We start from the raw sequence: 546,900 nt of genomic DNA, 5'->3' as shown, positions 1-546,900 counted from the left end.
TTTATAGTTTTATTGATCTGAGATATGGAGATAAAGGGAAAATGTAAAAACGAGGATAAAAGTAATTCTGTTCAGAGTAAAACAGAAAAATAGAACAAAAAAGTATCTTACTCCAGTGGCATTGTTATGATTTGAGGGATTCATTTACTGCTCAGTGCATGTATGTTTAGAAAAGTCCACTCATTCAGCACTGCCTCTTGTGCACATACGTGATGCGCAGTGCAGTTCGTCTTGCAGGAAGAGTGGCAGATCCTCAGGGCAAATAAGGACATTTAAATTCACATGACACAGCGTCCTAATTATGCTCACGTAGTGACAGTTACTTATCCAAATCCTTTGAGGTGTCAAACAAAACTGAGCCAGAGTGCTCCTATGTGTGCTCATTAAACATGTTCTTAATCAGTCAAAATCTTTCTGCTTAAAGCTGGCAGTTCATGTACAAACATGCAGGACTTGGTATTTTGTTTCTTATAATGATAAATGAATCCACACAATGGTTGCATAACACTTGGGCTCCTGTGAACCTTCAGTCAAAATAATTTGGTATATCTGAGAGATTTCTTTCATTCCAACAAAGCAGGATTCCACAATGTTTCTGGACTGATAAACATGCAGCATCCCCAGCTCAGTATGCAGCCAGGCAGGGATAACAATGGGAGCTGGAGCGGCACTAAGCTATTAATGGAGAGACGAGCCCAAGTCAGAAATAAGGAGGTTGGGTTTGGTCTGCTGTGAGGACCGCCAGAGGGCACTGGGAGTCTGAAATGAAACCATTTCCCCTCCTCCACCAGCCCACTACCACTCACACCGCCTAAAGCCAAGTTGTCCAACTTTACTGTATGGCTGGATGCAGAGAGGGATATACTATATGGCAGCATACTGGCTGCTTTTTCTTGGAAATTTGAACTTTTTTTAAAACCCTGAGACCATTTTGCATCATTCATAATCTTTCTAAACTCCATCAGGGATCCGTTTGCAGGCCAGACTTTAAGAGGGCAAAACAGCTGAGGGGAAGGTTGTGTCACAAACACAGAAAAGTTCAGCTTTTCCACAATTACAGCCATTGTTGTTGCTGAATGTAAAGAAAAGGAAAAATGGTTGAAACCTGAATAAATAATGCAAATTATTACTTGCATTATATAATAATTCCATGTTTTGCAACATGGAATTATATCTTAAAATTGAGCTGGTTTTTAGTTTTCCAATCATCTATTGGCAAGAAAAAGGAGGTGATTATTTCTTTCTTTTTGCCAAAATAACTTTAGGCAAAAAATGACTTATGCCATCATTTAACATGGGCAACAATATCGTCGTTTTCAGCCAAAAAAGAATCAAATGTTGAGTTACATGTCCAACATGAAACGTTGGACATAACTGTGTTCCTTTAGCATGCTGATCGCTCATCTTCATTAAAAAATTACTGAATTAGGGGTGGACTTATATGTTGGTCAGCTGATACTTAAGCAAAGGTCTAAAAATTAGCCTTGTCTTCTTACTTGAGATATGAGAGGAAAACCACCCGGCAGCTCATGTCTGCATGTTTGCAGTTATAATCACTCCACTGTTGCCAACTCAGCAACTTTCTTGCTATATTTAGCAACATTTCAGACAAGAAAAATTTATTCTGGACAAAATCAGAGTCTGCAGGTCAGATTTTTAGAAAGATTTGTGGGTCGTGCTGTGGTGGCCCACATTTGGAGGCCTTTAGACCTCCACGCGGCCGTCGCGGGTTCGATTCCCGGACCTGGCTGACATTTGCCACATGTCTTCCCTCCTCTCCATCCCCCTTCCTGTCAGCCTGCTGTCATATAAGGGACACTAGAGCCCACAAAAAGACCCCCGGTAGGGGAAAAAAAAAGATTTGTGATCGGCAATTGGCCAGAAAATTGCTATCAGTGCACAACTAGTTTGAATGTTTCTGCCAAGTTGAGTAAATTAACTTAAATTTATTTTGTCAAACAGAAACATGCGGAACTGTAGAAACCTATCCTCATAACTCTTTAAAATAAACATCAGTCAGCTGCAGCATAGAGTCAAAATTTCAGGGATTTCCTAAAACATGCACTTCAAGTGATCCAGATCTTTAATTACTAATTATCTTCAATCTTTCTCTTTAATTCAACAATCTCTAATGTTTACTGATGAAATCTGCTGTCCTTATGTCCATGTTGTCTCAAATCTATTTGTAAAAAGATTCAGTTCAGTCTCAACAAAAACAACCAATTACTCCTCACATAATGCCGGCCCTTCTTTTCACGGCCGACTTGTCTTTGTGTTTGGACTCTGGGCTCCATTGTGCCGCCTCCCGTCCCTATCACTGACCGCCTGGCTTCCTGGCCCCGGCTGCTGTCACTGTAAGCCTCATCCTGGCTGATTTACATCATATTAGTCCTGATCTGAATGAGGCCTGCTGAGAGAAGAGACAGTCAGACAATGGGCCGACACGGCGCAGAGGAAAGGGAGTCCTGAGGAACTCTGGATCACAGACATCACAGATCATCATTTTGCTTTCCTCCGTCAAACAAAAAGATGCACGCTTGATTTCATTTGCAGAAAACAATGGAGAGATTTTGTGGTCAACTGCAAAAAGCACATAAAATGAAATTCCTGCCTGTTTCAAACTTACTTTGTTGCAATTTTAGCAGAGAAAAAAAGATAACTTAAAGCTAACATAATCAAATAGACCAAAATATCCAGTTGATTCTGTTGTATTATGTGTTGGTCTATGTAAAAATGTAAATTTTAACACATTTATTAGAAGAACACAGAAATGGATCTTGAATTGTGAAAATGTGATTTGACTTTATTATCATCAAAAGCTTCGTCAAACTTCCTTTAGTTCTGAGAAATTTTATGTTTAACTGAAAAAAACCACATTAAATGAAGATCCTGCTGGTTTCAAACTGATTTTTGTCACAACTTTAGAAGAAAAAAGGAAATAACTTAAAAATTAAATGATAATATGGGCCAGAAAAAATCAGTTTATTCCTTTGCAATATGTGTTGGATTTTTTATGTGAATTTTAAGATATTTATTAAAACAAAACAGAAATAGATCTCGAATGATCATATTTGTTCTGCTCACGTTTGACTCATCATCATCAAAAGCTCTGTCAAACTTCCTGTTGTTCGGAGGTTCATCCAATGATCAAACACTTTGCAGAATTGGTGACCTTCAAGCCCCAATTAAGACAAAAATCAGGACAAAGTCAACCCTCTGTTTTTTCATGAATAATTATTCCAGTGTCCAACTTGTTAATTGGTCTGAAAAACTGTGTGATGAGTATGTGTGTGTCTGAGTGACTGTGTTATTATCCGACAGGAGAGGGGAGAAGAGAGCTGCACTCTGCAAATTATTTGTTCAAGTTCACTACCCGGGTCGCCTCGAGCACCACGGCGATGCAAAGCAACAAAGATTATGATTTGAATGACAAAAACACAAAGCCACCTGTCTGCAGAACAGCACAAATGGAAGCACATTTGCCTATCAGGACAAACACCACAGAAAGGGAAGGGAAAACAAAGAACAAACAATTTAATTTGCAAAAAAAAAAGTAGCAAGGCTTCCAATGAATCCTGTTTGTGTTTTTCCTTAAAGCAGCATAGTACCAATCAGACATTTTGATCTATTTAAATTAATATACAAATAAACTGTTGAAGTTTATTTACTGCATTTCCTAGGATTATTCAAAGAAAAAGAGAAAGTAACATCTGGAGGATGCTACGCTCAAGTTGTGCTTTGTGAAAGGATTTTATGTGATAAACTAAATCAAATTATTGAATTATCTAACTGATTGTAATGTGGACCTCCATTCTTCTGGACAGACAGGAAAGCTGCTCTGAGTTGATGTGAAGATGAACTGATCTAAACCGATCTATCACAGGAATGATAAAAAACTAAAATACACAAACACAAAAAAGGAGTGTAACAGAAATGTTTATTCTAGATAAGAGAAGGATAAAAACTGGATGCTGCTTCTCCATGTTTGGTTCTGGTTCTGGATGCAGAGCAGAACCAGAACCATAAGACCTGGGAAAACTGGGAGGCAGATACAACAGCAGATCTTTAATGTATTGTAGTGTTTAGCCGTTCAGTAATTTAAAAACTAACAGAAATATTTCCAAGTCTGTCCTCTGAGCTACATGGAGCCAGTGGAAGTTTCAGCAATCAGAGCAACTAAAGATAAACACATGGATGAGTTTCTCTAGGTCTTGATGGGACGTTACTCTATTAATCCTGGAGACGTTTTTCAGGTGATAGAAGGCCGACTTTGTAATTGTCTTTATGTGACTCCGAAAGTTCAGCCCAGAGTCCAAGAATGTGACAAAGTATGTATGTAAGCATCTCAACATTTCTGAGTTTTTTCTAGGAAATTTTAGATTTTTGGAGCGCAGAAATGTCTTTGTTTCTTCTACAGCCTTTCTGAGAATATTTGTAATTGAAAGAAAAAAGATTTAATTATCTATTGATTAGAAACATGCAACATTGTACATAGAAGGATATGTACAATGTTGTACATTGTTCTCATCCACAGCTGAGCTTCTCCACGTCCAGGACAGACGCAGTGAAGGAACAAGGAGCGCTTTTATTTTTAAATTCCCTCTGAGCGTATTAATGGACAAAAAAAGGAGTAAATTTCTGACAGAATCTAAAAGATTTTGAGATTAATCTCAAAAAATTTCTAGAAAAAACAAGGAAATTTCTGAGCTCCAAAGGGGGAAAAAATGGCTGGAAAAAATGAGCAAATTTTCAACTTTTGGACATTTTCCGAGTTTCCAAAGGTGAAAATTTCTGATTTTAGAAACTCAGAGAATAATCTCAAATTGTCTGAGTTTTTTGGCTGAAATTTACTCCTCCATTTTGTTTCTATCAACAGTGACCCTCGCACACCATTGTAGAAACACAACGTTGGAGATGAGGGGTCATGCACCTGTTTTGCCTCACCTGATATTTGCACTTGATGACAGGAAGGACATCAGTGTTTATTCTGCTTTCTGTATTCAGTAAGTGTGTGCATGTGTTTGCCTGCGTGTGGGTTTTATCTTCCCTCGGGTTCGAGGGAGAAAAGAGGGCTTATCTAACCATGTGAGCCTCGTGACAGCTGTTGATATTCAGAACATCATTCAGAAATCCACAGCTGAGCTTCTCCACGTCCAAGACAGACACAGTGAAGGAACAAGGATCGCTTTTATTTTTAAATTCCCTCTGAACGGATTAATTTAAATGTGTGAAGGCGGAGTGGTCTAGTGTTTATTCAGGGCTGATAGTTGCTTTGCCCTGCTGAGATAAGATCTGTCTAGGTTGATGCAGCATGTGTGAATAATGCATTAGAGTTAATGACCCCTCCCTGACCAGGAGATGGACAGAAATATCCCTGACGTCAGCCTGGATCCTCACGGTAGCCAGTGGCTCAGAGAGAGGATATTAACTCTGCGGAGCGTCTCGGGGATCCGCCACATCTCTCCGTCCGCCTGTCTGTCTCTCTGTCAGGGGGAGGCATCTGTGTCACACTCTCCCGTTCTCTTGTCTCTTCGTGGTGACGTGACGGGCATCTGTGAGTGAAGAGGAAGGAACTCACAGATCCGTAGATCATGAACAAAGATGTATTTTAACAGAAAATGTTGTTTGTTTACATTCATATGTGGAATTTTCTCAACCTTGTAATCTAGCTGAGGGATGTATCACATTTATCAGCACAAATTTTATTCTAAATAAGCAATTTGACCAATATATCATCATATTTTATTCATTTTTTTAAAGCTTTCAAACAGTTCCTGCAGATAATGGCAGGAACTTCCTCTGATTTTGCGTCTGGATTCCTGAGATTGGACTTTCTCTCTTCCATCCATCCAGACAAAAGACGAGGCATGTGCGGTAAACAGTGAGTCAGCCAACAAAACAGGCTTTTTGGAAGTAGACAGCTCCACAAACACAACAAGACGCCCGATTGTTTCCAGCATTCACATTTGCTCTGACAGAAAGTGGAAGCTAAATATTTAATCTGCAGCTATACGGTGAGTGAAGAAAAAAAGCGGCAGTTGAAAGATTTCCTAGATGGTAACTCCGGTAGATTTATTAATAATTTAAAAGGTGGCCAAAATATTCCCTGCTCCAGTTTTGATTTGATAAAACATATAAGAAAGCACACGATGTGCTGTTTTCATTTATAGGTTTCATAGTTAATTTAATAAGACGTTTTGTGTTTGTTGGTTTGTTGTTGTGAATAAATGAGGGAAGTTCTTATTTTAATGAGTTTGGTCAAAGTATAAAAAGTTACTTCTCTTTAAAGTATAACCCTGGAAAATTTCACCAAAGTGGGCGGAGCCAGGATACGCTGAGGGGCGTGGTCACGTGTGAGGGTAAAAGCTCCATATCCGAGCTTCAGGTGAACTATTTCGACTTCATTTGTGCTCACAGCTAAAATGTGACACTTTTTTCTTCGGTTTATGACTTCATGTTGTATCTCAGAGAAAGCCACGATTTATATATAAAATATATTTAAAAATATCTACTATGGTCAAAACACAATTCTTATGAAATCTAGAGACTAAAGAGTGAAAAAGATTTTGTATGCTAAAAACGTTTATTCTTCTTAACCATGAGGTTCTTACCTTCACAAACTTTATTAAATGAAACCGTCCTCGTAACTATTTGGTCATATGATCAGTTTTTTTTTTTTTTTGTATTTTTTTTTTTTTTTTGCCGTTTCCTAGCAACAAGAGGTGAATTTAGTAACCCCAGCTTCCAGTACAGCTGTAACCAATAGGAAAATTCAACTGCTTAGGTACAGCTTGACCTAAAGAGGGCAGCACTGAGACGTTTTCAGGCAAATAATACAAAATCTTCCTTTTTAGATGTGGAAGAAAAGTTGAGAGAGAGGGAGGCTGACCTTTACACACAAAGACACCTGATCTCATTCAGCCGACCTCAACTGTGGTTTTTATCCAAATTAGCAGCTCTAGCTCCATAATCTTCCATGTAAATTACATGAAAAAGCAATCAGATTCATGTGATTTAAAATGATAAACTACTTGTATTCAAAACAAACACCTGCAGGTTTAAAATAAGCATAAAAACGCTTAAAGAGAGCTGAATTCTCCAAAGAGCAAAAGCAGAAATAAACATATTTACTCTCGCCCACATGGGGGGAAGAGATGAATGTAAAATTGAAAAGGATAACTGAGCTGATCTGGATCTGTATTTATATCAGGAATAAACCAGTTAAAGCAGAATTGAAAAGGAGCGACAGACACAGAAGAGGTTCACAGAGAAATGTGTCTTTGTGCAGAGTCCCTTGGTTGTGTGTCGGGAAAATGAAGCATTAGAGTCTGCATGCCAGAGAAAAGATGAAAGGACGTCTGACTGCAGTCACCGAGATCTCCTCCTCCTCTATTTGATCCCATCTTCATGTCGGCTGTCTGACAGCGGAGCAGGGAGCCGAGGCCTCCGTCTGACCACTGGAACTGCAGAGAGGACTGGATGGTGCACATTTATAGTAAATTTATAGTAATAATTAAAACTAACGAAATAATGAAAACAGAAATTGAGAAAACATTTTCAATATCTGAAGTGTGCGGTTGGAATGACATAGCCTATATGAACGCTAAGCAGACGGAGACAAAAGCAGGAAGTGAACTACAGTGCAGGGCATTCTGGGTAAATACAACCAAACAAATGTGAGAGTGTAGTGCTAACTTTTTCCAAAAACAAAAACGGAATCCTGCAGCTGTTAAAATCTGACATCACTCCTTTTGTGTTTATGTTTAGTTCAGTCTTCTTTGAGGTTTTCATGTCGTTTTCTTCAGTCTTGGTGCAGCGCCCCCACAGGCGAGGAGGAGAACAGACTTTTCCAAGGGTTTGGTTGGTTTGACTCAGAGCAGTGAGAAAGAGAACCTCAACAAGTGAAAATGTCACAAATGTTTCAGCTTTAGTCCTAAATCGAACCCAGTCTAGATCTCAAATCACAAACATATAAGAAGAAATTCAGAGGAGAGTCCGGCATCTGTCAGTATGGAAAACATTATGAAGCCATTAAAGGCTTCGAGTCTCAGAAAAACATTATTCACCAGAATGGAACAGTGGAAAACCTTCAGAAGAGGCCAACCAACCAAAATTACTCCAAGAGCGATCCACGTTTGCTGCTGGGTTTTCCTGTGGGGTAAAACAGCTGTAGCCTGATGGTCTGGGACAGTTTTACTGCTTCAGATAATTGCTGAAACCATCAATTCTTTCTGGAAATGATCGTATCTCACACCCCAAAGTCTCTATGCCTGACATTCTAAAATAAACTGTACAAAATAATTAAACTCTGGTAACCATTGTTTGTCTTATTTTGTAGATATGTGATTTGTTGCAGCCATGTTGTGAATGCTGAATATTCTGGTTTTATTTAAAGCATTTTTGACAGAATCTCTTACAATTCTGTAGTGGCTCCAAAAAGACAACCAAGTCTTGGACTGAGAATTCCTGAATGTGTGACTCCACCTGGGTTTTTTTGGTTCACTATTTATTTTGTTGGAAATAGACTGGGTCCAGATTGAAAATTCTCATGTAATAAACCAAAGTTTCATTTTTTAATGAAACTTTGTTATTTTGGTATTTTAAATGAAAAAAAAAAACCCAATGCACATGAAACTGTGCATTTCATGTACATGCACATGAATGCAGTTTCACACACAGACAGACATGTAGCCTGGTGGTCCTCACCTGAGCTGCAGCAGTAATGGACTTTATTTATGACAGCTGCTGGAACCTCGCCGGCTTTCTGCACTCCGCGGTTCATGAGAAGGAGCGCAGACTAATGACACCTGGATATGTCCCACCAAGCTGCCACAGCCAATTACTGAGGCAAAAGTGAGGTGAGTTTTGTGCTTCAGATAAAACTGGAAGATTTATTACTGAAATACTTTTATTGAAATCTTCACCATTTTTAGAGTGAAATTAAGTAGTGCATGACAAACTTAATAGGCTCAATTTTGTATTTAGCTTAGATGAACATGCATGAAAATTCATATTTTATTGCTGGAATATGACAATAAGTATGTTGACTTTCATGTCCAGACTGCATGAAAATCCTTTCCATCCTTTTAAGTACAAGTAGTAATAATCAGTGTCCATAAATTTGTAATCATGTCAATTGCATTTAAACATAAATTTATATGTCAACAAAATAAAAAATGTTTTCAATTCAAAAGCCCTTTTTGCAGCTAATGTATTGAATAAGTAGACATATGAGCTCAACTACAAAATATATTTATTATTTTTAATCTGTTTGCTCTATCTGTATTAGTATTTAATCTGTAATACTATTATATCATTAAACTTCTTTAGAAATGTGGACTGTGGACATTGACATTAGCATTAGCGTCTTTGCTGATGCTACATGTTTAGCATTGAAATGCTATTTTAGGCTTGAATAGCTTCACTGATAAGCTAATTCCTTTTAGCATAACCTGAACACAATAATAATCGTTTCTAGCAACTCATCAGATCGTTTTTAGAAGCAAAAATCAACCCCCAATGAGCCAAGAGAAGCTACTTTATCGACTATTTGTTAGCGGATGTAGCTTATGCGCCGGGGCTTACTAGAAACATGGTCCGGGATGGAACCTTTGTATGCGGTGAATTATTATTATTTTTACCTTGTTTGTGAACACAATCCTGACCGATCATCTAAAGAAAATAGGAAACAAAAAATGGCCACTCGTGTATCTACAGTGTTTAAAGCTGAAAGTGGTAAGTGTGACTAAGCTCAGCTGCATCTGGAGCAAAATAAAGTGCTTTAACATTAGATTGGAATATATTGATTTTTGTAAATGAATGGTGCACACGAGGATTAAAAAATAAATCAGATTTTTTACTCAGAATTCTGACTTTAATCTTTTGAGATCAAAACTCAGAATTGTGAGGAAAAAGTCAGAATTCTTTAATTTTCAGTGGCCCTTATCCTCTTTCATAAAATGGGCATATTTTAAGGATTTAAAAGTTATTTGATGTCAACGACAAGTTTGAAATCAAAACTTTTAATATTTTAAAGTCAATCAAAAGTAGAAATGTTAATTTGACTGAGACAAGCTGAGCCCAAATCCAAGAAATTAGGAAAGTAAAAATGTTTAGGGAAAACATTTTTCCCTAAACATATTTCCCCAGTTTAGGGCAACATTTACCAAAAACCCAGACATGAGGACTGAATAAACCTGGAAGGAGTAGAGTATGCAGTTGTTTGTTCATCACATAAAAGCCTAATAAAATTATAAGTTTGCTATAGTAAAAATGACAAAATGCTGCTGTTTCTCCTCTTGTTGGTGATTTTTCCAACTACAAACATGTTTTCTTTGATTTCCTTCTCTTTGGGCGTCCAGTTTCCAGCCTAATAACTAAAAGCTCTTATTCCCTGTTACACTTTCTGTAATGAGGCAGGTTTATGGGCTTGGACCAGAAAACCTGAAGGCATCTGAATCTGTCAACACTTTCAAATGGAACTTTGTTGAAACTACCATCCAGCTGATGTTTATTGGATCAGTAAATCAGAATAGTTGTATTTTTAGCTGCATCTCGTCACATAAAAAGGTTAATTTGGTTTGATTTGATGTCATGTTTTGCAGTTTATGTTGGGAATGTGGGAACGTTTTGGGATCAGTTCTCCAGCCCACCTAAGCAGCACAGAGAACCAGAGGAGGTAAATCGATTAAAATCCCATTAAAGTCAGAACCATCACCGTGGTCATTACCACGGAGGAGAGACGACCGGCGATGACGGCGGATCAAAGAGGATCTAATTAATTCATTTACACACTCTGCTTATACTGCAGTCTAATGGGAAGTCCTGCTTTAAGTGAAACATCTCAGCAGAAACTTCAGAAGCTGAGATGGAAATATGAAGCTCATCAAAGACAAGCTACTATTCAGATTATCTTAACGATGCTGAAACAAAGTGCAGCACTGCAAAAACACGGAATCTTACCAACTATTTTTCCCCAGTTTTAGTCTTTTCCTGACTAACATTTCCTCTCCTTCACTGCAAAAACACAAAATCGTAATCTTGAAACAAGACAAAAACCATCCACAAGTAACTTTTTAACAAGAAATAGCAACTTATTTTAAATAAAAAATAATCCTTAATATTGATGAAAAAGTAGTTCTATTGGCAGATTATGTCATTTGTAACATGGAAAAATGTCTTGTTATAAGTGAAATAACCTGGGCGTGCTGTGGCAGCGTGGGGGATAGCGCGACCCACCCTTGGAGGCCTTGGGTCCTCAACGCGGCGTCACGGGTTCGATTCCCGGACCCGGCGACATTTGCCGCATGTCTTCCCCTCTCTCTCTCCCTCTTTCCTGTCAGCCTGCCGTCATGTAAGGGACACTAGAGCCCACAAAAGACCCCCTGGAGGGGAAGAAGAAATAATAAGTGAAATAATCTCCCAAGGAAAGTCGTACTTTTTCATCAATATTAAGAAATTATTGTACAAAACAAGCTCCTTTACGCTTTGCTGAAAAGTTACTTATAACACCACAAAAAGAAGACGTGATCCAATTTTAAAAAATGTTAATTTCCTACAACTAATCAAATTAAGTTTATCCAAGTAAATATGTTTAGTTGTCATGTTAAACAAATGTAAACAGTGTGACAAATGTAATTTGATTATTTACAACAAATTATCTACATTTTTTTAAATTGGAGCTCCATTCACTTTTTTTTTTCCAGTGAAGTTAGTTCTGACTTATTTCAGCTGTACTAGAAACAAGACCAAATTCACTCAGATTTTGTTTTTTTGCAGTGAAGTAAAGAAAATGTTTGCAGCTTTGGGTGTTAGTTGGCTGTAGAAAAAAATCCAAAAAGGGGAGAAAAGCCAGAAAACCGCATGAGGAAAGGATAAAAAAGTCCAAAAAAGGAAAATTTCCCAGCTTCATCTCCCACCAGTGGAGCTGTGATTAGGGAACAACAGACTGTGATGAGTATCGATCCGCTCTCAGATGGCTTCAGGGACTAGAGGCATGACAGAAACATGCCATGTTGCTTCCTCAACCCGGAGAGGAAGGGATGAAGGAATACTGGCTTTATAACAAAACACAAAGAGTTTCGAATGTAGGAATGAACCTGAAAGATTTTTGAATATCTCATCCTTTTCTCCTCCTGCTGCTGTCCTTCTCGTCTCTCCTTCAGCGAGAACCAATACATGCTGGAAATACATGCAGCATCGAGTGAAATATTTACACTCTAGAGTCAGGAACTGATGCATGGCTTTGAGTTTAAAGATTCCCTCTGACCTCATCACCGACTGCAGAGCCTGGCCTCGTAATCTGGCTGGATTTGGGTGAAAGTGGAGATGTAAATGGTTGGAGAGCAGCTGGTCAGAGGATGTTTGGCAGGTGACAGGATGAGGCGGACAGAAACAGAGGTCAGATGAAGAAGAACAGATGAGCTGATGAAACGTGACAGCAGCAGAGTCTTCCTCTGCACAACTGTGAGCTCCAAATGGAAACCTATTAGACCCGCCGCCGGCAGCAGACCTTCATGGTTGGAAGACACTGTGGACAGCAAAACGCTGCGAGACTCAGGAATTCATCTGCTCACACAATTACTCACTGTAATACACAACTTCAACTGTATATAAACACATAAAAATAATATGTTTTCTTATAGAGTCACAGGTAAATATGATCAATGTCTGACCTGTTTCTGTCATCTAATCAGTTTGGATGAGAGCCTGATGTGATGCAGGATATTTAGATTGATGGAATAAGATAACTTTATGGAGAGGAACAATTAAAAAGATTAGATTTTATGTTTCATAGGAAATAATTTGATTTTAATTAGATGTTGTCTTAATTTAAAAATGTGAAGAATTTATCATACTTTATAGTGACGATATATAAATAACTTATAAAGCGTCTATTGCAAATTTAAAAAAATTACAAAACCTCCAAAAGATCTACAATAATTTAACATATTTTCCTTTTATTTAAATAGTTTGCTTTATGCATTTTTTTTATTGGATGAGTAAAAACAATTTAGGATTTATTTTTGTTGCTATTATATTTTTATTCATGTATTTATTTAATAGATTCATGATGCATCCTTTAAAAATAATGATCATTTTAAAATGTCTATGTTGAAAACATTTTGGGGATTTTCAACATTTTTTGTCATTGATTGTGATTAATTATATTTTTCTTAGGTTTTATTTACTTGTCAATGATGGTTGAATTAAAATAAAATGAAATAGTAAGTATTTTTTATTTTATATGTTTTGCACAGATTTTTGTAATCTTTTAACTTCATATTTATGAAGTGAGAACTCAAAAAGGAAACCAAATCATAAAAGTTATGAAACACAATAATTCATAGATTATTGATGTTTCTATGATCTTTTGTTGTTTTTGTTCTCGTACATTTTAGCAGCATATTTTTTATTAAATTGTGACACTGTTGTGTTTTTTTCAGTCTTGTCATCTTCAGAGCTCAGGTTTCTGAAGATGAGTCGATGTTTCTCATTGCTGCAGCGCTGCAGGGTCAGACTAACACAAAGCCGGACGTTTGTGCGACTAAAACTCTCAAGCTTTGCAAATCAAGGTCAATGATTTAGTTTACATCACCCAACTATGCTTGGTGTTCGTTAATGAGCGCTGGTTCTCGGTGTTTACCTAATCACTTTCCTATCTGATAAGCCTGATTAACTCTCCAATCAGTCATGACTGAGGAAGAAGATAACATAATGACAGGAGGCAGAATTCGGCTGCTGCTCTTCTTCGGAGCACGATCAGGCTGGAAAGGACTTTCTCATCCGGAGAAACAAGGCTGTCGGGAAATTTTTCATCTTGGAGGTCATAATAATCAGAAGACCATGAGGGTCACTCTGATTTATAACGATACAGCAGCAGCGGCGTGTCTAGAATCTACAGCAGGGGCACAAACTGTAGAAGGGTAGCGCACTAAAATGACCGTTTTAACTAAATGCATAGCAGACAGACTTGGATTAAAATAAACTGCACTGCAAAAACACAAAATTTTACCAAGTAATTTTGGCTTAGCCTCTGGTGCAAATGTCTTAGTGCCCTTGAAATAAGACAAAATCAACTCGGTAAGAAATGGGGGCCAGTCAGATTTAAGGGGTGGGGCTGTGGACACAGGTGATAGCAGATGATACATCTCCTATTTTTTCTTCACAGTATAAAATCACTGTTTAACATTAAAATCTGTGTTTGTAATCCTGTGTTTGATTGGACATATGGTTGCATTTAAATTATTTAGCTAATTGCTTAATAAGATGAATATTTATCCCTAATGTGATGGAAGAAGTTGAAGATTGCCAGAAGCATTTGTGGGCGAGGAGGAGAAAGCAACATGTGTGTTTGTTGAGCTGGTTCCTCAAGGTCCATTTAAGATGCGATGTTTAATCACGGCAGATCGTTACGGCTGCAGTCGATCTCCCACGATAAAACGTTTGATCTTCATTTATTGGTATTTGGAACAGGCTCACAGCGAGTCCCGGCCTGCAGCAGTAGTAGGTGGTCTCATTACCCCTAAAAAATGAAACTGAACAGAAACCCACAACGTTCCAGCTTCTGAACCAAACAGGAAAAAACTTAGAATACAAGACAAAAAACAAGCAAAAAAAGGTTCTTCAATAATATTTAGAAACTTATGAACCTTTGTGAATCTATAAAGGTTTTCATCAAATTTAAAATGAGCTATTTGTTATCAGTTTCTATAATTAAAATGATTAGTGATTATTTATGTAATGGTTCCTAATTACAGGTTGAATATATTTTTTCAGGGACAGCAGTGCAACACAAATAATCTGACAGTAAATCAGACTAAACTTTTGCTTTTTGAGGTCAGATTACCAAAATTATTATATTTGATAAATGCTAGGATAAGGAGAGAGATAAAGTTTAAGTTTTTTTGTTTTTTTTACTTTGTTCAAATTCTAAATTTGATATCATTTTAAGGATTTGATAAAATTACCTTTGAACTGTTTGATTTGGGTCAAACCTTTTATGTTTTCTTCCAGAACCTTTTCACTATAGTTTTCTGTAGTTCTGGTCCATTCATCCTGGCAGAACTGGTTTCACTGGGGAGGTTTGTAAATCTGCCCACAAATTATCTATCAGATTGAGACTTTATGATGGCCACATCAAAACATTGACTTTGTTTTTGTAATATTTCACAGCAACATCTTGATCAAATGTAAAGCTCAAGTTAGCTAATGATACTAGAAAACCTTTTAGTTTAGAGGAAACCCCTCAGATGGATGCATCTTTTTGAAAGTTGCAAAAAAATTAGATTGATTTCAGAACTTCTATACAAAAAACTAGAACATTTCTGATATCTCAGGCACTTTGAGATTAATCTCAGAAGTTTTCTAGCAAAAACCTGGAAATATCTGAGTTTGAAAAGTGAAAAATTTTCTTCAAAATTAGATTAATTTCAGCAATTTTCTAAAAAAACAAAAACAAAAAAAAACAAGGATCATAAAAAGTTGAAAACCTACTAGAAAAAAACATTTTAATTTTGAGATTAATCTCAGAATTTTCAAGAAAATAATCCAGAATTTTCTGAATTTCAAAAGTCGAAATTTTTTTAGTAAAGTTTTGACTTTTCATACTAAAAACTTTTATGGTTTTTTACTAGAGAATTTCTGAGATTAATCTAAAAAATTTCTGAGTTTTTGGTATAAATGCACTCTTCCAGTTTTTTTCTTTCCCAAACATTTTAAATAAATGGATCCAAACAAGACCCAAACGTCACATGGAGTAGAGCTGGAGTGATTTCTGGGGGTTAAACTGGACTCTAGGTGGCGCTGCTGCTGCTGCTGCTGCTGGACATTTCAGTGTCCTGTTTAACCTTTGTTGCACACACACGCTCATGTGCACACGAACGCAGGCACCTCGGTCATGCCAAAACCAAGAGTGACTGAGGTTGCCATAGCAACATCCCCACCAGACCGGTAATTACAATTAACATCCCATCTAAATGACCACCTCTCCCTCCTCACCCCCTCAGTCTCTTGGGTAATTATAGACTTCAACTCTGCTCACCCAAGCGCTGTGGTCGCCTTCCTTATGTTTTACCGCCAAATAATCCTGTCTGAAAACAATAGAGGCAAAAAAAAAGAAAAAAGAATTGTTTTCCTCCGGGCTAAAAGGCTGTTTCATTACATTAATGCAGCCGTGTTATCATCAGCACCTGAATCAATATGCTCTGCACATTTGTGCAATGAGCTGTTGAGGGAAACGTTTTCCTACGCTGCTGCAGGTTCACTGCATTATGTTTACATGATGCATTATTTAAACATGAGTTGATTGCGTCATGTAAATATTAGTTGATCGCTGCAGCATGTTACAATCTGCACAGATTTAAAGAGCTCAATTACAAGGAAAAGCTCTCATCTCCTCACAGCTGAATGGAGGTTAAAGTTTAAAAAAAAGGAAAAGAGGTGAAGACGGAAGGTTTTATGTGCTGCAGTAGCGCGCAGAGAGAAATGTGCTTGCTGTTATGGCCCAGGCAGACAAGTGGCTTTGTCAAATACTCAGTCATGGTGTCACAACCTTTACAGCAGGAAATGGAGACAGAGGGAGTGAGAATGAGAGTGATACGGTGGGAGTGAGAGGAGGAGAGAGGAGGAAGATGAACACATCGACTTTCTACTTAAAACATCGTTTAAATGACAAATTAAAGCAGTTTAATTTACACCTACTGGAGCAAAAAAGCCATTATTTTTATTTCTTTCTCCTGTTGGTTTTCAGTTTGTTGGTAATCAGGTTGTAACGCTCAGTTTAACAAACAACTGGGATCACTGGCAGCAAACAATAATAATGTAAAGGTGACCTGTTATGCTTCATTGAACAGGTTAGGACAGATCTGTGGTTTATACAAAACATGCTCATTACATTTTTTGCACAAAATGATTCTTGGATAATGAGATTATCCAATGAGCTGAATGAGCTGTTTTAGGGCTCTGCCACTTTAAATCCAAATGAGCTGTTGCTGGCCACGCCCCCAACTCAACGTTTACACTCACAAGTAAAAATGGCTGCAAACAAATGCACAAATTTACAACCATGCATATTTGAAAGTCATTAGCATACATACATTTGGGTTTTTCACTATGCTTTACTTTTATTTCGTTCATTTCAACTTTTTGTTTGTCTAATTCAGTTAGTTCTAGTTTTTACAGTGTGTTTGCTAGTTTTCATTAGTTATTTGTGAAATATTGTTTTGCTTTGGCTTAAGTTTTATTAGTTACAGCAGTAGTTTTAGTCAATTTCATATCTGTTCAAAAAGCTAATAAATAGATTAATAAAAATTAAAACAAAGGATATATAACTTTAACATGTTTTAGTTCGCTTTATAAACACCAAACACACAACGTAGTTCTAGTTAGTTACACTTTTCCTCCATTAATACATTTTATTTATTTCCGTAAACAAAAACATTTTAGTTTAGTTTTTTTTATTTTATTTTAGTTAACTGTAATAAGCTTCAGCATTAGCAGAGCCTCCTGCTCAACCAACAAGTGGCTTCTGGACAGAAAGTCAACAACAAAACACTTTGTCTTGTCCAGCAGCTCTGCTGGGGTTGCTAGGTAACGGGGCGGTGCCTGCTGGTTCGTGACTTTACATTCTGGAGGTTTCATTTTCTGGACACCAAAAAATATTAACTTATCACCACAAACCAGCGCTGTTTTTTTAAAGTGCTGAGACTGTTTTTGAAGGAGTAAAAATTTGAATTGAAGAACAAAATGTAAATTTTGTGTAATACTTCCCTTTCAGTGGTCTAATTATTAAGAAAAATAGATTCAGACTAAAAAAACAGGAAGTTCTAGTATTTCCCAACATATACATAAAAAGAATCAAAGATAGAAGAGAATCAAATGTTAAATCAAGGTTTGAAGAGATAAATTGAATTGTACAGAAGGTGTGAAGAAATGTGACAAAATGGGAATCAGAGAGAAAAGTGTAACTAACTGAAAAAGTGTTTTTCACTCCCTGTCATCCTGACGGCCAGATATACAGTCCTACTCCCACTCCTCCTAAATGTGTCTGTAATGCAGAACGCATTGAGGTGACATGGGAAAAAAACGCAGTCCTGTCCGCGCCTCCATCTATACATCACACCTCACACCAACCCAGCAGCTCTCCAGTCGTCATTTTAACTCCTCAAAGCCTGTCCTGTTGCTTTCTTCCTGTCCAGCCTGGTCAGTGGGATCGCCTGTAAATCCTGAGTCCCTCTGAGGATGGGAATCTCAGACAGGAGAGAAAATCTCTGGAGGAGTAGAAAGTAAAAAGTCTGCTTGTTTGCACTACATTTTCCAACAAAAAGTTGCCCAACTTGTCTGTCTCTCTGAAACAGACAAGTTAGCCTAGAAAAAAATATTAGAATCAAATGAGGCAAGTCTGCAGAAACAGTGTGTGGCTTAGTGTTTGCAGCCAAAATCCTACATTTTTTATAATTGAATTGGACTGTATTGACCCACCGGGTTTTGTGTTTCCGTCTTAATTATTTCTGGGTTTATTTTTGTTAGAAAAGGTCTTGCCATACTTGTTTATTGCCATTAGAGCGTTCACATATTGGTTCATTTCTTTGTGTTCTGTTCTTTATGACCTGTTAATCTTCTCCTCCCTTGTGGTTAAAGCTACATGCACACAGCAGGGAAATACAACTCATATACAGTTTTCCTGCCCAAATGTGACTATTACATGACTTTTTCATGGCAGTCCAAATGACCCAATTCTGATATTTTCATGGAAAATAATTTATATGTGACACTGGGAGCGTACGCCCATATGCCACCCATATGCGACATTTTCTCTGCAGTCACAATATTTATATCCAAAAATAAATCAGATTGGAGCCACTTTCATATGTAGAACTAAATTGCATCAGACAGTTTTCGAAACGTCTGCAGTCTGAACGACTATCCGACCTTCACATTGTTGATGTGAGACATGCGCCATAATTCTGCACCAGAAGAAACCAGACGGTAAATCTGGATGTAAACAAAGTGAAAATGATAATAATGAAGTGATGAAAGCTAGGGTGACCAGATTTGGGTTTCTGAAAAGGAGGACACTTTTTTTTTGGTGGGGGTGGGGGTGGGGGGGGGGGATACTTTATAAAAAAAATAAAATAAAATAAAATAAATAAATAAATTGTGTCTCGTTACTGACCTTATACTGCTTAACAGTACGGAAAGCAAAGCTGCCTTCTGCTGCAGTGACGGCTGCACTGTCTGACTTTCTTTTCTACTTTATCAAGGCTTTTCTTCTTTTGCTGAATTCACGTGCACTTGCAGGTCGTTGGCACCTTTATTTGCCACAGACACATAAGTGCCTACCTTACACGTCAAACACTCCGCCTCATAGGGATCACGACCTTGACGAAAGCACGGGAATCTTTTCTTTAATTCCTCCGTAAACGTACACTTTCGTTTAGGCATTTTTGCCGTAGAATCGGCGGACACACATGTTCTATCGCCTGTCACACTTAAGGTTTAACTAGTCTAGCGGCCGGTGTACAAGTCAGCTCAGCTATCTTTACTTTTCCCACACACACTCGCACACATAATGCAACGTGATTGGATTTGGGGAGAAGGGCGTGACTAATTTGCCATACAAAGAAACCTGGAATGGAGTAGTGGAACGGAGTGGCAATGTAATCACAATGCACTGTAAGCTATGTAATGTGTTTTGAGGCAGTTGACCAAAATCCCGGACAATTTTTAAATTCCCCCCGGACATTTTTTTAGGTCTGAAAAGTAGGACGACATGTCCGGGAAAAAGAGGACGTCTGGTCACCCTATGAAAGCAGTCTGAGTCAGTGAACGCATCAAATCACAACTTCACCACTCCTGGTCCGACTCCACATCCAAACAGAACCGGGTCAGAAGCTGCAGTCATTGATCCGCTAAAGGCCGCCGCTGTCAGCTGGGTTTTCTATTTATCATCTTCCTTCATTTTATTATGAGTCTGTGACGATGCTGTCGGCTCCCATTGCTGAATAAACTATAGAATCCATCCGTAGATGGCGGCGGCCATCTTTACTGACGTAACCAAAGCGTTCCTGGGTGACGGCTACGTTCTTCTTCTGCGCATGCGGGTTGCTTTGGGTTCGTGAACCATTCACACAGAAGTCCAATTGTGCTCACATTTAGTTAGTAGAATGATCAACTATGCAAAAAAAATAATAAAAAAAAGATTTCAGAAAAAAACAAATCAAAATTGAGCATCAAGTTCAACACGTGATGCTCATTTTTGAAGACTTGATCCAACTCAGTTGCACATCCCTTGGATTGTGAATCCGATTTGTCTATTTCTAATGATTGCACAGCATTTTTCTGTTAGTCTGATACTATTATTATTATTATTGTTAATCTTATTTCTTTATTTATTGTTTTTAACACTTTAAGAACTTTTTCTGTGAACCTTTACATCTGTTGCTGCTATTCCAGCTTTATTGATCCTCTGCTCGACAATTAAGACTTTCTTATTTATTCTATGACCTGCTGTGTGAATTTAGTCTAGTTCACTTTATTTTGTGTTAATTATTCTCCTTTCCTCAGTTTGCCTGTTTCCTTTCTTCCCCAGCTGTTCCTGATAATCCTGATTAACTCACCCATCTTTATTCTTAAACTCACTGGTTGTCATTCTTCAAAGCTGCTTCATTTGCTCTTCACTGCTTGATATTGAAAATTCATTTAGTTTCTGAACCTCAGATTTATTTTTTGGAGTATTAAGCATCTTTATTTTTGCTCCACCTTTGACTTCCTATCATTTTAAACCTCCACATCCGTTTTATGACAAGACGTTTGTTTAAGCAGTCGTGCATAATGAGAAATAATCAGGGAATTTTAATTTAATGAGAGTTAAAAAAACACACACAAAAGCAGTAGCTGTAACTAAATCTGCATTCTTTAGCTTTCTTTTCTTCTGGGAATCATTTCAGGATTTTTGCAGACTCTTCCTGAGTCATCATGACTGCAGCAGTAAAAGGTCATGTTCATATAATCTACTGAATATAATGAGGCGCCTTTAAGAAATTCAAGAGGACATGCCCCCTCATCACTCTAGAAATGTAATTAATTATGTTTATTGGATTGATTGATTGATTCAGGTGGCTGTCAGCAAGGTGTTTTTAGTAAAGGACCAAGATGCAAAAGTAGAAACATTTGGTAAATAAGAATAAAAATCAGATGGAGACATCAGATTTTCTCTTTCCACAGATTATATTTGACCTTTCCTTTCTTTTTCTTTCCAACAGGCAAATGAGACCCAAATCTGAGTTTTTCACACAAATCTGATTTGTTCCACTTCCATATGTGGAATTAAATCATATATGTTATAGCAGAGGTAGGACAAAGTCATTGTTTGAAAGTGTTTAAAACAATGATATATATATATATATATATATATATATATATATATATATATATATATATATATATATATATATATATATATATATATATATATATATATATATATATATATATATATATATATATATATGGCCTGTGTGTGTAGGCTATTAATTAATTAATAGCCTACTTAAAGCTTTGGCGGCAGCAGTCTTTCCAGCATAAAACATTATTTTTTTCTAAAGGTGTCCAGAGTTTTAATGTAAGAAACCTGTTGTACAATCTGAAGGTCAGACTCAACAGCAATCATTGGTTTCCTTTTTCATCCATCTGTCCTCTAAAGTAAATATGCTGCCAGGTTATTATATTCACAAACTAAAGACCTTGTTTATCTAATAAACATCTACATTACCTTTTAACCTTTTAAATAAATGGATCCACATAAATGGATCCCCCTGAATGTGATCTTCAAAATAAAAGACCCTTGCAGCATCAGCTGAAAGCAGACATTTCAGACGCTCTCCTTTCAGGTGAAATGTCAAAGCGTGTTTGCGTCATGTTCTTGAGTGTTTGTGCTCCAGCTTGTATGTGCTGGAAACAAAGCGCAGGAGCCAAACACTGTTTCCAGACTCCATTGATTTTTCCTCCTGCCTGCTTCAGCCTCCTTTGACATTTTGCAGACATTCTGCAGCTCAGAAACAGCAATAAAGGGGGATGAAAGCCAGGGTAGCTCTGCGACCCCTTAACCCTGTTTGATGCACGTTTCAGACTATTATTAGCAAAGGCTGCTGCTCTATGGGATATTTTTAAAAGAAACAACTATCCTTTTCTTGTGGTTTACAGAAGTTATCTTTATGTACTCTTTGCTGTTTTGCTCCATCTGTTCATTTCTTTATTCTGTTCTTTCCATTTTAAACCGTCCTGATCTTCCACCCTGAACTTCCCCGCTTGGCTTCTTGCTGCTCCATCCTACATTAGGTTCAGCTGGGGAATCTGGGGATGAGGACGCCAAAGCCCCAAAGACTGTTCTGAAAGCACAGAGCGTGAACTGGTACAGAAAACACACATCATCCCCTTTCGACTCAGGGTCACACACTCACACACACGCTGCTGCTCTCCCTGTTGTGGTGGGAACAACTGGGGGTTATTTGCATAAAATCGCTGCTGATTTTTAATAGAATTGCTCTCTTAGGCCTGTCACAATAACTAATGTTGCTGCACAATAAATTATTCCGATAAATGATAATATTGTCTTGAGACCATTTTCAAGTAAACTGTGCAAGTTTACCCTCTCAACCACTAATAAAACTTTGTTTTTGTTGATTTTTTTAAATATCCAAAATAAAACATAGTAAACCAAAAACAAAAAATAAAATGAGAGTAACAATCACACATAACTGAAGCCATAAATAAAATGCATTATGACGTCTCTACAAAATGAAAATTATTGATCTCGTTTTTAATTATCATGCAATTAGTTGATTAAGTGACTCCATGCAGATTGAGGGTTTTTACAATGAGATTTTTCTTTAGAAGTTCCTTGTAGACAAAATACTAAAACTGTCGTACTAACAGTAAAACTGTCAATCCTGACAATAAAGAACAGTTTTGGGGAGTTTAAAACATTATTAATTACAATTTATTGTGACAAAAATGAATCACAATTCTTATCATAATAACTCATTTATCACGATAAATGATAAATGATAAATGAAATAAGAAAAGCCCGCTCAAGCTAAATGAATGCAAGCAACTATTTTGGAATAAAAAAATGATTCTCCTTCCATTTCACAATTATGCAGAAACTTTGTGTTGCTTTATCACATAAAACCCCAAGAGAAAACATTAAAGTTTATGGTTGTAGTACAGAAAAAGTGTGAATTTTCAAGGAATGTGAATCCTTACAGGCAGAACATCATCTTATTTAGATACAAGATCCTCAGGGCAAATGAGAGCAGCAACAAATCCACCCATAATGGCGTTAAACATGGTGGAAAACCTTCGTTCAGAGTTTATCTGTGGAGATGGATGCCTTGCAGAAACCCTGACATGCTAAGCCCATCTGCAGCCGTCAGCAGACAGTTTGCATTCACACCTATAGCAGAGCAGAGAGGCTGTCAGTGGGGATTTGGACCACCAGGCTTATCCACAGACCCCCCGCAGACACTGCCCGCTAGCCGGGCTCGGACCACACACATCCTCACACCCACACAAATTATGAATCAAAAGGTCGGCTTCTGTAAAAAAAGAAAACCCAGAGAAGTCTGAGTGTTTTATGAGTTGGAGTTACAGCTTCTTCTGTTATGTGGGCAGATATTTAGGATTCAGCAGCAGGTTCTGTCCACAGACGGCTTGTTAGGAGTTTAATCAGGAAATACAAGAATTTCAAATTAAATGGATTATTTTCAGCCATTTTTTAACTTTCCATATGTAACTAAAACAAGAAAAAGCACACAAAGCTGAGTAAAAATACAAGACAATACTAGAAAAGAAGTAGATAAAAAAATATGTTAAATCCGGAACACAAAGTGTAGACCAAAGAAGTAGAAGGACGAGCTTATTATACCTTCACTTTTTATACACAAAACATAATCTAAATTCAAACAGCAGATTATACTCTTCTAAAACATATCTCCAAGGAATTACAGTTATGTTGTAAAATGTTGTAAAAGAAAACATAAAACTTTGTATTTTATCTTTTAAAATAAGATTTTTAGGTTTTTTTTTAAATCTTTAGCAAATGTTTTGTTTTTTTTCATTTAAAGGGGCAGTCTCTGTGTTTTCCTGGCATATAGTGCCATTTTATACCATAATCAAGTAACTATGTTACCTTCAGTTGTAATAAAATACTACATATATCAATTATGACTTAAAATAAATTTTACTTTGTAATCTAACATATTGAAATTGGACCTCTGTTTCTTTGGAAACTCTTTCTCTTTAAAGTTTTCTGAAACTATGCCTTCAGGAAGTCATCACAACATGGCTCCTCTATTAACCCTTTAACAACTTTTTTCTTTTTTTTAACAGTGTTGCTCTGAGAAGTAGCTCCTATAGCGCAGCAGCTCCACCAGCTGTTTGCTAATTGCTGCTGGCTAGTCTGAAGGAGTCTGTTTTTGATGAGGGAATGATGTAAAGCTAGAGAAAAACAGATTTTATAGAATACTGCCCCTTTAAAGAATGAAAAACAAAGTTTTAACTCCTCATAATTATTCCACACCTGAACCCCTTTAACTTAGGGATTCAGTTTTTAATATTCATCTTAACCTTTAGTTTTTTAAACAAACCCTTTTTTATTGGTTTTAGAAACATCTCTGTATACACCTTGAATGGGTTTTTTTATAGGCTTTAGTCTGTGTGCTTTTAAGTGCATGAAGCTGAAGCATGCACATAATTAAATAAGACATTAGTCAAATTTGCTGTTAATCACATAAAGATGCATTTTCTCTTGAAAAAGTGAAAACTTGTTTGTATTTGGCCTGTCAACCAATGACTTACACAGTTTAAGGTACCAGAATTTGAAGTAAGAGGCTTTCCAACTCCCCTGCTGTGAAAAGAAAAGAAAATATACAGATAACTGGTAGATGTTGCTTTCTGAAAGCTGAAGTAATTTCTCTTGGCACATACTTTTGGATTTTGACATGGTTCCTCCAGACCTGGCACAAAACTGAGTCAACCGATTTTAAGCTTTTTTCTCAACCTTAATTCTTGTTTTCTTTCTTTTGGCCTCAGCAACACATAGAAGTATGGAAATAAGCATGCCAGGTTTCTTTGATGTGTTCTTAAGAAAAACATCTGTCTTTTGAAAACAAACTCTTCACATGAAACCAAAGACTGATAAGCTGAGGCACTGATGAGTGTGGCTTTAATGTTGGCGCTCCCACAGTGAAGCTGTCAAAGCACAGCGCTACATATGGCACACAGAGCTTCCCGTATTTACAGCTGGGATCCTATAGAGACTTTATGACAGAATTACACAAATGTTGAGCATAATTGCTATTTTATTTTCTGTGTTTTTTTCATAAATAGAAAACAGAAAACTGTCGTGAGAATTTGTATTCATCTCCCTTGAGACAATTTGTCGAAACAGAATCAACTTCATTGATCTAAACCTGATAGTCCAGTGGACTCGATCTGATTGGGGACCAAATGGTAACATTTGTTACATTTTCTGCTGCTGCTGTTCACTTTCATATTTCACTGTATTCATGGTTCTCCCTTTGAAAAACATCTTCCTCTCTTCGCTTGTGGGAACGTTGTAACATAAACCACTGAAGGAAACAACACATTTACTTTCTTCACTAAATGTAAACAAAATGGCGAGGCGTCAGATTTTAGTGTTTGTAGGATTTCTCTTTAGCGTTTGGTTAAGGATAATGAACCGTTTCTCCCGCTAGTGCTAGCTGCATTCATTTGTTTTGATTGTATTTACCGTAGAAAATTTTGGATTTTCAAAACTCAAAAATTTACAAATATTTTCTAAAAATTTTTTGATTAATCTCAAAATTTAGAATCCTATTTTTTTCAATCTCGTAAACAGAGGAATTTAATTTAATCCTATTTTCAAATGTATTACTAGTTAAAGAAACAGTGGCGAAAATGGCAAAGTTAATTACTCCAACCATATAAACAGCTCTTGGGGCTTTTAAACATCATTAATTGGAATTTATTGTGACGACAAAAAATCTAAATTCTTACTTATCTCGATGAGTGATAACCAATAGAATAAATGCCCAGGCCTACTTGTTTAAGATCCCAGAAGTATGACAGTAAATTTCTCTGACAGCTGAACAGACGTGCAGTCTTCCTGAAATATTTAGCTCCAGACATGCAGCAGAGTTAACATCCCGGCCCAGAGATGAAACTGCAGTGGGTCATCGCCCCAAGCCTGCAGCTCAAGGTCAGCTGGCCTGAAGGAGGCGGCAGGTCCAGATTTAATAATCCCACGTTCCTTTCATCACAGATCATGTCAAGCTTCTGGTCTGACCTCCTTCACCGTTCTTCCAGGACGAGTTTCATCATGTCTCATTCAGTTTGAGTCACTCTATGCACAAAATGCCGTATCTAACATCAGTTACATAAAAGGGCAGAAATGTCTCCTGGTTGTGGTCCAGCAGGGTCAAGCTTTGACTTAGAAAACGTAAATTCTCCCATAGTGTGCAGTAAAACAGAGAACCTCAAAATTAATCGACAAGGCCTCTAAACACCTTGACTATTACTTTTATTCTCACTCTAATTAGAAAAGGCTTAATTAATTTTAGATGATTAGTTTCGCTTTCAGCCACTAGAGGTCAGTAGTCAGTTAAACTGAGCTGTTGAGTCCTACAGGCAGTCTTTGTGGAAATAAGCAGATGTTTGATCCTTTTAGATTACTGTTAAATTTGACCTATTAAAAATTCTTAATTTAATTTAATTTACATGTGGCATGAATTTTTGTGGATTTTTTTTCAATAAAAACAGAATCAAAAGCAAACATTGAGCAAAACTATGAATTTTAATTCCTACTTCTCTCTTCTGTGGTTTGATTGATTTAGTCTCATCTCGTCACAAACAGATCTCTGAGTTTTGAACCGAAGGAACGGAGTAAAAAACAAGAGGCGGGTTTTTCTGGCCTGGACTGAATGGGCTCCTCCGGCTCACAAAGAGGCGCTTCTCTGAGACGGTGCTCAGAAAGCACTGGGCTTGTTGATATGCAAGGCAACGGGGCGGCCCACAGCTTGCCTCCTTTAGAGTTAATTAAGCTGCAGCCCCGTTGGCAGGACCTCCCCCCCACCCCCCCTACCCCCCACCACCAATTGAACTGCTGCATTCCTTCACATCGCCCTCAGAATGGACACCTGCATGTTTTAAAACTAAACTCTTCTGTAAATTAGTGTTTGGTCAATTGTTTCTTGGTACTAATGATGCTTCCTGTTTGTTTCCCTTTACATGGATGCATTTCCAAGGAAGATGCATTTGTGGGTTGAGCAGCAGCAGAGTTCAGTATGTGGGTTAAAACCATTAAAAAAAACTCACCAAATCCTACCTGCTGAAGCCAGACAGCTCATTCTGCTACTGAGTTTTGTTTGGTGTTTATCGGATTGGTTGACTGAGGCTTGAAGCAACAACACATGTTGGCAAATAAAGAGATGATTTTATTTTTCCTTTACAAAAAAGTCTATTTTTTACTGTTATTCCCTCATCAAAAGCATACCTGTAGTGTTGCCTTGATTATTTTATGCATGTTTGAGAAACCTTTTAATCTCTATGGCAACCATTCAGCTGTAAAAAAAAACACCTGGTTGGACATAGCCCCGCCTCCGAGAAGCAGTTTCCAAGCTGCACAGAGCAACCCTTACCCGCAACTCCTTCAGACTAGCCAGCAGCAATTAGCTCTGTTAATAGATCTGTTATGGGTTAATAGAGGAGCCATGTTGTAATGACTTCCTGAAGGTGGAGCTTCAGAATGAGCAGAAGTTTTTAAAGAGACAGAGGCCCAACTTCAAAGTGTTAAATTATGAAGTCAGATTTGTAGATTTGAAACTTTGTGCTTTTCTTTGTAGCTGTTTTAAAGCCCTTTATAAATCACGTCTGGTTCATTTAAAACAGACCAAATGGGTCAGGTGTCAAAACACCCTATAGTTTCCTTAGTTATGAGTGTGTGGGCGTGGTTGTTTGTCCCAATGTGTTACCTTGTGATGACCCTGCAAAGACATGCGAGTTTAGATGATGGGAGCAACCAACGAGTTACAGGATTTCAGATTCATTGCAAGAAAGTAATCAGAAACACTTATTTCTTCACTTTTGGTGCTAATTTTAGTTTTCTCTCATTAGTATTCCGTTTCCCCCCCATGTTTTTTAGTCTTGTGCCAAAGATCTGCAACTTCTTCAAGTGTTTCCTCTTTTCTTGTCTTCAATGTCATCGAACATCCATCTTCTCTATCTTTCCCCCATTTCTTTAATGATTCTCTTTGTTTCCGTCTTCAAGAAGAAGCACCTGCCCGCCGCTTCGCCTGCCTAATGTTTCATCCACAAACCATGGCTGTGCAGGAGAAGAGGGCAGGCTCAATCACACAGAGGACGGACTCCGCGGCATCCTGCCATGAGTCTAATTGTGAATTCATCACGGAGTGGATCAATACAGTACTCTTTACTCCACACAAGTTTGTCCTATTGGATTTTTTTCTTTTTTTCATTCTGTTGGGGTAAGAGACGTCCATATGTGTTTGGACGAGGCGAGACATTAGTTTCAACACCATTCAACGTGTGAGAAAACATCCAAAGAGAGAGAAAGAGGAAACCTTCCCCCTCTTTCTGCTGTTTGCCCCGAATGACTCTGCCTTTGTGAGGAAGAAACAGAAGAACAAAGCCAGGTTGAGGCGGCTGTGTCCTCTGTCTGACTGTGACCTTGGTGCTCCTGGGGAGAGAGCTCGCCATGAGCCAGCGAGGTGCTGAGAGAAGCCTGCGCCATTAAACCTGTGGGGGCTCGCAGAGACACGGAGCTTCCCAGGGCTCCTCTCTGGCACTGCCGCGCCGTAACTGTAGCTCTGCTGCTAATGTACTGCTGGGCATTCAGGGAGCACAGGGGGGGAGGCTTGCTGATCCGATGCAGCACAAAAACTCCATCTTACCCTCTCATTTGGTCTACCAAATGAGTTCACATCTTCTGGTTCTCCATGGATTAGTGTGCACAACTCCAGTGTAAAATCATGGTGAAAAGCCAGTGGGCTCCCAGTCCTGGAAATGACCAATAATTCAAAAATATATGCAAAGGTTTAAAAGAATGATTTTCTGCTAAATGTTGCTGTCAGCTAGTTACAGATGTCCGACAAACAAGAGCTGCGTTTCCATTGACCAAAAGATTCCGCAAATTGAAATTGTTTGCTTAATGGAAACATGGCAATTTTGATAAAAACTCACATTTTTCAAGAAAAGAGGATGAGGTGGTTTTTCAACAACAGAAACACGTTTTGCATCATAAGCCGATCAACAGCTGAACGTTACTATTAGCAAAAAAGACGAAGAAGACGACAGGAAGTAGAAAGAGGAGGATGGTTTGTTTTTTGTCATTTGAACATGTTGAATACAAAGTTCTTATGTAAAATCACCGACTATAATTTCCCCCGATACACTGTATACAAAGTTTGAGAGACTTTTCACCCCGATGCATGAATAAGACGTTTCCTCTAATGTCTGATAGATCAGTGTTCCCCAACCTTTTTATTACCGCGGACCGGTCAAGACTTAGCAATTTTGCTGCAGCCTGAGGGATGAATGTTGGTGTTCCTTCAAAAACCTTTTTTTTTTTTTTTTTTGCCCCTACTTTCCCTTTGCAAAACTCTTACACCGTCCTGCAGTGTGTGGTGTGTTACGTGGAGGTGTGTTGTCTTGGCCAGATTTCCGCAGCCTGTTGAATGTGACAGGTAGCCAATCAGAAAACGCGGTGATGTATGAACGGAGGGGAATCCCTAACAGTTGGCATGACAACTGAGAGTCCGGAGGTGATATGTGGAAATGTTTATTACTATAGGTAAAGGTCATTTTTATATATGTTTATTATATGTGGCTATGTTTATTCAGTTAAAAATGTTAACTACGATAAACCATAACTCACCTCCAAATCATAGTGAATAGAGCAGCTCCTCCCGCCTCTTTTATCAAACAAACTTTCTTTTTTTACGTCTTTTATCGCTTAAAATGAGTCCACAAATGATCTGCTTCTACAGTACAGTCTTCTGTTTCCATTAAATAAGAAAAACAATTTCATGTGAACAACTTTGTTCACTCATTGAGTCATTAAAAACATACAGGCCATCATCCTCCTATTATTGTCCTGTTGTCTTTTCCGCCAGTAGTAACATCCAGTTGTGGATCACGAGTGTAATATGTAAAAAGTTTCAGTTTCAAGAAATTATAATTTTGATACAAAAAACCCACATAATTCTAGTGCAAAACATTTTTTAATTTAAAAAAACTTTTTAAATTAAATTAACCCTTCTTTTTTGTTTTTTTAATTGCCATATTTATATTGCACAAATTGGAATTTTTATAATTCCAATTTGTGCAATTTTTCAGTCAACCTAAATGCATCTGGTGACAAACATCAATAACATAAAACATTCTATAAAATTTCAGCATATATAATTAAATAAAACCATAAAGGTGAAAGAAAACTGTTCATCACCAATTCTTCTTTATGTCCTTTAGGGTTTACAGTCTGTAAAGAGTGGATTCAAAATGCCTCCCTTTGTAGTAAGAGTCATCAGCGTGTCATCTTACGTTGACAAAACTGAAAGAGAATTAAGAATCAGAACATAAAAGCAAAATGCGCAGTAAATATTAAAGATCTCCTGTTGCCAGACATTTTATAATATTTGTTCAAAACACAGAAGTTGTGCCTTAGAAGAAATATTATTTTGCTGTTATAACAAATTTATTTGCATAAGATTTAAAAGAAACATTCCTTTGTTTATATTCACAAGATTGTGAAGGTTTTCTTAATATATACATCTGAGTTCAACATTGGTTGCTTTCAGTCGATTATTTGAAAGTGCTTGTTCTGAATCTTTATCCAGAGAGGCCAGATGGATGGGTTGCACGTTTTTCCCTGAAGTGATAGACTCAGAAATTGCAGAGGAGCAGCAGCAACACCTTCTCAGTCTGTCACAGCAACAGCTTTCTTGTGCCATCACACAGCAAGATGCCTCCAACTCCACAGTGATGGCCATGTTTTTTCTAACCCATGGCCAAAACAACCTCCAAACAGCAATACATGATTTATGAACTGAATATTATCATTTGTATTGGACATGTGCACTGTATAAAGATATCAGAGAGCTGTTAAGAATGAAATTAAATCAATAACTAAATTAAAATCTAAATAACATATCAAAACCATCAAGAAATCACACATTTTTCTGGGAAGGTTTGCAGGAGTTGTTTCACCAGCGCAGCTGATTGATTCAAGTGGAGATTTTTTTTTTGTCAATTAGGACAAAATATGACCCAAAAATTAAGATCTTCTTGGATAAAACACAAAGTATTCTTCTTTTAATAATCAAGCTTTCTGCTTTCCTTTTAATTTAATGGTAGATAGGACCATGATTTTCCATTATCCCAAATCTGCTTTTAATTACATTATTAAAACTTGCCTGAATAAAGGAAGCAGTTTTGAATAAAGAGTGACCTAAATCAGGCTTTTATTGCTGAAAATAGACAATCTTTTTCAATCTTCTTGAAGTGGTTTCCTTTCTTTCAACAAGAAAAACATATGAAACCCCTTTTTTTCACTCATTTCTTTACTAAGGAATCAGAGTTTTTTAATTGCTTAATTAAAATAGCTCATGCTCAGTTTATAGTTGAGTGGGGAAGAATATTTCAATAGAACTTCTTGTGATTGTAGTCTGTAAAAAATGTTTTAACTTTTGGCTTGTTTCTCTTCCGTTTACAATTTTGGCTCATGCTACATAAACTCTGGACACGCCTGACTGAGACGCTGGCGTTTTCATAGCAGCTAATCCATGAGCGGCATTCATTTTCCTTGGTGCTGATTGACTGGGGGATGAATGTTAGCTTCTGTGCTAATGCTAACATCATTCCCACTGCCTATCAAGGTATATTTGTGTTTAATAGGCAATTGCAAAAGGTTTTTTTATAGTAGTGCTCAAGATTTTGCTGATTTTAGTTATTCTGTGTCTGTAGTTTGGACACAAAAATAACATTGTTCCCACTCAAATTGTGATGTTCATTGTGTGATGTATTGTTGTGATGTACAGGAGATCAACCCAGAGATCCCAGACATCAGCAAATATGAAGTTAATGCTGCATAGTAATGCCTATTTCACATGGTAAGATTTTTACACTGATTCTTGTCAGTTTTGTCTAAAGATAATCTTAAGAAATATTCCTGTCATGTGTCATCTCTTAAGTTTTGAAAGTCGACCGACAATTTTTAAATCTTGTTGCCTGAACCAGACATAACTGTGTGTGCATCAACCCTGAAAACTGTTGTCCAAACAGAACTGGAAATATAACCAGTCTTACCACTAGGATGTATTGCAGTATCCTGAAACACTGCTTGACAGACTTTTAATTTGAAGGAGACCTTTGGTAGCAGGAAGTAGAACAATATTAGTCTGCTGAAACGATTAATCATGATGAATTGATTATTTAATATAATTGTCAATAAATTTAGTATTTGATTAATTGTTTTGGAATGTACACTCAAAAATGCCATTTGTTGAAAAACATCGTTTTCTGAACAGTAATAAAGCCAAAACTGTACAAAACATTTTTACATTTTGCATTTAAGTTAAAAACACTTTGTGTACATTTAAATTAACCAAAACTCCTAAAATAGTACAGCTTACTTCTTTTGGTTCAAATTCACAAAAGGAATGATTCATCATGGTATTTTAAGCACTAAAATGTTTTATTTAAAGAGAATTGAATTATTTGTTTATTTGCATCTTTTAATATACTTCTAATATTGCATTAAAAGGCTTTAATAGTAAAATTTGCCAATTTTTTTAACCTCTTAATCGATTATCAGAATAATTGATAAAATAATTATTTCAGCTCTGCAATATTTACTGAAATTATCTAAACTTACCAGCTTCTTAAGAGAAAGGTTGTTTATGAGACTGGAGGCCCTTTAGTCTTTACATCTGAAGACTTTTAATGTTTTTTTCAAAACACTGGTTGAATTTAAATTAATTTAAGTGTTTTTTAGTTTAAAATCTTTCTGTTTTATTATTAATTTCACTCATAAATTAATCATTATTTGTGTTTCTTTGGATGGAGCTACAGTTATAGCTATAATACAGTTTCCAAACTGTATTATAGCACAAAACTTACTTTAGGAAGTTTAGTGAAAGGTTATTATCATTCAATGTCTTCAATGCTGGATGAAAAGTTTATTCTGTCATATGTTTGTCTTTAAAGTCACTTTGTGTTCAGAGACATGATTCATCTCCCTGCATCACTGAAAAGGAAAGAAAAATTTAAGATGTTTGAAATGTTGCACTTCATGGTGTAAGAAGGATCCACACTTAGGAATAAACAGGAAGAAGGCAGATAGATGTTAGAACGAAACCAAAGAAAATAAAAGAAAAAAAGTGACAGAGGAGGAAAAGTAGACCGACTTAAATGAAGAGACAACGGGGACATCAACAGAGGATCTGGAAGAGAACAAAGGAAACGGAGGAGCAGAAACTGGGAGGGGTGCCTGGCCGAGCGGAGAGAGGGGAGTGAATGACAATCAGAGAACAGGTGGTAAAACGGAAACTTGGAGACAAAAAGAGGTAACTGAGGACATTTAGAGAAAACCACAGAAAACAACGGAGCAAAGCAGGACTCCGAAGAGTTCACTCCTAAATGATTAAACAGGAAAGGCATTTGCAAGATCAGTGCAATAAAGAGGAATTAAAGATGTAAGAAGATCAGGCAAACAAAACGTGGAATGAATTTAAACAAAACCAGGATTGGACAAATCTTTGGAGGTCTTTCAGCTGAACTAAAACCTGAGTTCACAGTTTGGTGATTATTTTTCAAACAGGATCAAATTGGTTTTGGTTCTCATTTATCCCTTAATAAATGTGCTTTTTGCACATTTAAGACTGAAACAGTTTAAGACTGAAACAATTAATTGGATTAATAGTGAATAATTGATGATTGAAATAATTGTCAACTAATTTGATAATCAATTAATTTTGTACTGGATTATGCCGACTCAAAAACCAACATTTTTAGAGCAGTAATTAAGCTAAAACTACAAAACATACAAACATTTTACATGAATCATTATTTGAAAAATAAAAACACTATTCTCTGTAAATATGTGGCCTAGTTTAAGCTTCACTCAGATCAAATTCACTCAAGGAATTCTGTTATTGCATTTTAGGTGATAAAATGTTCAATCAAATTCTAAAATGATTGTTGCATTCCTACTCAGATTATTTTCATGTAACTGTAAAATTAATTTTATTTTTCATGCAACTGATAGTTTAATGTTAAACTTGCGTAACATTTATGTCACCTTCAAGCTTTTATAAATGATAGAATAAAACTACAGTGAGGTTTCATCTCAATGAATGTTAATCAGTAAATCACAGACAGGTTTTATTTGCAGAAATCTGGAATAAAAATATACCTGATGAGCATATATATGTGAGTACCTGCCTCTCTGTTTATCTTTCACTGTTATTGCTTGCTCTATTGCTTCTGCTGCTTTATTCCTTCCACTGCGGCTCTGATATCTTCCAGTCTATTTTTCATACTGCAGGCATGAAAAATTATAATAAAATCTTCAAGGAATTGAAGCCTACATGACAAAAAAATCATATTAATTCTGAGATATTAAACACCCGCCCATTCCTGCTGCAGTTTTTACATATTCATCACAGGACTAATGCAATTATCAATACTGTAATCTATTTGACAGTCACATGGTGCAGAGAAGTCATTACTTGTGAGCCTTCTTTAATGAACGAATCTAATGAAGTGCGCTAATATGTTAGAACCAAGATTTCTCTCACCTTAGGGGGTGATATGCATGTGTGTGTGTGTATTATTATGTGTGTGTGTGTGTGTGTGAGAGAGAAGGGGGTTGGGTTAACTGATGGGTTTAAATGATGTTGACATGGATGGAATGAGGACAATGGAAAAGAGTCAAGAAACCCAACTTGGAAAGTTGGATGAAAAGTAAAACTAATGCTTCAAATTTTTCAGATTATGTCAACAAGCTTTAATATAATCCATCCGTCCGTCCGTCCGTCCGTCCGTCCGTCCGTCCGTCCATCCATCCATCCATCCATCCATCCATCCATCCATCCATCCATCCATCCATTGGCTCACAGCCTAAGCAGAGACACAGAAGATCTTGTTGTTTTGGTTACAACCCAGAAATGGTGACCATACATTAAAGAAGCATGCATGTATGCACTTTTGTCAGTTTTTTCATTACTAATTAATAATTGTCTGCTTCACAGATCATTGCACCCGGACCTGTCTGCTGTGCTCATTGCACTTTGTGATTCTGTTTGTTTTCTGAGGAACCTGCAGACTGGGGTTTAGGATGTTTTACCATCTGATAGTCTGGTAGACTCGGTTCGATTGGAGACCAAAATTGCAACATTTGCCACATCCCCAGCTGCTGTGATTCTGTTTCTCAAACAAACCAAACCCTTTGAGCAACCTGTTCCCCTCCTCGTCTGCACCAAGAACCACTGAACGAAATGACACAAAACCCTCTGAAGAAGACTCTTCCTTCTTCACCAAATGCTAACAAAAATGGAACGGTATCAGATTTTGGTGGTTGGAGGATTTTTTTAAATCTTAGACTAAAGACCACAAGCCATTTCTTAGTGTTCACATGGCATTCAAACCGAACCAGAGTTTACTTCAACCAAACCAAGACCGAGGTTTGTAGGCGGACCAGAGTATTGTAGGAAGTTGATTTCATTGCATTATGACATAGGTGTATCAGAGTGAAGAAGTATGAATACAAATGGTTTCTAGAATTTTTATATTCATATGAATCTTTGGCGTGAAAAGGAAGCACCTGGATGTTTGGCTTCTCTTCTGTTTTTCGTTCATAGAAATTAAAATGAAAAAGAATGAAGAATAGGGAAGCATTTTGGGGTTTTCATTTAGAGGCAGATGCTCCTGTCTTTATTTTTCCTTCTTATTTCAAAAGCAATGAAAGAGCAATTATTAGACCAGTTTCTCTACAGGGTACAAGAAGGAGTAGGACAGTTGTCGCATTTACAGACAATAAATAAAACTTAAAGTGTTCAAACAGAAACCAGTTGCAGTAAGCTGCAAAGATTTAATATTTGATGGGTTTTTTTTTTTTGGTTAAACTTCTGACGCCTAAAATAGCTTTGACTGTCTCCAACCACTCTATCCCTTAATCTTTCCAAGCAGATCCATTACCATATTAATAATGAGATGTGAACCAGTTATAGATTAAACTCTGCAATAAAGAAGCCTGCCAGGCACTCACACTGAGTCACTTTAATGACACTGATAATTATAACTCCATGTGTCAGAAATGACTGACAGGCATCCAGCACACATCATGTATGCAGATTTGCACACGCCTTCCCTTTATCTGTCCTCTTCCACATCTTTTCCTCAAGCTAAAAATACTTAGCATCTATAATCATCTCTCCTGCTTTATATATAGGTATGGGCATTCACCTTCTAACTGGCGCCAAGACAAAGGCCAGGGTGACCGACTATGGTAAGAGGAAGATTACAGTGAGATAAGATCCATTCAAAACATTTTTACAAACTTTCCAAAAAAAGAAAAAAGAAAAAGATGTTTCTCTTCCCCATTCTGCCGCTGCAATAAACAGAACTTATCCAGAACCGCAAACAACCCCAGAACCTCTTGGTTCCTCCTGGTAAAATGGTAGAAAAAGAGAAAAACTGTAAAATATGTTTATGTAAACAACATTTGCCGTGGGATTCTCTCAGCAGGAGCGCACATTAAACAGGGGGGAAATAGAAAAAACGCAAATAGTTTGCAGCGTGCATGGCTCGCTATTGCTCCGTGTCTGACACTAAGCTGCTGCCGACATTGTGTGGAATGGATTGTATTCTGTGGCTTTGTGAGACGCAGCGGTTGGGGCCTAATGTGAGCATAAGTGGCGCAGACTGGGTGAGAAACGATGTTTGCTTCCCTTGTTGCTGAAGCGTAGAGGCCTCCGTATGCACTGAGGTTTGTGTCTGCATGTAGAAAAAAGGCTGAGTGTGTGCGTGTGTGTGCGTGTGTGTGTGTGTGTGTGTGTTTAATTCTTACAGAGCACATGTTATGCTTGACTTCAGTTTGGATAAATCAGCACATGAAGGGTTATATAAATAGCTGCTTAAAAACATCTATACATTCAAATCCAGACAGATTAATGAAGTGAAAAGTGCTTTTAAGACAACATCAAGTGAAAGAAAATCATAAAATATGCTTAATGTAAAACAAATAGCAAGCATAATACATGATAATACAATTCAGAATCATTTTAAAATGCCCCAGTATCAAAATTGATTAAAACATTTAACAAGTATATTAAACCATATATATATATATATATATATATATATATATATATATATATATATATATATATATATATATATATATATATATAGCCAGTCATATACCAGCAGAATTCAACTGGCTCCGTTTTTCGTTTAAGGCAAACATTTGGACTGATTTGGGTCCAAATCAGTCTTCCTGAGAAGAAGACCAAGCTGGACATGAACTTCATCAATTGTAAAGTTCGCAAAATGAAGACTGAACACTTCGGATACACCGGAAATGTGTGGAGCCACGCTAAAGCAAAGGTAAGCCGTTCTAACAGGTGTTCAGAACATTGTGTGAAGAAGTTTGTGTAATTATTCAGAAGTTTGTCGCTGTGTTTTATGCAGAAATGCTCTGAGGCAACCCAGAATTCAATTGCAGTAACCACCGTTCAACCTCAGGAGGGCAGTACTGACACAGCTAAAGGCTAAATGTTGCAAAACTTTGGGAAAAACTGGAGTCTCTCCACCAATCTTTGCACATCAGCTTCCGCGTTCGGGTTTAAGCGGCTTGGTCGCTTCCAGTCTTTTGAAAATGTGGTTTTTAGGGGCTTGCAGGGATTGTCCAAGGTAACAATTAATGATGTACATCGATCCAAAGCTCCAACAAGTAAGCTGGAGAACGGTTTTAAGATGTACGCCTCGTTATACATTCACTGATATGAAGGTAAGTTTTACTTTCTTTAAACTTTGTGACTAGCATCAACTTTAGCGTGTGATAGTAGGCAATACTTTCGGACATTTTCATTATAAAATGTGCTATTTAACTACATTTTTATTAATTCTAGCTAACAATGTTTTTATCTTATTTTGTGTTTATTTTCAAGTTTATTACTGCACTGTCTGTTTGTTGCCGTTTGTGTCAGAGACCAAGTAACTGGGGAGATTACAGTTCTGACTTTTTGCTTCCGAACTATAAGGAAGCACAAACCCCACAGTTTAAAAGCAGGGCAGCACTGGTGTCAGGGTTCGAGCTCAGCTGACTGTCCAGGTTCAAAGTTATTGGTTTTACAAAGTTTTGGCTGTGTTCCTCTAGGTCTCCGTGTTATTTTGTTTTAACACTTTTGCATGTTTCTTGTGAAGAGCTCAAATAGGATGGTGTTTACAACAGTGTGTACAGGCGGATCAGTGGTTCGGCTGTCTGGATTTGGTCTGCTCACTCGTTCCCATACACTCGCTCTTTCAGGTTGAATGTAGAAGTGTTCCCATGGAAATAACACAGGGAGGGCTTCTTTATGTACCCTCCGTCTCCCCCCGGTAGTTTTAGGCTGAAGAAGATGATCCGGGGTGAAGTCAAGGCTGCAAATCTTGCTGTGCCGCGTTAGCTTTAACTGGTAGCGACAAATATTTACAAGTCTTGTTAATTCAGGATTGTTTGGAAATCCATGAAAACTTAAAAGCCCACTATATTTGGCAGACAACAATGTTCATGATATTGCTTTATTTGCTTCTGAAATACGACTTTGTCTTTCCTAGCTGTCATGGCAACTCAAAGCGGAAACAAGAAAGCTGCATTTCGCTCATGTGGATGTGACATAAGCGCCGTAGGTGCAAAGAGCCCATACATCTAATTACATTTTAAAAATTTGTTTTCCATCTTAATTAGCATCAAAGAGCATAATTAGCATTTTTTTTTATAAAGAAGGGTAGGGTAAGCACATAAACATTATTATTAAAGTCAAATACATTGAAACCTTGTGATTTGTTTAAATTTAAAACTGCACAGTTTATGTTTACAGCAAGTCACTGAGCTTTCAGAGAATCTAAAAGATATGATCTGTGACGAGACGATGGGTTATAAAGATTTAAAATATATATAACTGATTTAAAAAACAGAGTGGAGTGGATTTATGGAACAGATTAATTGTTTAATTGAAACAATATAAATACATAACTCATATAAAAAGTAATTTTAAATAATTAAATGGTGGAAAATGGATGTTAATGGTCACATGGAGTGAAAATGTGTTGTGAAATATATATATATCTATATATATATTTATGGTATTTTTATTACTTTAAATGAAGACTAGTGTGTAAAGTAAGACGTAAAGAAAGTGGGCTTTTCAAATAGTTATCTGAATATATATATCATGGAATATGTCTGAAATAAACCAACTAAGATTATGCTTATATGATCAAGTAGAAACTATTTTATTAAGATCTTGCCATTATTTCTGTGTCCACCTAACTCTTAAACGTCAGCAGTATTTTTACGACTTTGAGTTTTTCACATTTTGCAACTTGGATTGTGCTTCAAAAACTCAGTTATTGTAAGGCTTTTAAAGTTTTGCTTGAGGAACAATAGAAATAATAAGCCTCAAGTGGACAAATTTGGTCAAAAACTGAAAAATGGTTGATTTATATATGAAACGTCATGCTGATACATTTCCTGCAGGAGAGTCACATGTTGTCATCTGCTGCATTGCATTTACCACGCTTGATATTTAGAAATTATAATGATCTACTCTGCAGTCCTGTGTGTACCTGTCTGTGAGTGCATGTTGGTCTCCATCTGACTTATTTATTGGGGAATTTGATGTACTGACAGTGAGTTCGTGCCACACTTAAAGCAGTTTTCTGCAGCAAAGCAGCTAGGTGAGTCAATCTTTGGTGTGCTCTCATTACCCGCCTGTGGATGCACAGCCAGGGACAGAAAAGGAGCAAAGAAATGAGAATAAAAACAATAGAAAGGAAGGGGAAGGTTTTTATCTTCTAACATAAAAAGGGAGAAAATGTTTGCCTTTACTGGTAAGGCAACACATGTTTTGTGTGGAGTTTTAATTGCGTTCAGCAGCAGGTCAGTGTTTATTGGGTGCTTGCAGAGACGTGTGTGTGTTTGTATGTCCCAGCCCATCTGTATGTCTTTATGGAGGGAAGTAATTGAGTGGTGCAGGACAGAGCTCAGCACCGCAGGGAGCCAGCTGGAGTTATTGAGGGATGAGCAGTCTGCCTATGGGAACCAGAACCTCAAAACAAGGCAGCGAGACAACAAGGGCGGGGGCAGGAAGGATGAGGAAAACTGGGAGGGACGGAGTGAGAGAAAGACAGTTCTACAGTATTTTACCAAACGATGCATCTCCTGCACCACAGGTGCAGGTGGAAGGACGAGTAGAGGGCTATATCTGCAGATTTATCACGACGATAAACTATTGATGTAGCATCAATGGTTCTGAGGCCAGTACATGTTAAATTGTAGAAAAAGATGAAGTTATAGATTACAAGGTGATCAGCATCATCTTATTCATCACCTACAATTTATTTGTTGTGGAGCACGGCACGAAATTAATAATATCTACATCTCCAAGTTTGAGTTAACAGAATTATTCTACGGCGGCAGCGCGGCTTTGGATTACATGTAAAAGTTTAGTGTTTTTGCCCTCCAGCGATAAATAATAAAATGCAGGGGGTCTATATTTGTAAATCTGATTATGATTAACTGGTGCAAACGGTTTTCCAAATTTACACGTTTAAACTGCACACGTGGTAAAACACTATATGCATGCGAATCTTCTAATACTTACAGAGATTTCATAATTTATTTTATTTGTTATTTCTGTTGCTTTGTTTTAGTTTGGATGTTTAAAATGCCTTCTTGTTCCAGGCAAATGTTAGAATTGAAAGTTTATTGATCTTTGAGAATGTGTTCTTGTATTATTATGTTATTACAATTATTATACTTGAAAATGGTCTCAAAACAATATTATCATTTATTGCAATAACGTCTGGGACAATTTATCATCCAGGAAAATTTGTTTCCGAGACTTACCTGTTTGACTCTGAAGTGCCGCTGCTTGCTAATCAGTAATGTTCTGCTGCCTGTGATAAGCCTGATCATAATATGTGTGTGTCTTTGTTTTTGATACAGTGTAAGGACCATTTCGCCAACAAATGCTTCATCATGAGGACCTGCTGCTCCCCATGGAGCCCAAACCTGGGCTGGGATCCAGCTTCTCCCAGTCAGCAGAGCCTGTGTGAATGCTAATGCTAGTTGGCATTGCAACTGATGAAGGCGGATAATAAACAGTTTTCCTGTAACGGTGAGTTGTTTTTTCACCATTAGCTCATTTAGCAGCGTACATGAGGTTGATTGACAGCAATAAGAATCTCCTCCTGGCTCTGATTGGCTCTTTTTGACCGCTACATTTCTTCATACACAGTGACAGTTTTAATATACATGCGAAAAATATATTTTTGTAAAAGTTACATAGTGCAGCTGTAAAATTAGGGTTAGATTAAACTTCTGTGTCAGTTGAAAATAGTCAATGCAGAGTGCTCAGTTGGATAGAAGTGAAAGGACGAGTGAGTGTTTGCTTGTTAGTGGAACAACTTTGTGACCATCAGCCAGGATGTGAAACAGGGCCTGAGCTCACACAGGCAATGCACCTCACATGTGCATGCATGTGTGTGTGTGTGTTTGGGGTGGGGGGTCACCTCTCTCTCTCCCTTCCTCTCTCGCCCATCTGGACACAACCATTTATTCATCCCGGTGTCCCAGCGGGCCGGCGTGGGGGTCTCAGGCAGATCTGATGCTGGCATCCTCTTATCCATGTGACCACCTCCGCATGCGCTTCCTCCTCTCTACCACATCCACCACCGCGCACACGCGTGTGTGTGTGTGTGTGTGTGTGGGTGTGTGTGTGTGTATATACGCGTGTTCACAGGCATGCTCACCATCTGGGGGAGCTCACCGACCCGTGAGCAAATCAATGCTCATGTATCGATGTGCTGTTTTATGCGGCACTTAACAATAAAAACCCAATAAGCTATGACACAGATAATCTGACTGGGCATCTTGGCTGCTCTGCTTTTCCTTTTTAAGCAATGAAAAGACAGTTATTTACCACATATTTTTTTGAAGCGACATTGAGTTGAAGCCCCGACATTAATAAAAAGGCTGCTGGGTGTGGAGGTGTTTTTCTACCAGTCCACCACTCTGTGCTGACAATTAATATTATGAAACCCTGTTATTGCAGGACTGCGTGTGGGTTGTAATATTGTTTGTGGATTTGCCCACCTGCAGATTAGAATACAGGATTATTTGTGGAGAGAAAAGGGAGAGAATTGCTGTCAGCTGAGTGTAATTATGCAGGACCTTAAACCGGCCCTGTGTGGGTGACTCAGGTACAGCTAACATGGCAACATGACGAGAAAACAACAGCGCTCCTTGTTTTATAGAAACTTTTGTGTGCATGTTTTCTCCTCCAGCTCAAACGTCTTATTTTACAGGTTCACTCGCATGTTGCATGATTATGTCTGTGGAGCACAGATGGTGAGAGGAGAGCGTTTCTCAGACATCTCCGAACAACAACGTGTTGGCTGTCTTTGTCACGAGTCACATGTGACTCAAATTTCACATGAGTGTGAAGATACAGCTGAAAGCAGATTTTTATATGATCTGCTTAAAAAGATAATTTGTTTCTGACTATCTGACATTAAGTCAGAAAGTTTCTCTTTAAAGTCTGTTAGGATCACCAAATTTATTTCTGTTGGCAGATTCGTACAAAATATTCTTATTTTATAGAACTACTAGTTTAAATAAACTAAAATGATGATCCATTTAAACTATTTGAGTATACCCAGATGATGACAACTTATCCTGAAGGAATCACATTTATCTGTTTAAATAATTACAGCCATCAAACGGTTCAGGAAGATTTACGTTTTGGTCCAAAATAAACTGAAGACTGTTTAGTAGAAAGACAAATAGAAAAAAGTAAAATAGAAAAATAAATCATGTAAATGGAAATTAATTTCCGATACTATTAAATGATTTATTGTTTATTACGACAATCTAAATGTATTCTGTCTCACCAATTCTGGAGGAGCTCCAGGCTGCAAAACATCCTCAGAATTAAGAAACGCTACACAGATCAGGCTAAACAATATGACCGCCCTGCTAATGACATTTTGGTTACCATAGCAGCCCTGACCGGGCGTACCGGACCGCTGACCTTGTGCTGTGGTATCCGCCATGTTTGTCCAGAACACTGATACTAGACTGGAAAAGATCGTAAGAGTTTGGAGGCAGAGCCAACATCTCAAATTCCTTGTTCGTTTTTCTTAAACCATTCCTGAAGTGGTACAATGAAAAATCCTCCTGAAAGAGACCAGAGTTCCCACAGCAAACCAACTTTTTTTTAGCAACCTATTTGGATAAAATTCTCCTGCTCTCTTCAGTTGTTCCAGCCACTGAGGTACAAGTGAGAATCTCAGCTATTTATTTCATTTTCAGCCAAGCATGAATATTAATTGTTTCATCTGTGCAACAGCCAAATCTCCTGCATGTTGTTCATTACTGTCAGGGAGCTGTCTTCATTACAGAGACGTCTTCTTACTGTACACTCATGTGTGTGAGCACTCGGCGGGGGGTTTATCTCTGACGATCACTCATACTTCTACATGTCCCTCTGAGTCGAATCATCGCTCGTCTGGCCCGATCAATCAGGAGAATCCATTGTGGCTCACTGAAAAAAATCCCAATGAGCTCCATCAATAATGGAGCGTGCTCGCCCCGTCTACGGCTATTCCCTTAATGAAACAATATCTTGGTGAAATGTTTCTCTGGGAAAGGAAAAACCGAATGAACCTGCAGCCGTTTAGTCCCTCAGTAAAGATTTCTGCTGTTTGCTTGTTGATATTTAATGGTAATTGAAGCTTTCATCAAATATATTTTAAAATCAGACAATGATAACCAAAGTATTAAAGGTAATTTTCAAGATAAATTTTTTTTTTTGCTAAAATGGGTGGTCTGCATGCATGGTTAACAACCTCAAATCGACTCGCATGCGTAGAAGAAGAGTGTAGACATCACACAGCAGGACTCAGTTTACAGATGTAATAATGAACGCTGCCGCTATGAACTACTCAAAACATCTTCATTACATTTTTTGTACAAAATCATTCTTAGCTAATGAGATTTTATCTCCTCAGTTCTTCCTATTTCGAGCTTCTATTTGGTCACTTTTATGCAAAGTATAAACTCAATGTTTACACTTTAGTTAAACATTGAAATTGATTCAAACAGATGCACAATTTTATAACCGTACATCTTTGACCCTGAATCAGACACAGAAGCAGAAAAACAGCTGTTAAGAATGCAATAAGTAGCTTCTGGATGGCAAGTCAATAAAATCTGTGTCTTTTCCAGCATATGGCAGTAAAACCAGCCGGTGAGCTCTAATGGGGTTCTGCCCGCCGATTGTGACATCACAATCTGGAGGTTTTCCAGAAACAAAATATCTTCAACTTATTGCCTGAAAAAAGTTGGATGTTTACTACTAAGAACAAGCACCAAAAAAAGAGTAGAGACGCGAATGGAAGTACAGAAACGTGAAAAACGTGAATTTTACATAAAAGGTTCCCTTTAAATAGGCCGTTCTGCGAAGCCGAGAGACAAGACTTTTTTTTTTTTTTTATTAGTTGCAGCCAACTGTTGTCACCAACCAGTAATTCACATGCAACCAGGTTGGTTTGGATAACTTTTTATTCATTAATAAATAAAATCATCCTTTGAAAACTTGCCTATACAGGGCAAATATGTTTTGACAACCTCTGTATAGTTAAACACAAAGCTGAAAGAGAAGGAAACATTAGAGAGAGAGATGAAACAAATGGAAGCTCTCATTGATTTGTGTGCTGCTTTTTGTCAATTTGCATACAAGCTAACACCATTAACAAAAGGGCACCGACTGACTCTAATTCCCATCCCCCAAAGATGCAACAAGAGAAATCAACGGGAGGAAATAATGGCCACATTTGCTCCTTCAAAACATCACACATGAAAGAATCGCAGTAATGTCCTCCCTCAAGCAGCCTTCATTTCCATTAAGGATACATATTACTCTCTTGTCCCTGTTAACCCAGGCCTTTCTGGGCGCCTGATAGCCAGAGCACCAACAACACGCTCGCCTTGTTAGCCCCCCTGCGACTACCATTAACTCTGCGCTAAGATCATTATTTAAACACTGAAAGCATCGCTGGCAATTTGGAACGAAGCAGAGCCAAACCTGAAACCTATTCTATAGTCGCAGCTGCAGCGTGTAGTCTGGAATCTGTCGAGGGGCCGGTAAGAGACGCTCCATTGAACCTTCACAAACAACACGAGCCAGAAATGAACCACTGAGGTGGGAGGAAATATGGAATGTTTTTCTTTCTGAAAGAAAGAAAGAAAGAAAGAAAGCACGGATGATGGAGCACGAAGGTGAGGGAGAAGATGAGAAAGACAACAGAGCGGAGATGCAATCTGGGAAAATGAGAGGATAAGTTTTTGCTTGTGATTTATTAAATCATAAATTAAACAAACACCCAGGAAGCATGTGCATCATCAGTCTGGTGCTCCGTGGAAGCAGTAGAACGGGCCTCTCTGTCTTTATGGCAATCCTTTTTAACATAATATCAGTTTTTATCTGACTGTCCATAATCACATTACAGAATTTGACAAGACACAACTACATTTTGACAATCCATAATGGTAATTTAAGATATCTTCAATTACATGTTGATGGTTTAAAATGTATTTCATGATATCTCAAATGAAGTCACTGGGTTCATAATTTGAAGAGTCACATATCTGTAATTACAATTTACAATATCTTGGACGTAATTATGAATAGTGAAAATCATGTTTTCAGATATCTGAATTAAGAATTTCATTGTTCAAACAGTTGAAGCAGAATTTTGGGTTTACAGCACAAAATTATCAGAAAATGCCACAATATACAAAAAGCACAACAGAATGGGATATAAGAACGGAAAACTTCAACAACTTGAACTTTCCTGTTTATTCACTTCCAGCCAATAAAATGTACTTAAAATGGCTTTGAAAAGCTAAACATGCTACTGTCATCCCATAAACAAATTGAAAATGAAGTATTTTCAAATATTTTTTTCTGTTTTTCATTGTTTTATTGAAATTTCAAAATGCTACGTAAATCTGAAGTTTTGACTAGACAAGACACTAATTAAAAATACCAACAATGACATTCTGTCTACTCAGAATCTTAATTTAAAATGTCTCAAATAGGAAAGCAATCCAGTTAAAGATATCTCTAATTCATTTGGAGATATCTTATTGGGGTCACATTATTTAAAATTCATATTTTTGTACTTTCTTTTGGGTCTCAACTGATTCTGAAAACAGCCCAAATGCTTAAAAAACACCCGGCCTATTTTTGGCAATAAGTTAATGTTTTTGGTGTCTGGAAAATTTGCCGTTTCAAAAACTTCCAGAATGTAACATGACAAATCTGCAGGCACTGCACCATTACCTAGAAACCTTAACAAAGCCCAGCCTGTTACCTAGCAACCCAAACAGAGCTCCAGCATGATTGGTCAGCTGGTTTTCCCGCTGTATTCTCTGCAAAATGGCTGCTGGAAAAGACAAGCGTTTTGTTGCTGAATTACCATCCAGAAACCACTTACGAGGCTCTTCTACTTTTCAGAGATGTACAGTTGTATAATTGCATAAAATATTTGCATAAAATAAGAAGAACTGAGCAAACTAAAATCTCATTATATTAAAATGATTTTGTGCTAAAAATCTGAGAGTTTTCTACAGGCCATATCCTAATGAATCATAATAGGTCAGCTTTCCAGATGTCACTAATTTAGGCATGATGTCTGCTATTTCAATTGCACCAGTAAAATCTGTTTAACTACTATCTGGATTGATAGTGCGGTCAAATTGATTTTATGTTAAAACGGCCTGCCATACAGCCTTCTTTTAGTTACACAAAGGATGCCTGGTGTGAATCTATAACCTGTCCCCTCGCTGTGACTCACACGGATCCATCCGTCCCCCCTACCTGTGGGGTGCTCTTTCCCACACACGCACACACGTATGCAGGTGTAACACTGTGCATCCCCTCCCCGTTGCGCACACCATCCACCCCAAGAACAACAGCGATATTTACAGCCTTGTCCCCAGGAGGCCAGGTTTCTCGTCACGAAGGCAGCGTTCTCTGAACACACAGAACCGTAGGTGACTTCAACGATTGTGGGCAGGCGGAGGGAGAAAGGACAGCTATTATAGATCCTTACAGGAAGCACTACTCTGGTGTGAAGCCCTCCGTCAATGCTGGAGAAACAATAAGTGAAGCAAGGCCTTTGACGTCATGATGGTCGTAAAAACAGAGACAAGGCTGGAAATTTACAGGGGGCTCTCTGAGGAGGCCAGAGCATCTTCCTGTTGCTATAAGACTCCAAGTGTCTCAGTCTTTGATGTTTGGTTTGAGGGTAAAATAAGAAAAATGTTTAGAGAAAAGGATGAATATAGAGAACTAATAATAGCCAGGGCGTTTTCTCCCAGGTCACTGTGTTCTCTCATTACACCAGGACCTGCTCATTTATTCAGCACCATCAGATGTGACTAAATTTACCTGGAATCTATTAGTAGATAGCAGATACCTGCTATCTAATTAATAGATGGTCAGTCTGTCCGTCTGTCCGTTCTTCCTGTTCAATGTCTCCTATAGCTAGCAGCTGAAAAAAGCTAATTTTCCTATCCATCCAGCTAAATATCCACTATAGCTATCAAGCTAGTGCTGAAAAAAAAACAACAACCAGTTTTTCATATATTTATCCATCTTTTATGTTGAATATCTCCAAATTATTCAGCCAGAAGAAATTACTTTTTCATCTATTTATCAATCCATCATGTTGAATATTTCCTATGGCTAGCTAGTTAGCAGCTTAAAAAAACAAGCATTTTTATCAATCTATCACCAATCCATTGAGTTGGATGTCTCCTATTAGCCAGATAGCTAGCAGCTGACAAAAAGCTAGTTTTTCATCCATCCATTCAGGTGAATGTCTTCTGCAGCTAGCATCACATAAACCTTGTCTTTTTTGTATCATTGCCGAACAATTTACTAACCGTGATGTTTGAGTTGGAGTTAAAATTATTTATTCCTCAAATTATTGTATATTTGTAACAGTTACAGCTCCTTCCATGTTTGTTGGCAGTCCTCCTGACACAGATGCGCTCAGGAGTCTTAAAGCAAATGTTTTTCATGGAGACTCATCTTGCCCAGAATTATGAAGCATGTCTCATGTCGCTGACATAAACGTCTGCTACCACAGACTAAAATGTGACATGACCGTTCAGATTGCAGGTACAATTGGATTTGTATCTGATTTAGTTCCACATGTGGAAGTGCTACAAATTAGATTTTTTTGGTGAAAAAATCAGAATTGGGCTGTTCAGACTGAAACAGAGGATGATTGACAGCACTAAGACCCTCCTCCTCACTCTGATTGGTTGTTTCTTGTGAGTGCTGGGAGAAGGCAGGGGAGTTTGATTATTTACACAGATTATCTTTCTCACAACATAGCGACAGTTTGAACAGGTATGTAAAAATATTTTTTATAAATGTTACGTACTGCAACGTTAAGGAAGGGAGGTAAATATTTGCTCCTCTTTGTGATTTTGAAGAGTGGCTGAGAGAAATGAGCTTGTGTGACTTATTACATTTATATCCAGTGAAATAAGAAGTGATCAGTAAGAAAGAAAAACTAAATGTTTGTGTCATGAATTTGAGCCTGCAGTAGTTAAAAACTGCAGTTCAGTTTGACAAAATAAACTTTGACACTAAAAAATAATCTTTCTGAGGATTTGCCAACTAATATTTACAAGTTTTATAACAAGTGCTCCTTTTCGATCCTGGGAAAACATCTTAAATATTTTCTTTCCAGAAGAACCCAAACATTTCACACAGAGGTGCTGGAACGCTTAACAACCTTAACGTTTCACACTGAGGCACAGAAAGCGACGGCAACAACTTTCAGAAGCAGAGTTTCCTTCCAGCTGCCTGAAAACAGCTGGCAGTGCAGCCAAAACTCAGCTGAATGTCGGCGATCCAGGCGAAAATAATAACCTAATTTATACCTTCAGATATCGTGTTATTAAGCAACCGGTTCATTCTACAATAAATGGAAAATATTCTAATAAACATTTGTTGTATAAGACTTGCAGAAGTGTGGTCAGGACCAAAGAAGCACTGTTGCTAACTTTACAACTTTGTCGCCATATTTAGCAACATTTCAAACTTGCTAGCAACTTTTATTTTTCAAAAAACAAACCAGTGACAAATCAGAAATTTACAATTTCATCGATCAATGCCCACCTCGGTCACACTCGCTATTCTAACTCTAAGGTGACAAGAAAAGCAAGAGCAACATAGACTGTAACTCCTCTCAGTTTTTGTGTTTATTTCTCTGGTTTTTCTGATGGAAACAGGATGTTTATCCCAGTTCTCTATCACCAATTCTCAGGCCTGGATTTTTAAAGCAAAGATTTTGACTCAGCCTGCAGGATTACCTGCTGTTCCTGTGGTAAGTGGAACAAGACGCAGAGCCTGCAGGTATCTGCTCCCAGATTTAGCCTGGGAGGGAGACACCCTGCCTACTTCAGGTCTCAACTCTGAAGGTTTTCTTTTTGATAAAACTTATAGTTAAGACTGGAGATCTTGACTCATCCCTTTTGTAGTGCTACTGGGTCCTTAGAGACTTCCAATGGTTCACTGAGAACTGAGAAGTTTTATATGTTATGCATTTATGCAACTTATCCTCAAAAACAAGTAGATAATAAATAAGGTGTAGGGTTCCTAAATGTTTCCCACAATTAAATTCAAGCACTTTTCAGGCATTTTCAAGGTAGGTTTTCAAACTTTTCCAGCACCACACTTTGGAGATAAAGACAGTACAAATGAACTACTGTTATTAATATTTTAATATTTTATTTTAAGATTTTAAGATAAATGACTTTTGTGCTCAAGTTAAATATAATTTACAAAGAAAGTCACAAAAAAAAAAAAATCTCTAAAAATATTTCTCACCAAGTTTTCTGGCATTTAGTGAATCAAAATAATTTGGGTGATTCAATTCGAATTTAGTTGTGAGGAAAAGATGGTCTTTTGTGAAATGTATTAAAATATCTGGTTTGAGATGTAAATAATGTCCAAATTTTAGCTTTTGATCAAACGTTTCATTGCACTTTATTGCACAACCGTACAGTTTGAATTTGAAGCACGTTTAATGATTTTATACAGAAATGAATCACTTTCCAAACCTTGAAAACATATCAAAGTTTGGATGCATTTTAAAGCATTCCAAGTCAAGCGTGATTCATATTTCCTATGTTTCACACTGGAATTGAAAGCTAACTTTTGCAATGTTTCATTTATAATATGGTAAAATATCTTGTGGTACATGAAATAATCTGCCAATGGAACTAGTATTTTTTCATTGAAAGGAATTATTGACTGAAACAAACTCCTATATCTTGCTGAAAAGTAACTTTTAAGTTAGTTTTGTCTTATTTCAAGTGCACAACGATATTTGAACTAGAAACTGAAACACTAGATTTTGTTTTTGCAGTGTGTTATACTAATTGACAATTTATATTGTCAATAAAACGTGTAAAAAATCTTTAAACATGCTCTTCACAGCAGGATGTGCATCACCTAGATGTCCAAATAAATCTCTTTATCAGTGGATGTTTACATTGTATGAAACCTTTACCTCCATTTTATGCATCACTTTCAAGAAAAAAGCGTCTGTTGAAGTGATGTTCCTTTTTCGAATTGCTTCTGCAGACTGGACAACCAAACTGCGCAGCAACCCGTCGATTCACATTTGCAGGCGAATATCTCTGCTAAAGCCTGCTGCTAATTTCAATACTTAACTCAGCTGTGATTTATAGATTCCCCACAGATGCTGCACACGGCCAAACCTAATGAAACACGCTGCTTTAGATGGGAACCGGAGAGTCCAGAGAGCCGTGCAATGTGGAAAACGCACATATGGATCGCTGCGCTCCCCTCCAACATTCCTGAACAATCTGGACAGGACATTGAGCATTTTATCACCAGCACTCAGCTGTTAGGCTGCTGAAACATCCAGCCGCTTGTTTCCAGAGAGATGTGCATTTTATCAGTTCTGCAGGAAAACAGGAAGAGGCTAATTTTACATTTCTACCATAAATTCATGCTACATAACGTTACCACAACCATATTTGTAGGCTTTCTGTTGTTGTGTCCTAACAGTGTGGCATCTGGGTCCGTGCTGTTGGGTTGAAATTCTTGTAGTGGGATCACTTGAGGTTATGTCATCAGTCTGAAACTGCAGCAGGAATCATTTTACATTTATTCAGAAATTAAACCAAAATCTGCACATTCTCAACCACATTATTTCCACGAAGCCGCCATCATTTCATCACGTGTGAAACATTCTCAGAAACATAGATCCAGTCTTCATGAGTTATTGTAAACAGGATGTTGGTGTCCTTCCTGAAACAGAGACAGGCTCGTATAAATGGTGTGTAAACGCTACTGATTATTTAACACCGGGGTGCACAAACTTTTCATATGGGACAAAACTGTCAAGTCAGAATTATTTGTATCAATAAAAGAAAAATTTAAATAATTTGAAATGATAAGGAAATTATACAACAATATATTTTTAAGTGCTTAACAATAAACTAAGCATACAATCATTTACATGAACGAAGTTGGTAGACGTTTTGTAAAAGGACATTTTGCACATTCTTGGCAGGGAGGGAGAAAAAAAAATAAGACTTAAAAAATCAAGCAACATTTTGGATAAAATTTTGCTACAAGAGAATTTGGGTCAAATTTTGGATAATAGTTTGGTGCATTCTGGCATGTTTTAAAAATTATTTTAGATGCACATTATGGGGTTGGGCCACTTTAAATGAGTAAAAACTTCAAGTGTTAAAATATTGATAGTTATTTGAATTTAGTGAATTTTGACGACTTCCAATCATCAGAATAAAGAGATTCAACGTGTTATTGCATTTTAATCCATAATGTTTTTTTAGTGGATTAAATGGATTGTTTACTGAATTATTTTTTTTTGATTGCTTATAAAATATGCTAAAGTAGTTTCTGCAGATCCTGGTATTTTTTTGTTTGAATAATTGATTAATTGCCAGAACAATCGATAGACCCGATTCCTAAAATAATCTTTTGGTGCCGCTTTACCTAGTTCTTCACCAATCATATTATTTTAGAGGTAGGACAGTAAATTTCTTTTTCTAATTTTTCAACAGCGGTTTCTTTTTTCGTAGATTTAGCTAAATGTTTGAAGATTAACAAGAAATGATTTGAGTTGGGAACTAAAATCAACACAAAAAAAGTCAAATCAACTTTTTCTTGTCGATAGATTTTCCCACCTGAGCTGTGGATTTCTGCCGCTCTTCCAGAGTCACCTCTGCCCTCTTGGCTGCTTCTCCGATTAATTTCCTCTTTGCTGTCAGTCAGAACTCTGGGAAATGTTCAAAGCTCAACTTGCACCTTGACATTAATCATTTATGTTTCACTTCAGTTACATACTTCTTCCGTCTACTTGTAAGAAGCATCCAGAGTCAGACTTGTATCGACTCAAAATTGAAAATCCTGTCTTCTGAATTCTCTCCACACCTTCGCTTATTAATGTCTGAGGGAAATGAGAAGGGAAAGCAAAACCCGCTGCAGCAGAGCCACAGGTGCTGCAACGTCTCCCTAGGAGGAACGGAGCGCTGAGGGCCGCCCTGGTAGTCTGAGTTATGAGGCATTGCATTTCAGACAGCATTCATCATGCTATCAGTTTGTTCTTACAAGGAGTCGGAGTGGAAAGATTGGCCATGCTGGCCAAGGCATCTGCTGCCCTGAACTGTTTACCTCTTCATCTATTTTCAGACCTTCGAATGCCTCGTCCTGCATGACGCAGACATCAGATGAAACCGTGTTGACGTTTGACTAACAGGTAGCAGTTTCACTGGTTGGTTGCATGTGCAAAACTCTTTAAATCTCATTATTGGTAATTATTATTCAAATCACAAGATGGTAACGATCCAACCGCTCTAGGGCTGATTCTAACGATTGTTTCACTATTTGATTATTCTGACAACTAATTGGTTAATTGGAGAAAGAAAATTGGCACATTCAACAGATTTTTAATGTAACTACTTAAGCCTTTTTATGAATACAGTAAAAAATTTAAATAAACAAATAATTCAGTTCTTTCAAAAATAAGAAAATAAACAAGTTTTCCTTTTGCAGTTTTGGGTAAAACAGATTTACAGAGAAAGCTGTTTTAATCTTTGGTGCAAAATCTATTTTTTATATATCCATTTCTATGCATCTCAAATCTGGAACAAACTTCTAGAAAACTGCAAAACATCCGAAACATTGAGTTCCTTTACTGGCAATTGTAAATTATATTTTCATAATATAAAACATGTTGAACTGCCAGGTTTCTCAAATGGACAATACAAATAAAGTTGATTGGTTGATATTTTGTAAAGTTTTGGCTTATTTCTTGCCAACAATCTCTTTTTTTTGAGTATTTATACTCCAGTTTACAATCGATTGCGCAAGTAGTTGACGATGATGATAAATCGTATTAATCGTTTCAGCCCTAACGTTAATTTTACTCAACTTCTTATGCTTGACAATTTTTCCTGCTTCTTACAGGGTTAGGGTCAACTTTACCTGCTTTCGTCACAATTAATCAGATTAATCCTTGCAGCCCTAAGCTGTTATTATAAATCAGTTATAAATCAGTGAATCCAGCAGGTGTCACTGTGTCCTGTGTTCTGCTGTAGATCAGAGTGGCAGCGATGAACCCACCGGACCTGGCACGGGTCTGTGTGAAACAGCGAGAGGAGGGGTCAGTTTATCACTCTTCAGCCGTTTGGCTTTAACTGCACAAGAGTTCATCAGAGGTTCACCCTGCACAGCACACGGGTGTGAAACTGCCACCGTCAAGGAAAAGAAAAAAAAACATTCTGTTGATGTTCACATCCAAGCATTTTAACTTTTCCTTGATAACAATCTGCAAAGCTGTTTGGCTGCTTCAGCATGGGAGACTGCAAGAGCATTCATCGTCAAGTACGTGGAAGAGGAGAGGCATTCTTTCTGTGAAAACAAGAGGTGGTTTTTGATTTCCCAGGGCATGCACAGTTTGTGCTGTACACAAACTTAGACAGGAAAGTGGTGCATAAGCCTTGAAGCACTTGAGAAACCACTGACACACAGCGTTCCAAGGACACAACCTTTAGTTTGTTCTGCTGCGGATCTGAGTTGAAAGTGAGGGCGTAATTTGCTTTTTGTCTCCGGACCTCGACTTCCCTGAACCATGCCATTTTTAATCTTGGGGCCACAGCTGCTATCACGCGCTTATACACATAGAAATATCCAGCATGCTAATCTCCATTTATGTTGATAGCAGGTTATATAACCTCTGCAGCAACTTCACCTTTGCAAACAGACAAGAAATTACATGTTCTGGATGCAGTTTCTCCTTCCTTTTTTTCCTGCCTCTCTGCATGCATGTGTGCACGTAGAATAACGCTGCCAAAGAGGAATAATAACATTACTTTTAGCAGTAGAGCAAGTTGGATTAAAAGCCCTCATAGTATGCACGGCTTCTCGCCAGCTCAAGAAAAGTGCTTTTTGTGAAGTGGTTAATGTTCATCCCACAATAAAGGAGCTGAAACTTGGTGTTTCTCTAAGAGGTGAACAATAAACAGAAAGAAATGTGTTTGCAGATAAGGTCAACTGAAGCATTTAACAGAGCTGAGGGAAAGGGAAAGAAAGAATGTAGAAAAACAAGTGTTTGACTCTGATCTACTTTCTGACCAGAGCCAGCCCAAAACAGAATATGGATCTGGAGGTTTTTCTCCTAAAAAACCTCCTGATATTATAGAAATATCCTTGAATTTTCCACCAATGTCAGTACACCAGCAGCAAATTAACAGTAAATGAATGCATGTAGATTCAGATTAAGGCAAAAAAAAAAAAAAAAAAAAAGAATAAAATTGTAGCATAAGGATAAATTTACAACACAAAATATAATAAAATAACTGTGCTTCCATTTGGTCATGGCAGCTGGCTGCTCATACTGAGCCAGGTTCTGGTTCTGCTGGAGATTTCTTCCTGTTAAAGGGGAGTTTTCCCTCTCCACTGTCTCCACATGTATGACCTTTAAAGTACAGTAAAGTGATTGTTTTCTATCGCTAGGATGGGTGCATAATGACTCCTCAGAAAGGAAGGTTTTAAATTAAATTTAATAATAAACTTGTTTGATATTCTGGATCAATTTGAATATGTGTGATTGAGCAGAATTTTTATGAGATGACATTTGCTGTGAAATGTTTCTGTAGAAATAAACTGAATTGAATGTGCAGAAATAGGCAACAAAATCTTCAGTCTGAATTCTTAGTTGTAAATAAGCAGCAAATAAATTACAGTGGAAATAATTTCTGCTTCAGGATCTCTGACTGTCCAGATCAGAATTTGTTTGGCTTCACATTTGAAATTTGGATTTCTGAGGACAAATGAAATCCGTCAGTGACATACTGTCAGGTTGTTCACATCGTATCAAGCCCACATGGTTTGACGTGCGCTTTAACCACTCTTCTGGCTCACTTCTGTTTACGGGTCGGGGTAGATTCTGAGAAGAACCTGTACTGTGAAACAAAACTTTTTGCTTAATAAAAGATTTCAAGTGAACAAAACTTAATTCTCATTCACTTCTTGTTGCAGCGCATCTTAAGGAAGTGGCGTAAATGTTTGGATAAAAAATGCTTGATAAGCTTATCTACTTGAGTCTGTGCAAAAAAGATTTAAGTACTTGATTTGCCAACTAGGTATCCCATAATGCATTGTGCCACCAGCAGCAGCCACTAGTTAAACCACTTTATTTGTTGCAAAAATTAGTTTCATGGTGTTTAAGGTCAAAGGGTAGACTCTGAAGCTTCATTTCTGCAGCCAGTTCATCAAGAATGAGTCTTAACTTTTGTAGTAGTATGGCTCTTACTAGGATTTTTTAATATATATTTCCATTTGAATATATAAAACTGCACCAAACCGCTCTGACTTGGGGTGCAGCCTTGCATATAACTTTGTTTGACTGCCAAAAGTGAGCAAACTATCACTGCTTTCTATACTTTTTCTCAAAGTTTGAGCATAAAATCAAATAAGAAGCAATAACTGTTTCAGCGTTTCATTTTTATACAAGTAATTTCATAAAATTAATATTTGTGTGTTCAAGAAATCACAATGTACTCAGATTTGTTAAATTAACTTAAGTTACGCTCACTAAAATTGCACAAGTTAATGTTACTAAGTTAATTTAAAGAAAACTAAACAGTCTGAGGTAATGAGTTTGAAAATGTATTAAAATTAACTTTAGGAGAACTTATTAGGTTTTTACAGTAGAATTAATCAAGTTGTGTAAAGTGAAGACTTACAGCTTCCACATACTAACATTTATAAGTTTTGACAACTTGATGTTTTTGAGTTTGCATACATTAAACTCCACCTATTGTGTTTTACAGTGTGTTTAAGTCCCATTTTACAGCCATTCACCAGCTGTCTACCCCGTCAGCAGCAGACCAGACTCTCCTTTTAACACCTTCTTATTTGCTGTTTGTCTTCTGGTGTTTCTGACACCTAAACACAGAGGTGCATTTGATTGCCACCCTGAAGCTGTGCTGATGTCACTGAGCTGCATTTCCCATCATAACCATGACATTAGTCATGTTCTGAAATGTGCTTCAGCTAGAACAAAACCTGATCATGCATGAAAGCAGGTTATAACACCAGTTTTACCAGTAGCTCAAAAAACAAAACAAAAATGGAAACATACGATGAGTAGAAAAAAAAGAGGAAGGCTCTACAAGCAGGCAAGCTTCTGGTTTTGATGAGGAATACATTTACAAATCAGTCACACTCTCCTCTTTGGAGATTAAATACACTTTATTTAGTAAACAGAGTGCAGATTTCTTTGCAGTAATGCCGCCACTAACACTGTGTCAGCAAAACTGCGTTTGACGGGAGACCGGCTGATGGCATCTGGAAAAATGTGTGTGAAGCAAAAAGATCATATGACAGAATAAAAAACAGAAAGAGCTGTTTATATTTGATGTGTCAACATATTGAAAGATCAAGTAATGACTCAGCTACTGCAAGACAAATGTTTCAGTCACAGCACATCCCATTTCAAATAAATTTCCACTTTATGGCCTGAAATCATGGCAGTGAATGCAACTTTCTCTGTGTGCTCACACAACGTTGACCCCTTCCACCATGACCCTGGCGCTCCAGTCCGCAGCGACAGCGTGTCAATGATAAACCCACAGAGAACATCCAAAACCGTGACTGAAACACACAGAGGCTGAGAACAGGACGTTGCAACACAGAAGGAACACGCTGATAAATGCATTGCTTCACAATCAGAGAGGAAAAAACCCCTAAAACCTGAGAATGTGGAGCAGTTTATTTTATAAGGCATGACAAATTGCTCAGTTGCAGAACGCGTAACTGCGCTCACTGGTGCGTGTGAAGCATACGGGATAATCATTTGCAGCTTTGGGTTGTAATTTAGGCTGCCTTGTTTGTTGTTGAAGAAATTCTGTAGCTCAATCAAAAAGGTCCTCGGTGCCAAAATAGTCGTCAGGCGGATCTGAATTGTGTTTACTTTGCTGAAAGGCCGAGTAAACCACCAGCTCTCACAGGCAGGAAAACATCACGCTCGCTCGTATGAACAAAAAAACCACAGCGTGGCTTCTGTACAATAACTGGAACAACCGTCATTCATAGAACAGCTCAGATAGGCATCTTTCATTTTCACTGGTTTTGTGTTTCCGTTCTGCTGCTCTTTCAAGATTTATTCTAACGCATTAAGACGCTTGAATTAAAGCGGGGCTAAATTTTAAAGTTTAACTGTGACAAAGTGTTTCTTCTCATGTGGCCAAAAGTGTGAAGTCCCGTTGTGACAACACAGAAAACCTTTAAAGGACTCAGATTTTAAGGGTTTTGTAATTTAGTATTTTTTAACTCACTCAGACAGAAGCGGTTTCTCAAATGGGCGAAGTGGGCAGGTGCCCAGGGTGGCACCTCCAAAAGGGCGGCATCAACTAGTAAACAGTTTTTCAGTTAAGTCTGTACACCATAGGGCTGAATTGTTGATCATTTTATGAATCTCACAATTAATAACTGGATAGCAAAATGTGCTTGATGTGAGATTTTTTCTAACTTTAATTTGAACCAGTTGAAGATAAAATTACATCTGTTGAGTTTTTGTATCTTAAGTGCAAAGTGTATATAAGGTTTTTGTACAGATTTGGCTTAATTACTCCTGAGTGTGTTGTTCTCTCAGTAAATGGACGTTTTTTGAGTGTGTTCCAGTTAATGATTAATCGATTACTAAATTAGTTGATGATTAATCATGATTAATCTGATTGTTTCAGCCCTGATCTTAATCAAATTCTAATGCTTTCTGATTTTTCCTGCTTCTGACAAATCAACTCTCCCTGCTGTTAATCATTTACAAACAGGCCAGACTTTATGCATGACACGTGGAAAAGTATGACTTTGGAAAGATTCTTTTCAAAACAGGTACCAAAAAGTGTTTCTGCTTTTTTTAAAGACAAATTTCCATTTACAAGTGAGCACAAGCGCCAGTCAATGGTGTGTGTGGTAATTGGACCTGTGGGACTGAGGCGAACGGCGGTTTGAATCAGGAAAAGCTCTGCTATTTTACTGTTAAACAGAAAGTGAGAGGTCAGGAGCTTTCAGTGGATTTTCCATTGAAATAGGAGCAGAGGAGTAATTCGGCCTCCTGACGTGAAATTAGTTTAGAGAGCAGTGAACACAAATGAGCAAAATAAGAAATGTCAACACACATTTCTTACAAAATTATCTCAAACCAGATTTATCAGATTATATGTAGCTGAACTGGGACCTGCTGTTATTTCATTTACTGAGATATTTCTGACATTACTGATTTATTCAAATCATAGGAGGCATGAAAGTTAATTTTAATGTGTAACTGAGGTCTCAAAGCGACAGGCGGTTCATTGACTATTCTTTCTGCATCCAAACTCTCACCAGTTAAACCTGAGCTGGACTATCACATGTCTGAAACACTCAGCGTCTATTTAATCAGGAACAGATGACAGTCGGAATACAGGCACCAATTAAGTAAGTCTAAAAAATTACAATATGCTCAGAGATTTATGAAAAAGATTGTGAAGGAGGGAATACAGAGAGCTGCCATGACAGATGATGCAAATGAAAGCAAGAAAATCAAATTCATCCAAAACTGTGAAGGATAAGAAGTTTTCTTTTCCAGATCATTATGGTGTACAGGAAGAATTCTCACGCCTCAGTGGTAATTAAACATGAATTAAAACCATGTAACAGAACAGGTTCTGCCTCAGCACTGGTTACTATAAATACTGTTCACACACCTGTTTCTGTGGAAACCTGAATGTAAAACACAGCGATCAAAAGTTGAAGACAAATCAAATAAAGTTAATTTTTATTAGTTTCCCCCAAAACTAATAAAATAAAAACTCCTACTTGTCAGGAGTTTGTCAGGTGTCAGGTGTTGTCAGGTGTTTGCTGAATATTTTTTATTTTAAACATTGTAGTAGGAGAAATAAAAACTTTCATAGTTTCATAGTTTTGCAATACAGTGGCTGTCTGTTGTGCTAAACATTTTTTTTTGTTTATTTTGAGTGACAAGGTCCACAAAATCTCATCATAATCAATTTCTTCCTGGTAATTTATAAAATGATAATAATCACATAATTGATTCTTATTTAATTTTCATTCAACAGGCTGAACATGGAGCACACATTCATCACGCAGATGAATACGAAGTGACTAAACACTGACACTGACTGTTGCCCCAGTAACTACATATAAACAATGAAATTAAAGCATTGCACCTAAATTTTGAAAGTTTCACCTGCTGTGGTATAAATACGATTCTTTCTGGTCTGAACTGTTCACTCAGTTTCTCCAGTGAACTGTCATGAGGTTCTGGGTAACTTTACAGATTAATTTTATGAATCTGCAATGTGCAGATTGAAAGTTTGTTTCCTATCCGGGTCTTTGCTCTGTCCCGCCTCTCGTTATTTCTGTCCAATGGGAGCAATGATAGTCACCCGTTTAGCTTTGTTTACAAATTATAATCTGTTTACAAAAAAGCACAATGTAAAAGCAAACCGCACCAAACTCAAGTTTTCTTTTGGTCCTGGCCAAACAAACGGACCACAGGGTTTTCCTGACGTTTCCTCCATGATGTACTTTATGCATGAAGCTGAAAATATCTGCATGTCTGGAACAAATGATCAGGCGTTTTAATTGTCAAAGATGGAAAATATTCAGTGAACGTGAGCCCTGGTTTCTGGTGTAATTGTTCTCATCCAGGCACATTTTACTACCTTGAATGATTGATTGAGATTTCCTGGTACGTTGCTAAGGCTGAATCTTATTTGCTATAGTGAGACTAAGTCTTTTCGCATGGTGACTATAAATCTAAAAACCAAAGATCACAGACGGGTATCTCAAGACTCTTTTCAGGCTTCATGATCTCCCCCTAAATGAGACCATCAAACACTAAAACCAAAGCTGATGACCCTATTTTTCTGTGTCACCCTTCATCACAGTCTATTACGGTCAATATGTAAATGTGTCCAAAATTCCCATAAGTGGTTGGGTCAGATTTTCCTTCAGTGTCATCAAGGAAAATCCAGGATATGTAAAACACTTTGGTATCATCAGTTTCCTATCAAAGCAGGACAGTAAAACTTGTGCAATTTTTGGTAGATTAATTTTATCTCAGAAATGCCTCCTTACCAACACAATTACATCATACATCAGCACATCGGCACATTATTTATCAAATTATAGTTATTTCTGAACACAAACTGGCAAAATATTCGGAGAATATTCTGATAAGAAATATTGGGAGAAACGGCGCCAGTTAGGCAGCTTAAATATGTAAAAATATGCAAAATATGTAAAAACTAAGAGTCAAAGATGTTTAAGTTACCAGTGTCACATAAAGCACATAACAGGAAGTGAAAGATGAAATTGAACTATTAGCCTGTTGGGAAGTGCAATGTGCAGGGTTACATCCAGCTTCAGCTTAGACAAAATGCGCACTTTCATAGTTTCATAGTTTCGCAATACAGTGGCTGTCTGTAATACAGCATTTTCACATTAATTATCTCCAAACAAGCAGTTTTTAAAACGACACAATAGACTGTTTGTGATTTTCCATTTCCTCCTGACATGTCATTTAATGCAAAAAGCTTCAAACCCCTATTATAATAAATAAATATTAACTCCATGCACAGGGGGCGCTACTCTGCTTGGGCAACTACAAACGCGGGCTGTGCATGTTTGTATTTAGTGTTTCAGTGATTTTTGAGAAGAGGGACAAAACAAAACAAGCACAAAATCTGAATAAAATACACACAAAATATCATTTTTTCAAATATCTGACTAAACTAACCTGGGCCATGTGAGCATAACAATGTATGTTTTTTTGGTGTTTGCTGAATATTTTTTATTTTAAACATTGTAGTAGGAGGATGGTGTCTGTAAAATCCCTTGTCCTGGAGCAGAACTCAATACATTATAATAGTTTAAAACAAATAAAAGAATACTAAGATAATATATTATGACAATTAAGTATAAGTATTCAAATAAATAATTATAAAAGTATCAATAAATTGAATTAAAAATCGTTTATATATATTTTCCAACTCAAGTGAAATTTGTCCCAAGTTTTTGTCAACGCTGTCAGAATGTAAAAAAAAATCAGGCATTATTGGGGACATTAGAACGTCTGAGGACCCCAGGACCTCTTCCTTTCTCTTCCTTTGCTAACAGGGTTAGCTTTAGTTAGCTTATGTTATTCTTTAGTTTTTTCTTCTGTTTTATTCCTATGTTGTGCGTCACAACCATGATGTGTCAACAACATAACTGACAATTTACAAACCTATGATGAAATTTTGAGAACTAAGTGCTTAATTTTAGTAAACTAAAGATTTCATGGACCTGATGAGCTACAATATGTCCTCCTTCAGAATAACATCATTTAAATTGAAGTAATTTGGCATTTTGTCGACTCCGTCAGAGTATTTAACTGACATTGTGACTCTTACAGTGATAGTGTTGATAAATCTCACTTAAATGTGCAGTTAATTCATTTTAATGTGTTTTACATAAATGTATTACTTCACATGTATCAAGTTTTTCTTTTAACTCACTAGTTTGTCACCAACTTCAGTTCTGCGTCAACTCTGTCAGATGGACTTTATGTTTTAAAAGAATTAAATTTTTTTAAAAAAAGGTTGCAACTGGGACCCTGCACCTTAGCATCTTTACATTTCCAAAACATTATTTGTTATATTTGTATGCATAAGCTTGAGAAATAATTTTTTTTGTTGAAAAATGTAAACCCTTCTTGTCCCACTTCTCAAGAATAACTTGTATATTCATTTTTATTCTATTCTCAGGTTATTAAAATGCAACTTATTAATACATTTACTATTTTTTTCTAAAGAAAGAAAAACTATTTCAACCATCACTGTGACAAATACAGTAAAGGTTTTTTAATAAAAAAAATAATAATAATAATTAAATTAAATGTGGAGTAATCTGCTTTATATGTTGTTATACATAAAATCTCACTGTGGGTCCCAATCAAATCAAAACATGAAAGATTTATTAATCATCTAAGCTAACAAACAATACTATTTGTGCAGAAAATATTTCATTATGAAGCCAGTTTTTGCTGAAAATGCATCATAGAAATATTTAAGAAATTAACCCAACACAAACTAAAAGATTTAAACTTTAAATATAAAATAATTATCTTGTGCTGAAAACAAATAGGAGTTTGCGTTTATGACTATAAATTCAATAGAAAAGCTGGTCACAGTTTGAGTTTTTACTACCTTCTATTCATTTTTGAAGCCTCGTTTTATTTGTTCGGAACACCATAATTAAAAAACAAAACTAGAGTAAAAAGATTTGAGCCTGGACATGAATTATATTGTTGTGTTTTAGAAAAGCTCTATGATTTGCATAAAATAAAATAGAATAACTGCAAAGTTGTTTCTGTTTTATTTTCTGGGATGCAGAAAAGTATTTTCTGACTTTTGGTTTAGTTCGCCTTGAATGGAGACATGAAGAGCCTGGCATGTTTAAATGTCTGGCCTGGTTTGTAATGAGGGCCGCAGAGGTGAAGCCGCTCTGCTGCTAAAGAGCCGAGCTGACATGTTTCATTTAGAGCTCGGTGCGCGTATTGCTGTGAGAGCAGGGTGGCTGCTAAATGACAGATTACTCACATTTGTGTGAGCCGATGTAATCCGATTCCAGTCCATTCTGTGCAAATCTCGTGTCGTCATACAGTAGGAGCGCACCAGTCTCTGCGCAGGCGCGACTAAACACACACAGAGTCATCGAACACAGCCACTTTGCACCATGGACAAATCAAATTTAAAACACCAGGACGTTATTACATCCAATATATTTACTTATCACTAAAAGTTAACCTTTTATAATCTGTGATACTTAAATATTTTAAATAAGTCATGGCATGTTAGTCAACATGCAAGACTAAATCATGAATCACAACTTAAATCATGTTGTGATGTAAATATTTATCACATTTGTGACAAAACCCTACAGGTAACTGAAGGTATAGCTAAACATAGCAGAATTTTAAATTGCTGTTACATAACAGATTGCTTCTATTTTTGTTGTTTTTGTTTAACTTAACAAATTATTTAAAATATTAAAATACTGTCCCTGTGTTTTACTATGCTTACAAAATACAAATGTGAATTTCAGTAATGTGAATCAAACCCGAATTTGACACTATTTTATAATAAGATAATATTATGCAAACCCCTGAACATCTATCACGTCTTCAGTCAGAGGCTTCTTCAAATTGACTGTAATACAGGCCGGTACAGGAGATCCGTTCTGCCATCAGCCTTCATCTATAAAGTATTATTAAATTAAAATTAAAATTAAACTTTTAAGTAATTGGATTGAACCAATCTATGTTATATTCCAGTTTGTATTGATTTAATTATGCATTTCTTCAGAAGTGAAGTTATTTTTCTTGTAGAAAGCCTTGAGATTACATTTATTGGGAATTATAATTAATAACTAAAATTGATTAAACCATACATGAGCTTCTATTAATATATTTTTATTCTAACATTAATTTTTAAATTTAAAGGAGAGGGTTTCCACGACTAGTTTTTTTATTTTTTATTTTTAATCTAATGTCCCATTTGAGGCTCGGACGGCGATGCCTCCCCTCCGCCTGCATCGATTTGCTCGACATTCGACTTTCTCCCTGCCCACCAAACTCGCTGCGCTCCGATCACTGCTGCAACTTTTGCAGAGACTCCTCACTCCACAGACATGTCGCACAATAGCTGAAGTAAACCTGTCATCGCGGCTTTCCATTCGGGCCAAATTACGCCGCAGGTGAGGATCTACGGACGCGCAGCCCGGTCGCTCCTTGGCCGCTTTCCTCGCATCGGACCCCGGCTTTTTTTTTTCTTTCTTTTTTTTTTTTTTCCTTTAAACCGGCCTGGATATGAATTATGAGCATTTTCTCCACTAATGAACCGGGCCAGTGATGCAGGAGACCGCGGCGACCCTCTCATCAGTGTTTCAAGATGGCAGATTTTTATTGAGTTTTGATCAGAAAGCTCGCTTTATTCTTTGCCATGAATAACAGGAATCCTTGCACCGATGGCCCCTGTATACGAAGGTAAGGGCTTTTCCCCTGTGGAAATGTGCTGTTTTTATTCTGTGCGGCTGGAGCCAGTCGGTAGTGACACAATTGAATTGCAGCTCAGAGGGAGGAAAAATCACACAATTCTGCTAAAACATCTCATCATTCATCATATTTATCACATTTTTCAAACCTAACCCAAATAGGTTGATGGAACCAAACAGTTTACTGCCTTAGAGCTGATCGGGAGACTGGCTGCTCAGATTGTGGGCAAATCGCGCTGATGAGGCACCAAATCGCCCAGAACAAGCAAAAAATACAACAAACTGTCTGTGAAAAACGATGTTCGGTCCTCATGTTGCTTCCTGGTGGGAATTATATCCCAGCTTTAAGGGAAGGAGAGCGGGTCGGAGACCGATCGGTCCCGGTCGCGTCTGTTTTCAGTCCCAGCGTTACTCCTGCATCAAATTATATCGCAACAAATGCAAAAAAAAATCTCCTCGACTTTTCTCGGGTTTTTAGGATGCAATGTTTCATGGATGCATGTGTCTATTTGTTTAAAATGAATCTTTAACGGAAGGTGTCGATATGGCTGCAGCATTGTGGCTGTAACTAATGCGTTTGAGTCGCTGAATTAGATGCTGTCATGGGGAAGATTTTTTATGCATTTGGGCAAAATCACACATTTACGCATCTGTTTCGATAAGAAGGATGCATTTTTTTAAAAAGTGGGTGATATTTAAAGCAATGCAGTGCAGATTGTTTCGTGCGTGAATGAGTCCAGCTGCAAGACATGAAACTGCATGACCAAACAGGATATAATGTGCACATTCCGAAGTCTGTACACTGTTTCATTTAGTTTAAGCTTTCTGTTAAGAAGTCTTTATTGATGCTCTTTTTGCAGAAAATATTGATTGTATAAAGAAACTGAGCTATACGTGCTGATGCAAACTGAAGAGTAGTACATGCAAATAACGAGGCTTGATGCTTCCCATATTTATTTTGGAGCAGCCTCATGTTTAATTTGTGTTTACTCTATAGTCCCTCTGCCGGTGTTAAAGGGAAGCCCGACCTTCCCTATTCATGAATACCATTAGGGAAGAGAGGAACTCAGCAGCAGTTCTTTAATACATATTAAATCGTCCCAACAGAATGAAGATCCACGACTGAAAGTGAATCCTTGCAGGTATAGTTATGGTATATGAAATGGAGCTATATAAAACAGAGGTTGGGACTCTTTCTTTAGTGGTGTTATGTCCCCGCAGTAATTTTGTAGTGATTTTTCATTAGGGGTGTCGAAGCTTCGAGGCAAACCTTGGCTGGTGCTTCAACATGAAAAGGAAAGTTGAAATGAGACTCCTATGCAAAAAGGTAATTAGGGTAAATTACATTCCCCGATTTCTCCCTTCACCACGGAGAGGAGGAGACGGGAAGAGAAAGAGGCAGCAGGGGGAATTAATTACCCTGCCTGTCCTCCTCGGCATTAGAGAGGGCTGTTATGGAGAAGAGCCATGGAGATGACCAAAGTCTCCAGTGGAAAATAGGTTTGAGGGTGGGGTGGGGGGTTCACATAAAATGGGACTGACTATTATAGCAATTACTCACCCTGGGCTACAGGGTAACTAATAACTCAAATCTATATGATTAACTGCTTCCTTTGATTGTTTAAAAATGGTTGAGAAACAAAAATATTCATACAATTAGCATGGCTAACGCCTTCCTACTGGATTCTAGTCTGGGGTTTCCCCCATTGAGCTTTATTTCTTTGTTAGAATTTCAACAGAACCAATCAGCGAACAGCAGGAGAAGTTGTGAATGATGACGTAGATGTTCTGCACAAGGCTTGAAAATTGAAATTTGAAAAAGTGGAAGAAAAATAAACATTTTTCTTAAAAAACATAGAAGCATCCCTGTACCAGTTTCCTGCCAATTTATCTATTTTCGGAGGATTCTCTCAGCAGTGACTTTCTTGTCACTCTTCTGTAAACTCCAGATTGGTGAAATGCACTACTAGTTGTTGTCATGGTAACGGCCCATCCCACCTGAGCCGTTGATCTCTGCAGCTCTTCAAAAGTTAGTTTAGACAAGACAATTCATACTACTTTACATTATGAAAACATCAGACTGTTACCAGTTATGAAACCAGTCACAAATGCATGTTTGAGTTTTCCTACATCTTGTTGAGACATTGGCACTTTAAACCTGAAAATGTTCTTCAGGTGATAGAAGACCAACTTTGCAACTGTCTTTTTGTGTCTCTGAATGTTCAGGTCCGAGTCTGTCACCACGTCAGATTTCTGTTATAACTGAAGCCTGTCAGTTTGGATTGTGCCATACCATTTTATCCTCTGAATGATGGACCAAGAGAAGTGAAAACATTTGCGAGGTTAACATTAGATCGGCCATACTTTCATGAAAAGCTTGAAAGCATTCACGGTTTGCGCTCGGTTGGGTTTGTATTCTTGGCTGGACTTTTTGGTGACGTGTTTGTGTTCGGTTCCCCTGGTTGTGACAGACGGCCGTCAGGCTGGCCTGCTGGCAGGAAGGGGAGGCTCGCGGTGCGATCACCCTGGGATCAAACCGACGCCTTGATGGATGTCTGATGCGTGGAGTGGGTCCAGCAGCCTCCAGCTGTGGAGAAGCTAATATTCAGACACAAACCCAGTCCGCTCGCCCAGCCGCCCTTCTGCTTGGCCAGATATGAGTGTTGTTGTGTTCTCATGCATGCATGGGCATATGTCTCTATCTGTCTGAGTCCCTATACAAGCAGCGTCTGCAGGAGGATTAGACAGCTGCAGAGCTGGGCAGCGTTTGCAGATCTGCCTCTCACTATTCCAGAGTGGCTTCATTCATTCCCACCTGGTAAAAAAACCAGGCGGAGAATGAGTCAGGAGCCACCGCTGATGGCTGTTGGTGGTGACGGGCTGCGCAGCTTCACAGGCAGCTTAATGATTTATCCATCCACACAGCCATTATGTGTTAATGCAACTCCGAATTACCTTGTGGTTTCCGAGAACAGAGAACGCGCTGCGCTCTGGTTCGGAGAGTCGACCCGAAGCAGCAACTTTTCCCAGACTCTTTCCTTCATGGTTGTTTTGAGCAGTGTGATTGATATCTTCCTTGCTGACTCCAAGGCTGCAGCCTTTTTAGCTTTGATTGCAGAAAAAAAACCCTGGGGGCCGTGTGGGGCCACAGCGAGGCCACACCCTGAGGCACAGGCAGGGAATGCATTGGAGGGTCTCTCTTCCTGATTGTTATGACAAGCAGGGTGGTGTGTTTAGCTCTTCAGTGTCCACAGTAAGGAAATACACACACATGGGGGAGGATAACTCAACGGTTAATATGAGATGGGCTGATAGATACACCAGGCAGGAAACATTGTAGGTTCAAACGAGACTGTTTATCTCTTTCCTGTTGAACTTGCACTTCGTGTTACATCAATGTTAGAGATTATTTGCATTTAGGTTTGAAAACTTCAAAAAGTGGCTCAGTTTTAGTTAAATGTTTAATATATAATATGTAAACAAAATCTGGATGGAATTAACAGAAGAAAAGAGGCAGAATGTTTGGAGTGGAGAGAGCGATCTGTTTTTGTTTTGTCCAGACAAAAATATTCTGAGTAAATACAAAAATTAAGTTTCAAACATTGGTTTTATTTACACTGCAAAAACAGAATCTTACTGGTTTTAATTTGGTTTTTAGTGCAAATGTATTAGTGCACTTAAATAACTTACAAGTAACTTTTCAGCAATGATTTCATTTTTGGTCAATAATTCCCTTAATATTGAAGAAGAATTGCGAGTTTCACTGGCAGATTATTTCACTTGCAACATGGGAAAATGTCTCGTAACTAAAATAATCTGCCAGTGGAACTACTATTTTTTATTTTATTTTATTTTATTTTATTTTATTTTTTACTGAAAACAAGCTCCTATATTTTGCTCAAAAGTTACTTCAAAGTTAGTTTTGTCTTATTTCAAGTGTACTATAAACTAGACCAAAAATACTTAGTTACCTTTTGTGTTTTTACAGTGTACTAAAGGAAAAAAGGCAATCAGAAACCAAACTAGTGATGAATTATTTTTATTCAGCCAAATTTGAGATGTTACCAGTGCAAAAATATTATTTAAATCATTCTGTAGCATCTAATGATGATGGTAAACTTTATGAAAAAGCAATAACTCAAACATAATGTCACCATTTGTTGCTCTGTACCAGATTATAGCATATAGAAAACAGAAAAAACTGAGCACAACAGGTTACTTCCTGCTCTCTCTCTCTCTCCTTCTCTCTCTCTCTCTCTCTCTCTCTCTCTCTTTCACACACACACACACACACACACACACACATATACAGTTAATATATCTGATCAGTTATTAACATGAAAGCTTCAGCTCCTCACATCAACAATCATTTTCTCCTTAAAAACAATAAAGATTGGGGAAAAGAGAACAACAGCTCAAGAGGAAACTGGATATAAAAGGAAATGTTACGTCACTAGTTAGATATCATTTTGGATACTTAAAATAAATCAATAATTATTGAATAACTTGTATTGTGATGCGTTTCCCAGCCATATTGCCCTCTTGGTTGTTAGAGAAGCTAAACTGAATGAATGTGGTTAGTTGAATCATCATAAGGGGCGTCCTGCGTACGTCAGCGCTCTGAAATAGCTCACAGGTATGATTTGAGGATTCTGGAAGCAGATGGGTGTTAGTCGGGGGTTAGCGCTCAAAGCTTGATCCACATCTAAAATGACAGGTTACTAAAGGTCAGTCCAGCATTTTGGAGCAAAGCAGCTCAGGTTTGGGGTCCGGATCATGTCCTCCATGCTTCAGTTTTTCTTTATAGGAAAAAAACATTTTAGATGCAGCTTTAAAATGTTCCCCTCATGGGAAGACCATCAGCTGCCGACATTAGTTATTTTTATTTTTTTTAATCAAAGTGGGGATGTGAGAGGAGCCTCAAACCCGTCAGCTGCTTTGATGAAGCGTTTCTGTGTTGCTTGTCAAGCCTGCGCGACGTTCCTTTTCTTCCCCCTGCCGTTTTGTTTTGTTTCAGAACAGCTGCTTCTGATTCCAACTCTTAAATTAAGAATCTGTGTGGGATCTCTAATTTGCTCTAAGTTGCAAAGATAAAAAAATAAACACGGTTTTCTAAAATACTTGCTTGAAATAAAACTTTCTTTTGAAGTGAACCTATTATTTGAAACTCACATTTTGCACATTTTTCTTCTTCTATTTGGGTCTAAAGGGACCTCTAAAAACAAGCCAAGCATGAACTTGTTCCTGTTTTCTGACAATAAGTTTTTTGGTAACTGGTAAAGGAACTGTTTTAAAAACCTCCAGGATGTAACGCCACAAGTCAACAGGCACTGCCCGTTACCTAGCAACCCAAGCTGATCTCCAGCATGTTTGGTCAGCTGGTTTTATCTGTATGTGCTGTACAATAGCTGCCGGAAAAACCAAATGTTTTTTTTTATGATGTATCATCCAGTAACAACCTGCTGCATTCTTGTTGGTTGTGCAGGAGGCTCCACTTCTGCTTTTCAAAGACGTATGATTGTGTACTTGCACATCTGTTTGAAGGGGGCATGACCTTCAGCAGCTTATTTGGAGTTAACCTGACAGGACTTCCTAAAACACCTCGTTTTGAAATCTCATCATCTAAGAATGATTTTGTGCAGAGCTTGTTATGAACATATTTTGTGTAGCCTATAGATCTATCCTAAACTGTTAAAGGAAGTATAATAGCTCACCCTATCAGCTAACGTAGCTGGTTATTGACTGAAACTTTAAGAAGTTGGAGCTGTCCTGCCTCTGCGGTGAGCGCAGATAGCTCTTATTGTTTGTTGGAACGCTGTGCAGAGAGCCTCTGTACCTTATGACAGATACTTTGCTTTGATCTAGCATGAGAGCGACGGTTCAAACAAAGGTTCACATTTTACCACTTCTCCTCACAGCGCAGGCTGAATGAGGCCCTTTGTTAACTTCCCCGTTAGGCGGTAATTACACAGGGATTCCTCCTGCATATAGACCCTCTGCTTCATACACCCAGGCTCATTTTTCATGCATGTGAGCTATATTGCACGCTAAAGATTGAAAACGATCAGCATTTTGCCTGTTTCTCCTCCCAACCCCCCATATCCACCTCTTATCTCGTCTCGCATCCCGTCTGTTGATAAGCCGAGAGGCCATTGGCCGGCACACATGGAGCCCATGTGACACTTCAGCAACAGCCCGACGGCCAGATTGGAAGCCCCCATGCACGTTTCAGTGCGCGTGTGTGTGTGTGTGTGTGTGTGTGTGTGTTAAGATGAGGTCTGGCTACTGTAGCTTTATTGTTCTCTCTAATCAAGACCCCCACTCCCAGACCCTCCAGGATGGTCATTTCCTCCCCTGTCCAAACCAAACCACCAGCCAGTTTTTAGTGCATGTTGTCCCGGATCGTAATCCCATTATTGGTGGTTTTGTCCCGTCACTCCAGTCCGTTTGACGTTCCTGTCTCTGCAGCAGAGTTTTTACCAGTCGCTCATTTTGCCTTTCAGCTCGGCACAGTGCAGATTTTCACTTCTGATCTTTTTCTCATGATGCAACCTCAAACTTTTTCTGATGGAGCATCTAAAGTGGTGCATAATTATGAAGAGGACAGAAATAATTCTTGGTTTTCAAGTTTTAGCAAAATCTGAAAAGTGTGGTGTGCATTATTTCACTCACCTGTAAGTCCAACTTTATACATCTTATTTAAACCTCAGCTAACAATTATATCAGTAGTAGATTATTCTGACAATTAAATGACTCATTGGATAAAACATTGGCACATTCTGCAGATTTTTCATTCATCTGCTTAGGCTTATTTTGTACATCAGTTTAAATACTACAATTAATTTCTATTCCATTTTTAAATATGAAAATTAACATTTTGTTGCCTAAAATGCAAAAACGGCTTTCCTTTAGTGAACTATCAAAGGATTCCTCTACGGCTAAAAATACTGTTAGCATCAACATGTGAAAGGCTCGTTCCTTTCTGAATACAGTGTAAGGTTGATCTGCTGATTATTTTTTTAATTAAAAAATGTATTATTGAATAGCAAAACATGCTTAATGTATCATTTTCTAACAGAATTTGAATCAGATGAAGCTAAATTGCCTCTTGAGGAGTTTTTTGTAGAACAGATTTACTGACAGAGCAAAATTTATATCCTCTTTGTGTAGTTTTGACTTAATTACATACTAGATAGTCTGTTTTTTCAGCCAATGTCTGTATATTCCTAACAATTAATCAATTACAAATTTAGATGACGATTATTTCGATTAGGATTAATGCAATTAATCATTGCAGCCCATTTTCCTCATTCATTCTTTGAAAAACAGCTCAGGCTGAGTCTGATATTTATCTACATCGCGTTCGCTTGTGTGTACATGTACATTTCAACTATAAGTATATAAAAAAGGCAGAACAAAAAAATAAAGTTTTTCACTTCTTTTTCCTTCTTGTCTATGCAGACAGTGTTTTTACAAAAGAGGAAGACCAGGCTGAATCTGCTGATCTCTGACTGTTTTATGTTAATCATGAAGAGGTAATAATCTGAACAGATTGTGTCCAGGATGTGTGGGGTCTGCAGGAATGTCGGCTGCCCTTTTCCTGACTCTAAACTTGTACAAGTAGGCAGGATAATAAAATCAGTACAATCCCAGAACATTATTGCAATAAACAACAATGTTGTTTATTGTAATAATCATTTATAGGGTAAAATACATGTGCATGCCACACTTTTAAGAATCCAGGAAAATGTGCTGATTTGTGTTGCTTTAACACACAAATTTTAGTAAAAAAAGTTGAAATTTGCTGTGGTAACATGACAAATTGGTGAAAAAATCCAGAAATATGTGTTTACAGGCAACAGATTCTCACTATTACATGAAGTTAAAAAATATCTAACAATTTTTAATCAAGCCTTTCATAACCTGTGAGTTTTTTCCCGGTAGGCGGGTGTTTGCAGACAGATATTAAAGCAGTGAGGAACTGAATAACCCGGTGAGATTATGAGGCTGAGGTTGGTGTTTCTAACTTTTAATCTGCCATGTTCCCTGACAAACACACCTCTGAACTTTACCTCCCCCCCGCTGCATCCTGGTCATGGAGGAGAAGTGGAGCGATGGGCGTCTGCTGGCGGCTGCTTCACAGATGGCTGCAGGTACAGCGTTACGCTTGGCCGATAACCAAAGGACTTCAAAGCTCAGACAAGCGCTGAAGCCCATTTCTGTCCAGACCCAGGAGGCAGAAAGAGCAAAAGACGAGAAGCGGCGCAGTCAAAAGAGTCAACAGGCGTGGAATTGAGCAGCGTTCTCCTTTTTCCGTCCCGTTCTTCATGCCTTATAGTAGACACTCATTTTTCAAACTTTTACCATAAATTTTAGAGATTGATATCTTATATAGGTGTTGCTGTTATAGCCAATAACAAATATTTACTGGTATTATATCCAGTATTGCTTCTCTGCAGTTAAACACCTTGCAGTCCTGTGCTGCATCATTGTCTCTGCTGCATATCCAAACAGAGGTTCTGGTTGATGTGTTTCCTGGAAGACAAAAAACTCTGAAATTTTGAGGTGAATCTCAAAAACAAATTAACTTTGAAAAGTCAAAAATGTGCTAGAAAATCTGAAATGTTGAGATTAATCTCAGAAAATGTCTAGAAAAAAAATAAACATTGGTGAGTCAAAAAAATTTAGATTTTTGAAATTATTCTCTTGTAAAATTTCTGAGTTTTTTTCTAGCTAATTTTGGGATTTTGGAACTTAGAAATGTCAGAAATTTTGACCTACACTGGACCTAATACGCCGATGTAGAATTTATCTTAAAAAATTAATAAAACAAATTATTTCTCTCGTGCTTTTTGGGCAAAATATACAATAAATTCAACGTTTACAGGAAAATAGTAGAACAGTAATGGGTCTTTTTACTCGGCTGAAGTTTGTTTTGGCCAGATAAAGGAAGGAGAAACCGCCAGTCGTCACTTCAAAGCGCCGCGCCGGTTTTGATCCGAGCCCGGCTCTCAGCCTGACGGACACAGACGCAGAGGGAAAATGGCAGCGAGATGGAAGTGACAAAGCTGGGAAGAGGAAGGCAGAAACAGAAGAAGGGAGGCATTGGAGCCGGGGCCGAGGGATGAATACCTTCATCTGGGGGTCCATTAGCCCCCAGCGGCGCAGTGAGAGGTCAGGGGGCATGGAGGTTGGGGTTGGAGGCGGTTGTCATGGTGTTGGCAGAGTTGTTTGGGGGTTGAGGTTCTCTTACCTTTTCTAGCCCAATTTGTACCTTCTCCTATCGTTTGCGTTAGCTAAGCTAGCTTTAGAAACAGCCGGAATGTCACTTTATCTGCAGATCAGAGTGAACGAGGTCAGCTGTGTTTTCTTCTCTGGGCTTCAGTGAGGAGAAGAGAACAGGTGAGTGTTTCTGCTCTCAGATGCCTTATTTCAGTGTCGGTCGCTCAGGCAGATTAATATTGTCTATATTCTACTGATGTCTAAAAAACACAATTTCACAATTGCAGTGATTCCATTAGACGAGATAAAATGAAAACCACACATGAATAAGCTTGTTCATGCAATAAATCATAAAAAAAACACGGCAGTGAAGGATGTAAACATTTTCAAATTTGCATGACTTTTGAATTGCAGTTGGAGGTTGTGGAAAATTAGTTCAAAGCGCCACAAATGGCCCTCGGGCCACAATTTGGACATTTTTCCTTCAGTAGATTCAGAAACAGTTCAGTCTTCAGTTGATGTGAATCCTGATTACTTGGTTGAAGTTAAAGGTTTATGCAGAAGGTTTTTACGTTTTTCTTTTAGCTATTTCCAGGGATCTACTGCATGTTTCAATGGGAGAGCTTTAAAATTTCAGCCTCTTGTTTTGTTTAGACAAGCAAACAGTCTTTATTATTTGAAGTAGCTTTAAATAAAAATGTCACTTTTTTAAGCTATAGTAACTTTAGACTGAGATATATAATCATTTCATTGGAATGTGTTCATTTTAAACTCCTTTGAAATTTTTGTAAATTTACATTAGCATACCTAATTGATGCATTAGCTTTTAGGTGAGGAACAGGTAGAAGATGTTTATAAGTGGAAGTGCAATAAAAAGGCTGACATAAATAGATAAATAAATGCTGCAGCTTGTTGAAGCTCATGTTTTCCTCTCAGTTTTACGTTCATAAAAATGGTCACATGCAGAACTTTCAGGCTGCAGAGGAGCTAATTTTATGGGTGAATATTCTCCATTTCCACATAAAGAATAACTGTTTAGCTTGCAAAGAAATTCCCAATGTAAATATGAGAAAAGTTTAGAGATTTGTAACATAAAGTTTGCATTAAATATGATGAGGTTTGTTCTGGTTTAAGACAGTAGAAATCCATTTTGGCTGTCAGACATGCTACTAGCTTCAGCCTTCATGCCCAGTTTAGCAGAATTTACTCCAAAGGAAGAAGCTTTTAGCAGAACTTTACTCCAGAAATTTTGAACTGTCCCTTTCAGGATTTTTTTTTAAATTAACTTGCCCAAGCGTCTCTTTTCCGTCTGATCCGTTTCAACACTTCTCAGCTCCCCTAAGACTGTGACTTTAAAAACATCTCAGATCTTAGCAACAGATCTAAATTGAGAAATTCTCCAAGCAGAAAAAGAAAAGTTTATTATTATGTACATAATTACAGAACACAGCTCTCATTATTCAGTTGAAATTGTTCCTCATAGCAGTGGTTCAGATATGGTCGTGTGTGCATGGCAGACGGTCAGCGCAGCCGCTCCCCTGCCTGTTTGTGCTGCTGTTGGGGACGGAGGCCACTGTAAATATAATCAGCTAAATCCATGGTTTTCATGCTGATTCAGATGGAGGAGGCTGAGTTGGCCAGACTTATTTATTACCTCAGCCCATCAGCCATGTTTGAGACACTGTCAGCGGGATCACCGCACAAATGCCTCGCAAAATTGTGGTGTGTTTGTACAAAGCAGTGATTTCACCCACCAGAGGAAATCTGGTGGCAGATTAAAACATTTTATTAAACATGAATATTAATGAGTCACCTGCAGAATGAAAATGTTGAGGCGGAAGAAAAGGTTTAGATTAGTCGCCTTCAGCTCCAAATTCAACTTTCTTGAGAAGTATCATTCACTCTTACCGTCTGCGGACGCGTCGGCCATGATTGTTTCTGACCAGAGAAACGGGTGGATCACAACTTCTAAAAGAACAGGATCACTTCAAGACTGTTTATATTTACAGTAGAGGAGCGATGGGATCTCTATGTGAATGCAGCTGTGTTTTGATGATACAGGAAGTGATGTCATCGTCATGCATGATCGATCCGCTGCCGCTTAGCTCTGCTGCTGTTGGGGTTCAGCGCTGGGTTTCGTTTGGGTGAGGTTGTGGTTTTTTCTAGTGGCAGCTTCAGATAGTTGCTGTTTATTAACAAAGACACAAACACGTGTGTTACATCTGATTACACTAAACTTGTTAAGCAAGCATTATCCCACCTGTTTCTGTTCGATAGCAGTGCTAAAGCAGACTTTTATCCCCATATTTGGAAATTCACCAATGCTCTGTTTTCTTCATCTAAATTGTTTCTTCAGTTTTATTCTCAGATTCAGTTACTTCAGTTCAACAGAAAGAGGTTGAATTTCAGTGAAAACTGATCTGAGTGTCTCATCAAACAGAAAAAGTTGCTTTTATTCAAAGCTTTGATTTATAAAAGGATTTTCGCCTGAAGAGTTTATGAAAACTGAATCTTTTTTTATTCCAGACTTCAACTAGGCCACTCCATAACCAGGTAGTTTTGGTCAATTTGTTTTGATTATTCAGTTTATTTGAGAAGATCTGAATTCATGGTAACAAAAATTACAGCAATTCAGCCCAGACCATCATACTGCCACCACCTTGCTTCACTGAATTGCTGTGGTGCATTTGCAGCAGAGTTAGCAGAACACACAGCTTCCAAAAACTATCACAGAATATTTCCCCAAAAGATCATCAAAACATCTTTATGCAAAACAGAAATCTATGCCTGTTTCAAGATTTTAAGAAAAAAAAAAACGATACAAAAACGTCTTCTGTTGTTTTCTCTTGTGTAAATTTAAGCCTACTTCATGTTGTAAGAAGGTTCTGCTTGAATGATTCTTAGTTCTGCAGTTTCAGTAATAATCAAACCTCAGTGTGGCTTCAGAAACTGAACACATTTTTCCAGACAATTTGGTAAATAACCATCATTAACAATAATAACGTGATTTAACAAAGTGCTTTTTCCACACTGGGCCAGGTTGGATGGATAACTGACATTTTTTCCCAAAATGATTTCATCTAAAACATTTAAGATAAAATATTCCTTCATTATCATGACAGGAAGTGGACAGAACAAATGAAAGAAAACAGAAAAAAAAAAAACTGAATAAAAAACAGTGTAGAAAAAATTAGCTGGACATTGGCATCATTTAATCTCATGTTATGTTTGCATGTGATTTTGTCCTGAGCTGACTGACCTGCCGTTGTTTTCAAAACCTCAGCCGGCACCAAATAAAGTCATCGTTCACATTACGACTAAAAACTCAGCACAGTGGATTTATTACAACTCTTCACTCAACCAGATCCACACAGAAATCACTTCACCATCACTCAGCTTCCTTCCCTCCGTTCTGCTGAGCCTCTTTTCTGTTTGTTAGTTTTTTTACTGTCGGGTTAATGTTTCTTATTTGTGGTTTTCGTGTTGATCTCAGTGCGGCGCGTTGAGTTCGGCCGTCATTGTGAGTCCTAATGGCAACAGAAGGGTGTTTCTCTCTGCGTGTAAATGATAAGCAGCCTGGCTGCTTATCGTGTGTGTATGGGTGTAGGTGTGGGTGTGTGTGTGTGTGTGTGTGTTTGCAGCGTAGTCAAAGCAGCACAGCTTGATGCATGCAGTGGATGTAATGCACTCAGTTAACAGGAGGTTTATGGTCGTTCATACTTTCTGCGATGTTTTCATATTTCAGAAAAAGTTTCTTCCTGCACAGCTGCTGCCAAATAACAACTCTTCTTATTTTAACTCAGTTTATCTCAAGTGGCCACATTTTGGACGTCCCTGGATTATATTATGGCGTCTGCCTTTCAAAAAATATTAATCGTCAGAATGGAAGTTATCCATCAATTTTAATTGATTATTGTGACAGGGTTACCAACACCTGCCTTTTTCACTATACATCATTGTGTTTGACTGAATAAACCACAAATATCTTGTTATACTCTAGAATTATAAATAAATATGGCCTTCAGGAAAACAGCTGCATGTCTTCACATTATTTCACCAATCAAATCATAGCAGGTATTATTTTTATACTGCCAAATTACATCAGTAGGCCTTTATTTATGGATTTTTTTTATTGACCCATACAGCTGTTTTATTGTCATTGCTGCTCATATGAACCTTATTTTGATCATTTGCTCCTCATTGTAACCCAGTGAGGAGGAAGTTTGTGGTGATGCAGGGAAGCAGCAGCTGGTTGGGCTGACCTGGCAGCATAAACATCGGCCATGTTTTTCCTCACTCCAGCCGTTTTATGGCCACATTTACGATGTGAATAGCACCCTCCTTATCGACTGACAGTTGTCCGATGGTAGCTGCTCCTTTTTGCTTTTTTTTTTTGCACCGGTGCAACACAAATGTTAGCTTTGAAACATCGGGGCTCAAATCAATTTGAGAGAGTTAGTATTGCTTTTTTACATGCACGGATATTTCTGCACCAGCAGCTTGTGTGTTTCTGCCTTCGCATGTGGATCATAGCAAATGCTGAGTAATTATGTTATCTCACAGCTAACACAGCAGTTTATATATTGGGTTGTTTGCTTCCTGGAATGGGGATAATTAGGGGAATGTCACATTTACAGCTAACAGGAGCCATGCTTAAACTCAAATTTACCACTCGGTTGCTTCTTTTTGCAAAAGAACGGACAGAAAGATGGATCCAAGTGGAACAAAGAGCAGCAGCCTGCATGACAGTTTCTCACCAGCATGTCTGATGCATTGCCCCATAAACAAGCAGTGATGAAAGAGCTAAAAAAGCAGCCAGAATGGTCAATATTAGCCTCCAGAGAAGAGAGAGAGAAGCAGGGAGTTTGCAGGGTGTAACTCCAGCTCCCTTCCAGAGGACAGACAAGGCTGAGCTGTTCATTATGGACAAAACGCTCCTCCTTAGAAACGACTTCAGTCTCCTTAAAACGTTTTCTCTGCCTGTGGAAATGCATGATTTAACCGAGACACAAGATTTAGAGATAAAGTAGAAGCATTGTTGCTGTGTTTTGGAGGGACTTACTGCAAAGGGAGCTGAAAGGTGACGTCCCATACGTTTCACCACAATAACAGAGAAAGACTTTTTTTTTGTTCAAAAAATGTTAATCATTTGGAAATAATTTTTGTTTCATTTTAAAATACAAAAACCTTTTGCAGAAATGGGCTGTGACATCACACAGTGATTCATTTAATTAAATTCAATTCAGCTTTTTTTGCAGCATTAATTCTCAACAAGTTGTTTAACAAAAACGTCCATTCAATCATAAATACATTTTAGTTCATTAAGTTCAGTTTATTTTTAAAATGATTGAGTCATTGACTGTACATGTTGAGACAGTGGAGAGAAAAAATCCCCTTTAACAGGAAGAAACATCCATCAGAACCAGAACCAGAACCTGACTCACTACAAGTAGCCATCCATCACGAACAACCTGAGGTTTGAGGTGACATTAATACAAACAGAAACTGAAGAACTGAGCCAGGAGAACCTTCTACGTTCATGAAAAATAAAAAGTTCAGAGCAGGAGAGAGAGAACGATTAGTTAATGGCAGCATTATCTCAACCGATTCCCTCCTCCTGGAAGGAATGACAGCCAAACAGAATGCCAGACCGGGTGGAGCTTCATAAAGTTCAAAGTTTAAATCATTCAAATTGGAGAGTAGGAGAAGAAGAAAGTGAGGGAAAGTGCCTTAGATTGAGGCAGAGCTAGAGAAACCGGTTTTTGCTGAAGTTTTTATGGTTTCTGGATTTTATCTTGAAAACATCCATTTCAGCTGTTGCTTTGTTTATGTTTTGTGTTAATAAACAAACTTGCTTCATACAGTCCAGTTCTGTGGAAATACTGAAAAATGACGAGTCGACTTTCCCCAAAAAAATTCTGTGCTAATCCTGACGTTGTCTTTTCACAGATAGACGTGTTTTATGAGGCTGATTGCTGGCATACAGTTACCTAAAAAATAAATATTTATTATTTATTATTATTATTATTGTGATAAAACTTCATATCGCCCACAGCTAACCAGCTCACGTCTAACAGTAGTAACCCCACAGTTAACAACTTTGTCGCTATATTTAGCGACTTTTCAGAAAAAAAAAAATCAATATCAGCCATAATCAGAATAGTCAGGTTTTTAAAGACTGTTGATCGACCAGCAAACTGCAATCGGGTCATCTCTAATTTCTACATTCTATACTTTCCATCTGTCTCACTCTCTGTTCCCTCTACTATCATCAGGGCTCGGCAATTATTAGGTCTGGTCCGTTTAATTTTTGTATCTTTGCAATACCAGTTTAGCACAAATATATATGGAGGAATCTTTCTGCCATAGTCCAGAGACTATATGTGAGTGCGAGGAGAAGTTCTGAAAAGAAAGTTAATGAAGTCCGGCTTTCAAAATGAAAATGTAAAGAAAGTATTACAAGTTTTGAGAACAAAAGACATTAAATCCTGCTTTCAGACTTCTTTCTGCTCTTGGATTATGGCACTAAAATTGTCCCATACATATTCTGCAAGTGTTAAAATCCTACAGTGTGCATCAGGTGAGATCTGGGTTGGTTCTCTTTAGGCTTTGCTGTGCAGAAAGCAAAGCATGCATGAAAATAGAAGCAAAGGGTGAGATAATGCTTTGTCTAGACAGTTAGAGGTCGTTTCATTACCCAACGTTTTGGACCAACCCCCCTTTTCCTCCAAAGCCTGATGACGCTCCAACGTCCACTAAGAGAGACGGGGTCATTAGAGTATTTCCTTTGCTGTCAGTAGCCATTAAGCCTGAAGAAGTTGTTTAAATATATCTAAGCCTGGAGACACTGAACAGACTGGAGTCTGGCATCTCCCAGGTGATTGCTGATGTTCTTACGTTCGATCTCTTCTGGTTGTCGACCAAACATTGAACAGTTCCTCCGGTGAAACAGTTATGCATCGTTCTCCTTCTCAAACTGTAAATTTCTCTGATCTTTGAGGTCATTTTGTTCATTTTTATGACTATTTTTGCTCACTTTGCATGTTTAGTGACGTCTGAAGCTGTCCCCTGTGCTGCTCTCGCTGTCAGGAACTTAATATAGACGAGTTTAATAAAAGACAGCAAATCGAAACCGTCAGTGGCCATTCATGACCTCCCTCTTCATCTCCGTTCTCCTCCCCCCCCCATCCTTACGCTCCACGCTGATCCTCCCCAAAAAGAAGATTAACCAACCCCTGATAGAGAAGTAATCTCTCTGAAAACATTGACTATTATCATTTCAACATGCTGCTTCTCAACGCAGCGAACTGCCTCTCTGGAATGCTTAATTGCAGTGTGTGAGACTCACAATGCTCCTTTAGGTATGCTAAATGGAAAGCCTTGGCTACTGAAGGCGTTCCAACATTGTAAAAGTGCAACAATGGATCTTTGGAGTTCAGAAATTCAAGCATAGATTTCAGGTCACACGGAGGGTTTGAGATCATAAATATGTTGGAATTGTAAGTTTGGTGAAGATGGATTCATGAGAACCGGAGGTCCATTTCCAACAAACTATAATTGGTCCCATTGTTGCCTGTGAATGTTGTCATGAGATAACATTCCACCCATCTGACCTCCTACGGTTGGCTCATTTAATTACTTATCTGTGTTCTGCACCAGGCTTTCAAACTGCTGCTGATTCAAAAACCTTTAGCTTTTCTCTCAAAGCTGAATTTCCAATTCAACCATGATCATTTACTTTTATTGAGGGGGAAAATTTCAAATCGACTGACCAATGGCACCTCAACCAAAAACAAGAGGACAGAGACTGAAGAACTCTATGGAGCTCCTTCAGTGACAGACTGTTGCATACGATTTGCACAAAGGAGCATTTTAGGAGATCCTCCCAGTAGATGTAAACCTTTATAACCATAAATGTTCCCAGTAAGTGTTCATGTGCATTTCCACTGTTATTTTTAGTTTTTACACATTTTAAAGTGTAACTCAATCAATCAAGTTTCTGTCAAGTTTATTTTTATAGTTCAAAGTGCTTTTTATCTTAACAACACAAAAAATATAAAGTTGTAGACAGCAGTTGTCAAGTGGCATCATTACACTTTATATTATGTTTCAAAAGCATTTCTAAGCAGGTGGGCGTTTAGTCTCAACTTAAAGGTACTCAGTGTTTCAGCTGTTTCACAGTTTTCTGTGAGTTTGTTCTCTTTCTGGAAAATTTGGCGGTTAATGACTAACACCCAAATCAACCTTTTTATGCTGATAAACTGTCTCAATAAGTTATTTAGGATTCTGTATTTTTTGTGTAAATTTTGACATTTTTGTGTAAATTTTTAACATTTTCGTGTAAATCTTTTTAAGTCCTTCAATATTTTGCTTTATGGCCTTAAATAGCCATAAAGTGCCATAAAGCTGTCCTGCAGATCTGCAGTGTTCGTGCTTCTGAGCTTCTGCCACTCAGCTCCTTCAGACTAGCTAGCAGCAATTAGCAAACACTCCTCGGAACTGCTCAGTGTGCGATCTTCTTCTCACTGCAACGCTGGTAAAAAGGTTGCTAAAAGGTTCATAGAGTTCCATGTTGTGATGATTTCCTGAAGGTGGAGTTTCAGAAAGAGCATGAGTTTCTCAAATATTGTTATATTTGATATTTATAGCATTTTTATAATAACTGAAGGTAACATAGTTACTTGATTGTGCTATAAAATCAAACTATGTGCTTGCAAAGTTTGTAATACTGCTACTTCAAGACATTCTTGATGGTTTTTATCAATTCTTTCTGCCACAACCTGCTCTTTAAAGACATTTTTGATCTTGATGTGGCCTGAAATGAAAAAGAGTTTGACGCCTTTTATTTTATTCTTTATTCTGTTTTCCTATATTTTAATGTAAGCCTATTTGCTTTGACTTGCTTTCTACTTCTGTTTGAAATGACGCTGATCGGCCACAGTTCATTGCACCTGCATAGGTGAGCATCTCTTTGACCGCGGGTCAATGAGTGACCAGAGCTGAGCAGGAATTTGTGTGGAAAGATTGGCTGGCCTCATAAAACCAGAGCCGTCCATAATCACCCTGGCAGTTTCCATACCGGCCGGCCGCCACTCTGCGCCTGCGATTATCCTCCCAGCGCGCTCAGTCACACCGTTCAGTGACGCAAACCATCATTCAAATTATTTTTAGCGTTAAAGTCCAGGCGCAGGAATTGGTAATCCAAGGAGTGACATCTGGCCTTCAGGGCTTATGTGATTAGCAGAGAGCCTTGACCCTAATAGCCTTGCAGACGTTCTTCACTGCTTCTCTGGAGGAGTCAGACGGCGCTGCGCAGACGTGTCGATTTCACGGAAAGAACCAGTAGAAAACATGAAGAAGAAGAAGAAGGTCTAATTTAAAACGCCCTCATTTCTAAAGCACCTCCAGTCATTAGTGGTCATTTGATGACCACTAATGACTGGAGTCAAACTGCAAAAATACTAAATCTTTTCAAATATCATAGTAAATTTAACTCAGATTCACTTGATTTGTTAAATAAAATGTCATTTATAATTCTATATCTTAAAGCTCACCAAAAAACACATAATTTGAGTTCATCACTAAATTCATTCCACATTTTCACACCAATAACAGAAACACATCTAGACTTTTCTCTTCATCATGTTCACATTTTAACAAACTTCATAAATTATATTTATTCTGTCTTAACTTTAGTAGTTTCTAAATTCCTGAAAGAAGATTCTTTCAAAGCTTTATGAATTATTTCTAGTATTTTTGTCGCTAAATTTTAAATTACTACTTTGAATAAAATGATTTTTAGTTGGTTTATGAGATCACTTTTTATTTTGTTTTATTTGCATTTTCTCATATTTCTGAGCAAGATGACAAACAGGACATAACCAAGAAGCCTTTTATTTTATTTTCAGGTATATTCCTATGGTTTTTGCTATTTTATTTCTAATATATTCGATATGAGGCGTCCAACTATTGCCGTCTAAACATTTTTTTAATAAACTCTATCAGAAAAACAAACTTTCAATTAACTTTTGAGCAAGATATATGAGCTTAATGCTTTCTTAATACGGATTTTAAGGAGTACTAGTTCCACTGGTAGATTTTATTTTAACTTATGACAAGACTTTCTTCGCCAATATTAAATAATTATTGACTTAAAACAAACTCCTATAACTTGCTGGAAAGTTACCTGTAAGTTAGTTTTGCACTAGAAATTCACTTGGTGCAAATGTTTGTTTTTTTTGCAGTGTGGGCAAAACTATAAATAAAAAACTGAAAATGCAGGAGGAAGAGAGGTCAGCAGTGGCAAAATAAAACAATTGAATCAAAGTGTAGAGGAGGGCAGCAGCTTCCTGCTCAATTAATCATCATCAACAGTGAAAAGGCTAAAAATGACTTCCTCAGGCGGCACAATGGAGCCCAACTATTACAACTGCTGTCCTGTTTTGTAAGAACTACGGCTGTGTAATTATTTGTGAAAACAAAATAAGGTTCCCAGCAGCTAATTTCACCTCCAGAAAACAAAATTTGAAGGCTTTTTACTTGAGTATTGTAGGAAGAGGGGAGAAACTCTTCATCTCAGGTCTCCATGTTGAAGCTTTGGATAATGGTTTCTGTGTCGTAATAATCATTTCTGTGTTACAAAGGAGTGTGTTTGCAGAAAACAGAGAGTGAGATAAAGGAAGGGACTATTTTGGGCAGCTGTTTGCTTGGAGAAGCTTTTGCTTATTCTGAGGCAACTCGTTCCCAGGAGTTCATCCTCGCTGCTCGCTTCTGCTTTTGTTTTCAGGATCTCTTGCTTGTGCAGGAGTTCAGTGGCCCTTCTTGTTTTTACAGTTTCTTTCTCCACCTCCTCTTAAGTGAGTAATTGTGTACCAATAATTGCCTCTGCAGGGTTGGGGAGGATCAGAAAAACACGATTCCTTCAAAGCTGCATTTGTCAAACATGTTTTTCTGGCTTTATTTTGTGTTGCTGAGCTTCAGTGGAATGTCCAATAAAAGCTCTTCTTGTACTTTTCACAAGGCTGCAGATGGGAAGAAAGGGGAAAAGGCATTTCCTCTGCATGACCCGGTGGTTTGCATTAGCAATATGTAATCTAAATCTGCTTACTTCTTAAAGCAGCTGAACAATCTGAAGAACTTCCTGACTGAATATTGTGTTATTTCACTTACAAATACCAGTATTATATGAATCTTAGTAAGTTAGTTTCTTATGAACATATATTGTTGAAAAAAATCCAAACCTTTTGTATTTTATTGAAGTAAATCAAAATGGTGAATTATAAGGGAAAAAATGCAAGGGATGTTTTTGTTTTTGTGGAAAAATCTGAAAAGTGTGGCCAGGGTGAACAGAAATGCTTGCCACACAACAAAACTGAGAAACCAGTGAGAAACATTTCATTTTGTCGAGTGCCATCATCAAAATCATCAATACTCACCATAAATGTTGGTCAATGTTTCACTGATTTTTTTTTTTTTTTTGATTTTTAAAAAATTTTTTATTGATTTTTGAAATAAATGAATATTTCTCTGTGTTTCAGTGACCTGCTCCGACCTCAAGCTGTTTTTATTTAAAGGTCATAGCTGCTGCTCCTGTTTCAGATTCCTAACTTCTACTCTTTCATTTTCTTTGCCCCTCTTTTTGCAGGTATGGCCTCGCAAGTGCAAGTGTTCTCCCCTCACACTCTCCAGTCAAGTGCCTTCTTTAGCGTAAAGAAACTGAAGGTGGAGCAGAGCTGTAACTGGGATATGACAGGGTACGGCACGCATAGCAAAGTCTACAACAGCAGCAAGAACGTGTCGGCCACTGGTGGCGCTCCTCTAGGCCTCAGCGGCTCCGCCCTGCCCTACGAGCAGACCCTGATCTTCCCGGCCAGCGCCGGCCACATCGTGGTCGCCTCGGCCAGCAGCACTTCGGGGGCCGTCGGCTCTCTGCTGGGCAGCAGCGGTGGAGACAGCGGCGGCGGTAGCGGCGGCGGCGGAGTCCACAACCTGACGCGGCGCAGCACAGTGAGCCTCCTGGACACCTACCAGCGATGCGGGCTTAAGCGCAAGAGTGAAGAGCTCGACAACAACAGCAGCGTGCAGATCATTGAGGAGCACGGCCCACCTATGATCCAGAACGGTGGAACCAGCGGAGCCACAGCGGCCACCGCCACGTCCACGGCGACGTCCAAGAACAGCGGCTCCAACAATGAGGGGGACTACCAGCTGGTGCAACACGAGGTGCTCTGCTCCATGACCAACACCTACGAAGTCTTGGAGTTTTTGGGGAGGGGAACGTTTGGCCAGGTGGTCAAGTGTTGGAAGAGGGGAACCAATGAGATAGTGGCCATCAAGATCCTAAAAAACCACCCATCGTACGCGCGGCAGGGTCAGATCGAGGTCAGCATCCTGGCGCGCCTCAGCACAGAGAGCGCAGACGACTACAACTTTGTGAGAGCCTACGAGTGCTTCCAGCACAAGAACCACACGTGCCTGGTGTTTGAGATGTTGGAGCAGAACCTGTATGACTTCCTCAAGCAGAACAAGTTCAGCCCGCTGCCGCTCAAGTACATCAGACCGGTGCTGCAGCAGGTCGCCACGGCGCTGATGAAGCTGAAGAGCCTGGGGCTGATCCACGCCGACCTGAAGCCGGAGAACATCATGCTGGTGGATCCTTCGCGTCAGCCCTACAGGGTCAAGGTCATTGACTTTGGTTCAGCCAGCCACGTGTCCAAGGCAGTGTGTTCCACCTACCTGCAGAGCAGATACTACAGGTAAGAGCCTCAGAGACCTGCTCTGAGATACGCTGCCTCGCAAAAGTATTCATGATACTTCAACTTTCTCAGCCTTTGTCACACAGGTATTTATATTTTATTGGGATTTTACATTATTGAGCAGACAAACTATTCTGCTTTACTCTGATGCTCAGTGGATCTGATTTCAGTCAGAATTCATAAAATCTGTGTTATTAATTCTCAGCTAAAAAGTTGCTAACTAAAGCAGTATACAAAAAGATTAATACGTTAGTATAGATTATAGCTTCCACTGAAAAATATGCTGTTCTTTAGTGGAAGCTAATGCTAAGGCAGTAGCTATAGCCATTTTGGCACGTGTTAAACAAACTTCAAAATAAGAGCATGAATATAAATGACTAACTACTTGATGAATTAGTTCTTAGCAGTCTATAATCAAAACTTCAACACAGATTTCAAATTTAATCAACTGAATATTTACAAAACAGCCAAGTAGATGAGCGCTTTAAAATTTATTCATAAAAATTTATTTAGAGGAATGCTAAGTGTTCTAAACACTTTCAAAGTTTGCAAAAATACTAAAGCGCCAAGCAAATAATTAGCTCTGCAGTTAGCGGGGAAGACCCAGGACACGCTGGAGGGACGATGTCTCTCTGCTGGCCTGGCAACGCCTTGGGGTTCCTCTGGAGGAGCTGGAAGAAGTGGCTGGGGAGGGAAGTCTGGGCCTCCCTTCTGAACCTGCTACCCCCGCGACCCGACCCGGATAAGCGGAAGAGGATGGATGGATGGATGGATGATGGATGGATGGATGGATGGATGATGGATGGATGGATGGATGGATGGATGGATGGATGGATGGATGGATGGATGATGGATGGATGGATGGATGGATGGATGGAGTTAGCGCATTAGCCCATCACTGATTATCAGAGTAAATTGGGCTGATCTGTGAAGGCCTCATGGGTCAAGCACTCCAAAAACGTGAGTTGTCTGAACATTGATGAATTATTGAGAACCATAATAATCCCCGTCTACGCTCAAGAAGATTCTCTACTCAGAGAATCTACTAAAGTTCTGCAAAGCATGTCAGTCCTGAAATTGGGTGAAGTTTCACCTTTCAGCTGGATTGTCACAATGGCCTAGTCAAAGAAAAATCCTGAGAAATCACCAGTTGTGGAAAAGACGTGGCATGTAACTGCAGATAAAGGTGAAGGATAATATATGGCATGCCACACTTTTCAGATTTTTTTTTCTCTTTTTCCAAAATATGCATTACTTTGTTTCTAACTAAAAATCCAAGTTGAGAAGCTGAAAAGGTCCAGGGGCTGTGAACACTTTTACAAGGCATATGCATGGAGTAAAAAGAATAAAGTTTTAAATCTATCAGGAGATGTGGAAAAGAAAAAAAATAGTTTATTTGTTCCTGATTGTTGCATTTATATTGTTTTTTTCTTTTAATGGGAATGTTTTCCTTGTTGGGCTGATTAATAACCATCTAGATTCGCTGCTGCTGCTTAAATCGTTTCTGCATTCCAGCTTTGAGTTTTCCTCATATTTACTGCGTTTGTTAAACTCTTATACAATCCTGAGCAGGCCAGTAAAACTCAAAGGCTTGTAAAGTGGCCAGCTGCTTATTGTGTTTAATGAGATAAAACAAGCATGTTTTGGTGCTGCTTTGATGATTATGGAGGTCCTGCTCAGCTTTCTCACGTCTCACTCAGCCTCTCGTAAAGACGCAGCAGACCACAGGGAATTTATGAAGCGGTGACTTTGTTTGGTTGCAGAGAGAAGTTTGTGTTAAAAACGGGCTTTCTGTTTGCAGTAGAGGAGAACTGAAAGGATCCCAGACAAACTCCGTCATAGAAGAAGAAGAAGAACGCTAATCATGTGAGGCAGCAATCTGCCCATATGCATATATTCGCCCTCCTGCCTTTAGATACCCGGCCCCCCATCGTAGAGGAGCTCCCCTTTCCCCAGGGATAGAGTCCAGGGGTCAGGCCGAGTTCTCCCGTTATATGTGCTTGTAATCCACACCAGCGGGGCCGGCACCAGAACCAGATGACGCCCTGGGAAGACCCGGCATTCCTCTCCCAATTCACTTTTCTACCTACAGAAAAACTTTGTTTCGGTTTGAGCAAAGGCAGATTTAAGATAGTAAATAGTTTGGGGCTCAGGTGTGGTTCTGGTCTTGATGGAAGAGCAGGTGTGTGTGAGCTGTTGCATGACTCACACACACACACACACCCCTACACACACACACACACAACTGCCAGGTGATGTTCTTCAGTGTGGCTCGGGGGCCATTTGTGGACCATTGGACTGATTTTGTACAGCCTCTGGATGATGATTAAAGCTTTTCCAAAGAATTCATGCTTCTGTTGCTAAGAATAGTCTAACTTTTTCCCAATTTTTTCCGTTGAGCCTGAAATATATGCGTAAAGTGGTTTCTTTTTTTCAATAAGGAAGTTTTGGATCTACAGTGATTTTCATCTTCTTTTCCCACTAAACATTTTCTTTGTTTAAATAAAATATTTCTTACTTAGTTTATTGTTGAACAAAAAAATTTAACATGGTTACATCTGAGGTCAAAGGTTGTAGTCAACTGTAATTAGTTAAACTGAAATTCTGCTAAGAACTGAAAAAGTGATGTGTGTATATTTGCTTTGGAGGTCTGTCAGGTGTTGGTGGATTATAATGTTTGTTTTTTCACCTCCAGTATTTATCCTTCCCCTCCCTTCTCCTCTTTCTGAAGCAGAAGCCATCCTCCATGCAGGTGGTTCTCAACATGTTTCTGACAATTATCACCTTCATAAACCTGCAGTTCTCACACTATAGTAATATTTAATAGAGATGTGTAAAACAAGCACAAAAATGTAAAGCATACATCATTTCTTTCTTTCTATTTAAATCATGTCCCTAGATCTTGTTGGGCATTAGTCCTTTAATTCTGGAAATATTCTTCAGTTGATAGAAGGCCGACTTTGTAACTGTCTTTATGTGACTCTGAAGGTTCAGGCCTCATCACTAGTTTCCAGCTGTAGTAACTGACGCTGTCTGTTGCTGATTCTTGATCGTTCCTCTTCATTCTCAACTTCAGTTTTGTTTCTATTCAGCTGGAGAAAGTTATGGCACCTCCACATATTGATTTGCCGAAAGCATCTTCTGCTTTGATTGGTTCAGGTTTACCTGGTCACGTCTAAATGGTAACTAATCTTATTACTTGAACTGGGATAGTGATAGCAGTGGATATTAAATGAAAGGAGTCCCAGAGTTGAACCCTGAGGTACCCTGTATGTGACTTCTGTCCTCTCCTATAAAAATGTACCTGTTGACACAAAGAGAATGGACCAGTAATAAATGAAGAACTTGTACTTATTTGCTTTGGAAGTGGAGTTGGTTTGTTTTTATTTAGTGAAAGCAATAAAAGTTTAAAAGAAAAAAAACAACCTCCTTAATAATTCCACCTTATTATTTTTTGAAGAATGTGATTTAGTTATGACTCCATTCTTACCCAGAAAGCAAAAATGTAAATTTTTGAAATAGGAAAGATTGACAACGATTACCTCGTAGTTCTCTGGATTTGCTGTTGTTGGCTTCAGTTGTTAGTTTTATTTTTGTTACAGTAAATCTGTTGGAATTTAACTTGAAAAAAATTATTCATACCACTAAACTTTCCATTAGTGGTACTTGCACTGTGGGAATTCCCAAATTCCCACTTTGGGAATCTTGACTTCATGGACTTTTTCACATGCAAAATTTTCTCTTATAATTAAGAGTGTCGTTTGAGCAAATATACTCTGCACATCAAAAACTGACATTTTAAAAACTCAAAGCAATCCTCCCTTAGTTCAGTCACGCCTTTGATTTTAATGACCAGACAATTTTCACAAGGATAACAGACTCACAGATTGAAACAATTCCCACAAGCAGTTTAATCAATTAACTAATCCAAACGAACTTAAATGAACTGAGTGTTTACATAAGCTATTATTTAATTTAGCTGAAATAGATTTAGAAGTTCAAAGAACAACCCAAAGGAGTTAAATCAATGATCTAATCCAAGCCTAATAAACTAACACAGATGGTTACACAAGGAAGGATTTTTATACAGGATGAAATAAGTGGATGTTACTAGAACAAATTAATCCTTAAATTTAATGATAATATAATTTTTTAACAAAACTGGTATGAGTATAACCTTAAGGTAAACATAGCAGTTTTTTAAAGCTTTTCATGCCTTTATATGTGTGGTTATCTGAACAGAAAGGCACCACTTATTCCTTCTGCTACTATTGATTAATATAGTTATAATAGGTGTTTTCATATTTATTATCCAGCTTTTCATGCGTAGACTTAAGCAAACCTCCAGAAGTACATATCTGCTAATTTTAGTTGTATTTTACATGCGCTTGGTGCAGAATCTTGAAACGGAAACCATTTAAAATGACAAGATGATGGGGATGTGCTGTGGTGGTGCAGGGGTTGAGCACAACCCACACAAATAGACCTTAGTCCTCGACGCGGCCGTCGCAGGTTCGATTCCCGGCCTGGCGACCTTTGCCACATGTCTTCCCCCTTCTCTCATTACCCACTTTCCTGTCAAATAACTATCAAATAAAGGCCACTAGAGCCAATAAAACCTTTAAAAAAAATCACAAGATGAAACAGCAGCACGTTCAGGTCAGGATGGAAATGATTAATCGCATTAATCATGATTAATCGATTATTGAAATAATTGTCAACTAGTAATCAATTATTTGCTAATTGGATTATATGGACACAAAAAAGGCCTTCTGCTGAAAAAACATTTTTATTGCAGTAATTAAACAAAAACTTCACAATATATATACATTTCGCAGTTAAGGTAGAATCGGCTTTGCCTGTAAATTTGTTTCAGAATGCTGTGTTATCACCCTTTAGGAAATACAATATTTATTTTATTATCCATCCATCCATCCATCCATCCATCCATCCATCCATCGTCTTCTGCTTATCCGGGGTCGGGTCGCGGGGGTAGCAGCTTCAATTCTTTATCATTTCAAAAAGAATTGAACTATTTATTCATATTTATTTTTAAATGTATTTCTAATGTGGCATAAAAATGCTGAAGTGGTCAAATGAAAAATCTGATTAATCAGAATTATTTATAGAACAACTGATTACGAACACAATCGTTAGTTTCAGGTGTCACCTGTCGTTGCTTTAAGTCAACAAGCAGGTTATAAAACATTCCTGTTTGTTTTCCGTGGGAGTGACGGGTGGAGGAGGACGGAAAGATCATCCCTTCATTTCCTCTTGGCAACAGAAGGCAGGAAAGAAAGACTTACCCATCAGCCACCAGAACCCCAACCGGGGGGGACCTGGCGACCCTGTTGGGTTTGATGCTGCAGCGGAGGGCGGGGAGTGGGTGTTGTTGGGTTCCAGTGCTCCGTAATGAACGATTTCTTCCAGAGAAATGCTCTGGTGGTGGATGAGTACCGTGGGTGTGTTAGTGGGCAGAGTTCACAGTGAGTTCAGAAGCTTAAAGGATAACATCCCTCCATCTTTAGTGATCACAGATGATAGGATAGCAGCTATGTTCACCAACAGGGTGGAGATTACACCCAGGTGTGCTTATTATCCTTTACTTTCACCACAGTCACATCCCCGCTCTGTATTGATTCCTGTTGAATGACTTTCTGTTTATCTTGTTATGAACAATGACTGTTTTTTTGTTTAATGAGGTGAACCGACAGGGGAGATTAATGGCGGTAGCTGCTTGCTTTTTGGATGTCCCAGATATTGTTTGCTGTTGACATTATATGTCCTGTAACAGCCTTGCAAATGAGTTATGGATTTTTCACAAGGTTGACTCATGCAAATAAAAAAAGCAGCGCTGAAGGTAAAGAGCAGTTTAGGGTTCAGCTCTGTTCAGGGTCGTCGGTTTCTGCCTGTTGGACTCTTGATTTCTCTGCTTTTCAACACAGTTTTCATAAAACATCCACATGTTCTGTTTATGTCCTGATTACATCAGTAAATGACCTAACCTTAATCTCCCTTCTATCTTCTCCTGAGGCTCCTCTCCTTCCTTCCTTGTGGCTAATTATGTCACAGGTAAGCTTCCAGCTCAGGCTTACCATGTGCCAGATAAAGAAATTATTGTCCTGTCCCAGATGGACATTTTTGTCCTATTTATCTCCTCTGGCTGAGGCCATGAGATCTGTGGAATGCAGCAAGTTGTTGTTTAAGTTTATGTGAGGTTTCCTGAGGTCGTCCAGCTGAGAGCAGGCCTTGTGGCGGCAGCTGGCACCGACACGGACATGCATTGTGCATTGAAGGAAAAAAACACATAACACACTGTATTTGCTGAAGATTTATTGCCTTTATTTTGCAAAAAAAAAATATGTATTTTGACTTTGACTATTCCTCTATGCAGTATTTCTAGATCTTTCAGCGTCCTGGTTCTTATCTGCCAAAAGGTTTTCAACAGGATTTCGGTCTGGGAGTCGAGACGGCCTTAGAAGAACCGTTCATCTTGTGACTGGTAAATCTGGAAAAGGTTCTGGTTCATTGTCCTGCTGAAAGATTAAATAATACATTTTCTGTTTTTTAGTAGAGACCTGGACATTTTTCAACAACAATTGAAATCCCCAATAGCTTGTTAACTAACTAGATAGCACTGTAATATAGATGCTATCTACAGTAGTAGCTATAGGGGATTTTAAACACGTCTGTCTGTCGTGTTTAAAATCCCCTATAGCTAGCTAGATTTGTTCAGCAGCTCATTAGCTTTTTAGTTTAGTGTTCCTAAACATAAACCTAACTTAGTAAAAAAAAAAAAAAGCTCTTATTTTTAGTTTTTATTACAAACTTGCCAATAACAACTTATTTTATCCTAAAGCATTGATACCATTTTCTATTTTATTCTATTTTATTAATTTTTCAGCAGATGTGGCATTTATAAATGTACTTGGAGATACTTCAAGCTCATAAGATAAATGGGTACATAATTTAAAAAAATTCTGCCTAAAGTTCTGACGGCAGGTGCTGTAGATTTAATATTCATTGTGACTTTGTGCTAAAAAGAACCCAAGAACTCGAAGAGAAGTGTCAAGACTAGTCTTTTTAGGAACGCTGTTTTATAGACATCATAAACTTAATCGCGTATGAATCGTAATTTATATAGATAGTTTTATGGCTTCAAATATTATTCCTTTAGAAGTTGTTGTGATGAAAATGAGTCAGCAGCTTCTGAGAAAGAGGGATGAGATCCCTGGAGTTACAAATAATTGTGAGTGGTCGAGCAATTCTCATAATCAGTAAAAGTTGACATCTGAGGCAAAGAAAAGCCACGAAAGTCCATAAACTCTGGACTTTATGACTTTTATGATGATGGTAAAAGCAGGAGACTAAATATACTGCATGTAGATGCCTGTCCAGCTGGATGGTGTCTGTTTGGGCTGCGTGAGTGTAAGATGAGTCTCTGCTCCACCTGTCTAGATATCTTGCTATCTGTTGTTAGCGTCACCCAACCAGACAGACAGGACAGGCGTTCCAGCACATTTACCCAGACTCCATCAAACATCAAGGAGTGTTTTAGCGAATCAGGTTGCTATTAGTTACTGTTCTATGAAGCATGTGTTAACGTGCGTGTGTGTGTGTGTGTGTATATCTGTGTGTGCCAAGGAGGGGGAGAAAGGTAGTAGAACAGCGGGATCAGGTTGCTAAAGAGGAGCAATGATTTTTTTGAGGACTGAGAGACAGGTTGGCCTATCTGCAGCGGCGCCGCTAATAGCGCAGGTGTTGTTTATTAGAAGATTCTCATGATTGAACGGTGGGGGGAATGAGAGCAGAGAGAGGGCTGGAGGTGTGGATGTGCAGATGGGTTTTTCTTCCTTACCACTACCTGGAACAAGGCACTTTCATCCCCAAGCAGTGGCACATAATTCCTAACCCAGATGAGTTTTCATTAGTTTCAGCCTGACAGAAAAGCTGTTAGTTTTTTTGCTGACTTTCACCTTGATTAATAATTAGTTTTTTATCAATTTTCAGATTGTGACCGCTGTCTGGCTGCTGCTTACAGTAGATGCTAAGGACATTGATCGCTATCAGGAATCAGCAAATAAGAGGCAGACCCCTGAAAGGATAATTACTGCTCTGTGTATTCACTGTTACACTCTTTATAGCAGTTATAATACCTTACTATGCATGACAGAATCCTAATAACCTGCTTCTCATTTCTGATTTGCCCCAGGGCAGCTCTTCCATGTGTCTCCACAGAGCAGTCAGCAAGCAGCAGGCATGTAGCAGCAAAGCTAATTAACTACCGCTAGTCAAGCATATGCATCAGGACATATATAACTCTGCTGTGCACATTTATTCTGAATGAAAATGATTGAATTAGTTCAGATGGATGTGAACTTTGCCATGCAGGAGACAGATAGACCCATCGCTGCACTCTGACAGGCTGCACAGGTGTGAGCACTGCTAGCGCTCAGACAAGAGATTCAACACACTGTTTTATTCTGGATGCTGCTCTTTGTTCTCCGTCCTAGTTCAATTTCCATACATTAGGCAGGATAAGAGGCTGGGGGAAATGAAGCCGCCTCAATAAAACGCAGCACGCTGCCCACTCAGACTCACTAAGGCTGCTATCTCTTCGCTCTCTATTGATCGGCTTAGTTGAAACTGGATATTTTTCCTCACCTAAGCTTTTGGTGGTGTATTTAGGAAATGATGGCAGAAGACAGTAGTGACTTATCTGACTGGAGTTCCTACATAATGCTGCTTGGTAGGTCAATGAAATGCAGCTCTTGTTTCAATTTAAGTCAGAAAATCATTAGTAGGACATGTGATTTGTAGCTGAAGTATTCAAAACTCTTGAACTGTAGCAAAGCAGCACAGGGAAATTATTGTTGATTTTCAACATTTTTTCACAAAAAAACCCTCCAAAACAACTAATAAAGTCTGACCAGACTTCCTGCCTGTCTGAAAACCTCTCCTGACCAAAACACCTTCTTTCATCCCTACATTAATTATTAGTAAACTTTAAACTGATCTACTTCTTATTAATGTTCCATAAAGCCCAGAACTGTAAACGGATTCCTTCACGTGAGCGTTGGCTCTCTAATTCTAACCAAATAATTTCCCTTCAAAAAATATTAATAATAATAAGAAGAATGGAAACCATCAGTATAATTATCATTTTATCATGCGATTGGTTGATTTATTGCTTAACCCAACTGGCTTTGGTCTACCCACGTTAAAGGGGAGCTATTATACAAAATTAACAGTTTGCACATTTTGTCTCTACTGCTTCTAAAAACCCCCCAAACAAAAGTTCATGATTTTGGTGTCTGGAAAATGAGTCGTTTCAAAAACCTTCAGATTGTAAAGTCATATTCAGTGGGCACTGCGCCGTTACCTAGCAACCCAAGCTGCGCTCCAGCACGTTTGATCAGCTGCCTTTACCTGTGTGCACTGTACAATGGCTGCTGGATATAAAAAAAAGAGTTTTGTTGACTTACCATGTAGAAAACACTTGCTTCATTTTTGTTGGTTGTGCAGGAGGCTCCACTTCTGCTTTTCAAAGATGTACAGTTGTATAGTCTTTACAGTCATTTTCATGTGTGAATGTTAACGTCCACATAAGCAGCAACTTATTTGGATTTAAAGTGACAAGACACCTTAAAACAGCTCAAAATAGGCTGAACTGAGCAGACTGAAATCTCATTACCTCTGAAGGATTTTGTTTTGTGTTACCCAGAGATCTTTCCTAACCTGTTCAAGGATGCACAATAGGTCACCTTTAATCTTTGAGTTTATGTTTGGAATGTGACAAAAAAAGTTAAAAGGGAGTGAATAGTTTTACATTGGACTGTATATTAATTTTATCCATTGAACAACATGTTAAGCTTATTTATGCAGAATTCAAGCATCAACTGGTTGGTGATGGCTGACTGGCACAGGTGCCCCTGGGTCTAAATAAATCATGAGGCTGCCTGCTGATCGCCTGCCTCCATCATTCCTGCATGCCCCGCCGTCCCTCCACAGGGAGCTCCAGAGAGGGGGCAGCCCCCACCGAAACGCACGCCGCCTCACCTTCCCTCAAACCCCCTCATCACCTCCTACATCCAACTCACATGAATATTTAAAAGCGAACACCAAGATGGAAAATATGCCGCCAGGCCTATAAAGACCCGGCACAAAAAGATTCATTTTGGGACCTTGAGTTTCTTAATTTATTGCAGGTCAGGAAATTAAATTTAAAGCAGTTTAATTACAGGGAGAGCGGCGTTATGTGGACAGTCACAAACTGAGACTGTTGACAACAGTCAGACAGAGGGCAGGGGGAGAAACTGAGAGAGTGTGATCTGCTGTGGCCTGGCAGGGAGCTGCAATTTGCAAAACCATGGCTCTGTGTATTTGTGTGTGTGTTTGGACCTTGTGCCACTGTGACAGAGGATGCCTGGTGTGCACAGACCCATGCAAGCTCCCATGAAGTCTTCAACAGAACAAAACAGTTTGTTTTCACAGTTGCAGGAATTTGCTAATGTGCAAATATGTCTGGTAAATAGTTTGGCTAATTCTGTGGCAGACAAGCCGGCGGGTCTCTCTGCTGCTCTGCAGGTTCATCCTTCACTTCACACCCCAAAACTTTGGCTGTTCAAACTCAACCTTAGTCTGATCTGACCAAGCCGCAGTTTTTCCTAGCATCTCTCCCAAACAAATGGTTGTCATGGCGATGGTATTTGGTTCCTCGTCCAGCCAGTCATCACAGTTCCAATTGTTTTTAACATTTTAAAGTCCTGTAAGCTGTCATCTAACAGGGATTGCATCTCTTGTGTTCCTTTAAAAATACATCACTAAGAAAGGAATACATTCATCTTATTTTAATTTTTGTTTAAATAAACGTTATGAAAATGTTTTTTTGGAGATTATGCTACTCGTAAAAAATAGAGAGAAGAATTTATTGCAAGGATTTTTATGCAGGCTTTATCAGAGGGGCCAATAAATATGGTTGGCAGTGTACAGATCCTATAGATGGTGACAGTTGTTGCTCTATAAAAACGTTTCTGTTTTTCAGATGGATGAGTTGAATAACCTGCTGCTAGCACCACTCATGTAGTCATAAAGCAACAATATCAGTTTACTTATATTGAATTGAAAGCAGCAGAAGTCTGACGTCTTTCTGCATGGAGTTTGCAACAAAGATGCACCGATCTGATATAATAATATAATATCTGTTTCTGTTCCGATATTAAAAGAAAATTCTAGATCGGGTATCAGTGACAATGTGCAACGTTGTGCTTCATTATTTATTTGACATCATATTTATTCATAATTGCACTTTCTGAACCATTTGAAAGATGGTTTGTTGTTGTAAATGTTTGAATCAGTCAAATTACTGTTTTTGCCACTTTCAGTTTCTTTATTACTTGTTTTAGATTAGCTGTCATACTCCTAGTTACACTGACTAGTTACACTGACTAGTTACACTGACTAAGGTTGTGGTTTTATGTTTGGCCAAGCTTGTGAAGCTATTTGTGTTTTCCAGTGAGTTGTACTGGTGCAGAGTTTTTATATAAATTTATAATTCGGTACATTTATGTCTGTGTTTGAAAAAATAAATGTTTAAAGTAACTTCAGCTGTTTCTCTGCTACCGGCCGACACTAAACCTGACATATCTTTATCATGTCGGAGTTCCCTGGTTTCTCTCAGGGTACTCTGGCTTCCTCCCACTGTCGTCCAAAAACAGAAGAGTTGATGAGTGTGATGGACTGATGACCTGTCCAGGGTCAATGTTTCCAACTGGAAATATTATGAATTTATTTTTGAGGCTGTGTGAGTCATTTAAATGGAGAAATTAATCAAAGTTTATTTTTTGTCGGGAATGATGTAGTCAGTTTCCTGAGCGCTGGTGAACTTTTTGCTCTGAAGTCTGGAAAAAAAGCCGTTTCCACATAATTTCCGTCTGCATCGTCACTCCTTTATCGACTTGCATATGGACGTCTCCGGGGGATTCTGAAAACGAGCCAGAGGAGATTTTCATAAAAATTGCTTTTTTTTTTTCCTTTCGCAACGTGATGGCTTGTTTGTATTCTTTTGAAGTTGAGTGCTTGACATGAAATAGGTCTGAAGAAAATCCTATTTCAGCCAAGCTTGATAAATAATTTAAAATGACTAATAGCACCTTGTGGCAGAACGAGAATGTATCGCTGTGGCGTATCAGATTGCTTGTGGTTTCAGCCTTAGGCATAATTTGTTTGGAAAAATAATTACTCCTGTATTGGGTCCTGCTTAAATATTAAACGGATTAGCATTAGGAATGTGGGAAGAGCCTTCTCTTGGCAGGACCTTCTCTTCAGACAGACAGACTGGCACTTAAAATATTTGCTTTCAGTTATTTTTCAAGCTACTACATGGCCACATTTCATTAAAAGTAACACTGGAAAATAATAAAGTTTCTCTGCGTGGTTAGCCAGTGAGCTTTAAAGCCTAATCCTTGTGTTTTATGAGCAAGGCGCGTCAGATTGTCTGCAGACTTCAGCTGGTTGTTGAGCACACAAGATGCAAGGCACCAAAAGAGCAATAGAGACGCAAAAAGAGAGACTGAAACTGAAACAAGGAATGAAAATGAAGGCAGGGGAAGAAAACAGGCGTAAATCGATTGATATAAGTGAGAATGTGACAGGCTGATTGGCTAAAAGGATGTGTCCTCGCTTGCTCCATGTTTCTTAAGCAGCGTGATGCTGTTGTGGGATCAACTTCTATGCAACATATTACAGAGGTTTGAGGGGAAACAGATGATTATAGTGTTAGAACATGGAGGTAAATGCCAGCAGGGCCCCACTCTGAGCTGAGACTGCAAAACAAATGCTTGGAGTTTGGTAGGAATACATAAAAACGGCCCACAGTTAACTGGACACAAAGTACAGCAGTCAGCATGTAGTTTGAAGATTCTTAATACTCACTTGTCTTCTGTCCTTATTACTCCTTAGTCTGTTTTCATTACATCCTGTTTTCTTCCTATTCCTGTTTCTGTTTATTTCTTCTTTTGTTCACATTTAGGTTTGGTATTCTGAGTCATTTTATCCTGCGTTGCCATGGTTTTCCAGTATTTCTGTACTTCTCATTAGACTACTTTATTTGTAATTCACTCTGTAAGTGAAGAAAAGAAGTTCATTTGCTACATGTAAAAAAATAAAGTTTGTCAAGCTTACTTTTTAAAAATGTGTTTAACATGACAACATAATAAACGTGATATATTTATTTGGATAAACTTAATTTAATCATTTGTAACAAACTATTTTTTTTACTTCTTTTTTTATCTATTTGTTTTTTGTGGTAAAACTTTTCCCTTGTTTTACATTTTGCTTCGTTCAGAGATCCTCAGCTGTTGAGAAACTATCGAGGCCTGGAACCTGTTGAGGTTTTAAACGAGTACCTTTCTCTTGTTTCGAAATTAAATGTCAAATTTTTGGAAGTATGGCCAACACAGACTGAATGGCTTTCTTTCCGCTGCTTTTCTCAAACTGAGACCTTTTATAGGCAGACTGAAGTTCTAAAGCAGAAAATCACGACTCTTCCTTCTGGTTGCTGATTGGGTGAAAGTCTGCCAGAGAAATCAAGCTCAAAGGGAGAAATCCCAGACAGAGCCCTGAAGGGAGATGAGAATTGATTGGAAGTGGAAGTCAATGGGAAGGCTGTCTGTAACCAGTCCCACCTGGAGATCATGGCCATAATCACCCTCCCAGCTCCAGGTTGCTTAAGTTTTTTGTCAGTTCCTCTTGTTATTCTTCTTTGCTTTCATGCTGCTTGTTTCCCATAATCTAAGATGTTGGGGCTTATCTGATGCATATCTTTGTAGCTTAACCTTGATTAGTTAATTCGTTAATTAGTCCAGTTTAAGAACTTCCTGTTCATTGCTTGCCAACCCCAAAGAGAAGAATTTCTTTCTTGCAATAAGAAAAAACTAAAGAAGCTGTTTTTAAGCCAGCTGACTGTCAGTTTGCAGCAACATCTGAGGAGATGGATTGTTTTTATGGTTATTTTTAAGCTTTGGAGTATTAAGGAGAAATTACACACTTTTAAGTTTCCATCAACTAGTTTCTAGCATCATATTTGTTAAAAATGGTTGAATTTATTTAAGTTGGTTGGATTTTAGCAACGATTCAAGGCTGAAGCTTAAAAATCCAACAAATTAAATCTCATTAAAGCCTGTAAAAACAACAGAAAATTAATACATTTTTTGAAACATGTGAAGTAAAGCACACAAAGTAGCTGCTGCCTCTTTGCATTTCCATAAAATGTCCTTGCCTCGTTTATTAGAACAAAACAAGTTTCTGTCTGTTTTGTTTTCATTAATGCGACACATTAACACGCATCACTTCTCAAGCGCTTAAAAAAGAAACCTCTCTGAGCCGCGGTCGTCATGGAAACCAAGGCTCTTATTCCAAAAAACGGTCTGAGCAGGTCCAACACCTGAACCAGGCGGAGGCTGTTTTGATCTTCGCTCCAGCCCCCACTGACAGCTGTGCACTTTGGGGACAGGGAGGGTCCTTCTGCCACGCTCTCATCTCTCTGCCATTGTTTGCCCAGGTGGGCCTGGACACCCTGTCACCCCCGCCCTCCACCACCTCTCTCTCTTTCACCTTTCCCCCCCTACGGCCCTCCGCGTCTTTGTTCCGCGGGGAGCTGCGGTCCAACTGGAGCTCCTGGTTACACAAAGAAACCTAAATTTTCTTTCATGTGCAGCCTGTTAGCAGCTGGGTACTGTGTGCTGCGGCGAACAGGAAGTTAGGATCCCGATGCCGGCGGACTTCAGGCGGAGCGTCGTCCGACTTTCCATGATGGGATTAAAGGAGTTAAATACGCAGAATGGAAAAGTCTTGAATCTGGAAAAACATGGAAAAATATCTATTCATTTATTTATCTGCTCATCCATCTAATCATCTATCAATATCAAATTTTGTTGCATCAATACTTTTTTATTGAGATCAAAGCAAAAGTGGCTGAAAATAACTGAATCCCTCATTTTCATATATTTATGTGTGAAAATATAAAAACTGTCCTGATCGTCACTTTTATCGTTATCGGAGTAGTACCACAAAATATTGTGGCAAAAGCCAATATCGGACCATTCCTACCTCGGTGTTACAGAGTCCCAAAGCATTTCTCTCATTACTCATCACCATGGCGACCGCTCCACATGACAATCAAAGATGAGGTTTTCAGGTGTGATTTTTTCCCCCCCAAATCAGAGGGTATTAAAGCAAAGAGAGCTTTAAGTTTGAGCAGAATGTCCCGTCTTTCTGCTCCGCTCGCAGAAAAGAACAGCTGAAACAACAGCAGGGATCTTACAATAGTGACCTCTACCCTTTGTCCCCCTTTTCTCATATTTTTTTTTAACAACCCTCCATTTGTCTTTATGCTCCACCAATCTGAGGTGTCGCTCTCCCCTTCCCTCCGTCCAGCCAGCAGCTCTGACTGGCATTTCAATCATCACATCTACAAACCAAAGTCTATCTCAAAGCGTCATCCGTCACAGCTGGCTGTGAGCATAAAGAGCATCAGTATATACGCCACGGCTCCATATCCCTGCATGTTTGAGGCCACGCTATGCATGAGCGTGTTTGAGAACACTCAGCAGGCCCTCGGGCTGCGAGATGCATTTCATTTCAAAGATAAAAAGAGACATATTTTAAGCTCTTTTTGTTGAAAACATAAACGCATCAAAAATGGTTTCATGCTTAATGGTAAATGTGTGTCTGTTTCCCTGCTTTTAGAGGATAAGCAGGTGGTTAGAGGGGAAAATGGGGTCAAACTCTTCTGTTCCCTGCTTTGTGTTTGCAAACAGGTGTGTGCGACTCGGAGATATCTGCAGCCACAAGCGCAGCAAACACGCGTGCTGCTGACTGAGTTAGCTCTGCTGCTCTTGAATAAGTCAGAAACAACCGTTGCTGCGGGAGGAGAGAGTTCAACCGACTCCTTGAGCTTGTGTGTGCGCCTCTTTGTGCTCGGCTCCTCGCTTTGAATTGCAAACACACACTGCTGCTTAAATCAATCATAGCTGCTGCAGCACCTGTTCGGCAGAAATGCCAGCATCACTTAAAAAGGCCGCCTGTTTGTTTGTGTGTCCCTCTGTCTGTTGTGTTCGCCTTTTCTTCACAGGAACAGGGGAAATGCTGGATATTTCGTGGCTAAGTGCAGTGAATCATAAATGGTTTTAGGAGTGTATCAGTAGATGGGAGAGGACACCAGCGACATGTCACATCTCTTCCAGCTGATGTTTATTTTGATTAGATATTTGATTTGATATTTGATATATTATTATTTGCTTGTTATCGTTTCTTTCTGAATCTTTTTAAAGTTCTTGCTTTTGAAAAACTGATGGTTTTGAATTCAAGTTACAGTGTCTGGCAAAACACCTTACAGTCACCAACTGCAATAGATTTGGTTGAGATTTTATGTGATAGACCAAAGGAAAAGTGTTGCATTTATGCTCTTATTTTGAAGTGGATGAAGACTTTTTAAGCAGCATTTCTGTTTCATCCCCTCATGTTTCCTTGTTTTTGTCGAGAAACTTTATCAAGCAAATGGGAAGTATGCAACCAATAAAGGAACGTTCACTTACAGGGTGTTAATTAAACAAAGACATGCATTTATTCTGTACCCAGAATGCATTGCATTACAACTTTAAAATCTGCTGATGCTCTGTGTGTTCTCTGACTAGAGCACTGCTGTGGACAGGCGAGCAAAATTAGCAACAGAGTTAGCAAAGCTTAACAACTATATAGAAAACAGGTTTTAACTCATTATGTATCATTGATACATGGTGGGTGTCAACATGGGGGAAGTTTGTGATTTAGCATTAGCTTCTGCTAAATGTCATGCTGTTTATAATTGGTGCTTTAAGGTTAGCACAACTAACTTTTTAGTTGCTGCTGCAACACCGCAGGACATTTAGTTTGAGTGCAACAGTACATGAAGCCTCAGGACAAACGCACGCCACATTTCAGATTTTTATTCGTGAGTTAAACCACTTCACAATGATCCACTGTGTCGTGTCGCTCCATCACATAAAGCCCATTTAAAGTACATTACATTAATGTGACAAAATGTAGGAACGTTGGGCACCTTTACGAGGCATTACACACAAAGCCAACTGGAAAAGTATCTTTTTATCTATAGCCGCTCCTGCTGATGATCCAGAATTAAAAGGTTTATTCCTGAAAAACTATGAAATTATTTCTGAGCTGAACATTTAAATATCAGGGCGAAACAGTTTGCTGAAACAAGTTGTGCATGTCTCCTGTCCCCAGTTGTTAAGCTGCATGTGAAGGGAGCTATTTGCATTACAAGGCTGCTGTGCAGCAGAATGAAACGCAGGCAGAGCTGTGAGCAAAACGAACACTCTCAGGGTGGCCCTGCGCTAATTGCAACCGCGGTGCATTTACTGATTATAGTTAAGTGGTCCAAAATGGTCCCCTGCTTTTAGTCACATTGACCCGCTCCCTCTCCTGGTGGACGTGGTCAATAGCCGGCCTGTTGAGATGCCTTTCCACTGAGGGAAGAAAACAAAGTCCAGTAGTTTCTTCTGCTAAACTACTGGAGACGAGAGATTGAGGGAAGGATCATGAGAAAAATGTTTTTAAGCTGGAGTTTAGAACAAGTTCAACAAGAAGGCAGGAATTGAAAAGCTCTTCCTGCAGTTAATGGGAAGAAAAGCGACCAGTGAAGATCTAAATTAGTCCTTTAGTGAGGGCATGTGCAGCTCATGACTATTCATGTTGCCTGCAAAAACATGCAAGCGCGGTCAGATGGAAATTATTAGAATGCAAAGTGGAAAGCTAATGAATGTGAAAGAGTTTCAGATGTAGGCGGTGGAGGCTGGGCCAAATCACGGTTGCGTAGAGAGATGGGACGTGGTCAATGTTCCTCCTCCTCCCTGCTGCCTGAGACGGACCAGGAGGCCCCGCAGTGGGTTGGAATAACAACCTCTGGATCACACAACCTTTGATGCCCCCTCCCCGCGTACCTCTGCCTCTTTGGGATAGTCTTTATTCCTCGAGATGAGGATGCGGGGATCTCACACCCCCTCCAGCGCCGGCTCAACAGTGGGTCCCTGTGTTTGTGCCTCTCAGAGCAAATATGCAAAAGTTAAAACATATTCTGCACCTCTGCAAAGTTGGCTGACCAGACGTGAGCAGAAGCATTGGGTTAATCTAAAAAAGGATTTTAGATTTTTCTGTGATCTAATACTTTACATAACTGCAGGTCTGTGATGTAATTCAATCCATCCCTGATGCTGGTCTCAGAAGCATTGCTTTGCCCCTCTTGTTTGCTCTTGTGTCGTAACGTCTCTAATCCTTGGCATGATGCACAGATTTTGAAATTAGCTGGTGTCCTTTTCTATATTGCTTAAAAAGATTTCATAAATGTAGATCTAGTTTGCTTAAAATTAATATTCTCAAGAGTCTGCAGCAAATTAAGGCAATTGTTCACATACAGCTGGGGAAAAATCATCATTTAAGTCAACTGACTGTTTTTCCTTTCTCTGAAACTAATCGAGTTTCCTTGGCTAGGTGTTCAAGATAATTGTGTTTAATCCACTGTTGCTTTTTCAGATTCTTGTCATAAAGATCTCAATTTCTTGATTTATGCATCCTAAATATAGAAAGTCTGTCTGTACTGTATGCTGAAAAACAACCATAATACTGGTTGTTTTTCAGTGTTATGGAAACTTTGACACTTACAAGCATCACAGTTGTTAAAGAGTAACTAATTATTAACTTTTTGTCTAAATTGGTCCTCAAGAGTTTTATCTTTATATTTATGTGCACATTTTTTTGTTCATTTTTTGTGTTAATGTTTTTAATATTTAGCTTAAAACTGTCTCAGTGCTGCCCTGTTTGGTTTAAATAGTGGCTTCTACAGTTGAATTTTCCCATTAGTTATAACAACACAGCTTGGTTGATGTCTACCTCACTGGTTGTATTTAATTAGTAGCATTATTAAAAAAAATCTGATTTCAGCAAAAAGTTGTACCTGACATCAGGAGCGTCACGTAACTTTATTTTCCTTGGCGCTAATTGGCTGAGTCCATGTGAGCAGAAATATTACTGCTAATATTACCTCCATAATGCGCATTGATGTATATTAGAGTATATTTGGTGTTTGGTCTATTAAAATAGGCAGTTGAAAGTGTTTTTGTAGGGAGTTTCCAGTATTTGTGGATTTTTCTGTTCACAGGTGGTTGAGGTCGGCTGTGAGTACCGGGGGTCGGCTGTGTTTTCCCTGGTGTAGCTCACCTTTCTATGGAAGAGAGATATTAAATGTCTGGAAATAGGCTCCATTAAATGAACATGGAGGAGTAATAGGGGTAAAGAAAAGTTTAGAAGCAGGCCAAATTACTTCATGCCGATTAGTGAGTGAATGTTTTATGAGTCTGGCCTGCTGACGTGAGGGGATTTGTGTATGTGCATATGTGTGCATGTCCTGGTGTGAGACGGGGGTCAGCCTTGTGTGACTAATACAACACAAAAGCTTTGCTTTCAGAGCATAAATCCCAACAAGAGCTCACAGCAACCAGAGCTGGCTCTTATCGCCACTGAATGGAACTCCCTTTGTTTGTTTACATGGCCGCTGCTATATGCACATCTGTGTATACATGCACAAACAAACACCCAGCTGTGCCGGTTGATTACATTTCCAGGGCATGATCGGCAGTTCGTACGACCGCATGCGTCCATGGGATTCTTGGGGTTAGAGCGATCAAGATCTGCAGTCCGGAAAAAAACAAGAAATAAAGACAGGACAACAAACAGAGAACGAGTGGACTGGGAGGAAAAAAGATGGATGGACTCAGATTGAAATACAGGGCAGGATGTAGCTGCAGGGACAGACGGGCCTTTCGAATGAACATTTAGGTTACAGGCTGGGTGCCGGGCCGCTGCCCTTAGACGTAGATTAAACCAATAGAATAGACCAGAACCAGCCATCCAGGACACACCGCTACGCTCAAGGCCCAATGTTGGCCAGGGACTCGCTCCCCTCAGGGGGTCGAAGATCCAAGGACGTCTTCCAGAGTTTCCAGGGTGCATATCCTAGCTCTTTTTATTTGTTTTTCTGGATCACGCTCTGACGCTCCGACCCACATTAATGAAGAGCTTTCAGATCAAACCCGTCTGTGTGCAGCTAGATGTCAAGGTGCTCCATTTGTAAAACCTTATGAAATCCGTTTTATTTTCTAAATGCCACTTTTTCCATTTTAATCATATTTATTAACATAAAAAGTATGTAATAGTGTGAATGAAAATCAAACAGACCTCATCATTTACTATTATTTCACAGTTATAGCAACTAGAATGTTTTCAGTTGCACAATGTAAAAACAAAGTACAATATAAAATAAAGAAAACAAAATAATGTTTACTAACTGAAACTCTTCCAATCACTCATACAGTTTTATTTCAGACACTTTTTGAACATGGAGAGTTCCTTTTTGAGCGAGGTCATTTTGCAGATAAACATTTTTGAATCTAATATTTTGTTACAATAATTACATTATTTATTAGAAATTCTGTTTGTTTTTTTTCTTTGACAAATATATCAACGTGAGAAGAAATGCATATTTATGCTCAGCCAGGACCCAACAACTGTTCCTGTTTCTTATTTCAGGGCTAATGTAACATTTAGGGAAATGCTCCACAGGAAGTGAGGCTGGTTTGTGTCTTCTTCACCCATGTGGGAGGTGAAAGGTCAGAGCAGGGTGGGGTAAGGATGCTAATAACGGGTGACCATTGTGATCCCTGATTTGCACCATCATTCTCTCCTCATTATCCTCCTGCATCTCTCCATCTCTGTCCTTTTTTTCCTGCTCTTATCCCTCTCTGTCCTCTTCTCCACCTCCGCCTCTTTTCTGATTACTCCCCTCCTCCCCCCTTTCCCAAAACACCTCTCTCCCAGAATATGAGCTACATTTGTTTTGCTGCAGGAGTGGGACGTGTGGCGTGCAAAGTGCTGATGTGTTGGTTTCTAGGTAATTACAGCATCCCTTGGTCTCCAAGAAAACTCTAAACTAATGTTTAATTTGCCTCTCCACTCAAAGGAAGCCCTCCTTTGTTATTGCTGTGGCAATTAACCGCAGCCAAGGCCCAGGCATTTCCTGTGACTGTTGTTATTTGCATAGAAAGCGAATCAGGCGCTATCAAAACCATAACCTCTCTTCTTGGTAATATACATGCAGCCGTCCCCCACCGTGCCGGCCGTCTCTTTCCATCAGTGGCCTCGCTGACACTTGAACTCCGGTCTGCACCTCCAGACAGCGACTGACTGGCAGGGGAGGTATTGACTAACCAGACAGGATTTTTTTCCATTGCTGAATGAACGTGCACGTGTGGCTGATCTCTACCGGTCAGTCTTCATCCAGCAGCTCCTAATTAACTGCCTGTTTGTTACGTAGCTGGTGGCGTTCCACTGAGGACGGCGCTAATGGCTGCTGCTAAATGAAGGAATAAACTTAATGTCTGAAGTGTAGATACTGTTCTGTTTAGGTTTTCTGTTTGAAGCACATGTGTGCATTTTGAATGTAAATATATAAGAAGGGAAGTAAAAATAAAAGATTTTCTTCTAAATTTGTCTATTTATATTAGGGCTGAAACAATTAATTGGAGTACTGAAATCACTATTGCAATAAGCAATAAATCAATTAATCGCATGATAAATTAAAATGATCTCAATCATTGAAATCATGGTGTGTCTGTGTTTGAAATATGTCTATAATGGCCTGCTGAGTTTTTTTATGTGAATAGGGGTCAGATATAAGTTTGTGCTTATTTCTGCTCCTTTTCATTCATGATTTTATTTTATTTTATTTATGTTAAAGTACTTGGAATAAATAATCTGTGACTATCTGCTGTAAAAACAGTTTATGGTGGTATTGTGAAGAAGCCTGATGGGGTGTGAATACTTTTCCCAAACCTCTGCGGATTCTTCCTGTTTAAACTCAGCTGCTGTTCTGAGACATGCTGCTGCTTCCTGTCTCACTTTTATCACATTTTGGCAAATATTTCAAGCATATTTTAATCAGTGAATTTGAATGTGCTAAACTAACCTTAATGAACTACTGTACAGCTGTTCATTACCATAAAAAGCCTCCTCCTTTGCTGCTTTGCTAAGCTTTATTTTCATTAGAGTACCTGAATGAATTTGCATTGCCTTATCCGCTGTTGCTCCTGCCCCCCCCACACACACACACACTTTAATGTTCCTCTGTGTGACATGATACCTGCTCCACATCTCTCTCTTATGCTCTCATCAGATTATTAGAATCAGTATTTTCCCATTCCTGTGTTTAATGGCTTTGGGCTGGGCTATTTAAAAGTAGAGTGAGAGAAATGGAGACAAAAACAGAGGAAGACGATGGTGATGGTGAGATGGAGGGTAAGCTGCAGGGACCGTTAAACCTGAGGAGCGGTTAATCCATGAGACGGCGCTCGGTGCTCATCTGCTCCAGACTGGTGTGGCGTTGTCGCCGATTGGCACATCCAAGACCCGAGAAGTCAAACATAGCCTCCTGATCTATATTTCAAAGCTCAGAGCAGAGAGGAATTCAGTAATGAGCTCCCATCTTCCTTTTGCTAGCAGAAGGCTCTCTTTGTGGAACTAATTGAAAGTGGCATGTGGAGTACTGGGGAGCTCTTTGGGGGCTGCGCCGTGTTTCAAGGGATCCGCGGAGATAAGCCTGTCTGTGCACCGCTGTGGCTTTTGTGTCACTGGTCTGAAATAAACAGATCTGCTGGAGGAGAGCGATGCACTTTAAGCTGGAGGAGTGTGTCCACTGCTGAAATTTCTCCTCCTTTCGCTTAAAAATAATCAAGTTTTCTGTGCCAGCTCATCAGACATGCCGCGTGTGTGTGTGTATGTGTGGGCCCATTTGTGCAGACAAGCGTGTGTTATTTGGGCTCACTGATGGGAGAAGGGCATTCTCTGTTACAGAAATGGAAACAGGCGCGGACATACGCAGTTAGACTGATATACTGCGTGGCATTTACTGAAATTATGAAACACAGCCTGGCCTTTAGTATTTACACACACACACACACACACACACACTTCAGAGAATGGAAGTGTACCCTCGGATTCACCCGCCACACACACACACACACACACAGATACAGACGTTAGTAGATGTGGAAACATTTACGCTCTGCTGTGCAGACGTTTTCATTCCACATCTTTAACTTAAACTTTAATCAAATTTATCAGGATTTTAGAAATAATGTGAAAAGTGTGGCAGGACAGTTTGCTTCAGAAGTCGCCAAATAAGCTAATAAACAACAAACCAAACTTTGAAAATCTCCCAGAGCTCAAATTAATCTGTCATCTGATCATTGAGAGATGACAGAAAAACTAACCTTTACGGTTTTGTGTAGATTACCTTGAATGCAGCATCCCTGAGGTGGAAAATGGTGGTGGCAGCATCATGCTGCTGGGATGAGTTCATCAGCAGAGGCGGGGCGGATTGAGCTGTCCTGAGATAATCTCCATCCAATCTGAGTGGCTTTGAGCGTTTTTGACTTTTTAAAGAAAGTTTGGCAAAATCTTCTTTTTTGAAATATGAAAAAGTTTATTAAAATAGAAATAAAACGACAACAAAAAATAATATAAACAGTAAAAATTAAACTAAGATGAAACAAAAATATTAAAAAGAACATGAGTAATAAAAATTAAATAAAGACAAACAAAATTGAATAAGAAAATAAACTGAAAGAGGAAAATAAACAATGCAAAATAGAATGGAAAATAAAACAAAAATCTTTGTTCTGTTATTTATTTTAATAATTAAAATATAATAAATACAAAAACTGAACTGAATTAATAGAACTGAAAAAAGAAATCAACTTAAATAAAAACAATTGATAATACAATAGATTAAAAAGACTAAAGATTAAAAACATGAAAATAGAAAAAAATAAATGCAAGAATTAAAAAAAGAAAAGAAAAAAAATTCTCTGATATCACAACGGTAAGTAAGTCTTGCATCCATATTTGATAGATTGTAAATGTTTAAACCATGATTGCAAATAATATATTCTCCTAGTTTAATTAACCTTTTGTTTGCACTTTAAAGGCAATTGACAACTTTATTGTAATATTAGACAAATAATATTGCAAATTTATGTTATTCTGACATGCAGCTCTACTCTAAATGCAACACTGATGGAGTCAAGAGTCTTTCAGTTGTGATCCCACCAGAAATACTGCTAAGTATTGACTGAGAGCAACTGAATGGGAATGTATAAAACATTTTTAGATTTTTATTCCTGAAAAAATTTTAAAACCATCTTTCTCTTCCCCCAACTTCACAGCTCTTCTCCCATTTGTGCTGATCTTTGACATCAACCACAATAAAATGTAGAGTTTTCTGTTATAATGAGAGAAGAAAATGTATGAAAGTTAAACTCAGTGAGGTGTGTGAATTCAGCTTTTCCAGATAACTGATTTGTTTTGTTGAGGCCCAGTGAGGAGAGCAGGAGAACCACACGTCATTACAGATTCTCTGTTTTCATGTTTTAGAGCTAAACTTCGTCTCGGGGCGCTCCTCTGTGATTAAATCTGCCTTATTTCTGTAATGAATGATAGAAATGTCAAGGCAGAGACCCGACAAAACCACCTGTCAAGTATTTCTCACCTGTGATTGATACTTTATGAGAATCTGATCCGTGAAATCATCAGACCTTTGAAATGAAGTTTTGATGATCTCGTCTCATATTCTCACTAGGGTGTTCTTTCTGCGGGGCCTCCATACTTGGCTCATGCATTTATTTATTGCATCATGAAGTTGGTTTCATAAACCCGCTGCTATAGCTGTTTGCCTGCAACAAGACAGCTTCAGAGTCACAGATCTTATTATATCTGTACTCTGTTTGCCAACTTGTGCTGTTACACCTGAACGCAGCTCTCCGCTGTATGAAGGTGTAATAGCACATCTAGTGGTAATTCATTACCAGTCAAGCTGCTCGTTTTCATCCTGATCCAAGGTTGCTGCGGCCCTCGACTTCGCTGTCTGAGCTCAACCTGAGCTGATGACCCGAAGAGCTTCTGATGTGGACAGGAAGGCAGGAAGTGTTCTGGTTTGGGGAGGACATGGAGTAGATATGGCTAAGGTGACTTACTATGCTTCCTTGAACAGGTTAAGATAGGATACAAGACATGTTCAGTAGATCTTTTTGTTTCATTGTTAGTCTTTAGTCTGGTCAGTTCTGCCTATTTGGAGCAGATTTAGGATCTCTTCACTTTAAATCCAAATAAGCCGCTGCTGGCCACGCTCCCCCAGCTCAACGCTTACACTCACAACTGACAATGACTGCAAACAGATGCAAAAATGTACAACTGTACTTCTTTGAAAAGCATTAAGAGAGCCTTCTGCACAATCAGTAAGAATACAGCAAGTGGTTTCTGGATTTTTTTCACTTCCTGTGCCAATATCTGAGGTTCAGTCCGATAGGTTCTTTTAAGTGCTTGGGTTGTTTTTAAAAGCAGCAGAAACCCAAACAGAAGTTTGGATTTCTACCTATTATGAAATTGTGAATTTTTCATCATAGTGTGCAGGGAGGCAGAGAGCAGCCCAGCTTAGTGCCCAGCTGCAGCGCTTGTCGGCCCCCTGGGGCCCTTCATGCGGAATGCGTCTGCTTGTAGCTGCGGATCGCAAGGCCAGCTGTGAGCAGTGACTTCTGGGAAAAGGCCATGTGCATGTTTGTCTTTTTAATAGGAGGAAAACTGACATTATTTTTAGTGGTGGGATGTAATACTTCGTTGCTGTACTTAATTACATTTTTCATGTATCTGTATTTTACTTAAGTAGATTCAGTCTTTTTGACTTTTACTCCACTACATTCCTATAATTTGTTGGATTACACGGTACATTCATGTCACATTATTATTACTATTTTGTTTTAGCTTGAAAATAATCAATGATTTATTAAAGTTAAATGGTTGAAGAAGTGAGAACGAAGTTTTTAAAATGGTGTCAGGAAATGAAAGTGTTGTTCAGTATACAGTTTTTAACTGTGAAGTTGATGACAAAATGGAGTTCAAATGTCAGTGAAAATGAAAATCCCCTTTTTTCTCACAGAAAACTTTTAACATGTTTACTGCAGTTAAAACACACAATGGTTTTGGTGTTTAGTAAATTAAAAGAAATCAAAGGTATGATCATTTCTCTGATGCACAGAATCACAAGTCCAGGTGTAAAATGTGTCACTGAGATAAAACTCAATAAAAACGAGGATTATCTGCAGACTCTACAACATTGATGCATTAAAGAAAATGAAGCAACTACATTTGATGATATACTATTGCATTAGGTAATAAATCAATAAGTACTTTTACTTTCAATACTTGTGGTATTTTTGAAAGCAAATAATTTTACTCAAGTAAAAATGTTGATGTGGAATGTTTTCTTTTACTAGAGCACATTCTTGTGTGTGTATTTCTACTTTTACTCAGTGCTTCAGTAATTTCTTCACTGCTGGAAGATCTAATAATTTGTGGATCCATTTGTGCAGCTATTGGCTCCGTTTCATTCACTATTTACACGCGTGATGTTCTTTCTGACCGCTCGTCGAACGGAGCGCTTCCTGTTTGACGGTTCAGGTCACACTCTTTTGCATACTGACCTCCAGCGACGGGTCGGTACGCCGGTCAGCTGAGATCCGCTTCCTTCAGGACGACTGCACACTTTTGTTCTGGAAATTTCCTCCCTGTCTCCAGCGAAGGGTCGGTTAAAGTGCAGAGAGGAGGCGTAGCAACGCTCCTCTGTTTCCCCCTCCAAGCTTCTCACTCCCTCCCTCTTTCCCGCCACCAGAATCCCCACTAGTGATATCTCCCACCCTCCAGCCAATTATAGCGCATCTCTGAGTGAGAGAGAAGTGATCTGATTGGCTGCTCCGGGGTGTCTGGGAGGTCAGCACTGTCTTTTTCCACACCGTGTCATTCTGGTTATTTTCCAGAAGAAAACATCAAAGGAAAACTACAGTTTTTGGAAAAAGAAATTTTATTGTGTTGTAATTTCTCTTCTGAAATAATTGTAAACCTGTCAAGAGAAATGAGAATCATCCTGCAGTTTGTTGCCGCACCGCTGACTCCGATGCCACAACAAAAGGAAATGTTGGGTGCCAGAATGCCTTTGTTATGTGTGTCACCAGGAGGACGGTCCTCCCGCCGGGCAGAATGAGCTAAGGAGAGAAAACACCTGGTTAAAGACGACAATTATGAGTTATGGAGCTGTCAGGGGGGCATGTGAAGGTGTCTTTATTCCATACAATCCCAGATGAAAGCATGTTTGTTTTCCTTAGGCTTCTTTGGGATTACATTCTCACGGTGCTGACACCAAAATTTAGTAATTTAACTGGTTTCATCTAAGCAACAATTATTCCTGCTGTTTCTAAAATAAGGTGCTGTGAAAAACTTTTTGCCTCCTTGCAGATTTCTTTTTTGTCACACTTAAAACATATCTTAATATCAGACAAAATGCAAACAGAAGATAGTTCCATTTATTCAAGGGAAAAGTAAAAAACTAATTGCCTCCTAAACCCAATAACTTGTTACGTCTCCCAACCAGCATTGGCAAAAACTGGTGAGTTTCTTTTTTATTGTTGTTGTGGAGGAATTTTTACATGATTGGTCATATTAACCCATGTTGAAAGATTATTAACGAAGAATGACAGATCCAGCCCTGACCATCACACCACCACCACCGTGTTGGATCAGTTACTGATCTGATGATTAATCAGATCAAAACTGGCCACATTCTACATATATTTCATTTAACCATTTAAACTTGTTTCATACAATATTTGAAATACATTAAAGGATGTAAACAAACAAATAATTTAATTCCTTTTTAAAATAAGAAAGAAAACATTGTAATGCCTAAAATGCAATAACATATCATTTCTTTAGTGAATTTGAATTGAGAAAGTTAAAACTGCTACTTGAGGAGTTTTGGTCAAAACATATTTACATGCAAAGGTTTCTGTATCATGTTTTTCAGCAAATAACCTCTTTGAGTCTCCAGTTAACAATTAAATTACTACATTAGTTGATGATTATTTTGATAATCGATTCATTACGAATAATCGGATTAATCGTTTCAACCCTACTTTCTTCCCAAAAGCCTCAGGAAACATTAAGATAGTTTTAGTAAATGAGAGGCGGGTCGTTGTGTTGTTTTGGATCAGCAAAGGTTCACTAATTTCCAGATGTCAGAACTGAATCTGTGTGCTGACTCTTGATTGTTTCTCTAAAGAGGAATTAACTTTAAAGTCGATACTATCATGCACAGTTTGACAAAAACACAAAATGCCCACCTGCTTGGGATCAACTGTAAACTCCCGTTAAGACAGTCCATACTTGTTTCTTCTTTTGGACGTGACAATGCCATATTCAGTATTGAATTTTGAGTTTTCTTCAAATCACTGCGTAGATGGAATCGGTTTTGCTCGGTGTTTCCTCCACTGAGGCCATGGCAGCAGCAATAATGTCATTCTGTCCACAATAACTGAATCCTCAAGCACTGCTACATGAAACAGCAACGTGGTATTGATCGTTGCTGTGCAATAATTGCTTTCCTTGGGAAAAAAAGCAACAATTTATTGCATATGATGTGTTGCATGACTCTATGTCTGTTCCAGACTGTGGAGGGATGGGAGAAAATTAACGCCGTCTGTATGATAGCAAGAAGAGGTATATGTTGTCACTTAAAGGGGATTAAGTGTGACTATACTTACAAATAACTGGGCACAATTTCCTAGCCAAATTAATTACCTGTCATCACGACTTATTGTTTTTTGAGATGGCTCTTATTAAAGTCTGCTCTGAAAGATGAGAGAACGCTGCTTTTCCTCACCAACACAAACACCTGCGATTACACCTGAGTTACCCGAGTTATTTCTGTTTTATCAACCTCAATTAGTTTCAATGAACTCTGCTTTAGTATGAAAGTAGGAAAAACAAAACTGTTGTCTCATTTACTGTCTGACAGCTCAAGTCAGTGGAATTTATTCATATAGCAGAAATTCGCAAATAATATGCCAAAGCATTTTATAGACAACAGTCAGTTCAATCCATTTATACATGCATACAGTTATTCTATTTAACAATTCATTAAGTTCAGTTTATTATTCAAATTAGTTTAAAAAGTTTTCTATCTAGAGTAGTGTTAGGCGATATGGCTTAAAACTAAAATCTCTGATTGTTTTTATACCAAATTTGGTTTCCAATTTTAATAAATGTTTTTCCTTCCACTTTTTTTTGCTTAAAAAATACAAATGACAAACAATATCTTCAAAATTTTCAATAATTTCTTCTGTGAGTTCACCTGAAGTCTTACCATTACTCTGGAAACCCAAGAAATGCATTTTGTATGTCTGCATGTGTAATGTCCAGTTTGTTAAAACCACCAAGGGGTCAGTGGTTACACATTCTGGACCACGTTTGGGTGACAATCAGGGTCGGATCCTGTAAGTTGATCCCTCCTCTCCAACTCCAACTAACCAGAACTCAGAGGGAGTAGTTTTCTGCAAGGACTGACAGAAACAGAGAAAAGCAGAAAAGCTGGCAGATCGAAGGCCCAAACGTACCAGGAGGTCTTTCCTCAGTTTTCAGGTCGAGGAGACGTGGAGCCGCTCTATTCCAAAGTACCCATGCGAGGTTTAGTTGGAGCTCTCTGCAGCCTGTTAGCTTGTCATGAAGCCGGGACGCCTTGGGCACTGAGAATTCCTGTCGCGCACAGCAGAATCTGATTAGGCAGGAGATGGTAATGCTGCCTGACCTGGTGGGAGGAAGGAAGATGGTAGTCAAATCCGAGTGATAAAGACAGGGCGGGTGTTTTGGGGGATGGGTGAAGGTAGGGAAATACCACGTACTGTAAGTCTGCACATCATGCTAGGAATGAGGTGGAGGAGGAAATATTTAGCCTTGCAAATGTCTACCCATGTCTACTTCTCTTTTGGCCCTATCAGCCTTTCTGAGTGTTGTTTCAGCCTGGTTGTAGGTTTGTGTGCTGCAGGGAGACACATGTCATTATGGTGGTATAATGGCTTCCTGCTGGCTCCAAGCTATATGTTCTCCGGCGCCACATTTCAAATAGATGCTTGTTGTCTGTTGTTTTATCACATATCCAGTATGGGTGGCTCCAGGAGTCGACCACTTTGACCAAACCGCTGCTTCCCCCTCCATCACTCAGACTCTGTATTGCTCTGACCTGTGTTGGACTAAAGCAACTGCTGGGGGTAAATTACACAGGTTAGTAATAATAATGGTAGACAGCACAAGATACACACAAAGAGACAGGTTAAAAATGATACAGAAAGAGACTGTCAGGAAAATACTTTAGAGTGTGTTCGGTTAGGCCAGTAATTACAAACACCTTGAGGTGACATTTGTTTTTACTAAATTGAAAGGAACTCCATCTTTAAACCAAAGGTTTCATCACCAAATATGATATGAAAACAGCATATTTCACAGCTTTTGCAAACCTGAATCATAGAGGGGAGCAACTGCTTACAGTAACTTAGCTTATTGATTTTCTTGTGCACTTAGATTTGCTGTGGTGATCAGTTTGGGCTTAAGCATTCATCACACAGATTCCTTTCACCCTGACCGAGTGGCTTTGAAGTACTCATATTTAAACACACCTGAACTAATATGGCACCCCAGTGTTAACATGTCAGCTTTAAAATACAGCTGACATTATAAAGATTAAGGTCTCACTGTGCTCAAGGTTTAGGAGTATGTTTATTTGAATGAGCATTCTTCCAAGGGAGCGTTTGTTAGGCCTTAGTCTTTTCTCTAAGGAGTGACATGAAGGAAAAAAAAAACAGAAAAAGTAACTGCAAACATTTAGCCAACTTCACCAAGTCAAGGCCAGAGATGAAATGGATATATTTTAGTACCTAAAGCTACAGTGAGTGAGGAGACAGAGTCTTGGTCAGGTACAATATAAGAAAGAAGTATGATTATTTAAAGTTGATATTTTCCTGGGTTGGACTGAAGCATCATATCATGTGGAACTATGATATGATAGTTTATCCTGAACATCAAGAATAGTGACAGCAAAAGGTTTACAGAAATAATAGTGATAAAGAAGCAGTTCTGTATTTGCTCTCTGAGAGGCAGCTAGCTACCCCACACTTTGCAAACCTCTGCTCCAATAGATACCAAAGGTGCTCTGATTGGGTGAGGTCAGTGTTTTGTGCTGGTCAGTCTCCAGTTTTCCACTTCAATCTCTTAATGGACTAAGATTCATGTGCTGTGTGGAGTCATTTTGGATCAGAAAAGGGCCATCTCCACAATATCAAGATGTCCCAAAGCATCAAGAGTTCCTTTCTGTGGATCAAGCAGCCAAACCAACGACTGAAAAACAATCCCACGCCATAATATTCCCTCCCTAAACCTAAACCTGGCAAAGTGCATTCTCCTGGCAACCACCAAATTCAAACCTGTGGGTCAAGTTGCCAGAAACCTCCCGGTCTGTGTTTTCTACCGCAGCGTCTGACGCTTCGTGTGGCATCTTGTGATTAAAGGCGTGGATGCAGCTGTTTGGCCATGAACCTCTCTATGAACTGTTCTTATTGGGAATCCTGCAGCTGTTCAATCAGCAGGCAGAAAAAATGTTTGCAGAATCAGTCTGCTTGATTTCATACACCTGTGACCATGGAAGTGACTGGAACACCTGAAATAGTTTAACTCAACTACATATTAGATAAGAGATGAGATACGATATTACACTGCTGCAAAACGACATCATTCTAATTGTTATTATTTCAGAGTGTGATTTTCAGACTTGTGAGTTTGTCGGAGGTGAGCTACTCATGGTTGCCTCAGATTGAGGTCCTTGTCCAGAGACTTCTAGGTTGGCCTTATAATGTCTGACTGTCAGTCCTCTGTCCTAATAGGGTCAGGGAGACATGAAGATCCCTCCTGGCATCCCCTAAATCTTCGCCGTTGGCTGTCTGATGCGACAGCATCACTGTATGACAAATACCCATCATTTACTAATGGCAAATCCTTCTCGGCACTCTTCCCTTTGACAAGAGAGGCAGAAGGACAGAGTGTGTGTGTAGGGGGGTGTGTGTGTAACTATGTTATAGGTGGCTGTTGATGAAGAAAGCATCTATCTTCTATTGTTACAACCCCTCCCCACCTCACTGTCTCCATCTCACTGTTCCTCATCTTCTGTCATTTCTTCTCATCCCTCTACCTTGCAGACAGAGGTTTGTCCCTTTGACCCCTGCACCGAGAAATCAGGGGTGGGGGTATACTGTGGAGGCACTGCTGTGCCAGAAGCCGTCAGTAGGTTGAAGGGGGGAAATGAGATGTATTACTGATAGGATCAGCTGCATGCTGGAGAATAATAACCAGGGGAAAGAGGCAATTACCAACAGGCAATGATGGAACAATAAAGAGACGTCTAAGTGAACAAATGGGCTTTACTGTAGTTGCAGTAGAAATGGCAAAAGACCTCATTTCCAAGGTGTGGAAACTCAATAGAAGCAAATGCATTGCAGGTTAACATAGAAATTTAATGTCTTCGAATGCTGCTGTTCAAAATAAAATCAGTTTTTGTTCAACGGCAAAGAGTCTTGCTATGCAAGAGAATGTGGCATGCTAATACTGGCGATGGCACACAGCGACAACACGGCTCCATGTGTGCCTCAGTGACGGGGTGGCTCTCTGCCCGCTGAATATTTCATTATCTAAAAAGGCCTCAAAGAGGAGGGAGGTGTAAAATGTGAGATGGAGAGACCAAGGGAAACAGAAAGGACCTTTGAGTGTGCAAATGCTATCTTTGTTAGCTCTCTGTTGCAATTTACTCCCTGCGGGTGCAGAGCTGAACTGGACTCCAGGTTGTGTTGAATCAGCATAGGTCGCTGCTATATTTCACATTAGCATGCTTTGATGTATTTCAATTTCCATAGAGTTTGAGGTGCTTAAATGTTTCCATACACATAATTATTCGTGCTTTGGGTCTCTACATCTTTTGAAGTTGATCTCTCCATATTTTTTATCAAAAGAAATTCCTCCCTCCTCTCCAGTTCTGTGTTGTAATGTATTGCCAGACTCACATGGAATGCTAATACTTTAACAGGCGAAACAGTGGCAGCCTTGTCAGCGCTTTCTCTGTCCCTTCTTCTGACAACGAGACACAGAGAGGGAGAGAGAGAGAGAGAGAGAGAGAGAGAGAGACCTTTTTTTTCCAAGAGACCTTGAGTACCAGGAATGTTGCCGCTGCTTGGGGAGTGAGACATTTCTCAAGGACTCTGTAAAAACTTTTCCATGTCCACATCTCTCTCCCCTCTCCACCTCTCAGCCACCTGGAACACTAGCTCTAAATTTAAATGCAGCCTGCACTCTATTGCTGCTGCATACACATTGATTATACACAATCGCATCATCATATGCATGGTCTGAGTTGTGTACAGCCATTTCCAAAGTGATAGGTCCAGGTGCATCAGTGGAGGTGTGATGTATGTTTGTGAGTACATGTGTAGGGTTGGGCTGACTTCTGATGGGCCACAGGTGCACAGCAGGGGACGCGGCTCTGCATATTGATTTCACAGTCGGCCAACACCATGCATTATAGCTGGGAGTGTTTCTCTATGGTGCTTCTTCAAAGAAGCGGTGGAGGAACATTTTGGGGCATAAATATGTAGATGGAAACCCAAAGGGAGGGATGGAGCCATTCACGGCACCTCCAGGAGCCTTTTACATTAAGCCAGGACGAGGCGTGGGATGGCAGGGAGGGAACAGGCAAAGAGACGTGGAGAAACGTTAATGGAAAGGTCTTTTCTCCTGAACACAGAAAAATGCTCCTTCCTGAACCATTTTTGCAGTTTGTCATAACTGAGCTTGTTATTACCCTGAAGAGCCTTGCTTTTTTCCCGAACCCCTAACTCCCAGCCTCTTGAATAAATCATGTTTGTATAAGGGCCAGTGATGGAGGTTTTAAATATGGAAAAGAGAAAGATCAAACCAATACCAAGAGACTGGAATAACCGCGTTGTGCATTTATGTCTTTTTAAACGTTGCTGGGTTCTGGGGATCCATCCGTCTCCCCACAGCCTGTGATGTCAGCTGTGTGTGTGTGCGTGTGGGCGTGTGTGTGTGTGGGCTATCGGGCCAGCCAAGCAAAGTTCAGCAGAGGGCGGACAGGCAGCGGGGAGGGGAGCGCTACAGCCTGGCCTCAGCGGCCTAGTTTAAGGAGGTTTTGCTTGCGGAGGGGCAGTTAAGGAGGGATGCGATGGTGAGGTTGGGCGAGCGGGCCGAGGTGTTGGGGCGGGTCGGGGTGGCAGAAGAAAGGCTTCATTCATGAGTCGTGCCATCTCTGTCTCCCAAGGGGATTGAGGCTCATCAATGACCAGGCCAGCTGGGAGGATGTCAAAACGCAGACTGAGTCCCTCTCTCCCCGTCCCAACCTCTCTTTGTGGGGAGCTGGTGCTGTCAGAGGCAGTAGCCCGAACACTGAGCCCTCTCATGCTGCTGGGTGCCCATTCAGAACCATTCAAAGCTTCTGGCTAGCCTTAGTTTACATGCTGTCTGTGTTGTATGAGACAAGCATAGTCTAGAACAATAGTTCCCAATTCAATTCAATTCAGTTTTATTTTGATAGCGCCAATTCACAACAAATGTCATCTCAAGGGATTTCACAAAAAAATCATTTCAATCCAGTCACATTTACAGTGTGTACAACAGTGCAGTAAGCTCAGTTAATTACCCAAAGTAGCTTAAAACGTTTCTGTCTAAGACACGAGTCGTGTTAGATGTTTTCAATCTTGAATTGTGAGTTTTAACTTAATGCTGCAGTTTAAACCAAATAATTATTTCACAATATGCAAAAAAAAAAGAAACTGGCCTCACCTAGTTAAAGGACACATTTCTCTATTATTTTTACTCACAATATCAAGTTAAAATTACAACTTATTTTACTTTAGAATAATTTAAATTACTGTCTCAAATTGCAGGAGCAAATTTTCTGATCTGATAATGAATTTTATTAATCATTACAGTAAATTCTGCTTCTGACATTTAGTGTGAACAGGACATTATCCTGTCCTGCAACAGACGGGCGACCTGTCCGGGGTGACCCTGTCTCTCGCCTGAAACATTCGCTGGAGATAGGCACCTTGACCCCTCCTAGTGGGGCCCTCTCCGCCCCACTAAGGACAAGAGTGTACAGAAAATGGATGGATGGATGGATATTATCCTCAATCGTTGCAAATTGAGAAATGCATTAAAATAAACATTTTGTGGGTGTGCTGTGGTGGCGTAGGGGATAGTGCAACCCACATTTGGAGGCCTTGAGTCCCTGACGCGGCCGTCGCGGGTTCGATTCCCGGACCCGACCGACATTTGCCGCATGCCGCATGTCAGTAGGCTGACAGGACAGTCTACTGTCATATAAGGGACACTAGAGCTCACAAAAGACCCCCTGGTGGGGAAAAAAAACAACAAAACAAAAAAAAACATTTTGTGTAATAGCACACAAGAGTCAGATCAATGTAACACACTTACATCTCAGGATACAAAAACATACAGCTAAGCATTCTGGGAAAATATTTACACTCCTGTCTTTTTCTTCTTTAGTTTTTTTTAAGTAGTAGTCTAAAAACTCATTTATTCAAATCTTGAATATTTGACAAAATTAATAAGTTAACACAACTTACTACTGTAAGTATATGTTTCCCAAACTCATGTACTCACTCAAAATTTAAAACTCACTAAAAAGACAGTAGACACAACTAAATGAGGCAGAAATGCTTTACAGTTTAGTATCCAGTAAGCGTACGTCTTTTGGGCTACTAGTCAAAATTACAATATTTCTCATAGCCCAGGAAATCAGGTAATACTGAGATGTCCCAGCTTTTCAACAGCCTTGAACGCATCATTTGCATCATTTGTGAATCCGAATTCGTAAGAAAGTCTCAAAACTCTAAAGCACATCAAGCTGATTCGTGCCCTCGTGTTGATTAATCCGTCTACAGTTAGCAGTTTGTGTGCACACATTTTCCTGTTTACATGCGTAGTGTAATACTTGTGCACTTTGAGACCTGTAAATGTGAGAAACTGTTTTTGCACGTATGAATGTTTATGCATTGTGCTGCGTATATTTGTGAATTGTTTTATACACTTACAAATCTTGTACTCAACAAAGCCTACTTTTTTGTTTCTTCTTCTCTGATGAGCTAAAATATGAGCAATATTAATATTAAAACTTAAGCTGGGAATGTTGCAGCTCATTTTGTTAATCAGCTTTGGTAATCAGGTGAATGAATGCAGAACGCTGGTGCCTGTGGTTTTATAGAGATAATTAAATATCAGGTTCTCAGTAGTTTTAGTTTTGTAATTCAGGGAAGGGTGTGAAAACTTAAGAAGAACCAGGAAATTTACTCCGTAATGTGTTGGTTCTGGTCTTACATCACAGTTAATTTGATTATACCCTGCAAATAACCTAAGCAGAGTTTAGCATGATGGTATCTCTGACCACATTATCATGTCTTTGATTTATCCTTTGGCATTTAATGAAACTGAAATCTTAGCACTGTACTATTTCCCAACTATGTCTCCAAAATGAAATATTTATTAACTCCAGAAGTCAATCTGCAGTGGTAGGGCTGCATTAGCAGCAACTTCAAGGTGCTCTGCAGGCAGTGGCAGAGGTGCATTGGTGGGGGCAACTTTGCATTTGTGGTTTCTTGTCATGCACAGCAAGGTTACTTTCTCTCCCTTCCTTCCTCTGTTTTTGTTTTGCTGATCTGTCAGAGAAAGAAGGGAAACAAAACGACCCTTAAACACAGCAATACCGTACAACCGGAGAAACTGCAGGCTGCAATCGATCCAAGTCGATAAAAACAGTCACCACAAGCATCGAGACATGCATGCACAGATTGATTTTAAAAGCGGAGCAAGAAATGGAAACTTTATTTTAGTGAATTTTGTGGAGTTCAGACTTTAAATCACTTGAGCAGCATCACATTTTAGATGGACAAAATTACCAAAAGAGAAACCTGTTGCACTGAGGTTCCGCTCGGTTGCAAGTCTTTATTAGACAAATCTGACTCATAACAGAAGTTTCCCTGCATTTTCTTCACTGAAGTATTTGCAAAGGTGTAAATAAGCCATAAAAAGCTGATTTGATCCATCAGAGTTTTGAAGAATACTTCCCCTGTAAATTAGAGAGCATGCATGCTTTCTGTTTGTTTTGAATATTAGAAATGTAATTTAGATAAACCACACAAGAATAACCAGTCAGGTGATTATATTGCTTTCAATATATTGTCAAAAAATCACAAATGTGGCATTGTCTCTGTTTTTTCAGCATCTTCAACAAGCAATAAAATAAGTAAAGGGAACTGAAAGGCCAAGCAATCCAAAAAACCTCAACCTCAAATGTTTCTGTTTTTCAGCATCTTGAATTAATTTTTCTATTATACTAAATATGTTTAGTATCATGATTATTGTATTGTAATGCATTTTAGTGCATTTGTAAGCAATTAACAAAGGTAACATATTTTCTCAAATAAATTAATTGTGCCATGGATCATCTGAACTCAATTGATATATACAGTAGTCAGCTAGAAAAGAACCAAAATTGTAGGAGTTAAATAACTAAAACTCTTGTTAAAATGTTGTTATTAAACAGTAACTTTAATAGAAGTCTGTGTAATTTAATAAACTGATAAGTTAAACAGAGAAACAATAAATGTTCATTTGCTTTAGCTAGCAGCAAGTAACAAACAGCCAGTAGCTTTTAGCTAGTAGCTAAAGTTTCCCCAAATTTCCAACTTAGTTGAAATTTTTATAAATAATCATTTTTGGTAACATTAGAGATTTTGTATGGATGAAAGGCCAAAACACAAATATTTTTCTTTTTTCTCCGATATGGACATGGCTACATGTGGACCACGCCGTAGCTACATCATGTGGCCCTATAGAGCTACACAGTATTCAGTAACTTAACTACACAGAAACTGGACATGAAATCATGTTGCTGTTTGCATTGAATCTTCTTGTGAAATTAAGGGAAAAGTCGACAGCAGCAGCAGCTACGTTTACATCTGTCCCCATGTTCTCAGTGAATCTCCAGCCACTCTCCTTTTCTCTCCTCCTCCTCTTCCTCGCGTTATCGCCTCCTGGCAGTCCGCTTTCTGCTTCTTGGGGAACCTTTTGACTGATACCCCAGCTCATTGTGTGTGATGTTGACTTTGTATTGGTGTGTAACGGCGCCCTGAGATACTGTTGCCACAGTGTTGTCTTTGGTGTCTGCTCCACTGCTGCCCTTTAGACCCCAATAACCACCTTCTGTGTCAGTTTGTAAAGTATTTCTCTCTACTGGTGCCTCTGCCTCTTTGGAACATTGTATTCTGCTTCCTTCTGTCTTTTACAGTTTATAATCATCTGTCCTTGTAATGCCTGCAGCCTCCATCTTTCAGTCATATCCCAATAAAAACGTGGCCTGTTACTCCACCGTCACTGCTGGCAGGGAAAACAGGCTGCAGTTGGAGACGTTCTTCTAACTGTATGCAGTGTTTTCATTCATTTACCTCCAACTCTTTCACATCTCTGTAAAGTCTCCCCATGACATGCTGTTTCCCATGACCAAAGCCCTGCCAGAGCCCTCCGAGTCCTGAGGAGTGGGGGGCAAGTTACCATGGTCACGGCAATCAGGATTGCGAACTTGAAACTTCCCAAGATCCGCCTTGAGCTCCTTTGAACCGCGTATCATGCTGTTAATATATATTACAGATGAATGGACAGGAGTTTCAGTGGATTCAGCCTAGATTAGGTTTCTGTGGAGTCCAGAGACGACACCCCACCTAGAGCAGGAAGAAGAAAATGTTGGACTAAGAGTGTCCCTCCTATAGCAATGACAGGCTGAGAATCTCTTCAAAGTACTTTAATGTGAGGAATCGCGGGGCTCCTGGTTATTTTGGGCGTCATTGAAGATGTGAGTGTATTTGTCTTTCTGACAGCACAAACCAAAATAAATAAGAGCTCTGGACTTCACTGCTGATAAAATATCTGAGGCCATCAATCTTTTGTCAAGATAAAAACTTTTATTTTAAGCAGAAGACAAACAATTAGTTCTGCTGCTACAACAATTTGCATTATTAGTGGTTTGTTAAGTAATAGTAAATAAAAAATAAATGAACATATTGAATAAATCCCACAATATGTGGTGGTCCTTATTACTGCCTTTTTTAAACAGTGTAGGTCAGCTGAATTTATCTTTGTGGTTTGCGATTTCTCTTCTCTTAAAGGATTTAAAGTTGAGGACTTGTATGAAGGGAAGGTTTTATAATCTCTGTATCTTTGTGCTGGAAGCTGGACCACAACCAAGCTTGTCACTACCAGCATTCCCACAAGTCCAAGCTAAACTGATAAAATTTATTATATTATGAATGATCTATAAGTAGTCTCCTATAAAACTGTCTAAAGCGCATTTCCTGCTAACAGCTCAGCAACTCAGGAAGAAATCTTCCGACGCTGCAGATTAATTTAAATGTTTCTGGACATCCAGGATATGCAGGAATGTGATTTTTATTTCTGGGTGTGTTTTAATCTTTATCAGCTTTGGAAGTGTTAAAATATTTTAACATTGACTCCTCCTACATGTTGACCTCATGACCTCTGTTGACCTCTGCATACGACTCCAGGCTGCTGTCCATCAGCTCAGATGAGCTGCCAAGAAATTGCTCCTCGGAAGATTTTAGCTGATTTATCAAAAGTTATAACGTAGAAGTTGCTTTCATGTACGTTTCATTGGCAGTGAGTTTATGCGTTTTCCACTAAGACGCAGCGTTTTGAATAAAGCCGTCGGATCTCTGACCATGTGTGTTTTGTTCTCCCTCAGGGCTCCAGAGATCATCCTGGGCCTGCCGTTCTGTGAGGCCATAGACATGTGGTCGCTGGGTTGTGTAATAGCTGAGCTGTTTCTGGGATGGCCTCTCTACCCCGGAGCCTCTGAGTATGACCAGGTAACGCATCTTTACTTCATACACGCTGGAATAAAAGATTTCAAGTAAACATGGCTCAGCTCCTTCAGACTAGCCAGCAGCAATTAGCAAACAGCTGGTGGAATTACACATCATACAAGCTACTTCTGGTAAAAATGTTGTTAAAGGGTTAATAGAGGAGCCATGTTGTGATGATTTCCTGAAGGTGGAGTTTCAGAAAAAAATAAGAGTTTTTAAAGAGATAGAGGCCCAATTTCAAAATGTTAAGTTAAGAAGTCAAATTATCTTTATATATCAAATGTGACTTATAAGTCACATTTGATATATAAAGTATTTTACAACTGAAGGTAACATAGTTATTTGATTGGCACTAAGGCAGTGGTGTAAACTTTAGGATAAAAATTTTTAAGTTATCCTATTTAAGTTGAGGCCAGGTAAAAATCGTGTAGACGTTACTCCATTTCTGATCAAGCAAACCTGCAAACTGAAGAGAGTTTTGAACATTTGTACAACTGATTGCAGTGTTGAAAAATAAAATATTCTCTGATGAAGCCATGCTTCTTTAATGTTTGTATTTTAATAAGCAGAATGGTGTTGTTGGAGATGTAGGCAGAAAAGTTCTTTCATGTTCAACAAAATTCATCAAGTTACTTTAGCTTTGTAACTCTTAAATTGGACAACGTAGCTTTACTCGTTTTTATACATTGCAGTTTTTGATTCTTTTGAGGGAAATGGTTTGCACAAATTTAAGTAAACACAACTGATTTTTCTAACTTTTGTTTTTGTTTATGTGCTGCTGTTGGTTCTTAATTAGATAATTCAGATTAAATGCGATAATTCTTGCAGGCTGTTATGGTTGCTGCCATGTTGCTCTTTCCTGCCAGCAGATGTTCTGATCTGACTGATTATATTTTTTTTGACATAATAAGAAAATCTATCATGCATAATTTGCTTTTAAGTCCTTCCTGGCGTTTCCATCATTATCTGTAATTAAATCTGTAAATGTATTTTAAACCTTCAAACAAGCCTCCATCATAAAGCATTTCCCTTTTCTTTTACAGGATCAAATGACCATCTCAGACCTCAAAGTCCTTTCAAAGCATTTGCTTCATTTAGTTTATTTTGTTTGTTTGTTTTTGCATTTCTGTCCTGCAGATTCGGTACATCTCACAGACGCAGGGTCTTCCGGCAGAGTATCTGTTGAGTGCAGGGACGAAGACCACCAGGTTCTTCAACAGAGATCCAGATTCTGCCTATCCCCTCTGGAGACTGAAGGTACAAGACAAAATAAGCAACAAGTTACATTTACTTATGTAACTTTCTGAGTAGTTCCACTACATCGTACTTTTTACTTTTATAAAGTATCTTTACTCTGTTTGGGTAAAATTTCTGGATACTTTATCTGAGTCACTGTGAGTAACTTCACTGAATTAAGGTAAACAAAAACTGAACAGACACACCTACAGTTTAAGTTAAGGTGAAACTCCTTGTTTGTGCACAATGTTAGCTTTTTTAATTTTATTTTCTACCTGTTGAGTCTGCTGTATGATGAAGATCTGGAAGTGTCAAAGGTCAAGTTTTATGTGTCAAGTCAAGTCTTATGATTTGGAAAAGTGCTGCCTAAATCTGCTGTGTCGTAGTCATGATATTTATTTCTAGTATTTTTATTCTCTTTTTAGTTTTTAAAACACCAGAATGTGGACATAACTTTGATTATTCTCGTTTGATTGATGTCATCAGTTTAAATATTAAATCAGATCTTCTGGCCAGTTACTCAGTAGTTGAATTGCCTTTTAACCAAATATCTTTTTACTCTGACTTGAGTGCAACCTTTTGGATAATCTATCCACCTCTGCTAATTTCTATTTATGAAATAAAAAAAAATATATATAATGAAAAATAGAATAAGATAAATATTGCACTAAAACCCCAGAACAAAGTGAATAATTAAGTGGCGGTTTTTATTTATTCCGTTTATCTGTTGCTGCTGTACATGTGAGGCATTGAATCGAGGCTTTTGTTGTGTTCTGACTGTGATGAAGGTAAAATGGATCTGTGTGGGAGCTCTAAGCTCCACTCACTGCCCCTCTGTGCTCCATTTAGGCCACTCAATAAACAACGTCAGCTTCATCTGAACTTCTGGATGCCATACAGACATTTTGCAAATTGAGTTTGTGACTGCAATGAGCTGCAAATATGATCCTTCTCTGCAGCACATAAAGAGGCGTTGTAACAAAAACACAAAAAATCTTACCAATTATTTTTGTCTAGTTCTTCTTTAGTGTATTTTTGTACTTTATCTGCAATTGATCTTTGCTGGCTGAAGGCAATTCACCCATTGAGGACAATAAATTTTTTGTAATGCAATCTAGTTTCTTGTGCAAATATCTTAATAAACCTGTAATAAAACAAGTAACTTTTCAGTAAGGTATATGAGCTTGCTCTAAGTCAATAATTCTTGAGTACTGATGAAAACTTCTGGATCCACTGGCCAAATTTTTCACTTAGGAGAAATGTCTTGTATTACATAAAATAATCTGCCAGTGGAACTAGTAATTTTCATCAGTATTAATGAGTTATTTAACACAAGCTTGCATTTCTTGCTGAAAAGTTATTGTAAGTTAGTTTTTTCCTATTTCAGGTTTATTGGGATGCCAACTCTAGATAATAAACCAAAAATACGTAGCAAGATGTTGTGTTTTTGCAGAGTAAATGTCCTGGTAGTGCAGAAATAACATCCAAAAGCAGGGTTAGGTTCTTAAGCAGCATTTTACACTCATCTTACCTAACCTACATGCACAACACCATATCCAGTGGAAATGTAACCTGAATACATTGATTCCTTGGTGAAGTACAGTGGTGGCAGCATCATCCTGTGGGGATGCTTTCCTTTAAGGTGCAGGGAAGATGATCACACAACATGAGAGGATAGATGGAGGAAGATTCAGGGCAAGACTGGAAGAAATCTTGTTTTAAGTTGCAGATAAAACAGACGAGTTTTTCAGTCGTCTGAAAAAGTCAGATATGCAAGGGTGTGAATACTTTTGCAAGACAATTTTAAGTTCTACTAATATGTGAAGAGAACCTTTTCTAAAGTGATTTAGATGTTTGTGGTACTTCTGTTCCAAAAAAAAAAAACATAAGAACTCCTCCTTTTACAAATTTTTTATTTTTCTATTACATCTGTAAAATTGCAGAACAAACAAACTTAAAATAACTTTCTGATGAACTTCAGGAAGAACGCCTCATATTAAAGTCATCATGACACACTGAGCAGAGCCGCCAAAGCGTTGCAGCTCGTTACGACTGCCCCACATCTGGTTTGTGTGAAATCAAGGCGTCCTTGAAACGTTTCTCTGTCCCTTCCTCTTTGAAGAGCGACGGCTGAGCTTTAACTCGACCTCGCCATGTGTTTCCACCAAACGCCAGCTGTGGCGCGTTGCTGGCTGTAATTAAAAATACTTTGTGTTAAGCCAGGAAATTTCTGCAGTCGGTGTAAATCTGTATCTGTTGGAACGTAATGATGGCGTGTTTATACCTGTCAGGTTTGTGTCTGTCCAGGTGCTCCAGTGTAAATCCAATGTGTCGTCTGCGTATTGTTGCGCCGTTGGTGTGCAGTCTGTTAGCAGGGCATTTGTGTGTTACCCCTGGGTTACTCAGAGGGCAGGATGAGGTCTGCTGCACATCAACAACAAGAGGCTAAAATGAGCCAAATGTAAATAGTATATTTCCAGAGGGAGAAGTTTGATGGTATTTCTACCAAACATCTGCTTCTTGTCTCCTGCAGACTCCGGAAGACCATGAGGCTGAGACGGGGATCAAGTCCAAGGAGGCTCGCAAGTATATCTTCAACTGCTTGGATGATATGGCACAGGTACGCTGTCAACGCAGTGTTGCCAGATTGGACAGGTTCTGTCCATTTGGGCTGCTTTTGAACTTTTGGCTGAAAGAAACACAGTTGGACTGGTTTTTAGGAAATGTTTAGAGGAAAATAGGAAAATAAAAAACAGTTGGCAGAAAAGCACAAAACCTTTGACAAAGAGCTGTGTTTGTGCATTTATTTTATCAGGTAATTTACTTTGAAATTTTTAGAATCAGTTGAAAGTGAAATCATCAATTATTAGTAACTGATTAATTAAGTTGCACTGTGTAGTACAGATGCAAAACATAAATCCCAGTGCAACATCATGATTTAAAAAGACACAGCCAAAAATAACTTTTATTGGGCTGAATTTTTGGAATTAGGCGGGCGTTATGTTGTGTTTGGGCTGGAAACCGTCAGCCAGATCTGGCAACCCATCAGAGCGGGAATCTTCCTTCACAACAAGTCGAACCAGAGAACTATTTCTTTCTTCTGCTCTGCCTCTCACGTCCAACACAAGCAGGTTAAGGTCCAGAGTCGGTTTGATCCATCGCGTCCTGACAATTATCTGTCAAATGTATAAAATCCTTTTAAATATTTACGCTGCTGAGGCCGGATCTCCAGCTGCAGCCGAGTTCAACTGATAAACGGAGTTTTACAGAGCCAAATGAAAGCAGCTGTTTGCTGAAACTCCTGCACGGCTCTCCGCCTGTCTAATAACTAACAGACATTCAAACTGAAAATGTGCTGCGACTGGTTAACAGGCCTTGATGTTAACCTGTCTTTCCTTATTTATGCTGCTGGGTGCGGGCTGTGGCTGTGCCTCATCTGCATTTCATGTAAGCATGTAATAACCAAACCCACTAAATGCTGCTGATATCCTAAACCTCAGGCTTTTGGAGCCAATTTGCACTTAATGGACAAACCACGTATGGTTAGTTCTTCAGAGCATAGCTGGATAGCATTGTGTCAAGTGTAAAGCTCGGCGGAGGGGGTGTTATGATGTGGTTTCAGCCTCTCAGTTTCATTGAAAGAAAATCTATGGGTACAAATTCCAGCCATAAATATTTTGTACTTGTGAATCAAAATGCGTAGTTGTGTGTACCATAGGTGGATGCTGTTAGCACATCTTGTTAGCAACACACCTTGGTTTCTGCTGAGGGAAGAAGAGGCAGTCAGCCATGTTTAGTTTGATGTAGTGATTGAAATGTCTTCTAGAAAACAAACTGTTTTTTTTACAGATTAATGTGATTATTAACTTTGACTTTAAGGGAGTTGGCTACGGTGTTAGCATGAAACAGCAAGTTGAACTAATTGCACAAATGTTTAACAAAAAGTCACATTTCTCCTGTAATGGAAGGTGTTGAATTAAAAAATGTAAAAAAAATTGAAATCATACTAGTTCAGGTGCTAATTAAGGACTCAATATTCAGTAATTAAAGTTAGTAGCTAAAACTAACTGTTCTAATTATGCTAACCATGCTAATCTTGCCAAATGCTAACATATGATGCTAAAGAGAGAAAAATGCTAACTCTGTTATTTTGTTTTGTTTAGTAAATGTAAAAAATCTAATTTATTCTTGTCATAGATCATGTTGGATTAGGAAATATTAAAAATGTTTTAAATAATTCCCATTGAGTAACTAATTCTACACTGAATACCATCAGTTAGTAGTTCAGACTGACTTAGTTAGTTACTCCAATATGTTGATATTACTCAGTGCTAATGGCATTGAGTAATATTGTTTTGTTTTCTAAATAAATTACATCTAATTTTTCTTGTAGACCAATTTGGAGTAGGAAATATTAAAATTAAAATAATTGGTTCCACACTGAAAGCCCTTAAAGATGGTAGGTAACAATCATGCTAATCTTGCTAGCATGCTGAAGGCATAAAATAAAAAATCTGTTTACATTTCATCTGCAAAGACAAAACTACCATACAAGTTTTTACCAAGATATGGAAGCTGGGTTTAAGTTGATAATAACTTGATATTGATGAAAAAGTCCTGGTTCTACTGGCAAATTATTTCACTTATAACATTGAAAAAATGTCTTGTTATAAGTGAAATAATGTGAAATAGTGGAATTTGTCACATTATTATTGACTTTTAAAAACTAATATACCTTCCAAAAAGTTACTTGTAAATTAGTTTTGTCTTATTTCAAGTGTAGCAAAATATTTGCACAAGAAATGAAACAAAAATATATATTTTGCTTTTGCAGTGTAGGGTTGGGAGATTCCACTATCATGTTCCCATGACGGATCAGAACCTGAGTGATGTTTACCTGTGGACATATCACCCTTACCTGATTCTGCTGGTAGATAATGGGTTCAGTGATGATTAATGTGGCTCAAATGTCATCGTCACGTTCCGTGGTTGAGCTCCTGATAATCGTTTCCAAGATAAAAAGGTTTGGGCAGGTGGATTTCCTCTGTTGGTGGATGTTCATCTTGATTACATCCAGACAGCTGCCTCTGGAAAAACCAACCATGCGGACACCCGACACATGTTGCTGCTTAAATGATGGAGACAATTACGGAGGTTCAGTAGTGCCCAGGGCCAGTGTCAGGCCGGTCTGGAATAACACGGTCAGCTGGGACGAGATGGTATCACTTCCTGGGATTGTTGGGTTTACAGCACCAGGCAAACGGTTTAATGAAGCCAACCTGTGCTGGCATGATATCCCCTGGGTTATCTGTATCTTCAGTGCTTCCAGCTTTGTATCCTGTCTTCCTCTGTTGCAACACCACTCGATTGACCAAAAAAACATGTGCAGGTAAGATTCAGAGCTACTAACATGGGGTAAAAATGGCCTGTTTTACCCCATCTCACTGTCCTGACTGCATAAACATGTCAGCACTGTGGACATCTGTGCCTGCGTTTATAATGGATGATGTAGCTGACGGCCCTGCAAGGCCGAGGGGCGGGGAGCCAGGAAGTGATAATGAACCTCCTGTTAGTCGTGGGAAATGTGTGGAGGCTTCAGTCATGAGTATATCTAATTGAAGGGAAATCAGACACCAGCTTACAGTAAATGCAGAACTGCAGGAGGAGTCTAGTCTGGTGGAGAGCGAAGGAAGGCCGGAAATACTGTAAACATCCACCGTAATCTGCAGTCCGTCGGTTTCCTTACTGATAACCGTGACAGGATGGCCAGGGGAGCATCATGGTCTTCATTCTACTGCACCGCCTTGTGAAGGGGCTCATAACCCATTTCATCATATTAAAACCATAAACAGTAATGTATTTTATTGGAATCTTCTTCGGTAATCTCACACAAAATAGCCTGATTGTTTGATGGAAGGAAATCAGATCCACTTTTTTCATTTCTAAATATCCAGAATTGACTTAAAACTAGTTAATCTATTAAAATATGTAATCAGATTAATCACATTCCAGACCTGTGAGTAATAACTATGTGTAACTTCATATGCTTGAAATATAAAACAGCATGTTTCAGAAAATAACATGCGAACCAAACCTCTCCATTTCCTTAGAAATTTATGAAGGTTTAAAAGAATTATTTTGTTTCAAAGTAGAAGGACAATTGACCGTTGCGATAAGTAAGCTTTACTTTGGTTTTATCTTTTTGTTGTTATTGTTTCTAACTTACTGTAATGCTGCATTTTTTCAAAGCAATCGGTCTCTCCTTGTTGACTCTCATCTTTTCACTCGTGTTTGTGGCTAAACGTTGCTGAACGAAGCACAACGCTGTGTAACAGCTGCTTTGAACTGGGTAACCCTGCATGGGCGAGAGGCTTTTAGGTCCAAACAAGGAATACGATTAATCAGCATTAATACGTCTTAATACATGCGATCAATCTAAAAGGTTTATCGCATTCATGTTGACAGCCCAACTTAAAACGTAACCAGAGTGAGTGAGTTGCTAGGTAACCAAAAAAGTGAGGGAGTGAGTTGCTAAGTAACCAAAGAGTGAGAAAGTGCGTTGATGCCACCAACCTAGCTGAGCAGTTTTAGCCTTTTTTCTGCCTACATCTCCCAGAATGCTGTGTGATTCTGGATCAGAGTCCGGTGAAATTATTGAACATTCTATCAGATTATCCAGTGATATTGATCATGTTATATATTGATATTGATTTATTGTCCAGTTCTAATAAAAAGATGGGATTATGTTTCAGCCTCTGTTTCTCCCTGGTTGTGTACAAATGATTTGGGATGATGCTGAAGGCAGGACTGCGTCATGCAGGCCGTGATGTCAGACGCAGCCTGCTGATCCTGTTGCTGAACATCTGATCGCCTTTCCTCCAGAAATGCTCCTCACAGCACACATGGGACTGCCTGTGGTGTTTTGCTGTTTGGGGATTTTGATCAGTTTTAAGGAATTGGAAATGCCTAGCTTCTCTCTTCAGTTAAATCAGTAGATGACAGGAACATTTTCCCCTCCTTTTTTGTTCATTTGTCACTTCTGTTGGACCTGATTGCTCAGATTTCCCCAAAGTCATCTCCCTACAGAGGACATTGTGATTATTTCTCACCTCATTTCGCAGATTATTCCTTTATCGAAGCCAGCGGAGATGACAAACAAAGAGGCACGGCTGCAGAAGCTGAATAGCCTGCATGAAGATAGGGGCTTGAATCAGATTTGCCGTGTTGACTGGCAGCACATCTGATAGACCCTGGAGCAGACCCACAGATAAGCGCTGCGTCTTTATGAAAAACAAGCCTGCTTCCTCCACACAGCAGTCACAATAAACAAGGCTGCCTGTCTGCTGCCTGGTTCTGCTCCCACTGCCTGACAGTCTGCTCAGCGGCTACATCCTGACCTTGTTGCCCTCCGCTTCGTCCCTCACCAGACGCCACGACACTAAAAGTAGCTCAGAATCAGAATTAGTGCCTCACATGCCGAATCAATCTTTGCTTATGTGTGAAGCGCTAAAGCAGAAAGTCGGCTGCCTTGCCAAGTGTTTACCCACAGCCTGGGCCGCAGTGTTTATTACGGCTGAAGCAGCTTGATGTTTCAAGGCAGCTTCCCAGAATTTCCCTCAGAACATATTTACATTAAGATGCTGTGTCAGCTTTTTCAGAGCCGCTCACAAACTGATGTCCTGTGTGAAGCTGACAGCCACTGGCCGTGTTTATTGAGTTCCTCTGTTTTGTTTGTTTTTACGTCTTTGGAGGAGATAAAATTCTCGCTGAGGCCCCGGGACATTTTTCATCTGCTGCTATGAATACCAGTGCAAATGTTTCTAATCCCACTGCAGAACAAGGTTATCACTGAGCTCTGACACGCTCCTTAAATTACCAGACCTTCTGTGTATTATTAGCTTCCTTCTTGGGAAAATGATGTGGTGGAGATTTTTCTGAATCATGCTCTGAGGAAGTGTGCAAACCTGGAGATGCACCGATCACAGATTTTAAAGTTAATTTCTGATGACCAGTCTGGTGAACTTCTGACCTACAAAAGCTGATTTTAACTACTGCCATTGAATTAACGGAAAATTGACAACAAAACTAAGTTCAAATACGGTAAGATTTTTCTCGAAAACAATCTCAAATCAGACAGCTGGCTTTCTCATGATCACCGAAAAACTACAAGTACAGTAAAATCCTCCAGGTTACGGGATTAAGAAATATATAAAACCCAACAGAAAATGATCACAGGATAATTTCTTTACTCCGTTGCAAGACAGATTATACCTCAATATTTTTAAATTTTCCTTTTTGCCTTCCTGTGCCTCAAATCACAAGAAATTCAATGTTTTTCTGTTTCTGGTCAAAAATAAATTACTGTCCAACTTAATATTTAAAGAAATTCTCCGATTTCCTCTCATGCATTATGACGGATGTTTAAATTAGTTTTCTGCTGTGTTTTCTTGTGTTGTTTACTTTTGTCAGTGCTGTAAAGAATGTGTCCAGTTAAAGTACAGCTTTATGCAAATGATGTCACAGTTTACTCAGCTGATTCTCTCTTAAGGAACATTATTCAGTCGCTTCAAACTGTCTTTCGTTGTATCTCTTAAAAACGGTTCTTAGAGTGAAGAAAACTATATTTATGTTTTACATAAATTTGACAACTAATTTAGAAAGTATTATCCAACAGCGCTGCCTTTCTGTCAGAATGAACATTCAGCAAAGAAACTCAAAGTTATACAGGTTCACTGTCAATATTTATCAGTCAGAAAAATTACATGTAACCTTTTTGTACAATCCTAATTAGGCCACGATTATTTATTTGCATGCTTTGCCTCTTTGCTCTTTTAGATTTTGTATATTTAATACAGATTATTTGTACAAAATGCATCACTGTTTACTTTAGTGTAATTTATTGACCCTTATTAAGCCTGGAGCGACTATATCTTTATGTGCAGACCTGAACTTTGTTTAATGCTTTTAAACAGTCAAAAACTCTCCCAATCAGACAAAAGCATTCCATTTCTTTCTCACTGTGAGAGTTTTTCTATGTTTCTCTATGTTATGTATTCTGTTATATGCCATGTCAGATGTTTAGCTTGTACCTCCTCACTTGTCAGTTTGTGTCTCCTGGTTATTAAATAATGCTTAAATGAATAAATCTGAAACAAACCCTGTTTCCTTTCTGCTTCCAGGTGAACATGACATCAGACCTGGAAGGGAGCGACATGCTGGCGGAAAAGGCAGATCGGAGGGAGTTCATCGACCTGTTGACCAAGATGCTGACTATCGACGCTGACAAGAGGATCACCCCCATCGAAACACTCAACCACCCCTTCGTTACCATGTCGCATCTCCTCGATTACCCTCACAGCACCCAGTACGCCCTCCAAACTCCGTTTTATTGCTGTTTGCACCGTTTCTGCTGTTGTGCGCCACGTGCGCTCACTCCCGCTCTGTCTGTGCAGCGTAAAGTCATGCTTCCAAAACATGGAGATCTGCAAGCGTCGCGTCAACATGTACGACACAGTCAACCAGAGCAAAACGCCCTTCATCACCCATGTGGCCCCCAGTACCTCCACCAACCTCACCATGACCTTCAACAACCAGCTGAACACTGTGCACAGCCAGGTGAGAGTCAAAGGAGACACATCACTGAAATGATGAGCTGTGTCCTTATCATGACAACGACTTGCAAAAGTATTCACACCTCTTCCATATTTAAATATTCTGCCACAAATGTTGATGAGTTTTATTGGGATTTTATGTGATAGAACAGGAGTTCCCAAACCTTTCCAAGCCTTGAGCCTCCTAATATCTTAGTACTCTTGAAATAAGACAGAACTAACTTACAGGTAACTTTCAACAAGATATGGGAGCTTGTTTTAAATAATTTCTTTAATATTAAAGTTCCACTGTCAAATTATTTCACTTGTTGTAGGACATTTGACCCAGGTTATAAGTGAAATAATCTGCCATAGGAACCAGTACGTCTTGTCTTCTTATTATTTATTGAGATATTTGTACTGGAAATAGGCTTAAAATACTTGGTAAGATTTTGTGTTTTTGCAGTGTGGGTCTGAATACTTTTGGAGAAGCTGATTTATTGTTCTTTATTTTAAATTTAAATTGTCAAATTTGAAGCTCCACTAGTAATTAGCATATATAAGAGTATTTGTTTGAGAATTACTAAAACAAAAGCCAATTAAAAAGCTATAAACTGTGAATTTTGTAATCAGTAGCTCCTCAGCTTCCCTGCCAGAAATGAGCCGTTTCTGCTCTCATTAGGTCCATTCTTCCTGTTGTCAGTTTATCAGCCTCGCTCTTCGTCTGGGTGTCTGGATATCTGTCTGCCCAGAGTTTCTGTCTGTGGCCCGGTCCAGTGGGATTGTCACAAAGTGCTGATCACAAACACGGCAAGCCGCGCTTCCTGCTTGCCCAGCATCCCTGGGCTTCCAGGGCCTTAAGAATCCCTTCACCAGGCTTCCTCGCGCTCCCGTCCGCGTCTGTCTTCTCTTCTTTCCTCCCGTTTGGCTGAGTTGAGCCTGTGGTGCTTTACTGCTTTGTTCCCCAACAATCTGTGAATCCAAACTGCTGACTTTTGGCTTGTGCAGGAATCTCAAAGCTTCTGGTTACAAGGTTTACCAGATTGTGCACAGCTACAAATCCAACTCTATCGTCTCTGTCGCCACTATATTGAATGAGCTCATATAAGCCACCAAAACATCGTCTTGCTGTGATTTAAATGCGTCAACATTTCCTTCTGCTTGTATTTCCTGCAACTGGCTCTCAGGGCAGCTAAACAGGCTCAAGTTACTGATTTATTTTTCTCAACTCATTTGCAAAACTGGAAAGTGTTTTTGGCTTGTGTTTTGCTCCTTCTGTGCCTGTTTTGATGAATGCCACAGAAAAATATTGATTATGTTTTCCTCTCCTAATGTTCATCACACTCTCTAAAGAGAGCAAATGAAAAATGAAAGCTCTGCTCCTACATACACCTAATGCAAAAAGCTAAATTTAGACGTCGTCTCATGGTACAGCTCCTCATCTGAAAAGGAAAACACATTTCTTTTAAAAGTGTTTGTTTCTCAGAAGATATTCCACACGTCTAATGCTTAAAACACACAGAAGTTACAAAATTTACATAACTATGCAATCACTTCTGACTGGAAATGTATTTCTGTGACGTGTGATTTATTAACTGTTCTACACAGATTGACACTTGTGTGAAAGCTGACGTAGAGTTTTGCTCTAGGCAGATTTTTAAGATCACGTCACATTTTAGTGTGAATAAGAAACATTTCTGCTTCTGTCAGGTTCATGTTAGCACTTTGTCTGAACTTTACAGGAACTCATCATGGACATGAATATCACATTCACTTTGGCTTTTCACTGATGCATTTCAATCAATACTTTTTTCCAGGTGGATTATTATTATTAATCAATATAAAACTCCAGGGATTTTTAAAGTTCATAATTTTGTGCACAAGTTTGAATAAAATTTACATTTGTTTAGAGGTTACTTTCAAATAATCATTTGAATTGTTCAGCATCATGATGCTGCCAACACCAGGCTTGATGCTCTGTAGTTGATTTAAGTTTAAGTCAAATAATAGTTCTTCTTTATTACATCCACACTTTGCAATGTGCAACTATTCCTGGCAGCAAAACAGTCCCTCAGCATGATGCTGCCACCAGCACATTTCTCTGGGTTTGAAAGTTATGATCTTCTTTGATCATGAATGAAAGAATCTGGCTAAATTTTTTTCACTCTAATGCATAATTCGGAAAGTTATTAAAATTTTCAGCAAAAAATATAAAATATTGTTTAAGTGTCTTCTAACTCTCACCTGCAGGTGGCAGTATTTTTTACTTGAATCAAGTAAGCGTAAATATTGCAAAATTAGTTAGCAGCACCGCAAAAGCAGTGATTTAGATTTTTAAAAATGTGTGTGTTGTTACTAATTTTACAATATTAGTTAGTAATATTGGAAATATTTGCCAAATATTTCAAAATTTGTCAGTAGCAACACACAATCAGTGATTTTCACTGTATAAAAAATCACAGATTTTGTAAAAAAAAAAAAAAAAAAATCTGTGTTCCAGGCAATTATGTTGAATGAATATTGATGCACTAAATTGCCCTTTATTTTGCTGCAATTGGAGACTTTGAATGAAAGCATGTAGGCATTTGATCCTTTGTGCATCATTTTGCACTTGTGTGAGTTATTTGAAATATTTGAAGTTAAATATCTTTTATTGGGGATGTAAACAAATACACAATACATTAAACACATGCAACTGATTCTTTCTTTTAAAATTCATTATAATTACATATTTTCATCCCCCAACAAAAACAGAATATATGACCAGCACTGTAAATATTGATAAACACCCAGAAGCAATTTATTCAAGTAAAAACCGATACTGTGGTAAACAGCTCAAATGATTCAACTGCATTTGCTTTCAGGGGATTTTGTGTCATTGAGTTATTATTCATGCAACCGTGGCATTGATTGCATTTCCACTCACATCCTTTTTCTCCACCTAATTAATCAAATGAGCGGTTTGCATATTTTAAGATTCCTCTGCTCTGCTTGCTCCCAGATTCTTCCTTTGGATTCCATTATTTCAGTCCTGATGTTTCAGTTGTAAGCTGATTCCATCCCACCTCCTTGTCATTCCCATCAGAACCTCCACCCTCATGACTTTTATTTTGGTCCCACCATTCCTTTAGGCCACCAACCTGGCTCCCTCCTCCACCAACAATGCCACCCTTTCCTTTGCCAGTCCTGAGGTCTCCATACTAAACTACCAATCTGCACTCTACCAGCCCTCTGCCGCCTCCATGGCGGCTGTGGCCCAGAGGAGCATGCCGCTGCAGCCGGGGGCGCCGCAGCTCTGCGCCGCTCGGCCCGACCCCTTCCAGCAGGCGCTCATCGTCTGCCCGCCGGGATTCCAAGGTATCCACGTTAACGTTAGCATGGCAAAAATTCAGAATATCACCAAAATTTATTTATTTCAGGTGTTTAAAAAGGAACAAAAAAGCAATGTACCAAAAAAAAAAGCAAAAGAAAACTCTGAATATTTTAGATTCATATGTGAGGGACTGCTGAGTGCAACGGCATTAATACCATCCACTAGGAGAGTGAGCTATGAAAGATCATTACGATTTAAACTGGCAGTTCACAGAGTGCAATAGACAAGCAGAAGTTCAGTGGAAGGAAAAACTGTGTCAAAAGAAAGCTTTTACAAGAAACAGGGATGACTTCAGTCAAGGTGCGAATATCTGATGAGAAAATGAATTAAACGTTTTAATTACTTTAAGCCATAGTTACCAGAATGAACAGAAATAAATGCTTTAATTATCTCACTCTGTGTGATGAATTAATATGAGCTTTACTTTTTGATACAAGAAACCATTTTTTCAATGATAATTTTATTTTCTCTTGATTGACCTGTATGATTTCAGCACACAAAGCAGAAATGTATTGAGCATAAACTTTGAGTTATTTTAACTCTGATCTGAAATGCAGTCACGTTCTGAGCGCCTGTCAGGCTGTTTTTATGACGTTCTTCGCTTGTGTTTTATTCATGAGCAGGTTTGCAGGCATCCCCTTCCAAGCACACCAGTTACTCTGTGAGGATGGAGAACGCGGTTCCCATAGTGACGCAGGCTCCCGGTGCCCAACCTCTGCAGATCCAACCTGGCCTCCTCACACAGGTAGGGGGCACATTCCCACATTTTAACTTTATTTATTTAGTTTTTATTTAATTTTTAAACAGGAAAAGATTAAAAGAAATCCGGCTGGCTCAGTATAATTACTGTTTTACATCAAGTTCCTCTTCTACAGAGCATAAAACACACAGATATGGAACATCACATCCCATTAACAGACACAGAGATTTACCAATTTACAAAATAGTCAAATATTTACACTGAACAGCGATTGTAAAAAAAAAACACACACACATCGAAGAAATGATGCATGATTCTTCTTAAGAAGTGCAAATGTTGAGATTGACTTTATGTGTTTTGGAATATCATTCTATGTTTTAGGATAAACATAGAAAATGATCTTTGGTCATAACAGTTTGTAAAGGCTGGTGGTGACGAGTGTCGTAGTTGATTGAGTTTATGCATCAAAGCAGAAAAACCTCCATAATAAATCAGTTTATTACTGCTGCATAAAACATCATTTCAACAAGTTAAAGCAAATACTATGAAATGAGGCGTTATGAGTTTTTTAGGACTTATTGGGTTCTGAGATTTTATTAGTAGTAAGAGAGCTGACAGATAAACATAGTTAAAAAATACAAACTTATAAATATTACAAAAATCTGTTGTACTCAAAGCAATTCAGGAATGGAATAAATCACATAAAAACAAGATTTTATAATGAAAGGAGCACTGAAATATTATTTTAATTTAATCCTATTTTTAAAAAAATCTGGATTCATGTGTGTAGTTTGTATGTCTGACTAAATTTATATTATAATATGTTACTGTTGAAATAATCTTATGTGTTGCATGAATATTATTTGGGTTTTATCAATTGGACCCCAGGAAGATCAGCTTTCTACTGTGATGGAAACAAATAGGGAGCCTAAAAAATAAACAAATAAACAAAAGTATTATGGCATTAAGATAAGTGTTGGAATCAGAAGATGTTGAATATGATCTAATTTTGAAATAAACAAACATTTTTTGTTTCATCTTAGCGAATAAAGCTTGATAAATTAGCTTCCTGACATTCAGATGCGTTCAGTCTTGGGTTCCTTTTTTCCCATAATCCCTCAGTGGTATCTCTGGTTGGGGGAGGAGAACAGGGCCCCTGCCAGTAGCTGGTTCGTCCTGAGGGCGTTCAGGTCATCGCCCCCTCTGCTCTCACTCCTGACTCTGGAAAGGTCCTGAAGTTTCGGCTGCTCCCGCTGCAGCGACTCCCGCTTGCACAGAAAGACTCCCGGTGACTTCCAGCCCCGCTCCGCGTCTTTCTCCCTATGGAAATTTCCACGCAGGCTTTAAATATCCCTGAGAATCCTGGGAGTTTAAATCATTCCCTTATCTCTAGTTAATCATCCAGTAGGCAGGCATGCGAGGAGCGAAACCGCGTGCGCCCGCCTGTGCACGTGTGTGTGTTTCTACGGTGAGTTAATCTGTCAGATACCAAATGGTGATTAGCTCCATGGCTGCTTCCAAGTCAGGCGCTCCAAATTACAGGCCTCCCAGGATCTCCAGAGGTCAGGGAGAAGCTCGGGTGAGGCAGCAAAAAGTCAGCAACGCTTACAGCAACCAGTTCTACGACGGGTGTTGGGCCTCATTAAGAAAATAAAAAAATTAAGAAAATTACGAGAATAAAGTTGTGATAAAATAATAAAAAAGTCATATGAGAATAAAGTCTTGCTATGACGTTATTCCTGTAGTATCGTAACTATTCATGTAATACTATGACTTTCTTCTCATAAAATTATGATTTTAGTTTCGTATAAGTTACTTCTTTGTAATAATGTGACTTTATTTCCATAATATTGACTTTTGTCTTGTATTTTAAAACTTTATTCTCCTTTTATCTTGATTTTATGCTCATGTGACATTATTCTCATAATATTATGACTTATTCTCTTATGAGTTTATTCTCGTAATGACTTCATTCTCTTAATATTATGATTTTTTCTTGTGTTATTTATTCTCATATTATGACTTTATTCTCATAACATTGTGACTTCATTCTCAAAATATGACTTTTTTCTTTTATTATTCCCACTTTATTCTCATTCTAATTTGACTTTATTCTCACATGGCTTTATTCTTGTATTATTGCAACTTTTTTCCATACAAGTTTATTCTTAGAATTTTATAGCTTTATTCTTGTGAGTATATATTTTTTATTTTTTATGTACTGTGGCCCTGATATTCCATGGTAAGATCAATTTTAATAATGATTAAAATGGAGAAAAAAAAGCCAATCTTATGTTGCAGTAACGTTCTTCCTCCGTGCCCTGCAGGTGTTCCTTGTCACCTCCGTCTGCACACATGTTAAACAAAGACAGGCAGTAGTTAACTGAAGCAGATGGCTTTTACAGGCCAGTGAGCAGAACACCTAATAACTGGGTATGTGGTGAGTGTGTTTATTCCTCTGCAGTGGGAGGTCTGAGCTCGCCTCTTGCTTGTTTACTGTTACCCACGGACTCTTTGCCCACCTTGAGCCAAGTCAAGGTTGGTCTCCAGCACCTGGCTGTGCAGAACGGAGAGAGAGGGAGAGGGAGCAGCGAAGGTCGGGGGTGAGCGGCTCTGAGCCGGGAGGCAGGGAAACCAGCAGGACCTTTATCTAGAGCAGGAATGCAGAAAATGTGGAAACAATTGGGGAGTGAGAGCCGGGGCTTTGAAAGGCCTGAGGTGACAAAGGGTTTCTCCCAGGCAGTCCGGGTCGCGGTGGGAGGCGGTGGGCCGCTGATGGTGATGGTGGGCTCTGAGGAGAAAGAAAACAACCCCTTAACTGGGTTACCATTTCAGGGCAGACGAGCCAGTTACACAACGCAGACGGCGCTTGAGAAAGGCATGCAGAGTGGCAGGAATTTAGATAGAGAGAGCAGGAGATGGGCTGGACGTATTAGAGTCTGTTAACGGGCCGCTGATAAAAGGCCCTGGATGTGGAAAGAACATCTCCAGAATGTTCCATTAGAGATGTCAGTCATTATGACTGAGACAAAGCAGCCATGTTGCACCAACTCCACCCCCAACCTTCAGCTTTGTGCAACCTGCCTCACACACAAAACCAAACCAATCACACGCAAATATTACAGTACAGAAACACCGCCTTAAAGAAGTGTTTTACCTCCTTACAGGGTTTGTCTGTTTCTGAGGTTTTTTTTGTTTTGATCAAATATTTCATATCTTCAAAATCAAACCATGATGAGAATCAGGACCATTAAATCTGCGACATTGGTCTTGAGTCTGGAAAGGTTGGGGTTGAGGTTCTGCTCCAAATGGAAGAGTTAATGGGTTTAATCCATTAAAAATAGATAAATGCATATCACCCAAGAAGTCAGACAAAAGATAACCTGAGTAAATATAAACTGTAGTTTATATTCTATTAATTGACAGTTGGGAGTAGACATCTGGTTGTGCACACTTTAGTACCAAGAGCTAACACCACAGTTTCTGATAACTTGACGTTCTCGTGGAGAGATATTTGTAGTTGGACTTGCAGTCTCAAACTGATAGCTGAACATTCTCCTTCTACACTTTCTTGTAATTGAAAAGAACATGTGAGTCCTTCAAAATCATTCCTCATCAAGCCCCAGACCATCACACTGCCATCACGACTGCTGTGCTTTTTTTTCAAAGCCATTTTTTGTCTTTTTGCCAACTTCTTGGTATCTAACTGGTGCTTTTTCATTAGTTTTTTGAGATGTGAAATAGAACCAAAAATGTGATTAATAAGTGATTTTACAAGATGTTAGTTGGCTTGGATGGATGTTTTTCCCTAAATGAATGAAATCATCATTCTGTATTTACTTAGGATGTCTTAAAGTGAAAGTAGTTGATGATCCAAAACATGTAGCTGTGACCAAAAATCAGAAAAAGTGTTGAAGACATTTCTGCAACACATACTGATGGTGTTGTAAATAGATGCATAAACAATATTAATGGAACAATTCATTAGCCCTGACATTAAAGTGCTAATCAATAGAGCTGCATTAAACTGCTAGGGCTACACACACACACACACACACACCCACACACACACCCCCCCCACACACATGGGCGTGTTCAGACACACATGGCACATCTGCAGGCAGATTACACTCGCTAGGTCTCTGGTTCTGCATAAGAAATTCAAAGAAGGCTCTTTCAGAGCAACCTGAAGAGAGGTAGGAATCTAATTAGAGCGCTGGTTGATTTGACCCACATCACACACATAATCACAGTCAAGCATCACACACTCAGCTGCTCATGTTCGCACCGAGACACACACACACACACACACACACACACACGCCCACGCACACACATACACACACACAGAAACACACACACACACTCAAAGAAAGGATCTGAGGTATCTTTATTAGGTCCGGCCCTGCGCCCCCCTCTTGACGGATGTCTCCCTCAAATTGACAAACTTCATCAGATATTTGCCCTCTAGCTACTCTGGTTTGAGTTTAATGATGCCACTCATGCTGTTTGAAAAGAAACCACCATTTTCTCATGCTACATTATTTAAAATATTTCAACTAACCAACATAAAAAATAAAAAAGGTCAGATTTTTGCTCCTGCCTGTTGCTGTTTGAACACAACACTACACATAATTTTAGACTTCCTTCTTTTGGATTGGAGGAGAGCATCTGTGAACTTAAGTTTTCAGGTTTTGTTCCAGATTTGTTATTGTATTAATGTCAGGACTTTGACTAGGCCGTTCTAGGTTGGAAGCCTATCATCTCAGGGTTTATATTTAGGATGGTGGTCCAGCAGTCCAGCAGCCTCTAACAGGTTTTCCTCTCTGATTGATCTGGATTTATCTCCAGCCATTTTTCCACAGTTTGTTTCTGGCGGTGGCTTAATTAGGCCTTCACTTTATATTCAAACCTGTGTAATATAAATAGGCTGTGTGTATTAAGTAATTAGTCATGTTTTATGTAATGCTAGCATTAGTTTACTGTAAAACATTTTGCATTGCTATGTGTTAGCATTACTTCAAATGCCAGTAAAATACATTGATTTTTTTTAGTTAGTTTAGTAAATTATTTAGGAATTTTTTTTGTTAAAGGAGCACCTTTTCTGCACTTTGTATATAATCTGGCCAGTTTTCAGTTTTCTGTCTTCTTGTCGTGACCTTTAAATGGTTGGTCTGACCCGGGTTCTCTCTCTGCAGCAGGCCTGGCCCAGCGGCACCCAGCAGATCCTGCTGCCTCCAGCATGGCAGCAGCTCACCCACACCTCCGTCCAGCACGCCACCGTCATCCCAGACTCCATGGGCAGCACACAGACTCTCGCCAACTGGAGGTAAACACTTCAGTAGTTTCTGCACAGTTCACCCAGGTGATTGAAATCCCTGAAAATGCTTGAATTACAACGAGGTGTTCTCAAGGTTTGGAAAGTTCTTGATATCAGTGTAAAGTCCTTGAAAATTCTTGGTGTTCAAACTGCAGTGTTTTATAATAAAGTGCTATCTGACATTTAATTAGAAAAAAAAAGTTTGCAAAGCGTTATTTACAGTTGAAACCAGGATTTATTATACATACATAAATAGAGGTGTATAATATGTAACATTTTTTCTCACTGTCTAAAGTTAAATGAGACTAAACTTCCTGTTTTAGGCCAGTTCGAATAACAAAACATTATTTATAGATTTGATAGATTTTTCACTACTTTCTTTGTAAATTGTGTTTAAGCATTTAAGTAACACAATTTGTTTGGATTGTTCCAATTTTCTTCATATAGGTTGTGTGAGGAGGCTTGAAATCATACAATGTTGCTATATTTCAGTTTACTTTGTCCCTGCTATCACAAGACATTATTAATAATAATAATGAATGATATAATGTGTGAATTATTTTTAGTTCATTTGTGTTGTTTTTATTTCCAGTCTGATCCATTAACTCAGGAATCTTTGCGTCTTTAGTAACTTTATCTTGAAATGCGAACATCCTGGAGCATCAGCAGGTTGACCTCAGAGAAATGGAGGATCGAGACGCCATGCAGAGTGCAGCCTGTCACTGAAGTTAATTGATGAATGGGAGGCTAGATCGAAGCGGGACAGAGGGACATATACATACAGATATATAATGTGTATGCATTGGAGGTTGCCAGGGCGATGCATGTTTGGATCCATTTAGGGCTGCCCGTCTGTGGGAAGACAGCCCCCGCCCTGCCACTCCTTCCCCTCCTGTCCAGTCGTAGCTCTGTAGTCCTCAGAGAGAAGATCGGGAAAGTGTCGCACTTCCTCTGCAGAGCTATCGCTCCACAGCTGCTGGTGTCAGCTCCTCTGCCCTCCCTCTTTGCTCTCTCCTATCGTTTTTTTAGCCTCTTCAGAAAAGAGAACCACTGCCACCTACTGGCTTCACTGTGAAATACTTTGTTCCTGTCAATGTTTACTGATTTATATCATTTTGCAGATCTATCTGACACTTTCTCTGCAGATTCTTGACATGCATTTGAATGAAATAAAATATAATTGAAAAAGTAAATGTATTTTATCAAGTCAGTTAAAAATGTTTTAACTTGTATAGCTTTCCTTTGGTAATTTAAATGATTAAGGCTTACAGCTTAAGACAACCAGAAGATGACATTACATCCAATAAAAAATCTGAAATAAAATAAAACAAGGAGTATAAGCCATAGACAATCATTCTTAGAAAGAAGTGTATTATTGGAAAGATTAGTGGAAGGAAAAAGTGTGATAGTCACAGATGTAGCCATGACATGAGCTACAACTGTGAGCTCATCTTGTGAACAAGGCCTCAACATAGCTAATGAGTTAGCTAACGTTAGCGCCAACAATACGCAACAGCAAATCTTTCTTGTTAGCTCTTAATGGTCAATCGATAACCAGAACTTCAACAGATATCAAACTTTACTCAGGTAGAAGCATACAATACAGCCACGTAAATTACCGTTTTAGAATGAATTTATCCAAAAAAATTAATTTGGGGGAGGCCACATGGTAGCACAAAGTGCTAAACTAAAGTGTAGCTCCACTGTTTGTGCATTTGCAGATTAGCAAAAGTGTACCTGGCACTAACAATGTGGAATTAATGTATATATGTTTGTTTCGCTTCTTAAAATGAAATAACTTAACTAATATTCTTGTTGATTGAGATGAATGTGTATCATTTGTGTCATTCTGCAGGAATTCCCATCCTCATGGGAGCCATTATAATCCCATCATGCAGCAGCCAGCCTTGCTGACTGGTCATGTCACACTCCCATCAAACCAGACTCTGAATGTGGGCGTGGCTCATGTCATGAGGCAGTCAACCACCAATAACAACTCCTCTTCCAAAAAGACCAAACAGCACCAGATGTCGACCAGGTATGCAAATTACTGATGAAGACTTTTAGAGGAATTTATAGGGATAAAGAGGTCGTATTATGTAATATCATTTTTTGAACTTTACATCCTGTTATGATGTTAATCCCTCATCAAAAACATACCTGGATTTTTGCCTTGATTTTTTCAGACATGTTTGAGGAATCCTTTAATCTCCATGGCAACCATTCAGCTGTGCAAAACAGCTGGCTGGACCTAGCCCCGCCTTTGAGACGTAGCTCCTCCTCCCTGCTGCAGTTTCCAAGCTTACGAGCTTCTGCCTCATAGAGCAGCCCTATCCCTTGAACTACCCCACATTGCTCCTTCAGACTAGCCAGCAGCAATTAGCAAACTCCTGGTAGAAACAGGGCATCATAGGAGCTACTTCTCAGATCAGTGCTGGTAAAAGTGCAGTTAAAGGGTTGATAGAGGAGCCATGAGGACTTCCTAAAGATAGAGTTTCAGAAAGAGCACAAGTTTTTAAAGAGACAGAGACCCAATTTCAAGGTGTCTTATATTATGAAATGTAATTCAAATTGTGAAATGTAATTTCTTTTAAGTCATATTTGTTCTATACAGCATTTTTAAAACAACTAAAGATAACACTCTTACTTGATTGTTCTATAAAACGGCACTAAATACATCATACTTCCCCTTTAATGCTCCTGAATCTTCAGCATCCGTGGCCTGATCTCTCTCCTCCTCCTCCTCCTCTGTTTTTCCAAGGAACGTGTCGACCTATGAGGTGTCATCCTCCCAGATGGTGCTGTCGCCGCAGCGATCCAAGCGGGTGAAGGAGAACACGCCCCCTCGCTGTGCCGTGCTACAGAACGGGTCGGCGTCCCACTGCCCCCCGGCGCAGGGCTGCGGCGGAGGAGGGTGGGGCGCCAACGTAGCAGAACAGGCTTCAAGCACCACCCGCGACCATCAGCACCAGCACCATGTCCCCAGACAGACCATCATCATCCCCGACACGCCCAGCCCCGCCGTCAGCATCATCACCATCAGCAGCGACTCAGAGGACGACGACCAGAAGCAGAACAACGGGTCCGTTTGGGTTTTTTCCTTCAGCAGGAAACTGCAACATAATTAAGAAAACCGTTTGGATTTTAGTTTTAGGTTGTTGGGTTTTTTTTACAAATTTTGCTGGACTTTAAAATGTCTCAGTGATTATTGTGATAAACAATAATATCACTGTTTTGAGACTATTTTCAAGTAATATGTTGATTATGACCGTCTAAAATACCAATAAACTTTAATTTAGTAAAGAACCCATAACACTGGAATTAGAAGATGTTTAAAATATCCACAATAAGATGCAACAAATAAAAACAAAAATTATAATGAAAATAAAAACCACTCACAAGGAAAACCATAAAAAATGGATTATATTGTGATGTGTCATAAACTAAAATTAGCCAAAATAATTAAACATTCATAGCAACTTCGAACAGTATGAAAGGTCGCCTGCTCTCTTTCTTTCCTATTTTGAAGAGTGGGAACAAATTTGAGAATTTAAATATATTAAACATTCCTCCTTTCTATCTTTGTCTGTTTTCTGCAGCTCGTCTTCCAAGCACAGAAAGAACGTCATCAGTTGTGTGACGGTCCATGATTCCCCAGAGTCAGACTGCTCCAGCCACAACAGCCCCTACAGCCTGGAGTCGAGACCCCACAACCACAACAACAACAACAGCTACGACACGAAAACCACCATCCTGGACAACTACAACAATGGGAACCCTCGCACAATCATCATCCCTCCGCTCAAGACGCAGAACACGGAGGTGCCCAGTGAATGTGAGCGGCTGATGCCAGGTAAACGCCGCTTTAATAATTCAGATACAGGAGTAAAAGTTGCTGCTTTGCAGGTGAACAGATTTATTTATTTTTCTACTGAACAGATGGACTGAATCATCAGAATATAGCTTACAAGTTTAAATCCTCCAATGGAGTGACAACGGGCAATAATCACATACCAGGAGGCGTGGCCGGGGGCGTGGCCTATCGACAGCAGCGCTCAGGACCACACCCACTTCAGCAGCAGCCACTCAATCTCAGCCAGGTACAGAACACAGCAAACAGTCAATGGAACTGATCATTACGATTATTATGTTTGATTATGCTCCATCATGGCAACATTTACAGGGCGGGTTTTACGTAAAATTCAAGCTTTGCTCATTTTTGGGCTTCTATTTGGTTTGGTTTCTACAACTTTTGAAAATAGCCCAAAATACAAATAAAAAATATTACCATCCAGCAGTTTTGGCAATAAGTTCACGTTTTTTTGTATTTGGAAAATGAGCCGCTTCAAAAACCTTCCGGATGTAATGTCACAAATCAGCAGACACTAACCGTCACCTAGCAACCCCAGCAAAGCCCAGCCCGTCTCCTAGCAACCTAAGCAGAGCTCCAGAACATTTGGTCAGTTAGTTTTATCGTTGTCAATAATTCAGACGAGCAGTAAGAGAGAAAAAATCCTGTGGATTTTTTATTTCTAATATTTTGTACAAAATTAGAAATGCATTGAAAAATGCAAATAAATAAATAATACAGTTAAAAAATACACACAAAAAACATTTTATTGCCTAACATGAAATAATTAAACACATTCCTTTAATGAATGCTTCATTATTTGTAGCAAAGAATGCATCTGCAGATAAAAACAATACTTCTACCTTCAACATGTGAAAAGCTCAGTGATTTTTGCCTGACTTCATACCAATATAACCGTGCCGTTACCTTGCAACCCAAGCAGAGCTCCAGCATGTTTGGTCAGCTAGTTTTACTGCTGTATGCACTGTACAATGGCTGCTAGAAAAGACAAGTGTTTTGTTGTTTACTTAACCATCCAGAAACTGCATGTCATTTTTTATTTTTTTTTTTTGTGCAGGAGGCTCCACTTCTGCTTTTTAAAGATGTACGTGTAAAGCTATGCATCTGTTTGCAGCCATTTTCCTGTGCGAGAGTAAATGTTGAGTTATGAGGTGTGGCCAGCAGCAGCTTATTTGCATTTAGAGGGACAGAGACCCTAAAGCAGCTTGGACAGGAGCTCAGAACTGATCAGACTAAAATCTCATTACCTAAGAATGATTTTGTGTGAAACATGTAATGTTTTGTATAGACCGCAGCTCTATCCTAACCTGTTGAAGGAAGTTTAATAGGACTGAACTCTGTTGGTTCGTCTGTTCTTTCAGGCTCAGCAGCACATGGTGGCTGAGCGAAATGCAGGGCACCGCCGGCAGCAGGCCTACATCACCCCCAACATCGCCGCTCAAGCCCCATATTCCTTCCATCACAACAGCCCCTCCCACACGGGCGGCGTCCACCCGCACCTGGCCGCCACCCACCTGCCCAGCCAGCCCCACCTGTACACCTACACGGCCCCCGCCGCCCTGGGCTCCACCGGCACCGTGGCCCACCTGGTGGCGTCGCAGGGCTCGGCTCGCCACGCCGTCCAGCACGGGAGCTACCCCCCCAGCATCGTCCACCAGGTCCCGGTCAGCGTGAGCCACCGCGTGCTGCCGTCGCCCACAATGCACCACAGCCAGTACCAGGCCCAGTTCGCCCACCAGGCCTACATCAGCGCCTCCCCCGCCTCCACTGTCTACACTGGATACCCACTGAGTCCCACCAAGGTCAACCAGTATCCTTACCTCTAGAGACGAGCCGGACCGACACTGAAGGGGCCCGACCCCCGACCCAGCGATGCTGCTTCCCGCACTGCAAAAACACAAAACCTCACCAAGAATTTTTAGTCTAGTTTCTGGTGCAAATATATAGTACCGCTGAAATAATACAAAACTTACAAGTAACTTTTAGGAGCTTGTTCTGTAATTAGTTAATATTATTGATGGGAGATTATTGGTAGGTAGAGTCTCCAAGTACTCAAGTAAGAGTAGCACCACTTTTACTTTTTATTCAAGTAAAAGTAAAAAGTGGTTAAGAAATTACTCAAGTAAGAGTTAAAAAGTATTTGGTAATTGGCAATGAAGCTACATCAGTCATTTAAAATTACAAAATTACATCATCAGACTGACAAAGTTATGTGGAATTGTAGGTATTTTAAAGACCAAAATAAAAATACTTCATATAACTAATCATAACAAAGTAACAAAAACAGGAAAAATAAATCAATTAAATCAATTCCTTTCAGTAAATTTCACAACTGCCAATATTAGTCTGGTGAATTATTAGTTGTTCTTGATTCAGTGAAGTTATTCACACTGGGTTGGGTATCCAGCTATTTTACTCAAGTAAGAGTAAAATTTTCAAAAAGTAAATGTTACTAGTTACTACCAAGCTCTGGTTAATACTGATGAAAATGAAGCTGTAATTGAAATAATCTGTCAGTGGAACGAGACACTTTTCCTGTATTTTATTATAAATTGTAATATGATAAAAGTATTTTTTCCACTGTCGGATTATTTCACTTATAACCAGTACTTTTTATATAAATTAAGAAATTAAGCTCCCATATCTTGCTGAAAAGTTCCATGTAAGTTAGTTTTGTCTTATTTCAGGTCTACTAAGATATTTGCACCAGCAACTGGATCAAAACTCTTGGTGAGATTTTGTGTTTTTGCAGTGTTCATCCTCCATCCCATCCTCTCCTCGACCTCAGACATGAACAGAGACAGAGGAACATGCAACCCTCATGAAGCTGTCATGTGTAACTTGAAGAAGGAATGACTGAACAGAAGGAAACGTGACTCAGATCCTCTGGAGAAGAGAAAAATGATGCCGACTGTTTTTCTTCTTTTGATGAATTTCCCCCCAGAAAAGGGCCAGTTCTGCTTTTGTTTCCCCTCCCTTTGCTTTCCTTTACGAAAGAAGCAACGTCTCATTAGTTTTGTGGGGGAAGTTTCGAGGGCAGCGGATGTTTTAAGATTTATTTAATTTCTTTCCCCGCTCTCCTCTCCTGTCCTCCACCTGGATATGTTTGGGACTGTTGAACAGGGGGGCGATGTTGACTGGAAGTTTGAATTCCCAAAAGCTTTGGGACTTGGTGAAATACGGAAACCTGCTGCTCTTTAAAGATAAAAAAAATACTGATGGCCTTGAACTGTCTTAGTATTTCCAAATCAGCGGAGGCGTGGGGTGAAAACGAAGAGAGGAAACCCCGCCCACTCCGCCTCCTCCAGCAGAGGAGGGAACTGGAAATCTAACCAACAGAAGACAACAAATCTTTTAGTGTATTTATAGATATTCTTTCCTTTGTTTTTTCCACCTTCAGTTTGATCTAGGTGTCTTAGCTGGGCCCCGTGTATAGAATGTAGCAGTATGCACCTGTTTTTATTTCTTTTTTTAATTCCCTTGATACCAATAGAGTTATTTGTTATTTTTTCTTCTTCAATGTGATTGCACAAAGTGGTTATAATAACATAGGCATGTACAACGTGATTGTCTGTGTGCTACTGTCAGCCATGCGTGTGTAGCTCATCTCCACAGGATCCTCCTCAAGTCTTTAGATGTCGATCGTCGTTCCCTCGTAGTGCCTTACAGATTTACCGACACAGTTTACTCGGCTCGGGTCCCGAAAGCCGCGAGAGACTACGGCTAAACTTAGCGTGACGCGTTTTCCCCGGTTTCACATCTTAATCGGGACACTTGTAGGTTTCTTCCAGGTGTAGGCTCAGCCCTCGCTGCTTCACAACCATAGCGTCCCGCAGATGATGAAGATTAATGTCAAAGCAGAAATCACGCTGAGCTGTTTTCTTTTTTTTTTTATTATTGTTGTTATTGTGTGTGCATGAGATAATTTGCCTGGGGTACTTACCAAAGTCAGAGATAAAGTCATGTTACACTTCACTCTGGAAATTCCTGTAAATATAAAAAGATAGATATAGAGTGAAGCTGTAGCTGTTTTCCTTGTTTTCTGCTAATCACATGAGAAAACGTGCGTCACGATTCGGAAGAACAGACAGCTCAGTTGTTTTGAGGTTACAGGATAAAGTTTGAGACACAATAGAGTTTTTGGTGCATCTCAATGAATTAGATTATAACAAAAATGTTAAAAAAACCCTAAAAGAAACCTTATATTTCAGTAATTTCTTTTTGTTAATTTTAATGATTATGGCTTGCAGCAAATAAAACCCAAAATTGAATCTTTTAAAAAACTACAAAGTACCAAAAAATCAGACTTTTAAGAAAGAAACTTTATACGTAATCATGGAGAAAACTGCTATGAATACTCACTACAAAGAGGGTAAAATATAGCACAGAAACTTTGCTGTTCCAAGCTTATTCATAGAAAACTCAGTGCAAGGAAAAAGTGTGGCCAATCTAGCACAGTAATACAACAGTCATTAAAACAGATATTTGTAGTGTAGCCATGTACACATCCTGTGTACATGGCTACACTACAATAAAACTAGACTATGAAAAGCTACTGCGACAGACTGGCGACCTGTCCAGGGTGACCCCATGACCCCGCCTCTCGCCCGGAACGTAGCTGGAGAGGAACCAACAACCCTCCCAACCCCATTAGGGACAAGGGTGACCAGAAAATGGAGAAAATGGATATGAAAAGCTAAAATGTGTATTCTATCTTCCTCCAGACTATGGGATGTTGATTTTCAAATGTATCTCAAATTTGCTTTAAAAATATAATCTGAAAAGATTATGTTTTTAACTGGTCTTTTTCCTTCCACTCAACTTTCCACCAATATTCTTATTGGCTGACTCTGTCAATGAGTCAGCCATCTTTCCTTTGATTTTGTGAGTTTCTATTAGTCATAATCATTACACTTTACAGAAATAAATCACTATTTTCTTCAACAAATGCTAATTTCTTGAGATGCACCAGTGTTTTTCAAGGTTAAGAGCTAGTCTGAGAGAAGGGCCTGACAGAAAGTGATTGTTGCCATGAGGTAGTTCAACAGACAGAGCACAGAGGGATGTTTGGAAGAGAAACTGAGCGGGGTGAAGGAAAGGGCTGGTTGGAAGCGTAGGGTCCGTTCAGGAACTGGGGAACTCTCCATTTTAAAAGGGACTTAAAATGGTTTCAAGTTGGCAATGAGCAGGTTGATAGTTACACTGAGCTGCAGGGGGCGCTGCCTCACCTGGTGGCGGCACTCCTGAGTATCTGACATATTGTTTGTGAGCTCTGATGATGCGAGTGCGGCGTTGGCGCCAGCGCTGCAGGAAGAGAGCAGACGGGAAACGGGACGCGCATGCACCTGGAAGGGGCGCCTTATGGATGTTTTCGTCACTGCTGTCCATTTGTCTTCAAGCCAGGTACACCACGGATATCGCCATGCCAACGGGGCGGGCATCCCTGAACACTTAGAGAACCAATAGGGCTGCCGCTTTGTGTGTTTGCTGTTTGATTTCATTTAGCCAATAGTACAAATAACCATTTGCCCTATTGAATGAACATGGGCACATCAGAACCGCTGGTGGTCTAGTTAAAGCCTTCTGCCCTCCTCCTTGGTATGCCACAGTACTTGCATTTGAAGTGATTTTTTTTCTCTTTTTAACTTATCTTAATTTTCTTTTACATGGCTGTAGTACTTGTGTTTATTTTTTAGAGATTGTTGCAATAATTCTTGTGGACGTTTTATCAAAATACGTGTGTGTTTTTACGAAATGTCGGGCTTATTTGGGTTTTGTAACCTGGTGTAAAATGATGTTTCGTACCGGGTGAAGGTGGGTGCACTTGTCTAAAGTGTTGCAACACTGCAGAGGGTAGAAAAGTGGGCAGGCTGATGGTAATCCACTGGGGCGCTTTCAGAAACCTGCTTTTGGGTAATCCAGCCGCCCTCTGGAGTCGGCTTTCATCCTGGTACGTTCTGCTCCCCGTTAACGCCTCGGGTCCAGGTACTTGAAGATGTGATTACATGGTATGTCGCTGGTTACATCAGGCATCTCTGTTCTGTTGTTCTCTGTTTCATCTCCTTCGTTTCCTCTGGGTCGTTCAGGACTGAGCACATGTGCATAACTTGGAGGATTTCTGAATCAAACTACTGAAACATTCCACTGTTTTTGAGGGAATATCACAACTACTGTCCTCACCCGTCAGCATGGAGGCACCAAAGACTTTAACGAGATCGACCATGCACAGCACAGAACAAGCAATCCTCCTTGTTATTGCCAAAATATCCAGGCAATAACTTCAAACGCTTCATAAAGTGTGGATTTCACTCTATGAACGCATGTGTGTGAGGATTTAACATGCATACAGCACAGGTGTTTCTTTGTGGACCTTTGGCTACGACGCCATGATAAAGCAATTACCCCCTTGTAGATATCTTCTTTTTTCTCCACACACTAAAATATTTTAAAAGATAACATGAACAGCTTTAAAGCTGTCCCAACCAACATGGCCGCCTATCAGCCACATTTTTTTTGGCTCATTTCACTATCCATCTCATTGTGTAATTATTACCAGAATAAGAAATTATTTTAATAGAACCCAACAGACAGAAGTAGGGAAAAATATGTTAAAATGGTCTCTAAGGGAGAGTTCAATGTTAAAACCACAAAGGCCCGTCTTATATTTACCAAAAACAAAAAAAGTGTTTCTGCTCCACTCCTACTGCAGATATTTTATTTGCACTTGGAATAGCACAAAAGTAACTTACAAAAAATAGAAGCAGATTGTTCCACTTATGGGAAAAACATCTTTTTAGTGGGACAATCTGCCAATGCAGGCAGTACTTTTTCATCAGTATTAAGGAATTATTGACTTAAAACAAGCTCCTATATCTTGGTGAAAAATTCTTTGCAAGTTTGTTTTGTGTTATATCCAGTGCACTGAGACATTTGCAGTAGAAACTAGACAGAAATTACCTGAGAATAATTTGTGTTTTTACAGCGTGGAACCATGACTTCTGTTTCCTAGCAGAAAAGCGTGTTTGTTGGTCCAGTTTAACTAGATTTATGAAGTGGGACGAGGATCCTAAACACAGCAAATCAACCTGTGATTGGCTGGAGTGGCCTGGCCAAAGTCCAAACTTAAGTCCAGTTGAGATGTGGTGGCAGGTCGGTTTCCTGCATGATGACTGTTTAAGAGAGACTTCAGTGCGTTGGAAGTGGGAGGGGGCTAATGGTCAAAAGTCGGTAAGAAAGTCGCTATATTTGATGCTAGTCGCGTTTTGAAAAAAAGTTGCTGGAGGCGCAGCGACAAAGTTGATAAGGTAGCAACAGAGTTTCTTCTGTCGAGACCACACCCCTCCACTCATACCCACTCTTGGCCACGCCCCTCTGCGTACCTTAGCTCCACCTGCTTTGGTGGAATTTTTCCAAAATCTTCAGGGGTCGGGGTTAACCTTTCACAGGGGAGGTAGTCACATTTAAACAGAACTTTCACTCACAAATACCCTCCAATTTGGCTCAAATAATTTCATTTTCATTTTTTTTCAAATAATCTCATTTCAAATCATCTTTTGAAAACTTCTGTTTGTTTTTATTCATGTTATCTTTGATAATAAGATATTTCTGATAATCTGAAACATTAAAAACAAAAACAGAATAAAAGGGGTAAATACTTTTTCACAGCGCCGTATCAAAACATCGTTTTTCTGTTTTTATTTTGAATTCTTCCACACTTTTTATCCATTTAAATGAAACCAGATATGAATGATCATGCCCTTTCTCTCATTGTTTTCTATTTTTAATGCGTTAGCTTTATTGCTGTTGTAGGAAAGCTGATTTTAAAAGGTTTCAGAGTAGACCTGCAAAAATGAATAACCCAAATTGTATGAAGCATACCTTTAAAGGTCATCTGCACAAAATGAATGTAACATTATGTGACCCAACCACATCTGTCATGGCTTTAGATTTCTCGTTGGGTGATTATTTTACTAATTTGTGACCCTTGCATGGCACAGTAACTATACAACTGGTTTCCATCAAAACCCCACTAAAAACCAACAATGTAATGTTGACTATAATCATAATTAGGATATATAAATGGTCTTATTTTTCCAAAATGAAACAACACTGTGGAACTTGATTTGTATGATATGTTTGTCTGTTTCACAAAACCAACATTTTATGGATTACTGAGGAAAAAGAGGGTCAGAAAAGTGAGCATCTTCGTAGATAGAGTGCCCTTAAAGTTACCAAAATGTGCTTAAGTAGCGTTAAAAAATGTTCGGTGTTGCTGAGGTGTGTGCAGCCTTCCCAGATAGCAACGTTAATGTTAACTACTGCCTTCCAAATAACCAACGATACCTCCAAAGCTTTAAAACGTGACATTTTAATTAGTGGAAAGTGAAACAAGGCAGCGTGTCCATCTCTCTGTCGTCCTCCTGTCGAAAAGCGCTCAAACTTCCAGTCCTGCTTACGGCGTTGCTCATCCCGATAAACATTCCCGACAGTGTTACTCGCAGCGCCGCAGCAGTCGTTTTGAAACAACTTGCAGCTCGTTAAAAACACACCTGCAACACCTGCGCTGTACAAATACTTGGCTGGAGCTGCAGCTGCTTCCCAAAGGTCAAAGGAGATGAAGACAGGTGTGCAGGTAGATACGTTATGCCACAGAGAAATGCATAATGTAGTTACACAAACATTCTCCAAACCCCTTTGAATACATATTACTACTATTATTATTTTTTTTTAACCCTTTTGTTAATTGGATCTATTCCTTTCGCTGGTTATTCCTCGGGGGAATTCAGGGTTGGGTGGTCATGGTTTGATGCCTTCATTGACTGATTCAAATCAAATTTTTCAACACCTCCAGTTATAATTATTGTGTATAAAGCCTGCTAAAGAGAAATAACTGCTTACTTGAAGTAACTTAAGTCCTGATTTTATAACAGAATTATTGTACATACCATCTATTGTTTTTTATGAGGAATCATGCAACCTGAATGTGCTAGAGTTAGATTTGAAAAGTTTTTTTTTTGTTTTTAATTTCTTTGGGAAAATATTCAACTTGCATCAGAAATCAGAGCGGTACCGAATTTAATTTTGTTTTCTGGGGACTACTACACTTAAAAAAATAAAAAAATATGTTTCAGATTCTTTGACAGAAGTAGAGATGATTTGATTCCAACAGAAAATGTAAGTTAATATATAAGATTTTTCTTATCTATGCATAAAACTTGTGTTTGTAATCTTTATCAGATGTTTTTTTATTCTAAAAAAAGTTAGGAAAATACCTGCTGTTGTGTCTGTGGACTGAAAATGAAAATTCTTAGTTTTGATGCATTTAATAATTTTCTTTTTTTGTGAAGAAAGAAATTGGCCGATTCAAATATTCCCTAGAAACTATGAATGGTAAATAATAAGTTAACATTGAAAGGACTGAGAATAGGAGCGCATCAAACCCTGACCCCCTTTTTTGCGTCTATTGCTGTATGGTTTCTCAATGTTGTGATATTTAATTCTTTGTCAATGAAGCTAATGTGTGCTGCAGTATTTCCTAGTATACATCTCTGTTGATGGTCTTTTCTTAATTAGTTTTATCGGGGAGTGATGTCTCTTTATTTCAATTTGTTACTGTAGCGTTTTATGTATACCCTGTTCCTTAGCCTAATATTATCAAGTATGTTATGAGAATGGATATTTTACTGGCTTTATAGAATGTTTTAAAATAAATATAATATTGACAATAAGAAAAAGAGGATTATTTAAACCTCCTAACACGTTGACTACATGCTACTAAGCGCTTGTGTTTTTCCATTAGGATATTGTGTGCTTCTCTTAATCATTTTCGTTGTAGAAAAAATGAGTGAATTTATATTAGGCTTTGAAAAACTAATGACACAATTGTAAATTTTATAGGAGGACTTTTATTAGACAAACAGTATCATCAGATAGAAGAGAATAGTAATTTTAATTGTCCTCCTTACTAACTGTAGGATGAGAAGGGGCTCGCGTTGTGGTGAACTATGTTCTAGCTTGTTATTCACTGTTACTTTTGATCATTTTTTGGGTCTCAGAGGTGAATCGAGTTAATGAGAATTTGTAAGCTCACATATGCATATTGTATATGTGCAGAAATGTAATCACACTTTGTCTTGGATTTACATTAAACTGTTAAGTCACGGCAACAGTCTCCACTTTTTTATTCCATGGTGTGTGATCTTCAGATTGTGTCCAATTTAACTCAGTTTGTTTCTATAGCAACAATTCACAACAAATGTTGCCTCAAAGCACTTTACAAAAAGAAAAAAATATTCAAATTAGTTTAAAGTTTAAAAGGTTTTGCATCAAGTCATTGACTTACAGCATTTACTCCTCCTGATGTAGCAACTGTACACAATTGCTTACAATGTGCTGTTGACAGCAATCACTCATACTGAGTATGCATGTGGTGACAGTGGAGAGAAAAAAGTCCCCTTTAACAAGAAGAAACCTCCCACAGAACCAGAAACTTGCCCAGTACAATCTGCCACTTTCCAAGGTTTGAGAAGACAGAGAAGAGACACAAAAAGAAATAGATTCACTGATCCAGGAGAACTTTCTACGCTCATGAAAAGTAAAAAGTTAACAACACGAGAGAAAGAGAGAACAATTAGCTAATGGCAGCATTATCTCAACTGATGCTGCCCTGCAGGAATGTTTCACAGCTAAACAGAAAGCCAGACCAGATAAACTATAACGCTACCAGTTGAAATAACAGAAAAACATTGAAAGTTGGACAGTAATAGAAGAAGAAAGTGAGGAAAAGTGGCCAGTTTGTCCATCTGGAGCTACCTACCCCTACATCTCAACCCAACTGGGAAAACTTTGCTGTTTTAACTATAAAACTTTATCAAAACGGAACATTTTAAGCTTTGTCTTATAAGTGGATAGGGGCCTCTTCCTTCTTAATTGTTAAAAAATACAGGTGCAAGCATTGTTATGAAACTGCATGTGCTAACTTTTTACAAAGGTGAATTAAACTTATTTAAATAATATTAATACAGAGCAATGTGTAGGTGGGAATGTATGTATCAACAAAATACATACATTCATTATGGCAACATTTTCTAAACCTACAAAATAGAAAGAATTCAACCTAAAAAGTTAATAACCCATACACCTTTTTATATTAAGGAAAACATCTGTCAGTTTTCACGACGTAGGCATATTGTTTGTTTAAATCACAAAAACTAACTATTACAATAAAATAATTTTGCATTTTTTATTGAAAAAGAAAACACGACTCTTGACTGTTTTTAACTTGGTGATTTTGGATTCGGGTGCAAACAGTTAGAGCACTGCACTACTGAAACCTTAGTAGGACATCTTTGCTACCACTGGGTGTCAGCATGCACCAAAATGTTAACTTGCGATATATGACAATGACGTGATGGGGTTATGTTGATTATCTCCATTTCATTGAAAACTAACAAACAGAAAAACCTTCCAGGCACAAGTTCTGCAGGCTTTGAAAGCAAACCGCTCCTTGGATTGTGGTATGACACTGCTTTCTGGAGCGACTCAGTTAAACGAAATAAGCATCAAAATAAACAATCATTTTCTTTTTTTTTTTTAATCCCACACTATTTGTTGTTTTAATATAGCTTCAAATTGTGATTGAGTTCCAAAGTTAAACATAAAGGAGTCTAAAGTTTAAATATAGAACTGCATAAAAACTTGAGGACTCATTAAATGGCTCATAAGGAAGGTAATCCAATTTAGCAGATAAAAAGCTGACACGAATATGTCTCTCATAGATGTTAATGCATCAGTGCACGAAGCAACGTTGCCGTGGAAGCCGCAGACGCCAGTGCGGGAGAACCAACCTAATATTAAAAGACTAATCTGATCGATATGAGCTTCAGCCAATCAAAATAGGGCTGGATCAGCAAGAGACGAATCAGAACGATCAGGGGGCGGGGCTAATCCAATAAGGACGCGAGGGGGTAACTGGTAACTGAAATTGTGTCACATCACAAGGAGCTATCTGGTCCGGAGCAGCACGCTTTCTCCAAAATAACTTCAAAACAAGCAAGGTTCTCATAAAGCACTTCAGATAAAGGATTTTATTCTTTCCAAGGATATTTTCTCCCCACCTTCACGTAAACTGTCCGAGTCGGAGCTCGCTTTTTATGGGTAAGTGCGCAGCTATGAGCTGGCTGAGAGGACAGTCCTCTCCGGGAAGAAAAAGAGGGATAACCGTTTCATCCGAGCTAGCTTTTGGAAATATCACCCGAGTGCGGATGTTATCCAGCGCTTAGCCTTTTTCAGCGGCACCCAAAGAGGGGATATTAGCTTTTCGTAGCTTCACGAGGAGCCACATGATGGCTAAGCTCAGAGTAACGGGACGGGGTAAGGACGGAGGCTGAAGTGTGTCTGGATGACAGAGCTAGCCGCTCCGTTTCACCTCTGGTGACTTAAAACCCTGGAAACTGTTTCAAAAACCTGTATATATTTATATAACTCCTCAAAATGGGGAACGCAATAGAACATGCTGTTCAAGTAAAACAGATCTGTTCTCACCTAAACTTGCTGCAGTGGGAAAATTAAAAAGTTCATAAGAACTCCAGCTGTGACAAACAATGCTGGAGGATGTTTGATTTGGTTTATGACAACACAGCAGTGAGGGGAATATTAAAGCCTCCAAATTTAATTTATTTATCAGGATTTTGTGGTATTGACCCATTTTTATTTCAAAATATCCCTCCCTCAGATTGGATAGAGAGCATTTGTGAATATCAGTATTAAAGATTTTGCCACAGAGTCACAATTTGTCTGGAGTTTGACTAGGCCATTTTACATGGATATGCTTTGATTAGCTTTGTCCACTTATTTAGGCTGGTTGTCCTCCTGCAAGGGGATCATCTATCCTACGTTGTCGTCCTACATGGAAGACAACATCTTTTGCATGTTGCCTTCCATTTAGGCAGGAAGGAGCTCCAGTAGCAGCCTGTCTTTCCACCAATCTAAAGAGGCCTCTGACTGAAGCCTATTGCTGTATGATTATTATGAGATGCTAACAGCTCATTATAGGAGCAGCAGATACAATATTGAATCCAGGATAATACCATTCAGTTTTTGGCAAGCACTGCTAATCCACTTACTTTGCTTTTGCCACTCCTTTAAATCTCTGTGCGTTATGATGGATGGAAGAAATGGGTTGAACTTCCTCCCTCTCTCTGCTCTTTGGTCCTCTTTTTCAACTCACCTGGGATTTTGAGTCAGAGTTCAAGAATTATTTTAGCTTTTAAGATGCTAATCAGCTGCTCAAAGTTGGAAAAAGTAGCGCTTGTTGCTACAGCTATGCATCATTATTGTTTAAAAGAAAAAAGTACAAGCAAAAATCTTTTTAGTTGCAAAATGAGAGGAATTAATTGTTCAAAAAAATAAAACAGAACAAAAAACACTCAGATTCAGCTCCACACATGCAGACTCTGCTTCCTCATTAGGTGACCTCTAATGAGAAGTGGTTGGTCTGGGTCTTATTTAGGGGTATCAGAGTAAAGAGGTTTATATTTTGACATCTTCCTAAAATAATCGCCTAATAATTTGATGCTGCTGTAATTTTTTTTCCAAAAGATGTTTCAGGCAGAAAAAAGTCACTTTTGGCACAAAATGACATGGGTCATTATTTTAGGAAGGTGACAAAATGTAAAAAAGATTCTTTCCATTTTATAGTTCTGTCCTGTTGGGATTTTCACATAAAATCCCAATTAAATTCACTGAAATTACTGGTTTTATCTGACAAACTATAAAAATGCTGCACCTTGTATGTATTGTTCTTTTTTACTGAAGTGAGCTGTAATTTTGACTGTAAAGCACACGCAGTTTAGCATTTAGCTTCAGTTTGTATCTCTGTTGTCTCCCTGCAGCCTTTGACCTCTGGAGGAGGATGCTCCTGAAGGAGTAATTCAAGCTTCTGTTGGTTGATGCGATGAATCTTCACTTCTTAAGCGGATGAAATGCCTTGAAGCTTGCACCGCCGTGCCATGGCAGGTTTTCTCTCCGCTGTGGGTTTGGCGGTGATGCTCCAGGCTCTGATGCGTGACCAGTGTGCAGCGTTTCTGGGGATAACAGTGTTGGTAACACTGATCTCGGCTGGCTCACCTCTTCCAGGTAAGAGAACACCTTCCTCCGACTCACTGAAACTCGATCCACTGACTTAAACTTTGTGTTACGCAAGAGGTTTTGATTCCTATCTCGTGGCGCGTCCTGTTGCATTTTGAGAAGCAGATTGATGCATGCAACACATTCTGTAATCTGCATGGCTTTTGTGATACAAAATTGCAAAAATATGAATGTTTAAAAAACAGGAACAACAATTGCTATGGAATCATGATCACAAAATAATGAAATATTTACACAAGTTTCAAAACAGTTTAAAGAAAACATACATTATTCAATATATTTCAGAAAATATTTGTCTAGTTATTTGACAAACGTAGAGAAACTATAAACTACAGTATAGATTTTCTACTTTTATATGATAATTTTTTCTTTACATGTGAGTTTTTTGGGGAGTTCTATTTGCAGGACTCTAGACAAACCTTTTGCATTAGTTGCACTGGTGAAACTAACTTTTTTAGCTTACTTGCACCAAAGTTTTCAACTGCATTGTATTTAATGTTGCAGTTTTACAATTTTTTTTTTCCATCACCTTCTTTGGAGGCAATATTGACTGGTAAATAATGATTAACAGTCTAGTAAACATAAAGTTCTTTATTTGAATCAGAATTGTAGAAGACGGGTAACTTAGTGAAATTGGTGGGCATTGTGAACATACTGTTTCTCACCACTAAAGAACATTTAAGGTATTATTCTGTTATTTTGTTTTATATTCAGACATATAAATGTTCTGCTAATGTTTACTGAGAATAATTAGGATTTTATTGTGATGTATTTCTGTTCTGGTTCTACGTCTCTTGCCTCAGTGTCTGCTATATCCAGCCTCCACCATTCTGATCAGTATGTGACATGGTTACTCAAATCTTGGAGACTCTGCACAATTATGGCCTTGTTTGTGGACTCCAGGGCAGCTGCACTGGGGTGCTTCAATTTAAGCTGCAAACTTTGCATCTTGAATCTACTGGCTAAAGTCAAAGATCTGACGTTTGGCTTTCAGACTCAAGAGCTAAACACAAGAGTAAATGTCTGAATCTGCTTGATAGACATTCTCTCTGTACTTAAATGAATTGATGCTGACGGTATCCAATCACTGTAACCCAGGGGAAAAGAACACATTGCAAAAAAAATCTGCTCTGTTACTTTTTAGCAGGATTATGCAGTAAAAATGTCAGGAAATGACATTAATGTAATTAACTGCAGTTTTCCAATTGCTGCATTGGTCATATTTGTGATTTGTGATACAAAGAGAAAGTTGAGTAGTGCTTTAAATGGAGCTTCTTGGAATTAGAAACTCTTGAAATGGCGATAATATTGGTAATTATTGTGGTGACTAAATATATCACTGTTTTCTTCTTTCCTCGTGTTCTCATCTCTGCTGCTGTGAGCTTCAGTCCGACTGGCTGAACATTACATCAGCATGTAGTTTGTAACACTTTACAGTTCAAAAGTCCTTTGAATATCACACACTGATATTATAATAATGATATATTGTGGTGCCCTAGGTCATAGATATTTTAGCCTCTTAATTCACTTACTCCAGTTTTTTGCAAAATCAATGGATCTCCATTTATGTTTTTTTTTTTTTGCATTAATGTATAATTGTGAGTTCACTTCAAATTTTCAGTGAAATTGGTTAAAATCATTTGGTTTAAGTGATTCTAACTCCCACCTGCAGGTGGCAGTAGTTCTTACTTCTACATTGCTGCATCAGCCTTCTTTGATGTCAAGTTATAGCCTGTGATCGACGTGGCGAATAACAAAAAGTCATTTTATTTGAATCAGAATTATAGTATTCTGATTTTGTGTACAAAAGCACAAATATCACACAATTCCATGCAAATATTTCTAAAATTAACAATCTGATTGACACTGTCAATAGGTTATATGTTATCTTAAACAGTTAATCGCATTTATCGTGATAAATCGATTATTGATTATAATCGTCAACTAATTTGGTAATCAATTAATTGTTAACAAGAGTAAGCATACTCAAAAAAGGGCATTTTCTGAAACAACACAGCCAGAGCGGTAATTAAGCAAAAATTTTACAAAAATATCTACATATTGCATCTAAGATTAAACAATCAATTCTTTATTTATAAGTGCTTCACCCAAAACCGAAATTCGGTAAAAAAAAAAAAAAATATATATATATATATATATATATATATATATATATATATATATATATATATATATATATATATATATATATATATATATATATATATATATCTTATTTAGCATCTTTTGATATCAAATTATTAATTAGTTAATCAAAAAACTAATCAGCAGATCAGTTCTGCACTGTACTGATGTTCAGTTCAGCGGAAAGGGCTGAGCTTATTTAGTCCTTTTTAAGCATTTAGTATTTTTTGTTGCAGTCCTTTAGTGCATGCTTGATCATTTGCATCATTAAAGGACTGCCGCCTCACTGCCAGGGGACATCACTACATAAGTCATACTGCTAATTTATATCATTATTATACCAAGGTAAAAATTTGCCATGCAGCTCAAATTTTGCCAAAAAATCTGTAATCTAAGAGTAAATATCATAAAATTAGATTGGTTATTTCTTTCCAACTCAATAAAGAGCACTTTGATTTTCACTTCAGCTGTTGTTTTTCCTCTCTGCATTGAATTAATTGGTTGACAAATCGGGCCAATGAAGCTGAGGGCCAGCAAAGCCCCGTCTAATTACTAACGCGGTCTGTTGCCACACGAAATCTGATCTGTTTTGGATGACAATATGACCATTCATTGTTGATTAGAGCCAGGAGCAGTTACAGATCAATGGTTAGAAGCTATCACAAGCCAAACTCTGGGTAATGTTGCACTGAGAGGGCCCGCCGCTGACCCGAAGCCCACCAGTCTGTCCCAGCCATCGTCATGGCTCGGTTGAGAACAGTGGCAGCAAGTCTGCAGGTTGGGAGAGGATGAGACGCACCAAACAGACACAAAGGATGAATAATAATTTCAAGACGGCCGACACATCTGACTGAGTCCTACTGATGTGTGGAAGAAAAATTACGTAAATATTGTACAATCCAGTTTTCTTTTTTCTTTGGACTAACATGTTAGCTGCTAATACTGCTTTTGTTCAAAGCAGTATTAGATTTTAACTAAGATTAGCGTCCAAGATGGCTGCCATTAAGGACAAGTTTTGTGATATCTTAGCTTTTAATAGCTGAGATATCTACTCTTATTATTTGCACTTTTTGTAGTTGTACATTTGACTTTTTGTTACTGACTGATCACAGACTATAACTAGGAAGGAAGACTGATTCAGTAGTGTAGTAGAAGTAATAAATACTGCCATCTGCAGGTGGGAGTAAGCATCACTTAAGCGCAACAGTTTTTTACCATTTTGTGGAAAATTTGCAATAAATTCACAATTGAGCCAAAACAAAAAAAAGGGTTATCTGTGGATTTTGTGCAAATTTCTGCAACCGCAGAATCGCAAAAAGTTGAAGTGAGTGTTTTAAATGTTCCCCTAATTACTTGCATGAATTAAATTTGTGATTACAATTCTTCAGTCTGTCTGTGAAGTGTTTTTAAATTTAAAGCTCTCCTTATGATTTACTGTGAAGAAGCTAGCAGCTCAAACCGCTGTAAGCAAAAAGCAACATTTGACTGACTTAAGTTGTAAACATGTTTAATGAAAGTGCTTCTTGACCTTTGACCTTATTTAGAAATGTGTTTTGGATCTTTGAACGAGAGATCTGAGAAGCCCTGCTGAATGTTAACAGCTTTTCCAGCCTTTTTGTTCCAAGTCCAAACATATGCGACCTCGTTTTGAGCTCCTCCAGGCGAAATCATGTTGTTTTTGTCCTTTATGCGTTACAAAGCAAACAGTAAGCACTACACTTTACCCGTCTCAGACTTTTGGAGCTGAAAGCTTCCTTCCAACCGCCTGGAGGTCCTTACTGAACCCGGCAGACAAAGGGCCTGGACTCTGACCGTGGCCTGTGGGAGGATTGAGACAAAGTGCTGAGTGATGAGCGCCTCCCTGGATGCCTTCTTGTTTTCTAAAAACCTAGATTAAGATTTTATGTATTTTATGAGTTTTTTTTGTGATTCTCAGCCCAAAGTTTTGGAAATGACTGAAAAATGTTCATGGAAGTCAACTGTGGCCTGTAGTTCTGTTTGTTTCTAGTGGTCACCTCTTCCTTTTCCTCAATCAGACTCTTGTGCCTCTCTCCTCCCCTCCCCCATTTGCTGCTCCTCTCTTTCTTTAACCTCCCACCCGCCACCCATTCCCTTATCTTACAAAGCATCCCCTCAGGAAAGCAAAACAACGGTCACATGAATGTTTTATGAGGTCTGTGCCGTGCAGTCAGGTCTCCATTCCCAGGTTCATATTTGTCAAAATCAAATCAAAGATAAAGTTTGCAACTTCTTCTGACTTATCAAACCATGAAATAAAGTTCAAATTTGTCTTTTTTTCCCCCCTCCTTTCATTTGTTGAACTCTTCCATTTTTATTTCGTTCCTTTATAACTCCTATATTAACAGTTTCTTGTATATTGCTTTCGGATGAAGCTGCAGCTTGTTTTCAGTTATTCAGCAGCCTGAGTTTTAGCAGAGAGCCTGATCTCATTCGGCTCCACTGATAAAAACAATGCAATCTTTCCCATCTTAAAAGCTTCCCTGATAAACCGAATGTCAGCAGCTCAGCCGTATCTTGATTGTTGGACTCTGCTCGGCGTTGGCGGCCGCTGCCAGCTGAAAAGAGCCAGTCACGCAAGGGGGCTCGGCTGAAAACAGAACCATGTGTGGGGTTGCAGTTAGCGAGCGTTATTACTAGAGAAACACGTCCTCCTGTCTCCTTCTCCCCCAGAAATTACACAGCCATTAAACTACTTTGCTTTGCAATAAAAAGTCTGGTGAACAGAGAAAATGATATCATCAGATTTTTTCACGCATGCTCTGTCAGCGGCAGCTTGGAAACCGTGCTCAAATCTAATTTGATCTAGATTAGTTCAAAATATTATTTTCTTAAATCTCAATGTTTTATGTTATTGTAACGGAATTGCTGTTGAAAATAATTTTGATGTTGGCTTTACTTTGACCAACTCCTCCCTGAATGAACCCAGTTTCTGCAGGAGGATTCATCATGCTTTGTTTTGTTGTGGGAGTCTTTAAAACAGAAATTAGGTCATCTGCTTACAATAAAAATCCTTGTCTTATTAGGATAGTTTTAATGTGACTGGTTGTGACATTAAATGTGACATATTTAGTGTTAACCAACCCAACTCTGCTTCTCTGACTGAGGAATTTATTACGATTTTATGTCAAGGTATGCAAAAGTATAGAAAAGAGAAAACACAGAGTGGAAGATATTTTTTTTGACATTTTGTATGTATATCATTCCCCAAAGTTTCCATCCATCCATCCATCCATCCATCCATCCATCCATCCATCCATCCATCCATCCATCCATCCATCCATCCATCCATCCATCCATCCATCCATCCATCCATCCATCCATCCAGTTCTATCCATCCTCTTAACCAGGATTAGAGAACAAATGTCCCAACAATATCTAGAGAAACTCATCCATGTGTTTGTCTCTAGTCCCATCGATTACTGCAACTGAGTCTTCACAGACTAAAAAATCAGTCCTCCATCTCCAGCTGATCCAGAACGCTGCTGCTGGCATTCTGACTAAAACCAGGAAGATAGAGCACATCACCCAGTTCTACAATCCTTCCTAAGAGAGAGTATATGTTAAAACACTGTTGTTGGTTTATAAATCACTGAACAGCTTAGCACCACAATGCATTAAAGATTTGCTGTTGTTGTATCAACTTTCCAAATCTCTCAGGTCTTCTGGTTCTGGTTCTGGTTCTGCTCTGCATCCCCAGAAACAAACATGGAGAAGCAGCATTTAGCTCTATGCACCACAAATCTGGAACATACTTCCAGAAAACTGCAAAACAACTGAAACACTGAGTTCCTTTAAATACAGACTAAAACCCACCTGCTTAGACCTGCTTTTGGTTAATATATTTGATGATTATTCTTGATGATTTTGACAAAATGTGACAATGTTGCTTGTTTCATAATATTATCTTGTGAAGCACATTGAACTGCCTTATTGCTGAAATGCGCAAATTAACTTGACTTGACTCAGTGGAGGGCTCAGATGCAACATCTGGTAGCCTGTCACATTTCAGGCGTGCATTAACACTCTGCATGCCACCTATTTGGCTGAATGGAGGAACTGCCACTGCCGCTCATTGCAGATATGGATCCAGATGTTCAAAACACTTAGGAATTAATGATGATTGAAAACGAAAAGTGAGGAAAACGTTGGTTATTCACATCTGTCCAAAATTAGAAAGTTTTCCTAATGCTGCTAAGGAATCTCATTTATATACCTCACAATAAAGTGCAGTTTTTTGCACAAGTTCAGTTTTGAAAATTGGTCCTTCAGTAGTCAGTCCAGTTTTCTCTCGGAGCACCATGATTGATGGACTTACAGGTGTTTGGTTTCATGGACTGGCTTGACAATGTGCAGCCAACCAACTGGAACCCTCTCCTGTTTCAGTGAACAGGTGGTGTTGCTGTGTCGTCTCTGAGACTTCCATCATACTTTACCCACAGTAATGGCCGCCCTAATCCAGGCTGAGCACGTATGTTGCTGCTTGCTGCAATAAACTTTGACCAAGTTTTAATCATTAAAAACAGGATCAATTCTTTTTGTAGGTTGAAGTAATTAGGTATTATTCAAACATTTATTTGATTATATTTTGTAAGCTATAAATTAAAGTTTTTAAAAGACTCATAAAGTGATAATAAAGAGCAAATACTGTGCTGTTGTAGTAAACGGTCCATCCTTTCTCTGTCTGTAATTAGAGAAAGGATGTCACTGTTGTCATCCTTACTTCAGTCATTATTATCATCCATTGCCGTCCAGTAATCACAATTATCTCAACTAGGTGGCTATCTTTGTCGTCCTTTCACCCAAGCTTTGTTGTCTCAAAAAGGTGACTACTGATAAAATCCTTTGTGGCCGTTGGGGCGTTTTTTAGATGAGCTGACATTTTGGGGTCACGAGCAGCAGCTTGACCTCAGACATCAGCAAATCCTGCAGGAGTCGGACCCTTTTTGTTTAGTTTTTAAGCAGTTTTCAGCCACATAAATGGTTATAATCAATCAATTGTTAGAAACCATGTGTGTTTCTGCAACAACCATTCAACCACACATTATTTCAGTGATTAAACGTTTTGTGCTCTCTCACTTTTATGCAAATAAGCTGTTACTAGTCACATCCCCAACTTGTTATTCAAACTTTATTCACATAAAAGAGCAGCAGACAGATGCACAATGTTAAAATGATGCATCTTTGACCCTGAGTCAGACCCAGAAGCAGAAGCAGAACCTCCTGCACAACCAACAAGGAGGTGGCAGTGGTTTCTGAATGGTACGTCAAAAACAAGACAGTTGTCTTTTCCTGTAGCCAACCAGTTGACCAAACATGCTTGTCTTCCAATCATGAATGGGGTGGAGCGAAACTTGGGTTGCTAGGTGAGGGGTACTGCCTGCCGATTGTGACGTCATAATAGGGAGGTTTACAAGATGCCAAAATACGTTAACTTTTTTCTTTTTTTTAGTGCTTGAACTGTTGTTAGAATAAGTAGAAACCCAAATGGAAGTACAGAAATGTGTAAAAAAAAAAAAATTACTTTTGCATAGGTCCTCTTTAAAAGTCTGTAGAAAGATCGCGGTGCATCAGAGTAGCTTTTTCCTTCCTTTATCTTTGGTTCTTTTTAAAGCAGGTTAGCAGATGTTGTTATTGTCATTTACATGGTTTTCATTGAAGGCTAATCACTTTATTATGTGCCCTGAATGTTTTCTGTGTGTATGTACGTCTCTGGCACATTTTCTCGCTATCTGAAGACCGATGGGCATTATGGGGACTAAAGCCTGGTCATAAAGCAGTCAAGCAGTTCACCCTGTTTTTTGGGGTCAAGGGTTAGGTTTAGAGGCATGGTGTAAATTAAGTTCTGTTCAAGGTTAGGAATAAACTGCTAATGTTTTGGGTTAAGGTAAGTGTTTGGGATAGGCATAATTGTAGTAAATAAAGTGAGTAGAAGTCAATACAAAGTCCTAATATGGGTAGAAATATGAACTTGTGTGTGTATACCAATCTGTGTGCTGCTTTCAAACACTTGGCACAGCAGCAAAGCGTTTGAACAGAAACCCTGGATGTTTCCCAAGTCCTTCCAGGCGGGTTTTGCTAAAGGGGCATGCTGACTTGATTAAGGTGCCAATGTAGGTTATAATTAAGCCGGGAGTTTTCTTTAGGGAAAAGTCAGCCACTTTCTGATTGTATGAAATGATGCAGTAGAAGTTTTTATAATTTGTTCTGATGTTTTTATAGGTGATCTGCTTTCACTTGTTAGTATTAAAATATCCTCAGAGTCTATTTCCACACTACAGAGAGCAGCAGCAGACAGCAATTTAGATCTTAATGGAAACGTCAGGCAAAAATAAAAATTGTGCCTTTAAAGTCCACTATGAGCAGCCATGTTGTTGTTCAGTTTGTTTTGAAGATGTTTGTTTTGAAGATTTTCGGTACAAACAAATTCAGCATCACCACATAATCACGATAAGCTCTTTCACATAGATGGAACTGTAAAAAGGCCTATAATGTATCTCTATGAATTATTTATGATCTATTTCCTCTCACAAAGCTATTTTTAACATGTCTGTATCGGAGCAGTGTAACTGAGGCCCTTCCGAAAGGAAATTATGTTTGATTTAGTGTTAAAAGTTAAACCAGGCAACTTTCTCTCATTTTAGGTTATTTGGAATCAGGTTTCTCCTTTTCTTGTTTTTGTGATGGCCACACTAGAAGATTTACTTTGTTCTCTTTAAACGATGTTGACTGTTATTGTCCATTTTATATGTAATATAAGTTGGCAGTAGCCTTTCATTTCTCACTGTTTTAGTTATTCATTCTTTTTAATGAACATAAGCTTTGTTTTTTAAAAAGCTAACTATTTTTGGGGACCTGTTATTGATTCAGTATTGGAAAAACTTCATTGTGGAATTCAAATTTAATGTCTTTAGAGTTTTTTAAATAATTGCTGTAAATGTAAGTAAAGAACAAATGCCTCATCTGATTTTTGATGTAGGATGTTTTATTTGTGATGCTTTGATAATACTCCAGCATTCAGAGGTTTACTTTCCTCCAGACTGAAGCACTATCTGTGTTCCTCTGCAGACGAGTCTCTGTTGGACTCACACACCTCTCCTGTCGAAGTTCTTGGAGGGGTTCTAAAGACAACAAGATCATCACTGTCCGCCTTACCAGACTCACATTATACTGCCTTTAAGAATCTGGAGTCACTGGGTGCCCTGCTCTCCATCCCTGAACCTGTTTCCAAAGCAAGAACTGCTGACAGTGACCTTTTTAAATCAGGGCATGGTGCTTCTGAAAACTCTAAATCTGTAGTGCCAAGGAATGTCTATGTAGAGGAGACAGGTGTTCGAACAACTCCACCATTAAGCCCCACTGAACTTCCTCAGGGATTTGAGGCGTCGGCTGCAAGCTCCACTGAAAAAAGGGGGGTTAGGACTAATCCTCACAAACAGGAATATAATTTTTCTCTATATTCCAAGCGATGGAAGCAACTCCTCCAGTCTAATGTGTCTCTGACAACCTTAAATCCTTCTGCTTTGAGAAACTCAACATTTCATCAAGGTCTTGATCATGAAGAAGAAACAACTTCAAGCCAGGTGCAGAATGAGACATTAAAACAAATGCAGTCAATCGTGACCTCAGTGGCCAACCAACCTCTTGAACCTCCTGAACTGGCTTTGTCTGAGTCTGCAAGTCAAAAGGTTGCTTCAAGCCACCAGATAGTGCAGAACAAATCTGAACGGAACATGAACACACTATCTAGCTTAGATGAGATCATGGCTCCTGGCTACCATGTGCCTTTCATCACCCCCCAATCCTCGTTGGTTTTTTCTGACCATAACCAGGTGCCTTCGGAGGACTTCTACCCTACCAACACCATGAATGTGGACTGGGGTTCTGGAGACTACTTGGAAACAATGTCCTTCTTCAACACGGATAATGATGATTACTCTCTGGTTACTAAGGTTCTCTCAGACCCATACTATATGGAGGACGACACGGAGCTGTACGACACATCCTTTCCTTCCAGAGTGGGCATATCGCTCTCCTCCAGGCACCCTGGTTATGTCTCATCTTCTTCCAGCCTCATGACGCCACACCTCACCGTTCCTCCACATCAATCCATTTATCCATCCTCCCTTTCTACAAAGGCTTCCAATTTACTGCAGCCGACTGATGTAGCTGGAACAGATGCACCTGACGTATCAGACATCGACTGGGGAGATGCCTTCACAATTCGACCAACAGATGTCCTCTTGCCTGACATGAACAGCTTAGAGTATTACACCACTCAACTGACGAAGGACAGCAATGCTTCAGAAACTAGAGCAGAGTACAGGCAGAATATCACTGAGATATCCCTCAATGCTACAATGGCTCCACCCTCCACAGATGTCACCACTGATGGTAATCTGACAGAGGGTGAGTCCTCCAGCGATCTGTCCGGGTTTGGGCCTCATTATGAATCAACTACAATAGTTACCACAGAGATCGCTCCCCAGCTGAGCAATGCTTCCGAGTCTTTTCTTGAGCCTTCCATCGTCCCAACCTACGTCTTAGATTCCTCTTCCTCTGTAGGGGGTGGTCCAGTTTCCACCACAGGCTGGTTTACACATACGCTCACCGTTGATATTGACTCTTCTTTAGCAGAAGTTTTACATCCAAGTGCAACATCTCTGCTACCAGAAGATTTAGCGTCATCTTCTTCTCTGACGGATGTCCATTGGTTTGTTACAGAATCATTTGATGATGGTCCTACACTCATTACTCCCATCATAACTGCAACTGTAGCCTTCTCTCCTGAACCCCCTGAAAACACCACTACCATTGCAACTGACCTAATGTCCCAAGACTCATTTGCAACTGAACAAACCGACGATATGACTCTAGTTTCAAATGAATCCATGTCTTACAATGTTACGCTGGTTCCTCCGGTTATGTTTGGTGATCAGAGCGTGACGGAAGACGGAGCGGATAACCTAACCACAATGGCCACAAACCCAACAAGCAGTGAAGTTATTACTGCTGGGGCAACCACAAATCCAGCTGCCACAAATACCCCTCATCAGGCAACAACTGGATCTTCTGCCACCGCTGAAACCTCAACTAGTGTTAGCATCACCACTTCTGCCAGCAAAACAACCACAGCTCCATCAACTACATCAAGGCAGTACCTCTGCAAAGTTGACCACCCTGCATATTTAACAGATACTGGTAAGTCTGAAGTCTGTTTTCACCCTAGCTGTTATTAATGTGTAAAGTTTGAATAAATATCCATATATGAGAAACTACAACCTCGAATTTCTGCTTTGTGCAAGGTTTCCCATCTGGGGTGACTGTTGGATTTGCCAAATCTCAAGTGAAAGACATTCTGAAAGTGGAATTTAACAAGTCAGTGGAGCTGCAGGTAAAATTGTTATCTGTCATTATAAAAAGAGCAAATAGCGACTTTGCAAGAACTACATTCAAAAACACTTTTGTTTTTGAGCCAATTTTTAGGTGTACATTTTCCACAGTATTGGTTCAGATTCCACAAACTAGTGGTGAATAAAAATAAAAAATATCAATATATCAAGTGAAGACAGTAAATAGTTATAGCCAAACAAAGTGGTAAATGACAAGTCGATAAACAAGTCTACTTCATTCCATCATGTAGACATTTTTTAAACCATTGAAGTGTGGGAGGTAGCATTTTGGGCCAAGAGCTCATTTTTATTTACATTGCCACCATTAAGCAGATTTAGAGTGTTTGAATTTTCTTTTTATTCAACTCCACCCAATGGGCTCAACCTCAAGATATAATATTTGGAGTCAAGTGGCAATTTGAACTTTAATATGGTTTGAACTTCCCCTTGGATCCATTGTAAGTAAGATTTTAAGACTGGGCAATCACAGGAAATATGCAAATAGTTACCAATTTGTTTGCAGTCACTCCAACATAAATCAGTTTTAGTTTTTTTTTTTTTTTTCCATTGTTAGCTGTAAAAAAATCTCCTTTCCAACTCAGATCCTTTATAATTTTATGACCTCTTACTGCAAACCGCTTCCCATTTTATATCTTTGATAATTGTATTTGCTTCCAACTCCCATTTTCCCTTCATATCCTGGTAATCATCTGACAAATATGGTTGTATGTGTTTATAAATATTCAGTATTATTGACTTTCATCTGATATTAACCTAAAAAGAGGTAAATACCTTTTCTCATCACTGTAAGTGATTCTCTTTTTATATTTATTGTAAAGGTTGTTAGCCCTCCTCCACAGTTCGTCTTCCGAGTGGTGTCAGGTCCAGTTGTGTACACAGCCATATCTGTCATCAACGCTCTGCAAAGGTCCGCCCGGCGCTTCCTGTATGTGTCCCCTAACCAAACGACACCAGACCGGAAGTACCAAGTCCACACAGGTGCATTTTCATCTCCTTAAATCTTCTTATGAAGCTGCCGCAGACGTTTTATCTGAGTGTCTCGGTGACTCCTGTGCTGCAGTGTTGCAGTTTGTCCCGGGTCATGTTGACATGCGATACTGCAGCTTCTTTGAGAGCGTGGAGAAAGGTTTGATCTTGGCTTTTGCAGAAGTACAGCGTCGGTCGAAGGAATCAACTAACTTCACCATCCATGTGAGTGATCATTTAGGTTAGAACTTTATGAAGGTTCACAACTGTCTGTTAAACCTTCTGGAGAAAATTTAGCTTTATGATCTTTTTTTGTATTGATTGTTAATTTTAAAGTGGTGAGACTCAATAAAAAATAATAATCAAGTTAGTTGCAATTTCTATTTCAACACACTGCCACGTTGAGCAGGGCAATTGTAGATTATTATTACTAAGTGTGATTGAATATTAGTCTATCAGAAGTTTCAGGCACAGTGACACTGATTCAAAGCCATTTTATCAAGACACTTATTCTATTTTAAATGATTATTTTTCACTGTTTCTGGGTATTTTAAATTAGTGAATCAGTTCTCAGCTGTGTTTTTTGTGTATTGACTGGCTCTCTTTATTAATCGGTGCTCATAATAACTGAGTTATGAAGGTCTTGATGCTCAATTCAGATTTTTTGCTGAAATCTGATTATTTTTTTGCATAGTTGTTCATGTTACTAAACTAATGCAACCGCAGTCAGACTGATGTGTGAACAGTTTATGACTATTAAAACGAACCGATTGCATAGAAAGATAACATAGATATTGTTGCTTGTTTCAGATTCTAAACATCACCACGGCTACAAACAGATATGGGGAACAACAGATGATGAAGCAGCCAGTAGACATTATCTTCACTGTCAGTGGTTCTCGGGGTTATCTTATGGGGTCGAAGGTCAGCAACGCACTAATGAAGCTCACAATGGTAGAGTTTAGCTACTACATTGGTTTCCCTGTGCTGCAGATTGCAGAGCGTGAGTACTAAAATGTGGAAAAATAATTCTGCTTTCATTCCCCGCTGGATCATTAATGCTTACTTCTTTTTCCTTCAGCTTTCCATTATCCAGAGCTGAACACCAGTCAGCTGCTTCGCTCCTCCTGGGTTAGAACAGGTACAACGGTTCCAGTTTCTGCTCCAGTCAATAAACTGAAAACAATCATGATTGAAATGACTTACGTTTGGTGTATTTATAGTTCTCCTGGGTGTTCTGGACAAGAAAATGAGCGAACGGACCTTTCAAGCCAACATGGAGCGCAGAGTGGCCTTGTTGCTCGGGGAAGTAATGGGACAAATCAGACGGGTCAAAAGAGCAACCACTGTTGGCAACAGCAGCGTACAGGTAGCGCATCTTTGCACTCATTCAAAACGTTAGAGGAAAAAACATGAGCTTAAATCTGCTGTAACTTTCTGTATTTGTAGTTTTTTAATCAGAAAATCTAGAAACAACAAACAATATGTAATAGGTTTCACCAACAAAACTCCTGACAGCAGTTACACTTTATAACTTGTATAAAGTCACAAAAAAAGTCCTCTAAAAGCTGTAAGTAACTCATTTTATTAATATTGTGCAGACGTCTAGTTGTTCTTAAATGATGGGAGAACAAAAACTCACTGGCCTAGATTAAACCATAGTGTTCTCCAGTTTGGGATTATTGCACAGTGATGACGCTCTGCCAGAGATTTAAAATCGTATAAAAATCAAAGGAAGTTTGTAACATTAGCAGGTTTTATTATTTAAATGTTGTGCAATATGTCCCATTTGAGGATAAATCACAAATGGAGCAGCAGCTTGTTTACTAACTTCAAATCTTAAAGTATGTGAAGTTGACTATTTTTTTTTTAGATTTGTATCATATTATAATGTTATTCTCCAAAAACAAACCCAGAGTGTTACTTAGATTTTTTTATGGCACTTTATTATGATATTAGATGATATTATGTGCCTGGTAAATTCATAATGCCCCTTTAATGATCCAAGAGCACTGTGGTTGAGTTTAATTGTGCCTCAGAACAGAAATAATTTTAAATTCTAAAGTTTACAATAACTGGGCAGTTGTAAAAGAAATGTCAGCTATTCAATCTGAAATCAATCAGAAATCATCACCAGATGAGTCTAAACTCAAGTAAATGTATTAAAAATTAACAAATCAGAAATGCTTGGCACTCTCTCCAACAAAACAAAAAGCAAAGAAAACCTCCACCTAAGAGTTTAAGGTAAATGAAGACGTACTACCTCCATACCAGGGGATTTTTCTGGGGTAAACGTCTGTCTGGTTCTCTGTTTTCACCCCAGTAGATGCAGTGGAAACTAATGGGGGTAAATAGTTGCCCCAGAAAGCAGCTCTGGTTCCTGGAAACAGATCCTGCAGTTGAAACACACATTTATTCCACACTAAACCAAACCATGGGCACACACACGCACACCCACACACACACACCCCCTCACACACACAAACTCTCACACACACATCAACTCTGCAACTGCATGCCTAAGCTAACAGAACCTTCCTAAATATTTTAGATTCATGCCTCTGTTTACTTTTAATGTCTTTATAAACGGTAGAGACTCAGTGCTGGGATGGACTACAGACTCATTATGTGAGTTGCAGTAACCAGTGAAAACCTTACTGCTTTACTAATCAAGCTTCATCTTTTGTGGGTCCCCTCTGCACCTGCTCATCTCATCTCCAAAGGGGGCAGGATGTGGCTTTTTTCTCCATGGCAACAGCATCCCATTTACCCAGGAGACGAGCCACTTAACAACCTCCACCTAACGGGGTTCAGATTTCTGTCGCTTTTCCTCAATTTTTCACTCGCCGGCTGGGGAGAGCCACAGACCTGCTAACAGCAGATCAATTATTCATTTGGTCCCTTTCTCAGTCTGGATCCTTCGGTTCAGATGATTAAGAGTTGTCTATTTTGGTAAAGTAGCTGCACTAAAGTTTTACACAGAGCAAAGTCTTTCATTCAAAGACATGAACTTAGAATGAGTGAATGCCACATACGGAGATAAAAGTGACGTGTTATGAGGAATATTTTTATTTGACTTTATAAAATCTGCGTTCATAATGTGGATGTCGGAGTAATAATTTCAAACATTCTGCTTCAGAAATGATCCTAATTCAATCAATTTAAATATATTTAATTGATATTGTTCTGAACTTGTCTGACCATCCACACAGTCCAGATCATCCACTGCTGGCCTGTGTGTAAAGCTGACCGTCTCTTAGTGTTTTTTTGCACACTAATTCACATCCTGTGTGTCAGACAGATGCCCTGATCTACCATGACAGAATAGGCGTAGTGTTGTCACCCATGAAAATACCTGATGAGGCTTTCTGAGCAGATAAAAGAGGAGACTAGAGGGGGGCGGCGGGGCAATAATACACACATTCATGCTGACCTCTTTCCACTCTAGTAACTGTGCATGAACTAGAACTGACTCTGCATGAGGTCGCCTGCCCAGACACGACCTGAGCATTAGGCTTTCCTGTTCCACAGACAGCAGCAGAGCCTGAGGGCACCGAGCGGGAGAATCTCAAACACACACACACACGCACACACACACACAATAATAAAGTGGGGACCATTTAAACAGTGGCCGGTCTAATCAGATTCGTATTTGCCCCCGAGGCAACTTCTGTTGATGGCAAGTATAGATAAATATTTAATGCATTTTTCAAAGTTATCACCTTTACCACCAATAAATCTTTTACATCACCATGGAGGAATGTTGAGACACCTTTATTGAAGAAATGTTTTAATTCAACCACATGATGGCTGTATGAACAGCCAGTCAAAGGTCATGCGACATCATCATGGGTCAGCAGCCAAATTTGCTCAGACTTAAGGTTACAAACTGACCGCCCAACAGTTTCCTGAGTTGCTTTAATGATGTTGAGTTGTTCTGGTCCTAAAGCAGCAAAGCAGCACCAGATCACCACACCACCACCACCATGTTTGACCATAAGTTAAATGTTGTTTTTTTATGAAATACTCTTAGTTTTACACCAGATGGAACTGGACACACATCTTGCAAAAAGTTTGACTTTTGTCAGTCAGCAGAATATTTTTCCAAAGGTCTTGCTTAATCTGATTTAATCCGTGAGCTTCAGATGTTGTTCAGGGTTCTCCTGTCACCTCCTGGAGGAATTATCGATGCACTGGGAATAATTTTATTCTTTATTCTCATAGTAACATTTTTTTAGCTTAATACTTTGTTGTAATTTATCTAGGTCTGGCACTAAAGTTTTGCACAGAGCAAAGTTGTTTTGGAGAATTGTTTAACGAAATCATCATTTAAAAATGTGTTAAAGTATTTGAGTTGTTTTATTTAAAACAAATGACATTGAACATTTAAGTGTGCCAGAAGAAAAACTAAAGAAATGTGATATTATATATCATGAACTGCTATCTTCAATTTAAGTTAGTTCAAAAATACTTTATTAATCCCAAAGGGAAATTTAAATACTGCAACTGATATAATCCAAGAATCATCAAAGTGCTGTGTTGTGGGCAGAGAGGATCTCCAGTAGCAGTTGGTCTTGCAACCAATCTGAAGAAGCCTCTGATTGAAGACTTTGCTATTTGACAGCCTCATGACATGCTAACAGTTCAGCATCCCAGCAGCAGAGACAATATTCCACAGTAACATGTCCTGAATGACTCCACCAGTTGTTGTCTGGCACTGCTAATCCACCTCCTTTGCTTTTACTGCATCTCTTTAAATCTCTGTCTGGCCGTACGGTTAGAAAGCCGGACAAAGTCGATCCTTGCCCATTGTGATCGATCGATGAGATGGTACATTATATAATCTTGGACTTTGTGCAACAGCAGTAAATGTATTAAACCATTTTAAAAAAATAATATTTGTCCAGTCATAAAATAAAGATTACAGTTCAGTTTGCTCAAACTTTCCTTTGAGGGTTCATAGCATCCTGCTAACTATGCTGTTTCCAAATCTTTTGAGTTTTACTTTCTGCCTTCAAATGAATTCTCGACTCCTCAGAGTTGCTGTGTTTCACTGACAGAGAGGCACTGCCTTCTTCATTATAAAATCATTCTTTCCCACAGCAGTTATGACACATTGCTCGTTAGGATCTTATCAGATATTCCATTCTTAATTTAGAGAGCAGGCTGCGTCCCTGAATAGCTCATTTGCTTCTGGAAGCTCTTCTTTCCAGCTGCTTGTGTTTGAAAGTGGAAATATCTATAACACAACAAATTCTAACGTCCTAATTACAGCGTAGGGTTGGTGGTGAAGCTCAGTGTGGTGTACACTGATACTTAAAGCTTAAAATAACTACAGATAAGAAGAAATATGGAAACATTTGAGGGAAAAGATAAAACATTTAATGAGGTAATTACTGAAACTAAGTGAAAGGATAACTATGTCATGATGAGTGGTGATCGGTTAGAATAGAAACCAGACAATTATACTCTATTTAATAACGTCCCTTTTCCTTAAGTTGCTATTTATTTTCTTGCAATCCAGCTAAAAGTATGTCAAAACCCATCTGACGTGGTTCCAAACTTAAGGTAGGAAGTACAGTTTAGGAAACATCAACTCTTCTCACAACATGAAGAAGATAAAGAAACAATAGGGAGACATTTGTAAACTTACACAGTCAAAAATTAACAGCAATAATTTGGGTTATTTAGACTGTTGTAAGAGCACAAAATGAGGGTTCATTTTTCAAAATCATATTTTCATTGTGTTGTTTGTTTATTTGCAAATGTTTAACTTCAAATTGAATATTTAATTTCTAAGCTAATTTTTTAAATTTGAATCAAATATTGAAACGTAATCAATTGCAAATTTATTGACGGAATCTGACTTGATGTTGAGTTTTTATTGTTGATTCTATGTTGCAATGTGTTTTTGTGTTTGATTTGATGTAAAGCACTTTGAAATGCCTTGCTGCTGAAATGTGCTATACAAATAAAGTTTGATTGATTTGATTGATTCATTTAGCAAGCTAACAATTTAGCTTAAAAGTTATAATTAGGTCTGAGATAGGTATTTAGCTCCAAATTAAATATTTTGTTATCAAGCTATTTAGCTCTAAAATGGATTTTTAGCTTTAATATAACTGAATATTTAGTACAAAGCTACATATTCAGTTAACATTAGCAAGCTAATATGCAAATTCACTTGCAGGCTTTTATTAGAACAAAAACACATTTAATATAAGTCCACGTTTTTCTTGAGTCGACGCTGAAATCGCTGCATGTCTGTCAGGTTTTGAGTGTGAGCCGGCTGGAGGGTGCCGACAATCCAGCAGAGATGGTGTATTTTGTGGAGGGTCATAATGGTCAGAGGATGCCTGCTGTCCAAACCGCCGGCCTGCTGAACAGCCTGGATGTTCAGAGGGCCGCCATTGTCCTGGGCTACCGTGTGCAGGGCGTTCTGGCTCAGCGTGAGTATCCTCTCTGGGCCAGATTACTGCGGCTGTTGTTAAAGCGCCATGTGTCATCCTGTCGCTCTGCTGGTGTTTGCTTCCAGCGGTAGAGAAAATGGCGTCCTCTCCCTCCGACTCAGAGAACAGCAACATGTGGATCGTCATCGGCGTGGTGGTTCCGCTGCTCGTCGTCGTCGTCATCATCTCCATCCTCTACTGGAAGCTCTGCCGGACGGACAAGCTGGAGTTCCAGCCGGACGCCATGACAACCATCCAGCAGAGGCAGAAGGTACATCCAACATCCATCCATCCATCCATCCATCTATACATCCATCCAGACATCCAACATATATCCATTTGTCTATGATCCATCCACCTGATCCATCCATAGATGTTGGATGGATGGATATTGGATGAATGCATCCAACATCCATCCGTCCATCCATCTTGTAAAACTGACCCAGTCTGGATGATGGATATTCTACTAATAATGCTGAAACTGGATCAATAATATTATTTTAATGATGTTCTTACTAATGCAGCCAAGTTGTTGCTGCTTTTCCGTTGTTTCCTTTTTTTCTAACAAGTTTGTTTGTGTTTCATTTGGATTGAATAAATTACATTAGTAATGGGGAAAAGCTTTTAATTATAAACCATGCTTTATTTTTTTACGTTGGAAATGATTTGATTCAGGGTAAACCTTTAATTTGAGCCACGGAAAGTTATCCAGTGCCTGAAGAAGATAAAGCCTGAAAGAAATGTGACTAATGGTCTCTTGAAGGAGCTGCTGATTAATTAGCTCTATCTGTCTTTGTAATGAATATGCTGCAGGAGCAGTGCTCTAATAATTTTATTATGGAGAATTATTACTTCTCCTCATGTTACTCTAAAAGGCAAATTACTTTTGCTGGTATTTATTTCTTTTCAGATTAATTTTCCTATTTCCTTATTTTCATCTGTAACAATTTGGATCAGTTTTCTCCATCTTGTTCTTCAACAAGGACGTGTAAAAGTATCACATTTTATTATTATTATTTCTTCCAGTCCCTTATACTCAATGTCATAATATCAAAAATAATTTGATATTTTTGATATCAAATTATCAAATTATTGATAATTATACTCAATGTCCCTTGAGTATAAGGGACATTGAGTCCCTTATACTCAATGTCATAATATCAAAAATAACCATAAAAAAAGAAATTTAAAAATTGTTTTCCTGCCTAGTTTATAACATAATTTTGGTCAAAAGCTCCTTTGTTTTTTTATGTTACTGATGTTATAGTTTTCCTCGGGGAATCACACAGCTTCTTTATTCCAACTCTGACTGAATGTCTGCAGCTGCAGCTTGCTGTTTTTTTTATTTAAACTGTGCTTTTATTGTGAAAGGTCTGAGCAGATGCTCTGACTGGTTAGAGAACAGTCTCGTCTTTTCTACTCATGGCCTGTCACTCATCCCCACTGCTCTTCTCTCAGTCCACCACTTCGTTCAGTGAATCAGGAGCTTCCCTTCACCGGCCGCGCCCTCCAACTAAAAGGGATATTGAGTTTAGTGAGGATGAAGAGGGGGAGTATGAGGAAGAGGAGGAGGAGGAAGAAGAAGAGGAGGAGCTGGAAGTTAAAAGGGGGAAGGTACAGAGTAGTGTCTGGTGGTTTGTAGATTATTTAGTCAGACAGTTTGTGTGTGATTGTGGTTTATGTTGTTGAATACAGTCATGTTAAAAAATTAGGACGCCCATTGAATACTTAGTTCTTTAAGAAATGCTTTCATACTGATGTTATTAACAAGAAAACAAAGTGATTTTATGTCACTTTAACAACATAAATCCAACTTTTTTCTCATTAAGCAAAAGATATCAAGATAATTTTGATTTATAGTTGAAGAAAAGTTGGGGACGTTTTGTCTTTGGACCTCCATGTTTTCCTCAGAGAAAATGTTTCGTCTTTGCATATCTTCCGTTAAAGTTAAACTTGTTCAGTTTCTTTTCAATAGTACAAGCCTTAACTTTTACATCTTAGGTTTTTTGGAGATTGTTTTAGCGTCTTGTCTGCTGTTAGACTAAACTTCTTTGGACAGTCAAACCTTGTTTTCCCCACTTCTTTTAGACTGTTTCTTTACCATAAAACAGTTCATTTTATGTTCTTTAGAAACTCTTTAAATCCCTAACTACACTCATAAGCCAACATTAGAGAGCTTTTTGAATCTCACCACTTTCAGTTTAAGAGTGAGGAGCACCAAGCTCGACGTTTCTGGGTTTTAACGGGGCGAACATCCTTCAAAATGCTGAGTAATGATGTTTTAATCGAGAACACCTGCTGTGATACACCTGTACGTGTGATTACAGTCATTTTAGGACAGAGTCCTAATTTATGACCTGACATAAATTGCTTCTAGCATAAGAAAAAGTTTTCTATACTTTTTATTCATGTCACTGGAATTTTTCATGAATATATGTCCAGTCTGCCATAGAGTGTCCTAATTTACTCACATGACTGTATGTGTATCTGTATTTACACATTTTGAATTAGAAAGGGGATCGATGTCTTTTATTGGACAGAATCTGGTTGTTGTTCAGGCTTTGGAGGTTTAAATCATTACCTGCTGGAGAAAAATATTCAACATGGAACCATTCATTCTGTCATCATTACTTCTGTTTAGAAACCAGTAGCTCTTCCCAAGAATAAACAAAATATGAGCAATGATGAAGAGGAGGAGGAAGAAGAAGAAACAGAAGAAGAAGAAGAAGAAGAAGATGATAATTATGACGAAGAGGAGGAGGAGGAAGAGGATGAAAATAAGAATTTCAAAATGAAAAAAATGACATCTGAAGAGCAAAAGCTAGAAAGGATCAGAGCTGTGCCGACTAAACCATCAGGAGTGAAAACAGAAGAGAGGAAAGTTGAGTCTAAAGGGAGGAGAGCGAAGGAGAAGGTACATGGAGGCCCGTGGTTGTTTGGGTCCTGGATCCTCTCGTCTAGTAGCTCTAGTCCTCAGCAGAACTGTAGCGCCGGACGTGTGTGGACTGTGGTGTGTTGTTAGCAGCTGATTGTGACTTGTTAGTGTGTAGGTTGTGTGTTGTGCAGTAGCAGACGGAGTGTGTTGTGCAGTAGCAGACGCAGTGTGTTGTGCAGTAGCAGACGCAGTGTGTTGTGCAGTAGCAGACGCAGTGTGTTGTGCAGTAGCAGACGCAGTGTGTTGTGCAGTAGCAGACGCAGTGTGTTGTGCAGTAGCAGACGCAGTGTGTGGTCTGTTGTAGGTGAGGCATGAGACGTTTTCATGACAGCCTTTGTGTTTAGAAAAATGTTTCAACGTTATCATATTTGTTTTAACTGAAACTGAAAGCAAAAATTCTCTAATTATTGCAAAATGATGTTAATTCAATTGTTAATAACATTCCTTTATCGTGTCTGTCTATGGCCCAAAACTTTTTCGCCAACATAAACAGAAACCAGTAAACTCAAAGCTGATCAAACTCAATCTCTGTTTTACTCTTTCACTTTTTTCACATCCTACTGCCCAAAAAGGTACACTGCTGTTTTAGCAAGTGAAATACTTTAGTTTTTATTTTCCCAACAAGCAGATATGTTTCACTTTGGAAAGTTGAAAAGCTGTTGCTGGAAATCGTGAGTGTTTTGGGATCAGCTCAGATGAGACACGCAGCAGCTGCAACATTTGTAAACCTACTGTCCTTTGAAGGCTTATAATCTAAAATATATTATTTGCATCTGATAATTACTTTTCAAGTTGAAGAAATGTAAAGTTAATCACCCATTTATATTGTATAATATTTTACAGTAGATTTTAGGTTTTTAAATCTGATTCGGTAGAAAAATATTGATGTTTCAAAACAAGTGTTGCTGCTTATCATCAACCGATCGCAATCAAATATTCTTGGAAATGTTTTTGTATACATGAATATTTTAGGCTGAAGTTTCTATTAAATAAAAAAACAGTATCTATTGTCTTTCAGCAGGTTGTAGTCAAAGGAGGCCAACAGGTGAGGATTTTAAAGATCAGAACATTTCGCTGGAATCCTTTTCCTCTTCCAGAATGCCGTCTTACTTTCTGCTTAATAAGCATCACACAGAAGCATTCACACAAATATCCTCTCTTGGGATTAACAGTGTCGCACAAGATTAGCCGTTTTTAAGACGCACAATTGAATGTTTAGGAACTAAGAAGAGTGTTTAGTCTGGTAGCCACATCTTATCTCAGAGTTTCTCTGTCTGTCGGCGCACAGTGAGCTTCTATTCTCCTTTTACCCCGGTGCTGCTGGAACGTCCTGAGGGCTTTATACAGAAATAACCCCACCCCCAAAACCCCCACCCACCACCACCTCAGTCCTGTGTTTACCCCAGTTTCTAACAGACTGCCAGACTCTCTTTATTCATTAATGTCTGCCTGTCTCCCTCCTGCAGACCCTTTCAGTTAGTCAACCTAATTATGGCTCTAAAATTGTATTTCTGTCTTGGCTGCAAATGTAGAGTCTTACTGGAATATTTATGTGTCATCCTGACTTGGAACTTGTTTGTTCTCTGTTTAACCTGTGAGTAAAATCCAGCTCACAGCAGCTTAGCAGCTCTACCCTAATGGCCTCAGAATATTATTCCGCCTTTTCTTTCCACCTTCATCCATGCTGTGTTTACGTCATCCTCCTTTTCTCCTCAGCTACAGGCTCCCAGTGTGAAAGGATTTGATTTTGCCAAACTCCATCTTGGCCAGCCGAGTAAAGATGATGTCATGGTGATCCAGGAGCCCGCCCTGCCAGGCTCTGGCTCTGCTCCTCTCGCTCAGTCCATTAAAGACGGCCTCAATCCATCTGAGAACGGCGAGGTCCCAACGCCCAAATCCAAAACCTCCGGCTCCTCCACCAAGGCGTCCCGCGGCGGCCGGAGGCGAGAAAGGTCAGAGCTACTGCAGGGAAACTGCCTGACCTCAGACAAACGTTTTCTTATCCGTTGTCTGAGCTGCAGATTCAGGTTTTAATTACACAAGGACCATAACAGATAAACAAAGAAAAATATTCTGCAGGTTAATTAATACAATTATCAGTTTTGGATCTAGTAAGACTAAGAAATAAATGAAATTACAAGAATGAAGTCATATTAGCATCACAATAATGTCTTAATATTATCCTAATAAACCTAATATTATAATAATATAGCCTAATATTTAATGCAAGAGTTCTCCTCATAGTAACACATTATTGTCACAATTTAATCACTTTATTCTTGTTTTATTATGACTTTATTATTTTCACTGTAGGGTTATTGAACGTTTTCTTGTTTTTATGCAACTTTATTCTTCTATTATTACAATTTTAATAATTTTATGACTTTATTCTGGTAATATTGTAACTTTATTCTTTGATTGTTGTACGACTGTATTCCTGTTTTACTCCATTTTGACTTGTTGGAAGTCCTGGCTCATACCTTCCTGGAAGACCTTGTTTTTTGATAATGCATGGCGCTAGAGCACATTGGTGTGGCTTCTATTATTCATGTAAGTGTGCGTGTGTGTGTGTGTGTGTGTTTTCTGGGCAGGATCTCCCCATCAGACGGTGACTCAGTGGTGAGTGACCACTCCAGTGAACGGGAACCCACTGAGGAGAACCCGAGAGCCCACACCACGCCCAGCGACAGCAAGCAGACCCGTAAGGCCCCCATCAATGTTTTAAATGGCATGTGGCCATGGCAACGCTTCTCCAAACATGGAGGAGGAACAAGTTGGGGAGGGGCATGGACGGGAAAATGAGCTGAGATAAGCAGATGAAGAAAGAGCAGTTAAAGCTGGTGGGACTGATTGACAAGAGGGCCAGACTGAGGGCAGGGGAGACGGCGAAGAACGCAGAAAAACTGAAGAGAGCAGCAGAAAAACCAGGAAAGATGTTGTATGTTTATGTTTGTGGTGTAAAAAGGTTCAGAGCAGGAATGGGGAGGGAAAACCCGAAGTGGCTGAATTTACTTTATCTGACAGCTTGTGGATTGAATCAAGCTTGCTTTGTCAGGCAGGGTGTGTGTTTGGGAGCCAGACTCCGTCACACACACACACACACACACTGCAGGCTGAATCATTCACACAGGAATACTCGCTGTGCTGTTACTGCTAAGAACGAGCTCCTCTGTGTTTATAATTAGAAGGTGTGTGAAGCTCATGGGCGACATCTTTGTTTTGGTTCAGTCGGTCTGTAATCAGGGTGTTTCCTGCTCCTCTGAACAACTGCTTTTGTTTTGAAAAGAATTAGAGACAAAGAAAATCTTTTATCAATCTTCCACCAATCAATCATTTATCTCTAGGGCCAATTATTGCCTTGCATAACGCTAGAACATTCAGGCATAAGATTTCAGCTTATTTAAGATCATTAAGAAACATTGAACCTGAAAAATGAATAATATTTTTAAATCTATTTATCAAATGAGGCTTTTTTCTGTTTTTTCTTCTTCTATGTTTCACACCTGACTTTAGGTTTTTATTAAAGCAATCTTTAACTTTGTTTTTCTTGATTTGTTTGATCTCATTAAGACTCTTTCTCTTTTCCATCATGGTTTACAGGCAAGAATAGAATTGGTAAGATTTTCTATGTTTCCCCCACGGAGCTCAGGCTTGACCTCCAGCAGCTGTCTGTGTGTGTGTGTGTGTGTGTGTGTGTGTGTTGCCTGTTTGTTTCTTTAGTTGTTTCTGTGCTCTGTTCGTTCTCACCATCCATCACTGTCTGCTGAGCTGTCAGTCACTGCGCAGATACAATAAACCTCACCAGAAAAAGGTTAACGCTGTTGTCTGGAGGAAAGTTTCGCTTTGGTAGATGGAGATCCATGCTAGTTCATGACAACATTCCCTCTACATAATTTTTTTTTTTTTACAAAATAATGCTTTAAATTTAGTTTGGTCAATTTAATAGAAAGCTCACATTTGTGTTTGAAGCTCCTGTTCCCTGATTTAAATCAATATTTGTAGATTAGCAATAGCAGTTAGCATTCCTGTGCTCTACAGGGTCATATTTCCCCTCCTTTCTTTCTGCAGGTCCACCTCCTATGAATGGTGCTGTAAATGAGCAGCTGTCGTCAGCCTCCATCTTTGAACATGTCGACCGGATGTCTCGCGCCACAGATGTGAGCCGCAGACTTCCCAACAAAGTCCAGCTCATCGCCATGCAGCCAATGCCTGTCCCACCACTGCACAGCCAACCCGTCAACGGCAAACCGTCTGATTCCAACCAAATGAACAAGGAGGTGAAATTCATCCTGATGGGCAGAAAGATCCACCTGCCTAAAAACCAACCTTCATTTGTTTTTTCACATAAAGTCCCAATAAGATTGATTAGAAATGTCTTTATGGTTCTAAACTTCAGATCCAGGCAGCGTTGAGGCACAAGTCAGAGATTGAACATCATCGTAACAAGATTCGTCTGCGTGCCAAGAGGAAAGGTCATTATGATTTCCCTGCAATGGACGACATGATCGGCAGCCTCGGCGACACAAAGGAGCAGGATCGCATCTACCAGAAGGCTCAGACTCAAATCGATAAGATTCTGGATCCAGATAATCCCGTTCCCGCCGTCTTTATGGATCCCAAGAAAAGGTTTGAGCTGATGTCTTTGATCCGTGATTGTGTCTGAAATGATTGTCTGATCCAGCTGGAGCAGGATGACTCTACATCATGTGGACTCTTGTCTGTTGGCTTCCCAGCGGTCGTGGGCGGCGCTCTCCAAAGCAGAGATTGAAGGATCAGCTGAATGGAGGCCTGATAGAAGCAGATAAAGACCACCTCATCACTGAAGACAGCGACGCCGTTTATAGAAAGTGCCCTGGGGTCAACAACGTGGCCTACGTGGTGAGAAATGACCATAATTAACAACTGCTAAAGCTTTCTACTGACGCTCAAACATGTGCATGTTAATGTCTGGTGTTTTGATTGCAGTCGGACCCGGACCAAGGCCCCGGTTCCCCTCAGAGGAGCCCCTCCCCCACCGATGATGTCTTCCTCGGCCCAGCTTCCTCCCCTCCGGGCCACGCCCCGCCCCCGCCGCCCTACCTGCCCCTGCAGCCCTCCATCGAGGAGGCGCGGCAGCAGATGCACTCGCTGCTGGACGACGCCTTCGCTCTGGTGTCGCCCACGTCTCAGAGCAGCACGGCGGGCATCACTCTGCCCGGGGTCAACAACAACCACCAGGGCTGCAGCCCTCCAGGCCGGGGCCCCCGGGCCTGGGGCCCCTCCTACCAGCCTCCTTTTCCTGGTGTAAGTAGTCAGATGTTAATCAAAGGTTTAATCATGCTTCTGTTCATGTTGCATTATTTGACCAACTTTTAGTGATTATTGATATTTATGAATCTAAGTTAATCCTAAATCTAATGTTGGGGCCTAATTGCTAATTGCAGGATTTGTACTTAAATAATCACAGTTAATTAAATTTTAATTGAAAACCAGCAACAAAATATGCAATATTTTCATTTCAAAAAGCCTTTTTCCTGCTAAATTATTGAATTAACAGACAAATGAGCTGAACCACAAATATATTTCTTACATTTAATCTGTTATTCTGGTTATTCAACTGTCAGATTGGTGCAAATAGTTTTCTATCCATTTAGCTTTCCTCTGTTTATCGGGAACTCCTGATCACTCATGGATCAGGATGCTGACATTAGCAATGTTTACCATTGAGATGCTATTTTAGGCTTGAATATCTTCACTGATAAGCTAACTAGTTTTAGCACAACTTGAACACAACAGTTGTCTTTTCCAGTGTCCAATCAGATTGTTTTTTTGTTGCAACAATTAACGTGAATCAACCAGACTAGATAAAGCATGATTCAGACAAATGTTGTAATAAACTGGAAGTAGAGGTAGCAAACTAGCATGAACCTCACGAGAATGGAGAGTCTTCTGAATGCTGAAGGTTTGGACTTAGAAATTTTTAAGTTTTGTGTCTGTGGCACAAACCCACCACTGGATTAGAGCGTTCATTGTAAATGTGTTTCCATCTCCCCTTCAGCTCATGAACTCTTTTTCTGAAAATGCCAAAAACTACCTGAAGCAAGTTTAGAAACTTTTTAATGAAATTCAGGAAGTTATTTTGAATTTTGCCATTCCTATCAGGCTTTTCTAATGTGATACTTCAATCCACATGAAAATCGTTGAAATCCGAGTCTGGACCTTGAATCGCCATAGCTTGTGTAATGATGCTACATTTTGGTATAAAAGTTTTCACTGTCTATTCAAACCCTTATTTAAAAGTGCAGCCACCCAAACCCTAGCAGACATGTCCTCTCCCTTTCATGTCCTTTCATTCACAACATGAAGCCTGCGGCTTCAGCTTAAGTCGTTTCCTCTTTGCCAACTAATTAGTTAAGTATTCCTCCATCTGTTGGTCCCAGAGAGCGCTGAGCGTACGGCCCTATCAGCCATATAAAGTTCACTCTTTAAGACCTGCAGCATTACAGTCTTTAAGTGCTTCATCTGCATTTTGCCTCTCAAAGAAGGAAAAGTAAAGGAACCTCCTGAAACATTCTGTGAAATTATGCAGTGTAAAAACATGTGTCTTCATTAATTACTGCTGTAAGCTAAAATTCATGTTGGTGGTGCGTTATTTTATTTTATTTTATGGATGGAACTGCTGAGAGACAAAGAAGTTATGCATGGTGTAGATATCCTGCTTTCAGATCATATTTAGGCTTAAAGAACGAGGCCAGAATCAGATAAAAGCTTTCATTGCCAACTAGAGTTACATGAGTAGGAGGCATTTAGAGAAGATGAGGAGTGTGTAAGTGGCTGCTGGAAACTGAGCCGCTAATAAATCCCTCAAACTGAGTATTAGACGTCAAAGAAATTTAACTATCGCATAAAAATAGTCAGATTTAATCAAAAATCTGTTTTCAAAAGATGATTTCCTTTAAAAGAGTAAAACCACATTTCCTTTATTGTAGAAAAGTAATAATGTTGATAAGTAAACTGTGACTAACTACATTTACTCATTTAGTTCAGTTTAGTGGATGAATTAGTTCCCATCTGGCAGGATGAAGAACGTTCATAGATTACAGAAAATGCCCCCCTCAAAAATTATTCATCAGTTTAAAGAACAAGAGATGAAACTAATCATCGTGTTCAGTCAATTATTGAAATAATCGTCAACTATTTTAGTAATCGATTAATTGCTAACTGGAATATACAGACTCAAAAAATGCCGTTTACTGAAAGAACATTAGACTCAGAGCAGTAATTATCCCAAAAATGCACAATAAAAAGTGTCACCTGGTTCAAATTCTGTAATAAAGAAATAAATAATTTCTAAATGAAAAAATAAAAATTATTCAACAGATTAGTGAAACACTGTATTGATGTTCAGTCAATAGAAAGGGCTGAGCTTCTCATGTGTTGACATTAGTGTTGGCTGCAGATGCATCCTTTGCTACTAATGCTCAGTTGTTCACTAAAGGAACACGATGTTATTACTTTTTAGGCAACAAAAGTCTAGAAGAGTGTGGAGAGCTGTTTCACCAGAGGCACATCATGATCATCCCCATTCTGCTTCACAATGAGCTTTACTTTCTGTTGATCTCTCACATAAAACTCCAATAAGATCCACAGTAGTTTGTGGTTTTAACATGATAAACAGGAAGTGTGAGCTTCTTTTTGAGTTGCTCTTATGTTTCTGATTGTTTTGGACGGTTGGTTAGACGAGACGTTTCCGATGCGTTCCTAAATCTTCTGCAGCAGCTGAACTGCATGAAATAAACAGGTTCACAGCTGGCGACCGATTAGACCAGGGTGGGCACTCCTGGTCCTGGAGGGCCGGTCTCCTGCAACTTTTAGATGTATCTCTACTTCAACACACCTGAGTCAAATAACTCTGGAGAACCTGACTGCACTTGGGAGGTGATTCATCTGTTGGATTCAGGCGTGTTGGACCAGGGAGACTCTAAGAGCTGCAGGACAGCGGACCTCCAGGACCAGGAACCTCTGGATTAGACTGACTGAACGACGAGTCAAAAAACGTTACTTTCTCTTTCAGATTGCAGAATCCAAAAGTAGTAAAGAAAATCTTTAACAAAATATTTTGGAAATGACATTTAAATCCGGTTTCATTGCCTTATTTGAATTTTCTACATTCTTATAGGCAACACGGAGCATTTTCAAGTAGTTTAAATCTACCTGAGATGTTTGTTTACTCTCAGTTAACGTGTTTTCTTGTTTGTCTGCTCTAGAGATTCACTGAGCTGGGTGTCTCCTCTCCTGCAATCCAAGGCCTGACCCCAAGGTGAGCAGTTCACCTATAACTCAATAAATTTAATTTAATCTGTATTTTATGACACCTAAATGATGTCTGGTTGGATACTTCCAGTGGAATCTCCTCTCTGCTTCACCAGTTTGAATGTTTTCCTTTGGTGTATCTACAGAGCTGGCCCCTCATGAATAATAAAAGAAGCCTCATCTTTAATTTATGAGTTTAATGGATCAGATCTAACCATAGATCATCAGAATACACAAACATCTGCTTGTAATTTTGGAAAATGTTACACGTATTGTGAACAGGGTTATTGTTTAGTTTCTACCAGTTCCTAACTTCTTTCACATTAAGTAAATTCACGCCTTGGCTGCAGTAAATGTGTGATTATTGGTGTAAGTGAAGGATTTTGTGTGCTCCAGGCAGGGCCTTGGCTCCAGCTACCTGCCACCAGGAGAAGCAGCGGGCCTCAGCGAGTCTCTCCAGCCGGACAGCTTGTTCTCCAGCAGGGGGCTTTACGCCAAGGAGCTGCCCTCGTCTGCCAGGCCGCGGCCGGTGGGGGGCACCACAGGTACGGGCGGGGGCAGGTCTGAAAACGACACATTTACACGCCTGCTGTCATGAATTACTGATGCTGTTGTACAGTTTCAACCTTTTAAAGTTTCAATTTACATTTTAGAAATCAAACACAGCAGAACTGATACTTAAAAATACCAATTTCAGTTTTCTGGAGAAAATATATTTGAGGACAAGTTATAATTGTTGATTATCATTATTCATCATAAATACATCTCCTTTAGTGGAAGTATTAGTTGTACATCCTCTTTAAAATGAAGTGTATTTTTAAACATGGTGTAAGATCTGTGATGCTGTGGGCCTGTTTCCCTTCCAGAGGCTCTGAGAATGTTGCTAGAGGTAATTATTAAAATGTTGAACATGTCCAATAAAACCCTGGTGACCTCTGGGAACCAAAAATGTTTTACCAAATCAGAATCGGTTCTTCAGTTTCTGTCTGGAGAGCTCCAGAGAAAATCTGTATTTTCTCCCTTTGAATAAAATGATTCAAATTAAATGACAGAATTTTTCAGTGTCAGATTATACAGCAATAAATTAAGATTTTATTTTTATGCATTTTACACATGGTTGCCAAGGGCGACAGTTATTGTGGCTGTTTTACTGAGCAGTAACAGTTAATAGCTACTTCAGTTGAATCATTTAAATAATTTTGGGTTAAGCATGCTGGAGTAACATTGTCCTGCTTCTCCTCTTTTATTAATTTTACCGATTTCATGAATCCAACATTAATGCAGTCAGACCTTCTGTAAAGCTGTCCAACTGGATGAGTGTCGTCTCACTGCTAAATTATTCAAGAGCTGACTTTAGTCCTGCATGGCCACGTGATTTAAATAAAACAAATGTATTTTGGCTCTCGGCGTCCTGAGTGAAGCGCTCGGCTGACTGACCGGCTCTGGACTCTGTGGAGCTGAGCTGGAGGCAGCGCTGCGGACCGAGTGTCGGGTGAACTAACTCTGCTGCGCTGTGTGTCTCCAGGCGCCCAGCTCCATCACCTCACACAGGTGGGCCTGTCCAGCCGCATGAACGGCTACCCAGCAGGCATCAGGGCGGCTCCCGGCCAGAACGGAGGCCTGGGCTGGAACCTCTACCACACCGACAACTTCTCCAGGCTGGAAGTTGAAAAAGAGGCAGTAAGGGATTTTTTTTTACTTCCTTTGTGGACTTGGGAATGTTTTCTCTTCAAATCGATAAAGAAACATGGGCTCAATGAAAAGTTTGTCTAATACCTGCTTAAGGGTTATATTCTTAGATTTACTTGTATTCATATTTACTAAAAATATGAATGCAATAATCAAATTTGTTTAGTTGGAAGTAAAACTTAACAGTTCCCTTTTCTTTTGTAAACTATTTGATGCGTAAATATTTGCCGATTGCCTTCAGTTTCTGTGCTTCTGTGACTTCTTGACCTTCTGTGACCTCCAGATGCACAGGAGTAGAAGTGGGGATCCCACGGCGCCCCCTGTCCACCCGGACACGTCAGCGGCGGCGGCGTACCTGTCGTCCCCCCCACCCCTGGACACGTCGCCGCCCACCCACTCCTCCGCCTCGCTGATCAAGGCCATCAGAGAGGAGCTGCTGCGTCTCTCCCAGAAGCAGGCAGCCATGTCCAGCTACCACAGCTGAAGCTCTGGACGCCTGATGATGCTTCCCATGGAAGCTCCTGTAGCGCCACAGCAGAGGAACTGTCCTGCTAAAGTGGAGCGGTGGTTCACCGAATCCTCAGACTCAATACAGGAAAAGAACCAATAGATGAACTGAGAGGAAGGGTTGTGAAATGGGACACGTGTTTCTGTCTCATTGACCAGGCTGGGATAAATCCAGCCGTTTCCACTGTACAACCATCATTTCACTGTACTACTTCAGACTCAGTATTCTGTCATGTTTGTATTTTACAATCTTACCTTCACAAACAGAAACACTCCATTTATGGAAGCATTTAACTGCCAGTGCTTAGAAATAAATCAAGAGCAGAACCTTCTCATTATAATGAGACGAGTTTTATATCTCATTTATAACAAGAAGGTTTCTTGTTAAAACAAGAAGACCTTCTTGTTATAACAAGAAATGATCTCCTCTGACAGACTGACTTCTTAAAGAGGCATAAATGGCGCCGCTTTGATTCTCCCTCTCATCCTGTTTCTTCTTAATGATATCTAAAAAGCCCAAGAAGTGTTTCTGTTTTACTGCTCTGACCATTCTTACTTCAAAGAGAAGATATTTTGGTTTTACTGAGATATAAATCGCCATAAGTTCTTTTTTAAATCTTTAAATCTAATCTTTCAAATGAGATACTTTATTTCCAGCTTCTGGTAGTTAAAAGCTTCCATAGTGTCAACTCATCACAACTATGAAGAACTATGTATGCAGTTAAACCGTTTTAAATGGCGACGAAACATCAGTGGCATCAAGTTTAGCTCTTCTCTAATCCAACATGATCAAAATTATGCACACAGGCTCATACATCCACCACATTCACTGATTTATGAACCAACAAGAGTATTTTAAAGTCTATTCTCTGATCTGTCTGATTGATTTATGTTTTTTTAGGCAGACTTGTGAAGACGCTGTTTCAGTAAAAATAAACCCATGGATGAGTTTCTGTAGATTCTTAGTTCTGTAATCCTGAAAATGTTCTTCAGGTGTTAGAAGACTGACTTTGTAACTGTCTTTATATGACTCTGTAAGTTCAGATCTGAGTACAGCACTATCCCCAGATTTTGGTCTTCCTTCTTCTTTATGCAATCCACATTGCACCACTAGCAGCAAACAGATCCTCAGCATGATGCTACCACCACTTTGCTCCACAGTGGTTACACTTCGTCAAGGTAAAGAGCCTGAATAAGCATTCTTCTTCTCTCCAAAACCAAAGAACTCAGTTATAAAATGTTCTCCAGAAGATTTTTGGGAGGTACAGCTGGGTGTCAAATACAGAGCAATGTGGAATCATGACCTCTGAGCGTAACTAAGACAGTGAGAGCTTTAAATTATGTCAAGAAGTTTCTGTGGCTTTTTGCTCAACATTACAATCTGAGAACTGTTTCTTTGAAGGTCTGAACCATGTAAGTCAGTCACATTTTTCAGCCTGTACGCATAATTTTGACCCCCAATTTGATCCTGATTGTTGTATTTAAAACCCAACAGGATGAATGTTCCGCCAGTCCTTAAAGGAAATGGAAAGTTCCAAACATGCGGTTAAAACCCAGACAGTTGATAATATTTCTGTCCATAATGAGTGGATGTAAACTCTACGACTCCGACCATCAGCAGCTCGTTTTTGTATTTCTGCCATGATTGAGCCTCGCCTGCCTTGACACTGTGATGTAGACATCAAGCAAGCCTGACAGTGACTTCCATTCATGATAATACTGAACATTTCTTCCTCAATTATTGCAGTAAAATCCATTTCTGTTCATTTTGATCATGTTTTTTCATGTTAAAGTTCCATACTGTTTATTTCTGTGTGATATCTAACCAACTGGTACTTTAATGGCCTTGGAAGGAACCTCCAAACAGTCTTCTGGGCTGGTTTTATGTATACTTGACATATATATTACTGTATGTATTAAGTATTTGGCTGTAACTTGATGCACTGTTTGCAGACTACTCACTGCACCTCTGGTGTTTCAAAAAGAGCGAGTTTAAGAGTCATGAGCTGTAAACTAGGACAGGCAACTTTTCTGTTGGCTATATATTGGACCATCAGCTTTTATTCTCACAGTATTTAAGGTTTGCTCTGCCTTTTTGTACTGTACTGTACTTTTTCTTGTCATTTTTTGTGCTTTATAAATTGCCTCATGTGATTATGTTTACTTTATTTGTTTTTTTAGTTGTTAAAAATCTTACAAGATTGCATTTTTCACAAGCAACGCCCTGACATGTTCTTTTCAGGGGCTGAGGTAATTTATTGAAGTGAAATAAAAGATGGAAATGTGGATTTTGGAGCAGGAGTTGATGTATGTTTGTGGAGCGTGTTTTAGCGTTGTGGATTTGACCCGCTGTGATGTTCTTTTTAAAGCTGGTTAAATGGAACAGAGCAGAACGTCTCAGTCAGCATATCAACACTGTAAAAATCGGTCCGGATGTGGAAGAAATTGTTACGTGGAAGCGTTTTATTGGAAAGTGCTTGAAAGGCAGGAACATTTCGGTCATTGTGGTGTTGTAGCATCTGGTTGCAGCACCATGTGGGTGCTTCACAAACTCTGCCGCCACCTTCTGGTTTTGTACTATAACTACATTTCCTAAATTCTCATTATTTGATTTTTCTCTTTTGTTGTTATCTGTTGGCTGGCCCAACTTTACATCTGATTCTTGTTGCATGTTCACTGATTGAATTCCCTTGGTTTTTGTGTACGCTGTTATTTTAAAAAAATCAAAACATAAAAAAGACTTAATGTGTCAGTGGAGCATATTTAATTCAGAATTACATCTGAGTTAATCCTTTAATTTATTATTTTTTAGATTCACTACACACTGGGAAAAACATGTTTTTTTCTGTCACTTTAGATAATTATGGTTTACAGCTGAAGAAAACTACAAATTGAACCAAGATTTTATATTATTATTATTATTTTTTTTTACATCATTAAAAGGATGTCAACCAGGAAATATTAGAGCTCTTCATGTTTACATCTGCTGACAAGCTTTATGAATATCCTGGTTTTATTTTCCAGCAGTACTAGAGTGCTGACCCACACTGTTGAATGTACCGATATCTGTTTTAATCACCATGGTAACACCAGTAAACTGACCTAACCTGAACCACACAGAGAATCATCGGGTTGTTGACACCAGAGTCAAAAATCCAGATAACCTGAACGCCGCAAGTAACCCGGGTTTCCTGAACGCCTCAGCAGAACCAAAATCCCATAATGCAAAGCAGCTTATTTTGGGTATTCACGAGTCATTAGCTATCATCAAATTAAGAAAATTAAGCACTTATCCCTCCACTTTTAATCAATGTTTATTATGAGTTTCACTTATAAGTGAAATCAACTTTTTGGAGATATTTTGCTGAAAAGCACTTGTAAATTAGGTTTGGTAGTTACCACAAACAGCCAGCAGGTGGCAGCAGATTATGGAGCGCTCCTCTGGCTGTATGCTAGCAGAACGGCCTGCTGAAGGTAACGACAACGGTAAAGGTAAAACGGCAGCCTTAAAGTTAAATATTTAATTGTATGAATCAGTATTAATAATAAAATATAATGACTACATGGCTGCGTATAAAATCTACGAATACTTACGGTGAAAACCACATTTTTGTTGTTGCCTGAAACAAGCTACTTTTTCTCCTCAAAATAAAACCTAAATTTAGAAAATCCGTAACTATTGTCTGTAGTAAGAAATGGGTCTGGTTTCAGGTTGAAAGTGGACTTCCTTCTTCACTTCTGTTTTATCCCATCACTGGACTTCAAGGAGCTAAAGGCCCGTCAAATCTCGTTAAATTGACTCCACAGGGGGCGGCTCTCTGCAAGCCAGACGGTATTAATCTCCACTGGTAGCGTTTATTTTATACCTCTTGCATAAAATGTCGATTTTCTTTTTATTTGGTGAACCAAAAGCTACTAAAATAGCACTCTTAATTATTCCTTATTCCAGATTTTTCCATGTTTAAAGCCAAACTTCTAATCAATTTCACGTTACGTGTAACTTTTCGCCAAGTTATCATTATTAGGTTTTCTATATGTTTTGTTGTGCTGCTGTACATTTTTATTCTTGATAATAAAAAAAAATCTACCCTGCTGAAACAAGCTGCACATGCGTCTGTGCTGACGTCACATAAGGCAACATCTCATAATTCTCCATTTGTGGGTTCGTTTGGTTTCTTCTATTTACTCACTTCTTTTTAATTAAATTCCTTCTATATGATGTTTATTTGTGTTGTGATTGTCAGCAGCAAAATGTTTGAAACGTGAGGAAAATTAGGCAAAAATAAAATAATGTTAAATTTGTGGTTTATCGTTCTTTTGTAAATCCATGTATTTTATAAAATTTGGCGATATTAAAGGGGTTTATAAATACAAACATGCATGTACGGTACATTCAGTTCGTTATGCATGAATTATTGCATCAGTGCAACAGCTCATAGTTTCTCCACTGCAAAATGTGCTGGCCAGTCAAGTGCATGATCATAAAATGGTACTTTTGTTAGTATGGGCAGGTAAATTTTCTGTGGCATTTTTTCTTTCCACTCAATTTCCCATCCATATGCTAGGCTGCAAACATCTGGCTTCTTTAACTATGAGATTTTTTTAGACAATACTATAGCATTTCTGCATTCAAATCATTGATTTGATTGGTTTCATGAAACATTGAAGTTTTCTTAGAAACAGAATTTTGGGTTTTCATTCACTCTAAGCCACAATCATCATCAACTCCAACTGTAACCAAACATATCACCTTTTCTTACAATCAGACTGTAAAAAAGCCAATCTGCTGTTATCACTGTACCATTTTATGAAGAACTATAATGAGCTTTGACATCTTTATTTGTTTTTGCTTTTTTACATGACAGTACATTGTTTTTTCATCCTTCACCAGCTGTTAAAGGGACCAGTGTTGCAAATTATCTGTGTATTCAGACATTAGATTATTTTGATCTATTTTTTTGTATCTGATCCTATCAAATAAACAATATTACATTGTTATACTACAGAAATAATACAAATAAAAGCTTAAATGTGTCTGTGTAATGAATGAATGTTTTTCACTCTCCTGTTTCCTGCAGAGTTTTGTCCTTTTCTGTGGGGTCGGCGCCCCCACCCCTCTTCCTGAGACGTAATCCCGTCTGCATGTCGTCCAGCAACAACATGAGTTAATCTGGATCATGATGGTAATTACCGCCTGGGTGTCCGTCCTGTAAGCGGGTAAGGGAGGAGTCAGAGCGGCGCCTCTGCCCACTGACCTTGGAGAGAAGCGATGAGGGGAGGGAGGAGAGGAGCCGAAGGAGGCAGATCGCGACGCTAGCTCCCTGACAGAGTCCTGTCTCTTTCTCTCTGCTTCTCCAGCAGCTCTCGCTTTCAGGGAGAAAGACAGGATCAGCGTGACAGAAAGCCTTTGACGGATGACAGGAGAGGATTTCTTTCTCTCTGCTGCGACCTCGGCACAGATTGGGGAAGGAGCCGACCACCGCATTGCCATTCACTGTGAGTGCATGTGTGTTGTGTGAGGGAGGTGTTGCAATGAGAGGCACAGCGCAAGAATTTCTGGGATGAGTTTCTCAATCAGACGCTTTGCTGTGGTGACCAGGCTCTCCTGGGGCTGACTGCACTTGATGCAGTCTGACTGCTGACGTCTTGAAGTTGTTTACATCACAGGTACTGTTCCTTTAACTAGACTGCCAGGAAAAAGGAGCATTTCTTTGACAGCCTATTGGTGGATGGAGGCATTTGTTGCGGTGGTGTTGCTGGAGGAGGATGTGGTTCTCCTTGTTTACCGCTGGAGCTTTTTGCTATTATGCAATTCTCTTGCATATGAACCAGGATGTGTTCAAGGCTGCAGGACTGGCTGGTTGGCTGCAACACACTGCAGCATCCAGGCATCTTCTGCAGTATGTAGCTTAGGAGCCAACTGGCACTGTTTCCACTGTCTAAAGCCCCTTTTGCTGTCAGTCACTGGGGATGTTTGCAGCTTGAAAAGAGGTAAAGATATGCACTTTGAAGAGAATAAAATATATTAAAAGTAACATTTAGGTGGGTAAAATAGAAAGAAACCAACAAAAAATAAGGGGAAGCCGCTGTTAAGAGTTTAGACATGTTTCAGGTTTTCACATAGTTTGTTCCACTGCTGAGGAACACAGAGTCTCCCAGTGCTGGGCACCGTTAGCTAAGAAGTTAGTAGCGTTAACCTTAAAAGCAGTAATTGTAGATATTAGGTAGCTAATGTGCTAATCTAACAACTCAAAGTTAATAAAACAAGTAAAATAGCACTTTAGAATTTTACGTATAAATTAAAGGGTAACTTATTACAATAAACGTTTTCAAAGTTAGCTAAAGCGTTAAAGAAATAAATTAGCTCCACTGTTAGCTTATTGGTGTATTAGTGGAAGTGAGGCTCCACTGCAGATTCTCCTTGTTTGATTCTGGTTCTGGTTCTGGTTCTGGTTCTGGTTCTGGTTCTGGTGATCTCTCATTTAGCCTGTCAGAGATGATGATTCATTTGGTCAGAACCCAGGCATCCTTATTATGATTTATATGTATAATTTGTTGTACTTGAATGTTAAATTTGAGGTCTTTAGGAGTTCATTACAACATTTAAGTTGAGTTCTTCTGTTTGTGGGACCAAAACCCAATGACTTCTGTTTTTTGCACTCTAAGTTTGAAGAAACTCTGATCCGTCTTCTGATGCGTACAATGGACAGACTAAATCACTGACTCTAAGGGAGTGTGGTTTTGTTTTAATACTAAAATATACAGTTTTGTGTCGTCAGTGTAAAAGAGGTTTTAGGACTGATTCTGTCTGATTATCTGATTCTGAATAAAAGTGACCAGAGAATACAGCCTTGAGGAACCCTACATGTGATCTTTGTCTTATTTGAAACACAGAAGGATTAGATATATTAAGATGTTTGTCATTTAAAGCTATTCCTGTCATTTGGTTGGAAACCTCACTAGAAAGCTCTGAAAATAGGATTTTTTAAATCAAATTGAGAACTTTTGTTGGTAAGCCACCATGTCAGTGATCTTTACCACGTTTTAAACTCCAGTTATCTCCAGTTATCCAGGTTACTCTGGATCTGTAATTGGGTCATTTTCTAGTTTCGCTGTGTTACACCGGCTGCAGTTTCAGGGATGCTTGGATGTTTCTCTGTGGGAGCAGAAAACAGCGACTGCCTGATGCAGAGCCAGCCTAAATCAGCTGCTTCAGATGCACAGTGACACTGTGGCTGTCGGGTCAGGTGGCTCCGGCTCACACTCACCCGTCTCCTATTTCCATCGGGCCTCAAGGTCAAAGAAGCAGATCATCTGTTTCTCCTCCCTTCCTACCAGGCTCCACTGTAATCAGAGGACACAGAGTGATATTGTGTCCTGCGCTGCTCTGAGTAGGAGGTAGCACTCATGTGATGCATAAAGAGGGAGGTGAATAGCTGTCATTCATGACCAAGTGACCATTTGCTCAGCAGCTGCCCTCTGACTTCAGACACTGATCCTGCCTGTCAGCTGCTGCCAGTCGTCTCCAAACCGTTGCCCCCCCCCCACCCCGTTCCCAGAGGACGGGACATGATAAACATGTTTATTCTACCTTAAGAGCAGCCTGGTTCAAAGTTCAAAGCAGAGCTGCTGCCTCTTCACTTTGATTTTAATGAAAACTAGAATGTTTTCAGTACGTTTCAACCATTTTTTACTGTGTATTTGTAGTGAGAATTTCCTGCTGTGCCACAGCTGATCTCTTCAAACAAACACTGGCTCTTTCTACAGGATTGTCCCGCAGATCATCTCCTGCTGATGCTTTAAGGGTAGACAGCAACACAAATAACGATTCTCGGTGTACACTAACCGTTAAATCGACCCCAGTTTCTTTATTTTTGGGAGATTGGCTGATGCTTACTGGAGAAACCGATCTTATCCACTGAAAATCAGCCGCTGTCCCCGTTTGCTCTGCTGTGAGTGAGAGCTGACTGACAGCCCGCCCACTTCATCACGCCTGTACGTGCGTGGGTAACAACAATCACCCCATTGTCGCTAACTAATTGACTTTGTTGCTATATTTAGCAACTTTTCAGACAAAGAAAATCAGTATCAGCCAATATTGAAAAGCCATGTTCATGTAGATCTTTTCTCATCTTTAAAGGTGACCTACTACACAAAATTCACATTTTGTACATTTCTTTGTACTTTTTGTACGTAATCTTGGTTTCCACTGCTTCCAAAAACAACCCAAGCGCTTAAAAATAACCTAGCAGCTTTTTTTGACAATAAGTTAATGTTTTTTTACTGTTTAAAAAACCATTTGAATGTAACATTACAAATCAGCAGGCACAGCTTGTCTCCTAGCAACTCCATCCCATTACCTAGCAACCCAAGCTTAGCTCCAGTATATCTGGTCAGCTGGTTTTCCTGCTGTCTGCCCTGTACAATGGCTGCTGGAAAAGAGACAAGTGTTTTGTTGTTGATTCACCATCCCAGTGTTTCCCAACCCTGGTCCTCAAGGCACACTCCCCTGCATGTTTTAGGTACTCCCTTGCTTCAGGCCAGCTGATTTCAATTCAATGAGTGATTAACAGGCGTTTGTTGAACTGCAATCAGTTCAATCAGGCACATTAAAGCAGGGAAACCTCTAAAACATGTAGGACAGTGTGCCTTGAGGACCAGGGTTGGGAAACACTGCACCATCCAGATACCACTTGCTGCATTCTTGTTGGTTGTGCAGGAGGCTCCATTTCTGCTTTTCAAAGATGTACATTTGGATAATTGTGCATCTGTGCGACCATTTTCACGTGTGAGTGTAAACGGCCAGCAGCAGCTAAATTTGATTTAAAGAAACAGAGGACATAGAACAGCTCAGATTATTCACAACTGAGCAGAAAACCTCATTATTAAGAATGATTTTGTGCAAAAAATGTAATGAACATGTTTTTTACAGACTTCAGACGTATCCTAACCTTTTGAAACATAATGGAGCATCTTTAAACCACAAACCTCAACATATTTTATATGCAAGACCAACACAAAGTAGTGCATAACTATAACTTTAGAATATGAACTTCTATTCTCAAACTTTAGTGCATCTTATTAGGATTTGACAAGACAAACCAGCACAAAGCAGCTCCTTTTAATGAAGTAGAAAAAATACAAATTTGTTCTGTTTTGTTCATGTTGGATCAAATCCTGGACAGAACTTTCACTCAATATTTGATCGGCAGTGGAAACTTTAACTGCTGCAGCTCACAGCGTTGTCCCTGTGATTCCTTCAAACAGCGTTTCTGACACGCTATAACCACACGCCATAAATCACAGAACATGCATCGGTATGCAGTGGCATCCATTAAACAGCCACAGGCTGGATAACAACTTCCTGAACACAGAAACACAACCAGTGACATTTATTTAGCCACTTTATTTAAAAATAAACTCCCGTCTGTGACTGACTGACTGATAGAAAGATCAGGTTTTGCTGAACATTTTGCTGCTGCTGTTTGCTTCCCGTTCCTACTGATGAGGGAGATGCAGTAGAGCTGACCTCATCAGCAGACATCAGCGTAATGAGAAATGCTGCTGCGCTCAGCATCCAGTGAAGGACAAGTGGGTGAAAAGACAACCAGGGAAGCAAAGTTTGATAAACCCATGAAGGAAATAACATCTTTACAGATCTGTTGAATGAATGAATCTGTTGAATCCACATTCAAAAATCTGTTGTTTACAGTACAATCACTTTGTATTTTATTTATTAAAATCTGATCTTTAGAAAGAACAATGAGAACTTCAAGCAGTAAATGAGTTTAGATCAACACAGATCTCCTGTTTGTTGCAATTCTTCAACCTGCTCAGAGCTTAACCTCATAAGTCAGTCAATTCTGATTAATTAGTTACTTTTTCACCTTTTTTGTTTTATTTCTTTTCTTACACATGTATTTAGGGGAGTTTGTGAAGAAGGGTTGGACTCTTTAGAGTTTAAAACTGTTAAGGACACTCAGAAATAAAAATAGGAGCACTCAGAATTATGAATACATGACTTAAATTGCACAATAATTACAGGAATGTGTAATTAAAATATGAGGAATTACAATAATGCATAGATATAAAATCAAACAATTTAAAACTTTTTGAAACACAAAACCATCATATTTTTCTGATGCTGTTTGTAAAGTTATATAGTCAAACATCAACAGTAACATTTTTTTTTAGCTGTAATAAGTAATAAAAGTAGGGGTTTATTTTTCAAAGTCATATTTTCACCATGTTAATCATTGATTTATAAATGTCACAGTTTTAAACTAAATATTTAATTAGCAAGTTAAATATTAAGTCAGCAAGCTAAATAAGATAATATTTAATTTACAAATGCAATTCTTAGCTTCAATGTAAGTATTACGTAAGCTAAATATTTAAAAAAAATAGCTTCCAACTACATATGCAGTTAGGAAGCTAAATATTTAGTTAACAAGTTAAATAATCTAAATGTTTAAGTTGAATATGTGCTAACCAAATATTTAGATTATTTAGCTTGCTAACTTAATATTGAGCTTGAAGCTAAACAACATTTGGACAATTTATTGGTCAACTGGAAAAGTACCAAAATGTTTACATCCACAGAGAATCTGCTGCTCTGCTGAGCTCAAAGCAGTTTGGCTGAAAAAATGGGTTAAAATTCGACCCGATTAATGCATGAAGATACTTTCTCTATAAATGAGACATCCTGTAGCAGTCTGCTAAGTAATCCTGTTTGCTGCTGGTTCCCTGTGCCGTTTAATGTTGTTACTCAGATTCAGTGGAGTAGTTGGTGTTGATTTTTCTGAATGCCTGGGTTACTTGGGTTTACACTGACATCATCTGGGGTTGAAAACATTGACGTGTTTTCTCCGCTGGAACTTTCAAAGGATGGGTGGAAGGAAAACTCAGGGAAGTTGATTCACCCTTCCCCTCTGTTAGTCTGTCATGATGCTCTTCCGGCGCTGGAGGAGTTGAGTCAGGAGCGCGGGACTGGCTCCTGATGATTGAGAACGGGTCTGAACGTGGATCAGGCTCTGAGGGGCACGCTGTAGGTGGGTCGATGCTTGATTGTGAGCGGACATATGGTCTCCATCTGACATCTGTATCGGGTTTCTAACCATGTCACGTCCACCGGTACAACCAGCAGAGCAGCTACACAAGCTAAAACCATTAGCAGCGTCAGTGGCTTCATGTAGAACCACATATGAGAGCAGTTATTCATGTCAGTAAAACTAAACTGAACAAGGACTTTTCTATTTAAGCACAGCACACACTGCAAAAACACCAAACCTTTCCAAGTATTTTTTATGTCTTGTTTCTAGTGCAAATATCTAAGTACACTTAAGATAAGCCAAAACTAACTTGCAACTATCTTTTCAGCAAGACATGAGTTTGTTTCAAGTAAATAATTTCTTATTATTAATGAAAAAATAATAGTTCCTAATTTACTTATAACAGGAAAATGTCCACATTATAAGTGAAATAATCTGCCAATTAGTATTTTTCATCAATATGAAGGAATTATTTACTTAAAACCAACTCTTATGTTTTGCTGATGATTTACTTTTAGTTAGTTTTCTCTTAATTCAAATGCACTAAGATATTTGCAATAGAAACGAGACAGAAATACCTGGTTAGATTGTTTTTTTGCAGTGCTTGTGTTGTGATTTGGGGAGCAGCCATGACTGTTGGTTGATCTCAGATGTGATGATTCTGTTTTCCAGTGAATCTGTGTTTTTGTTTTTCACACTGACTTGTTACAGATGTGGGCGACATTTGATTAGACAGATGCTAAACTGGAGCGAAGATGAAAAATGTGACTCTTTGGAGGAAAATTTAACACTGACAAAATAATCCATCTGGTGGGTGTTTTTCACTTTGTATTTTAAATTCATAACAGACTGAGCCATTCAGCACCATTATACAGTTGGTAGATTTCTGTTGGCTTCGTGACGGATTTCTGACCAGATCTGATGGGAAACTGATGATATCTCAGGTTCCTGAAGTTGTGGCGACCGACTGTGAAGCTTTGGGGTCTAAAGATTTAAATCCAGATAAAACTAGACCTCAAACAAATTCTTGTTATTTTGAAGTCATTTATAACTAATTGTTGTGAACTTTGCTCATAAATGAAGCCATGATGGGTCCAGGTAGGATGGTGTGTGTTTACCATTTCACACAGTCAAAACTTTGGGCTATTAACTGGGTTCATTTTCTGTTCATCATATTAAACATTCATTTATAAATGGCATTTCCAAATAAATGTTTAGTTTGAAAACTAAATATTTATTTTGAAGATATATACATTTTTAACCAACTAAATTATTTCCCCAGAGCTAGCTAAGTAGTTAGCTTCAAAATGTTTGCTAACTAGCCGCTCCCCATACATTCTCCAGCCACTCTAACTGATCACTATTGAAAGGAGGACAGATAAATGAAAGGGTTTGTGCATAAAGTAGTGAAGCAGAGAGCAAAGCGCTGCGACTCGCAGGGCGAAGAGGTCGAAAACCTGAGATGACATCTCTGAAGTGGGAGGAGCTGAAGGAGCAAGTTGGTCACAACACCAACAACACAGGTCAGGGGTCGGCGGGGGGATGGCAGGAGGTCAGATACGGAGGGCAGATCTTCATAAATAGATGCAACACACATTCAGACGTGACACGTTCGTGCACAAAGATGGAGACAAACCGGGCGGAGGTTTTCTGGGCTTCACCTGTTCCTCTGCTTCTGCTGCCAAACGCACAGCAATCAGCTGTCACACAAACGGCATGGCAACCAGGAGAGACTCCAGTCTGGAACCATTACCCGTAAGGAAAAATCCCCTTCAAACTGGGCCTGGACTTTGACTAGGCCCTCCTACCTCATGTCTCTGTTATTTCAGGATATTATACAATGATTTCAGGAAACTTAAATGTCTACCAGCCAGTGTGACAAAATGATGAGCGTTATTCTTTTTTTAATACGCACAGATACATTGGTCTTGTTTTAAGGTTAGAAATTCAATTAAATCTTGAAAATAAAACTAACATTGTTTCAGTATGTTATTCTAAAATCAACATAATAGAGAAAAAAACGAAAAATGTCATGAAGACAAGGCAAACCTGAACAAAAATAATAGAGCAAGACCAGCACACAAAGCAAAAACACAAAATCTTTCAAGACTAGTTTCTAGTCCAAATATATTAGTACACTTGAAATAAGACAAAACTAACTGATAAGTAACTTTTAAACAAGACAAATGAACATTGATGGAAAAGTAGTAGTTCCACCAGCAGATTATTTCACCTACAGCAAGACATTTTCCCATGTTTCAAGTGAATGGATGGTAACTGAATGTGAGATCAGAGCGGTCGGGTCAGACATGGTGCGGGTCCCTGCTGGGCATTCGGAGCGACGCAGAGCCGGGCGTCAGGAGAACGGGTCGGATCCTCACCTGGAGCCTCTCTGGCTCTGTGGGAATCTTCCTTCCCCTGAACTTTCTGCCTGGAGTCACCCTGAGAAAGTCAGAAACTCTGGACTTGGTTCTGGTTTGATTCATGCACTCGTGAGGTTTTTCCTCAGAAACGTGAACTTCAGGCTAGATAACGTATCTGTCTGCAGAAAAAACCTCCTCTTCTCTTTTTGTGTTTGTGTTAGTCCTGAAGGTACGACGAAGAGTCCGATTACCTCAGTGAAATCGGCCCGGTTCCACATCTGCTCCTGCTGCGTAGAGCAGCAGATCGGATGTGACGTCACACTGTGTGGAGTTCACTGTTTTTATGGTTACCAGTAAAATGAAACCACTGGAAGGCCGACTAGGTGATTTACAGCTACCTGAGGGTGTGTAATGCACACACTCCTGAGAAGATTATGACGGCGGATCGGGTTGAAATTAACGTCGTTCTTTCTGAGTTCATGTCTGCATTCAGAGACAGACGCTGTTCAGTCCGGTAGTCTGGACAGACTGACAGAAAAGGTCCTGGATCTCTTAAAGTTAAAGGAGTTTAGCTTCTAAAATAACCTGCTTTAAGGTGGAACGACTGAAAAAGTAAAGTTTACTTGATACATAACAAAAAATAGAGCTGCAGCTATTAATTTAGTTGCCAGTTATTCTGAAAATTAAACCGATTATAAAACTGGCACAATCTGCAAATTTTTTATTTAACCATTTAAGCCTTTTTATGCACAGTTAGAAAATACTAAAGGATGCAAATAAAGAATTAATTCATTTCATTTTTTAAATAAGAAAATAAACATTTTATTGCCTTTAGTGAATGTTTGATCATTTGTAGCAAAGGATGCAGCTAAACAAATTCTTCTAACGTTAACGTGAAAAGTTTGTCCTTTTCTGTTTGACTGTTCACTGTAGAGTTGATCTGTTGATTATGTTTTTTATTGAACTGGTTGGTTCATTTAGACTCGTTTTGTCTTAAATTCAAAATGTACATATTTTTGTGCAGTTTGGCTTAATTACTGCTCTTAGTATGCTGGTCTTTGATTTCTAGTTAAATTAATTGATAACTACAGTATTAACAACATAATTAAACCAAAACTGTACAAAATCTTTTCTTAAATTTACCACCTAAGATATAAAACAACCTGTTTCTGTAAATATGTTCCCAGAACTTGTCAACTGGAATAGTTTAAATAAATTCTGAATAATCAGCAGAATGTGTCAGTTTTCTTTATGTGATTAATCATCAGAATAACTGGTTACTAAATCATTAATCGAAGCCCTGCCTGCCATGCAGTGTTACTGAAGGCTGCAGAATAATTTTACTACTTTCTTTGGTTTTTTGTTTGCGGGAACTTATTGTTTGAATGAAACAACCAAGAATCACTGTGAAGAGATAAAACCAGCTGTGTGGAATTGCAGAGATCTTGGGTCTTGGCCCCAGGATGTGTAAATGGCTTTAAACGTCTTTTTTAAGAATGAAAAACAAAGAAAACATCAAGACAAAAGCAGCTTTGTTCTCCTGAAAGACAGAAAAAATATGATTTAAGTCTAGGAACCACAGTATCATATGTTATTTATTCTTTGGTTTTTTCATATTTGTTTAGCGTGACTCAAGCAGAACGGCAGACATTTCTCAGAGATGCAGCTTCACATGAAAGCGTTTAACATACAGGACGGCCCACAGGGACGGGATCCTTGTTCTCCAAGCCATTGTGTTCTGGTCGTTCATCACAAACCCTCTTTGTGCCGGGCGGAGAACTCGGGTCACAATATTTGAACAGCTGTGGACTGTATGGTGTGTCTGGTTGTGTTGGTCTGTTGACACTCAGAGCAGGAATCCGTTTGATTAGATGTGAGAATTTGGAGCGTGAGCTGCTCAGCATGCAAGAATGAAACATCTTATTAGTGCAGAAAATGATCAGCATATTGTATTTTTATTAGTTATTGTGTACAGTGAAATAAGACAGAATATTTAACAAATTCTGTTTCCTGTTCTTAGCTGATACGAGTGCTACCTGGCGTGGTTTCTGCTGCTGTAGTTCAGCTGCTTCAACGTGTTGCTCGTTCAGAGATGATGTTTTTTGTGTAGCTTGGTTGTAGCTATTTGAGCTGATGCTGATTGAGTGTCGTCTGGAACCGCTCAGCCCATTTCCCTCTGACATCAGCAGAACGTTTATGTCCACACTGCTGTCACTCACTAGATACTTCCTTTTTCACACAATTCTGTGTCTAAAATGTCTGAGAACACAATTGTACTGAATACAGAGCATAAATTGCAGGGTCTTTATGCCATTTGAGCATTTTTAAAGCTTGGAGCAAAAAGCATTTATTTAAATGAATTCTGAACACACTCAGTTCCCTTCCTTAATTCTTGGTGAATTGGTGTTAAAGTTCAGTTTTTACGAGTGTTGATAGGTGGAAGATCTATGTTATATTCCAAAATGTTTGAAGAAGACGGTTTCACATCAGACAGTATAATCAGAACGTGTTGTCAGGATCTTCAGAACCTCAGAGAGAACAGCATTGAGATAAATCATCCATCAGGATTTGATGCCATGTTCTGATTTCTGACAGTTTCCTGGAATTATACAGACCCAATCAATAAATTAGAATATTATTGAAAGGTTTGTTTCAGTTGCTTCATCTCTTAAGATGATTTTAGTGAAAATACAACATTTAAGATTAGAATAATACACCACACTAATGGCAAGACAACTTTATTTATTTATTCCCTTCCAGCCAAAGACTATTCAAAGTGCTTGTACAAGAAAATAAAAAAAAAATATATATAAAAAAAACAGATGTCAAAAATAGTAAAAATAATAAAAAAACAACATTGTGCGTAATGAAAAGTATCTACATAAAGGTTGTAATTTTTTATCTTAGCATATTCTAATTTCATGAATATTACAGTAAACCAGTAGAGAAAATTTGGAGAACCGTTTTGGAAAACCTGACAGGAGTCCATTATGTTGTTCAGTAATACAGAAATGTTTGTTTAAATAGTTGAACTTCAGTTTAAAATTTATACTGTGAGCTGTGATCTGAGAAGTGAGTGACGGCTTTAAATCTCCCTCAGGTGGATGAGTCATGTCTAATTGGACAGAGACCAGTTAGCTGTTACTGGACACCAGTAATGGGTTCTGTTGGGAGAGGCATTGACTGCATGTTGTCACTTCTGACTCGCTTCATTGACCTCAATCTGTCAATATCAGAAAATTCTCCCTGACTTCTACCTACCATGAATTTACAACACACAGACAGGATTCTGGATATTTTTAAATTCCTGACCCAGTAATAAAAGTCCAGAAAGCCGGGTTAGTTTGGGGAGATGTGAATGTGTAATCGAACTCTGAAACGGACTAAAAAAAACAAACTCAAACCTCAGTCTTTGTTCCGTTGAAGTGAACTATGGTGCAGCTCAGATGCATATGTGAACACCTAGTGGACCAGAGACGGCTCCAAAAGCAGAGCAGGGCATTCTGGGTAAATACAACCAACGCAAATGTGCTAGTCTAGCGCTAGGTGGAGAAATGACTGGGATCTTTAGCCAAAGACAAAAGATGAATCTTTTGTTTCCATCTGTCAGTGTCTTCAGAGGTTTTTGTGTTGTTTCCTTCAGTGGTTTGTGGTGCAGCGCCCCCACAGGTGAGGAGGGGAACAGGTTGTTCAAAGGGTTTGGTTAGTTTTTATGCAGAGAGAAAAAGAACTTCAGCAGCTGCAAATGGATCAAATGTTGTTTGGTAATCAGTCAACCGAGTCTACAGGACTATCTGGTCTGAAAACAACCTATGTTTTCTCCACAAGAATCATCAGTGGGGAAAAGCTTTAAATCAGGGATGTGAAACTCATTTTAATGCTGGGCAACAAGATCAAGACTGTCCTTAAAGGGTCGATTGTGGCAGGATGTGTTGACAGAACTATCTCTTGAAATTAAATAACACCTTGACTTAATTTGGCAGGACACAGATACAAACGCTGATTTGATTGATAAGTAATATTTAAGCATACAGCTAAAATTTGTCTAGAGCTAGAAGGCCACATAAAAACATCTGGAGGGTTTGGATTTGATCCACGGACCTTGAGTTTGAAACCTGTTTGAACCCATGTGCTTTAACATGCTGACAGGATGAGGCTTTCAGGAACGTGTCAGTGTGACTTTGTGTTTGCTGGTTGTTATGAATGCTGATGAGTCAGATGTGTGGATGAATCTGTTCATGATGTTCTTTGCTCCCATTGTAAAGACAGAATGGCATTTAGGTTTTGTCTTCAGGCAGTCTCTGTTCTCAGACTCACTGTGAATGCTGCAGAACGTGTTGCGTTCAAGAAACCGGCGTTTTGGGAAATGACAGAGTCAGCACCTGCTCACTTGAGCTACGCTAACGAGCTCATTTGTGCAGCCACCAACTGCACATAAAAAGACAAAGTATTTGTTGTTGTTCTTGACAATAAGTCAATGTTTTTTGGTGTCTGGAAAATAAGAAGTCTCAAAATCCTCCCAATTGTTGAGTCATAATCAATGGACAATGTACAATGGCTGCTGGAAAAGACAAGAGTTTGGTTGTTGACTTACCTTCCAGAAAGCACTTGCTGCATTCTGGTTGGTTGTGCAGGACGCTCTGCTAATGCTTTTCAAAGATGTACTGTCGTATAACTGCATCTGTCTGTAGCTAAGAACGATTTTGTGCAAAAAATGTAGCAAACGTTTAGTATCGCCCGTTAACCTGTCATAACCTGTTCAAGGAAGCAAAATAGGCTGCTATTAACAGAAAGATGTTTCTAGAAACATTATCACATAAATAGGGCCTCAGATTGCTGTAAAAGAATATGTAATTTTCCAAAGGCTTTGCCTCTGTTCATTTACGGATCGGATCACAGATAGATCAGCATCTGGAGCAGCGGAGCTGAAAAAGACACAGTTAGAGGCTCAGAAAGCAGCTCTGATGATGGTTTAGACTGAAGCACAGAATATTCTGTGTCATTGTTTGGTATTTGATCTGGAGCTGCTTTATCACAACAACAGCCAACATTGCGAGTGACGCTGATGAACTAAAGAGGGTGACTGCAGAGCAAGGTGAGCTGGAAACAGAGACGCTGCTGTTACACTCTGAAAAACAAGAGAACAGGAATCTCAAAGCCCTGTGGAAGATATTATCACTGAAACTTGGATAAGAACACATCAAATATTATTTAAAACTGTCTTAAGAGAAACAACCATCTGGAAGGTTTTGAGATTTGGTGAAAGGTAAAAGAACAGATCTTATAAAGGATTTTAAGAGAGGTGACACAAATCTTTCATCTACAGTTAATAAATCTTAAATAATGCAAATATTTTGTATTTTACCAGAGATCAAATTAATATTGATTAATAATCTTTTACTGGAACCTCCAGGGTAATTCAGACAGCACTAAAAGACGAATTACCACAAGCAACCAGACGAACACTTACATAATGAGTACGGAAAAAAAAACACATTTGAATGTTAGAATAACAGTTTGCTCCAATCTGATGGTTGAAGAGCAGAAGAAAAACAATAAATATATTTGTTGCTAAGCTCATACTTCTATTTATTCAATAATTTAGCAGCAAAAAGGATTTTAGAATTGATAATATTGCTTATTTGATGACATATTAAAATGCAATTAATTAATTACAGACCCTAAAATTTTAATTGAATCTCACCACTAATTCTAAGAACTTCTACATTTTGCACACTGCATATGTTAGAGTGAAATCCAGGTGAAATGGGAACAGATTGATGTAACTTTTGGTCCCTCTTTCTGTGTGGTGTAGAAATACTCCTGGCCTTTTCTAACTACAGACCACAACTTAAAACCTAAAAGCCCACAGTACAAATAATTGCTTTGGTTCTTAACTGTGAAGGTGTTATACGTTTAACACAGGGCAGAGGGTCACCGTGACCCCTGTAACTCCATGGAATGACAGGATTTATGGCGTGGCATTAGAGCAGCTTGTGGACGCAGTAAGAGGACAGCAGGGTGAGAAACGGGTTTGCTGCAGCCGCGCCCTGACCACTGCTGGCTGCTGCGCTGCTCACACAGCTCTGAGGTCTCCTAAACACATGCAGTTAAATTTAGACTGGCTCAGACTGACCACAGTCAGACCTCCTGAAATCTGGTTTTCATTGTTTGCCCCGTCTCTCTCTCTTTCTTTCCCTCTCTCTGTTTCTCTCTCTCTTTCTTGCTTCGCTCGGCCACTGTTTGTGGGTTTTTTATTTACTTTTCTGACTCGTTTTCTCCTCAGGACCCCCTACCATTGCATACACACCCTCCGTTCCCCATCATGCTCTGGGGCGACAGAGGGAGGCTGACTTAGGTGGTGTTTGCTCAGGGTTAGCGCTCATAGCTCTGGAGGAAATTAAATGTTCGAGTTACAGCCAGGCTTGATTCAGGTTACCTAAAATACTGCAGCAGTTCCTGGAAGAACTCCTGTCTGAACAGAGAGCGATCTCATGGTGTTCATCCAGATGTTCAGACTTTTACCTTTTCCTCCTGCCTACTGTTCTGTACATGGACAGTTTAATGAAAGATGGAGTTATAGTTGTGCTTCCTTGAGTTTTTCTTGGCTTTCTAAGTAGAGAAAATCCATCTTGCTTCACCTGCAAATTCCAGTTTCTTTTCCTCTCTTCTATGGCTGCTCTATACGACGGCTTATTAGGGCCATTGTAGATAAAAAAAAAAAAAGAGGAGTAAATTTCCACCAAAAAACTCAAAAACTTTGAGACTAATTTCAGAAATTTTCTAGAAAAAAACTTCAAAATTTAGTTTGAAAAATTAAAAATTTGCTCATTTCTGAGTTTTTTTCCAGCAACATTTTGGGGCTCTGTTATGTAAACAAAGCCTCAGACTGTTGAGAAGAACACAGATTTGTTAAATCAACATATTTTTAATCTGATACAGAGTCTAAGGTGTTTAGTTCTCTCACAGTTAAACTTTTAGTCTCTGTTTCTCTATTTAGTTTCCTAAATTTTGACCTCATATGCGACTGGACATTTTCAGGAATGTTGTTTTAATCATGACGTCAAGCAGACTAACAAAGCTTGACCTTTTCTCTGACCCGCTGAGTTTGTTTACCAACGTTTTTCTTCCTATCAATTTACTTTTCAGTCATTTATATTAGATTTTTTAAAACACTGATTTAAAACTTATATTCAGTTTTTTAAATATTGAACTATTTAATGATTTCCCCCCTTAAATTTATCAAATCTCACATTCTGAAAAATCATTTCCTTTTTCTTCCATGTGCTGTAAATATTGATCTCAGCTCATGAAGAGATCAGTTTTATCAGAAATGTTAATGAATGACGTTCCTCCTCTACCCCTCGCACCCTTCTTCCTCCTCCTCCTCCTCCTCTTCCTCCTCCTCCTCCTCCTCTGGAGCTCGATGCTCATTGGCCCGTGAACATGACGGGATCATCTATTAGCTTATCTGTTTCTGATTATCTCTGCCACCCACTGATCTGTTTCTCCAGGATGAAGGACAGCAGAGTGGCGATCCGCCTCAGCGCTCCACTTTAGTTCTGTTTTATTTATTTCTATAAGCATACATTTAATATTTAAAATCAATCTGGGGTTTCTCAGAATTAGAATTGTGAACAATAATTATTTATACTTTTATGAAAAAAAATTATTTCATCTAAATAAACAGGAAATTAAAGGACATTTAAAGGCCCCTTATTTAACAAAAATCCACTAAATACAGTATATTATAGAGGATGTAGGAGCAGGTATTTGAAATGGGATTTTTTGTGACAAATTATGAGTAATTTTATAAACTGTTCTCACCAAATAACACTTTATAGCCTCTGCTTGGAGAACCAGATGGTTTATTGTTTTATTAATACATCTTCCTGCCCACTGGTGGCGTTGGAAGCATTGATATGCATAATTTATATCTCTGACTAGTTTAAGAACATGATATTTCAGATACAATTTAATTTTATTCAGTTTTATTTATTTGGCACCAAATGTCATTTAAATATACAAACTGGTTAAATTTGTATCCAAATATAAATGTGTAATTCAGACAAATTATACTATACTTATTCTATTATATTCCAATGCTACACATTCAGCTTCAAGTATGCACTGTTTATTATTATTAATTGGTCAATCAAATAATAATAATAATAATCATCATCATCACCAGATCAGCCCTGCACTGTATTAATGTCATTTCAAGCAGAAAGGCCTGATCTTTTTTCATAGAAGTATATTTTTAGCTGCAGATTCATCCTTTGCTATAAATGATGAAGAACATACTAGAGAAATGCTGGTATTGCATTTTAGACAGTAAAATGCTTATTTTCTTATTTAAAAATGAGTTGAAATGTTAATTGGCTTCTTTTAATATTGTGTAAAAAAGGCTAATGTGGTTAAGAAAACCTTCAGAAGGAGCTGTTTCTTTAATCCAGTTACTTATCAGAATAATCAACTAGTAAAATGGTTGCTGGTTGCAGCCCTAGTCCTCTGTTTGTATTCTCTCTCTGATTCATGTTTTAGTCACTTTTCTGTTTCTTGTACTCCTGTCTGCTGTACATCCGGTTTGGTTCGGTGTTCCTCTGCAGCCTGTGTAGGAGGATAATGTGATGGATTAGCAGATTTGTTATTTCTACATCCCTCATATGCTGGTCAGCAGAATAACAGGTGAACTTAATCTGAAAACACCTGAATAAAACCGACATCCCAACAAGACAGATGTCCAGAAGTCAGTCGGGAATCATCCACCTCATCCACCTCTGCCTCAGAGGACGGCCTTTGTGTCGCCTCGCTGAGGATTCCTCCAATCTGGGATCTGGTGGGCGATTTGACACCCCTCGTCTCTTCCTTGTTACTTCATTGCATCCGGCCAATCAGTAAACAGAAGGACCTGGTCACATGGTGTGTCCCCTGCTCCCCTCCCTGGTTGCCATGACAACGAGCCCTGGTCCAGGCAGCATCTTGCTGTGGTGAGAAAGAAGAGCAAGAGAAGAGGAGGCAGACGGAGAGGAAGGAGGAAAATCGTGGGAGGAAAACCTTTTCAGATCCGGTGCCTGTTCTCATTTTCCCTCCATGCTGTAAGTCATCTCTATCCGTTCATCTCATCCAGCCACAGCTAACCCAGATGACTAACTCGCATCCACTTATTGAGATAAATATCCGACGGTGTGTCTTTAAGGATTTCACAGGTGACATCATGTGAATTTTTTGTGATCTACTGAGAACGCGGCGCGCCTCACCTCAGGGAGACGGCCTTTGTTTGTGTGCTTTAGTCAGCGTCCGCTCATCCTTAATGACAGATCTCTATAGTGAACAGAGGCGTGGTGAGATCAAGCAGCTCTGCTCTAATAAAGGCACTTCCTTAATGTGGTGAAACTCTCTCTGATGTATTGTGATCTGGCAGCAAGTGATTTAGCCTTTATTTTCATTCCTGCTGCTTTAAATCTGCCCTCTTCTTCTCTCTATCCAAGTCACTCTCACACAAGCAGACCTGTTTGCTTCTCTGCATCCTCCTGTGGTTCTGTTTAATTAGCAAATCCGTGCAAATCCAACTAGGGCAGCTTGTTCTGATTGCAGACCTCATATGTAGAATGTCCTTGTGCTGCTGGAAACAGTGGGATTTCCTGGCTTAAAAACACTTTTAGAGTTCAGATGTTTAAAATCACGCTTCAGCTGGTGCCTTTTTTATTACATTGTAACTGACTGCATGTACAAACATTATTTTCCCGATAAGAAGACATTTTTAGAGTATGAAAAAATGGCAAGTTGTTTTTACTGAGATATGGGTGCACAGTTCAGTTTGACATCAATCTGCAGTAAATGTTACTGGAAGCCACTTAGCAAGACAAGCAGGTCAAATCCAGATCCGGTTTTGTGTCCAGATTGAATTTGCATCTGCAGTTCCTTGACAGATTACAGAAATTAATATACAATGTAATAATAAAATAAAGCAGAAAATATAACACTACAAGTTGCTTTCTAATCACATTACACAGAGAATTGCACATTAACAGACTTAATCACTTTCACACACACGCAGTCATACAGTTAATTATTACATATCTGAGCAGTTTTTAATTTATTTTTTCAAGTTAGATTTGAAACTCTCAGAGAACTGAAGCTTCTTGATAAAAGGTTATCTATCTAACAGTCCATTCTGATCAAGCATGTGGTGACGGGGGGAGGAATGGCTCCCCTTCAGCAGGAAGAAACACCCAGCAGATACAGGCTCATTGTGACCATCTGTTAGGACTGACTGGAGTGGAGAGGAAAGAAAACAGCCACATGAAAAAAGATCACATAGAAAACACAACAGCCTGTACTAGAAAGTCAGGTTTCACTCTATCTGGTTAAAGCTTGGTTCAGTTGGGTCTCCATTGGTAGTGTGTTCCTCTCTTTATAGGCGTGCATTAGGACAGGAATGTGTGCAGGCTGTGATGATGTCATTTTGTGTGTGTACTCTTGGGCAGCCAGTTTAACTGAAATCTTTCGGTATAGTTGTTCGTTATCGTTGTCCTTGTCCAGTTGTTGCCAATTGGGCAGGAGTTTGATTGGACCATGCACATGCAGGAGCTGTGATCAATGGTCCAATGTGCTGCTCACCATCCTGGTAACAATACTGTCTCTTTGCAGATTGTTTGAAATATTGTTCAAGGAGAAAAGAGAAAAGCCATGAATCAATCGACTAACGCAGCTGGGAAAATGGAAATAAAATTGTCAGAAGCTGACTGAGGAAGTTTGTTTACCAGCACAACTTCATTCATAGCACAATGAAGTAACTTTGTTAACTTTAGTTGTTAAAAAAATGACATATATATCAGAAATGACTTTAAAGAAACCTTACTTTGTAATTTAGCATCTTGAAATGGGCCCTATGTCTCTTTAAAAACTCCTACTTTTTCTGAAACTCCGTCTTTGGAAACTAATCGTAACATGGCTCTTCTATTTAACCTTTAACAACATTTTTACCAGTGTTTCACTGAGAAGTTGCTAAAGGAATGACCTCAGCAGATGTGCAGTTCCCCTAGGTATTTGCTAATTGCTGTTGGCTAGTCTGAAGGAGCTGAGTTGGGGAGTCTCTCTGGAGTAGGACTTCTCACTGCTCTCTGAGGCAGAAACTCAGAAGCTTGGAAACTGCAGCTCTGAGGAGAAGGCGGAGGGCGGAGCTAGGCCCACCCAGGTGTTTAGCACAGCTGAATGGTTGCCATGGAGATTAAAGGATTTCTCAAACACCTATGAAAGAATCAGGTATATTTTTGATGAGGGAGTAACATGATGTAAATCCATTTAATAAGTAGGTTTTACATGACACTGCCCCTTTAAAGCAGCTGTAGCTTTGACACAGGAAAGAGACAGCACAACACCTGAGCTCTGAGCCAGGAATACTTTCCATGGTAAAGAAAAAACTGAACAGGGAAGCAAACTTTACCTGCAGGAATCACGTTGATAGAAACACGTTTACTAAATAATTACCACTCATCCTTCTTTTGTGATGCAGTAAGAACTATTAAATGGAAAAAAACCAAAGTATTAGTCAAAGTTTTAATAAAAGTTTCAGATATTGTTTATTATTGATCTCATGCAGTTAGGTGGAATAGACATTTTGCAATAAAAAAATTCTTTCATCTTTGGCGTTGTATAGAAGTTGAACTTTAAACTGTTTGAGAGGGATTATAAGTAACTTAAGTCTGTGATCTCACAAAACAACCAAACAAAATGATGAACAAGTTGAAAGAAAGTTAAAGAAGGAGAGAATAATGATGTAAAACCTAATGTGGAGTTTGATTTAAGAGAAGGTTGTAACAGTCCAATCAGAGCAGAGAACAAAAATAAAAGCCCTTTTCTAATCAAAGTGAAGGAAAGTGATGTGATTGTCTCCCTTTTGTTTTCCTGTGATTTAATTTAACATTTGATCATGAGGTTTTCTTAGAAGACATTTCCTTTGACAAACAGGCTTCACTAAGTGATTGTCAGTTATCTCTTCCTTCCATTCTTTAAAAAATCTAAACTGGTGAGGCGTTGATGAAGAAAATGCTGTATGTTTTTGTAGCAGGAAGACAAATGTAAGATTGTATTATGATAATTGAGAAAGAACAAAGCAGTTTATCAGTGGCACATATTTCTGTCTGCAGGGAGCAGCCAAAGGCTCGCTACAGTAAATCATTTTTATGCAATGTCTTTTCTTGTAAACCAATTGTTTGGACGTTATAATTTTCCAGAGTTGTAATCTTATGGTCTTCCACTGAAGCTAACTTTAGTCTCAATTAAACCCGTTGCACAATCTGTGTGTGAAAGCAGACGAATGGACTTTGACATTTTGTGGGAGTTATAGATTCTTTGTGTTATAAAAACCCTTAAACAAAAAACTCACAAGAACTCAGAAATTAGAACCAACACATCATAAAGGATTTTCCCTGTGGCACACAGTTTATTTTTATTATTTTATTGACTTATGATGCCTTTTTTATGGTTTTCTGTTGATAACATCCACCTTTCTGAATTTCCTGCTAAGATAAGTGGTTGATATTTTCTATGATGTGTAGTCATGCACCGGGGTTAACATGATTCTGTGCTGTTAATGAGAATTTAAAGCTCTATCAGTGATTCTTTAGTCCAAACTCCTAACTTGACCTGGGATGAATGGCAGTTCGGTCCAAACCCGGTCCAGGTCTTATTTTAGAACCAATAGCCATGTGGGAGGGACCAGATAATAGCAACAGAATCAGAATCAGTTTTATTGGTCCAGATTGAACACACAAGCAAGGAATTTGACATTGATTTCAAGCCCTGCCTGCGTACAGATATTATTTATAAATATAGAGGAACCAAAATAAAAGATAAGAAAGTATTTATAAATATATTTCTTTGTTCACCCAATATTTATCTTTTTTTTAATGGCAGGTTGTGGTAGTGCAAATAAGCGGAAGGTAAAATTCTAAACCAATGTGTCCAGGATGTGTGGAGTCTGCTTAGATGTAATGAGACGAATTATCAAAGGAAATTAAAACAGAGTCTGGGAAACATCTCTCTGTGAAAAGATCATTTTAATGAAGATTTCTACCTGTCTCCAGGTATCTTTAACATTTACCTCAGTTGTTTTGATATTACAGTACCTTTGTGCACTTTAACTCTAGTTCATGTATGTTTTTCATTGAAATTTATAAAAAAAGACTCTTTACTTGTTGAGGCATAAGAAATTATTTTATCATGTTAAAAGAGCACTTATTGTCCTTTTATTGTTAAATATCAGAGTTAGAAGTGTAAACATAAAAGTGTAATTTTTCTTAAGAGATCTGTTTATAACTTCATCCTCCAGACCTTCAATTTTATCTTCTAATCAGATTTGAACATTTACGTTCAAACATGTTTGAAAACCCCTGATCTAAATATGTTAGATATCATTACGAAATAGAAAAATACTATGTAGATCATAAACAAAAAGCAACAAAGAGAAATTAAGAAATATTTTTTTACAATTTGCACCTGTTTTAGTTGTCATTCCGCTTTGTTTTTTTCTATAATTAAATAATATAACAGAAATGAAAAGAATAATAAAATTAAATAAAGGGCATCCTAAATCAAATATATTATTATTATTATTATTGATGATTATTACAATAATAATAATAATAATAATAATAATAATAATAATAATAATAATAATAATAATAATAATAATAATAGACTAAATGAAAGATATATCAATTTGATCTGCTGAGTTATTTTTTTGTATCAGTAAACATTAAAAGCGAGTTTGCCATCCACAATATGGCGGACGCGCTGTCGCATTATTTCTCTTTGACATTGGGCGTCTGTCTTGTTCCCGACACCAAGCAAATGTAGCAGTTGTGCTGCGTCACGTTGGTAGAGACCAATCGGATTAAACTGAGCTAAAACATGCAGGAGAAGTCAGAGACGGGGCAAGGGGTTGAGACACAATTTACTAACAAAAAAATAAAGTTACAAGTTTATAGACGATAGTTTATGCGTCATATATAAACTATTTTCTTTTTTGTTTGTAGTTTTAAATGACTGTTTGTAGAAGTTTGTCTCTTGCTTCGGTGATTTTTAGCCAACAACTGCTAACTCCCCCTCCATGGTTGCCGTTATGGTCTGGACCGATCGCTCTGTGTCAGTTTCAAGTTGCGCCTTCTCTCTCTGCTGTTCTCTGCTCTCCTCCGGGCTCAACGGCCGGAGCTAACTAATTCATATCGTCGTTGTTTTTACTCCCTCATAAAACGCTGACGTTCCCACGAAAATGGATTTATTCTTCCCGCACAAGAGGGGATTTTAACAGCTGAAGGATTCGGAGGTAGGATGACATTCCTCCCGCCTGCCGGACTAACGCGGTGTGTTTTCCTAAGGTTGCCGTGGGATCAGTGGACTGCACCTTTTGCACGTTTGGCGAATTAAACGCGCTGGTGGTTTTTAATGCAGCCACTAACGATTTAACTGCATCCACTTGCAATAAATCTGACATGTCCTATTATCTACATTACACATGCACGTCTCCCTGCTTGTGCATTGCTCTGGAAATCTGCCAGCCACAGTTTTAATGGGACAGCCTGTGGAATGTGTTGCACGGTGACAGCATGCAGTCTCACAATGAAATATGTAATGTATGTTTTGTGTTTGCAAATAGGAAATGAGTAATGCAGGGGGCAAGGTCGTAAAGGCGTCAAAAATAATCTGTTTTTTAGCAGAATTTGATTTCTAAGGCTGTGCAATGTTTCGAAGTTTTTATCTTATTTGCATCAATAACAGTTAAAGCAGATGGACAGAATTTCGTAGTAACTATTAATAGGCATGTTTTCGAACGTGATGGATGTCATAACAAACTATTTCAAATGAAAGCATCAGCATAAATTTTTCATAATGCCAAGATGAGATGTGTGAGGAAACCTTGTCTCTTTGTATTTTAAAACTTGAAATTATGCGCTGCTGTTTTTACCCTGATTTACTTTAAAACTTCTAAGATGTTGTAAACAGAAATCATAAAAATGGCTTAATTATGTTTTGTTGAAGCCTTCATTTTGTGTTTTGTGTAAATGACCTTTGGCAGACCCTTTATTTAGCCTAAAAGTAATTTTTGTTGGAAAAACATTTGTAACAATGGAAAACTATTTAGGATAAAATGGTGCTACTTGTGGGGTTAGCTATAGATTTAGTCACATTCTTACTGTAGTTGAAGACACTAATCACTGTTTCTTTCCTTAATGTTTATCAGCTTCATTTGTGGCTCTTGTTTCTCTTTTGTTTCATAATATAACCCAGCGGTATCCATCTCTATAGTAACCACTTGACTGAATAATAATGAGAAAAACAAAAATAATTTATTGTCTCTTTCACCAATTCTTTGGGTTTTATTTGTAATCGTTTTGCTGCCTACTTCTTCTCTCTCACCTCCATCTCTTCTTTCTTCCTCTGTCTCTGCTTCATGTCGTTCCAGAATAAATTTTTCTTTAATAAATTAGTCAGTTTTTAGAGGCTCCTTAGATTCTATGGAGGACTGATCCTGCATAATTAGTAGTAAAGACAGAGGTAAAGTTGTCACTTTACCTTTTACAGGATCAGAAAGAAAAAAGAAAACATGAGAAAAACAAGGAAATCTGTAAATAAACAGATGAGGAGAAAACATGAGGAGAGAAAATGCAAAGATGAACTACTACAGGAAAAAATAAATCAATGTATAATTTAAAAAATTAATAAAACAATTATTAAATAAATACAGAACATGACAAAACGATATAAAAGAATAAACAGAATGTAACAGCACCAAATTGTAATAAATACAGAATATGAAATGAGAAAAAAAATAAATGAAAAAGGTGACTAATAAAAAAATATAAAAAATAAAATGGAAAATTAAATAGTAGTGATAATATTAATTAATTTAAGGCTTGAAATGCACCTTTTCTTGGATGTAATATTTACCACATTAGTTACCATATAAATCCATTTATTTATTTCTGTCTTTGTTGCCAATTTTGGCAGGATCAGCCCTCCATACATTTCCTCTTCACATTGCTTCAGTACCTTGAAATACCACATTTTTTTTACTGAATCTGCCTCTGATTTTCTTTTCACGGCTGCTGAGAAATGATGAGCAACATTCGAGTTGCAGAACTAATACACCAGCTAATATTTTTACAGTTAATTCTAGTTTTGATCAGATGGCAATCTTGATTGATTTGAAAGATTTTTATTTATTTTTTGTTCGGCTGAGGTTCAGCAGTAGTTGATGACCAATAAAGTTCTGGATATGTTTCTTTTATGATTGGTATTAAGACAAAAACTTTCAAGTGCAAATAAAACTTCAGTTTTATTTGTATTCAATTCACTTTTATTCATAAAATGGAAAATCTAACGGATTGGGAACAGATGGTTTCTTTCTTAAATAGGATGATCTTGAAATTCTGTAATCTTCTGTGAAATTTGATTTTATGAAAGAAACTGCAGCATGTCTTTTCTCTGTGTTGTGTAAATCATTTGAATTGGGCCAAAATTGGTATCAGTAGTGTAAAATGATTTAGACAGGAGAAACCTATAAGAAGGTAAATAAGCCAGGTTAAATGTGTAATCAATTCAAAGCAACAGGAGAAAATGAGTTTTTAAAATGTTGATTCAAAGATTTGCAGAGCTATTCACCTGATTGAACAGGAAGTGTGTAAATGTTGCTCCTGAAGGATGCATGCCTTTATTTTCCTCTTTGCTGCCTTGCAGTTGACTTCGTGCTGGATTCGATATTGCAAAACAAATGGCTCCTACCTGACCCAGATTTGGTCCATCCATTAAGTCACAGCAACAAGAGTCATTCTGTGGTTCAACGAGGCAGAAAGTCGTGAGCTAAAGGCATTTCTGTCGGACAGATACTCTAATCCCGTCTCAGTTGACTGAGGGTTTACATGCAGTTTGGATGGAACTGTTTCCTATCTGGTGATTAGATTCAGATTTTTATATCGATTCAGAATCAATTTTTGAGTCAAAGCGATTCTTCACATTGACCCAAACCCTAATGATCTACTCCCGTCTGCTTTGGAAGACAGAATGACAAATGGAGCCATTAAAGTGTCACTTTCATTCCTTTTTAAATATTAAGCCATGCTTAGATGGAATCACTCCCTCCAGGCACAGAGAGAGCGCCACCTTTCTGCAGACAGCCTCTTCTGTGTACGACGGCTTTGCAGTTTCCATCCAGACTTTTTTAGCCCTTTGACAGTCTTTGTAGTTATTTAATGAAGAATTGTATAAACGTACATAATTTGTCCAAACTATTCAGGTGGAAGCAGACTACTTCAAGCAACATATTGTGTAAATATATAAAACATGGCAACAAACATCTGACCAATCACACGACATGCCTCCTTGGTTCAGCTTTAGCTAGTCTCCACTTATTTGCAGTGTTTCTGAAGTGCTAAATGTTCATTTGTGAACTTTGCTGCGCACGGTGAAGCTCATGTCAAGTTCAGTTTTCCTGGGAATTTGGTAAAAACCAAAATGATTTTAAATTCAACATTGATGGGTTGAATCTCTCACTATACTTTTGTAGTTTTCTCTTTGTTGTTGTGCTTTCCGGACATTAGTATGTTCCAGTACCGTCTCCATGGCAACGTCAGACCGTCCCACCCTGTTACAAAAGTTTTAAACTGTTTTAGGTTTGTATCTATTCTGAGTTGTAGTAAATGAGAGTCGTGATAAACGTGAATCTATTTTTGGAACGGCCCTAATTAAAACCATGTTTGTTCCCTGGAAAATTCACATCTTTACCTGAAGTCTGAAACTTCCAAGACTTTCCGTAACAGACGGACTTACTTTGCTGCTCACCATTCAGCCTTCCTGCTATCTTGTGAAACTCTTGTTCTTTCACAACCTGATTATACCTTCTGTCCTAAACTAACAACTGAATATCTGAGAAATAAAAGGCCTGCCTTGGTGTGTAGGCGTTGAAAGCAGCTTGTAGAGGACGAGGCAGACCGTCTCTCAGAGGGGAGACGTTAGTCCCTCCCCTACTGTGCCTCTCTGTCGCCCTACACGGCTTCATGGATCTGGAAGTGGCTGCTAGATGAAAAGCACAGTTGGAAGGAAGTCGTCTGAAATCAGCTGCTGCTGGTTTCACCCACCAGGTCTGTGGCGGTTCCTCCTGCTGATGTGTAGCTAACGGTTCCTAGCCGGTCTGGACTTCTGTAAGCCCTTAAAAGGAGAGCTGTGGGTAACAGCATGCTGATGGCTCGCTGTTAACTGTGCGAGGTTAAAGTTCCTCAGTAGACGATTACTGGAAATAAAAATAAATCAAGGTGTAATTGCCCTGGTTTGCTTTGAGCTGAGTGGTGTTCAGGAGGAGGTCACGGTGTTCCTCAGGGATGAGTCAGAGTGAAGGAGGACATCAGGGTGCCGCTCATGTTGCTAACTTTTCCTTAACAAGATAAAAGATGAGGATGTAAAAAATAGAGCTGTAACTAACGGTTATGACAGGAATCAATTGGTCTGACAATTCTGCACATTCATTTAACTATTTAATCTTATTTTATACAATATAAAAGATGCATGAGCAAAATTAAAGATTCTATTACATAAAATGTAATAACACATAATTTGTAGCAAAGGAAGCACATCAGCTAAAATAATAATATAAAAAAACATCTCAATATGCAGAACAAACTTCAGTTCACAGATTAAAATTTACATAGCAAACTTGCTTAACAGGATATATTTTTAATATTTGTATTTTAACAGAATTCCAACCAGGTGAAGCTAAAACTGCCACTTGAGGAGTTCTGGGTTGAACAGATTTACAAAGTTTTTTTTATTTTTATTTTATCTTGAATGGAAAACGTAGATATTCTTTGCACAGTTTTGACTTAAAACTGATCTGAGGCTGCTGTTCTTTTATGTTTTAGAGTCTGTATGCTCCAGTTAACAATTAACCGATTATGACGGTAATCATAATCATTTAATCATAATTAATTATTTTAGCCCATGTGAAAAGATCCGGTTCTGTGTCCTGATTGATGGTTGAAATCTACCTGCAGCCAGTCAGACAGTAACATGACGACTGACAGTAAAGTTTGTGAGAGAGTCACTAGATGACCTCTGTTCATCTGGTTTAGTGATTTTCTTTTTTTATTACTTGTTTTGGTTTTGCCCCCTCTGGCCAGTGAATTAAAGACTTGGCAGTTGGTTGCACCTTTGAGGTCAGAAGTGGGTCAGTATGACAGATGCATTCCTGAGCTCAGGCCAATCAGATTGTTGACGTGTTGGGAGTTTGCTGACCCTTGGAATGTTTCAGCTCAGCAGCAGATTTACTTTCCTGAATGAACGGCAGAGTTTTATCTAAAGCGTCTGAAGAAAACTTCAGCTTCTCATTTTCTGTTTGATGTGACGTTTGGTTCAAGTGTCCTCACCTGCAGTAAGGTGAGTAAGGTGGCAGTGAGCTGGTTGGAGTCTATTCAGAGGAAAAGAACTGTCCCTGTGAACTGAGCCAATTTTTCTATCTATTAATTGGATAAAAAGATGGGACATGATGCAGATTTTTCATTGCATCACAATTTTGCATAGGAATACAAAAAAAAAAATTAGTTCATTTTTAAAAGAGGAAAATAAACATTTTCTTAACTAAATTGCAATAAAATCGAATTCCATTAGTGAATGCTTGATTATTAGTATTGAAGGATGAATATGGAGCTAAAGAAATACTTTTTGAGGATTCTTCTGTTCAGAATTTGAACCAGGTGAAGCTAAAACTGCTGCTTGAGGAGTAGAAGATATTTACAGAAAAAAGAACAGCTTTTAATTTTTTTTAATCTCAATTACAAAATGTATAATTGTTTTTGTGCAGCTTTGGCTTAATTACTTCAGCTAGCGATTTGTCAATTTCTATAGATGACAGTTATTTTAATAATCGATACTCCATGATTAATCCAATCGTTTGAGCCCTAAAGTATTTATATATGTATTTTGTCTTATTTATTGCAATAACAATAAAATAAATTTTAAATTGAACTGAAAATATTTGTGATCCCCGGCCGTTCTCCTCCTCTTTCTGTCCTTTATATTTAAATAAAGTTTAAAATTCATAACCGTTTCTTTTGCCATAAATCGGATGGTGCCTCTCAAACACAGACAGAAAATGTATTTCAGGTGGCCAGTTGCAAGTTGTTCTCCAATCTGAGTCTCCTCTGAAGAGTGGCATCATGGGGACCTCAAAACATCTATCAAATGATCTGAAAACAAAGCTTGTTCAACATAGTTGTTCTGGAGAAGGATACAAAAAATTATCTCAGAGATTTAAACTGTCAGTTTCCACTGTGAGGTACGTAGTGAGGAAATGAAAGACCACAGGGACAGTTCTTGTTAAACCCAGAAGTGGCAGGCCAAGAAAAATATCAGAGAGGCAGAGAAGAGGAATGGTGAGAACAGTGAACAACCCACAGAGCACCTCCAAAGACCTGCAGCATCATCTTGCTGCAGATGGTGTCACTGTGCATCGTTCAACAATTCGCCGCACGGCAATTCGTGATGCAACAGAAGCCTTTTCTGTAAGCACGCCACAAACAGTCACTTGAGGTATGCAAAAGGACATTTGGACAAGCCAGCTTCATTGTTTGGTCATAAAAAAGGTGTTCCAAGAAAAACACTTGGTACCCACTGTAAAATTTGGTGGAGGTTCCATCATGCTTTGGGGCTGCATGGCCAATGCCGGCACTGGGAATCTTGTTAAACTTGAGGGTCGCATGGATTCCACTCAACATCAGCAGATTCTTTAGAATAATATTCAAGAATCGGTTACAAAGTTGAAGTTACGCCGGTCATGGATATTTCAGGAAGACAATGATCGAAAACACCGCTCCAAATCTACTCAGGCATTCATGCAGAGGAACAGTTACAATGTTCTGGAACGGCCATCCCAGGTCTCATTAAAAGCTACAAGAAGCGACTAGAGGCTGTTATTTTTGCAAAAGGAGGATCTACTAAATATTAGTGTCTCTTTTCTGCTTAGGTGCCCATATTTTTGCACCTGTCAAATTTTGTTTTAATGCGTACTGCACATTTTCTTTTAGTCTAATAAAACTCATTTCAATACTGAAATATTACAGTTTATAAGTTATTGGCTGTATCAAACTGAAATATCTGTTGCATACATGCAAATATTTAGAGATAAATATAATTAAGATTAATAGGGGTGCCCAAACTTTTTCATATGACCGTATATACAGTACAGACCAAAAGATTGGACATATATATATATTTTATTGTTATTGAAACATAAATTCACCTGTACCCGTATCTGCATGAAAGATTAAAAACATGCTTAAAAATATCCCACAGGTGACCCTTCATTAGTCATGAGCTGTAGTTTAATGGAGTAGGTCGTCTACTCGCTCCTTTCTGATGTTCAGTAAACCTGTGAAAAGTCAAACCTGTTTAAAGGTCCACACAATAACCAAAACGTCTCATTACTGCATGAGCTGTGCTATTCTGGGCAGCCAGGGTGTTACCTAGCAGCAGCTGCAGCAGCATGATTAGTTTTAGAGTCTGTTGAAACCAATTTGTCCTCATTTCATGCCCGTTTAAAACATCCTGTGCTTTTCAGGCAGGTTCTGCCGGTGCTGAGCCAAAGCCAGCCGGGCCTCTTCTCCCCGAAGACCACATCATATTTCACATTATCTGCGCTTGTCTTTGGAGGAGCTTAAAGTCCTCGTTATCTGCCTATGTGAACAAGTCACAAATTCTTCACTGGCAGCCCTGATGGAGAAACAAACCTGCTTATGGTTCTTTTCCAGAAACAAAAAGTCAAAACCAAACTCTCTGGGGAGTTTTTCTTTCTGTTTTAATATTGAGGGCTGAAGTCTGAATTACCACTATCAGATCCCAGCGTTCTCTCACTGCAACTACCTGGGATTCTCATCAAGACAGGTTTGGTAGTTCAGTCGTAAATGATCACCCTCATAGTAAATAATGATCAAGGCGTTTTCTTTAAGTCAAAGTGAACAAATGTTTACCTGGTTTCTTCTTTATGTTGTAGCAAATCTAAAGAACCAACATTATGCTTCTTGCTGTAGTAACAATAGTCGCCCCACTGTTTCCATCTGGGCAACTTAGTATTTAGCATTTAGAAAAAAATAAAAGTCAGTATTGGACGAAATTTTTATTGGCAGGTCAGGTTTTTTTTAAAGATGGATAATTGGCCAGTAGTCCACTGTATACATTAGTGCGTAAAATGCTCAGAGGCCGGTTGGGTCATTGGGATGACAGAAGAGACAAAGTTATGTTTTACTTTATCAAATACACATGGCTCCAATAAGCATAGAAAGAAAAAACTGTCAGATAAAGTAAAACTGTAGATAATGTTTGCATCTTGTTACATTTCTAATGGAAACAATCCCCATCAAAATATTACAGTAAAATACAGGAATTACTTTGAGACTTGGCTTCTGTGAGTTTCCTTTCTCCTCTTTCTTCCTGTTAACCGGATCTCTCTAACCCATCCTTTATATTTATTTACTGAAACATGAATTCAAGCCAAGCAAGTTTTCATCAGGTGTTTAAACATGATCTGTACTCCACCTGTCAGGTGTGATTTGACTCCCGCCTGCATCTTGTAATAAGTGAGAGGGATTAAAGCATAGTTTAGGAGGAATCTACTTTCATTCGTTCTTCAGTAAATCTTATCAGCATGCTCTGCAGCTCTGTATCAGTGTTGGGTTACCTTCCTCCTGCAGTCGCTCCGTTCTCACACTGAAGGCCGGCCGGCCGGCCTCCCTCTGCTCCTGACTGGGCTCAACCGTCTAGGAAAGAGGAAGAAGATTCAACAAAATCAAGCAAAGAAGGTCACACTTGCTTTTTATACACTACTGGTATGTGACATATCTTAATATATTACTTGATTCTTTAAACATTTAGATAGAAATAAAATCTGTGTTGCAGTTTTTTCAGCCAACTCGAGAATTTTGCGACTAAGTTTGGATGTCCTGTAATCAGATCTCTGGACTTGTTTGTCAACCTTTGACCTGTTTGTCTGTTTTAAATATTTTAAAGCTAAATTATTGAACTGTTGATTAGTGCAGTTAGTGTAGGTAGTTTCATGAAAACACAAGTCTCCATGTTTTGTTGTTGAGGATTCATTTCAGTTTATCACTAATTGACAGCAAACGTTTCAGTCACACAATCAAACTGATTTTAGTTATCAAACAAAACTAAAGCGTTTTGTTGGATGTGGAGGTGCCAGAACTTCCTCCAGCTGAACAGAAATAAAACTGAAGTCATTATCTTCAGACCTAAAAGACTCAGTTTCAGTTATTACAGATAGAAACTAGAGATCAGACTGAAATCTGGCTGCAGCGATTGACTCTGACCTGTCCATTCAGAGACACATAAACACAGTTACAAAGTCGGTCTTCTACCACCAGAATAATATTTCTGGGATTAAAGGACTAATGTCTCAGCAGGATCTAGAGAAACTCATCTGTGTGTATAAATCACTGAACGGCTTAGCATCATTAAAGACCTGTTGTTGTGTCAGCCTTCCAGACCTCTCGGGTCGTCTGGTTCTGGTCTGCTCTGCATTCCCACAATCAAACATGAAGAAGCAGCATTCAGTTTTTATTCTGTAATCTGGGAAAAACGTTGGGAAAACTGCTGAGACTCTGAGTTCCACTAACTCGAGGCTAAAAACCCATTTTTTGAGCTTACTGATTCCTGCAGTACTTTGACAGTTTATTCATAACACTAACATCATTATTTCTGGTCTGTAGTCCAACTTAATTTTCCTTCCCTTTATTTTGTTACTGCAATGTTTCTTTAGTTTTGTTTTCATAATGTCAAACTCTTTGAATTGTCTTGTTGCTGAAATGTGTTGCACAAATAAACCTGCCTTCCCTGGTGTGGTGCGTTCACTGACTGACTTTCCAGCAGGTCACTGGTCAAAGCAAATTAAGCTGAAAATAGTTTGTTTCTGCCACTAATCGATCTTTGCTGCGTGTACAGAACTGATATTTATTCATAAACTCTGCTCTGTGAAAACCTTCCTCTGAGGCTCAGCGTCGGCTTTAACACCCGTTCCAGATCAGCCCTTACATAACACACAGCGAAGCAGAACAAGTCTAGATTCCTGCTTGAAGGTCTCTTCTTAAAGGGACTACTGAGACATTTGCAGCTCTGCAAGTAACGACAGCTGAAGATAAATAGGATTTTATTTCAATTTTTAGCAGAAGTTCAGATATATCAGGATAAAATAAAAGCTTTAACACTGTTTTACTTATTGATTTACTTTTTTTTCTTGAAAAGGGCATAAATATTTTGTTCCAGTTAGAGTTGTCAGTTTGTCACCCTGGCCTTCCTGATTCCTGCTGTTGTTTAACAGGCTGTAAGTAACCAGATGTGGCGGATTTTTAAACCTTGGTTAAAAGGTCAGTAAAGCAGGCAAAAGACTAGCACTTCACTTGTCCACACACACACACACACACACACACATGCTACTTGTTTACCATCAGATCTGCTCACAGTCGCGCCCATTCTCTGAGATTAGAGAGAGCAAGTGTTCATGGCACAGGATTAGACCTTGTGATGGTTTGCTGTTGCATGTCCCATCAAGGCTTTGCAAAGCAGCCTGCATGAACTTTGACCTTATCTGATTATATTGTATCCTAAAATTGTTTCATATGACAAATCTGAAGAGAAAATGTCCCAGAATATTTCACTTATGTAAATGATATGCAAATCGGATATTCCTAAACTAGTTTAGGGGTTTTTACTTCATTTGTCTATGACTAATCCTTTTTAAATCAAAATATTAATAAAACGTACACATACTTGCTTATATCCAATGTTTCCTTATCACGTTTGTAAACTTTCATGAGCTCTGGCAGGTTAAAGGTGTATTATCACAACTTGTAATGTTGACTCGTAGCCACATATTTAATATCTCAGTTAATTCAATAAAAAATAAACAGCAGAGTTTTATAAAGGTCTTTTCTTGTTGCTAAAGGTTTAATTCCAAACCTTTAGTGTTGTTAAAGCAAGTGTGTGTTGATGCAGTCATTAGTTGTACTGTGTTTTTACCGAAGCGTGTCAGACGGTGGGTGAGGCTTTGTGTGTCCAACATGCAGCTGACTGATGAGGTTTTCTGTCTTCCAGTCGAACCATGAGGAACTGAAGGGGATTTTATGGGACATAATATACTGAGATGAAGTATGTGGAATTTACATGATCAGGACTGGATGTGTTATTTTTACCTTAATATTTTCTCATTTAAATCTTTTCGGGTCGTCACCTACAACTGTCTTGAATGCAAATTCAGTGTTATTTAGTCAATGTTTATAGTAAACCTCAATCATGATGGCATCTTTTATTTAACCAACTCAGCTGCACATCCCTCCTAAATGGAGCATGCAGTTATAAAAAACTGCATGCTATGTCGAAATTTTACTTTTATTGTACAGTATTTTATTCTTTATTATTCAGTTTTTATAATTATTTTTTAGATTCTGTCTTTGATTCTATTTGCCTGTCACTTTGTTAATGCTACACTGAAATTTCTCCCCTGTGGAACATAAATGATATTTCTATTTTAAAGTTTTTACCTCATCCTAGCCCATGTATTAGTCATACCTGGGCTGTGACTAATACTTGGAGTCTTGTCTGTGTTGCTTTATAATCTCAGTTTACACATCATTTTCTCTGTGATGAATGGAACCAAAGCATAGCAAAATTCAAATGAAGGTCAGATAACCAAATATTAAAGAAACACTGGAGATCTTTATGTAGTGCCGTGTTGTAGAGGGTTCATTCTGCCAGCCATTCTCTTGGGATTCACTGCATTGCATGTGATAGATGTAGAAGAAGAGACGTTTTAGAAACTTTCTAATGTGAATTAGCTGCTGCAAGTTCTGGCAGGAAGCCTGTTAATCAGGATTGACATTCAAGTGGGGAGTTGAAGCTTTAACTGAGAAGAATTTCAATAGAAAGACTCTTTGTCATCTGCATGCTTGTCCCTCTGGGGCCTGTCTTCAGGAAGCTGGTCCATGTTAAATACGCCGTCATGCTCAGCAGGGGCTTGATGCAATTCATTAGACTTGGAGATGAAACGAGGCCCGGTCCAAGTCAGGACCTGTTTCTTTTGGGTTGGACCGGATTGTCTTGGCAGCAGAAGTAAGTAGAAATGATCCAGTATTGATCTTGGATCCGGTCTCCCCCTCCAGCGATGATAGCCTTTTATATGAGGTATATTTTAAGAAGGTCAGCAGGAGTTTGAAGATCCCAAATGCAAACACAGGATTTTATTGGAGATGCTGAGAATCCAGTTTGATTTGCTTAGTTTTTCTACTTCTATTTTAAATAGAAATTAAATCCTCTGTCTTACTTTTTTGTATTAAAATAACCATGCCTATGTTATGAAAAAACACAAGCTAATGTGAAGAAACTGGCTTCAAACATTTAGCCACTTCTCCAGCTGTTCCTCATCTTTGTTGCATCACAGCCAGAACATTCATTGTATTTCATTAAGATTTATTGTGAACAAGGTGAATATGAATATCTTATTAATATTCATTTTAATAATATTGGCCCAGTTTTACTTATTGGATCAATACTGGTTGGTATTGGTGGAGGATATATTGTAAATTTGGACTGAATTTATTGTGATAGACTCACATGAAGCAGTTCATGATTCAAAAGGGAAATGTTAAAGATACAGAAATATTTCTCTGAATAAAAATCTGAAAAGTGTTGCATGTTCAGCCCCCGTTACTCTGACACAACTAAATAAAACCAACCACTCATTGACTTCAGGAGCCACTTAATTAGTAAAAAGTGCAGCTGTGAGTAATTTAATGTTGGTTTCTTAAGCTACATTCCCATAGAAGGTCTTGATGTTAAATTCCAATTTGTCTCTGAAATGTGTAATTTGTTGAAATTGTGTGATTGGTCACACTATTAATTAAAGCTAACTCAGTCAGATTCCTGGCTGCTAGGCAACCGTCAGCATCTTGAAAACTAGGGGTGCACCGATAGCAGTTTTCTGGCCGATTACCGATCTTTTAAAAGGTTTAATCTGGGGCGTGCTGTGGTGGCGTAGGGGATAGCGCGCCACCACGTTTGGAGGCCCTGAGTCCTCAACGCAGCCATCGCAGGTTCAATTCCCGGACTAGTCGACATTTACCACATGTCTTTCCCCCTTTCCTGTCAGCCTACTGTCAGATACGGGACACTAGAGCCCACAAAAGACCCCCTGGAGGGGAGAGAAAAAAAAAGCCTAACCTGCCAATTGCGATTTTAGCTGATACCAAATTTTTATGAAATGTTGCTCAATATAGCAAGAAAATTGTTGAGTTGGCAACAATTGGGTAACTATTGTTAATTGTAAATGTGCAGACTTAACTTGGTGGGCTGGTGTGTCAGTCAAACTTTTTCACTTGAGAACAAAAGAGGACAGCGGTTGATTGTTAGACCTTTGACAGGGTAGATAAGATCGGTGGATAAGATTGGCTTCTCATATAAAAACCGGTTGATCACCAGTCTCCCAAAATGAAGGAAATCGGCACCGATAAATCAGCTGGCCAATAAATTGGTGCACCTCTCATGAAAACTGCATGTTGCATCTTTTAAAGATCAGGACATTATACAAATATAGCCTCAGATATTCACTTCTGAAGAAAGACTTAAGCTCAACTTTGCGTGTTTCATTTGTATCAGTCAAGCAGAAAGATAAAAACATATAACAAATGTACCGGATGCTTCTTGCACTTTCTGACCTTCAGCTCCCAGGGGAACCAAATGAACTGATTCATTGAACTGAAAATATGTTTTCAGAGTGCTGAGCATTAATATGTCCGTTTTTGAAACGACTCAAACAGTGGAGGCCACAGGGCTGCACAGACTTCCATGCTGATTGGAGGGAGTCTGCCTCCGTTTTTGAAGTGTTCAGCTGCAGTGATTCAAAGACCAGATGGTCCAGAGACGCTTCTGCCAGAAGCTAACTTCATTTCTGCCAAATGTTTGCACTCAGCTTGATCTCAAAAGACACAACTGCTGAAAGTCTGGTGTCCAAAGAGAAGCTGTCCTCCATGTTTTAGTTCTTTCTCTGGTTCTCAATCCAATCCTGGTTCTTTATATCACTAAGCTGCACACAATAATTTAATTTAGTCATATTTTCAAATTTGCTGATATTTATTGATATTCTCGATATTGTTGATATTCTCTACTGAATAAACACTGGAGAAAATGATAGAAATATATTTTTTTACGTGATTAATAGACATTTTTTGAGACAATAAATAAAAATCCTTATCCTGATACATTTTTACAATAAATGATAAATAGTACAATTTATACAATGCCTTAACATCACTATCAGACAATGATAATCATTTGGTCTAATAGAAATGTGCTTTTATCAATAAAGGTGAGTTTATGTGAAATTGGCATGTTTCCATGAAGCTGAATTTTTTTTTTGTAAATTCAATTTGTGCAATTTTATGGCCAAAGGAAATGTAGCTGGTGATACTGATGCAGATTATTAGTTATTGGCCATAAAAGCAATATTATTGGATATTGATATTGGTCCAGATTGTTACATCGGTCTATCTCTATTTGGACTAACTGGAAGGTAAAATAACAGAATTCTAATTTTTGTTTAGATGATTGATTTGTTTTATTATCATAGACGGTGAATGATGTAGTCTAGATGTGTTTGTCACACTTGGTGTAAACTTAATCCCTCTGTTGACTTTAGGTGTGTGAGTACTTTAACTCCGTTTACATACAATGTTTTTCTTTGGGTTGATGATTCATCTTAAGGCTCAAAAGTTAAACATGAACCAAATTTCTAGTAAAGAAAAAAATGTGCTACATGTGAAGCATTTTTCATTTACAGTAACAACCTAAAATCTGCCATATGGTTTGTTTTAACTGAGCCACACAGAATGACCCGCCAGCCACAGGAAGTGAGAGTTATTAACGACTCTGATGATTTTACAGCCTACCTGCTGTCCAAGAGGAGGCCACACCTGTTGGTACATTGCTCTGTAATTGGTGTTATGGTGCTACTGTAATTCTCAGCCTCTGTCATGAGTGGGTTCTTAAGGTGCTCATTAACTAGCAGGATCAGAGCCAAAAACGATGCCAGCCCATGTTAACTGATAGTTTGGTTTTAAATCTAACAGTGTGGGAATATTCTCTGTCTAAATCACTTCTTCCTGAGTGTCAGAGACAGAAACTGAGGTCAAAGTTGACAGGTAAAGCATTATTACTACAGATGCACAATGTATCATGCATCAGTATCGGCTGATGTTGGTCACATTCTAGAATACTGGTTTCAGTCCAGCATGTGTAAAGTGGGCCGATATGAACAAGCAATGATTGTTCCATCTCTGTGTTGTTTCAGGAAGAGTTTGATCATATGACCGTGGTTCTGATTTATTACAGGGCTCTGAGGTCGGGCTCAAACGATTAATTGGATTAGTTTGATTAATCGTGATGAATCAGTTGTTGAAATAATTAACTAGTTTATTATCAAATAACAGTTCACTGATATATTCAGACAATAAAGCCATTTTCTGAAAGAACAACATAGTTAAAGCAGCAATTAAGCCAAAAAATCTGAACAAAAATGTGAACATTTTGCATTTAAAATTAAAAAAACATTTTTGTCTGGAAATATGTTCCACCCAAAACTCCTCAAGTGGCAGCTTTAGCTTCACCTGGTTTATATTCTTATTTATTTTTAATATGTTAATGTATTTCTAACATTATATTAAAAAACGTTTTAGTGCCTGAATGAAAAATATGCATCATGTGCCATTTTTAAAAATCCAATTAATCAGTTAGTCATCACAATGATCAATTATTAAAACAATTATTTCTTGCAGCTCTAAAATGAAGCAGAGAAGCGATGTAGGCGTTTTGTTTGCTTCTAGATGGTCTGGGAAGTTTCTGAAGAAAATATGGTATGATATTGATAAATATTGGTCATGAGTCATAGAAGCAGTATTGATTTTGGATATGGTTATTGGTAATTATTATATTTGTTCATCCCTTATTACCATCCCAGTTACTCAGTTCTTCTAAGAAGTGTCAAGATTTAAACTGTTCAGGACATTAATGTAGCAGTGCAAAGGATGAATTAAATTTCTGCTGTAAAATAATTTTTTCACATAAGTTAATTTTGTTAATGTTTTGTTATTTCATCTCAAACGTTTTAGGTTTGCAGCTTACATTAGAATCAAGGGAAAGAAAGAAACACAGCAGAAATCTGAAATAGAAGGAAACATATGAACACCCTAAAAAAGTAAAAGATCAGATCAGGTCAAAACGTAAATATATGTAAATATATTTGCATGGTAATATCTGCATAGAATATCTGTTGAATGTCTGGTTTGCGCAGCTTGTGACTCAGAAGCGGCCATGTGAAACGTGCAGCCTCGTGGCCTAATCTCCAGATCTATTTTTAGGTCTGTGGATGATGTAATTCAGCCAACAAAACTAGAGGCATTCTGTGTGTGTGTGTGCGTGTGTGTTTGCATACAGAGGAGGGGGCTGCTGCTGTGTGTGAGGGATGACATGGATGTGTGTAATTCCTGGGAGAATCACCGGGATGTGTGAAATCCTGCTGTTTACTGAGGGAAATCTGGATCTGACAAAAGAGATTTCTTCTTTTATTGCTGACGTTTTTTCAGGACAGAAAAGCTTGACGCTCCTCTCCTGTTGTAAGTGTGCTCCCATCGCAGGAGGCTTTTATTTTTCAAATTACAGATCACCTTTGTTGTTGTTAATGTCTGTCTCTGGAGCCTATCATTACAACACAACAACCTGCCTGAGAAGCATCTTCAGTTCCTTCAGGTGCTCAGAATGAGCAACCAGCTCACCAAATCCTTCAAAAGCATTTCTACTCTCTGCATCTTCAGATTTATCAATACAACTTTTTTATAGAGTTTGTTTGTGGAACACAAAGTGCTTGTTGGTGGTGAAGAATAGGCAAACAGACATAAAACTCTTGGAGACAAACAATAAAATGTTCTCAGGTGACAGGACAGAGAAACCCCAAACTAAAATCAATAATTAAGGCAATGAGGAATAAACAGGGAGGGAAGCCCTCAGTTATTTTGTAATGGCTGCTTCTTGATGGAAGTCCGTTGTTTTTATGTGGGAAATTTATCCAAAGTTATGCTCCTTTTAATCAGTAAAGCTCTTGAATTTGTGTTTTTTGATTATCACACATCACGGTTGTGGTTAAACGATGCATTTTTTTAAAAACCATTATGAACTTCAAACAAGCCGGACGGGTTTCTGCATTTCTTCCCTGAAGGACTGAAGGCAAAGCAGAGCTGCTGGTTTTAAACCCACATCATGGTGACGTGGTTTTCTTATGTTTTCTCTCCCTTCATTCTCTCTGCATTGTTGTTCCTCTTTTGTTCTGGTTTAACTGTGGAGTAAAGCTGACATTTAAATGCTGTATTGATGCATTTTTCCTGTCAGACAGAAAATCCAACGAGACGTTCCAGATGTATCAGCAAATCCACACGTACCAGAGAACGTGAATGGTCTTGCCCCCGTGAGGAATAAAAAGTTAAAACATGAGAATTAACTGCAGCATGTTGTTGCACGTTTAAATACTTCCAATGGGAAAGAACACTGTAAATGTAGTTTTCAGCCTTTTGCTTCTTGGATGTGTTTGTTTTTGGTGTTGAGCTGAAAATTTGGTGTTTAAATTCTGTTTGGAGCCATTTTGACCGGTCTGTGTACTTCCTGTTTGGGTTTCTGTAGCATCAGTGTCTAACATCTCATTTTAAAGTTCAGTCATCACTGAACTTGAAAATAATGAGTTTTCTTGTAAATTTATCTTTTCCCCCTCATGAATTCAGGATTCAAAATTAATGTCACAGAAAAAATATTAAACCTAAACTCTTTGGACGGTTTAGGATGCTGCTAATCTGGTAATGATTTGAAACAGAAGTTTCATGGTTGAAAGTTATTAAAAATGCCTGAAACCCTAATCCTAACCATAGCTAAGCAAATTAATAGTTTGGTAAGTGATGGTGGACACCGCTAGCTAAATATGTAGTTGATCTAACACTAAAGTGCAAATTATTAACATTAGTTTTGCTAATGCTAAATGACTTTACCACCATGCTATCAGGCAGAAGCTAGTGCTAATGCGCTAAATTGATATCCACCAGGTGTCAACTACAAAACATTTATTACAACATGTCATTTTAAATGGACTCAAATATTTTTCTCACCTTCTTCTACAGTTTGCCTCAGGAAGTGATTCTTTGGAACGGACCTTTCACTTACAGTTGAGTTTTGCTAACTTATGCATCAGAAAGGTTTAAACCGTTTATTGTAGTTCTGCAGTGATGCATTCTGGGTGCTACAGAGAAAACTCTCTTACTCTAAAATATGAGGCTACTGGTTGCAACAAACCCAACTTTTCTTAGCTCTTTATTTTAAATCCAGTCTCTGTGTGTCTTTCAGAATGAAGATGCTGGGGGCTGGGAGTTAAAGCCCTCCACCAGAGGGAAGCTGGTTCACAGCTGGGGCTGGGCCCCTGCCTCAGGTGGGGGTGAAGAGCCCTCACGGCCCCCCGCGGGTCTGGACCATGGGTGATGGAGGTGTCGGTGCAACTGGAGGAGATGGGGCCAACCAGTCTCATGTTCTGTTCGACAACTTTGTCCAGGCGTCGACGTGTAAAGGCACCCTGAAGGCCTTCCAGGAGCTGTGTGAGCACCTGGAGGTGAAGCCCAGTGAGCACAGGATCTTCTATCACAAGCTCAAGTCCAAACTTAACTACTGGAAGGCGAAGGCTCTCTGGGTGAAATTAGACAAGAGGGCCTGCCAGAAGGAGTACAAGAAGGGACGTGCCTGTGCCAACACAAAGGTGAGCCTGAACATCCGGAAACGTGATCGTTCCTGTAAAGCTGCAGCAGGACGTTCCTGAGGGGAGTCCGTTACTTTAGATGCTCATGTTTACCACTCAGATCACAGAGACGGGGCAACATGCTTTGGATGAGAAGACAGTTTCACTCAAACATTTTTTAGTTGTCATATCTCAGAACACAAGCTTATGTTAAAGGGGATGTATTATGAAAATACAAACTTTGCACATTTTTCTACTTGCATTTGGGTGTAAACTGTTTCTAAAAACAACTCAACCGCTTAAGAAAAAAAGCTAGCTGGGTTTTGGCAATAAGTTAATGTTTGTTTGAAAAACCTCCCAAATGTTAAGTCCTGAGCTGATCTCTGGCACATTTCGTCATCTGGCTTTACTACTGTACGTGCTGCACAATGACTGCTGGAAAAGACAAATGTTCAGTTGTTTACTTACCGGCCAGAAACAACTTGATACGTTTTTATTGGTTGTGCAGGAGGCTCCACTTCTGCTTCTCACAGATATGCAGGTGTATATTTGCGCATCTGTTAAATGTTAAGTTAGGGGGCGTGGCCAAAAGTAGCTTATTTGAATTTAAAGTGACAAAGGCCCTAAAACAGCTGAAAAAAGGCAGAACTGAGCAGGCTAAAATCTCATTAAGAATGATTTTGTGAAAAAAATTGTAATGAACCTGTCTTGTGCAGCACCTGGACCTTTCCTAACCTGTTCAGGGAAGTGTGAAAGGTCACTTTTAATAAATCACCAGCAATGTTACTGGAAAATATGAAGAGAATATTGCCTCGCAGAAGTATTTATTTGATATTTTTCTATTTCTGTTGCATTAAAATCACAAATTATGATCCATTTTTTAAGAAATTATTAGTCCCCTTGCGTATAATTTATTTCTAATCTTCAGTCCCTCTGAATTCATACCTTCAGTTACAGAATGATGTCTAGTTTGCATCTTGCAATAGAGAAATGCCTTATGGAGGGAGCATGCATCATCACAACTAATTTAATTTGACACATAAACAACAAGCCTCTGATGGAGGATGGTGAGTTATTGAGGCTCACTGCACTCAATAAAAGAGACACCTGGAGCAGGTAATCAGCAGTATGAGTGTGACAGTCAGACAGCTGAGCAAATAACCTGAAAATAATTCAACTCATCAGGCTAGTGGAGCAGCCTTTTTCAGGGATGAACGACGCTGGGTTCGGCGATAACTTAAAGGTTTATTTTTTACGTATTTATTAAAACTTTCACATTATAACATGAGACAGATAATGAAGCTTTCCTGCCTCCTCCATGTGGTCCTACTGCCATCTACAGTAAATCTCTGCTTGTTCAAAACAACCAATCAGAACCAGTAGGCGGGTCTTAGCGCTGTCAAAACGACAAAAGGTTTTGCTCATTAAAAAAAACTAGCTATAATTTTGTATTGTGTATTTGAATGCAATCTACATTTGACTTTGAATGTTTCCTTTTTTCCTTGACTTTATTTGACATAGGCAGTGTTATGAAATGTATCTGACATTCTGTGTAATTTAAGCTGATGAGAGCCTCCATGTTTTCAGTCTGTTAAATATTGTAACCAGGTTTCTCAGCTGTTGATTTGATTGAACAGTTGCTGCAATTTTCCTGCAAGTTTTTTTTTTTTTTTTTTTTTTATGTTTTTGTCTAAATTTTATGATTTCTTTCTGCCATTTCAGTTAGCCAGTAGCATTTATCCCTAAATTGAAACATTAACAGCCAATCGGTGTAATCTGTATTACCATAAGCCCTATTTATTTATGGAACCAGATGGATTTTGGGCATGCTGCCTGTTGGTCACAGACGTCTCAGTAAATCTGCTCCCTGTCTCCTCAGTGTCTGATCATCGGTGCAGGGCCATGTGGCTTACGGACAGCCATCGAGCTGGCTTTCCTGGGGGCCAGAGTGGTGCTCCTGGAGAAGAGGGACGCCTTCTCCAGAAACAACGTGCTGCACCTTTGGCCCTTCACCATCCACGACCTCAGGGGCCTCGGGGCCAAGAAGTTCTATGGGAAGTTCTGCGCTGGTGCTATCGATCATATCAGTGAGTGCATTTGATACTCCAGCTCTAGTTTCCTTCAGAACCATGAAGACACCTGGTGCATACTGGGATTTATCCACACTGTTTTTTCTCTCTGTGGGTTTTAGGTATTCGTCAGCTTCAGCTAATGCTGCTCAAAATGGCTCTCCTGCTGGGGATCGAGATCCATGTCAACGTAGAGTTCAAGGGACTTATCGAGCCGCCTGAAGACCAGGAGAGTGAGAGTAAGACTCAAACTGCTGCTTTGTATCAGTTTCATCAAGCAAATATCTCAGAGTTGCTGTAAGCCTGGCGCTGCGGATGCATTTCAATCTGATTACACACACTGTTTGTTCTCAGGGATAGGCTGGAGGGCCGAGGTCCACCCCAGGACACACCCTGTCAGCGAGTTGGAGTTTGATGTCATCATTGGAGCAGATGGAAGGAGGAACACACTACCAGGCAAGTCTGCATGCACAGACTGGAGGAAAAGCATTAGTACTGGACTTTTTTCTTCCACTATAGGGACCTATTATGTAAATTTCACATTTTCCAAATTTTTGTACTTCCATTTGGGTTTATACTGCTCCTAAAAACAGCCCAAGCATTTAAAAAACATCCTGTTGTTTCTTGGCAATAAGCAATTTTCTTGGTGTCTGGAAAATGAGCCATTTTAAAAGCCTTCCTAATAGACCTGTCACGATAACAAATGTTGCTGAGCGATTAATTGTCTCAAAAATTATTGCGATAAACGATAATATTGTTTGAAGACCTTTTTATACTGATTTAATGGAAATAATGTAATAATGCGATTTCCTGCCAAAGATAGATACACTTTATTTTCAAAAGAACATTTAACACTGGAGCTGATAAAATAAACAAAACTACCAAAACCTAAAATAAAATGGATTCTCAGTCTCCATTAGTAAAAATGTACTTGAATAAAAACCATACAACATAAAGCCAAATGGAAATAAATATTCAACCAAAAGAGAGCAGATTATGAAGTCTGTAAACCATATTGCCCTTCAGTAATCATTAGATTTAAATAGAGAAGATGGAACATCGACTACCTGATGCAATAGTTCACACTACACGTTAGTTCACTCCTACATTTTCCCCTGAAGACAATCTGAGAACGTTGATGTTCTCAGATTGTCTCTTGTGGTTTCATAACCGATCATCCTGTAGTGTGTGGTGTGTTACGGTAGATCGTTGTGGCGCTCCGATCTAAATCAGGGGTTTTCCCCACTGGGAGGGTTAACACAGTCTGTTGAATGTGACAGGCAGCCAATCAGAAAGCCGGATTCTCCTCCTGCTTTCTGAGGGGAAATTACAGAGGGGAATCCCAAACAGCTGACACAGAGCAACCCGAAGTCCAGCGGACATTGGAGATGATATGTGGAAACAACATTAATGTTTATAAAACATTTGGTGTAAAGAATATAGAAATGATGAGGGGAGGAGTTGGAGCCAAATTGGTACCAGTTGATGAACCCGGTAACTTTTCAGCTGTTCTTTGTTAACGTGACATAAAAAGGTTCTAATGGTTTTCATTCAGTCAGGACGTTACGCTGACACTAGAGCCACATGCACTGCAGGGAGATTGTAGTAAAGCATTGATTAATGCCTGGTTTTAAAATGAGTTCACTGGACTTGTAGCCATTATTTTGTGCCCATTGTTGGACACCACACAATGGGTGGTGGAACCCGATGGAACCGTTGTACCTAGGATTTCTGCCCGCTAATGTTTGGTCTCTCAGGTTTTGAAAATGGGCCGACAATTGGCCCTAAGATTGTGTAGTGTGAACTGGACATTACACTGAGGAAATGAGGCAGGGAGGGTCAGTGGAGAGCAGCGGAGTTGAACCTTTTTTCATTCAGTGTCATCAACAGAAAGAGAAAAAGGCCGGAAGAGACGATAATGTCGATAATTAAAAATGAGGTCAATAGTTTTAATTTATCGTACGATTGATTGATTTATCATTTATCGCAACAGGCCTACTTCCTAATGTAATGCCAGAAAGCAGCAGGCACTGCTGGGACGTGGAATGAACCCCACAACAACCAAACAGTTTGACTTATCTGTTAGTAGCTTCAGCAACCTTTAACTTGTATGATAAAAATGGTGATTAGCATGAAGTCCAAGACCTCATTTAGAGGTTCTGCAGCAACTACTGATGGTTTAATTCAAAATACGTAATTGAAAATAGAGAGACCTGAACAAACTGAAAATATGATCTAAACTGAATACAATGAGATCAGTGCAGCACCAGGAGACTTAATTCAACTTTTTTGTACTTCTGGAGAGTCAAAGTATACAAAAAGCATATCAAAAGTGTTAAATAAGTGGATTTTGCCTGATATGTCCTCAGCAAACAGAGCCGTTTGTTGTTCCCTCTCTGACTCGTAGGTCTTCAGTGGTTATGATGTCACTGGTTTACAGCTGCAGATGGTCAGCTGACCTCACTCTGCTCCTCGTGAGCGCTTGTGCACATCTGCATGTTTGCTTGTGTTGAGCTGCTACATTAAACTTCACAGCGTGTTTGCTGTTCTGGAACAAGAGAACAGGAACGGTTGAGGTGGCTGTTTGTTTCCTGTCTGAGCGCTGAGCCTTTACCGAGTACTGACTCCATAAAAAGAACCCATGTCCTCTGCTTGAGCTATCCACTTACAGTAAAATACATGCATACGGCGTGAAAAGCTGGGAAATGTTTACATTGTACAGAAACAGAACATCTGGTAACATTTATCGTTCTGAAAGCAGATCTTGTTTGTGAGCTGCTCTAGCTGGTGGTATGTTTGCCTTCTGAAATGTAACCGTTTGGGTCCATTAGCTGCAGCCGCTGAACCGATCCACTCCTCTGTTTCTGCAGGGTTTCGACGGAAGGAGTTCCGGGGGAAGCTCGCCATCGCCATCACCGCCAACTTCATCAACAGAAACACAACGGCGGAGGCGAAGGTGGAGGAGATCAGCGGCGTGGCCTTCATCTTCAATCAGAAGTTCTTTCAAGATCTCAGGGAGGCAACAGGTGACTGACAGGCAGCTGCTTAGTTTGGAGTGAAAGTTGGAGGAATAGATCTTGCTGGTTTCTGTAATCCTGTAATAAAGCTCCACATTTTAGCAGAAACCAGTTCTACATGTAAAACGGTGACTTAGGCTTTTTCATTGTCTGTCAATTTAACAGACAACAAAGAAATTCTGTGAAAATCTAGTTTTACCCATCAGTTTCTATAATTGATATATTAACATTTAATTTTTATTCACTACATTATTAATCAATCTGAACAAGCTCAAATCAGAATCTGCATCAAGCAGATGAATACTTGTAGCTTTTCTCTGTAGTGACAAAAATCTAAATCTGCGTTTCCATAAATTGTACAAACTGGAATTACGAAACTAAATTTGCTTAATGGAAACACACCATTTCTGAAAAAATGTTTTTGCACTATCATGCGGTGGTCTTAAAACAACAAAATTAAAAAATTATCAATAATTACCGAGACAATATATCGTCCAGGAAATTTTTTTATTGTGACAGTAGTATTGGTCACTGTGGATTTTATTTAGGGTTAACAAATTAATTTGAGTAAAAATTTGCATCATTAGATTATTATCGGAACTATTTCATTGCAAAGGCTAGAATAAAACAAATGTTTTCAATGATAATAAGTGTATAATAATAGAGATCTGGATGATATAGGTGTACGTTTTATAAATCATTTCTTTATGGAAGCAGCACATGCAAAAAATAGATATAAATTCAAGTATTATAATAGTTTGAATAATTCTGGGTTTTGTTTGAGTTGCCAGCCTTGCTGCTGTTTTATTGCTGACTAGACAATGTCCTTGGCGCTCTGAATCCCATAATTGCTGCTCCGGTCCTGAAATGACAACAGGACTGGCAGCCTTGGCAGCAGGGAGAAGAATTGTGTTCTGTTTCTGACAATCCATCTTTTTTCTTCTTCTCTTTTTAGGTATTGACCTGGAAAACATTGTGTACTACAAGGATGACACACATTACTTTGTGATGACTGCCAAAAAACAGAGCCTGCTGGAGAAAGGAGTCATTTTGCATGTGAGTGATCAAAGTGCTGGAGTCTCTTTCTGCTCCTCTTTACCCAGTATGGAAGCTGTGAACAAACAGAAACAATCCCAGTCAGAAGAATGTCACCCCTGTGGCTCTCTTTCATTATTTTGTCTTTTTTTTCTTCTTTGTGTGACTTTGCCAAGCGTTGGTCTAATGGTCAAACTGAGCCAACAGGGTCCAGCAGCTCGCTGACTGCTGATGTCTTCGCTGTAGACGGTGGCTTCCTTTCTCTGGGCACTTTCCTCAGGAAACAGGAAAGACCCTTTAAACGCCTGCATAACGCTGCTGTGTGTTATGGAAGATCTCCTTACAGTTGGTTCAGTTTTGGAAGCTGAGTCAGGATTTTTGGAGCTCTTTAAATGACTACCTGAGTTATGAAAGGGTTGCATTCTGCACTGTTACCTGGGAAAGTTTTCACACATTCAGAATATTTCACATTTTTTCCCAAACTTCATTGCATTTTGTTGTGATTTCTGCCCCCTTTTGATCTAATACTTATAAAAGGAGTTAGCTTATGAACAAAACTATTAAAGCCTAAAATTGCATCTTAATGCATGATATAACCATGTTCTGCATGCACATTTTCAAGTATTGCATTAGAAAAGGTTGATGGAAATGCCAAAAATTCAAAATGACTTCCTAAGTTTTATAAAAACGTTTTAAAGAAAGCTGGTGATTGTTTTTTGCCTTTTCTAAAAAGCAGCCTCTACTTCCTGTTTATTGCAGCCCTGTGTATCTCCACATCACGCTTTTTGTAACTTGGTTAATTCGCTCCAAACTACTTGATCGAAACACGCCTAATTCGTATTTTCTTAGTTGCGACCTTTTAAATGTTTGCTCAATATTCACATGAGAGTTTGATGGAAACATGGCTTTAAAAGGCGTCTGAATCCTCACGCCTCTGATTGCTGTTGTTAAGTCTCCGCGTTCTGTCTCTGTTGTTGCCCTGCAGGACTATGCAGACACTGAGCTGCTCCTGTCCAGGGCTAACGTAGACCAGGCTGCCTTGCTGTCTTATGCGCGTGAAGCTGCAGATTTCTCCACCAACCACCAGCTGCCCACCCTGGATTTCGCCATCAACCACTACGGTCAGCCCGACGTCGCCATGTTTGACTTCACATGTATGTACGCCTCGGAGAACGCCGCCATGGTCCGCCAGCGCAGCGGCCACCAGCTGCTGGTGGCGCTAGTGGGCGATAGCCTTTTGGAGGTGAGGACCGATTGTCTTCTATTGGACCGGTATCGTTTGTAATTGTTCAATTACAATTATAGTCAAATATAACCTCAAGAGCAGCTGGTAGAGAAATTTTTAATATCTTTTAGGAAAAGGTCCTTTGGTCAGTCTGCACATCAAACTCTTGGAATACATCACCATCAAATCTGAAAAATACCACATCATTGAACTGTTTTAGAAATTCATTAACATGAATAAATAAAATTAATATCTTTGAATTACTTCAGTTTTGAAATTCATGCAAAATCAATAAATCCCCGTATTTTTTTATGTTACTGGATAATTCTAACTTTAATTAAAACTTTCTTCAAAAATAGTCAAAAACATTACCGGTAGGTTTGCTAACTCCCACCTGTAGGTGGCAGTAATTGATTCTTCTTTGGCGAATTGCAAAAAGTCACATTTAGCATCATACATAAGTGCAAAATATTTCTGACAATCTGTCTGGTCATTTTAAAATCTTTTTTCTTAGAATCTCTTTTCATAGATTTTAAAGATGTTTGATGAGGAGAAAATATCACAGAAAATTTCTTGCCAAAACTTTCTAAAGTATAACCCCAAAAATCAGTGATTTGATTGGAAGAAAACCTAAAAATCAATTGTGAAATCCTGCAGGACAGTTTTAATTCCCTCTCCTGCGCTGTGACCATATTAGGTAAATGAATGTGCTTTTCTCCGCAGCCGTTCTGGCCCATGGGCACCGGCATTGCGCGCGGTTTCCTGGCAGCCATGGACTCCGGCTGGATGGTGAAGAGCTGGGCGCAGGGAAAAGCTCCTCTGGAGGTTCTGGCCGAGAGGTGCGGATGTGGAAACACTCGTACACATGTGCCAAGATTCACATTGTTCCTGCGTTCAGATTTACACACAGATCCACATTCCTAATCCGCCTCTTCAGATACACGCTTTTATCTCTAAGTGCTTTACTAGGAACTGTACCCGCTCACGATTTAAAGCTTCAGTCCCACCTCTCTGAGTACTAATGGGATAAGAAGCTCTCATATGGCCTGAATGTGGCTCCCCAGTCGTGCAGCATGTCTTTTTGCTTTGCTTTAATGGTTTGTTAATGGACTGAGATGAGCTGGTCCAGTACAGGGAAGCATAGCTCACTGTGTTGCTCTGTTTTTTAGGGAGAGCATATACCGGCTTCTGCCTCAGACAACACCGGAAAATGTCAGTAAGAACTTCAGTCAGTACAGCGTGGATCCAACCACACGCTACCCCAACATCAGCCTTAACTTCCTCAGGCCCAGTCAGGTGAGTCTGACTGTTCACAAACCGCAAGGATAATTTTGGTTTCTCCATTCAGGCAGAAAATCAGCTCTGAAAAACATTTCTCATGATGTTTTCAGCATGATGACCTACAGTAGCAGCTCCTAGAAGTTTATCACATTTTGTTATGATACAACCATAAAATTACATGTACTTTATTGACATTTTATGTGAAAGTCAAAAACAAAGCAGATGATAATTTTGGAGTAGAATTTGTTTTGTTTGATATCCAGAAATAAAATCTATCCATCGTCTTCTGTATAACTTCCTTTAGCAATTTTTTTTATAAAAGATCAAAATAGATTGAAAAACATCGAACAGCAACAAATGTCCATTGTACACGAATCTTACATGTACAAAGCTGAGAAATGTTCGCTGCATTCGATAATCCTTTTTCTGACTCACCACCAGGGGGCGCATGTCTGAGTGAGATGGTTTCATATCCGAACTCAACCAAGCTATGTCGTTGTGACCAGTAGGCAAATTCAACTGCAGTAGATACTGTTTGACCCATAGAGGGCACTGAGATTGTTTGAGTCAAAATAATGCAGTTTAAATGAGAAGATGGCAGACAGAAAAGACAGAAACATAGGCAGCACATTGAAGAACTGATCTAGACCGTTCATCTACAAGAGAAAATTGATTTGGGATTCAGTTGCTCTTTAAATTTTGTGGTTGTCATGTGACAAAATGAGGAAAGCTTCACTCCATTTTGTAGTAACATCAGTCTGCAGTCTGACACACGGTAACAGTTTTTATGCTGCAGGTGCGACACCTCATTGACACGGGAGAAGGAAGGGAAACCCGAATTGAAATTGAGAATGTGATCAACTCGTCGACGCCAAAGTTAGCCCGGAATGGTTTGTATTATTTCTCTTTCCATTCTCCTTTATGGGGTTATGTTAATTAGCTGAACATTAGCAGTGGATCTGCAATGTGTTGAAGAGAGACCTCACTTTGTTTAAATGAAATAATGAATGACTGTATTTTCACTCCAGACAATTACCTGCTTGACAAACAGTTTCAAGGTAACACAAAGTTTGAATGCATGGTGTTCCTCAAGTTTTCTAATTTTAACAGTTTTAAACCCTCCCTGCTTTGTATTCATAAAGAAAGAAATGAGAAGGTAATGGTGGAATGTGAGAACTTTGTGAATGAGTTGCAAATGTTTCCTTTCGTGACTCACTAACCCGGCGGATATGCTGCCGTCTTCCTGGATTTATTCAGCAGCTTGTTTTAAAGACTCCCTCTTAAATCTGCAACCTCTAACTTCTTGTTTGCATCCATTTCCCCTTAAGTCAGTAAATTTGAGTTTCTTGAGATCGATACTAACGCTACCTTTAGGATCACGGATGACATTTTTCTGCCCGGTAACAGCAATGTTGTGCTGATTGCATTTCTTTCCATTTTTAATCCTTCAGATACACTCAACCTGCTACTTTAACTTCAGCATTTTATTTAGTTACCTTTTGATCTTTTCTTCCCAGAATCCATTGCTCGGTCCAGTAAGCTGCTGAACTGGTGCCAGAGGCAGACAGAAGGATACAGGAACGTCAGTGTGACGGACCTGACCATGTCGTGGAAGAGCGGCTTGGCGCTGTGCGCCCTCATTCACCGATACAGACCCGATCTCATGTGAGTAGCAGGAGTCAGAACCTGCAGAGTGACAAAGAAAGATGGCAGATTGGTTTTTCTTCTGCTGTTTTGTTGCAAACTTACTAGTTAATAAGGTCGCTGAGGAGTGAATAAATAATGCTGAATGACCAATACGTTATTATTTGGAGTGACTGATCTGTCCAAAATAGCAAATTATGTTTCCAATTATTCTTGAGTACAGTGAAATGCATATTTGAAAAACTTCCAGTTTTTAATGGAACAGCATTATGTGAAATTGACTTTTTGAGTTTTACATCATATTATAATGTTATTCTCTCATCAAAACATACCTGTAGTGTTGCTTTGATTCCTTCATGCGTATTTAAGAAATCCTTTAATCTCCGTGGCAACCATGCAGCTGTGCAAACCGCCTGGTTGGACCTAGCCCCGCCTTCGAGGCGCAGCTCCTCCTCAGAGCTGCAGCTTCTGCCTTACAGAGCACCCCTCCCCCACTTGGCTCCTTCAGACTAGCCAGCAGCAATTAGCAAACATCTGGTGCAGATCTCCTGAGATCTTCGTTAAAGGGTTAATAAAGGAGTGATGTCGTGGTGACGTCGTGATGACTTCCTGAAGGCGGAGTTTCAGAAAGAGCCGGAGTTTTTAAAGAAATAGAGACCCAATTTCTAGGTATTAAGTTACAAAGTAAAATTTCCTTTAAGTCACATTTTATATGTAGTTAAGTTTTTAATAAATGAAGTAAATATAGTTGCGTGATTATTCTATGAAATGGCACTGTGTGCCCCTTTAACATAAAGGCTAATAAGCTGGTATTTTCCGTAGCTAAGTTGAGGCGTAGTATTATGCCTTTTTGCTGTTCTCTTCTGTGTAATATGTTAAGTAGTTTGGCTTTCTGCTCTGATGGAGCCTGCAGTCAGCTGCTTAACACTCACTCTGTTTGTTCTTCTATTCCTGGTTGCAAACACTGCCAAGTATGTCCTCCGGTGGTTAGCCTGGTGCTCAGCCTGCAGCGATGGTGTTTGTAAATGGTTTTTATCACCCAGCAGGGCTTTTGGTTTTAAACTGATGGTTAACAAACTCCCACCGGGTTTGTTACTGGAGTCTTCCTCAAACCAAACCTTCCTCTGCTGCCTTTAGATGCATAAACACTCTGCTCACCATCACACACGCCATAAACAGCGCAGTTTCCATCCGATGCCTAATGGGGTTTACTACCCTCTGGAGGTTATGCTGCAATTAACATTGGAAGCTATTAGTGGCTGCGTCCTACCTGACCTTTACTGAGTAATGCTCGGCTGTGTTGGATTGGCCGGATGATGGGAGGAACGGAGTAATGAGCAGAGGTTCAACAGAACCGCATTCATGTGTTCTCATGTACAAGATGGATGTAAAGAGGGCTCAGAGGGAGGTCTCACTCTGTCCCCGATGTGATGTTCGGATGCTTATGGTTTTAAATGGCCTTCATGTTGGAGCTGAGATGCATCGATGATGCATGTTAAGAGTATTTTAGGCTGAAGTATGATGGCATTTACAGTAAGGCTTTTCCACAAAGTATACAGCAGTTAGCAGTGCAGAAATGCTGCGTCGTCAGTGGTTGTATTAGTCCAGACTCCCTGGCACCTCGTCCACATGAGAAGTTAGAGGGTCTGCTTGGTTGGAGAAGCCAAACTTTGGTTTCAAATCTTGTTGCAAATCACGAGATCATCTGGTAAAAACATTGAGAACTGCAGGATCCTTCAGTTCTCTGGAAGTTTGAGCTGCTTGTTTTCTGTTTACTGCCTAAAGCTTTTACTGTTTTTTACTTGTGACTTTGTTCTTTGACTGGAACCTCGAGGTTCCAGTCACAAGAACAAAGAAATCCTCTTTTTGTCCTCATTTATTGAAGGAAACGGCTTAAAAACAAGGCATTGTGGGTTTGAAATCAAAAGCAATCGGTTCCAAAGAACTGAAGAATCCCGCTGAGCAACTTCACATCTGCTTTTTAGATAATATCACTGAAACTGGGATTAAATTTCCTTCATGATTTGGATTTTACTAAAATCATTTTTTATTCTTAATTTTTATTTTTCAGCTTTAACTGTGATATGCTGCTTTAGAGTTGGTATATTTACAGTAATCAATGATTTTAGTCAACGGGAGTTTAATAAAACCTAACATTTCCACATCACAGTATTTTAACTGTATTCATAAACTGTATGCAGTAAATGTGACAATAAAGCTGATTTACAATAACAACATTAAAATTATTATAATTATTCTCATGACAGAGTCATATTAATATTTTATTTTTAATATATGCTAAATATTTGAGCAATTTATTTTTAAGTGTTTATATAATAAGGATTTTATTTTTATATTGGTGATATTTATGACATGCAATAAAATCCAAACTTAGCCAATTGATTTTTTGAAGAGAAGAAATTAATCACTAACATTAACCATTAATAAATCTCTGTTTTAGCCAAACACTAGCAACAGAAAACATATTTTTATTGGTATTTATATTTCTAAACTATTAAGACCAGGTTGATTTTTGCTGTTTATGCACAGTTCAGTGTTCAATGTGCCTCCCTGTTCGGGTTTTGTTTTCAGAGACTTTGACTGTCTGGATGAGGAGAACCATGAGAGGAACAACCAGCTGGCGTTCGACGTGGCAGAGAAGGAGTTCTGCATTTCGCCATGCATGACCGGCAAGGAGATGTCCTCAGTGGTGGAGCCAGACAAGCTCTCCATGGTCATGTACCTCAGCCAGTTTTATGAGATGTTTAGGGACACAGTGCCACCTGGAGGTGAGTGGCAGTAAAACACTGTCACCTTTGTGTTTGTGACTGATTTTGTTTGGTTCGTTTGTTTTCAGGGTTCGTATGGTTGCTAAAATCCTTGATACTTTCAACTAGGCGCTAAATAAGTGCTTGATACTCAAACTGCACAGTTTTTTATTAAAGTCCAATGTTGTTCTAAAGCCTAAATATTAAAACCTCCTCAACAAATACAATAAAAACACATGGACATTTTTTTCTCACAGTTCGAAGTTGAATTGAACTAAACGTTTAGTTAAAATTAATATAATTATTTGTATTTTCTAAAGTTCTGAACTTAGTGAGAACATTTCTGAAAATGTCTTTGTATTTTTTGCTTAAGCATATTATTTGAGCAGGAAGCTCATTTACCTTAAAATGATTTGTTTGGATTGTTTCAAAGTAATGAATATTTATTATTCCTAATGTTCATCTTATATTTTATACATCAAGCAACATTAAAGTTTAATGAAATTGGATTATTTCTTGTTGAATTGGTGATTTGTTACAAAGTGAGTCATTTCAAAGCATAAAATTTTGTTATATTTTAGTTTTTTGTTTCTGCTGTAGAATGTAGAATATTATCACAAGACATCATGAATAACAGTGATAAACATCATATAATTGTGAATTAAAATTATCTTTTTTTTTGTTCACTTGTATTGTTTTTATCTCCAAACTGTACTGGTGGAAAAGTTTCAATATATATTTTAAAATGTGTGAAAATTGTTTGAGTTTTACTGTGGGAAAAGTGTTCTGCTCCAGTTCGGATGTGATCTACTTTTATGCCTTTGAATCTGTTTAGATAACCACAACTTGAGTCCAGAGGAGAAAGCTGCGCTGATTTCCAGCACAAAGTCTCCCATCTCCTTCCTCAGCAAGCTGGGTCAGAGCATCGCTATTTCCAGGAAGAGAAACCCCAAGGTAAAACACACACAAACAACTAAACTGCAACACTTACCGCTCCTTTTTTCAACTCTTCGTCTTTAAGCTCATGCTTCAGGTCAAAATAACACCTAGCACTTTGTAAACAGGATAAAAAGGAAAAGGATGTGGACGGTTTGGGCAAAAGGAGGAAAACCAGTCAGTCCGAAGACGTGAGTGTGACAGAGAAGCTTGTGATTGTTAGTTCAGAAGTCCATCCATCTGGAATGAACTCATTATTCTCACTTTATTATTATTCTCACACACATTATTTTGTTTCTCCAAAGGAGGACGTTTCCAGGTCCTGTCGGGAAGAGCGGCCGTCTGTCCCTGCTGTCCAGTCAGAGAGAAAAATGGACTGTGCTGCTGCAGGAAACCACAACAAAGTGAAGGTGATGGCCACCCAGCTGCTGGCCAAGTTCGAAGAGAACGCCCCGGCTCAGTCTTCAGGCCTCAAACGACAGGTATGCAGGAAACATGCAGGATGCGTTTTAATACTCCTGCTGCTGCAGGTGGGTCATGGTCACATCTGGTTTGATGTGACAGAATCTTCTGTTTGACGCGGCCGTGCAGTAGCCCACGGTATTAATGAACTGAAGTCCAGAAGGCTACCGGTCAAGCAGATGATTGTTTCTGGGTCATGTGGGCGACCTTGCTGTGCTGACTGGACCTGAATGCACCGTCTGATTCACAGTGCTTTGGTTTGCTGGCTGCTGATGATGGGATGGTTAAGTTTCTGAACAGAAGACGTGTCAGCTCCTGGGTCTCCTACGGAAACATGGAGTGGATTAAACTGGGAAAAACTGCATAAGAAATCCAGATGTATGAAACTGCTTCTGCTTGGATTCCTTCGCACATCTGAACCTAATGTAAAAACACCAGACTATCTTTACCACAAGCCTGTTAAAGCATCCAATGGGTGAAGATAGGAAGAAAAGAGGGCAGGAGATTTTCCTAAATGAGGCTCTATAAACAAAACAGTCGACAAATAGTCAATATTTTATATCAAAATTAGTGGTGGGACTTGCTTAACATTTTTAACCAAAATAATTGCAGTATATAATTAATTAATTACATTTTCATTGAACATCATACTCTGACAATATAACCAACATTCTCAATTCAAAAACCCTTTTTAGTGCTGAATTATTGAATAAATAGGCACATAAGAACAATGATATCTATTGTTTTTAAGATGTTCTTCAGATTATTCAAGCATCAGATTAGAGAAATGTGTTTTTCCATTCATTCAGCTTTCCAGGGTTTCAGTGACTCCTGATCATTTGTGGATCTTCTTCAGAAATCTGGACGGTGGACGCTGACATTAGCGTTAGCTGCCCCATATTTAGCAGGAGATGTTATTTTAGGCTTTCATAGCTTCGCTGATAGGTTAACTCGTTTATCATAACTTTAACACAGTAATAGTCTTTCCAGTATCTCATCAGATCAATTGATGAAGCAGAATTTAACCGTGTTAAAATCCTGGCATTATTATTGTAACTGCATGTAAAACCTGGCTGAGGTTGATAATTTAATCCCACATTATGGGATTAAATTAAGCCATTAAATCTCCATGCTTTACATCTTATTACTGCTGCATCCGAACTCTGTGTGGAAAGGGTGTTTCTTTTACCTTATCTTAAAAAACAAGGGTCTTCTTAGGTTGGTTTTAAGAAAAAGGTCTTTCTTCCTGTTGAGAATTAATTGAAGTAACAAGTTAAATGTTTTGCCAAGATAATTTACAAATGATGGACAAAACAGATTTCCTATGTTTTTCTCTGTTTATTTAGATTCTTCTCCTGCATGACATTCCTTCTGCAACATATCAAAGCTTCATCTGCTCCCTGATATGTTGACACCATCATCATAAACTCTTTATTTTCTCCTCCACACATCTGTGACTCTTTTTTGTCTGTTTTCTCCCTGGCATCGCCTCACCTCCTCTCTGTGGCCCTTTCCATGACGCCTTGTATGATTGTTCTGTCTCTCATTCTGGCCACTGCCATGTTTGCCTGACCATTAAAGGGGCACTCTCTGCCCAACCTGGACTACCTTTTGCCCCTTTGCCCTCCACCAAACCCTGTGAGCGAGCCAGTGCGCCTGGCTCCTGTCCCTGCATGGAGAAAGGTAGATGCAGATCTGATTAACCAGCAGTGAGGAAGCTGTGCTGCGTTGTGTGTTTGTTGAGAGAACGTTGTGTCTGTCGTGCTATCTTTTCCGTGCTTGTTCTGTTCTGGTTCAGAGACGCACCGAACAGCAGGAGAAGCTGAGCATTCGCTACAAAGAGATGGTCAAATGTCAGACGCTGCCCAGCCTAGGGGATCAGGTATGGATAGTTAGTGCCGTAGTTCTCCAGCCATTAGAAACTCTTCACATCCGTAGATGATGCATCATAGATCACAGCTTTTGTAGAGAAAGATGTAGAATGTGCACATTTAGCGTACAAGGATAAACAAATCTGCAGTTGCATTAAAAAAAACTGTTTTGAGATCGATAAGTGATGCTCCGATCTGCCGAAACCGATTTTAGCCAGTTAAGATTTCCAATATCGACTCTTTGTAATCATGTTGAGGGTCCAAGACGTATTGGAAGTACAGGATTTTTCTCTGGTTGTTTCTCCCAGGATAGCCTTGGTTTCTACTTCTACTAATGATTAGACGCTTACCTTTGCCATAATATTTGATTTCATCTTGCTAATCTTACTTATGTATAAAGTATATGAATGTTAATATTCGTACGCTGTAGAAAAGTGTTTGCTGAAAATCCACAAATACTCAGAGATCCTCCAGCCCTTTGACTGTCAGATTGATCTCTGCTCTCCATGGCCGCCGTATCTTTCCTCATCAAATGATTTTCAATAAATTACACGTTTAGTTTGCATCCTTGTCTGTTTGTGCAGCTGATCATGCAGCACTCTTGACCATTTTCACTGTGAAATCATCAAAATAAGAGCGTTATGAGGCGACAAACTGTGGTGGTTGTCAAGCTTTACAGGAGGGAACGCGCTCACTGATTGTTCTGAAGTCTGTCATGACTTGGAGTCAGAAACCATTCAGACAAATGTCTGATTGCAGTCACATTTAATTAATAGTGTAAAATGCACCTGTTATCTGTAAGAATCAGATGGATTCTTAGGGTGCATTCACACTGAACTTTTGTTAGTTTGAATAGGAAGTCTGATTTGATTGGGGTTAGGGTTAGTGAATGCGTAATCAAACTCTGATGCAGAACAAAAAAGTGAATTTTGGTCTGCCTACAAACCTCTGACTCAGTTCGGTTGAGGTGAATTCTTCCGTGGTTTGAATCTAAGCAGATTGGTGACCGCTCCAAAAACAGGAAGAGGACTACACCGCAGGGCATTCTGGGTAAATACAACCAAAACAAACTAGCAGCAGAAAAGAAAAATCCTACAACCACTGAAGTCCCTCGCCACTCCATTTTTGTCTCCATTTTGTGAAAAAGGAAGTTGCGCTCAGTGTTTTCTTTGTTTCCTTCAGTGGTTTTTAGTGCAGCGCCCCCACAGACGAGGAGGGGAACATGTTTTTAAAGGATGTGGTTGGTGTCTCAGTTCAGTGTGAAAGAGAAAAGCAGCAGCTGGAAATGTAACAAATGTTGCAACTTTGATCGCTAGTCAAACTAAGGCCCTGTGTGTGTGTGTGTGTGTGTGTGTGTGTGTGTGTGTGTGTGTGTGTGGTTGTTTTTATTGGTGTTAATTAGTCTTGGTTCTAATTGTTGCAGCCCAACTAAAAGCTCACTACAGATGTTTTTCTATCCATCTTGTCGATTCTCCCCCGTCTGGTTTAGAAGCTCTGCTGCATTTAACGCTTTAATGAACTTTTGGTTTATTATGACTTGTTTTCTTCAGTTATTTATTTTTGCATGTCTTATTGTTTTATTCTTCCTCTCCTGAACTTGCTGTTCCTGTCCCTCACTTTTCAAGGCCAGAAGCGCTGCAGATCAAACGTCCAGCTCGGGCTCTCGGAGCTGTCCAAAGAAAACCATTCTGCTCCCTTCCTCCTCCTCCACTTCCTCGCTCTCTCTTCACTCAGAGGTGACATAAAGTCTGCTGTTTGTTCCTGTTTGTCTGCCTCCCCTAGCTATAAATCTGCAGCAGACCTTCCCCTAGCCTCCCTTTAGCCTCCCTTTACTCCAGCTGCTCTCCGTGTTTTCCCCTCAGTGTCACTTTAACTTTGTGGAGAGATCAGGTTGTCTGTGAAAGATGGGGAGAATTGTTGTTAGAAACCCTTCTCTACTCGTTCTGTTTTCAAGAATTTATCCCCAGAGGAAGAGAAGCTTGAATACTATGAAAGGCCTCTGACACACAGGGTACAGTACTGCATCTCTATATGTTCAATTAGATGTTGAAAACCTGTTAGAGCCAACCATAAGGTCTCACCAGAGCTCCTTTAACAGGAAGGGAAGCAGTCACTCACAGTTGACCTCGCTCCCATTCGCATCCCTGGTATTCAGGAGCGGGCCGACCGCCTCATCTCCAAGTTTAAAGGCAAAGCTGATAAACCACCAAAGGTGCTCAGCATGCATGGACATTCTTCTACCTTTGGGCTCATTTATTGTACAGATCAAAACTTTTCTGCTGAGTCTGCACGTCTAATTTCCCCTTTCAACCTTCCTCTGCCTCCCGGAAGCCTAAGAAAAAGCCGTCCCGTTTCTTTTTAGAGCAGTGGTACTTGACCCGAGGCCTGAGTCCGAGCCCAGTGTCACCTCTGACCTCCACTGACGCTTCCAGAAAGGTCAGACTGAGACTCGCCCTCTGCAGTGCTGAAAAATAACAGTTTTCCTTGAAAACAAAACCGTAATTGATGTTTCACATTCTGAGTTTATTTAAAGTGAAGTCTGTAGTTTTGCCATATTTGCCTACTAATCCTTTGGCATCATGTACACACCCTGCTTTAAATTACTGCATGAATGAAAGGCTCAGTTTGCACCACAAACCAGGCTAATTGATTGAGAAGTTTGAATCTTGGTGCTTTATTCCTGCAGTTCCCCTGGTAACTAAATCAATTGCTTTTCTGCAGGAGCCAGTGAGGCCTCTGGACTCTGAGCAGATGCCCATATATGTGCTTAGTATTCAGGAAAGAGCCGAACAACTTGAATTTCAGTTGGAAGGCAAGCGAGTCGGGCCGCAGGTGAATCCCAGACAGCTGAAAATAGTACATGATCCCTCGTTCTCTGGTATTCTAAGCATGTAATCAAGTGGTTATATGAGAGCATCAGAATACAAGTTACAGTATGGCAAAAATACAATACTGTGATAAAGAGTTTCTCTGTCTGTTTGGAGACGACTCAGATTCATTTCTTTATCAAGAAAAACATTTCTCACCGAAAAATGTGGAAAGAATGTCTGATGCTTATTGCTGACAGAAAATGGATGTAGTGAGCATCTTTGCAAAGATCATCTATGCAGGAAATTCATAGAACTTTGTAGAAGGAAACGGGTCAAGAGAAAAAAAAACGCTGTTTGGATCCTTTTGGCAGTTTCGATTGTAAGTTAAATCAATATTCTTCCATGTAAACTAAACCCATAAAAACTTTCCTCTCTCCCTCTTGAGCCAAAGAAAAAACCCTCTCGTTTTTTTATGGAGCGATGGCACCTGGCCCGCGCCCAGAGCCCCCCCGGCACCCCCCTGGCCGCCTGCTCCAGACAGGTAGTCGTTTCGCACCTGGAGGGCACGGATTGCTGACGCTGACACTCTGCACCTGCATTTGGTGTTCCAGGAAGATGCAGCACCTCAGTTAGCTTCAAAATGGCTTAACACGACTAAACTCACTGCAGACTTTCCTCCTGCTGAGCAATGAAAACACAAAGTGATCTGCACATGGATTGTTGTTGCTGTGATTAATAATTGTGTTGTGTTTTTCTGTAACTGTGGCTCTGAACTCTAAATATTATCACCCTGAGGACACAGAAAGCGGTTCCATTCATCTGTACTGGCACTTCTCATTCTGCAGTCGCAATAAATTCTGGTGCTATAGTGGATAAAAATTGTATCTGAGAGGTTTAATAAGATAAAATCTTATCGTACTGAAGATTATTGTTTCAAATTTAGATGAACTACCAGCTTTAGTTAAAAGCAGGAAACCGGCTTCCATTTTGTTTTTGGTTTTCAGTCCTTGTTTGTTGAAGTCATTAAGGAAATGTGTTTGTGTTTTAGCATTTCTCACTTTGTGAAGCCGATTTTTCCAACTAATAGTAGATTGTAAAGCTAGGCCTCCATAAGGTTGCTGTTTATGGATGAGACTAAGGGTTGAGTTTATGTTAAGTTAATTGTTAGTTGTATATGTACTAGTAATGGTTCGGTTTAGGCTAAAGGTCACGGTTTGGGTGCAGAGATGAATAGAAGTCGATCCAAAGTCCTTGTGAAGGTAGAAACAAATAACGTGTGTGTTTTATCATGTCTGTGTGTGTGAGTGAAAAATGCTGCTTGAAGTGATAATCCATCAGAAGCACTGATTAGATTCCTGTTTAGAAACTTTGTTAGTTTATTTTTTCATCTGTGGAGCTCCAGCTGAGACACAGTGATAAACTTCAAGTGTTTATTTCCGTTGATTTGGGTGAATATAACTTGCAGCCAAAATTCAGCTTCTCTGAAGTGTACAATATTATGTAAGACTTACAGAAAAAATAAGGAATGTTTAGTGGAAGGAAAAATGCTGTAGCATTACGGTGCTGACTGGCCAAAACTCCTCCCATTTTGGGGGAACATGGGGAGTGTCATGATGATTTGATAATCCATGTCGTCTTCTCTTCCTCTAGGATGTATCTGGTCCAAAATAAGTTCAGGATATGTTACAGAACCTCGTGTTTCTACCTGCTGACAGGTTTCATGGCAGTGCTAATTTAAGTCCCAGTAGGACTTGGTACTGACCCACACTGTTAAAAGTACCAATACCTGGTAACTATGGCAACACCAGCAAAACAACCTGACCCGATCCCTACAAAGAATCTGTGGGCTGACCAGAGACACCAGAACCAAAACGCTAGAGGTCCGTGTTAAAGCTTCCTGAGCAGCTCAGCAGAACCGCAGGCTGACCTCCATGCTGCGCTGCATTGATGTAGGAATTCATGCACAAGGAGCCCAGACCGCGTCCTGAATGCAGATACTGTCTGCAGATAATCCATTTTACTTGTGCACTTTTTTCCGCCGCATTTTCCTTCCACTCAACTTTCCTTTAATGTGGATACAGTGTCTGTGAAGAGACAGCTTCCCCCGCAATGACTTCCTGTAGGTTATACCATAGGTTATAATATTTCAACATCAGTAATACTTACTGTAAGTCTATTTCATGTAAATCTTTAGTTTTCTGAGAAGCTGAATTTGCTGTTTTCTTTGCCATGATGATTAAAACAGGCAGAAATATCTACTGGTAATTTATCACTTTGTGTGTAATAAAGGAGTTTGACCTTTGTGAAGGAGTGCAGGAGTTCAGTGGGGTTTCGGTTTGTTGTCATGAGCTGAGTTTTGTTTGCAGCTTGTTCAGTGAGGCGGCTGCAGCTCTTCTTAACGCTTGGTCAGTCAAGCATGGAAACACAACTCTGTCGTGTGTAAACTCCCTTTCCTCCCTCTGTTGGTACACACACCTTTCCCCCTGTGTTCTCCATGTCCCATATCCTGTCCTCCAGTCATTTCTAATGTTTCCTCACTGTCTCTCATGCTGCTGCTAGCACTTGGTGAGGATGTACACAGGGGGAGTTAGCACCCTGGCTGAGCAGCTAGCCGGCCAGCTTCAGTCTCAGGAAGAGTCCAAACCCACACATGTACCAGAAAGGAGGGATTTGGTAAGCATGTTGTCTGTAGGGTAGAAAGCACCAAAGCAATCGTTTGTTCTTAATCAACTGGCTCTAATTATTAAAATCATCCACCCACAGTTTGACTGTTCTTCTTTTATTATTTAGAAACGACATAAATACTCAAAGGGGTTGAACCCCAAACGTTTTGCAAGAGCGCAATCTGAGCTGTTTTGGCAAAAAACAAATAGGGAAGACCTGGAACAGACAATTTATGGCAAAACAGTGACAAGACTCAATAAAATGAATGAATTGTGTCAGGAATGTCAAAGTTTTTGTCTTTATGTTGCGTCATTTAGGAAATAAAACGTTTGGAAAACACGTCAGAGCAGATTTTTTAATTTTTTTTAAATGTTGTCTTTTACAATTTAGTATCCTATTCCCAATTCGGTGACGCCTTGTTACTTTGGAGTGATCTGTCAGAAATCTTCAAGGCCCACATCAAGGAGTTCTACATTTCCTGAATCCAGACACTGATTCCCGTGTTTCCATGTATGATGTGAGGAGAAAGAATGAAAACTGAGGGTGTAAGCAGGAGGCGTTCAGGGACGAGCAAAATTTAAAAAAACTTGGAGAGACACACCGTAGCATCAAAAGAATTCTGTCATTGAAATCCATGATGAAAATGAAATACGAGCATAATGCGACCAAAACAATGAAGAGGGACTTTATGAAAATGGTGAAAGATGTGAACAAGCAGAGATATACAGAAGTAGTTTAAGGATTTGGCTGCATTTTAAAGATTTAATGGTGTCTCTATGTGAAAGTCTATAGAAGTAGGTCACTTTTCATTGTATTTCATTTAGAAAGGACATAAATACTCAAAGATTGTATAAAAAGGGTTGAGCTCATAATAACCTGGGTTTCCCTTTTGTTCTGTGTTTCCATCTAAATGCTGACTCGACTGTTTTCCTTGCAGGGTTCTCTCAGGAAAGAGTTCCCCGTCAACATCGGGGGCAGCGACGTCTGCTTCTTCTGCCGAAAGAGAGTCTACGTCATGGAGAGGCTGAGCGCCGAGGGGAAGTTCTTCCACCGCAGCTGCTTCAAATGTGACTACTGCGGGACAACGCTGCGACTTTCCTCCTACGCATTTGATGTGGAGGACGGTGAGGCCAACACTGGAGAAGCATCATGCTGTGATTTTAGATCCACACGCACAAGATTCATCAGCTTGAGTGTTACTGAACAAACCTAGAGAAAGTTTGAAATATTTCAACTGCTGGGTGAAATAAAAGGATTTTTTTTTTCCTGAAAACAAAATGACTCCCAACAATCAGAATGATAAACAGAAGATCAACTTTGGGGTTTGAATCAGTGTAACTCTGCTGCCCTCTAGTGTCAGTTTTGAGCAACGTGTGTGAACAAACTCCTTTTTAAATCACAGAATTTTTTTTATGTTAAGGATTTAACTGATATATAGTTTCAAAACGTTTTTTTTTATATATATAATATTATCTCTACAATTTTTACAATAGTGTAGTGTTGCATTTTAGGCAATAAAATATTTATTTTCTTATTTAAGAAAGTATTGTATTTTTTTTTACATATTTCTAATATTTCATAAAATAAGCTTAAGTAGTAAAATGAAAAACTGCAGAATGTGCCAATTTTTTAAATGATCAATAATCAATTTACTTGCTGTAGCTCTAGTTTGAATTACACCAAAGTTTATATTTTTATGTCCTTTTTTCAGTTTGTTCTTTCATCTAATAGTCATTTTTCAGTTGAAATGTTCAATGAATCTGGAATTATAGCAAGTGTGCTGACACTTTTTCTTTAATGTAACTTTTAAAAATGCAGAAATCAGGACATTTGCAGTTTGTTTGTGTCGGGGTTGACAGTCTGTGCTCTGGCCCTGAACCTGCCGGTCCTGTGATCGCTGACCTGCTCTCTCTTTGAGGTTTCCATTGTTCTGGCGGACAGGCAGCAGATTGTTGGGTGAGACAGAGTAGCTGCTTCTCACTGTTTTCTGTGGGATTGCTGCCCACTGAGGGTCTGAGCTGAAACACAAAGACACTTCTCTTTTATTTTAATTTGCACACAGTCCATCTTCTGCAGAGCATGATTCTGTTTCATTTCATTATATTTTCTGTTCTGTTTTTCTTTTTTTCTTCCAGGGAAGTTTTACTGCAAGCCTCACTACTGTTACCGACTGTCAGGTTACGCCCAGAGGAAGAGGCCGGCTCCTTCTCCTTCTGCTCCGGTCTCAGTCAAGGTGCCTCTATTTATTACATGTTTTTACGAGGATTAATGCGTCTTCCTTACATAATCAGACAGTTGTTACACTGGTTTGAGGAATCGCACGTTTTCTGGATCGCAGGAAAACCAGATGCCCCTAACTCCGATTCAGACCGTGGACGCCCCCAGCAGGGTGCCGGCGGCGGCGGCTCCCTCGGCTGAGATCCCGCCCTCAGGTACCAGATTTTCCTCTGTAGATGTGGTGCCTGTGTCCTGCCGTCTGGCCGTGGGGGTGGGAGTCCCTCTGCGCGCCCTCCGCCGCTCCCTGTCCTGGACTTGTCACCAGGTGGCGCTCAACCCCTTAGATTCTCCCTTCCTTTGCACCTACTGCATCTACCTCTTCTGCTGTTTCACTGTCAACGTCCTTCTGAGCCTCCTCTAGCATGAAACCTCCTTTTGATTTGATCTCACTCTGTTTTAGTCTCTGCTCACTAATTTAAGGGACATTTTGTAGATTTAAGGATTATTAACGGAACTGGATGTGTTCATGTTGATCTTTTTTTTTTTTTCTTGTTAATTTATTCCTGAAGACACATCGTCCCTGTCTCCTTTTGTCAATTTAGGACTTGTAATTGGCAGAGGAAGTTAGGTAGAGGTCTTGTAGTAAAATCGTAGAGTTGAATGATGCATCATGAATCTTTTTCTCTTGGCTTAGAAATTCAGATGAGCTGATCAGGATTCCTGCTGATCAGCTCTTCAGGCAGCTGTATTCCATTTTAACTGAATCATATTAATTTAAAACCCACTAAACTATCAGCTGCTTGTGCTTTCCTGCCTGTTTTTATGAAGATCCAAGCCAAGAGTCCCTGTTTTGTGTTTGTAACCTTTTACTAGCCTGTGACTGCTCTTTTTTTAGCTCTACCTCCTCCTTGTGTGATGTGTTTCCTTTCATGCCTGCTGTGTGATCTCCTCTTTTCTCTGTAAGCTGTTCTGCACCTGAACTTTACCCACCGTGCTGTAATGAAGTGCCTGTATCAGTGCTTTGTGAGCTTTACCTTTCCCTCTCCTACTGGAGCATCTTAAAACTGGGAGCTTTGTTAGTGCTGGAAGCCGTGGCCTCTGATTGGCTGATTTTTATCCCTCTGTTCTCGTTTCAAAGCTTTGTTTTTATTCTCAGTGCAGCAAAACATTTCTGCATGTTAAATTGGACTAGATGCAGCTAAATAATGGACACTTTGCTGAAAATATACAGAATATAAACAAAAGTATCGTTTTTGGTTTGTCCAAACTTTGTGCTTTGTCTTATCATAATTAAAGGATTAATGTAAATGTTTGATTATTCACTTAAAGTTTAAACTATTGAAAGTGTTTTTGATTTCCCATTAAATGGTGCCTGATTTGTGAGTTTAGCAGCAGATTTGAGTTCTTTGGTTCTCATCTTTTCTCATGAGAGAGATTCCAGCCCATATCATGATGCTGCCTCCACCAACAGCTGGTTAGCATTGGTTAAGTTTGAAGTTGCTGCAACCAACAAACTCAGCTCTGCTGCTCAGTCCACAGATGTGGAACCATTTAAGGGTAAATTAGCCACTGATGTAACAGTCTGAGATTTATTGTTATCAAACAAAGTTAATAAATATATATATATATAAACAGCTAAAAACTGATTTTTTTACATTTAGATAATGCAGAGTGCTTGTAAATAAAATAGTATAAGAATAAAAATGGTAGTTTAGTTTAATATTGGTGTTCAGATATAAAGAAATCACAACATTTAACCTTTAAAGTAATTGCGTTCTGGTATAACAACGTATTACAAATTATTATCTTAAGTAATTTAGATATAGCTTAGAGTGTAAGATATTTTACATCAGATGTTATATTTTATTTGCGTCATTTGAATAAAAATACACAAAGTCTTAATTCTTTTTCAACATAACATAATAAAAATTAAAACCAGATAAAAGAGGAATATGAAAATAATTCCAGCTTTATGGGCCATAGTTTAATTTTAAAGAAAGCTTCAGTTCTATTTACTTAAAATAAATTAATTTCATGTTAATGATTGTAAGAATTAAACAATTTATCAACATTGAATAAACTTAGTACAAGGCTCAACAGAAAATCAGAGAAGGTCGAAAAACAGACAATAAGGGATTTAATGTGAAGGTCTGATTGTGTTGCACCTTTTCCTGGATTCTCAGTTGATTGGGTCGTCAGATGGACGCATCAGAATCTGGTTTTAGTTCAGAATTCATTCACACTTTGTGTGATCTGAACAGTTTTAAGGTTTGCTTTTCAGGATGGGATTAAGGAAAGGCACCAGCCTTCTGTATTAAACTGTAGCATAAGATAACTTTAGTGTGTTAATATTATATGTTTGTTTTTATTGTTTGCTGTAGGAATATAATCTAATCCAATAAATTCAAAAGCGAAATTGGTGTGTCCTTGTCGGTTTGTCCTAACGTTGGTGTGAGCTGTTTGACTGGAGACCAAGACTGAAATGATTAGTCTGATTATTCATGATTAATTATCAGCTATTTTGGTCATTAATTAATCGTTAACTGGAGTATTCAGCCTCAAAAAGGCCATTTACTGAAAGAAAAAACATATTCAGGGGAGTAGTTAAGATAAACTGTATATTTTATACATTCTGTATTTAAAATAAAACTATTTTTGTTTGTAAATGTTTTAGGCAAAACTCCAGCTTTAGCTTCACTCAGTTCAAATTTACTAAAGGAATGCTGTTATTGAATTTTAAGCAATAAAACATTTTTTTCTTATTTAAAAGAATTTAATTATTTGTTTATTTACATATTTCTAATGTATAAAAAAGGCATGAGGAGTTAGATGCCATTTTTTAACTCTTGTCCAGTTTGTCTCTGTTGCAGTCGGTCCTGCATGGCGCCTTTTCTCCTCTGCTGCTCCCAGTCGATTCTCAGCCGTGTGTTTTTTGTTCTTTTTCTTCCTCCGGCTCGTTTCCACCCTGGGGTCTGCGTTTAACGCCGGACCACAGCACCGGAGGTCAACGGCGTGCAGGAGCCCAGCATGGCTAAACGTCTCCGTGGAACCCCGGAGAGGATCGAGCTGGAGAACTACCGCCTGTCCCTGCAGCGGGAGGAGCTGGAGGAGGTTCCGGAGGAGACGCTGGCCGAGCACAACCTGAGCAGCGTGCTGGACAAAGCCACCGACGTCGACTTGGGCTCCAGGTAAGATCCTGTGAATAAAAGCGTTAACCCTGCTTAATTCACGCTCTTTTAAAGCCGTTCATTTCTATTTATACACGCTGTGAATTTTAGGTTCTGTACTTTTTGGACGTTTTCTGCGCTGCAGTTTGAACATCATTTCTTTCTTTGTTTCAGCTGTTTCTCTTTGGGGATAATCTCCGGTTTCTTACAAACATAATCTGAGAAAAGAAATTAACAGGAAAAACTATTGTTAACAAGAAACAGCAAAGCATCATTTTAAATGCAGCTGCTCACGACTGAAGCAACACTAAACTGCTACAATATGAATGGCTGAAAAACGTATCACAATATAAGCTTTTAATATCAGAAGATGTTAATATTGATAATCATTGATTAGTTGTTTGTTTTAAATACCTGAAATACTGACATACTGTTGGCATAACTTTTCTGTTTTATCCAGTTTTCACTCAATTTCATTGTTTTTTATTTTTAAGCAGTTATGAGGCATGAAACTGAATCCTGCACAAGTTAGGTTGTTGCTATGCAAATAAAGATGCAGTTAGTTGATGCCACCCACCTTGCTTAATGAGAGATAAGTCCTGTCCTCTGCCTACATCTCCCAGAATGCTGTTAGGTTCTGGATCAGAGTTCAGTGAATATTCTTCAAATTGAATATTCTATCAGATGTACTGTCCAGTGACCTTGATCAATTGTCTATTGTGATTGATGAATTGTCCTTTTTCTTTTGTTTTGTTTTGTAATTTTTGTGCTTTGCTTCTTTATTTTCTTAACAGTAGCTCTGAGTCTGACATGGAGGAAGAGGATGAGCAGGAGGAAGAGGCGGAGGTGGAGGAAGAGGTGGAGGAGCAGCCGGCCAGCCCGTCGGACCTCGGCGGCGTTCCCTGGAAGGAAGCCGTGGAGCTCCACGCCAAACTGCGAGGCGGTGAGCTGGAGGACGAAGCTCTGGGTGATGCTGCCAGCAGAGATGGAGACGTGGAGGAAGACGAAGAAGAGAAGGAGGAAGAGGAAGATGAGGAAGAATCCAGTGATGGTGATTTTTTTATTATTGTTTGGTCGTTTTTTCTAGTCTAATCCTGCTTTTACATCATGTTCACACTGTTGTCAAGACAACCCACAGCTCCACCTGCTGTTTGTCAAAAGAAGTGTTTTGTCTAAATGTCACCTTCATCGCTGTCCTCATCCTGTTACTGTCTGTCTTTACTCTCCTCTTCCTCCTCCTGCTCCTCCTCCTCTTCCTCATCCTATGTGTATATGTGTACTGTTTTGGGTGTTTGTCTCCCCCTGCTGTCAGAGGGGGATTACTGCCCCTGGGACAGAGAGCTGCAGTCAGGTCTGTGGCTGGAGAAGCACCTCACTGATGAAGAGGATGTTGGTAAATTCAAAGGTAGCAACAGAAGTGCTTGCGGTGGCGTTTGCAGAAAGCTGACATAACTCTGGCTGATTTCAGTTTCTAAGCTTCTCTACTCTAGGCGCTCCGTTTCTGTTGCTGTGTTTTTGTTTTTGTCATGGTTTGTTGGTTGAAGTTTTTCCATTTCTTTAAAATTTAAAATTAGGCATGGGTCGGTTAACAACATCAGAACCTCTAAAACTCATTACTGTAGCGGAGATACCTGAGAGGGTCGTAATGCAGCACAGCCTCTTCCTCACATGTTACTGCACACAGCAGGTCAGCTGGCTGAAAGAAAAATTCACAACCTTTCTGTCACCTACAGAAAGGAAAAACTCCCTTTAGCAACTCGATGCAGTTGGCTACGAACAAAATGTCTTAAACTGTTCCTAAAGAGACAGAGACCAATTTCAAGGCATCAGATAAGGCTTTGCTGCAAAAAATGTAAAAAATGAGACCACATGCCTGGAAAATACATAATACTTTAAACTCTGAAATATCTGAAATATCCCTTTTACTGATTTACTGCCTTGTTCAGCACAGATGGCTGTAAACACACATCTGTAATTTAGACTTTATTGCGGTTAAACAGAAAAAACGAGCTGTAGACAAGTTTGAGCTGGTTTTACTCAATAATATAATGGTAAAAAAAATCTATCATTCCTAAAAGCCTCAGCAGCACTACATGTAAACATGACGGCCTGACTGCAGCTGTTCTCTTGTATTTTAGCACCAGGGGGAATAATTGTTGGTTTCCCTTTTATGAATCAACTAATTACATTCTGTTTTATGTTTTTTGTGAGTCTGTGATATTTGTACTCACACTGGCCCATGCCTACTGCAGACCTTTTAACCTGCTTGTTAAAGCCTATTTTTATTTGGCTTTGAAATATTAATCTAATAAAGTCCACAGATTCCTCTAGGCGCTGCTGTTATGATTTTTTTTATTGATTGGCAGCATTGCTGTGTATTCAACAAATGTGCATTTCTTTTTAGCTCATAATTTTCTTATTTTTTAGAGTGTAGTATTTTTTGCAGCGTATGAATGCATGCAGACTTCCTGTAACTCTTCCATAAGGAGATGTTCGACCCCCTCAGTGACTCTTTCTGCCTTTTCTCTCTTTTCATTTCTTGTCTATTTTCCCTCCTTTTTCCTTGTTTTTCTTCTGCTCACCTTCTTGCTCGCCTTCCTGTCCAATCGTGCGTCTCGTTACTGAAAAACACGACAAACGTTTAGCCAGGAACATACAGATCCAGCAGCTCCTCCAGCCGGTGGATCCCAGCGCCATTCCGAGTTTGGCGAGAGCGCGGCGGGATTCTGACCAGGACGGCCCGGTGGGTTCTGAGCCCACTCTGCCCCCCTCCACAGGTAACCCACCCGGAGGCGCCGTCGTCCGGACGCAGCCCCCGCCATGTTGAGGATCTGATCTCATCGCGGCGGTTCTGTCTGAACATCTGTGTGTGATGGGAGGTCCACCCTCCACTAACCCACCTGCTATTTTTAACCATCTCTGATTTGGTTTTATATTTTTTTCTGGAATGTTTAATTTTGTGTTGAGGCTTTTTCATGTTTCAGCCAGAGTTGCTGTGTAATTTTCTCCAACCTGCTCCCAGTGCACCATGTAACCCCCCCCCCATCTGTTCCTTTGATATTGTTTGGTTCTGCTTTGTTCTGTTGTGTTCTGCTCAGTTCTTTTCCCATGTGTCTAATTGCTTTGCCGTTATTTTCCCCGCCATCTTTCTGTTGTTCTTCTGGTTTGAGCGTAGCCCCCGCCCACACATCCGCCCGACACGAGGCAGTGAGGGTCTGGTTGGAGTCGTTGTCTGGAGGTAGCACAGACCTGAACGGGGATTTGTGTTTTTATCTGTCTGCTGGCTGGCCTTTCCCTGCAGCATGCAGAAAACCTCACGAGCATGCATGCAGCGCCGCAGCCAGCGATCAGAGCAGCATCTGTATCTCACCCAGCTTCTCATTTCACCCGTTGCCTTCTGGAAACAAGCTTTCTCTTGGCTTCATGTGCGTTTATTTCACAGAATGAGCTGCTGAGCTCTGAAAACGTTTCTAATGTCTACAAATGTTTCAGCTTTTTCACATTTTGTCACATTACAACAACAAACAACAACAGATTTTTACTGGGATTTGATGAACAGTCGTTTTCAGCACTTTCCAATGATTCACTGTTAGATTTTGGTCAATTAATCGTATTAATTGTGATGAATTGATTATTGAAGTAATAGTTAACCAATTCTGTAGTCAAATAATTATTAACTGGAGTATACAGACAGTTTTCTGAAAGAACAACACAGTCAGAGCAATAATTCAGCCAAAACTGTACAAAAAATACTGTTTCTGCATTTAAGATGAAAAAATGATCTGTAACTCTGTTCTACTCAGAACTCCTCAACTGGCAGTTTTAGTTTCACCTGGTTTAAATTTTGGCAGATCTCCTGTTTAGCATCTTTTGCTATCTAGTTATTAACTGGCTATGTGAAAAAAAAAAAACAATCTTTAAATCATCCCTGCACTGAATTGATGTTCAGTCCAGCAGAAAGCGCTGAGCTGTTCTCATGTTTGATGTTAGAAGGATTTTTTTGATGCGTCTGTTGCTTCACCTGATCAAGAGTTACTAAAGGAGCACTGCTTTTGAAGTTCTGGTAATAAAATGTTTATTTTCTTATTTTACAAAAGAACTGAATTATTTGTTTATTTGCATATCTTAATGTATCTTTAATACAGTATAAAAAGTGGTGAAAAATGTGTTAATTTTTAAATCTAATTTATTGTCAGAATAATTTATTAGTAAAATATCCATTAGCTGCAGCCCTGTTAAGAGTTGCTCTGTCTCATAACATCCCAATAAAATTCATAAAAGTTTGTATGACACAATGTGAAGTTTGAGGGATATGAATATTTTTGCAGAGCCTCTGTATGTTTACTTATGCAGGAGTTATTTTTACCAGACACTGCTGTGATGGTTCAGGTATTTGCAGACCAAGTCCTCTTGAACATGCATAAATTACTGGTATGAACCTGTTGAAGGTTCCTTTAATCTGCTGATTAAAAGCATGAATGAGTGAAAAACTCTCTGTGTTGATGTACAGCCAGAGGTCAGTTGAGATCAGAGTCACTAGAACGACCATTTCCTTTCCTGTGCATCCATGTATTCATGTGATTTAGTTTAGTGCATTTGGTTAAAGTGATGACTGGAGGAGTGGTTGGGCTGAATTATTGCATGAAATGCTTATTTTTTGTTTCCTTGCTTCAGGTTTGTTTCGGGAAGCAGCGTTTCCTGTAATATGCTGCTTTTTAACAGTTTAGTTTCTGCTTCTGCTTGGATCAAACATAATGGACGACTGCATGCATCTTCATCACTAAGTCACTGGTTTTCTTTTGTTCATGCACTTAAACCTTCTTTGGCACATCATTTTCCTAGTGCTGAATGGAGCAAAATGGATTCTGGCTTTGAAACCTATTCATGCTTTTTCAATGATTTGTTTTTTTAACTTTTTTGTTCAAATTGATCCTTATATCTTTGGAGCAACATACTTTCTGAGAAAAGTTCATTCAGGCTCTTAGGCTGTCAGGGAATTGGAAAAGGTTCTGACCCAGTATTGACTTCAGACAGTCTGTAACACCCAGATTCCTCATTTCTCTCCGTTTTGGTTTCGTACCAGAACCGTGTGAGGATGAAGAGCTGGACGCCGAAGCAGACAGTCCGGACATGGAGCCCGGCACGGAGCTGGACCAAGGTAAAGAGCTGAAGAATCAAACATGTCTGCTAATTTATCTGTTCTTCTTCATATATCAGGATTATCAAAAGAAGGTTATGTCTTATAATATTATTGCTTGTCAAGCAAAAGCATGAAGATGCAGTGGAAACCAGAAATTTACATTCTTTTTTTTTTTTTTTTGTAAGACGATGAGAAAACATTTGGATGTAATTTTATTCTGCCTGTGTAAATATCTGCCATCCATCCATTTTCTAACACCCTGGTCCCTTGTGGGGCCAGGAGGGGTGCTGGTTCCTCTCCAGCGAACGTTTCGGGCGAGAGGCGGGGTCACTCTGGATAGGTCGCCAGTCTGTCGCAGAGATATTTGCCAGTAGCAGCAAATAATCACAGAAACATGAAAAGTTGCCCAACTTATTCTACATAAGCTGCAGTAAAAGTTGAGTTTGTTCCTTCGCAGCAGCTCCCCTGTTGAATGTGATTGGTCAGATAAGTCCAGTCAGTATTTCTTTCACCTCAGTGATTTCATGTAACTCTGTTTTGTCCAGATGACATTCCTTCGGATGCAGAAGCTGAGGCTCGGCTGCACCAGTCAGAGCAAGACGAAGCTCCTCCAGAGGAAAACAAGGACACAGAAAGTCTGGGGAAAGACTCCAGTATTGGTACAAAACACAAGTTGTTCAGTCAGGCTGATATATTAGGAGATATTTTACACACTTTGTCTTACAGAAGTATCTAACATCACTGAAGCTTTTCCGTATTTTTCACATTGCAACAATAAACTTGAGTGAATGATATAGACGTTTTAATGCTGTTTGGGCTGCTACGTAGGTGACGTCTCCCGATTTATTTCAGGGTTTTCAGAGTAAATGGGGCTGAATTCAAATTTGTATTTGTAAACTAAAAACATTGTTTTCCTTTTGTTTTAAAGTTATGAGCTGCTTTTGTGTTTGTCTGTCATGTTAACTCCAATTAGCTCCATCCAGTTGAAATAGTTCATATTTGTGTGGCGGTAATGGATGATCGGTTTCATTCTTGTTGTGACTTTAGACCCAGCCGGCACCGGCTCACTGCTGAAGGACGACGTCGTTCTTTCCCCCCTCAAACCGCCGGCTGAGCCTGTCAGCCCAGTAAGATATTCTACTTACACAAAGGTAAAATGATGGGATGTTTTTTTTTCAGGAACTCTAACTTTCCCTGCTCCTGCAGGTGAAATCTCCCGGCATCCGTTTCTTCCCGGATCCCTTCTTACCGGAGGAAGAGAAGACAGCTGTGTCCCCGGCTGTCAGGAACCCGCTCAGCCCTTCATCCGTTTCATTTTCCGCTCCCATCCCGTCTCCCGCTCCTGCCGTCATGCTCCCCTCCGCCTCCCCCGCCTCTTCCCCTCCTGTCTCACCCGCCGCCTCTCCGCTGAAGCCACCTGGCCAGTCGCCTGTCAGATCGCCCGTCAAGTCGCCGCTCAGCTCCCCGATTCGCTCCCAGCCCATCTCGCTCCCGGAGACACGCACGCCTAAATCCCCGGTCTTCCCCCACCGCTCCATCTGCCCCCTGACAGGAAACCCCCTCTCCCCGATCTGCGCCCAGCCTTTGCCCTGCCAGGAAGCCTCCTCACCTCTGACCTCTGACTCCCCCGTCAGGACGCAGCCCGTCAGCTCAACGCCAGAGCCGCTCAGGTCCGCTGACTCCTCCATCGAGGAAAACGCCTCTAAAAAGTCAGACATCATCGAGGAGTTCTGGCTGAAGAGTGCAGAGATCCGGAAGAGCCTCGGCCTCTCTCCTTTAGACCGAAGCAGTAAAATCCTGGAGAAGACCCCAATACCGGACCCGACCCCCGTGAAGACGCCGTCCACCGGGGAGCCGAAACCGGCGTTTACCGGCCGCACCGTCATTCGCAGACTCAACATCACCCTGGAGGGTCAAGTCATCAAGCCCATCACTCCGGCCAAGAGCGACACAAACCTAACGGCGAACAGTGACAGCTGCAACACGTCGGACTCCACCATGCTCACCCCGCCCTCCAGCCCACCGCCGCCCGTCCCCGCCAACCAGTCTCCAGCAGTGCTCAGGCAGAAGAGACACCAGGCGTCTTGGAGCAACGGGATGGAAAAGCTTCCGGCCGACGCTCCGGTTCCTGCGCCCCGGACGCAGCTGAGTCCCACCCCCGCACCCAGGAAACTGTCGTCCCCTGAGGCTGCGCCACAGACCGCGCCGGTTGTCATAATGAGGGAGAAGAAGAAGCAGCCTCGCCCGGCTGAGGTGAGGAAATCGTTTGTGGAGACGGTTGAGGAGATTCCTTTTGCCGACGACGTGGAGGAGACGTACGATGAGCGCACGGCAGAAACGAGCCAGAAGAAGAGTCAGGCGCCGCCCGCCATCAAGCCGCCGCTGCACCTGGCGCTAGCCATGGAAAATGGTAAGCCGAACATCCCAGTAATCCCAGTCTCCAAATCCCAGAGGGCCACTCGGTTTTCCCCAGAGGCCAAGGAGATCGCTGAAGAGAGAATCAGAGCAAGAGAGAAGTCTGTGAAGAGCCAAGCTCTCAAAGACGCCATGGCCAAGCAGCTGAACAAAATGAAAGAGTCCGACCCAAACAGGAACGTCTCCCCTAAGGTGGCCTGGAGCGCCACTCCGGATGCAGCTGGAAAGACCAAAAAGTCTCCCGGATCTCCCAAAATGTCGGCCGTGAAGGCACTGGAGTCGAAGAAAGAGTCTGTTCCTGAGCGTTTCTTCAGCAGCAACAAGAGTCTGGACAGCTCAGTGGCGTCGTCAGAGGGATCGTCAACGGGCAAGAGCAAGAAGCGGAGCTCCCTCTTCTCACCCCGCAAGAACAAGAAGGAGAAGAAAGCCAAAAACGACGGCAGCAGGCACTCTGGCGCCGAGGAGACGCCGCCCAAACACAAGTCGCTCTGGAAGGCCGTGTTCTCTGGCTACAAAAAGGACAAGAAGAAGAAGGACAACAAGTCGTGTCCGAGCACGCCGTCGTCCAGCTCCACCACCCAGGACTCGGGGAAGACGAGGACGTCGCCTCCGGGGAAATCCTCAGGTCAGATCCGCGTTGAGAAGTCCAGTGTTTCTGAATGTTTGTATCCTGGAGGTTCACGTTTTCTTCTCACTGCGTTGAACAGAATTAAAGACTCGGAGGAACCTGAGCTTTTCTGAGGACTCGGACCTGTCCTGTGATGATGTTCTGGAGAGATCGTCCCAGAAATCAAAGGCAGATGTGAGTAAAGTTTCACAGATCAGCTCCGTCTGCCAAGCCAGGAAGACTCAGGCAGCAGAGCATTTACACAGAATCACTATAAAATCACTGACAAAAGTCTTCACACCGCTTAAACTATTTCAGAAGATTGCAAACAAATAACTTTAATGTTACTGGGATTTCAAAACAGAGCAGTGGTTAGTTGTATTGTTTTTTCTTAATAAAAATGTAAAAGTGGTGTGCATGTGTATTCAGTTAGTTTAATCTGTTATCCCTACAAATATTCTACTGGAACTACTCAAAGTAGTTTCTGCTCTGTTGTTCATACATCTGAAATAAATATAAAAGTCCAAGGGGAGTGAATATTTTATCAGGGTGTTATTCTAACTGAATAATACAAATATAGTAAACATCAGATGTTTTGAATTTGTTGAAAATGTTTAGTGAATATTAAATTTAACCCTCGTTTTATCAGATTATTATAGAAAATATAAATCAATGCTGCTTTAAACAATTAATGACAGGAACTGGAATATTACTGTTTGTTTTGAAAAACTCATTTTTTTCATATTTGTTTTTAATAATTTCTTTCACTCTTAGCGGCATATGGACATCTTTGACCTAGTGTCAGGCATGCAGAAGGAGGCAATAAAGGAGGAGAGACTGGAAAAGGAGAGGAGGAGGGAGATAAAGAGGAAAAAGAGGGTGAAAGAGGGGCAGAAAGAAAGGGAGCCAGAAAAGGAGGTTGACCAAGAAAAGGAGAAAGACAATGAGGAGGTATTACGCAGCTTCAGGGAAAATGATTCTGAGTTTCAAATATTCACCCCACATAGTCTGGTTTTGGCTTTTAAATCTCACCTGAGGTATTTTTAAAATGTTTATAATAAAGCCTCAAAATGAGAAATGTTTGCTTCTTTCTCCTCAAGAGATCCCAAAATTGATCAGGGCACCAAATTAGGACATGGACCCGTCTCCAGGTTCTGGAGAAGCCCAATTAGAGATCTTAAACATCTCAATCATGCTTGATTGGGGAAATTCTTCTAATTTTTTATCTGTATGCCGGCTGCAATATAACATATGAGGTTCACAAAAACCTCACATTTTAGAACCATCTTTCATTTCAATGGATTTGCATTCATCAAGTTGTGAAATTCAGAATGATTCTCCCGCTGCAGCTCAGTCCGTGTGTGTCCTTGTTTTTCTAGACACAGTGGAGTTCAGGGCCAGAGGCATTCATTTTTAACCGCAGTGGAACTATTGACAGCCTCCCTTTTAGTTTTCTGCATTGTGATGACGATGCTAGAAGAAAGAAATGGATATTGTAACGGTCTGTGAAAAGTGATCTGAATTCACAGCAGCATGCCTCCCAGGCCTGGAGTCTCACAGGAATCTGATGAACTCTAGTGACTGCCATGGTGGCAGTTTTCCTCTGTCAGTAGATCTGTTCAGATGGAGGTTTAGAGCTGAAACTATCCGATTTTATCTTGTACTATTTTATAGTTTGGTGTTTTGTTGTAGTTTTAGAAAGAATTACACAGCTGTGGAAATATTTACTCTCCTGCAGATTTCTTCTGTTGTCCCACATAAACATAACCTGAGCAAATAAAGTTTTCATGTTTTAAGAAAACACAGCAATGCAAACCAACCTTCTGCTGAACTTATGCAGCCTAAAGCTGCTTGTGATTAACTTAGTGAGTCTTTAAAATCACTGGGGTGGATTTTTGGAAGAATTGTCTAAATTCAGCCATATTTGAGTTTTCCGGGATGCAAGTCGTGTTTATCATCAAATAACCACAAAAAGACGTTTGTGTTAAAGTCCATACTTTGACTAGGACACCCCAAAGCCATCTGGAAGTGGATTTGCTGATGTGCTGTTGAGCTTAAAGTTGCTAAATCAAGGCCAGACCAAGGGTCGCGTTTACTGAATGTTATCCATCTTCCTGACTTCTGATCACTTCAACAGGAGAAATGTCCCCTGATTTCAAAACTCTGGTTGTAATTCCCTTCCCCATCGAGGCAGCAGATTTCTGATTCATCCTCCAGATCAACATCCAAACCCTGAAACATTTGATCACACACAATAGAGCTCCAAATTCAGACGCCATTTTTCTATAGGTTTGATTTTTCTTTCTGAAATGATTTGAGATAAAACCCTTCCAGAAAGGTTTGCTTTCTGCTCCAGAGAATATTTTCCCAAACGCCTTGCAGCTCATCAAGATGTTTTTTGGTAAACCATGACCAAGTGAGGCCTGCAGAGTTTTACATGTGGGACTGTTGGAGTCATTTCTGCAACATCTGTAACTTGGAGTGCATCGATGGCAGCTCTCTGAGCGATCACCGAACTTTAACAAGACTCACCTGGTGATACTGATTTTGCTGATACCATGTTGTTGTTGTTTTTTTCACACAAGTAGATGTGACCAGTTGGGCGTCTCCGTCAGGCAGCTCTCTCACTGCAGAGCAAAAGGGAACAGATTTCTGAGGCAGTAGATCAGATCTGTGGTTACGATTGGTTTCCCATATTATCGGCCAATCAGCAATCATTCAATATGTAGGAAATTGGGGCTGATTTATTGTTGCATCCATACTTGTAATCTTTCCAGTGGAATAAGTTTTAATGACTTTATTCTCATCTGTTCTTTGATTTATTTTTTTTGTTTTGGTTTATATGTTGTGTTGTTTTTCTAGATCTGAGCCAACTTTATGCTGTCAGGCAGCTTCTACCTCATCAGGCCTGTTTGGCTACTAAAACTCATCAGAAAAGTTGGAATAATCACTGATAATTCAAGTTTTAATGAGGGGGTTGATTTTTTTATTTTTAATGAAGAAATCTGTAAGGGAGGAAATACTTCTGTCATGATTCTGTGTCTAGCTGTCCTGGTACGGGTCATTAACATTTCCTGTTTTGATTTTTGTCCCTCACTGTTCTGATTTTGAGCTGTAACATAATCATTAACCCATTTAATCATGTCGTCTGTATTATGTCTGTTTTCCTCCCTGTTTTCTGTTTTGTCTTCATCAAGTCTGTTTATGTTCCTCACGCACTGGCGTTCAAGAGATCGTACGCCACAAAGGTAGTAGTATTACATCCGTTCCCGTTGAAAACTCCCTCCACTCCTCACTCCTCCACTTCCTGCACAGTTTGCTGTCGTAACAAGCTGCGTGTTTCTGGTCCACAACTAATGAATGGCTCTCGCTCTGTCACTGCTGGATGCTCTAAAATGTGACGTCTTCTTCCTAAAACGCTCGCTCTACTGGTCGCTCTGATAAGACTGCATCTCTGTCTTACTCTTCCTTCTGACGTTCATGTCATAAATATTCATCTGTCGTATGGATTTACTCCAGTGAGCCGACTGGAGCGGCTTGTTCTGCCTCGCTGCCTTTACTCCTTTCTTCTGATTTATGGAAGCTTTTCATGTCCCAACAAGTCATCTGATGAAGAGAACATTCCAGCTTTTTTAGATATAAGCAAACTGTAATTCATCCTGTAAAAGAGCATGTCCAATATGTGGTTTCTATTGAGTCTGGAAATTTGTGATTTCATTATAAACATTTCAATTACCAGAAAGAAAAAAAAATTAATAAAATTTAATATTAATTAATTTATTACAGATATGGTTTTGCCTTTCATTTGCTTGTAAAGGATTATTAATCCGGTACAGTGAAGTGTTAAAAAAAAGAATGAGATTAAAGTCATAACATTTGCAAAATAAACATTCAATGTTACCAGAATACAAGTTAGAAAAGATATTTTAATAATAAAAATAAATCTGTATCTCTTTCTTTGAAAAGTCATCCGTTTGCACAAAATCCTGATAATAATTTGATGCTGATAAAAATTTTATTTTTAAATTTCATATTCGTAAAACTTATTCAGAAGTCGGACTTTACAACATGCTCAACATTCCTCATTTAAATTTTTTATACGTTTAATATTCAACATTTTTGTTGATGTCATAAAATTACTACTTTATTCTTCTAATATAAATTTTTTTTCTGGTAATATTACAATTTTATTCCGGTATTATTATGAGTTTACTTTAGTTAGAAATTCTGCAGATTGTGGTCTTAAAGCTTTTTTACGACATGTTAATTCAAACCTCACGATGTTTTTCAGTAAATTTACGTCCTTTTAGAAAACCAGTGGATGTCTGGTGAATCCACGCCTCACCCTCCCACCGTCCAGTTTCCCTTTCTGCTGTTGATGTTCTGGAGTTTCAGGCTCCTTCTAAGGCTTCCAGTCTGAAGCATTTATAAATTTATAAATTCTCTGAGTCATATTTTCTGTTCTTTACCAGAAAACCTACACAGAGGAGGAGCTGAATGCCAAACTCACACGCAGAGTCCAGAAAGCCGCCCGGCGACAAGCGAAGCAGGAGGAGCTCAAAAGGCTGCATCGCGCTCAGGTACAAGGCTGAAAATAAATCTGTCCTGATGTCATTTCAGGATTTGAAGCTGAATTATCGTAGCTCAGGCTGCTTTTCTCTTCTCTTTTACGTCTTGATGCCATATGGGCTGTTCAGTGCGACTCAGCTGCTGCAGCCTGAGCCCAGCTGCAAGTCTTATTTAGGAAAGTGTTTTGGATTCGGACCTTCAGGGTTCTGACTCAGCTCTAAGCTGCCTGCTTCCCTGAGGCTGTTTGCCTGTTTTGCCTCGTTTCTGCTCAGCATTTAGTTTTTACTGTCTGTCATAGCCAGACGGAAAAACTTTCTGCTTGCTTTATATGTTTATATCAGTACATCAAAATTTTGAGAGGCAATTTATTTCAGTAATTTCATTTAAAAGGTAAGACTTTACACATTTTCACACTCACTCCTTCCTTCTTTTTTTGAGTTAATCTTAACTATTAAAGGAAAATCTGAAGTTTGTCTGATCAGAAAACTGGAATAAAAATCTGATTTATTTTTTTAAATCCAGGAAATGTGAACAGTGTCTTGTTGGTTTGGGCTCCTTTTGCAGCGTGGCATGGAGCAGATCAGCCTCCGGTTCTGCTCAGGTGTTCAGGAAGTCCAGCTTTGATCAGCTCACCTGCATTGTTGGTTCTGGCATCTTGACAACTGAGTTTACTTTGGGTCGGTTTGCTGGTGTTACCATGGTGATTGAAGCTGGTGTGGTTCAGGAAGGGCTCAGGGGGTTTTGCTTCAGAATCCTTTCAGGGCTGTGATTATCCCTCTTGCCTCCACAGTTTTTCCTTCCACTAAACTTTCCATGGACCAGCCATCTTCTTTTGCCTTTTGGAGAGTGTTTATGATTCCCCACTGAACAACTGTCCTGGCAGCGTTCATCCTTGGTGTTTTGTTGTGAAACTGACATTTCCATTCACTGTAAGCCAGAATCATCAAAATGAACATAAATAAACATTTAAATATATCACTTTGTGTGTAAAAAGTTCAGTTTTTGAGTTTTTTACTGAGATGCAGGTTTATGTATTTAATGCCAAATGTTTTATGTGTGTTGGGGTAACTGGTAAATTTCGGTCTTAATTCATTGCAGCTGTTGTTGCTCATTTTTTCTCCCATTTCCAGCAGCTTTTTTTTTTTTTTTTAACTCTGAACCGCCTTAAATCCCGTTTATAAAGGCCACTCCTGGCTCTATATGGACCATTAGATTCTCCTCGATGTTTATGGCGGTGATGAAGGGCCAGATTGCATTTCACTCCCCCACAGCAGCAGTGAGATGTACTTTATGAGGTGGATTTATTTAAATATGCGAAGTCAGTGCATGTGAATTGAATATTTGGTTATATCTGTTCCTTCCTTTGAGCCGTTAATTCTTGCTATGTCTGCGCAGATCATCCAGAGGCAGCTGGAGCAGGTGGAGGAGAAGCAGCGGCAGCTGGAGGAGCGGGGTGTAGCCGTGGAGAAAGCACTGAGGGGAGAAGCAGGTAACAACTTATTAAACTTTCATACTCGCTCATTTTTACAAGTTTATCTTTTAAAATCACCACAAATTCGACATGACATCGGCAGTTAGAGCTAATTGCTGTCACCACTTTTATTACTTGCTTTTTATCAATATTTTAAAGGGATTTTTTTCATGCCTGACGGTTAAATCTCCTTTCACAGTTGGCGTCCCACTGGTTCCCCCTCCAAGACCTCATTTTATCTTCATGTCATTATCTGTTAAACCTTTTATAGACGCTCCAAAGGGAATGACAGTAATATCTGAAAACCTGTAAACCACACAATCTGCCACTGTAGTCATGATTCTCACTGCGCTGAAAGACATGTCCACATTTACAGTTTATTTAGTTCTACCAGCATAAAATCAGACAGAAAATGAAACTGTTGTTGATCTTAAAATCATGTTGGCAAGTGGCTATCACAGACAAATAATCTGTAACAATTTATTATTTCCACTGTCTAAAGGGCGTATATCATCATTTTCTTTTCAGTTAGCTTGTAGCTCAAACTGTTTATATTCCGGGAGTGTCCATACAGACATCCTGTATGTTCCAGATGTTCCAGATGTGTCCTTGATTTGAAATAGCTGAGCTTGTTCTTCAGCATCCTCCAGGTCTTAAAGGAACCTGCTAACAAATAAATTATTTAGTTCAAGCATGTTGGAGCAGGAACTCCAACAGTGTTTTGTTAACTCTAATTCTAGCATAATATAAAGTTACTTAAATCTTTTCCATTTTCCAGAAGCCACATTTATTTCTCCCATCCAATATTCATACAATCGAATGTTGCAATGTGTTTTAACGAGTTTACTGCTTTACTCTCTTAAAGGCTTGTATAAAGGTACTTGTACATTACCCAAACAACACAAAAGAAGATCAGGTATTAGATTTTTGGGTTTCTGTATTGCACTGCACTGTCATGTGGACTCCATCTGTGGTGACACACAGCAGCAGTTCTCCATCTCCAAACATGTTGATCTCTGTTTGTTCATCACATGTGTGCCATCGTCCAGGTGCAGCGCTGCATGCGATCAGGAGAATGTGTGTCCCCACATAGATTTGTCTGTGCTCAATCTGGATGTTTAGCCTCTCGCTGCCTCTCAATGAGGAGAGTTTCTGTTCCTTCATCAATCCTGTTAGAACTTTGACAGCTGCTTCTGTTTTAGAAGAGTCTCTGCAAATATCTTGGTGAAATGCTGCAGATATTTGCTGAGATTTGTTTGGAGCCCTCTGAAACTTATCTGTTAAAACTGGTTTTCATAGTTAGTTTGCCATCCAAACTAACCTTGAACTGAATTTCTTCACTGCATTTGACTCTAAAACTGAACCCAAACTCACCCCATAAACAGCAGTACAGCAAATCTATGCAACACTGTTTATTATATCTGGAAAATGCAGGTTTGCGTTGATTCTTGCACAGCAGAACACACTGTGGTGCGTCCTGCCGAACTCTCTTTGTTCTGAGCGTCGCTGCAGCGTGTCTGTGTGTTTGCATGACATGCTATTGTTGAAGACTTTTGGTTTGTGTGTGTTTGTGTTTGGATGCCCAGTTTGGGGTTGTGTAAAGTAACTCCTATCTCTAATCTACCCTGTCATTGTAGACTATTGGGGAGATTCTAATTACAGTGAAATCCTGGACTTGCATCTGGGCGGTATGTATTTCAAATCTGTTGCTTTAAAACTAATCCAGTAGCTAACCCAATCTCTCCTTCCCCTACTTGTTTTACTACTTGAGCTTTGTACCCCACGTGTCTACCTTTAATGTCTGGTGGATTTTTAGCCTTTGCACTATTTGTGCTCCTTAACCCCTCCACCTTCATCCCTCGCTGGGTTTCTAGGCGGGACACTTGTCACACCAGAGATCAGACACTGTTTTTATAAAGATCATGAAGTTATGAATAAGGAATGAGGGAGTAGAAGATTAGCTGCTCTGTGTCAGTCCTTGTTATGCAGATTGTTCAGTGCAGACTGCAGCAGAAATCTGAGCAACATGCATAAGGAAACACTGTCAACCAAAACATTAAAACATTATCTTATGGCTGTAAAACTGTAGACATCTATTTCAAACAGAAAAGGAGGCATGCCCCAATCAAGATTCGTTTTTGTCCCAGTCTGAAGTTCATTTTAAGTTGATGAATTTATTGCATGTTGAAAGCCATAAATAAATGCCATAAAAACACATTTCAGTTAATCAAATTCAGAGCTCCTGACATACAGACATGGGACTGAATGTGTCTAAAGATAGTCAAAGCTACAGACTGAGGATAGGTCAAATATGGAAAGGTTAGAGAAGAATGCTTCTAATGTTGGAGCTATGGGTTGGGAAATGGTAACTATGGTGTGAAATGCTGCAGATATTTACTGAGATTTGTAGGTAGAATAGAGTAGAAGTTACTGTCAGGTGTAGCAGCTGCATCAAGACATGTAGGATCACACTAAAGGTCCAAACGTGTTGAAAATATATATATAAATAACAAGATGAACAATAATAATTATATACAGTACAAGATTATAACATATAATATTGTGTAGTTATCAATTAAAATATACTCACAATCCACAGGATGTGCAAATGAGGTTTTGTTTACTGTACATAATATTTATGTGTTGAACATTAAAAAGACAACAGAGTGTTTAGATGTGCAGAAATAGAATGTAAAATGAGTAAAAGCAGAATAAATGACTGTATGAAGGACGTAAACCCTGATTTAGTTGGTTATAAAGTCTAACAGCTGCTGGGAGGAAACATCAACAGATTCCTCAACATTTGGCAACAGATTCCCAGTTTGAAGGTAACTAACCCATCATGCACAACATGAGCAGTAAAAATCAGACCAGGGCTCCAGTCCTCCAGGGCTGCTGTCCTGCAACCTTTAGATGTGCCTCTGCTGCAGGTCCTGAACAGAATAATGAGGTCATTAAGGCCCTGGAGATCTGATCTACACAAGGAGGAGGTCATTAATCCGTTTCATTCCAGTGTTTTGTACCTGTAGCACATCTAAAACCTGCAGGACAGCGACTGGAGGACTGGAGTTTGACAGCTGGTCTGTAAGCCTTACTGGAGATCTGCTGGACAAAGTCACAGTTAGGAAGTTTTGTCATAAACTCATTAAAAAATTGCTGATTGAGACCCCAGTTTAATACTCAGGAGGAGAGTTTTACTGTCTAAACTCTTTCAGCCACGCAGTCAAAGGTTTCCCGCTCAGCAACATAAATGTGTGTATTTTTCTGGGTCTGTTTATAATAGATGCACTTTTTACAACCCTGTTTGCTCCAAACGGCTCTGAGTTCTGGATTCATATATTTCCTCTGACAGGATTGGTAAAAAACGTACAGATTTTTTTACCAATCCTCTCCTGGGTCGACAGAAGGATTGATCAACAGTTAGGATTGATCTTTTCATTTCTTTCATCATTTTACATTTTAAAATGAGGAATTGAAATGCAAGCCTTATCTTTTAAAGAGATTATTTAAAAATAAATAAAAAACATTTTATGAAGGGGATTTTTGATACATGAGCTCTAAGCTACCTGTTTGGGTTGACTCTAAAATTTATATTCTTACGATTTAATATATCCAATTACTCCAGTTTTCCAGTTTGTTTCATCTCAGCCTTCTGTTAATTTATTTACATATTTAAGATGGAATATGTAAATTGGAAATGCACATGAAACCTAGCCCTCCTTCTCACACACACACACACACACGCACACACACACTACAAGCGTCTTACATAACCTCCATGAACTGACTCCTACTAAGCTGCTGGCCCGCCTCTGTGCTGCTGTAGTTCTGCTTTTTATCCCCAACAGTTGCTTCCTCATACCTGCTCAGTCCTTTTATTCCCAGTGTTCCTGTTGTGCGTCCTGATGGATCACTGTTTTAACCCTTTCGCCGCGGCGGCTGAGTCTGAGGTGTGATTGCAACACAGAAGCTGTCTCTGTTTGTCTGGGTTGAGGCTTGATGTTGTGTCTGTTGTTGTCGTCTTGCGGAGGAGTCCATCTTTTTCTCCTCAGGTGTTCTGTGAGCTCAGCAGTGTTTTTTGCGAGAGGCCGGTAGTTTGATTTTGAGTCAGGGAATCTCTCAGCGAGAGGCCGGAGACGTGTGTGTTTCCTCGAGTTTGTTTTCACCTTGCTGCTTATTGACAGGTGAATGTGTGGAGATTTTAAAGGTGAGCATTTTAATGTTCCTCGCTGTATCCACTCGACCAGAGGCGTGCCGTTTCATCTCTTAAGAACCAGCTTGTTTTCCCATTTAACTGTTGGGCTCATGCACTATGCATGAATGCTGAGCAGAGTTTCTCTTCTGGTTCCTATCGCAGCAAGTCAACATCATTTATAAAACACTTCAAAAACAGCAGAGAGTAAGAAGAATTAAAAAAATATTAGAAATGAGACAAAATAGTTAACAGTTAAACACAAGTGAAAGTATCATTAAGAGAGCAAAAGAGAGATCAGGTGAAGCAATCCGACCCCAACTGAGAGATTAGTTTGAAACCCAAACTAAAGAGGTGAATCTTAAAATAAGTTTGTTTATTTGTAATGAGGATACTTTGAATAATTTGGAAGTCAAAACATTTATATCTGAATCCCTCCAGTTTATCCCCAGTAAACACAACAATCCAAAGAATATATTAAAATAATGAAACTGACACACAGTTCACTCTGTTACCATGACAACCAAACAATTTTAGCCCTTCAGGTGATAGAGGAACCATTTACTTGTTTTCCCTTAGATTCTGTCTCCTAAATGTTGTTTTCCAAAAAAAAATGTAATCAAATAAGTTAATTATTCCTGTTCAGATAAAAAATCTATTGAGCATGCATTTCCAAAAATATTTGCATAATTTGAGGAAGCCATTAAAAAGCCATTAAGACTCCAGTCTTTCCAAAACACATATTATAGTCTGCAGCTTTTCTCTTGTTCTCTGTGATGGTCTCTTGTCATTATTATCCAACATTCAGGCCTTAAAACTCTTCAACCACCAGCAGTTAAACCTGCTAACTCCGTCCCACACAATCAGCTCCGCATCCTTTTCAAATTGTCTGAGCAACATGTTTTACCTTCATCATTTGGACTTTAATTAAAGGAGCCCATGCTGTTTACAACCATTCTTCTTTTTCTTTGGAAAATCTCTTCACCGAAAGCAAATTAGAAAAATAAGTCCCAATTTGCACTTCAAAAGTCTCCAAACTTCAAAAGTCTGGCAACACATTGGGGTGGGTGGTCTAAACGTGTTCAAGCAGGTATTTACTCGGAGAAGCTCTTTAAAGACGAAGCAATTATCAGTGTGTGTATGAACGTGATGGATACCCTGGTGATCAGTAATGGCTGGAGTAATGGTGGTAAATTATTTTATGTGCTTTGATAAACACTGACCATATGTTTTAGGCCATTCCCATTTTATTACTGACACAGGGAGCTGTTACCTAATTGAAGTTTATCTGCAAAGCTGCAAATGGAAGATCAAACGGGAGGCTTATTTTTTTCCAGCTCAGTCGTCTGGATTTGTTGTTTTCATTTGTTTCCCTTCTGTGTTTTTACCCTTTTTTATTTTTCACACCACAGCTTATCTCTCCCAGCTCTTCTCTGTAGGGGATTGGTCTTCTCCTCCATATCTGTGTCCTCTGTTGACTTTTCTCCTTGATATTCTGTACTGCACCCTTCTCTTCCTCCTCCCTCCCCATCTTTGTGCTTCTGTGGTGTCCTGTTCTTTCTTCTACATTATCCTCTCATGCTTCCTTCTCCCTGGCTTCTGCACCATCTGTGTCCCTCCCTCTCATTATTTCCCCATGTCTTGTGGAAGTTGAGCCCTTTGTGGGGATGCCTCGTCGGAGACCACTCTCCCTCTGCCCTTGCTGTTCCTCTGAAGGTAACGCCACCTTGCCGCATGTTTCCAGTTGTGGCAGGTCGCCTTCTCAGCCGTGAGGCTCTCCAGCTCTGGGTTACTTTGTTTTCCTTAATGTCTGACCTCAGTTACTCACAATAACAGAAACAATAGCAACATGTCAGAGTACCAAACGTTAGTGGTGATGCTGCTAAAGTTTAAACATTTCAGTAAACCAGATTCAAGGAATGCTAAAGAGGAAATGTTGTCCAAACTGTTTGTCCCAGTTGATGTTTATAGCAGCGGAAAATAAATGTTGGGCTCAACTGGACTGTTATTACCAGAAACATGAGGAATTTTATTGGTTTTATGTGACAGGGTTACAAATCTACAACTTTTGTCTAATCTAAAGTATTGCTGCAACTAGTATTTATTTTAGAAATAGATTATTCTATTGATTATTTTGACGACTAATTGGATTAGAAAAAATCTAATTTTCCAGCTTTGTCTTTTAACCATTTAAACTTATTTTATTCAATATTAGAAATACATGAAAAATAAAAATAATTCCTTCTTTAAATAAAAATCATTTTCTTGCCTAAAATGCAATAATAACTTATTCTTTTAAGGTATGCTTGATCATTTGTAGCAGAGGATGCGTCTGAAAAAACACTCTTAACATCAACATGTGAAAAGTTCAGCCCTTCTCTAAGTAACGACTGCTGGTAAATGACTAAAAGATCTTCTAATAGTGTCTTAGAAGACACTATTAGTCAATAATTGTATATCGAACAAACACCTTGGTGGCGTTGCTCATGCAGCTGTGTCTGCCATGTCCTCCAAAATGGCCGACGACGTATGATTGGCTGTTATACAATGAGGCTTAATGATATTATTTTTACTGTAAATGTTCAACAGCAATTAAACTTAATGCAACTTTGAGTATTTTTCAGCAGATTTAAAATATTTCCCTCCTTTAATTGTGAAAAGCTGCAGTCAAATCAAGGGGAAAACTATCCGGACATGTTTTGAATCAACAGCATGTTTCTTTTTGCTGTTTGGCTAATCTGTATTTATCCCATTTTTGTTCTTGCTGTTGGGAATTGTGCCCTTTAAATATGCATATGCTTTCTTTAATATGAATACCTGGAAGCTCACAGACAAGTGTGTATTTGAGGACTGAAAAGTTGCATGTTGTGACAGTTTGACATTAACAATCAGGTCTTTCCCGGAGCAAGTCTTAAAATTTAATGCGTCGTCTGGTTTGTCTCTGTATCTAACAGCTGTGAGACGTAACTCTGCCTGAGCTTTCAAAGTGTGAGGAAACGGGTGTGTTTCTGTGGGTTGTTTTTGTTGTTTTGTCCCAGATTTTAACAGTTTTGCTGAGGGGTGATGGTGGTGGAACTGTTCTGTGGTTTAGGAAAGAAACAATCCAGACTATGTTAGAAGGATCAGTTTTGATTTAGTAATTGTTCTGCTTTCAGTTTGATGTGCTCTTCCTCAGCTTTGTCCGTCTCTGTTTCTGTCAATAGCTCAGCTCCATCCTGGAGACCACAGTCATGCCATTTATTTGTGTACGAGGTTTTTTTTTTTTCTTTTCATTTTGCAAGAGTCTCCTCTACCCCAGCTAAGTATGTCATGCTGCATCAAGGATTCCCTTCTGGTGTTTGATTGAAACTGCTTGGCTCCACCTGCTGCAGGGAGATGAATGAAAAGTTTCATCACACCAGCATCAGGACCTCCCCAGGCATGCTGCATAGACCGGTCTTCTTTGCAGAACAAAGCAGGAATGAAGTGGGAGATTGTGGCTGTTCTGAATGCAGTGCATGATGCCGGTGGCTCTGACCGTGCTTTCCCCTGAGGCGGTCTCAATACGAGAGCCGAGTCATTTCATGAACATTTTAAACTCTTAGTAGAACATCTGCAAAGAGTGGATGGTTTTTTTACTTTCTTCCTCTAACTTCTGAGCATTAATGGGGTCTAAAAATGGTTTTGGTCCAATTTATGGGGCTTTATGTGAAATATTTGTGGAAATTTTACATAATCTCTACTTATTTTTTTTCTTTTAAGATTTCGGATGGTAAATAATTTCCACACTGGTTCCACCTTCATAATGTGATGCAGCTCCTGTACAGCTCTACCGGAAAACAAACAGATTTGTTGTGCGAAGCAAACTAGTATTTTATATTTTTCAGTTTGATAAATAAAAAATAAAAATTTATAATTTTCAGCTTCTGAACATCTACAGGTTTTGACTAGTATTTAGATTATTCTAATCCACTTTGACAAAATGGTCAGTTAATCTTCAGAAGAATAACCCCAGATCATGATGCTGCCACCTTCGTGTTTCACAGCTGTATGGGGTTCTTCTTTGTGCTGTTTGTCTGCCAAGGATATTTTTTTGACATTGTAGCCCTAAAGGTCGGAGTGTAACTTAGGCTACGTTCTCACAGAATGTCTTGATGAATTCTGATTTTTATTTTATGTTATTTTTTTTGCGTGGTCGTTTTTACTACTAATTAAATCCAACTGCAGTCAGATTTGTGTGTGAACGGGTTATGAGCCAAATGCGACTCTCAGAAGAAAAACATAAGTGTCACACAGCAGTGCTGTGTTTACACAAATAATAATGGATTGATTGTGAAATTATTCAGCAATGAGAGCCGAAAACATCGTCACAAGATCATAAGATCACGAAGTAAAGCTAATAGAAAGAAAGCAGAACTTACAGCAACAACCTTTAGTGGAGCAGTGACTGCATGCGTCATATCAACGACGTAAAAGTCGGATAAATAATAAGTGACTGTTCAGACTGCAGATGCTTTGAAAGCTATTAGATATGTATCTGATTTACACAGGGCGTTTCTTCAGGGGGTGTAAAACGGTTTGGGCCGTTCACATTCACATGATTTGGATTTGTGTCGCGTTCGCCTGTTGAATGAAGGTAACTTTATTAGCCTGGCCTCATTTTACATCTTTATGTTTCCTGCTAACACGTTTGTTTATTTTGAGTTGAATTGTAAATGAATCTGAGTCACTTTGAAGGTGGAAAATGTTTGGAAATGATTTATTGTGGTTTTTATTTTCTCAAAAACATGCAGTCGATTATGTTCTTGTTCTTTTCAACCTTTTAAGACTAAGTTTGAAAAGAAGACTAAAATCTTCCCAGGAGGGGGCAGCTGTATGTAGCACACTGGCCAAACTGGGTAACACAAACTCAACATTGCAGTGACAGGTGGTTGTGTGTGTGTGTGTGTGTGTGGGTGAATGTGGGTTGTTTGCTTTTAGTGTGTACATTCAGCAGAAGTGTACACATACACTACAACCGTGGGCTCCTCCCCCACTCTGCGTGCCATCATCGTCATGTATAGCCCGACCAGCACGCTGGCGTCAGTTCCTCCTTCCACCAAACATTCCTCAGCAAGGACACCCGGCTTGGCTGTCTCTGTGCCTGTCTGTGTGACTTCCTGTGTGACTTCCTGTCCTCTGGTCGCCCGGTCCTCACCTTCTGCTCCCGTCGTCCAGGTATGGGCAAGAAGGACGACCCCAAGCTGATGCAGGAGTGGTTCAAGCTGGTGCAGGAGAAGAACGCCCTGGTCCGCTATGAGTCGGAGCTCATGATATTGTGAGTAAATTATTGTAAAAAAACACTATTTATGTTATTAAACTGTTTTGAAGACACAGTTTACACTGGAATATGGCAACTGCTTTGTGTTCATCTTTTAAAATTTTTTAGTTTTTACTACCTGAAACATCTTTTTTATTAAAATCTTATTGTGCTGTTGTCAGTTTACATTTTACAACTCAGACCTGAGAAATTAAAGCATTTATGGTTCTTGCAGGTCTAATGTTATGCATTCAACATTATGTAAAAGTGTTGCTAAGCAGAACTGTTATTCATCATCTCTAGGAGAGTAATGAGGGAATTTTATGACTCAGTGGTGTCTAAGCTTTTTTTTTTACCCAAAAGGACAAAATTGGAAAATTTAAGTCACAACATTCATTAAATTAAAGGCTTTTTTTGGGTTGTTTGTTTTATTTGCTCAACAGAAAACAAAATGTTAATGAAATCTGTCTTTGAATGTCCCCTAATTGGTAAAATAGTAAAAATTCTCCACAAATCTCTTCTTAGTAAAGAGGTTTGAATATAAAATACATTCTCATGGGAAATCCAAGTCTTCTTGTCTGCAGTTTGTCACAAACCACCAAACCCGTGGAAGAAGACTCTGCTCAGATGAGTGGAGCGTTTGGCCCCTGACTACCTCATCCCAGTGGTTAAACATGGTGGTGGCAGCATCATGCTGTGGGGATGGTTTTCTGCTGCAGGAAGATGGTTGCAGAATACCTGAGATTGGGATGGAGGTTCACCTTCCAGCAGGAAAACCACCTGATTCATGTGTTAGAATGGCCTAGTCAAAGTCCAGACCTAAACCCAGTGAAAAATCTCAGAGAAATACATTAAAATTTGCTGTTAAAATGGGACAAAGTAAAAAAAAGTGCAACATATTTTTTAAAAATTTAGTTATTTAAAGGAACGTGTATAAACTCAATAACGGTAGAAGAAGAAATGTTCAGCTTTAATGTAATTTGTGTTTGATTCGTTTAAATTTTCTCCAGATTCAGATTTTTTTAGTTTTATTAGTCTCAACTAAAGCTTCTGGTTTGAGAAGATCTGTAGATCAACGAAGCCTTCAGGCGGCTCCAGGTCTCAGCAGCCGGCTGCAATAATAAAAACGATGTTTCACTGTCAGCCAATAAATATCATCTTCCCCAGAGTCCTGAACCGGGACGGCTCAGCAAATCATCATAAAACCGTCAGGCTTTATTCTGTTCAGTTTTTATCTAATCTCTGCTTTCTTTTATGAGAATACAATTCCACTTGCCGTCTATTTACAGAAGAAACTATATTATATTATCAAACAAATTCATTCAATTATGATGTTATCTTGTTACATGTTCTGAAAGCTTCTGGATCAAGCATCTGTCTTGCTTTGAAGAACTAATAATTGTTTATTGAATTTAACACAAGTGAATAAATTTCCTTGGATTCTGCTGGATTTTTACAGCCTTGCACAAGTTTTCATACCCTCTGAATTATTCATGTTGAAACCACAAACTTCAGTTTATTGTCATTAGATTTTATAATAATTATTCAGAGCTGGGAGAATGTTCTCCACCCAGTCTGAGCTTGAGCTGGAGAATTGATCTGCAGCAGACAAAGTTTCGACTTCATCACACTTTCCAGGTTTCATTTCCAAAATAGTTTTGCTCTACTTTGTCTTGATCTTTTAGATAAACTCTCAAAATGTTTGCTCTGCTGATCAGATGCATTTTCTTTTTAACTTCTTATCATATTTTGTCATGTTAAAACCTCTACCTTATTTCTTCTTCTGTGGTTCTGTCAAAGTGCCAGAGAGCTGGAGCTGGAGGACCGGCAGAGTCGGCTGCAGCAGGAGCTCCGGGAGCGAATGGCTGTGGAAGGTGAAAACATTAATGCTGGTTATCTAAAGGAGATCTGACTGTAATACTGCAGCCAAATATTATTGGTTTTAATATAACATGAATTAAAACAACATTTGATTTCCATTTGGGGTCAATAAAGTATGTTTAAACTAATTGAATTAAGATTCATTTTATTTAAAATGGAACTGAAAACAACATATTTAAGTTATTTCATAGTTTTTAAGCATCTTAAAGATTATGTATTTGGTATTTTAATCTATTGAGATTAGGGCTGCAACTACTTTAGTAATCAACTAGTCAGGATCAAATCTTCCCACATTCTACAGATTTTCATTTAACCACTTCAACCTTTTTATACAATATTAAAATACATTAAAAGAAGCAAATGAACACATAGTTCAATTATTTTTAAAATAAGAAAATGGCAGCATTCCTGTAGTAAATCTGAACAAGGTGAAGCTTTAGGAGTTTTGGCTAAAACATGTTTACAGACAATCTTATATCCAAAATGTATATGTGTGTTTTGTACGGTTTTGGTTTAATTCCTGCTCTGAGTGTTTTTACAGCAAATTGCCTGTTTGGAGTTTCTATAATACTCCAAAACCTTTAATCAGTTACTAAAATAGATGGCAATTATTTCAATAATTGATTCATCACGATTAATCAGATTAATAGTTTCAGCCTTAATTGTTGGTTTCTTCCTGAACTGTGGATGTTTTTGTAAATCTCTTTCACCTTTCTCTCGTCAGACCATCTGAAGACTGAGAAGGAGCTGGCTCAGGAAAAGCAGATCCTGAATGAAATGCTGGAGGTGGTGGAGCAGCGCGACGCCCTGGTGGCCCTGCTGGAGGAGCAGAGACTTCGGGAAAAGGAGGAGGACAAGGACCTGGAGGAAGTCATGCTCTCTAAGGGATTCAGCCTGAACTGGGCCTGAAAGCTGACAGACAAACAACAAAAACACAGTCAAGCAGCTGCGCAAACTCCACTCACGTTGTCTGAAGATAGACACGAGCAAACGATCCAGAACTGTCACACCTACAGCACTGAATGTGTAGATATGTTTCCGTACCACAAACACGCCGCGGCTGCCTCTGACACTGACGCAGCGTTCCAGATCCCCGCCTGAAGGCGGTCCAACTTAATCACTCTGCAGTTGGGCTCCTCTCCCTCTGTGTGGGAGGAGAGCCGAGTTCATATTCAAGAGTTTATCATCGCAGCCTTGAAGAGGCTCCTCCAGGCCCCGGGGCCCACAGGGAGAGTGTGTGGAGACTTTCTAAAGGGAAGAATCAATTCAGTCCTGCTGATGTAAAGAAACTGTAAAGTTTTTGTGTATAGATGTGTTGAACAACATTTTCTGCAGAGGTGTGTTGAAACATTCAGCTGCCTTTCTCTCCAGTGACAGAGTGTTTATCCTAATGCACCACACACACCCCTGAACAGCCATGTTTTTGTCCTCCTCTGTTGTGTTTAGTGAGTCAACACTAAGAATTCATTAACTCTGGCCACCTTTTTTAGTTCTTTTTTATATTTCTATGTTTGCTTTTAAAAGATGAACACTTTTTTCCGTTGCATTCACAGGAGAATGCCCAGGATCTCATTGTCTTCTGCATAAGCCCCCTGCAGCCCTGATCCATTGTGTGTCAGTAATGCGGCTGCAGGCTCATGCAGCGAAGCAACTTGACGTGTCTTTAATCGTTTCTCAGACCCGATAACGTCCGGCCTCGCCATTTTACGGTAAATCACACTGACAGTTAAAAGTTTACAGAAACGCGTTTGATTATCGGGTGAGTATTGATCGCGCTGCGGGAGGCGGGACGCGTTCTGCTGGTGTTATCAGTCTGATCTCCTTATACCAGCTGAGGTCTGGAGTTCCTGTCACTCACTCTGTGCCACAGGAAGTTCTCGGTTACACTTCAGACGAATCGCGACTCGTTGAATATTTGAACAAGATGCCTTTTGAAGTTTTGTTTTCCACACTACCTACTCCACTACTCCAGTTTTTTGTTTTTAAGGTAGAACTAAGATTTTAAATCTATTCTGCTTCATGAAAATCAGTTAGAAAGAATCCAAAATGTTAAAAGTGCAGCAGAGGGTGCAGTTGATCAGTGGATACAGTCCCATAACTTTAAAGACTGTTGTTTTTTGATGGCGTGTGAAACGTTTGATGTGATTGTACTGATATTTATTAACGTGTGAAAACTGTACCATATGTAAAGACAAATGAATCCTAATTTGTAAAACTGTTCTGCTGACACATGGACTGCAATGTAAATGCTTCATCATGTAGCCAGAATGCATAGATGTATGCAATAAAACAATGCAGTTGTTCTTTTACATGTTTGGGCCAGAACTCTGATTCCTTAAAGGGACGGGTCCAGTTGTGTGTGGGGGAGGTTAAAAAAAAACAAAAAAACATGAATGGACGTCACAAATTAATTTAACAAACTGCTAAGCTGACCAGTGGAGGAAATTACGACGGCTGATCGACTTTTGGCAGATTTGAAATGGAGCCTGAAGCTCTGGTAGCGTTTGAGCTTCATGTTTCTGTCCAGGAGGATCCTGGATCCTCAATGTGGTACTGAGGGGCACCAAAATATTTGACTTGTAAAATATCATAACATATTTTCATAAAAATATATAAAACATTTTGTTATAGATAAACAAAAGTAATACAAAGGTAACATTTTTTGTGTTGATGCTCACAGCTGGGAGGGAGAGAAACGGGATGAATCACCTCAATTATTTTACTGTTGTAGACAAAAAATAAAGTAGCAAAGCATCATTTTACATGCAGTTATTCACTATGAAAGTAACAATGTACTTCCAGGAACAAATGAGAAACATGAAAACTGATTAACACAAAAGCAACAGAGTCAGATTCAAAATTTACCTTGAACAGCCAATATAGTTTATTAATCAAAAATAACTTCCTGTGATGAAAAGTCAAAGACTGGGCATTTTATGATTTTAATAAACTCCTAATGAATCTTCCACAGGAAAACAAAACTTGATTATATAGGTCAGTTATCTCTGCCAGGCATCTAAGTTGTTTTTTGGGTTGGCAGCTTGCAAAAACATTCTATAATGAGCCCCAGTTCTGTTTTACACTATTGTTACCATTCATTCATTGTGCTTTATTTTTCCCTCCTTTTATTCCTACTTGAAATTAGTTATTTTCATGAATCTTACTTACCACCAAATAAGGAGAAATGCACTACAAATACTGATTTGCGTGGACAGCAGATAATCTTTTATTAAATCACCTTGCTTAGTGGTTTAAAACTCTCTTTAAAGGTTTTTCTGAGACTTATAGCATTTATCAGCAGTCCGTTAGACAGACATAAGGGTCTGAAACCACACCCCGCCACTTCTTGTTTTATTCCGTTTGTTGTTTTAGATCAACTTTTATATTATTATTAACTGTTGCATTGCAGGCCGAAAGGCTAAGAATTGCATTTCTGCCCAGCTTTAGCATCTTACCCGTGCTTTTATTGTGAAAGTGAATGCAGCAATAAATGACTTCCGGTGAGGAATCCCTAAAGGAAACAGCTGTTTGAGGTGGGGAAGTTTTCTACAGCTGCAGAAAGTAACGTCAGAAATGATTGCATCGAGTTTCAGGGACTGTCAGGTGAGTATTAAGACTGTTTTTAACCACCGATACAGTAAAAATCTTATTTTAGTTAAATGAAGCTGCAGTCTGTGTTGAAGGACGTCGCTACAGTTAAAGAGAGACTTTAAACTTTCCTGCTGACCTCCTATTCAAAGTCAGCCGGTCTGGAAAGTGAAGCAACAAAGTTTTCCATCTGAACTAAACTTTGGATATTTGTGCTGAGGAAGTTTTCTGATGGAAGATCCGCAGTTTTATTATCTGCTCTGCAGGCGTGGAAAGATGAGGCTCTCCCGCTATCTACCAGCAGCAATGAGGCGTCCAAACTGTATGACGCCATTCTCACACAGGTAACCTTCCAAACATCTAATCATAAAAAAGAAAACCCACAATTTTAAAATAACGAATAATATGTGGTCAAAAACAGATTGCTGGAAAATTTGAATTTGTTTCAATGAGTAATCACCTGCAGATCTGTTTTCTACACGGGAACTTGATTATATCGCCGTCTTGACTGTAGGAGGCGCTGTTTCTCCTTTACACCTGTGTTTTCACACATTTCACCACCAAAAATGAAGAAATAAACGTAAATACGTTGAGATACTGATAAGCTGAGATAAGGATAATTATGAAAAATGAATTTGCACATTTTGAGAACAGAGCTGCAGAATACATTGTAAGTTATCGTGAATGCAATATTGATATCTTAGTTGACTTTCTGAAGCATTTTTCATGTAAATGTAATATTTAGCCATTTGGACAGTCAAGAGGCAGCAGATCTTCATAACGGACACAAAACATCTCACCTAACAGGTCAAAGGTCAGAGTGATGGAAGAACAGATCATTTAATATTATCATCATCGTCACAAGATTTTCTAATACTGTGCAGAAAAATGTTTGAATCACTCAAAAAACTCCTTTACACAATTATAGTCGTTACTAGAGTATCCATGGGAACCAACGTTGGAAAGCTGAAAATGTTTTCTGTTGACATCAAAATATTTTTTTGTTGAGCTGAAATGATGACAGTGAACACTGAACCTCCAAAAACTGTATGTATTTTAATATAATCTAATATTTTATACTGATTAAAACACAATCAGTATTTATTCACATAGTCCTTTACACAGCTACAATATTGGTGATCAAAGTATTTAGCAAATCAGTATATTTTAAAAATCAGGCTTATAAACTGAAACTAAACGATCTGATGAGGTCAGAAGTGCTGCCAGATTTTTAGATGTCCAAAGCCTGCCTGAATAAAAAAGTCTTGAGCTTTGATTTAAAAAGTCAAGCGGAGTTAAATATGGAGATTTAATGGAAACTGCTTGACATAATTTATGATCATAGTGTTTTGCAGAGGTTTATGGACTGACACCAAGTATCATAATCTCTCTTTAGGTTACGGAAACTTCTCATTCCTTTTGTCATTCCTGCTCTATTTAGTTCTATTTACATGTTGTTGCACACGTAAAGAATTATAATTTACTTCTCCAAGTTCAGTGCATCTTTAAAAATGAGCTATGTGATGTTCAACCTGTTTCTGCTTGTCTAGTATGTGAAATGGAGAAATGACGAAACACTGGGAGGAATTGAAGGATGTATTTCTGCTATCCAGACAGCTGACCCTAACTTTGGTAAATAACTTCTTTATTCTTTACAAGTTAATAAAGGAAAGCCTTCCCTCACTGGGAGTCGACCAAAGAATAAAATCCATCGTTGGATTTAAGTTTAATGCTAAGATTAATCATTGAAAGCTCCAGAGGACACCGACAGGTGCATTTCTTCTGAGTTTTAGTTCTACCCTTCTCTGACATGAAAAAATATTGTTATTGGTGCTAAAGGTGGTTCTAGTTGGTCTGCATTACTTTAGCTTGTGTTGCTATGGAAACGTTCTTTAATTTTAAAACACAGAGGAGATGCAACGCAACTGAGCTGCACCTGGCTGAAAATCAAATTTAGTTGAAGTGTTTATGGCTCTTGCTTTTATAACAATATTTAGCAAAGTTATTGGATGCATATTAAATATTAAAGCTCGGGTCGCAGCACATGGAGTCGTGGTTTTCAGGTGACTTTATAAGTGTCTGTCTGGTGTATTGATTGACCAGTAGTTGTTATTTTGAACCTTTTCTGTATTTTTAATATCACTTTGTCTGTTGTTTACAGTCAGAGACAGAAATGAAACTTTAGAAAGTTCGTAGAACCCTTCTGGGTCCAAAACAACAGAACCTTGAGAAGAGCGTGTGATTTCATGTGATTTTTCATGGTGACTCTTGCGCCGTGGGAAGAAAAAAAACAAACAAATTTTTTCATTTCTTGATGCCACAGTTATGGGTCATGTGATCAGCACTGGGTTGGAGCTGGTTGCCACGACGAGCAGCCCCCGGCTGGACGAGCGTCTGGCCAGCGCTGTGAGGCGAACGGTGGAGCTCGCCAGCAGCCAGGATATTTCTCCCCGGGAGAAGCTCCATGTCAGAGCTGTGGAGCTCTTCTCACACGGGTAAGATCCAGAACCGGCTGCAGGCGGTCCGACCCAAAAAGATTCAATCAGGGATGGGAGGGTGATTGTTAAAGAGGCCTCGTTTGTGCAAGAACCAGCTGGATGTTTGAAAATGTAGCATCTTTAAAACTTCAATTTAGTAATTTTGAGAGCAACTAGATAATTTTTAGTTTCTAAAAAAAATTCGCAGCTGTTTATCAGTTTAATTTAAAGATCTAAAATGCTTTAAAACTTTTTTTATTTACTCAAATTATATCATTTGTACTTTTATTACCAAAGATGGTCTGAAGAAATACTGAAAGCAGTTTTACATAAAATCATGAGTTAGATGTGATAATCATGTTTGAGCCATTATTGTCAGCCATAACGTGGCCATGACCTGACATTTAATACTGCAGTCAGGTTTATTCCTGTGATCCAGTGACAAGAAAACTGCAAAACAGCCGAAACACTGAATGTCTTTAAATCTAGACCAACACCCACCTGTTTAGAGCTGCTTTTGAAACATTAATCAACATTCTGACATGTAGTGATAGCTCTGGACAAAATGTATGACTTTGTATTTTTGTGTTTTTATGATGTAAAAACAATACCTCGTTGCCACGGTAACACATCATGACTGTGCAAAATAAAATAAAAAAGTGAGAACCAAAATCCTGCTGGCTGCAGAGCATCCAAACTGCAGTCATAACATGTAGTAACCAAAAAGTGACCAAAAGTCTAGAAAACCAACATCAGTTAATTTAACAGAGCTGCTCCAACAAGCTGCCACTAGAGCGGCGCTGTTCTGCAAAAATGCAACAGTATGTCATTGTTAAAACTTAAGTCAAGGATTTATTTAGATGAGAAGGTAGTCTGCATGCCTGGGGTAATAATTACTCTCTAATTTTTTATTTATTTTTATTTTCTCTCCTTGAGTGTGAAATCCGTCTGAGCTCCTGTTGTTAACCAGAGCAGTCGCCATGTGGGCAGGATGGAGTCCCTGTTTCATGCTGGAGTTTATGAATAAAAGAAGAAAAGTCTGGACTGCAAACCAGGAACTGCTGGTTTATTTTTCATGTTCTCTGCTGAAATCTTGATGTTTTTTTGAAACAGGACTCTGTGCAGTATTCTACCAGCCCATGTCACCACTGAGGTCTGTTAAAGTCCCGTTCGATAAGACGTGGGTTCCATTGTGCCACAGGAAATGGGTCGCTTGTGAGCGGATTAGAAATAGTTTATCAGAAAATAGTTTTTTATTCATGAAGCTGCTCTTTCTCTGTCTGCATGTGATTCAGTCAAACGCTCCAGATTAGCAGAGTCCAACTCAGAATTCATGACAGTCACTCAATGACGGCTGGACTTTTATTATATCCTGTAACGTTAAACATACATTTGGTTTCTTATCGTCGCCTCAGAGGATTCTCATTTCTCCCCAAAGCTCTGTGACTCTCCTGCTGTTCTCTGAACAGTTTCCATCTTCCACAATGTTTTGATTACTTTCTAACAATGCAACACATTTCTGTTGTAGGAATTTCCCAAAAGCCTGTGAAGTGTGGGAGGAAATCCTGCTTGATCATCCCACTGACATGCTGGCTCTGAAGTTCGCCCATGACGCCTACTTCTACATGGGGGCCCAAACTCAGATGAGGGACTCTGTGGCCAGAGTGCTGCCCTACTGGAAGCCTCACATACCGTTGTTCAGGTAGCCGGTCCAGCTTACTGGTTCTGCAGTGCTGGTTTAGTGTGAAGTTGTTGTAACTGTGAGTTTAACCATAAATCAACCTGATGAACCATTTGCAGTTGTAGGTTTTGGGTCATTGTTGTTTAAAAGACACAATGATAACCTGTTTTTAGTTTTCTGAAGAGAGTCCATCAGATTCAGATCTAAACAGAAAGAGGCCCACAGCATCACAGATGTTCCACTATGCTTAACAGAGGTATACGTCTCCATGTTTCATAGCAGGAGTGTTTGTTGCTGAAATACTTGTAATAATGTCCAAATGGAGCAGAATCTCCTGATTGGACCTCTGTCTTTGGGCATATTGGGACTATTGTAGATGTTTTTAAAAAGTAGATTGAGGAATTAATTTCACCAAAAATTTCAGAGTTATAAATATCAACACACCTACCAGACATGCAGTGGTGGACACACGTCTGCTGATGAGCTAATAGTGGAGCTAAATTTTAGTTTTTTGCTAACTTTAAAGGTGCACCTTACTTTCTTCAAATGTTTCTTCATAAATCCTACAGATTTATGAGCAGATCTGTGCCCTCTATCAAATTATGGGCAAGAATATTTTACTGCTATACCTGTTGGGGAAAATATAGACTACATTTGCTTTGCATTGTCCCCACATGATGGCAGTGATGTAGTAGGATCCAATTAAATTCTTGATTATTATGGGTTGTTGTTGTATGGTCGGTTGTATGGTGTGAAGAATTGCCCCAGAGATTTAGACATTTTATATTTGTTTCTTAATGAGGGATTTTCAGTGTGAGATTTTTCCATTGTAATGAATTCTGAATTTAATTGGAACACGTGTTTACCTGTGTGTGGGAAGGAAATGCTTTAAATAATGCAATGTGTCATTGTAAGAAGCTTATTTGCTCTGAATCAGATTGTGTTTCATGTCTGTTTTTCTGTTAAAAGTACATTGTTTCTAAAGGTTTGTTTGCCTTCAGTTACCTGAAAGGACAATACTCCTTCGGCCTCCTGGAGACTCGTCTCTATGACCAGGCTTTGAAAGTGGCCATGGAGGTGAGCGTCTCTGGTAATGGGTTTCTTTTGTGCATTTTGTTGACGACACAGCAGCCGTGTGTTTGAGGTAATCTGCCTTGACTGATTGTCAGTCCGCCAGCAGACCCACCCTCCACACTGAAAGCCTCCTGGAGACTCATGTCCTGCAGACATGAGTCTCCAGGAGAAAAGAGTTGAGAAATTTCAAAATAAGTTATTTAAAGTGAGGACTGCAGTTATTTTTTTAGTGTGTGAATTTGTCTTTCTTGTTCCAGGGTCTCTCCTTGACCCCTGATGATGCTTGGTCCGTCCACTCTGTGGCCCACGTCTATGAGATGAAGGCAGAGGTGGACAAAGTCCTGAATTTCATGGATAGCAGAGAGAAAGACTGGCAGGTGATGTTTTGATTTTTTTATCACAGCATATCTGGAACATTGTGAAAAATTCAGAGTTTAAGGTTTAAAAAATTGGAAAATAAATATGAAAAAACTGCCATTATTATTTGTAGGGGTCTGACATGCTGGCCAGTCACAACTATTGGCACTGGGCTTTATGCTTCATCGAGAGGGTGAGGAGAACCACGGCTTTATTTAAGGAAAATGTTAGATTTGATTATCTTTAGGTTCTAGTTTGTAGTGACATTTTTTTTGTTGTTTCAGGGGGAACATGAAGCGGCTCTGCAGATCTACGACTCCCAGGTGGGTTCGAGTTGCCAGGTCCAGGTTGAAGTCTTAAAGGAGGGAGATTATGAAAAATCACCAGTTTGAGCTTTTTATCATGTTCTGATGTTATCCCCTGGATCGTTGTTGTGATGACATCTTGAAGGCGGAGTGTCATAAAGGCAGGAGCTTCTTAAAGAGACAGAGACCAATTCCAAGGCGTCCAGTACAAAGTCAATTTTCTTTCCAGTTATGTTTGATATATACAGCATTTTCATAACTGAAGCTATTATAGTTAGTTGATTGTGCCTGGAAAATACTCAATAGCCACCAGTCAGTTTTCTTTAGGGACGTTTAAGGATATTCCTGTTGGGACTGGTTGGTTCTTTGGCTCTGACCCACATTTTAATTACAGCCAATATATTTTTTATTAAATTCAAAGGTGAGGCTGTTTTCTCACATCATGGATGTTGTTCCACTCCTCCAGCGTTTTTAATAACCATAAAACATCAACCCAGTATAATAAAATATCTCCTCTGAATGATTACCTGCCTTTATATGCAAATAAAAATTAAACCATGACCCACTTATTGTAAAATGACCCATGCATCAAACCAACTGCACTTTATTAGTCACATTTTAGAAGTAATATTAAAGAATGAAACTGAGTATTTTGTGGAGATCTTAGTGATCTTATCAACAAAAGCAAACGTCTCTTTAGAATCATATCTGTTCATTTTTATCTGCATTTGATTAGTTGTTTGGTCTCAGGCTAATTAGTTCAAACATGACATGGAGGCTTCAGGCATTTTGGTTGTTACTTTTACTGTGAACGCTGTTGTAAAAAGAATATGTAAGAAAAAACCATTTCTGGCCTTTTGGGAGCCGTTCTCAGCCCTCCTCACCTCAGGACATCGTGTACTTCTCAGTACTCCCAGTAGGTTGCAGTTATGGAATATGACAGAAATAAAAAATAGCTGGTTCCTTCTTCAAAACCCGTGTCTGGTAAGCCCTCTGGTCAGTTTTCAGTTAAATCTATTGTTTTGGATCATTTTGCCTGAAGAAAAGTAAATGGGACAAATTTAGGCTTCAAACATGCAGTCAGAACGACGGCAGGATGTTACTGATGTCGACACTCAGGCTGGAGTCACGTCTGCAGCTTTCTGAGTCACAGAGCATCAGAACACCAGGCATGCAGATTTAAAGAAAGGCGTAGTCCTCTTGTGAGTCGAGAGCTAATTGCAGATAAATGTTGAATCCAAATTTAAGATGTAAGAGCCAAAGAACCACCCCCACACAGCGTCTCGGCGTCGGCTGCCAGGTCTGATTTAGTCAGGATGAGATGAGAAGAAGGTGTGAGACAAACATCGGTTATTTTCTGAATCCTGGAAAAAACATTTTGTAACGCAGCAGATTCTGCTCTGCTCCGTTTCAAACTAAGATTTATACAGATGTGGAAAAGGAAAAAAAAGGTTTTTATTAATATATTTAAACATGTGGCTATTTCAAGTTAACAGATAAAAAAATCACATTGCATTTTGTATCAAAAATGAGGATAAAATTGTTCACTCTTTCCTAAAAGCCAAAAATTCCACACAGGTGGAGAAAACCGTTGCTCTATATTTAAAACATGAAGGTCAGACTAAAGTTTAGCAGAGAGATCATAGAGAAAGAACAGAACATCTGGAATAATGACGTTTGAACAGATGAGTCTAAAGTCCAGAACAGAGGAAACTTTTGGCCTAAATAAAACACAGCATTCCAGAAAATCAAGCTCATAGCAACCTTAAAGCATGGTGGTGGAAGTGTCATGGTTGGGGGATGTTTAGCTGCAGTGGGACCAGAACAGCCCACAGTCACTGAATCCACCAGGATTCCACCGTCTGAATGAAAATGAAAGACCTGCAACATGGTCTCCTGGTCTAGTCAAAGCCCAGATCTGAATGTTATTGAAACGTGTTATTAGTTATTTCAACCAAAAGGAAGGTAGGGTGTGATGCAGGGATGGGCTCTCCTGGTCCTGGAGGGCCAGAGGGTCAGTCTCCTGCAACCTTTAGATGTGTCTCTACCTCAACACACCTGAGTCAAATAATGAGGTCATTAGGTCTTGTTCTTGTCTCCAGAGAACCGGTCTTGTTCTCCAGAACTCTGGAGAACAAGACCGGTTGGTTCAGCTGTTGGCTTGAAATGTGTTGGACCAGGGAGACTGTAAGCGCTGCAGGACACCGGCCCTCCAGGACCAGGACTGACCACCCCTGGTGAAATGCATTTCCTCAGATAAAAAACACATTTATGTTTATCTGTTTTCTGTTAGTTGAGATGAAACAAATCATTGATTTGGGAACATTTCCTAATTAAAACCGAATATTTCAAGTAGTTTCTGGAAGTAATGTTCTCCTTTGACTGTAATATTTTCAGTGTCTTTATATAAATACTGATGATTTGTATTTAATTTAAAGATATTCAAGCGTTGTAAAGCCTCCGGCGCCATGCTCGACGTTGTAGACGCCTGTTCAATGCTCTACAGACTGGAGATGGAAGGTTGGTGTTAAATAAAGGGATCACCAGAATGTGGGAAATAATGTTTGTATTGTTGACTGTTTTCTAATTTAAATCATTTTGCAGAAATAAGAGGGTTGTGTTTTTTTAATATGTTGCTAATGACCAGCTGAGATGTCTAATTTAACACAAATAAGACTTTGGTCTGAAAGCAAAAAGACTTAATGAGGTGAGATGATGTGTTTTCTTATTTTCACTAGTAACATTCAAAGTGCAGCAGCAGCAGAAATGAGGATATTTATCCGTGTCGGTTGGAGCATGCATGGTTGGAAACGTCTTCCTGTTGCAGGTGTGTGTGTGAAGGAGCGCTGGCGGGAGCTGCTGCAGGTAACCCAGCCGCACACCGACGACCACGTCACGCTGTTCAATGACCTCCACTTCCTCATGGTGGCGCTGGGGGCCGACCAGGACGGGGCCGCTCGGCGCCTCCTAGAGGGCCTCCAGGAACTGGCCAGGTTAGTTCTGTCCCAGTTCTCTTCACTGCACACCTCCAAGCCGTCGTGTTGCATCCGAGCAACACGACTTTTATGTAACAGAAACAAACGCGGCACAGTGTGGGAGGTGAGACTGAGGAAGACTGAGCAGCTTCATCGGCTGGAGGAAGGGGCGGGGCTTCCCTCTGCAACAGCTGTACACTTAACAACAGACAGGCTTCAGCTTATGTTGGAGAAAATAATTAATCTTTGTTTCCTAAAGTTGTCACAGTTTTAATTTAGTGAACTGAAACAGGATCCGTTCTACAAATCTCCTGTTTTTGTCTCATCTAAATGTTTCAGGTCATCAAACAGTTTCTTGTTTCATTAATAGAATTTTACTGACAGGAATCAGAGCGAAGATGAAGAGATGTAGAAGAGGAAAAATTGTTAGGGCTAAAACAATTAAATTAATCATGATGAAACTATTATTTAAATTGTCAAATAATTTAGTAATTGATTAATCGCTCGAGTGTACAGACTCAAAAAAGATCTTTAGCTGTACATAAATGGGCACAAATGAAGAATTTGCCAGATGTGCCTGATTAATTTTTTTAGCTGATTAATTCAGAATAATGTAGTACTAAAATAATTTTTTATTTTAATTATGCAGTAAAGGTTGACTCGCTGCATGGAGGACCAGTGAAGACTCCAGTCTCTCTGTAGGAACCTGACCTCTGACCTCTGACCTTAGCTGAGAGTGGATAATGGTTCTCCATGTGATGCTGTGTTTAGACTTTGTTCCTAATCTGTTATTGAATAATTTAGATCTGTTCAAGATGTGCTGCTTTCATATCTTCCTGCTGTCAATCAGGTTTAGATTATTTCCTAATTTTTCAGATATGAGAGTGATCAAGTCGACTGTCTTTAAAGAAACTGAACCAAAAACAGTTGTTTTTTTTTCTCAGGTTATTATTTTTTTTTGTTTGGTGTCAAAAATTAATTCGATCTCCAACTTTTTAGTGAGACCAAAAGAAAAGGCAAAAACAGAAAGAAGTCTGTACAGATGTGAATATTGTTTCACAGCAGTGAATTCAGTTCATCAGTCTCTTTCCAGTGTTTCATTTCCCGCCTTAAGCAGCGCTCATGGTTAAGACTTTGGTACTTCTGACGTATCGCACTGCTGTGGTGTGGAGTGCTTGGCCTTAGGTCATGTTGAACCTTCTCCTTTTAGAGATAGAAAAAAATTCCTGAATATTCTTTACAGTCTGCAAATGTAAAAAGTTTTTTTTTTTCTACTGTTCCTACACTTCCTGTGTCTAAACTATTTGTCTTCACAGGGAACCGGGCGACAATCAGCAGCATCAGCTGGCAAAGAGCTTAGGCATACCGATGTGTGAAGCTATGATGGAGTACAAGCAGGGCAACTTCAGCCAAGCTGTGGCGCTGTTGCACCCGTTACGTTACCGCGTGGTGGACATCGGCGGCAGCGACGCTCAGGTGAAGTGAACAGATTGGAAAAGTTTTACTGCGAAAAGTCTAAAAACAAAGCAAACAGCTCCACTCGAACTTCTAACCTCAAAGGAGTTTTTCTTAAGGAAAAACTAGAAATCTGTTGTATAATTTTTTCCAGAAGAAAAGTCTGCTGTGCCTTATGTGGTGTGAGGATGCAGAGCGCAGTGCACCATTGTATGAATAATAAATCTTTGTGATAGACGTTGATGCATTTTATCTCCCATGTTCAGACGAGTTCTCCGAGGTCCTGCAGTGAACAGACAATGTAAGCGGAGCAGCAGCTCTGCTGTAGTGGAGCCAGAGGTTTGCATTCACTAATGGCTTTTTCCGCTGCTTCTTCCAGAGAGATCTGTTCAACCAGCTGCTTATTCATGCAGCCATGAAGTCGGACAACAAGCAACATCACAAACTGGGAAGGTAATGTTCAACTTATTACATGTTTCTCTTCTATTTTTACTTGCTTGTTCATAAAGAAACCTCATCCAGTTTACAGAACATTGTAAATGTTTTCACACCAGAGCTCCTTTATCAGTTTTCTTTACATTTTTCTGGCACTTTGTGTTGATCTGCTAAGTGGAAAGAAATTCAAGCCCTTTTATAACTCTGATAGTTTAGTATCATCAATTGTAAAGTTTCTGTTTTGTGTCATCTGGGCATAAACTCCCAACAAAATACATTTGATTTTGTAGTATAAAATGTGGGAACGTTCAAATGTTCTGGATATCAGTGACAGAACCTGTAGCTCTGATTAGTGGTGGGCATAATTTACTTGGCTGTCTTGTAAACTTTTTATTTAAATAAAGTTTGACAAGTAGCTTAGTACAGTTTTTAGCAATAGCTTCTGTTAAATACTGTAGCAATTTAACGCAGCTAATTGTTAGCGGTGTGTTCCACTGTCTCTCATTCATTTAAAAGATTCAGTTCTTTTTCCCCTGATAAAACATAAACCACCTCCTGTTGTTCTTTCCTCCTCCTGACTCATATTTACAGTATCAGTGTTGACCCAGACTTTATATCAATGTTCATATCCACTGATCTGTCAGGTGGATGCTTCATTCTGCATCCTTCCAGCTCCAAATATAAATCCAAACCTTAGCTGTAATCTTCTCTAAACTCTAACATGTGATCTAATTTGTAGCATGTAGAGAGTCATATCAGTGCAGTAGTTAATTCCTTAATGCAGCCAGGATATAATTATATTCAGACGGTTAATGAATGTTGGTAATTCAAGGATAAGCTCTGAATGAGGCCTGTATGTATGCACACCTGTAATTAGTGCGTCACTCAGAACAGATGTTGGCACCACATGTAAACCTAAAACTAGGCTTCTGGATGTAATTAGTGCTACAAATCAGCCTGGAGGATTAATATAAAACTAATAGATCTTCTATGGGAGGAGGAGGAGTTGTTGGTTCATGATCCGCTTTCTCCAGAACTTTGCACAACGTTCCTATTACATTAGAAACATTTCAACATTGTTTATTTTTCTTTAGATTAATTTAAGTTATCTCGGCCATTGATGGCTGTCGTATGATTATAAGATCTATTTTTGTAAGTCTGATAAACAAAAAGTGGTTGGAAAGAAAACATTTTCCCATTTTTCCTCCATATGCAAGTTTTATGAATTATGGGACATTTTATAGAATAAGCTTTTCATTTAAAGAGTTGCATCAATAACAGTAAAGCATCTCAGCCTAACTGACTATTTGGACTCTTCTGGACCCAGATGTTTTCTGTGGATCTTTGTTGGCTCAGAACTGACCTGGACCTGAACTAATAATTTTGCCTCTTTCAGGTTTTTTCCAATAATCCTTTTAGGAATTTATCCTGACATGCAGCCAGAACTGGTTCACTGTTACTGCAGGAAAATATAATCAGTCCCTTCAGGATTGTTTTTGTGATCTTTTGAAATAAAAGTTACAGATTTCATGATACTTTAGAAATATTTGTTTTCATAAATACTTTGTAATGAGGAAAAAAATATTCTTTCAAAACCTTAATGAGCTTGTTAGCAGGTAGGAGTTTAATTTAAACTGAATGTTTTGACCATTTCCACGGTCAGCAGGAGGGATGGTGTAAGGACGTTTCGGCTCTGACCTTAAGTAACTGAACATGATTGGTCTTACTCCTCACTGTCCACCTCCTGTCTTCCCCTGTTTGCACAACACCAGCTATTTTTCTCCTTTTCTATATCTGACACCATGTTGCATTTTAATTATTGATGGAGTTGTTCTCCCAGCTTGAAGTCAGGCTGAATCTGTTTGTCTCTGCTCTGCTGTGTTTTCCCCAGATGTCTGCTGGTGGAGCGTGACGCCGTGCGGCCCAACTCCCCTCTGACCCAGCGCCTCGTTCAGAAAGCGCTGGCTCTTCACGGCTAGGATTGCAGCAGAGCGCGGGCGGGTCCCACGTGAAAACATCAAAGCGCTGCTCTAATCTGATTTTGTGTTGTTTGGGTTTAGGAGACATCAAACCCACACGAAGGAGCTCCACACCGTTGACCAGATCGTGCTTCAGGCTCCTGAACATTCCTCACTGAATGTAAAATTATGAAGAAATTGTTTGAAAAATCTGTTGTATTATACAATTTAAAGTATTATGCACATTTATTTGCAAATGTTTAACTTTTCAATACACATTTCTATTAGTAAAGAGAGAACCAATAAATAAACACTTTGCACTATGCATGTGTGTCACAGTAAAGTGCATGAAAACAGTTTTTCCAAAGGATATGGAATCTAGATGTGCTGACGCCGATTGGATGAGTTGAGCACCAGAACTTCTTCCTGCTGCCCTCAAAACGGCGAAGCAATCTCATTTTGGATCTGAGAGATCAGGATCTGGGACAGCACAATGCCGGCAATCTAGAAAACATCAGAACACGGCAGTAATGAGCGTCTCAAGGTCCCGTTGGAACCGATGCTGCTGCTCTCCGTTTGGCACAGTCAAACAAATAAACTCATTTACATCTTAAACTTTTTCACATTAAAACCTTTTGCATTCAGCCTTTTATGCCTCAGAAGTAACTTATTACCTGAATATTTTTACTATTAGTCCAACATGAAAAACATAAACCTGATTTGTCCTTAAGTCCAAATATGAAAAAAATATTTTCCTTTTTCTTGACAAATCAGTTTGTTAAAAATGTTAAGGGGTTTAGATACTTTGGTCACTTTAAGAACAGCAACCTGTAATGTCAGGTTTCCACCCAGAACCATCTTGATTAATGTAAAAATCCCAATCACTGTTCTTTCCCCAAACATCAAAGGAGTGGCAGCTCTGATGTGATTGGTCCGATGGGATTTATGGGGAATGCAGTCATGCATGTGATCGCGCTCCTGCAGCATCATGGTTTGATCTCGTGTGTGCAGCTCCTGATAGCAGCCGACACGTTAATCTGACTGTAGATATTAAGGGACTAATTGCTGTGGGAGTGAAACGTGCTGCGCAGCCGCTCTGTGAGTGGGAGGGAGTTGTCAGCATTTTCCTTTTCAGACACACAATGTTGCTGTATTACTGCTTCACATAGTGCTAATCCTGCACTAAATCACAGTGTAGTTACTTCACTGTTATTTCTTGGCATAAACCTGGTTTAAATAATTCCTTTCCTCAGGTTTTTATTAAATTTGCGTATTTTTCCCTTATAGTGCAGAAATTTCACCCTGAATCAGTAGATTTTCGAAAATCCTCAGAAAGAAAAAGTCTGCTGCAGCTTCAGAACAGATTGATGAAGTGTTGCTGAAACTACTTGAGCGCAGCATCCAGTAGAAGCTCCGCTCAATAGGTTGATTACTGGCCGCTCCACCCAGCAAGCCTCCATCGATGCGTTCATTGACCCGTTGTGGCTTATTTAAAACCAAAGAGCTTCTTTTGTTTCTGATTCTGAGGTGAATTAAGCTGGAGGTCACCTGAGGTAAGGCCAGGCCCAGGGTGAGCGCTCCCACCAGCAGCAGGTGAGCCTCCATCCACTTCACCGCTCTGTCTGCACAGCCCCCAGAGTAGATGGACCTGTCTACTTCCTGGGACTTCTGCGTCTGAACGCCGAAACCACACATGGTGTTGATCACCGTCTGCAGAACAGAAAGAGACCTTCACTAGAATATCAGCGACATGCATGATTAAACTCCACACTGGGCCGTTCTCTGACTGCTGCTGGGAAAACTAAAGATGATCACTGTGACACCTAAAGGCTAATGAATGGAAAACAAACATGAAGGGAGCAGGTGAGGCGGGAGCAGCGACTGGAAGCTCCTGCAGCCTGAACTTGCAGTTAGCCACCAGCAGGTCGCAGCACTGCATCGATTCTTCTGCCGTTTAATTAACTGATCTTTCGACCATGTTGGAGAAGGTTCTGTGATCCGTTTTCTGTGCAGCTTGATGTTTAATCAATACTGGCCTGATGGCTCAACATGAACTCCTTAGCTTCCCTCAGTTGTACCTTCATGACGCGCCGCTGCGTCTGCATAATAATAGGGACGATATTGAGCATTCATGCACAGAAGCAGGACCTATAAAGGCTGGTATGCAGCATCCATACACACACCTCTTACATATTCATGTGTAGACAGCTTGCTTTGATGCACAGAACATGAAATTTCATTAGAATCCAGTGAAATCACAGCCAGTGCTGCTATGAAGGCCTGTGATGTTTTCATTTCCTGCAGATCAGATAAGCTATGAGCACATGTTGCATGTGTCCATGGCCGGCCAACCAGCATCACTTTATCAGTTACAGACAGTAATACACACAGTTTCTGTTCCCATTGTTAACTGGACGGTTTTTTCAAAGGAGCCACAGATCGGCTGAGCTGTCAGCCGATTCTGGGAGAACATCTAGCTGTGTTCTTCAAAGAGCTGATGCAACTGGGTGGTAAACATGAGCCAGTCCCAAACTTCCTCAGCAAACGGAGCAGAACAAATAAACATCTCTGTTTTTAGCAGCTGACATGTTGCCTTTCAACACTTTGAGAAAAAAAGTCAAGAGTCTGCGTCTCTTGAGGGGAATCTATAATTATTTACATCTTTCTGCAGAATTTTAAATACTGCAGGGGTTACAGAGGAGCAGCAAAAGCAAAGGAGGCAGATTAGCAGAGCAAGCCAGCAACCGGGACACGTTATGACCAGATATCCAGCTGTCATACGTCAACGATGTCCTCAGTCAGAGGCCTCTTCAGATTTGTTGCAAGACTGACTGCTACAGGAGATCCTTCTGGTCCACAGCATCACCAGCCACATCAATTCTTTGAAGATGTTTGGATGATATGAGGCAACAAGCAGTTGCTGTTTCGACAAACTAGCGGAAATATTTTGGGTCAATGTAAATCAAATGCTGCGGTGAAGAAGCTGCAGCTGTTTTCCACTGACTGTACGGATAAAGTTTGATGCTTTTGAAAAGTGATCCGTTAATCTGCAGAAATCACCTGGAATAGACCTGAACTCTAATCCAGCATGACACTTTGAACTTTAAGCTGCAGTTATAAACCTGGATAATCCTCTTAGTTTTAGCTACATGAAGGCGAATATAGAGAAATATTTAGATATTACATATGACTGAGCAGAGACCGCGGGTTAGGAAGGAAATCTGGCATATTTTACAGAGTCCTGTCCTCTCCAGGTACTAAATAATGATCTATAACAAATATGCTGATTTTTATGTACCTACAGCCAATATTCCACTCTGTTACAGTTTTGTAGTTAATTGTTTAAGCTGCATTGTGTGGACCCACCTCTCCAGGAACCGGAGTGCAGCAGGAGTACGGCACGGCGCAGCGCTCTGAGCTGGGGTTTCCCTGAGAGCAGTTGAAGTAGAGGTTCCAGGACCAGTCGGTGTAGTTGTTCCATCCACAGCACTTAAACTGAGCCAAGCACAGAGCAGAGGTGTATATTTAGAAACAGTCTGGTGTCATGCCGGCCGTCTACGAGGGGAAAACCCGAGCTCCCAGTTGGAGCCAGGATGTGCAGATGGAGCAGGAATATCTCCTGAGGAATCCCATGGAGCTGCAGGAAATGCATGTTTAGCTTTTCATGTGGAAAATCCTCACTGAGGCCAACATAAACACAAACAGAGCTGGCAGTGTGGTGCAGTCAGGTGTGTCTGTGTCAAACCTCAGCACCTCTTTCTGGATGTAATCCATCAGATTCTGCAGATCCAGGTCATCCCTGTAGTGAACGATCGCTTTCTTCACAAACTTCCCCAGAGCCTCTCGGGTCTATGAGAGAGAAAAAATAAAGATTTAATAAAAAGATAGCTTTGATATTAGAATTTCCATCTTTTAAAAGAAATTAAGTCTTAAAACTGTGAAGCGTCAGAAGACTCCAGCCTGTGTTAATTAGAGGAGGAGGTTTTAATGGCACACTGGAAAACGTCTTGCTGCAGATGCTGGGAGATCCCAGCAGAGCCGGTGATGGATAATAACTGGAATCATTTCAGACTCCGTCAACGCTGCCACCACTTCGCCGTCAGCCAGGTACTCCTGGGTAATTCACCGGTTTCCATGACGATCTAGGGCTTTCATCAACAGTTTAGGTTATTTAAATCTGCACAAAGGCAACAATTTTAGTTTTTCGCTCAGATTTTGTAAAATTATTTGCCTTTTTTTTAAGAAAAAAAAAGAAAGAAACATAAACATATATTCTTTCTGTAATTAACTTGAGAAAATATTCACGCCAGAACATTTCCTCCACAGTCTCTTAGTAAACACAAATGACCACAAATTTCAGAGTTTTCTTCATAAAACAAAAGTTGAAAATAATGTAGAATTTTGCTTCTTCACATTTATGTCCACCTTTTGTTGGTCAAACTTATTAAAGTACATTATGGTTTTTTGTAGCGTGATAAAATCTGGAAAAGGTCAGTGGATATCATGCAGAGTGTGCTCATTCTAGATTAGACGCATCTACAAAAACCAGCAGAAATGCAGCAAACGATGTCAACAAAGAAATTATTCACACCTATTCATCTGCAGCCTAAACTTCCATATTAGTTATTATAATGTATTTTTTATCAGTTCCTCAGAAAGTGAATAAGCGTCAAATAAATGCATCCGATTCAACAATCTGTATTAATATGAATGAAGCTGCTTCATGGTGTTTATGGCTAACTATTATACCGTCCATTAAAGGTTTATTTTAATCTGCAGCACAGAGTTTTGTGTTTTATTTCTTCATTTCTTTATTTTAACATCTCATAGTTAGCGTTACAGAACTCCTCAGATAATAAATGCTAACGGGGCTCTATATGCTAATAACCTGCTGAACTTTAAAGTTTCATTAAACTGGAAATGAACCTCAGATCTGTTTGCTAACGGCGTCATAAACTGTTCAAATTACAAACTGTGTTGAAACAGTTTATGTTGATAAATGCTGTTATCCTCCAGTAGTTTTACTGAATCGTGGGAGGATTTTTAAAACCCCTCCTCAAGTCTTCGCCTCCTTCTGCTCCTGTTTCCCAGCTTGGCCCATGGGCTTTGAAGCCCACCGTCGCACTGTGTCATTAGCGGAAAAGTCTCCTTTAAGGGATCTGCTGAAATGGAACATTTGGTTCCACTTTGAAGTGCCGAAGCATCTGAATCATTTAGCGAGGAAGGATGCTGGGAGGGTTGTTAAACTGCTCTGTTTAGCAGCAGGCAGTCCGAGTGCTGACAGCGGAGAGGCACCATCAAACACCAGGAACATCACCACCGGGCTCTGATGTGCGGCAGCGGCGCCCCTGCTGGCTGTTGTACTTTTATTCCCAGCGGACCCTTAATGGAGAAGCTACTGAAGAGGATAAGTGAAGCGAGAGCCGCTATTAGGACCAAACACGGTTCCAGAATAAACCGTGTTTATTCAGTTATTTACTTTAGACCTTAAAGTAAATAACTGACTTGAGGCTTTTTTCTACAAATCAAAGCAGTGGCTGAAAGAAAACTGTGGACGGTGAAAATGTGTCCACAGACAGATAGATATCTACATATATCTACATTTCACTTGAAATGTTCTAGTATGAGAGATGCATAAATCTGTAGCTTATGAGGGAAAAGTCAAAATGAGAAACAAATACCCAGAAACCTTTAGCACAGAACCTGTTACTTGTTTCTCCGTGAAGGAAATATGCAGTGGAAAAGAGAACAAAATCAATTCCTGCAATAACCCGGTTCCTCAAAAACCAAACTCAAGGACACTCCTTAGTTATCCATTAATCATGAATGATGAATCTGTTACAATTGCAGGATCTAACTTGAAGAAAAAATAGTTTTTTAGATTTCTTGAAACAGTCACTAGGTATTTGAAAAAAAAACAACAACAAAAAAACTACTCTGCTACTACAACCAACCAATCAGAGCGAGGAGGGGAGGGTCTTAGGCTACGTTCACCCTGCTGCATGACGTGACTCTAATCTGATTTTTTATTAAATCAGATTTTTTTTTTTTTGGTGTGGTCGTTCACGACAAATAAATACAAGCTTTGTGTGATCGCCAGTATGAACAGCAAACGACCTGAAAGTGCCCCACATGCAGACAGAGGGAGCAATAAGGTTACACATAGAGCACATGGTCAGCGTTTTACCAACCACCATCTAGAAGAAGAAGAAGAAGAATCAATGTTGGCAGAAGTAAACATGGCTGCTAATGGTGGAGGATATACCATCATAATATCTTATGATTCTGAAGTTGTTGTCCATTCAGAACATTAACAACTTAATCCTCTTCATGGTCCACCATGGTTGTGGTTTTGATGTTGGTCGGGTCACATTTAAAAAAAAATCTGATATCGGATGTAGGAACACATATTGGAGTGACCTGAGTCACATTGGAAAATATCGATTCTGTGCTGATCAGACTGTCATGAAAAGATCAGATACAGGTCGCATTAAGGCAAACAAATAAAAAAAATAAAAAATCTAGATTTGGGCCACTTCAGGCTGCAATGTGAACGTAGCCTCAGTGCTGTCAATCATGCTTACACACCCTTTGCTCATAACCTGCCCTATCCCCCCCTCCAGCTCTCAGGCGAAATGCTAAAGCTAGTTAGCATGACCATTGATGACCGTGGGTATATATATATATATATATATTTTTTTTAATAAAAGTTACATACAGCAGCTTTAAGGCCCTGAAAGTGCCATCAGGAAAAAGAGAAAGTGTCTCCAGAACGGTTTGTACCTGATCAGAGTGGAAGAAGCCCAGAACTGCTATGACCAGCTGGATGAGGAAGACCAGCGTCAGCGTGAAGGAAAACTGGAGGAGAAATCAAAAAGACCAAAATATTTCATCTCTAGTGACACATTTCCTGTCAAGCGTTTGATATGAAACATGATTCCAGGTTTAGAGCCATTTTAGCTACTGGAAGGAAAACATGCTGCCAGTATGAGAGATGCATCTTTTTGGAGAATTACCATCTTGAGGAGGCGAATGTTCTCTCTGAGGGCGCCGATGCAGCCGCAGAAAGTGATGAAGAACATCACCACCCCCACCACAATCAGAATGACAGCTGGGTCGATGAGGAACGTGTCCCGCACCGTGTCTGGCAGAGACGGGAACACAGCCTGCCTTTAAAAAGCTGACATCCTCTAGACTTCCTGTTTCTAATCTCTTGTCAACTTCATTGTTTGCAGAACACAGTTTCCTATTTTTGCTGCGTCCCTTCCTGCACTGACTGTCCCGATGCTCTGAAACCATCAATGAGGATTTGAAACTGAAGGATTATGCAGATGGAGAGGTTTGATTGCAGGGATTAGCCACAGGTTAATCCTTTTCTGTTGTTCATGAACTATATACATCCTAAATTAAATGTGAGAATTGGGAGGAGGGAGGATGAAGCTAAAAGCAAACTGACTGCAAACAAGATATCTGTTCTTTTTCTACTGGGACGCAAACACAATCCAAACAGGCCTTTAAGCATGATTACATATCTAATGGATTTTAGCTTTAATGCTGTTTTATACTTTTCAATCTGTGATTTTGTTTAATGTACCTGTAGCTTTCTGGAGTTTGGCATAAACCCCAATTCCAACAATCAGCAACGAGAAAACCTGTAAAAACACAAGATAACCAGGTTGAGTCACATCGCAGCTGAACACTGAGAACATGACCTGTCCTAATGTCCTAATTGGTAAAATGCCCCCAAAACAAACATGTTTTATCCACATTTTTAGTGATAATCCAACATTAAGTAGGTAGGACTGGTAGGAATGCTCTACCTTCCATCAGAAGCCTTGTTGATTTCCTGTTTGTGGCCAAAAAGTTACATTTTGGTCTCATTTCTCCAAATGATTTTGTTCCACAAATGTTTAGCTCCTCTTCTTGGAAGTGGGACATTTGAGGGATTTGCATAGTAATGACTTTCTTCTGCCACTCCACTTTTTTTTCCAGAAATTCTTTTATTCCAGCTGAAGTTATTTGTGAATTTTTTTATCCTGACAGTTGTTGTTGTTGCAGTTTTTGTTGGCCTACCTGACTGTGGTTAGGTTTCAACAGAATCCATTTTCCACTTCTTAAAGTTTGAATGCTGCTTTTAACAATTCTTTTGCTTTCCCCATGACTCAGAAACATCAATTCAGAACATTTCTGAACTGCTATGATTCCAAGAATCACAACAGCATGTAAATATTTGATCATTGCTATTTTAATAGTTTCTTTAATTTTCATTTCAAAAGAGTAAACAGCAGTTTTACTGGAAAAAGATCCATACAGCCACAAACCATGAGTGAAAGAGTTTTTGTGTTCTGGGAGAAAATTTTTTTTAATTATTTATTTTTTTGCTGAAAGTATTTGCAGATTTATGGCACATTGAATAAATCTGAAGAATACAATTTCTCAGAAAATGACTGAATAAAAGTAGTGGACTGGATAAATTCTCAAACCCGGGTCAACAAGTTCTAAAAAACACGTTAGGATAAGAAAATCTGTTTCATTTGAAGCAGAATATTAATAAAACAAAACAGCTCAAGGCGTTTATACAGCAGAAGGATGCCTGTACGTATGAAAGTTTTGTAGCCATGGCAACCACTCCTTCTAGTTTTCATTGTTATAAATGAACAGATGGAAGGTTGGAAATGGTGACCCTCAGTTTTTATCACCTGAATCTGAAACATGTTGATGATAAACTTTGTTTTAATATTACGGCTTTTTCCTAGGGAACTTTAAACACATTTTCCAAACAAACTGATGTTTTTTAGGGGGATTTTATCTGGCAGATCAAAGCAAAGTCGCAGAGTTCAATGTGAAATATACAAAAAATTTACTTGACTGTCAGGATTTGTTTTTCAGAGGTAAGGTCAGTCTTGGTTGGGAGAAACTTTTCTTTGTTTCTTCTGTGTGCATTAGAGTTGCTGCAGGAAATGTTGGCAAGCTGCTGAAGATGAAAGTTCACTTTAAATAATCGTCCCGATAAAACGGCTGCAGGAGGAAAACAGGTGCTGCTTCTGGTTGATGGCTCTAATTCTCCCGTTCGCTTTGATTCTTTGTCTTACGTTTAACAACAACCTGCTCAGCTTGGTTGTTATTTCCAGCCTGCAGATCCACAGCCTGTCTGATGATTAGGAGGTGTGTGCCTGCTTGAGAGCAATGATTTTGTTTCATCCTTAATAAACTTGTATTATATCTGAAAAGCACATTTTGGATTTCTGCAGGACTGAAGATTCGGTTTGTGGTTTAATTAGAAGCCTGAAAGTCTCTTTAAAACTTCTGAAGGAGGAAATCGTTGCTTCTAAATAGTTTCTTTACAAATCCAGAATCAATATAAGCACCTTGACAAAACAATAGCAGTAGAAACACGGAGATGTGTTTTCTGTTCCCAAAGCTTTTGAAAAGGGAACGATTTTTCATCTGTTGTGCAGGAGAACCCTCCACTCCACTTCATTCTCAGCTGACTTGTTTTCCTCCACCGGTCGGGGTGTGTGTGTGTGTGTGTGTGTGTGTGTGTGTGTGTGTGTGTGTGTGGGTGAACATGGGTGGCATGCTTACGAATGCAGTGATTGTATTCCAGCTCTGTTTTTCAGCCTTTTCAAAGGGATGATTCAGGGTTCTCCCAGAGGATTTTGCAGCAGAGGTGAGCTGAGCCACGGGACAAAGGCCTGATGGATTAGGGCTGCGGCGCTCACTCCGGAGCCTCGTGTCTGATAAACAAAGTGAACACGGCCCGGGCACGTAGAGCTCACTGCCGATTGGCTGTGACGGCAGTGAGGCTGCGCTGCAGTGTTTCTGTGTTGCTTTGGATGAGCCGCGGTGTGATGGAGCTGAGGAGGGACAGCTGTGGTCTGTGTGTAAAGCAGGACAGCGGAGGAAAATGAAGGCAGAGTTTTAATGTGTGTGTGTGTGTGTGTGTGTGTGTGTGTGTGTGCGTGTGTGCGCGTGTGCGTGTGTGTGTGTGTACTGGAGAACTCAGGTCTGACACACAGGTCATCAGAGCTCCTCAGTGCCTATATCTATTTATGTAAATGCAATAGATTCCTGGTTATTCAAGCCAGAGTTTATTATGCTGAAGACTTCCCACTCCGAGAAACAAATATGCATAATTATGTGCATTCTAAGATCCTGAATATATATGAAAATAGATTCCAGTGGTGAGCAGACTGAAGGCGAACATAATCCATCTATTTTCTATACAAACGTCACCCTGACAGCCCCAGGTTCAGTTCTGTCAGACACAGGAGGTTCTGGACAGTAACAGGAAGCTGGAGTACCCAGAAAAACCTCCACGATGTAACAGTTCATCTGCAGTAACGTTATGCTTACAGAGCAGAGATGGGACTTTAATGTGTTCATTTTGATTAGTTAATGACAGATTTTAACATGATTGATTTTTTTTTCCCTTTTTTCATTGCAGAAGTTCTGAATGGATCCATTTACTCTCGGTATGAGGGACAGATGAAGGTCAACAACACAAACGATCGTCTACAGCTGCAGCATCCAGGACTGAAGACTGCTGGGTTTCCTTATAGAAACTTTTTAAATCCATTTCAATAATAAATTAAACTTAATGCACAGACTGATATTTGAATCAGTTGGAATGTATGCATGATAGAACTGACTTGTTTTTTTTTGTTAAAGTATCTGTAGACATCTGTAATAGATGGCGCAATAGAAAAAAACTGAATTGATGTCTTTTCTGAAACATTTCATCCTGACCACAGGCCTTTAGAATGAGCTCACTCCTCACAGCGTTTCATTTTTGGCAGTAATTCCTGTTTGTGCTGCGTACCCACAAATATGAGTCACCTGTCTGTAAAATGCAGATTTAAGATCCATGAAAATGTTCATTGAAGGGACGCAGCACATTTAACGGTTGCTTTCAGACGACTACCAGCAGGCACACGCAGCTGCCAGGTGTTTCTGCCTCAGCGGGAGTCAACGCCGCTCCACTCGCTCCAGAGGCTTCGGCAATCCCAGAGCCCATTTCTAACTGTAGTAAAGCTGAAACAAGTGGTAATGGAGAAGCTGGGCTACTGCCACCGACCACTATGGCTGCAGTATGTTTCCTCAGTCATTATTTATAAAGTTTTTCTTTCCAGAAGTCATCTGTTCTTTAAAAGGTATGACTCTAATAGCTTGTGATTTGTACGTATAAAAATAGAGTCTCAAACGTCCTGGGACGGCAGCTCGACTCTACTCACCCAAAACAAGAAGCTGAAGAAGAAGAGGAAGTATCTGATCCAGGGGTTGATGAAGGAGAACGTCTCAGCTCGGTTCAGATTCGATTCTCTGTCCATTTTGGATTTTTTCTTTCTGATCTGACATTTAACTGAATCAGCCCCTCGCTGTGCATACCAGCCGCCGTGTCAGTGTGTGTTATGTTGGGTTGTTTTCAGGCTGCAGTGGCACGGGGTGCAGTGGGGGTGTCCATGCAGGCTGACAGGTCAGATTCCACTAAACGTGTGTGTGTGTGTGTGTGTGTGTGTGTGTGTGTGAGAGAGAGAGACTGCAGCTGAACGACAGGGAACCCTCCATTAGTGTGAAACTCATTTCACCTCAAACTCCACTTTGCCTCCTGTTTCTGTGTGGCATCAGAGTTTCAGATCCTGTTTACATCCCCACTGCTTGTTTCCGTACTTAAGCTTATTGCTTCTGAAAGGCTCGTGTTTCAGATTACAAGCTGCAGCTTCAGAAGACAGACGTGACTCTGTGAAATGTAAAGCAGAACGGCAGCAGACACTAGCTGGACAATGCCAACTCTGAGCAGGAACATCTAATGTAGTTAGAGTAAAAAACACAAAACCAATCAGGCTTAATGTCGTCAAGCATCCGGTTTAGTTCCTCTGTTTCTGATTTAGGGGAAAATTGACGGATTTCCACAAAAAAGAAAAAGAGCAGAGGAGTCAGGGGAGGATTCAGGATGGAAACACATTAAAGATTCTCTCAGGTCTCCTTCAAGTTTCTAAAATTTCCTCTGAAGAGATTCTGGAAGCATATTCACATATTTTCTTCCCTGGTTATCCTCCTGTGGAGCGGCGTTAGGTTCCCAGGATTTGACACCGTTGACCATGATTTATTATTGAAGTGATAAATCACTGGGTCATCCTCTCTGGTCCAGTACTGGACCGGTTCAATTCTTACCTAAAGAGCAGAATCTTCTTCATGTCAGTAGGTAACTTTTCATCTGAGCAGACAGAAGTCACACGTGGAGCAACGTGAGGTTCAATCTTGGGGCGTCTCAGTTTTGGAGGCACCACAACTTTCTCCAGCTGAATAGAAACAAAACTGAACTTATTATCTCTGGACCTAAAGAGGAATGATGTAGAGTCAACACACAGTCTGGGTTAGTGATGAACTCAGACCTGAATCCTCAGAATCACATAAAGACAGTTATAAAGTTGGCCTTCTATCACCTGAAGGACATTTCCGGGATTAAAGGACTGACGTCTCAGCAGGATCTAGAGAAACTCTATCCTGTGTTTATCTTTAGTCACATTGATTACTACAACAGTGTTTCACAGAGCTGACTAAAAATATTCATTTAAAAAAAATCCTCCAGCTGCAGTTGATCCAGAACGCTGCTGCTGGGGTTCTCACTAAAACCAGGAAGATAGAAGATCGTTCCACAGTCCTTAATCTGGCCCCTTTAAAATATTATATTTTACTTTATAAATCACTGGATGGCTTAAAGATCTGCTGCTGTTGTATCGACATTCCAGACCTCTCAGGTCTTCTGGTTCTGGTTCTGCTCTACAGAACCAGAACCAGAACCAAACATGGAGAAGCAGAATTCAGTTTCTATGCACTAGGACTCTGGAAACTGCAAAACTGCTGAAACACTGAGTTCTTTTGAATCAGCGCTAAATGTCTGCCTGTTTAAATTTGCCTTTGATTAATAATAACTGAAACATTTATCAATATATTTTATGCATATTTGCTTGATGAATTTGATCAAATGTAATGTTTATTGCTGGTTTCATCTTGGTAGCTGCATTATGCTTTATGTGGTTAAGTGTTTGAATTGCCTTGTTGCTATAGAAATAAACTTGACTTCCTGCCAAACCAACAGAACGTGAAGACTTAATGAGATTGATCTGCGTTTCCTTTGTAGCAGAAAACTTCAGAGTTTTATCCCCCTGATACTGAACTGCGACAAGTCGGCCTTTTTTAATTTGCCTGACCTTTTCGTATTTTGAAAGCCGTTTTGGAATTTGTTCCTAGAGGAATATTGATGCTATGAAAACACAACGATGTAGGAACATAAGCCGACAAGATGAATCTGCCTTAATTAGGGACGTAAACGGAAAGACAACAGAAGTGTGCAGCTTTCTGCTTTACATGAAAACATATTCTAGTATCAAGTCTTTTTTTTTTTTTTGCAGCTTTTAGTTTTTTTCTTTTGTGGGCTCTAGTGTCCCTTATATGAAAGTAGGCTGACGGGAAAGAGGGAGTGAGAGGGAAAGACATGCGGCAAATGTCGCCGGATCCAGGAATTGAACCTGTGACGGCCGCGTCGAGGACTCAAAGCCTCCAAACGTGGGTCGCGCCATCACAGCGCGCCCTTTTGCAGCTTTTTAAAAAAAAAATTCTCCAGTTTTTTAGCAGATGTTGAACAATGATGAGGTATCATATCCATCCATCCATCCATCCATCCATCCATCCATCCATCCATCCATCCATCCATCCATCCATCCATCCATCCATCCATCCATCCATCCATCCATCCATCCATCCATCCATCCATCCATCCATCCATCCATCCATCCATCCATCCATCCATCCATCCATCCATTCATCCATCCATTTCAGGACCTGGATGAGAGCTAAATAGATCTTAAATATCTGCCTGCTTAAAAATAAACATAAGAATAATTTACAGCTTGAGTTATAAAGCATTATGCAGTTATGTTTAAAAACTCTCGTAAAAGTTTTGATTTTGAAAATAGTGAGAAAAATAAAACACATGGATTTCAATGCTGCACAGGAAAAAAAAATCACATTTAACTAAATAGAAATGACTGAAGCGTTCTGATCGTCTCTTCCTCTGAATAACAACATAAAGACGTTGGTCTGTTCTGAAGCGGGTTCTGTCCTGAAACTCCACTGGACTCAAACCCTGCAGCAACGATAAGCCTGAATATTCTTTCCTGGGGCGATCCTTGTGGTTTCTGCAACTGCACTTGGATAAAGTTTGAAACTTTTACCCCTTCTTTAAATAAAGAAGATCTCCAATATTTCCTCCAGCTGCCATTTTCTCACAGTCAGGAGATTCAGTCACCGGTTTGTAACTCTGAAACAAACAGGAATATTAATCCTAGTACTATATTTAAACCAAAGCATTTAACCCTCATTAGTATAACATGATGTGCCCTCAGGTTTTTTAATCAACCCATTTGAACTTTGCATATTTTGCAGTTCTGTCTGTGGGTTTGCCAAGAGGTCCAAACCCAGATTCTAATGCTGTTTGGTTGGATGGGCATGTTTAGATCGAATCAGAGGCAGATAGTAACTAATCACATTTACATGAGTAACTTTTTGGAAAAAAACAACAGCTTGCTTTACTTTACCACACGTGTTGCTGCTCTTATTTAAGTAAAATAAGTGAGTGACTGACTGCACTGAATGAAGAACAAACATATTTTAACCAGAAGTACATGGAAACACAAAGACAAGCCTACGGTTTACGCTGAAGTGAGACCTCTTGTTTCTACACAAGCTTTGATGAATGAATGTTATTTTCCATCTGTAAGTCAAACAGATACAGTAAAAACTATATATTGTACTTTCACACAAAAAGTACGTACTGCAAGCATTAGTTTTTAAAGTTTTATATGAAAATAATATTTGGAAATGTGTTTCTTCTGCTTTAACTAGTTATTAAGAAATTATTTTATTTGTCTTGTTTTCATTTTAGTCTTTAAAATACCAAAACTTACTAATTTATTATCTGTCTGATGACATTGTTATAATATTAAGGCTAATCTTATGATCAGCTACTTTATACTTACTTGAGTAAATCTCGTATGGATTCTTTTTAAATTTACTTCTGAATTCCCACACCTGGTTAGAACTTCACAAGTTTTTATACTCTGTCAATATTCAGGACATGATCAATAAACAACAGAAAACATTTTAACAGAGATATCGACTCAACTAAAACCAGAATTTACTGTTTGCTTTATGTGGTTTAAGTTTCAAATGTCTGCTGTCCAGATGTTACAGGATTGTCTTCAGGACGTCCAGACATGGTTAAGAGCAAATTTTCTCAACTTAAATAAGAAAAAATAAGATTTTGTGTTTGGTCACACAAACACAAAATCACTGTCACTGTCATGTTCCCTTCTTGGTCATGACAGTGTGGTTCCTTTTGTCATCCATTCAAGGAAAATCTGGGTGTGATTTTTGTTCTATGTTTAAATTTGATAAACATATTAGTGCTGTTGTTAAATCCAGTTTCTTTCATTTGAGGACTTTTGCTAAAATAAAATCTTCTTCTGCCTGATTTTGAAACCAGTATCCAGGCCTTCATTGCATCACGTTTAGATGATTGTAACTCTGTTTGTAACTCTGCATTTTGTATTGCAGAGCAAACAAAATGCTGCAGCCTGATTGCTGACAAAAACAAGGAGACGTGAATCTATTACTGCGGTTTTGCACAACCTACAGAGCGCGGGAAAGCCGTTTTCATCATTTATCACGTGCTTTCCAGCGCCACCTGGCGTCTAATTAACGCACGAAATACATGAAGCTTCACCACACCGTTAGTAAACAGCAGCAGCGGTGGCGTTTAGAAGAACAGCGCCACCTGGCGTCTGAAAACAAAAACCTGGTTTCCCAAACCTAATGACGGCTGATTTGTCAGGTTGGCTGTTTCTATTAGATTAATGATGTACGTGCTCAAGAACTAAAAACCTTTCAACAATATTGTGCAAAAGTTTTAGACCAACATATTTTTTATAATATTTCTCTGATTTTCCTTCAACTATTAAAATGACTGAAACTTATACTTTTACTTTAAAGCCGTGATTAATGCACGCAGTTTCAGATTTTGAAAACCAGAGACAATGCAGGACATTGTTCTAATTTCAGGGAAAAAGATGAAATGTTGTGCAGCCGTTAATGCTTGATGAGTTTTTCCATAATTACAAGACAAATTAATGTAAGATCAAATGTACTTTAACTACTTTTTCTGATCTGGAAGCTGTAAATTATGTCTAATTTACTATTTTCTGTCATATTTATAATTTACAAACGGTCCCTTTTAGTAGTTTGTTTTAGAAACGTTTATTATTAGATGGAAAGAGCACCATAATACGTACCGTAACGCAGTTTTTCAGACTGAGAACCCAGAAACAAACCTGCAGCTTAACAAGCTCAAAGCTACACAGGAAACTGATGCACGGTTTTATGGAACTGAAATTCAGGTCAATGAAATGTATGAAGCTGGGGAAACGTAGAAACAGCTCTAATAACAACAAGTGGGGGAAAATCCACTCTAGATTACTTTCACTTTATTTCAGTACATGTTACTCATACAAAATAATCTGTACAAAGGCTAAAATAGGTCAGAGTTTTGCATAGAAACAACAGCAATCTAAAACAACAAAAAACAAAAATGAGGGTGGAATGGCACAAAACAAGCATTCTCTCTTCTACTCTCTCTAACACACACACACACGCACGCCCACATGCCCACACACACACACACACACGCACACACACACACACACACACACACAGACACTTCTGATGACATTAGGTTAAAAGGGGGGATCTGTGGAAAACATGCAGCTGCTCAATCTGTCCTGTTAAAGTGTGAGACAATCTGCCAATAGTTTGGACATCCATCACCTCCTTTTTGTTCTCTAAAGACCCTCAGAGCTCAACCTGCCGGCTGCCATTAGCTCATCTTCAGGAGAACTCCAGGATTACCAGGAAGAAGCAGCTTTGAGGCAGGGATGCCTCTCTTTCATTAAACACTTCATGAAATCTGGACTGGCAAATTCCTCTCACTCTCACCACTCCACAAAACCTGAATCAGTATTTAAATGTGACCTATATAATTGACAGCAACATATAAATGAAAATAAGTCAGAAGCAATGAGTCATTAAACAGGAAAGGCAATGACTGTGCGCCATCTTGGGATTTAGTGACACACTTTCCTTTATTTAAAAAATAGTTGATTTGGAGAGAAAAGAGCAGGAAGTGCACCACCTCGGTTAGAGTGGCTTTGTGGCAGGAAGTCACAGGACGATGCTGGCAGGCATCAGACAATGCCGCCGAGCAGAGCACAACATCAAACACGGCGTTTCTGCAGCAGAGCATCATTTCCACCGCTCAAAGATTCAGCTTCAGCTCAGGAGACGGATTCAGAGCAGATTACACAAAATAATACGCCGAAAGGAGGTAAAAAAATTAAGTGATTCAAATAAAAAGAACCTGCTCCAAGTCCCTCAGTGCTACACAAAACCTGGATCACTGTGATGCATTTAGTCCTCAGCATCTGTGTGACTTACTGAGGGATGAGAAAGAATATTTTATGCTTCTTCTGAAATGAAAAAGAAATGTTTTTACTACAAGATCAAAATCCAGTCAAACAAGACACGAAAAGCTTACTGATAAAAACATAAATTTACATAAAATTTACACTGCAGGTGGCGGAAGAACAGCAAACAAGGAAAACAGACACATACAGTACAAGAAGATATGTCTAAGTAAGCATGAAAGCATAGTTTGTTAGAAAATTGAGCTGTCAGCGTAAATATATTCATTTGTGTTGAAGCAAACGCTGACTTGCATCAGTTGTAAAATAAGAATATATTTCTGTATATACACATGGGGCTGATATATTTTCATGAGCAGTTAAACTGCACATCCTCATTTATTGAAAACTAGAAGTGGAATCTGCCAGCGATGCGTCTCCAGTCATCAACTATATGACCAAAAGTATTCACTCAGCCGTCCAAATCCATGGATTCATCAAATCCAGCATTTGGGAAGGTAGAGCGTTTCTAGAAACATTTGTGAAAAAATTAATATTCCATGTCACCTGTTAGTGGAAGCAAAACAAAGTGGAAACAACTGGGAATCACGCCACAAAGTAGTAGACTGTGTAAAATCACAGCAAATTTCAATGCTCCATTATAATTTTGTTAATTTTTTTGCGTGGTCATTCATTCTGCTAATTAAATGCGACCACAGTCAGATTTCTGTATGAACGGTTTTAAACATCAAAGCGACTCTCAGGCACAGAAGAAGAACGTAGACGTGACACAGCAGCGCTCCGTTTCTGGCAGTAATAATGGCCGCCGCCGTCTATGGACCCATTTTAATGGAGCTGACACAAACTCATAGGATGAGGAAAAGGAAGAAGAAGATTCTATTTGGATGTAGAGTCGGATCAGGAGTGATGGGATTGGGATTTGTTACACTTCACTGACACACACACACTTCTTTCATAATTTTATAATTACATTTTTCAGCCATTGCTTGCGGTTTCTTCTGGTGCAGAACTATGATCCATATTTCACGGAAAAGTCCGATTAAATGCAACATGAAAATTCAGACCAACGATGTCAAAATCATTTTCAGTTTGGCTGAGAAAAAATGTAGCCAGTTGAGTCAAGATGTATTGATAAAACCTATTAGCAAACTGTTGAAATGTGAATAAACAGCGATCTCTGCATCGATAACTAAAATTAAATAATATTGAACATCTTTTCACGTTGATATAATTTGGCTGTGTTAAAAAAAAACCTGAGATAAAAACTGCTTTACTTTGTCTAGGTTTTCAGTTTTACACAAAGTGTAGAAGATTTGAAAACAATCAGATACATATTCAGTTTAGTCACATATGGACGTGGAACAAAACAGATTTTTTTGGGGGGTGAAACAATCAGAAGTGAACCGTTCAGACTGAAAAAGTCAGGAGAATGCACCACAATTTCCATGGCTGCTAAGGCTGGGCTGCCATCATATACCAACTTATATACAGGTCTGTGTGTCTCAGATGAAGGTAAACCAGAGAACATTGCTGGCAATAAAGTGTATTTGCTAAATTTTCCGTCCATTCATTCTGAATCGATGTGCTTGTTCCAGTATTAAGACAAAAAAAGGCATTTTTACACCTTGTAGAGAAGCAGAAGCGCTGCCAAGACTAATCCCTGGTGGAAAAAATGAATTAAAGGTGTCATCTGCGTACAATGAGAGTCAGTGGAGCATCTGTCACAAACAGAAACAAAAAGCCAACAGTAGAAAACAAACATTAAAACAGCAACAACCAACATACAAAAATAACATCACTGGACAACTTTTGTTAAAATGTCATTTGGCCCTACGATCTAAAAAAAACACTCAGATGAACCCAAACTAAGCGACAGTGGCAGGGTTGAAGCAGAGTTCACACTCAGAGTCTCTGTGTATTCGGATGAGTCAGCGTTACAGAAACTGCAGGCTTTGAACCACAACGTCACATCTGGAGAATTTTTATCCTCAACATTCTGCTTCCTTGTGTTTTCTATTTAACGTGAGTAGAGTGAAATATTCACCTAGTTTTTCTGTGAGGTTTACAGCGCAGCCTCACATGTAACACTGATTCCTCCTGTTACCTTCCTCAGTGCAGAACGTTTCCTCTGCTGCTGCTTTCCACAGAGCTGAGCTGCTTCTCTGCAGCGTCTCAATGTGAAACCAGGCATCTGCAGAGCGAGGCGGTAAATAAGGGGGAAAACAGTCGTGTGCAGTTTGTGGAGGCAGCCAAGCTGTGGGGGCTAAGAGCGGGAGCAACCAGTCGTGCATGCACTGTACAACAACAGCTGTCATGTTAACCCCATGGACACAACAAGAAGAGACGCAGAATATCTCAGGCTGCATAAAATGCTCTAAATCTGCAGAACAAACCGGGAACCCCAGCTGCCCTCTGGCCAGAGGATCAATTAAAACACATCACTTTCTATGCAATGTTGCACAAACATACAGAATTCTACGGAAGAGAAATATGACCACTGAAAAAATTTAATTCTGAATTTTTTCTCAGAATTCTGACTTAAATTTTAGAATTCTCAGAGATTAATGTCAAAATTCTGGAAAATAATAGAAAGAATAAATTCATAATGCTGAGATTAAAATTAGTATTATTTTTTTCCCCCGTGGCCCTAATCCTCTTCTGTAGAGTTCAAGCTTCAAGTGACGGAAAATGCAAAAATTTGGACCAAATTTGAATTACAGTCACTTTAACACTTTGCGTAGCGGCTTTGGAAGTTCAGGCTGTGAATGCAGCAGCTCTGCAAAGTCTGCTTCCAGAAACGTCCTTTCGGACAGGTGGAGGTCGGAGTTGTGAGGGAGATTAGAAATGTTATATATTCAGTGGGATGCACTTCAGGCATCCGGTGCCTTTTTGCGCTGTATGCTGCGGCTTTAGCTGAGTAATTGCAGTGAATTAAACAAAAACAGAATGCCACAAATCCGGTGACAGCGCTGTCTCGACCTCATTCTGCCTAGCCAGCGTGTGCTGCGAACAATACCACTGGGTAGCTTCCTAAACAAACAAAGCCACTAACTATAATCATAGACACAATGATGTGTCACAAAAACAAATAAAAAAAAGGGGCTGCAGCAGCAGAAAACCACAAAGACAATCCGGCAGGAAAAGTAGAGAGGGAGTGAGTCTGAAAAATCAACTCACATCTCATCCGTTCTATTTTAGTTTTGCAGAACCTTTCCAGTTACTGCGTACATATTGGCCAGGTGATGCATGGATTCAGATGAAAATTAATTTTGAGCAAAATAAAGTCATCTGTGTCCCTTCTGGATTTTTTGAATCATGTAATTTGATTGAAATACAGACTTTAATTGCTAAAAAACTCATTAGAATAAAATATTTAAATGAAAAATTAAACTAATTAGTGAGTATTAGTTGCTGTATGAAAAGATATTTTGCATATAATATTTTAATGACATTCTTTAAGAAAACACAACCTAAAGGGACGCCGGGGTTAAAGGACATATGTTCTTTTTTCACTTCTTCCTGCTCTGATCTGATCATTTGTGTTTAATCTGCAGTCAGATCTGCTCCAGTTTGCACCTAACCAACCGTCTCTCTGATTAAAGCTGACCTGTTTCACTTTGTGCAGACGCGCTGCAGCGTAGCGTCGTTCTCTGTAAACGGAGCATCCTTGCTGTAAATAAAGCCATAAATCTCTCAGGTTTTTTCTTTCTGTAACTTGACTCTTAATTTGCTGTTTCTTTTTCATCGTTGTAGATGTCAAAACAATTTACCCCGGAGATGTCACAAAAACTGAATAACCTAAGTCTGACAGGCGCAGCTAAACCGATCCCCATCCAATAAAGGTAGCTCTTCACACCTCTTTATACCTTCTGAGATAAACTGGGGGGCATTCTTTTCAAGCCACCAGCAGATGAAGAGTATTTCTGGTCTGCAGGAGGCAGACTGATGCCCAGGCTTCCTGCGGTGCATCAGTGGGTAAACAGATGTGTCCTACAGAGTTTGTGTTGCTATATCTATCTGCCTTGGCTTTGATTCCAGCTCCCCACCAATTCCTCTTTAGGCTGCATAAAAAGTAAGCTTACATGAAATATGTGAAGTTGCAAACCAGAGGTGTGACTGAGTAATAAGCAGGAATGTCAAACTCCCTGCTTCCTGAAATGTGGGAAGAGAATCGGGGCGTAAACAGAAAACAATGGAGGCAGGGTAGAGTTGAGGTTGACTGAATGGATGAGAGCTGGAGGAGAAAACTGCTAGCCTGCTCCTGACTGCAGCAGTGAGAAAACATGTCTGCTGTTAGCCTTTCCTCTCTGATTCTAGGTTTTACCTCCTCTGAGTGATCAAACAGACACAGAGATAAACACACAAACACTTTGTCAAAAAAAAAAGAAAGACTTTATCACCCGGATCCCTCCATGGAGCGCTAACTAATAGCTTAACACTGTGAATGTTGCCTCTCAGGGGAATTTGAACACAGCAATGTGTGTTCAAGGACAGATTTATGAATTAAAGTTTATTACCCAGCGGATTTTGCAGAATTTGATGGTAAATAAATCCATTGATAATTCCTCACACTCACATGATGTTCTTCCAACACTTTCCCTTTTCCCTAATCTCTACAGCACAGTAAAAAAAAAAAAAAAGATGGATTACAACAAAAACCACACAGACATGTCTGTGCCCCTTCACGTCAAACCCGAGCCGACATGCAACACAACTACCAGGTCGCCACGCTGAACTGCTCACCACTCAGCATTCTGCAGGAACGCTGAGCGTTTGAATAAAAAACAAATCTGAGAAGTTCAAAACTAAAGTTTCAGAGACACAGAAGTCAGTGAAGTAAAAAACTAGCATGCTGTATTGGGTCTTTACCCATTTACAAGGGAAAACGGGGAGCATTGCGTTGATCAACATGAAAAAACTCCAGAAAGGAGAAAAGTTTCAGTTTCTATTTCATGGGTTTTTGTCACCTTGGAGATGCTGCATGGGCTTTAGTTCAGTCTTCATTGTCTCAAAATCCAACTTTCCTTCCAGCAAATTGTTAGTCCAAGAAAAATGATCAAGAAGATGAGAAAAAAACAAAGTATATTTCATTCAGAAACAATGTTATTCTCTTGCTTGCCAAAAGTGGGTGTCCCTTCAGATCCAGTTGTGTTACTCTTTGGCAAAATGAATGAGAGGAGGAGAGAGCAGGAAAGGTGCAGGAACACAGCCGGAATCTGTACAGGCCAGGAAGGAGCGCAGGATGCTTCACACATGTGGTGACGTGAGACGGAAAGCATGAATGTTGGAATCAGAGTCTCTTCCCAGCAGGCAGTGGGGCTCCTCCGCCCAGGTTAGGCGTCGTACTTCTTCCCTGTTCTGTGGATGTGATGGAAGAGCGTCATGGAGAACGCCATGCCCAACAGCTGCACAGAAAACAAGAGGGAAACGGAAAGAAGTCACTTCCTGTGGGTTTCACAGATGAAAACAGATGTTTACTGACACTGATAAAAACACACAAATGTTTTTCATAATGTCTGATGTGTTGTCAGGCAGTGGTGGGAACACTAGAGGATCTCATTCTTTGGTTAAGACTTTTGCTAACATTGAAAACGTTTTGCACATTAAACTTCCCCTAAATTATTCTAAGACACTAATTTATTTGTCTGTTTAAACTTACATTTGAATAAAATTCAACATCGGTGTTGAAGTTTTGGTTGTCAACTAAGAAAAAACTGCGGTAGGAAACCCCATTATGTCAGTCACTAGTAAAGCAACCTGGACTTCCTGAAGGCCTCAGCAGAACCACAGGTTGACCCCTGCATGCTCACCAGAGCACATCCAGAGAGAAAATCCTCTACAGAACCTGGGCATAAAGGTCAGCAGGTCAACATTTCTGGATTCTTAATCAGTTCTTCTGATGCAATATCCTAAATTACTGTGAAACTCAAGTTTGTTTGTTTTTTAGCCAGAATCAATTAAATGAACTCAAGTCTTAGATTTGGATATTCCATTCTGCGGTTGATGAATTTAAAACAGATGAGTTTCTGTTGAGTGGATTTTCTTTTCCCTGGGTTGAACCTGAAGTGTCTGTGATCTGTTTTGTGCCGTTTTCCCTCCGTCCTGCAGATGTGAGCTCTGGATTTTTGTGATGGAAAACAGAATGTACAGCGTGCACAAGCATCAAGTCAATGAATCAAATGGAGATGCCACTGAATCAAAGTGTGCAGCCATCTCTTTGAAGTTTCCATTAGCCCTGATACTTTACATCAAACGCAGCCACAAGGCCGATCCTAAAGCTGTTATCCTGACAAGTTTGGATGACAAGGAAAACAGTTTATGGATTGATTTTTTTAAAGCAAATTTGGTTTTTATTAGGAGAATCCCTCGGTAGTCTGAGCTTAATGGAATGTTTTTTGGTTAGCATAAACCACAGTTAAAAAAAAAAAAAATATATATATATATATATATATATATATATATATATATATATATATATATATATATATATATATATATATATATATATATATGTATATATATACATATATATATATACCATATATATATGGTATATCCAACCATATATATATATATATATATATATATATATATATAAATAAAAGTAAAATAAAACATAAGGCAGCAAATAATCTAAATACCTAGAGGTCATTCTGCCACTTTTTCCAATTTGTATTTTTGCACATTAGATGATTTTCTATCTCATCTGCACATTAATAACTGTGCAAACTGATGATTTGAAGTCATTTCCTATGAAGTGAATGTGGTGATGTTTTCTCAGTAAGTAACATCTATCAGTGGAGGAATATTTTAGATTGAATGTGAGTCATAAACTTAGATCCCACCCACAGCTCTAACTATCATCCACGTTGAGACGGGCAGCTGATGTGACTCTCCTCACTCAGAGTTAGGCATAAAGACAGAAAACATGCAAAAGAAAAACCCTCCTGTTAACAGACATGTGGAGTAAAGAGGATTTTAAAGATGGAAGAAGAAGCTTCAAAATAACAAACATTTACGTTCTTATGATCCCTGAGCCATGGAGACGTTTTCCCTGCTCTCTCCTATTCCTTTCATAATCTCTGAGCTATTTCAACCATTTAGGCATCAAAACAATCAACTCATTTGGGAAATGTCTCATAAAACCTCATAAAAAAACTCATAAAAATTATTTTTATGATTCTTGAAATATTTCCCTGTTTCAAATGTTTTTTCCCGACAGGAATTGGGAAACCTTTCAAATCACTCTGTGCTCGTTGAGGGTTGATTACAGCCCCTCACTGTTATCTAGAAACAGCATCTAAACATTAAACGTCGTTTTTTAACCAAACACTTCAGTTCCACTGTTTTATGAAACCAGTTTAATTAATGAACTTCTTCCTGTCTAAAGACGACGACGGTTCCCTGATCGACTGCAAGTCATCCAACCATCATCCAACCATCATCCAACCATCATCCAACCATCATCCATCCATCCACCCATTCATCCAACCATCATCCAACCATCCGTCCACCCATTCATCCATCCATCCAACCATCCATCCATCCAACCATCCATCCATCCATCCACCCATTCATCCATCCATCCAACCATCCGTCCATCCAACCATCCATCCAACCATCATCCATCCATCCAACCATCATCCATCATCCATTCATCATCCATCCATCCATCCAACCATCCATCCAACCATCCATCCAACCATCCGTCCATCCAACCATCCATCCAACCATCATCCAACCATCCATCATCCAACCATCCATCCAACCATCATCCATCCATCCATCCATCATCCATCCATCCATCCATCCATCCATCCATCCATCCATCCATCCATCCATCCATCCAACCATCCATCCAACCATCATCCATCCAACCATCCATCCAACCATCATCCATCCATCCATCCATCCATCCAACCATCCATCCAACCATCATCCATCCAACCATCCATCCAACCATCCATCCATCCAACCATCCATCCATCCACCCATCCAACCATCCATCCATCCATCCAATCATCCATCCATCCATCCATCCATTCATCATCCATCCAACCATCCATCCATCCATCCATCCATCCAAGCATCCATCCATCCATCCATACATCAGCCATCCAACCATCCATCCATCCATCCATCCAACCATCATCCATCCAACCATCCATCCATCCATCCACCCATTCAACCATCCATCCATCCATCCATCCATCATCCATCCATCCATCCATCCATCCATCCAATCATCCATCCATCCATCCATTCATCATCCATCCAACCATCCATCCATCCATCCATCCATCCATCCATCCATTCATCCAACCATCATCCATCCATCCATCCATCCATCCATCCATCCATCCATCCATTCATCCAACCATCCATCCAACCATCATCCATCCAACCATCCATCCATCCATCCATCCATCCATCCATCCATCATCCATCCATCCATCCATCCAATCATCCATCCATCCATCCATTCATCATCCATCCAACCATCCATTCATCCATCCATCCATCCATCCATCCATTCATCCAACCATCCATCCAACCATCATCCATCCAACCATCCATCCATCCATCATCCATCCATCCATCCATCCATCCATCCATCCATCCATCATCCAACCAACCATCCATCCATCCATCCATCCAACCATCATCCAACCAACCATCCATCCATCCATCCATCCATCCATCCATCCATCCATCCATCCATCCAACCATCATCCAACCAACCATCCATCCATCCATCCATCCATCCATCCATCCATCCATCCATCCATCCATCCCCCACACCTCCAGTTTTCCCCCACCTCTATCTGGTCTCTCTAAATGGGCTGCAGGTGTTCATGCCTGGTTGTTTGTTCTGTGTGTCTCTGTGATCGATTGGTCGTTGCAGCCTGTCAGGGCTGTACTCAACATATTACTCAGTGAGAAATCGGGTAAAGCCCCAGGTGTAACAGTGGCTGTTAGGTTTGTCTCCTTGAATCTGATTCAACTAGAAGAATTGTTATTGATGTTAAATCATAATGAGTGACGTCCTGCTGACTGGTCTGGACTGGACCCCGCCTTTCACCCACTGACACCAAGCCCCCACGATGCTGCGATATGCAGGATTAGACAACAGATGGAGGAATGAAATGAATTAAATTAAATTAAATGTGACATTTGAGTCTGATTACCTTTGTACTTTGACACCAACTTTGCTAATTAATAACAGATTTTTAAGCATTAAAAATTTTAACGCAATTTAATTTTTCTTTTTGTTTTTTTCTTTTTCATGCAAAAGTCCCAAGCTGGAGCCGTTGTCCTGGTGCATTTCTGGTATTCTGGTAAAACGAGTTTTAGGCTTGAAAATTCATTTTGTGTATATTCATTTTTTGATTAAATACAATTAATTAATTGCAGACTTGATTAATAAGTCCCAATACGGCATAAAGAACTGCAGTTATTTATTTACACGTTGATCATAAATGAAGAAAACAGAAGCAAACTTACAGGAGCACGTTTCTACAGAAATGAATCAAACACCTTTTAGCAAAGTTGGAAAGTAAAGTCTTTTTGTCATTTTGGAGGAAGATAAACTTCCAGGTTTCTGTCAGACTGAGTCTGCATCTTCTATAAATATTTCAAAACTACATCCAAGTGCCTCCGGCCAGTTTTACATTTCTTTGTCATGTTGTCCACATTGGTTTGGGATGAGCCAATCTGTACTTGACATCTGCTTCCCGACTCTTCCTACCGACACTGAATCAGAGGAGTGAGTGGGTGTCTCCATGTGTAACGAGAGGGTTAAAACTAAGGCTTCAACCTTTAGGAAAATGTCCTTCATTTGTTAGCACTGACAGGCTGAATAAATGAAATATCTGTAAACATGTCAGAATAGTTGCTGTGAGGTCAGATATACTGCATGTTTTTATGTTTTGAAGTGGTTATTAACTTCATTTCAGAGGAATGAGGTAAAAAAGGTTAGCAGCATCAAAAGAAGGCCAGTTGTGAATTTCCTGGACTCATTCAGCCTTGCCAGCGTAAAGCCCTTTCATTTCAATTTGTATTAAAAGCAGATGCTAAGCACTCAATTTATACAGGACTGACCGAGATGGTGCTGAAGGAGAAGGTTCTTTGTTCCTGGATGAGAACTGCGTTCATTTGAAGGAAAGCTGCCAACAAACCTCTCAACCTTGTTTTCCACTTCTGCTTGACTTCATGTTATAGCTGGAGCTACTAATACCTTCAGAGACAAAGACGTCATCAAACTGAAATCTAGAGTTCCTAAAAGGTCTGATGGACTTGATTCGTAACCACGGTGACTCCGAATTTTAACTTTATATCTGCTTCTCTAAGACTAATACATTTCTGAAGGCAAATTCAGCAAATATTTGTATTATAAGCACATGTCAAAACTGTTCAAGCATCTGAGCACTGGATGCACCACCTGAAGGTTAATGTTGACAACAATATGTACTAATTGCTAAAATACAGCGCAGATTGTATAGGATCACACAGTAAGAGCCTTTCCTAATGGGTGCCATCAATCAAGTTAGTTAAAGAGGCTTACAGCCTCCAAAGAGCTCCTCTTAGCAACAGCTCCGATTTACAAACATGTCATAAGCAGAAAACTTCTGTGACCAACCAGGACGATTACAATTTTTACTAGGCAGATGCAGCAGGTCGTTTCCGATGCATGATTATGAGGAAATTTGAATGCAAATTAAATTTTGGGACAAGCAGGCACAGCTTGTTTTGTCCTTGAGGCTGCAGTATAGTGAAAAGAATAAAGTCTAAAAAGTGCTGAGCTGAAGTGGAAGTTTCATAGTTTTAATAAAACACTACAACCCAATAATTGAAACCCAGTTATTGGCCCAGAGAGGAGAGTAACAATAAGTCTTAGTGAAGCGCTAACCGTACAGGTTGCAGTAACACATCTGATCCTGTGGAGGTCGGTATGTTGTCATGGATGGATGGATGGATGCTAAACATCATAGCGCTTTAGCATTAGCAGATCTAATGTTTATGATTAGCGTAACTAACCTTTTAGCTAGCGGTCCAGACCACTGCTTATGTTGATGGGTGTGTTGTACCAGAACAAAGAACGTTTTTACCTCTTCACTTCTCCTTGCAACAATTTTTAATATTATCTTTTTTTAAATGAATAATTGTGGAGATTTCATGCCAGTTGTTTGCGATTGTGAAAGGCAGGCTCTGCTACAAATTAGTCCACAAGGTATGGAATACCTTAACCTCAACCTAAAGTTCAAGCACAAACGTCCCCTAAGGACATTAACTATGTGCATAATCTTCCAGAAGTCAACAAAAAGCTTTAATGGGGAGGTCACCTTGCTCTAAATGAACCATGGATTCAAGGATTAGGAGTCTTGGCTTGCCTTGAGCACAATAACAGACGTATTAAGGAGAGAAGAGGCGATCAAACAAGAAATCCATTGAAAGCAACCAACGAAACGGAGGAAGGATGCAGGAGGACTAGGAGATAAAGGTGTGCAAAGAGTAAAAACTGTAGTAAGAAGAGCCAGCTCCATTGAGGCTGTGCCACAGCGTGAGCCTTGAAGGCTGTAATAATGAAAGGAAAGGTGAGTTAGTGTCAGAAATGTTTGGGTAGGTGGCAGAGATTAAATAGATTTAGCAGAAAATGGATTTTCTGTTCTGGGCACAGAAACCTCCCCAGAACAGAGCTCACATGGACAGAGGTGTGAATCTACAAAGTCCAGCCAGTATGAAGAGTTTTGTTCAAGACGGTGCAAAACAAAACAACGAGAAGTGAAACGTTACGGTTCTGGAACGTATGGACAGACATTTAGAGGCAAACGGAGCAGTTTAAACTGTACAACAAAGTTATGATTGTGGTATGAATTAGTTTTATATTCCTGCTTTAAATGTGTCTCTTTACAGCTTCAACTTTTAATATTAAGAGTTACAATGTTTTTTTCACTCTTCATTTAAATTTGTAATGTGTGATGTGCTAAGCCCCATTTAGTCCACTTTAATCAAACCTTTGTTTGCATGCCTGGAAAGTCCAGTAAGTTAGAGGAGTGAATGTGCAATCAAACTCTGATCCGGTTTACAAAACCCAATTCTGGTCTGCCTAAACACCTAAAAAATTATAAATTATATAAATATAATTTTCAGATTGTTTCTATTTCTATTCAATTGTTGATCTGAATAAAACAGAAGAAATTTGTGAGGGGCAAATATTTCTTTATGTCCCTGAACCCAGAAAAAATATAAATGAATCATAAGCAAAACTAAATCAAAACTTTACTAATGGAGGTAAAACTGCAGGTAAATGTGGAGATGAAACAATGTTAAGGCAGTCAATAACTTCCTGGTTTTATTGGTCCATCAACAGGCCCATTAACCAACTTATATTAAGTACTGAACTCATTTAGGGATCGTTTTAATGGCCATGCAGCCAGTAAAGCAGAAATACATGAAGAAGGGTCATTTGGCTAATGCTAATTTTTTGATAGCCACTTCAATATAATTTAATTGATCCCTTCATTCATTGGAGAAGAAAGAGTGAAAAACTTTCAGATTTTCTTTTATTTGTATAAAACTGAATAGATAACCAACTCAAAAATAAAATAAATTAAACTCTATTTAAATGAAATAAATACATACATTCATTTAAGATATACAAAATCTATAACAAAATTAAAATAAAAAAAATATTATTTAGATAAACAAATGTAATAAATAAATGCATTCCATTTATTAATATACACTGAATAAGTGACTAACAGAATAGAATAAAATGAATTTAGTTTATTTTCATAAATAGTGTAATAATAAAAAAGGCCAACAAGTTTTCTGCCTCAGTAATTCGATGTGAAATGGATTCAGTCCCATCAGTAACAATGAATCAAAGCTCTGGTTTTTGGACGATGACTCCAGGATGGAAACGGTCTGTTCCCACCACCGCCTGAAACATCTTGCTGACTCTCGTATGTCGGCCACATTGATCATCGTAGAGTTGATTTGCACGAGTCGATGGAGTCTCGCATGACTAAATCCTGATTAGGTTGGTCTTTGCTTTGAGGAGACTCAATTACAGAGTCACCAGCACATTTTTGGAGGCGACCCAGCTTGGCGTCGTTAACAACTCTTCTTATTTAAAACAAACAAATAAAGGGAGAAAAAAATCTGCTATCCTTCGATTTCAGTGAGGAATCTGTGCGTTAGCTTCCTGGTTTATCAGTAGATCTCTGGGGATCAGGCAGTCTGATATGTTGTTTTGGGCATTTAAAGATTTACACTGCAGGATTTTACAATCATTGCAAAACCTAACAGGGAGCTGGAGAAGGAGTTCATGTCTCTTTGTCTCAGTAAGTGAAGCAGAAGCTGAATTTTCAATAACTAAATGATGTGTGGAGATTATATGAGCACAAGATGATGCTTAATAAGATGGAACATCAAAACTAAAGTTTGAGTCAACTCAGCAGATTTTTAATGTGGAGACGAACCAACAGAGTAAAGGACGCTGTTTGAGCCTCTCATCACAGGTACTGGAAAAATGATTGTAGAGATTTGTGAGCATATTAGAGCAGGAGCAGAGGAATCACCTGATTCTGCAGGCTGCAGGTTATTAGCCACCTTAACAGGTGATTCATCTTTACTTGAAGTGCTCTGTGACAGACTGGAAGCAGCTTAAACTACTGCTATCACTCTTATTACCTCCACATCAACACATTTTTCTTAAAATACAGTTTGTAAATTATTCAGAGTCAAGGCGCCTGCATTCAGTTTGGTTAGAGCTATTTAAGCATCAGTATATTAAAAGTGCTCAGTAAAAAAGGTAGAAAAGTGCAGAGAAATGGTCACATAAAAAACTCCAGCTGCCAGTGGGGACGACTGCAGGATGAGGAAGGACTAAATCATGGTGGAAACTGGGCTCTCTGATTGTGAACAGGGGAATAAACCAGAACTGGGCCAAAGTGGCAGAAATTACACACAAAACTCAGGCTGGAACAAATATCCTCATTATTTTCATTTTAAATGAATAAAATTGCTCTTAATGCAGAAAACGCCTTGCAGACGAAGGGATGAAGAGATTGCTCAAAGGGGTTGGTTCATTTGACACAGTGGAGTTTGAAACAGAATCACAGCTGAAAATGTAACAAATGTTGCAATTCTGGTTTCCAATCAAACCGATTCTACCGGCTTTACGGTGTGAAAACACCCTTCATCTCCACAAACTCAGTTCCCAGATTGATTACAGCTCCCAGTTGAACATCAGGCTCCAAAACCAGCTAAAGTTCAGATAGATCCTGTTTTAGAGCGTGAAAGTGGGATGGGTATAAAGCAGAAGAAAAGTGATGCTTTAATCTACAACTCTCTCTGCTTCTCTATATTCAGTCTCTTGGCTCTCTAATCGTCTAATATCTCTTCCTTACCTGACTGCAGCCTCCTTGGCTCAAAGCCATGCAGCTTTGAATCTTCCAGACAGAAATAGAGAACAGAGCCGCAATATTTCAAGATGTGTGGGAGCCCAGAACGCCCACCGAGTCAAAGCTTCACAGCTTTCTCAATCGAACAAGATGGCACACGGGACCACTGGATGCACACTTTCTCTTCTCTTTTTTATCATGTTGTCAGACACATGCAAAAACATAAAAGAGCAACAGGGGATGGAGAAAGAAATATATCTATTTTCTCACACCCACCTGCACTACCAAGATGACCATGCCTATGGTTCCCAGCAGATGCTTGTTTTCATCCAGCCATTCTTCCACCTTCTCAAAACAGCCCTGCAATGCAAAAACAGAAAAAAAAAAAAACAGGGGAAAATGAGCGTTTTTCAGCGTGGGAGTTGAGTCGTGTCAGAAATGTTGCAGTTTTGGGCCTCAGCTGCTCAGTCACCTGGAAAAAGTCAACCAACCAGTTAAATAAAAAGGGCATTTCATCCTCATGGATAAATATCAGATGAGGTGTCAAAACAAGAGAATTTCCCCATAAGGTCAGGCTTCTATATGCAGGACTATGGATGAATGTGAGCAGATTTAAAGCACTCGACTATTTCTCTACTGTAGCCTCATTCAGAGGTGAGGGACTTCACTTCGGTTTCAGTCTTAAGGAGGTGCTTCTTGTTGAGGGGGGGATTGTGAAACATCAGGCAGCTGCTCCTCTGGGCAGGATTACACACAAGCTTTCAGGGATGAGCTTTCCCACTGGACCACCTCATTGTCTGCCTATTCTCATGTTGGCAATTACATTACAGCTTTTAATCCTTTACTCTGGACCTGCTAACAAACCGCACGCCAGACTAAATAGAAAATTAGACTTGTAATGGGTTGAGGACGTTGTGCTGCAACAACAACAAAGAAACGTCAATAATGATCCAAATTCTTCAGTATAAGTAAAATGTTTAAACAGGTTCAAATGGAAATCCGCTGCCATTCAGTCAGTGAGCTGGTGGAGCGAGTGTGCAATAGATGGTGGATTTTATGTTGCATGTCAGTTTGCATGATAATAACTTAACATGAGATAAAGAGCTTAGTAAGGTTATTGTGCATCAGCAAAAACACCTCAAATGCTTCCCAGATCTGTTTTGGCTGCTGTTAATCTCTGCTATCATTTTTATTTTCTGTCTAGATGTTGGTCTTTTTAAGTCGAATCTTTCTGCAGTCAGTTTGTGGTTGTTTCGTATTAATCTCAATATTATTTAGCTTTTTTTATTCCCTCCCTTTGTATCTGTTTGCATCTCTGTTCTGGTTTGGACAATGCAACAAGAAATGTTCTCTTTCATAAATTCAAACATCGTTTATTTTAGTAATTCAACTGAAAATGCAAAACTCATGAACTATGTAGAATAATTAGACACAGAGTGACGTATTTAAATATTATAGAAGAGCAACAAAATGGGATTTTAATGAAGAAATGTTTTGCTATAGGCAACACAATCATGGGGAAAACTGCTCACTGACTCGCTTCACAATAATGAAGAGGCAAAAAGTGTTGATGGTAAGTTTAGTGGAAGAAAAAAGTTAAAGGACAAGCAACAGAAATAAGCAGTCTTAAGAGTGTTAAGAGTTACTAAACCTCAGATCAACCTTTTTCTAGACAAACTGTGCTACATTTATGTTTCTGTATAAATTATTACATTTTTGTTTAAATTTATTTAGTTCTGCAATAATTTACCTAAAACTGTCTCAGTGCTGCCCTCTTTGGAAGAAAGACTGGCTACTGCAGCTGATTTATCCTGGTTATGGCTTAACTGAACTTGGTACCGGTCCAGTCTGCCAAAAGTACCAAAAGCTGCTTTAATCACCACGGAAACACCAGCAAACTTGCCTGAGGTAAAGCCAGTTGTCAAAGTGAATGTGGGGCATCAGAACCAACGATAAAGATGAGCTGAAGGTCGGCTTTAAAGCAAGCTGGGCTTCCTGAACCGCAGCAGAACCACAGACTGCATTGATGCAGGAATTCAAGCAGAAGGAGCCCAGACCGACTATTAAGCGCATGTCCTGCTCCCACAGGTCAAATAATGTTGGGTTTTATTATCTGAAACCATAAAAACCAAATATCACTGAATGCATCACTCTGTATGTAGTTAATCTTTGTTATAAATGAGTCTTTTGAGTCTTTTACTGTAGTTGTTTTCTGTGTCACCACCAGTGAGTGGAGCCTGTGAAACCTGTAACTCACCCGGGTCCAGAACATGTTGGTGGAGTTGCGGCCACAGTTTTGGTAATGCTCCTGGCAGCAGCGGTCAGGAACCACCTTCTCCTTCAGGGCCTCGTGCCAGTCCGTGTACGCTATGACACCGCAGCACTTCCACTGCCACCCACAAAACACAAGAGCACCTGTCAGTCCACAGAGTCCACACAAAACGCTGTGTTTTAATTGGTCTGTTGGTCTTAAATAATGGAAGGACTCTTCTCCACCAGCCAGGCTGGATTTTTTTTAACCTCACATTAATGGTACAGCTACATGCCTGGAAATGCATTAGCTGGAATATTTCAGGATAACCTTGCATTTAGGTGATTAAACATTAATGCTAATGTAACGCCAGTGCAATGTGCAGTGTGAGGCCTACCGACCTCCGCCTGGATGATGTTCCATGCATTTCGAAGGCCTATGTTGTTTTCTGAGTTGTAAAGAGCCAGCCCATCCTTCAGGTCCTGCTTAGCGTTCTCGCTCACCTGCAGACAAAGAGGAAACATTAGCCTGTGGTTAGCCGCCTCAGTGTGAAGTGGCCGCCTCAGTGAGGGCAGTCGCTCCCCGTCTTTATGTGGCGTTAAGATTCAAAAAGGCAGCGTTAGCTGGAGTGCTTGCAGCTGTGTGGTCACATATTTCCCTCTTTCCAAATCAACATGGTTTTCATATAGATGAAAACAATCAGGCCATTATCCACGCTGTGGAGAGTGCTTTTAGAGGACTGAGTGTGACTGCTTACGGATTGTTGTCTTCCCTCATAAAATGACTAATAACGCTGAGTCAAACATGAGTGTTTATTTGAAAAAAAGAGCAGCGACAGCAAATGGACCGAATTCTGAGAAGCTCTTCGCATTTCTGTTATGATTAATAAGTATAGACATGATGAATGTCCAACCGTCATGCCGATCAGGAAGGAGTTGGTTCTGGTCTGAAATGTCCAAACAGACCAGGTGACCTGGTGTATTTGATTTCACATGTATTTGATTTTGAGGGAAAAATGAATGAAACTTCCTGTTATCTGGTGTTATTTTCTCAGCAGTGTTACTTTGTGTTCGAGGAAAGTGACCGAATTGAGTGAAATTCACCTTAATGACGATTCAAAGTAGCAACAAACTTCTTACTTTTATGGTTGAGTAAAGAGTTAAGCATCACTATATTGACTGAAGTTCAGTGAAACGTGTCAATCATAATATGAATATGTTTCTGCATTTAAAGCTCCTGCTAACTTTGACTGTCAGAGAAAAAACGTTTGGCAGTTTGATCCCAGGAGATAAAAAGTAACAACCTGCTTCCTTGCTGATGTTCAACCCAGACTCATCTATCAGCCTGCCAGACAGCCATTCGGCCCAATAGAGAACATGTTTGCACAGCTCCAGAGTCCAGAGGCAGCGTGTTTCACACCACCGCATCCAAAGCATTGAACACAATATTTAGTCATGAGGAAATTAGAAGTGCACTGATTGCAGTTTTCTGGCCAATCGCCAATCTTTACAGAGCCTGACCTACTGATATTGATTTTACCATCTTTTCATTTGGGAAAACCAGGACACATTGGAGGGAGGGGGGAGGGGGGGGGGATCTTTGCAGCAGGCCAACGTAATCCTACAATAACATGATATCGCTTGTTGGCGTACTGACATCCATCCATCCATCCATCCATCCATCCATCCATCCATCCATCCATCCATCCATCCATCCATCCATCCATCCATCCATCCATCCATCCATCCATCCATCCATCCATCCATCCATCCATCCATCCATCCATCCATCCATCCATCCATCCATCCATCATCCATCCATCCATCCATCCATCCATCCATCCATCCATCCATCCATCCATCCATCCATCCATCCATCCATCCATCCATCCATCCATCCATCCATCCATCTATCTATCCATCCATCCATCTATCCATCCATCCATCCATCCATCCATCCATCCATCCATCCATCCATCCATCCATCCATCCATCCATCCATCCATCCATCCATCCATCCATCCATCCATCCATCCATCCATCCATCCATCCATCCATCCATCCATCCATCCATCCATCCATCCATCCGGGCTGCCCGCACTGACGTGGCTCGGGGATTACGTCAAACGCAGCGCCGTGCTCAGGGCCCTACTGCCTGTAAATTTAATGATCCAATGAAGGTAATTTAAAAAACAGGACATTTCCTCACTTTCTAAAAAAAACCCGGGACAGGACGTGGAATACGGACATGTCCTGGGAAATACGGACGTTTGGTCACCCTAGTTTATACAAAGGAATGCAGAGTTGACTTCTTCAATCAAGATAAATAAATAGAAGGTTTTAAATGAATATTTAAAGCCCATAAATGAACCTAAATGTCGATAATTAAACTTCTATATTTATATTTTGTAAAGGGCTCCTCTACCTCTGCTCATGACCCGGAATAAGAAATAAGATAATTCATTTAGAAATGCATGCTAGGGTGCTGTGGTGGTGCAGGGACCACGGCCCACATATTGAGGCCTTGGTCCTCGTGTTGGTGGTTGTGGGTTCGATTCCTGGCCTGTTTCCCGTTGAACTACTTTCAGATGAAAGCCACTAGAGCCAAAGAAACCTTTAAAAAAACAGGAATGCCAGCTAAACTCCATTTGCTTGTATGTACAACGTTTACCATAAAAGTTGAGTTTTGAATGGTTTCCCAACCAGAACCAGTAAAGGAGCGACTCCAACAGTTTAAATCTTCAGTTTAGTTGCTTTGTCAGGAAGTCTTTTGTGAATTCACAGCTGTGCTGGACACATTATTCAGTAGCCCAAGGCATTTTCTTCTCATCTTTTTATGTTCAGATGGGATGTCTGCTTCCAAATTTTCCTGGCATTTAACTTAATCCATATTTTCCCTTTCCAGGTAAAATATTCCCCTTGCCAATTGCTGCAGCAGAAGATCATCCATGCACCTTTTGTATGTAACAGATGGAGAGGAATTCTGTTTTTCTTTCATATTGTATCTGTATTCATTACAGCAAAAACAAAAGAAAAGAAAAAGAAACAGAAACAGAAAGAAATCTATTTTTGTTCTTCCAGGCTGAGAGACAGTTATCAAAAATGAATCATTCCATGATTTGGAAGTTCACAGCCTTTTGTTTCTGAATTATCTCATGTTCAGATGAAACAAAGATTACCTTCAAAAAGAACCTCAAAGGTTGCACAATGTGGTGGAACAGACTGTCATTAATCTTCCAGTTGAAGCTAATTGGCAAATGTTTCACGATCTTTCACCTCCCAACCGGAGCTCTGTTTCTGTTGGTAATGACTGTATGACTGTAGGTTACAGAATAAGAATGCAGCTACTTTAATATGCTTGAGGACATGACTGGGTTGAGACCAGAAAATGTGTGAATGCACATAAAATACCATCTGTATGTGTGCACATTGTGTTGTTTCAAAAATTAAAATAAAGTGCAGCAAACTTCATGAAAGAAACATTTTAAACATTTTAAAACTGATCCACTCGGATGTCAAACTCTCAGAGGTGTCTTCTCAGTGTTTTATGAAATATACAGTTTATACAAATACTTATGCTCATATTAAGACCACGGGTCCATCTAAAGTTAAAGAGATCCTCATCAAAGTATGAAAAACAGAAATAATTTCACAGGTGTTATTTCTCTGGTTACCACAGATAAATCATCCATTTCAGTACTAATGTTTCATAATAATAAGCTGTAACACATGCAAAGTGTAACTTTATGGCACAATAAAATAACACTAAGTTTAAGTCTATTCACAGCAATATTTCAGACAATTATCCCTCTTTCTCTGACACACAGAGTTCAAGAACAAAACTGTAGTTCTGCACACAAATCACACAAAACTCTGTAGGCTAATATTATTTTCAATCTATGTGTTTCTTTTCCTTTTCACTCCCATAAGTCTGAAATAAAAGAGCATCTGTGTAGATATGATTGTCAGATATTCAAAACATCACTTTAATCCACTTCAAAAATAATAATTTAGACTTTGATGTGATGTCTGTGGTTCTGACACTGTTTCGCTTAAACTTGCCCTTTCACAGCACAAGCGTGTCATTTTCCTCTTGACTGAACCTCGACAATGTGCTTAGGGTCGTGTCATGTCTGGTGATTAATATCTCATTGGATGTGTTAATGAAATACAGATTCACAGCCCAGCTCTCCTGCTGTTTGCTGTGCCTGTGAGGATTTGCTAACAAGAGAGAGAGACCAGGAGGCTCCTCAGATATGAGATAATTACGGTTGGGAAAGAAAAATGACAACGATTTAATACCGTATGTTGTTTTCACGAGTTAAAAAAAAATCAAGACAAAGGGATCACACTTTCTTTCCAGTTAATGCTTCGTTAACTGGAGAGAGAAGAAGGGTATGTATTTTTAAAATGCGAGCAGAAAGAGGCTCATCCTGTGTGTCAGTTCTAACAAAGCAAGGTGCTTTCAGCCATTCTCTGATTGAAGCTCAATGAAAAAGGATTCTCTGCTCAATGAAAAAGGATTTTACTTGCCTAGAACGTGTTACAAGCTGACGCACAAATACTTGAAATAATATGAAGAGGACAGTTTATATTGTCAGCCTGGTTTCTATAGAAGACACTGAACATGGCTTCTGAAGGTCAGCCTTTATGCTGTAAATGCTGCTTTAAATGAGGCCAAGCAAACACATTTACACCACTTGAATTCAGTCACATCTTAATCAATCAATCAAATTTTATTAGTATAGCACATTTCAGCAGCAAGGCATTTCAAAGTGCTTTACATCAAATCAGATACAAAAACAAAATACAACATAGAATCAACAATCACAACACGACATCAAGTCAAGTTCCGTCGGTAAATTTGTAATTGATTACGTTTCAAATGAAATCCTAAACATGTGGGTTTTTAGTCCAGATTTAAAGGAAGTCAGTGTTTCAGCTGTTTTACAGTTTTCTGGAAGTTTGTTCCAGATTTGTAGTGCATAGATGCTGATAAACAAAGAGGTCAGTGTTAACCAGAAAACTCTGGAGGAGCTGCAGAGAGTCACAGCTCAGGTTGAGAGCTGACTGACAGAGAAGCTGCTCAGAGTTGATGGGAAGATGGACGGAGCTAAAAGTCCTGGAAGAGGACCTGTTGGACCAGTGGTGTCCAAAAACATTACAGGATCATTTCTACCTCACAGGAAAAAACTGGCAACAAAAGATTTATTTTTCTTTTTTAAATTTTTTTTTTATTTAAAATTATTTTCATAGAAGATGGATCTATAAATTATTATAGATCTGAAACCAACTCTTGCAGGTTTGCCTTGTTTAAGCAAACAAAACAAAATCAAAACAATATCTCAGATTTCAATGGTTCTTCTATTATCTTTGGATCTTTATTGTTTTTGTTCTTTTTTGTGTTTTTGCGAGTGGCTCGCTCATTCTTCAAAAACGGTTGCTTTATTTCCTGGAGTTTACTGAATCAAAGAGTGCATCAAAGTCTGCTGTGGAGTAAAAGTCACTGAATGTTTGTGTTTCTGTTTATTATGAAATGTATTTAAATAATTTCTTTTGTTGTTTCTTCCGTATTCAGGAGACTTTAATTTTTATCTTTTTTGAAAAGCAGTATATATTTGTTTTATTGAATCGACCACCAGCATTGAACTGGAAATAGAAGTTTGTATTATTTTTGTATTTTGTTTGAGGGCCACATAAAATTACTTAAAGGGCCACAAATGGGCCCTGAGCCACACTTTGGACCCCTCTGTGTTAGAGCCTTCCAACAGGAGAACCACACTGCACATATTAATATGTTAAAACATATATAAACAGAAATAAACAGAAACTCTGGAGTTCATAGATGATCTTTATCCAGTCGGACTCAACTTGTTTCATTTCAGATTTTTATTTATTAAAATTTTAAAATTCTATTCAGATTCTCTTTGACAATCATCTCTATTTTGTGGACGTTTGTGGTTGTAGCATGACAAAATCTGAAAACATTAAAAGTGTTGTGGAAGAAAACTATTTTACGAAGCACTGTCAGGTGAAATCACTCTATCGGGTTTATTCATATATTGTGCACAATACAGAGAGCATGAAGGACAATCAATAATGAAGCAGGTCTGGGTGAAAAGCTCTGCCAGGCAGAGACAACACATGAGTTTTGTGTCAAGGATAAAGAATTCAAAACAAGGGTATGAAAACTTTTCAAAGCACTGACAGACTGATGGAATATACTTCAGATCAGGCAGAAAAAAATCCCACAAAACTTTAAATCCTCATTTTTAAAGCTGCAAGGCAACAAAATCCGTCATCAGAACAGAGAAAAATGTTAGAGGGATTTTATTTGGTAAAAGTCTTTAGCCACAAGAAGCCATTTAACACCCTCTTCAAAGCTTTGAAATAGTAATTGCATCATTCCGTGTTGCACTGCTGTTTCTCAGAGAGATGCAGAGGAAGATCTGTGCATTTGCACCCGGGCTGCTGGTCTTACCATATCTGTCCCTCTGCAGAAAAATTAGATGACGAGCTGCATCATCAATCTCTGCCTTGTACTCCGGTTCCATCTTTTATCATCTGCTCCCCATGCTGGGCTATATGTGATGTTGCTCACTCATTACTGACTCCTCGCACTAACACAGTCACGAGAGAACCGCCCCCCCCTCCAGCCAACCTCTTTAAAGTAAAAACACAGAAAGAAACGAAAGTTTCCACTAAGGCTTGTCACATTTTCCATTTCTTTGTTAAAAGTCTGAAAGGAAACCTAATGACGAGAGTCAGCAAATGAGCTCAGAACAAAAAGGAGGAGATAAAACACATTTTTGTCGTAATATTTCATGAGGAAAACAAACTTCTTGACTAAAGCTTCTGTTGCTGGAACTGGAAACTCTTCACCGGCCACACAAAGAGGCAACATTCAGGTTTCTTTCCAGTATTTTTACTTGAAAGTTGCCAAAGGGCATCAGTGCAATATTTCATGTGTGGCATGTGTTGACAAAGGCCTGAGACACAGCTCACACTTCTCATTACAAAGATAAGCTGGTGCTTTCCTCCAGGCTGGCCATGTCTGCGCTCAGCAGCACAGGACAGCACATTCATCACTGAAGTCCGACGGGTTCAGCCGACCAGCCGGGGAAACGGAGACAAGAAAGGGGGAAGCACCATAAAATCTTTGGTTACCTATAGGCTCACCTGTTCAACTGCTTGTTGACACAAATAGCCATGGCAACAAGTTAATGCATTTATTCATCTAGACGTAGTGAAGGCGACTTGCTGATGTTTGAAATCAGGAGTGTTCAAAGTGGGTCCTGGAGGGCCGGCATCCTGCATGTTTTAGTTCCCTCCCTGGTTTAACTCACTTGCAAATGCGTTAAATGAATTATATCCCAGCTTCAGAAGATTTGCCTTTTCCTTTACAGAGCTCTTTGGTTCCTCCTATCAGTCTGTAGCTTCTCATATTGAGGTCAAAGTTCAGATCTACCATAACTGACTGACACCTGCTGGCCTCAGGTTTGCAACCAGTGACTGAGAAACCAGTAACCTCCTCCCAGGTGATGACATGAACTTGTTAGTTCCTCTGTCCATTGTAGTAGCTGATATAATGATGCACTAATGGAGTCATGTTTCCATAGAAACAACGCGCCGCCAGGCTTTGTTTGTGAGACTTGTGGTCATGTGGGTCGTTTGTGGGCGGAGCTTGTAAGGTCCATGTGGATGCAAACGCTTTGTTGATACCAGAGTTCAGACAAGAATTAGTTGCAACCAAAACACCTGGGCTACCATCTCTGCATGCAAGATACGTTTGAACCAGACAACCTCATCAGCCGTCAGACAGGATCAGGAAATGAAGCTATAATTCACACAAGTTTTCCAAAACTGCACCATAAAAGACTGAAATAACTTTTCCTAATCTGTTGAATGTGATACTGGTGGCAGGATGATCTGTGGGATACTTTTCTACGTTTTCTCTGTGTTCCTTTGTACAAACTGAACATCATTTAAATCCCACGATGTTCCTTTAGTTCCCACAGTGGACCCATCTGATGGCTATGCACATTCCCCCAAACCTCAAATCATCTTAAGCTGGTTTATTGAACATAAATCTGATCTTTAATGACCTCCTCGGTCACCTGAGCTCAGAGCCATAGCGCCCCTCTGGGATGAGGAGGAACGGCAGACTGTCATGAATGTTCAGGAGACAGATCTGCAGCTACTGGGTGATGCTGCTGCGCAAACATGGACCAGAATATTTCAGATTTAAAACCCAACTTAATAAGGTGTACTTAATAAAGTGACTAGTGTGTATACATGGAGACAGAATAAAGGGAAGAGTAAGTTTTATGTCTCGGCTCACATAAACAGAAAGGAGAGCTTGGCATTCACCACCTGTCCTCAAAGACACCAGCGATAAAAGACATTTCGCTTAAATTACCAGATGGTGTTTGGGCTCTTTTTCCTCAGCTTTCCTCACTTTACTAAGCACATCTGATCCCACTGCAAACAGGAAAGGTATCCCAGCGTGAGAACCCCGTTCTCTCTTAACCAGGCTCCTGATTTGATGACAAGGTAACACCTGAGAGAGCAGGTCCACCGGGACCTGTCACAGCGCCGACGTGAAGCTACACCCAACATTCATCACCAGAGTTCAGGACAGAGCTGACGGCTCTAAAAAAGCGGGCTGATCTATATTTAGAGCTTTAGAGACTCAGGCTGCCTTCACTCTACACTGTCAAATGAACCAATCCCATTGAAAAACCATTTCCCCTCCTCACCTATGGTGGCGCTGCACCAAGAACCACTGAAGGAAATTATATAAAAACCTCTGATGAAGAGAGCACTACTTTCTTCTTCACAAAATATAAACAATAATGGAGTGTTGTCAGATTTTAGGCTTTTGTAGGATTTGTCTTTGGTAAAAGACTATAAACCATTTCTCCCACTAGTGTTAGACTCAGATCTTTGTTTTGGTTGTATTTACCCAGAATTCCCTGCTCTATGTCCCTGCTCCAGACTGTGGAGTGGTCTCACATATACTTTAACCAAACTGAGACCTATAGCGTTGTGAGCAGACCAGAGTTTTTTTTTTCAGAGTCACACCTTTCTAGACAAACAAACGATTTCAACTGAAGTGGACTAAACAGGGCTGGTGTGAATGCACCCTAAATCACAAATCAACATTTGTGTTTTAGCAAATAAAAATGTAGCAAACAGACAACAAAGGTTGCCTCTGCCGTTTAGGCAGATGGTGCCTCAGGCGCAACTTCTTATAGAAAACAAGAAGCAGTTAAAAGCATTACAGAGTCAGATTCACACAAACTCAGACTAATCAATCTACTCTGCAGGTTGTTTGGTGCAGACATTATCATTCTGAATACAGCTGCTTGAAATAAAAAGCACAGCCCATCTGTGAACACTGGATACCAGATGGTGTATATGAGAGTGTGTATAAACACAACCCAGTACAAACTCTGGAATAACTGTATGCTGGCCTGTTCTGGCTCCGCTGACAGGAGACCTGGATAAGCAAACATTTCCCTCCCAAAAAGATTACCTGAAAATTCTTCTACTTTGATTAGTTTCACAACTTTAATCACTTGGGAACCAGTGATAAGTGACAGTTTACACACTCAGCTGTCAAGGAGCAGCGTTATCATTCACAGTCATATGCTCCAATATGCTCCAATATGCTCCAATATGCTCCGCAGTCAGAAACATGTTCATCTGGGATTTTCAGAGCTTGTCGAAACTTCAAGTCAGGATTTGCCTCCGGCAGCTGAAAAAATATGTGCCAAGGGATTCATCAATAACCATGAATAGTAAAGATGAACTCAAGCTCCGCAACAACTAGATATTAATGAGCTAAAAAAACTACGTCAGTCAAGAGTTTCACACTAATAGTTTCACATTTACTTTTACATCCACAGTGAGACAATTAAAGGTGCTTTGCATAAAAATGAAGGTACAAGAAAATTACCCTTAAAATTAAAAATGCTAATATCCTGAAGCTGTCTCTAGTTTAGGGATTGGACAAATTGGACAGACTGCAACAATTATATTTGAGACAGATGAGACAGGGTGGCATCGGAACCTAAATATTTTATCAATTCTATTAGAAAGGTGAGAAACAAAGACTTTAATATGCTTCCTAGTCACTTTAACCATAAATGACAGAAAATACCATTTGGCTAAAAGGTGAATCCCACAGACTGAACTCTGCTGCTAAACACATAAATGCAGTTTACTTGCTGTGGCTCCATTTAAAGAGAGATAAACAGGCTTAACATTATAAGGTTTATTGCCAGGAAGCATCACTGCAATAAAAAATAATCAACTGAACACAACCTGCAATAGATTTTGTGAAAAGCTTATTATTTTTGCAGCTGTAGTAGTAATAATTGCTTTTCTTGCTTTTTAATAAAAGTGAATTCAATCATCATGTGCTCTTTTTCCATCCTTGTGTAAACAGTAGCACCATTTAACCAATATTTTTATTCAAGGTATCCTGCTGTGAAAATTTCATACCAGCTGAAGCCAAGAATATTACTTTCATTTCTGAACAATTAAGTTTTTTCTGTAACGGAGGATTGGTTATTTGTTTTGCTTTGACGGAAAAAAATGTAGTTACATTGGGAAGATATCTGGTCATGCTTGAGCAAAACTGTAATGAGGCCTTTACTCTGTATGCTTGTAGAATAAATTAAAAGTGCAAGGCTTCTCATCACAACCATTTGCTGTTTTCCAGCAGAAGAGGCTCCATAAATCACCCGATGGGGTAAAACATGGTGTTGATGCTTATTCTTTGCAATAAAGGCCAGATTGTTTTAGTCATTCTATTTAAACTGCTTAAATTTAATTGGTTATAGTCAAAGCTGAACACGCAGGCAAAAATACTCCCACTTCCTCCTGCCTTTGAAAATGAAAGTAAAACACGGTTTTGCCTCACAGTTAAATCACAGAAGAATTGGAGGCTTATCTACTCAGCTTATCTGCTCAACACATTTTTAGGGTTCAATTAAGCTAACGATCTTCTATGCATGATATTTTAATCATAATTAATTACTTTGAACCCCTCTGGAACATAACCCGTCTCCTTTTCCATGATCATTACAGAATCAGGGGAACTCAGGCTCCAACTGCCAATTTTTTGGGAAACAAAGACACTAACAACGTCTCCTCCGGGATTTCACTACACAGAGCAGGACAAAAGCTTTAAAATCCTGAAAGTCTAATAAGTGATGTGGAGGCAAACAGCTTCAGTGTCAGAGGTTTCCAGCTTCATTAAACATGACTCTTATTTCCTTCAGTTGCTCTGGAAACCCGCGAGCATCAGGCCAAGGAACAGGCAGGTAAACAGAAAGGACCCTCATGGTCAGTAATTAGTCTGGAAAAGTAACGCACGGCCGATGATTGAAGGGTGTCCCGCCTTTACAGACGGGAACATACAGGGAGATATGGGAGGTAAAGACTCTGTCCTACTGAATATTGTCACACTTAGTCGTGTTACAATCACCATCTATTGCATCTAGAGCCGGGGTCTGTAACACGACTTTTAGATGCATCACACCTGGATTAAATGGCTAAATTACCTCCTCAACACGTCATCAGGTTCTTCAGGATCCTGCCAATGAGTCATTTATTTTATCCACGTGTGTTAGAGGAGGTTTAGTCTGCTTTAATCGAACTCTAGTCCGTTTCCCTAGAAAGTCAGCTTCATTTGGGAAGATGAAAAACAAAAAAAGCAAACTCTGGTTCACCTACAAACCTTGGCCTTGGTTTTATTGAAGTGAACTCTGGTGTGATTCAAATACATGTGAACAGAAACCAAACTGATGAATCTGTTCTGATCTAAACCATCCTAGAAGATCTCTGGCTTTATGTTTGGGCTGCTTTTTCTGCTGGAAGGTGAACCACCACCTCAGTCTCTGGTCTCCTGCAAACTCTGATCATCTCCTCTGTCACTGTGGAAGAACAGCGTCCCCACAGCATCATGCTGCAACCACCATGTTTCATTGGTGGGGCAGAATAAGAAGGACGATGCTTAGCGTCACTTTTCCTCCACGCATGACGCTTTGCTTGTGGTTTCAGCCTCATCAGACGAGTTCACATGTTTGCTGTGTCCCCAGCATCATTTGTTGCAGACGTTAAAGGAGTCTCCAGAGCTTAAGGTGTTGTTCTAAACCTAACACTGCTGCTAATGTCTGCTGGGTTCCTTAGTCTCCATGATGCTTGTTGTTCTCTAATGAACCTCTGAGACCAGAAACAGAAGAGATACATTTAGATTCAGATTAAATCAAACTAACTTCGACTTTATTTCCAAGTTAGGTGACTTTTGAAGGCATCAGTAATTCCACTAGCTGCTGTAGGAAACTCTTCCACAAAATACAGGTTCATCCTTCATGACTGGAGCTCCTTCTAAGGTAAATTAAAGGTTTTGACATCTTATTTCACTCATTCTATCACCTCCATCTGCACACTCACCTTCTGCCCCCCCTCCCTGCTCTCTGGCTGCATATCGTGGATCGCTCTCATTGCGACCTAATAAACCTTCTGCAGGGTTCGGTTGGGCGTGTTGGGCGACGAAGGCGCAATGAGGTCACAGCATTCAAGACGGATGGCTGTAATCTGGTTTGTGGCCCAGCCATCTGCTGCAGTCAGCTGCTTGCTAACTGCAGGGCCGGCCTTTATTATACTACGTGCCTCTACATGACATTTAATCAGGAAGCTTAACATCTCAGTGCTGTGAAGGGAAAAAAGCAGGACCCACACATACCTGCAGGCACGACTGCTGGGCCGAGGAAGACGAACAAGAATTTCTCCATTAGGGAGGAAGAAAGGCGCCTCTAACACTGAAATAAACAGGTGGAAATGTGGGAGAATGAGCAGCTAAACGAAGGCTTTCATTAGAACATCTCCCAGCTTTTTGGTGTTTTTTCCACGTGTGTTTGACAGCTTGTCACACAAGCAGGATTGAAGTTCACACGAGGCGCCACTCATGACTTTCACGTGGCCTATTTAAAAGATAAATTTTGTGTCTTGCAGGCTGATTTATGTTTAAAAGCTGCCAACAACTGTATGTCTTCCAGACTTGTTAATAAATGCCTTGTGATTAGAGGATCAAATAGGAGAAGTGAATTAGAGATTCCTCTGATCACAGCCTGCAGCAGGGAATGCCGAGAGCCTCACACAGCATACGTAATCTCTCTTAAGATGAGGAAATTGAGGAGCCAAAAAGACAAAAAAAGCAATTTCTTGTTGCTGGATGTGATGTATGTTTGTCCTTCATCTGATCTCGACTTTCAGTTAAGTCATAATCCAGCCTTAAACAATCCCCTAACTTTGCAGGCGTGTTGTTTAGAAGCCAGCTGAAAATTCCCATAATTAGCTTTAATAGCTTCACTTCCCGGTGACATTTGAAGACTAATAAAGGAAACAGATTTGCTCCTGATCCACATTATCACAGCTTCACATCCCATTAGGTCTAAACTCACTGTAATTTTGCGAGATGGGGCGAACATGAATCGTTATGGGGGATTTACTGGAACATGTGTGGATCAGAGAGTTCTCCCAGAGCAACATCCAATCCTTTATTAATGCAAACTCATTTCATTCCTCATTTGGAAAAAAAACCCCTCAGTCCTGCTTTGCTATCTTTTTCTGACTTCACAGGTGATGGGAGTGCAAAGAGGCTCTCCATTTAAATTCCCCAGGAGGGATCATGATTTCTTATTCTACTTTTTTTCCCTTCTCCGTAAAAAGTTAAGCCAGAAATATTTTGCTGATAAGGCATCAAACATATTTACTCCTGGCATGGTATGCCTGTGAGACCTGATCCAAATCTGAGAACTGATGGGCTGCTAAATGAATTCCTTTATCTGCGTGAGAGTTTAAGTTTGAGCAAAAACCTTTGAACAAAGACGGAGAATTAGCTGATGTCCCGAGGGTTGAAAGTAGGAGAGAAAAATCACACATCTATCAACAAACTGTCCTTGAAAACAAATAGAAGTCACAAGTGCTTGTCCTGCGAAAGACAAGTTGTCATCGCAGAGAAGAAACACTTTTGGATAATTTAGTCTGGTAGTATCTGGAGCTTGAAATAACTCCATCTGTTGTCGCCCCAGACGTTCACCTGACTTCACCTGCTGAGGTCATGGGAAATGTGGCGAGCTAATTACACGGAGCCAACTGGTGCGGTTTGGTACTCTGACCTTTGACTGCTGGGCTAACGCTAGCATGAAGACATTCAAGCTCCTGCTGCAGAAAATACTAAATATACGAGGAAAGGAGTGGAGGGGGCTCTGGCCCCTGGAAGACAACTGGGAAACTCTAATTACTTTAAGACACTCACATGCCAAGGCTGACATTTTCATACATCAACAGCTGAGAGTGGAGTGGAGTTATTTTCAATAGGTAACATATGATATGTTAGGCTGAAAAGTATTTTCATTATTTATATAGCCGACAATGGCTCTAAAATTGTCAACACTTCTGTTAAGAGTCCAGGTCTTGTGATATAAAAAAAGAGAATACAATAAATCACCTTGAAACATTTTCAATCTTCCGTTTATTCTATTCAGCTCAACAATAAAAAAGAAAAATAAGTCTACAGGAAAAGAAGCAAAAAGTTGCAATAACCTCTGACTGCATATGTGTGCATTGCCTTTAATACCTTGGTGGATTCAGAGCATTGAGTTTTCTTCAGCAGGAAACTGTCAGGATCCCACAACCTAACTGATACTGGATCACAAAAACTCAGATTGTGAGAAAATCTCTTGTCCACAGTTCAAAACTTCAATGAATAAAAGAACGCTTTCATTCTTTAAATCAAGTTCAATGTTTTGAAGGTTGTCAGAAATTTATCTGACGTGAATTGACATTAGAGGAACTGAATTCTTTTCGTCAATGGCTGTTTGTTTGGTTTTAGTGCTTAGAATATGTTTTTTCCTTCCTCTGACTGTTTTAGTATTGAATACTGTAAAGTTCTTACTGACAAACGTCTGAATGGGGCATCTTTTTTTTTTTTAAACAACCTTTTCATTTTAGTAAGCGTAATATTGTGTGTGACCTTAGAATGTTAAATAATATTCGCATTCCTTTAAAGACGGCTTTAGTTTTTCCTTGTCCTGCGAAAGACAAGTTGTCATTGCAGACAAGAAACACTTATGGACAACTTCAGGTAAGCAGCTAAAATAACATTACCCATTTTAGCAGTCATTTACATGACTGATGATTTTTCTTTCAAAACCAAAAATCTTTTTAACAAAAGGAACATTTAGTGCTTTAATGGTGGTCGTATTAAAAGCTCCTGATGAACCACATTTCATTTGTGCAGAATCATTTTGTTTTCTGACAGCTAAAGCTGGAATGAATATTTAATTCTAATTTAGCTCCAGTAAAAATCAGAAGAGGAGAGAATTAAATATGCATGAATAAACTGAACAAGTCGAGGTAAAACAACGTGTGCATAACATGGTGGACAGCACACTAAAACAGAGCAAACTTACCTTATCAGAGTACACAAAGAAGAGGATGAGGAGGATCAGCTCTGCCAGGAGGATTATCAGCAGTACGATGAAGAACTGTTGGACAAACAGAAAAAGTCTTTTTCAGCAGCTGCTCTGTAGAAATCAATGATTATAGTTATGCTCTGACATCTTACAAACACATGTTGTCAAACAGAAAAGGAAAACAAATGGCATCCTGCAGCTTGAGATAAAAATATATTCCAATAATAAGAAACACAAGTGTCTGAAATTAAATTTCTCACAGTAATTACAGACAGAAAATCAAGGAGAAAGGAAGTTAACCTTAATAATGTCTGAAAGGTGTAGTAATGTCAGAATTCATATACACACATTCAGTATTTTACATAACTTTCTGCTTGGAGGAACACATGAAAAACACATAAATATGCATAGAAAAGCAAAGCTAATTATTAAAAATGAGCCACAGAAGCTCTGAGTAACTCTGTCAGAATAAGAATAAATGCTTTTCCATCACAGGAAACATAATGCAGTTTTAGGACTTTATGAAGTATGCTTGAATCAAAACATCCTAACTGCACATATTCAAAAGAAAAAGAGTTTATGACCTCAGAGAACAATTGTGGAAAAAGCCTCCAGTAAGATCCGTTGTTAGGCAACACTGAGTTTCATTCTGATCGATGCAAAAGTTTTAGCAACAAACTCAAGGAACTTAAAATACCAGGAAGGTTTAAATACAGTAAAAACAGTGACATCAATAGGTACACATTGTGAAGAAGGACTATTTTATTTTTTTAATAAATCAGAGCAGGTGATTAAACTCAGAATTTGAGATTGTTTTTTTTATTTTGCTATCTTTATTAAATTTATTTCACATTTAATTAATTTTATTTCCATTCCTAAATAAATAAACACAGACTACATCTGTCTAATCTTCTCTTCATATATACAGTGCGGTTCTGAAATGTTTCAGAGATACTCTTTATGGACAGAATACCAGAATTTAAGTATTTGGAGACCGTCTCCATGCCACCATGTTGCATCCCTCGCTGTGAGGGAACAACAGCAGAAATCACTCCCAGCATGAAGAACGTGTGTAAAGAGAAACTGTCTAGAAATTGTAGCCCAATCAATCATCATATTCTGCAGAACAGTTTGTTTATAAAAAACAGCTTGAACAAAAAGTCATGATCAAAAGCTGCTTGATTTCTTTAACAATGTCAACTGTAAACATTTCTTGGAAGTAGGAAATGCAGATATTTTTTTTAAGAAGGTAAAAAAAGGTGGATTGAAACCAACCAAGCATAATCTCGCCCTGGCAAAGTTTGAAAAATTTCACCAAAATGGGCGGAGCCAAGACACAATGAAGGGCGTGTCCAAGAGTGTGGACAAACTAACAACTAGTGACATCTTTTGTGTCGTTGAAGACTGATGGCGATCTGCAGCAACTGTCGTCCTTCCTGCAGCAAACCGCCTGCAGTCACAACAGACACATTCCACTCTCTGTCCATGCTGCCAAAAAAATCACACATTTGCAAAGCTGATAATGCATTCAATAAGTGATCATTACTTCAACTCCTGACTCACCACCAGGGGGCGTGTCTCTGGGTGAGATGGTTTTACTCAGACAATGTGGGGCTGAGCGGCGTAGTTTGTTTGTAACCAACAGGAAAATTCAACTGTTCAAGCAACATTCAACCCAAAGTGGGCAGCACTAACAAGACTTTAAGTAAAATATTGCAGGACTTCACAAATTTACACTATTATGTCAAACATACTATATAAAAACATATCTCTAACTAACCTATTTAGACACTTTATCAGCTATTAAAAATTGTTGATATGGGATTTAGTTACACTTTAATATTAAACTCTTCTGAAGTCTTGCCTCTCAGTTGCTGCCACGTTTCTTCCTTGAAGCTGCTTCAGCTCAATATTTACAACCTTTTCTGCACAGCATGGGAGGAAGCGAGCAAACCTAGATCCCTAAAAAACCTAATTAATTCAATGCTCATTGGGAAGGGGAGGGGTGAACCATTTCTTATTCCATGGCCCACATAAAACATTTTCAGCAGCCTTTTGTTGTTAGCATCTGCTTTGCAGGTTTTAGAACCGGTTTTGCTTTTCCAGTCAGCTACAGACTACAGCTGACTGCTTTCTACATTTTACATTTCTTTCTGATATTTTTGTGTTTTCATGTGTACATTTATTTTCTTAGCAAGCAGTTGCTGACATTTTAAAAAGGAAGAACATCAGAAAATACTGCAGAGGATGTTGGAGCTTTGAATGAGCTGTAATCCAAAGGGAGATGTTGTCAAGTTAAACGTTCGGTTCTGTCCGCCCCCTGAGATCCAAACCTGCACTGATCTTTGAACGACATGACACCTTCAGCCCCAATAACAACTCCTAAAGCCCCTGGGTGCAAAAAAAAAAAGAAACAACTCCGACTCTCAGACAGCACTTCCATAAAAAAGCTCAGCATGGCTTGATATGCAAAGCCATCCCTCAGTGATCTGGCAGACGAAGTTCCCTACCAGACATTTTGCCTAATAAGAAACATCAGGACTTTTAAATGTAATATTTTGCATTAAACCATTTTATTATTCACAGCCTCCAACCTGCCTCCTCGCTGCCTGCACTTTGCTCTCCTCCACTTTACAGTTGTCAGCCAGGTGAAGGAAGCCATGTCAAGCACCGAGGATTTGGAAGGGCTTTGGACTGATGCAAGAGCTTCAAGGGATTGAGACTTTTGTGATGTTAAGTAGTCAGAGGCCTAACTTTACCTCTCATTTAAACTTTCTAGACATGAAAGTTTTCTTTTCCTTTACAAATCCACAAAAACATCCTTCAACCGAACAAACTTCCATCATTAACTACAACACTTAAAAATCATAGCCAAACAGAGCAAAGCCAAGCTAAACTAGGTTTTATAATGAATAATAGAACATTTTAATTATTTAACTCATTAATATTAAGTGATTTTCAGAGTGCTGTGCCCAAATGGTAAAATCATTTGCTGACATACTTCACAAAGCTTCCTATTGAGGGAGAGTCGACTGACGGTACTGACTCGTTCAGTCATTATTCTGGTTTGGTTGCATTACAGTTTTAATATGGACAACATGGCTCACTGCCCAGGGTGCCATAGAATCAGGGGGAGGCACAAGCCCTATTTGTGGACAAATAAGAGTTATATCAGTTTTGTCCATTTCTATTTATTGCTATTCCCATAAAAAATTTTAATCCAGAATTATTCATACCCCGTGGTAGACGTAGATTTCTTTTTGTAAATGAGACTGGTATGTTGCAAAATATGGTAAAATGATGTAAACGGAGCACTAATTAAAAAATATTATAATTACATTTTCTGTTAAATGGCATGTCAAAAATTATTTTCACCCTTCTCAATAACGGGTGGAAAGTCTGTCAGTAAAACAATCCAACCCGTCCTTTTTTACTGACCAGCTTGTTGCATGATAAACCTCAAATAAACCTCAACATGCATCAACACACACAATGGAGACCATCTTAACACAACCACAGACGCCGAGATAAATCAAGTCTGGACTGAATAATCTACAGTCTTTCTTAGGCCTGGGGTTCAGCCAATCAGCACCAAGGAAAATAAATGGCGCTCATGGATTGGCTGCTTTGCAAATGCCAGCCAATAGCGTATCAAGTAGCAATTTATCTGCGTATTTCATCTTCCCAAGCCACGTTTTCTTTTGAAAATTGTATTTATGTTGCACAGAAAAATCTTCAAATACTGAAATGTGAATAGATGGAGGGTCCACAGAGTTTTCCTTTGGAGATGAGCTCCAACTTTTAGAGGTTTGAAAGCCTCCTTGCCATCACCCTAATCTTTATCTTGCTCCACAGACGCTATCAAATTCAAGTGAGGACCTTGTCTTTATCTCTCCAAAACATCAGCAATACTCCTAGTCACAAGAAAGATGTTATATTAAAAGATTACTTTAAACGTGCAGTAAATCTGCCGCGGATATGAATACTTTTGGGCTTGATGATATGTTGCACTGTGTTAAAAAGGCAGAAGAATCAGCTATAGTTCAAAAGATGAAGTGCCAAGACAAATAAAGTCTGAACTGAATAATTTAATGCAGAACAGAGTTTCTGCAAAGCTCAATTTGAGATTTATAAAACCTTTCCTGCTGCTGTGAAGCAGCGTTTTCCTTTGGCTTAAGATGACATGTGCAAGTGAAGTACAGTTCTTATGCTGGTGGGAATTATTCCACACTCATAAACAGCTGTGACCTCAACTAAAACGGCTAAAACCTAAAAATGGTGATTACTTTTTGAAGAAAAACATTGTTCAGTTATTTCTTGCTCCATTCTTGGAAACCCAACCCTGACCAGGCCACAGGTGAAAGGTCTCGCCCAGGAACCACGACTGGCACCAGGTCATCTGAAGAACACGGCTGGTTTCTCATTCACTGCCTTCCTCAGTCTACTCACTCATCTTCAGTGGTTGTGTGTTATATTTCTGTCCTGCTTGGTTGGTGTAGTCTTGTCTTTATTCTCTGCCATGTTCGGTGTGTCAGCCCATTTCTGCAGGATCCCGCCTGGCAGCCTCCAGTTTCTATAATAGATTATTTCCTTTTCTGCGCTCGCCCCACAGGAACCTCGCCTTCATTTGGGTTTCCAGTTTTAAACCAGCACATGACATGAGCTGTGACCAAAGGGAAGCAAACGACATGTAAGCGTGTAAATTATCAGAAAGAGTGAATCCCGCAGCTCAGTTCCAGGATTTCATTCTTCCACTGTACTGAGAATGAAAACAGACTAAACCTCCACTGGAATGTTTCTGCCTCTGTTGAAGTCTCTAAATTAATCATAACACATTCAATGGCTTCTACACATCCACATTAACGTTTTTAAACAAAAAGCATCATTTCACAAATCAGGTATAACATTATGATCACCTAGTTAATTATGTTGCCCTGTACTTCATGTTTGCTCAGTGTACTCCACTCAGTTGGGATAGGATCTGGGATCTGGAGGTCAAATCAACACCTGAGTTCTCTGTCGATCTCCTGAACCAGTTTGGTTCTGTGGTAGGGATCGTTATCCTGCTAGAGTTGGCCAAAATCCTCAGGAAATGTCTTTTCCATCAAGTAATGCTCTGCAACGTCCTTACTGAGGGCAAAGTAAAATCCACATGGACCAGTTTGAAAGTGATCACTGCAGACTGGGAATTCACCACGAGACCTGCAGTTCTGGAGATACACTGATCACAGCTGTCCAGGTATTTCAATTCACCATTCATTGGTCTCAAACCCTGATTACTTCCCATTTTCAAATGATAAATGTTCCATTGCTGCTTAACAAATCCCAGCTGCCAACATGAGTTATGTTAAAGAGATAATTAATATATTTTACTTCACCTTCCAGGATTCATAACATTCTGAATGTTGCATCAATGCATTAAACTGAACTTGTACAGGAGTGCAGATCTGTTTTTTCTCCCTGTTCTAGAACTGACAATATACAGAGATCTGCCGAGAAAATTAAAGTTGTCAGCAGGAAGCAGAATTATGTGTCACTGATAATGAGTTGCTACCATTAGATTAGCACAAGAACTAATCTTGTCAGGATGTCCAGCTGGGTTTGTGATTCATTTAAAAGATTCATTTTTGCTTGTTTGGTGTTTTAACCTGACCCTGATAAAAACCATTGAGTCCAGTTTAAACACTGATCTATGAAGGTCCAATGGCCAGAAAAACGGACATTTCCCTTTTGTAAGTTTTTAATGAGCATCTTTATCTGTTGGTGTTTTTCAACAATAACTTCCAAATTATAAAAAAAAAACAAAAAAACATTTTAATGCTGCAAATGGTTTTTCTCTTATAAATGAAGAAACAAAAATATTTTTCAAACTAATCCAGATTTTATGACTATATTTTCCAGATAATCACCAGTATTGTAATTCAAAATCTCTCACTCAAACAAATTTATTATTCATACCTACTTAAAACATGAATAAAACAAAACGTCTTTGTTGGTTTCCAAACTTTTCAACAGTTCTCATTAGTTTATTCAGCACAATTTTAAGGAGAAATCTTAAGAGAAACATTTATACTAAAACAAATCTAAATCTAGGAGGTCTTGGTCTTGTTGACTGAATTGGTTATATGGCAGGTATGTCAAATCTGTAAACAAATACAGTAAAAATATTGGACGGAAAAAAAAAAACAAATATAAAGTTTGAACTTACACTTAAAAGCAGGCACTTGTTCTCCTTAATGGCACCCAGGCAACCAAGAAAGCCCGTCACCATGACGATTGCCCCGACGGCAATGACCATGTTGGCAGCTGACAGAGACGGGAATGAAGGTGAGAAGGTGGCGAAGCTGCCCTGTGACACAGAGAGCCAGATGCCCACGCCAAGCAGCCCACAGCCACACAACTGCAAAGCAGAAGACAACAGATGTGAAGGTGAGAAACGGACAAGTTGGAGTCTTTTCAGACACAATCTTAAAACATTTCCAGCTCTTCCCTGGATGCACTGATGATTACTGGAGACCTCCTCAAGCAACCACAGTTACCTTTGAAATGAAAGAAAAACACAAAACGTACAGCCCGACTCTCCGGGTCTTTTCAGCTGCCAGGGACCCAAACAGTTACTAAACACAGCCAGAAAAGCCAACTAGGATTATGTTAATTACAGCGGCAATAAGCCAATAACAGCTCTGGGAGAGATTACGGCAAAAAAATTGGACTTGACCCTCAGAGTTTTTGATTACGTGAGCAGATTACAACAAACCCAGAACAAACAGATATGTAATTAGTCTCAGATCCAAGGCGGCCATCTTCCAGGCTTTCTGAAGCCACCTGCCGTGGATCTGAACTTTAACAAGAAGAGGCAGCTTCCTAATCTCACTCCAGCAGATTCCTGCTGATTTGTGTGGCGTCTGCAAAGTGAACGTTATCACAACATGGAGTGTTTGAGGAAGGCTTTGAATTGTGGATGTGTTGGTCTATTTTTTCAGAGATAATATCACGCGGCTTTGGAAAATATAGAGAGTGAGAGAAATGGGGGCAGCTGTAGGTGACATCCAACAAAAAGAACAAAAATACAGATTGTCATATTTTTTGTAGCTGGAAAAGATAGGAACTGTATTCAATAAGCTCTAATTGATGTTCGGAAACATGCGTGGCTGGGATCATTGAGTTTGAAACAATTTCTGGACTGCTTGGTTCCATGACATCCTCAGTAAATATCAACTTTGATTTAAAACAGGTTTGAACCGATTAGCTCCAGCGCGGCTCTTCTGACCATCAGGTGATGATGTGTAAAAGTAACTTTGAGCTTTAACTGCAAGAGTCAGGAAATGGTGAGAGATGCCTGAGGTCTAATGAGTCCTACAGGATGCATGCATGAGCCACACATCCCCATCTCAAATGTCAGATGAGCTCAGTCTGACTGCTGCTGAACTTTGACCTTTGAGCTGTTCTGGTTTGACTTCACACAGGCTGATGTGAAGACAAAGACTTGGTTTGTGGAGAGCAACGCTCCCAGGAAGATGATACGCCTGCCCTTGCAGAGAACAGGTAATGAATCAATTAAAAGGAAAAGGGGGAAAGAGCAGCGCAGAGTGATGCATCTAGACTGATAAGAGCTCTGCTTGAGTCCGCTAAAATTAACCAGCTGAGTGGGTTATCCTGTAAGAAGCCTGTTCAGAATGTCTCCTGTCAAGGTTGAAGGAAAAACAGGCTGCAAAAGATCCTTGATTTTCAGAGTTGAGGGAACGACTCTAAACGGACGACAAGAGAGACTCAATTAAGTTTCCTCATCGTAACTATGCAGAGTTTTTAAAAGCATCTTAAAAATACAATTGCATCTATAAACAATCCAATTTTAATCAACAAAATAAATATTTTTAATTCAAAGCCCATTTTGCAGCTAAATTATAGAATAAACAGACGTATGAGCTCAAAACAAAGTTATTTATTGTTTTCAACCATTCTTCAGGATCTTCAACCATCAGATTGGTGCAAAGTGCAAGGCTGACATTAACTCATGTTTAGCTTTGAGATGCTGTTTTAGACTTGAATAGCTTTAATGATAGGCTAACTCCTTTTAGCACAACCTGAACACAACAATAGCCTTTTCATCAGATTTATTCTGAAGTAGGAATTAAACCCCAGCGGACTGAGAGTGAGCGTTTTTGTGTTTTGCGAATGTTGCTTGTGTATCAGATTTACAGACATTTCCAAAACATGTGAACATGTAAAAAAATTACTGTGTTAAAATTTAAGAAGTTCAAATTTTTAATAATTAAATGAAAGTCTCTAAATGGGAGCAAAATGCAAAGAACAGAGAGAAGCAGACCGATGCTTTCTGTCCTTTAAGTGCTGAATAATTCCAGTGAAGCTGAATTCATTGGGAGGCACCATTAGCCTTTTAATGGCAAACTGATTAAAAACAAGAGGAGTCCAAAAGTCATTTGAAAACAGTGGAGAGAGGTCGTCCTTTTCGCTGAGTGTCAAATACACAGATTCACTGCTAACGCCGTCCTGAAGGCCAGATAATATACAGGGTGAGAAGGGATTTAGGGAAGCAGGGACTAATAGAAAGTTTAGGAGGCCACCATAGATAAAGTGGATTTACAGCGAGTGAGGGGGAGAGCCGAGAGGTTTAAGAGTCCTGCTGGGGAGGAATACAGTACCGTCTCTTAATTGTGTTTAATGCCCAGTGAAGGGAGCTTATCCAAGTGTGTCAGTCACCGCAGCGACGGTGAAACAGCCCAGCCCTCTTCAACCCGTCAGATCTGAGCCGGCATGAACACGCCTAATCCCCGCTCTGCTTCCACTTCTGCTGCTAGGAAAGGCAAACGTTTCTGTGCCTCTAAACACAGACCCTCCACTTCTCTGACCTCAGGTACAAGAATGAGCTGCGGCCTTCAGAACCCATCTGCATCAAAACAGAATCCCACTTTGTTTAAAACACAAACAGTTCTGATTGTCTTTTCTGTCCAGATCTGATTAAACTGCATCTCAGTAAATCATATCATCAGTAAGTTCATTTATTTCAGTGATTAAATTCAGAAGGTGAAACATTTATATGGACTCACTAGATACAGCACTGTTTCTATGACTCAGAGGTTCCCAAAGATTTTCCGGCCCCCTATGGATTACAACAACCCCCCCACCCAAAAAATTATTAAAAAATAAACTGGACACACATCGCTGAACCAGACATAAACCTATACACACATTTTGTTTTCAAACTCCACTGAAGTTTGAAAACAGGTTGCAACAGAACAAACTATAAACCATCTTTTGTTTTTATTTTTTTTCCATTCATCCATACAGCTTCCCGCGCCGCCCCTGCAGCGGCACTGCGCCCCCTTTTGGGGCCGCGCCCCACACTTTGGGAATCACTGCTACATCTCATCTCTGTTTTTACGACATTATTCTTGATTAAACAATTAATTGAACTCCAGCATACATTTATGTGTGTGGTAATGAATCTGTGAGTTTCCTCCAAACTCTTCAATGTTTCTTACTATTCTTTCATTTTGTCCTTGTTCCTTGTGAAACCTTTATCTATTACGTTTTTTCCTTCCACTGAACTTTCCATTTATATCTCCGTCAGCTTCAGTAATCCTCCTGGTGGAAGGTGTGAGTGACTGACGACACGTCCAGCGTCCATCATACGGTGGCCGTCATTATGTTCCTCCTTTAGAAATCTGTTTTTATTGGTTTTATCTATTATTTGCATTTCCTGTTAAGATGAATTAATTTTTTTATTTATTAAGATTAGCCCTTTGATCCAGCGATTCATCCATTATAGGCACTAATCGGCGGTAATCACTGCACCCTTCAGCTCATTTCAGCTGCTTTCATGATAGTTTAGTGAACAACAACGAAGCTGGAATGAATGAAGATGACGGTGAGATTTGAGGATAACCAACATTCTCTGAAGACGTTTGACTTCACTGAGCTGTTGCTGCTCTTTAAACTTGTTCTCATTTAGGTCACTAATAAATCCCACTGTACCACTGCACCAGATTATGACCTCCAGATTATTTACTGTGTGGTTCTGGATAAATCCTGGAGGCAGACGCACACAGCTGCCGTTGGTTATCCTCAAATTTCACCGTCATCTTCATTCATTCCAACTTCATTGTAGTTCACTTAACTAACATGTCATCATTAAGCAACCAGTTCTGAGACATGACAGCCCTCCAGGTTCACAACTCTTTCAAATTTAATCCATGTTATAGATGGATAAAGTCTCTTTGCAGCCTAGATTTTCGAATGTCTCTCTTGGTTAGGAACTGGCAAACACTGTCAAAACCCATCAGCAGCTTTTGCCTTGATGCTCGGCGCTCCCATGCATACATGCAGCATGAGATGCTTTCCAACACCTCACACATCACGCTCAAGGTTGCTTTCATATCTGAGGCCTCAAGGTACAAATTGTATCGCTGTGATAAAGAATTTAAAAAATCTTTGCAGCAGAGAGTACAAGCCTGACAGTGCATTTAATTATACCTAATGTTTAATCTTTTCTTTGCAAAATAATGGGAGAATAACAGTGTTGAGATAATGTTTGACCTACGCATGTGGTGAGAGATATTTTTAGAGCACTTTCTTGGCAAAGACAGAATGAAGTCAACTGTCTAAAAGCACGAGACGAAAAGTGAGAAAACGCCGAGCAGATCGGAGTCAGCGGTAAGTTTTAGTTGGAGGAAACAAGAAGGTATGAGATGAGACTGTCTGTGAATGAGTGGGGACATTTTAACAAGCTCAGGGGGGAATAATTGCAGTAGTACAATAGGAAGCAACAGTGATGGAGTTTTCTACAGAGAAAGGTGATGGAGGAGAGGTCAGCTGTGAGATGTGGAGGAGAGCAGAATATTAAAATCCAGAGCCAACAGAAAACACTGGAGACGAGTGTAAGAAGAGGAGTAAGCTCAGAGAGAAAGATGAAGAAGAAAATAGGTGGTGACCCCTCTTCCAAGTGGTTGGCTCAGATGATTATCAGTTGCTGCGGTAACTGACTCTGTGACATGGAGCCAGCTGCTTTCAAACCTCTTCAATCTCCTCCATATCAACCAGACGTCAGAGTGTGCAGGTGAGACACTGAACAGTATTTTACACACTGATCACTCAGGGAGGTCATGACCTCTGGTGCTGCTTCTGTCGCATCAGGCCGCCTCCTGGAACTGGGCTCGTCATGAGAGCTCAGAGACCCAGAAGGATTCAGGTTCAGTTTACTTCAAATTTAGCTGTTAAAGCCTTTTTCTATCTGCAGTAACTATCACTTTATTAGGCACATTTATCTGATTGCTCATTAACAAAATCAGTCAATTAAAAGGCAGCAACCAAAGATGACGTGCAGAACATCAAACTGAGCATCGGGAACAAAGTGACCCCTGAACTCGGCACGGTCATCTACCAGGATCTGAACCCACAACCATCTCTGAAAAAGTCAGAAATGTTCAGTGAGTGGTGAAAACAGACCCACCAGGAAATGTTTGATCATTTCATCACTCTCCAGTAGGGGGCACACTTCCAGTAATGCACTAATAGCAGAACTAATGTTTCGCTTAACACTTCTGCTAATTTTGCACTTAGCTTCACCTATGATAGCAATGAGTTCTTGTAGTCAGACTCTGAATTTACTACAGGAGCAGCAAAACGAACCCAACCAGCCTTAAACTCCCCAGATCCCACTCTGATTAAGCATCAGTGGGATGTGCTGGGTCCAGCCTGATTCACAGTAACTCCAGTCTATAAGCTCTGCATAAAGATCTGCTGCCAACATCCTGGAGCCAGACAAAACAGGAGATCCCCAGAAGTCCAGCAGCCCATATGGGTAAAAATCCCTAATCCAGTTCAAGAGGGATCTATAACCAGGGAAGTAAATTTTATTAAAGTGTCTGGTCTCTAAGTTCACATGTGCTGCTCCCCTTTTATCACACTGGTGTGATAAAATGGGGTGCAGTTTATGTGCTTAGATGCACATAAACTGAATCACAACAGCTCAATAAGCAGAAATATTTGTAAAAACGGATTAAGAAAAACAGCAGAGTTGACCTCAGAGACACTGAATTGTCTCCGTTCCCTTCTTCTGCAGCTCAAGAAATGTTGAGGTGCATAAAATCTGTTCTTTGCCACAACTGATTCGGCTCTGCAAGGAAGACAAAAAATACTCATTTAGCTGCAGGCATGATTTTAAAAGTTTTCCTTTGTGATTTTGCAACTCAGACTCATGCAACAATGTAAGTGCTATTTTGGTTGCAAAAAGGCAACCAGAATAATGTAACAACAAAGCAAAAGAAAGCAAGTGTAAACATCAAAAAGGTGCAAAAATGCCCCAAAGGAAAGAGGCAATTTGTGTTTTCTGCACAGCAAAGGGAAAATGTTCCATTTTGAAGCATGCTGGGAAAGAAAACAGGAGTTCTTTAAGAGCTCATCTCCACCTCTGTAAGAACCGGTCAGAGTTTTCTTCATTTATTTATCAAGCTTTCCTGCAGATACATAAATGATTCTACTCTCTCCGTCCTCCAGGACTGTCAGGCATGAACAAATAAAACAAAAGCCTCAGTGAATGAAAAGTCATTTTTTAGATAATCTGTTTGAATTCATTTTTCGTATCACCTTGATAATCTCTTATCCTCTTTTCAGGTCTTTCATCATGTATAATAAGTTATTCTGGCTTTAAAGACTGAACAGCAACTGAGCAGCTACTCTACATGCGGCGCATTAAAGCAATTATGTTAAAATAAGTGCTGCATGAGGACTTTTGAAAACGCTTTTGACTCATGCAAAAACCGACACTTTTGACTGAAAATCAGCTTAATTCCAACAATCTACTATATTTTCCACAGTAACAAAAAGTTCCTAATGATTTCATCAGAAATCATTTCTTTCTGTATTCAGGTAAAAATAAAATACTGTCCTTGCTTTACTATGCTGGTGGTGTTATATTTCACAATCCTTTTAATATTTCACTCTATCATAAACGACTAAAACTAAACTGTCAGCTTCTGTACATAAAGCTTTCCAGATACAACATCCCACGTTTGGTCTTCTTAGGATTCCAAGTTATTACCCTGTGAATACTGTACAGCCAGACTGCGTTGTATAACCAGTAAATTATTCACAGGGCTCTGATGGCGGTTGAGACACTCTCAAGCAGCAAAAACATAAAATAAAATTAATAGTGTGAATTCAACGAACTAAAACAGCTGCAGAGTTTAGGGTCAAAAAGTTTTATCTGCTGGTTAAAGTTTTATTCACAGATTGGAGTCCCTGAGGATTCACAAAAACCATAAAATTACCCCAAAAATCCAACTTAGAGAGGAAAGAAGAGAAACGTCTTCAGACTGAGCTTCGCTCAAGATTATTAGCACTGGAGGTACTTTGGTTGCATAAGCTAAATATAGAGCTAATTAGGAGATAAAAGATGAATTGTTCACAGATTCTGAGAGAAACGACTGGAAAATGAAACGTAGCAGAATATTTTTAATAAATCCTAGTTCACATGGAAGCAGAAGGCAAAACAAGAAGTTCTGGTGGCGACTTTTCACCTGGAATAATTCTAGGAATGTCATTAGATTCACCTGAATCTTGTTACTGTTGCAAGATGGAAATGTTTGTGTTATGCTAAAGTCTAAGCTCAGAGACAAGCTAACTACTCTTAGCAATGTGAACTGATGCCATGAATTTCTTCGTTGGACGCTCTCAGACACTGAAGGAACATGATCCCTTGTTTTTTTTAAGGCTGATGCTGATGGCTGTCCTACAACTTTCCCATTTGGAGTTTTAACTTTACAACATTTTCTTGTTTATTTTTCCAACTGAAAACCTGTAAAGTTTAAATAAAATTTGGCTGCATTCTTCAGCTGAAGAACAGATTGCAGATGTATTATCTAAATAATAACAAACTTCCTTAAAGATCTGCTGTTGTATCAACCCTGCAGACCTCTCAGGTCCTGGTTCTGGTTTCGTTCTGCATCCACAGAGAAACATCATTCAACTTCTAGGCACCACAAATCTGGAACAAACCTCCGGAAAACTGCAAAAATCCCGAAACACTGAATTGCTTTAAATCCAAACTAGAAACTCATTTAGAGTTGTCTTCAATAAATCCTTCATTTTAGTTTGTTTTTTAAGTTTACTTTCTGTTATTATGCCATTGCAATGTTCTTTTCCCCCCTAATGTTTTCATCATGTGCAGCACTTTGAATTGTCTTGTTACTGAAATGTGCTAAACAAATAAACTCGCCTGTCTAAATGATTTAAAATGTTCATCATTAGGTGGCTTTTGGGCGCCTCAGTGTTTTTCCTGGAATGTTATTTGTTATGAAAGGTTCATCCATCCAACATAACATCTGTGGTCAGTTCTGTCCCATTTCTTCTGATCACATATTTAACATTCTGACTGCTGCAGATGCCTTGGCTGGAGAACACAGCCTGTCCTGTCTGAGGCCTTTAGAGATGCACCTGTCAGAGATGCAGGGGTTGGCCGGGTTTTCTTCCCCTCAGTCTCACTCTTCTGGGATAAACTGAAAGGCCAATTCACTGCAAAGTGACTCCAAATCAATTGAGCCAGTAAGGATTAAAGACAGATGAGCCTTGTGTCTGTCCAGCACCATCCCACTGACACAACTACACACATTCACGCCTGACACACAACCTCTACCCCGTCCAGACAGACAGACAGACAGACAGACAGACAGACAGACAGACAGACAGACAGACAGACAGACAGACAGACAGAGAGATAAGACAATAGCAGAAGGCTATTAGACACCCTTGACTAATTCTGCTGTTGGATCTCTAATATCCCAACAAGAGTCTTCAATCAGTCTAAGACGCCACAGGCACTTCAATTATGCATTGAGAATAAGTAGGAGCGCATCAGGAAGGGATGAGAGTCCTGCAATGATTGGAGACGGACAGAACGCTTCCTCTGCAAGAGTCAATCACAGAGACTGAAGCAGAGGAAAGGAGGCCCTGCAAACCAAACAAACCACAACGCACAGAGCCGACGGCCGGAGTTCAGGTCCAAAACACAGACAGGCGCTGCAACAGAGGAGAAAAGATTCTCCACTGCTCTACGCCGCAGATGCAGAGAGGAACCAGAGATTTCAGCTGCTCTGTTCTTAACTGCTGCAGTTTCTCATCTCATCTTCATACCTGAAACACCAACATGAACACTTTAATACATCTGATCAGCTAACTACAAATCAATCAATGGTTCTGACATCACAGGTACTTCTGAAGATTTATACAAAAGATACACAAATCCAAAATTAATATCTGTATCAATCCTGATACTGAGATTCTAGATTGGACATCGGTGGCAGTGTGCCCGTTGCAGATCTGTTCAGTCTAATTCTATGTGTAGTTAGTTATCTGAGGGACATCATGCTTTATTATTTAACTTGCATTATATTTAGAAGTCCTAACTGTACTTTCTGAACCATTTCAAAGATTATTTGTTGCAGTTTATTTTTGCATGTGTGCAGAAGTTAGTCAATCTATATTCTTCAGTCAAGTTCAGTTTCTTTATTATTTATTTTACATCGGCTCTTATACTCCTAATTACACTGACTGAACAAATGAAAGTTGTTTTTCATGTTTGACAAAGTTTGTGAAGCTACTGGTGTATTTAAGTGAGCTTGGCTGGTGCAGCGTTAGCAAATAAATTCATAATAAATTTATTCATGTTTTTAAAAAAGAAATGTCCAGTATCAGATCGATGTGGGCCTATATCCAACCTCAGATATCTGTGTTAATACTGGAAGTGAAAACTGTGGATCTGTTCTAAGTTCTACTGACTCATTTGACCACAATAAAAAATAAATATCTTAGAAAAATAAATATAAATTTATATGAAGCGCTTTATGAGCTCCTGTTTTCCTCCACATAAACTGGCTTTTCCTGTGAAGGCACACAAACATTTGGCTCATATGAATATCTCACTGCGGTCTGCCAGAGTAGCCATGTTGAAAACACTAAAAGGCGGGCGGCGCTTGGACAATCTCCCATTGACTTTCACCGGTTGAAGGGCTTAATGAGCGCTCTGGCTCAGCAGAGGCTCACGACTGCCAGGATCTTGTGTTTCAGACCATTTTGACACTCCAACCTGTTTCCCACACTGTACCTGAATCAGAGATCCAAAGAGCTAACAGAAACTGGGAATCTCTAATGCACCATATGGCAGAGCTACAAGTAAAAAATAAAAAATAAAACAAAAAGAACAAAGCTGGCATCAGCACATTTCTCTGCTATTTTTCACACCAATAGCAGAAGGTCCAAGGCAAACGGTTCAGGACATCGATTCTGTATTCTTAATATTTATTATACTTTATAGTATATAATAACAGACATATGAATGTGAAATGAAATGCAAACATTGGGCTGGTTGTGGTTTTGTCTTTACAGCTAAAACTCTGAACAGAACAGTGTTTCTACTGAACAACAAGCTCCAGCTGAGACTCCCTTCCTCTCAGATCAGTGAAGTCAGTGGCTTTCTTTTAGGGCAGATAAAAGCTTATCTTTTTAAATCAAACAGAAGCGTACACAAGCTCACAATAAGAGGTTGTACATAAAAAGATTCTTACACATAAAACACTCACTGTTCTTTAGAATTGTCGTTACTTCACCATATGTAAGTATGCATGTATGCACACCTTTTGGTTGTCCTCCTGTCACTGTGAGCTGTTTCTGCCTGTGATGATGCAAACTTCAATAAAAAAAGATCTAAAAATCGGATCGTTTACAGTTTAGCTCTACAGACCCAAATCTTTCACTCTGTTATCTGTAAACCGGCTCAGATCTGCTGTTTGATCAGTTGAAGCGTTTCTTGGGTCAGCGGGGCGCGTTGCTCCCGTTTGAACCCGAGATCGTCAACGTTTGAGGAGCGAGCAGTTGTTTTGGTATTTCTGTGTTCACTTCATGTTTCTCACTTGGAGGCTGAAGCATTAAAATCTCCTCTTCAAAACTACAAAGTAAACAGCAAGCTTCAAGAGCAAAGTAAACAACCGTTAGCATAAGTTTATTTTCCCTAATAAGCTGTGAGACTTTGTGGAATAAACTGAGGTGACCTTGGCTGTCTATGTTTCTGACCGCCTGAGGAGCTAAATGTGTCGTTACGGATGTATCTGGAAATGAGTGACGATTGGTTGCCCAGAATGAGGTGAAGAGCAGCCCTGGGATTTCTCCCTGGAAATGAGAGAAGCTCTTAGGCATCAGAAGTGCTTCGTTATGGTTTCATCAACAAGGCCAGTCAGCTTGACCTTCTGCAAAAGCAGCTGCTTGGTTCAGCTTTTGAAAGACAAATGCTCTACAAACCGTAGATGTGTGCATGGATCTGTTTGTGCATTATGTAGTTAATAAAATTCTTTGCACACAGTGGCCTTGCTGCAGGGAGTCTGTGCAGACTGTTCAGCCGACAAAGATCAGAACCGCTGCAGCTGAACACAGCATCATTTGGTACCAACATTCCCCACAATGTTAGAGGATTATCCACACACCTAATGAACAGGAGGGAATTTATATGCCAGCGGGTTGAAAGACCAAGAACTGAGAGGCGATAACACAAAACCATGTGCTACATGTGCAAAAAAATCTGATTGTTCCGTATTTCCCGGTGATGATTTATATTCACTGGGAAGACCTTCTTTAAAAAATGCATCAGAATAAAACCGTGAACATCCCAGCATACGGCGTTTTCTGGAGTGGCAGCGCTCGGATGGCAGCACTCCTGTTATGTAATGCAAAGCATTATGCATCCCTGGAGGGACAGAGGGAAGATGAAGACACAAAATATGCACATCCTCTTAAGTGAAAAGCGGAGCACCAAGCGGAAGTCGAGTGAGAAAAGAGGATGTTTAGATTGAAAGGCACATAATCAATACTTACTTTGCATGCCTTCCCACAGAGAGAATTACTTTTTCCCTTGCCCCTACACAACATTACAATAACCTTTTCTTTTCATATGGTAAATTATTCATCAGATTTTTTTAAAACACTGCTGTGGAAGTAGAAATCAGAAGAAATGGTTTGGCTAATATTAATAAAACCTTTGCTCTAAGGATGGGGGATAATAGAAGCTTTTATTATTTTTTTCCTTGTTCTCTTAAATCTATTTTTCCCTTGTTGCTACTTTTAATGCAACAGAGAACATATCTTTTTTGCTACTGCTAATCCCCTCTATTAAATTGCACTGTCTGCTGAAATTCATATTACATTTCATATTCTATTACATCCAAAAAGCTTTGTGATTTTGCAGATATTCTGAAGTACTTTAATACCACAGAACCCACCCACTACCTCAGCCTTATTTTTAGTGAACAGATCAAGGGAAACTGATTTGATTCTGTAAATCTGGGCCATAACCGACTTCTTTCTGAGATAATAAAGTTGGTGAGGGAAAAGCAGACCTTACGTTAAGCGCTGCAGGAGAACGATCTGTATTCATGGAGGGTCAGGATGTTGGTGAGCGCTGTGTGAATGTTGATGATGCTCTGTCTGCATCTGCTCCTCATCCAGGGGGAATACTGGGAGAAGTGATGTGATTTCATCTTTAGCATGACAATCACAGATCGAGATGATTGTCAAACTTAAAAAAAACTATAACAAATAACCTCTCAGCTCTACTATTATGATGAGCAATTCTTTATATAAAAGTACAAAAAAACTCATGTTCCAAAGAGAGGGCCGCATAATGATAACCTTTGTTAAAACGTGACAAATCCCCATCGTTTGTTCCAGTGGCTGGCAGCTATTGAGCTGGTGGAGGCAGAACAAACTGGGCTGCTGCTCTGAGCCTCCAGGCCAGCAGGGGGCCTCAGCTGTTGTGTTCTCATATGAAGCGAGAAAACAGACTTAACTTTAGATGACTGATTTCTCATCAAGTCATTTTGAAAAATGTCCACAAGATCAAGAAAATATATCTGATTTCAAGGCTTCAAAATATGTCTGATTTGTTGCCATCAAAAATTAAAACATAATCAGTAATTATGATTTATTATGTATAATTTGATACTAAAAATATTCATCGGTGGTAAATTTTGCCCAATTTAGTGTAAAAATAAAATCTCCTGGATGACCATAATGACCATCTGGAATTTTTCAGTGGCTAACTAACATCAGTGTTTCTTATGTGCACATGTGAAATATTTTTGCTGAAATATTCAAGATCTGCTGCACTGTAACCAGAAGTGGGTCATTAAATCAAATTCTGCTTTGGGCCCGGCAAAATCTTGGCTCTGGCTTTAAACCTCAATCCTTGATTTTATTCTTTAAAGTGGCTGACAGTGACACTGTGCTGTTGCATCGTTGGGTCTGTCAGCCTGCGAGCCGTTCATTCTGTGACAGATTCCCAGAAGACACGACCTTCAGTCCTCCTTTGAGAAAAAGGCAAATCTTTGACAATTCTTCTCAAATTGCCCACTATTGTCTGCAAAAACACAATGCCCTTGGCTCTTAGCAGCACATGTTCCCTCCCACCACTGACATGCACACGCAGCTAATAAATGCAACCTTCTTCTTAAAGGTCAGGTTTTAGTGACAGTTCTCGACATGGAAAAGCATCCCATCCCTTCTCTCTTTTTAACCGCCTCATTGGAGGTTTCTCTGCAGCTGACATGCTAATTAGCACAGGGGGGCAATGGACTGTGAAACTACCCTTTTCTGGTCAGCCAACCTCTGAATTCCCATCAGCTCCACATCTGGATGCACTGGAAAGCACAAAGAGACCTATCATTAAATAATTGTCAGCCTAAGCCCCGTGTCGGATTGTGATGTAATCGCAGCTGAATTAGTCACAACCCTGAGGATGCCGGAACGGGATGAACGGAAATCACAGGAGCTCAGAGAATAAATAAACATTAGTCCCAGGAAGGATGCTGCAACGGGGAGACTGAGCTCCGCTGGACAGGCATCAGGAAACACCAACTGTGCCTCATCCAACTCCCCACAAAAATCTGCTCCTGAGCACAGAATGACTGATGGCTTCACACAGATTAGACTTCACCCTTCCTAGATACCCAGCACCTGCTCTCAGGGGACAGCACAGCAACATGTTTACCTGACTAACAGAGGATTTATGCTTCCTTAGGTCTTATCATTCATGAACTTAAATGCTAATTCCTTCAAGATCACACTGGGTAATCCCCAGAGAGGGGGGATGACAAAGAGGCTGTCTCCAGCTGGAGCAGTGTGAAGTCCTGGGCTGCTGGAGTAAAGTGGGACGACTAGTTTCAGAAAAGTTTGACTGCAGAAAAGCAGCAGACTCCAACGCCTCCCAGCCTTGTATAAATGTGCATATTTCATAACGCTTAACTAAGTAAGCCACTAGAGTGATCCGAGGAATGAAAATCACCACAGTCATTCATTTTAATGTCGACTTACATAACCTTTATTTAAAGTGCAGATTACATTTTAACCTATTAAAAGTCGCTCTGCACATTTCAGAGATTATATTTTCCTTCCAGTTACAGAAAAGTTGTTGATAATATCAAGATATCTACAAAATAAAGTCTCTTCAAGGCTTGCTTTGAACCTGTTATTACTATACATGTATTTAAGGAGAGAGTATTATTTATTTTCCAGGCACATAGTGCCATTTTACAGCTCAATCAAGTAACTATGTTACCTTCAAGTTGTTATAAAAATGATACATACATCAAATTTGATCTAAAAGAAATTTTACTTGAAATTGGGCCTCTGTCTCTTTAAAATCTCCCACTCTTTATGAAATCCTCAAAACATGGCGTCTCTATGAGCTCAGCAGATGAGTAGTTCCACCAGGTGTTTGCTAATTGCTGCTGGCTAGTCTGAAGGAGCTGAGTGGGAGATGGCTGCTCTCTGGGGTTGGAAACTTGGAAACTGCAGCTCTGGGGAGGAGCTGCACATTAACGTCGGAGCTAGGCCCATACAGGTGATGTCCACAGCTGAATGGTTGCCATGGAGATTAAAGGATTCCTCAAACATGCACGAAAGAATCAATGCAACACTCCAGGTGGGATTTTGCTCAGGGAATAACATTATAAAATGATGCTGATATTGTTCCTTTAACCCTTTGTACTAAAGTTTTTTCTTAAGTATGCAGGTCTGTTTAAAGTGTGACCAACTCCACCGTGAACATAAAGCCACCAAAGTAGGTGGAGCCAAGATACACAGAGGGGCGTGGCCATGTGTGGAGAGGAGTGGAGGGGTCGATGCTGTGGTCAGGGTGAAAGACGTCCTGTTGTCAAATTATCCACGTTGTCGCTATATTTTGTGATTTTTCAGACCCTCAAGCATCTTTTTTATTTGTTAAAAACCAACCAGTGACAAAACTAGTGGCTTGTGATTGACGTATATTAGAGCAGAGGAAACCCACCCCACTCTGAGTCTACATTACAAATAAATCACACATCTGCAAATCAACTCTTTTGCTGTTAAGCTTTTTAAAAATGCTACTTAGGCTTATATATGTTTCTGTGTAATTTGTGTAAACGTTTATTTCTGCAATAAAGCCATCTAAACACTGCCCTCCTTTGGTCGAATTATGCCTAATCAGTTGAATTTTAAAAATTTTTTCCAAAAAGAAAGTCTCTAAATATAATGACAGAATTGATAAGTTGGCAGCAGGGAGAGTTATACTTTAAATATTACGTTTTTATTGGTAGTAAGCAGAAAATCATCAGAATAGCTCGAAATAAAGGGCTAAAATATCAGCCTGTGTGAAATTAATCTCTATTTCATAAAGGATAAAGTCACTGAAGTAAATTACCTTTCAATAATATTCTTGTTTATTATCATACGTACATACATTTATTTTGAAAAGAGAGGAGGATCATTTTTCTTTCCACTGGTTTATTCCAAACAAAAAAAATAAAATACATTGAAGTTGGTGGTTATAATACGGCAAAAAGTGAAAAGTTTCCTTTGAATTTAGAAGCTGTTCTGATTTTCTGCATAAATGTTCAGTTTTCCAGCTCGACTCTTTGAGTCCCTGTTGTTTCTAGAAAGACTTTCAGATGGTGCTTTGGTTTTCATCAGGAATGTTTTAAAGACACGGCTAACGTGGATTCATCATAATTTATATGCAAACGCTGCAGCTGATTGGCACCTTGTCAGTCTGGCTTTTAGCTCTAAGTCTAAACCAGAACAATGAATGACACAGCAGGGCCTGACGTTATGACAAAGTCCCTCTAGCATAAAACATGGTCATTTCTAAAAGATTTAACAGCATTCTGTTTGTTTGTGAAAGGAACTCTGCCATCGCGCTCCGAATATCTTAACACATTTCAGATCTGCTTCAGAGGCTGAAAGTAAGGAAAGAAAAGTTTCAGAACAGGGACACAACATCAAACTCATTAAATATGAAGCAGTTTTAGCAAAATGCAAAAGCCCATATCCTAAATTTGTTCTTAAAACTCTCTTTCTTGTCTGCAAAGGGAGTAAATTTCTGATGTAAAGGAAACACTTCACCTCTGATCTTTAGTTAATTATCAGAATCAAACAGACTTTTAAAAGATTTCACAAGGGTAAACGAGGTGCTAAATGATGTTGCTAATTCAGTGTCAGAGTATAATTGAAATTCATATGAGAGCTCAGCTCAGCTGCTCACGTGTGAGTAAAATAAGTAAATGGGTTATTTCAACTTTAAGGGCAACATTCGAATTGAGGGTGACATAATGGTGACTCTCTAAACACGCCTTGTCGAAAAAGGTCATGCATGAAGCATGCTAAAAGCGTGACTTCACTTCTCATGCTCTTTAACCCCCCCAGGGACCAGCCAGTTGTGTTTGCATGTATGCCCTCAGTGTCCACACTGCAGAATTGCAAAATAGGTTATGTTTAACTCTCAGCCGCAAAGTAGTAAGACATGCATTGTGAGAGTCTAAACGTGTAAAAATTCTCTTGTGGAATTTCCTGCATCCCAGAAGAATTGGAGTTAGTGTCCGTCAGAGGATGCATAACGACACCTGAGTACCCCGACACGCTCAGAGCGCTGTCAGGCACGCCTGTGGTCCGCCCGCCGCTAACCCTGCAGCTCAGAGGGGCAAGGTCTCTAAAATTACATATGCATGCAAGAACCTGCTGGCTACAATTTTCTGTCATGTTCTTCATAGACAGTGACATCAAAGCAAAGCAAAGAGGGAGAAAGAGAAACTGCAGAGTTTGGGGTTTTATGTGAGAGCTGGCAGCTGATGGCTCCATCATTTATTGAGTTAAACTATAAAGAAGTTCTTGGATATCTGGAGTTTTCCAAAGATTCTGAGCTGAGTGATCATATCGTTTTGAGCCAAGGAGAGCAGAAAGGTAGACAGAAATTTGGTAAAGGAATGCGTTCAGAGGAAGGTTGACCCCTGCTCTGCTCAGTCTGCCAACTAGAATTTCAAAGGAATCGTTTTCATTCATTCGTTTTTCCTCAACCGAGGTCAAGAAGTCAGGATGCAATGTTTAAAACATCAAAAAATAATAAGACAGAATTGTTGCTGCTTTGTTTTATGTTGTTTTTGGCTTTGGTTTGTAGTCAACAGCTGCATTTCAATAATCTTAAACATATCAAAAAGGTCATTTTGTTTATCCTTGTTTACAACCAATGAAAACCCCCAAATGTAGTTACACTGTACAGCATTCATATGTAATATTTGGTTTTAAAAACCATTATTGCATTAATGTGGCTTGATGCGGTGCAGTTCAGCCTGTGGCTCTGCTGGAGCCCAGGTAGCTGTAAGAGCTCCTTTTTACCTATTCACAATGATCAGCTCAACTTTATAGTTCTGATTCACAATAAGCATCGCACAATAAGCTTTTATTTTGATAGTACACGTCCTCTTATCACTAAATACATTTTTATATTAGCTAAATATGTCCCTCAGTGATAAATATAAAGTAGCTGTAGCTTCCTCTCTAAATATGCAGATAAGTATTTAGTTGGTTAAACATTTAGCTTGCTAATTAAATTTTTAGTTTGAAACTGTGACATTTAGAAATGAATGAATAGCATGGTGAAAATATTAAGCCCTATTTTTTAACGGAATTATTTCTGTTAATTTTTGACTGTGTAATTTTACAAACAGAATCCCATAAAGCCGCTGCGGTAACATCCATTGTTGTTGCTGTCATTTCTGAATTCTGACAGCCAAAGGAAGAAATTCTGAACTTCAGCACTCAGGATTTATGTCTGACTTCAGGATTGAGAAGAATTACTTTAACAAAAGGAGCAGTAGGTTTGCCTGCTGGGCCAGTGCAGCCATGTGTCCCTCTGGCCTATATAATGCACTAAGGTCAGCTGAAGTCCAACAAGCCACTGAGCTGATTGAGGTGGTTATATATAGATACCCCTGGCAGGCTAACTCATTCGGGGGAGCACGCTCTGTCACAAGGCATACAGTGATTTAGTGCACAATTTTTAATCTAAAATCAGCCGATGGCATAATGAAGCCAGACTCTGTTCCATGACACAAACCAGAATAAGATTTCCCCCGTGGCTTATTGCAGATGAAGTGAATCAATTCAAAATAAATGAAGGATGATTAGACATTAATCGTTGGTGCAAAGGTGAGGGTTTAAGAGGCAGATCTGATTTGCAGGGTGTGAGGGAACAAAGTGAGCAGGTCAGCTATTTACCTCTGCTGCTGAAATGGAGGCATGCAGGGGAGTTTCAGGGCACATGATGGAAATAGCTCCTTACTTTGGGAGATGTTAATGTCAGAGTGGGTGTGGGGCTTCTGCACCGCAGCAGAAAGGAGGAACAGTTACCATCGTAGCAATGTTAGAAAACCTTTCAGCAAGGTCATTTTCAGTAAGTCCATTTCCACTCATTACATTCTTTTTAAGGTTAAAGGTCAGAAGTTGAAAAATAAAAGTGAAAGTTTATGTCAAACCTTAAAGTGGCAGTATTACATAAAATTGACTTTGAGCTTTACATCATGTTATAAAGTTATCCTTTTCATCAAAAACATACCTGTAGTGTTCCCTTGATTCTTTCATGCATGTTTTAAATCCTTTCATTGCCATGCCAACCATTCAGCTGTGTAAAACGCCTGGCCGGACCTAGCTCCGCCTTCAAGACGCATCTCCTCCTCAGAGCTGCGGTTTCCAACCCTCTTCTACGACTCCCCCACTCAGCTCCTTCAGACTAGCAGCAGCAATTGGCAAAAACCTGGTGGATCTGTTCATTCGCTGAGCTCCTTCTCAGAGCAGCGCCGGTAAAAACCTTCATAAAGGGTCAGTAAAGAGCTGTCATGATGACGTCCTGAAGGTGGACTTTCAAAAAGAAGAGACGTTTTTTAAGAGACTGGGACCCAATTTCAAGATGTTAAATTATGATGTCAAATTCCTTTTTAGGTAATATTTGATATATGTAGCATTATTATAATAAGGTAACAGTTACTTTATTGTGCCATAAAATGTCACTATGTGCCTAGAAAATACATGGTACTGCCTCTTTAGGAGAAATTCTGGAACATATGGACCAGAAATGCATGGAAAGTAGTTAATATTATAAGTTAATATGAATGATATAAACCACTAACATCCTATGAGATTGTTTTCTATACTGGTAAATAAATCAAACATGCAGTTTTTCAGGAAAATATGTGAATCGCCTCTCAGGCCTGAGATCTCTGGCTAACATTTCATTTTGCTTTTCTCCCTGATTACAACAAATACAGATTAACTACAAGACTTGACCTCAGACCCCAATTCCAAGTCAAATCTGTAGGCTTTGTTTTTATTTGACCCAAGTCACCATTCTGCTGTTTTAGTTAAGCACTCTGGAAAGAAATAAGCCGCTATCAGAGACAAAAACACCATTAAGCTCAGTCCATGCAAACATGTGAACCCAGAAAACACCACAAATAAAGCTGTTTAAAGCACAAGACTCACAGTGACACTGAAAGCCAAAGATGAACAAGTCATGTAGTTTTTATTTATTTAGAGTTTGTTGAGTGCAATCTACCCAACGATTATTTTTAACTAAGCAGAAATGTAGAAACCTCTGAACAGTTTACAAAGCATTAAGCAATGTTCTGTTGCACACTTTGAAATGAAAATCATTTCTACAGCTTTGAGCCACCAGAATATGCACTATAAGCAGAAATATAGCAGAGATGCATTATTGAGCAGGGCTAAAGAAGTGAGAAGCTGTAATAAGGGGAGGGTAGAGGTGAAACGGAGCTGCAGAGTTTGATTCCAGCTGTCTTGACTTCTTTGTCCCGGTGTGATGAAGGGCTTTTTAGTGTTTTTCTTTCCCCAAAGATGACTGAAGACAGGCTCTTTTCATTATTTTCTGCTCATTTGCATCAAGAGTTTTATAATTTAAAAAATGGAAAGACAATTTCTGAACTCAATCTCCAGTCTGAGAACAAACTCTCATCACTTGTGTGCAAATGTCGATGGAAAAAAAGTACGTCATAAATGAAAATCAAAGTAGGAAGAGAAGAGTACAGCCATGCATAACCAATGAAAACGATGATTTTTCACTGGAGTCCAAATGAAGCAATAACCAGCAAAGGATAAAAGCATTCATTCATCCTCAACATTACTTATTGAATTCATTAGATGGCCCCTTGTTTCACAGCACGGACCTCCTCTGGCCCCAACACTCCCACAAACACCATCCATCTGAAACACTAACATCAATTAGAAATCTTGCATATTGAGTAAAGTGTGGCTGGTGCAGATGTACAGAGGATGGGCAGAGTGACTGTGGAGGTGAATCTCTGTAACTGTCGGGGAAAGATTAGTGAACCGAAGCTAAATTAGCTTTACTCTCAGTGATAAAACCTGTTGCTGAGAACAATAAGCCTTCAGGATCTGAAAAGCTCTGCAACAACGAGCCTAAATTATAAATGAATCTCAGGTGTTTAAGCATCTAACTACATGCAGCTGGGTTACGATCCAGATACTCTAAACCCCTAGTTCACGCTGCAAGACTTTTACTGCGATTTTGCTCCAATTTCCTCTTCTGACAATCCAAAGGACGCCTGATTATCCTGATGGCTCTAAAGATAATATTAACATTCCTGCTGTGTGTTTCGAGTGACCTGGTCCACTCAGAAGAACATCAGAACCCCACCGGTCTGAAATCAGGAACATTCAACATGTTGGATTGTCTTATATTGACGTATGTTGCAGTGTGTTGACGCAGCCTATTGAATATTTTGTGTAGTCAATCAGAACCCAGGTGACAAAAACTTCAAATTAACAACTGGAATGGCAGCACAGAAAGTCCAGTGAACATCACAAACCTTTTTATCAAGTGGGCCATGTTTGTTTACTCTGAACTCAGGTTTGATTTTGGGAGGTTTTAGGAGTTTTCCTTTTCGCCACAGATTCTTCTCACTGGATGTTTTCTCTTCTCTTCTCCAGGTCATTCCCTGTAAATCTGTCCTGGTGTGATGAAGGTTGTAGGTTTTGAAATACTCTGACCATCTGGGAACAACAATCATGCTACATTCAAACGCACTAAAAATCCTCTTCCTTCCTCAGTCAAAACATCAACAAGTCGACTTTCTCCCATCTGAATGCTGAAATTGATTGAGTTGCTGCTACTCTATTGGTTTGGTTCATTCACTCTTGGTGACCTTTAAATGAGAGTCAGTCGAACCACTGGAACAAACACTGGTACCTTAACAGTCCTTACATTAACTGGGTTAGTAGTGATGTGTAGTAGTATACTGGAGGAGTAGTGGAGATGTTGAGGGATCGGTCTGTCCTCTCAGGGATACGAAAGCAGGTTGGTCTGTTCGCAGAGTTTGTTTCAGATCCACACGCTCCTTTAAATCCTCAACAGTTTCTGCCAGGCTGCAGGTCGAATCAGGGCACTGCTGTACTTTAACCAGGGAGGCGGACTGAGACATCTGTGTCATGTCCACTAAATGTAAGGGCAAAGAAAACAAAAACCTGCGGAGGTTTCCAGTTCCATGTGGCTCAGGGTGCCTGTATGGAATTTATGTGAATGAATCAGAATGAAAATAGTACTTATACGGCAAAGGTTATGTCTGGGATTGTTTTCAGTCCATCTGAACCATTTTCTTTGTGTTTCGACAAATAATGTCGCCCCATTCGTCTACAAACAGCACATGATATAGATGAGCATTTCTTAATGCAATTATGTGTTTTGTGTTGTGATTTGCCTTTCAATCTATCCTCCTTTGTTTCACAATCAAATGTTTAAACAAGAAAAAAAACCATAAATAGCCATGAACCAGACGAGCTATAATACGGTTGGTGAATCAAAGAAACATCAAAATGAGAACAACCTCAAACCACTGAGAAAGAAACAATGTGGCGCCACACTTAGCTCCCACTCCCAGTGAGAAGCAGAAGAAGTGGCGCTGACTGTGAGGGGAAATGACAGATTTGACTTAATTACTGAATTATGAAACACTAATTAACTTTACTGGTTTCTCTCTATTCTTCCACTTCAGAGCAGAACATGGAAGAAAAAGGAAAGCCACTCCACACTTCTGATTTTTTCCAATTAGCAATCCCTTCACAGTCTCCAAAAGAATGATTGAAAGATGAATGCAAAATTAAAACAAACATTTAAGTTGCAAAAGAATTGCTCCAAATCCTTTCTTGAGCTTTTATTTGTTAAATTCGTTGTGAGACAGTAGAAAGAAGAAAGTCATTGTTGACAGGAAGTCAGAAGAAGTTAAGCTTGCAGAGAATAATAATTTACAAACTATCGCCATTGCTTCTTCCTCGTCGGCCATGTTTGTTTACTCTGAACTCACATTAGATCTTGAGAGGTTTTGCAAGATTTCCCATCTGATGTGAATGTTTGAATGTTGGTCAGTGAAATGTGTTTGTGATTTCAGTGTGGCTGGTCACCACACACTGTACAACCAAACCTGAAACAGCTGAGATTTCTCTGGTCTCTCAACCAACCATTTTAAAATCTCACCTTGGGAATCAGGCATTGGTTGCTGAATAAGGCCATTCTGGATATAATTTAACTCAAAGTGTATTTGTGTGTTAGAATGGCCTAGTCAAAGACCAAATCTAAATCCAGCTGAATCCACTTTGACTGAGCTTGAGTTGTTTTACAAACATTTCAGTTTATAAATGTTTAAAGGTGGTAAAAACGAACCTGCAGTCGACCATTAACCTGGATGCCGCAGTTTTTCATTTGTAAGAAAATCTGAAAACTGTGCATCATTTTCCATCAACTTCATTTACCAATTAGTGCCAGAAAGAAAAATTTATTGCAATGAGACAAAATGGAAAAATGTTCAAGGGGAAATGAAATGAATGTTTTCAATGATGCTCTTCAAATGTTCTGTTTGATCTGAGTGCAAGGAGAGGAGAAGCAAAATGAGCAGAGAACGTCTGAGTGATCCGTTGACAGAAATGTTGCTAAATTACACTGATGGCAGTTAATCAAGAGCCCCAATCTGAGTTTGTTTCTGAGCTACAGAACATCAGGGAACTTTCATTTAATCAGATCTAAATGGCTGTTTATTCACCTTGAATTAAAATTAATTAGAAAAGAAATCCAAATAAGGGTTTCTGTTTACTAAAAATATCTTGAGTTTCCTTTTTATAAAAAATAGCTTTTTAAAGTTTATATATTTCCTCAAACACAAAATTGAAGTCCTAATATGGTCAACATATTTAAATATTTTATTTTCCATTCTAACAAATCTTGCTGTATAAATCACAGCTGGTCTAATAAACTGAACAATGCATTAAAATTAATCATTACAGTGTTTCTTTATCAGTGTTTTAAATCATTAAAACAATAAATTGAACACAGAGGAGTTTGGGTTAATGAGAGGGACTCATCTTGTGTAGTTGTAAAAGTGATTGAACATGTTGCAGTGCAGAAGGTGCAGCGATGAGCTGCTGGATAACTGGATGTTGTTGGATAACTGGATGCTGCTGGATAACTGGATGCTGTTGGATAACTGGATGCTGCTGGATAACTGGATGCTGCTGGATAACTGGATGCTGTTGGTTAACTGGATGCTGCTGGATAACTGGATGCTGTTGGTTAACTGGATGCTGCTGGATAACTGGATGCTGTTGGATAACTGGATGCTGCTGGTTAACTGGATGCTGCTGGATAACTGGATGCTGTTGGTTAACTGGATGCTGCTGGATAACTGGATGCTGTTGGATAACTGGATGCTGTTGGTTAACTGGATGCTGTTGGATAACTGGATGCTGCTGGATAACTGGATGCTGCTGGTTAACTGGATGCTGTTGGATAACTGGATGCTGTTGGATAACTGGATGCTGTTGGTTAACTGGATGCTGCTGGATAACTGGATGCTGTTGGATAACTGGATGCTGTTGGATAACTGGATGCTGTTGGATAACTGGATGCTGTTGGATAACTGGATGCTGCTGGTTAACTGGATGCTGCTGGTTAACTGGATGCTGCTGGATAACTGGATGCTGTTGGTTAACTGGATGCTGCTGGATAACTGGATGCTGTTGGATAACTGGATGCTGTTGGATAACTGGATGCTGCTGGATAACTGGATGCTGTTGGTTAACTGGATGCTGTTGGATAACTGGATGCTGTTGGATAACTGGATGCTGTTGGATAACTGGATGCTGTTGGATAACTGGATGCTGCTGGTTAACTGGATGCTGCTGGATAACTGGATGCTGCTGGATAACTGGATGCTGTTGGATAACTGGATGCTGTTGGATAACTGGATGCTGCTGGTTAACTGGATGCTGCTGGTTAACTGGATGCTGCTGGATAACTGGATGCTGCTGGATAACTGGATGCTGCTGGTTAACTGGATGCTGTTGGATAACTGGATGCTGTTGGATAACTGGATGCTGTTGGATAACTGGATGCTGTTGGTTAACTGGATGCTGCTGGATAACTGGATGCTGTTGGATAACTGGATGCTGTTGGATAACTGGATGCTGCTGGTTAACTGGATGCTGCTGGATAACTGGATGCTGTTGGATAACTGGATGCTGCTGGATAACTGGATGCTGCTGGTTAACTGGATGCTGCTGGATAACTGGATGCTGCTGGATAACTGGATGCTGCTGGTTAACTGGATGCTGTTGGATAACTGGATGCTGTTGGTTAACTGGATGCTGTTGGTTAACTGGATGCTGTTGGTTAACTGGATGCTGTTGGTTAACTGGATGCTGCTGGTTAACTGGATGCTGCTGGATAACTGGATGCTGCTGGTTAACTGGATGCTGTTGGTTAACTGGATGCTGCTGGTTAACTGGATGCTGCTGGTTAACTGGATGCTGCTGGTTAACTGGATGCTGTTGGTTAACTGGATGCTGCTGGTTAACTGGATGCTGTTGGTTAACTGGATGCTGCTGGATAACTGGATGCTGTTGGTTAACTGGATGCTGCTGGTTAACTGGATGCTGTTGGTTAACTGGATGCTGTTGGTTAACTGGATGCTGTTGGTTAACTGGATGCTGTTGGATAACTGGATGCTGCTGGTTAACTGGATGCTGTTGGTTAACTGGATGCTGTTGGATAACTGGATGCTGTTGGTTAACTGGATGCTGTTGGATAACTGGATGCTGCTGGTTAACTGGATGCTGTTGGTTAACTGGATGCTGTTGGTTAACTGGATGCTGTTGGATAACTGGATGCTGTTGGTTAACTGGATGCTGTTGGTTAACTGGATGCTGCTGGATAACTGGATGCTGTTGGTTAACTGGATGCTGTTGGTTAACTGGATGCTGCTGGATAACTGGATGCTGCTGGTTAACTGGATGCTGCTGGTTAACTGGATGCTGCTGGTTAACTGGATGCTGTTGGTTAACTGGATGCTGCTGGATAACTGGATGCTGCTGGTTAACTGGATGCTGTTGGTTAACTGGATGCTGCTGGATAACTGGATGCTGTTGCTGCATGCAGGATCGGCTCACTGACATGTTCAACAGCTCCTTACTAACTGCTCTCCTTCAGACTGGAAGCAAACAGAGGCACACTGAGCCATTGGCCAGATGTAAGGAAGCTCTGAGTAACAATTAGCAGGTCAGAAATAACACAAAGATTACAGCTGGGACTTTAGTGAGTTCATGTTGAATAATTAATAACATAGATTGTCATGAGTTAAACATTAAAACAGAATTATAAGTTTTTTGGAGGTTTTTTTGCATCAAAAGAGTTAATAAGGTTTTATAGATCTGAGGTGGCAGAAGTCACTTCAGTGTCCTATCAAAATACTTAAAATATTCAGATAACTGTAGCCCAAAAGTACATTTTGCTCTTTATATTGAACGTTGTGGAATTTGCTATAGTGTGGATGTGTGTTTTATGTAGACAGAGGTACAATAATATAATACTAATATATAATAATATAATACTAATTACAACCTACGTTACATCATAAACATAAAGATGCAGCTAAGCTCCACTTAACCACCCTATACAGCTAAATAAGCTAGCATATCACTTCAGGCTGGTTATTTAAACATACAGTCAGATATTATGGATTTACACACAGCGAGAAGCTTTACAACAAAGCCACATTCAGATTCTATCATCTATTATGAAGAGAATAAAAGCAGCAATACAAAAACAACAGACGTGTCTGCTAAACACGAGTTAGTAAAATCTTTAAAGCCACTTATGCATAACTCCATTTAGCAGAAACAGTGAGATAAACTCCTATTAAGTTAAAAAAATACTCTCATGGATTAACAGAGACATTTCTGAGTGCATCATAACATCAAACTGTATATTTTAGGAACATAAGTTGAGTGACTGTCAGTCATTTGGCTGCTGACCTGCACACCTGTGTTGCATTCAGGGTGCATTGGAAATCCCATGCACAGGCACACTTTCTGTGCATTTCCAGTACCCCCGTATCTCTGACGCACAGACAACATCCGCAAACAACAGTGATGGACGACAACCAAGCTCCTGGATGGAGGTTAACTGCTGCTTCAAAAGGAAATCTGGTTTCACAGGAAGATTATTGTTGTGCTAAAAGGAGTCAACCTGTCATTGAAGCTACTCAAGCCTAAAACAGCAACTCAATGCTAAACATGTAGCAGTAGCATTGACGTCCCCAACACCAATGTTAGCTGCTTCCTGCTAGTGGTGTTAGCTCTCTGCTGTTAGTTCCTGCTAACACAGGAAGCTGTAGATAACAGGCAGATCATGTTTGTTTGTTTCATCTTGTGTGTAACAAACAGCGGTTTGTCTCAATCCAGATGTTTTGTTGTTTGCCTTCATCTTCCTCCACTTTGACTTCTTGAGTTTCATTTACAGGATCGGGTTCAGTGTTACCTACATGCATCATCGGCCCAGCAGACATTGTATAGGTGATAAAATGATGATGTTACATCTATGACAAAATGACAGAAACAGTAGAATGAGCATTTGGGTGGCAGGATTGAAAAATAGTTTTTATTGCACGTTGATTCCTGAGATCTTTGTTTACCAACAAATTATGTGGAGGGTTTGATTCTTTTCATTAAACTGAAAGGGACTTTTCATTTTATTTTACAACTTATTTTATTTCTTTCAGTATATTTGGGTGGACTTAAACAAATTCACTTCTGACTAATTGAAAGATTTTTTTTTGCTCTTTAATATTTGCATTTGAGTAGCCCTGCTATAAATATTAAAACAAAAAATGAGAACCAACAGTTCTTGAAGTAAATCAGTTTCAGCAGGAAAAAACAGATTGGTGCATTGCTGGATTTTCTGATGAGTTCAGGGACACATAAAAGTAAATATTACTGTTGAAAGTAGATCCTCCTGTGTGTCATACAGCATGTCGCTCAGCGCTGGGAAAACAGCTGTCAGTTCCCAGATCCTCAGTGGCTCGTCTTGTTTGACGCTGTCAGTCATTAACAGGGCCGCTCGCAAACAGCAAACAGAACTCAAGCCGGAGAAAGACTTTGAAGAACTGGAGTCGCTCAGAAGTAGAAACCTCTCTCTGTAAAAAGACTGCAAGCTTTCCTGCACTCAGATGAAAGAGAATCAGCAAAGGTGAAAGAAGGCGCGACTTCAATTATACGCCGTAAATGTTAATGGATTAATGCAGCATGTAGGAGCTTGTGATATTTGTCTTTAAAGTGGAATCAGCGTCACTTTCAGGTCGAGGAGTCTTGTCCGAAACGGTGAAGGGACCCGGACCTTGTGACAGCTGATCTGCATTAAGACACCGAGGCTCATTACCCTCTGGAAACAGGTTAATTGCTCTGACATTTTCTGAGGCTTCCCATCCCTCAGTAAGTGGAGCCGTTTCCAGAGTTGGAGTGATGTGACCAATAGGAGTCTGCAAACAGAAACGCGCAGGTTGAGAAAATGTAAATACAGATGTTGTGTCGGAGTCGATTCCCCTTTCAAAGGAGAAGCCATTAGAGCTGCAGGTGGATGGCAGGATGACGGAGGGCAGGGTCTCCCAGTGTGGGGCCCGATCTATTAGGAGAAACGAGAGCCTTCGTGATTGACGAGTCTCTCCAGCACATCCATCAGGTCCGGCTCACAGAGGCCTGACGCTGCCGTGCCCCTCCTGTCTGCCTGGGAACCGCCACAACCCTCAGCTATATCTGAAAGTTGACATTAATGCCTGACTCTTCCTGCACTATATAATCCCTCCTTCTCTCTCTCTCCTTCCATGCTGTAGGAAATCTATACCTATTTTACACTGAGCCACTTTATCAAAGCAGCTTCTACATTACAGCTCAGCATTACAAACATCGTTCCAAACAGGAAGATTGAACTGAAGTTGTAGTTCTGGTTCTCTGTGTTGAACAGCAACCTGGTGGTTAACAGATCATAACAGGTCCATGTTGACATGGAGATTTAATCATGTAATAAAAACACATGGAAGAAACTTTTGAATTCATTTCAGGGTGACTGTACAAATATCTAAAGTAGGAATCCAGTAATCAAAGATTTGGTCGAACATAATTTCTTTTTACGAATGATAATAGTGATCAAACTATTTCTTTCTAGCCTATTTTCCAGGAGCAGTTATTATTTATATGAGGAGAACATTTAGTATCATCTGATGCTTATTTATTTCTACTTACCTCCTTCAGACATAAATGGAGGTTTTTATTGGTGTAAGTAAAATACTAAATCACTTTTCAGAATGATTCAAGGTTATTAGCAGTTTTATATTCATGTTGGACTGAATATGAATAACTATTCACACAAACCCAGCAGGTTGCCATTGACTTACAGTTACTGTAACTTTTTTACCTTTTCCTCACTATGTTAAACAAAGTTAAAGTTAAGATGTTATCAGAGATTAGCATTGTTATCAGCAGAAAGCCACAGTCTGAGTATTTCCATAAAAATGTAGATCCTTACCATAATTCTGAGATTTACAAAAAACTCTATCAGATTTCTTGGTGCATCATTAATCTGATGTATTTTGTAAAAGAAATTAAAATATGACTTTTTTTCCCATTTATATCTGTCAGTTCAAATAATGTTCAACATTAGGATTCTATCTGTTTGATTTGATGAATAGTACTTAACTACAATGTTTGAAAAAAAGTTTTAAAACTTGGGAAGAAATGAAGGAAGAGTGGAGAGACGACAAAACCCTGAGATTCATGGAGGCAATTTTCTGGGAGCCGTTATTCGTCTGATGAGAGACGTCAGGCCTGTTTGCTTCTGCATCTCATCTTCATTTCCATTAGTGAGTACTTGGCTGTTGATCCATGCTGTAATTTTAATTAAAACCCATAAGCAAGCAACGACAAGAACAGCTCAGTTAGTGAAATTATTTGTTATCCATACTGTTTTGGTCTACAGAGACAAAAAGAGCCTCTTCACAGCGAGAGGCCAGGATGAAAAGAGTAAGAAAAGTTCATTCAGGTCAACAACAACAACAACAACAACAAAAATCTGTGCCGTTGGGACAAAGAAGCAGAGATGTTTATGAAGATGTCCATTTCAAGATTTTTCACAATTTCCCTGATTAAGCAGATCTTAATGAGGAACTATTAGGAACCAGATATCTGAGACATTCTCTTAAGCAGAAACCGTCTAGATGGAAAACATTACTTTACTGTAGAGCTGCAGCTAATTGTTATTTTAATCATTGGTTATTCTGACAATCAGTAAGTAAATAACCCATTTAATACCTTTATGAAGGCAAATATTTTATTGCTAAAAATGCAATAACAACATGTTGAACCTTTACTTCAGTTTCATTGTCATTGAATTAAATAATCAAATTAACTACTCTAAATGCTTTTAAACTTCAAATATTCAAAGTATTTCTTTTAATTCAGGATAAATGAATAAAATAATTCATCTGCTGCTGGGCTTTCATCCGTATTTAACTCACTTGTTTCATTTTAACACAACTTCGGCTGTTAGCTAAGACCCTCAACATCAATGACGTGCTATTGTGAAAAATTAACTCTGCTTTCCAGTGATTGTAATGTTCTGTTTTGTTTATTTAGTTTAAAATTATCCCACACTTTTGATCTTTTCTGTCATTTTCTAGGCATTTCTTTTTGCTACTTTCTGCCTCCATGCATAGCTAACACAGCACTTAGCTTAGCACACATGGCTCAACAGCATCACCAACCTTTTTGCAACTAAGCGCTATTTCATGGGTGCTAACCAATATGCAGCCAAATTGATACACAAAGTTTACTTTCAATTATATTACTTGAAGACTAATAAGGTATCTAATTTTGGAGCAGCTCCATGTTGGTGTCCCTGGTGTAAAGGTTAGCGGAACCAACGTTGTTGTCCAGCAACACAAATGATCCTCCGCCCAGACTACTGAATAAATTAACAGTATTAATTACAGTATATTTAACAAAGCTTTGTAGAAAATTTAGCATTTTTAGTAACTGAGATTCCCAAATTATTCCAGGAATTGTTTCAGCCCTACTGTACTGTTCATACATTCCTGCCTCCTGTTAATGCAGAGTAAATAATGAGGCCAACTTTGTCCTGACTAATTGAAAATCTGCAGAGTCAGGCTGAGGACCTGCAGTCCTCATGTTGTTCCTTCTTTATGTTTCTCTCTCTATCTTTAGGACTCCAGATCAGAGTCCAAAAGTGCAGCTCTGCTGTTCCTTTCTTCCCTCTCTGACCTCTGGACGGAGGACTAGCTCTCCTTTCAGACGGCTGCCTGAAACAGATTACCCAGCAGAGGGTAGAACAGAAATCTGTCCTTAAGGCTCTGACGTGAGAGGCAGCTTTAGACTACTCTCTAACAGTAAGTAAACCAGTTTAGTTAGCAAAACAGCTGCACACAGTCTGAGTAATGAAGGTAAAGTGCTGAGTGGCCTGTTTTTGCAGATATGCACCACAGGTGTCATCACAGAAGTCACTGACTGTGGGAGTCTTTCTGGTCTGGCTCAGATGAATGGACTGGAGGAGCAAAGGAGCATTTACCTTTCACACAAAGAAAACGGTGCATCCACATCACACAGCATCACGACTAAGCAAAAAAAAACCTCTCTAATCAAAGTGCAGGTATTGATTGCTTTATTGCCTTTATTGCAGTAATCAGTGGTGACAGTGGAGTGATGGGGCAGAGCCGCCGTGTGCAGCTGAGGTTGGTTAATCCTGACACAGGAGGAAGAGCTTGCATGCAAACTAAAGCTCCTGATCTCCATCCGGCATTATTTAGTTACTCCAGTCACACATCCACGCTTTGAATCAACTCCCACTTTACATGCACTTTTGTCCTGACCTTTTTGTCAAGACACACTTGCAAAATTCACCTCTTTCTCACACACAACATCTCTTATGTATATTAGATTGAAAAAAAAAATCATATCTTTTCCCAAAAATCATATCTTTTGCAGTTATGAATTGAATTATTATTCATTTCACTTTGATAACTGACACTACACAAGCTCTAGCTGTATGGATTTCTGAGAGGATAGAATAAATCAAAGTCACTGAGACATGAATATTGAAGTGCATTCCAACTACCTCGACTATTCGTCACAAGCCCTGTAAATCCATCTGGACTCAAGTTATTAAAAGTCTGAAATACTTCATTTAGCACTGTTTTGCACACCTAATTTTCCTCCTGATTGAGTTAGCTTATCGGTGTTTTCCATCCTCAGTGGAGGATCCGCCATGCCTTCAGGGCTGAGGCAAAACTTCACAATTAATCAGCATGTTTTAAATAATTTTTGTTAGTATTTATTGTGTTTTCAGAAGTATAAAACAGATTACGATTAGAAATTAAACTTTTAGTTTAATGTATAGTTGTTATAAAAAGACTGGGCTGCTACAGAAAGCAGTTGGATTCATTTCCTTTGTGCTGCAGAAGCATCTTCATGAGGATTCTGCTCCCTAATTGCAATTCGGGATTGAGAATCAGCCTTTGTTTCTTCCTACATTGGGATGTGCATTAGATCATTAGGACTTATCAACCAGCAGCGTCTCCACGCCTCAGATCGACGACCACATTCAGCTGCTAGGTGTTAGGAAGAACCCAACTTCTACTACATTTGCTCTCTGTGGTGCTATTAGACTAGCTGAACATCAAAACAAGGAAAAGTGACATCTAAATATGCTCTTTTGAACAATTTTCTGGTACAAAGCATCCAATGTTCCTGTGGCTCCTGAATGTCTTCATTGCACTCGCATGAGATGGAACATTATTTAGATTCCCGTAACAGAGATGATGGAAAATCTGAAAGAGGGACTGAACACAAAACTCAGGGATCGAAGAGGAGAGAATAAGGAAGGAGGAATTAAACAGAAATCCCTTTATTGTTAAATCAATATAATTGCTTGTATACCACTTTAGAGCAATCCTCAGCGTGAGGATTAGAGGATAAGATGGTATCAAGGTAAACCAGGGTATTAAATAACATCTCCAGCTGCAATGTAATTAAAAACTTATGCAAAGATTTACAGTAAAACGCTCAGTTCATTTTTCTGTCTGAACAGAAAACTCAACGTTTCATCTGCTGCCATTCCTGTTGTGTGTCTGCATTAGTTTCTCTAGTGACACCTTGTGTTTAGGAGAGTAATTGCAGAGAGTGTAATTCAGTCATTCTGCCCTGACAATGCAACCAGTTTGTTCGTTCACTTAAATTCACCATTATCTTGTTCATTTTTCAGTTTGTTAATTGCTTTCTAACTTCATATTTGTCCAAAATTAAGGGATATTTCACATTTTCAATCAGTCTGCATTTCTTATTCAAAATGTAAAATATTCTGACTTGTCAAAACTTTCATACTGAAGTCTGAGATGAGTGAAAAATTGAGTTTGCAGAAAGTTTGATTTGGTTCTAAGGCTTTTTTGGCTTTATCTTTAAGTTTTTATCTACACTAATTTTAAAACACACAAAAGAAAAGTTTCACAGATCAGTGAGTTTTCTAAGGAGCGATGCTCTTCACACCCAGACACTGCCGAAAAAAACCCTTCATCCTGGTGAAAAACCTTTTCTGCTAAAAATTTATTTAGTTTTTGTCAGTTGGTGTGTTTTTGCTGATCAAGTTAATTTTCTGAAGTCCAATTTGTGCAATTATATGCTCAATAGAAACACAACTACCACAGCTGTTGTAGAGGGCAACTGTGTGAGAATTCATCATAATTTTTTATTTGTAACAAGAGTTATTAATGCATTTGAATTAAATTGTTGGAAACTACTATATGAATATGTGAATGAGAATTAGAGCTGACAGACCAACGGGCTACTAGCGTTCTCATTTTGCATTTATTAAGCTTAATTAACATGAAAACGAGTAAACACTGTTTATTGTAGTGAAGCTGCTCTCTGCATCTCACCCTGGAACAGTTCGCTGATGGCGCCATGCTGGCTTTAAAAAAACATCTACACACACACACACACACACACACACACACACACACACTACAAAATAACACAAACCCTCAGATCAAAAACAGTGTGACGACTGTTAACCCCAAATAAAATGATAAAATCATAATTAAAGTTATAATTGCTCGTAATTATGCGAGTAGAACGATTAATGATAGTGAATTAAAATGTTTATGCTTATTTTCCAGTCAAGACGAGTTTATTTACACACACAGTGACACTCCACAAGAATTAGTGTAAATCTGAAAACATTTAGACAATCTGTGTCAGCATGTCGAGACACTATTTGTTTGCATGGCATCCCAATCACAGCTGCACGGCGCACAGAACTGGGTTCTAATTAGATGAGAACGCACCGCAGGAGGTCGTGTAGAGTTAAAGTTAGAGCGTCGCCGCTGGAAACAGGCTGCAAGCGAAAGCACTGACGCTGTTCTGCTTGATTGCCTATCAAGGATAGTCATATTTAAAAATATACAGATGGATATGCACATAAAGAAAGCCATACACACACACACACACCCCTCTGTTTGCAGGCGGTGTGAGGAGCTTGGCTTGACACATCACCACATTTGGTTCCACATTTTGCCCTGAGGGAAGTGGCGCCATGCCAAGCTGCACACATCTGAAAAATTAAGGATGAAACCCATTGTATGATGCTAAGTTTAGCAACATCAAAAAAAAAGTAAAAATAAAACAGCATCTAAAAAGGGTTGCAAAGAAGATTTTCATTTTACTCCTGTCAGAAAAGATCATCTCAAAAATATAAGAATGTAGTTTCAATAAAGACCAGACCTTTACTTTACAGCCATGGTAAATAAAAGACCACAAGCGATTTCTCCCTCTAGCTCTACATCCATGGGTTTGTTTTGGTTTTATTTACCCAGAATGCCTTGCACTGTAGTCCACTTCCTGCTTTTGGAGGGGTCTACATATGCATTTAAACTGCACCAGAGTTCATTTCAAGCGAACAGACAGAGGTTTACAGGTGGACCAGAGTTTGATTACGTCCCCAAACAAACTGGACTTTCTAGACAAACAGACTGGAGTTGGATTCAAGTGGACTAAACAGGGCTGGTGTGAATGCAACCCAAGTCCAGGTTGATGTTGCAGCTCTGATGTGTGTATGGACACAGACCTGTCTACTATTAACTAATAACAGAATTGCTTTATGCTGCAGAAACCTGGGAAAACTTGCTTGGCTGATTTCCTCTGTGATTTGAACCCTTTGACCTTTCATAATATTTCATTTTACCTCCTCCAGCTGGGCTGTTAAGGCAGGAAGACGAGAACAAGGAGGTTGGTTCGCTGATATCACACAGATTTGTTTATTCACACGACTGTGGCTGCATAAAGGGTGATTTATATTCCAGACAACGATAAGGTAAAGCCTCTTAGCAGCTCCTGCTCTCTCAGTGACAGATAACCAGTGTCTGGATGTGAAGAGCATCCCTCCTTGTGCAAAATGTTGCCTGCTTGGGAAACTCACTGATCTGTGAAGCTCTGCTTTCAAGAAGAATGATCAATACACTCCCATCTTACTATTTTCTCTCTAAACCTCAAAGAAATCACTATCCGCTCCACCGGCACAGAGGAGGTGTGAAGCAAAGTCGGGCAGCAGTGGGTGGTGAAGGTGGTCAATTCAATTATCCCACTGTCAGGGTGCATTTCTGTTCCAGACTGCCTGCAGAAGCTCAGAAAAAACCAGCGACGTCAGATGGCTTTAAATGTTTCTGAGTCTCATACACCCATCATCAGTTTAATCAAAACTCGCTTTAGAGGAATATTATAAAAAGTTTAAAAACAACAAATGGTTCAAAGTTTTTGATCCAAATTTGATCCGAGGGCCTATTAATCACCCAAACTTCACCAGAATCCTTTATGTGCTGCAGTGCTTAACGTAAAAAAACCCCAAAAAACAGGTCAAAAGTCAAAGATCAGAAATGATGTCGGCCAGAAAAAACATGACCTAAAGCTTTTGGGCAAAAATGAACTTCTTTATGCAAAGTATGTTCACTGACGGGCTGCAGTGGAGCAGCTGGTAGCAGGTTCTCCCTGTACATGCCTGGGTTCTCTCCAGATTTTAGATGAATTTCTCCTTAACATTTGCAGTAAATAGTTTCAAAAGTGTTAAAATAATGATGCTTTCTTGGAGCAGTAATAGTGAAGCAGGTCAGAGGTCATGGGAAGATGGATGGAGCTAAATCCAGAACAATCCTGGAGGAAAACCTGAGTGGGGTGAATGTTCACTCTCCTGCAGCAGAACGTGGTTAAACAAAGTTTTCACTCTGGGGGAATAAATTCATGTCAAATTTTACAATTTTTTTATTAGCAAATTAAAATGATGACCATTCTTGGAATACTTTTGTACGGCTTTATGTTTTAAATTAAGGCAAACGGCTCAGGAAAGAGCTAAATATGAGCTATAAGACATTTAGAACTGATCTTAAATGCTGCATTAATGTTGATTTTATCTTCATTTCTGTAGATCTGTGCTGCATTCTGATTTTTGTAAATAAAGAGAAATAGAACAAGTGAAATTCCTTCCAGAATGAAGAAAATGAATCAATAGCCATACAGATGAAGAAAGCTCACACAGAAATAACAAGAGTGTAAACTCTGCTGGAAAAAAAACATCATAAATCAATATTTCAAAGAGAACACATGTTTTTCAAACTGAACCCAACTCCACATCTGGCTGTTAGTGAAAGTGAAGACAATTATATCCCTGATTTATACATTTTTGCCCATTATGTATAATCACTCAGGCACAACCTGACTAACAACTGCAAGTGGAGAGAGTCACCCAGGGGTGAAGATGATAATAACTGTAACAAATATGCTGCCGATGTTTGTCAACTCAGATTCAGTGCAGGTTCACGGTGCTCCATCAGCGTAATGTCTGCCGTATTTAAACTATAATGTGCTGCACATCAAAGAGGGACATGGAGATTCACCAAAGGGATGACGGCTAATAGATCTGACAGAGGAATGGGCGGCTCACGTAAATGTTTACCTTCACTCTGTATTTATATCCCAACCACTGGTCTCATCTCCTGGCTAAAGTCCCTCTGTGATCCACAGCTGAGTGTCTTCGCTGCAGGAAATGTCTGCATTTTGCATCCAGATACAGAATAAAAACAAATATCAATCTGCTGGGCTGAAATGCAAACAAAGCTTTGATGATTGGTCAAAGAGTCTGAGCCAGAGCCAGAAGTAGAACCTGCAGCACAACCATCAAGAATACAGCAAGTGGTTTCTGGATGGTAAGTCAACAACAAAACTCTTGACTTTTCCAGCAGCCACTGCACAGCACATTCAGTGGTAAACCCAGCAGACCAGCTCTGATTGGTTTCCTAGGTAACAGAGTTGCTAGGAAAAGTACAAGCCATTGACATTTTGAAGCTTTTTTAGAAGTAGTAGAAACTTAAATGGAACCATAAAAACATCCAAATAAAGATTTTTGCTTAATAAGTCCTCTTTAAGGTCAGAGGTTTAAGGTTTGTTTTCCAAAGCAGGTCTGTGGATTTTTGACCTGCTGAAAAAGTTTAGCTCAGTTTATTTATTTGTTTGGTCCTGGGTTTGAATCCCAGCCATGGGTCTGGGTGTAAGTTTCCCTCTGGGTACTTTTGGTTTCCTCAACATAAACTCCAAGTTAAGTCCAAACGTCCAACCAGTACATATCAAATCAAATAGGCCCCGTTTGCACAGAGCCGCTCTTCAGTCAAGCTGTTCTATTCTTGTTGTGATCCATTCACTCGTTTACCCGACAGGAGTGAGCGGAGTCTCTTATGGCGGCACGTTTTGAAACCACGTCAGATTGAAACATTTCTGTTGCAGTAAAGAAATAACAAGTTATTTCTCTTGCAGGATGAGCCATAAGAGATGTGGAAGTGTAGATGTGTAGAACGCATGCTGCAGGCTTTATTTTATGCATGCACAGGCCAGGAGGAGAAATTAACACCCACCACTGGCCAAATGTGAGTAAAAGTATGAAGTGGTGTGTAAACTGAAGCAACGCATCGCCACTGTGGCGGGTTGACAATTTCAACAGAAAACCCCCCCACTGCATTCAGTTTGAACTTCTGTCCAGGGTAGGAGTGGCTGACTGGACTAATGACTGATGCATATGGGACGGACCTTGGCTGTCATAATTTAACAAAAAAAATACAATAAAATACACATATATATATATATATATATATATATATATATATATATATATATATATATAAAATCAAATTTTTATCGACCACCCCAGACATTGGGCTTATCCAATGAAATCCCTCAGTCCTCTTTGGCCCCGCCCCTCCCCTCTATGTTGTGTTCCGGGGTCCTGGTTGCATGGTGGGATTTCCTGTGCGCCGTATCACCTTTTCACCACCAGATGGCGACAGGTTCTGGTTGGAGTGCGGGGCATCATCATCCGCAGCTGTTCAGGATCATCCTCATCAGCGGTGCAGATTTAAGGAGTTGGCTGCCAGTCCAGCGTCGCCTGAGTGTTAGCCAGTCACGGTACCTCTGAGCCCCCTTGAGCTTGTCTCTATGTTACTTGTTGCCTCGAACCTTCTAGTGATCTGCTTTGTTTTTCTCCATTGCCTTCAGGTTATCCCTTGACGAGATCCTGACTGATTTCCTGGTTTTCTGAACCGCCCTCGTGACGCCGTGGAAAATACCCACAGGTTGCCCGAGTTCCCAGACTCATCTCTCCGTTGTTTGCAAATCTTCCCTGGACTCCACGGCTGGCGGCCGTTCCATTCCTCCGTGTCTCCGTTGCACCCAAGCCTACCTGTCCGCTCCCCGCCGCACTCCTCCATTGTTCCTGGACCCACCAAGAAAACAAGACCCCGGACATACACAGTTTCCCCTCCAAGATTTCATTCATCTACTACAAGTAAGATCAGCCTGTTTTTCCCAGAGAGATTCCCGTCTTCCCACGACCCCTGAACTCATCATTCTGCTTTCTCCTCACAGTGAACTATTGTTGCTGTTATTGTCGTTTTTCCCCGGACCAGACCATCCTGATTATCTCTCAATATTGTGTGATCACTATTAAATCATTTAACACTGATACTACCTCTCCTGTTTTGGTGTTCTGCATGTGGGCTTGTTTCAAACTACCATCATGACAGAACACTCAGGCCAACAAATCAGCCCAGCAGACGCAATCCGGAGAGCCTTAGCCGAACAACAATCAATATTACAAACTCATGAAAACGCATTAAGAGAACTAAGTAAAATCCAAACTGAAACTAACCAACAACTGTCTGAATTAACCCGTTTCCTTCGAGGTTCAGCCCTTCAAACTTCTCCTCCAGATCCCGCTCCAGTTTCAGACCAAGCTCCAGCTTCAAACCCAGCCCCGGAGATCCAATCCACGTTTTCTGAGGTCCGTCCACCTACACCCGAAAAATTCACAGGTGACCGTAAAAAATGTAATGGTTTTCTTCTTCAATGCTCTATAATGTTTAATCACTCCCCGAGAAGCTTCCCTTACGACAGCTCCAAGATTGCATACGTCCTGTCCTCGTTGTCGGGACAAGCTTTGTTATGGGCCGAAGCTCGTTTCCCAGATCCAGCACGCTATGGCTGTTCATTTGATGAATTTATAAAAGAGTTCAAACAGGTATTTTGTCAAGATGCTGACCAGTCGTTTAATTCCAGAGAGTTATGGAATATTAAACAGGGAAATAGAACGGTGGCGGAATTTTCTGTTGATTTCCGCATCAAGGCTGCGGCGACAGGCTGGAACCCAGCCGCGCTTAAGAGCGCATATTATAACGCGCTAAATGAAAACATTAAGGATGAGCTGGCTACTCTTGAAGAACCAAGGACCCTAGAGGAATTAATTAGCCAGACCATCCGACTGGATAATAGAATCCGGTCCCGTAGGAGAGATTGGGGTCACAAGAGCCAACCATTTAAACACCTCGGTGGCTCCGCTCCCCCTTCTACAGTTTCTCCGCCCCGAGTCTCCCATGAACCCGAGCCAATGCAGTTAGGTCGAGCTCGCCTGACTCCTGAAGAGCGCCAGCGACGCATTTCAGCCCGACTCTGTATTTATTGTGGTTCCCCGGGTCATTTCCTAGCTAGTTGTCCCGTTCGTTTAAACCTCCCGTCCGCCAGTAGAGGCGAGGAGGTTGGCGGACCATCCCAACGAAAAGGACTCTCCTCGATTACTGCTGCCTGCAACCATTCTGATTCAGACCCAGTCATTTCTCTATCCGCCTAGTCGACTCCGGTTGCGAACAAGATCTGATCGACGATTCCCTGGTTAAACAATTGAGAATAGAGACCGAACCACTACCTGTTCCACTGCGAGTCACTGCATTAGATGGTAAAACGCTGCCTCACATCACCCATAAAACCAAACCACTTCACCTCATCATTTCTGGTAACCACAGTGAGTTTATTTCATTTTTTGTATTTTCATCACCCAATTCCCCCATAATTTTAGGTTTCCACTGGTTACAACTTCACAACCCACAAATAAACTGGACCGAAAAGCACCTAGAATCCTGGTCCATTTCATGTCACTCATCTTGTCTCCGGTCAGCTGTTCCCCCAGGTCCTTCATCGGCTGAGTCCCAGGAGACGGACCCGGTCGATCTCTCCTCAATCCCTGCTGAATACCACGACCTCGCTCCTGTGTTTAGTAAGTCCAAGGCTCTTTCTCTCCCTCCTCACCGTCCATATGATTGCGCCATAGATCTCCTGCCGGGTGCTCCGTTACCCACCAGCCGCCTATACAATATCTCCCGACCTGAAAGAGAGACTATGGAGAAATACCTAAAAGAGTCCTTGGCAGCCGGTATAATCCGTCCCTCATCTTCCCCCCTAGGAGCTGGATTTTTTTTTGTAGAAAAGAAAGATGGATCCCTGAGACCCTGCATTGACTATAGAGGGCTAAACAATATTACAGTTAAGAATAAGTATCCCCTGCCATTATTATCATCAGCCTTCGAACCAGTGCATGGTGCTACAGTTTTTTCTAAGCTCGACCTGAGAAACGCTTACCATCTTCTGCGCATACGCAAGGGTGACGAGTGGAAGACGGCATTTAAGACACCTACTGGCCATTTCGAGTACTGCGTGATGCCTTTTGGCTTATCCAATGCACCTGCATTTTTTCAAGCCCTAGTAAACGATGTTTTAAGAGACTTTCTGAACATCTTTGTTTTCGTTTACCTGGATGACATTCTCATTTATTCGCAGAACCTAGAGACGCACAAACGCCACGTTCGCATGGTTCTCCAAAGACTACTCGAAAACAAACTATTTGTCAAAGCTGAGAAGTGTGAGTTCCACAAGCCGTCCGTTTCCTTTTTGGGTTTCATATTAGGGGGCGGACAGGTACGGCCAACGGAGGAAAAGATCCAGGCAGTACTGCAGTGGCCCACACCCGAAACCCGCAAGCAGCTCCAACGTTTCCTCGGATTTGCAAACTTTTACCGCCGGTTTATCAGAAACTACAGTCAGACAGCTTTACCACTAACTGCACTAACCTCTTCCAAAATCCCTTTTAGTTGGACTCCGGAGGCAGAAGCGGCGTTCTCACGCCTCAAGGCCCTCTTCGCCAACGCACCTATTCTGATTCAGCCAGACCCGTCCCGACAGTTCATTGTCGAAGTCGACGCCTCAGACACCGGTGTTGGTGCGGTTTTATCCCAGATCTCTCCTCACGACAATAAAACTCACCCATGTGCCTTTTTTTCCCGCAGATTATCACCTCCAGAGAGAAACTATGATGTGGGAGATCGGGAGCTATTAGCCATAAAATTAGCCCTGGAAGAATGGAGACATTGGCTGGAGGGAGCAGAGCATCCGGTGCTGGTCTGGACCGATCACAAGAACTTGTCCTACCTTCAGTCTGCCCGGAGGCTCAACCCACGTCAGTCACGCTGGTCACTATTTTTCTCTCGATTCAATCTCTCCATCTCATATCGCCCTGGTTCCCGTAACATTAAACCTGACGCACTTTCCCGCCTGTATTCATCTGACGATTCCGAGAAGGCACCTGCCACTATTCTTCCTCCCAGTTGTACAGTCGCCACAGTTACCTGGGAGATTGAGGACATCATTAAACAAGCTCAGTTAACCGAACCTGCACCCCACACCTGTCCACCCAACAAGCTCTACGTTCCTGTTTCAGTCCGAGCCCGTTTTCTCCACTGGATCCATGCCTCTAAATTCTCTGCACATCCCGGAATAAGCCGTACCATTGCACTCGTCAACCGCAAGTTTTGGTGGCCTTCTGTCCATAAAGATGTCAGTGAGTATGTCCAAGCCTGCACCATCTGTTCCAGAAATAAAACCTCTCACCAACCACCATCTGGTCTCCTGCAACCTCTCCCCATCCCCAAACGGCCATGGTCTCACATATCAATAGATTTTGTTACCGGCTTACCTCCCTCCAAGGGCATGACCACCATCCTCTCCATCGTCGACCGTTTCTCCAAGGCTTGCCACTTCGTTCCTCTCCGTAAGTTACCCACAGCTTTTCAAACCGCTCAACTTCTGATCAAACACGTTTTCCGACTCCATGGCATCCCACAAGACATCCTCTCTGACCGAGGTCCTCAGTTCATCTCTCAGGTTTGGAAAAGTTTCTGTTCGGCTCTCAACGCATCTGTCTCACTCTCTTCCGGCTTTCACCCCCAGACCAACGGTCAAACTGAACGGCTCAACCAGGACCTGGAAACCACCCTCCGCTGCTTCACCTCCACCAACCCCTCTGACTGGTCCCAATTCCTCCCTTGGGTGGAGTACGCTCACAACAGCCACATCTCAGCAGCTACCGGTATGTCCCCGTTCGAGGCCTCCATTGGTTATCAACCCCCTCTTCTTTCCTCAGAGGAAAAGGATATTTCTGTCACCTCAGTCCGTCATCACATCCGCCGTTGTCATAAAGTCTGGAACACCATTATCCGTAACCTCAACCACACTGCAGATAGAAATAAGCGCCTGGCCGACCGGAAGAGAAGACCAGCACCCACATACATCCCAGGTCAACAGGTATGGCTTTCTTCACGTGACATTCCACTCAAATCCATTTCCAAAAAGCTCTCTCCCCGATACATTGGTCCCTTCCCCATCGAAACCATAATCAGCCCGTCTGCTGTCCGTCTCCGTCTGCCCGCCTCCCTCCGCGTCCACCCCACCTTCCATGTGTCCCAGATCAAACCTGTCCAGACCAGCACGCTCTGCCCTCCAGCCGAACCCCCTCCACCCCCCCGTGACATTGATGGTCATCCTGCTTACTCCGTCCGCCGGATCGTGGACTCCCGTCGGCGAGGTCGCGGCTGGCAGTACCTCGCCGATTGGGAGGGCTACGGTCCGGAGGAACGATCCTGGATCCCTGGTTCTTCCATCCTAGACCCTTCCCTTATCTCCGACTATCGTTCCTCGTTGCCTTCCAGTTCATCTAGGCCGCCAGGTGGCGACCGTTGAGGGGGGGGTACTGTTGTGTTCCGGGGTCCTGGTTGCATGGTGGGATTTCCTGTGCGCCGTATCACCTTTTCACCACCAGATGGCGACAGGTTCTGGTTGGAGTGCGGGGCATCATCATCCGCAGCTGTTCAGGATCATCCTCATCAGCGGTGCAGATTTAAGGAGTTGGCTGCCAGTCCAGCGTCGCCTGAGTGTTAGCCAGTCACGGTACCTCTGAGCCCCCTTGAGCTTGTCTCTATGTTACTTGTTGCCTCGAACCTTCTAGTGATCTGCTTTGTTTTTCTCCATTGCCTTCAGGTTATCCCTTGACGAGATCCTGACTGATTTCCTGGTTTTCTGAACCGCCCTCGTGACGCCGTGGAAAATACCCACAGGTTGCCCGAGTTCCCAGACTCATCTCTCCGTTGTTTGCAAATCTTCCCTGGACTCCACGGCTGGCGGCCGTTCCATTCCTCCGTGTCTCCGTTGCACCCAAGCCTACCTGTCCGCTCCCCGCCGCACTCCTCCATTGTTCCTGGACCCACCAAGAAAACAAGACCCCGGACATACACAGTTTCCCCTCCAAGATTTCATTCATCTACTACAAGTAAGATCAGCCTGTTTTTCCCAGAGAGATTCCCGTCTTCCCACGACCCCTGAACTCATCATTCTGCTTTCTCCTCACAGTGAACTATTGTTGCTGTTATTGTCGTTTTTCCCCGGACCAGACCATCCTGATTATCTCTCAATATTGTGTGATCACTATTAAATCATTTAACACTGATACTACCTCTCCTGTTTTGGTGTTCTGCATGTGGGCTTGTTTCAAACTACCATCATGACACTCTAAGGTTATAAATGGCGCCATTTCAGCTAACCGGAGTCCGAGAAAAGTGAGGTTTTACTAGACGAGGCGGGTCAGAAAAAGTATAACAACTAAAGCTTAAAAGTGCGAAAGGCCATTCAGAAAAATGTGTCAAAGGAACCGATATGTTAATTACCACACAGTAACGTCACGGGTATTACTACCGTAAAGGCAGGGAGGGGAAGGGGTGGGAATATTTACAGGAAAATACTAATACAGGATCACAGTGGGAGAGGGAGGTAAAATACATAGTTTCCTGGAAACAGATATGGGGATAAGACAGGAATGATGATATTGAGATATTTTAGTAATAAGAATAATTGTGAATTTCTATTAAAAATGTAATAAGTAAGGTACAACAAATAGAACAGTTAGAAAACAGCTACTGATACCATTTAAAAATGTTTCAAAATGTGTAGATACATCTTCAGTAAATACTATCTGGGGGACCTGTAGCCAAAATGTGGAAATGTTCAACACAGGAAATGATCGCAGAACGTGTATATGTGTATATGTGTATTCAAATTTGCTGCTAGTAATTACTTCAAGTGAACTTATTGCACTACACTTCTGTTAAGGTTTCCATGCTTTGTTATAGTCTGTATATGAACATATGTATATAATAAACTTATTGTCAGTAAATTGGTTTTCATAGTTAAGAATAAATACATGTTATATAATTTGCTTGTACTGGTCGGGTTTGTAATTGAAAGAAAACCAGTGGCTGGAGAAATGTCTGAGTGGCCCATAACAAAATTTATATAATTTTTAATTTCCACCCCTGGCATAGGCAGATAACAACGGAAACAATAGCGGATGGCGTTGTGGTGCGTTGTGCTGCGTTGTGCTGCGTTGTGGTGCCTGACCTGGTGAGTTAATTCCTGAGCACATATTCCTGGTATGTAATATCTGTTTCATGATCACTTCAGTCATGGGAGCCTGAGGCGGGTTGCTGCTTGCAATGAGGTGGAAGCTAACAGCCAAAAGTGAATGCCTGTCTGTTTGTCATGCTAAAATCACAGCGCCGTCTAGTGGCCCGGCATGGCAGCTACAGCTGACTCAGACTTTCCAAGCAGTGGCGTCTAAACAGAGAAGCAGTTCCCAATCAACAACCGAAAATACCAGCAGTTGTCCTGCAGTGGTCTTGTGTAAGCGAAACCTAAATTTGGTGACTGAACTGATAAGGGTCAAGGCTGCCTTGAACTGGAAACCAGTATCCCTGTCCACCAAGACAGAAGCTTCTGCTTCAACCTCAGCAGCAGAGACAAACAACAAGCTGAATTTTCTGCAATAGATTTTCAAGTACAACTCTCCAGCTCTCCTGTCTTGTTCAGATGTGATGACGACTGGCTGGAAGACGCCCAACATATCTCAAAATGACGAATCTGAGCTTCACACATACTAGCAGAGTTTCTACAGGAAAGCCCTTAATCTGTTATCTCCTGCTGATTGCAAAATATGAGTTTGCATCATATTAATAAAATGAATGTGACAATATTTGATTCATTTACACTGACCGAGTGTGGCAGATAAACACTGAATGACATGAATTATGTTGCATTGAATTGCAAGTAGGTGAGTAATAAATATCACTGTGTTTCAACATCCATGTGCTTTTCTTTTGAGACTAAAGTTCTCATATATAATCATCTCAAGCAGAAACAGAACTAAAGCAAAATGTGATCCAACACCAACAGAACATTGTTGAACAAAGCACAACAGGAACTTGCAGCGCAAAAACACAGAGGAGCATCAGAGACGAGGGAGACGCTGCTGAGCAAATAAAACAGACGCAGGACAAATCCAGGGAACACAAACAGAAACACTTTTTCGTTTCTTAGATTAATCTTTGGACTGTGAGCGGCGGGCTGACTCAATGGGGAACGGAAATCTAAAAATCTAAGAACAAAGGAAGGTTTGCTGATAGCAAATGATGCTCTGCTACTTTCTAATCACAGCAGTGAAAAACAAAAGACTCCATCTGTAGCTGCAGGCTGCAGTTAATTGATGAAACAAACCGTTCCTCTTGGTCTGGACAAAATGAAATTTATCATCAAAAATTGTTTATTTAGCCTCTCCTTCTCTTCATTTCCAGTGTAATGGAACAAACCGCAGAAGGAAGATTGTACTGAGATGTAGATGAAACAGGAAGTCCTGCCAGGCCCGTTTCCACAGCAGCATGTGGTCGGCACGGTTACACATGGTGGCAATAAAACCAACAACTCGCTGCGCGTGGATTTAATACCAAACCAGTGACCCGCGTTTCAGGAGGATTATACACTGCAGCATCTACTGACTTTTATAAAAGCCTTTAGAAAACTCAGCAAACAATCAGTTTAATATGATGAGTTTTATAGTGACTCAACTGAGAAGAAAATTAGGATTTTGTCAGGGGACATTAGAAAAAGTATTTTTCTTATTTACTTGTATGACTATTTTGCTGCTTGACTTTATCTCTAGATTGTTTCACCTAGACAAAAAAAAAAAACAATTCTTTAAAGGTTAATAAAAGAATCAGAAGAGTTAGGGAGAGATTGTACCAGATTATGTTCCTTCATAAATCACAGCGCATCATCGAGACACTGGCCACGATTAGAATAAATTTGCTCCTCTTCTGTCTTTTCCTCCTCCTCTAACACATTATTTTCCTCCTCAGAATGGACTTCTTTTCCAGGAAATGTTTAGATCCTACAACCATCTAATCAAATGCTGCACAGGGCATCTCTGAAGTAGGTCACATCAGCCAGATCTAAGCAAAGACCGAACACAGAGCACTTCTGACTAACATGCATCTCGTGCTCTTCTGTTGCCCTGGTCAATGTGACGGGAACGTCTTCAAAAGGACTTCTATCTTTGCGTAAACCTGATAAAGTCTCGAACATCAGAGATGTTGACTTGCAGACATTTGCATTTTTCCTCCACTGGGCAGATGGATCAGACTGACCTGCGACGACAGACAGAGAATCCACAAAATAAATGTGTGCTGATAACCAAACAACACAACTTCCTCTCTGCAGGACTTTGTGAAGTGCAGATTTAATTTCAGATGACATGAACAGCTAAGGTTGCTCGTATTCACAACTCCATCAGTCTGGATCAGCAACACACTGACAGTAACTGAAAAGTCTAAAGCTACGTTCACACAGCAGGGAAATGCTACTGAAATATATATATATATATTTTTTTTGCATAATTGCGACCTATATTCAACTATTTATGGCAGTCCAATATTTTCATCCATAAGAAAATCTGATTGGTGTCACTTCCACATGTGGCATTAAGCCGGATTCAATATTTAGAAGCATCGGTAGTCAGAGTCTGTAGTCAGCTACTCACAGACCAACTGAGAGTAAAAACACTTACCAATGGCTATTTTGACAATTAAGTTCCAAATATATCTAAATATGTATTAATATGCTGTAGTGCTAACAGTATTAGCACTACAGCAGGAGCTAATATTTACAGTCTTCCTTATCTCCACTCTCCAGGGCTCAGCCAATCAGCACAAAGGAACATGAATGGTGTTCCTGGATTGGCTGCTTTCCAAACAGCAGCGTCAGGCAGCGTTGCTTTGGGGTATTTCAAGTTACCAAGATGCATTTTCTTTTCAGTATTTTAGATAGGCTCTGTGAAAAAAGGGATTACACAAACCTTCTGGGAATAATTTTGATGACATTTCACAGAAAGGTCGGCAAATGCTGAACTGTAAACAGGAAGGACTCCACTATTCCTGGCATTGTCTCTGTCAAGTTAATGACTGAAGTCCATTGTACTTTACAGGGTTTATGTATTATTGCTCAGTGGGTATTGTTACAATATTGTTATAATATATATGTATTGTTATAATACCAAAAAATGCAAAATGATCAGAAATGTTAAGAATGATATTTTATAAATACTCTCATCCTAAAAAGACAGATTTAAAAAGTAAAGTTTTTAATTGTACAATAAGTAAAAGCTGTGTAATAAATCATGATCCTGGTTATTAACGTTGTAGTGAACTTTTTTATAATGCAATAAAATGTTTGTTGGTAGTTATTGCTAACAGTCATCAAAACATACTTTGGTTACCAATAAGATATTCAGTTTGTCTGGTGGGAGTCGCCCACAACCAACACCATTAAAGAGAGCAAACGTTTCTGGATGCTTGTGGAAAGATGTGAAAACTGTTTTCAGTGGAACACAGTCCTTGTATCAAAGGTCAGAGTATTTCCATTTTGGGCACTCAGGGTTATTTTCTGCAGTGCCAGTCTGATAACGCTGGTCAGGAACAACAAATCAGACAAACATTTGGTTTTTGTCTTCTTCTCAGAATTCTTCTTCTCTCTTAGGGCATTTTTAGAAAAGTGGCCAGACTATTTCAATTATTATTACAAATGCATCAATAACGGTCTGTTAGTGCAACATGTTCCAACCAACCATTGTTATTTTGTTTCCACATCCTCCTCTGGTATAAAACATGTTTTCATTGTGTAGTCGTCTCACCTCTGCCTGGGAGCCGTGTGTGGAGTCAAAGAGAGGAGACAAACAAAAATCCTCACAAATGATAACAGAAGCAGCAGCTTTGTGACCTGATCTTTTCTCCCCAATCAGCCAATGTCCAAAGTTTTTAAAACTTAACGGAGAATTTGGAGACAATAGTATCACAGTTATAACCTAAATTAGGTGCAGGAATCCTGTAAAGTATTTGTCTGCTGAGGTCAGAGGTGAAATGTCTGTTTGTAGACAGACTGCAGTTCTGAGCAACAATGGCTTCAATTAACATGACTAAAAAAAGAGCTCAGCACGATACCGTCCATATTTCTCACTGGTTTTACAACAAACAATGTAAAAATTACATGATTTTGTTCTTTATGATTCGATATGAAGTTTTCTCAATAACTCAGCGCTGGTCCTGTGATCCTTTAGGAGAATCCTCGGCCCCAGTCGCTCTGGGCTTTTGATGATGGAGGTGCTGGACGTTCATCGGGTAACGAGAGACAGAAATCAGCTCGACTCCTTGAGAAGAACATGGAGTCCTGGAACGGTGCGTCAGCAGCATCAGGAGTTATCACTCTGAACATTTCTTTGACTAGGACAGATACTGCTGTAGTAATATTTACAAATTAGACCCAAATGCGTTACTGACGCACTAATCAGTCACATAGACTGAAATACGGTAATTTTGCTTTTAAGATAAAAAAAAACCTTCTTTGTCTTAAAATATGTTCAATCTTGAACTCGTAAAGTGGAACAGGTTTAGGTAAAGGAATGCCTTGATATTGTATTTCAGGCAAGACAATGTTTATTTTCTTATTGAAGAAAGAATTGAATTATTTCTTTATTTGTATTTTTAATGTATTTCTATTACTGCATAATAATTGGGGAAGTGAAAAAAATTTCTAAATGTGTTCATTTTTCCTTCTTTCTGATTATTCATCAAAATAATTTAAATAATGATCAATTACTAAACTAATCATTAGTTACAGCTATAGTTTTCATACATTTCTCCCCTAATTACTGTGTAAACCATAAAAAATGATAAAATCCTGTTTTAAAAAATCATCATTTTATTGGTCTTGTATATGATTTTATTTGCTGAAATGTTGACTTTTTCATGTAGTTACAGATGTAATTCTCAGATGATATACAGTATTATATCCCTTCATGCATTTATATGTAGTTGGGGAAAACATGTTGATCTTCTTCGACTCACATCTTCTGCATCTTTTGAGAAATCTTCAGTTTTTCAATTTGCTGCTAGTGAACAATTGTTACATTTCTAAAATATTCTGATTCTGTGTAATCAGAATCACCCAATCAGCAGACAAATCTAAACGCTTCATCTCTTGGTTTCCCGGTGGATAAAAAGTGGAGGTCAGTTTATTCATTTACTCCTGTGTGGTCAGAATACATAATTATTATGTCACAGCCTAGAATAAAGTAGCCCTTAGTGACGGCACCATGATCTACTGTTGCATGGCAACAGACATCTTAGTGGAGGTCACACCTTTTATTATTGGATGTCTCATTTGCACACGTACATTTTAAAATAATGACACTTTTTTGAGTCACTGTCACATCAGTTAACAGTGGAGTCTCTGTTTAAGTTGGCAGCTTTAATTGTAAAATAGCAAAAAATGAAATAGAACCGAGAGAAGCTGCTGCAATAACGTGACGATTTAAACGTAAAAAAACCAAACGGTCAAACATGGAAATCACGGCGAGGAAAGGAGCTACGTTGGTACGCCTCGGACCTAAACAGAGCCGGCTGCAGAAAATTAATAAAAGAAAATTTTAGATCAAATTATCATTTCAGCAGCAGCAGAAGAAGAAGTTCTGTCAGCCACTGTTGGCTCTCCAACAAACTCATTAATCAGGATCTTGTATCAGAATGTAAAAGCATCCATGCAGCATTCAGAGGAAGTCTATGCTTTTCTGAACCAGGCTCCATGCTTTGTATGCTGGAAGTCATCGGATGCATAACGCAGAACCACAAACATGTCTTGTCAGTAAAACGCAGCTCCGCAGCCTTCATGCTCATCTTGTGCAAACACCAGGACTGACTCTCTGAGGACGCAGCAGCGAGTCTGAGACGGACTCTGATATAATGAAAGCGCGGCTCCCTGTAGATGCGCCTCCTCCTCGCTCTGTGACCAGCGCCGATGCAGAGTGAGAAGTATATTGATGTTTTGTTTTTGCTTTCCTACCGGAGCTCATCTTCTGCAAACAAATGAGTCTGTGAGAGGCGTTACTCCTGCTTCACAGATGAAAATACAGAGATCAATGCGGATTTTCATGGTCAATAAAGTTGACCACCAAAAGGTTAATATAAAAGAAACTCCAGGAGTTCAGCTGCAGCCAATGATAAGGTCTTACAGATGAAGAGCTGCAGGAGAAACATCCAGAGAAAAGCTTTGTCTGATCTGTAAAATTAAAAGTGATTTGATAAGTTGCTTGTGGAAAGGTCAATTTTTTAAATCCTTTCTTATGCAACAGCTGTTTACACTCTTTTCCAAGGTAAACTGAACCATTAGAAAAGATTTACAGACAGTTTTAAAATTAAAGTAGCAACGCTTGAAGAAAAATCTCTTCATCTTTGCAACAAATCTCAAAAAGCAAAAACACGCTGCAGGAAAAGGCAAGGCAGTCAATAAAAGATGAGCTGTGGAGGGAGGGGATTTTAAGAAAAAAAAAGTTCATTGCTGAAACAAAATGAGATTTTCCTTTATGGGGACAATTATTAAGCCCTTGATAACAAAGATGGAAGAGAGTGGAATGATGCACGGTTCTTCAAATGGGAGATAAAAGCTGTGACTTTCATAGTTTTACAAATGAATGCTTCAAGAACAACGTGGCCTGCATTTCAGGTCAATGAGTCTTTGGTTTCACTATCAAATCCCAATTATTCAGCTCCACTAGGGAACAGTTGCTGATGAATGAACCTCAGCAATAAAATACAGACACAGAACCAAGTCATGCATACGTATTCAGCCCCTTTAAGCTGACACCCGTAAATAAAAACCCAGAGCAGTGTGTAGTGTAATAGTTTAAGAATTCACCTGAGTTTAAATTCTCAGAAGTAGGGCTGGGCAATAAATCAATTTGATTGATTCATCAAATTTCCAGATTTTGCAGATTTCATTTTAGGAAAATCTGAATGTTTTTCACCAAAGCATCCCTTGAACCTCAGAGTGATGTTTGTGTTTACGGCTTCTATTTATTTTAATTCAGATCAGCTAACAACCAATAGATTAATAAATCACTTGACAATTATTTTAAAAAAATGATTAATCAATTAATTTCACTGTTTCATCCCTGAACAAAAATAGAAAAAGATCATCTTTGATCAGAGCCTCTAAAACTAAAAATCAATGGTAACCTTTTTATTTTCATTCATATCCCTGATAAAAAGTTTAAAAAGTGTCGGAGTTACAAAGTTTTGCAAGAACAAAAAACTGTATATGTGTATTTTTTTCTGTCCCTGAAGAGAAAGCCATTATTGCTACTGCATTGTTTCCCCTCCAATGGGAAAAGAGGACACAAATTACTTTTAGAAGCTTCCTCTCTCTGCAAGGATCCAGGGTTCTGATTTTCATCTAATGAACGACTGAACAAATAGATGAAGTCCAACAGCAACACCAGGTTTTTCTTCTAAAACCGAGCACAGCGTTACAGAATGTTCTTCTCCATGCATTATGAGGAGCAATGCAGAACAAGAACCTAAACTCTGCTTCGCGTACTGAGCACAGCTAATTAGGCTGGAGAGTTTGGAGCTGTCAAAAGGAAATAAGAACTTACACAGCTTATTTATGCAGTTTAACCCAACTACTGTGGAGAGCCTCTTTCTAGGAACACCTGCTTCAACTCTGAGTTAGTTCTCCAAAAGCATTTTAATTTCTGTTTACTGCCACTAATTAATGGGCATTTCAAAAACAGCAATTACTTAAAAACACATAAACGTTATAAAAGAGCCGAGAGCATCATCCTACAGCACGACAGGGGAGGAGATGAGGAGGAGAAAGTCTGATGTCAAAATAGTTTTAAAACCTGAAAGAGTTTTGACTCTTTTCTAAATGGAGCCACATGCTAACAGCCTGCAGGTCTACACATAATAAAGGGTTACGGAGGGCTGTAGGGAGAAAATGATGCTGCCCCAACAGAAATGCTGCAGTAGCACAAACTGCTAGAGGTAAAGCTGCTGCTAACTTTCTAAGGTCATTATTAGCTGTAGACTAGAGAGGCTCACACTGAGCATTGTTCACTGATTTAAAAGCAATAGGAATCATTGATATATACTTGATTGGATATTGCTTGACCATCATGTGACACACATGGGTCATTACTATGAACTGAGTCTGGCAAATCTGTGTTTGGGAAAATAACACAATCATGAAAAGAATCTGAAAAAAGGACAAAATGTTTTGCTATTTTCTGTTAACACTACAAAAATTAGATAATGTCCAAGGGAACATTATGTTTCACAGGTCATTGAGGTTTTAATTAAAAAAAGTCAGGAGTAGGTGAGTTATGCAAGCTTGACTTTGACAACCTCAACATTTAGCTACATGAGCTGCAGTTTGATGTTTTCCGCTTAATCTAAATCAAATCAAATTTTATTTGTGTATCACATTTCAGCAGCAAGGCATTTCAAAGTCTTCACATCAAATCAAACACAAACACAATGCAACATAGAATCAACAATAAAAACAACATCAAGTCAGATTCCGTCAATAAATTTATAATTGATTACGTTTCAAATAAAACTCTAAACAAGTGGGTTTTTAGTTGAGATTTAAAGGAAATCAGTGTTTCAGCTGTTTTACAGTTTTCTGGAAGTTTGTTCCAGATTTTTGGTGCATAGATGCTGAATGCTGCTTCTCCTCGTTTGGTTCTGGTTCTGGGGATGCAGAGCAGAACCAGAACCAGAACATGAGAGGTTCTGGAAGGTTGATACAACAGCAGCAGATCTTTAATGTATTGTGGTGACAAACCATTCAGTGATTTATAAATTAACAGTATTTTAAAGTCTATTCTACTCTGACAGATCATCAGTAGAGCAGGTGTTTAACTTAACTAGTCATTCATTCTGCTAATTAATAATTGTAAAATAAACATCGAGTCAGGAATCATAAAACTGTGATAAACTAAATGTTCTGTCAAGATATAATAACAGTCATAATTAATATGTAAGAAACACATTTTTATAATCAGTTAATGCATCTCTTCCATAAAAACTATGCCAATCGTTTCATAAAATGCAAGTAAAACCTTTGAAAGAGTGAAAAAAATAGATATAATTTCATTTCAAAATAATCCACCACTTTATGATGGTCACTTAAAATCACAATATTATACAATAGACAAAATGACAAAAAATTCAGAGCTACGAATATTTTAGGAAACTATAAACCTGTTTTTACTGGGTTTTTTTTATTTATTTTTTAACAAAATATTAAGAACATCTGAGTTAGCATGAGAACTAAATGTTCAGGAATCCAGATGACAAAGATTATGTCATTAACTTGATCTACAAATTGCTAAGAGAGTCGCACAAAGGCTCCAACATGAAGCAGTTTTAAAGGATCCAATTTTAAATTCTTGACGGCAAAAAGGATTCAGTAAAGAGCGGAGTGAGTGCTTCTTTCTTTGTTTTGGTGAGTGCTTGTATGATCCTCTCAGGCTAAATGCTGTGTGCACTCCAGCATAGTAACACTGGGAATTATCTCAATCTAACATATGCCAGAAATCATGCCTGTAACATTGTGCAAAACTGCACGCTTATTAAAAAATGTCTCTGAAACAGAAAACATGGGAGTGCAGAGATGCTGTAATCCTTTTTGTGGAAACCTAATAGTAAAATCCCATCATAAATCTCATGAATACTGATTCATTAACCTGAGAATTCACGTCAACTTTCTGAAATAGATCAAGTCACATGAGGGAAAGAAAGATGTGATGTTGTGCAGACCAGGAATGAGACCTGAGAGTGGTGGTGAGTCACCTCCCAGGGAGCTGTCACCAAGCATCAGTGTATTCACCTCTCCTGCTGCGGGGAAGAGGTCCCTGCGCCGCATCCCCACTTCATGCTTCGCTTCTCCCAGCCCAAGAAAAGGACAGCGCTCCATGTTCTGCCAGCCTGTCCTCTCAGAAGGGGACTCGGAGGAAAATATGGCCAACTCCATCTGTGCTGCTTTGCATATGAACCGTGGTTAAGGTGGAGAGTGCAACGCGGTGGAGATCTAAACCATGATGGCTTTGAAACAGAAGGGGCATTAATGGGCTGACCCCAAATATGGCGGCCGGCGTTTCATTCGCTGATATGAGAACTGGATGGAGAGCGTTTATGACAACACACACACACACACACACACACACACGCACACACACAGGTCTGTTAATAATTACTCTAATTCAGTATGATGAATAAGACCATTCACTGAATGCTTTGATGACCCCATCATAAACTTCTCAGCTCAGACTCAGTCTGCCCACTCCAGCCTCCACCTGGACTCCATCTTTTTGTTCCATGGACCCCATTACTGAGCTTTAACAGAAGAAAATGGGAGATTTGAGCAGAAATATTAACTGCTGACGAGTAATGCAAATGACAGAGAGAGTAAAGGGGGCTTTTGCACAATTTTCTCACTTTATTTGGTGCTAAATTCATATTTTCCACATTAGCAAAAGTATAAAAATAGAAATACATATATAATTGAATGAATGCATTAATACTAATTTCCATGCACTTTAAGATTTCCAGAAAATCCTTTTTCTGAATAAATTAAAGCAGAAGTTTTAACTTGATTTTAAGATGGTGTGGCTGCATGCCAGCAGCTAATGCATATAAAATGAACTGGATGGGGCAAAGGTTAATTAATGTGTTTTTCAGGTAAAATCCTTTGTGTTTAAATAAATTACATTTAGGAGATGGAAATTTATGCAAATCACACGACCAACCTAAAAACTGCTCAACATGAACAGCCTTAAAACACATTTACACAGATTAATACTTCAAGTATCAGTGAGTAACTGGAACAAGACAAGAGATTCACATAACATATATCTATTTAAACCAAATGAGGCTTATTTTAACATGTTTCATTTAACATCATGAATTTTATCAAATGACAAAATCTATTTACAGACGTCTTTTAAGTCTCTAAACCTTTTTGTTTTTTAAGAAGTGCTTTAACTCAAATACCTTTTCACTTTTCTCAGACATTTTCAACAATTCTGAAAGGTTTTTATTTCAACTACCAAAATAAAAATATATGAATTTGCTTTTTAACTACTTTAATAGCTTTTTCAAACCTTACTCTGCAGAAATTAAACATTTTTTAATATTTAAGCTTTTGATTGTATCCATTGTTTTAACAAACTACAAAACTGAAAACGGTCTGATGCTTCTTTACAGAAATGTCCATTTACAATAGGGGTTGAACGACTACATATTTTTTAAGGTCGACTACATCATGATAATAGTCGAGTCGATGTCGACTAGTCGCGGTGACGTCATAGTGACGTAAGCGCAAAAACCCTTCACAACTACTTGGAGGCTTTATCAGCTATTTTCACGGCAAATATTATCAGCACAGGCTGTCACCACCGGCAATCACATGACTGAAATGTAAAAACTCGCGAGACGTCCTAGAGTCGACTAATTGGTTCAACCCCTATTGTACAATTAAAATGTCTCTTGTGTGTGAGACTGTTTCAAAAAGTGTAAAATACAGTAAATTCAAGGTGAATTCAGTCCTTCAGCTGTTTCTCAGCTAACAACACACATGTACAGTCTGCTAGTGTAACCAGGTTCTGCTTCACTCCACTGTACCGGGCCGGCCCAACTAACCCCTCGACTGCGTTGTGTAGATTTTTTAATGAAGACGAGGAGTTTCTGGGTGAACAGACAGTTTATTTCCTGAACAAGAACATATCAAGGGTTCAAATCGTTGCAACGGCTCAGCTTCACTCAGCACACTCGTGCAGCTTTCACAGACTGGCACTGATTACAGGGGCCAGCAACATGTAACCAGCCACACCGAGAGAGGGGGCGCTATTTCCCCATTGCACTAATAAATATAAAGCAAGTGGAATTCTACAACTTAAACCTAAACACTGTTACACTAGCATTAGCATTAATTAGTCTCCAGAAAAATGTCCAGTTTTCTATGCAATACTAATCAGAGGTTGCAACTCACTAATTCACTCTCGATGCAACAACTTATAAACATATATGCATTAAAATACATTTTTACTGACCTGTGATATAAAGATGACACACATTCAGTTTGTTCTTCTTCTGTGTGCCCAACCTTCTCTGTACCACTATAGACAGCGCCCCCCAGAGGTAGTATGGGGAATCACACCAAATAACTGAAATAACACTAAAGAACTTATTACAATAAGAAATTAAGAATAGAGAAAGGAAAAATAATGTTATTATTTCTATTTTTATACTTTGTGTTTTCATTCCTTATGACAGCTTGTTTTCATCCCTCTACATGACAAATATTAAACATTTTCTCAGGGGTCTGACTGCATATTTACTTACACTTTTAGGTTTGGAGAATATTCTGAAGACCTGTTATTTTTCATCCACTGCCCAATTATGCACCCCTTTGTGTTGATCCTTCACAGTCTCAGCAAATACACTAAAGTTTGTTGGCTTTCTGCAACAACGTGAAAAAATTCAAGATATGAGAATACGTTTGTACAATTTTTGACAACTCTACCAGAATGAGCTGGATTACAGCTGTCAGATGGTTTCTAACACTCTGATCAGAGACATCCCTCTGTGTCCCAGATACTGGAGGCTGGATTTCCTTGTTTTTCTTTTAAAACAACACTTCAGGCTACTGGGCTAATTTCTATTTCAGGATGCATAACGCCCTAGAAAAAAACTAAACAAAAAAACAAGCAGATACAGAAAAGAAATTCTTTAACGTCAAGAAATACAGCTTGTAATTGAAAATGGTGTTAAAAAAAAAGTAATAACTAATTGCCTTTCCTGTTTGATAAGATGCTGCAAAGCCAAAAAGGCTCAGCTGCTATAAAGAAGAAATAATGTCTATTACTGTTCCACCGCCTGTCAGTCAGTTATCAGTGGATCGCAGCAGTGAAGGAGCCCGACTCCTGACTGCATCTCCCTCTTCAGGGAGAATATGGGAGCCAGGTGAGCACCTCATGCACATCAAATAAGACTCAGGATCAGATTGGATCAGACGTAACGAGAGCGCCACAACAACTCGACTTAATGAAGATCTGGGTCTCACTTGGAAAACACACACAAAAAGCCATCTGCTTCAGAACACAACAAACAGCTCAATGCATGTGCTGACGCTTTGAATTCCTGAACCATATACTGCAAAGGAGGCTGCTCCATTAAAAAATAACGGTGAAGCTTTTTAAGACAATCCTCCACTTGGAAAGCTGCAATATGCTGATTTCATGATGCGACAGTAATCTGTGACGGTTCGGCTCAATAAATCAATGCACACAGTAAAGTTTAGGGCATAAGCGCGGCGCCCATTTGTCATCCCTAACAATGTGCAGAATAGAACTTCCTGCTGGAGCCGTGTCCTGAGCTCATTACGATTCAGAGAGTGAATGCCTGAGTCCCTGACCCAAATTCAACATGGCACGTTAAAATATACATATTCAAAGTCAATCTGTTCAGAGTTTGTTTCTCTGTTTTCCTCTGTCCATCTGTTTGTCTGCATCTCTGCTGCCTTACATGGCTCCTGATCATCGCCGGCTCTTTAAAGATCGTTTAGAGATGAGAAGAAGCTGCCAGATGCCGTGTGGGATGCTAGAGCGGCTTTATGGTGGGAGAAGAAGTAGGCCCCACTGAATCAACTAAAGTAGCAGCCCTGGGAAAATTTCTCCCGCAGTCAGTTATTGACATACCTCAGCATACAGCTTATGATTTCAGGAGCATTTAGGTGAAGACCCAGAGCACTAAAGATCATCTCTAATGGACTTTTAGCAGTTAAATAAGAATTGGAGTCAGCCAAAAAAGAATATCTTCACTGCTGCTTTAGATCGAATTCCAATATTGAAAATTGGAATCAGCATATATAGAAACATACAAATGTTACAAATAAAGAGAGAGATTATTTTTTTCTCATTAAAGTTTTCCTCTTTAAGGTCAGACTGCTCTTTTAAATTCAATTCAGAAATACTTTATTGATCCAAAGGGAAATTAAATGTTTTTTCAGCTCATAATATCTTCACCTTCCTAAAAAATGGCCTAAGCTTTTATTTTGTTGCCAAAAGTGTTTTTGTCAAAAAAAGAAAACAAACAAAACAAAAAACACTTTTGGCAAAAAAATATTATTTTAGGAAGGTGAAGATGTCTAGTTTTGTAAGCTAGATAGTAACTAAATTTAATATACTAAAGGCCAGAATAATGAGTTAAAAAACAAAAGATTTTTTTTAAAATCTCTGTTCAATTTCAGAGTTTTAAACACATCTTCTCAGTATTTGTTAGATTTTTATTTGAAACTTTGAGTTGGATTTCCTTCCACAATCATTTTCTGAAATTTTACCCTTTTACCTGGTTGAAACGGATCAAGATTGTGGGACAAGGAACCATAAAGCTGTGATGGCTGAACTTTTCCATGCTGATGTTAACTGATGTTGAGAGTTACACCTAAATCAGAAGTTTATGATTCCATCCATTTAGTCAATTTGGAAATAAAACAATTCTGCTTGTTCTTTCTGACTGACAACAGAACAGGTTTCTTCTGATTTAATGTCAAGAGTAAAAATAGATTAGACTTCTTTTTCTACAGCATATGTAAATATGTGTACACATGAGCATACACACTTTTCCCTTTCCCCTTTGAAGACATGTTTAATTTGATCCTCAGAAAATGAACAAAATAATTCTCCCAGCCGGCGAAAAGAGTTTTAAGATGAAGAACAACTGGGAAACACTGGCTTTGTTGTAATTTGCCTTCAGCTGATGGAAAAGATGCTGACTTGTTGTTCCAGCAAGCTGCTGGAACATTTCACATTAACACTTTGCACGGATTCCTGAAGCAGAAAAGGGTGATCACAGACACCACAGTAGTTTACAGTCACTGCGGCAGAAAGAAGCTGAAAATTATTTTATTTTCCAACAATGCTCTCCTGATTGCCAACTGATCTGCTCCAAGATCCTGGATAAACTGTTTTCTGAACCAAACATGAAAACACAAAGTGGATTTTTTTCTGCATTACCAAAAAAGGCAAAACACGATAACATATATAATGTGTCTGTTTCTGAATGGCAGCAGCAGCCTGTGCTCTGATAATGAAGCCCAGTGTGTCTGTGATGCTGCTAAGCCAAATACCCTTAATTCCACACTGCATTAAGAATCCAACCTCTTTCCAAACTGAATTTCATTTTGAAATATAACTGCATTTTTACCCAAGAAGCAGGAAGAATGTGTTTGTTTTTTAACATTTTTTGTCTTCATAGCCATCAACATTTAATAAAACCTTTCACTTACGAAATGCTCAAAAGCATTGATTCTCAAACTGTGATACAAATACAACAGATTGTACTGTGGCGCTAACAAGCAAAGGAAGATGAGAATTTGTTAACAGAAGTGACGACACTGAACCAAGAAAAACCGTTGCGATTCATTTACGTCTGCAGTCAGAAACTGGATGTGAAAATAACACCAAGCCAACCTGAACCATGTTAGAACATGTTACATGCTTGAGAGTGTTTGCATGTGCTAATTAGTAGCCTACTAGCACCACAAGCTAATAGCAACAACACAAGTCTCAGAATTTGATCCAGCTAAACACTTGAACTTAATGAGACACAAACTGCCAGAAGTGCAAACAAACCGTAAAAAACTGCAGCTGTCACTCTGTCTTCAGTGTCGAGCAGCCATATTGGATTTTGTGGTAGAGGTGGTTGAGTAAAGCTGAAGGAGGCTTTCCTGATTGTTTTTGCAGTTTTACCACAGATCTAAATGATCTTTGTGGTCAATGACTAAAGGTCCTTTACTGATTGATATTCCTTTGTACCAGTTTAGTTTAATTAACACAATACAGTTGACCCCCGGTATTTATGGGGTTAGGAACTATAGCCGCCCACAAGTAGCTAAACGTATTGAACACTTGGGACTTCCTCTAAAACAGTTAAAGCTCCACATATACTCTGATATGCATTAAAGGGTGTTGAGGAGGGTGTCTTAATATTCCCTTCATCACGGTTTGATCATTTTAAATGAGTATTATTTATTAGCACATTTAATCCATAGTATAACTAAAAATTGTCCTCTAATATATTGGCAACTTCAAATTGAAACTTTACTAATGTAAGCCTGCAGATAAAAGATTTAACAGACAGCAGATTGATTTTGGAGTAATGCTCAAACAACATAAAGTTGCAGTATATTATATTTGTTTGCAAAAAACAAAAAAGAGTGAGAATGATCACTGCAATCTTTTTAATTACACTACTCAACCACTCCACCACAGCAGAAAATGTTTAAATCACAGCTTTAAAACTTCATATTTCTTTACCTTTTGTTGAGAGTGAGTCTGGAAGTCAAACACTATCCAGCTGCTCTGTAGCTGAGCATGTTCACACTGTAACAGAGCAGCGTTGAAAATCCTAATTCCCCTGCAAAAAGCACCACCTACCAGAGGCATCTGAGGGTAAAATGCACCGTCAGTTCTCCTGCTCTATTACCTCGATCCCCAGGCGTGAACCACGGCGTCTCCAAACACCAACTGATCTGCAACAAGAGCTAATGAGCTCAGAGGCGCTGCACAACACGGGCTGCAAATCGAAGCAGCCGGAGAGAAGACATGTAAATTAAGAGAATCTCCCAAATGATCCAGTGGACAAAAGGAGGCGTATGGAAATATTTGCCAAGCTGGTCAGACACTCTGAATCACAGCTCAGTAATTCAGAAGGAAAACTAATTATAAAATTTTATTCTAAAACAAATAATCATGATGATGTTTTAGGAGACAGCTACTGAAAATGTTAAGGGCCAGAATAAATATTAGGGCTTGAATTTATTGTGATTAATCGTTTATTGAAATAATCATTGACTAATTTATTAACCAATAGCTGCTCATTTCCTGAAAGAACAATATATTCAGAGCAGTACTTTAGCCAAAATAAATACGTTTTGCATTTAAGACAACAAAAACCTTTATAAATCTGTTCTACCCAGTTTTGCATTCACCCAGTTAAAGCTCTGTAAAAAAAAAACAACATTTTCTACTAAGCACCTTTTGTCATCCAATTATTAATAAAAAATAATCAGCAGATCAGCTCTTCACTGTTAAGTCAGAAGTTTGCATTAACTAATGCTAAGTTGAGCAGAATGGACTGAAGGATGGAGATGGATCCTTTTCTGGAAACGGTCAAGTGTTCACTGAAAAAACACTTTTATTGCATTTTATGAAGTAAAATGTTTATTTTCTAATTTTTAAAAAAATAGAAAAAAATACTTTCTTTGCATTTTATGAAGTAAAATGTTTATTTTCTAATTTTTAAAAAAATAGAAAAAAATACTTTCTTTCCATTTTATGTATTTCTAATATTGCATAAAAATGGTTTAAGTGGTTAAAAAAATCTGGCAATATTTTTATCCAATTAATTGATTAATCATCAGAAAAAATGGTAGAATAATTTGTTACTAATATAACTGTCAACATTTACATCATTTACATTCAAAAGATATGTAATAATAAATATGAATCAGTCACTCATGAGCTCTATAGCTTCATGATAGTTTAAATTATTCAGCAGAAGTGAAGCTGTGAGTCGACAGTTATTGATTCAAACTGACTGCATATCTGCTAAAAGTTCTTTAGCTGGAGTTACTTTCATCATGATTCTGAATGCACTGATTTACCTGTTACAGTTTCACCTGGCAGTGAGTGATTCAGCTCAGGTGTTGTTGTTTCTTAAAAAACCCAAGAAAAAAGCCCTTTGCACCCAGATCACACCAGTGAGCCATTAAAGTTGACTGAAATGTTTGTGGAGAGTGAAAAACAACCAAATTGCTTCAGCCTGAAACCCGGGGGTGTTCCACCCTGACAGGGAAGCAGAGGAGCAGCTTGTGTGAAACTTTCACAAAACCACACACAGACCTTCACACATTCATCCCCAAACTCACTAAAACCACCTTAATTATGTGAGTATCACTCTGCCACATCAAAGCATACATACGTTTGACATTTTAGAGTCAAATTCAGTGTTTGAATCAATAGGAAAAATAAATTTTCTTGGACTAAATCCTGCAGCAATCCCTTAAGTAAGCACAGGAATTCACGAATGCTAAACACATCTGCTTTTTCCTGCTGCAACAAAGGAGATGCTTTGATTGTACCCCTCTTGTATTACTAGGACAAGACTGCTGAACCGACACTTTCCTCTTTAATATGAATATCAAGTGAGCTTCTGATATGGCAGGATAATGGCACAGCTGGGGCAGAGCCATTAGCCTGCTGCACAACTAATCTCCAACAAAGAACAAGAGTTTGTGGGTAATTTTATGAGACACTTGGTAGCAAAATTTTTAAGCACAGTTTTGGAGCCCTCTTAAATTTTTAAAAAAAGCCAAAGTAAAAGATAAATAGTTGTAAAAACATTGTTATTCCACAGTAAACTGAACTCTGAACCAGGGAGCTCAGAATGAAAGCAGTACTGAGAAAGCACTACACAATAGGAAAATGAAATCCTTGCTCCCAGCAAGAACACCAGTGCTGATATGCTCCTGAGGCTAACAGCAGCAGGACTGAACATCAATGGCCCTATCAGGCAGCTCCAACAGACACTATTAACACGCGCTTAGAGGCGAGCACAGCAGGTCTTCGTCCCCACTCAACCACATTATTTGTCACACCACAAAGGCATTTTGCTTTGATGATGTAGGCTTTAGCATTGAGCTGTCCTAAGGAGCTGTGCTCTCAATCCCCAGCCGCACAACCAAGTAGCGCTCTAATCTGGCCCAAACTACCCCCTGCAGCTCAGACTCTCCTAATTCCTCATAAGAAAGAGGAGCCAGATGGTCACGGACAACTGCTGCTGGGGCTGAAGATCAGCACATGTACAGCAATGCCTCGAGTGCCTGCTACTGTTTACCTCCAGGTTGTTAGTGTAAGCATCCGTAAATGTGTGGGTGGTAAACATGCTGTGTGTGCCCAGCGAGTGTGCTTGTCCATGTGTGCACCGTCAGTGTCTGGTTACTGCTGTGGATCGTTCCTTCGTCCGTCTCTGATCTCGAGACGACAGTACGTTAGGAGGAACTGCTCTCTACCAGCTTCGGTAACCTTGTGATTTCTGAAGTGCCAAAGGTAGAACAGCACGAACTCCCAAGAGTGTCAAGATACAACATACCTCCCGCCCTCCTCCCTTCATCCGAGGCGACCTATCATGACCCCCAACTGTGGAGTGATCTCATTACTCAAAGCGCCACTAACCCGGACACTGACCCCAAAGTTTGAATTTTTAGAAGTCCGTAAGCAGCTACAGATAATCGTGTTGATGGCGAGACACCGTATTATTTGGTGCTGGTTAAAGCCATCAGTGTAGCGACCAAACAATCAGAGTGGACACTTCTGGAGTAACTGTAGGGCTGGTCAATAAATCAATAACTATATATATCATGATAGACATGTGATCAATATCAATAGATAGATAAATCTTTATTGTCATTGTCTCAAGAACAACAAAATTTAAAATAGATAATAGATAATAAGTTCAATAGAATATTCAATCATTTCACTGAACTCTGAATCAGAACTGCACAGCATTCTGGGGGATGTAGGCAGAGGAAATGCTTTCGTCGCTCAATCTCTCACGGCTAGCTAGGCACAGGTGGCATCAACTTGCTCACTTTTTGGTTACCTAGCAACAACTTGCTGAGTAACTGGCGCAGCAGCAGTTTCATGTTTTGCCTCCGTGCCTCATAACTGCTTCAAAATGAAAAACAACGACACAGAGAGAACGGAGAAAATGAGTAGAACAGCTCAAGAGGAAACTGCAGTTAAAACAGGAAAGGTGATGTCACCAATTTGGCAGTTTTTCAGATATTTACAACAAAAAAGTAATCAATAATTATCGATATTGACTGATATTGTGCTACATTTTTCAGCCATGTCACCCAGATCAAAATAAACAAACATTCTTTAAGAATCTTTCTGAAGACCAACGAGCTAAATGAAAGTTGCAGACCACCGGCCATGACGCCTAATGTCTGTTCTGCCTGTTAGTAGTGGTGAGGCTTCAACGCTAAAAATCATTAAGCACAAACTGAGCCTGGAAAGAGTTTAAGTAAAAGCCTCCCGGCAGATTTCAAGAGACCGGCTCTTAAGGAAAAGTAAATCTCAATGTCAGTTTAATGGTTGGAAAAAGATAAAGTTGTCTTTGCTGATCCACATGGAGCCATGCCTGCAGGTATGCTGCTACCGACACAGAGCGTCTTTACGTTCCCATTGAGTCCTGATGCCAGCGTACACTAATGTTGTTCCTAACTTGGTCTTTCTTCTTTGTCCTGGCAGGTTTTCAGTGCCAACACCATCTGTGTTTGTCTGTGTCTCTTTCCTGTCCTCTTAACCTCCAGACGGCTGAGGCAGATGGCAGCTACTGAGCCGGGCTCTACTGTTAAAAGGTAGTTTTCCTCTCTGCTGTCTCCCTGCACCAAACATCTGAATGTTAGTTATGTTGTCAGCATGACATAATTGACTATAAATAATTTACAAATTTATAAGTTTAAATAAGATATTTGCCAAAGGTAAGAGGATTTTGATTTGAGTTTTCAGTAAAATAAAAAAAGAAACACACCTAATAAATCTTAATCGATCATCTAACAGCCTAAAAAACTCATCTCTAAAGCTAACAGCAGCCGCCATGAGACCAAAGCACTCAATTTGAACTTATTGAGATGAGAAAGATGGTAGGTCAATATGTGCAATAAAGAATCTATCATAAGCTGAGTTTTATGACCTTCTGACTCATTTAAACAGACACTGACGTCGTTTCAGACACTGAAGAGCCTCTGACTCATTTTTACGTCTTTGACAATCACTCTTGATTCTTCCTCTGTGGACAGGATTACGATATGAAAAGAAGACATGCTCTTTATGAGCCCAATATGATTATATTTAGTGGCATTTTTATTGTACAAAAAGAGCTCTTAAAGAACACAACTTGAACAGAAATATTTCAGATTGTTAATTGGTTTCTTCTTAACAACAGAGAAAGATAATATATTGTGCACTTCTGCCTCAAAGATCACTTTAGTGAGCAATGTGGTTGAGCTCTGGAGGGAAATCTGATTTTTCACTATAAACATCCAGGATTATGAAACAACGGGAACCAAATCATGCCACAGTTTGACCAGCAGGGTGAGCAGGTGGTCAACAGCCAGACCACCAGAGCAGCTGGGATGTTTTTGTCTGCATCAAGCTTACAAGATTTTGTTTTCTTTGTTTGACCTAAATGAAGCAGAGGAGGAAGTAGATATTTTTTTGTTGCAGCTAACTCCAAACAGACTTAAAAACTGCAGTGCAATTAAACCATCATGTGTAAAACGAGTGAATCTGACTGATTATGAGGAGATAAATATGATTTCTGTGGTCATAATGTAGCTCCTTAATTCAAAACCTTCTAGTGACAAGTATTTGGAGAAATTGGATAGCTACTGACTGTGGGCATCAAAATAATAATGCTGGTCAGAACTGGTATTTGTTACAGTGCTGTCAGATTGTTGTATTTGTTCCATTGCTGTCAGATTGTTGTATTTGTTACAGTGCTGGTCAGATTGTTGTATTTGTTCCATTGCTGTCAGATTGTTGTATTTGTTACAGTGCTGTCAGATTGTTGTATTTGTTACAATGCTGTCAGATTGTTGTATTTGTTACAGTGCTGTCAGATTGTTGTATTTGTTACAATGCTGTCAGATTGTTGTAGCCTGGTTATTCCCTTCCTAAACTCGATTCTCATCTCTCTTCAGTCCTCCGTCTGGGATTTCCTCCACTGGGTTCAATTTCTCTGGTAGATTTTTGACCAGGCTAATCAGCAAACAGAAGGATAAGTTGTGAATGATGATGCTGATTTTCTGCAATGTCTTAGAGTTGTAGTGTGCCTTTAGTTTTAGTTTTAGTAATTGCAGCAGAGGAAGTGACCAGAGCCCTTCCGTCCATGTTGGCCACGCCTCCAATGTTGAATTAACATCAACAGCTGCCAAGTTCAGATCGGCACTTCTCTCTTCACAATGGAGGATGGTTGTTTACAGTGCAGGCAATTTCCAATGACTTGAACTGGAGCATTACATTTGAGTTAGCAACTTTGTTAGCAGCAATCATTTATCAATAGAAGAGAGTCCAGACCCTCCTTACACAGCAAAGAGTAGAACAAGAGGACAATGTTTTACAAGTCTAACAATGTTTTGAAGTGAAATTTATCTCCGGAAGAATTAATAACCACTACACTTTTAAATCCCTCCATAGGGTGCTGGTTCATTAGGTCTCCCAGTCACTGATCTCAGGCAACATTTCTCCAGATTTTTTCCTACTCATATTAAAAAATATCTTCAAATTCTCACATTTAAGCTGAATACTTTGATTCTATTGTGTTATGAGGTCAAACTTTTAAACTTTTGATTTTGCATATTTCTAAATTTCCTTAATGGTAATGGACATAACTTTCATGAGCTACGAAAAGGAAAGATCTATACTGACAGAGTCATTTTGTGTGTGTGTGTGTGTGTGTGTGGGTGTGTGTGTGTGTGTGTGTGTGTCACACTGGGCAGTCCACAGGCTCACGCCACCCTGCGCCCCAGTGACCAGGACTCCCAGCTCAGCGACACGACCGCCTGGCTTGATTGACTCCTTCATGTTGGGATGTTTTTAATGCTTCATGCTTCACTGCATCCACACAAAAGACTTACCCTCATAAGCTATAAGCCTTATAATCCATCTCGTAATCACTGAAGGGATGCCCATTTTCATGATAAATGCCCATGCATGGCTACCCACGGCTCAGCCTGCCGCATCCTGAGTGCAATCTATGGGTGAGTAAACTGGGTACGCTCAGATTTATTACTATCATCACTGTAAACGCAACAGGAAAATCAGATACTGCGTTGTAATCATTACACTTTCAGGGTTTTATTACAATTCTCAGTTTCATCTGAGTGTATTTACAGCTGACAATAAAAAAAGACACAGATTCAATAACATGAAACTACTGCTGAGGAACTTCCCGATATGTTAGCTCTGAATCCCATCCAAAGTAGTGACCCAGATCACCCCCACCAGCCCCACAGAATACAAAAGAAGACCTGGTGTGTTGCCACTGACTCTGTCATTGCGTCCAGGAATAGCAGCTTGCACAGAATGGAACAAGCATAAACACCCTGATGTAATTAGAAACGCGTGATTGCCCTGACAGCCAGCGTTTTGTCATACAGTAATGTTTCCCCGGATTCATAATTCATTCACACATTGAGTTTTCAGGTTTCTGATCCAGATCCTCCAACCCCCATGAAGTGGATCGATACGAGCCAGCATGCCAAGACAAACATGAGGAAAATGATGAGCCACTTACCCAGAAGATGAGGTTGAAGATGAACATCAGATACTTCAAGCAGCACAAACAGCCTCTCGCCATGTTGCACTTCTTGAACTCTAGAAGGAACACAAAGGATAGGTCCAGGTAAAAGACTACGTATTTGCTGCCTTTGGGTGAGCTGTACTTGTTGGTCTTGTCCGCGGCACCGGTGTCGGCTGCCGCTCCGGCTGGGCCCTGCTGTGCGTTTTTGCGTGGCCCCGTGGAGCCGTAGAAAGCGCCGGCAGTGAAGCCGCGGCCGCCGAACGGCCGACCAGACGTGGAGGCTTGAGGAAAATCAGAATCCCGGCTATCTACTGATGGACTACGGTGAATGGCTGACTCCTCACTGCTGGACTTCTCCATGCTCTAGAGCGCCTGCTGCTGCTGCTGCTGCTGCTGCTGATGCACAGTCTAACATAGTCCCAGAGATAAGACAGAACTACTTGCCCTTCAAATCTCCACTGCTTCACAGTTTAGAATAAAAGAAAAAAAGACAAAGGCACCCAACTACATCCACCTTCCTGTGGTCTCCTGCAGAAGTGAGTCGGATGGAGCAGCAGAGGCACTTTGGGGGCAGGTTCACAGTAAGAGTCCTCTGCCTTCCTGTGATAATCCTGGAGCAAGCAGTGCAGCGGCTCCTGTTTGCCTTATGACAGGACTGGATTCTGAGAACTTGCAGCTCTCCCTGCTGTAATATCACTCTCCTCCTGCTCTGCTCATTGATGTGCTTGGCTCCTCCACTGGGACTGAGACCCGAGTGAGTCTCAGCTGCTGACCGGGTAACTTTTCTCCTGCTCCTGCTCCTCTCTCTGCTGCCCTTCTCCTGCTCAGTCCTCCTCTCCTGTACATGTGCGGATGCGCTCTCCCTTCACGCTCCCTGTCTGGTGAAGCATTGTGCGCTCAGCGGCTCAGTCCTCTGCGCTGCCTGTGCTCTGCTCCCCCAGTAGCAGCGCTCTGGCTGATGTGCTATTATCGGCAGACGCAACTAACGGGCATCCCCTATCATCCACCAAGAGCTCTGCCCTCCTCCCCCAGGAGTCTCTCTCTCTCTCTCCCTCTCTCGCTCGGCCCCTCCCCACTGCAGACCAGAGAACCAATGCAGCGGCAGGAAGACCGGAGCTCCTCCTCTTCACTCCCAGTGTCTTTATTAAGCACATCTCTGTTCCTTTGACTATACATGTTCAACTATTTTCCTTCTATCAGGGGATTCAGGGGTCAGAGATGAGATCAGCAAAATGAAACAAACACTTGGCTGAAAAAGCTGAAGTATTTGTCCAGGAGATGAGCAGAGTTTAGTCTGAAGGACGGAGGGTCAGGGGGCATTGGGTCATTTCATTCCAGCAGAAGATTCTGCAGATGCGACTTTGGTGTCTCACATTACACCAAAATTCTTTAAATTGTTTTTTCAGAAGTTTAAATGCCTCAACAATTTATAGGGATGAACATATCCACTGTTTTCACTACCAATACAGATTCAAATATCTCAGGTTTAGTACTGGCCAATTCCACTAACCCAGAACAGCTCATTTAAATACACCAACAGCTTCACAGGCCTGATCAAACAAAGACTGTTTTTAACTGTGAATATTCTTTGTATGATCTGTCAAAATAATAAAAAAGGTTGACTTTCTTGAACCTGATTGAAAATGTCCTTTCTCCCCATTTTACCTTTAAACATTTCCGAACCTCTCTGGTTCTGCTGTTACTGGTGGATTTTGCATTTCTGGGACTTCAGGCATCATGTTTGCTCCTAACTTCTGAAATCTCATAAACTCGATCCCATTTTGTGAGTCTCTGTTTCATCGTGGCCTCATTGGGAAACCTTCTGAGTTGCTGTGAAAAACAACATTTCAGCCAGAGCTTTAATTTAATTCAGATTTTTATTAAATTCTCCTGTCATTCTGAGTACAGAGGTATTCCTCAAGGTCATAGTTTTGCATTTGTGGTCTGCTGTCATGGTATTCACAGGTCACCTGAAGAGGGAGTAACAAGTTACATTTACTCATTTGAGTACCTTTAAAAAAAAATTAAAAAAAACTTTTAGGAGTAAAATTACAACCAGCTCCGTCAGGAATGTCCTGGCGGTCCAAACACCAGCCTTCTACACTATTATACTATCATTTATAATATTCTGGTTGTCTAATGATCATTATCTGTAATATGCAATAATTATTCACCGATCCACTATTATGATCTGTATTGTTTTATCTCCAGGTATTGGAGATAATGTGTCTGATTTATGAGGGCAGATTTATTCCGTTTATTTCTACTCTTTTCTGAGCGACGTCATTCTTTATTATTTATTTTACATTATTTGTAGAATTCTTAATAATTAGGCTTCCTGAGTCATTTAAAAAAAGATTAGTTGTAGCTTATTTTTACATGTTAAAAAATGTGAATAAAGAAGTCAATCTTTCATTTTAGTTTATATTTTACATCAGCTGTTAGCTATTGGTTTATTTAAATGAGCTTTATTGGTGCAGAGTAACCACATAAATGAGTAATTCAATACATCTATATCTGCATTTTTAAAAAAGAAACGTTTTAAATCCTTATCAGAGTCTATCGGACGATATTAAACCACATATATCGGTATCAGACGTGAAAAAAGTGAATTAGTGCGTCCCCAATTTGAGTTCAACATATCTACCTTACCGATGTTTCACCTTTTGAATTGAATTATGAAAATACATCAATTTATGGATGATATTCCTGCACCTATACAACAACCTAGTACCACAGAGAATCTTTGCACTAAGAAAACTTTAACAAAAGACTTTCATTGCAGGATGTTGTACAGAAGCAGCAGCCATTGTTGGTGTTCAGTATCGTCTCCTTTCAGCTGAGTGGTGCCGGTCCAGCCTACAGGCAGAGAGGAAAAGCTTTAACCCAGCCGTCCGGAAAGTAAATCCAGGAATATTCTGCTGAGAGAGAGAGAGCAGCTCAGCAGGCCTGCTTGTGTTTCACCATTAGAAAGAGAAAAACTCCCTTCAGGATGCATGAATTATGGTTGATGATGCAACATCTGCTCTTCTCCACCACATCCTATTTAACCACCAAGGCTGAGATTTAAAAGAAATGGCCTAAAAAGCCACTAAAAATTATCTCTAATAGGCTGAACTCACTCACACATCAGGTCTTAATGACCTTTTGCTCAAATGTGACAACAATCAGACTTCTGCGTGAACGGTTTATATCCCATAATGAACAAAGAAGAACGTAGGCATCACTCAGCAACAATCTGCTTACCGAAGTAATAAGAGACACCGCTGCCGTCACAAGACCATAACAAGACAGGATGTTAATAAAAAACACAGTACAGCTAAATGGAACATTGACTACGACCTCCATAGAGAGTCTGTTTGGATTTATAGTTGGATAAAGTAAAAGTCAGATAAAATGCAACATGACCACATGACCATGCAGAGGCTCTGAAAACTATCGGCTGCGTATCAGATGTCGCGCCACTAATGGAAGCACAAATTGGATTTTTGTAGAGGTGTAAAGATTAGAATTGGGCCGTTCAGACTGAAGTGAAAAAGTGTGAATATTATAGCCTTATTTACAGAGTAGCAGTTCATTGGAATATAAAGATTGTACTTTAATCTGCTATACATTAAAAACTCATTACCTTCAGAACAGTATTAAACTTTTCACCTGACTTCCCAAACAACCAACTTTATATCAAATAAATAAAAGAAATAGGAATAATTGTGATGAGGAGAAATAGGTAAAACTTTCCATTATTAAAAAGACTTTTTACCTGTCAGAAAAATAAAATAGTACTGGTTTTTAAACTGCTTTGTTTTAAAAACTATTGTATAACTTAAAACTATTAACAGAGTAGCTATCAGTCACCAACTGAGTCCTGCTGTCCAGGTTTCTGGGGCATTTAATCAAATGTTGACTACATTTAAATGTCATAATTAAAAACAATTAAAGACAAGTTTAAAACAACAACAGTATTTATTTGTGCTGCACATGTAACAGCAGTTGATAGGAGAAATGGATGGTTTGGTTGTTCTTGTGCTTTTACTTCACTCTGGGATAATCTGGGGTATTTGGCTCAGTTTGGTGGAGAGAATGCTAAAACATTCACACTTAATTGATTTGGTTCACCCTCACATGCAATGCATGGTTACATCAACTGACTGGGATGCTATCAGCATGAGCTGAACCAGCGTTGGAGACGGATGCACTGACCCTGGCTGAGGAATGGAAAGGGTTTTTAGTTTCCACAGTAAGTCATTCGTTGTGTCCTTTCTTCGGTTTCCTCTCAGTTTATGTTCCGTCTTGAGTTCTTTCAAACCCGTCCAAGCAAAACGGACAATCCATGGAAAAAAAACTCTGGTCCATTTAAAGCAAACCCAACAGGATTAAGGTTTCCTTCTTCTACTCTTGTCTTTTTTCCCTTTCCCACCTCCATGCACAGGGCAGCATGTCAAATTACAATAACCCTGTCATACCCTATTGAAATTCAGACTGAAGTGACAAGATTTTCATTATTGTACCTGCTGATCGCCAATCAGAGCAGCTCAAAGAAAACTCGGCTCTCTGGACGTCTGATTGGCGCATCGTTAGTTCTGGGACTTCACAGAACTGACTGTGTATCAGAACATTTGAACACATAAAAATATGTAAGATTACAAAAGTGCAATGATTGAAAGAAAAGAAAATACAGAAAACACCCAGAGTCGTCTAAAGGTGGCAGAGAAGACAAAGCCATGAATACACTCATGAATCTGTTATCTGTCAGGTGAACAAGAAAGTCAGTTTAGCTTGTTAATCTGTCCAACGCTTTTCCAATTAATCTGAGTAATGGACTCTCCTTGTTAGCAGCTAACAGATCATTGAGCCAAATCAGTGAGAGTCGACTTCAAAGTGCTTTAGCATGAATGACGAACAGAGTATTTAAAAGTGATATAAATCAGACAGCAGCTTGTTGTTGCTCTATACTCCACCATCCTATCATTTAAAGAAAATTGGTTCTAGTTGTTTTCTTTCTATTTTTGGGATGAAAAAAGGATCTGAAACATTCAAACAAACATTTTCTGGAAACCCCAGTAAAGATGTCTGGTGGCGTTCTTTTCCTCTAAATCATCTCATGCACCATTTTCTTCTTCTCACTGCAGAACCTTTCTGATGGGTTCAGGCATGGAAACAGATTTCTACCAGAGTTCATGATGATTGATAACATCTAAGATGGTTTCCAGGATCTTTACAGGAGAAACAGGCCCAGAACCTCACAGCTTCACTGCTTTGCTTCATGCTTTTCCACATATTCTGCATAATGTCATCTTCCTAAAACAATGGTCTGTCATTTGTTGCCAAATGATGAATTAAGCTACAAAAGACAGGAAGTCTCAGATTGTTTAAAATGTGAGAATATGCTATGGAGATGTTTTATTAAATGAGAAAAAGCTGAGACTTTAATGTTGTTGAACTGGTGAAAACCCAGCCAGTGAGTTCAGTCTGTCTCTGAACATAGAACTGGATTTTATCAGGAAGCCTGAAGAGCAGATCCACATGGACATGTCTGTCCCCGCAGAGTGACAGGACTTTACACTGCTGCAGACAGCTGAGAGGAGAAAAATACAGAAAGTAGATGGTACTAGAACAGAAACAGTGGACAGACAGAAGAGTTCAGAAAAACATGGAAAATCTGTGCAAAAGCAGCAGAACAGTCCACAAAGCCGGGGCTTAGAGGATTGGGAGTCGGCTGGGATGAGACTGCACAGAAATATTCTACCTGGAGCTGAGCAATTCTAGCAGCTTTTTAAGCAAATGTATGGGAATGTAAAGAGATTAGAACCCAAAGGGAACTGGGACTCCTGAGAAGCAATTTCAACAATGCTTGATGGAAGGTAGGGGGATGAAAACACTTAACCCTGAAGATATGACCACATAAAAGAGCACTACAGAGATGTGAGTGTTCAGTGTGAAGTGCTTGTGAACTTCATTGCTATTAAATCATGGTCGTTCTGAGTGCATGTTTCTAGATAATAAAGAGGTTCCAGTCTGAGCAGACAGGTGGATTTATTTGATTAAAATATTGCTATCTGCTTGGAGTTTACATTCACTCGAGGTGATTTTAGGTTTTTCCAAAACAGAGTTAAACATGTTTGCTAAATTACTTTTGACATAGTGAAACTCTGAAACATTTCACAGTAAAAACCTCCAGCATGGATGGAAGGACTGTCTCCATTCATCTCACATGTGGCTCATGCTACTTTGCAACTTTGACTTTCTGTTTATTAGAGTCATGCAACATCAACGTCTGATAAAATTACACTTTGCTTAGACTCTAATTCACTCCAAACCAGTTCTTATTTGCAACATTTTAAAAGTTTGATCAAAATTGGAAGGAAATGAGGGAAGTTTGGGTCTCTGTTTGGCTGCAACCCGATAACAGAAGATGATGGATGGGTTACTGTTCCACTGTCCTGTAACATCTGGATGAAATTCTGCTCCGACACACCTGGATCAGATAAACGGTTAATGACCAGATCTTTGCAAAACTTGTACTTCAGCCTTTTGATTCAGGTGTGCTGCATACTGAAGATGCATGACTGTAACGCTGGAGGACTGGAGTTTCAGATCCAGCCCCAGGCCATGAGTGTCTGCAGAGATCTGCACATGACCCATCGTTTGATTCAGGCCTGTTCAACCAGGATCGCAGCAAAGCATGTGGGATAGCGGCCCCTGGACACCGGGGCCCTGGGGGCTCTGAAGGTGGGGGTGCTTTTACAATTCCAGTCACATTCCTCCATTCACACACTGATTTACAGATCAGTGAGGTTCGGTCGCTTGCCTCTGCATACGGCTACAGGAAGCTGGAAGTTAAGCTTCCACCACCAAGATGCAAGAGAAACGCTCTTCCCTTCTGCACTTCAGCCCCTAATTATGACTGAAATATGCATATGTAGACATAAAGTTTTTATAAGGTCAAGGCAAAATGACGCCTCAGAGTGACAAAAAGATGATCTGTTCAGGATTTAATGGTGTGACTGAACGCTCCGTTCTGGTCAGACTAAAATTACAACACATCTAGGATTTATTACAGATTATTGTGGAGGATTCAGGGCAACTCTTCTTCTTTGCAAACATTCCTTATTTTCTGGGAACAGTTCACATCAGGTAATGAGAGCATAAATAAGGTTCACCAGCAACAAAAACTTCAACGCAGTGGGGAATAAGACTGAAGTCGTGTCTCTGTTGAGCTGCAGAGACGACAGACTTTTCTTAAGCGTTGCCCCCTGACTTGTTTCCCAGAGTTTAGGTTTCTGTCTGGATGTTTTCCTTCTTTAAGACGCGACAGTGATTGACACCACTAAAAAATACATAATGTTTGTTACGTCAGAACTACATCTAGTTGAAAAGGCTACTGTATTTTTTTATGTCAGTCATATTATAGATGCTGGAGTTGTTTTTATTGAGGCGGTTCTGCTGCAGGAGAAACTGAACAGAGACGTGCTATCGACTGGCCGAGCAGGAGAGAGAAATGAACAAGTTATGCTTTTCATCACTTTATCTTTTCAGTTATGACCACAGATTGCTCCAGACTTATCAGCTGGAACTGAACTACAAAAAACTGAAGTCACAATAATAACAATGTTTCATTTAGTATCTTATTAAAAAACAAAACAACACACTTTGTTAATCTAAAAAAAATCTATGGGTATAAAAATTGGATTATTAGACACAAATTCACATTTGAGTGTGTAGTACCTTAAACATTTTATGATTCTTAAACTTTTCCACATCCATAATGTTGAAGTAAGTATGACGGTTTTTAAGAGGATTTTACGAGTTGAATAGAAGGTTATTCAAGTTTCTACTTTAAGATTTTAAAGTAGGAGGAAAATAATGCACTGCTGACAAAATCTACTTGAAAAAAATTATCTGGAAGGTGCGGCATACATTTATGTTCGCCTCCTATACCTGGGTAGATTTCAGAAGATGTGAGCCTGGAGAGGAGATTGACACTCACAGAATGGCCTAGTCAAAGTCACTCTTCATTAAAGATAAAGCCAAGCTTCTTCTTGAAAAGAAGGAGGAAGTCTGACTGACTCCAGGATCTATCAGGCAGAGATTTAAAGAGGAGTAGCAAAAGCAAATGAGGCGGATTAGCAAATGCTAATGCTAATGATACTGAGCTGTAAGAATCCCTGTCTGCTATACAGCAACAATCCTCAGTCAGAGGGGATTTTTTAGATTTATTGTGAGATTGACTGCTACAGGAGATCCTTCCTGCCCACAGCATCACCACTGAAGGTCCAAATATGATGTGAGTTACAGCAATATTGGATTTCCTTTTGGGATGAACAAAGTACTTTAAAAATGAGATGGACAGGAAGACAGTGGACAGAAAAATAATCAGTCAGTAATAATCCAGTGAGGCTGGAATCATATGTCCCGTATATGTCAGAAATCTTTCAAACTGTGTAGCATTTTCCTTCCTCCTCAGTGCTATCACATAAAATGAACATCACAATGTATGTAAGTTAGTAGTTTCAGTGTAATTAATGGAGAAAAAGATCAAGGGAAGTGAAAACTTATGTAAGAGTCAGACATTCTGCAGCTGTGTTCCATATGAAAGCAAATCTGTGAAAAAAGTGAAGTGTTCTGCCTTTTAGAAGAATTAAGAGCAATTTCCAACAAGGCAATCATTTCATCTTTACTCCTTCTATACAAGGGATCACAGCTTTGATCAGCTGATGTAAAACACTATCGGTCTGGCAGTAAAAGCAAACGATCAAGGCAGCAAGCGAAGAAGAAGAAACTACAAAGGGTTCCTCTCAGAAATGTGCCACTGCCAGTGGCCCTCTGCAGCTCCTGTGGCTGCAGCAGATTCCTCCGACAATGTGACGCAGCGGGACGCTGTGTGGCACTGCAACGGGATGAAGTAGGCATGTAACGACTGATCAAAGAATGCGGAGTGATGTGAAGACGACCCAAACAAGCTATTAAATCTGTCCATCTCATCCCTCATTTCAAATTCAAATAAGATGTCCAGCTGCTTTGATATTTATAGTTCTCTTTTGCCCTTTTATTACGATGTGAACATCGCCCTCAGAGAAGAGGCAAGCCGGCTGCAGCGTCATTCTTCAGTCATTCCTGTGTGATTTGCAACCAAGAAGTCAATAAAGATGTCTGGAAATGGTGTTAATTAGGAATTTATGACATCAAACCTCCCTGAAGATCCAACCGTGGCAGAGCAGGGGCGTCTCTGATAATGGCATAAAAGCTGAGAGGATCAATCGCTGCTTCTTAAGGTCAAACACTTTTAAACACTGACCGCATTTGGGAGTATCAAGTTGGTGTTGCTGACCATGCATACTGATGGACGCCTGCCTTGCCAGGAAGGATTTCATGCATCTGCTTTCATGAAACTGACACTTTGTGCAAAACAGCAAAAAAAAACAAAAAACGGATGAAGATTTTTTTCCCCATTAGAGTCTGCAGAGAAAGGAGCATTTAGGACATATTCATAGGATTGTATGGAGAGGATTTTCTCTAAAGCGTATCTATAAGAAATTAAATGCACACAAATCCAAAAAACCCAAAGTCTGCCACACAGCCAAACCCCAATCTGACCTTAAGTCCTGCAGCACATCTATCAGAGCAGAGAGAGATAGGACAGGACATGAGAGACAGGCAGAGTTTAACAAGTACCGAGAGCGTACCACTCTGGTTACAGGATACTACATTAGCATTTAGATCACAAAGTGTTTCTTGCCATTGAAATGCAACAAACTATCACAGTGCACTAAAGTCCAGTTTAATGAAGGCCGTCACAGGGGGTGAAACGCCTGTCTGTGCTGCTACAGCCTCCGAATCCCTGAAGAGGCGTGCAGACACGGCCAGAGCAGCTCAGCGCTCCCATAACTTCCATCAACGTGGCAAAAAAATAAAATAACCCACGTTCCGCAACGCTTCATACAATATTCATATGAGACTCATAACTGGGTGAAAAAAATCAGTCGATAGTTTTATTCTAGTTTGCTGGATGCATGTTGAGCAAGCAGTGTCTGAATCCAGAGCCTGGATATTGATTAGTGGGTCAGACTTAATTAAAATTGAATGGAGTCTTTGAAACAAAAGCCTTTTTTTTCCACTGTAAATACAAAATGACCACAAAGCATCAAAATGTTTCCGCAGCAGATTTGCTTTAATAACTTAATGCTCTCAGTCAGCGACATTCAAATTAACCTCAGGTTCAGTCGCATCAGAGCTGTATGTTATATTTATCTTTTCTTTTCCCTTCATCATCATCATCATCATCATCATCATCATCATCATCATCATCATCATCACTCTATGGGAGCTTTAGGATCTTACTGAATAAACTATCAGCAGAGAGAATCAGCATCAGAGTCCATCCAGCTGGTCAGATTTATTACATCCAGGAATTTAAGAGTCTAAAAGTTTTCAAAGTGTGGGAGAGCTGGCCTACATTATTGCTATTATTTCTATAAACCTTTTGCTGTTATTAATAGAGACTTTATTGCAAAAATTTCAATTAGTTAATTACATAGATTTTAAAGGAGTAAATAAACATTTTTTAACTATAATTAATTGCTTTTTTTACATATAAAAAAGCAGAACTTTTGAGCCAGAACCTTTAAATTGTGTTGTGTTTCTGGTACATTTGTAAATCTGACATCCACAAACAGCGATGGATGACAAAGCTGCTTCACTGCGGTTCATTTCTGCTTCAAATCCATCTGATGAAATAATATTGTTGTGTTCAAGTCGTCCTGTAAGTGAAGCTGTTCAAGACTAAAGTAGCATCTCAATGCTAACCGTGTAGCAGCTAAAGCTAATGTCAGGATCCACAGTTCACACATTTCTAAAGAAGCTCCATGAATGATCAGCAGTTATTGAAACTCTGGACAGATGGATGAATACAAAAACACTTTGCTCTAATCTGATGTTTGAAGAACCAAAATAACAGATTAAAAACAACCAAAAACTTTTTTTGAGCTCATATGGTTGTTTATTCAATAATATTGCAGCAAAAATGGGTTTTAATTGAAAATATTGATTATTTTGTTGATTAAAATACAATTATTAATTTACAAACTCTGCAATTAACTTGATTAAATTTTTAATTAAGTCCCACCACTAGAAAATAGTGAAGTTCCCTTGTACGCATAAGTGAGTAATTCCTAATTTATTTTTCATAACTAGCTTGGAGCATAATGTAAATGTGCTCCAAGCAGGTGCTGGGTCATTTGGGTCCAGCAGGAAGTGTAACAATGGCGGCTCATATGGGATGCATTTATCACTGCGTGTCAGTGTTGCTCATGGAAAAAATGGCAACCGCAACGGAAGCGATGCCACACATAGCTCAAGTTTCCATAACCTGTGAATGCCAACATAAAAACTATTTAAGGTTTATGTGCTGGCCAGATCCTCCTCTGCGCTGCAGCCCAGGGCCTTGTCTCTCAGCCCTGTTCCTGCACTGTGTTTCTAAGCAGGCCAGCTCACACTCACATCCCCTCCTGCGCTTCGGGGGAAACATATATAGAGCACTACCGTGAGCTCACAGATAAAATGTCTTCAGAATAACTAGAGGAAGACAGAGTACTGAACGGAAAACAGGAAGAGTGGCTCCAGGGCAAATAAATTGCACATTAGAAACTATCAGGCATGCAGCATATGGTGTTTACTGAACCTGTGAGGTCCCACAGCTACCTTTATGCAGCACTAACATATCCGTCCTCTCCGGGTCCCATCTGGCTTCCAGCAGCAGGGACGGCAAGAAGCGCCTTCCCTTCCTCAAACCGCTGGGTAACGGGTCAATTTGTCCACTGAGGAAGGTCAGAAATCACAAGACTTGTTTCCATTAACAGATTTTTTTATGAGTGTTTGGAAGTTTCACATACTCCGCCTCTCACCCGGATCGTTAGCTGGAGATAAGCACCAGCACCCTCCCAACCTTTACCAACCCATCCAACCCCATTCTGGGACAGAAAATGAATGACTGAATGAATGAATGAGTGGATGGATGGATGAATGAATGGATGGATGAATGGATGGAAGTGGCAAAATTCAAAATAACATTCAAAATAACGTTCTTGGCTAAATAAAAGCTAAGAACAGGAGAAGTTACATTAGTAGGGCAGCAGAGTGTAAAGTCAGAGGTATGGAAGTTAGTAGCGGTTCAGTTCGGGTTCAGAGGCACAAAACTCAAACCTTTCAAAGTAAAGCGCTCCTACACAGAGGGGAGGACTGTCTCCATTTCTCTGAGATGTTTGGTTCAAGCTAGTTTGCAATTTCTACTTCCTGTTTATCATCATCTGATGAAGGTAAGCTTTAATTCACTCTAAACCATTAGATGGAGTACATCTAATTCACATTTACTTATTTTTGTGACAAAAAAATGCTTGCTCTAAATTCGCATGACGACTGGATGGAAACGTAGCTGCAGTTTCATCTTTCTCTGAACAACAAGAACACGCCTGCATCATGTGAACGTGTCCAACACGAGAGTCCACAAGCTGACAAGCCCAACGAGTCTCTGAAGGAATTTTAAAGAAGCTGCTGACGCAGCAATGAAGGTCAGATAGGGTTCATCAATATTTGATTTGGTGAGATGTAAAGGCAGAGCGGCTGCAGGGCAGCGCTGTGAGCAGAGAGGAGGATTCTGGACCAACAGAAGCATGGATGCTGCAATGAACAATGAGAATGAGAGTGGAAAGATGGAGCGTGGAGCAGAATAAGAAGCATCGCTCCCTGCTCTTCATCTTACTCAGCATAACAGCTCCTGAGTGTGGATTCAAAGAATGGAGGGATTAAAGGAATAACAGAATGCCTGCAGAGATTCATCGATGTGTTCCGCTGGAATCTCATCTCGCTCCTCCAGACTTCCAGCTTCTTGTTTGTACCTCAGGGACTTTAATCACTGCATCAGGCTGAGCTGCTTATGACATATACAAACCTACCATTAACATAATGTAATCATAAAATGATATATACCCTCCCTGGAGTGTCAAAGACGGAGGTGAAAGAGACCTGAGTTTGATGGAAACAACCTGGGAAATAAAGCAAGAAATCTCAAACCCTGATTGGTGGAAGCGTCGGTTCAGCTCCAACCTGCCCACCTGGGGGGCAACTATAGTAAACCCAAAAATATCTGTGTGTACTCTGTGTGTTTGAGTTAGGAACATGGGCTCTGTCCCCTGGCACAGACATGGTCAATATGGCTCCGTCCGTTCAGGAGCATCCGCATTGTCACCGGCGCCCAGAGGGAACGGAGGTTTCAGAGACACAGAGAGGTGAAGGCGGCAGAGGACTGCGGCAGGACGCCGCTTCCACAGGAAGTCCCCTGCAGCGGATTAATGCTCTGCTCCAAACAAGCAGCTGCCATGTTACTGTGCGTCGGGCAACGCTCACTTATGATAACGACTTCTGAGTGTGTTGTTTGTTTTCTTTGCTTCAGACTCTCGGCGTGCTACAACAACGCTGTCACAAAAACAAACCAACAGGAATTCACTTTCATTTTCTAAGTGGAGCTATTAGTGATGGCCAGGCTTCAGACTGAGGTCCAAACAAAGCAAAGCATTTCTGAAGAATCTGCTGCATCCTCAGACAGAAGCACAGCTGCAAAGCCAGTCCTTTGGGTCCAACATGTTTCCCTGGTTCATCAGATCTGAATCAATCAGTGGCTCATAAGCAGTTCTTTATGTTGAGGAGGCTGTGTTGGAGCAAAAACATCTAAAGATACATCACATTATCAAGAACATGTAATGTCCTTGTTCTGTTGTGAAGCTTGATGAAGCTGGAGAGCCTCTGGGAACATCCTAGTCAAAGTTCTTTGGACTGCACCGTGTCTGATGAACATCCTGAGAGCAGCTTCCTTCTTCAGGAAATGCTAGCAACAATGGAACAACTTCAGATTATAACAGTTTAGAAAACCAGGAGTCATTTCTCTTTGGCTGTTTTCACCCAGAATGCACTGGGTGAAACTTCCTGCTTTCGGAGTGGTGTCTGGTCGGCTTGTCATTCACATTTAAATTCAAACCTATTCAAAGTCCAGAACACCGGACTGAGAGTTTATGGCAGCACCTGAACACTGAAGATGAAACAGCAAAGGTTGGTTTTCAAAGCATTGATGGCAATAAAAATCATTCATGCCACTTTTAAAATGTTTGTTTGCAAAACTAAGTTGAAAACAGAACTTCATTCTCCTTCCATTTCAATTTCTTTGGATCTATCACATAAGATTTCAGTAAAATACACAGAATTTTACAGCATATTAACTGGCTGAATTAAATGAAAAGAATATAAAAAGTTCAAGAAGTATAAAGATTTTTTCATTTTTACGCTGTTATTATCAAGACAAAGGACTAAAATAACCAAAGTTTAAATAAAAAAGAGAAAAGCAAAGACTAAAAACAAAGTTTTATTGTGTATTTGTCTTTTTTAGTTTTCAGTCTTTCTGCCATCCAGACCCAAGGCTCTGTGGTTTCATCCTGAAATAACAAAAACCAGCAAGGGATTAGAAAACAATGGGCCTCTTCTGTATGCAGGTAACAGACCCGACCCTCCATTTGTCCTGGGAATCCTGCTGTTCTGAACAGGATTACTGGGAATACAGAGTCTCATTTATTCATTTGGGAAAAGCCTTCTTCATGGATCTCTGGTAAGAAGTTCGATATGTTTTAACAAAGCTCTCTGACTCATAAAAAGGACACAGAGTCAAGTCTACTTTAGGGACACTTGGTAATAATTCCAATAAAAGTGCAGCAGGATCATCTTCATTCTCTGAATCCTGCTGTAAATTTGCAGGGATGCAACATAAAAACAGAGCAGGTCAGAGGAGGACGAGATAAAGACACACAGCAAAGCCTTTCCTGACATTTTTATCATCTTCTTTTGTTCTTTACTTATGACTTCCACAATTTACTCCCCTGGGCTCCCATAGATCCAAGCACAATAAAAGGATGACGTTACCACTGGAGCCACATGGCACATAAAAGTCCCAACGATTGTGAGACATTTAATATCGTTGCATCTTTTTCAACCAAAATAAATCCCTGTGGCGATCAAACCTTCATCCTGGGTCACGGCAGACATCTGATCCACGACTGGAGGGATCCGACATGTAAACAAAGCCAAGCAACCAACATCGTCTGCAAACCTCTGCAGAGAGGCGGACAAAGCAGACGATGACACCAGAGCGGCAGAAATGAGGTGGAACAAGGCAGACGGAGCCTCACACACCATGATGTTGTCTTATGAACATGATGTTACTTCTCAAATCAATAACCATCTGTATGCTGTTACGGGAACATGCTACAATACTGGATACTGCAGCAGCCGAATAATTCAGGCCACAGAGAGGGAAAACAGTAAATAACACACATTAGTGAGTTCTCCATATTAATATCATAAAATCCCAAAGCCTGTGATTCCATGAGGAGTTGTGGAATCCTCAGGCAGAAAACAGAATTTGCAGCAATTCAGCAGCATTATGTACACAGCAATAAACAAAACCAATCCAGTTTTATCACTGGCTAATAAAGAAAGCCTTACTTTAAGAATCAGTAGCAAGTAAAACATCTGTTACACACATAGAAACCTTTGCTTTGCTGCCAAATCTTCTTAATTAAAGTCTGCAGACAGGAAGTCTCTGCAGAGTCCAGCCTGACTTTGGCAGCAGCTCCTTCTCTCGTTTCACCTACATACAAGCTTCATGCTGAGGTCTTGTAATTTACTATTCACTTTAAGAGCCTATCATTAGAGATTAACTCAGCATTCTGGCACTCTACGCAGCGCTGCTGCAGATCAGGCCTGGAGAAAAATGGAGACATTCATACATTTTGTGTCTCAACATATATCACAGAACATAATGGGGTCAAAAGCAATTTATGCAGACTATTAATAAGGCTGACATTATTCATTGTGTCTCATGCCTATACACACTGACACAACAGACACAAACAGCATAAAGGAGAGTATTTTCTCTAAGGACATTATGGAGTGTGAACTCTAACTAGATCAGCTGATAAAACTCTGCCACTTTGTCATCAGTTTTTAAAAAATCTCACTCAAACGAGCAGAGACTCCCAGAAGACAGCTTTGCTCTGGAGCGCCACTTTATTATGATTTCAGTTTTCAGTTTGGATTATAACACACAGCGTGTGTTATAATCCAGAGTGTACCAATCAGAACCTGCTCCCATCAAACCTGCTCCCTCACAGCGAGGCTTCTGCTGGAGAGCAGCTGGTCACGGCGTTATGTGAGGGAACGTTTAGTCCCTTTGTTTACTCCAGCAAATCAAAAGTAGGAACATCGCAGTGTTACTACACCTGGACAAAGAGCAGGAATGAATCAGGGAAAGTCTCTACACCTCAGAAGGATCCATGAGAAACGAGACAATCTGGTCAGAAGAGACAGAGACGAAACTCTGGGGGAAAGCCAGTGAAGCATGGCGGTGGTAGTATCATGCCAGGGGGGGTGATTTTCAGCAGCAGGAACTGGTAGACTAATCAGAACAAAAACATTTTTTCACATTGTCATAATAAAGTATTGGTGTCTAGAATTCTGAGGAAATATATGAAGTTAATGCAATTTGGAAAAAGGCTGGAACATTTACAAAAGTTTCAACTGGTGAAGCTGTGAATACTTTCTGGATGCACAGTAAATCATCATCAGCACTGTAAATCATCATCAGCACTTTTGTCTTGGGATTATTGTGGTGTCATGCACTGATGTCCAATTACTTGATGGAAAATTAGCGCCATCACTCAGCAACTTGGAACATGAATGGAAGGAACTGCTGCAAGTTTGAAGCTTCAACACAAATGAAAAAGAAAAGTTGTAAAGATGTGGATACACCCTCCTTATATTCTCATCCTGGACACTTTGCAAGTTATGTAAGCGGCAGCAGTAGTTGGTTGTTTGCCAGGTAAAAATCGATATTTTGCAGCTGTTCCACACTGGGTGGGAGTGGACCTCATATAAAGACTCAATCACTTTCAAACCACAACTCTACAGTTACACACATTAAAAGAGGAACGGAGGAGATACTTAACTCTATAAACACATGGAAGAAACCGGATCTGGGGCCAGCGCAGCAGGTCTGATTGGAGAGCCGCGCCACATTTAAAGCTACGGCTTGTTCAGCGCACAACCAGATACCTGCTGCCATCACAAACACACAATAAGGAGCAGCTCAGTCACCACAGGCAGATTTACATTTAAATAAAGAAAAACCAGCAGCTATGGGAATGGTTGTTGACTTTACCACACAATTACTTTGCGCTAATCACCAGGCACACCTGCCAACCACAGCAAGTCATTAGAGCCACCAAGGCACTCATGAAGTTTAGAGCTGCATGATATTAGTACAACACTGAGGATGTTAGCTCTGATTAATACACTTTTTCCTACTACTGTTCCTTTTCCATCATCACGACGTGCAAAATTAAAAATAGTTACAGTCCATGACTGTTTCAGAAAATATTTTAGAAATCAAACATGTGAGCAAAGTGCAAGATTTCTCTCTTATTTACAAGAATGACAGTGCAGACATAGTGGCACAAACATTTGTCCCTCCCTACGTCCCATGCTATGCATGACTAGTTGTGTTTCCATTGACCATAAAATTGCACAAATTAGGATTATAAAAATAAATTTGCTTAATGGGATCAAGGCAATTAAAAAACAAAATTCGGTTTTTCAGGGTCGATGGCTGAATACGACTCTGACGTCTCCACTGATGGTTGATGATGAGCGCCAGCGTTGGATAGCTAAGTGTTTACATTTGTCTCCGCCATGATTTCTAATGATTTATGTGAAGAAGCTTATTCACATGTGATTTTTATAGGAGTTCTTATTTTATGGAAACACCATTGATAGAAATGTTAGTTATATCAGAACTTATTTAGTAAATGTGTTTCCATCTCCTCAGTAGCACATTAACTCTTTTTCAGAAAAGCCAAATGCAACTCAAACTAGCACAAAAATATTTAGCAAAATTGAGAAAACCGTAGCAGATTTTTCACTTTCCATCAATCTTTTCAAAATGCCATAAAACCACAAATGGAAACACGGCTGTTCTCAATCAGATTTTTCATCTTGCTGGCTGAAACCTACATCAGGCACCGAGACTCCATTTATCTGGAAAAACATTTTTGTTGGCATGCACACTTACTTCATATCATCACCAACAAAATTTTCCATGCAACCAGATTTTTGCAATTGTAATGTTGCAGTTTTTATATTTCAGCTGCAGCTGTGAATCATTATATTTTGCAGGTCCTAAAGTTGCAACAATCCTGGAGAGTCAAACTGACAGTAGATGACAATGGAATTATTATATGATGATCCCTCTCAATGCATGACCTTCAAATCAACCAGCCAAGTTCATTCCATGTGGCTCACGGTGAAACTATGTTCTCCTTTTTTTTTTTTCCCCTTTTTTTCTCCAAAGAGTTTTTGTGGCTAGTGGCTCGCATTTTTGTGACAGAAGGCAGACAGGAAAGAGGGTGAGGAGAGGGGAAGACCTGTAAAGGTCGCCAGGACCGGGAGTCGAACCTGCGACATCCGCATAGAGGACTGGGGCCTCCAAACGTGGGGCGTGCTAACCCCCTGCGCCACCACAGTGTTCTCCTTTTCTGATGTCTGTCCGTCCGTCCATCTGTCTCTCTGACTGTGTGCAGTCATCAGGAACCTGGGCTAACTGGGCCGGCCTTCAGGAGTTTTATTTTCACACTCACCTCCTCTCTGTCTCCACTGTGGTATTCCTGCCACATCACAAGTGGAAGCAAAGAGCCGCTGCTCGCTGCACAGAATGCTAACGCGGAGGAACGCATTAGAGGGGCGGTCTGGGGAAGGGACTGTCCTTCACATTCACTTCTTTCAACACAGTCTTCATCCATTTTAACAAGTGGAGCCCAGTGTGCAGCTGAAGGCTCCGTATGATGAGGCAGCACAAGCTCAATAATTTGGTATTCCTGACCGAATCAGAGCATGAAGGATCTGGGCTTCACATGCATAAGAAAGTAGCTTGTGAATTATGACTCATACCAATTTAATAGAAGAAAGCAGAACAGACGGAAGTGGAGTTAAAGGTCTCACTGCCCTTTGTCTGAAATACCTTTTGGAATCAGGTGCTGTGGATACCTAACTCCCCGGTTCACCAACTCCACTCCCCAGCCTCTGCCTCTGTCTCTGTGCTGCATCCATATTAATATTCATTAGATCATCTCAAATTTCATACTGCAATTCATTACACCCAACCATGTTGTTACTCAAGGTGACTGCAGAGGGAAGTGCAAACATACATTTGAGAATAATGTCTGCAGAGACCATTCTTCCAACCTTCTGCCACAATGTTGGTCTAAATGAAATTTAATCTGCTCTATTAGCTCATGGTGGTAAACACAATGCTTCATATTTAATGCATCCCTAACCTTTAAACCGAGAAGCTGTAAATTTCAAGAAGCAGCTCTGCTGATACCCTGGAAAATATATCCCTCCTACGCATTCTAATTATGATTTGTCTGTCATTAGCTGGCTCACTATTAGATGCTATTTTTGCTCCTTTCACAGTTTTTTTCCTTTCAGCTCTCTTCTGTAAAGGTTTCAGCCTTTTCTCTGTGAAACTATTAAAACTGAGTTGTGATCGTCTCCACCAACACTGGGAAATCCGACATGTTCAGACACGGTTCTACAACTCTCTGGGTTTATTTTCATAAAACGTACAGGAGATGCAAAAGGAAACCATTTGGGATCAATATTAGTATCAAGTGACTGTATCAGCACCTCTCCATGTTCTCTAATGCCTTCCTGATGTAGATCTAGATCTGGGTGGATTCTCGGCTCCAGGGCAGAAATAACAGTGAGGTTTTGTATTTTGATCTAGAAATGACATGTTTTCTTCACACTGTGACAACGTGTGTCATCCCAGGAATCAGAGCTGGCGGTTTTCCTCAGCTGATCCGTGACTGCCTCTTCTTTTCTATCCCACACTGTGGTTAACGTTGCAGACTCTCCCCCTCACTGTGACCCCTAACAACAGCACCATATCTATGATGCTCTTTCAATTCAGGAAATACTCGCACTTTTTGTGAACTTTTCGCATTCTGTCAAAGTACAATAAAAACTTTATTGCATTTGGTTAGGATTTTATGAGCTCAGCTTACATAATGTACAGCAGAGCTGTGAAGTTTTTCTTTAAAAAAAAAAAAAAAAAAAAGTGTGGCATGCTAATCAGCCGGTTTAATGGAATATAAACCTTAGACATGTTTCCATTCATGTTTTTATGCACATTTTAAGGTTTTGCATTGATGGCAATGACAGAATCCAAAATAACTTCCTGGATTTTACGAAAGTCTTTTGGTTGACATTGGAAGGGAAAGCTCTCCACTGTTCTTAGATATGTGGTCCATTCTAGTTTGCAATTTCTACATCTGGTTTATTACATCCATATGTAGCATCAACAATTGCCAAGATTACGCTTTGGTTGGTTGTCTCTAAGGCAGTAGATGAATTATAATTTTTTTGAAACATTTTTTTGAAACAGTGACTGAAGGAACTCAATGCAGGACAATCCTGGAGGAAAACCTTTAAACGTTGCAAAAGAGTTGGAATGCTTTAGAGTGAAAACAGATTAATGTTTCACAATTACCTAATCAAAGTCCAAATCAATCAAATATTTTATCCAAAACAAAAGATAGAATGGATGGAGATTTTTAACGTTTGTTTTCCAGTCCTGTCTCACATTTTCTGACAGTTTCATAAAGACGAAATATTCAATATTCAGTTTTTGATGTGCAACACTGGTGGACATACTGACCTGCAGAAGGTCCTGATTAAGACGCACCGTGTAGCAATTAATGTTGGTCTATTGCAGGAAATCCCATTAATCTACAGTACAGAGAATCTGGTGGTTTGAATCTTTTTTCACGCCACAGTGGTTGTGCAGCAACTTGAATTATCCTGAAATTATGGCAATTTTGAAACACAAACGGAAATTGTTTCTAAATTCTTGTTTAAAAGTCCAATGAAACCACTGGAGCATAAAAAACACAAAAGTAGAGTGGTGATACTCTGATGTTTTCTGATTCTGGACTGGTTGGCTGCATGGGGAACATTTTACAAACCAGACCACAAGTACTGGTTTTGACTTCTGAAGCCATCTGATGAGGCAGCAGCTCTTTTCTGCAACAGAAGGATCACAGTGACTGAATCAGGTGTTTGTTAGTGGTACCGCATATTTTAGTACTGATCCAATACCAAATAAATACAAGACCAGTATCACCAATACTTTCTGTTATTTAATTTTGATTTATCATCAAACTTCTGATTTTACCACTCTAGTATGAATCCAATAGCTACATCAACTTGGTGTCAATAATATTGATATTTTGGATCAACCTGCCCACCTCCAGTGTTCATTGAGTCCAGATCACTCTGCCAATCACACTGGGTGTCATTTATCTTAGAAAATAGAAATTACATGATATCTGATATCTGATTTATTGAATAAATCTCTTTGTTCAAAATAAAGATTTGCTAATTACTATGCATTGTTACTACACAGGCCAACAACAGAGCATTTCTCTGCATTTCCATCCTTCACTGTTGGATCGGCACCCGATCAGAACTTCTGCAGCATGTTTATGTGCCAGCAGGTCGTACTGGGTTTGAGATCGACTTTGGTGAGACTCCTCCGAGTTCAGGGCTAACCCAAGTCAGAGATGTAAGACATGCTTTAAAAAATATCATACTTTGTAATTATATTAAACAACCCACTCTGGTGGGTAAGAATAAGCCCTTCTGATAAAACTATCCCTGTAATCTGTTCCTTCACGGCCCAAAATGAGTCCACAATTTGATAAAGATGCCAACTAATACGCATAAATTGATAAAATGCATTGCAACATTCTGAACTTGCTGTTCCTGTAATCAAGTTTCCAAAATGTCTTGGAGGTGAGCTTTCCTATTTGGGACCTTGGTGGTTCTAACTTTCTTAATTAAAAAGAAAAAAAACAAAGATTTGTTAAAGGCGCACAGTGACTCATGATTTCTTTATGAAAACAATTTTAAAAAACAGAAACACTCAAAAATCTGGGAAGAGTTTTTTGTACCAAAAAGAATGTCTGCTACAAAATCTCTTCTGCATTTCAAGTTTGCATAAGTAACCCAGCAAACATCAAGTTCTGGCAACTAAACATGAGCTGGGCTTCAATTCAGAGTTAAAATATGATCTTAAATGCTGCAGCTACAAAACAATTGGGATTTTCCCCCAAATTCAAACTCTTTGGTTTGAATTTATTTTAATAAAATGCCAGAAAAGGTTTTGTGGAGAACTTACTTTTTTCTATTTTCACTATAATTTCTAAAGTTTTCCAGGAAGAACATCAAAGTCCTGGGAGGGAAGCTGAAGCTCCATCACAAGGGAATCTCTAAAAAAATACAGTCAGCAAACTTAGAAATGATAAAGGGATGTGAGTTAAACAACACCTACTAGTTAACCCAGGTAATAACCTGACTGGTTAGCAGGCTAGTAGTAGCATGGGTTAACCAGTGAGATATGTTTATTTTATAAATCATCTTTATTTTACCCTTTGTACAATCTCACTGAGTTTTTTTTTCTGTGGTATTTCACTTCAGCGGTGGTGTAGTTTTGTGATCAAGGTGACGCTGTAACAAAACCAGCCTGGAGATTCGACATCTCACCGTAAAGCTAACGTCACGCCATCAGTAAAGAGTTCTTTACTGGTGTTAAAATCAGCTCACAGCTCAGATCTTACTTTAGTTTGCCTGAATGTCTGTGAACCAAAATTTAAAGCCAACCCAACGAGTCCACATTATAAAAACGACACACAGATCTGAACTCATGTAAGATCTACAGATTCACAACTTCAGCAAGATTACAGAATAATATACCGTCACTTTATGACCCCGGGGCCACATCATGTTAACCAGTTAGTCTCTTGTGATCATCATCACTCTCTTCATCCTCTCTTTGTTTCAACGTCTACAAAAAAGAAAGAAGTTTTCAACAGGATGTTTGTCACAATATGGCCTCATTCTGCCGCTAAGCTAGTTCTCCATCACTCACCGTTTCCCCACCATGAAAACACGCTGTGGATTTCACAGAGGATGTTTCTTCACATCTTGCTTACCTACCAGCAGGGTGGCTGTGCTATCAAAGGTTTCCAGTGGGTTGAAGGCAGCAATCAGCAGGCGTTCTCCTCAAAATACGAAGCCCATCCATACTGGAGTCTAATCTTCTCTTGTCAGTATAAGAAAGAAAAGTCCTTTCATGAGACTAAAGTTTACTGTTGAATTTTAGTGCAGTTGTCTTTCTACTTACATCAATATTTTCACAATTTTATGTAGTATACAATGCATTCATAAATAAATAAGCTATGGACGGACTTTAATGTGCTGATGTTGATTTATTAATCACATACATTTCCATGCATCCCACCAGCCCTGTTTAGCCTGTCTTAATTCAACTCCAACCCGTTTTTTGAGAAAGTTCGGTTTGTTTGGGGAGGTGTGAACCAAACCCAGACCTGGGCTCGGTCTGGGTTTGGTTGAAGTGAATTCTGGTTCGCTTTGAATACATATGTGAACACCATGTGGATCGGATCCTGCTCCAAAAGCAGGAAGTGGATCTTATCGACCTCAGCAGAAGTCCTTTTCTGCTCTCCTGTGAGACATTTGATTGAAAAGACCAGCCCACCAGGTCATGTCTGCATGTGTGCAGTTAACAATAGTCACCCACTGTTACCAACTCCGCCACTTTCTTGCTGTATTTAGCAACATTTCAGATGGAAACAATTGGTATCGGCCAAAACTGGAATCAGCAGGTCAGGCTTTTTAAAGATCGGAAATCTGGGATCAGCCAAAAAACTGCAGTAAGTGCTCCGCTAGTGGAAACAGTTTCTGAAATAGAGTTTTATTTCCATCAAACATGTACATTTCATGCCCAATTCTGCACTGCCAAACTCAACCCGTAATAGCAGCAGGGCATCTCTTTAGTGGCCTACAGTGAGCAGCTCTTTTTACAGTGAGTCAATATCTGCCATCCAGCTGCTCTGCCATTTAACTACTCCATCTCCTTTCTTACCTCCCAAAGCCCTCAGCTGCCCTCTCAATAAACCATCACACTGGCAGTTAAAATAGATACCTCTGCCTCAATATCCATCTTAAACGGACACAGAGCTTTAGAACGGCTGCCTGCGCTACACAAAGGTTTTCTGGAGAGCTGCCGTTCTCATCCAGCCAGCCTTGTGACAGCAGCTTAATGAGATCAGGTCTGAACTGATCTCACTGTGGTTCCTTTTGGAGGACCAATAATATGAATCCCACGATGACCTGGGCTGTTGTAACACAAAGGAATTACATTTTTAAGTCTCTGATCAAAATTAGAAGGAGAGGATGAGGATATGCTTCAGAGACTTTAGCTGCAGTCAAACCAGCAGAACCAGAACAAGAAGCTGCACGAAAGAAAGTGGCTGCAGTTTGCAGTTAAACAAGCTGATTAGTTCCAGAGAAAAACATCTATTTTTCCTTTATCTGCTTTTCCTCTTTATCTGCTTCTGTCAGGTAAAACATCTATAAAATTTTCTGACGTTCAAGGCGTTCAATGACTTTTGCATCCCATGTTACTTTAAAACTGTACTTCATTTTTTCTGTTGATTTGTCTTGTCCTGTTTAAAATGACTGAACTTGAGGAAACATTTAAAGACCAGGATTAGCACACGGCTTGGTAAAGACCTTGAACTCAGCCTTTTCCTCGCCCTGACAGGGAAGTCCTTCCCGTGTGTTGGAAGTGGATCATCCAGCCAGTGGCTAACTGTGTTAGGCCAATTAAAGAGCTGCGCCTGCAGCTGCAGAGTGGATAGCTGTCGGTCACGCTCACTGAGGCCAACACTGACATCGCTGACGGCTCACACACAGCAACACAAACAATTCCCTGTATGTCTGCATCCCCAATGTTCAATTTGTCCTTTTCATCGTGCTGCACATGATTCCTTTCATCAGTTTTTATTCCCAAAAATACATCAACCAACTCAAGTCTGTTTTTCATCCGTCAGTCTCTCCTCCAGGAAGCTCTGCTGGTGTCCTTTTCCTTTTCATTTGGATGTGAAATTTAGCGAGTCTGCCGTCTGATGCCTTGTGAGCTGCTGCAGCGCAGCTTGATGGAAGACACTTTGACTAAAACTAATGATTCATTACTCTTCCTTCCTGCAACTGTAACTATGAGAATAGATAGGTGCATTAAAGAAATGTGTGTGGGTGTGTGTAATCCATTGGTTCAAACACTATATTCATCCTTGTTTGTCAAAAACTCCTCAGGTCTTTATGGGTTGAAATCAGGATTCTCAGCCTCAGCAGGTCCAGTGGTGGAAGAAAACTCACCATCTATGCGTTCTCCGGTCAGGACACTAAACCTGAGAGTCACGCATGCTGTCTGCCATCTCTGCATGCAGACAGAGGATAACATGCAGCAATGAAGCTGCAGCTAGAGGAGGGAAACATTTGGCACATCATGGAGCTCAAGACACCTCCGCACAATTCCCTGGGAACAATGAAGCCTTAAGGGGAAGAGGGGAGGAAGACGAGCCGAGACATCCCCCTCCTCCTCACACCTCTTGTGAGCTCGAGATATTTTAAGCTGTTGCAGCCATAGCAAAATGTATTCCTTACATACAGTATTAAATGTGGCCATTTGGTGGATTGGACTTAATTAGTTAAATTATTCTCCTGAGGTTCTCCTGTTGGCTCCGTATCAAACACAGATACAGTTTCTACTGTCAATATTCTAGTTCCACTGCAGATTTAAAATTAGACTATTATTTGTCATAATTAAATGCAACATCATTTAACCCTGACGGCCCAGTACCAAACAGCCTTCCTGTGTTCTTCACAGCTGGAAATAATATTTTTAAAGGTTATAATCAACACTGTCTTCTGGAGGCTGGAGTGATGTTAATGACATTTGAGCACAATCCTACCGTTTAATAGGAAAAGCTGATAAATCGTGAGGAAACGAACAAAAACCTCTGAATTTGAAAATTATTATAAAAGTCATTCAATCAAATAGGAAATAAAAATTATTTTGATAATCATAACTGGCATAAACTGGATTTTCGTCAGAGTGAGAAATTTATGTGCAGATCACCATAAATTGATGTAACGATGTGCAATTAGCCTTAAAATAAATGCACAAAGAATGACAGAATCAAATGCAATTTTAAGTTAAGTACCTTAATACAGCGAGGAAAAATTTCCAACAGTAAGAAATGTTACAAAAAATTATGAAGGTCTGTGCTAAAACCCCTTTTGAGATTTTGCCAGCAGAACCGTAATCATTCTTATTTTGTAATATTTTCCAAGGTTGGAGGCTTTAGAGAGATTTTCCTCTGAGTCCAGGGTCCATGTATACAAACTGAAAAGATGGAAGAATGTTTACATCTTTATGCCTGGTGAACTAGCAGATCATCCATATTACTCTATTATTGAGTGGATAAAATATTATCAACCAGGAATAGGAAAATTAAATGTGATTTAATGTAAAACTGTATAAAAGAAGAATTTGTGCCACGTACATAAAATATCTGGTTTGAGTTGTTTACATCTTGATCCTCTTGCAGCAGCGATTCCTCCTCATATTTCCTCTGAACATAATAAACAAAACTATATTTGGGACAAGAACAAGGACCTCTATAACGCTAAGGACTGTATTATAAATCTGCCTTTCCCTTTCTAGTGCAAATACTCGAACCTCTCAGTGTGGCCTCCCTCCAGCGACCTGTAGGTTCATTATTAACGCAGCTGCATTTCAGATAACAGAGGTGTTGTCTGAGTTCCTCTGAGAACTTGTTTTCATTGAATGAAATGCAGGTTTTCCTGTTTCGTGTACGACTGCACCATGCTTCTGCCCGGGAACACTCCTGGTAAATCACAGCGTTTTAACATGTGAACACCAGATAAACCCAAACACCAGACCCATGTGTAGATGAATTAACAGGTGGGAAAACACAGAAATGTAAAGACCAATAATGTGATCCTCCTTGTTACAGGACACGATTTTATGGGTCACATTACCATCAAAACATACCAGAGTAAAGGGGGTTTTATATGGTACTCCTGATGGTGATAAATAAGAGGTGAAAGAATTATTTAAAGGCTCATTAAGCAGAATATTTATAAGATATACCACACATCTGTTTAATAGTTCCACTGAATTATTCTGTGTTTGTCCAGGTACCAAAGCAGCAAAACAGCCAAGCAACAACCGCCATGTTTTACTATACTGATCTTCTTCTTAGTGTCTTTTATATTGTTGAATCATGAATTCTAACTTAAACTGAGGCAGCTAAACCTGCAGTAATGCAGATAGTCTGGCCTCTCCAGGGAAGGTTCCACGCTCTTCCATGTTTTCTCCGTTTGTGACTTATGGCTCTCACTGTGGTTCTCTGGAGTCCCAAAGCCTCAGAAAAGGTTTAGTAATCCTCCCAGACTGATAGATGTTAGAGACTTTGTTCCTCATCATTGCTTGTCATCAGGGCTTGATGTGCATAATGTGTGCAGCAGTTCGGAGCAGCGCTCACAAAAAGGTTGGTGGAGCTAACCCTAAATAACAAATCATAAGCAGCAGTTCAGCTAACGCTAAAACATTTGACCAAATTGATATTTAGATTAAGCTATAGCTACAGCACTACATGACAGTTTTGGTGGAAGCTAATGCGCTACACCAAATGCAGTATTTAGGAGAAGCTAATGTTTATGCTAATGTTAATGGCTTCTCATAAGCCATTAACATTAGCTAATGGTTATTTAGCTGCTATTTAGCAGCAGCTAATACGAATGGACTATAGCAAGAGTATTTAGCAGAAGTTACCACTAGCTATGCTAACACGATTTAGTGGAAGCTAATGCTAAAGCGTTAACTTCATCCATATTGATACCTGGTATGCGTCAATGAACTTCTGGTGCTATAACATTTATATCGCCATCAACAGGACAAAATTTGTCATTACACACCTGTCTGTATGCTTTGTGCTTCAGGAAGTGATTCTTTGGAACAGCTTTTTTTTTTTTACTTTTCTGGTTAAAATATAATATTTAGTAAATCTTATATAATATTCAAAATTTCAGAAACACTGAATTTAAGCCACAATCTTAAAAATTAGAGGAAATGAAGGCTTGAAGTATTTCAGAAAGCTGCAAGTGATGCAAGTCAAGTTAGAGAAGGAGGAACCACGTCTCTGCAAATCTAATCATCCACAAATGAAAACCTGTTGAGAATTAACTCTGATGTCCATTTCAGGCAAAGTTTCAGTCAGGTTTTGACAGAGCAAAAGCTCCAAACACCAAACGACTTCTCAGCACTGCGACACATCATCAAGCTGGCACAATAACAAGGCGAGAAAGCAAGTGCAGCAAGTTTTTATAAAAGTAAAATGTTCTTCTTTCTGCTCCCAGAGGCAGAACAGGACAGATAGATGGGTTCACTGGTTTCCTGAGTCAAATCTCATCTTCAGGTCCATTAATTTCTGCGATGAAAATTGCGATGCAAAGTAAGCTCCCACAGGGTGCAAGGTTAACCTGGGCTGAAACAGAATCACATGTCCTGTTTCTGCTGTTGTGTAAGCAAATGCATTTTTTATTGAATCATATTTTATGATAAAATGAGGGAACTTGAGGTGACAGGAAATGCATTAATAAATTCAATAAATTCAGACGGTGAACATGTTCCTGGTCCTCTTTATTTCAAAGAAATGCCGATTTTAGAACATAATCAATCAAGCAAAAACTTGGATACTTACAGTAACATGAAAATCAGTCTGATGAACAGCAGGGTCATTTTTTAATTGATGGGCTTTAATTTAACCTTTTCAAAATGAAAAAAGATACCTTCTCTTTAGACCTTTAATCAATCACTAATGCTAATCAAGGGAACTGAAGGGGAGTGGTCCATAAAAAGTCAAAGACTTTATTGAGTTTTCTCTTTAAGCTTTTCCCTCCATCATTTTATTTTCAGTGTTTTCAGCAGAACTGCAGCCAAACTGCACACAGAACGTTTAACAATTACCAACCTGACTCTACGTTACTCCTCTGGAAGATAAAATGATGCTTCAGACGTGCTAAACTAAAAAACTCAAGACTGTACAACTCAAAGATCAGTAGCCATGGAGATATTACCATGGAGAGGATAACAAATGAATAGAAACCCGTTTTAAAAGACAATATGTGGCCTAAACTGCGTGACCTATATATTGTGAGTCAAATCTTCACCTTACATAAAGCACATTGAGCTTGTCACACTCGTTTGGAAAGTTGTTGTTTTCCCAGATTTAAATAGCAGCTTGCCTTGATTTGATTATTGCCTAAATTTAATTTGTACAAAGTGACTTAAATATTCTTAGAACAAATTTTATCAAGTTACAGATAAACATTTTTCCAGAGTTCAGCTGGACAACACTAAGCCATTTCTTAAAAAAACAAAAAAACAAAAATAAAGTAATACAAAAGGTGTAATAACTTAAACATGATGTACAAAGATTGTTGCTGCTGAAGCAGCTGAAGCTCTGAGCGGTACGAACGAAGTGCCGGCGTAAGAACCAGGATGAAGACGAGCTCCAAACGACGGCGTTTCTCAGCTGACATAAACAAATTTGACTTCATTACAAAACTGCCTGATTTTGCAATTAAGAAAAAGTGACACTCAGTGTTCAGTGAAAGTCGGGGCTGATTGCTGGAAAGATTATTATATTTGTTTTTGATATGATTAAATACATGAGAGATAGCTCCTTGTGAGACACACACCGACTGAGCAGTTCATTAAAGTTGGAAAATAATTAAAGCAGTTTTTAGAATTCTAATAAAACTGTAAATGGCATCGACAAACACTTCATAAAAATAAAAAGTTTTTTTTGGCTGCTGCTGCTCGACTTCGGTAAATACCCAGGGTGTCCTGCCAACATCAGAAGACTACTTATTAATATTCCCGTTTTTGTCTTGCTGGCAGGCTGTAGATGTTGGCAGCGGCCACAGGTGTTAGTGGTTGTTGCTTCTTGATTGTTCAGCAGCTGCTTGTTTTTATTTGTGGAACGGGTCCAGCAACGGGACCAGACTGCAGCTAAAACATTTTTACCACTAAGAAAACTATGATTCTGGCACAAACATAATGCTTTGTCCTCGTGCTTCGGCTGTCACCAAACAACTTTAAAACTGTTTGGAGAAAAAAACAATTGACCCGTCTGAATGTGACTCAATTTAAAAACCTCTGAGTGACCTCAGACCATATTAATTCCTGCGATACAACCACAGTATAAAGCTCTTCAAAATGTCAACAAACTCCTTAGGCAGGAAGCAGATGAATTTGGGCCGATGATCTTTGTGTTGAAAAACCAAACGGGTAAATCAAACAGTGAGTAAAGGAAGAGTCCTCCCATCACCGGATCATTTAATCGTGGAAATTAAAGCCCCATAGCACCTTTTAGAGCAAGAAAACAAACTTGTTGAATATTCATAAATCCAACTCAGCCTTTTAGTTGGTTTTCAAAGCAGGTTATGTACTTTTCTGAGAAAAATAGCCTTTTAAATTGCACTCAATTTTGTAGAAAATTCGGAGGCGATTAATTAATTACAGACCTCGTAATTAACTCGATTAAAAATTGTAATCAAATCCCACCAAGCTTTTAAACTGTTAGCAGGGTGCCGGTTTGTTCAGTCTCCAACTTTCTACAATTACACAACATTTGTGTTAAAATCATCTGTTCTGCATTAATGCCTGTATTTAATATTCAAATATTAAATTACCCCTTCACATTTTTAGACTGCACTCCTGGTTGCTCTGTGTTCATATTTTGTTTTATTTATTTATTTGTTGCATTTTTTAAAGTTTTGGTCTCCGACATAAATTTGACTCTGATCTACAAGACAGAATATATTTGATGGAAAGTTCTAAAAATATCATCAGGACCTCTAAATGATAAAAGGGTTCTGCAAATCTTCACACGATGCAACTTTGTGAGAAATCAAGAAAAGATTGCGTGATGGCATATGTTCTTGTTTAATGAAATAAGAAGATAGAAACCAGAGTATTTTGTTGGGGTATTGTGTGCCTGCAAAGTCATCAGGTCTAAAAATAAGATCTCGTTCTCACTAGAAGTCATTTGGCTCCATTAATTTCTGTACAGCAGGAAAAACAATTTGCAAAGTGCCAGAATTTGACAGTCGTCTCTCGTAAACGTTCAGCCTTGATTTGGATGTGTCAAACCCTCGATATGATTGCAATTCCAGGAATGGAACAGCCTCATCTCAGCGCAGAGCGTTACATTCAGTCACACAGCACTCGCTTAGAGGGGAGAGTTTGTTCACCAGGATTTAATCAGCCAGAAACATAACACCTCAGTATTAAGTTCCAGCATTTGCATCTTTTAATACGAGGTATTTTTAAAGTTTGTATAAAAAATGATGACTTGTAAAACCAGCAGTAACTAAAAGCTTCTTACAAAGAAACTGATGTTTGAACAGAGTTCCACCACCGGGTGTTCAGTGGGCCTACGTCTATTCGCAGTTCACCGTAAATACAAATTATTCATTAAAAATCTGCAATTTTTGAATTTCTTTGTGTTGATAATATCTAAAATATTTGAAAGAAAAGGCAGCTTTGGAAGCTGAAATCCCAGCGCATAATGTCACCTGACAAGCTACTGGCTGGTGTCTGCAAAGCAGCGAAAGTAGGAGAGCTGTTTATTTTCCCCGGCGCTGATTAGCCCAATCCCCAGGAACGGCGAAAAGAAAGACTGTTAATGTTAGCTTCTGTTACCAGTGGAAACTGGTAACAGACTGGATATACTGGGAGTCATAAGTACGGAGGAATTCTTCTAAATACTTAATGTTAATTACACACCACAAACAGCGCTGGTTTTTCAGAAACTGGTGCTTCTGGCTCTGGTTGCAACTCACATTGTTACAGAACACAATATTCAGCCTTTTCTCTAAATGCATGTAAATGAGGGCAATTTGTGTCAACAATACAGAGAGGCAGTATTTCTGTCAGACAAGAGATACTTAAACTTTGATTTGCTCTCATTTCCAGTGTAAAGCCTGCAACCATTTAGTGAATCATCCTGTAGTGCCAACATCCACAATGTCTAACGTGGCTCTCTAAATGTATGACTTCCCAGTTATTATTAAGCACTGATAAAGTTAAAGATATATCTCCGCTTCGCACGGAGATATATCTTTGAGTTGCTTGAATTTAGGATCTATTTTTTCAAAATCTGAATAATGCATAAAGTGTTCTTGTGATTACTGCTGTTTCTGTTATCATTGCACTGCTCTTAGTTTTCACACTGATTTTCTTTTGCCTCCTCATTCAGTCACTGGAAAACAACACTACAAAAAAACCAGACTTCGCAAAATTCACATGAACAGAGTCTGACTGATGATTCTGTAAATATCAAAGTTTTGTTTATGTTTGTAGCAGAACTTCCAGGTAAAATCAGTGGCCTGTCAGCTCCTCACAGAGTGACAAATCTCTACGACTGCACCAAAGATTAGATTGACCTTTTACATTTTAGCAAGTACAGTATGACAGAAATGCCTGTGAACACGTGGAACACATCCTGAGGCTCCCTTGACATTTTCTCTGGGGGAAAAAAAAAAAAACTCACAGCAACTTCTATCAATTAACTTTGTTGTCAGTTTGTATTTAGAGCTTCAGATAAAATACAAAAATTGACCAGATGCTCAGGATGTGAAAAACTCAAACCATGCCAGCTCCCAGAAGAGCAGAAGAAAGCGGGCTTAGATCACATTATTTATTTAGAGTTTTCTGCTTTTGCAGAAACAGTTTCATTTTTATGGACACGCAAGAGAAACTAAAAATGTTCTGCTATTTAAATGGAACACATTGTTTTATGAACTTCTGTCAATCTTTTATGTAACTGCACAAAGTTTGTTATAGTCCACTATTTTTATTTTTATGTCCGAAGTGAAAAAATAAGTAAAAAGATGTAAGAGAAGCAAAGTCAGCAGAGAACGCAGTCTAAAGTTTCTGAAGACTGATTTTGTCACAAACTGAACAGCGATCAGACATCAGTAGATAACACAATGTCCACTCGAGAGGAAAGCAGTGAAAGCAAAGCCTGCAGCTTCAAATTCAGCTCAGGAGAAACGTTATGAAACAAACCGGCACCACATCCAGGGATTTAAAAGAGCTTGAGGGGAGCTCAGTTCACCTCTGACTTGAATGACCAGAAAAACTGTAACTCAGAAAAATGTATTTCTGCATAAGTCCAAGCAAACATCCTGTCTGCTCCAGTTCTGACCAGCATTGTTACTCTGGTGCAAACAGGAATGCATCACATCGTTTCACTCTGTTAACAGCAACCAGACACCCAGTGAGGCATGTTTTATCAAATAGAAAGTGTGAATATCACTTTCTGCTGATCTATGTCAGATCATCATTAATATTTAATAAATTATGATTTTAAAAAGTCTGTCTCTCAAAGAACTTTATCACTAAGTGAAGCATATTATTATTTACACAAAGACTGGTGCTTTCCAGCATTTAATCCTGTTAATTATGATTATGTTCTGCTTACAGTTAATAAAAACAGGACATTTAAAAAGTAAAATGTTACATCAGACCAAGAAAAAGACATTTAATAATATTAGTAATATTGGTGCTGATTGGATGAACCCCTCAGAGCAGAGATCCATAGATGTTAGTTTCTGAGGAAGTGCTATTCCAATAATGTGAGTATTAATGAATACTAACATATATTTGGTGTTGAACAATAAAAATAGACAGTTCTTGTGTTTGTGGATTTTAGCCAGTAAGAATACTGGCTATTTAACCTCTAAGAATACGTCAGATCAAAAAAAAAAGAATCCTTTGGTAGTAAGTTTGAATCCGGATCACATGTAGCTGATGACATGAAGGGAACTGATAAAGGCCTAAAGTTCTGGAAGCTTTTCATTTGATCTGCCGGGGCATCCCTTCAACACTTAACATCAACCACAGTAAGAACAGCAGACAGGCTCAAAACGACCCATGTGCTCCACATTAGAGAAATGGAAAGGGCAAAATAAACTCATCCGCAGCTGTTTTTAGAAACTATCAGAAGTTTCATCAGACAGTGTTAAAACACTGAGAACCTCTGTGCAACTCCAGCTCTGCTCCGTCTCCCTCATCTGCACAGGAGATGGAAGATGAAGGAAGAGCCATCCCCTTAGAAACGTTTTCTGAGAACAGCTTTTGACCAATTTTGGATTCCTAGCTCGGCACGGCTGAAGTGATGGGTCAGAATAAATGTGAAAACAGACAGAAGAAAACAAACACAGCCAGAAGGAGAACTGCTCCGAATGCACAATGAACAAAGGCTCAAGAAAAAACAGCCACTTTTTGACATTTCTGGAATACCTGATAATTTTCCTGGATGAAAACGACGACTGTATCCTGAAGAAAGTGAGAAAGAAGGATAAAAACTTTGAAAATAAATCTACTTTCAGACATTCTCTCATGTGAAAAAGATGGCATTGAAACAGGCTGATCTGATTTCCCTGATTTGATTAGGAAGAAGGAGAACAATTACCTGAGGAAGGATTAAACTTATAAAACAGCTGTCCTGAATGTGGAATGCTTGGTTCTGTTTTGACCCCACTGAGTCAGCAATGAGGCTGTGCAAACATCAAGGTCTGATGTGAACTGCAGAGCTGTGGCTGGCTTTATGGACCAGAGGAGTCTGGCCTGCTGAGACCACTTAGGGGACAGCAGGGTGTGATCTGCCTGTTTGAGTTTGTAGGTGGCCAAAATGAGTTTGAGCCCCACAGACCACCACGGTTTGGCCTTGGTGTGGCAGACGGACATGCAATTACAGCAGAAGATTTATGACAAAACACACACAGACCGAGAGTCGCACAGAAATCACTCATGGGAACCCTTCTCTCCTTCGGGGGCATCGATAAATGCTTCAGAGAACCAGACACACTTTTCTCTGCACATGGCAGAAACACCTAAATGTAAGATATTAAAGAGGCACTCTACCGGTTTTTACATTAGTTTGTTCTCGTCACTTTCTGTCTGAAACTGAAATGATGCTGCAGAAAGCAACCAATAGAGATCCTACTGTTGATCCCAACTCATTGCTTTACCTTCCCCTGGCAGCAGAGACCCCAGAAATTAAACCTGGGCTCACTGATGGCATATTACTTCACTGAGGAATATAATAAAGATAGCTGATCCTGTCAGGGTTAGCTTGAGCTCAGCTTGAGGCATGAATAGGAAGCATAGCCAGGGAGGAGAGAACATGCATCACTGCACTGCAGACATTATGCACAACTCTGAATCCTTTCTGTTGGTGTGAAAATCTTCTAGCACAAAACTGAACTCTGCCTCAGCCCTCAGTGCAACGTTTACGTTCTGTCAAAATGAACAGGATTGAGTTCTGTCCAGATGCATCACTAATTTACAGTTTTCCGATGGTCCAGTAAATAAAATACTAATGAGGACAAATTCCCTCCACTGGTAGTGTGCATGTCTTATGGATTGGGGTCACTGGGATGTGAGTGTGAGACGACACCATCACTTCATCCAAAATGCTAATGATAATACAGCATGCTTCAATATAGATGCTTAGAATAAATTCACTTTCCACTGAGCGGTTTATCACTCAAAGTGTCTGATTCATGCAAAGAGTTATGTTTATTGACTTACAGCCTCTAAACCCAAACTGTGTATTCCAGGGATCATTTAACGCAGTGGATTTAGTTTTACTTAAGAGTACATAACATGATTAGATTAGAAAGGATTAGAGCAGATTCTCCTCATTCCTGCTCTGCTGCTTTGCTAAAATTTAAAAAATAAACGCAGAATTAGGTGCTCCAGATTCAATCGCAAAAAAGAAAATTACATTACAAAAACAAAATTCTCATTCTACACGCTACAATCTATTTTAATGTGCAACAGTGTTTCAGCCGTGGTATCAGTGGACGTGGCAGTTTGTTGTGGTCAAAGTTAGAAAGTTTGATGTCAGCAGGTAAGAAGGATTTACTGACAGTTTGTGTTCTTCAGTCATACTGAGGCTGTGAAAGGAAACCCAGAAGTTATTCACTTAAAATGTAAGAAAAAAAAAAAACACACTGTGAAGGTTTGATTTTTAAGGCATTCATTAATAAATCTCTGGAATATTCCTCCTCTTGACATAGTGGCATTTAACAAATATAAATTATTTCTGTTTCTAACTAAAACAGCAGAAGTTTGTTCTGATGTAACTTCAGACAAAAAACCTGTTTTATTCAGTGTATATAAACTTCTGCCTTCAACTGTATCTAATAACTTGATGCAATGTTTGAGAAACAATTTTTTAAATAGATAAATTTGCTATAATTTTTGGGAAATTATTCTCTTTTTTGTATTACAGGAAGCAAAAGCTTCACAGATGACAAACTGTGATGAGAATGAGAATCTGGAGAATATTCCACTCTGGGTTTTAATGGTCTGGATATTTTATGGTTTTAAACTTTAAAAGTCCTTAAACAATAAACAACTGCTAAGCATCTCCAAACACGCCGCCTTTAGCATCATTAGCACAGTTTGTTTTCCCAAAATGTTGGGAACTCAAAGTAAAAGCCTCCATTTGTTCTCCTGATGAAGCCGCATGCTGGCGGCCGGATGAGACAGAAGAAACACCGAGCAGTTCAGCCTAAAGTCTTATTTTCTATTCTGTTACAGAACAGAATGAGTCTTAAGCATTTATTACTTTTAATTTTGATGATTGTGCCTTCCAGTTAATGAAAATACATATTTTAGTTTATTTGGAAATATGTTATCTCACATAAATTTAAAGAAAAAAATGGCTGTAACAACAAACTATTACTATTTTACAATAAACTAGGTTTAGTACTACCATGCCTTATATATGTATAACACATGTATTATTAATCCAACATTCACAGACATCAACCACTTCCTCACTGGATGTTTTTATTTTAAACATGAGTTTGAATGGATTAATAATCCCACTGCCCAGAACAAACTGGATTAATACAGAACCTGTAAAATATTGAACAGATTTTTGATCACAATGTGTGAAAAAGATTTTTTCCTCATTTTATCCTTTTCTTACATTCATGTTAATGTGTATCTAAGCAGAAATGGAGAACCTCAGCGACCTCACTAGGGGTCACGACCCCCACAATGATTAGATTTTTATAATGGAAACATAATTGATTAGTTATTTAACTAACATGAAGCAGTGGATGACTTCCTGTCTTGGTTCTGATACATATTTATTCTCCATCCATTGTATCAGTTGATATTGGACCTGTGAACCTCTGACTTTCTGTTGTGACGGTGAAACGTTCTGATTCTCAGTCCTGCTATAAAACTCTGCAGGTGATAACTCTCTGCAGTGGAAATTCATTTACTAAAAATTCTCTTCAGGTTCTGAAGCTCCTATCCAGCTGACCGGCTCCCGTCACTTTTCTCCTCCATCATTACGGACTCAAAGTATTCCCCCTGTATTTGAGTCAAAGCACATCCCTGTTGGATGGCTGGATTAGCATTTTTATGTTTCTGTTTCCTCTTAAAAACGATCATTTGTTTCCAGCTCCTGATGAGAACCTTTGCTTTGTGAAAGCCTTTTGGAGAATCAGAACTTTCTCCTAATCGAGCCGAGCCGCCCATGGCGAGCGCATTATGCAGATTTTTTTGTTTTGAGGAATCACTTCAGTGAAGAGGAGGAAAAACATCTGAATGTGAAAAGGTGTTCCCATAAGCAGCGGCGTGAAAAAGTGTCTGTCCACTTCCTGATTTATTGTTTTTTTTGCATGTTTATCACATTTGTATTATCTTTGACTAAAATGTAAATTGGTTTGATGTGAAACACTAAACTGTGATAAACACAAAATGCAGTTTTTAAATGGTGTTTATTATAAAGGGAGAAAATAAATCCAGAGCTACATGATGCTTTGTGAAAAGCTGCCAACTGGTTGTCAGTTAGTAGCAACTGTGACAAGTTAGTCAGGAAGGTTCTTCCACTCATCTTTACAGAAATGTTCATTCAGCCACAATGGAGGCTTTTCCAGCATGAACTGCCTTTTTAAAGTCATGCTGCAGGATCTCAGTAGGACTCAGGCCAGGACTTTGACTAGGTCACTCTAACTTACTGGCTTGTTTTAGATCACTGTCCAGCTGCAGAATCAAAGTTGGTTTCAGGTTGAGGTTCTTATTCTGATCACAATGTGTGATCTGAATTCTGAATGTGGGTTTCTTTTATGGGACATCTTTCAGGAATATTTCCCTAAGTGTGTTATGTTTTACATAAACCAAAAATTACAAACTTGTACTTTAATAAAGGATGTTTATGACCCAGCTTTATGTGACATGTAACTTAACTAAGAACCAGAGGTCAGTGTGTGAACGTCTTTGCCTCCATCATTAGAAATAAATAGTTTTATAATCTTTTCTGGACTGAAATAACATCAGGTGTAACAAACCACAGTTATGTTTTACAGAGGAGGAATCACTGCTTCACATCACTGTAATGTACTAAAACTTTGTCCAGGTTAAACTAAAGTAAAATCTGTTCACAGCATTAGTATAAACAGTAAAAATCCAACTCAGAATTACTCAGCGCTCTGCAAATAGAATAACAGCACACTCCCAGTTGGTGTGTGTAAATATTAACACATTTTTAAAGTCTATTAACCAAGTATTTAAGCTTTGGACTGCTGTTAATGGAAAGCTGTTAGCACCATTCCCCATTAAAACAGCACAGGCCAAGTCAATTTAGGAGAGTTTATTTCATCCGCCCAAGGCTTTGTGTTTAATCCATAGAAATGCTGCTGTACCCTCTGCTTGTTGTGGCTTTTTCCTTCCTCCAGGAGCTATTCAGCAGGTTAACAAAACATACAGCTGTGTTATGGAAGTCATTCCTTGAGAAGGAACAATCCCTCATCAGGCATACAACTTGCACAAGAGACTTTAAAATAATTAATTTTGCTTTGGTTCTTGTTAGAAAACTCTTGTTCATTGATTTTTAAACGGCACATAAAGAGACTTTCTAACCTCTTTGTGGAGGTAAAATATTAAATCATAAAACACTGGCTTCACTGAAGGTATCTCAATGCTGCAGGGAGCAACAAAAGGGACAAGAACAAAGAGGCCTGGGATGTGCTGCAGACACACACACACACACACACACACACACACACACACGCACACACACACACACACACACCAGACTGGAGTGAATATGGAAACCAGCTGGAAACATCTGAGCACCTCAGCTAATGTCAAGCTGCTCAGTCAATCTAAAAGTCAAACACGTTCCCTCTTTACTCCTAAGAAAGCAAAAACCCCACGTTGAGAGCTTTCCCCTCTCAGCTGCACATATGATGTATTTTGCATGCGTCGTTGCATGAACGTTGTTTCTGTAAATGAGCCACAAATCACACAGGTGTGGTCATCACTGTGTCACCAAGAGACCAACCATTTGAGGTGATTGCAGCGTCGGATCCAAACGGCTCCTTGTCCCCTCACTTTGACAGTTTTCCAGATAAGTCCCAGAAAGAGACCCAATAACTTGCTGAATTAATGATCTAACCAGACTGGGAGATTCTCAGGACCTCTAAGAATGAGATTTGCTGTGTAGAGGGATGTTGGGTTTCACTCCTGGATTGGTCGTCCCCATGACCCAATCCCAGATTTTAGCAGACAAAATAAATACATTTTGCTTTTCTGTTTAGAGCTTCTCATACATTTTAATTTAAATTACTCAATAATTACAGCAAATTCATGGTATTTTTAATTAAGGTAAACTTACTGTGAGAATCTCATCCCAGTCCATGACAAATTCACACGAGTAGAAAAGGTTGTTTTGGTCAACGATGGTTTCACACCATCCACCAGGCATGAAGAGACAAGTATGTATTTATGGGACTAATGCAGACGTCAAGGGCATTGTGGTTCTGATTTACAGAGGCCCTGTGGCCAGTTGGTGATGTGTGGCAGAGGCTCTGCTCTTTACATTGTGATGAATGTTTGTGGCGAAGGACCAGATAAATTGTAAAGACACTTTAGGGGGTGCTGTATGCCAGGTGCTCTGACCCGAAGGATGCCAAGAACAAGATGGACATTTTTTATAGAAATGTTGTCCATCATCATGTTAGAAGAATTTCAAGCTGCTAGCCAAAATCTTACACAGCTTTTGAGAAGTAGGAGTCAAAAATATACATGGCTACTGACAGCTAAAATTATCCACCAACCCAGATGACATGGATATTTAGTTTCAGCAAGGTCAGAGGACTGAAAACTGAAAAACACATTTTCAGTTTTAGTATGGTGCAGTGATGAGAAAGAACGCTGATTTGACCATTGGAATACAAGAACTGCTTTTTCAGATGCAGTTTGTCACTGAAAAAAAGCAGCAGCTTCATGCTGGGTGGGAACTATGATGATTCAGATTTAACTGCATTAAATGTTTTTGTTTACTTAATTACTATAAAGGCCTAATATTCTGTAACAATTTCTGTTTTGGTTTCATCTCCCCATCCTTCCAAACATTTTTAATCTTTCTCTTTTCCCTCCAACAAACTTTCTCCAATTAAATTAAACTAAATTTAGAGTCAAAAGACAAATATTGATTGAGAAATTAGCAGGTTTACAAAGTTTTCTTCTTCCTGCTCCCTTTCAAACATGTAGATGAATGAAGATTGGTGTTATTATTTCCACAATGTTTAAATCTCAGATTATATAAAACAAAAACACCTAAAAGTACAGAAAAAAACAACAATTGACTGTTTTTTTGTTATTGTTTTTTTTTCGATATTTGGGGATTTCCATTCCAATGTTGCATATTTTGCATGAGAATCTTCTTTTTATCTCAGACTTTTTTTGGCCATCACTCTGTGGGGACGTGAACAAACAGAATCATTGTTATGCATGATTCTCCCAGCAAACACAAGATCTGTGGAATGAACTTTGATGTCTGGTTGCCTGGAGAAGGAGAGGTGTTGCTGCATTATGTATTACTGTTTTCTATGAGAACTGCTCAATGTATGATCAGCACTGACTATAGAGCAAAGCAAAAACGCAGTCAAGTGGAAGCACTGTTTAGTGATGTATAATGGATATTTTACCACAACATTTTTATCTCAGTGGATGTTTGTTTCATCAATGTAGATGGAAATGTTTAATCAACATCTACCAAACTGTTTCTTATCTGTGTGATGAAAGTAGTCAAAGTCTCATAACGGTGTCCAGTTCACTGAAACACTGATGTGAAAACATAAATGCATTTATGCAGCAAATAAAGAAACAGGATGGCGCAGCATCATCCTCAGTTCTGTAAGGTTGATGCTGCATTGTGTGATTCAGCATCAATAGCTGCACCGCAATAAACAGGTTTGTATGTGCCTCAGTAATTTAAATCAAAAAGTAAAACTCATTACAAAAGCTGCTGACATGATAGAAAATTGAGTGGAAGGAAAAAGTGTGGTGTAAAACAGGTGCACATGGAGCAGGATAACTTAAGATGGTTATAAAACAAATTCATAAGGTGCATTGAGCAGCTGGAGTTATAGTTTTTGCAATAAGAACCATGCAAATTATTATTATTGATGCTGTGCTTTATATGATGCTAATGCTGCTTAATTAATGTTCTTAAGATTTCTCTTTCTAAATAGTTAATAATGATGATACTCATGTTGCCTTTTTAAGAGTTTTTGTTGCAGTTTTGATGCTAATGTTTGATATAATGTCTGCAGGTCATCTTTTCTGTTTTTGACTGATTCTGTTGTTGATTAAATATTTTACATTTTGCATAGTGAACTCACAGAGACTGGGATCGGTACCCGGAGACGGCAGCAGAATAACAAAAGGATCCCGTAGCAATGAGCTTAAATATGAGCCAGAGTGGAGATGGACAAAGAACCAGGGAACTAATTAGAGGCAGATGAGTAACAGCTGAGGCAGAAAGCAGGTAGAGGAAGGAGAATAATTAACACACAGGAAGCTGAGCAAAACTCAAAGGATGTTCAACCCAAAAGGGAGAATCCTGGCAATAAACTGAGACAATAGGTTCAAATATACAAACAAGAAAAAACTAAGAAACTAAACACAAATGAACAAACTCAACACCTTAAGGAAGACTGGGAACTGAAAAGGGATATTCAAGATATACAAGACAAACACAAAGAAATGATGAAAACCCAAACACTGCAGGATTGTGACAACAGATCCAGAAATGGTTGTGGCTTCCACTCGACACGTATTGATTCTATACAATATGAATATCATTCTGAATGTCAGCCGCTGAAACCTCTCATTATATTGTAAGTTATTGATATGCATGTGCATTCTGCAGGATTACCATAAAGTAAGGCAGGTGTAGGAAAGGAAAACAGGAAAAACTAATTTGTCCCGCAAGTAAAAAAAAATCATCATAAAGGAAAACACAACTTTCCCAGGAGTCACAGAGAGACACAGACTCACAAACCTTCAGATTCATCTCTGTTGAAACAAATAAACAGCTAAATTACCTCCTCACAAAGTAATCAACTTCTGCCTGACAATGAACCGTTCATTTGATCCGGTGTAGAGGAGGAATGCATCAAAACGCAGCAGGACAATGGCTGCAGACCCAGCGTCTAAACGTTGTGTGAATGTGTTTGAGAGGAGAAAGACGGATATTTGTCCTTATTATGACATTTAATGATATTCCAGGAGGCCAAAAAGATCTGTCCATGTCTACATTGCAAATAAATCACATATTTACAAAGCTGAGTGCTGCTGATCAACGCTCGCCACATCCACGCTCTCCAGTCCAACTGCTGACTCGCCACCAGGGGGCGTATGTCTGAGTGCTGTACTGTTGGATCCAATAGGAAAATTTAACTAATTTAACACTGTTCGACCTACAGAGGGCAGCACTAAGACGGTTTTAGGCAAAATATCACAGAACTAAACAAATATACAAAAAAATTCTCCCAAAACCCTAAAGCTAGAACCTTAAATATCATATTTAGACAGTTTATAAGCGAATAAAAAATGATTTGGGTTCGGGTTAGGTAAAGTTGAACAATGATGCAACTCCATCTCCAAGTTATCATAGGAAGCTAAACTGGTGACAGATTTAATTTTGGTTCACCATTCAGCTCTCAGTCACCATCCCTTATGGCCTGCTTATGCAGTTAAAGGTATTTTGTAAGGAGATGATAATTGTGCATCCAGATTAATGCCATCACTTAATATAATCTTCTTAAAGGTTCAGGAAACTCTACGGTCTCCAAACAGAGCCTGATCAGAGACGCAAAGCCCAGAACTTCTAATCCAACCACTTTGGTTTCTCTCCTGAAACGTAGACACCAAAAATGATTGGAACCAACAGCAGAATAATACAACTATAAGCATGTGGTGTTACTGTAGTAAGGAATGTGCAGCAACTGCAGACGCTCACTGCCCCTTTGCTCCAAGCATAATCTCCCTACAACAAGGCAGAGTGTAAAAGCCTGGTGTTGAAAGGGCCTGACAAACACCTGTAAGAGAGGCTTAGGAGGGAGACTGGCTGCGTGGGCTCAAATCCGTCAGCAGAGTCCAAAGTGTCTCACACAGGTACCTCTATAGGAGTTTGTCTAACAGAAACTGTCCAAATCCTGTAAAGATTTTTTGATAGGATCATTCTGATGCAGCATAATGTGTAACAGAGGAATCAAGATGCAGTTTTCTCTTTGAACAACAGTACAAGATCCACGGGTCATCCCAAAGGTCAGCCTCATACATAATGGACAACAGCAGCAGCAGGATTTTAGATGGACTCGCCAACAGATTTCACACAATGCTGCACTCCACTTACACAATGAAGCAGAATCCTTTTCAACTCAACAGGATCCAAACACCATGGCAGAAATCCAAAGAAATGTTTTCTGGAAAGATTGAATGAACTTTTAGGTTCCGTGTCCAGCAAAAGGATTCATGCTCTGAACTTTGTCACCTTTTGCTCTGTTACAAAGATTGTATTTTAATTGGCTTTATTTGATGGACGGATGCAAAGAATACATTTGCAGAGAAAAACTGTGGTGTGTTCTTGTCTTCAGGCTCACACAGACTGAAATGTTTCTACATTCTTGGTCAAGTTCACTCATTTACAGCATCTTTTGAGCACCAGCACAACAGCACATCTGACTTTGACTAGACCATTCTATAACCTGCATGTGCTTTGATCAAAGCCATCCATTGTATCTCTGGCTTTGTGTTCAGGATGGTTGTCCTGCTGGAAGCTGAACTTCCACCCTGAAATCTCAACCAACACACTGCAGCAGCTCACAAGAAAGATCTGCAAAGACTAGATTCTCATTCAGTCAACCTTTATTTCACCAGGTAAGCGATTGAGAACGAGTTACTTCCAATAACGATCTGAGGAAACACACAGTGGAGACAAACAAGAAGGTTTCATTTTTTTAGCATCAATAAAACTGATGATTTTATTTTATGGTTCTTTTATTGAGTCTCTTCACAGCAACTTGACTGTTCAGTCAAACAGGCCAGAAAAAATAACTGGCACTCAACAGCGCCTCCTGTCTGACAGGTGGAGAAAAAGGCCAAACCATCCTAAGAGCCGAGACCGTCTCTTTTTGAGGAACCAGTTCTCCTTCCCTTAAGGTTAAGAAACACGTTGCATATTTAAGTTTAGTCGGTTCAAATATTATATTGACTTATAAGCACAATTAAAGCTTTTTATCCTCTTTGACCAATCGTGGATCATGTTATGACGTTTAATGGTTTTATTCTGTTATTAAGGTTGGTATTTGTCTTGACTGTCTTTATCTGCAGCTGTGCACCAATTTTCCTCATGTGGGAAAGTAAAGAACTAAACGCTGGTTCTTCCCATCAACTCTGACCACCTGAGAAAAGCATCGCCCACAGCATCATACTTCCACCCTCCTGTTTTACTGAATGGATGAAATGTTTGGAAGATTAAAAAAAGATTTCTTTTGACTTTTTTGCCGGTTTAGATGGACGTCCATGTCTGGATGGGTCAGCAGTTGGTCCTTCCCTCTACAGCCCCGTTTTACACATCATGATTTTCAGAATTTAAGTGTAAATAATTATTAAAAACCATGTTTCCTTTTTCTTCCCCTTTACATGTGAGCTTGTTTATTTGAAGCCGGCGCTCAGAAAACGATCTCATGTTGTTGAGAGAAGATGTGGAAGAAAACGTCAGGCAGTAATTCACGTTAAACAGCAACCTGAAACATACAGCCAAGAAGCTGAACGGACAGAACAATTTGAAATAATAGATCTGAAAACGTACTTTAGAAACACATCAATGATCTTCTATCATTCTCAGCCTTACAGGGTTATTTTTCTGCCAAACGGATGTAAGTAAAAACAGCTTCCAGCAACCAGGTCAGCCTCCTCCTCAGACAGATTTTTTTGGTCCAGTGGTAAAAGGTTGTCTCTGATCTCTGTTGATCTCAGCATTAGTGGTGACAATATACAACAGGCTCTCTATAAATGCCCATCTGTCTGTCTACACAGGCATTATGTAGACCTGAGAGATTCAGAGCAGATAGATGGCTTAAAATCTACCAGCCTCCCCCCACCACACACACACACACACGCACACACACACACACACACACACACACACACACCGAGAGAGAAAACAGCTCCAAACAAAAAGGAGATTAAAGCAGGCTCAGATATCACACACAAAATCTGTAATTTAAAAAGAATTTCAGCATATCAAATCAGAATGCCGACAATGTTTTCTCCAGGAAAGCGCTTCATGAAAAGGACCAATGAGATTATGCTGGCTAAACTGAATATTACATTTAGATACACAATGGAGATGCAGCTAATCTTGTGCCAGCATTAGGATATCATACAAATATGTTGTGTATTGTAGAAGGATTAGATGGAGAGCTGTCAGTGAAAGGAGAGGAAACAATGGCTAAAAACACGACGGAGAGAAGCTTTTGATGCAGACTGGCCCACAGCTACAACCTATGGAGAAAAGTCAACATCATGTTTAAAAAGATGAATAATCATATATACCAGCAAGCACACACACATTCACACACCCACACACACATACGGGCCATTAGGACTTGACAGACTAAACCTTCACAGAAAGAAGATAAAAAAAATCCTGGTTCATTGGGTTGAAATCTCCTATTAATCCTCACTCACCCTTCTAGACAATCCATTAAACACAGCTCTGCATCACACACACATATAAACGCAAGCACGGATGCACACACACACACACACACACACACCCACACACACACACACACAGCTTCCCAATCACCTCACCATGGCGACCTCCAGCTCTGTCTGAAAACTTTAGTTTCTTCTCTACAAACAGGACTGGCTGCTCAAAAAGACGCAGGACAAACTCTGATCACAGCAGCGCTGGTTGTAAAAAAAAACAAACAAAAAAAAACTGTGTCTTCTGTGTAAAGGTGCAGCAAACAAACTGAGCTCCAACAGACTGAGACACTTTTGATCAGAGGAGTTACAACAACACCGTTACTGTCATCAGGATGTAGAAAGCCGTCCTGACCAGCGATGGGCACGGCGGACTAGTCAGCTGTGCTAACCCTAAACCCCTAATAATAACAACCATCATTCCACTAATGTTACAGCTAAATGCTACATCAACACTGTATGTAGCAGAAGCTAATGAATGTTAAACATTTTCAGTGCTAGCTAAACCGCTAAACAAAAATTAGCTCCACTATCAGCAGATTAGCAGCAGTGTTTCCACCACTGGAAACACTGTGGTGGAAATATCCAGTCTGTATATTATTATACAGACTGGAAAAAGTGTTGGTCTGAACAGAGCTTACACCTTTTAGAAAAATAGGACAACAGGTAGAAAGACTAGCAAGTAGAAACACCTGCTAATAGTCAAGTAATGACCTGAAACATGGATAGAAATTTGACATTTAATTATTGCCTTGTCCTCAAATTTGTCATTTAAGATCATTTCTTTACATGAAAGTAAAACATTTCCACCAGTTTAGTGTGTACATATTTAAATGTTATTCAATTATTGCTTATGTTTAAAATCTAACATTGTTGTTACTGTAACAACTCCTGCACTTTATTTTCAGTCTTGTGCATCATGATGAGCGCTGCCGTCTTTCACTCTTAATGGCTCATTACCTGGTTAAATAAAGGTCTAAACATCCTGAGGTGGGTAGCTGCTCATTTTTGTCTTCAGTGTCTTAGAACGCTCGAGAACGTCTTATTTTTATTTGACTCCTTTTTCCAAGAGTTCATTTTGTTTTCATCTTGAGCGTAAAAGTTATTTATTTACTGAAACATGAAGGTAACCTTTTGTTATCAGTCTCTTCTTTGCAGAGTCACCTGCTGAAACAAACAACCTTTTTTCATGTCAGTTAATTAGAATATGTGCTGCAAGAACAGAACCATGACACTCAATGATGAAATGTGAACTGAAGGTGAAAAGCCTATAAAAAGGCAGCTTTACATATGATTACATGCAAGAAGTCCACGCACATTCAGTGGTGAAATGGAGTGTTATTAAGAGCATATTTATACAGTAGAATTTAAATGAGCAAAAGAACACCATCTCATCTTTTACAAGATCAATTATTTACATATAAAATGGAAAACACTTGCTCTCACAAACCCTTTGGGTTTTTTCAGAAACAAAACAATTTTTCTAAACTCCATCATTTGTTTGGCACCAATTATTCAATTTAACTAAGCAGTGAGAGACTTATTCAAATTTCATTGCGAAGAAGCTTAAAGCAAGTCAGCCAACGTCAAGAACTATGAAATGATTTTATTTTAGAGAAACACTCTAAAATAAAAAAAATCTGTATTATAATATCATCTATAACTAATATAACTGTGTTATGTTAAAAGATCTCAATGTAACTTATTTTTATGTGTTGAAGCTTGTTAATCTAGATTTAAAGTCCTATTCTAATGCTGTAAAACACAGATATAAATCAACAAGATTATGTTCAACTTGCTTCTTTGATTAAACAAGTTAATTAGAACTTAATTAGTTTCTTGTTTTAAAAGTTCAAACTTTATTTCTCCCAAGCAGATATGAGAACCAGTGAGTCAAATAAATGGCTTTTCATGAGACTCACTATTGATTCTGATCCATCCATCATCCATCCATCCAATCATCCATCCATCCATCATCCATCCAATCATCCATCCAATCATCTGTCCATCCATCCAATCATCCATCCATCCATCATCCATCCATCCAACATCCATTCATCCATCCATCCATCCAATCATCCATCCATCCATCCATCCAATCATCCGTCCATCCATCCATCCAATCATCCGTCCATCCATCCATCCATCCATCATCCAATCATCCATCCATATTTCATCTTCCCATTTTCCCCTGATGATTTTGTGATGTTTATAATTTTCACTATTAACTTCTGACAGTATATAGAAAATGTCCTCACAGTTCTCAACACTGGACTTTAGATTGGAAATGGTCAAATTCTAGGACTGTCCTTAAAGGCACCAGAGCATTAGAGCCACTGCACATAAAAGAAATAAAAAAATCTGAATACATTTGGTGATAAACTTCACAAATTTTTAAACCTTTTACATACTCTGGTGTTGAGAAGTTGTAACATTTTTGCACAAAAAATGAACATTTTCCATGATTAATAATATTTATAATATTTTCTGACATTATTTATTGAACTTTTAATAAATTTATTGCAAATCTACAACTTTTCTACATCCCAGAATATCCATATTTCTTTGGGAATAGCTGAAATTGATCTCAAAATTTCTCAGACTTTCTGGCAGAGATTTACTCTGTGGATTCATTTTTTTATTTTTTATGTACACTAATACACAATTCTGCAAAAGTAACAAATATTTTAGCTTGTGACAAATGTCAGACAATAAAAAAGAAAAGAATGAGCAAAACAAACTCAGGTGCTGGTTGGATTTCACATCTTGTTGTCGTTCTTTAATTTTTTAACTAAACTTATAACAAATGTTATGTTGGAGTTGTTCCTAGTTAAAGACCAAACATCCCACATGTGACCAGCCTAATTAGCAGCTCAAGACAGAGTTATAAACTCACAGTGACGTTTGCTGGCAAATAACATATTTCATTTTGCTTCCACTTGAGTCAACTCACTGTTACTGAGTAAACAAGTCATTTGTTCATTAGCAAGGGAGGAAAAGAGCTAACAAACAGAAACACATGAGCCTCTGTAAATCCAATATAACACCACTGCTTTATGGGCTCTTAAATAGATGTCACATGACGTCTACAGCGAAGCTGCAGAGACAACCGTCAGCGTGTTGAATGTGAGGTGGGAACAGATTTAGAAGATTTAAGGTAATGGAATAATCACTGTGAAGAAGCACAGCACTTGTGCCGACCTTGAATTTCATCAATATCATCAGCTGGGTCTGTTTTTACCAAACAACGGAAAAACACTCAGAGCTTGGAGCCTTGCAGATAATCTCAAGTCGAACAAATTTGAGCCATGATTGCGATGGATTGATTTCATAACGCAGCAAAATAAAGACAATTTCGACAAAGATCAATAGAACAACAAGGAGGAGAGCAAAAAGTCTAAAATCTTGCTCTTATCTTAGAAAGAGATACTGTAACCTTTGAAATAATTTTCCAGCAATAAGAGAGGAGCTGTGATATGTTTCACACTTAATTGATTTGTTATCTGCTGTGTGCAAATCTTTATAGAGTATATGACTTTTTGTTTGTTTGGGATTTCTCTGATGTGTTTGGTTGCTGTACAGGCAGAGGGGTTGGGCCGCCTCTGAGGCGAGGAGAGAAGCGCTGGCGGAGTAAACATCGGTGATCAGGGAGGGGAAAGGGTCAGAGAATCCGTTTGTCTTCATCAACAAAGACTGTGCTGGAATAAACTCAGGTTTAACAATCACAAGGCAGAAAAAAAGCCTACAAATGTGCTGACACACACGCCAGATCGTCGTTCTCATATTTCACTGTTTCAGCTTCTTTTCTTCTTCTTCTCTCATAATCAGTCTTCCATGTAGTTTGAGTTTCTCCTCGTCTCGCTCACCATCTCCGAGTGGGATTTGTGATCTAAGATCAGTACAGCTGTAATGCCCTTCTCACCGTCTGACAGATGATATAGTCTGCCCTTTGGGCTCCAGCTGCAATGGCTGCAGATCAATACCCACACTGGCAGCCTGTCAACATTCACACACACACACACACACCCTAACACCCGCGGAGATTCACGTGCAAAGCCGCCAGCAAAGTCTTTTAGGGCCGGTTGGGACTTTTCAGAACACAACCTAGTGGATGTTTGCAACACTAACAGTGGCTAGCAGCGGCTAATGGCTAGCAGCGGCTAGAAGTGGCTAACGACTGGCAACGGCTAACAACGGCTAACGGCTAGGAGTGGCTAATGGCTAGCAGAAGTTAGAAGTGGCTAACGACTGGCAACGGCTGACAGAGGAATCAGAAAGTATGAGATGGTTTAGGTCAAAGTTAAGACAAAATCTTTGTCCAAACTGATATAATTTCACTCATTACGTTTTGATCAGATTGTAGCAACAGAAAAACAGAGACACTCATTTCCTTCTTACCTGGTCAAAATAACAAGTTGCTGCTGCACATTGTAGGGTGACACCAGGAAAGTCCTTTGGTCTGGACCAAAGCCAGACAAAATTCAAAACGGTCCGTAAACTCCTGGACGATCTGTAGAAATATTAGCTTCACAGACATGGACGGTCGCAGGTTTGAGTTTTCTGTTGAGATGTGCTTCCCTTAACAGCAGTAAATAGCAGTAAAATATCCTGACAGGTGGTTTCCATCACCAGGCTGGAAGACTCTGAACTCCTCCCGTTTTTTCACAAATGTTTTCCAAAGCAGTCTGGATGACAGGATGCTGGATTTTACACACATGTAGCCTCTGACAGGACTGAAACAGCTAAATGTAATGACATGATGAATGGCTGAATCCATTCAGTGATATAATTCAATAACATTTGCAGTCCAGGCAGAAGATAAACTTTTCTGTCATTTAAATGTGCTTTATTAAAAAGACTGCGAAGCAAGGCAATTGTTCAGAAATACTTTCAAATAACAAAGTAAAACCTATTTGTATTCATACTCATTTGCATTAATATTCATTTAGAAGACAAATTCATCACATTGCCTTGCAGCATAAAACCATTTGTAAAACTCAACACAAAAGACTGGATGCACACAGTAATACATAAATTTACTGAATAATGTCACATTATTTATTTTGACAGTAAAATATGTTGCAGGGAAACCAATTTCATGTCAAACGGAGTCGCAGTGCGAAGCAGCTCAATAGCATCGCTCTTACATATACGCTGTTTTCCAGACACAACCGATGTGAATTGACCTATGCAAATAAACCGTGTCCAAGTACGGTCTGCGTTGCCGACTCTCCAGAGCGCGTTGCGTCACTGCTCCTCGCCACATAAATAAAAATGAGATGTATAAATAATGCAATGGCAGATTTGACAGTCAGAATTACTCTGACACCTCTGCACTCAACTTGTCAGCTGCTTCCTTCTCTCTCAAGCAGGTTGTAATTTACTGGCTCTCAGTGCCATCACAGAATGAATCAATGGGCAATTAAAGAGATCCATGCAAGGCTCCAGTGCCCTCCGGCGAAGGGGCCAGTGGTTAGCTGGGAAAATAAATATGTAAATGCCCCACAAATAGAAAAGCATTAGCGAGTTTTTCCCAGCAAGCTTAAGAAACATGGAAAGGATGAAAGCATTACGATTTGTTCTTAACCTGAGCCTGAAACTACAAAAACCCATTAGAAAAAGAAAAATGAAAACCGTCAGAATTTTACATTCTAAAGTCACAATTACCAGAACAAAACTCATTTTAAGATTTGTAATAGAGATTTAAACTCAAATTTATTACTTTTATCCTGATAATTCTGAATTTAAAACTCAGAAGTATAACTTTACGACTCAAAATCCTAACTTCTTGATGGGCCTTTATTATTTCTTGAACGGTTGAAATTGGTTTCCATATCAAACCCACCAGGGTGAGACATCCTGGTGTTTCCCAACATGGATGAATTATCCATTCAGTCCAAAGTAAACCATTTAATCAAATGCACACTATATTTAATAATTACAGGATGTATGTCAAGTAATGTATACCCCAGTGAATAGAAACATTTTAAAATGCCTCTGTTATTGTTTCTGCTTAATTGGACATTTAATCATGCTGAACGTCGTCGAGCCTTTCAGTCTCCTTTGTTCCCACATTTTCTTCTGCAACATGGAAACCATATTGATCCTGCCCTGCTCCCGCCTGATTAGAGAGGTGTGGACAAGGACAAAACATCTCTGACACCAGAAACGGGGAAAAAGAGGAAAAGCTAAAACTACACTAAAGATGTCAAAGAAAAAAGAACAAGCACGATGTTTTCCCTGCAGACCGACAAGGAGGTTATGCATGACCTGGCTTATCTCTGTTAGTACAGCAAAAGAGAATTCCTTCTATTTAAAACAGAAAAAGACCAATGTCTAAAAGCATAGGTTAAAGTTAGAATTAAATCAAACAGGAATCAACAACTAAATCGCCGAATGACAAGAAAGGCAGAAAAACTGGTGAAAGACTGAAATATGGTGGTTTTACATTCAGTGTTTCCTGCCTGGTTATTGGCTGGTCAAAACAAAAAATTTTTTTCAAAATAAAATACTATTGAAGACATAGAAGAAAACTGTATAATGTAAAATGTATTACAGCTAAGCTGCTGCTTTATCCTAAAAATAAATGTTGGACTTTTCCTTTGAAGTGAGAACACACTTATGTCCTGTATATTATTGGAAACATTGTTGAAAAACCAAAAAAGATAATGTTGGGGGAAAAAAAAGACATTTTTGTAATTTGATTTTTTAAAAATCCCACAGCATGATGGGATCTATTTATACCACAGGCTAAGCATCTTTTTTTCTTTTCTCAAGAAGATAAAACTGTTGAAATGTTCAACTCTGTTCAGGTTTTCTTTGTGAAAAGCCAGTTTACCTGCAGAGCAGGTTGACCCAGACTCATTTCTCTCTCACACAGTGTGACAACACCTTTTATAAATCATAACAAAAAGGCTTTCCTATTGGTATAAAGCTACCAATACTATGCGTCAAATTAAAGATTCTCCTTCAAACATTCTGAAATGTATTTTGGCAAATATGGATTAATTATAGACACATTTATTTAAATAGACAACAAACTTTCTGTTGCTCACGGAAACACTAAGTCCTGTGAATGATGTACAGATTCTTCAGGATGTTTTCCAGAAACAGGCAGGAAGATGAAAGTTTGTTTGACAAGAAATGAGCTGTTTGTCCATCTTATGAATGCTCATTAACATAACTCACAACATAACTCTGCAGCGGATCCCGAGGTCACATAAACGCATGGATCTGGGGAGGAAGACATCTGAAAACATCTTCATCCCTCCGTCTGAGACAACCATGACCAGAACCCTGCTGAGGAACCTGGACATTCACAATGGGACTCCTGAACTTTTACACTTTGCAGGATTTCTCCTTTTCAGCCACCATTCCTTCATTTACAACCGTTTCATCATAAATGTCTCCATCTGAAGCGACATATCATCTGTGGTTCAGCTAATTCCAGTTAGCTCCTTGAAGCTGTGCTCCTATTTAAAGCCTGACTACCACACAGTTCATCAGGGACTCAGGTGGCTGTCAGTGTGGCACCTTTACTGTTACACAGTGACTCATTCTCACAGTCAATCAAGGTTTTCCACCTTGTTGCATCTGTATCTTAATCATCTCTGCTCTCAGACTTGTTCCAAGTGGGGATTTAATTAAAGGCATAGTGGAACTAAAGCATTTTCCCTTCTGAAGCACCTTGTTAAATAAACAGAACAATGCGCCGCAGATATTAGGGGAGGAGTGCTACCAAATCCTCTTGGGCAATTAAAGACTCTCAGTTCCATTTTACCGCCATGTTAGCAGATCATCACAACATCTGGAGGTGAAATGTGGAAGAAGAAATCTTACCTTTCCCTGGAGACGGAGGAGGCAGGAGGAGAGGCTGCCGGCACCTCAGACTTCAGCTGCTCCAAACTGTTAAAACAAACACATCTCAATTAAACATTTTACTTTTAACAACACTTACACATTTCTTGATGCAAGTATGGAATAAATCTTAGAGAGGTTTCAATTGTGCTTTTCTTTTTACCTATTTTTAGGAATTATATATGATGACAAAATTGTTAGTAGCCCCTGTTGATGAACCAAAAAACATCTTTTTTTCTGGGACTGTTTAGTTTTCAAAATGATTCGGCTGAACCACAATTCAAAAACAATATTTGATTGTTACATTTAATATTATTACTATTATGGGCCTTTCATTCATTACCAGAGGGGAACCAACAGTTGTGTCCACAGCTGTACAGTTTTACAAACAGCATTGAGTCTGAAGGGTGTTAACTCAGGGAACTTTCAGCTGAAGCCTGGAGGTTTTTAAACTTAAAGGGAGCGGTGCTTGTTCTTATGTCATTAAACACGAAGGTTTGTCAACAAACAAAAGATGATTTTCTTTTTCTCCTTTTGTTTTTGAATGTGTCAGACACCAACAGAGCAGTAAGATCATCCTGAGGTGGTGTGAGCAGGTTGTTCCTGATGAAGTATCCGGACATTATCGGTTCTTTTTAAGGTGATCTGTAACAACCTGAACACCGTCAGGAAGAATCGGACCCGCCTCGAGTTGTCTTCAGATTTTGAGCGAGAGTGTTTTCTTCCAGGTTACTCAACTGTGTACATTTCCAGAATAATCTGTCAACTGGTAAAAGGTGAAGCCTTTAGAGTTGACCTTGAGGTGTGCAGCAGGACACGGTGTAACAACTCAAACATGGCCGACGTCTCAGGGTGAGAGGGCCAGCCTTGAAAGCAGACACACTTATCCTTTTCACACCGATGTAAACAGTACAAACATGGATTTTTTTTTTTTTGTCAGAGATCAAACATTCTCAAGAAAATAAAGAACACATGCGCTCCCAGCTGCAGAGCCAACAGGAAGACACAGCATATCAAAGCGCCTGCTGCCCAGCATGAATGATGGTTCTCTATGAGCGCCTTCAGATGAGCCGGGTTGGAGATTTCTGCAGGCTGATTTAGTGCCTCAATCTCGCACAAGAGGGGTCACTTTTCTCTCCATGCTTTGACTTATGAGGGCACGGCTGCTATTTTCATTTCCATTTCAGTTTGAGGACTGATGGGAAAAGTTCCAGCCCATCTGTAAGCGCTGTTGCGTAAGCTCACGCAACGACACGGATACTTTATTAATACCTTGTAGTAATGTGCTTTTGATATGTTTTCTGACATTTTCTATGATTTTGATATATTAGCATATTAATACAAATCCCTGAGGACATTTTGAGCTGAAAGGCATTTTCCTTTAGAAAAACACGGTGAGTCAGTCGAGTTAGATTTATACTGTATCAGTCGTAACTCAAATAACCAAATTTGTGAATTAGTACTTTTCAAAGCATCGCAGTAAAATAAAATACATTTCATTTTGGGGATTTAATTCAAAAAGGAGATTAATTCCACACATCAGGATCTCATAATTATCTTGATTCTGGCTCACAATCTTCAGTCTGCAGTCTTCTTTGTTTGCATCGTTTTTCTGAATTTTAATTTCTTTCATAAAGGACAATGCATATTAATTAAGATGAATACATTAAAACAAATATGGCAGATTTAAATTTCATTTGCAGTCCTCTGGAAGGCTGATGACTGCATTGGATTTTTTGTGTTTGCAACCCTCATATGTTTGCAGCACGTTTCGCCGTTTGCTGCACGTTTGCAGCTTTCAGCCACACAGATCTGAAATCCTTTGCAAACCTTCAGAAGCTGCCAGAATCTCCTCTGACGGCCTCAGAATCATCTCACCGTGATTTTTCCTCTCACGTCAGTCAGGAGCTCCAAACTGAATGTCTGAGGTTCAAACAGGACAAAACATCTTTCAATTCTAACGTTTTTCTCATCCACCTCATGTCTGTGTGTGATTCTGTAAGTTTAAGTGGCTTTATACATGTTTGTGTCTGATTATTCCTCCTCAAGTGTATTTTTAAAATTAATATTATTCTTTTATTTTTATTATTTATATGCACTGCATTTCCTTGTATCAATAAATTAATACAAAAAATATATAATATCAGCCATCGTTGGATGTCTGAATTTTTTCACACCTGTTGATCAGTTTTTTTTTCTGGAATTGAATGAGTAAGATATATTAAAATCTCTGTTATTTATTTAGACAAACCTGGATGTAAAAAATATATACAAGTTAATCTTCAGAAGTTTAAATTTTTTATTTAAAAAGAAATTATCCAAACTTCCAATCTGTTGCTCTTTTTCCCAGCCGACCCAGAAAGATTCAGTTATTAAATAAAAACAATGAGGCCAGATGATGATAGAAAACCAAGATTATGAAGAGCAGAGAAATTATTTCTGACCAGCAGAGGAGAAAACCTGCCAACCTCAGAGTGGACGGAAAGCAGAACAAACCAAAGACAAGCAGCAAAAACAAGACAGTTTGTTCCTCCCATTTGCAAATTGAATTAATCAGGGCGCCATGGACGTTCTGTGTAACAAGACAAACATAATTAGATTACATCATTACTCCTCATCATTATACGCTTGCTTCCTTCTCTCCCCGGGGAACCATGAACAGCCAACTGGATCGACAGCTCTGCACCGTGGACACAGCGAAAGCAAGATGGCTGTCATCATTTATTTAACGAATGAATGTGTGAGTGAATCAGAAAAAAGAAAGATGTAGTCTCTGATCACACAGAGGGTTTGTTCCCGTCCTAAAGCTACAAATAGTGCAGTGTGGCCTGAGACGTAATCCCTCTGCCCTGTGAGCTATATTTACCATCTGTGGTCGTCTCTATGATCTGTGAGCTTGATGTTTGCCTCAGCAGCAGCCATGAAGATGGCCAGTTATCTTCAGCTGCATGCGTGGCATTCTGGGAAACGCAGGCAGAGAATTTCTCACAGCGTTGAGAAAGTTCACATCAAGCTTAAACATAATTCCTCAAACCTGACCTTGGCATTCCTGCTATAGTCTCATCATTGTCTGAGCAGAGACAAAATAATACACAAAAACAAACATTTACACTCAGAGGATTATATAATAATATATAATAATATATTATATTATATATGTGGCTTTGCAATTAGGACTCCAGAAAAATAAATAACCTTGTTTTAATATGAAGGTAGAGAAAAGCTGCTCCGGTGCTGTATGCTGTAATGGCCGATCATCTTTCTATTGGGAGGGAGTGCAGCCCTGCAGCTGTGGCGCTCAGAGCCTCCACAGCTGTGGCGGAGGGAGGAGGTGTCAGCCATGCTTGGCACTCATCGGCGAGTCAGCTGGGAACGGCTGGCTTCCCTTCACACGAGCGCCAGAACATATGATGCACTGCTACAGACGCATGGAGCACGGTGTGGCGCAGGGAAAAAATCATCAAACCTTTTAAATCAAGAAAACAGATTTGCAGCTATCCAATCTTTTTGATGGGATTTTATAAGTCAAAGAAATTTATATCAATGCTGCAATTTAAGAGTCTTCTTGAGAGTTCTTGCAGTCTGTGGATAAATATTTCCACCCTTCGTTTAACTCCATGTACGTTAAGTGAAGAACATGCTGCAGGAAGCGTTGCCATCCATTCCATACTCAATCTTCTTTTGCACAAATTGATAAATGGAGACATAAGCATGCTTAATCTCTGTTCCACGCGCAGTCTGGGTAGGGGGACAGTGAAATTGAAATGACAGGACGTGGAACGAAGCACGTCCGGGGGAAATGGAGGCATCACTCCTTCGTTTATAGAACTGACAAGATATTGATCGCTCTTCCTCCAGGCCTGGAGATTGGGAGGAAACTTTCACCTCTCAGCGCGGCCTATCTGTGGGCTGCAGAGCTGCTGACGCTGACGAGCCGCCACGGCCTGCAGGGGAATCTAAACGGCCGCAGTCTGTAAAAACTGTTCTCTGTATTCCTTCCCCATCTCTTTCTCTTTTCATTCATAAAATCTCTGCAGCAAGCAGCATGTCAGTTCAGATTTCAAATACTTCTCAGTCTTTTCATCACATTTTTTCTCAGGCTATATCCTCTCCATCATAATTACAGTCTAGCCACAGACTTTATTCTGTTGAAAGAGAGAAAAGCTGAGATTCAAAACTCTCAACAGCTTGATGGTTGAGCTCAAACTCTTCCTCACTCTTCTATCTGCATACATTCACCACAGACCCACAGTCTGCTGCAGCTGTATTTTTTCACTGCATTGAACACTATCAGAAAAGGCATGAGAGGAATTATGAAATCCATGCAGAAAAGCAGCCAAAATCTACATTTCTTTTTAATTTAACCATCAGAGCTGTGAATAAGTTTTGGCTCCCTGCAGATTTCTTCTGTTTTTGTTTTGTGTCACGCTTCCATGTTTTACATAATCAAGCTCATTTTAAAATCAGGCATAATGTTGTTTAAAACAAAAAGCAGTTTTCAAGTGATAATTTACTAATTAAGGAAAATTAGCATGAGTGGTTTAGATAGCTAAATTAAATAAAAATATTGCCTGCCTTGATTAATAAAGAATTAACTGCTTAATCACATTTTCATAACAGCCTAGCTCAGTTTGACTAGCCACACAAGTAGGCTAAAATACATGAATTGTATGATTGTCCATATAGCAGTGGGGAACATTCCAGAGCGGCCGACCAACCAAAGGATTATCGTTGATTCATCCAGAACAGCCAAGGCTCCGTTCACACGGTCTGATTCAGATCAGATCTGTTCTACTTCCATAGTGAAACTAAATCATAACCAATAGCCCTCCAAATGTCTGCAGTCTGAACGGTCATGTCACATTTTATCCCACTTTTACATCATTGACCTAAACATCGGTCGTAATTCAGCAGCAGAAGAAGCCAGACAATAAATCTGGACATGAACAATTTCTGAAAATGATAAAGAAATGATGAAAGCAGTCTGAGTCAGTGAACGCATCACAACCCAACCGCACCTCTCCTCCAGATCCAAACAGAACCGGGTCAGAAGCTGCAGCTCCACTGAAGGCTGAAGGTTGTCAGCATTTTATCAGCTTCCTTCGTCTGCTGACCACGCTGTCGCTCTCAGCAACCTTACAATCCATCCAGAGATGGCGGCCATCTTTACTGTCATAAAGAGAGCATAGCGGCGGCCATCTTTACTGTCGTAAGCAGAGCACTGCTGGGGACCACTGTGTTCTTCCTCGGCTCATGCGGGTCGTTTTGGGGTCGTAAACGGTTCGTATTAAACTAGTGGCATAAACAACCACACAAAAAAAGTCCGATTTCAGCAAAAAATCAGAAGCGATTATCAAAATCTCTGCAGGCTTCACTGCCTCAGTGAGGGTCAGAGGTCATAATTCAACAATAGACTGAGACTGGATGGAAATCGGATCTATGGGAGAGTTGTGACTCCCCCCAAAAAAACAACCAACCATTTATCAGGCTGAGGGAATCAATTGTTTGGACAGATTCTTTTTCACATATCAGCCAAAGAAAACTGCGGCTATTTTTGTCTATCAAAATTTGGTAAATGATTTTAAACATTTTAAGAGCAGCCAAAAGAAAAAATGATGGCCTAATACTTTCTCACTTCACTATTCAAGCAGCAGGGATGCTTTAGCAAACACACAACTGGAAAAATGTAATGAGATTATTTTCCTGTTCACTTTTGACTCTGATATTGAAATTTAAATGAGAAAACATGCAGCTTTTTGTTCCAACTTTGGTGCAGCAAACTGTAAAACTTCAAAGCAGAATCTGCATGAAGGAGCTGTAGGTAGTTATTGGAGTGAATTGCTGTGTAATTCAAGACCGTAGGGGTCTTGCTTGAGCTCTTATAGCAGCGTTATGGGAGTCGAAGTTAAACTGGGAGGCTGTGGGGGGGCGACCAGCCAGTGGCAGGGAGCCAGCCGCGTGCCACTGCTGACTGCAGAGATGCATGCCTGGAGGTTTGCGCAAAAGTAACATTTTAAAGAGCAGGAGAGAATTCCGAGAATATTTTAAGCAAATATAGCTGTCGACAGAATTACAGTAAAGTAATCAACAAATTAAATCCTTGCTTTAAGTGAAAACTTGGCGTTTGAGTTCCAGTGTCCTCCAGCTTTTAGATGAATCTCTGCTTTAATGAATGGTTAATCGCCATGGCAATAGGGGAACAGGATCCTAAATGTCCCAGAGATAGTTAACTGGACATAATCACAACGCAGATCTCATAAATTAGATCAAAACATTACAGCATACACATTCCATTGATTTCAATAAAGTATCAGAACGTGACTCGGATCAGAACCAAAAACAAATGTCTCTGCATGCGACCCTGCAGGTTTCCCATAAACACACGTGATAGAAAATGACCCCGAGGTCAGCTGTGTGTTGATGAGGAAGAGTTATGCCCACTCTGCTCCACCCAATGAAGCTCACTGTCAGCTCACACACCATCACTCATCTGCGAGAGCCGTGCTGTTAAACGTTAGACATCATGGGAGAGCAAATCACCACAACGGCCACGCCACTTCACCATCAAAGCAACCGCCGTAAACTGGATCATAAACTGGCCTCGCATCAATCTCCAGTCACTCCAAAATGAACATTAAATTGGTGGTGAGAGGTTTGTTTTTCTCTGCATATAGGGAGTGTGTGAGCATAGAAGACACTTTATTGATGAACCCATTCATATGTGTATGTTTAATATAAAAATATAAAAATGTATGATTAATTCCTTAACTGAAAAGCAATCTGCCCAGATGGACAACTGATCACAACTATTTAACACCTCTATTTATGACATGCAGTGGAGGGCACCGTTTACTGTAAAGCTAGCTGTGCTAATCCTAAAGCACTAAATATAACATTAGTTCTGCTAACGCAAAGTAATAATACCAACATAGTGCTTTTTGGGAGCTAATGCTAAAGTGCTAATTTCAACTATGTTCACACCTCCCATGCTGCAATGACAACATGTGACACAAGACCCTCGATAGGCCCAAATTTATTACCGCCGGTAATAAAAAGGTTGTTTTTCAGGAAGTGATTCTTTAAAACAGACCTTTCATTTCACTCTTGGTTTCAGTTTTATAGTTGTTGAGTTTGTCCAACTCTGTTGGTGATTTTGCCTCATTGAAGGGCTTCGTTCAGAAAACACGCAGAACAACAGTGACTTTTAAACTGTGTACTGTAGTTCTACAGGAAGGCGTTCTGGGTTCACAAATAGCATTTTCTGCAAAGCATAATCTGTGTAGAACACAAGAAGTTTCAACAAAAAAAGTCCCCAAAACAATTAATATATGTCAACTTTTGCATAAATTTGTTCAACACCTCTAGTTGTTTGTTCATGAAAGTGTTGAAGTTTGTTTTGTATTCCTCATTTTCACATTTGTTGTGTACTTGCCACTTGCTCAAAGTTTCTTTAAAAAAGTGGGAAAAAACAGAACTGCCGTAAACAAACTTCAAATTAAGAGCACGAATATAAATGTCTTACTGAAAACAATGTTAGCAGTCAATAACAAAAACTTCCGCAGATGTTAAACTGACAAATAAATTAGTACTGGAAAACAAATTTAAGAGCGATAAATGCTTTCAAAGAGCCTCACTGATAACATGTTTTAAAATGTAAAAAATACAAAAACTATCTTTAAGATGGAGAACTACATGGAAACAGAAATTGCTCAATAAATACGCAAAACTCCAACTAAGGTAACTACATTTTATATATATATAGAGGGCTGCACAGTGGTGCAGTTGGTAGAGCTGTTGCCTTGCAGCAAGAAGGTCCTGGGTTCGATTCCCGGCCCGGGGTCTTTCTGCATGGAGTTTGCATGTTCTCCCTGTGCATGGTGGGTTCTCTCCGGGTTCTCCGGCTTCCTCCCACAGTCCAAAAACATGACTGTCAGGTTAACTGGTTTCTCTAAATTCTCCTTAGGTGTGAGTGTGTGTGTGTCTGGTTGTTTGTCTTGTATGTCTTTGTGTTTCCATGCGACAGACTGGAGACCTGTCCAGGGTGAACCCCGCCTCTCGCCCGGGACGCAGCTGGAGATGAACCAGCAACCCTCCTGACCCCATTAGGGAAGAAGGGTGTTCAGAAAATGGATGGATGGATGGATGGAGATATATATATATATATATATATATATATATATATATATATATATATATATATATATATATATATATATATATACTGCATAGAATAGAATAGAAGTACTTTATTCCTCCCAGCAGGGAAATTACAGGGGAATAATTATATGTATATAGTGTATATAGTGTTGCAGTCGTTATTTTCTCACACATATCATTTTAAATCTAACATCTTGTCTTCCAGGAAGCTGATTTAAGCTCAAATGATCTCCAACTTGTCTGCAGTTTAGCTACGATTCTTCAATATTACAGAAGATGCATCCTCACTTCTCCAGGCCGGGGTCAAGTAATTAAAACTTTTAAAACAGTTAATTATGCTTCCAACAATATTACCTCACGGTATCAACAAATTGTTTCCTGACAGTTATTTCTCCTTGTTTTCAATCTCCATTTCCATTTTGATGGCTGTTTATGTGTGGGAGGTAAATAAACAGATGGACTCTGAGGAAGAATGGAAAATGCAAAGCAAATGCAAAATAATGCACTGCAATATTTTAATTATACAAGTGAAAAGGCAAGAATTAATTTCAACAAGAAATTGTGCCCTTAAACAAGATGATGTCTAAATTCACCAAAGCCGTTTATTTTATTAGGAAGGTTCACATGCCAGAGAAACACATTCTTTACTCATATGCCCATGAGTCATTAATTATGCAATATTACAACTGCGTGCCATTGAAGGGGTCCTTGTATAAAAGTATGCACACATTTTCTAATTGAAAACCTGGGAACCCAGCAGGGAGAGCCGCCAGCCTTCAGGCTGCTGATGACAAGAAACTAACAATTTATCCCTGACAGCTGCTTGTGGCAACAGATGATGATCAAAAACCTTCTGTCTTCTCCCACCATCCCACTGCCAGGTTTTCAGTGTCAAATGCCAAATGCCTACGCAGTTTCAGTTGGCACTGCAGATGCTTTGTATTTATTCTCACATATTTACAGCCAACAGCAAAACACCCATCATTCGGTAATATTATAAACCTTACATCCACCCACTGTACCCACAGTAACGTCACAGTATTTTAATTCCCTTCGGCTGAGGAACTTGAGGTTTGCTCCTCTGCCTCATATTTTAACGGTTTAGAAACAGTGACGAAGCAAAAACACATCCACCCGCTCATCCACTGTCATCAGAAAAAATATATTTCTATTTTATATACACAGCAGATATTAGTCCCATTAACTTTGAACTGACTGAACTTCTTCAGCACTTTTCTAGTCTTACAGATCATTAAACTGATCTCTAACCACCTTCAGCTTCATACACAAAGAACATGCAGATCTGTAGAAAATTTGGGTTCAACTTCCTTCTCCTACATTTCTTGTGTCTTCAATAACTGCCCTCCATTAAAACATGGCAGTTAACTAAGTATAGCTGCCATTTCAGAAATGAGTCAGGGATTTTGTCTTGGGAGTTTATTTTATAGATCTGAAGAATCGTTTCATCTCTAGATATCAGGTGTTTTTGTTTTTACAACAAACACAAGCAGGTTTAGGTAATAAGGTATGGAACAGTCAAAATTGGTTCATTCAGCTGTTATTTTTATTATCTCTGCCTTAAAGACCGGAGTCAGGCAGTATTTCAGTTAGTTTTATGAAGTAGTTTGCTGTTTCCTTCAAGTTCAGCAGGGCAGAAAAAGAGTTGGTCCTTTGCTTTGCAAAACAAACTCCTCCTTGCCAGAAGTCCTTGAGGACACTGCAAGGCATGGTTCGAAGGCGCAATAACAGCTTTAGAGTTTCCAGGGAGAAAGGCGAACAGATTGTCACCACAGCCAGCAGATAACACTCCTGATTTTCAGTCATCTCAAGGGGTTTGAATTGGATCCAGGTTGGTCGTCTGTGGTATAAGTGTGTGTGTGTGTGTGTGTGTGTGTGTGTGTGTGTGTGTGCGGGGGTGTGCGTGTTTGTGTGTGTCTTTGTGTCTTTGTTGTCCAACATGAATACATTTTGCTGTTCTCAGCCAAAGTATTCCAGGTTGGCCTCTAACCGCTGATCCGCTGCCCTCGTCATGGAGGAATTTCCATCCTGATCCAGCATCCAATCAGAAGCATCTGCAGCATCCACTCTGCCAAAAATGATCCATCTCCTGCAAATACACCCAGACCTGCTACAGCATCTGTCAGGACAGCACCGATGCCAAGGAGGTGTGCAGCTGTGCACCTGTCAACCCACACGCATGTATTTTTGGAGACACATCCACCAGAGATACTGAAGGAGCCGCTGGCTGAGTCCAACTGGAGGTTCAGGTGGAGGAGGACCCAGAGCGGTGGCAAAGGCAAAACCTGACCAGTCCATGTTCACAGAAAAAATGTCTGAAGCTTGAAACTTCAAATGTTGCCTGATATTAGGAAAAAAAACTTATCTTTGAGTTGCAACTGATTTCATTTCAATTTGAAGGAGCTGACATGCTGACAATTTCTTAATTAAACGAATAAAATGCTTTGATGTGAAGCCACAAGATAATGCATCTTGCTCCTCCTCCACAGAACACACAGAGATTCTCCCTCATCTATTCCGACATGCTGAAAGAATAAGTGGAAACAAGATGAAGAGGGAATAACAAAACTACATGCCAAACTCCAACAAAAGATGCAGCATTAAGGCTTAAACCTCCTCAGGTTCTTTTCCAAAAGCCCATCAGCCTTAAGTAATGCTGCAGGGGATATATGGTTGATAAAAACCTCTATTATTTTATTTTTGTTCCATATTTGTGAATTGAGGTAATAGACAAGCTGGTTGCAGTCTCTGAGAATTAAAGTGGGGTTTGGGGATGGAGGATGTGGATGTGATAAGTGCGGACAGGGAACAGCGAGCAGCAGATGAAATATGTGCTTGGAAAACATAATTAGCAAAAAAATGGATGTCACTGTCCCACTGCAGTGCGGAGGACAATTCTCTACTCCAGAATGCCAAACACACGTCCAGCAGAGCAAAGCAAGCCGGCTCTTTTTTCTTCTTTATGCACAGTACATGTGGAGAGGAGATTACTGTACGTCTGCTGACTGGCTGTAGAAAGACCTTTAACTCTGATCTGCAGAAAGCACTGGATGGCATGGACTAAATGTTTAGAGAGGGCAACTCGAAGTGGTCACAAGTTGACCCAGTTTGCCTCCCTTCCATAGAGCGGTTCTGTTTCTGAAGAGATGAAAGAACTACTTTCCACTGAAACTCCAGAGATACTTCCATTTTACATCCCCTTCAAAACGAGCCGCACGGCAACATTTCCACCGCTGCAAACCTTGTTTGTTCTTCGAAAAATACTGTTTGGATTCTCTGAAGAGATTTCTTCTAAATCAATGAAATGTTCTATCAAAGATGATGACCCTGTTAAGTGTTAGAAGCCATGTAGCCGTCGCATTTAGAAAGGAGAGAATTTAATCTGTGTTACAGGATGCCAAGTGTTGTGGAGACATTTTATTTACCATGTGAAGGAAATAAAGAAGCTGCCAAATTGCTGTGTGTTTATACAATAAAAGGCCACAGACTCAATTATATGTGATTAAATTAGGTGCAACAGATTTCTGTTTAATGTAATTATAATGTAATGTACTAGATTCAGGCAAAATATAGACAGCAAATAAGACCAATTAGGGCTGAGACTGTAACTCGTTAATTTCAATTAATTAATTACTTAGATTTTAATGCATTAAAAATGATTAAAAGTACATATCTAAAGTACATACTTTTAAAAAAATTATATACTCTAGCTACATTGCGCTAGAAGCTTTCAATTTGTGTTTCTCTCAACTCTAAGCTTGTTGATATCTCCTCTAAATGTAACTGTGTATTTCAATAGTTTACGCACCAAATATACCTTAATACAGTGTTTCCCAACCCTGGTCCTCAAGGCACACTGTCCTACATGTTTTAGAGGTTTCCCTGCTTTAATGTGCCTGATTGAACTGATTGCAGTTCAACAAACGCCTGTTAATCAGTCATCAATTGAAATCAGCTGCACTGAAGCAAGGAAATACCTAAAACTTGCAGGGCAGTGTGCCTTGAGGACCAGGGTTGGGAAACACTGCCTTAATATACATTAATATATTATTGTATATTGTATATTAATGTATACCTTAATATACATTAATACTCACAGTGGAAAAGTCTCTGAAAAATCTCTTATTTTTCAATGTATAAAGTTTTGGCTCTAGAATGAGGAGATTTTTCAGCCGCATTGAAATGAATGTATTTCACAAACAGCAATGTAAACACTTATTTCCCATCACAAGTCGAAAGAAGTCATATGATCAACAACAGGATGTTACTACTGCCTGAAATGACAAAGAGGTCAACAGGAAGTAGTAGGAGGATGTTGATTTTCAGCCACTTATTGTGTAAACAAACTTATTCATGTGTGATTTTAGTTGCATTTGTTTTTTAATGGAAATACCACAATTACTAAAATGTGTTCATTCAACTTCAAATATCAATGAAGTGTTTCTGAATGTCAGAAACATTTTGCACAAATCTGTAATGGAAATGCAGCTAATGTTGCAAATTTTGCCATGTCGACAAAACCTGATAGCAGCTTGGAAAATCAAACTCCCATGATCCTTCTGATGAGATTAAAGATCCGGTTGAAGCCTCTGTGGTTCCACACTTTCTTTTCCAACATTCATTTTTTAAATTTAATTTCAATGCAAATAGAAATAATTTGAAAGTCAGATGTAATCAGTAAGAACTTGAATTAATATGAAAGTTTCCCAACGTTCTTTGCCTCACCTGGTGTTTATTTGTTTGCTCTACCGTTCTTTTCATTACACTCTGATGCTTGCTTAAGAAACTTTATTCTGCATGACCATCTATGTGGTTTTATTGAGATTCAGTGTTTTCCAGACACAAATGGGTGTTTCTGATGTCAAGAAGGGAAGTTATGAAATCTCCATTAATCTTTAAAATAGCAGCTATTTAAAGAAAATGAGGCTAAATTTTCAGTCAGGCTGACTGTTTGGTATCAGGTTAATCAGGTTTTCCTCTTTCTTCTGATTACGACTCATTAGGCTTTAATGAGTTAATGATCCCCTCATTTGCAGCAGCTTTGCATGGATCCGAATTGTGGACAAACAGTGAAGACAATGGAGAATGAAATCTCCCGACACAGATGTGAAAACAACAGATAAGCAGCGGTTCTGAATCCAAGCCAAACAACATGGCAGCTAATTTACATCGAAGCAGGTTTACTGTCAAATTTGGCTTCTTATGTGAACATAGAACAAGCTGAACCGGTGTGGTGGGTAACACAAGCACACCTTGTTATCTACACTTCTGCTCGTTGGTGAGCCCACACTCATTTGCACAGGCCATCACTGCAATTTCAAAGACAGCAGAGCCCAAAGTGAAGTGAAGAAGCTGCACCCTTTTCCTACATGATGCAGCTTTATTTTATTGGGATTTTACATTTTACCCATCACAGAACTGTGGTTTTGCAAATAAAAATCTGAAAAGTGTGAAATACATTTGTATTCAGTTCCTGATTCAATACTTTCTACAACCACATTTAGCTGTCAACACAACTGGAAGCTTTTATAGCTTTGCAAATCAGGAGAGCAGAGGTTTTTTCCCCTTTTTCTTTGTGAAGTGGCTCAAGCTCAGGCTGATTGAGGGTGGAGAGCATCATCTCCTGCTCAGGAACATGATATTAAAGTCTTGCCACCAATTCTCAACCCAATCCTGGAGTTAGCTGTGGACTTTGATTGGGCCACCTCAACACTACAGCAGCAACGGGCAAATAGATACTAATTATTTTAGAAAAGGCACAAGGTGACATTTCATAGCACAATAAAGTAAATATGTTGCCATCAGTTATTAGAAAAAATTGTGCACATAAAATAAATAAAAATTTGACTTTGCAATGTGATGCCTTGAATCTGTCCTCCGTTTCTTTAACAAGCTGCTACTTTTTCCAACACTCCACCATCAGCTTGTCATCACAACAATGCTCCTCCATGATGCCTTTTACAACTGTTCTTTGGTGTGTTGGACTGAGTAGTTAGTATGAAAAGCTCAGAAAACACACAGTTTCCACAAGTGTTTGCTAATCGGTGCTGTCACTAGTCTGCAAGGGTTTTGGGGCTTTGTGGATATAGATGGTGCTTCATTGGAACAAGACTTTAGGCACCACCAAATGTCTTTTATTGTAGCTTTACTCAGAGGTATGATTCAAATGCTAAACTTATCTACTGATTTAATAAACTGCTGTATGTGATAACATCGCATTCTAATTAGTTCATATGAAGGCCAAAGTGAACAAACATCACAGCACAGCAGAGTGTGTGTCTGTTATAAATACACCAGTAAAGAAGGAAAAGAAACATTTGCAGCCTCAGTGGTGTTGTTTGGTTGGTTGTCATAATGTTGGACTCGGTGGGTTTTTTCTGCATATTGTTTATTGGGCTGCAGCAACGAAGCAGGAAGTAGAGAAGTTTTTAAATCAGGTCATGTTCATGAACGCCACCAGACCATCACAACATCATCAGAGTACTTCAGAGCGGAGAACAGGATGTTCTGTGGATGGCCGGTGTAAAATAAACCGATAAGAGGAGCTGCTCTGAAATTCGCTTGACATGTAAAAAGATGCTTTGGATGAAACAGCCTGTTCAGAAAAAAAGCCTAGGGGATATTTAGTGTTTAGTTGTTCATTTCCTTTTCTTTTTACATCTCTAATAAAGGATGGTTTGAGTGTTTTGCCATTTGTAGATGAAAACATACTTTCCATCTCTTCACCGTCATATTTGAGTCAAAATAATTTCCCCCAAAAAGCGCTGGAAGGAAACATTGAAATAAACCCACTTCATAATAATGTCTCATCAGAGTGACTTCAGTCATCATAATCCTACATTAGAGTTAGTCATAATGTTTATTCTAAATTATAGTTTTAATATATATACATAGCTATAGAAATGTATAAAAAATAGATCTTTCCATCCTGCCGAAAGATAGATTAGTTGAGAACATTTTTCACATTTTAGATGGTTAATTTATTAAAAAAATATATATATAAAAAAATAGAATAATTAATTAATTTTTTTTTTAAAAGCTGGTTGAATAAGTCAAACTCAGCTTTCTTGTCATTTTGTCAGAAATCTGCAGGGATTTGTAGGTGAGTTGGGGTTTATAGTTTATATCTCTGAGAGAAAATAATCCCAAATCAACTTTTCTTTGCAAATAAACTGTATAAATTTCTTATATATTGAAATTCCTGAGCAATTGTGACTTTTTAGTGTAAACATTTTGAATTCTGAAACATTTTGCCTAAAACTGTCTCAGTGCTGCCCTCTTTGGGTTGGAGGGTGACTACTGAAGTTAAATGTTTCTGTTGTTTCACATGAGTCAACAGGTATAAAGCCATCTCCCTCAAACACACGCCCCCTGGTGGTGAGTAAGGAGTTGATAGAGCATTTCTCAGCTTTGCGCATGTGGGATTTGATTCGAGGGACTTTTTTGAAAATAAGTAAATAAATGAAAACATTACTGTAGGTTTAAAAGTTGCTAAATATAGCTAAAAAGATGCCATGTTGGCAACTCTGCTTTCCCTCGTCCTCACCACAACCTCTCTGCTAATTCCCAGTCTTGGCCACGCCCCTCACGGTTTCTTAACTCCACCCACTTTGGTGGAATTTTTCTAAATTTGTCAGGGTCGGGTTAATGCTTTCCCAATGTGACTAAATTAATTCATTTAATAGGCATATTTTTATTCAGTTTAAGCATTCAGTCTTCATGAGTTTACACCTGCCATCAAATAAAGGACATCTGATTAACGTTTAATGCTCAATTAGTTTGAGTTGTTTGTTTTTTGGTTGAAAATTTACAGCATCTGTGTCCCATTAAAGGATTAAAGGCGTAAAAAGACTGATCCAGTTCTCATTTTATACTTCACAATAGCTTGGCAGGTTGTGTAGATTTTATGTTTACTTTATGACAACATAATCTGCTCCAGAGAAGCAGATGAATACTTGTGTGTAAACGTGTATCCAATTTTTCACCAGATTTTTTTGACATGCTGCATAAACTTTGAGAAGTTCAGGTTTTCATAAATCATTTGAGCTGAGACCGGGTCGGGTCGCCGTCTCTCTTTACGTCCATCTCCCCCGCTCCGTCTGTCCAAACCAGGCAGGAAAGAAAACACTGCCAACACCAGGTGTAAGTCATCCATAGAAACAGGAGGAGGTAAAAGATATAAATGCACACATAGACAAGAGTGAAGGATTTATGAGAGAGAGAATTTAGTAATGTGTTTGGTTGAAACATCATAAACCAGGAGGATGTAACATAAGCAGCAGCTTCAAAGGTTCTGGAACAGAAATAAAAAAATGAGGTGAGCGAGCAAGATGTGCAAAAAGAAAATCTGCACGTCTCTGGAAAGTAATGGGCTGCACTTCACACCCTGTTCATATGAAAGAAACGTTCAGGGCAGACAACGAAAACGTGTCGCCTTAGCAGTAACTGAAAACACCACAGGCTGAAATCCTTCCTGAACAAACAGGGTCTGCAGGTTTACAGGCAGAAAACCAAAGGTTGGAGAAGATTTCATAATGCATTATTTAGTTTTCCGGTTAATAGAAGCAAAAATCCAATACATCAGACAAGGATGTCTTGGTAAAGGTACGCATCTTGTGGATTTCCAGAGTAAAGAGCCCTATTCAGATACATCAGCATTTGGTTGTGTAAACAAATCACTGCATGACCCGCTCAACATTCTCTCTTTATGGCATCTTCTTATTTTTTACTCCACTTCCATAGAAAAGATGCTATAGCGACAGCACAGCTGAAGCCAGCCTCCGATGCCGTTGCTTGTATTTATCAGAGCAGTGACAGACGAAGTGAAGAATAGAGACGTCTGAGTCCTCGCCCTCTTACGGCTAAATCTAGCTGTCGATGAGACAGGTGGAGAATTGGACAGCTTGTGTCCCACAGCTTTGATCATCCCTCAAGGATTGAGAGAGTGACTGCTGAGGCATGTCTGCACCACAGTTTATTCATCTCCCTGCAGAGGGAGGACAGGAGAAACAGAGCAGACACAGATCCAAATGCAGATGGAGAGCAGGCCTGATGAAGGCAATAACAGTTATCACACACAAGGTCAGGAACGTGCTTCACCTGTTAATGACGCACACTCTGATTCTCACTCTAATGTGCTCCAAAAACCAAGAAGTTGCCATGTTGGTTTCTTAAAGCGGCGCTAATGAGAGGAGAGGAATGGAGACAGACATGAAGTGAACACCATGTCATTCCAATGTGTCACTCAGGAAACATCTGAGACAAATTAGTCTCCATGGCGCCTTTCCACTGTTTGTCATGGAAGAGTCACAGCGACTCCTGAGCGAGTTTCAGGAACACATCAGACTGCTGGCTAACGCTCCACATGCATCCAGCCAGGTGGAGGATATTCTTGATCTGGATGTGCCTGATTTTCCTGTGAAAGGGTTTTTCTCATTTGAACAGATTCATTTCTCAGCCAAGTGTAACTTTTCCCAACCTGTCATGAATTCTGCGACTTATCCACTGAGATGGTAGGGAAAATCTCAGAAAATCACCTGCTGGAGTTTCCTGGAAAAAAAATAACAAAAAGAGGGGAAGACACAAGAATGAAAGTTTAGAAAGAAGGAGAAGGAAAAGAAAGCTAAACAGAAGGAAGGACAGAAGAGGGAAGGAAGCAAAGAAAGAAAACTGTATAGAAAGGACATTGTTTGGACAAAATGGCAGAAAATATACAGATTCCTTTTTTCCTTTCTGAGAAAGAATCCTAAAGAAATCTTCTCATTTTGGGGAAGAGATGCTATTTTTATGATGCTCATGGTGGATCTAAAGATCAAACAAAACAAAATCCACATAAATAAATAAAAAACATTGAAAAATGGCATAAAAAAGTAATTTCTGGGGAGGAATAACTCAGGACAGCTCTACATTTATTCCCATCTAAAATGGCTCAAATCTCACGCAGGTGGATATGATGAGAACATTTTACTCAGCATTTTGAAGAAATTCTCCTGTTTTAACCCTCAACCGTTTTGAACCATCATGGTGAGATCCAGAGGTCTATCTGAGATGATTAGAGCAGATATAAATCTGGTGAGGGATTTAAGGAAGTCTCTAAAGAATCTGAATTCAGCCATTCAACTTTTGTCATGAAAATCCATGTTTTTCCAGACAGAGATGGACGAGTTTAACTTTCATCAGAGATGTGGAAGTAGAAAACTTTTTCTCTCCAAGGAAAACAAATAAAATTTCCAAAGACTAGAACTTCTGGATTCTTGTTTTTGGAGTTTAAAACTGAATTATTTGGACTCCAGAACAGATTATCTGTAAACCGAATTCAGCAGTAGAGGAAGAACCTTAAACCAACTGTGAGGCACGGAGGTGGAAGCGTTGTGGTTTGAGATGCGTTGCTGCATTAATACCTGGTCGGTTCACCATCATAGAATCCATCATGAATTATGTCGTCCATTAGAGGAAATATGAGACAGTCAATAAAGTTAAGAACAGCAGAACTGAAACCTGAATCACGGAAGTGACTCAAGGTCACATTCAATAAATTACAATATACGAGTCCCGCCTTTGAAAGTATCAATCATCATGATTACAAGAAATAAATGTGCTAAATTAGACTTTTCTAATCAATCTTTACAATGTGGTGACAGAGTTACTGAATAAATTCACTTTGCAATAATATTCTAATTCTAAATTATTCAATGGGTCTGTAGATCTGCTTGGCAGCGGCTGGGAAATAAAAAAGAGGAATTCTTGGGCCTTGGATCCCATTGACTTGCTGTGGAGTAAATATAACAGGCTGAACTTGCAGGAAGTGAGAAGTAGGGCAAATTGTCCGTCATCTGATATAAAAGATGGTGGCTGGAGACACAGAGACGCATTTCAGCAAAATGAGGTAAAACTAGATATCAGGGCACAGGGTGTCCTAACTTTTCCTGAATTATAACAGTTTTGTTGATAGTTTTTATTTAACAACTAAAACAAGGTTTAACTTTTAAGAATAGAAATAAATAAGTGAAAATGTCATTACTAAAAAGGTAAATAAATAATGTGACTCTGGGTGGCAGTGAACCTGGGCTCATGAGGGACGTGTTGAGTGTTTGCTGTGGGCGTTACTGATGGACTCTTAGGATTCGGAGCATGAAAGAGACGAAGGACACGATGGGAGCGCAGAGACAAAAGGTGCACCCTGAGTAAGGGCCGACTCCAGATGTCAGAATGGCTCCCGTCCCTCATAACTCACGGCCACTTTCTCAACGATGCGCCGCCCAAAATGCCAGATCGTCTCTTCTGCACTTGAGCACTTAGCTTTAATGCATATTAATTAACCACTCTGGCACCGACACCCATGCAGACATTACAGGCTAACCTGGAACAAATAAGCTGGAGGATACTGCTGGAAGCTCCATGTTGTGTTAGAGCAGTGATTAAACGCAGACACTGTTAAAGATGCTGATTGGGTGACATGATGCTGCTGCCGCTCTGAGATGCTCATCAATCGTCTCTGGAATAGAGTCAAGTGATTAGATAAAAATGAATATTGAGGTTTTAAGCAAGTGACTACATCGTTTATGAAAGGATGACGATGTCTTTGATTAATCTGTTGATTAACCCAAATCTACTTCAGCTCATCAACTAACGACGCCTGAAATGTAAAGAGAAGGTCACTTTATTTGAGTTAATTTAATAATGGACTAAATTACAGTGAACTGTGCTGGTTGTTTCTCTTCAGACAATAAAAACTCTGCTGCAGTTTGGTGACTGCTAGCTGACCACACAGAGCTAACCAGTTAGGAGAACTGGAGACGTCTAAAACAGACGTCAGCTGTACAGGCAGGAAGAGTTCAGTCTGGTGGTGAACAATATGCTGAACTGTATTACCAGAGCTTCTAAATTAGAATGACATTTTTGAAATCCAGAAGCAACAAGATCAGCAGAACTGCCACAAATCAAGTTAAAATGAATGCAGCGAATATCTCCATTATGTCTGAATATACATCTAACTGTGCAAAAAAATATTATTGCTTTTGTTTCTTCAGTCAGATGCTAAATTACTTAGAGATGATTCATTTTACCATTGCACCTACCACTAGTGAAAATTTAGATGTGATGCTAATTAGATCCACCAGGCATTTCAGGAACCGAAAACATTTTCATCTCATAATGTCAATTATTTTATAGATGCTGCTACTGATCAAGAAAGACTTTAAAGTCGAGTCAAAATAAATATTTTGAACAACCACTGCTTTTCCATCAGTACATTGTTTTAAATATAGATACTGTATTAAAGAACATCTTTCTTTTTTCTGCATATCAATATATTTTAGAACAACTAAGCTATTATAGTGACCCCCACATATTTGCAGTTCAGTTTTAAGAATTCACCTTTCTGCAAATTCTTCTGTGGAATGTTACTCCAAGTTATTTGTGGAAAATTTGCCTAATATATATCAGTTGATGTATACATTAGTCAGCCTGACGGAGCGAGCCCTCCGGCTAGGAACTCAGAAGGCGAGGCTTTCGTTTCCCAAGCTTCCTTCTCTTATTGCCTGTTACACTGAAAGCCCAGAAAATGAGGAGTGATTACATATGTTTTATTTATGCAACCTAACTCAGGGTTGAATCTATTTACAGAGTTTGTCAGTTAAACTCTATGCGGTTTCTATGTTGGCTTCCTTGAATGACATGTAGTTCACACTCCGACCTCTAGATGGCATTAAATCTCTCCTAATAGAATTCTTAGTATGACAGGCTTATACATCAACCAGCATTTGTAGCATTCATATATCATCTTGACTATAATCAAAACCAAACAGGTGTGAAACTAATTATTGTCACTCGTCCATAAAAGGACAAACCCTTTACGTTCTCTTTATGAGGGAATTGCTGCAGCAGTCCAGAGGGAGGCAGAAGTACAAGAACAACTTACTTTTATTCACTTCAGAACCAAAACCATTACACAATATCAGCACATTCTGTTCTCAAAGCAGCATTTATCAGAAATCATTGGTCTTATCAAAGCGTATAAAGGAGGAGTAACTAGTAGATATGGAGTCTTTGACAAATGAAAAGCCCGGCTCATATTTTCTGCAAAACATAATCTCTAACAGCTGCTGAGTGTAGATGAAGCCTAATTTTCATTTAATACAAGATTGTCAACAATACACTGTCATCCATTTTTTCATACTCAATTCATCATGTATTCTTATCTCTATGTGTCAAAATCAGAGAGGGAAGAATGATGTGTCCTTAAGCATCCTTCAACTGTTGTCCAAGTGTCTACGTTTAAATAACATTTTTATTAAAGCCAAATCCGAATCTCACAGCAACAATAATTTGCTGATATTTGATTGAATGTATTAATTTGGGGTTGTCAGAAAAGATCTGAAATTAGGACTCAGCCAAGGGAGGAAAACCACACCTGTCTGGTGGAAACAGGGCAAACGCTTCCTCAAAATCTGGAGTCAATTTAAGATCTGCAGCTCTTTCAACTGGAAACTTAAATATTTGGGATTCTGTGAATTTGTTTTTCTTTTCAAACTGTTAGCCTCTGTTCATGGTCACATCATTAGAGACACACCACAGATGGGCAGGTTTTTAAAAATGTTTTCAAGACTGCAGCCCACATTTGAGCTAATGTGATTATGCTATAAACCTGCAGTAACAAACAAGCAGCTCAGTCTGTTGCCTTTAAACAACACCATGTTGGAAACACTAATGGAGACCATCATTCCTGATGGAAAATGTAAACACAAATGTGACTGAAATTATAATGCCTGAACAGCACCACAGATTAAAAATTTAACATTTCATGGAGGGAATCCTGATTCTGTTGGAGTCCTTTTGGATTTTACTAATTCAGGCGATACAGGAGCCCATAAGGCCTAAAAGTAGTGGAGACAAAGTCTCTTTAAAACACTGGTCATCACTTTGTATTTGTAACATGACAAAATGAAAGAAGTTAACTGTTCTGGATCAGCTGCACCCATCTGACCTGTGAAGACACTTTTGCATTACTTAATGCGACTAAAGATAAACACGTGTTTCTCTAGATCTGGCTGAAACATTAGTCCGATAATCCTAGAACGTTCTTCAGGTGATAGAAGGCTGACTTTGTAACCGTCTTTATGTGTCACTGAATGTTCAGGTCAGAGTCCATCTCAGCCCCCAGATTTCATCCTGATCTCTTGTTTCTAACTGCAGCAACTGAAGCTGTTTGTTGACTCTACTTCAGGTTTATTTCATTCTAAGCATCAGGTCAATGTCTGAATGGGTTCATAGTCCACTGGTGACATGATCCTGTAGAGTGTCATCTGCCAAAGTCTGTTAACGTATCTAATTTGTTAAAATCTGAGCTAGGGGGAGCATGTAGAAGTGAAATAAAAGGGGCTCCAGGATGGAACCTTGGCGGAACCCCACATGTAATTTTGTTTTTCAGCTTAAAAAGAAAGCCATTGTTGAAAAAAGCTACAGGAAGTCATGTAAGGGTACATAGCAAACAGGTGGAATGAGGTGCTCCAGTAAGAATTGAACTTTGTGGACTACATGGAAAATGCTTCAAATGACACATCACCACAAACACACAAACTCCACCATGAAAGATGGAGGTAACAGCATAAGGCTGTGAGGATGCCTTTCCTCACAAAGAACAAGGAAACCAGTCAGATGTGATGGAATGTAAATCAATGCAAGCCAGTCCTGGAAGAACAGTATTTAGTATGTAGAAGACTGGGCTGGGGCTCAGTGAAACAGTTTAGAGTGGCCCAGTCAAAGTCCAGATTTACAGAACATCTAATTAAGAATCTGGGGCAAGAATAAAAAAGTAATATTTATAGACCATTTATATCCAATCTGACTAAGTTTGTGATATTTGGCAAAGAGAAATAAATGCAAAAGAAGAATTTCTAAATGTGCAAAACTGGTTGTACACAACCAAAGGATCTGCAGCTGTAACAAGAACTTTTCTCTCCACCTCCAATTTATGTCTTATAATGTGGAAGTCTTGTTTTAACAAACAATAGGAACCAGCAGTTAGACCTTAACTCTCTGCTGAATTAATTAATTTTTTTACAGTTTAAACTGTAAATAGTACAGAACCTGGATAATGCAAACACTTTAGGTATACACTGCTACTTAAATTTACACAATACATGCAGAAACCAGACAATACATGTAGGCAAACTTTTCCAAAAATACTTTGGTGTAAGGACTTTATTTGGGGATAGCTACAGAAAATAATCTGAGAAAAACTGGTAATAAGAACACAAAGTGCACAAAGAAGAAGCTGCATTAAACATGCATCAGGATTAAACATTTTAGTAAAATTTGTGGGATCTATTTGATTTTTTCATTTTAAAATGAAACTGGAACCCAAAATTTGCAAGTTTTTAACTAACCAGAATGTCAGGCTCTTCAAGGTTGTTTAGATAAGCTGCATAATTCAACATTTCATTAATATTCCTCCTTAAATTTGGCAAATTATTCTCTAATTAATGGATCTAAGGTTGCTTGGAGGTCAAAGTGTTGTTTACATGTTAGCATATCCTCAGGATATTGCTAATTGTGGCTTGTAATCAAATCCTGTGGTGCATTTAAACATAATTAGTCGTAAATTTTAAAAAAAGGTCAGAAAAATGCTCATTTTAATTAATGTTAGTTTGTGAACGTTCAGCACTTTCATCAGATAAAACCTGACCTGACTTCCTAATTCATAAATTTTGCATTAAATTTTCTCTTTCAAACCAGACATTATTTTGGATAGTAGAAAATTTCACTATCAGAGACTAGAATGCAGTTAATCGGTTTCCTCTAAATGTGCATTAAACGGATTAACACTGATAGTCCGATAGACTCAATTCAATTAGGAACCAAAAATGCAACATCTGTTCCATTTTCAGCAGCGGTCCTCATTCACACTGCATTGTGTCAAACCAACCAAACCCTTTTGCACAACCTGTTCCCCTCCTTGCCTGTGGTGGCGCTGCACCAAGAACCACTGAGTGAAATGACATGAAAACCTCTAAATACACTGAGTGCAGTTTTCTTCTTCACATAGTGCTACCAAATATAAGTGGTGTCAGATTTTAGCAGTGGGAGGATTTTTCTTATGGTTTTAATAAAAGACCACAAGCCTTTTCTCCTGCTAGCTCTAGACTAGCATGTTTGTTTTGCTTGTATTTACCCAGAATGCCCGGCCCTCCGGCCCAATTAGCATTCACATATCCATTCGACTACAGCAGACTAAACAGGACTGGTGTGAATCCACCCTAAAAATCCAGCACAAAATCACTGCAGCTGACCTAACTGAAGACCCACAGAGTCCCTAAACTCACACATCATTGAAAATCTATGGATAACCTTTAACAGTCAGTACTTGCTACAAAGCCTGAGAATCCTACAAAGCAGCAGGCAGAACTCATTTGCCACAGAACTGAACAAGTGTTGCAGAAGCAAGAACTTAAACTTCTCAGCTGGATATAAAAAAAGAAGTCTTTACAACCTGTGAGTTAGACAGTACTGACACCAGGCAACACCTAACTTTAATTTAGAGCCTTTTTATTTAAATTTAGAAGTAGTTTAAGACCCGACTTAACTTTCAGAACATTAAAAAGTGTCACCTATGCACAGACTTCTAATGTTTACATGCCGATGTAAATGCAAGAACTCCAAACTGCTGCTGCCGTCTTTTGATGTTCCACCGGCACAGATTAAAGAGGAGTTACCGAGGAGACAGGATGGGGCTCGGAGAGGTGTGTGTGGGGGTTGGGAGTGTTTAAGGACAAAAGCAGTGACATTGAGGAAAGCCACTCTCTACTGAACGTATGATGGGTAAAAGTTAGGTTTACTGAAGCCGAACTGTCTGAATGGGAAACATCAGATCAAACATCTGTACATCAATCACATGAAATCTTTTCTATCATAGAACATCAGTTCACGACATGCGCTATTGCTTTTGAAATCCAATATCTGCATAAACCAACAGATGCTCCCCTAACAGCGCCTGGAAATAAAGCGTAGCCGACTTACCTCCCACCCTACCCCCACCCCCTCACTGCCATCACACGGCAATGCGATACATCCCACCATGTGGCCATTATGCCTGCTAAAGTATGGAAGGAAGGTAAGTCATATTGTGCCCTGCATGACCAGTGCAGAGGACTTAAGCAGGGGTAGAGGCTGAAGCCCCCTGAGCCCAGCAGAGCTGCTTGCCTGCCTAAGGCTGCGGCTAAATTTATCCCCCTCCCAAGCATCCCGGCACATCACGTTGGGATTCTATTACTCTCCAGCGTCCGAGCACACACAGAGTCATGTGAAAGCCGGCCACAGGCCTTTGCGGCTGGCGGTGCCCTTCCTGTCCGTCCAGCATTTGGCCCGCTTAATACCATCCGTCTCCACCCACCTGCCCAATCACTCTCTCTACTCTTTATCTGCGATATTCTCCAATCATTCTCACCCCTTCTATGGTGCGACTCTTCACTCTCCTGCAACTTGTTCCACTCCTACTTCAGCTCCTGTCATCCTCAGAGGAGATGGGGGTTGGGGGGATCTGGTCCTGAGACTGATGGCCGAAAGAAATGTTGCCAGATAAGATCAATCTGAAGATGGAGCTGAAAGATCCCTCCTGTTACGGGTAGACAGGTGAAGGAGGGCGGTGCTGAGGGTGAGGGGGGAATGCCACTGCATCAAGTCACACTGTATGTTTGATATCCCAGTACATCTCCTCCATGACTGGAGTGCTGTCAGCAGCTTGGCAAGAGATTGGGATATATACTCCAGTGATGGTTCATGAGGATGAGGATAAAGTGCTCTGCTCCAGTTTAAAAGCAATCTCCTGCCTAACCAAGCAGCAGGCTGACGTTGCAGGGTCGACCCGGCACGTACATCATTAGCTCTTACTTGGCCATGTATGACTGTGTTAGTTGCTGAGCCTGAAATAGACTGACATATGTCAATGAGGGCAATGGAGTCATTTGCTATTCCTTTTGAACAGCAGGCTTACTCTGACAGAGCAATACACAGGGGTAAGCGGAGATCTCCAACGCCAGCTCATACAAATTGCAAACTTGAAGTAGGATGACGTGAACAGAAAAAGAAACTAGAGAAGATCTAGAAGGAGATTCTGTTTGTAGCAGGAAACAGCCAAAGCTTTGCAGCATGGAGTTCTGCAGACATGACCATAAAGCATGCGCCAAACTCCCCTCCTACCCATCTAAGAGGTGCATGACATCTTCACTTCCCTATCGGTGCTTGTAAGGGTCACACTGACCTCTAGTGGTGTCAAAGAACATATGACAGCCTGATGACAGAAGGCCAAGAATGAGAGGTAATTTGTTCTCAATGTAATTTCATCAGAAAATGGATTTTAAGTCAGCAGCACTCGTTGAGTATCTCACAGGTAATATGGATAAATGGCTGCTGGGAGCAGCTTGTTTCAACTCCTGGACCCTGTGGTCTCCAAGCCTTCCAATTATGTGAACAAAAGCTCTCTCTCTCCCTCCCAATCTCCAAGCTTCTTTCTTCCCCTCGCGTTCATCAGGTCTCGATCTCTCCCCTTGGATTCTCTTAGAAATTTTCCATTTGAACACTATTGATTTTGTGGGCTGTACCCACCACAACACCCTGACGGAACAGCTCTATTCAGTGGAGGAATCAGAGTCTGACCTATACTTGCTGTTTAATGACTTTGGACTGTTGGTGCCAAGTCCGATCCAAAACTATTTTTAAGCAACTTGAGAGAAATAGGGCTTTGATGACATTTTCACTTTTTAAAGATATTCTTTTAAGCTTTTTCCCTCCATCCAGAACAATTTTATTTAACAGTACATTCTGAAAACTGACACAGAAACAATCAGAAGGAGGGACGGAGAAAAGCTTTGGCCAGTTTATCGTGTTGTACAAATCAAAATTGACAGACAGCACATTTTGCACATTTGCCTTTCATTGTTTATGTCATCAACCATAACTGGACAAATATGTAATTAAATCATCTCTGGGGATTATGGTAAAAATCAGCTTGTCAGCAGCTGAAGTTACTGCAGCAGGTAGTGAAGGACTGAACTCGCACCTGATCCACCGTTTTCTGTTCAACGCTGCTGCTGACAGCATGTGGTGGATCCGAGCATCTCGTCTCAGCTTGCAGCAAAATTTGCCAAAATCACAAATATCACATCGTCAAACCAGCGTTGTATGAGCTGCTCTTGACATTCAAATTGGTATTGCAGCTGTAAAAACAGCACAAATGTGCACAACAGAAATGTAGTAACCAGATTGTCCTTGTTTTTCTTTTAGAGGGATGATCGTCACCTGCATGGGTTTGTGTACAAATTAGTCTGTTTGCAAAGAAGCACAATACAAAAGCAAACAAAAAAATCTGCTTTTGGTCCAAATTAAACAAGCAGACCAAACACCTTTTCTGTTGGGAATTCATACTAAAACATTTTGAGAGTTTCTGTGAATGATTTGCATCAACATTGTCTCATGAGTATTAGAGGCCCATACTGAGTTTTCATGAATATTTTATATCAGTAGGTTAACTGTAAACCCGTTGCCCTGGTGGACCAGTGACAGTCAGCATGCAAAGGAGAGAAAGAGACAGAGAGAAGTGCAGAGAAATGCCAGCAGGCATCATTAGGACCTCTGCATTCTGAACTCAAATGGCCGTCAGCTGCGACTCCGGAGGCTCAGAGACCACAACCGCCACAGCCGGTTCTAAGGAGGAATAAATGTGGAGCAGGCGCTTTTTAAATCTGAAACTACTTCCTTTTTAACTGATTTTCAAGTCTGATGGAAGTTTGAAATCTAATCTAAAGTCTAACATTTAAAATGAAATCAAGACTCATTCTACACCAAAGCCTCAGGATGCAACATTAAATTAAGTCGACAGGTTGTAATAAAGCACAGCTTGATTTTACATCACGGGCCACTCAGCTGCGGTCAGATCAGAACCCCCTCCACAGGTCAAATAATAAATCCAGTCAAAAGCCCCAGTTTTCCATTATAGTTCCCATATTTATCATCATATTCCCAGGGATATTAAACTGCTGAGAAAGTGAGCTCAGTTTAAATATCTTCAGTGCATCAGATCGTCCTTTTATGATTAAACCTTTAGATCATAAATCTCCCTGTGAAGGTTATTTGTACCACGATAAAAACAGAATAGGAGAGAAAGCAGAGAGCAAATGGAGACAATTTAATACTAAGGGTATGAGTCTGTTACAAAACCTGGGAGATGAAAACTTTGCAGGAGATTTTATCCTAATTGAAAAAACAAAACACACCAAATCTGGCCTTTTTATGGAACATGTCAACCTTCAGCACCTCTCCTTATAGGTTTTATTGGAGGCTACACTCCTGTTTACACCTGTCTGACCCTGCTATGGGTCAGGGTTGTGTTGCGATCTGCTAACACAGCCATGAAGCGCCGAGGCCAGGGAGTCACACTGTGAGGAGCAGCGAAGGAAACACTTGATGTTTTTACAGACAGAAACATAACAGGGTAAAAAACCTAACAGGCACCCTTCTGTCAAAATTTAATCAGGGGATGATTGATGAGTGATTAATGGCCCTAATTAATTGCTTTTAATTTCCGGTAACATGAATTCCCCCCCAATCCAATCACATGATGCCCCCCCAGGATGTCTCAATGCGATACGTTGTTTTAGGTGAACTCCTTCTGACCTCTATGAGTTTGAATTAGCCAATATAATTTTTGATTTTCAAGGGGTAGAAAATCAAGAATAATATACAATATAGTATATTTATATAGATTTAGATGTTGTAATTACCTCCGGTTTTAAACAGAAGGTCTTACTGTCTGAAGCAGCACAGGCCTCACCCATCAGGAAGACTCTCATGACCTCTGGTCAGCATGTGTGACACGTGAGGCTCTCTATATTTCCGATCACTTCAATTGGGTCTCTATCAGGGGTTGATTGGTATGATGTAAACGCCAGCACAGGATTCATTCTCGTGACTTTTGGGGGGAGGCCCCATGACAGTGCTGCTCACCAAGCCATGTATCTGTGTGTGTCTGCGTGTGTGTGTGTGTGTGTGTGTGTGTGTGTGTCTGTGTGCGTGTGTGCGTGTGTCTGCGTGCGTGCGTGTGTGTGTGCACATCCCTGCGTAAAAGTAAACCCATATCTCTACAGAAAACCTAGAGTTTAACTGTTTTACTGCATTATTTATGGTCGCACAATTAGTCAGTGCTGATTATGAATTTTTTATTTCCTTCATCACTTAAATTTTAAAATTTTATAGATTTTTTATCTACAAAACTTGCTAGTGTGATACATTTCAGTAAAAGTTCCTCATTTGTACGTGTCTTCTTAAGAATATGTGACTGGCAGTAAAAAGACCTACGTGAGGTTACTCAAATTTAACTTTTATCTTTCCGGAAAGATAAAAGTTAATCCCTCATCAATCATCCCCCGATTACATTTTGACTGAACGGTGCCTATTAGGTTTCTTTCAGGGTCTGTGAAAAACATCGTCTTTTCTCCTCACATTCAGTCTGTCCGTCCCTCATCCTCCTTCTCTCACTCTGATTGCTCTGTCTGAAACATTTGGATCCAAACTACAGATACTAAAAAAATGATGACTAATCTCCTTCCAGAATATACAGAAAGTGCAGGTTTTAAAGTAGCACCTAAATGCAATAAACACCGAGACTTTTAGTCGTCCTGGTTCCCTGCTAGAGAACAAACCGCTCAGTGGAAACCTCACTAAATAGAAACATATTTACAAAATCCAATTCATGGTCAACTGAATATTTATTAAAATAGGGAATCAGTTCAGCTGGAAGGACGGTCAACATTATGGCTGCTTGGAAAACTCTCAGGCGTTTCTGTTTGAGAAAGTAGCTTAAGTGAGTCATTCATGCAAATTTATTCAGAATGCCAGAAAAAAGGGCAGAGCCTCTTAAGCAGCTACAGCCTGTGGCACATGCAGTGCATGTGGCTCCATCTAGTGTTAGGAAGAATGCATTAGTGCAGCGAACATCCAGCAGATAGAGACCAGTGGGTTTGAGTCGTGGTGCTGATGACACCAGAACAGGGTTTGAGATTAAAAATTGAAAACTATATTCACTAAAATCACACAACCAAATTCATGTTTTTATTTTCTCTGGGATTCTTTTGATTTTGTTTAAATATTTTTGTTTTAAGCCTGATATATTTTTAGATAATTTTTTGACACCATATTTCTGATTCTAATAAAAAGTCTGAATGTAAATAAAGACTCCTCAATGTTTTTAAGGGAAAAGATCCAATAAACATTTTAAGGCACTAATCAGACACACTTCAGCAAACTGCAAGTTCCAGATTATTTAAAGTCCAACATGTAGAAAAATGGGAATCAGAATTTAACACAAGAATTAACAACGAGTAAGTCTGTCACAATAAGCAATAAATCAATTAATTGCATGGACAGCAATTATAAAACAGATTCTCCCATTTATTATTGTTGATAAGCAAACATTGGACACATAATACAGGATAGTTTAGATATAATCTACCAAAAAAACTCCATCAATCAGAATGTTTTCAGCGAATGAGTTATGCTCCAAAAATAAAAAATAAAAATCTATGAATACTGAAATGCAAATAGGTGGAGTTCCACTGTACCTTATAAAATGCATGCTAGGATAATATTCTGTGCAGTCGGACCTTTAATTTAACTGGGGTGGGTTATGATACAGAGCAGCTTATGATAGACTGAACATCCTACCAATCTGTTCCTATCATACTGATTTCCATTATGGAAAAATGATTGAATCAGTTGTCGCATGTTGAGTGAAACGAGTGTCTAAATTATAGAAATATTCAGAATGTCACTGATTCAATGATTTCTGCTGACTTTAAATACCACCTAAATGTCAGTCTTTAGCCAACCAGGGCAGAATCAATATTTAATCAGCATCATCGCTTCCTGGTTTCACCCATAAAACCTGCAGAGCAGCGAGGCATTGTTCATACAACACCTGTAATAAATACACACATACTAATATTTTATCAAAGGTCCACCAATCAAGGTTTGGGTTCATTTTTTAATTTTCAGTTTAAGTAAAGCCCCAAATGGACACAGACTGTCTGTGGATTTAGTTCTATTTTTTATTTAAGGAGAGAAAGGGAGCAGAATAAAATGATTCAACGTGAATGTAAAACTTGGCCATTAATTTTTATTCTTGTTGTACTCTAAGGAGGGAAAATGGTGAGCAGAATATAAAAACCAAAGTCAGTAAGCATGACAAAAAGTCTCCCCCGAGGCAAACACTTGGATCTCTCGCAGAAGGATTTATCGGAGCAACTTTGGACTATTAATTCTCTCCTCTCCCCTCAGAAAAGGTCCGTTCAGAGTAACTAGTCTCTGAGGAGTTCCTCCTTTATTGCTCTGAGTTAATAGTGTCACCAGTACAGGAGTGAAACACCTACAGGGTTTTATTGGGACCAACAGTCGGCCATAAAGACGTCTCTCTGATGTGGATGAAGATGTCTTCAGAGGTGAGCAGTGAAACTTTTCCACAGAATGGTTCATTTGTACTATTGAGACATTTTCTAAGAAGAGAAATTCATTTGCTTCCTCCTTAGAAAAAGCAAACGAATCCCTCCTGTTTTAGAAAGTTGCAGAACTTTAGTTTAGTTCTGCAACTAAAGTCAACGTTGGTGTCATAGGTCACTGCCACGCTTCACAACCCAGCAGCATCCCTGAGCAGCTGGACCTGAAGATGCTGAGCTGGACTTTCTACTCTGAGCACAGGAACCCTGAGGGGCTTCATTACTGCGTACTGCTGACAAGGTGCTTCGTCCTGAACAGCACGGCCCACATTTAAAAACCAGAGGACCAGCCTTAACCTCACTGTTTTAAATTAGACCGTCCAAAACCAGAGCGCTTCCTGATTTTACCCAGAGCAACTTTCAGTCATATTTCCTCTCATCATAGAGGAGAAGCTCATTTCTCATCTCTCACATCTGCAGATATTAAGTTTCTGTGTTTTTTTAATCTATGTAAAAGATAAATAACCAAAATAACTGCCTGCAGTTACATTGAAATTTTTGCTAGTTATAACTGGGTCGCTAAAGATTATTTTAGTATCAATTATTCTGATGATTAATTTTAAAAAAAGTAAAGAAAAAGTTTAACATTCTACAGATTTTTCATTTAACCATTTAAACCCTTTTATACAAAATTAGAAATGCATAAAAAATACAAATAAACTAGCAACCACTGATCGATTATTCTGATAATAATAATAATAATAATAATCAAATAAATTACACAATATTAAAAAAGTATGAAAATACAGATAAAATAGGCCTGAAACTAACAATTATTTTAGTAATCGATTATAATGACAATTAATTGTATAATTGGCTAAATAAAATGGCATATTCTGCTAATTTTAATTTAACCACTTAACATTATTTTATGCAATGGAAATATATTAGGAAAATGCAAATAAAGAGAAAATTAACTTTCTTCTTTAAGTAGAAAAATAATCATGTTTTGGCCTAAAATGTGATAACAGCATTCATTCAGTGAATGTAAAACATCCAAACATCGACACGTGAAAAGCTCAGGCCTTTCAGCTGACAGATCACGTCTATCAATACGTCATAGACATGATCTGGTGATTATGTTTTTAATTAACTAATTAATAGTTGGCTAGTAAAATGAGTTTAATAGGAGTTTTTTTTAAAACAGAATTTGAACCAAGTGAAGCTAAAACTACTGGAGTAGTTCTGTGTAGAACATGTTCAAAACAAAACTTTATTGCAAAATGTATTTTGCACAATTCTTGCTTAATTATGCTCTGAATATGTTGTTCTTTCTTTTTACAGTCTGTATATTCCAGTCAAATGATTTCTGAAATAGCTGACAATTATCTCAATAATTGACTCAATTAATCTGCTGTTAATTGCTCAAGCCCAGTTATATCAGTAAGAACATGTGTGTGTGTGTGTGTGAGGAGTGTGTTCCTGCTCACAGTTAGGTGGGCAGGAAATGAGTCCAACTCAACCTGGAACAATGTGGGATCGGTTCCCAAGAGGCCATTTCCTGGAACATCTATTGTCTTTTCTGCTACAACACCAACAATCAAACTGGGGGCTTTAACAATCCCTCAAAGGACATTATGGTTAGTTAAATCCTTTTTTACTTAAATAAATAACTTTCCCCTTCATTTCCTACTTTAAAAATAATCATGCACACATCTGTTCTTTTGCTTCGGTCTGTTTTCAGCTAAGATTTATTCTGCAAACAATAGGCCAGTGTTGTCTTTGGGTCGACATGGTGAAGATTAGACTAACAGCAACACAGAGAGGAACATGAAATCACTGCTTACCGGCGCAGATGCGGTCAGCAATCAGCGGGATCGGGCCCAGAGGCGAGACTTTGACAATCTGTCAAGCAGAGGAAGAAAACAGGGAATGAGAGCGACTCTTGATCTTAAATCAACTTTTACTGTAAGTGAAAAAGTGCAGTGAAAGCTGATGGCTCCCACTACTAAAAGGCTGGCTGGTGAACAATGCTTAGACAAATGAAAACAAAGTCCCAGCTTGTAAAACATGAGAGCGGCATCGCGCTGAAAACTGCAGCATGAAACAACAGAAGCACTGCTGGGAGATAAACAGGAAAGATTTGGTCAAATTTCCTCGCAGTAAAATATCTTCGAAGTTGGTGACACACTCTGACATTCCCAAAAATCCCTCACGGAGTCAAAATGACTAAACGCAGCATGTTTTCCTAGAGGACAGCAGCGCACTGAGCTACTGCAACACAAAATAAAAGCCTCCCGCTGAGGTTATTTCAGACTCCTTGCATAACCGCCACATTATAAGATCAAAAACAATATTTACTCTCTTACACTTATAATCTGTTTTACATTTGTATTGATGTCTGCATGTTGAATCATTGATGAGTTGCAGCCATTTGAAGTTTATGTCTGAAGGATCGATCGATATGCTACCGATATCGAAAGAAATTCTAGATTGGGTACCGGATCTATAGGGGAAAATCTATTCAGACTAATTCTGTGCTTTGTGCTCTGAATGGCATCATGCTTTATTATTCATTTTACATTATAGTTAGGATTTTTAACTGCACTCTGAACTTTTTGAAAGACTTGTCAGTTTATTTTTTTACAACTTTGAACAAAGTAGTCAATTTATTGTTTTTGTCAGTTTCTTTATTATTTATTTTACATTGGCTGTTATGCTCATAATTCCTCTGACTGAACAAATTAAAGTTGTGTTTTTACATGTTCCATCTATTGGTTTAATTAAATGAGCTGTACTGGCACAATGTTATCAAATCAATTTCTGGTTTAGTACACATATATCTGTGTTTACAAAAAGAAACTCAACACAGTTTTTCTGCATCAATTCAATACCAACCCTCAGATATCTGTATCTGTATCGGAAGTGGAAAAAGTGGATTGGTGCATCTGCTGTCTGCTGTTATCTTAATTGGACATCCACACACAAAATCATGTCTAGAAAAATCTTTTTTTGTGCTGTTTTTTATTATTTTCCACTCCATACCTTCAATACCCCAGAAAAACAAACAAAAAAATCCAGTAAAAACAAAATTGTCCAATTTGTTTGTGTTACAAACTTAATAGCTACATACGTACTTTAAATAGGGCTGCATATAAAGTTGTTTTTTTTTTGGTAATCGATTATTCTATTGATTATTTGGATGAATAATCAATTAACCAATCGGATAAAAAGAACTGAACAGTGACGAGCCTTTTAGCAGTTTATGAGTCGAAGCAGCTAACGGAGACAGAAACTCACCCACAGACTCGGGGCTCTCGTCCTGCCAGTCTCTCCATCCAGAACCAGAACTGGCAGCCTCTGAATCTGCAGAGCTTTTCAACAACTTGCAGCCATTTAGTCTCACCAATTAAATTTCTAGTCAGGCAAAAATACCTCCAGAAAGAAAAGGCGAGTTCCAGTTAACATTTGCCAGTCTGCTGTCAGTTGGATAACATTAGAAACACCAGAAAAAGAAGCTTCATAAAAAACACAGGATGAAAGTTCCTTCTATAGCAGCTCAGCAAAGATCCTCTGACCATAAACTGTAGGTGAGTATTTTCAATAACTGGCTCACAGTGCAATATAAAATGCCTGTTTAATTAATTTGTTATTCTTCCCTGTTTTTATTTGTTTTGGGGTGAAAACATAAATGGAACAACAGCTTATCAGAAATTAATGCAAAGAATTATGTTCATGCAATCAGAAATTATGACGCAGCTCATTTCTTTCCCCTTCTCAATTTACCATTTATGATTTTCAATCTGGATGTAGTTATGTATCCTTTGAGAAATATTTATTAATGTTATTAAGTTTACTGAACTGGATTTGTATGAGGCTGGATTGAATAAAAGCTGTAAACCAGAATGTCAGTAAAAGGAAAATGGAAGAGAGGAGCAAATATTAGCTGGAGGTTTGGCATTTAGATGCTCCATTTTCCAATAGTGCTGCCAGAAAATCATTAGTTTTATTTTTATTTTGCAACTTCAAACCTGTAACCTTGTGGGTTTCCATAATGAGGCCAAAGGCTGGCATTTCCCTTCTGTGTGTTCAGCCTTCATGTTAGATGAAAATGTTTTCTTAATCTCACAGGAGGAGGCTGACATAAAGCTCCATCGGCTCTTTTGTTTTAGAAGTTAGTCCTGGGAGAAAAAAATCCTCTAATCTGCAGTCTGTGAGATGATTTATTGAAGGATGAAAACTCCTTTAACATCTAAATGATTTCCACTAACAGAACATAACCAGCAGGCAAAATATGACATTTCTCTGGCTTATTAGCAAAGAGACATTTGTGTTAAAAAGATCGTAAGATTAAGAAGCCAATCAAAACTCAAGCTGACTTAAGACAAATATCTTAAGTCATCAGCCACCAATATCTGATATTTTGTCATCAGTTAAAAGATGAAAATCCATCCCTGAGGCCAAACATGGAAAATCTTCATTACACAATATTTGATGCTGTGAGAACATTATGAAATTGTCTGCAGGGCAACAGAAGATCTTAACTACCAGATGACAGATTGACGGCTGCTGAGGATTGTTATGATTTCAACACTTAGGCCACAGTCAGCCACAGTTCTCTGCCAGGAATGCCAACTGCTGGATGTGAAGCACAAACAGCTCAGTAAAAGTCTCATAATAAACAGATAGTGTAGGCAGGTCAGTGGAGAAATCCCCAGAGGATTGACGAAGCCAAGAGCGTGAGAATCGCTCTTGGTTTTGTTTTATTCTTAGATCTGCCTTCTCTGGATCCCAGGGCATGGATGGCTCTCCTTTTACTGTCCATCCCTCAAGTCATAATCTGCAGCATTAATCTCTGGCAAACTGAGAATAAAGGTATAGTTTATTAATAATTATTACAAACTTCTGGACAACGTTCCTGCTGTAAAGGAAAGAAATGCAGCGCCGTTTCATATTCTGTTATGTTCCAACCACAAGCCTCAATGTATTTTATAGAGGAACACAGAGAAGTGAATGTGATGTTCTATGGCAAAACCAGGAAAAAACATAAAATAAACAGGAAAAACGGATCACTATTTCTGGGTTTTATCTTTTTGTTGTTGTTGCCGTTATAGGACATGTATTGATTGGAATTTGGTAAAATTGGGGGCCAAAGCCAACAACAACTGTCTGTCTGAATAAACATGAGCAAAAATGATTGCAGATCTTGCCAAGAAAGCCAGATACTAAAGGGAAGCAACCAGAACACAAACACATGAACTGTACGGTGTTCATCACACTCAAAGGTTCGCCTGAAGAAGCCAAAGTACTTTCACTCAAAGACCTGAAGGAGTTGGAGAAATATGATTATTAGTAAAAAAATAAAAAGGAATACTAAAAATGATTTTGTACTCGTGCCACTAACATTAATGTCGAGATTAAAGCGATTGTAAAGAATTGTTCTAGTCATCAAATATTCTATCGATTATTCTGACGGTTAATCGAGTAATCAAATAAAAAATTTGATTAAATAAAGTATTGGTAAACACACATCAGTATTAATATCAGATATTTGCCAAATTTTTCAGATATCAGCTCCATCTTCACACATCAGAAACACATTCTGCTATGTGTGCGCAGATAGCACCATATTGCGACCAGGATGGTGGTAAATTTGATTTCTGGTACGTCCGTAAAGCTTCACTTACGTTCAGCACCAACGGCAGCAACCCACTCCACCGATACGCATTCACCCGCCGCGCTCTTCACCGCAGGTCGCTCGGAACCAGCCACCAGGCAGCAGCTCCATGAGAAGGTTCTCTATGCATCGCGACACGTTGGTCCCCCAAAAATGGTAAAAACCTGGACATTATCGTTAATCAATTAAATCCCCTAAACCAAACTTAAAAATTGGACTTTATGCTGCTAGCACGTAGCATTGGTGAACAACTCATAGACAGAAGTGAGACTGTTGCGCAACACAAATAATCATCCGGGTGAAACACGGTGCAGTAAATAATAAAACATAATTTAACAAAGCTTCGAGGCAGATAACTTACCTGGAGAAGTTTTAATAATAGAGGCACTCAAATCTTAGCCCAGAACGCAACATGAAAACAATTGGATATGATTTAGTGCCACATATGGAAGTGGAACAGATCAGATGTTTAGGGGGGTGAAAAAACTTGAAGTTTAGATCAGATTTGACTCACATATGGGAAATATATAAATGTATATATTGCAGAACATGAACCAGCATTTATAATTATCATTACAACCTTTTTCCACAAATAATTCTGGTAACCAAAAAGGAAGAAAAGCAGGAAGATATCAGCACACAGAGAAAAGAGTCAGCTGATGCTTTACCTGCAGTGGCAGAAACTCTCTGAATGAGTAGTCATCCTTCAAACACACAAGGATCTAATATTTCTAGAGATCAATAAGGAGTAAATACAGTTGGAATAAATCCATTTTAAATGTAAATCAATCCATTAACCTTTATTCTTTGGGGACAGGAAGGTAAGGGGCCCTTTCCTGTTGTTGACTTTCTGTTTTTGTTGCTTCTCTATCCAGAGTTCACCAAGGGTTTTAAGGTTTATTTGTGCCGACTTGCTGCATAAGTCATGAGTACAAACAGCTTTAGGATGACTGATGACTGCTTGTGAAAAAAATTACCCAAAAAATACAAAAACTTACTAAATTGGCTTGATAGGATAATCAGTAGCTGTTGGAACTGAGTGAAAGTTATCTTGAGTTCCTCAACTACAAAAAAATGAAAATGACTTATTGCATTAAATATTATCCGTGTTTAGTTAATGCATGGCACATTTACTCACTGCAGCTTCTCTGCATCAAAACAAAGTCTTCCTGTCTTTATGTGAAATGTGGGCAGATTGTTGAATGGAACAGATTCTTCTTCTAGTCCACCAGGGGGCAGCCTAAAAATTCATAAGCTTTTCTATTTGCATTTCAATCAGGTCATTAATATAAACAGAAGAATCTTAATAAATGAAAATATCTTCAAAAATGGATTCATTTCATGCCTCTGACTCAAAAACTCATCATCGCACAGAGATTTATCCAGAATAATTTATCTTAATTTCTCTTCATGTTGATTCTGGTTTTCTGCTTATGACAACCAAAAATTCTGTTTCTTAGGTGAATGCAATACTACATCAGACTAAAATAAACTAAAAGTCAGTCCATGTACTGAACAGTTTCTGCTCTCAGTAGTTGGTCTGGGATCCTTTTGCCTGAATTCCTGCATCAGTGCAGCATGACTTTGAGGAGATCAATCTGTGGCGCTCAGGAAGCTGCTTCTCCTCGTTTGGTTCTGGTTCTGGGGATGCAGAGCAGAACCAGAACCAGAACCTGAGAGTTCTGGAAAGTTGATACAACAACAGCAGATCTTTAATGTATTGTGGTGCTAAACCATTCAGTGATTTATAAACTAACAACAGTATTTGAAAGTCTATTCTTTGAGCTACAGGGAGCCAGTGGAGAGACTTTAAAACTGGTGTTATGTGCTCTATCTTCCTGGTTTTAGTGAGAACTGCAGCAGCAGCATTCTGGATCAGCTGCAGCTGTTTGATTGATTTGTTGGACAGACCTGTGAAGACGCCGTTACAGTAATCAATACGACTGAAGATAAAGGCATGGATGAGTTTCTCTAGATCTGGCTGAGACATTAGTCCTTTAATCCTGGAAATGTTCTTCAGGTGATAGAAGGCCGTCTTTGTGACTGTCTTTATGTGGCTCTGAAGGTTCAGGTCAGAGTCCATCACTACTCCCAGGTTTCGGGCTGATCGCTGGTTTTTAGGTGTAATAACTGAAGCTGTGCACTGACTCTAGGTCTATAACTCTAGATCTATAACACTAGATCTATGACTCTAGATCTATAACACTAGATCTATGACGCTAGATCTATAACACTAGATCTATAACACTAGATCTATGACTCTAGATCGTTCCTCTTTAGCTCCAAAAATAATAACTTCAGTTCTGTTTCTGCTCAGCTGGAGAAAGTTTTGGCACATCCACATATTTATCTGTTCTAAGCATCTGTTCAGCAATTGGATGGGGTCAAAGGTCACCCGGTGACATCGTAATGTAGAGCTGTGTGTCATCTGCATATTTATGGTAGCTAATATTATTTCCTGTTATAACCTGAGCCAGTGGGAGCATATAATTATTGAATAAGAGGGGTCCTAGGATTGAACCTTGGGGTACCCCACATGTGACCTTTGACCTCTTGGATGAGAAGTTTCCAATTGAAACAAAGAAATCCCTGTTTTTTATGTAAGATTCAAACCAGTTAAGCACTGGACCGGAGAGTCCGACCCAACTCTCCAGTCCATTCAGTAATATGTCATGATCAACAAGCTGCACTGAGGTCCAACAGAACCAGCACTCAGGTTCTCCCACAGTCTGTATTTATATGGATGTCATTGAACACTTTTACGAGGGCAGTTTCTGTGCTGTGGTAACCATGGAAACCAGACTGGAAGGAGTCAAAGCAGTTGGTTATCGTTGGGAAGCTTTTTAACTGTTTACACACAATTGTGTGTAAACAGATCGGATTTAATAGCAGAACTTCAGTTCAGCTGCACGGTTGGTTCTGGACCTAACCAAATCATTTATTAACTTTTATTACTGCTGAAAAAACCTTTGGAAAACAAAATCCTGAAGTCCGCAGATGACTAAAACACAATTACATTTTTTAAGACCAAAATTAAAATGTTGTTAAATTTAAGACCCCTACCTTTTACAAGGAAGCTGTTACTTGCAAAAGAAGCAAATGGGAAGCAGATTATAAAACGTCTAAAACTGATTTTAAAGCAACAAATGAACCGCCGTCCCAACACCAGAGACCCAAATACACAGGAAGACAGAACGTGCTGAAAACGGACCCAAAGTGTCGGTACCACCCTTAGGGTCTGAGACCTCCTACTTAGGGTACTTAGGGCACTGAGGGTACAAGGTCTCAGACACAACATCTGCTTTGGAGATAAACACAAACCGAATGATTAGAGCAAACCTCAGGCAGCAGCAGATCAGAGGGTAACAGAGGAACTACTGTGTGAAACCGGAACATGACTCTGCTTAAGGTCAGACGTTTAACAAACTTATTTATGATGGAGGTTAAGATAAATTATTACACAACCCTGCCTTACAGTATAACCGGTATTATGGGATGAAAACTTGTAAGAATCTCTGTGGAAAAACTTCTTCAGTTGTTGCCAACACTCATTGTGGAATTCAACATTTATTTCAAGGATTTTCTCTTTTATGAGAATGACCAGAGCTGCTTCGTCCAGAACTACGACAGAAACTGGATCTGTTGAAACAAAACCAGACCAACCTGTGACTTAATAAAATGACTCTAGATTTGTGAAACTTATGAAGACTAAAATACTTTCTTTATTCATAGTCAGAAAATTTGCTTGAAACTTCACACATAATATCTAATCACATATAGAAGATCCAGTTTTGTTTCACAAAACAATGCTCATACTTTGAAACAATGCTCAATATCGTATCTAACCTCCGTGTGAAAGCAGAACCCCGCCCCCAGACGAAATAGGAAAAATTAAACCACAGTTGGCGGAGCCAAAGTACGTGTAGGTGTCTGGCCAAATGTGAGGATGAGTGGAGGGAGGAAATCCTCCCCTCACTGCTGCCAACTCAACCACTTTGTTGTCATATTTAGCCACTTTCCAGACTGTTTAGCAACTTTTTTCACTCTAACAAGTAGCTAGTGACAAATCTAGCAACAAATCAAGTGATTTAAAAAAAAAACACAGTTCTGGACTGTTTGTGCTGCAAAAACTGACTCCATAAATGTACACTTGGGAGCACAACAGGGTGATTTGGTGTCTCAACTCTTGGCAAGGGAGGCAGCCAAATACTTTATGTTGCATCTGACTCTCCCACAACCACAGCCTATACACACCCAACTTGGAGCTCGATGGTGCAAGTGGTAGACTGTTAATAATAAATGCAGAAAATGATCTATTGGGGTGGATACTATGGTGGTTGACAAGTACAAACGTGCAGCAAAAAGTGAACCAAGCTGGAAACACAAGAATGATGCAAACTCCAAAACACAAACAAACCAAAGCAACAGAAAAACGCTGCAAACAAAAATGCTGGAAAAACAGAAAATGGATGCAAATGGGAAAACGCTGCAAATTGCAAAATTTTGTGTTTGAGTTTAGTCTTCATGTGTTTGCTCCGTGTTTCGCTGTTTGCACCTTACACCACCGTAGGACACAACTGGGCCTTGAACTTAGCCATCAGATCCAGTGGGTCAGCATGCCCAGGATGATCGGACAGCTGTTGAGAGGGTTTGAGGTCAGGACTGCATCTGCAGGCCTTTCATCCACTCCACGCCCTCCAGATGCAGATTTTCTATCTTTAGAGCTGCAACCAGTTCCTCCTGAAACTCAAAGGAAACATTCAGGAGAACATCTGGTTCTGACCGCTAGAACTGGTTTGAGGCGACTCAATGTCACCCAACTAGCAGAATGAAGGATTTTGGTGCTTGTTCTTGTTCTTCACTTGAAAATAAATAAGCAATGATCTAAATATATAGCCTATAGAGTCACTACATTTTGTTCATCTGTTCTCATGTTTACTGCTTTACTGCCTTTTTCTGCACTGCATCCAATAACTGAGGATTTATTTCTCTGAATACATTGCCTTTCTGTGCTTGTTAGTGAACACAGAACATAAAACTTATGATGGAGAGTTTATCAGTGCTTTGTGAAAAAAAAATTATTTTTCAAGTGTTTTCCATTTCCTGAGTTCAGATTTTGGATAGTATTTAATACCCAAAATGTCTTTGGCAAAAACAAGCAGATAACTCATAATTTTAATTCTGAGTTTCCCAAAAGTCATTTTTATTCTCTCTGTGCAGCAGGCTGATTGCTTTTTCCTGGCTTGAGCATTCAGAGTGGGATTGGTTGTGCTATATCTGGCTTTGTGCACCCGCTCCTACATGGTTCACTGAAGAATCTCATTTTGCAACAACAATGTGAACAAAAAATGCCAGTTCTTCAAGAAACCTCTTCTAGTTCATCGCACTTGATCCAAAACCATCTTTTCCTCTTAAGAAGATTATTTTGAATGAAGTCCAAGAGAGGGAAAGTGAGAGTCGTCATCTTCATTGTTAACTGAGGAGTCATTTTAAAGTAGCTGAATACAAAAGCATACAAACAAGTGTAGTACACTGAATGTTCCTCACAAATGCCCCACAGAAAATCATTTCCATACACGTTTTGGCTTAGAAATTCACAGAATTCACCTTCCTTTCTCTTTTCATGGCCGTCAGATTTTGCATCTGGTACAGAAAATGAACTTTGAACTGCAACGACCTGTCTGGGCTGCAGATGCTCTTTAATTTGAGCAACTTAAAGAAGGAACAAATTGAATTTTTCTACTGAAATCGAACTTGAGACAGGTATCTAAAAAAACAGATTCAATGTTTGTGCATCAAAAAGATGCAGAATATAATTCATCTGTCCAAATCTGTCAGATGTCTTTCCAACCTCTTGCACATACAGTCGAGTCCCGCCTAATAGCAAATCAGCATTAGCAAATTTGACTATTCACTGAATTTTTCATGAACCACCATAAAATATTCAGTTGTTTTCTCCAGTAAATATGTTATGTAAAGAAAAGTGGCTCAAATCAGTTAAACACATTTACTTTACCTGCATTAAGAACCTCCGTTAGCCTGAAGCCTATGGAGCTTACTTTTTTAAGTTGTTTTAGATGTTCTTGTTTCAGACTTTCTGCTTTGATTTATAGTAAAAAACAAACAGCGGGGTTTGTTTGGAGGCCTTGAGTCCTCGAGCCGTTGCGAGTTCGATTCCCGGACCTGGCGACATTTGCAACATGTCTTTCCCCCTTTCCTGTCAGCCTACTTTCATATAAGGGACACTAGAGCCCACAAAAATGACCCCCTAGAGGGGAGGAGAGAAAAAAAACAGCAAAGGTTTTAGAATCTATTTTATTTCAACTCTGCACATTACATTGATGAATAGCTACTGAAAGAGGCTAATCTATCCCCGTGATGTAAAAACAGTGGCAACACAAGATGGCTAACGGTAACAAGTTCCAGAAACCTAAGCAACTAGTCATGAGTCAAACCAACTGAAAGTACAATTTATAGAACAATGAAGAGAAAGGGTCTAAAAACAGTCTGCCTCATCCAACAAGCCTCGAAATCAGAGTGGATCAGGATTAAAGAGTTTAATTATCATGGTGGGGTCTCAATTTATGGAGCACCGGGCCGTCGAGTGACTCTCAGACTTGTTTTTGATTAGAGGCCTTGCATGAGAGCTGGCTCTGTCTTTTCCAATGAGGCTCCTTGATGCACAACTAATCACAGCAGCTACTTCAAAGATCGCACCAAATGAAAGCTTCAGGAGCTTTTTCCTTCAACCCAACACCTCACTGCCAAAGACACACGGTTCAGAGCTGAGGAGAGAAAAGTTGAACCAATAAAAGTGGAAAAGATGTGATTCATTTCTCAACTCCAACTTTATTTTTTTTGTGGAAGAAATTTTAACTCGTCTGAAACGATGATCAAAATATTGAATTCAAAGGAGGAAAAACATCAGAATAAAAAAAATGTGTAGTGAAGACTGATATACAGACTCTTTCAATAAATTAGAATATTATTAAAAAGTGAATTTATTTCAGTAACTCCATCCCCAAGTGAAACACATTATATAGATCAATAAAACATCTGATGTTTTAGCACCTGCATTTCTCTTAATCATGATGATTTCCTGCTTAATGAAAACTCAGCATTAAAAATTAGAATATTATATCAGACCTATAAAAATATATTTAAAAAAAGCAAAAATGTAGGTTTAATGAAAAGTATATTTAACACCTGCTTAAAGGTTCTTTTAATCTGACAAATGAGACTCATTGGGACATAAATATAGCAACAGTTGTAACTTTTGCATTTTGATAACAAACAAAAACTCCACAATGTTTATTATCCAAGTCAAGTCTTTCACTTTGATCTATGTTGGAAACTCTTATTTTGAAAGAAAGGAAGTACTACCTAGAAGGCTTGGTCCCGTTGACAGACCCAATAACAATAAAAAAATCAGCCTGTCCAACAACACTCACTTGCAACATCAGTTTAGAAGCCTCCAGTAGAGGGCTGCAGGATATCTGAAATCTTTGAGGTTTTATTTGTATAGACTCAGTAGGAAGGCATCAAAAGAAAAAAACCTACATTAAAGGAAATAAGTAGAATTTCCAAACTTATTTTTTCAGATGTTAACCTTTTGAATGTCTCTCAAACATCTGCTTTAACATGCAGGACAAACAGATGCATGTTCAGCATTAACAGAACAAAAATATTGCCCATTCTGGGAAACCGAATATTGTGTTTCACTTCAACCTCTGAGATGGACGTTTGTCCAAAACCCTGAGGAGTTACCAGGGAGACAGCGGGGCAGGAGGAGCTGTGTGTGTTCAGGCTGACTGTGGGCAGCTGCTCCATCTGCAGCCTCCAATTTAACTCAGCAGTTTTCCTTTAAACATTGTGGTTTTCAGCGCTTAATTACACACAAACACTCCACAAACGCAAAGGAGAATACAGACAACTTTACTGAAAACCACCTTGAGATCAAGGATATCTATTAGGAGAGATTATTTGATAATCTCTCCTAATAGTTAAATCCTTCATGGTGACTGAAAGTAAATGAGATGCTGCAGCCATCTGTAAGGTAATTTAAGATGCTCTTTTTTGAGTCACCTCCATTTTTATCAGCCTCTAAATTTAGTCTTCAAGGCTTTCTGCCATTAAAGCTTTTGCTTCAGAAAGCTTGCAACAGATCTGCAAATAAAACTCAAAGCATATTTGATGTTTTTTCTGTTTATTCTGTTAACAGAAGCACAAAGTGTGATTTGGTTTCGCTTCCTGTACATCTAGAGGCAGGGATCCCTCTCCGTCTTTAACACGCTCTGACTAAACTTTCTGTCACATCTTTTAGTTTTTCAGCGCACCTACATGATGAAGACCCTGAAAGCTTAGATGTTACAAACACTCAACAAGTTGCATGATCAAAGTCCTGCTTCCAGACACTGGAGCCGTTTTCACATATAATTATGAAATTGGTCTCCAGCAGCACGAAATCACTGCTAAGATAAATGAACAAAGAGATTTTCTACTGGCTTTAAGGCTTTAATCCTGGATATCCAATGAAAACTCACATATGGCTTCAGTTGGGGATGATCAGGTCAGTAATGTCACAACAGATCAGGAGGTTTAAAATCAACTGGTTCATGTTATCAGTTTTAAAACTAAATTTAGTAAAAATGTGGAGTGAAATGTTTCTACACTGTTGTTAGCTAATAACCGTCTTCATGTTGCATTTGACTCTCAGTTTTATCCATCTGTTTGTTTCTCCTCCACTCTCTTTGCTCTCATATGCTGTTTGCTAGAACAGCTACAAAAAAAATCCTATTTTAATATTTCTGCAGTCAAACAACAAAGCTGGTTTGAATTTTTCTTCAAAAGGCCCAAAATAAATGTTTGTGTTCAGTTGCCAAAGCGACTCTTCATTCCTGTGGAGCTTTTACAGCAATTCGTTTTAATCCTCTTCTCTGCTCAAAGGATTTTTCAAGCTCAGCTTCTTCTGAGAAACTTTGTTTAAAGTTGAAGACGATAATTGTTCTGTGATTTTAACAGCCTGTTTTCTGATCTGAACTCCATTTAAATACTCTAATTCTGCTTGATTCCATCCATGTTTTCCACACTAGGGAAATCATTGGGCCATGTGTTTGTATGAACATTGATTATTGATCAGATCTGGTAGCAGATCGTCTCCTGCATGCTCTTTCTGGGAGCTCTGCACACCCAGATGTGGAGACACAACGCGGCTGCTGTGCATGTAGGCTTAATCAGAGGAATTAATAGTTTGTTTCTGCAGCATCTTGCTTGTTACAGAAGCAACAAGTTTTCTCTAGGCAGTGAACTTGTTCCAAGAAAAGCTTGTTTCAGGGTACAGATGCTTTCTCTCTGCAAAACTCCAAGGAAAAATAAAAAAACTAAAAATATCAGTTCAAATCTTTCAGTCTTAAATATTTGATGAGTAAGAAAATAATTTTTACTTTTTAATGAGAAAATTTGGCTAAAATTAAATCCCCAAATCCCAGACAATTACTGTTTTGGCAAAAGGAAATATATAATATGGAAATATGTATTTACTTACTTATGAGGAAAACACAATTAAACTACTTTTCATAAATCAAACCGATTTTAATTAGATCTGCATCCTGCACAGGCTGTAAGTGTGGCCTATTTAAATCATTTGCTCTCAGTCGCCGCTCCACTGGCGGCTCTTACAGTTTAGTGGCGCTCAGAGGAAACGTTGTTTTCAACCAGAGATGTCAATCCTCACTGAATATCAAGAAATGTTATATCACAAGTTTATTTGTAATATTTAGTGATCCAACGCAACCCAACTTTATAAATCACTTTAATAAAACCAGTAAAGTATCACAATGTTTTATAGTGAAAATACGTTCAAAATAAAACAAATCCAACAGTATTCAATAAAATAAGAACAAACTAAAAATACAAACACACACTGCATGCTAGAAGTAGATCTATATTAAAATAATACTTTAAAACGAACTGAGAACAACTGAGCGTTAACACCAACAGTTAACACCAATAGAAGATGCCAGACTCATTTTAAAGGCCGTTCAGTCCACAATTTGGAAGATTGTAACCAATTATGCAACAGAGTTGGTTCTTTAAAAATATTTTGTCACTTGGGTTGAATTTCATTCTCTTTAATGCTCATAATTAGTAAAGATCTGAAAATTTAATCAAGCGAGGTTCAATCACGATCAACATCTTTATCAATATTCACCAGTGGTATTGAAGTGTTATGTTTTCATACTTCTGTACATCCACAGCAGGAACTGTTTGTCAAATAAATAGGAAGCAAACGAGTGAAAACCAATGGAAGTGAAATAAACAGATTACAGATCTCATTTCTATTTAGAGCAGTTGGCCACGCCCACTTTTGATTTAATTAAAAATATTTGAGTTAATACCAGGGACAATTTTATGTAAAGTTTGGTGAGATAACACATGTTTTGACCCCCAATTTGCATTTTTATGGGGGAAAGAAGAATAACAAGAAATTCTTCAATTACAGGAAACCTTCACAGCGCTGTCGCTGCTCAGGCTTCATATAACTTTAATATATACCTGACACTACCATGAGTTTGTAGAAATATTCAATTCCCTTTAATGAAACAACGATACATATTTTTGAAATGCTCTGGTTCAAGCAACACACCAACCAATCACCACAGATGAAGGCACTCAGCAGGAACCAGAAGGCAGAGCCACCATGAAGCTGTTGGTTCAGAGCTGAGCTGCAGCTCAACTGGCAGCAAAGAACAAACAGAATCAGGAGCTCTTTGTGTTTATGTAGGAGCTCCTTCACAGTAATATGAAAATGGTTAACCTGCTTCAAGCTGCAACTATCAGCTCAGGAGGAAATGAACAGCTAAAGACCAACCTGCTGGTGTGGAATATTCTGAAATGGACTCGCCTTCAACCTGAGCAGATCACACCCCAACGCACAAATAGACCCGACTGTAAACTACCGCCAACCATTCACATGGCACGCTGAAAATATAGGCACAGCATGTGCTGCTGGCAGCGGGCATGCAGCTGAGTGGAAGGTCCACAGGAATGTAAAGCAAACTGTGTGTCGGCCTGAAATACAGACGCTTTAATGACAACATGAAAAGTCAGAGTGAGTCAGCGGCCATGCTGGTCAGCAACCAGCGACGCTCTGCCCGTCCTGCTGCTGATCACACTGGAGGGACCAGATTAAAGTGGCAGAGAAAAGGGGGAGATAACTAAATGTTGACGTTGCAACACAGATGATCCATTGTGAGACCCGGCAGAGTGAGATCTAACCAGCACAGACAGAACCGCCGCCCCACCGGCCAGCAGAATGGGAACCTTCATGAAAGGACAAAACAGAAAGCAGAGCTCTGTGGCGACTGTGTGGGCCGAAGAAAGCTGAGGAAGTCGACACAGTTGGAGGGTTTACATTGTTGCTTTTGTTTACGGCCGCAGAGAATCAGGCAGCAGGTCCTGGAGGAAAACCGCTTCAGAGGTTCTGGTTTCGGTCCGAAAACAGACAAAGTTGGTTGTTTTTGGAATTGCATAATGCACTGGTGTCATTTCCTGAGTGACATTTTGATATTTTGTCTCATCGGTGGGTCGTGAGGTTGGTGCTGCCGCACCATGCCAGAATGAATGTGGGGTCAGATGAGAATGACCTTTCACCCGCGACATGCAGCAGCTGGCCTTGATGTCTGCTGCAGAGCCCAGCTGGAGCCTGAAACGGAGCCGCGGCTTTCATTCAGCCCCCTCTGACTTCAGGACATACTCTGTGTATGTTTGTTTGCAGTTTCAACAATGTGTGTGAGTGAAGTATGATGAATATGAAACGTGTTGAATTAAACAAATGTTAAAAGAAAATTGTTGAAAAGTCAAAAGCAAGTACTAAAATTACAACAGGAATTGATTAATCCAATTAACTGACAAATTGATTATTTAAATAATCATCAAACAATTTAGTAAACTGATTAAATCGATGAATGGAGCACAACAACTTAAAAAAATAATTTGCTGATAGAACAACATACTCTGCAGTTTTTAAGCCAAAACTGTCTGAAAAATAAATACAATTTATCATTTAAGATAAAGAAAACGTTTGTCTGTCAGTATGTTCAAAACAGAACTGCTCAATGGCACTTTTAGTTTCACCTGGTTCAAATTCCATAAAAAATAAATAATAAAATTCCCTATTAAGATTTTTTTATCTGAATATGGTATTCTTTAAAAATAAGATCAAATCAGCAGGTCAGACCCTGAAACAAAGCTGGAAACTGGTATTGATGGGATCGGCAGCAGTAGAATAAATCAGTGCAGAATTCCAGCTACGATGCAGATGCTGCATGACTGTTGCATGACTGTTGCATGACTGATGCATGACTGCTGCATGACTGATGCATGACTGATGCATGACTGATGCATGACTGATGCATGACTGTGACATTCCTGAGCAGCATCTTACTCTGCTGTTGCATCTGCACTGACTTAGAATCTATGCTTTTCATTCTCCACATTCCTGTTAACCTTCACTGTGATCAAAACTTTCATGTCAAACCTTCTGAAAATTAACTTCAGAAGAAATGTGTTGAACTTTCACCAATCAGGATTAAACTATTCCTCGTGCTGAAAAGCATAACGTCTGTAAACATGATATTTCAGTATTTCAGTGAACACTGTTAGGCCAGATTTTGGTCTCAATGCTCCCCAGCATGACAGCCTCATGACACAACCAAAAATAGAGCATCAAAACAATAATGTAATGACCAGCTGTGTTTTAGATTTCTAAGGCTTTCTACCCAGGGCGGCATACTGGGGGGCGCCTAATAGTAGCAAAAATGAGCTATCTTTCAATTATCCCCAACTTCTAGAGTTTTATTTACATATTCAGTCAATAACAATCTACTCTGTTATGAACTACCCAACAAAAACTAAATATTAATAATAAATTTCTATTTTAGCATAACCCTCCTGGGTTAGGTTGGGCTCTCCAAGTTGGTTTGATCCAAAAATCAAGGCAACAGAAGTCACTTCATCTCCGGCTGATCTGCTCAGTCAGATGGTTTTCATGGCAGAAGCCAACTTCAGCTCCATAAAGTGCAGCGTTTGTTCTTGGTGTCACACTGAATTACAGTAAAGTCTGTCAAACGCATATAATGTATGTCGCTTACATACACTGCATGAACACCAACCACTTTTTTTGATAAAGTTTTGTTTAAAGGAGAAAGTAGACGTTGCGGGTGATCTGCCGAGAAATGCAATAGTTGCTAGCCCAACCAAGGATGACGCCAACATATCTAATGCTAACGCTAGCCTATCCAGACTAATGGCCAGCAAAGGAAGAAGGCAGTTCACAGTCAGGAACCGCCAAGGCCTGCTAGTCACTAGCCTCTCCAAAGCTAATACAAGACAGTAGTCTCATTCTCATTTCTCAAGGCCAACTGCTCAGTTACTGGTGCTGACTGATCTTATCATATAAATCAGCAGCTAACTTCAGAATGGAAACAGCCTCTTGCGACAAGGACGTAGCCAATGTTGGGTTCACAATAGTCTTAATTGTGGTTCTAAGACTACACCACATAATGTGTAAATGAAATGTACAGAATCTTGGCACATAGAAACATCTTCTCTGAGTCAAATAAAATGATTTTAAACTAAATCTAGCTGTAATCTCAAATTAATCAGCATATAACCAAATGATATCTGGATTTCTGGCCCAAATGCCCCTCTGACAATATGTTTCATATTTTTCAAAATTAGCTTCCCTATTTGACTATATAATCAGACAACTTTGAGCGTCTGTTTAATTGTGAGGGGGATTCAGAGGGAGAGGTTCGCCCTGGGCGCCATTCATGCAAGAACCGCCACTGGCTATGACAACACTAAAACCATACAACTCTCATTACAACAAAACGGAATATTTCCGCAATAACTCCACATAAAACTGACTGCAGTTTCCAGTTATTACACAGATGCCAGACATTGCTGTCTCATTTTATGACATTAACAAATGGTGATAGAAAGTGCTGAAACTCGCCAAACAAACCCTGAACAGATTAAACTGGAACAAACGCAGGACCTTCATGTCAACACGAAACGCTAAAGGTTCGGCGGGATATCAGCAGCCATCTGCAAGCAGCTTTCAGATCAATAACTTACCTGGTTCACGTTTTCTTCTTGTTCTTCGGGGGCCGCTAACCGTCCTGTGGCAGGGGGAGAGGCAGCCAGCCGAGGCGGGGGAAATGAAATCACTTCCAGGGAACTTCAGCTCAGCCCAGAACTGTTCAGGGTTCGGAAAGCTCAGAGTTTCTTTCCTGCTTCTTTACTTGAACAAAGTGTCCGGGACGTCCTGCTTCCCGGCCGTCCCCCTGACAGCTCACCGGGTCCGTTACTCAGAGGTTTTTAGTGGAACAAAAAGGAAAGGAAGTTTGGGGAATGAGAGGAGGCTCTTACTGACTCCTACAGGCGAGTCAGGATCCCACAGACTTTTACAGGCTGGGGACTAAAACACGCGAGATGCAAATATTTACTTCCATCATCATATATATTTCGATTAAAAAAACTGCATAGAAATTATTTAGTGAACAAACACAACAAGGTTTGATTATGATTATTCATTTTAGGAGTTTGTCTGCAGACTCAGGTCCCACGTAGGTTTTAGAAAAATATACTGGGAAGAATCTGAGTTTTGATTTCGATTATGCTGGATGTAAAAAACTGCAGGTGTAAAAAGATTCTGCGTCCACACACTTTTTAAATCTATTATAAATGTTTTGATTTTTTTCACTTATTTTTTGAATTTTCTGATTTAATATTCAAAATGATGACATCAGACAGTCAAACATATAAAGTTGTTTTCAAATTATGGTACTTTAAAGACTGATATAAAGAAATAAATTCTAGAAATAAAAAACATAATTATGAAATAACAAATTCAAGCAGACCAGGTAACATTTGTGATAAATTCCTCCCATCATGCTTACAGTTTATCTGGTTTCTCTCCAAATGGCCTAAAAGAAAACAAAGATTATGAACAAACAGGAGGTCTCACTTTAACATAAATTATAAGTGTCTGGGGCATTTTTGGTTCAAACATATTAGTTCTTTATTTACTGAAGTTACTCTCAGTACAGCATACAGAAATTTTACTCAAATAAAAATGGCAATAATTCATAATAATATTATTAAAATATTCTATTATAATATTAAAATAAAAGTAAAAGGTATATTGCAGTAAAACTACTAAAAGTACACCACTTCCAAAAGGTCACTCAAGTAAATTTGAGTAAATCAATCAATCAATCAAATTTTATTTGTATAGCACATTTCAGCAGCAAGCCATTTCAAAGAATCAACAGTATTTTAAAGTCTATTCCAGTTAAATATAACTGGAAAGGTTCATTTGGGTACATTTTATAAAACGTCTCCATGACAACACTCAGTAATACTCATATCACAGGTAGACCAGGTGTTTAAAGAAGCTGTCAGGCTTCTGGTTTACTGCAGAGTGTAAATCTATCAGGTTTTGAACCAGAAATAAAACATAAACAAACATCAGAGTCAACATATTCGATCAGGGTGTTTGGGAATTTACTCCGATTTGATTTTAAAATATCAATTATGCAAATCATGTGTTGATTTTTTTTTATGCATTACATCCTTAATTACCATCATCAACTGTGAAGTTTTCCATAATGAGAGAGAAGCTCACTGTTCTCTTTGGACAGGAAAACTTAAACTCACCTCTCTTCATGTGTCTCTCTGCTTGAATAAACCTGCTGTTGATTTAAAAGTTACGATCATTAAAACAGCCTTTTCAGTCCCTGATGGGTGTCATTACAGAAGAAAGTAGATTTAGTATTTAAATGGCAGTACAAGTACAGAACATCAGAAATAAGTGAAAGAAAACATAAAATAAGAAGACAGTTTAACACACAACAATCTGAAGGAATTAAATACTCAAAATAAAACATAATTAAACAACTCAGTAAATTATTAAAAACTGAGAAAAATCAGATCTCAGTCAATAAATAACTAAAACCTGCATAGAAAGCTCTTATGGCTCTGATGTTGACTTTAGTCATTTCTTAACAGGTTGATGTTTTATTTTACTAGTTGTAATATTTAAAACCTGTGTGCTTTTTAAATCTGGAAGCCTACCCAGGCACTGGGGTTCAAATCAGACCCTGCATATAAAGTCTACACTTCTTTCTTAGAGGTAATGTTGAACTCAGAGCAGAATGAAACTCAGAGAATCATCAGTCAGTTACGTCAGTTGATTTCTGTATGAAATATTGCAACAACTATTTCTTCAACACATAATGTGTCACAATTTGTGCACTATTTAACCTTTCCTCTCAGCACTAATACATAGATTGTGATAGAGGAGCACAGGTGGAGCTTGTTGAATTAATGACTTAATGGGCTGTATATGGAAGAGAGCCAGGCCTGAACTAATTACAGTACAGTGATAATCAGTGAAGCCAGCCGTGCAGCTCACTGTGACCAAGGACAAAGACAGGAAGACGCAGCACAGCGCGCGCCTGCTGCAGCTGAGACGCAGTCTGTGCTGCTCACCTCATCACTGCTGTTGACTTTTCATGCTTCATTTCAGGCAACAGCAAGTCATTAATCATCTGTCACTAAAATTAAAAACAAAAATAATAGCACATGGAACAGCGTGCGGCTCAATCCACTTTAAAAAACATTGGTTATGTTCTCGTCACTTCTCTGTTTGTGAGCAGAGACAGTTGGTGAAAATGGCCGAACAGCAGGAACAACAGTTGTGAGAGATTATTGCCCTTATGGAGCTCATCACCATGAAGGCAGATGTCGCTTAGAGTGAAATGTTTTCCTCGATTGCCTCGCTGTAGCAGGAATGCATGAGATAGAAATCTAGGTGAGAAATAGTCTAGTCTCTGATGCCTTTTCTTATTTTATGCATTTATGTAAAATTATGGCTTAAATCTGGGAGAAACAGAAAACCAGAGATTAGTAACTCATCACACAATGATGAAAGTTTTTTATTTGCATCAGAACTCAGCATGTGAATCCAGCCTGCAGCTGGTGCTGCACACTGTCTGCCAAAAGTGATTATAAAAGTATAATTTCATCAAATTACTAATACACACTTATATTGGGCTTTTATGTTGTATAAAAACACCTTGTAGCAAAGGAAGGAAAATGGTTCAGGGTGTTCAAATCTTTTTACAACAGGAGCACCTGGTTTACATACTTCAGATCAACATTAGATTCTTTTTCTTATTTTGCTCTTTCCTTTGGTTTGTTATTTTGTTTGTATTTCCTTTTAATTCCTGTAAAGCCCTTTGTTTTGCCTTGTTGCAGAAAATATGCTATGGAAATAAAATTGCCATTATCTTTGCAATCAAATCTGAAAAGCGTGGCGCATTCAGCCTCTTGGTGATTTGAAAATAATAACCAAGTTTTCTGAAAGTTTGTTCCAGATTTGCGGTCCATAGATGCTGAATGCTGTTTTTCCATGTTTGGTTCTGGTTCAGAACCAGAACCAGAAGACCTGAGAGGTTCTGGAAGGTTGATACCAGAACAGCAGATCTTTACTGCACCGCATTGTTAAACCGTTCAGTGATTTATAAACTAACAGTATTTTAAAGTTTATTCTCTGAGTTAAAGATCTGTGATAAAGACTGTTCAATAAATGAAGATATTCTTGAAAAGTCCATGTATTTGATCAACTTTGCCACTAAATGAGGCTCATTACATAAATCATTTACACATCAATAGATGCTTAAGCTACTTGTCATAATTATGATGATTTGTAATGAAAATATGACATTTAAAATTATATTACATCAGACCAACAAAAAAAGTATTTTTAAAAACAGAAATGTGGGTTTCAGTGAAAAGTATGGTTAATACCTCTTTAAATGGTTTTTACTTTCAAAAGATACTTTTAATCTGACACATAATGTGACAGAAATCCTGATAAAATTACATTTTGTGCATAACTTTTTCTGTCCCTGTTGCAGCTTGGAGCTGCTTGCTGGTGTAGTTATTAGTGCTGTTGCCTTGCAGCAAAAAGGAACCTGAGTGAGTCATTCTGCAAGGAATTTACATATTCTTCCTGCGCAGAAATGTGTGTTAGGTTAACTGGTTTGTGTTCATATTTGCATGTGTGTGTAGCCCTGTGGTGAGTCGTCAGCCATAGGGCTACGCCTGATGACCAGCCGCTCGGGACGGGATGATCAGCTTCATACATGCTGATTGCTTTTGCTCATCTCTCTGACTTAAAATATATGTAAAAATGTTTTTATTCCAGCATTTATTCTTGCCCAGTCAGGAGAGTTTTGTTGTTGCAGCTGCTGAGTCATCCCACCAACCAGGGGCTTGCACAGGTGGAAAATGTTTCTATCAGACAGGACAGGTGACCTGAAAAATCCAAACTCAAACCTGGTTCTGCACAGAACCCACAATCAGGTCAGAAATTCTTTTTTCTCCTGCTGACAGGATGCTGTTTCTAATAGAAGCCTTTGCTTTTAGGAGGCTACACAGGTTATGTAACCTTTTGTTAACGTTATCGGATGCCTGAGGGAATCCCAGCAGAGCTGATCCCTCTGATTAGTTTCTCTGAAAAGTCAAATCAAGTGTTTCAGATTCAAGAATAAAACATTAAAATGTAAATTATCTGCTTTAAGTAAGCAAAACAAAGAGCTGAGGTTCATTTCAGTAAAAAGGCATTTTTCACATAATAAACTTCTCATTCTTGCCTGAAACAAAATCTGATTACCAACATGTTGAAGTAGTTATTCAGCTATTTTATTCATTTC

General features: G+C 39.3%; 6 protein-coding genes and 3 long non-coding RNA genes across 54 annotated transcripts; 5 read left to right on the top strand and 4 right to left on the bottom strand.

The window, feature by feature from the left end:
* Positions 1–5,168: 5,168 nt before the first annotated feature.
* Positions 5,169–6,674, bottom strand: LOC122835492. Its single transcript, XR_006371318.1, has 2 exons — positions 6,612–6,674; positions 5,169–5,552 (listed from the first exon to the last, which is right to left on the bottom strand). It is a non-coding gene; the product is annotated as an uncharacterized LOC122835492 (long non-coding RNA).
* A 2,052-nt stretch (positions 6,675–8,726) lies between these two features.
* On the top strand, positions 8,727–12,029 carry LOC122835348. Its single transcript, XR_006371298.1, has 2 exons — positions 8,727–8,858; positions 10,605–12,029. It is a non-coding gene; the product is annotated as an uncharacterized LOC122835348 (long non-coding RNA).
* A 52,572-nt stretch (positions 12,030–64,601) lies between these two features.
* Positions 64,602–159,001, top strand: hipk2 (homeodomain interacting protein kinase 2). 2 transcript variants are annotated; one of them, XM_044126065.1, is made up of 15 exons: positions 64,602–65,022; positions 85,897–87,007; positions 126,885–127,008; positions 128,143–128,262; positions 130,775–130,861; positions 137,421–137,605; positions 137,694–137,856; positions 140,963–141,188; positions 141,828–141,949; positions 147,103–147,233; positions 149,080–149,262; positions 149,986–150,306; positions 150,824–151,077; positions 151,164–151,324; positions 152,457–159,001. In XM_044126065.1, exons 1-15 carry the CDS (start codon positions 65,004–65,006, stop codon positions 152,919–152,921), a joined length of 3,672 nt encoding a protein of 1,223 aa, XP_043982000.1. In that variant the 5' UTR covers positions 64,602–65,003; the 3' UTR covers positions 152,922–159,001. The 2 variants fall into 2 exon arrangements, with proteins under 2 accessions (XP_043982000.1, XP_043982001.1); XM_044126066.1 differs by having other exon boundaries at positions 64,642–65,022; positions 141,059–141,188.
* Positions 159,002–163,064: 4,063 nt separating this feature from the next.
* Positions 163,065–199,945, top strand: si:ch211-1e14.1 (UPF0606 protein KIAA1549). 2 transcript variants are annotated; one of them, XM_044126062.1, is made up of 22 exons: positions 163,065–163,251; positions 164,988–165,231; positions 174,475–176,607; positions 176,712–176,800; positions 177,638–177,797; positions 177,880–178,010; positions 178,596–178,788; positions 178,867–178,926; positions 179,009–179,154; positions 184,057–184,234; positions 184,321–184,505; positions 188,886–189,121; positions 189,761–189,870; positions 190,770–190,784; positions 191,238–191,446; positions 191,566–191,795; positions 191,903–192,047; positions 192,135–192,452; positions 195,416–195,468; positions 195,858–196,006; positions 196,987–197,141; positions 197,434–199,945. In XM_044126062.1, exons 2-22 carry the CDS (start codon positions 165,105–165,107, stop codon positions 197,632–197,634), a joined length of 5,223 nt encoding a protein of 1,740 aa, XP_043981997.1. In that variant the 5' UTR covers positions 163,065–163,251; positions 164,988–165,104; the 3' UTR covers positions 197,635–199,945. The 2 variants fall into 2 exon arrangements, with proteins under 2 accessions (XP_043981997.1, XP_043981999.1); XM_044126064.1 differs by lacking the exon at positions 190,770–190,784 and having other exon boundaries at positions 163,079–163,251.
* Positions 199,946–202,931: 2,986 nt separating this feature from the next.
* Positions 202,932–298,968, top strand: mical3a (microtubule associated monooxygenase, calponin and LIM domain containing 3a). 39 transcript variants are annotated; one of them, XM_044123629.1, is made up of 50 exons: positions 225,220–225,403; positions 243,336–243,379; positions 243,559–243,961; positions 245,820–246,027; positions 246,132–246,248; positions 246,364–246,465; positions 248,880–249,035; positions 249,982–250,082; positions 251,047–251,304; positions 252,010–252,125; positions 252,456–252,582; positions 253,364–253,457; positions 253,596–253,625; positions 254,085–254,232; positions 256,804–257,000; positions 257,815–257,933; positions 258,044–258,106; positions 258,221–258,397; positions 259,959–260,060; positions 260,176–260,259; positions 261,874–261,984; positions 262,203–262,259; positions 262,347–262,460; positions 262,580–262,684; positions 262,970–263,080; positions 263,504–263,599; positions 265,618–265,731; positions 266,660–266,846; positions 267,858–267,955; positions 268,061–268,154; positions 270,935–271,127; positions 271,901–272,157; positions 272,419–272,511; positions 273,752–273,883; positions 274,282–274,344; positions 276,190–276,264; positions 276,792–276,905; positions 277,294–277,373; positions 277,453–279,286; positions 279,369–279,463; positions 280,043–280,219; positions 282,466–282,519; positions 283,741–283,848; positions 285,233–285,326; positions 286,174–286,224; positions 286,946–286,996; positions 291,151–291,216; positions 294,697–294,796; positions 296,579–296,652; positions 297,384–298,968. In XM_044123629.1, the coding sequence occupies exons 3-50, from the start codon at positions 243,683–243,685 to the stop codon at positions 297,566–297,568; spliced, it is 7,461 nt and encodes a 2,486-aa protein (XP_043979564.1). In that variant the 5' UTR covers positions 225,220–225,403; positions 243,336–243,379; positions 243,559–243,682; the 3' UTR covers positions 297,569–298,968. The 39 variants fall into 39 exon arrangements, with proteins under 39 accessions (XP_043979563.1, XP_043979598.1, XP_043979564.1 ...); XM_044123628.1 differs by lacking the exons at positions 225,220–225,403; positions 243,336–243,379 and adding an exon at positions 202,932–203,153; XM_044123633.1 differs by lacking the exon at positions 243,336–243,379 and having other exon boundaries at positions 263,510–263,599.
* A 1,176-nt stretch (positions 298,969–300,144) lies between these two features.
* ttc38 (tetratricopeptide repeat domain 38) lies at positions 300,145–313,798 on the top strand. Of its 2 annotated transcripts, XM_044124525.1 has the most exons (14): positions 300,145–300,262; positions 300,514–300,591; positions 301,798–301,879; positions 302,571–302,742; positions 304,253–304,426; positions 305,407–305,482; positions 305,737–305,856; positions 305,970–306,029; positions 306,121–306,159; positions 308,580–308,661; positions 308,969–309,134; positions 310,433–310,592; positions 310,951–311,024; positions 312,898–313,798. In XM_044124525.1, exons 1-14 carry the CDS (start codon positions 300,233–300,235, stop codon positions 312,983–312,985), a joined length of 1,401 nt encoding a protein of 466 aa, XP_043980460.1. In that variant the 5' UTR covers positions 300,145–300,232; the 3' UTR covers positions 312,986–313,798. The 2 variants fall into 2 exon arrangements, with proteins under 2 accessions (XP_043980460.1, XP_043980461.1); XM_044124526.1 differs by lacking the exons at positions 300,145–300,262; positions 300,514–300,591 and adding an exon at positions 300,805–300,917.
* tspan33b (tetraspanin 33b) lies at positions 313,337–324,405 on the bottom strand. The gene is made up of 8 exons (XM_044124528.1): positions 324,199–324,405; positions 320,559–320,616; positions 319,981–320,108; positions 319,748–319,822; positions 316,718–316,813; positions 316,331–316,459; positions 314,513–314,674; positions 313,337–313,468 (listed from the first exon to the last, which is right to left on the bottom strand). Exons 1-8 carry the CDS (start codon positions 324,292–324,294, stop codon positions 313,400–313,402), a joined length of 813 nt encoding a protein of 270 aa, XP_043980463.1. The 5' UTR covers positions 324,295–324,405; the 3' UTR covers positions 313,337–313,399.
* A 5,732-nt stretch (positions 324,406–330,137) lies between these two features.
* Positions 330,138–542,592, bottom strand: tspan9a (tetraspanin 9a). 5 transcript variants are annotated; one of them, XM_044124472.1, is made up of 10 exons: positions 542,255–542,592; positions 524,286–524,343; positions 490,766–490,831; positions 436,711–436,790; positions 368,859–369,050; positions 362,648–362,722; positions 347,562–347,663; positions 347,167–347,298; positions 345,186–345,269; positions 330,138–335,906 (listed from the first exon to the last, which is right to left on the bottom strand). In XM_044124472.1, exons 4-10 carry the CDS (start codon positions 436,771–436,773, stop codon positions 335,835–335,837), a joined length of 720 nt encoding a protein of 239 aa, XP_043980407.1. In that variant the 5' UTR covers positions 436,774–436,790; positions 490,766–490,831; positions 524,286–524,343; positions 542,255–542,592; the 3' UTR covers positions 330,138–335,834. The 5 variants fall into 5 exon arrangements, with proteins under 5 accessions (XP_043980407.1, XP_043980408.1, XP_043980404.1 ...); XM_044124473.1 differs by lacking the exons at positions 490,766–490,831; positions 524,286–524,343; positions 542,255–542,592 and adding an exon at positions 487,325–487,613; XM_044124469.1 differs by lacking the exons at positions 490,766–490,831; positions 524,286–524,343; positions 542,255–542,592 and having other exon boundaries at positions 436,711–437,707.
* On the bottom strand, positions 402,718–405,618 carry LOC122835409. Its single transcript, XR_006371305.1, has 3 exons — positions 405,378–405,618; positions 402,884–402,986; positions 402,718–402,808 (listed from the first exon to the last, which is right to left on the bottom strand). It is a non-coding gene; the product is annotated as an uncharacterized LOC122835409 (long non-coding RNA).
* Positions 542,593–546,900: the final 4,308 nt, after the last annotated feature.

The sequence above is a fragment of the Gambusia affinis genome, linkage group LG08 (genome assembly GCF_019740435.1).
Source record: "Gambusia affinis linkage group LG08, SWU_Gaff_1.0, whole genome shotgun sequence".
Taxonomy (NCBI): domain Eukaryota; kingdom Metazoa; phylum Chordata; class Actinopteri; order Cyprinodontiformes; family Poeciliidae; genus Gambusia; species Gambusia affinis.
This window is presented reverse-complemented; position numbering and strand designations above follow the sequence as displayed.

Bases quoted from the DNA above. Each gene is read 5' to 3' on its own strand.
- hipk2 (XM_044126065.1), top strand. The intron at 127,009-128,142 runs GTAACGCATCTT...TCTGTCCTGCAG, and splicing joins GAGCCTCTGAGTATGACCAG to ATTCGGTACATCTCACAGAC. The intron at 151,078-151,163 runs GTAAACGCCGCT...TCTACTGAACAG, and splicing joins ATGTGAGCGGCTGATGCCAG to ATGGACTGAATCATCAGAAT.
- si:ch211-1e14.1 (XM_044126062.1), top strand. From the start codon at position 165,105: ATGGCAGGTTTTCTCTCCGCTGTGGGTTTGGCGGTGATGCTCCAGGCT. The intron at 195,469-195,857 runs GTGAGCAGTTCA...TGTGTGCTCCAG, and splicing joins ATCCAAGGCCTGACCCCAAG to GCAGGGCCTTGGCTCCAGCT. The intron at 196,007-196,986 runs GTACGGGCGGGG...GTGTGTCTCCAG, and splicing joins GCCGGTGGGGGGCACCACAG to GCGCCCAGCTCCATCACCTC.
- mical3a (XM_044123628.1), top strand. From the start codon at position 243,683: ATGGGTGATGGAGGTGTCGGTGCAACTGGAGGAGATGGGGCCAACCAG. The intron at 252,126-252,455 runs GTGCGGATGTGG...TCTGTTTTTTAG, and splicing joins CTGGAGGTTCTGGCCGAGAG to GGAGAGCATATACCGGCTTC. The intron at 296,653-297,383 runs GTGAAAACATTA...TTCTCTCGTCAG, and splicing joins GGAGCGAATGGCTGTGGAAG to ACCATCTGAAGACTGAGAAG.
- ttc38 (XM_044124525.1), top strand. From the start codon at position 300,233: ATGATTGCATCGAGTTTCAGGGACTGTCAG. The intron at 302,743-304,252 runs GTAAGATCCAGA...TTTCTGTTGTAG, and splicing joins GTGGAGCTCTTCTCACACGG to GAATTTCCCAAAAGCCTGTG. The intron at 310,593-310,950 runs GTGAAGTGAACA...TGCTTCTTCCAG, and splicing joins TCGGCGGCAGCGACGCTCAG to AGAGATCTGTTCAACCAGCT.
- tspan33b (XM_044124528.1), bottom strand. From the start codon at position 324,294: ATGGACAGAGAATCGAATCTGAACCGAGCTGAGACGTTCTCCTTCATC. The intron at 316,814-319,747 runs GTACAAACCGTT...TCTCTCTCATAG, and splicing joins GCTTCTTCCACTCTGATCAG to ACCCGAGAGGCTCTGGGGAA. The intron at 313,469-314,512 runs GTGACCTCCAGC...GATGTTTTCTAG, and splicing joins TGGGCCTGGCCTTACCTCAG to ATTGCCGGCATTGTGCTGTC.
- tspan9a (XM_044124469.1), bottom strand. From the start codon at position 437,076: ATGGAGAAGTCCAGCAGTGAGGAGTCAGCCATTCACCGTAGTCCATCA. The intron at 362,723-368,858 runs GTAAGTTCAAAC...TTTGTCCAACAG, and splicing joins ACAAGTGCCTGCTTTTAAGT to TTCTTCATCGTACTGCTGAT. The intron at 347,299-347,561 runs GTCGGTAGGCCT...TGTGGGTGGCAG, and splicing joins GGAACATCATCCAGGCGGAG to TGGAAGTGCTGCGGTGTCAT.